Raw genomic sequence first — 529,129 nt, forward strand, 5'->3', positions numbered from 1 at the left:
TAGGAGATACCTATGTGTTTCTGCTTCAAATGCCTGATCTTGTACTGTAATTTTGAGTTGGAGAAGAAATGGGAGTTTGTACTAATGGCTGTCAACTGATTCAAGATTTTAAAAGTGCACTCACTGGACAGGTTTTGAGACCTGCAAGACTACTACCAAAATAATCTCTCCCAGAGAGACATATTAATATTTCCACCAGAACATGTCTCTGTTTTACCTAATAAACCTCACTTTGTAAAATACCATCCATCCTTCATCTCCTATTCACTTCCAAAGAAGCTGTGGGCACAAAACATCTTCCAAGTTTATCACCTCACTTTTACCTCAGGCAATACAGAGAAGCAGAGGGAATCACAAGCAGCTGCATTGTCATACCTTAAAAATTTACCACTTGTCATCTGACCTGCATTAGCTAATAAGGCGGATGTTTTTACCTCATTACAAAAGCAAAGACAAAGGTTTTTCCATTTGGGACAAGCTAGGCACCTGAACATGGTCAGTTGTGTGGTTCATTTGAGGAGAGGTAGCTTGTCAAGCTATGGTGGTTTGTCCCAAATCCATTAATGTTTCAGAAAGCATTTTGCAGCATCCTCTGCTAGGCTCAGTCTTTGTGAGGATAGCTCCCAGAGAAATCAAAAAGCAACTGAAGAAGGCAGCAGGTCCCCAGATTAAGGCTGCTTGTACTATGTTGTGAGACTGTCAAAGCACCAGATGAAAATGAACAAATTTAGATTTAAAGTACTTCAATAGGCTGTCTTGGTATTTAAATGGATGGTTTGGTCTTTTATAGTTATAGATCAGCTACAGAAACATTTCACAGAATATACAAAAGAACTTTCATTATGAAATAATTCACCGAGATGTCTACAACATTTGTCTTTTACAAGCACCTTGTTCTTGCACAATATTAAAAAGGCACACGTTCATCTCAGTCCTCTGCCAGTTCCAAGTACAAATAATAGGAGACAGATGTGGCGAATATATATGTATCTTGTGAAGCATAATAGCGATTCCTTGATGTGCTTAGGGTGAGCAATTGCCCTCCCTGGGGCATATTTGAACTGTTTGAGATTCTTTGCTGCCAGCTACACAGCTTGCTACCTGTCAGGAACGGGAATTGGCAGAAAACAGCTGGTAGAAATCAATGGATGTGCCAGTTCTGGTTCATCCAGCAGAGATACTGTGGAACAGTGCCGTGACTCTGATAGGAATTAGGCAGCACAAGCACGTTTTATTTGCACGTAGCTTCAGTGCCTTCTCAGCCAGGGAATATTAAGGTTCAAATGATGTTAAGTGATTATTACATTCTAAAACCTGACATTCACATAACAAGTACTACAAGAAGTCGGTTGTAAACAAGGAAAAAAAGCAGTTGCTCAATAAGGTATGCCACAAATCCCATTGTGGGTCTGCAACAAGACATGTCAGCTGTGCTATTGGATGTGTCAGTCCTGGGAACATGAGTGAAGAGCTCAGGGATGTTGTATGTCTTTAAGGACAACAGCTTCCAAGTGAATGAATGGTCTAACCCAATGCTCCAGAAAACAAGCACATAAATAAGGAGACCAGGCTGCCTTGGTGGGTAACTCATTGCAGAGCTCCAGTGCAAAGTGCAGCACAAAGGAGGACAAAGCAGGCACTCCCTACAGAGAAGAAATCTGGAAACATTACCTGGACATGGTGCTACCAAGTCGAAAAACCCATCATAACTGGACACTTGCAAGGAGTGTCAGAGGCAAAAGGAAGAGCTTCTGCTGGTACATCAGCAGTAAACGGTTGTACTATGAAAAAAGCGGGAGCATTGCTCAAGGGGGTGGGTGATTTCTGAGAGCAGACACAGATACAGATGAGGTAGTCACTGGTGTTCTTGCCTCAGTGATCACCAGCAATATTTCCCATGTTTAGTTTCCTCCATGTTTAGTTAGATGCAGGGTTCTAAGAGAAGAACTAAGAGCAGTGGATGAGGGTTGAGTAAGGGACCCAGTGGAGAGAGTTGGATTCCCTACAAGCTCACGGGACTGGACAGGATGCCTCCAAGAGAAAGTTGAAAGAACTGGTTGATGTCCTTGAAAAGCCACTCTTTATCATCTTTGAAGGTTGATGGAGAAGTTACAGCCATCTTCTAAAAAGACCAAAACAGGAGCTTCAGAGTCTGTCAGCCTCAATCCATCAGGAAAATCATTTAACACATTGGAACACATTTCTGGTCTTTCTACAGAGAATAAAGTGATAGGGAACAACGAGTATGGATTTACTATATCATTCCAAACCAAGCCTATTGTTTTCTATGACAAAATAATTGGTCCATGAATGAGGGAAGAATAGTAGGCATCGTTCACCTCAAATTCAGGAAGGCTTTCAACTGACTTCTCCAATATTCTTGTATTCCTGTTTAGGATGTTATAGTTTGGGTAGGTGGAAATCAGATCATCGTATGGTTGGGTTCAGATAGTATTCCTCAATGGGTTCTACCTGGATGTTAGTAACAAAAGAATTATTATCACAGTGATATCTTTTGACATCTATCCTGTTCAACACTTTTACCAATGACCTGGAGAAGACAATGGACCACACCCTCTTTAAGGCTGAAGACACTAAACCAGTGGGATCAGATTATAAGTTTGAGGATAGGGCCATCATACTGAGACAACTAAGACAGGATGGAGTTAACAGCCTATAGAAACCCTATGAAATTCAGCAAGGATAATATAGGCTGGGGACTGACTGGCTGGCCAGAAGCTTTGCTGAAAAGAATCTGGGGATCCTGGTAAACAGCAAACTGAACAAGAGTCAGCAGTGTGCCCCAACAGCAAAGCAAGCCTACTGATCCTGGGCAGTAACCACAGCAGCACAGCCAATAGGTCAAGGAAATGACCAATTCGCCTCTACTCAGCACATGTTAGACAACATCTGAATTAATACATCCAGCTTTGGGCCCACCCAGAAAAGAATAATGCTGATTAAAGTGGAATGCCATCCCTGGAGGGCCACCAAGATAGTCAGGGGCTGGATGGAGCACGTGTCTTGTCAGGACATGCTGAGGAAACCAAGCTTGTTCAGAGTGTGGGCTTAGAGGCACATAATATCAGCCTTCCAGTATCTCCACGGAAGTTATCAGAGAAATCATGGAGGTTATCACAGAATTGATAATTAGAAGTTATAGGAATAAATTGAAGCAAGAGTGGTTTCAATTGGATATAAAAAGCATAAAATGTCCTGAGTTGGAAGAGACCCACAAGGATCATCAAGTCCAACTCCTGTCCCTGCATATGACAAGACCAAAATTCACACCGTTTGTCTGAGGGTGTTGTACAATCGCTTTTTGAACATTGTTAGGCTTGGGACCATGACACCTCCTTGGGGAACCTGCAGTGCTCCACTACCATCTAGGTGAAGAGCCTTTTCCTAATGTCCCACCTAAACCTCTCCTGGCACATCTTCCTGCCATTCCCTCATGTTATTTAATTTGTCACCAGAGAGAAGAGCTCAGCCCTGCCCCTTCTACTCCCCTGCTGAGGAACCTGTGGCTCCATGAGCTCTGCCTTTAGTCTCCTCTTCCCCAGGCTAAACAAACCAAGTGACTTGAGCCACTTCTCATATGGCTTCCTCTCCAAACCCTTCACCAACTTTGTAGCCTCCTCTGGACACTCTACAGTAGTTTTATCTCCTTTTATCCTGTGACGCCCAGAGTTGCACACAGTGAATGCTCCAGGTGAGGCTGCACCAGCACAGAGCAGAGCGGGACAATCCCTTCCCTGCCCGGATGACCATGCTGTGCTCAGAATCACAGAATGGTTTGGGTTGAATCACAGAACAGTTTGGGTTGGAAGGAACCTTTAAAGGTCATCTAGTCCATCCCTGATGCACCCCAGGGTGCTGTATGCACGGGTCCCTCTCGGCTGCCAGGGACACTGTTGGCTCATGTTCAACTTGCCATTGACCAGAATCCCCAGATCCTTCTCCACTGAGCTACTCTCCAGCATCTCGTCCTCCAGTCTGTATGTACAGTCAAGGTTGCTGTGTCCCAGGTGCAAAATCCGGCACTTGCCCTTGTTGAACTTCATGTGGTTGGCGATTGGCCAGTTCTCCAATTTGTCCAGATCCCTCTGAAGAGCCCCTCTGCCCTCAAGAGTGTCAACAGCAAACTTATTCAATAATCCCTCAAGTCCTGTGTCCAAGTCATTTATAAAGACATTGAAGAGCACTGGCCCTAAGATGGATCCCTGCGGAACCCAGTAGTGACCGGTCACCAGCTCAACATAACCCCTTTTACTAGAACCCTTTGAGCCCAACCCATCAGAACAATTGCTCACCCACTGTACTGTGTGTTTATCCAGCTGTGTGCTGGACATCTTGTGCAGGAGGAGATTGTGAGAGACAGTATCAAAGACTTTACCAAAATATAAAAAAATCACATTGACAGGCTTCCCTTGGTCAACTAGGTGGGTAATCTTGGCATAGAAAGAAATTATGTTGGTCAGGCAAGACTTTCCCCTCATGAACCTTTGCTGGTTGGGACACTGACTGCATTTCCATCCAGACTCTTTCAATAACTCCTGGAATAATTTTCTCCATGATTTTGCCAGGAACAGAAGTGAGATTGACAGGCTTGTAGTTGCCAGGGTCATTCCAGTTACTCTTCTTGCAAACTGGGACAAAGTTTGCCAGCCAGGCAATATCTTTCACCACAAGGACAGTCAAGCAGCGGAAAAAGTGTCCCAGAGAGGTTGTACAGTACCCAACCTCAGAGGTTTTCAAGACCTGACTGGATTAAGCCCTTTACAACTTTGATTTTACAGTTGCTTTTTTAACAGGACATTGGACTAGGTGACTTCTTAAGATCTTTTCCTAACTGAATTTGTGCCGTAAACCTGTAAGAAATTAACCATCTCATGGTTAAAAATGTAAAAAAAAAGAACTAAAACACCTTCACAATGTATCTATCTCCATACACTGGATGGACAGATAGACATCTAATCTATCTGCCTATTTAGATACAAAATACATGTTTTTATTGCTATATTAAAGCCTTCTGCTATTGAGATTTTGTGTCTACAAATGGGTTTAACATGACAGAGTAAGGTAGTTTTAAAAGGAGGAGGATAAACACCTGAAGACAGAGATAAAATCTTTTTTACAATACTTTCAGCCACATCAAATTGTCTTCTCCATCAAATGTAAACACACTGCATAGGCCTCACACTTCCGTACTGAGCTGAAAATGTCATTATCACATGTGATACGATAAGAAAAAACAACATCTGCACATTGAAGGAGGAAAAAAAATAGCTTAGTTTAAAAGAAAAAAAGGAAGAGATTAGAATAGAATAGAAGTTGGGGGGCCAGGGGAAGTTTGAGGAAACACCACAATGGGGAATATTTAAAAGTTAAACGTTCTGTACCATTTATATCACAGAAGTTACAGGTTTAATCAAACTCAGTCAGGCAACCCAAAAGCTAGAAAGAATAATTAAGATGTAAAAAGAGGACCTAGAGACATCCCAGCTGAGTCTGGAAGCTAAGCACAAGTCCTCATTAATAATGTTAACCGTGCAACGAAGCCACTGCCTTTCACATTAAACGGGTTGGGCTAACCTGATGCTAGTTACACCATCTCTACCACAGCTTTAGTTGAACAAGTATCACTGCAAATCCTCAAGAGACAGTCCTGATAAAGAACGCTCGTTTGAAAAAGACACCAAACAGTTATTTGGACAGATCTTTCTATGGATACACAAAGAGCAATAGCACAAATACAGGCACAAGGAAAATAAAATTATGGAGGGTATAAACTTTTCTACATTCAGCATAGAAATATTTGTTTCTGTCCAGAAGGAAAATTAAAAATAACAGCAGCAATTTACACTGAAATACCATTATTACAGGACATCCAGAGCTAAAAGCTTGATTGCATTTTCAGCAAAGCACTGTGGTTCTAAGGAGTCAGCTGTGGGTGCACATGTAACGTGATGCTAAATCTACATAACCTGTGCATTTTGTCTTGTCTACAAATAACGCAAGTTACTGCAGCCTAACTCACCAGTATGTAAATATAGATTTAGTGTTAATAACACAAAGATCTCAAAGTCTTCTAGAGAAGACTATTTTTGTTTGTTTGTTTGTTTTGTAGCTGAACTTTACTGTAATGATTTTCAGTCGACATCTGGGAGCTAGAGTACCCACTCACTTAAAATGGAGCCCTACACTTGACTAACCAGGCTCTCCTATTTTGAAATAAAACGATTTGGTGCAGAGAACACATGACAATCAGGTAAGAGGAAGTTTTGGTCACTTTTCCAATTCTATTTTTTATGTTTTACAGATGGATGAACAGGTCTCTATTTTAGCATGCATGTCCTTTAAGAAAATAAAACTCTCAAAGTCACGAGAGCTATAAATAACTATTTTCAAAATACTGTTCGGAAACAATGAAAAACATAATACAAACTATGTGCAGGTAAAGGCAGGTTTTTTATGTAACTATTGCCTGGTCTTCAGAGATCACTGAAATATCATCCAAATTGGAGGATGGAGCACAGCATCTTCTAACTGGACGTGATAATATACCAATAACAATCAGGACACTATGGTGGTTTAAAAGAAAACAGATATCTACTTTTTAATAGACTGTAAGTAAAACTGGTAAGAGTAATCTGGTGAAAGGTAATGCCCTATGATATACAGGAGGTAACAGTAGTTACTCCCAGCCTCAAAAATCTTGCAATTAGAAAAAGTTATATTTTGCTGAAAATAAAATTTCTATTTAATACTGCAGTAGACCAGGTTTTCATTTATGTTTTGTTAATGTGAATCACTGAAAATCCGGCACTATTTGTGATCAGGCTGCTATTCTATGTTTTCATCCAAAGTGTACTATATTTAATACTAAAGTGCCTCCCAGTCACCATGCCAACGCTTCTCCGCTTTTGCATCCTTTGATACCTGTTATTCTATCATGACCTCCACAGTCAGTCCAGCTTAATTATGCTTCTGTCCTTCTATGCCTTCTTTTATAAAGATCCTTATCTCCTTCTGATACCATCCATTACACCTTTTTCCCTTCCTCCATTAGCAAAAGTTTTGTCTGCAAATAATAGCTCCAATTAAGGTGAAAAGCTCATACTACTCAAAAAAACGGTTTCGCAGATGTGTCTGATAGCTCCTAAAGTAACCACACAAAGTTACAGGACCTTCTTTTGTCTTGTCATCAGCACATTACCCTCAGCAGCTATTATTTTCTTTCCATATCGTAGAATTGATGTGCAACAAATACAGTTTCTGTTTGTTTCGTGGGCTATCACTTCTATCATTTGAAATCACGTGAACTCACCAGAGCTACGCTGATTTATTCTGGTTGACAATGTGGGCCTAAAATACAGCATGGATGTCTCTGTTTTTTTCAGACAAACAGGGAAGTATGAGGAATCAACTCATGTAATCCAGCATTTAGTTCTCCCAGGCGATGAGAAACATCCTTGCTGAAACTACAGCTTCTGATGTAGGGAAGAAGACATTCATTCACGGAAGAACTGGAAAGAAAAATGCACACTAGCACCCTGCATTTTACAAGTTCTGGAATGAATTAATGTCATGAACAAGAACATAAAGCTCAGTAGTCTTGTAAGTCAAAGTTACTAGCCTATAATTGAAAAAAAAAAAAAAAGGAGAAAAAAAGAACAAGATCATGTGAGGTACTTAAGTTTGCAGAAAATATCCTTTGACTGATTTATATATGGGGATTATGTGCATCATTCTCTAATAGTTTTTGTAATAGTTACTGAACATTAGCAGCAACAGCACATGGAAACTGATCCAGGCTACACTTCCCAGTCACTCCAAGAACAGCCAGCCAGTCTTCTAATATGAAACTCCTTTGACAGAGGATCAGACTAACTCCAAATACCTTCAGTAAAGTCTTCTCTGTATTGTGATTTCTTCAGAAAAAGTAAAATAGAACCATTTTTTTCAGAAAGTACTCAGAGAAAAATAAATTCAAGGTGACCATCCTGGTATATTTTTTTTCACTCTTAATCACTCTGCTAAGACACGACTACAAGAATAAGAGAGGAGAGACAGAAAGAAGGGGTTCTCTTGCATGTCTGCCTGTTCCTGGTCTTTTATTATTCTTTGTTGAAGTCCCAAAAATGGGTTTCAAGAGTGCATGTTTTTGAGTAACCATCCCACCACAAAACACACACTTCCATGACTCACTCTGTTGTATGACATGTTCAAAGCTATTAATCTGAAACATGCAGAATTTAGCCTATTTAAACCTCAAAGTGATGATCTTATGCTGCACTTGAGAAGTGGGCCTATGTAAACCTCATGAGGTTCAATAAGGCCAAGTCCAAGGTGCTGCCCCTGGTGGGACAACCCCCGGTATCAGTCCCGGCTGGGGTGCAGGATGCAGAGCAGCCCCAAGAGAAGGACTTGGGGCACTGGGCTGAGAGATCGGCCATGAGCCGCCATGTGCGCTCGCAGCCCAGGAGCCAATGGTGCCCTGGGCTGAATCCCCAGCCTCGAGGGCAGCAGGTTTGGGGGATCCTGCCCCTCTGCTCCGCTCTGGTGAGACCCCCCTGCAGTGCTGGGCCAGCTCGGGGTCCTCAGCACAGGACACACATGGAGCTGCTGGAGAGGGGCCAGAGGAGCCCCAGGAATGATCCGAGGCTGGAACAGCTCTGCTGGGAGGACAGGCTGAGAGAGCTGGGGTGTTCAGCTGGGGAAGAGAAGCTCCAGGGAGACATTAGTGAGGCCTTACCAAGCCTAAATGGGGCCTATAAGAAAGACGGGGACAGATTTTATAGAAGGGTATGTTACGACAGGACAAGGGGCAATGGTTTTAAACTAAAGGAGGGAGATTCAGGCTGGACATGAGGAACGAATTGTTGCTCCTGAGGGTGGTGAGAGCCTGGCCCAGGTTGGCCAGAGAGGTGGTGGATGAACCATCCCTGGAGACATCCCAGGCCAGGCTGGACGGGGCTCTGAGCACCCTGAGCTGGTGAAGATGTCCCTGCTCATGGCAGGAGGCTGGACTAGATGAGCTTTGAAAATTTTATGATTCTATACTGCCTTTTATTTATGACAATCTCAAGGACCAATAGCAGTGTCCTCTTCCACCCCTTTGTATCCCTTGAAGGAGAGTAAATGGTTTTAATGACATTACCAAGGGGACAGGACTTAAAGATTGTTATTTATTTTATTTAAATTTTATTTTAAAGGCATAAGAGTCTTGCTTGACTAAGGGAAGGCTGACGAAGGATTAGCTGGGTTTCTAAGTGAGAGGCAGACTGCAGCTTACAGCTTTAGGGACTCTTTGGGCAGATGCTCAGCTCGAAGGCAGACAACTCTGAAGTCACTCTGCAGGCAGCCTGGGTATCCTTGCAAGGCTGTGCTTCACATGCTGTCAATGCATTAGGAACAGCTGCTCCTGTTCCTGGTCAGAAAGTCACCTCCTCTGCAAGAATGGAAGAAAAGTTTATATATCTGGATCAAAAGACACTTTCTCCTTCAAACCTCTTCTGCTCACCAGCTGTAATCTCCCTGGTAGCTGTAAATAGCTTTAGCAGATATCATAGAGCAAATGTGCTCCAGCAGAACTACCCAACAGGTTTCTGTAGCTCAAGGCAGTTGAAAGGGAGCTGAGGTTTCTGTGGATCCCGGCTCACTGAAGTCAGCAGCGCTATCAAAGCAGCCTACACACGGGTCTTTGAGCTACCAGAGCAAACTCCTCACTGCTTTCCCTGGAAAGCACAAGGGAATGCGTGCGTGAAGTTCCAGAAATCAATTCCTGTGCTGTAAATTGTTTTGTTTTCTTGTTTTACCTTATTCTAGTTGAATAGCCAGCCCACAGGCATGATGAGAAAACGTTTGTGCAGGATTTCCTTGCTCTAGGGATACTTAAAACTAATCAATGAGGTTCCTCTGACAAAAGCAGTGGGCTTTTTTTCATTTGTTTGTTGCCTTTATTTTTTTCTGCAGAATAGCCTGCTGAATTTTTAGGTGGGGTGGCAGCGATCAAAATGACTATGTTATGTCTCCAGAAGCATTCTTACATCTCTCTCAAGTAGACACCAATGATGTGCAAATGCATGCAAAGCCAACTTGGCTTTTGGTAATGAGCCGAGTTCTCTCACCGTTCTTCGAGTAAGTGATACTAATTTCATTATGAAAATATAAAAGTCCAGTACAAATTGCTATTTTGACAAAACTGGTGAAGCAAAGGGTGGTGTCTCCCTGCCATCCCTAATTTTCCTCTCTTACTATTTTACGTACCAACCCAAACTATTCTATAACTTTATGATTCTGTTATTCTATTTCTGTCACCTCTTTCTTACTTCTTCTCCAAGATTTATTTTAAATTCTTGTTCTTCAATGAATTAATTGTTAATTGTTTACTGTAATTAAAAGAAAGCAAAGCTTTTTAGGACCTAACTTTTTGGAATTCCTTAAAATTCCTGCCCTGGTTTGATTCAGAACTTCTTCAAACATAATCTACAAAGACAGCAAAATCACAACCTGATCTGCAAAAGTGCTATAGATCTCCATTCATTTACATATCCTTAGAAGCAAAATATCTTATTATTTGGCCCATTTTGTAATCTGTAGTTAGTTGAGACTATTACTTGCCAAACCAGGGTAATCAAGCTAAACTATTGTCAGTATTTCTTCCCATCATTAACCCTAATTTTATATAGCACATGTAGTATATATTAAATAGGAAAAAGAATTGAAAACTTTCAAGTAACACAATAAAACAGAGACACTATCAGAATACATATGGATAATATACACATTTTTCTTCCACAGAAAACTAAAGGTTTGATTTCCTACCAAGCTCTTCGCTGAAGCCTACCTATATCATAATGCTTTTTACCTAAATAATTTAGAAGGCCTTTATTAGTATTAATTTCCAAAATAGTTGTGGGAGTTTGGGAATGGAAGTAAGTACTCATTTTGTTCACATAGAAATCTGGTCCTCCAGGTGGAGCTTAGCTGCTGTATGACAGTCTAAATCAGGGACGCGGGAACCAGCCTCATGGATTATCAAAGGGCTGGACCAGGACCAGTGTTTATTTCTGCGTATTTTACCTTCACTTAAATGCAACTTGGTTCTTGGAAATGTCGGGCACATCATTGCGATATGAACAAAAGGATGAAGCACCTTGGGGATCAGGCATGACCTACGCCCACGGTTCCTTACCAGGGAGGAAGGAAGGGTGAGAACACAGCCCAAAAATGTGAGTATGAAGTTCTCTGGGACTGTTTCTGGGGGCAGAACGTGCATATTCCTGTAGTCTTCTCCACTGCAATTTACAAAAAGTCAGGAAAAGGATACAAAAAAAAAGCAGGAAGTGTCTGCCTCAGAACTGAATTTACAGTGTAAGAGCATCATGGATTTAACTTCAGTGTCCTGGTGAAGACTGAACACCTAGCAGCTCTCACGTTGCTTCTGATGAGATGTTGTACATATAGGTCTGCCATAAATAGATCACATTTGCCGTTCTTATGTCCTTTTAACTTCCATCTTGTGGTTTCCAGGACGCTAAGTGAAAGTACAGATTGCTGGAAGAGCTTGATTTAATACACAACAACCTGAACGGGAAAGGGTTTAGTAGCTGTAGCCAGGGAAAGATTTATCTGATCAAAGGGTGGGACTAGATTTTCATTGACATATCTGTCTTCCATTCACATAATATATTCATCATAGCTTGCATAAAATTATTCCATTCCATTAGAAAATTATATTCCTACCCAGACAGTAGTTCTGATTCTTACTGCACAGTTTCATGAAGGCAGATGGGAAGAAACGATCTTAAACCTCTGGAATTATCCCAAATAAACTGTATGCCACAACTGGGGAAAAAAGAAATAAGACAAAAAAAGAACTAAAGGGTAAGGCAACAGTCAGGTAACGGAGGGCTCAAAAGAAGTGAATTCAGTCAAAGAATGATGAAGCCAATGTAAAGTAAACATAAAGTTTAAATTAAAAAAACCCAAAAAACAAACAAACAAAAAACCCCCATACATCTATAAAGCTCATAAATCTCTACTTGCCTTAAAAAAGTAATGCCAACATGACCAGAATATGAGAAAGAATAAGGACCTTTAGCTGGTTTATGAGATAGTTTATTCATAGATAACAAAGCACTTTACTAGCATGAGCAGTTAGGGGTTTCTTCCTAATTTACGAAAATACTAATTTATCGAAATCAAAATGTTTGGTGAGAACATGTTGGTTGTTGCTAAATCCCAATAAAACTCAGAAGAATTTGCCTGGCTTCTCACCAGCCTGTCCATCTGTCCTCATGGCAGCTCGTCAGACAGACTGCTGCAGACCCCAAGCATCCAAGCTCTTTGCCCCTCATCATCCCAGGAAAATCACGGTGCACAGGACCCCCAAATCCTTGGGTTTTCTACCTGGCAGTTGATTGGAGATGACCCAAGAAGCTGCAGAAACGCTCTCAGTATTTCACAATGAAATGTCACTCTGACCTTCTCTAAGTAAAATGTCAGAATTTTCATTACGTGGAAAATTTCAAAATGTCATTTTTGTTGCAGTTCTGAACGATACTATTTTTAATTTCCAGAGGACAGGAATTCCAGTGTCTGCTTAGCGCTAGTCAGTACACATTCTTCTTTCTAGAGAAATCTGGGCTCACTGACTTATTGTCTAATGTTTTAATGACTTTTTTAAAATAGTGAGAGAGTGAATCAGAAGCCAAGCACACAATTCCAAGTTTTATGCTCAAAATGTAGTCCAGCTTTTGCAATTTCTTTGTGTTCAGAATAATTTTCCAGAGCTGTCCTAACATTGCCCAAGACCATCTTAGCTTTGTCAACAACACTATATCAGTTTCAGGGGAAGAAAATTCTGGTAACAGTCTACATTTTTCCTGGTTAAATATTCATAACAGTAGAGCAGTTAAACAACAATCTTTCCCTCTGCTCATGGTTAGAAAATGTATCACATCATTGGCATCATTCCAGTTTGTAACCAAAATATCATGCTCAAACCTTTTTAAAAACTACCTATTTTAACTGGCCGAATTAACATAAATATGCTCATTTCCAAGATTTAAAATTATTTCATTGTCAGATTCAGGAGAGAAAGCAAGCTGATGAGAATGCACAGAAAGTGATTATTTGACCTCTCCAGCCCCATACAACCTGTCTACTTGACGAAGTCTTGAGTTGGGAGATACAACATCTTTGCCACCAGACCTGATATGCAAGACAAGGGCAGCTTAATGCCTGGAGAATATTAATTCCTGAAGAGACTGCCACGTTATCATTTGTTGGCATACTTCCAGCAGGACTCAGCTATTTCAGCATTCACAGCTCCTCCGGTTAATATTCTTTGATATCCATCCTGAACAGATGTTATTACCAAGGTTATCTATAGTTCTGTCTTCTCTGCTGATTGAATGGGAAGGTTTGAAAGGATGAGCACTTTAGGCAACAGCAATGCTTGTTTTTGTCTACCCAGGCCTTAATCAGTTTTATTCCTCATTGCCTCCTTTTCTAGCTGCTGTTGGCCTATTTTTTTTGTTTTCAGAAAATATAAAAGGGGGGCTATGAACATCATTTTACCCCTTCCATTATTTTTTCAGCCTAAATTTCTGGAGTCTCAGAAGGTGCTGTGTCACTTTGTTGTTTTGTTTGGGTTTTTTAACTCACTCCTTTTAAGCTACTCTCACTCATCCTATCCAGTACCAACACTGTTACAGAGATAATAGACAAGGGAGGGACCACATTCTGTTCTAAAAACCTCCAGATGAGGTTGTGTTCATGCAATAGAGGAAATAGTGTAAAAGGAATTGACAAGGGATGTGGAAGATTCTGGGACCAAGCAAAAGACCACCAGAATGAGACAACAGGTACGAGGAAGTATTTTGTCACTGCTCTGATGTGCACTTTCCAAAGCAGAACGAGAAAAAACCTGTATTTTTGAACTGTAACTAACAATAGTATCAAGACACAACTTCCAAAAGACAGAAGAGGGAAAGACAGAAGACAGTTTTGCAGAAACATAATTGTAGAGTTATAAACCCAGTTTGTACATATCAATCATAGAAAGGTACGAGGAAACAACCAAAGAGGCTTCTAAATGCAAATTATTTGCACATTCACCTACTTGGTCCGTGCGAGGTACTTGATCCACTGCAAATGCAATGCAAGTCTTATTCACAGTTTTGCTTCGTGCTTCAGAAATTCTTTTGAAACCAAGATGTACCAAATGTCTAAAATTACAGAAAACTAGGTTCAGTGGCAACACTACAGCTTGAATGGACTCTCAAAGAGGAATGAAGGCATCAATTTTTACTGCAACCTGTCAAATATGTACTACAGAGGCATATGTGTTTCTCTTCCTTTCTTCCTGTGTGAACAATTCGATCAACAAGAAAAACTAACAGGCTTTCTCTGCCTGATCCCCCCTCTCCTATCTCTGAATGGACTGTCATAGAGGCACTAGAATTCGCTGCAATTTCCATCTTCTTGTTGCCACAAAGATAATAATTTTCTCCCCTGTTAATTTCCAATGAGACTCCAAAATCTCATATAAACTTGTTTTGGGATGTGCACTTGCAGACATTCAGTAACCGACTGCCTTCCAGTTGAGATTGCCCAGTGCTGATGATGTTCATGACATTCCGCATTCCAGTATTTTGTTTGCTCACCCCTAGAAGCAGAATATATTTGTATTTTGTATCATTAGAGCCAACGTTTGCTGGGTTTCAGAGGACACTGCCAGGTTTTTCTCTTAGAATCTGCCTTTTCCTCACATGGTCTGGGTCATGGCTGTAGTTTTGCTGCCAAATTTAACGTACATCTTATGTGTGTTTAGGAGAAAATGAAAGATTATGTTATGTTCATATTAAAGGCAAGCATGTCTTTATTTTCTTGTCAACAGAAGATATCCAGAAATGGGACACTTACAAGATGAAATAAAGCAGCTTTGATAAACACAAAGTCAGGAAAATGAAAGGGAAATATAAATTTGTAAACTGTATGACTATACCTGAGTTATGTTCCCAGTTCCATTTCTGAAAGTGAAATATTGATTTGTATGACAATTAAGAACACATCCAGTAGAAGACTTTCAGAGACCCTGTTCCCTGATTTGGGGAACTGATTGCATCCCTACCTTTCAGGATATGCACGTATACACTGAACAAGATAAAAATGTTAAACTGGTTCTCATGTATTCCTCACTAATAAATAACTAATGAGAATTAATTTTCCTTCATTATGTATTATGAAATAAAGAGATCTTTAAAAATGTAGGCAGAGCCAGTGAATAAAGCTGGTATTACAAAACCATAAATACGCCTGGCCTATGATTAACCTCACGATCAATTGAGTGCAAAAATTGACCATTCAACCTGTGTGTTAAAACTAACCAGAGAAAAGAAAGAAAAATGCTGTGTTTTGAGTCACCTTTTTCCCCCTCTGTGCTAGAAATACTAGGAATGTAAAGTGTGGGGTTTTTGGTTTTGGGTATTTTTGGCATTTGGCCTCAAAACCATGTTTTTCTTTGCTTTCTTTCTCACAGTGTAAGTAGTATAGATTTTTTTTCTTTAACAGCTACTATTAGAAAATATAAAGTACTTTTCTAAACTGAGAAATGACATCTCAGTCTTGCCTTTTCAAACCTAGACATTGGCTTATCCCTAATATTATATTATCTGCTCGTGCTTGAAGCCCCACAGACCCAGACACCACTGACGTAATGCCAGCAGTATAACACAACAACGCTAACATTTTATATTCTTTAATCACACGCCCCTATTTTCACTTCTACTTTACAAGCTGCGGAATGATTTTTGCCACCTACCAGAATCACACACGCAACAGCAGCCCGACAGCTCTTTAAAACACGCAGCCTCACCAAGCCGAATTGAGAAATACCGGGTGATGCTGGTGATGTTATGTCTAGTCCATTAATATAAGAGCTTCTTTAAGTTGCCCTAATTACTTTTGACCAGAAACATATTATTTTTTATTGCCCACGCTGCGGGCAGGGGGTGCCTGCAGCAGCTCGGCTCCCTGTGGTGTGGGAGGGTGGAAGCTCTACCTGTCCCCGGCTTTACCCTGCACATCAAGGGTTCACAGTAAAATGGTCCTGACACTGACCTCTCAAAGACCCGGCAGCTGAAACGGCCTTAACAAGGTATTAACACAGCAACATGCCCCTAAACTATTACCAGCTGCGGGCTGGGGAGCGGAGCCGGAGCAAGAAGGCGAGAGGAAAGGAGAAGGGCAGAGAGAGAAGGAAAAACAGGAGGGAAAAAAAAAAAAAGGAAAAAATGTGAAAAAGAGGAAAAAGGGAGGAAAAATATGGGGGGAAAAAGGGATAGGAAGAGGGGAAAAGAAAAAAGAGAAAGGAAAGAAAAAATATGGAGAAAAAGGGGAAATAAAAAGGGAGGAAAAGATGACAAAGGGAGAAAAAATGGGGAAAAAAAGCGGGTTGGGGAAAGAGGGGAAAAAAGGAGAAAAAGAGAAAAAAAATAAGGAGAAAAAGAGGAAAAACAAAAAGGAGAAAAAGGGGAAAAGAGGCTGTTTTACAGCTGGATGACCCTTGGCATGTTCTTTTAACCTCTTTTCTGTATTTACCTTGTAGTTGCACGACAAAGTATCCTGAGCTACGCCTTATACCCTGATGCCTTGCAATGCCTGCTCTGTTTTCTCTGCCGGGTCCCACCGAACCACTCCATGCTGCTTTAGCAACAACAAACACGCTTAAAACAGTGCCAGAGAAAGTAGATTTTATTTGCTTTAATTACGAGCGGTTAGCAGCCTGCTGAGAAAAGAGAGAGAGCGGCAAGTGGGAATAAGCCGGCCCCTGCACAGTCCCGTCAGTGTTTTATGACTCTAGTGCATTGAAAAGTACGCAGCCAGTGTAATCCGAATTTACAGTCGGTGTACCTGCAATATATTAATTAAGGTAGATTTACTTCATTGGTGATACCACCTTTGGGACTCTTTGAGCTACACCACTAAACTAATCAGGAACACTTGAAAAACGGAATCTTAATTTCGTTTTGCATTCAGCTGAGCGCATGTACCATTGGCGATGCGGCCGTGCTCGGTGTGGGGTTGTTGCTACAGCACCCAAAAATGTATTCCAGGTCATAGACTACCTGTTGCAGATGTACCACTGAACTTTAAGGACAACCCACCCAGAAGGCAGAGCTGCTGGAAGAGTGTAGTTGCTGTTAACAGAACTCAAAACGTTAATATTTAAATGGTTTATAAAAGTATCCAGAAGGAACACAATAAAAATTAAGGGAAAGGCTGGTGGAAGGAGAAAAAGCCTAGGGTTTCAGAGCACAAGCTTGACACTATTTCGGCTTCACAGGGCAATTTATTCCATACTCTGACATTGCTGATTCTAGATTGTCTGGTCCAGTATCGCCACCCTAACAAAGGCTCCTCTGATACACTCTAGTCATACCAAAAAAAAACCCCTCATTTGAGCAAAAAACGTTTACATGGATAACAAGAAGCCGAAAAGCTGAGATGTTTTTTATTGAGGGCCATAACATAGGAAGAGAAGTCTTCAAATGGAGCGGGAATGGAGCTGTATCTCCATGTGTTACAACTCATTCACCTGCTCTATGAGCACAGCTGAATTATTTGCACGCATTATCTTTCATTGTCTGATCAGTTGTCTGGCAGATGAGCAAAAACAATGCCTTGTGTTAGAGGCTAATCAGCAATCCCAATTAATAAAGAACAAATAGCCAAAATGAAAAATTCAGTAAAGAGCTCATAGTCATGAAAGTCCAAACTCTTCTATGTGAAGTTTTAAATAAGCAAATATTAGCGGTATTGTAGCACTGGAGGCCTAAACAGAAGATAAACAAGGTTGTAGGGAGATTTGGACTAATGATTTGGTATGTTTGGAAACAATGTGCAAGATTACAAACATCAGAAATAATTTTTACTTGTTTAGATTAGCGATTACACCATTGATAAATCAGTGTCCAAGAAAACTAAGCTGTAAAGCCAAGGTTTCTCTTTACTCACACACTGTTAGCTCCTATTTGATTTTGAAACTTCGAGGCTTAGGTCTTTTGAAGATGCTTTCTGTCTTAAATGAGGCTCAGGACTGAACAATCAGTTCTAGGAGAGTGATATGAAACATTTTGGAGCAGCAGTTTTCCCACTCATAAATGGATGTCCCTGCTCTTATCACCTGCCTGTGTGTCATATGTTCACTCTGATGCCTACTGATTATTCACTTTCAAGCACTCAAACTGAATGAAGATGTTTGGTGCACGCATGATGTGGCTTCATGGTTAACAACGAGGAATAATAAAGTCTTTGAGACAAAAGCAGAAACAACTTACAAAGTGAGCCGGTAAGTAAGCAAGACTAAATTCACAGTTTGGGTTGTAAGATATTGTTTCACCAGCTGTACTGGAAACCACAAACTAACTAAATTTTCAGAACCAAAGTGTAGCCAAAGCCAGGTCTGACTGCAATGTTGGCAGTAGTCTGTCATTGTATGTCCTTTTCCCCTTGTCCCTGAACTAATGAGAAAAATAAAGAGTCCAAAAGTACACATGTACTTTTTCAAAGGGATGTGCAGTAAGGAAGGGGTGAGTTTGTCTGACCAAGACAGAAGAATAAAGGGACAAAACAGGTAAGAAAAAATAGTGAGAAAAGATGGCATTCAGAGGAAACACAAAACAGGAGCACAACAGGAGGAGAACAGAGAAGGGGGAGGAAGAGGAGCGGAGATTGCAGTTGGATGAACCATGGAAAAAGGTTGGGCAGAGTAAAATGTTTAACACGATAGAGTGAAGATGAACATGACAAAACGGAGAATCTGGCTGAAAAAAACCAAAGTCTAAGGGTCGTGTTGCATCCAGAAACAGGACATGGGGAAAAAAAGAAAAGAGTTAGAAATAAACGTAGAAAAGAGTAAAGGGTTTTTTTAAAAAAAAAATACTGAAAATGAGCATAAAGAGTAAGTGAAAGTGAGTTTTTGATGACAAGAGTGTATCTTTTTAAGTTTAGATAGGAAAAATACATGAAGGTATGGAAAATGAAAAATAGTGAATATATGGGGGGAAAAAACCCTTTGAAAAATAAAGATAAAATTTAAAACAGTAAAAAGTAAACCAAAATGAAGTAAAATAATAGAATAGAATAGAATAGAATAGAATAGAATAGAATAGAATAGAATAGAATAGAATAGAATAGAATAGAATAGAATAGAATAGAATAGAATAGAACACAAAATATAAAATACAATAAAATAAGATAAAATAAATAAAATAAAATAAAATAAAATAAAATAAAATAAAATAAAATAAAATAATAAAATAAAATAATAAAGTAAAATAAAGAAAATAAATTACAAACTGGGATCAGCTTGGTTTAGTTTTCATAAAAAAACTGCAGATGAGGTTGGAAAATCAGCAAAGCCATAAGTCTTGTAATTGACTGTATGGAACACAATAGCAAATAAACACACTAGTAGCCAATGATTTGTAATTTTTATTTTCCCTGAGCAAATTCTCTAAACGGTTCTGAGACCTAAAAATGTGATATGAAAAGGTTCTTTTTGTAGGAAAGTTGTTTCTGTTGCATCTGCCACGTCCTGGAATTCGTCGATTCCAAGACAGAAAACTACATCACAGTTTCGCGTTACCCGTCTCGGTTCCTGTTCCTCCCGATTCTTGCGGGGATGCTCCAGCCCGGTCCTGCAGTGACATCCAGCGCCCGCCGCCGGGACAGCGCTCTGAAAAAAACCTTCATAAAACTGAATAAAAATAAAATAATAAAATTAATAAAATATAAAATAAAATAAAAAAAATAAAAAAATAAAAAAAAAAAATAAAAAAAATAAAAAATAAAATAAAATAAAATAAAATAAAATAAAATAAAATAAAATAAAATAAAATAAAATAAAATAAAATAAAATAAAATAAAATAAAATAAAATAAGAAAAAAAAGAAAGGAAAGGAAAGGAAAGGAAAGGAAAGGAAAGGAAAGGAAAGGAAAGGAAAGGAAAGGAAAGGAAAGGAAAGGAAAGGAAAGGAAAGGAAAGGAAAGGAAAGGAAAGGAAAGGAAAGGAAAGGAAAGGAAAGGAAAGGAAAGGAAAGGAAAGGAAAGGAAAGGAAAGGAAAGGAAAGGAAAGGAAAGGAAAGGAAAGAAGAAAAGAAAAGAAAAGAAAAGAAAAGAAAAGAAAAGAAAAGAAAAGAAAAGAAAAGAAAAGAAAAGAAAAGAAAAGAAAAGAAAAGAAAAGAAAAGAGAAAAAAAAAACCAGAAAAAAACAAGCAAAAAACAAACAAAATATAAATAAAATAAAATAAAATAATAAAACAAAAGAGAAGAAAACAACGACAACAAAAAACACAAAAAATAAAAAATAAAATAAAATAAAACAAAACAAAACAAAACAAAACAAAACAAAACAAAATAAAACAAAATAAAATAAAACAAAATAAAATAAAATAAAATAAAATAAAATAAAATAAAATAAAATAAAATAAAATAAAATAAAATAAAATAAAATAAAGGAAAACTGCAAACTGGTACAGACGGTGTGCACGAGACCAAAAGCAATTTGTACGAGACCGTGAGCAGAACATTTCCCAAAATTACAAAAATAGCCAAAACTTACGGAGTGTAAGTTCATGACGAATCTCTTTTCCTCATTTAAACCTTTGCAAGGACATTGGTTATAGCAAAAGCAGTGGATTTGTGGTTTGGTCTGGTTATTTGTTTTGCTATGTGTGTTTTTGTGGTTGTGTTTGTTTTGTTTTGTTTTTTTTTTTATGTGATTCTGCATTAAATGGTCAGGAATAGAAAAAACAGCTTCTTGACAGCCCACTGTAGAAATTTTAACTTGAGGAATTTCTTCATTCACATTGGTGGTGGGACGACTGTGCTGTATAAATCCAGAACATACCGGTCACAACAGGCCAAGCACAGGCAGGCCACCACAATGCTCAAAACCCCTAAATTCTCGCTATAGGATCATAAAGACCACTCTTATAGCCCTCCAAAGACAGCCCTGTAACAACCTAGAGGAAAGCAGGTGACAAACAAGCTTTTAGAGCTTTAGATTGCATAGGAGGAAAAGAAAATTCCTACGAAACAAGACAGCTTTCCAGCCTCCCACTTCCTTCCACCTACAGAAAATGCTGGCCCTGTAGCAAAAAAAAATAAAAATATGTATATATAAATATACATATATGGAAGTATGGATGTCATTTTAAAATATACGACCCCTACAGGCAATTAGAATATTTCTCCATCACTCTGTACACAGCAAATCTCAGTGGTTTTGATTACGAGGCTGCCTTATTGTCTTCCTTTTTAAGGAAGTGCGAGTCTATCTGTGTCCACTGGATGTGTGATGAAAGAAAAGAAGCCCGTAAGAGAGGAACTAACTTTTGGGTAGAGTTTCCATGGATTTAGGCTGCCAAGGTGCCTTAAGAAAGCCTTCATAATCTGCCCCAATTCACAAACTCTAAGTTTTTTGGGGTTTTTTTTAGTAAGATGATGGGTACCCAGCTCTTCTGTGTTTAGCAGGCATGATTTGCAAGAGCTCTATTCATTCACAACAATCTGCAACCTTTGATGTCAAAGGAGCTGCGGAGCGGCTGACTGCAAGCTGCAGAGGGTCACAGATCTCTGCTCCGCACCCAGCCTTATCTATTCATCAGAAATCCGTCCAGGCCATGGAAACACTTTTATTTCTCCTGCGCAGGCCTCAGAAAGCCAAATGGCATGGGAAATTTAATGTAAGTCACTCTCACACTGCCTGACCATGAATGTGGAAAATATTATTATTATTACTATTATTGTTAGTAGTAGTTGTAGTAGTAGCAGCATTAGTATTAATATTATGTAATGATATTAATAATATATAATAATATTAATATAATTAATATAATAATACTATTGCTAATAGTATATTAATATAATGTATTAATGATATAATTAGTAATAATGATAATAATGATAATAACAATAATGGTAATAATTATGATGATGGTGGTGATGATGATGATGATGATGATGATAATAATAATAATAATAATAACAATAATAATCCTCTGTAGCAAAATACTTTTGGTACGAAAGCCAATGGTCTGTCACTTCTCTCCTGCGCTAAACCAGTAATGAAATCTTGAAAGGGGAGGTGGGGGTGGGTTGAGATCACAGCCACAATGAAGCCAAAATTAGGCTGTTGGTTTCCTACCCCAAACTAATTTTTGAGTTCGCATAATCGAATGCACAGCACCATCCTGAGCGGTGCAGGGTGCGAGCGGACCTTGAGAAGGCAGGTGTGATGGCAGACGCTTCCACAGACACCCGCAGAGCTCTTGCCCTTGTTTCTTTTTATGCATTTCCACCACTGGCTGGAGGTCTGCAGTGATATTTGATATCTGGGTTGTTTTCACCTTTTATCACTCCACTAACTCCATCATAAAAATATTAACAGCAAGTGAAGCCTCACGAGCCTCCATCAGACACACGCAACCAGCACTTGCCTACTACGTCTCTTCTTGCTTTGCAAGCTCCTTGGAGCAGACAGTTCATAGAGGACAAGAAGTGACAAATATACACGTTACAGTGGTCTTACAGCCACAAATACAGACAGCAAACACAACAACAATATGAGAAAAGGTTTAACCTATAGGAGCACGCAAGCAGAGAGAAGGGTGCGTGACTGCTGCTTCAAAAAGCACACATGAGTTATGACTGTCCTTAGCATTCGTGACACCGATTATGTCTACACGCAGTCATCAAAATCGAAAGGAATGTGGTCTTATAAATATCATGCACTTCATATTCTAAGAAATAAATGTGCTGAGAATGTGCTTCCTGAAAAATAATTCTTTTTTATTTTCCTTTTAATTTAAAAGAGAGCAAAAGATTGTTACTATTGTGAAATATAGGAGATCAGCCTCTGATGAAAAATCTAAATGTTAAAAAAAAATCCACAGCAAAGATCAGAAACATTTATCAGAAGAGTTCATGTTTCTGATAAATATTTAAGTGTGCGAGGCAGAACCACTGAGAACAGTAAATACTTTATAGCTGGCACTTTGTCAAAACTATAAGTGGCTCTGCCTTCGAATTTTACATCATCACTAAATTTACAGTCATTTGATAAGTGGCACAAGACAAGAATTACTTCTTTCTAAATCTAAACCAAGTAATAAATCTAACATCAGGATTCCTCTTATTGTCCGTTATCATCTGATGACAATGCCTTTTACCTTCATTGTCTTGACAGAAATATGATATGTAAAATTGTAATGTCACATCACTCACTATGATTTAACACTATCCAGCCCATACCATTTTAATCAATCAAAATTGTCGCTTTTTAGTGTAATGATTTTCTGGTGGATTCGCTGTGTTTAATATGATATATATGTCTTATCAGCACTTGATTTACTATTTTATTTCAAAGTCTAACAGCTCAGAAGGCCATTCTTGCCTCCTTCAGACACCACTGGAATTAGTAAACAAGCATCATTTTAGGTACTACTGGAGAACTAATTGTTGTGGAAAGCAACAAAAAGATATAAAACTATTTTTACCACAAACTAAAGATGCCCAGGAGGAAAAACAGACAAGTAAATATTGTGAAATAAAGGAACTGGGACGAAATTCTTTACTAAAGACAGCACAGCACAAGCAAGAGCAGTTTTTCTGGCTTCGGTGTATCAAGATGGACAAGGGCATCCCTAATTGGATAATGCAATTGCTGAGCTCCACAATTTGCTTTTAAACCAAACTGAACTGTGAAACAGGTTTCTCTAACCAAAGAAGCTCTTTCCATTATGTTTCCCTGTATATAATATAGTATTTTTATTTATTATTCACAGAAAACTACTTCATTTGTCTCTTAGACAATTGGAAGAAAAACGATCTGTGCTTGTAAAGCTCTTTCAAACACTACCCAATATACGATTGGAATAAACAACCCACATTAAAACATGTCTTTACATTAGGCTGCAGCAAAGCACAGATGCTTAGACCCATCAAAGAATACAAACACAAGTTTAACATGTAGATTTTGTTTTTACATTCTCTTGCAGAATAGCAGAAACACTATACACTCACACACGTAAAAATGCATAGGTAATTAAGGAATCAATGGAAATTGTTAGATATCAAGGTAACAGGCTCCTTATTAGTATCTTCAGGCAGTTAATGCTTGACAATGCCTAAGATGTAAAATTTTAAGTTAGCAAATCACTCCAAACTGCATAAATGTGTCGCGAACAAAAAACAGGGAAAGAAAGACAACAAAATCCTTCCTTGCTTGACTAAGATTTCAGAGGTCTCAATCCGTCAATTTTCATTCCATGTTAACCAGAATTTACATGAAAAACCCCACTGAAGTAACCAGTTCTGCAAGCACAAACACACACCACCGGGCAGGTCAAAGAGTGATGACCCAGGTTTTCAAGACTGTGAACACACCTGGTTCTGGGGCAGCAGCAGGATTATTAACACATCTCCATCATATTGGTCTCCCACATTTGCTGGTGGCAATTTTTAAACCAACGATTTTCTGTTGTGGATCCAACAAGCATGAGGTTGAGGAGTGTTGAGGGTTAAGATCGCGGGGTGACAATCAAACCCTGGCAGATGTATTGTTAACCTCCTCTCCCCCCAACTTCCCCCATTTGGCCCTCCTTCTCCCCCCTTCCCACTCAGGACAGGTGATCAGGAGGGAAAGAAGGACAGAGAGAAGAGAGCTGGAAAAATTAAAGATGTTTTACTAATGTTACCAATAAGAATAGAGAAAATAATACAAAATATACAAAACCAATCTTGAAAGTCTCAGCAACTGCAGAGCCGGCACCTGAAGTCCTGGACTGGACTCTGCAGCCAACCGGAGCTGGATTCAGTCTGTCACTGGGCCTCAGTTCGCAGGGACGACTCGCAAGGTCCTCTCCTAATGTCACCATGAGGAAAAGGGAAAAGGAAAAGGGACGAGATCCTCGTGATCTCCCACTTTTATATGAAGTATTCACGTGAATGGGATGTTATACACAGTTGGTCAGTTTCTTGGTCACCGGTTTCTCATTGCCCCTCTCACGAGATGTCCATCCGTGCTTATCAATAACCTTACATTCCATTGCTATGTTTACCAAAACATGTATCTGGTTCTCCAGGAAAATGCAGCTGATATGAAGCTTTAGCTGACAGGCAAATTCACTAAAAGAGAAACTTGTTTTTTAACAAAACCAGGACAAGGGGCCACCTGTCTTCCTATAAAAGCCGAAAGATTCTTGCTTAGACCAGCTGTGACAAATACATTTTCATTCTTTAGGAACAATTAGCAAGCTCTTAATGATAGGTAAAGAAACAAGTGTAAGACTAATGATGTGACAAATAGTGTTCACAGGGAGAAGTGACATGACACATCTAAGTTGCATCACAGATCATGTAGCTGAGAACACATCAAGGCTCTTTTATTGGCTTGGAAATGGGTATGTACACAATATCCTGCTGAGAATCAGGGAAATTAAAACTTCATTTTTCCTGTGAAAAAGCAAAAATATTTAGGAATACTTTTCTTCCCATAAAGCTGATTTTTCACAGTTAGAAAATACGTGAAATGTTTTTCCTTTTCAGTGCACTTCTCCTTGTTTCCTAAATTATTCTTTCTTCTAAACATACAATATAAGTTACTCAGGACAATGTGACTTTGTAGAACAGTAACTCAAAAAAAATTGGTGAGTAAAGAGTAGATGCAGAAACTTCATTTGCTTTTACAGTGTTTGGAAATGACAGAATTCCTTCATAATTCATAGGGATTTTTAAAAATTTTCCTTATAAGGAGTGACAAACCAAAGTGACAAAAGCTAGTTCCAAAATCATATTTTCCCTAGTGCGGGAAAAGTCTGCTGAAAACTTCTTATGTCTTAATCCACATCTTTTATGGTAAAATAATATTTGATTTCCAGCATGCAGGGACGTTGCATTAAATATCATTATGTTTTACCTTTTTTTCTTTTTCACTGTCATTAAAATACCATTTGTCAATCACATGTCTTACAGCTGTCTAACTGCTTTCTCTGGCCCTCATGAATAACTATCTTGACTTCTTCACGCAGTTTCCAAGTTCCCTGGGACCTGGTGGTGGGAAGAAAGTCATCTGTGGTTGTCACCACGGCCTTCGGATACCACACACTTGGTTCTTATGCGCTGGAATCAAGCCACATCAAACAAGAGTTGCAAGTACCTTAATTAAACCCTTATAGATACAAATTGACCTTTTTCCATGCGTATTTTACAACTTTTGTGACAAAGTTTTATATGGGGGAGGCAGTCATATTCAGGTCCAAAACTGCTTAGATGTGGGAGACTAGAGTAAATAAAGTGATAGGGCAATATGGGAGGAAAACAGCAGGAAATAATTGGAAAATAATGGGAAATTTAAAGGATAAAACTGCAAATGTTGGGAGGTCTGAACTATTATTGTAGTCAAACCTTCTGTCAATTAATAACTCACGGCAGCTGCAGGCAAATGTCAGTGGTACCTGGACCACCCAGAATGTAGGGTATCCTGAGAAGAACACCACGACCCGCAGCACCAGAACAAGTTGCATATGATGTTGATATTTGATGCTCAAATAGCTTCTGGAAAAGCAGATTTGGAAAACATAGTGAAGCAGATCTGGAAAAAAAGACTAACTAAGGCCTGGGGAGCATCTCCTTCATTAATTCTTTTTGGTTTGTTTTTTATTGTCCTTTCAGGTAAGGAGTATTTTACAGTAGGAACAACTTTACTCCTGTTTTTCCACACACAGGCTATACTTTTAGCTATCCATCATAGAGAAAGAAAGCAAAATAATGACAAGTATATGAAGAATTTTTTGTGTGTGTGATGAGGTTATTCTGTAATTTTCCACAGTGGACCGACTTTGTCTTTCTCCAAAATCTTTGGTACACCCGTGGCCTCATTCATGACAGAACTCTGGTCTGGTACAGCAACTCTTGCCATAAATCACGTTGCCAAATCTCAGACATAATTACTAGACTTGACTAGGGAATGCAGAAGCCAATCCCTTATCCCCAGGGATAAATCTACTGCCTGATTCACCATTTGCTCAAGAAAAGGGTCAACTGCAAATTTTGAGTTTAAAACATTCCAGAACTGAAGTAGCTTCTAAAAACACCCACCTCACAGCTCAATACGTTGCAATTAGTCTGTAGCACTCAGAACTAAATACACCTACGATGCAATTCGGTACAATACTATCAGTCTGTGGAGGACACACTCCCACACTTCAATTTCCAAAATACCTTCTACTGTTTAACGGGGAGAAAATACCGTATGTCATATCCAAGCTTTCATTAATTTTATGCAAGGCATGGCTTCAAGTCTGAAATGTGTTGTGAGAATTTAACACTCTTTTTCCTTCTTATTATCTGATTGTCATGCTCTTCATTTTTTTTTGTGTTGTTATTCTTTTTATACTTTCCTATAGAAATATTTGCTTTGGAAGTGGAGCTTGGCCTAATTTGTAGACACCTTGAAGAGCCCTGCTCAGCTATAACCCCTTGGAACAAAAAATATGTATCAGGAGAAAAATAGCAGATTATTTCCTCAGCAAATGGATAATATTTTTAATTATATTACCAAAAAAAAAAAAAAAGAAAGCAGTAGATTTGAACTCCATTTTAATAAACCTTTGGCTCTTTGCCATTATGAAGAGCTCAAATAAGCTTAGCCTCCCTACCTTTTCACTATAATTCTTTGATCCCAGGGTTTTTCTTACATGGTACATAATAAAAGTACTTAAAAATGGCTAATCTAATTAAAAATGTTAGGGCTAGATCTAGCTGACAAGCTCCCATACAGAATTTTGAAATAATCTGTTAGATCTATTCTTTACTGCCACAGAAAAAGAAAATAAAAACAAAAACGAAAAGAGATTGTGTTAGCTGTGGCTGGAATGGAGACCCCCTCTTGCTGCAGTGCAGATGGAGTTGAGCAATGCCATCTTACTTATTAGAAGATGAAGCCATAGTAATTAACCCAAAAGTTCTGCTCCCATTTTTAAGACAAAATTAGAGCAGGGGAAGTCTTGCATATCTTTATTTCCAGAGTGTCAGTCTGGAGGTGGAAGAGACCTGTCCCTTAGATGATTGTTGTTGTAACTCATTGCTCTTGATGAGATTTTTCCAAAATAGTGTTTTGAGTTTCTGGATTTCTCCAGATCCCCAAAGTCAAGATAAGGTGGAGATTCAAGCCAAGAAACAATCTGAATTGACTACTAGAGGCTACTGAAACCTGCAAGTATTTTCTTTCCCTGTTTGCTTTAACTCTTTAATTGAGAAAATATTTCCTGAGTCCTGGATGGAGACAGTGTGGGAGGAAAAGAAAAGCATATCTTTACATGAGAGAGCACCAGAACATCCTACAACCTACACTGGTACATCTGTAAGGCTGGAAAGCAACTCATTTTTAGAGTACTGTATAATGCAGTGTTGGGGCTAGTAGAAGGTCAGTTAATGGTCCGGTGACAGAAAATAAAGTAAGACAAATTAAGATAAAATAAAAATAAAAATAAGATAAAAATAAAAATAAGATAAAATAAGATAAAAAGATAAAATAAGAGAAAATAAGACAAAATAAAGTAAAATAAAATAAAATAAAATAAAATAAAATAAGACAAAATAAAGTAAAATAAAATAAAATAAAATAAAATAAAATAAAATAAAATAAAATAAAATAAAATAAAATAAAATAAAATAAAATAAAATAAAATAAAATAAAATAAAATAAAATAAAATAAAATAATAAAATCCCTCATTCTAATCTCATTGCTCCAGCCGTCATACAACATCTGCAGATGAGGAGACTGATAAGTAGTTTTAAGTTTAATCTGGAAAATTTAGATAAGTATGCAACACTACTGTCTTCAATAACGTTCTATAGGGCAGATGAGTCACCGAATGTCTCGGCCTCAGCAGTTCTGCAAGTCAAAGCTACCATGAGCAGAAAACAATTCCCCATGCAAAGCACTTCAGCTCACACAAATCAAGTGACACAAAGAGGATTTCATCCACTTAGCCAAGATCAGGTTGATAACCATGACAGGTTGATATTGGTTTTCAATGCATCCCTCCCTGATAAAATTGGACTGCTGGAAACTGTATAGAAAACAGTTTGCCTTATACTGGATTACAGACATCCAGGCCAGTCGCTAAGGTCACATTTCTTTCCACCAGATTCCTTTAGAGACACCAGAAAGTCACCTTTTATGTACAAATAAAGTTTAATCTCTTTCTTCCCTCCCTTGCAGAGAAAGAGTTTCAGACCTGAATGGAAAAAGCGAGTTTGGTTCTGTGCCATCAGACTTGGTTTGACAGCTGTAACCGTATTCAGAATGCAGAAAAAAATAGCAGTACATGTCCAGTGTCCTCTGGACATCAATGTTCAGAACCTGCATCCCCTCTGCACACATCACTTGCTGCATCAGTCCAGGTTTGGGACTTGTTTGCGATAAAAAAACACAGTTAAAGCAACAGCCAAAATTCTTTATTCAGATTATTCTAATTTGAAAGTAGTTTGAATGGGTTGCGTTCTGTTAGAAATAAAAATATCCCTATCCATACCCATGAAAAGCATAGAAAGTGATCATATTTGTTCACTGCATCTTAGAAGACTACCTTCAAAAAAAAAAAAAAAAAGGAAAAAAGGCCAAAAAGCTTAGATTTATAGCTCAGCTTTAAAGCATACACGATATGCAAGTTCATGACCTGCATCCCAATGCATAAAACTCTCATTTCTTTATACAACATAATAGTATTTCTTTATAAGTACACAGGTTAGAAGACATATCCAAAAAAGGGGATAAGGCTACAGACTCACATGCTACATGACTTGGCCATTTGTATCTGTAAAGACATGGATCCCACTGAATCAGGTAATAGATAATCTTATCAGTGCAGAAACAAAACATGCTCATACACCTTTCATTCCTTAAAAAGTGAAAATAAATTGTGAATTGGCAGCTCACAAAGCATAACAAACTCTGCAAATATCTAAAATAGTGGACAAGTTAGAACGGATTACACAGAAGGCTGATAGATAAAGTGCAGGCAGCCATAGTTATCGCTCGGGCTGCCCTTCTGTAAAGACAATACAGTATCTTACAACATCTTACACTTACGATGTCTTTTATTTTCTCTACTCGCATTGAACAAAATGAGTTAGTACAGAGCGACTGTTTGGTACAAACACCCCAGCACTGCTTCTACTGTGACATCCAGCGCTTCCAAGTATACTCCCTTCAGTAAATTAGGTTTTTTAATTGAATTATGCTGCAGCTGCTCTTCTTGTGTTGAGCTAAAAACAGTATAGAAGCATAAGCGAAACACTGAACTTGCTCACAGACACAGCTGCAGCAGAAAGCACCTTCTTAAGTATAAAACTGAGCTATCACTCACTTATTACTACATGACTGATTTTTTTATATATATATTAGTAACTAATTCAGAATTTTTTTACAGAAAAGTGGCAAGGTAAATATAATGTACAAGTATGCAAAGCATAAGCCTATATGAACTATTTTATTTCCTTGCTACACCCTTGCAAAAAGCCTCAGAAACCTGTTCCACAACTAGACAGCAATTAGGTTTCAGGTTTAATTTGGGTGTCAGTATAGAGTGGGGAGGAAAAAGAGAGGCTTGGGCTTGTTTTGGTGTTCACTGTGTATACGCTGAATTAATTTGCTCTACATAGATGCTGAAAAGTTGAAACAAACTCCTGCAAATTTTACCCTGTAAATAATGGAACTGTGTCCTTGTCATAAAAAGCATAACTCCATTGGCTCCGATGTCACAAATGTTTCAGAGATGTACACCCACATTGCCCATTAAAATTTTGTCTGCTATTACATCCAAGCAGTCGAACATATTTTCTCAAATTTGTTAAAAACGGGCATGGAAACGCTCATTCCAAGTGATGAAGAATTAATGCTGGTGCAAGCCATTAGAGGCAGCCGAGATTTAGCTTTAGCAGGGTTATCTTCTTCTGGTGGTAAGGTGTGACATTCAAGCAGGAATTGTGAATTAAGTATTTTTACATTACTTATGAATGCAACATACTCAACTTGTATTACCTCCTCTGAACTGTTCATGTTTGGCACCCCATACAGAAAAATGGGAAGTTATGACCTTGTTTTTGGATCAAACGCAATGCTTAAAACTCCTAAGTACTTTAAAGGGACAAGTGACCAGAAAGTCGCATTGATTTCAATATTACATAATGGATAATCCACTATGTGTAGAGTCAGATGCATCCTACACTGGGTTATTCTGATCAGGGACTGAGAAACCTGGGAGAAAAATAAGTATTTAAGGAGATGACCTCAATCTACACACCAGCACCACTCTAATACTTCTTCATACATGAAACCAGTAAAAGCAATACATTCTTTAACCTAACACTTATTCTATGTTTTAAGAGTTTAAGGAAATTACCACATTCCCTCAATTTCTCTTAAAGAAGGATAAAGTTGTTGCTACAGGAGTCAGATCCACTCTTAACAACGCTTTTTCCTTGACCACCCCTGCCTTTCCCAGATGTCCTATGCAAACGATGAGTCCTGTATCTCCAGCAAGGTCCCCAAATCATGGCAGCAAATGCGCTACACACATTGCATTCAGGGCAACCAGTGTGTCCTACAAGAACTCAGTACAGCTCCCAGAGTTACACACTGTGCTGGAGCAATAAAGAAAATAATAAAAATATTTTTAAAAAATATTTTAAAATAAAAATTTGAAAAGTAAATATTTAAAATATGTTAAATATGTTGAATATTTGATTTTTTTTTCCTTAATTCTTATCACAACATTTAGGTCCCATTCATCTCAGTTACTTTGGAGGGCTGGGAAAAGCAGGTTTCTGTTAAAAATATATTTTAACCTTTTCTTGAAGACATTGCCACTGTATTTTCCACGTCACCTGAGTTTCTGGCAAAGTCAAAAGCTGCAGCCTCCCTGTTGCCACACACTGTGGTCCCTGTCTTCTTGCCAAATGAGTTGGTCATGCGCCACTTGATAGAAGTCCACCATCAACAAATTCATTCAAGGGTTGTTTCTGAAGTGTTGGCACACGCTAGCTATAAGAAGAGATATTATTGCTTTGACAGCATGAATTGTGGACAAAATCCATGGCCAAAATTGTAATGACAATTTCCAGCCACAGTTTTCAGCTCTGTTCATCGCTGACCAGACTCTTCTCCTTCTGAAGTCCATGGGAGTTTTGCTAAAGATATTAGTGAAAGCATCTTTGGACAACTGTTGAATACTTTGGGAAACACTGACCAAAACTGATGTGGTGTTGTGAAGGTCAACAGCATTGGGAGCATGACCTGGAAAAAACTGAAGGTCCTGTAAAAAAAGCAGAAGAATGCCAAAGGATTGTGCTAATCACATACATTACAATCTTGACCTTATAGTAATTAAAATTTGTTGTTTAGAGCATAATACAGCTGTGCCACCATATTTAAACCTACCGGTTTCATAGAAAGAAGAAAGTTGTATCAAAAGGTCACAGTCTAATTTCATGACCATATATTTACTCTTTATTCCCACAGTGAAAATGTCTAATTTTCAAAAGAGCAAACCAATAATTACTTATTATTAAAGTATTTTAGTCAATACCTAATTTCTTAGTATTGATTACTATTTAGACATTTAAAATGTACCCTACGGCACTAACAATATGTTTATCATAGTATTCTTCTTATTTGTGCTTGTAAGTAGCAAAGATATTGATTAAAGGCAGTGGTCTAAAATGTCAAGCATTGCATTCATTATAATACAAGAAAATTTTATTTAGCCACCTCAAAAATAGAATTTAATTAACAAGTAATTTAAACACACAACAGCGAAAGAAATACTGGTGAAACAATGGAGATTTCTGTGACAAAATCCATTTAGTCCTTGACTGGATTAAACTATATATTCTGATTTCTGTTTCAGGGGTACATTATCTGAGGGGGAAAGGAACAGAGGGGAAAAGGGACAGAGATTATTTTTTTTGGGGGGGTGACATGACATTTGGTTCATAAATGCCAAATTTAAAAAAAAAAAAGTGAAGAGGCCTTTAATTAAGACATTCCTTGAGTATTTCTTTTTAAATTACTGGCATCCTGCTATATACAACTCACCTGTAATTCATTATGTTGCATGGTAGGTATTCAAAAATCTAAGGTCACAGTGAACAAAGCTGAAAATGAATGGATGGTAGAAACAAGTAAGAAAACTTTAGGTTGCATTTTTCTTTGAGTTTGTGTCTCTCGTGTAACCATTGGGCTGGAAACTGGATGAGCCATTAGCAAACCAACCATCTGATTAAGAAATTCAGATAGATGTGAGAATAGCTTTGTAATTACTGCTTCTGCATGTTGACCTCAAAGTGTGGACAAACACACTAATAAACATGTTTAAAATAAAAAGAGATAAACCTTGTTTTTAAATGTTAGAGGCCAAAGTGAATTAGTTTGGATATTAAGAGCTCTCACAAAATCACCTTCTTTTCTAAGTAAAACCATGGCATTATCCTTTGAACTGCACAAATCACCTAGCCTTTTCTAGATGCTTTTTGAGGCTTGTGTCTACTTCTTATTATTTTTGATACCTTAATTCCAGAAAGACTATTGTTCATTTTTTTTCTCTATCAGTTTGGAAGAGTGCAAAAAGCATTTGGCTTATACATGTGTACGCATTGCAGTAGCCACTTAAGAAGATCTGCCTCCCAAATTTTACCTTCCTTGATTCCCTGGTTGATACTATCTGTGAAAATAATGTCCTCAGAGGAGATTCCTCAGATGAGACATTTCCAGAGCAAGTATGGATGCTCCTTCTCTGTGGAATAGTGCCAAAAGTTCATATTAGGAATATGAAAAGGAATAAATGTTCAGAAATGTATGAAGTTGATATACAAATGCTAAAATTGTTTTAAGTTCTTACCAGCTTCAATTAATATGCAAAACCGTTCTGGTGTTTAAAAATATCTTTCGGTCATTATGAACAATTATGGAAATTTCTTCTGTTGCCCAACACTTGCAAACTTTGTTTGTACCTACAGATATAATTAACAGCATTAGTAATTCTGTTTTGTACACTCTGTGTAGATATGAGTTCTATCCCAAAGGAAAATTAATAAGATGTACTTTTTAGTAGGAGATATGTAAAAACATCAGTCTCCATTTTCTAAGAAGTCAGTAGAAAAAGTACAGACTGCACAGTAATAGTCTACTTTTAATAGAAGACTATGTGTTTCTTACTTAGTTCTATGTTCTTGTTCTGAGATGCTTCTAGAAACTCTTGGTGTGTAGATAATTTAAAAATTATTTACATTGAAAACACAGCTAAGTGCAAATTCCTAAGTTCCGAAAGATGCCGTAAATTTAAAAGCTGCCTTTTTAATGGGTATTCTGCCTTTATGTGAGGTTAGCAGGACAGTTGTTACCTCAACTCTTCCAAAGCCAATTTCTAAGCTATAAACAAATACTACTTTCTATAAATACATGTATATACAAAACAAAGCATGACTTATGATTGCAGGTACGATATTTTATCTTGCAGTAGAATATAAAGTGCCACCTTTGTCTTTACTTTAGTAATATTTATGTTTTATAAAACATGCCAGCCTATTTTACCCAGAGAAACAGTAAAAAGCTGGTACACAGAGCAAGGGTACAAACACAGGGGAACAAATGTAGCTATCCAAAATTCATTTAAGGCTAAATTAGAACCCCTACTGCAGTTAATCAATATATTTGAAGAGACTCCAACAAAGCCTGCCAGCTGTGCTGGTGATACAGTTTTATCTTTTAACACTGATACACAAACAACAACCTAAATCAATAAACAATTCATAAAACCACTAAAGGTAACAAGATATAGACACTACTAAGTCAGTCTTGAAATAGTAGCTTGAAATACTTACTATTAGGCTAGGAGTCAAGTACCTGTCCTATTTTTTTTTCAGCCTCTTTTAACTATTGAGTATATTTTAACTATTCAAGTTATGTCCTCTGTGTAGCCAGAAAACACACTTTTACACTATTTTTTTCTTTAAAAAAAATGGCAGTCTCTGATCCTACTAATTTACAAATCATGAATAAACCCAAAGACAAGATTTGGGGAGAATATGCCAAGTGTAGGAGAAGGAAGAGAGAAGGGAGCGGTTCATTTCAAAGCTGAAGGCAGCCTTTCCATTTACTTTGGGTCAATTCTTTTTAATGATGGCTTTTCCAATTCTTCCTGAATTAGCACACTACTAATGTGCTTTTTGTGACTGGAACAGCCTTCAGCAGGATGTAAGGGGAAAACAGCTTTCACATGTAGGATGGATCAGACAGTTAAACAAAAGGAGCAGAAAGTGGCTCCAGACCGTTGCAGACTGTACTATTTATACAAAAATGTTAAAAATCACGGTCTGATTTTCTACTGTTGGGCAGCGGGAAACCCCACAGGTCAGCTACCTTATTCATCATTTTTCACACAGTTTCTTTGGCAAAGGAAATCAAGAATTTTCACTAGGCACCAGGGGGACCTGAGGAATGTAATAAAAACATTTACATTAACTGCAAAGGTTAATTAAACATTTTTGTAACAGTAACAAGAGTTCAAACAAAGTGCTTGTGTAGTTTTCACCAGTTATACACAAATATATTTAATCTTATAAAATGCACCACACAATCACAGCCAGTCAGGGAAAATTTCATGTTAATGTAGGAGATTTTTTTATTACAAGTGAATGAGCAGGACTATTGAGTTTTGTGAGATGCCCAAACCTTACTGTGAGTTCATAAAAGGACTTCAAGTTCACAAAGAGAACCGGTCAAGTTATTACAATTAAATAGTACGCCTGTCTTGTGGCAAATCCAACCATTCTTGACTATATATTTCATTTATATATGAGATAAATTTATATATATATCTCATATATGTTATAGACAGTTGGATTGGATGATTATTGTAGATCCCTTCCAGCTGAACTATTACTTCTGTTCTATTCTATTCTATTCTATTCTATTCTATTCTATTCTATTCTATTCTATTCTATTCTATTCTATTCTATTCTATCCCATTCTGTTCTATCCCATTCTGTTCTATCCCATTCTGTTCTATCCCATTCTATTCTGTTCTGCTCTTTTCTGTTCTTTTCTGTTCTTTTCTGTTCTGCTCTTTTCTGTTCTTTTCTGTTCTTTTCTGTTCTTTTCTATCAAAAAAATAGCAATAAGGGCATAAACACATACCTATAGGATCTTCATATCCATCATTTTACTTCCTTTGCTCTTGGTTGTTTCCAAAGCACAACTGACCAGCTGAACCAGATGATGCTTCTATCTGGCATACAGAAATCAATAGAGAGGAAAGAAAGAGAAAGTTTGTCAATTAAAAAAATTATTAATAAACCCCACTTATTACAGATGGATAGCCTAGTTCAGCTATAAACACGATCATGGTTAGAAATGTCAAGAATTGGCCAAAACCAACAAAAAACAGAAAAACTGAGTGTAATGGGTAAGACTCAGACACAACTGGAAAGGACAGTCACCCTTTAACACAAACATACATGGGCTCATCTACCTCGCGCTATCTGCACTGCTTTATTCTACAGTAATACATCTCTTTATTTTCTCGCTGTTTATATAACAAAATCTGGTTGAAAAAGGAAAACTTACCTCCCATTTTTCTGATATTTTAGATCAGCATTATTAGAGCTCTAAAGGTACAACATATGTGAACCAGTCATGTGCCCTTGCAAAGTAGTCGAATGCGCTCCTGGGCTGCCTTAGGCAAAGCAGTGCCAGCAAGTCGAGGAAGATGATCCTTCCCTTCTGCTCAGCACTGGTGAGGCCACATCTGGAGTCCTGTGCCCAGTTTTGGCTTCTCCAGTGCAAGAAAGGCGTGGACATATGGGAGAGAGTCCAAGAAAGGGCCACTGAGATGTGAAGTGGTGGAGCATCTCCAGGGATGGTGACTCCACCACTGCCCTGGGCAGCCTGTTCCAACACCTGACAACCCTTTCTGGAATAATTTTTTCCTAATATCCAGTATAAACCTCCTCTGGAACAACTTGAGACCATTTTCTCTTGTCCTGTCACTTGTTACTTGGGAGAAGAGATCAACAACCATCTCACTACAACCTCCTTTCAGGCAGTTGCACCTGAACGGAGGGTATGCAGAGACAGGCAGTGCCCAATGATACAACTAGAGGTGAAGGGTACAGAGTGATGCACAAGAGGCTCCCTCTGAACATCAGGAAACACATTTTCATTGTCAGGGTGACTGAGCACAACCCAAAGACGTTGTGGAGTCTCCATCTTTGGAGATATACAAAAGCCATTTGGACATGGTCCGGGCAACTGCCTCTTGATGTCCCTGCTTGAACAGAGGGGTTAGGTAAGATGACCACCAGAGGTCCCTTCCTACCTCAGCCATTCTGTAAAACATGGTCACCCTCAGTTTTAGTGCTTATTTATAATCATCCAACAAAAAATACCTTGGACGGAATTTTTGGAAGATACATTCCCCAACAACACAGCACCAGAAACTTTTAGGTTGATGGACCACCATGGCCATGTACATACAGGGCATTTGACCATTTAGATGCCTTGGTTAAGAGAGCTTCTGGACCAGTACCATAAATGACCACAGCTCAGATTCAAATAGGGTATAAATCAAGCCTTCTGGAGACCCCCTTTGAGATGGTCTCCTTGGAGCAGCCGGTCTCCCATTGAAGACTCTTCTTCTTAGACTGGCAATCTAAGGAACAATCCCTGGGGACTGAGACACATCACTGACCTGGTAAGTGATCTGGGTACCCTTGAGTCCTCACTATGACAGAGAGGGGGAATATGTGCATTTTTGAATCATTAGAGTTTTGGGATCTGATCCTGTTGAGTTTCAGTTGGTTATATAGTAACTGAACTCTTAACTGGTATCTGAATCTATGCTGTTTAATGTTATTGGGGTGCTGAACAATTTCGGATAAACCCCATTTGTTGTTGGTTTCTGTTAAACATCTTTGGGTAGAATAAAGTCTGATCGGAGCTTTTTGCCTCCATAAATTGACTTTTGGGGTGCCTCAATAACAGAATTCAGTCACTTCTTGTCCTACAGGAGCAGGTGGAAAAGGAAGGAACTTTCATGAATAACCTAAATTATCTTTATTTGCTGATGGCAACTTAGATGTCTCTTTCAGTTAAAGATCTATCAAGTAATTGGTCAAAGCATAATCTCATCTAAAAAGATAAGGCAGTAAATTCTTCTGCTTTTATTTCAGCAAACCAGATGCCTGCTCATAGGGCACAAGAATGTTATCATGTAAGCACTGAGTCTCCAAAGGCCATAGTCATAAAAAAAGATGATTTTTGTAAGAAATATATCTTTAAAAATACACTTGATGGAAAATATATGCATCTTCTGAGAATAAATTTAATGCACCAAAAAAATCCCTGAGCTTTACCAGATACATTATAATAACAGACCAAATAATGTTTCTTACTATTTATCAACAAAATAGAAAGTCATATTACCAGACTCACTTTAATTATCTAAGTATGTATTTACTTTTTGATATGCTACCTCATTTTCTCCCTCAGATATTTATCATACGTCAGTCAGTTTGATTGTGTTGTATGCAGAACACAAGGAAAGATTCGAAAATATTCAAACAATTGTTTCACATAAAATACACTGCGCATTGGGAGAGGTATTTGTATTTTCTCAGAATGTCACAGTTCTTTCAGTTATAGCTCTTACAAACTTCTGTCTCTCATTATGAAGTCATTGGGATGGAGTTTGGGGATTAAGAACTGTAGTCATCAGCTGTTTCTTCAGAGGGGAACAACTGTGACCCAAAAAAGGCAAGTTGTAAATAATATTTTCATTTTTAATATATATTCAATGTTTTATATACAAGCAATGCTCCTATGTATCTATTAACCAGCCTCCTTGAATCTGACCATTTTCAAAAGACTGACCTAATCCTGATTGTCTAAATTTGAATAAATCATGACATGATCCTGGGAACTTGGCAAGTACATCAATGATTTTGATTCTGGCATCACACACCAGCTACATGTTGAGAGAATGAAAAATCTTTCGATTTCTTTACCTGGCCTCATTAGTCATCATGTGGTGATGCATGCATTACCAAGAGCATGCAGTCTGCCGCTCCCATGACAGTTAGAAATCCAACAGTCTCATAAAATTCATGAATTACTTGCTGCAGTGCTGATTATCTCATGCAAAAGCTAATAAGATTATTAGCTCTGCTGAAAAGCGTATTTATGAATCAATATATGCACCATCAGTGAGAATATTAACTTACAGTATGTTAGAGGAACCTGTTGAGGAAACGATTAACATGGAGTTAACCTTCAATGTTAAAAGTACTCTGTCAACCTTAAAGTCATTGCACAGAAGGCAGCAACAGTCTTTTTGCCAAGTCTGTGTCCACAGATGTTTTTCAACTAGCTGTCAGAAAACGCTGTATGCTCAGAAGTCATCTGATAAATTGAGTTGGATAGATTTGGTGACGTTTTCTTTAAACTCATAGAACAAGCCTCTTTAATTAGTGACCTAGGGTCTCAAGTGACTGAAAATTTAGAGGTTACATTTCAAGCTGCAAGTCAAAAGGGTTATAATGGGTTATTATCTGCAAACTGCATAGTCAACTGACAAATTTCCAACCTGCGCAATTAATTTTCACATCTACCACGTAATCCAGAGGGTTTGTAAGCACAAGTGAGTGTCATCACCTGCTACTGAGGACTGAATGCTGTTTTGCGACATCACTTCTCTTGTTTTATTTGAAAACCGGCTGCATACAACAGATCATTCCATTTTGTGTGTTAGTAAGAGTAATATTTAGAAAAAGGTAGTGGTTTTCCACATCCCTCAACATTTTCATTTTTCACTGCATTGCATGTAACAAATAATCTTGTCTCTTGAAAACTGATTATAGACAAAACTCCATGTTCGCTGAAATAAACATCTTTGCGTGCCTGTATGTTTTATGGACACTGCATCAGTTCCAGTGAGAAGTACGTTTTACCAATTATTCTAAAAATTAGAGGAAAGAACTTAGTTGATTCATATAATATGTCGTAACCAAAACAAAACAAAACACACAGAAACACCAAAAAATAAAAGAGTTGCAGGTTCAACAAAACGCTCTGTTATGCTCGTTTTTCATACTTTTTTTAATTACTTATCGCGTGAATTTATGACATATTAATATTAATCAAGCTTTGCTGCTGAGCTTCAGTTGGTAATGGAGCAGTTTCTACTTTTCACTGCATAAACAAGCACTTTCCAGTCGAACACACGCAAGCTGAGCTCAGGATGTAGTTTCTATAGCTATTTATGCATGTGACTAAAACTTGATTTTCTCAGTCTCTCACCTGCAACTCTCACAGCATCTATTGAAAAAAAAAAATACAAAAGAGAAGTAGAATGTGTTTTAACATGCACATAAATATTTGTTTGGGTAGGGGGGAGACTACAGGTTTTCGCCCGGTGTTATTTTGGGGTTTGTTTGTGGGCTCTTTTTTCGTTATTCACTGAGTTATAGCTACAAAGCAAGAGAGCAGACAAGAGGGCAGATCCTAAGAAGGATCCAAGTGCAACGAAGCTCCATGAGACTCAGGTAATTTGCATCTGCTAAGGAGTCACAGCCCAATACATTTCAGCTCATAATTCATGAATAAGATGTATGAAAGCATTGTCGACCAGCAATGGGTGATGGGAGGGGATGCTTTTGGGAATAGAGAGCTGAAATTCAGAAATATCAAAGCTTCAGACAATGCATTTTCTCTCTTGTTTTTTAGGACCTCTGGCTTCTCCTAATTCACCCTGGTCAGAGATAGTTTATTGCTGCAGATAATAAAATACTTCTGAAGTCTCACATTTCAAGCTTCTATAAAATAAACTGCAATGGAGAGACTGTCAAATTTTTCTTCCTTTTTACCCTTTCTTGCCTCTCCTTTCTGGGATGAACAACCAAACAATCCCCAAAACATCCTAGTTGCAGCCTTCACTTAAAATCAAACATGCCAAATACTCCGCTTTGTGTTTACATATAGTTGCTTTAGGATTCAGATTCAAAATTCATATTTTTTCTTATTAATACGATTTGTGTGCCTTATCTCAACCAAGTGAAAATTTAAAATCAGGACTTTTATTTCAATAAGTCATATTCATATTAGTATGACTTCAGAATTGTGGAGTTGGTGATTTTTCTTCTTAAAATGAAATCACATGTGCATATAAGTACATTTACAATCTTTTTTCAAGTATACTTAACATTTTTTACCCATAACACTTATTTCCTTCCTAGCCAACACTAAAAAAATAAATAAGACAAAACCTAAACTTTCTTCATGATGTCCACAACAAATTACAAAAGTATTTTCTCCATCAATATTGAGAGAGGGGGGTTTTATTCCAAAATTAAGGAACAGGTTACCTAATTCCTTTGTTCATCCATTTAAAAGGAGTTGTATGTACGGTTTACAGGTTTTTTTATAAGATAGGTGCTCTTTATTAATGTAATGCCAGATCTAAATCTATCTGTGCATTGAGCAGCAATTTCAGGTTAAAGGAAGAAATATTCAGTATGATAAGTGGCAATAACCACTATCAGTAATAAGGGAAAAGAGTGATTTATAAACCCTACTTTTAATATTCTTGTGGCACTTAATTCAGCCATCAGTATTCAAATCCCGCTGACATCTGTGGGAGCTCAGAGTGTTCAGCAACTTGCATAAGTACTCAATAAATTGCGAGATTGAGCCCTAATCCTGCAGTCAATGTTATGGGTAAGGGAAAACCTAATTATAGCGAGATTTTTATTTTTTTAGGTTCTCTTACTGCAAGAGTTCAAAGCAAGATCATATCATTGATCTCAAACTATAATACAATCGATCTCAAGAAGGAACTAAAAGCTTCCTTGTAGGTCTGATCTTTTGAAAGCCTTTTAAGAATTATGAGTCAAGAAGAGATAATGAACACTTATGGGTCTCTGAGGGATTTTTTAAAAGAAAAAAAAAAAAAAAGAAGATTATATTATCACAAAATAAACCTGAATAATTCTGATCAGTGAGCTCGGTGTTGCAGCCTCTCTCGGCCATTAATTAATTGAATGTGGGAATGGAGTTCGCTACCAGTGGCTGAGGTTGCATGATGGACAGGACTGATTGTTTGTCTATGCCCAGTCGTACTCTGCATCGTGTAAATTCAATCCAGGAGCTTTTTGGTGCTTGAGCAGCGAGTTCTCCATGTGGTCTCACACGCAGGGTCCCTCCAGACTTAGGCAGGACTTGTGCAAAGCTTGTCTCGGCTGGAAGTCGTTCTTATTTTGTGACAGTAAAAATAAGATCCACTTTATCACCGGATAACAGACATGTAATCATGCTCCCAGTTGCACGTGTCAAAATGAAGCCTGTTCCTCAGGCTTTTAGCCAGTTGACTGAAAGGAAGCTTTGGGGGAATATGAAGCGGCTTGTCATGGTGCAGACTGATTTTCAAAGAACGTGAATGTCAGCTAGCTTGTCTGAGCTAATGGAAGCTCCCATTCGCTTCAATAAATGAACCAGACACAAACATAAGGGTTAAAGTGCTGCTTTCCACAGGACTAGCAGAAGTTATATAAGAAATACTTTTGTTTGATTGTCAAACTTTGACAAATAAACTGAGGGCCTGATTCAGCTAACTTCCTAACCATGTGAATAGTCCCGCCGTAATCAAAACTAGGAAAAAACAGAGACAAATACAAAGATAGTAGTTTTTCTTTGTACTTACCCACATAGCAGTAGCACAAAATTCTCTTACTGAAACTACTGTCAATGGCTTCTTTTCAAAACTTGAAAGAATAACACTCTCTGGGGAAAAAGCAGTCCAAATGGATAACAGATTTTTAAAAACGGATTTTGCCTTTTATGTTCTGGCGACCCAATCCATCTCTTTACATAAGGCTGACAGTTGCTGAGGTTTTTTTTTTATTTTCTGCAAACAGCTACATTTTTGTTCTTCTATACTATTCTCAATTTCTAGGGCATAAACCGAAGTTGAGGCAGCTACCTAAGTGTAAATATCTCCTTAAAATATGAAATAGCTTTCCTTTCCACTCTTTGAGGAATTAAGATGAACACAAAATAAGATCTCTAAAATAAATAAAAAAAAAAAAAACCAACAAAAAACAACAATACAAAAGAACCAGCCAAATTCTACCACTGTTTAGTATCAACTCAGAGAAAACCTTCTATTATAGGTCACAGTATGGACAATGTCACACCTCTTCTAAACAAGTACTACAGGATATAACTAATTAATCTATTTGGTTTTTTATGTGTTTCTCATTTTCTGTGGAAACAAACACATGGACTGTATGGAAGCTGACCTGGAAACAGTATGTTGCATGGTGATATCTGGAATTAACCTCCCAAAGGTAAAGTCTAGGTATCAGTGTCCACTCCTGCCCACTGATACTCTGTCCACATATGGCTGTGAAATAGCTCCTGGAAAACACGAAAACGGAAGATATTCCCAGGTCACTGGAGGCAGCTTACGTTTTTTGTGGACATTTTTTGTCTATAGCATTAGCGACGGTTTCAGGAACCTAAATATGAGAATATGTATTCCCAACCAGCAGGTGCAGCCACCACCTCTACCAGCAGACACTTTGCGACCCGCTTCCCAACCCATTTCTCCTGCTTCTAAAGAGCGTAAGAATTATTGCAATGAAACAGGCAGTAATGTTTCGAAACAAATCCCTTTACAGACTTTAATCTTGGGAAAAGAGATTCGAGCCCTGTCGCCAGTGGTAGGAGATAATCTTGTAGGGCAGCAAGAAGAAAGTGCCTGAGCTGCAGATAAAAGGCGAACTCCTGCCGCGGAACATTATACAAGCGCTGAAGATGCTGGAAAGGCGCCAGAGCTCCCTGGTGATGCAGGCTGGAGACACGAGGTACGCAGCCACGGTCCCGCCGAGAAGCAAAGGCAAAACAGTTGCAGAATTTGATCAAGCGCAGCTACGGTACGCGCCGGTGGGGACCTTTCATCTTCAGAGCTGTCAGAAGCCACGGTCGTTCACCGAGAGCCTTCGCCACGGTCAACCCTCCTTTGTTTACCGGGAGTGACGACGACTTACACAGGGACAAAATACGGGGAAGAGAAACAACCTGACAATGACTTCTTTTATTTTATAAGTCATCCGCTTTAATAGTGATGCTTAGCCCATGCAAAATAATCCTGCGGCCAAAGCGGACAGACCGTGTAACCATTAACTTTGTAAAGACCCATGCTACTATAATTCATAGAAAAACGACAAGATCTAAAACGTGACACAGGGAACTATGCTGATTGAAGGAGCCATTTATCATTGTCTAACACACGTAAATTTAAATAAAAAAGAGTATGTAAAATAAGTTTTCAAATAAACAAATTCATAGGTAGTACAAATTGATCAGAAAACAGAAGCAAGTGACAAACAAATTGTGCTAGTTGTTTGCCTAGCTGTTTAGAAGATGTTCTGCATGTATAACCCTGCGTTAAGTCATATCCCAGAAAAACAAAAAGTAGTAAAAGCCTCTGGAAATCTCAGCAGATTGATAGCATTCAGAGTTTGTGTTCCAAATGAATCTGAAAGAATGGTGATTTTTAACCAGAAAAATACACTGTTGGCATAAGAAAATGCTCAGGTTTAGGGATGGGGTGTGGTTGGCAGTAGGCATTCGTGCTGGTGAAAATGGGGAGATGCTCCTTGCGCTTATCTTCTCAGAAAACAAGTACGTGTTGGGTAGGTATCTGTTTCACTTCTGGATGGAACAAACTCTTTAAAAGAATACAAACAAATAAAAAGGAATTGCAAAGCACATGATCTCATTCACCATCGTAGCGTTTATGAAGGCCATGCGCAAATATCAGGAATTGTGTGAGTCTTCATTATTCCATTTTTTTATTGCTGTGCCAGTAGTACTCAACAGAACCTAAGGCTCCAGAACATGCTTCAGCTCTGTCAGAAACAGCACATTGGATCAAAAGATGCAATACTAAAACCTACACAAAATATGCACAAGCATGATATGGGAAAGTTTTTTGTATGAATTTTAAAACCGCATTCATGTACAGCACAGTAAAACCCATTTAGACTCAAAAACCTCATTGTTTCAGGCCATTGTGGTGCTGCTGTTGAAACTTATTAACTCTGGTTGAGCACAAACAGCCATTCTCTGGGCAGTTCATTAAAATCCACCCTTTCTTAAGCTCGAAGGGACTTCTGACTGTTTAGTTCCCATGGGAAATATTGAAAGAAAAAAAATTGCAGAGAAAAATCATAGCATGTCACAACACTTAATGATAGCTACAAATGGAGTAATTTTAAATAGTTTGCATTAACTTGATGGGATAAATATTCTGAGGTACTCGAGACCCTTAGGGAGAAGTGTCACAGGGATAAGCCATAGTGTGAAATTGCTATTTGAGTGCTGAATACCAATTATTTGTGATTTACTGTAATTTACTTTTAAACCCAGGAGCTTACCCAAAAGCAGTTGGTGTATGTTTTAAATGATGCATCAAGGACTTTAGATGTGAAAGATCCAGGAACAGCAACAGAAAGGGAAACACCCTCAGAAAATGTTCCAGTTACTAGCAACTACCATATGGAAAAAAAACAAAATCTTGGGGAAAATGTGAGGAGCGAGGTACTGAGAGTGACATATATGTAGACAATTCTGCACCCAGGAAGATGCAGTACTGAAAATTAATACATGACCTGTTTTTGAGTAAGTTTACTCTTGCAAAGAGCTGAGATACAGGTGGAGGGGGAGCCCACCCATTCACATTTACAATATGGTTTTAAGACCTGGGCAAGAAGCTGAATTTTGTCCTTTTAAATAAGCTGCTATTATAAATGGAGCTGGTCAGAAAACAGTTTCTGCCCTTCTTCTGCTTGGACCTCTTGAGGTGATCATACCTTGGCCTTTTAAGACCTCTCTTGTGCTAGGAACCAACTTGTCCTCCTCCAATCAACTTCTTGACTAAGGAACTCCAACATAGCCATTTTTCTCAGTCTTTTGGAGAGTAGAGGTGGGACTCTCATATGGGACTTAGTGCACCCAGCTTCAGTCACCTAGATATTAATTATGAACTGCAAGTTAGCGGTCTGTGACGGATGCACTTGACCTGCCTTAACCAAACCAGCAGATGGAGGAGGGAAAGGCCTGAGCTGCAACCAGGCCAAGAAATCCTTGTAGGAAACACACAATGAAGCAGAACAGCAACTGAATCCCCATAAGTTGCGGGTCTCCTGCAGACCTTTCCCAAAGTGTGCAATTTGACTTCGAGCCAAACACTTTATTCCAGAAACACGAGAGCTCAGGTCAGCTTACTTTGAGCTCTCTCTGCCAGACAAGCGTGGCTGTACCGTGATGATCTTTTACTACTCACAGATCACTGGATAAGCCCAATTTAAGCTTTGCGTTAATGATTTAGCTTAAAGAAGTGCATCTTAAACAGAATGAATCACTCAGGATTATAAAGTGATGTGATTTTTAGTATACTGTTCACTCTGCATTACTTAGTAGCTAACTTTGCTGAAATCTTACACTCTATGCCGTGAAGTTGTCTCGGATGACTGACCTAGGGGTCTGCTTGCCACAGATCAGGGTTTAGACCACTGAAAGCAAGGTGCGACTTAACAGAGCTGGATGGTAAGGTTCATTCCCTTACTGCATGGAGGAATTATGTCAAGCAGAGTCACTTTAGAGTTGTTTAGAGTGATTTCTACGGGGACAGGAGATGCAAAAGGACAGAGGGAAGCCCTCCTGTTGAGTCAGGAGGTTCAGAATGGACCCCCTTGCTTTCTAAGCCCCTTCTCAGAGAGGAGCCTAGGTGTGACTGGAACCAAACTTAGCCCCACACTTGATCAATGGTCCATGTCTAAGAGATATCGAAGTTTAAGATAAAACACAAAGGGATTATATGTGTTTGTGGCCAAAGAATAGTATGGGCACACCTGATTCTTTACACAATTTGGTTAGGATTTCAAAGTTTTATTATTCTGCATCTCAACTGTCTCACATTCCATACAGGGCTCTGGTCACGCCAAAGTCTGGATCCCAGGTCTCCCAAAGCACACTCCAAGACACCAAAGTTCATAGAAATAAATCATGTAATGGAGCAGTGCAGCAGCAGGGCTGGCTGGAGCTGGGCGCATGTGCAGAGGACCCAGCCAAGCACAGGAATCCCAGGGTTTTTATATGGTTACAGACCATTCACCCCACGATTCAGTCCAAAGGCAGTATTTGAGTCTGGGGTCTTCTTGGTTCTCACTGGATCTTTTTCATCGATCTCAGATGGGTCTTTGTTCTGTTTAACTGTAGATATTGTTTATAGTCGATAGCACTGAAGGTGATGTTGGTCTGAATGAATCCTTTTCTCCCCAGCGAACCACAGAACAGGCCACATCTTGCAGATGCCCACAATCCCTTTGTGTTGGCATCAAAGATGTTATTTTCTCCCCAGTCACTTCCTTTCTTCCCAGCAAAGTGCAAAACAGGCCTTATCTCGCAGATGTTCACAGAAGTCTGTAGTCACTTTTGTTTCCTATAGGGAGCCCTTGGCCTGGCTGCAGCTCAGGCCTTTGCCTCCATTGGAGCCTGGACCAATCTGCTGCTGGTTTGGCTGGGGGAGCCGAGTGCATCTACCACAAAAGTTCTGCTCATATTTAACAAAATTGTGTTTACTTGAGCAAAACAAAGCAGCTACAAGCACCTGCAAGATAAAGCTTGTTTTGTACCTTGTTGAGCCAAACAGGATCCACCCAAGCGAAATAACGCCTTCAGCTTCAAGCCACCACCACCATCTGCCGCTAAACAAGACGAGGGCCTGTATGAAGATAGTGAAAGAATCCAATGAGAAGCAAGAAGACCCCAGACTCAGATATTACTATTGGACTAAATCATAGTGTGAGAGGCAGGTTATTAGTCTGTAAGGGTATAATCACCCAGGAACTTCTTTGCTTGGGTCAGCACCTCTGCACAGGTACCCAGCTTGATCCGACCCTTCTGCTGTACTACTGCATTGAATTATTTTATTCTATGAACTTTGATACCTGAGAGCTTTCTTCAAGAAACCTAGGATCCCATCCTCATCGCCAATGAACTTCCATGTCTGAGAACTCTCTTCAAGAGACCTGCATTCCAGACTTCAGAGCAACCTGGCACCAGACCTTTAGAGGGGAGGTGAGAAGGTTCAGATGCTTACCTGATGACCCTTTGAAATCCTAGCAATTTACAGAATTGGGCGTGCACTTATAATTTTTTGGCCATAAATACATATAATCTCTTACCCGCTTTCCCTTATCCCGTATATCTCTTAGACATGGTCTAGGACTGTTTTTAGACCCAGCTGCACCCAGATTCCATTCTGATAAGGAGCTTAGAAAGCAAGGGGTCCATTCTGAACCTCCTGACGCAACAGGAGGGCTCGTGTCCACCCTTTCCCGTCTCTTGTCTCCATAGAAATCACTCTAAACAACTCTCACCTGATTCTCCTTGGTGTATTTACTCCATGCAGTAAGTGATTGAACCTTACCATCGAACTCTGTTAAGTTGTACTTTTCTTTAAGTGATCTAAATACTGCTCTGTGCAAGCAGGACCCTAAATCAATCATCTACAACAAGGTTGTAGTCACCCAGCACCATCAGTGGTTGGAGGCAATTATAAGCAGAAAGTGATGCCCTGCAGCTCCTGATCTTAAGATCAAATTAAAATACGTCTTTCTCCATTAATTACAAAAGCAAATCGATAGCTTGGCTGTTAATCACCTGATTTGTAGTTGGTTAACTGATCTGAAGCTAGGCGAGATGGATCCAAATTAGGTGAGATGGATCCAAAGAACAATCATGCTTCCACGATGGAGGCAAGACAATCCAGCTTTCAAAAAGCAGGATATTTTTTGTTTAGAATAAACGTACCCATTACATATCAGCTTACACTTGCCAGATTTCTGCTTGGAGATGAGAGTAGTTTAAGGCTAGATCCACACTGTACTCAAAACAGAAGTGACAAGGCCATGACAAGTCATGACAAGTCCAAATATGTTCTGTCTCCATGTTGCAAGAAAAAAACCCCTTGATCAGGCACAGGACTGTGGAAATAACCAGTGTGAAATTTCCAGAGCTCTGCTGACCAAAACCCACTAAAGAAACACAATTTCTTCAGCTGCCACTACTTATCCTTTCATCAATACCATTGAACCTTCATGGAGCGTCTGTATGATGCTCTTAGTCATAAGGTTTATTTTTAGGTAGTCCTGCAAGGAGCAGGGATTTGGACTAGATGATCCTTATAGGTCACCCCCAGCTTGAGATACTTTGTGATTCTGTGAATCTTAGACTGCGTCATTTCCGGGATGGTCCAGATAATGTCCATTGCAAGTGCAGATCAAAGGCTTTAATGCTGTAAATTCCCATCTCACAAGCTCTCCTCCTGGTTGTGGCCCCAAATCAGTTCCTAAGTCCAGTAAGAGCTATGCCTTGCACAACTCTGCACACTTTTATTCTGTTAGTAACCACTGAACTAAACAGAATTTTCTCAGATGTTATTTCTCTGCATTGAGAAAGTTGATACTTGCAGAAGTTATCTAATTCAGATTTCCTGTTATGAAAGAAGCATATTTTACCTGATCCACACTGTCAGAAGTACAAACCACTAACAAAGCTAAATATGGTACCCGCAATATTCATACAGAAGGCCCTGTGTGTCTCACAAAATTTGCTTCTGTACCTCTTCACTACACATTCTTTGATTTTACATGACCTTTGTGACAAGTCATGTAAAAATAAATGTCCTCTGAGCTGTTTTCAAATACCCAATGTTGGAAAGAACAGTGACTTTAATTGAAGAACTTAATTTTGATGAGCTCAAAGAGCTTCATTCTACATTTTTTAAGCAACGGAAAATTTGAACTGTTAGACACAAAGTGATTTGAAAATAAAACTGAGGACTGGGTGAACAAGTTGAACCATTCCATCAATCTGCTGTTCTGGCAAACAAGACCGCGTGCTGGGCTGGATTACCAAGGTGGAGAGAAGGGTTGATGAGGTTGCATCTGAAGGGTTGCATCACCTTCTGCACCTCCAAGTACAAGACAGAGGACATATTGGAGGAAGTCTAGAGAAAGGAGAGCCATTAAGACAGAGTTCTGGAGCACAATGACCATGAGTAAAGGCTAAAGCAATCAGAATTGCTCAGCCTGGAGACAAAAAGGCTTGAGGGGTGTCCCACTGCAGGTTTCTGCAAACAGAAGTGGAATTACAGAGAATATGGAGGCAAATACTTCTCAGAAATGTACAAGAAAAAAAAAAAAAAAGGACAAGAGGCAACAAGCACAAGTTACAGCAGAAGGAATTCAAATTGTACATCAACTGTACATCAGGAAAAATATTCTTCCCCACATGAGCAGTTAAGCACTGGAACAGGTTGCCCAGGGTGGTTGCAACATCCTCTTCCCTGGACATACTCAAAACTGGACAACACCCTGAGCAACTTGATTTAACATTGAAGCAGAAAAGGAGGTTGGACTGAACAGCTGCCAGTGGTCCCTTCCAAGCGAAATCTTTTCTTTATTATTTATTTACGTTGTCTTTATTTCATCAAGTTAGCACTTGTTCGTATCTCTTTTCAGTTCTGTTTCACATATTTTTCCATTGCTAAGCAGGTCTGACTCAAATGCAAGACGCCTTCCTGTGTTCCACAAACTTTGCTTCCCATGTGGTTTCAACAGGCCTCCAGTTCTGGGACGAAGGACACAGAATTCAGGCTGTGGGAGGAAAAATCTGCTTCCTGAATACACCATCCTGCCAATAACCCTCAATCCACCAGAAGCCTCATCTGGAGGAGCAGATGATATTCCTTCGGTTTCACAGCTGCCCATGACTAATACTCTTCTCAATGTCATCCCCAGGCTACGTAACAATTAATAGCATCCAATACAGGATTTCTGAATCATTTTTGAGTAATCTCGAGTAATTTTAACAGAAGTAGTAAAGGAGGAGAGGGTTTGTAGAGTATTTCTAACTTTCACTGCAACCGCATGTGAGATGAGAATTTAATTCTCTTCCTCATCAGATTAATTATGAAATGGTAAGAATACATTTTAAAGTTTCGTAAACTTCCATAACTCTTTTTGGCTCTTAAGTTGGGAACATGAGCATATTTTTCAGTCTGGGTCTTTTGTTTCAACAGATAGGCCAGAAGTTCTCCCAGCCCATAAAATTTTTATTTCATTTTTTTCCCTGTACAAAAGGCAACTAATACATACGTGCATACCTATAACAAAACAAGCTGGTTTTCAATAAATGAAAAACTCAATTATCTCTTTAAAAAATTGCTATAGCATTTCTGAAAATATATTTTTCACAATTTTAACCTTTTTTTTCCAGATATTTTCCCTTCACTTAAAAATGGCATTTTAATTACAAATAATGAAATCCATCTGATGTATCACTTTCACTAAAATAAATGTTATTCTTCGTACTGCACTGGATTCTGATGCTCTGTCATCTTCATAATACCACTTTCCTGCCATGGATTTGTGCAGAAATATGTGCCCATAAAATCACTACAAACTCCACTTCTTCTGGAATAGTGTTGTTTCTCCAATGTCCCCCTGAAATACTGAACTCCTTTAAAAGAAAATCATAACTGAAAACAAATATTACTGCTGCTTAGTTTTTCTTCCGATTACAATACCACGACCACAAAGCCTCCAGTTTCATGGACCTCAAGTTCTTCTTCATTTGTTTTCAGAGCTGTTGGACTCATTCTATCTGATGGGAACAGTGTGAGATTACAAACCACCAAGAAGCGCTGCATTATCATCATTTTAATTCCTTCTTACTCCTACCATGTGAAAACTTTATGCTGCGGCTCTTATCACAGGGAAAAGACGTGTTATCTCTCTGCCCTGTAACTCACATTTTTCTTTCAAATCTTGAAAGCAATCTCAACATTTTATCTCTTGTTGATTACTAGTATTTTTCAGCGAATTTTACTTTTGCATCACAAACTATTCTTAATACTTCCTCTGAAAAAGATCATCTGTATAGTTTATACATTTTTTAATGTTTTTTTTTTCTCTTTCCATTTTCCGCTAAGACCTATTAGTTTAAACGTACATCTTTATACTCAGTTTTAGACACTTCCCTTGCCGCATAAAACATTGCCAGCAACCTTCTGAAGCAGAGGTGAAAAGCGTAAGACATATAGTAATGTCTGTATGCTTACATACCATTTTGTCTCAGTTAATTTGTATCAGCTGTAGTCACATCATATAGCTCTGAAGAAAGGTTACATCTAGGCCCACTTACGGCTTAACCCATAGGTAAGTTGCACAGATGGATAAAGTAGGTAGGTCTGTATCTCCCAGTTAATTCTATTCTTTAACTCTCTTGTCCATGGTAACAATCACTACTGAGCAGGCAGGCAGGTGAAAGGCTTTACCAAATACGCAAGGAGAAAGGAAAAGAAAGGTACCTGTAGATTTACCAGTCAGTTCCCAAACACCATTTCAAATAACTATTGCTTGGAGGAAGAATGAGCCCAAGAATGCAACATTTAAGCCAAATCCTTCTAAAGAATACGTCATTCTTCCTCAGATTGATTAAGGGAGTGGAGCATCTCCCGTGTGAGGAAAGGCTGAGGGAGCTGGGGCTCTGGAGCTGGAGAAGAGGAGACTGAGGGGTGACTCATTCCTGGGGATCAATATGGAAAGGGGCAGTGTCAGGAGGATGGAGCCAGGCTCTTCTCGGTGACAACCAGTGACAGGACAAGGGGCAATGGGTGCAACCTGGAACACAGGAGGTTCCACTGAAAGAGGAGAAGCAACTTGTTGGGGGTGAGGGTGTCAGAGCCTGGCCCAGGCTGCCCAGGGGGGTTGTGGAGTCTCCTTCTCTGCAGACATTCAAACCCGCCTGGACCCCTTCCTGTGGAACCTCAGCTGGGTGTTCCTGCTCCATGGGGGGATTGCACTGGATGAGCTTTACAGGGCCCTTCCAACCCCTCACATTCTGGGATCCTGTGATTCTGTGAGAGGAGAAGAAAAGTAAAGTATGAATATTTCAGGAACTCCCATGAAGCCCTTGGAGCTCATGTCCTTTGTTTTGTAGGACAGAATTATGGGATTTTTTTTAGGATTTCTCCCTTCTCCACCTTAGTCCTTATAATTAATGCTGTAACAATTAATGACCCTTTCTTGACCGGGTGTATCTCTAGAACTCACCAGGTCCAGTATCCAACTCTTTTCTCCTTTTTTGCTTTTTTTGGGAAAGAAGCTGTTTATACCAGCTATTTCACTTTCAGATAGTTTTTTATTTTACTATCCCTTTTGAGGAAGAAGCAGCAACTTTATGAGATAACCTAACTTTTTTCTCCTCCTTTGTATGCTGTTCCACAATTCACAGCTGCAAAGACTCTAGGTCTTGTCTACTGAGAACAAGAGCCATAAATTTTTACCAGCAAAATGCTTTAAAATAGTGTTATTTTTTAAAATTAGTCAAAATGTTATGTTCAAAGCCCTTCACTTATGCAAATTTGAGTAGTTGAAGGTCCTTTTTAAATGGTGCTGCCCCAATATTCACTAAGAAGAAAACCAAATCTGGCTGTGTCAGACCTTTGCAAGTGCCTGTATCATCATTTTCCACAGCACAAGTCGGCAATGGATTTTCTGAACTCCAAATAACATGTTTGAAGTAAATACCTTCTTACAAAATACTCGAAATCCCAATAAATCAAAAACTGTGGCTTAATATCTGTTAATACTGTAGGTGGTATACAAGACTAGCTAATATCAGTTTGATACCTATGAAAACATATTTAGCACCTTAATTCTCTAGTGACTTATTTTAAAATTTCATTAACTGCATTCCAGAACCTACATCCAATGATCTAAACATATATATAAAGCTATCAGAATTTCAGGCTTAGTGTTAAACTATCTACATACATTTAATATAAATCAAGTGCTAGTTATTTTTTTACCTCTTCTATGTCATGCAATCAAGAAAATAAGATAAAGACTCCTGGTAATATTGAAATAGATTTTCTGCTGCAGGATTAGCTTACCCTTTCCTATTCCTACACTTTCTTTCTCTTTGACACACGATCAGCTTCCCAAGCTCTGCAGTAAGAGTTTACTGACTCCCAGTAAAATCTAGTGTTCAGCTTCCTCATATTCAAGTACTCTTGTTCCATGAAACAGCGCAAAATTATCCTTTGAAGTATTTTAAAATTTTTATGTACAGTTTTGATGCATTTTGAAGGCATTTTCCTCCTCAGCTTTTTTAACTTCATTTATTTGCACTCTACATGTTTCTTCTTCAACAACCTTTTATTGAATATTCAATTAGGAAATTAAGTTCCACATCAACACCCAACCTATGAATAATAAGGGTGATATTCACATTCAGGTTAACACTCCTAGCTGATCTTTGGACAATTCCCACAAAAAAAAACGTTCCTTTATCTGTGTAGTTCCTGTCTTTTTCGCTGGGTGTGTATTTCTTCAGGTATTGATAGTTTATTTTCAGGCACCTAAAATACTCTTCTACACGCTTTTGTGAAATGCTCCTGTTTTCTGTTGATCTCGTGGCTCTGCACAAACACGCTCTTTGCTCTGGGTGCAGTTCTTCATGCTGCTTCTTGAAAGAACATTTCATCTGCTTTCTCCAGACTGCTCTAACGTCTCAGATTTTTCTTTGTCTGGCATATTCCTATGGCTTTGACATTTGCAGTCCATCGCGGCACTGTCTTATTTCCTTTCCAAATTTAGTCTGGTTTTATTCTTACGAATATATTACTCTTACGAAAGTCTGTCTATTTGTTCACACTTTCCTCTAGCCTTTCTCCACCTCCCACAAATTTAATTGGGAACTTTCAGTATTCTTAATATTCTTTCTTTTTCTTGGAGATGTGATTGTAATTACAACCTTGCTTAAAATAAGGATATATGAGCTTTACAAATTGGCTTAGCAGCTTTACATATGCTTTAAATGCCTTAAAAGTCTTACCCTCTTTAGAGAGATAGACACCAGAACTCAAAAGAAGTGTGTTGAGGGCAGTTGTACCGTTTCAAAATTGCTTTGGCTTCTTAAGCTAGGCCTGTTAACTGGCCTACTTTCCATTATAGTATTCATATGGCTGCTAAGAAAACACGGATCATATACCCAGGACTTTTCAAAAAATTATGTACCTTTTGTCCCTAATCTTCTTTTTAACACCACTTGACTTCATAAAAAAATTGTCTTCTTATCTATATTTAATTAAATGATCTGCACGATACCTACACAATTTGGGCTTTTTTGGAGTTTTTACTTCCTCTGCAATTTTTAGCTACCACCTCCTGGTTCTACTTTCATTTCTGGTGTCATATACCATAGGTTAATGAGGTTAGGATCGAACTACCATTTCACGAGGACCACGAGGACTGTTAGACACTAATGATAATGTTAGAGGAAAAAGTTGATGAGTGGCGATTTAAGTTTCTCTGCAAGGCTGACTAATTGACAACCGATAATTAAAACTGATTGACTCAGACTCTCCAGGGGTTACCACACTGCAACGCAAGCCACTTAAGGAGATGATGGATCTTATGTATATACTATCTTACCTTTAGAAATACTGGCTGTGAAATAACATTGCACTGAAATTTTTGTTGTACACTAGATGTATTTTTGATTCCTGTCAAAGAGGCTGCATTTTAACCCACAGTGTTAGGAAATAAAACCCTATGCACTCTGGCACTTCGAAGAGTTAGTGGTAGAAGTTGGATAGTCGGTAACAGTTTTGTTTCTAAACTCCAACTAGAAACACAGCAGCATAACTCTGCAGTAAACAGACATAGAATTGCTCATTTTAATAACATAAATATTTAAAAATCATTTATAGTGCAGTGTAGTAATATTTAAAATGTTTTCAATTACAATAATTCTTAGGTGGATATACTGCTGTATTGAAATCCTGCTTACGCCGTACCCAAACCTTTAAATGCCATACATTTAAAATGTTACTTTCAACTCATAAAAAAGAAAAAGAGACTGACGGTACATTTTGTCACAATGAGTACCAAATTTTTACAAAGCTAAATAGAAATTAACTGCCTTGCAGCAGAACTTTTCAAGAGCGACTGTGTTGACATGTTTGACACCTCTTACCTTCAGCATAAGCGATGGGAGTTTGCTTCGAGGGTCTGAGCAGGACCTATCTCAGAAACATAGGAGGCATCACTGTGGCGCAGTCGGCTAGTGCATCCCTGCATCCCCTCAAATCTTTAAGGCGAGAATAAAGAATTGCTGATTTTGTAAATAATTTAAAACTTTGTCTCTTTGTCTGGTTCTGCGGGGAACCATGTGTGTGTGTGCTTGGTATCCATACGACCTACCGTGCTCTACATAAAAGAAACCAAGACTCCAACTCGTAGTAATTTGGATGCCCTCTGCTGAACCTTCGCTGGCAGCACAGATGGTTCCTGAATACCAATGCCCATCACACGCTTTGTTGTTGGTGGAGAATGACATACCTGACTGTATTCGAGCGGATGAAGGGGCTCCGGACTGCTGACTGGTTCTTGCCAAGGAAAAGGAAAAAAAAGAAGAAGAAAAGAACACCAAGCAAACAAAAACCAAACAAATAAACAAACACAAACAAACAAACAAACAATGAAACAAAACAGCACAGAAAGCTTTTTTATGCAAGCTTAATGCATCACATTCAGATCCAGATTTCAGCACAGGAGTGACTGTAAACACCACAGCCCGTGCACAAGCATGACGTGTAAATTGAGGGTTTATATTTCGAAACTTCTGCTGTTCTGACACAAGGTCTGGTGGCTAGGGGAAGGGAAACAGTGACGCATGTAAATGCAGCCTGACACATGGTCATTGCTGCCTGCTCGTGTCAGAAACCATCCTCCCTCCCAATTGAATGCGATGATCATTTATCCATACGCTACCTCAGCAGTTCCTGGCGTGGGAATCAGACCTCCTTCCATACATTATTAGTTTGTACTAACTCCTCTGGCTCAACAAATCTTGAATTACTTTATCCACAGGTGGGAAAAAAAAAAAAAAAGAAGCAATAAGCACCCCCATTTCAACAGAAACTGGAAATAGGAGCCTTATTTCTGTGAAAGGGAGTTGAAAGTTTTATCATCTTATGGCAAGGAGGGGGCTGTCAAGCCAAGTGAAGTGTGCTGTAAAAAAAGCAATTAAATAGGTGGAAAAACCGCTCATGATGAGTAAAAGGAAAGAGAAAACATACATTTTAGCATGTATAGAGTGTTTGAAATCATACCCCTTCCTATGCCAGTCCTTCCTTACTAACTTGCTGCAGGTAGCTTAACATTTACCGAATCACAGAATGGACTGGGTTGGAAAAGCCCTCAGAGATCATCCAGTCCAACCCTCGGTCCAACTCCAGTCCATTGACCAGATCATGGCACTAAGTGCCATGGCCAATCTCAGTTTAAAACCCTCCATGGCCGGTGAGTCCAGCACCTCCCTGGGCAGCCATTCCAATGCTGACCACTCTCTCTGCACAGAATTGCTTTCTCATCTCCAGCCTCAATTTCCCCTGGCAGAGTTGAAGCCCCTGCCCCCTTGTCCTATTGCTGACTGCCTGGGAGAAGAGCCCAATCCCCCCTGGCTAGAACTGCCCTTCAGGTCGTTCTAGAGAGTGCTGAGCTCACCTCTAAGCCTCCTCTTCTCCAGACTGAACAAGCCCAGCTCCCTCAGCCTCTCCCCATAGGGCTTGTGTCCAAGTCCAGGGTTCTGGGTCCTTCCTGGGAAGTTATTTACTCTCCTGGGCTTAGCCAAGGGTCCATCCCCCTGTCCTATAGCAGCCATACCAAAGTTAAGCATCGTAGCTCTTGCTGCTGGGGCACAAAAGTAACGTTTTATTATTTAGTCCAGGAACAACAAGTGGGAAGATGAAGAATGGCAGCCGATGCATGACAGAGAGAGAGACAGATTATAGTGTTGAGACAGAAGGAAAGGGCAAAGATGAAGACACAAAGTAAAGGTAAATAAAATACAGAGATACAGTAATGGCACAGGAGCTGGACTCGATGATCCTCGTGGATCCCTTCTGACTCAGGACATTCTATGATTCTATGAAAAGCTGCACTAGGACAGAGGAAAAAAGTGAATGGGAAAAGCAGAAAACAATACTTTAGCAGGAAAGATACATAGAGACAGAAATGTGTCCCAGGCGACAATCTAGACAGAAAACACCACATCCAAAAGAATGAAATCAGGGAAGAAAAATAATGTCAGCATTCATTGAAGGGAAAATCCGGCTGGCAGGTGAATGAATTATTGAACTTCGTCAGCTATAAAATTAAAAAAGAAAAAACACACACCAAGACACGTCGTAACCTTCTTCCATTCCCACATCTCGAGCGAGACTTGCAGCCCTAAGCCACATACATACAGGACGATTCGCACTCTCTTCCCCTGATGAGCTTTTGGTCTCATTAACATGAAAGAAGCATAACTTGAGAAAAGGAGAGCCGTGGTTAGAAACTAAACGGGGTCTGCTTTCCTGCCTTCTTCTCCAGCAAACACGCACTTCCATCAGTGCCTATCTGCATATTTAATGATACTGCAGCTTCAGCCTCTCAGCGAGGGATTTCTTGCACCTTTCCCCCCTCTTTCCAAGTACGTACAAACTCAGCTGTAGTTTTTGTGCAAGGAACTGCTTACCGAGGTCTTGCTGATGAGGAAGAACGTTTTTGTTCTTTCCACCTAAAAACTACCATTCGAAGTCAGAATTTTCTGAGATGCAAAAAAACATCCCACCTGTGCAAGTGGCATCCAAAACCTTAAAGAGGTCAAGCAGCAACCCGATGCTGTAATTTCTCTTATGCTGCTGCTTCTATCACAGCGCCTATCTTGGCGTTGTCTCTGTGGTACCTCTTACATGCCTTTAGAAGGCTTGTTTTGTTGTTGTTCTTCCGTGCAAAATGGAGAAGATCAGTCCAAACCCAAACCAAGGGCCTTCTTGAAATATGCTCCCTGCCTTTATCTTTCATCTGGCTCACCGGTAGCAACTTCTGTTATAAACATGGTATTTTATTGAACCTAAATAGAGACAAAAAAAAATTGTCTGTGCTTAATATAACTTGATATTTAAGCTGATATCTAGTTTAAAAACTACGGAGAGATCACAATACAAGCAACTGAACCCCTAAAGGACAGTTATCATTGCAACATGTGTGCTATAAACAGTTGTAGCAAATAAAAAACAACAGGAGAACTTGTTCAGAAAGAGTTTGCTTGGGAAAGCAATCAACCCGCTCCTGTACCTTGCAGGAGTGGGGCTTCAGAGATTGCCTTCAAATCAGGCTCAATAACAGCACAGTTTGGAAACACATGCAAACCAAAGTAACTACAGCAGGTATGATCTCTGGAACTATAATATTGAGGGTTTCGATTGTGGGGTGACAATAAACCCTGGCAGATGTATTGTTAACCTCCTCTCCCCCCCACTTCCCCCTTTTGCCCCTCCTTCTTCCCCCTTCCCACTCAGGACAGGTGATCGAGAGCGAAAGAGGGACAGAGAGAAGAGAGTTGGAAAAATTAAAAATGTTTTACTAATGCTACCAATAAGAATAGAGAAAATAATGCAAAATATACAAAACCAATCTTCAAAGTCCCAGCAATTGCAGAGCCGACACCCGAAGTCCTGGACTGGACTCTGCAGCCAACCGGAGCTGGATTCAGTCTCTCACTGGGCCTCAGTTCACAGGGACGACTCGCAAGGTCCTCTCCTAATGTCACCATGAGGAAAAAGGGAAAAAAGGGACGAGATCCTCATGATCTCCCACTTTTATATGAAGTATTCACGTGAATGGGATGTTATACACAGTTGGTCAGTTTCTCGGTCACCAATTTCTCGTTGCCCCTCTCACGAGATGTCCATTCGTGCTCATCTATAAGTTTGCATTCCACTGCTAGCTTTACCATAACATGTATCTGGTTCTCCAGCAAAATGCAGCTAATATGAAAGCTTTAGCTGACAGGCAAAATTCACTAAAAGAGAAACTTGTTTTTTAACAAAACCAGTACATAGAGCCAAATAAACGCACCAAAATCACAAAACAGAAAAGGTAGCTATATATAAAATAATCCCTGGGCCATACCAGCTAATGAAACAAATGAGAACAGCATGAATAGGAAGGAATATGAAATACTTGAGTCCCAACCAAATGATCCATGCTCTGAGATTAGCATTGTTGGTACGTAAATATTAATACAAACTAAGCTGCCATTGAGGCTTAAGCCAACTTTTTTGGGGCAGAGCATTTGAAAATCAGCAGCTTATACCATCAGCTTCAGAGCAGGCTGATACTAGCTTTAAATAAGCTGGGCACACACTTTCTTAATTGTAGTAAAAATACAGTCGGAATTTTTAGTAAAGACGTATTCCAATGAATAAAGCTGTCAAAAAATTAAAACTTGTTCGAGTCCATTTACATTAGATAATAAAAAAATCGCCCTTATAATGAAGCGAGGCTGAGTGAGGCAGAATGTAGTTTGCTTTGGTATGGTATTTTTTCCTGTTGTGATACTTTGAGTCTGCATAAGGAACACTGGGCAGTTATCCCAAACCATCACAATAGGAATGAGTACACAACCAAAAGAACGCAAATAATGTACACTGAAGAGTTTGGCTGAAGGTTCAGCAGAAGGAAACAGAACTGGCCAGACAAGTCAATAAGGAAGGGCCAAGGAAAAGCCATTTGCACACCGGGAGGGAAATCAGCTCCTGAAAGGGTTACAGAAAAACCAAGCAGAAAAACAGGTCCCTGGAGAAGATAAAAATATCTTTGGCTTTTGTAGTTGCTGATTCTTAATGGTACAATGTACAGGCACAAACTCTTTGGACGGAACCCTGCCAGCATCTGGCTAGAAGGGCAACTAAAAGTCGTTGCATGTTTCGTGCTTCGATGCAATCTCAAACTGTTTGCTCAAAAAAACAAGTGTCTGATTTCACCTTTATATTGCAACTTCCATTCAAAGCAAACAATGAGTTTTACAAGCATGTTTTTCACTCGAATTACAGGTCCCACCGCAGGTATTTGCTTTCACATTTCTATTGTGGCTTCCATGCAAGGAACATGGTGTTCCTCACAAACTTGTTTCATTAGAGTCAGAGGTCCCACCACTGGCTGTCAGCATTTAGAGCTCATAAAATAAAAGGTACAAGAAGCACCGAAAATAAAGCTTGACGTTTCAGTCAAGGTTTTTGTTCTCTCTTCCTTGACAAGGGTATTGTTGACCAGCAGTGTGATGACCCGGAAAAATCTGTCAGGTTTTGTGGTGAGATAATTTCTCACCCATTTCAAATATCTAGAAGGGTAGGAAAGCTGATTCAATTTTGGTTTTTAATACTATACGTTGTAGCCTCCTGTTCTGTATTCATGTATTTTTCACTACAGTGTCTTATTGAGAAATCTACCTTAGGTGCTTTGAGGTGTCCGCAAAGGCAACCACCTATTTTCATTCACAAAAGAAATCAGAAGTTTAACTTTATTCTCTAAATCATGTCAATATCAAATGCCTCTAGAAAACCAAATCAATGTGACAAAGCTACTGGAGCACCTGATGTAACAAAGAGAATAAATCTAAGTAGCACAGAAAGGACAAGATGCCTCTTGCTCAGTATGTGTTTCTGCAGGCAAAGTGGACAAAATGTGCTTTGGGAGAAAAGTAGGGGGGAAATTCATGGAATACGAAGACTACAAAGCAATTTACTTCTAAATTGTATGTGTTCATTGGGAGATGACTTGTTGTTAAGGCTTTTATTTCATGCTTCTCTGTGAATGAGATTTCCTTAACGCCACAGCATACTGGATCCTTGTCTATTTTGGAAATTCAAGCGCTAGAAACTTCTTTGTTCTTGATAGAATTTCAGTCTATAAGTATTTTAATCATTTCTGACCTTAAAAACAGAGCTCAATTGCTACTAAATTATTATATAAGCCATTTTAATCATGCTGTGATGTCTGTTCACTGCAAAACTGTTCCTTGAACAGGAGTGCTACTGGAAAAGACTTTCATAGCACCTTCTATTACTTATGGATTTTTTCTTCCTTCAATCTTAGGCTATAAGAACCACAGTTTAAGTGTTTTACATAAAGCAATACTCAAACTCCTCCTTCCCACTTAGCCTTAGGCTACCACCTGCTCCTGCGAGGGTAGGAATGCTTCCTCGAGCAGCAGTTATAATACAATTCCTATTCAGGTTTTTGCTCCACACCCATGTTTTCTAATCCCTGGAAAAAACACAATGATGGAATCAGGAAGTTTCTCCTGGTGGCCAGGGCCAAGCAGGGCCATTGCATCTCACCACAACGCTGTTTTGCAACCTCTTTAAAGTTCAGAGCTTCTGACACCTTTGCTGAGATAACGCTCCCATAGTCACCGGGAGTGCAAACGGACACAGAACAAAACGAGCAAATCAACATATTTCTTTCCCCCAGCCGAAAGCTTAAGAGAAGCTAGATTAAAAATGGCAAGCCAGGTCTTATGTATTTTGCACAAAGTGTGTCTGCTGGCATCAATGCTCCTGCAAAAGCTCTACCACCTGGTTGGTGCTGGTTGTGCTGGTGCATGTCTACCCTCTTATTAAGGACCAACATGCAAATTATCACATTAATGCTTTACGCACAACTTGTACTGCAATAAACTAATTATCTGTGTCACTTAAGGTATCATCTCCAAATTTTATATAATGTGTTATATAAAGTTTGCTTTGTCCTATCTACTCTGATAGTTTTCCATCTCATACCACTCCCTTTTATTCCCTCCACTAATGACTCATTACAATTATTCCCTCCTCCCTTGGGGCAGGATCTGGAAACAGAAATGTAAAGCCTAATTCTCAAATCTGACATGGCAGGTACTCAATACCTCTCCGGATTTTGGTCAGGACACAGGTAAGAGCTGAAATGCAAGGGCACTTTGCAGATTTCTGTATTTTTCATTTTAAAAAGGGACCATCTTTAGTACAAATGCAAAAGGACCATCAGCACCCTGCAGTCTTCTCTAAAAGTAAAACCAATATGAGCCCAAAAGTGTTCCATTAGGCAATACAAGGAGGTTTAGCATAACGGTGACCAAGGTCCACAGCACCTTGTCCTGTGGCAAGGTGCAAAGACTGTAGCAAATGAGGCTTAAAGTACAAAACAGTGTGGAGAGCAGTAGAAATAAGAGTTTGCATGAAGGAAAATCTGGCAGAAAATAACTCCAGTGTCAGCAATGGGAAAGAACAGCTTGGTAAAAATACTATCACAAGCCGAAGAAAGAGCACAGCGAGGATGGTGGACATGGCATCAGCAATATAAATTAAGAGGAAATTACTCTTGTGGATAGTCAAGGCTTTCTCAGCTGCTTTGATGCATTTCGGGTAGCACACAACTACCTCCTGCATCCCAGATGCAGCTCAAATGGTGTCACCAGTGCTCTATCTTCTGGCCAAATCCAGCTGACGCAAGGGGAAGTCCTTGTAGCCCTTGTGTTCGCCAACTCTAGACACCAGACAAGCGTTATGTTGAATTATCTGTTCAGTTCATATGGTCCAAACACAGACACACATCATGAGGCAGGCAGAGGGAACTACAAACCACACAAATTATACTTGAAGCATACATTTATATTTGCCACTTTCAAACGGTGCTTCCCCCTTATTTATCTTCCTATTGTCAGCATGCTTACCCTGTTGTTAGACTGGGGTTAAATCTCATTAATCCTCCACGCAAAAGTTTGTGTCCATAGGAATGGACACAAATTTTGGGGGGTTCACATTGAAACAAACAACTTTTCCTCTCCCTAAAATATACTTACACAAAACCTGATTAGGATGTTGATCTAAACATTTTCCTGAACTATCTTCTCTTACCAACACATGGAGCAAAGAAGGTGGACGACAGCAAAGCTGTTAGTCGCTGCTTTTCACAAGTCACTAAAAAAAATAATCACAAACTTTACACAAGTATGGTACTTATTGCTGCTTATGCACAATGAAATTGAAATCTCAAGGTGAGGACTTTACACTGGAACTTACATTTCTGATAAAAGTAGTACCATGGATGAAAATAAATGACAAAGTAACACATACAAATACATCAATGAGATTAAGAAATTGCATCTATTATTAAAAATTCAGCAGACCAGACAGGATAGCAAACAAAGATGCCAAAGTAGAAATATAAGATGGGTTTAAGGAATACTGTGCCATATATATCCTCATAGAAAAAAGAGCTAATTCAAAGAGCAGGTCAGGATCTTAATTATCTTGTTCTGGCTTACATCTGAAATTTTAGTTTGGCCTCTGTGTTACAATTCCAGAGGGATACAAATATCTGATGCAGCATGGCACACTGTATTTTTATTACTACTGAAGTCAACAGGGCTTTTAGGCTGCATTTGGTTACATGTATCCTTATCTCATACTTTTTACATCCTATGTATTAGTATAAAGTATTATATCTAATATTATATAGATAATAATAGAACCATAGAATCATTTAGGTTGGAAAAGAACTTAAAGATCGAGTCTAACTGTAAACCTAGCACTGCCAAGTTCACCTCCAAACCGTGTCCCTAAGAATTATAGTATATCACAGAATCACAGAATCCCAGAATGCGAGGGGTTGGAAGGGCCCTGTAAAGCTCATCCAGTGCAATCCCCCCATGCAGCAGGAACACCCAGCTGAGGTTCCACAGGAAGGGGTCCAGGCGGGTTTGAATGTCTGCAGAGAAGGAGACTCCACAGCCTCCCTGGGCAGCCTGGGCCAGGCTCTGCCACCCTCACCCTGAACAAGTTTCTTCCCATCTTTAAGTGGAGCCTCCTGTGTTCCAGTTTGCACCCACTGGCCCTTCTCTCACTGGTTGTCACCGAGAAGAGCCTGGCTCCATCCTCCTGACACTCACCCTTTATATATTGATCCCCATGAATGAGTCCCCCCTCAGTCTCCTCTCCTCCAGCTCCAGAGCCCCAGCTCCCTCAGCCTTTCCTCACACGGGAGATGCTCCACTCCCTTCAGCATCTTGGTGGCTGCGCTGGACTCTCTCCAGCAGTTCCCTGTCCTTCTGGAGCTGAGGGGCCACAACTGGACACAATATTCCAGGTGTGGTCTCCCCAGGGCAGAGCAGAGGGGCAGCAGAACCTCTCTGACCTACTGACCACCCCCTTCTAACCCACCCCAGGTACCATTGGCCTTCCTGGCCACAAGGGCCCAGTGCTGGCTCATGCTCACCCTGCTGTCCCCAGGACCCCCAGGTCCCTTTCCCCTACACTGCTCTCTAATAGGTCATTCCTCAGCTTATACTGGAACGTGGGGTTGTTCCTGTCCAAATTCAAGACTCTACACTTGCCCTTGTTATATTTCATTAAATTTTTCCCTGCCCAACCCTCCAGCCTGTCCAGGTCTCTGGATGGCATACCAGAACATTTCCTAAATACTCAGTATCTTTTACATAACTGATGGTTTTATGTTTTCTTTTTGAAATTATATGAATACTGAATACTAGCACACAAAATGTGAACATATTGCTGTTTCTCCCCCTGAAATATAGACAAGCAGCCACCAGATGGCAATAAAGGTCAGCTAATGAGCAAAGTTCTGGCTTTATGCATTGTTAAAAAACACTTTCAATGCTTGTCTTCCTTTCTTACCACTAGTGGACATGCAGAAAAAAAATCCACTCCCCCAATTCAACTGCTATTCACAACTCATAAACATCTGAAATGAAAACTGGCAGTAGTTACGTATTTCACCTATATAAGTTCAGTGAAAACAGCAGTGTAACTGCCCACCGTAGATAAATATGGCCCAGAAATACAAAGCATTCAGCATAGCTCCCCTGAATTGCCATTAAAAATGTTCACAATATTCCCAGTTTCTACTGTATCCTCATTCTTTTTCTTCTTCTTCAGTTTTTCTCTCAGTATTTGCTCAAATTTAAACTAATAATACTAATCACAGTGATTGAGGTCACTACCAGTTTACACCCCTGTTTTTCCACTATACTGTAATTCTAGATGCTCTCAGTGTAAGTGCTAACACTGGAATCCACAAAACACATGATCATCTGTTTTAGCTGCTCTATTGACAAGAACTTCACTATTTTAATATGTATTGTCAATGACATATGACCATTTCTTTTTCTCCTTATAAACAATTGTGCGTTTTTTTTTTTTCCAATTACTTGCAATATCATCAAAAATATCTCATTTTAGTTATTTTGGTGCATAGGCAAGGACCTATTCTTGGGGAGTATATTGTGCACAGAAGAAATTGACTTCAGTTTAAAAAGAAATAAAAATCCATCTACATTAAAAAAACCACAAAACCTACACTTGTAGATAAGAAAAACTCCAGGACTTTTTCAGGCTCACTCAGATAAGCTAAAACTGCTATATAAGCTTTATTTTCAGACAGAACTGCACACAGTTATGCATAAAAACAAAACAGTCGGGGTGAATGTCATTGACTAGCTCTGAAACCGAGAGGTGACATGGATGAACTTTGCCAGTGATTATCAACCAAAGACTTTGTTCTGGGACTTCTTGTTCTGTAGCAGCTTCTCCAAACAGTATTCTTAAGCATTTTATCACTCAGGGTTAGTTTCATAACAATTACATCATCTGCTGCAAAGGGCGTTATGCTGAACTACAAAACTGCGTTATTACATGGATCAAGTTTGCTCACTTTTCTAATGTTGCATTAATTTGGGCCACTTGGATCTTCTGCTCAGCTAATTCCTCATCTCCTCATGTAATAGTAGAATGCTGGGCAGGGGGAGGGTTGCTCCTTCTGTAATTTAAACAAAAAAGTAAGAAAAAGGTAGAAAAAATGCTGATATATCTTGTCACCTCTAACAGTAGGAGACATTAAACTGTTGGGTGATTTGGGATTCTCTGTGTTCCCCCACTCCCTCAGCAGGAAAAGGGGACTTTCTCCCTTTGCAGCCCTTCATGAGAATCGCTGCTGAGGTTGCCGCAACAATTAATTTGTTAAACCACTTTATTGAAGCCACAGGAGGCTCACTGACAGACCCTGAGGGGCAGCTTGGGCTTGAAGGTCTGAGACTTGTTTGGCCTTAATGAATGAAAATACATTCGTCATATTTTCTATAATTTAGATGCTCAGCATTACCCTTCCCTGCTCTGCAGCACTTAATAAGGCCCTTAATGTACCCTTAATCAGCCCCTACTTAATGTAACTGCTCTGCTGCCTTCGTGTGACTCTTTTCCCAAAATAAATTAATAGCAGTTTCAAAGATAAAAACAACTGACAACTCCATATGTTATGCAGCAGCAAGCTCTTCCTTGACTGATTTATTTGAGTATAGAAGTTGCAAAATTTCCTAAGCTGTTGTTGAAGGATAAATCAACACCTCTATCCGTGAAGCATCGCATCTTCTGGGACTGCTTCTGTGCACCAGTCACAGTCAATCCAAGAAATACGTCTGTGTGTCCCTCCACCAGAGCACAGAGAATTTTTCTTGGTCAAGTTCTCAGAAAGGACCATGGGTGTTTAAAACTTAACATCTATTTTCCTTCTTCAGTGGCCATTTTTAATGCTTTCCCACATGGGGTGAAAAGGCAGAAGGCAGCAGATGTGTGATTCAGATTTAACAACACCAAACAACAGAAATTTAGCTTAACAGGATGCTACACTTGATGGTCCAGTTTCCGTCTTCAGTGTGAAGCTGATATTAAGCATCCCCAGCAGGCCAATGAAATAACAATTAAGAGTCTCAGCAAAGCACCATCTTCAAATCTGCCCAGCTAAATTACTTTATTTTCTCAATAAAACTTTGCCATCCTGCTGAAAAGGACTCTTCTTCTGCTGTCTACCAGGGTGCAGGTTAACTGCTGGAAGACACTCAAAACACGTGTTAACAATTCACCATGAGGTTGCCCATTTTTACAGAAATCTCAGGGAAAAAAACAGTCTTAAGCTGCATCACTTACCTTGATCTGAACATAAGAATGCCATTACACGTCTCGCGACCTAATATTTCACTTCTTCATAATTTCCCATGTTCTGTATCCTACTGTGCTGGCGATTTCAGTGAAATTTAGGCAACTACATCTGGAAGAGAGTTCTAACCTGTTGGAGTAAGAGGAAAGCCTGAAGCATTTCTTCCATTACTTGGTAACCATGTCATCACCACAAACAAAAATGGGAGTGAAGGAGAAAAGAGTGATGCTGCTAGCTTCAGTGTATAAGTTTATCTAGATCTGCATTGTGCAGATCATCTTCGGTCTCCATAAAAATATTGTTCATTTAATGAAGGCATTCCTCAGCTTAAAGAAAGAAAAAAATCCACAGATTATCACTCACTTTAATAATTCACTCAGCATGGCAGTGAAAAAGTATGAGTCACTACAAGTGAGCAATGAACTCGCAGCCAGAAAAACGGAAAATGCCTTTGCCAAAGTTGGTGGTTCATGGAAAACCAGAGAGAAAAACACAACTACACATTTCACTCAAATGCCTATCTCCAGAATTGAATCCAGGCACTTCTGCTAGGTTCAAACACAGTATTTATGGAGAGTTAAGCATCTGAGAACGAGACTCACAAACAATGTTATGCTGGATCCACAGCTATCTGTGGTAGCCCCCAAATATCTCCCGAGGACAGAGGTCAGTGTTATCTCGCTGCTGTGCAGCTGTTGAGGTGGGAAGGAAACGAATCTGCTTGCTTGGGATCCACAGCCTGGAGAGAGGGAATCTTCACAGGATCCCAGAATGTGAGGGGTTGGAAGGGCCCTGTAAAGCTCATCCAGTGCAATCCCCCCATGGAGCAGGAACACCCAGCTGAGGTTCCACAGGAAGGTGTCCAGGCGGGTTTGAATGTCTGCAGAGAAGGAGACTCCACAACCCCCCTGGGCAGCCTGGGCCAGGCTCTGACACCCTCACCCCCAACAAGTTTCTTCTCATCTTCAAGTGGAACCTCCTGTGTTCCAGTTTGCACCCACTGCCCCTTGTTGGGGCATTGGTTGTCATCGAGAAGAGCCTGGCTCCATCCTCCTGACACTCGCTCTTTATATATCTGTAAACATTAATGAGGTCACCCCTCAGTCTCCTCTTGTCCAGCTCCAGAGCCCCAGCTCCCTCAGCCTTTCCTCACACGGGAGATGCTCCGCTCCCTTCAGCATCTTGGTGGCTGCGCTGGACTCTCTGCAGCAGTTCCCTGTCCTTCTGGAGCTGAGGGGCCACAACTGGACACAATATTCCAGGTGTGGTCTCCCCAGGGCAGAGCAGAGGGGCAGGAGAACCTCTCTCATCCTCATCCTGGCAAAGGTGGTGGGGCTGAGGAGCTGCTGCTCTCCCTGCCTGGCCAGAGAGGAAGGTTTGGGGTGATGGACCCTCCCCAACAGCACTGGCTGCTCCATGGTGAGGACTTGGACCCACCTCTGGAGGCATATGGGTCCCTCTCAATCCAGCTGAGAATATCCCTTCAACTTCATGTCCAACAACTGCCCAGGATGACTGGCACAGTGAAATACATGAGGTAAATTACAAGCAGTTCAGGAAGCATTTCGGTGCATTTGCAGATCATTCCATGGAATTTTACTTAACTGCCTAGACTCCCTTCTGCTTTTATATGGCCTGTATATGAAAAAAAAAATAAATAGAGAACTATAAAGGCCAACGCTCTGTTTTTTAGGACCCTACCAGCATGTGTCACAGTGCCAGGGGCTGCCTCCCATGGTAAAGGGGTCTCATCTGCCAGGCAGATGCTACGAGCAGAGCAGAGAAGAGGAGGAGCCCCATCTTGCAAACTGTCTCTAACAGAATTGACAGGCGTGTGCACATGGACATACCTGTCAAACAACCAGAATGCCATCATGGCTTATCTGTGATACTTTTTCAGGCTGTGTCCCTTAAGGTTGGTAGCCAAGTTTCTAGGTCCTGATCAGCTGGAATAAGAAAAAAAACAAGGTGCTCAACTCCGGCCGAAACGAGCAAAACTTTCTAGTAAACCTTTGAGATGTGTCTGAAATGGAGTGTCTCAAAAGACAGGCAGGGATTTTCCCACTTATCACAGTTCTGACTGAGCTCCTTCTGCCTAAATCCTTCAAACTTGGCCCGCCCTGTGGAAGGAGCTGATTGTGAGACGTACCTCCTGTTCACTTCTGCCCACAGCTCCTGTAATTCCCTCTTTACTCTTCCCCACTTCACAAGCTCTTTGCTGCAACCACTTCACTCACTAACACTAAAAGTTACCAAAAATCCTCAAAATGCCCATGCTTAGTAGGCTATCCCACATCATTACGCTCTTGCATGGTTCTTTTCTGGCTGAGCATCTTCCCACCTCAAAGTTCCAGCCCAAAGCCACGTGTGGTTTCCACCCCCACAGCCATCACCCTCCTGCCATTTCGGTTTTGCTGTGGGCATGAAGGTTGATTTCTAGTGCTGAGCACTCCGAGTATTTCTGCAAACCTCAGAAACTCTCCCCACAGCGCTTCTGAGCCAACAAGGGGTTTCACAGTGCCCATATCTCCAATTTTTAACAGGAAAAACAAGAGAGGAATGGCTTCCATGTCTCTTAAGGGGCCAGAAATAGAGTAGCGTGGCTTCCACAGCAGTGATAACCATCACTCTTGTTGCGGGAATAATTATCTTGCTAATAACGGCAGGTTGGATGTGCTTATTAGTTTAGCTCAGGAAGCTGAAGTATAATAGATGGTCTAAGGCAGAACTCAGCTTGCCTCGGGGTCGCTTTCTTTCTAAAAATACTGCCTTACTTAAGGTTTGAAACTGAGGTGGTGTGCTGAAAGCTGGTCTGGTCTTTTTCCAGACTGTAAATTAGTCTAATATGAGATATTACCTCCCCTGCAATCCTTGCTTACCAAAAAATGGTAACAGCAAAAAGAACAACAACCAAAAAAAATAAATCTAGCATTCTAGCTCGGGCCCCTGTTTGATTGTCCATCATCATCTCTGGAGCAGCAATTTCAAGCACGTGGTTATATTAATACAGTACTGACTGCAACTCTAAGCTTGTACTTCCCTTGCACTTTCCAGGAGACATTAGTTTAAATATGCGTTTAACTGTTTGTTTTTCTCATTTTAACAGCACTAGCAACTATTTTCTGAAACCAAAACTTGCAAGTATTCAGTTTAATGCTATTAATACATAACTCAAGTTCTGTTTCTAATAGCAAATACGCCTCAGAACTCAAGTTACTCTAAATCATTACTTTAGCAAAGCTTTAGAAATAGACTAACAAAAAAAGAAAACAACAAAAAACCCCGAAACAAACAGACAAACCTAACTAGAAATTGCAAATAAAACTTTCCATTTATTTCAACTTGGATACTTCCCTTACTGATAATATGTACCTTCTGAAAACAGAATGACCAGAAATAAAGCTCTATGTGGTACACATTATTTTCCACTAATAAACACTATTCTGCAAGGGTATAGATGAGAACCAGGCAAAGCTGCTCCTAGCTCCTGATTCCTTTAAATTCAGGAACCAGTTTCACAAACTCCAAGTTTCCTTATGTGACTAAGGACAGCACTCCCTGTTATAAAACCAAACCCAAAATAAGCCTGCTTACTAAAATAACTGATAAGCTGTGGGTGCAGGGGGTCTCATGCAGACCTTTCCCACTGTGTGCAATGTGACTATGGGTCAAACACTTTATTCTACAAATACAACAGCTTGGGTCAGCCTACTTTGAGCTCTCTCTGCTAAATAACTGGCTGTGTGGTGATGGATTTTACTGATCACAGACCAGTGAACGAGTCCAATTTAAGTTTCACATCAGTCATTTAGCTTAAGTAAATGCACACAACATACAATGAATCACCTAGGAATATAATTGGCATGATTTTTAATACTCTCTCTGCTTCATTTTACTTAGTTATCTGAATTTGCTGTAAAGTTCTGCTTGTGTTTACAAAAAGGGGCCACAGAGTGCACTGAACATGTGCGAGATAAGGTCTGGTTTGCACTTTGCTGGGAAGAACAGAATTGACAGGGGGAAAAAGGATGAATTTAAGGCTACCGTGAAGGCATTACAGACATTTGTGAGATCAGGCCTGTTCTGTGGTTTGCTGGGAAGAAAAGGATTAATTCAGACAAAACATCACATTCAGTGCTGTGAACTGTAAACAATATCTACAGTTAAACAGAACAAAGGCCCATCTGAGAACAGTGAAAAAGATCCAGTGAGAAGCATGAAGACCCCAGACTCAAACACTGCTATTGTTAAGTCACGTTTTTCTTTTAGTGATCTAAACATCATTCTGTGACGAGCAGGACCCTAAATCACCCCCTCCTCCCCGACACTTTCTAAGTACATTTTGCATTTTCCATTCATTCACTGCATGAAATATAAAAATCATCCTTGAGTACTGTTTGGTGTTTTAACCCAGGACTCTCCCTTCAATACGAACCCCTGAACCACTAGACAACACTCTCTCTAGACCATGTTTGCTGCATACTGAAACAGCTTCAAAAAGTGGGGCAAACAATGTCTTCCACCCCAGATAATATGTGAGGATGGTCTCTAAGGACATGGGAGAAGAATCTGGATATTCCTGTCAAAGCTATTTTCTTGATCAGTGAGTCAAGAGAGCATTGAAAGCTCTCCTGGCTTTGCTTGTTTAAAATATAATGACTGTTCTCAGGATCACTGTGCATCACACCCATCCTTGTAGATTTATCAAGTGTATGATGAGACATGAGATTAGATAAAGACATTAGCGGTAATGAAGCAGAATCTCTCCTTATCTCTGGATTTTTAGTGATCTTCAGCATGAACACAAAGGTCATGTCAAGGCTGGGAAAGTTCTAGGCACACAGAAAAGTGCAAACGTAGGCATCCAACAAACTTAAAACAACAAACCCCACCCCAGGTTGAGTGAAACATCAAAAAGAAGTTTTGGAATATTTATTTGGAGCTGGGTGACCTAAAATCTGGCTATTTCTACATCCACATCCATCTGCTGGATCTCAGCCTGCACAGCAGTCTGCCACATAAAGGATTAATCTCTCCAGGTTGCCTAAACCCTCTTGGAGCCTGGAGTCTGCAGTTGGGGACTCTCCCCTTCGGTCAGAACACCATCCAAGGTAACTCCTTGAGGTTGGGAACCCTCACCTTGTTGGCTGAGTGATCGCTCATTTTGGGTTAGCCTTCAAAACGTAGCTAAGTCAGCTGTGCAGTAACATATCCCACTTGCCATCTTGAACCTGCAGTCAGTTAATATTAATGGCACTATAATTGAATATATTAATAAATCCTGCTTGAAGGCATTACCTGACTTTATTCAGTCAATTAGCATCCTGTGACAGCCTCTCAGAAACAGGGCAGCATGTACAGACACCATGCAGTCATCGGTACTGGAATAGCTAAGTTCAGATTAATCAGTATTATGTATTCAGATGAATTACCACTAATTCTCAACAGTTTCCAGCGAAGATTCTCAGGTAATACAATCTGTACTACCCAGCAGGCCAGGATTTCTTTATTTTCTTTCCCTAATTTTCCATAATCCTCTAAAAAGCTTTTCTCTCCTCTTTTTCCTCTTTCCACCAAAAAAACCCAACAAAACATATAACGGAGAGCTTGCTCGCAACACGGTTCTTTAAGTGAGGTCCAACCTTTATCTCTTTACAGAGGATGGAATATCTGGAATATTGCCATCTTCATTGGAGCTACTAAGCATCACCTTCATGGTCAGTTGTGTACAAGGCCTGACAAAGGTTATTGGAGGCTTCTGACAAATAGTGACCACTCCAAGTATGTTCAAACTAAGTCTCTGCTGCTTATCGTTAACCTAAGATGATAAGACCTGATCATCTTTGCATTCAGTTCTTAAAATCCTGTTTCAGGATCTATATAACTCTTAATAACTAAAGGGTAATTCATTTGAAAGAAATAAAAACTTGACTCCTGAAAATTAGCTAGTATTTACAGTTAACTAAAAATCCTATGATAACTGCTAAGTACCTCTTTTAGTCACACTTCATAGCATGTTCTCCATTTAAATAAAAGCAGAATTATATTTTTAAAAGATTTTATTTTGACAGAAAGTCTTCGGGAATGAAGGTTTACAGGAATTCATAGGCAAAAGGCTGGTAAAAGGCAATTCACCACGTTTGCCACAAGATGGCTCAAAAGGTATAAATTACGAGGACAAAAATAAAATGAATAGCACAGCACCAGAAATATTAAAAAGAAAAAAGCTGCAGCGGCTGGATGTGTGTGTGACTTCTGTCAGGATGTGGGAAATGCCTGAATACACGCAAATACACCACCATTCCACAAAACAATCAATCTAAAGTTTATTATTCATAACACACGCTTAAGTAAATCGTGTCGGCCTGTTCAGTGCTCCAGATTTAAATTACATGCAAGAGGCCATGATCTGGATTGTTTCAATTGTGTGATGATTTCTGGGATGTTCCAGTGAACTGACGGCTCTTTTCTGAACTCATCAGGTCTAAAAGTGTCTGCTAGAGATGAGCTTCTTACCTCGCCTGAATCTGAGACTTTAAAACATACCAAATACCGCCAAAAATCTTGAGATTTGGGAGTTTATAGTTGTGCCCACGGTAACCAGCAGGATGTGACACAGGAAATACTGTTCCAAATTCATCCTCCTTACTCAAAAGACACAGAGGGTGAAAAGCTGCAGGAAGGAGACTCATGTTTTAGGGAAGAGATAGCACAGATGAATTTAAAAAAAAAAAAATTAAAAATATATTAAAGAACACAGGAAAATTTCCTGCTTGGAGCACTGGCAGAAGAAGGGTCATTATTTCAAACAGGAACAAAGCTCAAATGCTTTGGGTCCATATATATATACATATATATATATATATACATGGCACAGAGTAAATATGAAATTGATGTATACTTTTTTCTTTCACCAAGCTTTAACAGGAATTCAGAATTGGTCTAGAAAATTGGGTCACCTTTCATGTAAATGTGCACATCTGATCGCTCAGGATATTTTTTAATTAACTCACAACAGCAGCATAGCAATATAAGGAAATTAGAGACCTTCAAAGATTGTGAGATTTTGCATCGCATGGGCATCCAAACGTCCTGCTAAATTCAATGGAATTGGTTCTACATGTTTGGAAGAACATTCAAGAAGGCTCGATCATGCCTGTAGCTGTCAAAAATTGTTCCTTATTGCAGCAAAAATTAGGTTCATTGGTGGTTTTCATCACATGCCTCAAGAGGTAGGGCGACCATCCAGTGCATTTTCCTCCAGACAACAATCCAGAAACAGGAAAGAGCTGCCTGCTGCCCAGCACGACACATGGTCAGGACTCATAACTGTCTGCAAACTGGCAAAACCTGAAGGCCTAGGAGATCACCCAAAAGCTCACCAATGGTGTGACCTTCCAAACAGGCTGCTTACATGAAATTCTTGGAGCTGGTCCCATATCCCGTGGTATTTTCGAGTTGTGTGTCAAAAATGGACCGACAACATACAGCAATCCTAGCAAGAAAGGTGGCAAGTTAGAGCAACAACGTCTGCAGATAATATATAGGGTAAGATTTACAGCAGCTTAGCAACGTATTTTATGCTTTGTCAGTGAGCCTGAAATGGGCAAATGCAATCAATATACAAAAGACATCACACGTATCAGAATATAAATGAGCACACACCGTAATCCAGTTATGAAGGAAGGTAGGCACTGGGCTAGCAGGATTTGAGCCTTCAGTTTCCCAGAAAACGTTAACTGCTGTGCTCTTCATAATCTCAATCACTTCATAATCTTAATTACTGCTGGAGAGAGTCCAGCGCAGCCACCAAGATGCTGAAGGGAGTGGAGCATCTCCCGTGTGAGGAAAGGCTGAGGGAGCTGGGGCTCTGGAGCTGGAGAAGAGGAGACTGAGGGGGTGACTCATTCATGGGGATCAATATGGAAAGGGGCAGTGTCAGGAGGATGGAGCCAGGCTCTTCTCGGTGACAACCAGTGGTAGGACAAGGGCCAATGGGTGCAAACTGGAACACAGGAGGTTCCACTTGAAGATGAGAAGAAACTTGTTCGGGGTGAGGGTGTCAGAGCCTGGCCCAGGCTGCCCAGGGAGGTTGTGGAGTCTCCTTCTCTGCAGACATTCAAACCCGCCTGGACCCCTTCCTGTGGAACCTCAGCTGGGTGTTCCTGCTCCATGGGGGGATTGGACTGGATGAGCTTTACAGGGCCCTTCAACCCCTCACATTCTGGGATTCTGTGATCTCTGCAGATTTGCTCTGGAAAAGGTGAGAATGAAACAAAACAAAAAGGCAGGAGCTGTGCCCAAGCTCTGTGGATGGAAGCTGCACCCCATCTGGCTGCCTCCTTTGACACGTCTACAGCAGCCGCAGAGCACGGAGTTGTGGTTCCTGTGACTCGTGGGGGACATGATTATCTTCTACATGTCAGAAAAGAGGGAAAACGTGCAAATCAACATATGCACGAGGCCATCTACATATGAAGACACAAGAGCAACCAGAAAAGCATTAACAGGGGAGGAATAAAACACTTTTGCTTCCTTCGCAAGTCACATTTTTACAGCTGGATTCGGTGATCTTAAAGGTTTTTTCCTACCTAAATGATTCTATGTTTCCCCGCCCTAAGGAAGTTTGAAGGTTTACCACAAGATGGTGCAAAAGCATAAAAAGTCCTAACACGCTCTCAGGACACAGAGAACATCTCCGGTCATAAAAAAGCAGGAGAACCTCCACCAGGTGTCGGGTCAAGGAAAACACGAATGACTTTTTACTTGTAAATACAGGAATATGCTTTGAAAACATTAAGTCTGAACTTTTTAGCAGCGCGCTCCAGTGCAAACCCCCAAAAGTGTGGAAGCTCACCCATCAAACATCACGCACCCCATTGAAAACCTTGTGGGGGGCTGACAAGGATTAACAAAGCCAGCGTTAAATCACAGAATCCCAGAATGTGAGGGGTTGGAAGGGCCCTGTAAAGCTCATCCAGTGCAATCCCCCCATGGAGCAGGAACACCCAGCTGAGCTTCCACAGGAAGGTGTCCAGGCGGGTTTGAATGTCTGCAAAGAAGGAGACTCCACAACCTCCCTGGGCAGCCTGGGCCAGGCTCTGACACCCTCACCATGAAGAAGTTTCTTCTCAAATTTAAGTGGAACCTTTTGTGTTCCAGTTTGAACCCACTGCCCCTTATGCTGTCATTGGTCGTCACCCAGAAGAGCCTGGCTCCATCCTGCTGACACTCACCATATTGATCCCCATTAATGAGGTCACCCCTCAGTCTCCTCTTCTCCAGCTCCAGAGCCCCAGCTCCCTCAGCCTTCCCTCACACGGGAGATGCTCCACTCCCTTCAGCATCTTGGTGGCTGCGCTGGACTCTCTCCAGCAGTTCCCTGTCCTTCTGGAGCTGAGGGGCCACAACTGGACACAATATTCCAGGTGTGGTCTCCCCAGGGCAGAGTAGAGGGGCAGGAGAACCTCTCTGACCTACTGATCACCCCCTTCTAATAAATAACCAAGTCTACCCCATAAATGACACCAGCAAACTAGGGAAAGGAAAAAAAAAATCAGCGGAAAAGAACACCCACAACAGGGTGTGCGGGTGGCAGTTTGTTTTACAGCGTCGCCCTAAGCGGGCCGCGACTCCCCAAACACGCGTCCCCGGAGCGCAGCCCGGACTGAGGGGCGGGGTTGTGGCCGCGGCTGTGGGCGGGGCGGAGGGAGGGGCGGCGCATGCGCGGTGCCTTGTTTGTCACCCCCGTTATAAGGGGCGGCGGCGGCCTGACCGGCAGCGCCTTTGTGGAGAGAGCGCAGCGGCGGAGCAGCGGCCTCCGCGCCGGGGCTGCGGCCGGGGCTTCCCCGCCGTCCCCATGAGCCGGCTGTAGGGGCAGCGCTGCCACCGTTGCCCTTTCCTTAAGGGGATCTTGTTGTTTTGTTTTGTTTTTTTTCTTACAATATATTTTTCTACGCTTTGCTATTAAAAAATGGTGCTGGGGAAGGTGAAGAGTTTGACAATAAGCTTTGACTGTCTGAATGACAGCAATGTCCCCGTCTACTCCAGCGGGGACACGGTCTCAGGAAGGGTCAGTTTAGAAGTGACCGGGGAAATCAGAGTGAAATCCCTCAAAATCCACGCGAGGGGACACGCCAAAGTGCGCTGGACTGAGTCGAGAAATGCTGGATCCAACACTGCCTACACACAGAACTACACGGAAGAAGTGGAGTATTTCAACCATAAGGACGTCCTGATCGGCCACGAGAGAGGTAAAGCCTATTTTTCATCATGCAATTTTATTTTATTTTAGGCAAATGCATCTCCCTTTATCGCTTCGCCCCCCTCCCCCCTTTATTTTTCCACGGTTTTTGCACCGGGCTGATGGACCCTGATGGTAAAGCTGCAGAAGATGCATCTGCAAAGTGCTCCGGGCAGGAGTTAAACTACCTGCCCTTCAACACAGCCATTGATTAATATCTTATTTTATAAAATGCCCTGTTTATTTCTTTTTTTGTTTGTTTGTTTGAAAAACATTAGCAGGCTTTTTGCCTTCGTGAGAAAAAAAAAATCCAAGCCAGATAGGCGGTGAATGACTTTTCTTGCAGCATCCTATCAAATCCTGTAAATAAAATGAAAGCATTAAAACCAGACTTTTTGACACATGGGTGTTCTGCTTTTTGGTCCGATAATGTGATGATTATTTTATATATATATTTGTTTAAGGGTGGCTCGCTATTGCCAGATAAAAGATCCCCCGTGGCTTAGTTTGACATATGCTATCACCACCCCACGTGTAATATATTTTAATTAATATTTTTTTAATTTAACCTCCTCCCGGTAAATCGTTTCTATTTCCCTCTCCCTTCGGGGTGGGGGGAGAGAGAGGGGGACACCCCGATGTAAAAATGCGTCTAAAAATCCACCATGGGGTGCAAGGCGGGGGAGGCGGGGGGAAGGGTAATGGGAGCATCCTCCCAAAACTGGGGAGGCAAAACCTCCTGCCCCGCACCCCACATTTTGGGAGGGGGTCCCATACTGCAGGGTGTACCCCCCCCCAGCCTGGCGACCCCCCCTGTGCGGCGGGGTGCGAGCGGCAGGGCCGGGGGGTTGTTTTTTTCCGAAGTTTGCAGCCTTTGTTCGAAGCGGTTCAATCCTGTTTGGGACCGGTCGGGGCGGGGGGGGGTGGGGGGGCGCTCCTGCCTCGCGCAGATTGGCCGCACGCGTCAGGTGGTGGCGATGACTTAATTCCCCTAGCACAGGAAAATATAAAGTGTTAAAAACCGGTTATGTAATTTATTTTTTTTTTTACTGCTTGCTTTTTTTCATATTTTTAAATACGCAGCATATTTGCTGAAGGGATATTCCTTTGTTAAAAAAAAAATAATAATTGTTTTTAACTCTGGCTGCAGAACCCATTACCAAGCATTTCTGAAATTAACGCAGGGGAGCTCTATTTTGCTTTTTTTTTTAATTTATTTGTATTTAATTAATACCTGAGGTGACCTATAGCTTAGTCCCCAACACCCCCTTTAGACCGCCGCCGTCTCAGAAATCTCTCGCCCCAGCGAAACTTCACGCAGCTCGGGTGACAACGTGCAGACACAGCCGACCCCGCCCCGTGGCGAGGAGGACATGGCCACGCGTGTCCGTGGAGCGGTGGATGTGGGGGGTCAGAGCAAGTGGCTCTGCCCCTCGAACCACGGCCGAGTTTCAATGACCGCCGCGGGGGCTCCTTCACCCCTCGAGCTGGCGGCCCAAGGCCACGCCCCCCACCTCCCTCCTGATTGGTCGGCTGGGGGTTTGTTGCCCTGTTGCTAAGGCGATGCCAGCCGCTGATTGGCGGGGGCTGAGGGAGCAGGTTCCCCGGACACTCGAGGTGGGGAAGGGGTCGCTCCCCTGAGGAGCGGCGGAAACCCCCTCACTGAAGGGCCGTCACGTCCCCATCGTCCTCCCCGGTGCCGTCCACCCCATTGCGAGAGGGTCTCGGAGAGCGGAAGGCGAGCGGCGCCCCGCCTCCCCTCGCTCCCTCCCTCCCTCAGGCGGCGGAGCTGCTGAGCGAATGCGGCGGGTGTAACGTATACCGTATGTATATGAGCCGGCTGGCTGGGGATCCGCTGGCGCCGGTTTAGGCCGGTCGGTTCCTGCTCCAGCCTGGCCCCTGATTGACAGCTCAGCACTTGTTTACCACAGCTCGGCCGCCCCGCTCGGCGGGACTTGCTGAGCTGGCAGAAAGGGGGAGGAAGGGAGGGAGGAGGGACGGGGAACTTGTCTGTGAGGAGCGGATCGCCGTGCTGGGAGCCGAAACGCAGCGCTCCCCCCACCACCCCCGCCATTAAAATAAAAATTATTTTTAAATAACCCACCCTCTGGCCGTTTTTCGGCGCATTTTCCCTGACATTTATTTCGTGGCGCTGCGCACTGAAGGAGCATTTGTGTCTACAGCTTGCTGCTAGGGGCTCTTTTTGTTTGTTTAATTTTTTTTTTTTTATTTTCGACATTTCCTTAGGACAGTGTGAACTTACATCCTTCTATGTGCCCACATTAATGCTTCAACCAATTAAATATAAGCAGTTACCTTTCACATTGTCTCCCTATATTCCCGTTTATTACTCCAGCCCTTTTTATGCGCGAGATGCTCGGTTATTTATTTCCTTTTAATTTTCTATTTTATGGAGTCAGTGCTTTTCTGGTTTTATGGTAATTATACTAGAGTAAACCGCAAATTTGTTACAGCATTTAAAGCAACGCAAGAAATCGGACCATAAACAAAGGTTAGCTTTCTCGGTGGAACCAGCAAATATCTGGATCTTGCTGTCCAAGCAAGATCAAGTTAATGTACCAAAAAATAAAAAAAGTTTAGCTCTAGACAATGCTAATTGGGCAGTTTACTATATTCCGTGCTCCTGAATTTGTCTGGTACCTTCCAGGTGGTGCTTGTACACCCTTTTTTTGTTCTTCCCGTTGTATTTTTTTGTGATTAATTTCTGGACACTGTTGCCAGGCAGGAGATAAAAGGAAGCCAAATGACTAAATTTAATCTTACGCAGCAGACTTGGTGTAGATCACTTAATGCTGTTAAAGAGCCATCTCTATGTCATTTCAACTCTTGAATCAAAGTGGAAAGCATGATTTCCATTACAGACCTTGCTGGCAGGCCTTGAAATGGCAGCAGTTGGAACTGTGGCAGTGTTAAGAGGTGGGATTATCAATTAACCTCTGCTACTCTGTCATGTGAATCTGGCGATCTTCCTCCCACTTCTGTAGGTGAGGTTTGTTGCCGCATTAGGCAGTTACTGCGAAGGGACCAGAGACCCTTGTTTCTGTGACCCCATGTTCTTAAGTGCTGTAACAAGTGTGTAAATCCCTCTTGTTCTGGAAGAGGAACCCATACAATGTATAAAAATGTGCTCAGGTGGAGTAGCGTGTTTTTTTTTTTTTGTCTTTCCTTCCTAGATGATGACAATTCAGAAGAAGGCCTTCACACCATCCATTCAGGAAGGCATGAATATGCATTCAGCTTCGAGCTTCCACAGACGTAAGTGCCCACACGCAGTCCTTGGGCCTTGCTGCCCGCCCTCCTGAGCAAAACTCCTGCTGTGGGTGGAGGGGAAACCTTTTCAATGGTAGTAGGAATTGTGCTCTGACATGCGGTGGAGAGTATAATCTCATTAAACTGAAGAGGTTGCTTTCGAACTGATATTTTTTTTGTATTTCCACAAAAACGGGCGCTTGTTGCTGCCCAGTTGCTCACTTTTTCCTTTGACCTAGTCTTTCTGACTTACTAGGTCTTGCAATATTTTACACCTTCCCAGGAGGAGGTGGGGGCAGAATTTGAGCTGTCACTGGAGTCCTGCAGAGTGGCTGAGATACCTTCTAACCCATGCAGCAGCTTACTGGAGCCAAGCAGACCAGCAGAATGAGAGATCACGGCTGAATTGTTTGGGCTCAGTCTGGAACAGATATGACAACTTTACTATATTTGAGCGAAATGGGAGGATTTTCTGTCAAGTAAAATGTACCCAGGCTGGTTTTTATGCGAAAGCCTGAATGGCAGTAAGTGGAAAGATGAGTGAATGAAGCAAGAAGAAATCCTGTACTTTATCCCATTTGTCTCAGAAAGCAAAGGTGAAACAAGAGTGAGAGTAGAAGTGTTACAGTTTTTCTCCCACCCCCCAACTCTGAAATGTGTGATGTGCACATTGTGAATGGAAGATTTATACACAGAGGAGTTACCAGTGTGTAAATTAGTTAAAAATACTGCAAGAAAGTTAAATACAGAGGAACAGAGGGAATCTCGACATAGATGGAAAAGGAGCGTTTTGCTATACAAGGCAAACAGCAGAGCTGTTAAGGTTGACAAAATGGGCTCTTATGTGAAATAGCTCAGTACCTCATACTAAAGCTAATAAACCATCTGTTTTAGAGGTGCTGGTTTTAGCAGAACCTGCAGATGATAAACAGTTTTATGGGTTGGTTTCAAAGTGAACAGCACAGGACATCACAGTAGATCTAACTAGAACAGTGGAGAAGACCTGTATACATGGAGATTTTTAAAGACAATTTAGCGTTCTGTGAAAAATCTCAACTATAAAAAGAAATAAGGCTAATAACTGATCTTCTCTTTGAGTTGGAAGGGGCATTTAAATATGAAAAAAACCTTAAACTTTACACAAACATGAAACACTTAGGTTATAGTGAAGCAGATAGCCAGCAAAATAGCACAAGCATTGGTCAAAACACAGGTTCTTCTCAAGTGACCTGAAGGAATAACTGTGAAACCAGCTATTGAAACTAGTGGGAAAAAAAAGGCTGATATTAGAAGCCTGACTTTGACTCTGCCTACTTATTTGTAGTTTTGTATCCATATAATCTATGTCCAATATTTGCTTTAACTGCAGAGCAAGAGAAGGAAGAGGGAAGACACACACTGACCTTACTGGGCTTTGCCCTAAAGAATAGGGGATGAGTTGAAACATTGAAGACTGATTAGAAAATTATTTCATTTGGATTATTAGGACAGTAAACATTTCAGATGTGCAAAGAACCAAAGTCAAACCTGTAACTGAATACATCATTCTAGTGAAGTACTAGTGTGGCTAATATTATGCCTTATGGAAGATGAGGAAACTTTGCAAATAATTTGTTTAATTTATATAGTATGGTATATTCAAAACATGGTATAATAGAAAATATTACCTGCATAAAAAATAAGGGAAAATAAGTTATGGGAAACTGCTGTTAGTTGGAGATCACTGGGATATAAAGATCTTTTGTCTTCCATGTTACGATGTTACAGGAAAAAAAGGTGATGCTGAAGGGTCTGGAGATCCTTTCCTATTGTTTTTCCTCCAGCTCCTGAAAATGATTTTGTCTGTCAAAGTTCAGAGCAGAATAGTCTTGATGATATGTACACAGGGATATATATACTTACATAGGTACATCCCTTTACAATTTAAATGGTTTAAGCTGGTCTTGTCTCAGGGTAAAGGAAAATTAGAAGGTACTCAAAATAGTCTCTCTTCAGAACTCTAAATTAAAATATTTACTCTGCTTAAGGCAAAACAAGCTATAAAAGGCCTGAGTTACGGCTAAAATTAAGCTGATACTGAGATACCAGCCAAGTGAAAAATAGACAATGATTTACAAAATACAATATCCAAAACCATTGTTGGTTGAGACTAATGCTAATTTTAAGTTGGTAGTCTTAATTTGGCCTTAAAAGGCCATGCTTTATTCTAGGCATGAAAGTGGCCTCGGAAGTTTAAAGGAACTATGTACTCTCCTGGCATTTTCTAGTACAATTCTTTATTTGATTCTTAAAATCTACGCAAAACCATTGTAGGATGAATTGGAGATGATTTTTTTCTCCCATCTTTAATCTTGATTTTTTTTTTTTTTTTCCTGAGATACGGAAACTTTGCAAATAAGTTATGCTGCATTAAATACTACAGTGCATTAAAAAATGCAATTCTGCATACTAATACTTGACCTACCAGTTGTATCACTATTAGACAGAAAGACTTTGCTCAATTTTGACCTTTGTGTCCTGCACAGACCACTTGCTACCTCATTCGAAGGCAGACATGGCAGTGTGCGCTATTGGGTGAAAGCCGAATTGCATAGGCCTTGGTTTCTACCAGTAAAATTAAAGAAGGAATTTACAGTCTTTGAACATATAGATATCAACACTCCTTCATTACTGGTAAGAATTGACAGAATTACTCATTTTTTGTTTCTGGCATAAAAATAAGTATAATAACTGAAACAATATCCACCTCTAATTTTACTTAATATTTATTTGCTAGTTTAGTTACAGCTGATCTTGTAAGCATTACCTCAGTTCAGCAACGCTGTAACTACTGGTATTTTGAAAGCTATGTTTTTCTGTGTTTAAAGTTGCTTCACTTTTAATATATGTAAAATGGCTTTGTCGACGTAAATTGATAATACTAAATTGTAAGATGTCGCTAAGAAGGAAAATTGAGAACTGTTCCTATCTGATTTTTAATAATCTTTAAAAGGAACAGTGAAACTTGAAAGAATATTGTAGGGAGAGACTGCTAACTTAAAAATGCAAAGTTAAAAATGTACTGGCGTGCATAACTGATAATGTCCATGTGGATCGTTTTCTACCAATGGGGAGAAATTATCACAATTCCGCATAACCTTTTTCTGAAATGTCATTTCATTAAAGTAATTTCAGTATTTTCTGAAATGTTATTTCATTAAAATAATTTCAGTATCACAACTGATTTCAATGAGGATTTGATTTCAATCTGGCATGAAATTCCTCTTTCTCAAATTCTAATCTATGGAGAGGGGAAAAAACCCTCAGAAGTCCATTGAAATAGGTTTCTTGTGTGTATGGATGAAAAAATCAGACTTGCAATGGGACATTAGCCTCGCACAAATTCCATTAAAATCAAAGGACTACCGTTTGACTTTAATGGGGTTTGGTTCAAGTCCTAAATCCTGATACTGTGCAAAATAACAATGTCTGTTTAATATAGATGACATGGGATCATTCTGAAACAGGAAATAGCAGGAGTCAAGGTTCAGTACTTTGGCTTGCTTATTGTTTCTGAAATATAGCGTACTGGAAAGATGTTCTAGCTTACTGCTAAATGAGAAGCTCTGCCAACAATATGTTGGGATATGTAAGCTGTAAAGCCTTTTCTTAAATTACACAGTATTTATATATAAAAACTTAAGTGTGACTGTAGTATGAAGTGTAGCAGAAAAAGCAGTGTTACTGAGTAATGTAATTAGAATAAACCTTATGTCTGCATAGTGCCATTTAAATTGCTCGAGTGTTTTTTTGCTATAAATAAAACTAGCTATGTTTATCAAAATACATAATAATGAACACATTGTGCAAGTGATTTTTGTGTTGATTAAAATAGATTAAGAGATTGATGAAACTCTAATTAAATGGACAATGTTGTTATTTTTCTTGCAGTCACCCCAAGCAGGCACAAAAGAAAAGACTCTCTGTTGTTGGTTTTGTACCTCAGGCCCAATATCCTTAAGTGCCAAAATTGAAAGGAAGGGCTACACCCCAGGTACGTAACAGAAGTAATTATAGGAAATGTTTTTCCTTCCCTTTTAAAACAACAGTTTGTACTTAACTGCTTTTATATAAATGAAATATTTAAACTATTCTCACCCCTTCAGTCTGCTTTCAGCAATATTCTTGATATTTTCTTAACTATAACTAATTTTGTTAACTAATTCTGGCTGTGTCTCCAGATTGTTGGAGCACGTTTGCTTCTGTTAGACCTGTGCATTTCTCTGTTAGATTTACTCATGGTGATCCTGTTCCTATTAGCATCAGTGGATGTTTTTGAAGGTAGAACATTGCTAGCAGCATGCAGTGCGTTATAACAATATGCAGAATGTGGCAATTTGTTTAAGCTGAGAACATAAAATTCTGTTTTGTTTCAGGTGAATCAATTCAGATCTTTGCTGAGATTGAGAACTGCTCTTCCCGTGTGGTGGTGCCAAAGGCAGCCATTTACCAAACGCAGGCATTTTATGCCAAAGGGAAAATGAAGGAAGTCAAGCAGCTTGTGGCCAGCCTGCGTGGGGAATCCTTGTCATCTGGCAAAACAGAAACCTGGAATGGCAAACAGTTGAAAATTCCACCTGTTTCCCCTTCAATCCTCGACTGTAGTATAATCCGTGTGGAGTACTCACTGATGGTATGTTGTATGGTCTGTTTCTCTTGCGCATGAGTAGTTTCTGTCATTCCTTGCAAAGTGCTAATGAAGCACTCTGTGCTAAGTAGTTACAGAAGAAATACATAGCCTAGTGTTCTTGTCCTGACAGGAGGTCTGTAAATAAGGTGCTTAAATCACACACGTTCTTAAAAGAGTTGTGGTGTGCCAGCAAAGCAAATGTGTTATGAGTAGGTGACACTTCCATGTGAGGTCTCATGTTAAGAACCCTGAGGTGCTTTTGACTGGAGGAGCTTTTTGTCTCTATAGGGACATCGGCCCTAAAATAAGATGCTTAAGTTCCTTGGGGAAAATTGCATGGATGGAGAACTTAGTCTTATAATTATGAAGTGCTCATATGGACCTACATTTTAATCATATATCTCTCTTGTTCTTCAGGTATACGTTGATATTCCAGGTGCCATGGATTTATTCCTTAACTTACCACTGGTCATTGGTACCATTCCTCTACACCCATTTGGTAGCAGAACATCAAGTGTCAGCAGCCAGTGTAGCATGAACATGAATTGGCTTGGTCTGACACTGCCTGAAAGACCAGAAGGTAACTTAACAATTAGAATCCCAGTGAATTTGCTTGTCTGTTTTGACTTTCGGCTGGTTTATTCATGACTGTTGTGCAGACAGACCCAAATTACATCCTTTGTCATAAAGCCCGCAGGAAGTCCCTTGTGGGTGTTTTTTTGCCACTTGCTTGTCCTCTGTAGAAAAACAGAATTTCCTCCCTGCCTTTTTGAAGGTGAAGCAGTGAAATTCAGCTGCTTAGAAGGTGGCAGGAGTGAAAGCACAGTGTACCATTATCACTCTGCAGAATTAATTCTGCCTTCAGTATCCCACTTTCATCCTTGGTTACAAGGTGTTGTAACCTGTCATCATAGTTCATGGTGTACTTCGCCCACCTTAGTAGCCAAAGCTTTGTGAGAAGATAATGTAATTCATTTCAATGGGAAACTTCTCTGGACAAAGGAGAAACTGTCTCCTTCCATCTGTTTTGACACATCTGATAAACATCCCTTCTTTATGTACAAATCCTAGACTGAGATTTCTGGAGTCCAGAGGTAGGCAATGTTCTATCATTCCCACCTGTACATAAGTCTCAATATTCTGAGTAGGCTTTACATTTTAAGGACATAATTAAGCTACAATAAGCAGTGGCCAGCTCTTGAATTCGAACATAATCTTAAAATAAAAAACCTACTCTACCTTTCATGTTCAACCCAAGTCATTTACCTACCTGTTAGCGCATTTTACGACAGTAGAAGTTTAACGTTTTTTGTGTTACGTATGCTGGCAACTTGTCCAAACTGTCTGTGCCATCTCCCTGCAGCACCTCCCAGCTATGCAGAAGTGGTCACAGAAGAACAGAGACAGTCCAGCCTTGCACCCATGGGTGCTTGTGATGACTTCGAGAGAGCGCTTCCAGGACCATTGTTTGCATACATCCAGGAGTTCCGTTTTCTGCCTCCACCCCTCTATTCTGAAGTAGGTACCTCAGAATATGATTATTAATTTGCTGTTTTCCTGGATTCTGTCCTGTGGAGTAAACGTAGGAGGTTGTTTCTCCTTCCTAAAATAAGTAGAAATAATTAAAATTATGACCAGGGCTTAAAGGTGACTGGTTTGGACAACTGCAGGTGAATCGCATCAAGAGTTTCCAGGTTTCTTCATGATTCTAATGCTTTGTAGAAATTTCCAAACTTGTGTGCCCTCTTAGCAACTTCACTAAAACTTTGAATTAAATATATAATTCATTTCTTTTGGTTAACACCAACATTTTGGATCTATAGGTGCACAACATGCTAATGCTTTTCAGCTCTGCTTCTTTCTGAAACTACTCTGTGTGGTTTTGGTTCTGTGTATGCAGTCCTTTCAGAAGTTCCAGGTAGAAGAGTTACAAAGGTGTGTTTTCCTGACTTAGGTTTCTGTAAATTCACAGTTCTCCAACATTTCTGGCTGCATTTTTGTTCTGTGCAAGCCACTCAATAACTAGAATGTAACTTAACCTTTTATCAGGAAAAAGCAGTGATATAGGACAGATGTAAAATAGTGTCTTCTGGCTAAATCTTGCCTGATTAAATCCACTATTTTTTCCTGTTGAAACACTAATCTGCTATTGAGTTCGTAGAGAGCGGCATAGTTTTGTGTGCTGGATGTTTTTTGAGGACCCTTCTATAGTTTAACCCTGGAATACAACTCCTTTTCATTAAAGATTTTAAAATAAGCCTTCTCTTTTCACAAAACATGATTGTATAAAATTATTTGAAAATTTTGACAGAACTATATATTGTACACTGGTTTCACTGTCCAGAGTTGGAGACTGGGGTTAGAAGGTTGTTCCCTGTCTTTCTTTTGTAGAAAGGAAGGGAGGAAATGTGTGGAACACATTTCTAATACGTTTTATGGGTTGTTTAAAGACTAATTATTTGTAAATTAACAGCAGGATGACCTTTTACTGATAATTTTGTGGCTTTTGGAGCAGAAAGTTTTCTCAAATGAATTAAATATTTTAAGTTTCATGTTTTTAGTGATGAAGTTATATTTTTAGTGTACAGTAAATTGTGGAGATTTGTTACTGAACTTTTGTTAGTTTTTTGTGCTTTAGTTACCATCAACCTGCAGTTTAAAATTTTCCGCTATACTTAGTTATAAGCCTTTCATTCAAAGCTTTGTTTAGTGGACTACAGGTTTTTCAGTTATTTGAATAGCCTTTAGACTGAGAATGCTATGTATCGTTATGATTGTGTTAAACTTGTGAATGTTGGTGAGATTTTGTTCTAATTGATTTAGTTGTGGCAATTGACCCTAAAAATGCTTTTGTGGGGGGTTTTTTGTGTTCCTATTTTTAATTTTTTTCCTCCTCCTTTGAATAGATTGATCCAAACCCAGATCAGCCCACAGATGATAGACCATCTTGCCCATCTCGTTGAAAAAGATCCGTAACAAGCTGACTAGGGTTTTGAATCGTACCTGCCGTGTTGAAGGTCAAGGCGTCATGGTGGAGACACACTTTCGGAGGAGGTGGTTTTGCTCTTGCCTGTATGGTGAATACACGAAAACAACCTGTGATCATTCTTTGAAGCCTACAGTAATGTTGTAGGACTGCTCCACATGCTTGAAGACCTGAGCTCTTTTTTTTTGTTTGTTTTTCCTCCCCTTAAATACTGGCACATACTAGGAGCAGCCTTACTAACCTACAGTTGTGTGTCAAAACACTCAAACCACATTGTAAGAGAGGGATGACTCCCTCTTATGATTTGGAAATTTGCACATGCTCATTGCTTACGTTGTGCGGTTCAGTGTCACTACAGCTTTTTCTCATTTATGCCGGACTGTTGTTACCCCCCACCCCTTATTTGTTTGTGGTCCGCACAATAAGGAGCAAAAGAAAGCTTTGACAAGGAAAAAAACAACAGCAACAGACTTTGACAAATGCACTGACTTTTTTTTTTTTAATTTAATGTAGCCTGGACTTTACCTGCATATGCACATGCTCAGAATTGTCCTAGTAGGCTGATCATGTATCACCTCTTCAGCTTGGATCCTATTGTGGATTTATTTACAAACATCAAATGCCTTCAAGCCAATCCTTCTTGCTGTATGTTTTTCAGCCTACTGTAGTAGATAAGCAACAGATACGGGGATAGGGTGGGGGGTGGTGAGTTAATAGAAAGAAACTAAATAGACTTCATCAAGATTGTATACCTTCTTGATTTCTTTTAAGAATTTGTTGCCTTTCTACTATTATCGCAAAGCAGCATTTTGTTACAGACTGCCTAAAAATCACTTAATCTCAGGTGAACTCATCACTTGCCAAACTGTTGGAATGCTATTTGTTTTATGTTGCACTGTTGAGTTACTTCTTTTTCGTTTTGTGTTTGTGTTTTGTTTTTTTTTGTTCTTGAGAGGGGGATCTGGACTAGGGACATACACAAAAGTTACAAAACCCACCTTCATTCCCATTTCTCTTTCTACATTATTAAAAAAAATGTTCAAGTTGTGAAGCTTTAAAAAAAAGATAAGGCACAAATGAAAGCAGCACCAGCAGACACCAGCTCACCCTCAAAATAATTTTTTAAAGGAAAAAGTCATATGCTGTCTAGCATTCATAGGCAGATGGATATCTCACGTACTAGGGATGGGAAGGGAAAGCACATTATTTTTATATGTAGTTACCTAATCACCAAAAATTCTATATGTAATGAGTCTCTAGTAGAAAGGAAACGCTTGGACTATGCTAAGAGCTCAGTTTGTGCACTTTGTATTATCTTCAGGGTTTATGATACTGTAATAATAGGTAAGACTAGAAGTATAACTAAACTGAGCAAGATCAGTGTTACAAGCTATGCGTTAGTACTAGCTGGAGTTGCTTCAGTGGTTGTGTCTTCTGTGGTACTCTCAAGAGCTTTGAAACAAGCAGGACAGTGAATCTCACCATATATTGAGAATGCAAGGCATTATATGTATGTTATATATGGAAAGAGCACTCGTCCTTGAGTGTACCACAAAGAAGAGCAGCGCAATGGAGTGTTTCAGATGTGCTAACACAAATGCCAGCACTTACATGTTAGAGATTTACAACAGAAGTCAACTTTTCCTTTCAGAAATTGTGTAACACAGACCACTGACAAAGGGACATGCTTCTGGTGTTGACTGCCTAAACCAAGATGCAATTAATCACATATTTATCTCTTCGTGCAATATAACAGCTCAGAAGGGAGTGGGGATAGAGGCGGCTGGTGATTCTGCCTGGTGCTTGTTCTTAAAAAGAAAACAAACCTCTGCCATGTTTTTAAGGCTTCATAAATGCAACAAAATAGGCTTTTCCGTAAGTGCCCTTTATGAGAACATGAACGATAATTCATGTTTCAAAAATGACAACAGGGTGATAAAATGAGTCGCGTTTTAAGTGATTCAGTTAAAAAGGCTTGGGCTTTGGGCAAGAATATCAGAGGAGAAGGAAATTGGGTGATGTCTTACGCTACTAGGCCAGTTTTGTGAATGTCCCTTCCCTCTACCCTCTCCAACCAGACAATTCTAAAAGCTGATGGGATCGTTGGCATAAAAGGGCATTTGGTGGTTTTACTTTTTTTTCCTTTTTTTTTGTTACTTTAACAGACTAGGGAACAATTGCTGATATACATAGCATTAAAGTACTTATCACAATATAATGGGGAGTTGCATATGAAGCAGGATTGACCAATATCATAGGAATTGACAAGGCATCACAGCCTTTGTGATTAGGCTGAGAAATTGTATAACCTTATCAAATACAGACTTTGAGTTACATTGTTAGTTATTCAGAGGCATTACTCTTCCACAAGTATTGGTCAATTCTCAGCGTTATAGGACATGAGGTTCATGGTTGTAGCCCAGTATTTGATATAGGATTCTGATCTGAATTAGGGAAAAGTAAGTAAAATCCAAACGTTAGAGAAACAAAGTGCAATATTAAATGTTTGCTTTATAGATTATATTCTATGGCTGTTTGTACTTTTTTCTTTTTTTTTCTTTTTTTTTTTTTTTTTTTAGTTTTGGTGCTGAATATGTCCTTGTAGACTCTGTTTCAAGAAAACAATATGTGGAAAACAATTTAATTTTTCCTATTGCTCTTCCTTGTGGAAAATAAACTTTTTTTTTTTTTAAAAAAACTTTTAAGTGTTTTCAGTATGACATAACTTTTAATACATGGCTTAAATATTTTATTTCCAAAATATGTCTGTATGAAAAAAATAACCACAATGCGTGTGTCACTGCAGCTGTGATGACCATCGCTCCAGGCGCTTGGTCCTTCCCATGAGGTACAGCTGGGGGAATGGGAAGGGGACAACATGCTGTTGAGCTGGCATTTTTGAGTTGGGCTTTGAGCAAACTGGAGAAGGGGAATGATTTCAGAAGTCTGGTTCACAGGTGGGACTATGGAAGTGCAATTTGTCCATGTCGGGGCTCGAGAAGGTTCCCTTGGAAGGTTCGAGGTGACAAGATGCTGGATGTGTCCCAGCTCGGCAGAGCTGTGCGAGGTGTCCCCAAGGCTCCTGGCTTCCGCATGCCAGGCGCAGCTGAGCCTCCAGCAGGCGTGATTGTCGTCATCCTGCGGTATCACCATGTCGTTTGACCTCAGAGACGGTTCAGCGGGTGAGCAGCCAGGGCCTTGGGCAACCAGTGTGACCCTGGCCCCCGCATTGGCATTTGAGGTGGTGGGACCACTGTGTTCCTGTTGTACCCTCAGTTTCATGGTGCAGCTGCTGATGGGACAGCCCAACATTTGATGTAACTCCATACATAACACCAACAGTAGGACTTCCTCCATGAAACAGTTTCAGTTTAATTTTGAGTTTGTCACTTCACAATGGAGAAACCAGGAAGGCATTTTTTGCGGGGCTTTCTATTTTTGTTTTATTTTGTTTTTTTCTACTAACTCAATCATTTTTGCCTGAGTTCTGGTTCAAACCAGTAAGAAATAAAAAAGATCTTCCATTTTGTTCATCTTGGAACTCCTTCATAGCTGGGTGACAATATATATGTATTTTTTTCTAATACTAGCACAACCCTTCTTAGTAACCAAGTATTTAATGCTAAGTGGCGGTGTTGGAATTCAAATTAGGATCAGTGTCATTTAAGGGACACGCTTTCGCAATCTTCTGCAAAACTTTCTTGAAATCTCACATTTTTAGACCAGCACCTCTAGTTAACAATTAATTTAAGCTTGGCGTTGCTGTGAATGTTATCACTAAATTGGGAATTATCAAAAGTTTTATTTTTTAATACCTGATTTTCTGTGCAAATTTTTCTTATTTCTGGATGTTAAATTACCTGTGTACACGTACAAATCTGTGCTACACCAAGATGTGGCACTTATGGCTCTTTTCCATCAGCTGTCCATAAAAATGTACAGAAGGGTGAAAACTTGAAAAGCTTGAGCTTCTGGGAGCCACCAGGCGATGCTGCAAAATTGATCAACACCTTTTCCAGCAATTATCTAGCCGAAACATTTATTAGGATTTTTTAATCCCTTTCTAGATTTAAGTCTTTTTGTGTTTTACAGAAATGAAGCAATGACTCTCCATAAGTTCCAGCCATCTCAGCTTTTCACGGCATGGTGAGAATCACAAAGCCCAGCTGCAAAACTGAAGAGTCTCCAGAAGCAGCACGTGAAGATGGGCACCCACCCAAAACCAGGCTTTTTGCAGGAAAATGTCCTTGCCCAGGTGAATGCTGCTGATTTGGACCAACCCCTGTGACTCCAAGGTACGTGACTGTGGGCGACTCTATGGAGAGACGAGTACTCAATGCAGATTTTCAGTGGGCTGGTGTTGCAGGACAACTGGTGTGTAGAGCTCAGGCTGAGGGAGCTGGGGCTCTTGAGCTTGCAGAAGAGGAGACTGAGGGGTGACCTCATTAATGTTTACAGATATATAAAGGGTGAGTGTCAGGAGGATGGAGCCAGGCTCTTCTCGGTGACAACCAATGGTAGGACAAGGGCCAATGGGTGCAAACTGGAACACAGGAGGCTCCACTTGAAGATGAGAAGAAACTTGTTGGGGGTGAGGGTGTCAGAGCCTGGCCCAGGCTGCCCAGGGAGGTTGTGGAGTCTCCTTCTCTGCAGACATTCAAACCCGCCTGGACCCCTTCCTGTGGAACCTCAGCTGGGTGTTCCTGCTCCATGGGGGGATTGCACTGGATGAGCTTTCCAGGTCCCTTCCAATATCTGTGATTCCCACATATTGTGGATTTTGAGCAGATCCCTCTCTGAGATCTGCAGAGATCTAAGAAGGTACCAGGGCTTGATCGTGGCTTTCATCTCCTAGATATTTGTGGGGTTTTTTTTAGTGAAATCCACTTGCAAAGGCACGTCGTCAGGCACGTTCCACCTGCCCTCCAGACCATATCCTGGAAATAGGAGAAAAGCAACCTATTTATTCTCCCAGCACTCATTCACTCCTGGAACTCCCCCACCTAGCTACAGCATGCTATTTTTAGAGCTGGACTTCCCTTTCCCCTGACCTAGGGGACGTTTGGACAGAGCGGTGGCTTCAGAGCAGAGCCTGTGAAATCCGAGTTGAACAGTGGTGCCTTTCAGCTCATCCAGCTCATTAACGGGGAAGATTCAGGGTTCAGAAGGATGCTGCATTTTCAGCGTGCTCCAGGCACCTTCCTATAATAAATGTTTGCCGTGATGTATTTTTAGGGAGGCAGAAGTATGCCATTAAAATAAAAACACAAAATAGCCCACAAACAAAAAAAAACCCCACATCCAGTATCTAATATTAAAGTGCAAAGCCTGGTACTGTTCGTTAATCTCAAGTCTTGCCGGGCTAAAGCTTGCCTTCAACTTGCCAGCTCTCCGCCATGTATTTGGGGAAGAGGAAACCAGGACCTGGTAGCTGTTTATTGGTTTAATAGCTGTTATTTCTAAAGTGAACTGATGATTGTGATTTCATCCTCTCATAATTTCTCCAAGTAGATATCCTTTTTCCAGCTGAAAACATGGAGGGAACATAGGAGGAGGGGAAAAACAATTGCAAAACATAATATTATTTGTTTTTATCTGGAAATTAATGCAATTGCCCAGATGTGAGCAAGGCTTTGCTGTCATTGGACTGCCTAGTATCAGAACGAAACCTCTCACTGAAGATGGTCATAGCAACATTCCAAGCAAATCTGTGATGCCCCTCAGTTGAGAAACAGAATTTAATAAATCCCTTTGTTCAGTAGCTCTGTAAAAGGTGTCGAGTACTCACAGGGTAATGACTTCTGGTTAACAAATTGTGTTTTCATTATTTACACCCTCGTTTGGGGGCACACCCTAAATCAGTTGAAGTCTGACAACACAGGTCCGTTTCTTTCTAAGCAGCCAATTTCTCCTGGTTAGGATTGCTAAGAGAATAGATCACTGTAATGTCTCCAGCTCCGATTTCAAAAATTATTTCAGTATTAAATATGTGGTAGGAACAAACAGAAACCTGCATCAGTGTTTTACGGCTATTTAATTATCTCCCATAAATTAAACTGAACAGTCCTCTTACCTATCTTTTTTACAGGGTAAAACAGGAAAGACAGTTTTACTGCTGCCCATTATTTTTTTTAGTGCATCAAACACCATTTATTGTGACAGAGTTACACACCTCCAAAGCAATAAAGCGATTCATCAATTGTACCACATAAAGCTATCCTCCCAAAGAAAACAAATGAAGAAAACAATACCTGGCCTATGCAGAAGTAAAACAATGCAGTTTAGATTAATTTTCAAACCTCAAGACTGTGCTTTTCTTTCCAATTTTCCCCTCTTTTTCCTCTTACAATTCAAAGGTAGTAACAATCTTCTCTTAATCCCTTCACTGTCTTCCCCTTCCTGTATTTAATTCAAACTTTTTAATGCTCAAAAATATCCTGCTTCTGTTATTACTTGTATTTGCTCTTACGTCCTGTGCCACCACTAAAGCCTCATATAAATCTGGATTTCCTCAAAAAAAAAAATCACTTCCATCCATCTTTTTGACCTGAAACGCCTTCCCAGAATGCATATGAAAAGAAACGATAAATTTTCTCCCCAAAAGCATCTTTTTTAATAGATAAAACACTAGGAGTAGCAATTAGATGGAAGACTTGCGAATTCCCAATATAGAAGTCACTTTTTGTTCTTGGTGTGACCTAATAAGTAAGCAGTTGCAATGCAGGAACTATTTTAAGGTATTTCAGCACCGTTACCCTGAAGTTTCTCGCAATTAACACAAATTGACTTATCCTGACGGTGATTTTGTCACAGTTTAAAACATACACAGGAATGACTGATGTTGGAGTACAATGCAGTGAACTCGTATCTTCATTACCTCTGAGTTAACGCATCCTACCACTGTCTCACAGCTACCCCTCCACCCCAAAAAAACACCCTCAAATGAAGCTTTAAATGGTTTATAAACATCATTTTCATGTAGCTGACATATGGAAAAGGCCACATCACTTTGCACTCCTGCTAATCCTTTTTGCTTACCATATGCAATTAGAAAGTAATTTTATAATGCGTTCATTGGCATGTATTTGGTACTTTTCCATGATTTTGCATGCCCTAATCCTAACTAGGCTTCTGGCACCACCAGGAGAAACAGGAACAAATATGTTTGAGATCACGCTGGGGGTTTAAACAGTGTGAGCAGCACGTTGCTTCCATTTATTTGCTGCTGCAAAAGGCAAGCTCCGCTGTGCTAAACCTTACCCTCTTGGCAACCGGTTGACAAATACAAAATGCTCCCAACACGTCATTTATTTCTCCTTGGCTCGCTGTGAGCTGATCTGGAGGGGGAGAAGAGAAGTTGCTATTATTGCAAAGGAAGCACAGCACGGGGAAAATGGAGAAAACCCAAATTTCGCGCTGGCAACTGGCCCCTCTGCCCAGAGCATCGCATCAGCCACCAAGAGCGAAGCCAGACACCTCGCCCTTGATGAACACTCTGGTATCTTCAGCTCAGCAGTGCAATCTGCAGCTTGTAAGTGCGCTGCGGCAGGAAGAGCCCTTTGCTGAACGCAGTGAGAGCCATCCAGGAACCTGATTGAGCAAATTGCCCGTGGACCTGCACCACCTGCACCACCTGCACCACCTGCATCACCTGTATCACCTCCATCACCTGCCCCACGTGCATCACCTCCATCACCTGTGTCACCTCCATCACCTGCACCACCTGCATCACCTCCATCACCTGCATCACCTCCACCTCCATCACCTGCGCGGGTCCTCAGGTAACACATGCAGGCGTCCCAAACACACGCCGAGCGGGCGAGGGGTGAGGAGCAGCTTTGATTTACGTCACGCAGAAGGCTGTTGACTGGTTACACAAAACAGAGATCTTGCGAGTTCAGACAAGGACATTTTGGACTTGGACGTGCTGTTGTGTTTTCCAACCTTATAAGAAGATGTTCTGTTTCTGCAGCCCGTAGATCTTTCTAAATATGGTGACAGTTTTAATAAGGGGTTTCAAAACGCTGTTGTAGGATTATTCCAGACTGCTCTGAATTGTACCCAGGAACCGAACCAAATGCTTTTCTCCAGCCCTTGTGCGAGGCAACTTGTTGACAGGAGGATCAAGCGCTCTGGTGACCTTTGAAAAGTTTTACATTCGTAAATTTTAACCCAGGCTCCCAAGAAGCCTTAGGGCTAGCGTTGTTACAAAAAGACAGAGAGCGAAATACAAAAATACCAAAACTTAAGAGTGATGTTGCTCGCTGAAAAATAAAAACAACTGGGATTCGTCAGTGGCAGCAGCGTGCGCCGTGGACGCAGTTGGTGTGACATAACGCGAAACCTCGTCTGCTTAATTTGCGTCAAGGTAATGGGTGCCATCTATTTGCTTTTGTCTCAGTCCCCGCGACGCTGAGCGCAACGCAGCAAACCAAGTAGACTTTGCAAACCGGGGACGATGCCGAGCGTGCCGCGCCAGCCGTGAGCAAGCACAGAACACCCTACACCGAGCAACATAAGCACGGACGCCCACGTTAACTATAGGGACACTGCGTCTCGTCAGCAGGATCCAGACACCGTCCCCTGGCAGCGGGGATAGCGAAAGTGCAGCCTCATCCATGGCAAGGGCTGGCGGGCTCTCAGCAGCAGCTGCAGGGGAAAATCGGGCTCTTGGCTCCGCGCACCGATTCTGTAAAAGGTGCTGCTGACACCAGCCTGCCCGCCCTGACTGGACTGGGGGAAAGGGACAGTGTCACCGTGTCCCCCGCGGGGGTCAGATCCGTCCACACTTGCACGGGCTTTATATTCTTGGCTTCGCCTGCAGAATTCACAGCTGACACTAGTTATTTCTAGGAGTTTGTTCTTTCCAAAAGGAAAAAGAAAGGGCGGGGGAAGGAGATGGTTGCAATTATTTGAATAAATAGCGTGTAAGCAACTGGTCTTATTAAAGAAACAAAAGTAATAGGGTCAGCTTTTTCACATCTTGTGCGCTTATATGGGTTATGACAAGCCCAGTTCTGCACAATTATGAGTGCACATTTTACTTCTACGTGTTGTAAAGGTGCATATAGCTAAGGTAGCTTTTCTTTTTTCTTCTTTGTCTTCATATTCTGTAAACACGGTATATGGATGAGGCAAAAATGATCATCAAGAGTAGGACTTGTGGCTCACTGACTTTGTTTACCGAGTTAAAAAGCTGAAGTTTCTTCCATTGTGTTGATTTCCTTGTAGTCCACTGACATAATTTAGTTTTGGCTCTTTAACTCAGTTTCTTTTAGCTTTGATTCATGAGTACTATATTACTATACCTGCAGGAAAAAATATAAATTAAAAAATGTCATCTTCCCCAGTAATGTTTATTTCTGTGGAAGAAAACTGGTGGAGAAGTGCTTCACTCAAACCACAGAAGATCAACACAAACCAAGACAATCACAAGAAGTCAGTTCTGGGGGAATGACTGGGCGCTGATCTATTAAGAGCATTGTGCGTTCCCCTGCACCATCATCTAAACAGTCACTGGCGATACGCCTAGATATTTTGGATGTTGCATATCTGTCAAATAAATCAAAGATCCAGATGCAGAATCTGGCAATGATGACATTCTGCTAGTGACTTTCAACCCGTAAGCAAGTGAGTAGGACACAGAGAAGCATAAATATTTTGTTTTTTAATCAGGGGTGTTGTTTCAGGCAGCTGTTTTATTTAAAGGAAAAATGACATGTATTTCTTTAAGTTCATCAAACCCATATTTCAGAGGTTTTTTTTTTAAGGAAATGTTCTAAGAGGGGACCACTCCCAAATGACAGAGAACGATCAATCAAAAGTGTGGTATCGGCCTTCAAAACATCAACTTCATGGAATGACAAGCAGGAGATGGTTTAAAGATGTGTATGAATGAAGGCAGTGAAATTTAAACTATTACTTTTTAACTGAAAGGAACTCAGCATCCTACAGGGTAGGTGTACTGTAAAACTGGCCGTCTAGCAAATTTACTGCGTGTGCCCTTGTGTTTCACTTCATTATTTCTTTGGCCCAAACCTGAGAGTTCTGCCACCAAAGCTGCAGAATGCTCCACCAGACCTGCTAGTGGCACGGATCCATGGCGGTGCACCCAGCACAGTGCTCTCCGCGGCACATCCAATATCCCCCAGGCTGAGGGCACATTGATTATGTCATTGGCTTGGCCACACGATTCATCCTACCAGGTTCGGACGAACTGCTATAATTCATTAGTAACTCGCTAGGTAACAGCAAGAGGTTTTGTTTTGTTTTGTTTTGTTTTTATAGCAAAACAAACTAAGCAATTACTGAAAAATACACCACATTGCAGATTTTTGCCTTAAGTCACTGCGCGTTTCAGGAAGCTGGAAGTCTTGCCAGCCAGCCTGTCCTCAGTTTTCCGATACCCATGTCATCTCCTAATAGACACTGCTCCAATTTCCAGTGCTCTCTAAAGCCACCGATGCTCTCACCGGGGAATTATGTGTCCTGTCACTCTGGAAGGGCAGCCGTGGTGTCCACTGCTCCCGGCAGAGTATTTGGATAAAGAAAAGTATGTTGTTTAATGCAGCTAAGCCATAGGCAGCACGGAGGATCAACACTTTGGAGGCTCATTATGTGAAATTACATTTACTAGCGTCGTTCTGACAGTACTGCACACAGAAATTGCCTAATAAGAGGCTGCCCAAAGATGTGCCAAAGGAAGGAAAGCAAGTGTCCTGCATGGCCCATGCTCATGAAACTCTTAAGTGCTGTGAATATCTGATGAGTTACATAACACAGCAGCCATAGATGAAATTACAACTAAATCTTACAGCTTACAATGACGCTGCTATGTTTGTAATACAATATTTTGCTGCCTTTCTCATCATGTTGATTGTGACTATGAGAGAGAGAGATGTTCCAAAGCACAAGGTGACTGTCCTAATAACTCCTAACAACACCAAAATGAAAGGTTAACCATGGTTAACTCTTATAACCTAGTATAACTCATATAAGATACTATGACCTAACACTCTAATCTAACTCTTAGAACCTAATAATATAACTCTTATAATATAACCTCACCTTTTTAACCTGGTATGAACTACAGTTGTGGTTTTCCATTTGATATAATCGTATTGGAGCCTGTCTTGTCCTTTCATTCATTCTTGGGGTCAAGGCTCTGACATCTACGCAACGTTCATGTTTTCCAGCAGCAACAAAAATATTTGATTTAGAAAGCATTTTTTCTTTGATTACTAGGAATATTTGGTATGCACTGGAGTTAATAAATATGTACAAATAGGGATGAGATATAAACCAAAATCTTTCATTTGCTCCTGATGACCTTTGGCTTTGAAGAGGGGATTTATAAGCAACCTTTATCACCACATATATGGTGATAATGGCATTGTCTAATCTAACTGCTGCAGCTATATACCAGGGCAAACACCTACCAAAAGTTTAGCCTTGATTGTTTTTACTGAGTACAGCACCTAAGCACACTTTTTTGTGTGTGTGAATCCAGAGAAATTCTTATGGCACAAAAGCCTTAATATGCAGGAAACACAGTATTTGAAATACATCTTAGTCATCTCATTTTACAGCCTTCGTATTAACATATTAAGTATTTCAAAGACCACTTTCCCACCTTCATATACTTTTTCCAGTATGGTCTCAGTAGAGTCTTCAGACTTTCAAAGCTTAGCAGGCTTAGAAACTTTAAATAACTATATATTCCACATACTTTCCATCATCCACATCTTACAGTACGATCATAAAGTGTTAAGTGAAGCCTTGGATAATTTTGGATTTGAATGAGGTTTCATGTGAATGAATCATAAAACTCACAAGCAGCAGTTTCTGTAGAGGGAAGGGAAGGGATTCTTTGCCAGGGAGAGCTACCCAAATGGTTTCCTTCATTATGGTTTTTCAAGCCCGTGTGCTCCTTTTCAAGTAAAGGAAGACCAGGCAATTGCTATAATCAGCAACGCATTCCAGTCTAAAATACTACATCAAATAACTTGACTGGAAAAAAAATAAATCTAAGGTGTATTTCATGTTAAGGTTAAAAAAAATGTTTTTCAAGGCAACAAATAAAAAATATACCAGCAATTTACTTTCCATATTCAAAACGCTTTTCCTTCTTTCTCCATTAATCAATATAATAAACAGCCCTCTGAAGGCTTTAAATTTATTTCACAGAATCACAGAATGGACTGGGTTGGAAAAGCCCTCAGAGATCATCCAGTCCAACCCTTGGTGCAACTCCAGTCCATTGACCAGATCATGGCACTCAGTGCCATGTCCAATCTCAGTTTACAAACCTCCAGGGCCGGTGAGTCCAGCACCTCCCTGGGCAGCCATTCCAATGCTGACCACTCTCTCTGCACAGAATTGCTTTCTCATCTCCAGCCTCAATTTCCCCTGGCAGAGTTGAAGCCCATGCCCCCTTGTCCTATTGCTGACTGCCTGGGAGAAGAGCCCAATCCCCCCTGGCTAGAACTGCCCTTCAGGTCGTTCTAGAGAGTGCTGAGCTCAGCTCTAAGCCTCCTCTGCTCCAGACTGAACAAGCCCAGCTCCCTCAGCCTCTCCCCATAGGGCTTGTGTTCAAGTCCCTTCCCCAGTCTTGTTGCTCTTCTCTGGACCCGCTCCAGCACTTCAATCTCTTTCCTGACCTGAGGGGCCCAGAACTGAACACAACACTCCAGGTGTGGCCTCCCCAATGCAGAGCACAGGGGAAGGATCACTGCCCTTGTCCAGCTGACCACGCTGGTTTCCTTACAAAAGTAGTTGTTTCATGCTTTATTTTATATAGGGCTACATTTTTTACATGTCCATTGAAGCAAGTCTAGTAGAACATAAGATTTAGAGCTCAGGTTACATGACTGCATATGAAATTTCCTAGTTTCCTGTCTTTATATGTGTGCATGTCTTTTGGATAGACACTGAAAACTGAATTGAGGGCCTAATCTATTGTCAAAGAGCTTCTTATAGTCATTAAACATTTCAAATTATTTTGTATGTCTAAAAGAAATGGAAGGTGATTTTGGAAGTAAACTCGACAGATTCTGACATCACTTTATTTTATTATCTACTCTCCAAAAGTACAGTGTGTATTTAGTAACTTTTGTGCCATAAATCTTTAAGAAACCCTGCACATGAAATGCGTTCATTTTTTCATTTGTGTTTTCTTCATATGCATTGAATCCATTTGACTGAAAGGCTTTTAAATGCCACAGTTATTAAATGAATATATTTTTTTCTAGGTTAAGTTTGGAAATAAGGGAATACGTTTAAAAAAAAAAAAAAAGTGTGTTAAAAGTGAAAAGCCTTGTAAATGACACATGCTTATTTAGGATTTACAAAGTGTTCAGGCTTGGGGAATAATTTGGAGGGAAGAGCAGGAGGACAGAATCTCCCGTGTGAGGAAAGGCTGGATATGGGCAGGAACAACCCCAGGTTCCTGAATGAGTTGGGGAACAACTTGCCCGAGAGCAGTGCAGGGGAAAGGGAGCTGGGGGACCTGGGGACAGCAGGGTGAGCATGAGCCAGCACTGGGCCCTTGTGGCCAGGAAGCCAATGGTACCTGGGGTGGGTTAGAAGGGGGTGGTCAGTAGGTCAGAGAGGTTCTCCTGCCCCTCTGCTCTGCCCTGGGGAGACCACACCTGGAATATTGTGTCCAGTTGTGGCCCCTCAGCTCCAGAAGGACAGGGAACTGCTGGAGAGAGTCCAGCGCAGCCACCAAGATGCTGAAGGGAGTGGAGCATCTCCCGTGTGAGGAAAGGCTGAGGGAGCTGGGGCTCTGGAGCTGGAGAAGAGGAGACTGAGGGGGGACTCATTCCTGGGGATCAATATGGAAAGGGGCAGTGTCAGGAGGATGGAGCCAGGCTCTTCTCGGTGACAACCAGTGACAGGACAAGGGGCAATGGGTACAAACTGGAACACAGGAGGTTCCACTTGAAGATGAGAAGCAACTTGTTGGGGCTGAGGGTGTCAGAGCCTGGCCCAGGCTGCCCAGGGAGGTTGTGGAGTCTCCTTCTCTGCAGACATTCAAACCCGCCTGGACCCCTTCCTGTGGAACCTCAGCTGGGTGTTCCTGCTCCATGGGGGGATTGCACTGGATAAGCTTTCCAGGTCCCTTCAACCCCTGGCACTCTGTGACTCTGTGTGACAGCCGGTGTGTGCACACCAGAACACACAACCGCTGCCTGCACGAAATCCCCGTGTTTTTTGTTCAAGATTAGGACGACACCGGGAGGGCTCTGAAGTTAAGCCCTGCAGAACGTGCCCCTGCAGCCGCGGTCCAGCCAGCGCTGTTCCGCTCCAGCCTCCCGTAAACAGGAAATCAAAGCGGACGAGCCAGGAAAGAAACGCGAAACACCCCGCTAAACGTGCTGCGCAACGAGTTTGCGAGACGTGCTCGAACACAGGGCTTACTTAACAGGAGCTGAGTCATGTTTTTGCAAGCCAATCCCTGCTTTCTCGGGCTCCCTTTTTTTTTTGTTATTTCTGAGTCATCTCCATCAGCCCTGACAAAGCCGGGGTGATGGGGAGCAGCTGTTTGAAGGCATCGCCTTGGTCGCACGCAAAGCTTCTCGCAACTTCTCAGAAGTGCTGGCAGGAAAGGAAAGGGGGGCGCAGACCCACAGCATCTGAAAACCTCGGCAGCATCGTTTTCGTCAAGCAAAATCTCGCCTTTCATAGACTGTGTTATTTTTCTTAAGGGGGAAGCAACAGGAAAATAGAAAACCCATTGCAAGAGCGCGCTTTGCTCACTTTGCTGTTGTTAAGCCTAGAACAATGCGTGCTGCAAAATAAACAACTTAAAGCTAGGAGGCAACGTTATTTTTTTGTCTCCAAGGTAATGATGTGAGCCAGATACACAAAATATTATGCATACTTTGCTTAAAAACATCCCAGAAAAACAACAAAAAGTACCCCAAACCCAAGAAAAGTAAGATGCAAAAGTTTTAATTTCTGTGTTGTTATCAGAGTGCAGAACACCATTCCGAGTTTTGCTGTTTGGTTTCGGTCTTATCTGAGCTTTAAAGACCTTGTGCCTCAAGTCAGCTGATAGCAGAAGAATTTCCGTTAAAAATAAAATAAAACAAATAAAATAAAACAAAACAAAACAAAACAAAACAAAACAAAACAAAACAAATAAAATAAAATAAAATAAAATAAAATAAAATAAAATAAAATAAAATAAAGTAAAATAAAATAAAATAAAATAAAGTAAAATAAAATAATTAGAATGGAAAGGAATGGAATGGAAAGGAATGGAAAGGAATGGAATGGAATGGAAAGGAATGGAAAGGAATGGAATGGAATGGAAAGGAATGGAAAGGAATAGAATAGAATAGAATAGAATAGAATAGAATAGAATAGAATAGAATAGAATAGAATAGAATAGAATAGAATAGAATAGAATAGAATAGAATAGAATAGAATAGAATAGAATAGAATAGAATAGTAAATCACAAATACATCATTGAGGAATGTTTGAAGACACAACCAGAGTGAGCTCTGACATCAAAAACCTGACATTCACAATGCTACACATTTACATACTTGTCACCTTCAAATTTACTGTTAAGAAAATCCTCTTCTTGTCATTACTTTTCAATGGCTGGAGTTGATAATACCGAGTATTTTGTGTCACACACAAGAACTTTTGAGTACAAAGAGAAGGAAAGTGTGAGTTTCTGCACAAGCAACAATGGCAGCATGCTGCTTGGGACAAATACTCAGCAACAGCTGCATGGAAGAACAGCAATAAAGAAGTGGAAAAGGCAAAGATGAAAGTAGCTGAACCGAACTTATTTTCTCACATTACATTTTGTCACCTTTTTGCTGCTAACTTCATTTCCTACTGAAATACAAAAGGAGTGACGGTCCTCACCCTTGTTTGTTTTCTCTGGAAATCACTGCTGGCAAGCAGGGGATATTTCACATTTACTTATTTTGCTTTCCCTAACCTTCAGGTACCTCAGGCAGCTTTGTCTTTCAGCTGCCCTCAAAGCTGGTCCTGTGCAAGAGACACATAGAACAGCAGAGGTGCTGAGCGCTGGGAAGTGAAGCATCTGGCAGCTTCAGCTGGAGCCCTCAGCAATACCAACTGAGTTTTAATTAGTGTACGAAGTTCTGTCAGTCTTCATTCTGAATCGGCTTGATGGGCCATCAAGCATCCTTCAAGCCAGATGATTCGCAAACACCTGGGGACAACAGCACCGTAGCTGCACAGAGCTGGGTCATCCACCAGCTGTCTCCTCCAGATGTGGCCCAAATTATTCCCGAGAGAAGTCTTCCTACCTATGAAAAGCTCAACTTTCAGTAACAAGGTTGTTTCCCCCATCTAGCACTCATACCGCTCATTACCTGGTGCTGTGCAGCAAGTTCACCTTTCCTTCAAATGCTTCTCAAACCCTCATGTTGCATCACTGCGTGGTGGTAAAAGCCAACACGGCACATCACTCTTTCCTCAGTCCTCTACCTGCTCATTTTTAAGCTCGTCTTAGTTTCGCAGGCAGCAGATGTTTTGCATTCAAGATCAGGATTATTTCCAAAACCTCTCTTAGATATGGAGTACATTTCCAGAGGCATCTGTTATCAAACCCTGGTTGTGAGATGGGGTCTGTGCCTCCCACCCTTGAACAAACGGTTCAGTGAAGAAAGGTGGGAAGGAGAATAAAGGGATGAAGATCACCGGGATACCCTGGTCAAGTCTTCACCTCTGTGATGGTGGAGCCAACTGTGGGGTTAACGCAGCTGCAGGGACTCCTGCTGGGAGTTTATTCCTCTTTCTCAACCAAGAGGTCCCCACTAGCGTGATTTCATCATGTGCCTTCTGCTGCTTCCACAAGAGCCCCAGTCCATGGAGTGAGGCTACATGACATCCACAGGACCCTTGGGGTTTTGTCTGTAGCAAGTTTCTAAACACCTTGTTTCAGGAGAAAAACTCGAAACATGGAAGGTTAAACAAATTCAACCCTTAAAAGAGGATAAAAAAACCCAAAAAAAATATCAATAGCTATGCCCTGAATTACTTATGGAATCATCTTACAAAAGTAATCTTAAAGTGCATTTAGCTCATTGCTCTTCAATAAACTCATACCCTACACAGAGTCAGCACTGGTCTGTTTTTTGACCTTCGTGTCCCCAACAAGTCTCTGCCCTGTCCCAGCCCAGCAAGACCGTGTTCCTGTTTTAATTCAGAGGATGCAACTGGGAGAAGAGAAACCAGAGTTCTACCCCATAATGCATTTATCATTAAGGCTGTGCACCTTGGCCAAAATATTTAATAGATGTGTCAGTTGCCACTGATTTTCACAGATGATGGACAAAAATAGAGTCTAATACATGCTGGCCATGCCTCCACATGCTAATGAACTTCTAACTATACTCCCGTGGTGGGAAATGGGAAAAATAATCAGCTTGGCACTTACTAAACTCCCTGTTGATTAATATATTCCCTTGAGTACTCACAACAAATGTTATCTTCCCTTTCATCCTTCTGTTTGTCTTTGCTTATGTCATAAATAACCTTGCAAACAATAAAATTCCTTATCTCTTAGGTAAATAAAGATTAGCCCATTCTATAACCTCCACAGGAGGATTTTTCTTTCAAAGGGAAAACTAAATGCAAAAGCAGACACTGATTTTCGTAAAAGTCTCTGTGGGATTCACAATTTCAAAAACTCCTCCTGTTGTGAAGCAAGCCAAAAGAGTCCAGGGCGTTCTCCGTCAACAGCTCCACCGTGGCTCCTGACGTTGTGCACGTTGGCTTTTGCTGCTCTGCTCATATCTCTTTATCATATTCTGAGCCATATGGAGGGGGGGAAACCTATTTGCAATGAGACATCAATGCACGACCGCTGAACAAAGGAACGGTGTGGGCAAACATGAGGATTAATTTATTTTGGATCTGCTCCCACGGTAAAGGGCGAAGAACAGGTAAGGAGATTGAGCTCTGTGGGAAACACTGAAGACTAGAAGACTCAGAGAAGGAAGGACCTGGTGGGATAGAAAGGAAGTGTCAGCCTTTTTTCCTCCTTTTTCCTGGGTATTACTGTAAGACCAGACAATCCGCTTTCAGTTTTCATCTCATCTCAATTAATGAGACGATTCTGCATAATTACAGGGCAGAATAAAATCTCAGCCACACAGCATCAGGATTTGGCCCTGCCTCTTAAACTGCCAACTTAAATGAACACGTCATTAGCGCCTAATGAATTAGTCAGTGCCATTCTCGGGATTACGAACTATACCATTAATTATCCCAATACAGCAACGAGGAAGTAAATTAACCACAATCTAGTTCACTTCTGTCCTACTCAGCAAATGGGAAAAATTTGGTCATTGAAGAAAATAGTAGAAACAATATAGGGAAAAGTGTTGGAGAAAGTTTTTTTTAACTTGGAAAAATATAGGTAATATAATAACCTGTTGCTTATTAGTTTGTAAAAAGCTTCACATATCAAGTTTATCTTAATGACCATAACTTATTGACTTCCCTGTCCCTATGCCACAGTACTGGGACTTCCCATTTGCCCCATACAGTACCAGCAATATTAGTTAAAAATTTTATGGTATACCTTACACCATGCTTAACAAAGTCAGGGTATACAAAATAAATGGAGAAAAACCCGACCAAACAAACAAAAAAACCCCACAACTATTTGGTTTATATTTAAAAACAGACACTTGATGTCTAACAAACAGCTTTCTTGAGAGCAAAGTCTCCTACAAGCGAACAAAAGCATGGCATGTAAAATCTACACAATATGCATCATTCGACCCCAAAATACATATATGAACACAACCAGAGAAACCCAGAAATAAGCCAGGAAGACCGTGATTTATTATTTACTGAACTATATGCTACAGTTAATAAAAAAACTGAAACCACATTTCATTAAATACTAGCTAGCACATATTTACTTTAGGAAAATGTGCCAACTCGCACCACTGAAAATCCTCAGTCATCAGCTGTCTCAGCTGAACAACGATTCCCACATCAGTATGAAGTAATTCGTACTTCATTACCCCTCACTTTCGTTACTATCCCAGGCCCTCACAGCATTAAGAAATGTGCAAGACATAAACGAGGGGAATTATCTGAAATTCCAAAACTTTCAAAAAAACTCTCAAATATCCTATATCTTATATATGGGATGTATAACAGGGTACGGTTATCTCTGGAACAGTATATCAGTGTTCTCCAAACAAACTCAACAACAATTCCCTTATCGTCTCTGACTCACGCTCGCAAGGACACCAAGTTTTTTCCCAAAAAACACGCTCTTGATTTTAAGGATTTATATATACATCTGTAAAACCCGAGAGGCCGCTTCATTTCAGTTGGAATGAACTCCAAAGTCAATCTGTGATTGCCTTTCGGTAGTAACTGACTCAAGTGGCAAAACACACTGACTCCACCTGCAGCCCTACTAATGTGGTTTGAGGGCATGACATACTTTAGAAAGTCTTATAAAGAGGGAATATCGACCAGGATATAAGGGTAGGACTAAAAATAGGCACAGCTCTTTATGACAAGCAGGCTTTTCCACCCTCGGCATCGGCTGTGATTCAGTCGTTACTCAGAAGGGAGAGAGCGTCTAGTGAATGAATCATCCGGACTCTACATCCTCCAGCAATTTTATTTTCTCTAGAGGTCTTCCACAGAAGAAATTATGAGTCCCAACCTCTGCAAGTCGGATGATCCAGCTGGGATCAACACCACCAGAAGCAAATGAGTAAATGGATGAAAAGGACAAGGCCATACATGACACCATTTACATTCCTCAGCCTTGACTAGGCGTAAACATACGCCTTCATACAGCGTATGTCGGTAGTTACACTGCGGTCAATTAGGTTATTCATGGAGATAAAGTAACTTTTGTTTAAGTTGTCAGAAAACAGAACGCTTGGTGAAGGGCATCCTCTAAAAAACAAAGAAATATGTTGGCAAAATGGGTGACTCATGTAGAAGATTTCTATTATCTTTCAGTTATTCAGTTAACTTTTCACTAACAATGCACAGTCTTAAAGCAGCTGACCATAATTATATGGAATAAAAAACACTGGAACTTCAGTCAAATTGTAGTCACTTCAAGTGTATTGTCTATCTAAGCAAAGCATTTTACAAGGGCTATCTTGAATGGATGCTTTCTAAATTATTATTTATAATTATTTCTGAAACTGTCAAATTGAAGCTCATCTGCTGAGTCTAAAGTGTGCAAGGTTGCCTCATTTTTCATATGAGATTTATGACTGAAAGTCATAGAAAAGAGACCAACTTTTCTGATTTTGATTTCCTCACCTCAGATAAAACTTCTATTGGTAAAAAAAACATGTGTGTGGGGAAGGACATGAAAGGCTTCATGTCTGGATAGTTGGATAGTAGGTGCTCAATTTAGTCATGTCAATATTCTATTCAATTATTTTCTCCTTGAATTCTTGTTGCAGAAAAAATTAAGCAGTATTTTTGCAGCATTTAACCTCAATTAGCCTTTTCAAAACATGTCACAGTCTCATGAAGGGAAGATCTGCTGGTTCCTGGGTTCAATAATACACAAGCTATGTGAATTTTCTAAAGACAATAAAAGAGAAAACGTTTGCAAAAATATGGCCCCCCCCCTGCCAAACATCACACAAACTAAGATAAACAAGGCTCATGTTACAGTACTGGTGATCCAGAAGTATACATTTTCAGAGCCAAATAAAGCAATATCATGTTTTTCTGTGTCATCAGCATTAATATATAATTTTCTGGGCGTATAGACTTTATTGCAGGTCTTTCAAACAGCAACTTGGTATAAAATTGTCAATTAATAAAAATCAGAATTTTTTAAGAAATAGTATACATGCACACACATATATACATGCATATATATATATATAATATATATATACAAATATATAGATAAGCACATACCTACACGTAGTAGATACATAGAAATACAAATGCATACTGCACATGCAAATATTCACTCACACCTGCATAACACTGGAAAAGTGTGTTCTACGCAACATTCAATTTCATATCAGAAACATTGGCGAATGGGGTTTACACCTAGGGAATAAATTAGTTTTACATGATAGGAGAAAGTTATCAGCAAGATCTCTGTTGTTCAACACATTCACAGGCAATTTAGATAAAGGAATAATAGTGACATGACAGCAGCCTCTGACAACACAAAACTGTTTGGGAGAGTCAGAATGAAGCCAATTCTAAAGTTCTACAGGAGGATCTCTTGGTATCACACCTCTGAGTAATGAAATGGCGGATGAAATTTAATGTGATAAATGCACCTTTGACACCCGGGAAGAACATTATCCTAATTGCACACACTAAGTCATCGATGGGTCGACCCTCTTCTGCTTGTGGGTAACACTCCAAAGGCACCAGATAAGAGTCCAGGCAGCATAAGGTCCTGAAGTCTTGAAATGGGGGAGCATATGGGGATCCCCCACACGGGGAGCATATAGAGGGTGTCGTTTTGCAGGACATAAGAATGTAGAATACATATTTCAACTTGTACGTGATCATTTACTTCCTCAATTAGCCTGTGATTACTGGTGCAATCCCTTCCCGTCCTTGACATTTAAGGGTTAATAACTTTTCCCGTTCTTAGACTCTTTTTAAATGTCAACTTTCTCACAGTCATGATGATGTCTTCAGATGTTATGAAACCTCCCGGGGCCGAGAGGAAAGACGGTGATGCAACCTCCCTCTGCCAAATGAAATTTCACAATTTGTTCTTCAATGTTTGCTTTGACTTCAAAAAAATATATACTATGTATTTCTACATCCATCTTAAATGGAACTTAACATTACTGAGAGCTGAGCTACAAAGCCTAAGAAAATATTCTCTGAAGGGATAGGGTGGAGGAGTCTGTTGAGTCTCTGCCAGCTGCTCTCCGTTTTCTTTCATCCTGTGTTTATCCTTGGTAGAGGCATTAACTCCAACATCCAAACAACCAGTACCATCGTTTCTAACCAGCAGAAAAGCCCACTGAGTCTGAAGTCATTCCTCCCCTGTCTTATTGAGGATGATGAACCCAATAAGCACTGGGGAAAGAGTGAAGAAAGGAGCATTTACAGCCAAGGAAGCAGCTCATCTTTCTGCAGCTCCCAATCCATGCAGATACACAAAGAGAAAGATGGGATGTTAGCCATGCAACAGCATGGCATTAAACACCCTGTAATGTGGCTTTCATCGTGCTTTCATCCTGTTTTCTCAGTAGGTTTCTCCTATTTGTGATTCTTCCGTAATTCATTTGGAAGCCGAAATAGCTGGAGAGCACGTTAGACTTATGACCAAGTAGTCAACTATTATGTAGCACTCACAGGTGAAGGAAAGATCCCTTCTTGTCCCCAAGACTAGGAGGGGGGTGTCATGGTTTAACCCAAGCTGCGTGTCATGGTTTAACCCAAGCTACCAATACAACCACGATAACCACTTGTTCACCCCCCTCTCCAGCCCCTGAATAGGGGAGAGAATTGAAAGGGAAGGCAGAAACTTGGACTGAGACAAACACAGTTTAATAAAATAATAAAACAACAACACACTACTAGTAAATATATATATAAACCAGAAACAGAATATAAAGATTTTGTGTTTTGTGTTTTATGTTTTTTTCTGAATAGAAACCATGAATATCTAAAGAAATACCTTTGTTTTGCAATACAGAGTTTTCAATGACAAACAAGAAATTGTGCAAAAAGAATGAACTTGCACATACTAGGTATCTAATTTGTTAGGCAGTCCAATTACTGAATTTGGGCCCCTACAGTGAATTTACATCTGGCTTCCCCAGAGTGAAGAGGTTAACATCTGTTCCAGCTCTTTTATTTGTTTACCTAATTCTTCATCATAAATGTAGAACTGTTAGAGCTGAAGTAGATTTTGCACCAGATACAGAACAAAAACAATAGATGACAGATTTTGCATAGTACAAGACTTGAGGACATGTGGGTGCTTATTAAAAGTTTCTGTGAAATAACCAAATATCACCTTATAGAAGGTCCTATACCCTAACCCATCATTCTCTAGACTTGAAGGTGATATTTTTGCTTAATTCCAGTAAAATTTGGTTCTTTAATTTCAAACTCTCCACAAGTCGAGGATCTTTGGCTTCTCTTCTCAGCTCCCACAGGCCACCAGAGGACTTGGAATGATTCATATGAGAAGTTACTTATTTCATGATAACTCATTCCATGTAGCCCACCCAAAAGCCAGATGGTAACAGCTTTCAATGACTGTTGACATAAATTGGATATGAAACATATGTGGGAAGCCTAATGTGAATGTGAATACTGGGTTGCCTGAAATAGAGTTAATATTTACTGTAGGAGGTATCCTTTAGCAGCAAAGTTTTCCTCTTACGTTCCCAACACTATTATGAATTTCTGCCCAAGGAACATATAGGAACCATCCATATATTAACTTTAGTATAAGGTAGTATATGTCACTCACTTCTGCCCAATCCCGTAAAGCTAAACTAGCACTTCAATTACAATTATTTTCAAGTATTTCCTTCAGGTCTGATCAGGGTTTCTCGTGTGGCTTCGGAGATTTATTGCCAGTTGCTTGTCAGCAGCAGTTTCCAATGTTCCTGCCTCCAAAAACACCACCAGTTATTGCTCCAGTCCTTGCATTTACTACCTGATGCCAAGGAAATCTCTTGGCCTGTAAGGTTAAATTTTTATCTCACTGTGTGTCTGTTTTCAGCAGTGGGGAACACTCTTTTATTCCCTGCTTCCACAGAGGAGTCTGAATGTTTCTCGCATTTATCCTAATGATAACATGGGGTGACACGTATCAGGTAAAATGAGGTTTTACCTAGAACTTCAGAATAACTGTGCATTGAAAGGAATATTTACTTTATTGTCTTTCTATTTCACGCTTCTGGGTTTCCAAAATAATTGCAGACAATATATTTTCTAGCTGAAATAATTGCAATATAGCAATGTACTGTATGAATATTCATAGCAGTTTGCCAGCCAATCGATTTTTATTTTTGTTAACTTTCGCTTCCACAGTGTATGTTCACTTAGACAGAAGCATGACTAAAAAAATGGCAACTGGTCAGAATTCATCTGTTTTCCAAAATTTCAGAGTTTGGGGGTTTTGTGTTTTGTCCTTTTTAGGCTTATCCAAGTTTTGTGTCCGTAGACAGCTTGTTCTCTCCAAGGACTCTCTGTCCTGTTCCACTCAGCCCCCTCAATCCCATGGATGAAGATGCTGCCAGGTCTTCAGGATCTACTCTCAACCGACAAATTATCTTATCCAGGTCAACTTTCTGGTATTGTTGACTGCGCTTGCAAGGTCTTGTACTCAACTTGAAGATATTGCTCCATTTGGATGTTACACAACGGCTTACGAATGTCATGTGTGCCCAATCAATCCTGAAGTTCCAGGGAAAATAAAAGGGCAAAACTCTACTGCTGTCGCTGGGAAAAGCAGAAACGCAGCAGGGTGGAGACGTGAGTCTACTGGAATGCGATCATCAGAACTTCAAACTCCAGCAATCTTTGACTTTTTTCCAAAGAAGTTGCTCCATTTCAGCTCTGTCAACTCTTTAATACACTTCTGAAAGCACTCACATCCTGAACGAGGGGGAGGAGAAAGAGGAAGAAGAGTGGGCATGGTAAAGAGCAGAGATATAAAGGCACAAGGGAGCAGGATAAAAGGCACAAACAACTAGAGAAATATAGAAAAATCCTGGAGTGGTGGAGAGGAGGTACACAGAGAGAGCCTTGTCATCAAACAAGTAAAAAACGTGGATTAAATGTTTGACAAGAAATGTCAGATTTGTCCCTGGAATTGAGAGTAAGTAGCAAGTGACACATGGGAAGTCTGGGAGGGGGAAAACAGAGGAACACACTTGCTATGCATGATGAGTAGATCACGTGGAAGTTGCACCACTTAGCCCTTCGGTGCATACAAGTTGGACTTTATTCTGCCAGCATACATTGAAAAACTGCTTATTTGCCATTTGCTGTACATTTTGGTAAATTACAATAAAAATCTGGCAGAAGAAATTTTTCTACTCCACACTGATAATGTTGGAGACTGCCAGTGTCTACTTACAGTGGACAAAATCAGTGTCAGCCAACCACTCTAATTTCTGAAGTCTAGTGTATGCTCCAAAGTCTTGACAGCATTAGCGCTGTCCCGACAGTGGGACAGCAGAGTAGTGTGAGAGGTGTTTATGGACACATTTCACCGTACTGTGATGATTCAAGAACTTCTCCATCAGGCCTTGCCACCAGCTCCCTGAAATGGAGGAGGAGGAAGGCCGCCATTGCTCTGCTCCAGCGGTGGAGATGCGGAGGATCCAGCAGGAGGGATGTCCTCACCTTCTCCTTTTGCCAGCACAAAGCAGAGTGGTGGAAAGGGTAGGAGACATGATGACAGAGAAAGGGGGAATGCCAGGCTGATGATTTCAAAACACAAGCAAACAAAAACCACCAAACCACCTGCATGGGGTCCCGGTCTTCCAGCAAGGCTTAATCTCTCTAAGAAACAAGAGGAAGGTAAGGTTAGGGAAATACGGAGACAAACACACCTCCCTCCTCCAGAGTTTATGGTTTATCCACCAACTCTTTAGGATTAAAATAGTACATTCTGATGTTTCAATGCCTTTTCAGTGTCAACACCATGAAAGATTGAAGATGGCATCACTGATGACAAAGAGGGATGCTGTGAAGGCTGCAGAACAATGGAGGAGCTTCTTTGCAGACGCAGCCTGAGACATGAAGGAAGGTGTGTGGAAGGTACATTGATCATCCACAATAACTGTGGACCAGAGTTTGGGCCTCAGCATGCTATTCGCACTCCCTGACCCAAACCTGAGCTTCTTGCATGACTGAAGGCATGAGACACCCATGGAAACATATTCGTGGCGTGCAGTTCTGCAGCTGCACTGAGGACCAAGGGCAGGGTATTTTTTAATAGGACTAAAGAGATTGTCAGCTTTTTCTGTACTAAAGTATTTTAAAATATATCTTCTGGAGTAAAGTTGTAACTGAATACAGAATATATTTTCTATTTGATCAGCTGAAACACAACATTTCTAAAAGGCTGGGAAGAAAAAAAAAAAGGCAAAGGAAAACAGTGTTCTGAATTTAAAATGTAGATTACTTGTGTTAGTGAGATCTTAAATCCCTTACCAACCTGATCTGTCTGAATTGCCACTGAAGTAAAGAGGATTCGAAGGTCCTTGCTGCCTCACTAGAAAGACACAGAATTTTGTGAGATTGGGGTCTTAATAGGATTTGTCTTGCCCACTGAATATTTTTTTAAACACAAGTTAATTACACAAATACATTAAGAAAGAATACAAAGCCACCACTCCATAATGCATAGAGTAAACATGCACTTCAGCACAGAGCAGATCAGAAATAAGGCAGTATTATCAAGTTGTACAAGTCCTGCTAAAATGACTCCCCCGTTAGCCAAAGCCCAATGACGTTTTCTGAAAGACGCTCTTTTTTAATGGTCTTTCCCAAAAAGCTGTGGGAAACAGCTGCCTTCCCCCCCCGCCCCCTCCGGCTCCTTGTTTCTGTGCTACGTAAACTGGCCAACACAGCTCACAGTCGCTTTGGAGAGCACAAAGTGATTGCTATGTTTATGAAATCCTATTCCTGTTAGTCAAGGAAATGAGTTTGACTCACCGGCTTGTTTATGAGTTTTGCTTTTATGCAACTACAGCCGACCTCGAAGTGCTGACCCACCAGCGCCGCTCGAAAATCAGCTCGGGGCGGGGGGGATTTGCGCAAGATAAGTTTGTATTTCTGCAGAGCGTTCCTCTTCCTTCAAGAAGCAGTGGTTTTTTACGGTTTTAAAGCATTATGGTGAAAGCGGGCAACGGGCCTCGCATGGTACAGATGTGTAACCACAGCAATGCAGCGCAGCACCTCCGTGATATTCTTAGCTCGTTTACCGTGTGAGTGAGAGGGTGATTTACTCTCTCCAAGCACTCCCTTCCCGTGCAAGTCCCTGCCAGCAAATGTGCAACAGCTGAATTGCTGCCTTTAAATTCAAGAGCGACTCCACAGACTTAAAATTTAATCAACACCTTAAAAAAATATATATTTTATATATTTTATATATATATATATATATCTCCTTTCATATCCAGTTCTGAAGAGCTGGAAGGTGAACCCTCAAGGATCCTGAAGCAGTTGAGATTGTTGGTTTGAAACAGCCTGAGGTCTCCACGTTGGAACAATAATAAAGTTAGCTTACTGGAGAAAAGAGAGAAAAATAGTTGAATCACTTGCAGAAATCTTGATTTGAATGCTTCTTTTCTGGGCTCTACTTTCCACTTGACATGCGCTGGAAAACTTGAATAGGACTTGTCCCCCTCTCCTTTCCAGGAGTACAGAGCACAACTGAAGGCTCCGTTCACGTTCAGGCTATTGTTCTGTCTCCCTTTGTTTTAGCCCAGTTTAGCTTGGAAACCAAGGCTGGAAGTTAAAACCGTTGCAGCCCGTACAAAAATATATTACAGCATGAGTCAGATTATTTTTTGTTTCTTTCTCAGCTAACCAGAGGGAAGTCAGAGGAGAAGAGAAACCACCCTCTGTCTTCTGTACATGGAGTTCACTGATGAAGATGTGATAAGAAAATTGCACGTATGAATGTACAGCTGTATAGCTTGTGTGCACATGCAAGCTTACACACTCTTTGAATTTGAGCCCATTTTAAAATGCTTACAGTTGGGGACTTCAGCTTCTTAGGTAAGCATAATGTTACCACAGACTATTGGATGGTATAAAAATAAGGGGAAAAAAATGAGCAACTGTCAGCTTTTATTTTTTCGTTTTCAGACATCTGAAAGCTTACTTTTCTTTTTAAAGAATAAAAAACATTTAACCTAATTATATGCTTTCTTTCTTCATAAAAGGGATATTCTGCGTATGCTGTCAAAAGCCATTTAAACATGTTTTCCTCTCACCTTCCATATACCGGGTTTTTCATATACTTTTCCTCCTTGTAGTTATTTCTATGGGGATGGTAAGAGAGCGATGAGTCTCATATTGTTTAGCAATAAACTTGCTGTTTGCCCTCATGCTGGCACTGGTGCGGAGCTGGCCTTACAGTAAAGGCTGCTCAGAGAGTTAAACTGGCACAAAAACAAACCAAAACAACAACCAAAAAAAAGCACAAAAAGGTAGTTTTCTGCCAGCATAGCTCACCCATTGGCAGGAGAGGCGAGAACCACAGCACCATGGCCAATATTCCGCAGGTCAGCTCAAGGGGCATCGCCTGGCTATACGCTGAGCCCCGTTACGTCGGACCCGATTTGTTGTGTAACATTCATTTTCTGGAGCTTACGAGGTTTGAGCATGCTAGAAATGCACAGCCCCGTTCCCGGCGGCTGCCAGCGGCAGTAAATATAGAACAAATCCAGCCTGCTCACGGTTCATATTGAGGTACTGTGTCAACAGCCTGTGATCCGAGGAATGCTTTTTGGACCGCCGTCAAGCTCCTGAAGGACAGTGCAAAAACCAGGTCACACTGTGCCGGGCTCTCCTGTTTCCAGCTGCTGAATCGAAGGGAAAGAAAAGAAGAAGAAGCAGGAATCGAGTCTTTCTGTTCCTCTTGAACTAACCGGGCCCGCTGGTGTTAGTGCTGCATGGGTGTTCTGCGGCTGCAAAAAAATAAAGAAGAGGTCACAAAGTCTGCGTGGTTCCAACTTGAGATGACTTTTTCTCAATGCCTGCCCTATTTGGAGCTTGGATGGGCTTTTAAGGCCTTAAGAAAGCCAAAGGATAAAATGGAATAACCCAAGAGCTCCCTCACACTGTTTGTTTCCCTGTTTCTACCTGAGCCTGTGGCAAGTTAATGTTATTCAGGCCGTAACACCTTTTTTTCCCCTCGTTTAGACCTGAATAGCTCTCTGCAATCGCTGCCTGCAGTCTTCTCTCTCCTAGTCGTCATCAGATGAGCAAGATGCTTCTATCAGCCTCCTTGCTGGTCTGTAGAATAGTGTTATCAGCCTCCTTGCTGGTCCATAGAATAGTTGTTGTCTCCTTCCTTCCCCTCCCCTTTAAGCCAATTTCAAACCTCTCTGGCGAGTTCATCCGCATTTCTGTTGAGAAACTCTTGCCCCATCTCTCACGTGTTCAGACCTTGGAAGTGGTACCCACCGTATCTGTGATCTCAGCGTGTGCAGTTGGGTGGTGGAGTCCATGGGAAGTGATTACAGATGGAAGGACAAAGGCAAGGACAGAGTGGAGTCATCTAGACTTCAGAGGATGAGCAGACCTTGAAGGGAGGCTACATTCCTGGTTGGAGATAAGAGAAAAGCTACTAAAAAAAGAAAGAAAAGCCCAATAGTTAAGAAGACAGAACTGGGAGTCACCAACCTTGAACATAAAAGAATGTTTTATTTATTGAAGAGACAGATTAACGCTCATCTGCAGACAAAACTCACTGGAGAAAGGGATGTTTTAGTGGAACACACCCACAATTGTTTTATTAAAACAAAAAATAAAATGGTCAAATAGTCATTTCCAATCTACTTTTTGAAATATTAAAACTGGCCTAATTTTTAAAAAGGTGGAGAGAAACTGAATACCCTGAATTTAGATTTATTTTTTTCACCATCAGTCTAAATCAGCTAACAGTTTTCCAGCTCAAAAAAGTCACACAATGCAAATTCAAAATGAAACATTCATTGTCCTTAACAACATCCTTCCAAAAAAACCCAAACCAAACCAAATCTAGTTTATATTTACTTACCTTAAAGGTGCCTCGTTTCAGCTATTGATATCTATTTTCGAGAAATAAGTTGCTTTAGTTTGGGCATCCAAAAATCCAGGAGTTTAAAACTACCTTTTATTTAAAAAAAATCCTCTTTTTGTTAACAAAACCCCCCAGCCCAGACTGTTTAGGTAAAAGTGATAAGAAAAGCCTGTGCAAAACTCATTTTGCATGCATCTTTTCAGGTGTCTCACAGTGTAGATTAACAACAGGCATATCTGACACAGCACAAACTCCACATGTGGAAGATTGAAATACCTTGTTTCACTGAAAATAAGACCTACCCCAAATATAGGCCCTAACATGATTTTTCAGCATTTTTGAGGATGCTTGAAATAAAAGCCCTACTCCAAAAACAAGCTTTATTTACAGTTCATTAAAAAGGTCGATTTAAATAGTGTCCAGGCAGCTATACGTGTAAAAAAGTAATAAGTTTTGGAGCGAAATTAATATAAGACGCTGTCTTATTTTTGGGGAAACAGGGTAAATCCCGCTTGGTGACACAAGCAATTAGGAAAATTAGAGATACACCAAAGAGCACAGCTCATGATCTGGCTTTACCCATGGAGAACTGGAAGCACACCACTTAAGCAGCTTTAACCTAGGATTTTCTATAATATATGGAGCTGAAGTTCAGAAAGTGCCTCGAAGCAAAGACTCAGCAGTTGCATTCCTTAAGAGTTTGCATAAACGTTTCCACCCCCCCCCCCCGCCCCGACACACAAGTGGGTTCTCCCCAAGGACATCAAACAAGTCCCAATCTCTGATAGTGCTAATTTACTCAGAGATAACCCGCTGCAGCTGGTTTTACAATGACAAAGGGAGTTCTGCGACTCAGACTCAAAAACACCATTATAGACCAAATTGATGGCAAAACCAGGAACCTCCCTGAATTAAGCAAAAAGGTTTTTGGTACTTAGCTTATACTGCAAATTAGCATATTTTGACTGTCAGGGTATGCTTCCATCAAAACCAGAAATCCTGCCTTTAATTTGGAGTCTTGCGTGAAGGGGAGGATGAAGAGCGGAGGTTTGGGCCGAAGGTTTCTGCAGTTCATAAAAACGAAAAGGCAGGAGTCCAACAGGTCTTTCCCTCTAAGTACGCACTTCTAGTTTCTATTAAATCCTCCCAAAAATCCATTTAAAACCCAGAAGGGATAAAACCAGCAGAGCAGCGCCGGTATTTTAGCTGCGTCTGTAAAGGCGGACGGGGGGGAGGAGGGGGTGTTAGGAGGTTTATTCTTATTTTGAGTGTTTTGGTTTTTTTATTATTATGATAATTGTTTTGTTTTGTTTTGTTTTCCTGTTTGTTTGCTTTCGTCGCAGCGCTGGGAGCAGAGGAAACACGTCGCTTGGCGAATGTCCTCCAGCTCCCCCGCCTGCGGGGAAACAGCGCTGCGGCCGCGGGGGGATGCGGAGGCTCCGCGCGGCTGCTTCCCCGGGGAAGGGGAGACGGGGGCGATCGGGGACGGCGGTGACTCAGCGCTGACTCAGGGGACTCCTCGGCGGGCGACATCCCAGGGGACGACATCGCCGGGAGAGCGGGGAGGCCGGCGTCTGCATCCATCCATGCTGCAGAAAAAAATCTATATATATATATATATATATGTGTCTGTCTGTCTGTCTATCTATCTATCATCTATATCTATCTATCTATCTATCTATCTATCTATCTATCTATCTATCTATCTATCTATCTATCTCAATATCTATCGATATATATCTATCTATAGATATCTAGATATCTATAGATAGATATATATCGATATATATAGAGATATACATGTATATCTATATAGATAGATATATACACACACATATATATACACAGATATATATTAATATGTATATATAATATATAAAAATATATAAAACTATATATAAGAAATACATATAAATGCACAATAAATATATATTAATATATCTTATGTATTTATAAGATATAAAAATATATTTTATATATATAATATATAAATTATATATGCATATGTAAACAATAAATAAAAATAAAATACATAAAAGAAAATTATAAAATAAATAAGAAATAAAGTGAGATGATAAAAATAAACAAAAATTAAATTAACAAACAAAAGAAGATTGTAAGATAGTAAAAAATAAAACAGGGTGATAAAAAATAAAACGCATTAAAGAGATTGAAAAATGATTAAAAATAGATAAAATAAAACATGAAAATGAATGGAAATAATAAAATTGAACGATGAAATGAAAATAATAAAAATTAAAATAAGGTAATAAAAATAAATGAAAATAAATAAGAGAAAATTATGAAATAATAAAAATAAAATACCATAAAATAATAAAATAAATAATAATAACAAAAATAATAAATCAATAAAATAGAAATAATACAAAAATAAATAAATGAGATAAAAATATGTATCTCCTGCCCCCTTCTCTTCATTCTCGCCTCACTGTTAAGCCCCAGAGTTACAAGGCTATCATCGCTATACATCACCACAAAATCAGCGTCCACGCAAAATCACCATAGCGGCGACACAAGTCGGCACTTGGCACGGGCTGCTGGCACTAAGCGGCAAAATAAGACAACAAAGGACATCGTAGGTTGAGAAGTGAACTACATTTATTCACTTCGGACTGCTGTCTAAGTAGATAATATTTCTGGTGTTCTCATTTCTGGAATACCTCTAAGCATTTCCCTGAACATGATAAGGGAACACTGATCATGCAAGTTACTTTTAGACTTAAATAACTTGCATAGAATTTAACAAGATGTTTGTTAGTAGCTCAGTTCCTTAATCTGGGAAAATACTGCCTTAAGAATGGTTGAAAATCCACAAGCGCAGGTGCTAAGTGCTTAGCTGCTATGGAAATGCTGATGCCTGAAGAATGCTGGCCTGAATTTCTGGGACAGATAAAACTGCCCGCAGCTCCTGGCTCTGCACTTTAACAGTGATAAAAGTTCCTTGATTTCTCGTCCGGCGATTTCTCCATCTGTGAAACGGAGTTAACGCTGCGGTGTTTTCCAACAAGCGCCGAGCAGTGCTGTAGCAAACACTGCCAACGTCTTCCTGGGATGACTGGAAGGACAACTCATTCAAAGGTCACGTCAGTGTGTTATTAAAATATAATCACAGCGCTAGTTTGTGTACGTGCAGCCACATTCTTTCGGGGTCATTGTTTCAGTGCTGGAAGGGGTGTCATTTGCTCTTACTCCACCTGTTTTGCCAGGAAGGTTTGAAGGACCCATGAAGGAGGAGGAGGAAAGGACAGAAGAGCTGGGCAGGCAAAGAAGGTGCATCAGGTTTCCCATGGGCTTCCAAGGATCTTCAAAGAGGACCAAAACCAGCACTTGTTTTTACACAGTTGTCCCTCTACCAGCATAGAATCACAGAATCGCTTAGGTTGGAAAAGACCCTTAGGATCATCGAGTCCAACCATAAACCCAACACTGCCAAGTCCACCAGTAAACCATGTGCCTAAGTTCTGTATCTACACATCTTTTAAACGCCTCCAGGGATGGTGACTCCACCACTGCCCTGGGCAGCCTGTCCCAATACGTGACAACCTTTTCCATGAAGAAATTTTTTGTAATATCTGAACCTCCCCGGGTGCAACGAGGCCATTTCCTCTCATCCTATCGCTCGTTACTTGGGAGAAGAGATCAACACCCCAGATGGAGCAATGATTAGAAGCTGGAATATGTCTTCAGTTCTCTCAGCTCCACAGACCTCCAGATACATAAAGTGCAGATAGCAGCTCGTCTGCTGAGGACACATTTCTGTACTCTGGGTTGTGTTTGCAGGAGGGAGGAGAAGGGAGATCACACTGACATGGCAAGGCAATGAGAGTTGCCTTCAAGAGAGCTGCAGGTGTGAAGCATCCTCTTGTTCAGCGCAGGACCACAGCTACCTGGATGAACCAGATGTCTGAGATCCTTTGGTGAGGAAGAGACCATAATATGGGTGGAAACAGCAGCACCTGTCTCCACTGCATGTGCAAGGAGAACTGCTGGATGGATGGGGGATTGTATCACAGAATCCCAGAACGTGAGGGGTTGGAAGGGCCCTGGAAAGCTCATCCAGTGCAATCCCCCCATGGAGCAGGAACACCCAGCTGAGGTTCCACAGGAAGGTGTCCAGGCGGGTTTGAATGTCTGCAGAGAAGGAGACTCCACAACCTCCCTGGGCAACCTGGGCCAGGCTCTGACACCCTCACCGCCAACAAGTTTCTTCTCATCTTCAAATGGAACCTCCTGTGTTCCAGTTTGCACTCATTGCCCCTTGTCCTATCACTGGTTGTCACCCAGAAGAGCCTGGCTCCATCCTCCTGACACTGCCCCTTTCCATATTGATCCCCAGGAATGAGTCCCCCCTCAGTCTCCTCTTCTCCAGCTCCAGAGCCCCAGCTCCCTCAGCCTTTCCTCACACGGGAGATGCTCCACTCCCTTCAGCATCTTGGTGGCTGCGCTGGACTCTCTCCAGCAGTTCCCTGTCCTAGGCTCAGAAGAAACAGGACTGCTGTGAAGGTAAGGTGCCTTGCCGCAGCAGATGACTTGCACTGACTCGGACAGTGGCTGAGCAGCACCCTAAGTTTCCCTCTTGATAAAAATCCCATTCCCCCTCTTCCCCAAACTGCTCAAAAAAAGTGCTGGCGAACGTGTTTAGGAGAAAACAAAGCACTGACATTGCCAAACATATGCCCGTTCCCTTGAGGGGACACACGTGGGGACACACGTAGGTACCTCTCAAATCCTCAGCTAAAGAACATTTGGCAACCCATTTTCCAAGTTGACAAGCTGCGTCCGTCCCTAACACATACCCCTACGCAGAAGAAATCCAGGCCCAGCAAAATGCCTCGTTCGAGCTCCTAAAAACCAGATAAGACTGGTTAGACAGTGTTTACTTTCTGAGACTCAGAGACTGACTCACTGTCTCTTCCTGTGCTGCCTTTGTTTCAGATTAGGACATATGAAACTCATTGCCAGAAGTCATCACTACTGGGAAACTACATACTGGGAAACTACATATTTTATTGTTGGCGTTTTTGTTTTTTTTTTTTGGACTCACGTGACCTTTGTTATAAAATAGCTACCCAAAAAAAAAAAAAGAAAGAAAAAAAGAAAAAAGGAAAAAAAATAAAAAGAAAAAGCTACAGACAAGTCTTGGTAGCTCATGGAAAAAATTAGAGCGAGGCAGCAGTTGCACAAGGCTGCTGGTGTTCCCCCAGGGTGTTCCGACAACAAGTTGTCCTCTTGCTCTCTCCTCCTTGTGAGATGGTTGCGACAGCCCACGTGCGATGGGTTGGCACAGGGGGAGGGAGGGAGGCAAGCAAGCCTGTGAAAATAACCCAATTTCTCTGGGAAAAAGCCATGGAAGAAGGGGTGCAGACACAGATCTGTTAGCTCTCACCAGCTCATCCTTCACAAAGCCCAGCCCAGGAGCTGAGCCAGGACTAAAGGGGTTTTCCTGCCCAAAAGCTGTGGCAGAGTTAAGAGTCGTTCCCCAGTTTGCCCCGCACAGGGCAATCTCCAAAGGTGGAACCCAGGATGGATTTGCTGCAGAGGGATGCTCATCACCGCGAGTTGCACTGAAGTCCCTAAAAAAAGAAAAATAATAATAATAATAATAAAAAAATAAAATAAGAAAAAAAATCAAATTGTGCTGATAGAGGCTTTTGCATCTCAGTACTGAGTGAAAACCCAACAACTTTCTGTTAAAGCTTGACCTTTGCTGTTATTTTTCCAGTAACAGCGAACTTGGGATTAAATTAATTTCATCTAATGATCTGCATCTTTGCTTTTAAAATGGCAAACTGAGAATCTGCAAGTTTTACAGGGTGTTTCTGTGTTTTTATTGTTTCAGCTAAGAAACACCCCAGTTTACAAGGTGTCATGAATCTACACAATTTGCAATTTCATTTATGCTTTTAAAGTGAGATCTTTCAAAAGACATTCTTTATTCAAAAGTCCTCTGGACAGTAACGATATTTTGGCACTGCTGGTGTAACAAATGATCTTGCAAGATAGTTATCTATTCCTGTATAGAAATGGAAAGCAGCAAATTACGAAATCTGTGCTCTAAATCCCGCATCTAAAAGCACATGGTCTGCTATGACATTTCTGCCCGTCCAGAGCTATTATTGCCTGGTCTGGTGGCTTCTTTTTCTGAAAATTGCAGAATTTAAATAGACATTCTGCAGGTTTTTTTCTTTTCTAAATAGCAGGATATGCTTCTCAGAAGGAGATCACTGAATGAAAACAAACAGTAAGGATCAGGAAAAACATCTTACCATACCCAGATTTATGTATTCCCTTCTGCATCCTCATTTTAAAACAGATGAGGTTTTGAACCCAGCGTTGCAACCGCACTTCTCTCTTCTGCCTAAAATTAATTTCCTAGGCAAGCTTTACAGTAACTGTGATTTTATACTTCAGGAGAACGGTTTCCTGCTGGTAATAGCATCTCATGCACCTGAATTCATGTTTGTTTTGTACACATAGATCAATCGGTGAGACATATTTGCACACTTACAGAATATAGGAGGGATCCCAAAACCCAACACTAACTATATTTATCACTAGTAACATTGTCATTTCTGGATTTACGTCCGGAAGAGCTGAACTGGCACTCCCTGACTTACCACATCAATATCGTAATTAAAGTTTTCGAAGGGACTGAAAGTTTGGTTTGGAGCAAAAGAAAGGATAAGCATCCTGTTTCCTGCTCTGGAGACTTAAAAGCATTTGAAAACCCCTCTACCTTTTACATCAAGGATGATATTTGTGATTATTTGGGCATTTTTTTTGTGGTTTCTTTTTGTTCGTTTGCTTGGTTGGGGAGTTTTAGCCGTATTTTTCCTCTTTCTAGGTGAAGGCAGATTTGTACAGCCCAGCACCGTGACAAACCTGACTTTGCTTTCCTAGGGACAATATATGTGGTTTAGTTTCTACTTATGGGTTTTACTTTGCAGCTGGAGATATATAAGTTCTAAACCGAAAACTATGAGAAAATACTGTTACCTGGAACACACTGAAAACTCCATTAAGAATGCACCTTATTAAAACTGCCTCTCAATTTATTGAAAAAAAAAATGTTATTTCATCTTGAAATGTTATATTACTGCCCATGTCTCTGTGAAATACTAAGGCCTTTGCATACTGATTTAGCCGATTTTCACCAAGTGATTTTTGGGGAAGAGGATAGGTGAATATGTTATGTAATTTTAGTTATTGGGTTTTTTTTTTAATAACCCCAAAGAAAATCTGAGAAATACAACCTTTGTTTTCCACACATTCCACAATCCCAAATACCACACCAAAAAAAAATCACTGTTTTGAATATAAGCTGCTAGAGGAAATGTTATGTCAACCAATGTACTTTATTTCAAGTGAACGATTTAATCTTCCAAGAGAAAAGCTAAACAGGCCACTTATATTACTAAACCATTTCAGCTTTCTGAAGCAAACTATATGACTCAGTGTTCTGCACTGCTCAGATATTTCACATTTGTGAAAAAGAGCAGAGTTTAGTGAGATTAGGAATTAAGATTGGTGAAGGGACTCTGTGGGAGTTAAAGGCTATACCGATGAAAGAGCAGAATGTGTGCCTAGCATATCTACATTAGTTAACGCAATTAGAAAAAATCCTTCACAAATTCATATTTTCTAGCCTTATCTTGTTCGGTGCTTGTTGTATCGTGCTCCTCGGGCCAGCTGTAGAGGGGAAAACTGAATTTAGGTGCCAAGCAGCCGAGCCCTACCTGGTGTTTCCTACACATGCCTAGCATTCAAGCTGGAAATTTGAAGGCCAGCGAGATAAAAGCCATACGAAAACATTGGATTTGGTGAGAATCCAGCTCCCGTTTCGGACCTGCCCCTTTCTCAGAGGTGGTGGCTTGAAGAAATAGTGCTGTTCAGCCTTAGAGACCTCTCTAGGTGTTCTACGTATTCCTGGGTTCAGTGCTGACTCTACACAGAAAATTAATAACTCTAACGCATTTTCAGCCTTGCAAGTAAACATGATCCAGCGTTCCTGCTCTCTCAGAGCTACGGGACGCATCCTCCACCTACACATGCGTTTACTATAATTCTTTGTTTTGACGGCTGCTAAATCGCCAAACCTGAGGGCGGCTCTTTTATCTCACCCCGCACACCGTGGGGTCTCCTGTGTCTGTCCCTTGAACCGAGCCGGTCACCAGCTGAGTTATACAACAGAGACTGCATTAGATGGAAGTGGGAAAAGCTTCAATTACCTAAATAGCTGAAGGTCTAAAAATAGCTTCACAGCGCCAGCTAATACAGCTCCCAGCTCTGAAAAGCGCTGAGTTCCCCCATGCATTCATGATTCTGCAAAAAAAAGAGTCCACTTTAAGTCGGTAAAGTACCCAGGACATCTGTTAATTAATTTCCCTACATTACATAAAGGTAATTACAAGCATTAAAGAGCTATAGCCACCAGTGGATTGGGCGTTCAACAGTAGAAGTGTCTTTGAAGTAGAACTGCAGAGTTAATTCAGACCTTCCCCCCAAGCCTGCTCCGTTTAACTTCTCAAATAAGAAAACCAACAGGTAGGTTAAAATATAACTAGCAGAAAGACAAGAACCCTTATCATGGGGGCTCGGTGCCAATGGAAAAAAAAGCAGCCTAAAGTAAATCTCATCGGCCCCTCGATGATGAAAATCTAACGCAGCAGCTGTTTGCCTGGGAACAGTCTCTCAACACGTTTTGATTTCACAGCACTGAATTAATCTCTTCTAGGTCTCCTTGCAGGCGAGGTGGACTGTTCTTCCCTTCTGATACGGCCTGGTGGCTGAGACATTGCTCAGGACCATGCGGTGGATGCAGCAGGATGGGAGAGGGAAGGGATGCGCACAACTATGCGAATCTTCAAAGTGGAAGAAAAATCCGAATAAAACAAAACAAAAAAAAAACCAAAACCCCCAAACAAACAAAAAAAACACCCCAAAGTTCTGTACTTTAGGTCTGATTATATCCACTAATGAAAAGCAAATTTTGAATTAGTAACAGAACATTTGCTTGCAAAGTGCTTAACTAACCTTTAAAACTCAAGATGCCATTGGATTTAGGAGCTCAGCTGGAGGCAAGGAGGATTGTGTATTTAAGTTTATAATGCAAAGACCTATACATACGTCAGGGAAAGAAAGAGAACTGCCCTCATGCTGCAGATTCGTGTATGTGAACAGTTTTGTGCCAATAAGACCAAGTCAGCAGAAAAAGCCGTGTCATAAAATCAGTGAAAATCCCAGCTTGCAGTGCTATGAATATGTCATTTTGGTAAACTACTCACAATTTCCTTGCATTTTAAGCAGAAAAATCTTCCACTCCTGAAATTAAGTCATATCACAAAATAATGTTTTAAAAGTGTTTTTATCAGTGGATCTAAGCATGGTGACAGACATAGATGTTGAAGCTTACATGTGAGGAAGTGTGCTAGACGGAAACAAAAGGCACCACGTTTTCTCTAAACCACAATGATTTTTCTATATACAATCCCAGATCCTAAAGTGCTTCTTAATTTAAGTGTCTGTACTAAATCAAACTGTGGTGTAGAAATGGGAAAAGTAACTTCATCAGGTTATTTCCAGAGTTTTCTGGTTAAGAAACATCAGTACAAGTCAGAAATAACACGTGCTGTTACTCTTCCAGATTTTTAGTTGCAAACCTAAAAAACTTTCTTCACAGTTATTTTCAGCATTTTCTGACAAAGAATGGCAGAGCAAAAACAGTGATCTTGATCTCACCGTGGCAAATTTGGATGGGCTTAATTTTCCCCTCAGAATATAGTATAGCGATTTCAAGAGGATGCTGCAGGTGCTACAGTTTTGTAGAAGAATTTAAGTTCTGTCCAACAATCTCCATTACATTTTATGTATTTTAATTGCATGAAAAAATATTAATATTGTAACATCAGCATATCACGACACAGTAATAGTAAGTCCATAGCAATTTGTCAACTGTCTTGGTACCACGGCATTAAAAAACTAAAAGGCAGTTCTGAAAAATCTTTAAAAAATGCTACACATCAAAAATAAATATTCCAAAATAATCCATAATCTATGAAGATAAAAGTCTCTTTTCCATTAATTTCTTGTGGAAGGAAAGTTTTTATGTAACTGCAGCCGACTGTCTGGCCAAGGCAGAAAAGCTGGAAATCAATTTCATAAGATGCAGCTTTACAAGTGGTAATGGTTTTACTGGATGCTTTAGATCTGTTCTACTTTAGATCAACTCATGTAAGTTTTAGTTTATGTTTTTCAAGCACATGTGCTCACAGAAGTTTTTCTTTATCTGGATTCTCTACTAGTAATTTCTTTTATCTGCCAAGATTTTTGCATTAAATCCATTTCAAAAGTTAATGTTTGTTCTCAGCTGTGACCCTTAATTTTTTAGGAAAACAAGTGCAGACAGTTTCTGCTAAAAAGAAGCACAAATGTCAAATTTCTGTGGCTTTTTATGGTCAGCGAGGATTACACTAAAGGGAAGCAACATCCTTACAATTTCAGCTTTTACACTGACGTTGTGTTCTATGTGGTTGGTTTTTTTCAGTAGCATTTTCATTTTCATACATGCACACTCTATAGGAGGGAAAAATCTGATAAGATGCATATTAATCTGTTATGGAAAGATTACCTTGAGAGAAATATATTCAGATACACACAACGAAATCCTGTTGCTTCCCAATGAAACTAGCGCTTATTTATCTGTTCAACTGCAGAGACAGCAAACACTCAGAATTATTAGGGAGATGAATAAAGTGCAGAAAATAGCAACGTTCATAATAACAGCTTAAGCAAGTTTTCCATTCCCATTGTTTGTGTTCTGAAAGACAAAGAGATACAATTCGAAAATTGAAAAAAGTCTTGCCACCAAGATACTGAAATAACTGGTTGAATCATCTGCATATGGGTGATTGATCTAAAACAATTCCATGATAAATTAAGGCCTATTTGTTTCTCACTGCTAAACCAAAGCATGCTATTTTTAAAAGGGGCAACTGTTACGCAAAAAGGCTGCACATTCAAATCTGTCAATGCTTAATTCAATAGTTGTGTCTCTTTGACATCCAGATCACAATATTTCGTTATTCTGTGCACATTAATTCAGCACGTCCAGTTGAGTTTTAACCACCAGCTACACACCTCTGCTTATGCACCTGGGGACAGCCCGAAAATTACAAAAAGAGATAAAATGGCTATTATGGATAAGAGCCAAGCAGAAAAGGTTAAAAAAGAACACAATCTTACCTAAAATCTAGTCTCATTTTACAGGTGTCTCCCAGCTGCTCCAGTTCTGATCTACATCCCCACACTGAGGCTTGAAAAGTCAGTTTGAGCCTTTGGTTAAGCTTTTCTTACTAGGTGTCAAAGTCACAGGCTGGAGGATGTGAAGAAACCTGATGAGGGCAACTTCCATCCTTGCAAGTGATGCAGGATCAACCATACGTGTTGCTCCTGAACAGCGTTTGCCCAACCTGTTCTTCACAACTGCAACATGCAACCAGTGCTCCACCGCTTTCCTGCACAGAACTTCCTTATCCCTATGAAAGAACCTTAACCAGTAATCAAAGCTCCCTATTAGAAAGTTAAACTCACTGCTTTCTGATGTATATATTATGTATATGAGAGGACAGATTGTCTTTGGATTTTGCAACTTTTTTAGGTGTTAGGAAGCTTACTTCCTCTTGCTTAGGTAAAAAGATTTTTATCTGTCTTCTGGAGAATTTTTATTCTGGATCTTTGATCATGTTCCTACTTATTTGATTCTCTACAAATTATTCTTCCTCCATGGATGGTATCTAAAACTCAACACTGCCATGGAAACCTTGCAGCACTGAATGATGAAGGGAAAGGTGGTTTCACCTTAGTCTCTTCTAATTTTACTCACCTGAACAGCACTGTTGACTCATCCAAACTGTGGACCATAATCATTCCTGAGTCCTTTTTTACAAAAATGTTGCTAACTCAGTCGCTCTTCATTTTGTGTTTGCAAAGATGATGGTTCCCGCTGAGAGGCAATGCCCTGCACTTGTCCTTGTTGACTCATATTTGCCAACTTGTCAAGACTGTGCCAAGCCTGTCCACACGTTCTCATTCTCTTCCAGCCTAATGTTACCTCTAAATTTAACGACAATTAATAAGTGTACTCTTATTTCATTATCCAGTCATTAATACAAAGTATTGATGAGTGCCACACACAGCTCATATTCACTGAATTTAAAGAACTGAATTCTGAGAATGGTTTTCCAAGTAGGATTGCACCGAGCCTTCAGCACATACAGCTAACCACGTTTCCTTGCCAAAAAAGTGTCAGGTGAAACAATACAACTTTGTACTAAAAGCAGAATGTGCAGCATCTGCTGTTTTTATCTGTTAAGAAAGCTTTCCTTATTTTCAAAGGCAGAAATTAAACTGGTTAGACATGATTTGTTCTTGACAAATCTGTGTTGGCTGTTTCTTAGCTCCTTGTTTTCCTCTAGATACTTGCACACGCTACTGTATTTGTCTGGCGTTTCTGCAGAACATTCTATCTGCGAGACAGTTTATTATCTATCCTTTTCTTTAAAAATTAAATGAGGTAAACAACCAATCTCACTTGCATTCTTCATGCCATGGCTAGGTAGAATTACCCATCTTTCTTTTGGACACTTATGGGCATACAGGTCATGGATAAATATTGTAAAAATGTCACATCCTTTTCCACAATCTGCTTTTATTAGAAGCTTGGGGGGAAAAAAAATAAAAGATAACAAGCAAGTTCCTCAGACTTTCCAAAGAAGCAGGTTTTATTAGGTTTTTGTATAAGTTTTCTTGCTGTTTGGATTCCATGCTGTGTTACTGATGGGAAGGAATAGGAATAAAATGAAAATAAGGTGACCGCTTCCTAGAGGAGAAAAGTCTATGGTAACCAATACTGTTTGGTAACATTTATGGCCAGAGACAACAGCTGCTTCCATTCTCTGCCCAGTATCACCCAATTCAAAATTCGTCCTTAAACAGAGTCTGCAAGGAGGTAATCGAGGATTCGCTGGGGAAACACTGGAGTTCCTTTAATGTGTGAATATTCCAACTCCCACCTTCACTCACAGACCTGGGAAGATAATTCAATCCAAAATCAATTTCACTGGAACCAGTTAGAACTGAGCGTAAAATATTTTGCGTGAGGGAGGACTTTGTTCCACCACAGATTTCTCATACAACCAAATGAAATAAATCTCCGATACTCCGAGTCATTTTTTCCTCTGTTCAGTCTGTCTCCACTATAATGACTATTTTCCAGCTGTGTTCTCACATTGTTTCTGCCTACCCAGACTTTCCACATGGATGAGGAGCCCAATTTCCTCAAGACTGAGAGAAATGGTTTGGCTGAGAAGGAAACCAGTTCTCCATATAATAACAGTGCATATAATTAATGAGGAATTCGGTGTTCTCAAATGATGCTGAATGGGCAAACCTGATCCAACTTAAGCCAGCTGCTAGCAGGAGTAAGTGTTTTAGGAGGAAGAGGAGATAAAATGAGTAAGGAGACACCCCCATCACTGCACAGCAAATAAATGGGGGTCCTCTTGAAAGAGAGGCAAGGGCCTCTCCACACTGATATGCCCGATCATGCAAAGCTTGGTGGAAGTCAAAAGGGAAAATCTGTCCAGAGAGCAGAAACCAGCCACACTCTGAACTTACTTCACTCTTTAATTGAATGGTTATCGTACAGTCTTTGGAAAAAGCAAAACCCCCCCAAAAAAATCACCACCTTTGAGGGACAGCGTATCGTTTTCTCACGTCTCTTGATCGTATTTATGTTTGAACTGCTGTTGCGCAAACACCTGTTTACAGGTTGTCAGCAAAATTACTTGGAGTCATTCAGGTATGTGAGCTGTTTGTCACACAGTTGGCACATCTTACCGCCGGAGATGGGCGATTAACTCTGTTCTGTGTTTCAGATGTTATGTGAAGGCATTGGCCAATATCTTTATATGCTGGTTGCTTTGCGTCATTGGATAATGTAGAAAAAAACAACAACAAAAAAAGAACAACAAAGGCAAACAACCAACAAAACCAAAACTAACCAACCAACCAAAAACCCACAAAAACAACCCAAACCCTGAAAACCAAAACAAGTGAAAAACTATCACTCAGACTTTTTTTTTTTTTTTGCCAAAAATAATCAACTGCATCACAATATATAAAGTGTTTCCTTTTGATACACTAATTGGATTATGTTAAAATATCTTTTCTGTGAATTTACTGGAGATAATTTAAGAATTGAGAGAAAACCAATTTCATTTGGCCTTGTTCTCTGTTCCACATTAATGAATCATCTACTTGTGAGTGGAGGAGTTTGATCGAGAAGAAATGCCATAATTAGCTATTTTTGCCCTCAGACCTTGAAGGCAGGGACAGTGCTCTGCTCAGAGATGCCTATCATGAGCCAGGACTTGTTGAGCTCCCTCACCCAGGCATGTTTCAGCTTTGTTCTCCACCTCAAAACCTCACGAGATCCTTTCCACAATTCCAGGTGTTCCTTTTCAATTCCAAATGAAGGCAGAACACACTGGCAGAAGCATTGGAGACTGATTTTATTTGTGATAGAAGGTGTCATAGCAGTCCTGTGGAGAAGGACTTGGGGGCTCTGGGTTGTGCGCTCGCAGCCCAGAAGCCGATGGTGCCCTGGGCTGCATCCCCAGCCCCGTGGGCAGCAGGTTTGGGGGATCCTGCCCCTCTGCTCCGCTCTGGTGAGACCCCCCTGCAGTGCTGGTCCAGCTCGGGGTCCTCAGCACAGGACACACATGGAGCTGCTGGAGAGGGGCCAGAGGAGCCCCAGGAATGATGCGAGGCTGGAACAGCTCTGCTGGGAGGACAGGTTGAGAGAGTTGGGGTGTTCAGCTGCAGAAGAGAAGCTCTGGGGAGTCTTTAGTGCGGCCTTTCCAGACTTAAAAGGGGCTGAGAAGAAAGATGGGGAGAGACTTTTGAGCAGGACCTGTTGTCATAGGACAAGGGGTGATGGTTTTAAACTAAAAGAGGGGAGATTCAGGCTGGACATGAGGAGGAAATTGTTGGCCCTGAGGGTGGTGAGAGCCTGGCCCAGGTTGGCCAGAGAGGTGGTGGCTGAACCATCCCTGGAGACATCCCAGGCCAGGCTGGACGGGGCTCTGAGCAACCTGAGCTGGTGAAGATGTCCCTGCTCATGGCAGGGGTGGCACTGGGGGAGATGGGAAGGTCCCTTCAACACAGAATGTTCTATGATTCTATGATTCCTCAGTTACATACGATGCTTTTGATAAAGCCCAGCTACTCGTGCACCAAAAGTGGTTAGCTTTGCACTATTTCATGGTGATGGCTACCAAGATAACACTTCAACAAAACAAATTGCTGGCTGTGAGAGGCAGGAACAGGACTGGTGTGATTTGTAAACAAGCTAGGGAAGCGGCCTGTTGGTCTAGGAGATGATGCCAGACACAACAAATGAACAGTGGGGTCGGAGCTGGCTGTTTGCAGTTGGAGCTTCACTGGTAAGAGGTCCCTTCTCCACCAGTCTGCTATCAGCTCTAGGCGGTTCACCCCGAAATCACCAGCACGTTGAGGTTTCTCCTCAGAGCCAGATCATCCACGAAGAGAGCAGCTGGTGTTAAATAGACTCCAGATGTCTAAAGGACTTCTTATTTATGGGCAATGTTCAGTAACACCCTGGTGCCTCCTTCCTGATAAAGGGCAGTGAACAGCCTTTGCCTGTGGCATGGGCTCAGACACAGCAAACTCCAACGGCGTTAGTCACCTTTCTTGAAAAAATTCCACAGGATCACACTGTTCTTTATTCTGATCCCTCACCTTCAAACCAAACAGGTCTGGCCTCTTAGGGAAACATACGTCTCCTATCTGAGCTATTCTCATCCAGCGGTAGAACCAACAAGAAAAGAGCATATAGCTGCATCTGGGAAAACACCTATTTTAATATGTTCCAGCCACTGGTGTGTCAAGGATGGTACTAACCTGATCCTAGCTGGTGCGACAATAAGGTCTCTATAAAACAACAACAAGCAACAAAATCCTAATTAAGAAAAGCCATGGCACGCTGTTGCAGGGTGTAGAACTTATCAGGGTTCTGATGAATTGGTGCTTAACAGCTTTTGGAAAACAGAGGTTGTTTAATCTTAAATCACCCTCAGGCACCATTTCATTAGCTCAGAGCACAGGGACAGAGCTATCTAAAGCTGTATTTTCTAGCCAGCCACTTGTGCTTCTGCACAAACCATTTGTGGGTATAAATCAGTGACCCCAAAACCTGACAAAATTCTGAACAAACTCACTAATTTAAAAAAAAAAAAAAAAGAAAAAAAAAAAAAGAAAATACTTTGCTGCAGTTCAAAACACACTGGCCTTTGAGCTCTGGTTGCATAAGGCACATGCTGACACCAGTTTCCCAAATGCTGGCAACATAACCACAATGCAGAGAGGCAAAAGCAGCTATTTTGGCTCACAGTTTGGGAGGCAGCAAATCATTCATCTGAGCAAGACAGAGAAAGAAAACTCATGCACTGAAGCAGCAGGGTTACGCTGTGTGTTTTCTTCTGTGTTTCTCGAATACACAGTTTAAGAAGGTATTAGCTCATCATTAACCTTCAGTGCTGTATAGGCTTGCCAAAAGTGATGAAACCTTGAAAAGGAGGGGTAGAACCTGCTTTTGGTGAAGTCCACATGTATTTAATTTTATAACTTTTCAGTATGTGAATGATGACTGATCTTATATAAACACAAGAAATATCAAAGTACCTTTGTAATGAAACATTTGTTTTAACTAAGGAGCCTAACGCTGCACTGTGGTTTCTTGGTTAAATAAGCTGAATCTCCCATCCCACTAATTGACAACCGCGTCAGTTTTTCCACTCTATGTGACTAATGGAAATTTGAATACCACACATGCTTGTTTGCCCGAAGTTTGCTCAGCATTGCATGATTGCGAAGCATTTGTAGATTTAGTCTTTAATGTATTGATTTTTCTTGTTAAGCTTTGTTACTCACAGTTGGCAAAGTCCAGTTAGAAAACAGGAGTGGTCTGATCATCTCCAAGGTAGGGAGACCTCCACCATCCTCATTAGGTTCGTGGTGAACTAAAGGTGTTTTAACCCTCCAAGGGAAGGAAAATCAGGACAGAGATGCAGATGCCAACTATCAAGGTTCTGGCAACAAAATATATAGGAAGTTTTAAAGAGAAAAATCATCTTTGTACCTGCAAATAATCTGCTATTTATTCAGAAAACTGGAAGTATTTTGGCTGTTCTTGACCATTAACAGGGATATGAAGACTGGGTTTTCATTTGAAAGTTCCAGGAATTTTGTTTTATCTTGATAATCTCCTGACAACATCTGAGCAGTTTTACAGCTTAAGAATAAAATACGGACACTTACACAGGTTTGGATAATTCAGACACTGGATAAAAAGAATTTCTGTATCTTCTGTGACGACTGTAGGGAAAGAGAATGTCTTACTTGGAAAAAGGTTCTTTTCCATGGTAAATTAAAAACAGAGAGGGAAAAACAGATTCTGTTCCCACTTGCATTTAGCGGCAGTGGTCCCCATTAAGTAGTGGAACTTGTGTGACTAATTTTTCAGACATCGGAGCAGGCTGATGCACCTTTATATCCCAGCAACTTCTGCTCTTTGTGAGTTTCGCCTTAAAGTTTGATGGGGTTGACTGTCTCTGGGCAAGTAATAAAGTCAGCAGCAGAAAATCCAGAATATCCTCTACTAATTATCTTATTAAAAAAATTACCAAACCCAAAGGGTTTTAGAAGATATATGGAAAAGCTTCGAACACAAATTTACCTTATATTAGTGGCAAACATGTAATTCACCATATATTCAGACTTCTCTATACGCTGCATAAAATCTAGGATTAACGTAACATTCAAATTGAGATTCTTGACTTTTGGTAAAGAAAGCAAAAATCTCCTTTTCTTCCTTTGACTTTCTGGAACATCCTTGGCACTTCTAAAGATCAATATGGAGATTGAATCAGGGACAGAAAAGATCATGGCCCCCCAATAGAAAATAACCAAAGGCATTTCATGCAGAGCAGCACCACGTGGTTAACTTGCTATTTCATTTCCATAAAAATAAATGGTAAATGGTTAATGATCTTCTGGCTCAGCCAGGTTGGGGACAGGAGAGACAGTGACTATCCCGTGCTCAGCAAATGCCAGAGGAGAGGGGGATAGTATAGCACTTTGAAAAATAAATACGTTTATGCTACGAGCTCCAAATAAAATGCACTGGCCTAGACTGGGGTTGGCAGGCACTTGCGAGAATGTTTTATTGTTGATAATATTTTCATTTTGTTGATTAAGAAGAGAGTTGCCATCTATTTAAAACGTTCAAATAAGGGCTAAACAGGTTTGGTCAATGCATGTTTTTATGGGCCATTGTAGAATAATCTATTCTTCCCGTACCTCCTCCCCTAGCATCAAAAAACAAACCCAAAAACAAATAACCCCCCCACACACACTGACAGTTTTAGCAGTTTGGAAAGAGTAGTCATTTTCCAAGCTCCTGGGGACAGATTTACTCCCCGAGCTGGGAAAAATGCAACACAACTTCACTGTTATTTCAGCAGAACACCATAATAACTGAGAATAAAATTTAGCTCCTGCTGTTTTGCGTTTCTGAAATAAAATTCTTGCCTTTTAGTCTTGTTTATTCTTAAAAAGTTAAAAGGGAGTTGAGGCTTGTTTCAAAAAGTTGGCTATGGAAGAGCAGCTTTGAAAGCTGGATTTTCATATGCCATTTCTGTTGAATTGTGCGATTCAATAGCAAAATGTAACTCTAAATCAGAATATAAGTGTATTTATCGGGGTCCTAGTTTGATAAAAGATCCAATATCAATTAATTAACTGTAAGTGCATGTAGCAATTTATGATTCTGTGGCAAAGTCCTATTCAGGGTGAAAAATAATACAATATATTGGTTTAAAAGTTCATTTACTAATTTTAAACCCAGATTCATACCTAAACCCTGTAAGCCTTGCTCTGTGCAGATCTCCATCGTGGTGGTATCCACACACAGCACTGAAGGCTGTTCTGGTGTAGAAATTGCAAAACAAAACCTCCCTTACTCTTTGCAGGAAAAAAAAAGCCATAGGAGTGGAAAATTCAGGAAGATGCAGAAGGGCATAAGGTTCCGTCCTTGCACAGAAAACAAGTTTTGTTTTGACAACAACACCCAATAACAGGGATATGGAGGAAGGACTGGCCACTTGTTTGGCCAAAGCATGAGGCTGATATGCAGCAAGGATGCTGGTGTGTAGACAAAACTGTGTGTGACTCAGCGTCGCTATCTGCTGAGGAATGAGACTGAAGGTTCCTCCAAATGCAAACTAAAAAGTCCCAAAAGATAGGGCTTGTGAGAAAACACTCTGACTGATCAACTCCTGCCTACAGCACAGCAGAAGCCAGCATCCCAGCAGAGATTTAAATATAGAAACCTGTTCTGAACCTGTGAAGGTTTTGTATAGGTTATCTATGTCACAATAGAAAGCAATTAGCCATAGGCAGTTGATGCAAAGAAACAAGAGAGCAATTGTGCTATTGCAGGCTTGAAAGCAACACAGTAATAACTATTTCAACAAATTTGGACTCTTCAGCAAAGCTCACAAAGCACTCAAAACCAGTCGTTTTCTCAGGCTTTCTGAACAGCGACAACAAATCAAGCCATAGGTTCCATTTTCTAAGGAATTTCCCCCTCTCTCCACCTCCTTCCTCGAGAAGAGTGTTAAATCTGCATACAAAAATCATTCCCTCAGCCTCAAAAATTTCCCTGTGCAAACCACCAGCTTCTCTGTCTCCCAGGAGGTGCAAATCAAAATGCAATCGATAGAGTACCCCCGCGAGAGCCAACCTGCTTCTGCATTTCTCAGGCGGATGACACAGCTTTGCTTCAGCGGACGCCGCTTTGCCGTTGTTTCTCCTCCGATCCCCACCCTACCAACATCCAGGCACAGCACCACAGCTTTTTTTCTGTCGCTATGAAGCTTAAACCCATGTTGTTGCAGATTCCTGCACAGACCGAACTGCTGGAACAGTGAGCGGCTGTCAGGACTCCTGTCCCATCAGGAATTATCCCGATGGCTCTCCCCTGCAACCAGCACAGCATGGGGATGCTTCAGAGAGCAGAATCTCCCACTGTCTGTCTATCCGCAGTGGGAGCAGCACACATATGTTATCCCTTCGGTGTAAGCCTGGCTGCAGGAGGCTGTCTCAGGGGATGGTTGAATTCCCAGAATACAGATTTCTGGGGAAAAAAATTCTAAAAACTGTATAAAAAATGACCATATCTTTGCACCTGGGCACATGCTTCCATCAAATGGTTTCAGCTGCCTCGCTAAGGCTGGCACGGATAAACGTGAAGGTTCAGATCTTTCGTTCAGCAGGATGGGAAATGTGGAGATTGATTGCCAAAAAAACCCAAAAATAATAGTGTTGCACTGGCAATCCAACACTGGAGTCCAAGAAGGAGGAAAGGGTCAGCAGGAGGAGCTCATGTTCAGCCCTGATGCACTCTCACCAAGCAGAGGTCAAACGTTTTGTGGTTCATCCTTCCATGCTGATAAGAGAGGAAAAGCCGAGATAAAAGCACAAGGGCCGATGCTGCAGCTGGGGGCAGAGCCGTCAGCTCTTAGCAGGACCTTGGAACAGAGCTAATGGCTTGGCAAGGGGTATTAGCACACTTAAGGCACTCTTGCATGACAGCACAACTGCCAAGAGGTATCCACGCAGCACTGAGTGCTGCTGAGAGTCTACAGATCACTGAACACCCTGGAGAATCCTTCCAGATTGTATTGAAATGCAGTAGCTTGGCTGTGATGATGTTGCTGCTGGAGGTGTTCTCTCTCACAGCATCCCTCACAGATTTATTCCAAGGTGACGTGCATTGCTGTTGCACAAGTACGTGAAGGACAAATAATATGTTTCACGTGGAATGGTTTGGAAGCTGTTAAGTCTAAGGGTGTTGCTTTAGACAGATCTTCAAAATTGCTTTAAAGCAACAGGAAACCTTAATCCTCAAAGCTAACAAGAGTTTGAAATAAGATGCTAGAGCATCATCATGGAGTGGTAGCATCCTTAACCGTTGAAAGTGAGCATGAGGTTTAGAAATAAATAAAATTACAACTGAATTACAAACTGCTTCACCTGGTAGCTCATTAGACATATGGTGTTCAGTGCCACAGCACAGTGTGTTGGTTCCTAAGCACACGCCTGACACAGTCACTCTGAACATGGTGTGGTCATTGGCACCCAGCAGGAACAACAGCAAAGGGGTCAGGATTTGGGTGGGCAGGTATGGATACACAAGGGTAAACATTTTCTGTCTAGTAAAGTCAGGGTTAGCAGAGACAAACACCAACAGGACCTCTGTAGTGGAAATCCAGCACTACTTCTAGCAAAGCAAACTTATTCCTCTCGTTTTGTTCAGCTTCTCAGGAAGCCCGTGTCCTCTGAGCTCTGAATTTCCACCTTTTTATTTTCATCCAGTGGAGAGCTAAAATATTATAATTTAGTTTTGCCACCTAAACCATTTCCTGGGAGTGCTGCTGCCTCATAGATCTTCTTTCATATTATTATTATTTCATATTATTTATTTTCATGCATTCTATAATAGCTCTTTTTCCATCCTCCTCCACAAACTCCATTACAAACTTTGCTCACGTAGCCTAAGGAGGGGAAAGTTGTCAGCTCTTGCTCTTCCATGGTAGAGTAAGCAGTTACAGCCCCTCAAATGCGCTGGGACACCGGATCCTGAAAGTCTTGCCAACTCGAGAAATATCTGCTTATGGTATAAACTGAAATTGCTACTGAGAAGTTCAGCTTGTCTCTGACAACTAACAGGTTTACAAAACCGAGCAAGAGTCTGAAGTGAAAAAAAACAAACCTTTGTCTTCCTTCACAACGTATTAAGCAAGAATATTTTAAAAGCAGAGGTTTAGTTGTTAGGTAGTAAATTTTTATTCTGGAAGAAGCAGTTTCCCTCGTGTATGACAAGGATGGTTGAAACACTCGTAGAACTAACAGCCAGTGTGAGAAAAGGTCCATTTGGAGGAAGTTGTTCATTAACTGACCTTTCTATCTACATAACCATGTGTTATTTATATGTGGTCACCAGCTGCAAATACATTTTAAACTAAGGATTGCTCTTCAACACTTTGACTTGTTACTTGTGGGAATGCAACTGTCAAATAAAATATTAATTAATTTTAATTTCATAGGTACGCTGATACTAGCATGATATTTGAGGTTTGGGGTTTTTTTTGCAAGTATTAGCATTTCAGTTTGAGAAAAAAGTAGTATTTAGCAGCCTGAATACAGATGAACAACAAATGTGCTCCATGCCTATAGCGACAAAATGAAGGTCTGTTTCAGACATTTAAAGACTAATGAAGCAAAGAAAGAGATACACTGACTCATTTAATTTGTTTATTAATGGCCTTATGCTTGGCTGAGTGATTATTTCCTATTTGGTGGTGAGATACAATAGCCAAAACAATTCTTGAAAGGTTTCTTTTGTTTGCTTTTTTTTTTCCTTTAGGAAAAAAAAATCAACAAACCTGCACACTGAGATTTCATCTAGACTGCAAATGTTATTCCTGGTGCCTGAGTTATTTTTTTAGAGGTAATAAAATATTTTTGTTTAAAATCATGTATACACAACAAGTACTGTACATGATGAATGAGTAATCAGTTATGTGCCCAACAGATCTGCCAAAGCTGAGAAGGAATCACATTTTGTATACATATATATATACGTATATATATATACATATATATATACACACACACCAGATTATGTATATACGTTGAAAACAGTTCACTATTAAAAATTTCAATTCAGTTATTCTAAAACTGAATAGAAGAATGTAAGTGCATACTATTATAACTAGAATCACAAGTGTTCCTACACAGCTACCAGAATCTAAGAACTTTGTTGTAGTAAAAGCCCACCATATGCACTGTGCCACCGTCTGCTGTCCAGGGCATAGAAGAACCATATCATTGTTCCAGAAGAACAAGATTATAGCATCAATTGATATGTTTATTTAAACACAAAGTATGGGACAGTATGGCGGTGGGGGGAAAAGCCAAGCAAAGAATCCTGAAGTGAACAATTTTAGGTATCTGAAATTTTCTTTTTTAAAGCAAGAATATCAAAGACAAGAAAAGGCAGTTCACAGGATAGTTTGGGTTGGAAGGGACCTTCAAAGCTGATCTAGAACAACCCCATGCCATGAGCAGGGACATCTTCACCCAGATCAGGTTGAATCCTTATTCTAACCTTCTTTGGGATCAAACCCACCACATGGCTAAACATAAACAAAATTCTACATGATACACATAGCACGAGGTTAAATTGTAAGAGACAATGTTTTACATTACTTGGATGTTAAACTTTCTTAGGGCTTTTAAATCTGTTTATTAAACCGAGCTGAGTTGTCCAGTTGTCTCCCTCCAGTACAGAAGTCTGGGCTGCCTCAAGGTCCCAAGCAACAGCCAGATTTCCATTTCTAGCTCTAGGAAAATTAAATTTCATTCCTCACACGACACCTTCAGCTGGGGGTTGGTGTTCTTTCCCTCCATATCCAACTGATGAAGTCAGCAAAAACATAATGCAATCAATACTTTTTCTAGATGGAAAATAAATGAGCCATATGCCTAAAAAAACCCCCAACTGGTTTGTTCACCTAAGCCGGGTCCTATATTTTTTTGTTTTGTCATCCTGGATTTTTATTATCTGATCTGATGTGGGAAAAATGAGGATAATATGTCCCTTTAGATGGAAAAAATATTCTGATTGACTGTGGGCTCTGCCCAATCAGAAGCAAATCTGGCTACGTATGCTTTTTAAGCTTCCTTATTTTTATTTTCTGTTAATATTGTACTTCAAGCTCACATTTTACTGCTTTATGGCTTGCAAAAACACTTCTTCAGGCCATACATCTCCAAAAGCAGCCTTCTTACATAAATACACTTACATGTCCTACTTCCTGCAAGTTCCCAAAGCAGAATGCCACTAAATTCCAAATACAACAAAAAACCATTGGGATGGAGCTGCGGACAGCATCTTCAACCCCTCAGAGACAGCTTTCTTTCTGTCTCCAGAGGCACCAAGAGGTCTGCTTCTTGCTCTGAAAATTTAAATTTTAGAATCATACAATCGTAGTATCATAGAATCGTAGTATCATAGAATCATTGAGTCCAACCATAACCTAACTCTGGCACTAGCCCATGTCCTTAAGAACCTCGTCTAAATGCCTTTTAAACCCATTCAGGGATGGTGACTCCACCACTGCCCTGGGCAGCCTGTTCCAATGCCCGACAGCCCTTTCTGGGAATAAATTTTTCCTCATATCCAATCTAAACCTCCCTTGGTGCAACTTGAGGTAATTTCCTCTCATCCTATCACTTGTTACTTTGGAGAAGAGACCAACCCCTTCCATGAGTGTCGAAGTATCCCCTGGCCACACTGATGGGTCATTTCACCCTTGCAGGTTTCACTGACCATCAGACATTAACCCAGGTATCTCCACAGACTTCCACACGCAAGGACACAACTAAACCTGGAGTTTTCCCAAGGTGGACTTGTCTCTTTGCTCAAACAGGTACCTGGTGTGATGTGCAGGTCAAGATGAAGACTGACACCCATTTTTCACTTGGAGGACTAGGAAAGTCCCCTGTTGAACAGTTGCACTTCAGGGATGTTTATCGAACAGTTTGCACAAGGCCCAGTTTTGAAACTCCCTAGGTTAAGTGTAATTATGCTCACTCTTGTGTGTGCATGCTTTGAACTTTATTGCATGGTGTTGAGTTTGTTCAGACTCCTGACCATAGTCTTCTGCAGTTTAAAATGCAATGATGAACCTGCAATTGCAATGGCCCCTCAAAATACGATGGTATTTCTAGTCCCAGTGTTAAAACCAGATAGAAACCGTGCTTGTAAGCACCTTCTCTGACACCAAAGTCAGGTCAGGTCTAAGCAAAGTATTTATATGTTGGTACTCTTTGCATATTTCAGGATATTTTGATAATATTACCAAGAGCTGACTGAACCATTTGGGTTGCTGATATGAAATTGAAAGCTGCCTTTCCCCAAGTGTTTTTCTCAAAGGGACTGAGTACCTTAGAGAAGTAAATTATCACCAGAGAAGTAGAACATATCCTGCTGCTGCTAATGGGAAAATGAACAGTGACTCAACAATTAACAGTGTAAGACATAAGCTTGCTTGACCCAGTGAGACATGAGATAAAAACAAAGAATATAAATATTCACTAAACTCTGTAAATATTAATAAAATAACAATCCAGGCAGTCACTGTTCCCGCAGACTGTTCCTTCCTAGAACACCAGACTTTTTTCTTCCTTTAGTGAGAATTTAATATTTTTATGTATGTATATATATATATATATATATATACATGCTGCGTATCATGTTGATAATTAGTACAGTAAGGAAGCACTCAATAAACAATGCTTTGAAATATTTTTTTTTCCCAGAAATATTGTTGTTATTCTTCCCTGTGGCTTGCATTTACTTTTTTTTTTTCTTTTCCCGTTAAATGTCTAAACAATATAAGCATTCCTGGAAAGTATTTATACTTTTCTTTTACGCACTTCCTCCTTTTAAGTGCTTCACTCCCGACTTAGAGTTTCCCGGGGCTGGCATGGCAGGCTTTGTTCTGCACCAGCCATGGTGCTCACACAAACATAGTCCGGCCACATCTCGGTCACTGCATCAGCTTTTCTGCTGCAGTTGCTAAATGCTGATGCCCATTCAAATGTGCCCAAGGCTTAGGCTGACCCGTTTATTTCTCCTATGGTCTCACTTAGTAACGTGGACTTCCTCAAGGATGAGTTCTCGAGGGTAGGAGATGTTTAAACTGGTTGTCAGCCCTGAATAATCCGATTCTTTACAATCTGAGGTTTAGGTCTCGTGCTACGTGAGGTATTTAGAATCGTTAGATGATCATCCCTTTGTACTGGGTGCTGGGGAGGCCAAATCTCACATCCTGGGGGCAGTTTTGGGCCCCTCATGCCAAGAAAGGGCTTGAGGAGCTGGAGCGAGTTGAGAGAAGGGAATGGAGCTGGTGAGGGGCTGGAGCACAAGTGTGATGGGAGCGGCTGAGGGAGCTGGGGGGTTCAGCTGGAGAACAGGAGCTGAGGGGAGACCTTCTGATCTCTGAACTGCCTGAAAGGAGCTTGGAGCCAGGGGGGTCGGGCTCTGCTCCCCAGGAACAAGCGCCAGGAGCAGAGGAAACGGCCTCAAGTTGCGCCAGGGGAGGTTGAGGTTGGATGTGGGGAACAATTTCTTCCCCAAAGGGCTGTCGGGCATTGGAACAGGCTGCCCAGGGCAGTGCTGGAGTCACCATCCCTGGAGGGTTGGGCAGACACAAAGATGAGGTTCTCAGGACATGTGGTAGTGGTGGACTTGGCAGAGTTGGGGTATTGGTTGACTCGATGATCTTAAAGGTCTTTTCCAACCAAAATAATTCTACGATTCTATGATTTGGAAGTACTCTGTATTTTTCAGTGTGGCACACACGTCAGGTTCCTGAGCTATCCCAGGGAGCACTTTAGGGCGCCTACAAAGAAATGGCACTTTAACCATTCCAGAAGAAAGGGACGAAATCCAACGTGTTCAGCCGGCATTTCGAGGATCACGTAAAAATTCCTTCTAAATCCCAGTCCTTTCTAAGTCCTTTCTAACTCAACCAGGACTGTTATTCCAGAGAATGTACCCAGCCCTGCTGTAAATACCCAAAAGAACAGATGCAGCTTTAGGAGTCCAGAGCTGGTGATTTCTCACCACTGACTTTTAATAAAATGATGGTAGAGCAGTGAAGCAGCACTGTCAAAAAGCAGATGATTTAGAGCAAAGAAGAGGGAAAAAAAGCTCTGTCCCATGTTTGCAGTGGCTCCAGAAATATGAGTTTGGGAATGTTGATGGAAATATCAGTAATTAGTGGTTAAAAATAAAGGACTTCTGGCTAGCCATAATTTATGACACATCTAGCTTTGGAGGAATGGTTGCAATTGATTAATTACTTTCTAGCATGTGTTCACCAATTTATGTTCAAACATTAACAGAAACATTTGAAAAGAACATAGTCTTTTACAGCCCTGATGGTAGCAGCCATGTTATCAGATTGCTCCATTTAGTATATTTTACTGAAATTGAGTACATTTGAATATTTTGAGATTATGAATGATTTACTAATCATATTAACCTGTCCCTTAAATTATAGCTTACCAATTTTTGTTTTAAATTACTTAACTAGACTCTGGCTTCCTGCTGTTTGTTTTCCACGCTGTGGTAGGAAAGAGGTCAAGGTACACAGTCCAATTATGATTTATTGATTTACACTGTGGAAGGGTAACAGTCTTCTTGGCAAGGCTTTACTTTTCTAGTGGCTTAAAAAAGGCTATTAGGCAATGACTAATATTATTATAGCTCCAATTTAACATGATTAAATGGTTGTATTTTATTTGGCAGTGTCTGGTACAGTTTGAGAAACAAGGAATCACTTAATTACTAGAGTGATGAGTGTCTTGGAAAGCCTAATTAAGGCAGGTAGGGAGTTTCATTACTTTTGTTTGAATGTAGACTTAGGAAACACTGGACAGTTTCTTTCAATTTGAAAACTCATTATGTGGTATAATTAATACTTAATTGGGAAAAAAAAAAAAAAAGAGATGTCCCAATCACTTTGATTCATGCATTTCAAACTAACATGGATACAAACCCTTAATCATCCATCTCCTAGCATTCATGACATGCTAATGTTCATTATATGCTCTACACAAATCTATCCCAAACATTGCTGAAATTGCAAAGAAGTGGTAAAGGTATCCATATTCCTCAAAAGAACATTTCTACAGCTGTTCATGCTTTTAGTGGCTTTCCTTGGGCACAGCAAGTTGATCACCTCCATCCTCAGTGGACACCTCTCAATAAAATCCTTAAGGAGGAGTGTTTGAGCAGGGATGAGCAGGAGAGCAGAGCAGAATGTCACTGAAATACTAGGGGAATCAGAGGATATTTTGGGTTGGCAGGGGCCTTCCAAGCTCATCCAGTCCAATCTCCTGCCATGAGCAGGGACATCTTCACCAGCTCAGGTTGCTCAGAGCCCCGTCCAGCCTGGCCTGGGATGTCTCTAGGGATGGTTCATCCACCACCTCTCTGGGCAGAGCAGAGGGGCAGAATCCCCTTCCCTGACCTGACAGCCACACTTTTTAGGATGTTGTGCAACAGATTGACATAAGAGACTGTCAAGGGCGTCTTGCTCCCCAGCATCATCATCACACCCTTGTGGCACTGAACCTTCTCTGCACACTGGATGCTGGTTCAAAGTGAAAAATCTGCACCCAGATGGAAACTGCAATTAAGCATCACTTGGTGTGCTTGTATACGTGGTTAATTCTGACTAAATCCCATTAGATACGTATGGAAGGCGCAAGTCAAGTTCATTTGGGTTGTCTGGTTTGCAAATTAATGATTGAATATTCACAGTGCTTTCTGTAGGAAAAAGTTTTAACTTCCAGTTCAAATGCATGTGCATAGATAACCTCTCCCTTCCTATTAAATCACAAAGTCCAGACAAATATTATTATATTACCTCAAGCAAAAATGCAACCTTGATCTTTAAATGGTATTCAAAACTTTGTATTTTCATAGGATGAAATGCAGCAGTGTTCAGTGCTTACTTCAAGGATGATGTTGTTATGTTTTAAGAAAAAAAAGACACAACCACAAACAGAAAAAAAGGGAACTTAGCATGTTATTAATAATATTTAATTTCCTCTTCCTTTAACATTGAGATGTTTGTTTTTAATCAAGGTCAGGCATTCCGGAACATACTAGTCATATGTAAGGACAGTGCACTGTCTTACTGAATGGTGAAAATTATAGTAATATAAACAGCAAGAGACATTTAATCAGACATTAGTAATATGTGTGCCTTTGGTGTATCTTTCCAGCTTCTTGACACATAGGAAAAATGTTGAATTTTTATCACTTACTAAAGCAACATAACAGTAAAATGCTGGTTTTTATTATTGAAAATTTTCACCTTTTTTATACAAACAGACAAAAGTGGAACTCTGGAACTCTTGCCTGAATAAAGCAAAAGCTCAAGCTTTTTGGAACTTAAGAAAGAGGGCAATGAGCAGGCTCTAAACTCACCGTCCACCACCACAGCCCCTTGCAACACACGTGCTGCCCATCTTAGACTTGCACTATGCACATACCAGTTGTCCAGCTTGTATTGTGGAGCCTGCATATCTTGATAGTCCTTCAACTCAAAAAAATATCAGGTCAGAACTGAAAAGGAAGTGCTGTCAAGCCTAGGAGGCTGTCCTGTAGAAAACCAAAGCAAATAAAAGAGTTGAAACAGGAGACTGTGGTCACAGACAGGCTTTCTGCTCCAGATTTGACAATCTGAAACACAGGTTGTGACTCTCTCTAGCTCTTGTAGCACCCCTGAAAAACAGTTAGAGATCAATACGGAACTAAAACCAAGCCTGAAACAACCACTCAGAATCAAATAGAGTTATTTTTATCACCTCAGAGGTAAAAAAAAGGCCAAGAGCCAGGGATGAGCCTTTTCTGACAAGATTTTAAACCACCTTTATTGAATATGTAATCTGGTTGAGCAAAGATACAGTAGCTTCACACCCACGTACTCTACAGAACATACTGGGTGACTTGGATGAGGGAATAGAGTGACTGTCAGCAAGTTTGCTGGTGACACCAAGCTGGGAGGAGTGGTGACACTGGAAGCTGTGCTGCCATCAGAGACCTGGACAGGCTGGAGAGCTGGGCGGGAAAAAGTTTAATGAAATGTAACAAGTGCAAGTGTAGAGTCTTGAATCTGGGCAGGAACAACCCCAGGTTCCAGTGTAAGTTGGGGAATGATCTATTAGAGAGCAGTGTAGGGGAAAGGGACCTGGGGGTCCTGGGGACAGCAGGGTGAGCATGAGCCAGCACTGGGCCCTTGTGGCCAGGAAGCCAATGGGACCTGGGGTGGGTTAGAAGGGGGTGGTCAGTAGGTCAGAGAGGTTCTCCTGCCCCTCTGCTCTGCCCTGGGGAGACCACACCTGGAATATTGTGTCCAGTTGTGGCCCCTCAGCTCCAGAAGGACAGGGAACTGCTGGAGAGAGTCCAGCGCAGCCACCAAGATGCTGAAGGGAGTGGAGCATCTCCCGTGTGAGGAAAGGCTGAGGGAGCTGGGGCTCTGGAGCTGGAGAAGAGGAGACTGAGGGGTGACCTCATTAATGTTTACAGATATATAAAGAGTGAGTGTCAGGAGGACGGAGCCAGGCTCTTCTCAGTGAGAACCAATGGTAGAACAAGGGGTAATGGGTTCAAACTGGAACACAAGAGGTTTCACTTAAATTTAAGAATAAACTTCTTCATGGTGAGGGTGTCAGAGCCTGGCCCAGGTTGCCCAGGGGGGTTGTGGAGTCTCCTTCTCTGCAGACATTCAAACCCGCCTGGACACCTTCCTGTGGAACCTCAGCTGGGTGTTCCTGCTCCATGGGGGGATTGCACTGGATGAGCTTCCCAGGGCCCTTCCAACCCCTGACACTCTGGGATTCTGTGATACTGAAGAGGAAGCCAGGTCAGATTTTGCTGATCCTGGGCTGTGGACTGGGCTGCCATGGGCTCAGGTGGTCCACATGCAGTTCAGTGAGGGCTCCTGGTGGCCTTGGTACCAGCTAAACTCAAGACCTGGAGCGATCCCAGGACACTAGCAAGCCAGCCTACTTTCTTCTCCTTCACTGTTGGTCCTCAGGAGCCCAGAGCTGGAGCAGACCATGTCCTCTCTTTCATGTTGTTCCAGATCAGTTTCTAAACCTCTTTCCTAACACACTACTCACATACATGCTCTGGATGTCCAGACGATGGATGTCTGTTCTTCCAGAACATAGCTGGAACTGGCATGATCCATGAGACTGCGCAAAATGAAGATAAAGGTGGGGTTGATCAGGTGCAACTAGTTCTTCTTTAAGATCTCCATCCTCAAGACACTTGAAGCATGGGGACTGTAATGTGTTATCTCTGTCCCACCTAGACCTGCAATCTGGATGCCAGCAACATTCCCCTGGAAGAAGATCATCCCTACAGCATGATCCTAGAGATCAGATAAACATTCTGGAAGACCAAGAGAGGCAGAAGATCCAAGTCACCATCTGCACATTGCCCAAGACTGCCACTGTGGCTGCAGGAGAAGGGGGAAACGAGACTCTGGGCAAAGGAGGTGACAGAAGCAAGATCTGTTTTGTCTCTGCTATATGCAAGTGCCTCCTGGATGGACACTCTTACTGTGGACATGTCTGGTGTACGTGAGAAGTGGATGGTGAACTTCACGTTAATAAATGGAATGAGATACACCCTGGTTTCTGTAGGGGAAAGCCCAGGGCAGTTGAGTGTTGTGTTGGTGCTGGGACAGTTCGTGTGTCAATATAAACAGTCAGCCACGATAAGGTGAGGTATTTATAAAGCTGACACCCCAGCCCTTGCGTTCTGATGTCTTTTCTGGGGTTGCATGCACCCCAGTCTCGTGCTGAATTGAATAACAGAAGCTGCATTCCAGGTTTTTATGGGAAACCCGGAGACTCAGTTTCTCCACCTGTGAAACACAAATAGCTTTTATGTTCACAACGCAAGTCAGCTAATGGCAGATTTTGCTGCCTGTAAATAAAAGATAGACATTCTAGCCAGTGAAATCCAATGTTAAGAAATCTTGTTTGGGAGACACTGGATCAGGGTCTGACCTTGAGAAGCAGTAGATCGGTCACCGCCAACTGTACCCTGCCAGTACAAATGCAAACAGTCACCCCAGGCAAAATCCCGCGTTTTCTAACAATCAAACTAGGACAATGACACACACTGTCATTGACTTGTTTTCCCTGTTCTCCGTTTTGGCCTAGAATGGGTCTTACCAGGAAGGCCCTCTTCTTCTGCACACCTAATGGGATTAAACATTCCCCACCCTTCCCCGCTCTCTGTATGCTTATTTCTATAGAAATCTAGAAAGGCAAACATCTTTCAAACCTCTCCTCCCAAATCCAAGATGTATTATTTATTTAAAGTCTCATTTATTTCTTCAAGTTTAAGACTAACTCATAAAATACTGAGCTATTCACAATACAGAAGCTTTCTTTCCACTACAAGGCATCAAGCCTGTTTTATTGTCCCTCTCCCCCAGGAAAACTAGAAATAATGGACCTAATTGTGAACAAAATATGTATTGCCACTACTAATATAAAACTCATACAAGACACATACACACAAAATAGGGCTTTAATTATTTTCAGCCCAACAATTTTCCTTCTAGAGTAGATATCAGATTAAAATAAGTAACAAGCAGTTCAATTAGTCAGAACTAATGAATTCTGAACACTTGTGGTCTACAGGCACTAACTCTGTGTTTTATGATCTAGATATTAACTTACTTCATATGGTATGTAAAACATTGCCTGTTGTTGGCTAGTGCTTCTGAAAAAAAAGAAAAAAAGAAAGAAAAAGACTAATTCAAACAATATTTCTGAGAGTATTTTAATATAACCAGAAAAGACATAACAGAAATGCACACTCTGTTTCTTTGCTAATTCACACAGTTTCAGAAAGCTATAACATTCTTAAATCATGTTAGCCTCAGTTTTATGAGGAGCAGAAAAATCTCAACTTCTGTTTCCTTTGCAATAAAATACTGTTTTCATGAACATTCAGGGCTCCTTTTCTGGGTTACGAAAGCAAGATGATATTGTTTTTCCATTTACTTTCTCCTCCAGAGCATGCTGCTTTCAAAAACAAGGTCTGTGTCCCCAGGGTTGGATGGCATGACTGTGTATGCTGGCTCTGAGGATTTAGCTGTCCATCTCCTGAGGCTACGCGGGATTCTTTTCCATGCTCGGAGGATTATCTTTAATATTAATCTCCCAGTGTTTGCAATGAGCCGTTCCATTTGCACGTCAGAAGGTCTGCTGGTAACTACCTGGCATTTGCCCTGATAGTTCTTGCTCTGCGCTTCACAGAAGAGCGTGACTTTTTAAGGTGGGCAGATTATTTGCCAGATGGTAATACAGCATTGGTCCACGCTGTAGGTCAGGCTTTACTCTAAACCTTACTCCACTGGAGAACAGGATTATAGCTCTTCTAATGTGCAACAGAGGTCTTCCGCCAGCACTGAATTCGAGGAGTTGATACACTCTTCAGTCTGAAAAGCCCCTTAGCTCTTAAAAATGAAATTATCCCAATTAAATCTGGGTCTCAGGACAGAAGAACCTACCAGCTGTAGGCACATGGTCCTTGAATCGCCACGTCAGAAGGCAGAGCATCCCGCTTATGGAAATAGTGGGAAGCGGCTGGGTGATGGGAAACAAGGAATAAAAAGAAAGTAAAGAAGGACTCAGAAGTTTCTCCTCTTTACGTGTGCTCTACAGCTGTAATTTTTCCTTCCAGAAGCACTTACTCTCACCCTTCAAATGAACCGCCCAGAGCACACCTAAGGGATGGGAGAAGCTGTAGACACATCACCTTTTATACATCAGACGGCTCATCAGAGCACTGTTTACGAACGAGGGCAGGGTTTCAGGCCCTCTGCAGCCCCACCGAATTAAAACTCACCTCCTAAACCCTGAAACTGATCTCATGACCAGAACAGAGGGTTTACACCACCAAGCGCATGGTTTCGCCTCAGCACAGGCAAGACTTCAGCATTCACTGGGGCAGAAAACTCGAGAGACGCCACAGGGGAGCATGCGTGTCCCAAAACTTTGAGAAAGTCCAGGTGAAAATGGCTGGGCCAGCTTTATTAAATGTATAACAAATAGCTCGATATGGGATTCACATGGGTGGAAACACATTTACTGGTGAATTTTGCCATTCAAATAGCCAAAGTAGGCATGTGCTCTGAAGGTGGTCTCAAGTGCTCTTTGCTGGAGTAAGATGTGATTCCTTAGGACCTTATCCAGAATAAGGTAGAAAAATGTTGTAACTGCAGAACAATGAAGAATTAAGAGGGGAACCAGTTCCTTCTTACAAGACAGGAAAACAGAAGATTCGTATTTCGTGTTATGTCTTTATGAAGGACTGGCTGAGGAGCAGGGAGCACAAGTCTGTCTGCTATTGAGACAAGTGATTTTAGAAGGAATAAGTGAAAGAAAAGTCTCTTTGAGAAGGAATGTGGGCCCACAGCAGTGACTGAGGTGCTGGACAAGCAGGAGACCACTCCATCAGAAGAAAGTCAATCAGTGGTACATTTACAGATTTCAGCAAGGAGCTCTGCAAACGATACCCATGGCATGGAAAACAGATGCAAGAGGGGATCATTTTGGGGCTGAAAGCCCATTTGAGCTGCTAATGCAGATATGACTGTGTGCTGCGGTGGGGCTGTACCTATTATCATCCTGCGGGACGGGCCCTGTGCACACACTTGGTGAAGAACAGCTCGCTATTTCCCTTTATCAGCACTCAACAAGGGTTTCAAGCAAGGTCGCTGTTTGTTTGTCTGTTCTTGTGCTCCTGCCCTGCCCCGATCTCCAGGACATGTTGTTCTCCCAACGCAAAAGGAAATACGGTCCTGCATGCACATGGAGCAGACATCTGTCCGGTCCTTGCCAGATGGGAAAATCTTTTTATTTCGGCAACAAACAGACCCAGGGCAGCAGCATCACGGTGGGTCCTGCAGAGAGGGGCTGCACATGGTGGGACAACGAGAGCAAAAGGAGATTTCAGGCATCCCCTTTTCTTGCACCCGTTGGTAACTGCATATCCCATGCCTGGATGCATGTCTTTTTCCAGTTAGGAAACTGGGAAATCACATGCTTGAGCTCGGTTCAGGAATTGCAAAGCAGGAGCCAAGAAGTTTCCAAGGAAACCCATTTCATAACCTGGACTGCAGTGTTTTAGCTTCCAGATTGAAGGGGAATTTATTTTTGTGACATTAAATTCTTATATCCCATAATTATTTTCTGTGTGTCTGTACACAGTGACACATACTTCCATTTCACACATGCTTTGAACCATCAGAAGACAGGCCAGATACTGCTATTTGATGACACCAAGCTGGGAGGAGTGGTGACACTGGAAGCTGTGCTGCCATCAGAGACCTGGACAGGCTGGAGAGTTGGGTGGGGAAAAATTTAATGAAATAGGACAAGTGCAAGTGTAGAGTCTTGAATCTGGGCAGGAACAACCCCAGGTTCCAGTGTAAGTTGGGGAATGATCTATTAGAGAGCAGTGTAGGGGAAAGGGACCTGGGGGTCCTGGGGACAGCAGGGTGACCATGAGCCAGCACTGGGCCCTTGTGGCCAGGAAGGCCAATGGTACCTGGGGTGGGTTAGAAGGGGGTGGTCAGTAGGTCAGAGAGGTTCTCCTGCCCCTCTGCTCTGCCCTGGGGAGACCACACCTGGAATATTGTGTCCAGTTGTGGTCCCTCAGCTCCAGAAGGACAGGGAACTGCTGCAGAGAGTCCAGCGCAGCCACCAAGATGCTGAAGGGAGTGGAGCATCTCCCGTGTGAGGAAAGGCTGAGGGAGCTGGGGCTCTGGAGCTGGAGAAGAGGAGACTGAGGGGGGACTCATTAATGTTTACAGATATATAAAGGGTGAGTGTCGGGAGGATGGAGCCAGGCTCTTCTGGGTGACAACCAATGGTAGGACAAGGGGTAATGGGTTCAAACTGGAAGACAAGAAGTTCCATTTAAATTTGGGAAGCAACTTGTTCCCGGTGAGGGTGTCAGAGCCTGGCCCAGGCTGCCCAGGGAGGTTGTGGAGTCTCCTTCTCTGCAGACATTCAAACCCCCTGGACCCCTTCCTGTGGAACCTCAGCTGGGTGTTCCTGCTCCGTGGGGGATTGCACTGGATGAGCTTTCCAGGGCCCTTCCAACCCTTGACATTCTGGGATTATATGATTTGTTTTTTATGAGGAGTAGAGCTACGCAGAAGACAGCAGCTTTTGGAAGTTTGAGCATCTCTGGGTAAAATCACTGTGTGCTCAGGTCACTGGTACTACAGCACAGGAGTGACCACATCATCTTCAAAGCCTATCTGATGAATCGGGGAAAATTCTGACAACTCCAGTAAAAAAACCTCCCCTGCACTTTTGACACCAGCCCTTGTTATGAGACATTCCTGAGGCCATCTCCAAGCTGCATGTTTTATCTAGGAAGTGGCATGAGGGTTATTAAATCTGTGCTCTTCAGCTCTGTGCTTGCAGTTACTAGAACACATTTCTCGTCTATGGATATCCAGGGAAGTCCTTCTGGCATTCTGCAGTACGAGCCATTGGCGAAACCATCCTGTGAGTAAAACCACCACCTCCAGGAAGAACATTCACCTGGGGATGCTGAGCAGGATGGTGGGACCAAAGAGGTACCACACCATCCTTTGGGTTTGCGCAGGAAGCAAAAGATGTTGTAAAGCAACAGCAACAATGAAAAAGGGTACTCCAAATCTTGTGTATTTGTGAGAATGCTGTCCCTACCACGAACGCAACTTTGACTCGGTTAAAACCCAACTAAACAAAACTGTCAGGGAAGTTCCTTTTCCCCAGGTTTCCTGCAGCAGAGACTCAGATGTGGATTCAAGAAATTCCTATTAAATAAATAATTTCTGCACAGGGAACAGTGTAGAGCAGCTGGAGCTGGTGCCTCCTGAAGACGGACCCTCGGCAGAAAAAGCCTGGACAATTACACCCCAACCCAAGCTCCCACCTCCCCGTGTATCGCTCTGGGCCAAGTGCAAAATTAAAACCTGGGGTCTCCCCATCCTTCGTTGAATCTCTTCATTTTCATCAGACTCTGAGGCCTCTTTACTTAATGAATCAGAAAGTTTCAAAGGCTCGCAGCTTGCAAAAGTTATGCTAAGAAAACTTGCTTTTATATAAGCAGTTTCTAAACAAGTTCCACGAGAAGCCATATGCCAAATAATTCAATAAACTAAGGCAGTCTATTCACTAACAAAACCCGTTCCTCTTAGGCTTTTTGGGCTACCACTTAGGCCAGTTTACACAACTGTCTTCCCAGTTTCAGCACAAAATTAGCCCCAGGTATTTAATTGAATAATGCTTGAGCATGATATTGCAATTATTTCCATGTATTTGTTGCATACAAGAGTATTACATTGTAATTATTTCCATGTATTTATTGCATAGAAGAATGTTTTGAACCATGAAATGGAAAATGGATTTTTATTTTCAGTGAAAATTAACAGAATAACATATTGAATTGAGCAGATGAGCCTGAACTTGCATGTGCTATTTTCATTATGTGTTATTGCCAGTAGAAGGAATACAGGAACAAATTCTGCTATCAGTGAACTGGGCACACATTCTGATTTCTTACTGGTTTATACCAGTGCTGGTGTAACAATCTGCAATAGTGGTGCAGGGTCCACATTATAGGCTGAGCTATAGTGAAATGTATCTTAAGGCTGGATATGCCTGAACTTAAGTGATTTCCTAGTCAAACCTCTGCACGATCAGTCAATTTAACATAATTTTATGTTGAGCACATATGCACTTTATTGCTGTAAAGCTCTCAATATAATTTAATCCTTCGCAGATCAAAGCTCTCACTGTGCAGTTCTCATCAGGATGACGACTTTGGATGTAGGATATTGGAGCACAAAGCATTTGCATGGTAAAGACATAACATGGACATATTTGGGCTTCCAACTGGGTTCTAAAGGAAAAAAAAAGAAACCTGAATACTTCTGCTCAAGTCCCTGACACAACTTGTGTTATTTTGGGTGTGTCCCAAGAAAAGTGAAACCAGTATCTTCCACACTGGGTTTTTCTAAAACGTCACCTAAAAGATGTCTGTTGAACTTAGTGTTTTTCATCGCTTACACACTTGAATGCGAAATATATTCAGACATCTTTTGAAAAAGTGAATTTACTTACAGTGGCGTATGAGTGGTGATAAACTGAAACACATCAATTCATCTATCTGAATTACACACATATTTAAATAGCTTTAGGTGAAGCTTTTCTGGAAAAGGGGTCTCCAACACACAGCAAATGAAATGTTATACCCATATTAACCACAACTCCTTCTACCCCTCAAAACACCAAGAATGGCATCTTGTGGGGACATGATGGCTCCTTTTATAGGGAAAAATCCAAAGGCTGCAAGTGTCCTGGTGTTCTTCACAGCTCTGCTGGGAGAACAGGCTGAGAGAGTTGGGGTGTTCAGCTGGAGAAGGGAAGCTCCAGGGAGACCTTATTGTGGCCTTTTCTTATTTAAAAGGGGCCCATGAGAAAGATGGGGACAGACTTTTGAGCAGGGCCTGTTGTGACAGGACAAGGGGTGATGGTTTAAACTAAAGGAGGGAGATTCAGGCCGGACATGAGGAAGAAATTGTTGCCCTGAGGGTGGTGAGAGCCTGGCCCAGGTTGGCCAGAGAGGTGGTGGCTGAACCATCCCTGGAGACATCCCAGGCCAGGCTGGACGGGGCTCTGAGCAACCTGAGCTGGTGAAGATGTCCCTGCTCATGGCAGGGGGGGCACTGGGGGAGCTGGGAAGGTCCCTTCAACCCAAAATATTCTAAGATTCTATACAGAAATGAAGCAAAGGGTTCAATGAACGTGTCATTTAGCATGGCAGGACCCTTGGTAACACTTGGTTTGAAAGCCATCTAGCTATGGATTCATTCATCTCATAGAAAGTAAGAAACGTTTATACTCCCTATCAAATTTTAAATAACTCCTGAGACCAGAGAACTTCAGGAGACGTTCAGTTTGGTTTGGTTAACTCAAGTCAACTCTAAAAGTTTCTCCTCCTGCCCAGCTCAGGCTGTTGGGCACATTTGAGTCAGAGCACACAGCTGCCCTGCTCCCGTCTCAACCTCCTCCTGCTTGAGGAACAGCAAAAAGCAGCTGAGAGAGACCCATGCTATTAAAACATTGAATTTCCTACAGACAGAATATTTTATTTTAAAAAAAAAAAAATGGGTTTAGAACAATAACAGAATTCATCTCATGATCTGAAACCATGTGAGCACCACCTAGAGATTTAAAATTCAAGAAATGTTGGCAGCAGACATCACCCTACTGATCTGCTCTGAAAATGCTGATGCATTTACAGTAAATCCCTAACCAGGCGAGTTGTGCAACCAGTCGAAGTGACACAAAGCATTAACATTTATGGTAGTGAGTCAAAATCAAACAAACATCCCTCTTTTATAAGCTTTCTCACAGCATGTAGTAGCATGTACTGCGAGTAATGAAACATCTGTTACAGCCCTGACTCTCTTGCATCTGGGCAAGTGTTGCAATCGTTCTGCAGAGCCAGGCTCCACGTTAGGGCTTCAGTGGGTAGATGAGAAGTACCAGCTAAGGATAATGCTCATCTACGTTGATTCAGGAAAATGACATTTAAAAAATTATTCAAGACCCAAGTATTCTATTGCAAGGTGTCCGAAACTCATTTTAACTCCAGACTGAGAGACTTATTCAGATGATTCTTGCAGTTCATTCAAGAAAGGCATTTTCAGCAGGTATGGGCAGAAAAGTGAATTGTAAAACACTCTTAGGTGGTTCCCTCTCGTTTGAAGTTTCCCACTTTGTTTCAGATGCACTGCACCCAGTTTTGAAAGCTGCACAGGGACATGGGGGACCCCTGCTTCTGTATATTGCCCATGATGAAGAAAGGCTCATTTCCACCCCACCTTCACCCCTCCAGCAAGATCTGCCATTGACCACAAAAACTTGGCCCTATTTGCTCTGTAGTGTGACCAGCACAGAGTCAACACAATTCTGGGAGTCAGAAATGTAAGACTCGATGCGGCAGAAGACGCACTGATTAAATATAGACATGCTCTCATTTTCCATCATTTCAAATGTGAACTTAAAACCCACTTATTTAAGGGCTTTGCTGAGTAGAAATAGTTTCCTGTGTGTGTGCGTGAGCGCTTTTGCATTAGGCTTTAAAGATTATGTCTGCTTTGGATATGGTTGATATGAGTAAGCCGTGCAGTCCTACCAGGTATTGCAGAACTGGGACACTCTTTGTTTCAGCTCAACAAGTAGCTAGACACTGCAAAATTTGTATATCATTATAGCAAGATTCACAGAAAGGATTTTCCATAAGAAAAGTTTTCTTTTAAAGGGAGAGGCTGTTGCTCAGAGCTTGCCCAGCTTTAAGCCTTTAGGCAAGTTCCTGAAGAAAGTGTGAAAACCTTGCATTCTCATTTACTGTATTTCTGCACTATGTTCAGAAGAAAACTCCCTTGGTCTCCTGCTTCAATGTGTTTTTCTTCCAGAGTGTCTGTGCAGAAGCAGAGTTAATGATTCCTCCAAGACCAGCCTGCCTCCCCCTCTCGGTTCTGAAATACTTCCTCTGTATTATTACTTTTTTCCTTCCAAGGGAGGAACCTTTCTTGCTCTTTTATAACCCCAGATTACTGATATAACTCTGTTTGCAATGCAACACTCGAACACTTCAATCAGAACAGTGATTTCTGTGTAGCACCCACAGAGAGAAACAGAAAATTCAGCTCTAGAATTTCCCCTTATTTCTGACTGTGAGAAAAGTGAGAGTTTAATATTATGAAACCAGCAAGGTAACGCAGTCGACAGAACGCAGCTGCCAGTGGCTTCGCTCTTGTCCTTCATCTCCCCTTCCCTCTGTTTGTTTCAGATCTTTACATATTTGATCATGTCACAACTTAAATTTCAAGCCCTCTTGCTCAAGGCTTTGTTTTTATTTGAATTTGTAAAGTTCACAGATTTGAGTACTCAAAGAACAGCTTAGGAAACTTAGAACAACTGTGTAATTAAAAAGCTTTCCTGTCCAACGGGGTGTCAGGATCGTCTTCCAGCTCCATAACCAGTGAGCAGAAATAACAGACTTGTTTGTATCAAACAGACTCTATTGTTTTTATTAATCAGTGTTACACATACAGGTTAATTAAAAAAGCTACAGTTTATGAAATATGTCATCCAGCTAAAAGATACAATTCTAGGCTGATTGCCATGGTACCTATTGATGCTCAGCCACTGTAAAAAAATTACAGTTTATTTTCTGTTATACAAAATCTCAAGCAACTCTTCCTTGTTAAACATCCAGTAAAGCTCACAGCATTCTACTACACAAGTTCACATAGTGTTTTAGTGCAAAAGGAAGTACAAATATAAAAATACCGAGGCTTGAATTAAAAAAGACAAAGAACAAAATACCAAGCAAGCCACGGAGCTAGAGGTGAGTGTCAGCTATGGGTATTCTTCTAAGCTCTACGATCTGGGAATTAGCCATGCTGCCACCGTCCTGGCTGCCGTGACAAGACTCATTGTCGCTGACGCTGAGACCTGCGCCTGAAACAGCAGAACAAACAAACAAAGAGAGGAAAGAATCAGTGGGAATGAAATCCCGACAAAGAAATGGTGATACCGTGTCCTGCTCTGCTTTATTCTGATTATTGAGATGCTTCCCTACCCAACAACATGTGGAAAGTTTCCTCTTTCTAGTCTACAATTCTGAATCCAGGGATTATAACAGTATCTGATGTAGTTTTGTACCATCCAGATATGCTTTTTCATAGTTTCACTGCCAGACACTTTGTCTCAGTAAATGGTACAATAGCTATTCAGAGGTTGCCTTGAAATCACAAAAGCATAAATCAAGGCCTGGCTTAGGCTGGGTTCATGGTCTGGCTGTTACAGTCTGGTATTTCCAAGGACTTTTTCATGAAGAACTGTTTTTTAATGATACAATTTCCATGTTAAACTATAATTCCAGCTGTTTTAATGGGATTGTAATTTCAACATGAGAAAAGATGCTGACTAAATACTCTTTAAACCCACATTTGGCACAAGCTGGTGTATTGTGTTAGTCTTCTGCTGTGAGAGAATAGTAGACTTTGGCCCATGGAAACTTCCAAAACACGTCTGGAAAAGACCTCAGGAGGCCACCTTCTCCATCCTTTTGTCACAGGAGCTCTGCTAGCTTGTTGTTTCTATGTTGTTTCTGGGGGGGTTGGGTATTATTTATAGGGGGGGGGATGTTTGAGCCGATTAATGTGAAGATACACAATCCTGCACTAGCTTTTAAGAAATGTGTATTTTTTTCAGACCACTTCACTTCTTCACAGAATATTAGTTCTAACTATAAAATACAGTGCATTTTCCGCTCCGCTCTTTGACTTGAGATATATCTATATAGGATATATCTACATCCTAAAAGATATATGTGTCTTATTAGGGTTTAGGGAGTCTATATTTGTTGACAACCACACATCAGTGTGATTAGACATGGTGATTTCAAGACAGACTAATTTAAGGCATGGTCCTATAGCGATGCCACTTACAAATATCTAGGGAAGCTGTTCATTTTGGGCAGAAGCAGGTCTGTAACTAGTCGTGGTTTAAGGGAGTTGCAAAAGAATGACATTTGGCTCAAAAAAGCCCCAAAAAGGGTATGCTGGGAGAAGCATCAATCTGCATTTTCATACTAAAAGAATATTTTCAGGAGTTACTATCAGTTGTACAGTGCCTCCCTTATTTCTGCCTCTGCTGGCATTCCAGGCTTTGGCTTGTTCAGCAAAAGACAATATAAGGGTAGCTTACTTAATTTTACCTAATTTTCTATGCCCTATGTCATTCCACTTTTATGAAACCAAGTAGAAAAGAAGTATGGAAAACAGGGCTGCGGTGAGATGCTTCTTTTCTGTGGGAATTCAGGCCGCAGTTTCGAACACGAAGCTTTGGTCAGAGAACCTGGGCAGAAGAACCTGCAGGTCTGGGTAGACTTCCCTGCGGAGGTCTGGAGGAAGTGCTGGTAGGGGCCAAACTCGGGCGCAGCGCCATGTGAACCCAGCTCTTCTGCATCCAGGTGAAAAATGGGTATTTCTGCACCGCGATCCTCCTTACAGCCGGTTTTGGTGTCTGGGTTGTGGAGCGAGCACGCGTTCTTTGGCATCTGCTGCGCGAGTCCAGTTGTGGCCCCTCAGCTCCAGAAGGACAGGGAACTGCTGGAGAGAGTCCAGCGCAGCCACCAAGATGCTGAAGGGAGTGGAGCATCTCCCGTGTGAGGAAAGGCTGAGGGAGCTGGGGCTCTGGAGCTGGACAAGAGGAGGCTGAGGGGGGACTCATTCATGGGGATCAATATGGAAAGGGGCAGTGTCAGGAGGATGGAGCCAGGCTCTTCTCGGTGACAACCAGTGACAGGACAAGGGGCAATGGGTGCAAACTGGAACACAGGAGGTTCCACTTAAATTTGAGAAGAAACTTGTTCGGAGTGAGGGTGTCAGAGCCTGGCCCAGGCTGCCCAGGGAGGTTGTGGAGTCTCCTTCTCTGCAGACATTCAAACCCGCCTGGACACCTTCCTGTGGAACCTCAGCTGGGTGTTCCTGCTCCATGGGGGATTGCACTGGATGAGCTTTACAGGGCCCTTCAGCCCCTCACATTCTGGGTTCTGTGATTCTGACCTGAGCTCTCGAGAGACCAGGAATTACTGTCAGAGTATGGCAAGAGAAAAATCCATCAATTAACAGAGACACAATAATACGGACAAGAAGATCAGGCTCAGAATCATTAAAGTCCTTGTTTATAAGGGTACTGAATATGATTAAGCTGTACTTACTGATTTAAATTTACATGCATATTTAACCTTTTCATTTAATCATGGTTCTAATAACTAAAAGCTGCTTGAAAGTCCTGGGAAAAACAGCAATCGCATAAGCAAATTACTTGGTTTTGTTCTGGTATTTTTTTTTCCTTATCTTCTCTAAAAATGTTTGTTTTAGAAAGGAAACACGAGTGTAATAGAGAAGATAAATTAAACTCCTGTGTTTACCATTTGGGGACAGAAGAACAAGGTAATAACCTTGAGGTAAATAAAACACTTTGAATGGTGAAACAAAACAACACTGCTTATGTACCATCAACACTGGAATTTATTCAAAACATTTATTTAGTCTGAAGAGGGTACGAATCTCAGAAAGGGAAAAATACAGCATTGAAAATGTTTCAAATAATATATAAATGTGATCAACCTGGGTTTGGATTTTAAGGTGAACACTTGCTGCGAGGGTTAGAAAAATACTTATCTTCCTGGTGGCCTCACTGCAATTATTCAGAATGAGGTTTCTTAAAGAATCTTGTGCTGGTCACTATAAAAAGATCGGATACTGGTCTAATATAGTATTACACTATATGTATATTTTTAAGTGTCATATATGCATATGTTTTGTGCAAAGCAAGAGAAGATTTTTGTTGTTGTTGTTATGGAGGTTCTTATCGGGAACTTGTTAAACCGGAGACTGAAGTAGGCTACTTTGGGTTTACAACAGCCTTGTTCTGCTGCTGATGCAAAGACAAACTATGTGAGAGCGGATCCTTTTTAGGAATGAGAGCTGAAATGTAACCAGGATACCAGCTTACCAAACACTTGGCAGACTGGGGAGGGTACGTCTGTTTACACGACAAAGTTTCACAGAGTTCATAGGTCCAGCTTGTTCTCAGATTAGAGCAGAGTTTAAACACAATTAGATCCAAAAAAGCATGCTCCCCCCCAACTAGAGATGCTAGAGTTGGATGGTGGGTACGTAGCCGGGAGTATGACTTTCCTTGACTTGTGAAGCAACTATTTTAAGGAAAAGACGCAGGAAAATGAGGCCTTTCTTCCTTCCTTTTTGCATCCGAGGACTAAGCTATAAACTGAGACTTCACAGCTGGCTCCGCAAGCCCAGCGAGATCCCTCCAGTGACATCTACTGGTGACGGGTTTTGTGTCGACGTTCCTACGTGCTCTTGAGCACTCACCACCTACTTGTTCAGATAGGTCTCAAACTTTCACTAGAACAACCGAGTTTGTTTTGTAATTGCTGTACTCGTATCTCTGGCAGGAATTTTTACATTGTAAGCACTTCCATCTTGCCTTCTGAATCATTCATGGTTTATGTTGTATGTGTAAGACGTATTAGATATGAATAACCTGCACAAACCAACCTCAATTCTTATTTTAGGGTTTTAACTTTACAGAAATGACACCAACAGGCAACTGGACTTTCACAAACAAAGTTCAGATTGGACTGAAAAAGCTGCCTGGATATTATGCAGTCACGTTCAACACACAACAAGTCGCATATTTGTGAGCAATCACAAATGAGAAGTTGAATGAACATGCGATCTATCTACCCTTCTCTCCTTTCTGTCTGCGAAGTGAACCCTTTAAAGCAGAAATGATGTAGGCTGATGAGGCAGGGCACGAATCTGGCACTTTGCCACCACGTGCAATTTATCTGCCCTGTGACCTCTCCAGGATGTGGCACTGAGCACCTTTCGGAATCCGAGATTTGAAGTTTTTCCTCTAGTTCAGGATGCCCAGCATGAGGTGCTTAATTCTTAAATCAGGCACCTACAGCAGCAACACCAAGGTTTAACAAGTGCTGACTTCAGAACCCTAGCTGCATTACATTGAAAATTAGGCATTGGTTTGTATAACATCGTTACTGTAATAGCTGCATTTGTGTGGGGTTTTTAACTTATAGAGTAGATTTTTTTTTTTTTTCCCCAGGTATTATCCATGTAGAATATTTATTTAGGATTTATCATATACGGCTCTATCAAGAGCCAAAAGCACACAGAGATGTGGATGTAGCAATATCCTCCATTGATACCGACCTATATATATTTGGAAAGTACCATGTACTAGCCTGGTATTCTCTGCTCTAACCCATAAATGTCTTTGCAAACAAATCCTATGGGGGTGGGTCACCAGTCATCACTGGAGGGGTTTGGGCCTCTTTCAAAGGCTTTGTTGTGTTTTAAATTCACATCTCACCCAAAGCAATGAATTGGTTTGGTTTTCTGGATCACGGAAGGGGCAGGACAAGAGCATTTGTAGGAGATCAGAATATGGATGGAAGCTCAGAGATCAGTAGCTTATGCTTTGATTCATTATGAAGGCTATGAATTAAATATAATAAAATACATAATTTAAGCCAAATTCATAAACATTAAAAATAATTTTTAAAAAAAAGGTTTTAGCACATATCAATAGGCAGGACATGCGCGTACATTATCTTTTTTCTTCTATTATTTCTTTCACATAAACTTCCTCAGAGCTGCCTGGCCTTCCAAAAGATCCCTACAGTATAAGAAATTAGGTGATATAGTGAGCATAGTAAATCCTAACTATATATTCCTGTATGTACATGAATGTATTTAATGGAAAGGAATAATGTATTGGTAAGGCATTCAGAGGCCATGGTTTTACAATGTAAGAAGTCCAGCTTTTGGATTTCTTGCATCGAACAAAAAATTCTACATGTGATGCAAAGCTTGCATAAAGCTACCATGAAAACTGGCTAAGAAACAGTGCACTGTTGTCCACCTGATTTGCTAGAAATGCAGTTGTATGCCTTCATCTGGCCCAGTCCATACTTCAGGTTAATCTGTAATTAGGCCCAGTATTAATGATTATGGAACCAAGGGCTAAGTGCATAGTTCTGAAACACATTTCTTTGGCGACAAGGCCAAGTGTGCCAACGCATCTATTTGTGGAGCTGCACTGCAAGCTGCAAATTACTAAACCACTGCAAGTTAAAGAATAAAGCTGTTCTGTGGGGATTTGTTTCATTTTTTATTATGTTTTTCTTAACCTGCATCAGTCGTTCTTCATTTCTACAGCTGCAGTGTGAGTGGGGCAGGAGGACAGGAATGAGATTGTAGCTTTGCTGTGATTATACCCTCATTCTGACTGATCCAGGCTGCCAGATTAAACCTCGAAGCTACAGACAGTGGGCATAAATTAAAGCAACCTCCAGACAGCTCCAAACTACATAAGCAGAAAGGACGGATGAAGTGCAAAGAGGCATAAAGGCTTTTTTTGCATATTCCTCTGCTAATCGGTGCTGATCCTCAGCCAGCCTCCAGAGTGGGAGGTATTTTAGCACAGCTGAGGCTGAGTTTGGTTACAGATTGACAGCTTTAGGGAACAGATAATGGGCGTTTCTGTTTCAGTTTGTCTATGCCTAAAACCACACTTCTCATTTTGGGAGTGATAAAAACAGCTGATGTGGTGCAAAGCACCTTTTCCCTGCTCTCCTAGAGGCTCTAGGTGAGGAATTCTCAGCCTACTGAGATAAAACCTGATCTAAAAAGCTTTGAGAAGCAGTGCTTACAGCAAGTGACAGACCAGAGCAAGGCAGACAAAAGGCATCTCAGCTGCCTGTGCATTTTAGCCTGTTTAGAGAAGAGGTGCTGGTCTTCCTGTTGGTGATGTCCAACTGGTTCCTCAGAGCCAGGACCAGTGCTCAAAGGGCATCAAAACGGTGTGGAGAGGAGTTTCTCACTTGAGTTGTTGTGGTTTCACGCGAGTACAAGCAATGATGCAATAGAGGAAGAAGAAATGTGCTGCCAGGAGGGAGCAGGAGACCGGCTCCTTCCAGTGCCACAAAATACTAGGAAAAAGCTCTTCATGGAGAGGGCTGTGAAGCAGTAGAACAGGCTGCCCAGGGAAGGGGTGGAGTCACCATACCTGGAGGTTTTTAAAAGGCTTTTAGACGAGGTTCTTAGGGACATGGGTTAGCACCATGTTGGACTCAATGATCTTGAGGGTCTCTTCCAACCAAAATGATTCTATGATTCAAAATTACTGTCAGACCACAGCTCAGTGAGCGCTTCAGCAGCATAAACCTGTCCTGCCAAACAGAAAGGAAATCCCGCTTTCCATTGCCTCATCTCCCTTTTTATTGCTTCACGGTCCCCTCCCTCATGCCAGCTCGACTCCTTGTCCACTGAGCTGGACTGGAGAACAAGTCTGGATGAGAATAATAAAACAGATATGCTTTGTAGTTACAGGAAATCTCATGGTTTTTGTTCGAAAGGATGTGTAGAGCTACAGCTTGTATCCAAGGCAGTAGCTGATAAACATTTACTTTGGTGGTTAAAGCTACTCTAACCTCAACACCGCCTCATCAGTTTGGTTTGTTCAAGTACACGTGGAGCTGAAACCAGAAGGGACAACTGGTTTGGCTTAGAAACAATATTTTTTTTTTGCCCCTGCAGTGTTGCTGGGGACACAGTTTTGACACGTCAATAAGCACTGGGGTGAAATGGTGAGATACTACTTAACCATGATTTTTGACTCCTGCTGTTGCCTAGATTATTCTTCATGACTTAAGGCTCAGTCTTCCACAGTATGTAGAGTTTGCTGCAGAAAATAGGCCAACTGATGTCATCCGAGCTGCTAAAGCGGTAAACGCTGTAAGCGATGGTGGGAGTGTTAGATGTGAATGGCTTCACATCTTATTAGCAATCTATGAATTATCTGTTTTCCTTCAAAATGTTCAGAACACAGAAAAAAAGTAAAAGCTACATTCTAAAGGCACTTTAAAAAAAGGTTTGCAACTATTAGCTTATGCATCTACATTTGAAAGTCTTGCCTAAAATCTTTAACTGCATAATAAAGTAGAAGCAGTCTGCAAAATGTCCAGGAAGATTAATAGCACAGATTTTGTGGTCTTCATAAAAATTAGTATTTCTTAGCACTAGGCGAGTTATTAACCATCCATTTATCTTCATAACAAGAAAAGTTTTCTGCAATAGAAATTGGCTTAGGAGATACAGTATTATGAATATACGGAATAAAACTACCCCTTCATCAGCGGCATCCCCAGTCTTACAACCAGTTTGACTGTTTTCCTTGGTGTCACCAAAGGGAACAACCTCCTGAAATAACAGGCTCCAGAGCACTTAACCTGCTAATGTCACCAGTATCTCTTGGTTGTCTCTTGCAAGGCTTCATAGTATCTCCAGAGATCATTCAGGTGACCTACTACCAAGCTGCTCCATTTATATTTCATCTGGTGCCTACAGGAGATGGGCTTGGCTTAGCATCTGCCAGGTCTTACCAGCTGGTGCTCCTTTGCCTTTGTGATCGACTTCTCAGACATTCCCATGCTGACCTATCTTTGAATCACGTTTCACATAATTTTTGCCACCCGTGGCCACCTCTGACTATCTACATCATCATTTGAACAACATGAAGTTTCGCTGGTGGAGTGGGTGAGAAGGCGAAAAAGCAACACATAACTGAGGGCAGAGCCTGGGATTTGGAAGACTTGAACTCTAAGGCTATCATGGAGAACTTGATAACAATGTTTTGTTTTGCAGGTGTAGTTCAGCCTGGAGAACAGGAGGCTGAGCTGTCTGCAATTGCCTGAAAGGACGTTGGAGCATGGAGGATGTTGGTCTCTTCTCCCAAGCAGCACATGTTAGGATAAGAGCAAATGGCCTCAAGTCGGACCAGGAAAGGTTTAAGATTGGATATTAGGAGAAATTTCTTCCTGGAAAGGGTTGTCAGGCATTGGAACAGGCTGCCCAGGGCAGTGGTGGAGTCACCATCCCTGGAGAGGTTTAAAAGATTCCACAGATGGGGTTCTTAGGGACATGGTTTAGTGATGGAGCTGGGTTATGGTTGGACTTTATCTTGATGGTCTCTTCCAACCGAAATGATTCTATGATTTAGATTGAGTGTGGACACCTAGACTGGCTTCACCTGCTTCTGTCCTTCAGCAGCACAGTGATCTCCTCACAGCTGGCTCTTGTGTTTGGGCACAAGTCTGTCTAGGTTATCTTTCCAGAATAGAACATTTTTCAGGTTCAAATGTATCTTATATAAATATTTTGTCTTACACTTAGTGGGAGAATCAATATTTATGAAGTTATGCTGTTTCTCACAAATATATGTATATAAAATAAAGATAGTCATTGTATACACTCTATATATCAATTTGAAAAGAAGACAAAACAGGCCGTGTTTAGAGGCAGCAAGCGGGCCACGTAAGCACTTGTGAAAAAATGTCAGAGCCTTCAATCTGTTGTTACTTTCTGTAGGTCTGCTTATCATCATGACTCAAAACATATTTTTTCAGACTCCTTCTGTTACTTTAGAGAGCCTGCACAGTAATTTTTATGGAACAGCAGTCAAGGGCAAAAAAATTTTACTTTGGATTTTAACTGGCAATCAGATTATATGAATGGATCTCGTTAATTGGATCTCATGGAACGGTGACATCATTAGGGTGAAGAACAACATAACCTTTGAGGAGCAAGGCGAAGAGTCACTCACCAGTCTTTAAAGCAAATATTAGATCATCAAACTCTTGTGATTCCTCATCAGCAACCAACGAGCCGGTACTAAATCCTCCGGAAGGGTGGAAAACGTTGCCGTTCTGTGGGCTCTGCTTAAAGGCAGCACTAGCTTGACCCGCAGGCTGCAGGGATGCCCGCTCCCAGTCTGCAGGCACCTGTGAAGGTTAAGGAGATGCAGAAATGCAGTAACTATCAAAACTATAGCACAGAAACTGGAAACCATGACCAGAGTCCAACTCGAGACCAAGGGATTTTGCAACCGGCTATTCTGTCACTTCAATAGTGAACTAGGTAGCCCTTTAAAAAATAAAAATAAAAAACCATATATACACACATATATATATATATATATATATAAATATATAGATCTCGGTTACAAGTAATTTAATCTTGTGGTTTTGATGCTCCTAGCCACCTCAAAAAGTTGAAAAAATATTGCTATTTCTGAACACTGCCCCCTGTTATGGATAATTTTAAATTAAGGTACTGAAAGGTTCCAGTTCACTCCTCTCTTACCACTGCCTCTTCCACTGATGGACACCACTTCTCCTTTCTATAGCCATTGATCATCATTATTTTGCATTATATGATCTACAGTTGGCAACATGTTGCTTTTCATGTTTACCAATAGAATATTTTAAAGCAATTTGCCAGTCTTTGAAGGTTCTGGTGGTGGTATACAGCCCTATAGTTTTGATATCGACTTTGCAGTGGTTTATTTTTTGTGCGGCTCCTGTTTATTTTTTGAATGGCAGCAAAAACTGGAATTTCAGTTCATAAGAAAAGAGGCGATTTTGAAAATCTGCCTCCCCCTTAAATGTGATGAAAAGCCAAAATACTGAACTCTAAAAAATATATATATTTTAGAACATTCAAAATATATTTTCTTGTTTTATTGCTCATCCGCTGTTTAGGAGCTCAGGAACATGAAAACTCCCCATGTAATGCTGAGACACTGTGCTGTCCACTAAACCGAGGAGCCAGGCACAACCTTAAGTGAGGTGCTATTAAGTTGAATAAATTTAGTGGTCTGCCAGGAGGAAGCTGAGGAGCTTTGAAATACAGACAAGGTGAGCAGCTTGGTTTCCACAAAAGTTACTGCTAGAACTGGCAGGTTCCCTTGAAATATCTCAATTCCGTTAAATCAGTGCTTTTCCTGGAAAAAAACTGTTTAACTGGAAAATTTTCAACTAGCTCTATCAACTTGTACCTAGCAGCAAAAGTCACCTTGGTTTACTACAGGCAGTGAAAAGAGATACCAGCAGCATTCCAGTTCCAGCAACAAAGAGACTTAAAACAATCTCCCTCAAAATATCTCCTCCCCTCCCCTCCTATCCTTCTTCCTTTTATCATTTTTCCATTCCAACTTTATTCTAATTTTACTCTATTCTATCAAAACTTCCAGAAATTTTGCACAGCATGACTTTGGAAAGCTGAAAACTTAACACTCATCTAACACCTATAGTAAGCTGAATTAATTTGCTGTTTTGATTTCTCATTACCTAGTTTTGGCAACACTCTAGCCAGCCTCTACAACAAACTGAAGACTCAAGTAGAAAGGAGGAAATTCTGCAGAGGCGATGTTGGCAAATTCCTAGAATGGCTAAAGGTAAAATTTTAATAGAAAAAAAATCTGCCCCCCTCCAAAGCCCGATAAGTATGATGATGATGATAATAATAATAACAATTTTTATATGTTTTTATATAAAATATATTTATATTTTATATATTTTATTATATTTAGTTATTATATATTATATTTATATATATTGTATATATTTAATATCTATTATATCATATTTATTTATATATATTTATATATTTTCATAATATATTCTATATTATATGTTAATATAATATAGAATATATGTTATTGTAGAGACTAATAATATATTAATATATACATTCCATATTTTATATATTAATAATAAAATTATAATATATTTTATTAATAAATGATATTAATAATATAATATATTAATAATTAATATTATTGATATTAATAATATAATACTATATTATTAATTAATATTATTGATATTAATAATACTAATAATATATTATAATATGTTATATATGTTCTATATAAAAATATTATAATTTATTATTAATAGAATGAAAATATAATATATAATATATAATATATAATATATAATATATAATATATAATATATAATATATAATATATAATATATAATATATAATATATAATATATAATATATATATCCTATATAATGTATACTATATTGTATATTGTATATAATATAATAATAAAACATATCATAACTTATTATTATAATTTTATTATTGATATAGAAAACATATAATGTATATTATAATATATCATTAGTATATATAATTATATATAATAGACATAACATTATATAAATATATAAATATATACATAATAATAAATGTTATATATTTTATATGTAATATATTATTGTTGTTATTATTATCATTATCATTATTACTATTCCTGTGTGTTACACTTAGTACTGACACTTAAATCTCCAGGCACACTTCCAACACACAAGATAACAAGCATGGAGTCACTGATACCTCTTCCATAGCGCTGATGAGGTTCTGAGTGGACTTGCTGATCTCTCCACCCGCAGCCGGCAGACCACTGCCGTGTGTGAAGAAAGCCGATCCTGGAGCTGCGTGCCCGTTCATGTCTACAGTATAACTTGCTTTGACAGGGCAGCAAAGTTGGTTGTGCAGGATGAAATACACCACAAAGACATAAAGACCCTGAAACAGAGGAAAAGCATAGATCAGAGTTTGAAGGCAGTCATGGTGAGGTCCTACATGATGCTTTCCCTTCACCAGCACTTCGTGCCTCAAAGGGCTGCAGCACGTTTCTATGGAAAACAAGAGATGATGCCACGTCAGAGACCTGGAAGTTATAAGAAAGTTCATATCCTGAGGCCCGCAGCTGAACACACAAACACACGAAACCCAACCCAAAAGAGTTATTGAAAATGATTATTTGGTTGAATCCACACGGTTGCAAAGCAAAGCCAAGATCTCAACAATAATAAAACCAACTTGAGTTTCACAGTTGTCATAATAGTGAAAATGTGGTTAAGCGCCGCCCTCACAACAGGATTTGGCTGCTGGCCCCTAGCCGCAATTCTTTATTTCCTTACTGACCTGCTGGATCTTTGAATTCTTGCCCCGGTTTCCATCTTGTGCAAACTGCACGGCTGCCGTCACAGCTACCGAGTTGTGATTACAAATTAGATTCTCTACGATACCCACAAATTCAGCACCGTCTTTCATTTGTGATTACTACAAAGCCCCTGCTGTATCCCTCTGCAGTTCTTCTTTAAAACTTGCTAGTTCTGACCTTTAGACTTAGCCAAGAAAAGTATTATAACCATGACTTTTATTTTTTTCCTTTTTTTTGCAAAGAAATCCAGTAATTGAACTTCTGATTATGAAATCTGACTTTCTCTAATTTTTAAGTTGCACTAATACTGAGGGAAAAGAATCCATTTCAACTGATAATCAACCAGTTCAACAATTACTAAAGAAGGGGTTAACCAAAAGAGCACAGAAAGACTTCTGAATTCTTCCCAATTGCTGCAATACAATTACATTTGAATTGTTTTGTTTTGTTTTTTTTTTGTACTTCACATTGTCTTCTAGAACCCTGAAACCAATTGCACTAAACAGAACAATTTATTGGAAAGGTACCCATTGGCATGAAAGCAATAAATGGGATTATAAACTGTAAGGAGTTTCATCTAATTGTATTTGAGAATTCCTAATGAAACTAATTTTGAAGATACACAGGGAGTCAAATACCCAAAATGTATGCTCATTTCCATCCCTATAGGACAGGCAGCAACACTTCATGATCCACAGATTTACAATTTCTGATTCCAAAACTATACGACAAAGCAGTGTGATCCAAAGTGACATATAACAGAAGTTAATGGGATTCAATGGGATTTCAGTCTCAGATGGTCAAACACTGGAATTATCCTCATATAGTTGCTATTAAGCCATAGAGCTCCATGTTCTAACAGTGAAACAACACACAAAAGTGTTAAAAACAGTTATTTTGAGAAAATATTTCCCCACTTTTCTAGGTTATTGTGTGGTTTTTTTTGTCACAAGTACCCACAGCAGTTAGCAGAAATTTATTTTTGATACATGTAAGTGAATACATTCAAAAAATCTGATGCAAACACATGTTGCACTTAAAAGACACTTAAAAGGAACAAAGATGTCCTTTCATTCTATAAACAAATCTAGTGACTCTGATGTAGGTCAAGCATAATGGGTTCAGCAAATGTATTTCTTTTAATTTCAGTTGTTTAATGGATACGAAAGGATAAAACCCCCAAGAAGAAAAGATAACAGCGATGACACTGAATTCAGAGCAGCCTCTGGCGTTTTGGTCTCTGAGGACCTAGCCACAAAAGTTGCACACACATTTCAAGCAATTTTGTACTTTTCAAGAAAAGCCATTAGCTGAAAATGCTGCACAGCCCTGTCTTTCAGAACCGCAGGGACCCGAGGCACTGGCGTGCGAGGCCCACGCTGTGTCACGCTCCGGAGCGGCCCCGTAATTAATGCTGTAATTAATAGATAGAAATGGATAGAAATAGATAGAAATAGATACAAATAATGATGTAATTAATAGAATCATAGAATCGTCTGGGTTGGAAGGGACCTTCCCAGCTCCCCCAGTGCCCCCCCTGCCATGAGCAGGGACATCTTCACCAGCTCAGGTTGCTCAGAGCCCCGTCCAGCCTGGCCTGGGATGTCTCCAGGGATGGTTCATCCACCACCTCTCTGGCCAACCTGGGCCAGGCTCTCACCACCCTCATTGTGAAAAATTTCTTCCTCCTGTCCAGCCTGAATCTCCCTCCTTCAGTTTAAAACCATCACCCCTTGTCCTATGGCAACAGGCCCTGCTCAAAAGTCTCTCCCCATCTTTCTCATGGGCCCCTTTTAAGCACTGAAAAGTGCACTAAGGTGTCCTGGAGCTTCTCTTCTCCAGCTGAACACCCCAGCTCTCTCACCTGTCCCCCAGCAGAGCTGTTCCAGCCTCGCATCATTCCTGGGGCTCCTCTGGCCCCTCTCCAGCAGCTCCATGTGTGTCCTGTGCTGAGGACCCAGAGCTGGACCAGCACTGCAGGGGGTCTCACCAGAGCAGGTATCTCCTTGAGCAGCATCTCCCTAACTAAGCCTGGACTCCTGATTTAAGTCTCTGTGTGCTTCGGGCAGTGCTATTTCTGAGGAACTACTGCCCTACCAGAACAACAGAAATGCATCTTGATACCCAAAACGTCCTTGCTCCTACTCCCCCTGCTGCCACCACTTCGGCCCCTCGCTGTCATCCAGAGACTAAGACCCTTGTCCTGGGAAGCAGTCTTTTAAAATATTATAGCAATGCCTTACAAACAGGAGCTTATACCTAACAAAACCCAGTGCTCCTAAGGAGGTTACCTGGAAAAATGATGGAACCTTCTTTGACTCATTCCCATCCAAGCCTAGAGTCTCAAGAAGACACGCTCTGTAGAGCTGACTTCCTACGTGCCACCACTGCGGTTTTGTTTGAAGTATCAAAAGGGGTTTGTGGTCTTATTCTCACCACCCTGCATCTCTATTAGAAACCAGTGCAACTGAATTTTGGGAAATCAAAACAAGGCAAACAGTCGGGCCCAAACAATACTGAGTCACCAATGATCATACACATGAAGATGCCGTGGATCAAGTCATACTGATCCATCCTTATTTTACCACCAGCAGCTACCAGGCTGTGTGTTCTCAAAGAGCACAGGCAGGATGCAGACACTTGGGTTGTGTCACTGCAACCACAGCTTTCACAGTCTCAGTGAGTTGTTTTTTTCAAAAGCACTAGTTTGAGAATTGAATTGTCCTTCATCACACTTTCGACAGTTGTGTTCTTTTTCATTTCGACCTTTAACACTGTAAAAATAGTCTTAAAGCACTATGAAAACAAGACTGTTGGTATTGTAATATTTCTCTGTGTTTATCATATAAACAACTTTGGCCAAGTTGGCACCACTTTATTGTTTCAGAGACACACAGACATCGTCCTCGCCAGTTGCAGCAAGTATGAAATGCAGAGAAACGTCAAGTTCTGTTGACAGGTCTGCCAGACCTGCGGGATGTTAAGAGAAGAAACATGCACACTCCAAAGGGGTCGAAAGAAGGCAGATCTGGGTACTGAAGTTAGTAATACAGGCAATGACACCTCCGTTAAAAATGTAAATATTAATGTTGTATTCTTAAGAAGATTTCATTAAAATACCCACAAAACCTCAGCCTAGCACTAACATCCTCTGCTGTTGCATACAAACCCAGAGCCGTTCTCTTCAGCCCACAAGCATGCACAGAAAGGTCAAAATAAACTATTGGGTCTCAGAGTGAAATGACTGACCTGGGAGCTTGACCTGGGCTCTGTGGAAGCAGACTGAACGACTAAGCTAAAGAACTAAGGATCTGGAGGATTTAATTGTAATACTGCACAAATTCTCTGCACTGAGCCTACAGGGCTACTCACAAAATATTTAACCCCATGTCATTTACAGTTATGTTATGATAGTACGTTTAATACAATGTCATCATAAAAGATAAGAGGAAAAACTGTTAGTAACGCGCTTCCCTTGGAAGAAGGTGAGAACTACTTCAAGCAGACAATTAGGCTGTCCCAAAGGTGGGAGCACAGACAGGCAACATAAAGTTCTTCCCAGATGTGGTGGCCTCTTGAAAAATGTCTGTAAGATATTGTCACTAAAGGCTGTTGGTTATTTTACTGATATGTGCTGATGGACGACAGTTTAAGCTTTTGTTACTTCACGTCAGCAAGCTGCTCCGTACATCTGCTCTTTTGCACTGTTAAGTCAAGAAAGAAAATTCCCAGAAAGCCCACAGCTACAACTGTTTGAAGGAAAGCTCACATGCAGAAGAGTGCACTGGGATCTTTTCAGCCAGTGAGGTGGGAACAGCTTTGATGCTGCTCTAGGTTATGCAAGATACTTCACCACTCTTCTTTCGGATACTTGACCAACCTGATTGCCTTCTGTGGTGGGTTGGGTGGACAAGGGGAAAGTGATGGATGACATCTGCTTTGAGTTTTACAAGGCTTTCAGCCACAGCCCTCTGGTACTCATGTTAGGACACTGTTGTCTAGATGGGTAGAGGACTGGATGGGTAAGAACTGGAGAAAGTCCAGTGAAGGGCCACCAAGATGGGCAGGAGCTCAAGGACATGCCCTGTGAGGACAGGCTGAGGGAACTGGGCTTTTCAGCGTGAAGAAAGCTTAGAAGGTAATTAATACTCATTAACTGCTATTAACTTTCCAACACACAAGAGCTGGTTACCAAGAAGACAATGGGACATGGGCAGGAGAACGAGAGATACTGGTTACAAGTTGAAACAGGAGAGGTTCCAACTGGATGTAAGGAAAATATATTAAATGTGAGCGTAATTAAGCACTGGAGCAAGTTGCCCAAAGAGACTGTGAAAAGTTCTCTATAAGAGAAGAAGGGAGGTTTTTCCTGGTACATTTTATAATTTATGGCAGCATATTGTGCATGCATGGGTGTGAGGGGCATTCTCATATATGGCAGCCTGGTTCATTTGTTCTGTGGAGTGACAGCTGCAGGAAGCTAGAAAATTAAGGACAGACTTCCACAGCTGTCAACAGAAGGGCAGAACACATTTTACACATCATAAGATCACGCAAAAACCTGGAAGGCTGATCCATAGAACACCTTCATTGCACATTTGACACTCACAGTTTGCCTCTTTATCCTTTAATTCTGCATGTTCCAGCTCCCAGTACCAGTACTGAATTGGGAAACTGAGATAACTCTACTAGTATTGAGAAAGGGTACAACAGATCATAGGCCATCAAAAAAACTCTTAATCATGTATCACAGTATCACAGTATCACAGTATGTTTGGGATTGGAAGGGACCTCAAAAGCTCATCCCGTCCAATCCCCCTGCTGGAGCAGGAACGCCTAGGTGAGGTTCCACAGGAAGGTGTCCAGGCGGGTTTGAATGTCTGCAGAGAAGGAGACTCCACAACCTCCCTGGGCAGCCTGGGCCAGGCTCTGACACCCTCACTGAGAAGAAGTTCTTTCTCAAATTTAAGTGGAACCTCTTGTGTTCCAGCTTGATCCCATCGCCCCTTGTCCTATCATTGTTTGCCACTGAGAAGAGCCTGACTCCATCCTCGTGGCACTCACCCTTTATATATTTATAAACATTAATAAGGTCACCCCTCAGTCTCCTCTTCTCCAAACTAAAGAGCCCCAGCTCCCTCAGCCTTTCTTCATAAGGGAGATGCTCCACTCCCTTAATCATCTTTGTTGCCCTACGCTGGACCCTCTCCAGCAGTTCCCTGTCCTTCTTGAACTGAGGGGCCCAGAACTGGACACAATATTCCAGATGGGGTCTCACCAGGGCGGAGTAGAGGGGAAGGAGGACCTCTCTCGATCTACTGACCACCCCCCTTGTAATACACCCAAGGATGCCATTGGCCTTCCTGGCCACAAGGGCACAAGGGCTCATGGTCATCCTGTTGTCCACCAGGACCCCCAGGTCCCTTTCCCCTACACTGCTCTCTAATAGGTCATGCCCCAACCTATACTGGAACTTGGGATTGTTCCTGCCCAGATGCAGGACTCTACACTTTCCCTTGTTAAATTCCATCAGGTTATCCCCCGCCCAACTCTCCAGCCTGTCCAGGTCTCTGGATGGCAGCACAGCCTTCTGGCGTGTCAGCCACTCCTCCCAGCTTAGTGTCATCAGCAAACTTGCCGATAGTACACTCAATTCCCTCATCTAAATCATTAATGAATATATTGAATAATATTGGCCCCAGTACTGACCCCTGAGGCACTCCACTAGATACTGGCCTCCAACTGGACTCCGCACCATTGACCACCACTCTCTGGCTTCTCTCCTTAAGCCAGTTTGCAACCCACCTCACTACTCTATTGTCTAGACCACACCTCCTCAATTTAGCTGTGAGGATGCTGTGAGGGACTGTGTCAAAGGCTTTACTGAAGTCAAGGTAGACCACATCCACTGCTCTGCCATCATCCATCCACCTTGTTACATTCTCATAAAAGGCTATGAGGTTGGTCAAGCATGACTTACCCTTGGTAAAGCCATGCTGGCTGTCCCTAATGACCCTCTTATCCCTGATGTGCCTTGAGATGGCACCAAGGATAAGCTGTTCCATTACTTTCCCAGGGATGGAGGTGAGGCTGACCGGTCTGTAATTACCCGGGTCCTCCTTCTTGCCCTTTTTGAAGACTGGAGTGACATTTGCTTTCCTCCAATCCTCGGGCACCTCTCCCGTTTCCCAAGACTTGGCAAAAATGATGGATAGCGGTCTAGCAATGACTTCAGCCAGCTCCCTCAGCACCCGTGGATGCATCCCATCTGGACCCATGGATTTATGGACATCCAGACTATTAAATTGTTCCCTAACCCAGTCCTCATCGACTAAAGCAAACTCCTCCATTAACCTGGCTTCATCCGGGGTCTCAGGGGTACAGGGCTCCCCAGGACAGCCTCCAGCGGAGTAGACAGAGACAAATAAGGCATTCAGCAATTCTGCCTTCTCTGTGTCTTCTGCCACCAGGGCACCCACCTCATTCATCAGTGGGCCTACATTGCCTCTGGTATTAGTTTTATCTGCTATGTATTTGAAAAAGTTCTTCTTGCTGTCCTTGACCCCTCTCATCAGCTGTAATTCTAAGGAGGCCTTGGCTACCCTAGCTGCCCTCCTGCATCCTCTAACAGCAGCCTTATATTCCTCCCAAGTGGCCAGCCCCTGCTTCCATGACCTGTAAACTCTCCTCTTCTGCTTGAGCATACCCAACAGATCCCTATTCAACCACGCAGGCCTTCTGGCTCCCTTCCTCGACTTCCTACGTGTGGGGATGCTCTGATCCTGAGCATGGAAGAAGCAATCTCTGAATGCAATCCAGCTCTCTTGGGCCCCTTTTCCTTCAAGCAGTTTTGCCCATGGGATTTCCCCCAGCAATTGCTTGAAAAGGCCGAAATTAGCCCTGCCAAAGTCCAGGGTTGCAATTCTACTTGCTATTCTGTTCCTGCCACACGAGATGCTGAACTCCACCATCTCGTGGTCACTGCAACCCAGGCAGCCCTCAACCTTTACTGCTTCAACCAGACCCTCTTTGTTAGTGAGGATGAGATCCAGCAGTGCACCTCTCCTGGTCGGCTCCTCCACCATCTGCATGAGGAAGTTATCACCAAGGCACTGGAGGAACCTCCTGGACTGTGGCTGGCTGTAGAGAAAACCAAGATGCCTACTGTATTCTGTAATTTAAAATTGATGTTGTAAGATAAACAACATTTATTACTCTAACAAACACATACACACCAAGGCATTATACTTCTTTTTTCTTAAACTAATATGCGTCATACTTCTCAAATAAGTATTTTCATCGATGCCTGAGATGAAATGTTTTTCCAAGGAGAAGTAGATTCACATAATGTCATCTATTTTAGAGGAATGGTATTTCTATTTATAAACTTTATTGGAGGACTTTTGGTAAAGAAAAGTCATTTGAACACTCTGTTTGAATATTTCCTCAACCTGTTTCAGGGTTTGTATTAGCACGAATAAAAAATCCTTGCACTCTTTAGAGGCACTCTATGTGTCCCTATTTTAATTTAGAAAATTTATGACTATTATCATCTGACTACGTCACTAATCATGTGACTGTATCACTAGAAGATGATCATTCAAAAGAGGATATTTTAACTGAAATCAAGGCTTCTGAAGAAAGATGGTATGTTGTGTTAGACCACAAAAACACCTCTGTGTCCAGGACTAGATCATCCTCATCCTTAGATTGCCATGGCTACAACATTACTACTGTTTTTAAAATTACACATTTATTGGTGCCAGCTGGTAAAAACAAAACCAAAATACAGCACACCAAACCAAACAAAGCTGAAAAACCCAAGAAATCACACAAACAGGTGTCTCTGCCAACAGAAGAGTTGTCTTTAATCAGCTCAGCTTTTGAGACGCACTGTAGTCTCTGTAGAGGAATTTCCACATGCTGGTTTATGCTTTGGCTACTTTCACTTTAGTTTTTTTTAATCTTATCAGTGTGAGATTTAATCTCATTCTCCGTCTGGACTATGCCAATTTACTTTTGGCAACCAGTCCTAGAAAGTCCTTTGCCTGTCAGCTTAATGGTCAGGCTGTCGATGGCCACGGGCGCTGCTGTCACTCCTGGTGGCCACATTTTGGCTGATGCTTTTGCACCTTTAAGCCTGAGCTGACTTCTTGTGAACTTCCCTGGGGATTTCACTCATTTACTGGAAGTTCTTACGCTGCAGACTCCTCTTTTCTCACGTAGTTTTCCATCACCGGCCAGTCAAAGCCTGCTTTGGATTAACGCTGATTTACATAACAAGTGCCTGCTGCTTTTGGGAAAATTACTGGTCTGATCCGTCCAGATAATTTGCGTGTTTCGCCATGTTCGAGAAGCTTGTATCTACATAGCAAAAAATGACTCACAACGTTATAAGGAATCATATTCAGGAAATTATAATCAGGGCCATTGTATAATGCATGATATGTAGTTGATATTGCTGTCTTTCCTAATCTCTTATTGTAAGAAAATTAGCCATGGAATTGAATATCCATATGCACAATTATTAATGCTAACCAAGTGACATGTAAGGCACTTTTACTTCTATATTTCCTTCTGTAAGTTTCCCTTTTTTTTCAGAGATAATTATGATAAATTGCCTGCACAGCATTTTTGTGCAGGTCTAGATATCAAAAAGCAGATTTTAATGTACATTTTAGTTTTCTGTATGTTCTTCAACCGTATTTTTATTTGAGAACAACTTGAAGATTGTTTGTTGGTGTAATAATGACAGAAGCATCTTCTTAGTCAGATGATACTACATCCTAAGCCATCATTTAGCATTTCCCACTCAGAGCTCTCCATAAACATCAACTTCCGAAATGTAAATCAGATCCTTCTGTTTAAATCTAACTCTTTTTCTTAGCGTTCAAAGTGACTGTTGTAAAAGCCATGTCCTTAGCAGTGCAACCCTGCCAAGTGGTGATTACACTTAATAAGTTGACTTTGGACCTGCTGTGTATCATCAAGGGTTTGACTCTTTATTTGCTGTTAAGCACCAGTTTTGATGGAGCTGTTATAATTGTTATCAATCACATAGTTTCTCTTATCACAGTTTCCACTGGGAATATTCACTGCTTATCTGTGCTTTGCTTCCTGAGGTATTTACTGTACGTTTTCCTCCGTAGGAAAAGTTTTGTGTCAGTTACAGCTGAAGTTCTAAAAATTCACATAAAAATTAAGAGGCAACAACACATGCGATTGGGGACTGAAAAACTCATACAATCTTTGCAGGCAACATCATAAGATGACTTGTTCAACCAACCAACTGCTCCCACCACCACATACGCATACACATGCACAAAAGCTACCATAAAAAAATCGAATTAAGAAAAGTAATAATTCATGTATAATATCTATCATTAAGTTAAGAATGTATTCACAGGTTTGCACTAAGATGCAGTTATTTCGAGTGCTTTCTTTTTTTTCACCAAAGTTGTAATTCCACAGACAAACAGGTTATGGGGATATTCTGTAATAATGATAAAAATACTGTGCTTTCACCATTATTAATACATTTTCCTAGCACTAACGTAACACCTGAAACTCAGTCTAAACTGCCAAGTTTCTCTTTATGCAGAGCCAGTTATGCCAAGGCCATGCTGAATCTTGCAGTTTCTACCCAAAGCCAAAGCCATAAATTCCTTTCTGGCAAACTGCATTCAGCTCAGATTTAGTCTAAACTTGGCACAGGCTTACCTGAAAGGTTCAGAAACTTTGGCAAACCCTTAAAAAGGAGATTTGATTGAATACTCAGGATTCACTATAAATATTTTGCATAGCTGTCAGCATACTTGCAGCTACTCCCACACAACAGCCATTTGTACCTGCAATTTCAGTCCTGCAACTGGTGGAAAAGGTTGGGTTTTTTCTGTTTATTATTTGTTTGTTTGGTTGTTGTTGTTGTTTATTTTAAGAAGACAGATTCAATTTTTAAAAGACAGGAGTTCAGCGTGGAGATGGACTGAAAATACAAATGCTTAGCCAAACTTGCCAGATGTGCAGATTGAGCTAGAATAAGATTCTCTTACTTCCTTCCAATGTAGCCATTCCAGAAATATCAAGAAAACCGAAAGACCAAAGGTACAAACAGTAGGACAGGCATGATATGTGGAGGGCAAACGTGCAGAAGAAGCTTGCAATTCACCTCTGTAGTTCTGGCTGCAGTCCCTTGCTACAGAGCTCTGTGAGCTTCAGTAAATAACACCAACCACATGTGGCCACAGGAGGCTGGCAATAGCCAAGAGCAGATAAGCAGGTTGGCATCTCATTGTTCCCCATCTCTGCCCCATATCTCAGCTGAAGACATGAGGAAGAAATTGTTGCCCCTGAGGGTGGTGAGAGCCTGACCCAGGTTGGCCAGAGAGGTGGTGGATGAACCATCCCTGGAGACATCCCAGGCCAGGCTGGACGGGGCTCTGAGCAACCTGAGCTGGTGAAGATGTCCCTGCTCATGGCAGGGGGACTGGGGGAGCTGGGAAGGTCCCTTCAACACAAACTATTTTATGATTTATCATTCTGTGATTCCTTCCTGCATAGGCTACAGAAATCATGGACAGCATTCACTGAGGTCTTCTTTGCATTAGGTTCTTCTTGGTTTTTTGTCCTATACGGAGGACCAGTCTGATGGCAGAAATCGACTGGATCACACAGACCATTTTTCTACTGATGAACTTTGATTAAGGGAGTGGAGCATCTGCCGTGTGAGGAAAGGCTGAGGGAGCTGGGGCTCTGGAGCTGGAGAAGAGGAGACTGAGGGGGGACTCATTCATGGGGATCAATATGGAAAGGGGCAGTGTCAGGAGGATGGAGCCAGGCTCTTCTCGGTGACAACCAGTGACAGGACAAGGGGTAATGGGTTCAAACTGGAACACAAGAGGTTCCACTTAAATTTGAGAAGAAACTTGTTTGGGGTGAGGGTGTCAGAGCCTGGCCCAGGCTGCCCAGGGAGGCTGTGGAGTCTCCTTCTCTGCAGACATTCAAACCCGCCTGGACCCCTTCCTGTGGAACCTCAGCTGGGTGTTCCTGCTCCATGGGGGGATTGCACTGGATGAGCTCTCCAGGGCCCTTCCAACCCCTCACATTCTGGGATTCTGGGATTCTGTGAACCTTACATTAAGAAACTAAAACCAGAAAGACCAAAAGCTATAAGGTTTTCCCTCACATATTTTTCAAATGCATTCTCTGTAAACACCTAGAAATACCAGAGGTCATAAGTTAGCACATATGCTTTACAAAATTTTGCAAACATTCACTCTCATGCTTGCTTTCCAAGGTAAACTTTACAACCCTACATTTCAGCTCACAGATTGCAATTTAAGCCTACTGCTGTTTTCACTTCTTCCTCAAACAGAACAGAAACGGATGAAAAAGCCTTTGTCACCTCTGCCCCTCTGTCAAGAGATTCCCTGACTAATAGAGTTAGAGCATTTAATTCTCTAGTTATACCTGAAAGAAAGCTGAAAGCTACCAAAGGAAAGCAATACTCAGGAGGGAAGCTGGAAATTGAAGAAACTACATTTGGGGACCATACAAAAAAACATCACTGAATACAGGTTATTCTTGCCCACATAAAAAGGTCAAAGGAAGTGCTATTCCTGCAGCACATTAAGGTATTATTTTTATTATCATTTTTGTTAAGGTAGTAATTTCTTCTTCTGTGTATTAATGACAAATACAAAGATTTAAAAGAAATAGGGAATTGAAAGTTGGTGTGGACAGACAGGAAGAGTCAAAAGAGAAACTAACTTTGTGTTTGTTGATGAACTTTTACTTGCAATTACAGAAAATCTCAAAACAAAGAGCTAAAGGCTAAGAGCTATTGCTATAAAAAAACATTTATTCCCTTTAACTGGTTCTTTCAGTGTCATCATCTCTCTTATGCCTAGTTATCTCTTTATTTCTTGTTATTCTGTGACATGTTACTGAGAAATTGGATAGAAGGTTTATTTAGCAGCATTTTGCTGCAGTACCGTGGAAGAGTAAAAGTGTAACTGACTGGTGCATCCTCAAAAGCCATAAACACAACTAAACTTCGAGAAACTCCGGCTTGGAGAGAACCCAAGGGTCGTGGATTACTGGTATAATTGTTTTCCATACCTGCTGCCTGGATGTTGTAGGGCAAGAGGGGTAGGAATAAGGTGTCTGTAAAACTCCAGTATTCTCTGACTATTGGGAAGGCCTTTTGGAGCAGAGAGCTGCAGCCACACAGCGCTGTAAGGAGACAGCTGATTTTAATGAACATTACTGTAGATATTTACCGCCTTTCTGCAGCTTCAGAGACAGCAGACAGCAAGCCTTATTTATAAAGCAGGAAGTTAACACTCTTTTGGTAGGGATGCTCCTCAAAAAAAGGGAAATGTGGGCAAAAATAAGGACAAGGACTAGTCATGCTTCCATATCTGACAAGTGGGTGAACAAGAGTAGGTGGAGGTATAATAATATATTTTGCTCTCTCATTGAAATACTTCACTTCCTGGCTATTTTTTCTCCCTCCATCCTTGCCCCCCATCTGTGCAAAGAGAGGAATAACTGGATGAATAAAAACCTCCTCAAAAGCTGATGAGATCTCATTTCACTGGGAGTCTTACTCAAAGTAAAATTAAAACCAAACTCGCATTAAATATGGATATTATGTCAGCCTTATATGAGAAACTTTTGTTTAGAGCATTTTTTTTTTAGAAATGGTAGCCCTAAAGCTTTCCAGGATTTGCATTTGTGAGTTACAACTTCTTGGGGTTTTTTAATGGAAAAATCATTGGCACAAAAATGTACACCAGGACTTTCTAAATAGACTCTGATAAAAACACCACTACGAAGCTATGAACAAAAGAAAAATGTGAAATTTACAGAAATAGAAAGGGAATGAAATGAACATTTAGGCAATTCCATTGTCTGACTCTAAACAGGGACCACTCTACGATTCTGATAAAAGAACAACACTTGGGATACTAATCAACTTATATATATACACATGTATTTCAAAACTAAGCAATTGGAACATTTCATTTCCAAGCCTTGGTGTATTTATTGAACTTTGCAGAAATGCAGCTCTACTCATTGTTGACAACAGATAGTTTAAGTCATGAAACACCCATCAAACTGTTGGTTCTTCGTGTTCTTGGAAAACAAGAAGTTGCTTTCTCTCTTGGAAATTCTTTCTAATGGATTAATGCCAGAAGTGACCTAAGATATGTTTGCAGCACTAAACAGAAGAATTTGCATATGACCCACTCCTTCTACCCATGGAGCATTTCTTAAGAGGAAAAAATGACAGGCGCTGTTGTTCTGGTTTTATTTTAGCTTCGTTTTTCCTATTACTTAGCATGGAATACGTGTCCCTTTGAGATCTCCCTCTTTGTGTCAGGGCTCTGGATCACCACCTACTCCATCCCAGCACCCTTGTATGGCAATAACTGCTGGCGCTGCAGTATCGTGTTTTCTCATTGCAAAACTGCACCCAGTGTTTGACAGAGCCATCCAACGTAAAGCAAACACAGCTGCCAACTCCAGAGCTGCATGCTGGGTCAAGAAGATGGTACAACCAGAATAAGTCCTTCATTATTATTATTATTATTATTATTATTATTATTATTATTATTATTTCTAAAACTCTATCGCTTTTTGACTTTTCTTCCTTTGTGGAACATCTCCCATTTCTGCCATTATCCCTCCTCCAGTCAGTGGTGGGATGTAGATGTCTCACCTTGTTCCTCACAACCAGCACATGGAGGTTGAGCTCCACCAACCTGGAGGCACCTACGGGTCAGACCAGGTCAGGAACATGGACATAATCAGGCTCCCACCTCCAGCCTGTGCATGTTCAGGTGTTTGTAACCAAGTTTTGGCTCCTTGCAGAAGTTAAGAGAAAAGACGGGCTGATGAGCGAGTAACAAAAAGGCTGGTGAGAGATAAAAACAATCTCTGGAGGGAAATGGAAGGAAAACCTGAAGTGAGATGGGGAAACTTTGCCAGGCAGGTGGATTTTGAAGAAAACATAAAGTCAAACATAACGCCTACAAAACCCATCTATATAGGCAAGTACTTAGAAATCTCACAGCCTGGTGTGGCAGTGCCATTTCACATACTTAATAATGACAATAATTCATATAATTTAATGAATGTAGAAGTCCATATGGGTGATGTTCATCATTCTGTTCCAGAGACAACAGTCAAAATGGTGACAACCTGAGCGTTATTCTGCTTTCTCTGTTCTTATGTCAGGCACAGTGTCTCCACCACCACCACCGGGATGGTGGTTATTGCCACAGGCTTTCTCAGAAAAATTCAGTTTAATGTGATATAATGACACTCCAAAAACTGGCCAAGCCAGTTTCTCCAAGTGCTCTCAGGAGAACCGTAGCCTCCCGTCTTCACATACCAACCCTCTGCCGCACCGCCACTCCATGCTCTTTGTTAGGAGTGTTTCATATCTGCAAACAGCCCGTGAGTTTTGTTTTGCTGCTTTTTTTGGTATTTTTTGTTGTTGTAGTTTTGTTTTCTTATTGTTATTTTGAATGGCTTTTTGTGCTTTTGTTTGCTTTTTTGCTTTTAAGGTGGTTTCTGCGTTGTCTAACACACAACAAATAGTTTTTTGCGTACCAAAAATACATATTCTGTTTATCCATAACTATCTATAACTATGTATGTATAACTAACAACCTAGATGCCATGTAAGTTATTTTAAAAAGACAAACTAGGCACAGGTACAATTGTTCTTTGAACATGGTCAGTGAGTAAGGCAAGTTTTAAGATAGAGATGAACTTCCATCGTAGGCCTTAGATAGCTCTGATCCACATGGACGTGCCTCTGAATTCAAATATAGAGCTACCCAAAGCACATATATTCAGTTATTTGCAGCTACACGACAGTGTCAGATTAAGCTTCATGTGTAATGAATTAATACATGTAAAATTAAATGTAAAATTACATTACTAGACGTAAAATATTTGGTAAGGATAATAACATTTTTTCCCTCTAATTAAATATGTAAAAAAACAATGAAGATCATATTTAACAATATGAATTAAGGCAACGAAAAGCATCTACTTTGTGTCATACTTATGTGCTGCCTTTACTGAAGATATAGAATGAATGGAGGTTAATTTGGAATGGAATCTATTAGGAAAATGAAAAAAAGTACTGGTGGTAGCAAGCTTTCCAAACTTTGCTGAAAGCAACAGAAAATAACTTAGATTATGGTTTCATGTCACATATGGGTGTCACAGATACACCACTTCAACTTCAGTACCAAAGAAATGCTATAATAAAATCCAGTATAAGCATAAAAAAGAAGACAAGTTGCCAGTCAAATAACCATGCAATGGTCAGTAAAACAAAAATGTCACTTGTGGAAGGAATTTTTATTTGTGGCAAAGGGACTTGAAGCAGGCGTAATCGTTAATTACTATTAGTTCTAAGATAATTGGCAGAATCTGTTTCAAGATTCTACCTAAGAATAGTTTTTAAATGGTAAATTAACCGTTAATATGTGATACAGACATGTCTTTATGCTTTGCAGATGTTAGCAAGTGGCACAGCTGTTGTGATAATTATAGAGCAACCTGCTGGATGTTAACACTTCGTGCAACAAAGCACTTAGCAAAGCACCCGTAAACCTTAATCATATGTGTGAAAGTGAAGTTTTAATGCAAAATAATATTTAACGCAAGCAGAAACACGAGCCAAGGTTCTTGTTAAGTCACTGGAATAAAATATCTTATCCAGTTTTCTAACTAAAGTATCCCGTAGGACATGAACTGAGTCTCATTTCAGCATTCAGGAGGAGAGGATATAGCAAACTTACACGCTGCTTTTTTTCTGTGATTATTTTTGCCCTTTTGCCTTCCTGGGTTCAGCAAGGAATAGCAATGAAGACAGCAGGGAAGGTATAGGCCTATGAGATTAATTTAATTAACTTAAGCAATTATTTACTTAATCTTCTGGCTCAGCAGTGCGGGCGATGAGATTACTCAGTGGGATGAAATATCCCGCAAAACACACCTCAACCCCAAATTGCAAGACTCTTCCATCCTTTACACAGAGTCTTTGTCTATTGGCACGATGACTGATCCTTTTTTCTTGTTAAAAAAATGACTGAACCATTTAACACCTACTTAAACGCTGTTTTGAAGAGCTGCAGTATACGGTGTAACTTGGGTTTTATGTGAACAAAGCCAATAAAAATAATCTTTGACTATGCTGGATGGCTCAATCTATACAGGTCACACACAGAAATCACATTCTTGACAGAAAGCTACAACTATAATCCTGGGATTTATTTATTTCTTGTTTTTGCACTGTTTGTATTGTTGCTGTGCAAGGAGGAATTTCCAGGGAAATTAGATGTTACTTAGTGTTAAGTACCACATTATTTTCTTCCAGTACTTGCTTGGCATTTTTAGCTATTACAAATCATTTTTACAAACTAAGCCAAGCCATGTTAGCAAAGTCATTAAACAGCTTTTGCTAATGCTCTTTTCCCATGAAAAGGAGGGCGGCAATCTGAAGCAAACCAAAAAGAGATGTTCCCAGCAAGAGAAGGGTCTTTATTTAGATTATACTGAAAATCATTCATCCCACAGCTCCTTCTACTCTCTACTGTTACAGGGATTTAATGAACTAGTAGCACTGCATTTAGCTTCCATTTAGAAAACACAATCCATTAAAAAAATACAGTACTTGTGTCAATACAGACTAAGAGATTGGTAGTAATATGGTTTAATAAAACTAAACACAAACCTGAAGTGTAGGAGCTGTTAAATCTGCTTCCTATTAGCAAGTAAGCTGGGCCTATACAAGTAATTTGTCTTCCCATGGCTTTTATTCCAGCCATCTATAAAACGGAGATGATAATATCCATCTCAGAAGGGCACTCTGAGGATTGACGGGCTGGTAATTGACACTGCTGCAGAGCAGACATGACCACTTATAGGCCAGGTGAACTATAAAATAATAATTTATTCTCAGTTTTTCATATATTATGTGCAGCAGACAATGAAGGCAATTTTTTTAGCACAAATACAAAAAGGGGGAATTGTAGGGGACTACGGTGGGTCCGTCGATTCCCTGACAGAAGGCATGGAAACCGAAATTAGCCTTGAAGATATGAAGGCCTACCCGTGAGAAAGATGGGAGTAAAGGAGTATCTGGAGATGCTAAGGATGTACCCGTGAGAGAGAAGGGAGTAGAAGAGTAACACTGATGATAGCAAAATTAGCCAATGAGATGTTACTGCTGTAACTTGTAACCAATAGTGAAGAGACACATGAATGGGTAAAACTGTATAAAAATGCACTTGTGGCAATAAATGGCATCTACTACTTTCATCCTGGAAGAACTTGTTCTATGTCATTTGCCTGTCTGAACCAAGACAATTACGTCAATGTATATCATCATGATAATTTTCACCAGCAGAAAATGACTAATCGTGAGTGCTTTGAAACACTACAATATACGAAATTAAAATTTATATTTCTTTAGTGAAAATACTGCATTTCTCACATTTGTTATTTTCCGTATTTTTCAAATATCCATGAGTTTTCCCAAACACACAGGATAAGATCTGTGTTTTTTTCTACAAATAGATATTCTGAGAGGGAAATCTATCAAAACTTTTGTTACTTCAAATATTTCTAAAATCTTGTGAGGGCTACACTAAAGACACCTTCTCAAATGTGTCCTAAGGTAAAACAGAGTAGTTACGTGTTTTTTCAAGGGATTGAGAGAATAACTTCAGGTAAAATTCAGCAGATATGGACAGATCTCAGATAAATTACTTTTTAGACTATTTCTACACTGATTCCTAAGAAAACCTCAAGTGTTCCAAAAGTCTCATCAAGACTCCATGGCCTCCCTACATCCTATGCTACTGTAGCCTATATGAAGTATACCCACACTGTACTTATTTGCAAAACAAAATCCCTGCAGAAATGTGGACACAGATGACTTGTTTCTCCTACTGAGATTACCTGTTTCTTAGGGAAAAATGGAAAAAAAATGTCCTGAGGTGGTCAAAGAATTATTGGAATGGGTGCTAGCAGACTTTCTGTTCTCAACATATGTGATGTCTAGATATAATTTTTTTAAAACCTATGCAGAATGGGTCAAAGAAACATGTGCAAAAGGACAAGGTTGTCTTTGGGATTAAATCTTGGTAGAGTTTAAAGGATGGGACTGGGTTCCAGCCATGGGGGGGGAAGCTTCTCTGCTTGTTTCAGGATGCTCCACAGCGATGGTCCTTAGTGTGCACTGCCAGTTATGACTTTTATGGACAAACAGTTAAATATTCAACCTGCTCACCTTCTTGGTGACCCACTCTTAGGTCTCTGGCTACAAAAGCTTGTTGTCTCCTATAATGCTGGCTTGTCACCTAATCATCTGCTTGTACTGCGTGTCCTGCATGTCCATTTCTTGTCCCACATCAGTTTATAGACACATCAGGGCACAGGACATCTTTTTGTTCTCTGTTTATACAATATTCAACACAATGAAAGCCTTGTCCATTCATGAACTCTACAACACTACGGTTAACACATAATCACGGTTTCCACTTCCAAATAATTGTTAGGCATTAGCATTTACTGAGAAGAAAGTATATAACCTGTTTCCCCAAAAATAAGACAGGGTCTTATATTAATTTTTGCTGCAAAACATTACTTTTTTACATGTATAGCTGCCTGGACACTATTTAAACTGACTTTTAAAATGAACTGTAACTAAGGCTTATTTTTGGAGTAGGGCTTATATTTTGAGCATCCTCAAAAATCCTGAAAAGTCATGCTAGGGCTTATTTTCTGGGTTAGGTCTTATTTTCGGGGAAATGAGGTACATGCCTGGCTAAAGCAGGTGCTCCTAACCTGACATTATTTCTCAAGAATTTAGCAGATGTTCATCAGCAAAGTAATACTGTAATAAGGAAAGGACAAAGCACTCACCATTAAGGGGCAACCTGAAAGTAACCAGTTCCTAAGATCACTATTAATTGTGTTGGGTTTTGCTGGGATTTTTTTAGAACATAGAGACATTTCTATTTAACAAAATATTAGAGTATAAAGACCCTAAATACTGATGTGTTACACTAACTAAAAGTAATGTGAAAGCAGGAGCCTCACACATCTGGTGAAGCATCCTCTGGAATCAAATTTCTATTTTGCTGACCACAAAAACAGCCTTTGGAAAGTGGTGTATTAATTTAGATGCCTAGAGGTGGGGACTGTGACTACCCCTTTTTTATTTACTGATCAAAATTAAATGGCATAATTCAGAATAGACATATAGGCACATAGTCATTTCTGTCACATATGTTGGCCTATTCAGCTAATCATAGGTGGTTGCACAAAAGCTGGTGTGAAAATGGCAAAGCTTAGCAGGAAAGCAGAAGTCTCCATGGTGAGAATCACTGCTTTTCTGCCATCTTTCAGAAGTCAGGAATGAGAAAAAGGTCCTGCAAGAGCTGCTGGTTCCACTCCACTCAGAAAGGAATCACTCTGCCCATTAAAATGCCAATTTTCTCTTTTCTGAAACAAAAAAGATTAATCCTAGAGGGTTCTGGGGCATAAGAAATACTGAACTTTCAAAATCCTCTGCTGGGTATGCAGAATATCTGAGCATGTTTTAGGCTGTGTGGTATACAATTTTCAGCCTACTGCTCTGTTGCACGTGTTTTTAAAGCACAATCACAACATTAGAAAGTCACCAGTGTTTTATTTACAGACACACTCACACACAGAGAGAAAAAAGATGATACCCCCCCACACCCCAAAACTTAGTCTTCTACTCACTCTGCTTTAAGAAGACACACAAAGAACAAATAAAAACCAGCTTGGTTCCTAGTTTTGCAATTGAGGATCTAATACATCTCTGTCACTAGAACTTTCCATGACTCTGTTGTAACAGCAAGACAACACATCTGAAGATTTAAACAAATAATCCGCTGACAGTACGAGCTGATTTGGTGCTTTTTTTTAATCCAATTGACCTTTGTCAAGGCAAAGGCAAAAGAGCAACACTTGACATTTTGCTCAAAAGAAAGAAAACATAATTTAGCAATTTTCTTCCCACTGTGGTTAGCTCCAGCTTCACAGTTGCTCAACTTTTTCCAGACAGAAATGATTTGCAGTCCTCACATGCATTAGAAATCTTCCTGAGAGAGCTGCTACTAAGGGGTTGTATTCAGATCTCACATTTAACTGTTGACATGTTCCCCCTTGGCCAAAAAAATCCATCACAAAAATTCAGTATGGAAAGAAAACACTGACAACATCACGTTTAAATAGTTTCAAACAGACTTTGGAATGAATTTATGACAGTTTGGTTAATGTGTTCCTTAAACTTATGGTCCTTTTGTTAATAAAAGGAAATACTGAAAATCTCAAAGAATTTAGGGGTATGAGATCACAGCCACTCTCAGAGTTTCTGAGCAGGTTAGATGTTTGACTCTTTGCCCATACAAATCACAGCTGGCAGAGCACTGTGCTAATAGATGTAGTCAAAGTGAATTTAACTTTGAAAGTGACAAGAGAAATACTCTCAGGCTTCTGAAATAAGATTTTGGAATCCCTGATGACCACTAATAATTTTTTTATACTCCTACCATATACAGAATTCATCTCTTGGACCTACAGGTTCAGAATGTCCACAGGATCCCAAATAATACATCACCGGTACCTTTTACAAGGCATTTCTATTGTTGTTGGGTAAAAAATTAGCATCACATTTACTTCTTTCAAGCCTGTATTATACCAGTGATTTGCATTTCTCCTGCGACAAACCAATACACCCATCTCGGTTATTTAAAATTTATCAACTTATAGGAGAAATTGCTTCACTATGAGTATCTTAGTTCATAATAACAGAATCACAGAATCAGCTGGGTTGGAAAAGCCCTCAGAGCTCATCCAGTCCAACCCTTGGTCCAACTCCAGTCCATTGACCAGATCATGGCACTAAGTGCCATGGCCAATCTCAGTTTACAAACCTCCAGGGACTCTACACTTGGTGTTTCCAGGTCTCACACAGTTGCTGTCAACTCATTCCACAGTCTACAAATCCTCCCTTTCATTGCATAGGATACATCAGTCCTCTAAATCACCAACAACTCTTAAATTTGTCTAATCAAAAAGTTATATTAGCATTTTTTCTGCCACAGTCGCAATGAAATTCAAGTGAAGATAAGTATCAAGATGCAATATTACTATATTTTTTTTTATTTTTTCCCTTTACTTTTATCGCTTCAGTTTTGATGTGGCACTGTATCAAATACCTCCCTAAGAGCCGAAGAGATTTACTGCATTTCCTTTGTCTGGATTAGCAGATAATGTCTTGGACTCGTATGCCTAACTTCATTACATCCAAGTTAGATTTTATCTTACTTTAACTATTTGATCTTTAATTACAAAACTGATGTCTAGCTAGCTGTTTCTAGCTGACAGAGTAAAAATATATCTAGCATATAAGATATAGCAGAGTGTATGTTGTGGCATAAAAAGATTTTGCTGATGTCTAGAGGTGTCTCAGCTTTATTTCAAAGATCCTTTGCTTATTCTATTCTAAAATGCTTCTGAGTCAAAAGCAAACTATATATTTATATATTATGTCACTGTTTCAAAAAGTAATTGTTTATTTTGGCACACCACCTCCCCTTTAATCCTAACACAACCTGTTAGGGCTCACAACAACACTTCTTTAGAAGAGAGCACTTCTGAAAAGAATCCTTTGAACGGTTTCTTTCAGGCTAACTCTGTCCTAATTTAGAAAATTTCTAATTAATTATTTCCTAGGTTGGCAAAACTGTTATCAGTTGTACTTAGAGAACTTCTTTGCCCCCACTGGAAATTAAGCATTTGCAGTTTATCTGCATGTAGATTAACGTAAGAAATTTATTTAAAAGTTAATGTAAGAAAAAGCTGTGAAGGCTTGGCCTCGCTGATGTTTTCACTCCCACAATCCAGAATTCCACTAAGTGTTCAAACTTATTAAACGGACAAAGAGTACATACTGATAAAACAACTTATTTTATACTGGTTTGTTTTTCACTTATTAAACAAGTGAGCCATACTCAGTTGTTTTCTTTCCTTCCAGATATAGTATGTCTGAAAGAGAATCCAAGCCCCCAGAAACAACATAGGAATCTACTTTATTCCACATATGTCAAAATGCAAAGCCTGTTTTGGATGTGTATTCTCTTTTGTTTCTGGAGTAGTGTATAAATCCTTTGGGCTGTGTTTAATTGTGTTTGATTTATGCACTGAGCTGACAGAAGAGGGTTTGGTATTGCTTGTCCTGTTTCTACTTTAACAAGCTTATGTGCTTTTCTTGATATTCTCCTTATAGTTCACCTTATCCTGGCAATTCTATGATGACCTAATTCCTTTTACTGGAATTATCTGCTGTGCAGAAACACATTTTGCAAAATCTCCAGGCAGCCTTTTGCAGCCCGTCATATTTACTTACGTCTTATGTCTGTCTAGTACTTGATTTTATTTGTTTTTGTATGTCTTATATCATTGGAATTGCTGTACAGGATCATCTGTTCCATCTCTGACTCATCAGGAGATGCTTCAGGAAGATATCACAAGAAACAGGAAGGGAACCTATTTATAGTGGTGGCTTTCTCAGTGTCCTCTGACATTTAAATAGCATGTTCTAGGAGAAAAAAACATATCTTTCACATAAAGCTGGTGCTGGCATGAGCTTCATAAACCATATAGTTTTGTTTATTTTCTTTACTACACTAATATAATGCACTTACAAAACTATATTTGTTCTCTTCGTGCTTTCTCAGTATGCTGTACTTGTTTTCTTCTAAAACTATGGCTTATTTATTTCTCTTGCTACATTTAAATTCTGTTCTTCCATAACAGGGATATTCCTCTTTATATATCTATATATATATCTATATATATATATATGTTTTGTTTTTTTTTTTCCCCCACAATATCTACTAGTTTTCTCTGACATTTTGTCTCATTTCTTACATGAGCTAGCCCTCCATTCTGGTTTACCTCTTCTATTTTAATTAAAGGAGCTGGTAAATCACATCTACTCCAGGTTTGGGTGTGCACCTGTTCGCTCACTTTCTGTTTGCACATATTTCTTGTTAAAGGTATTGCAGGCTTTTCAAACATTTGTACCTGGACTCCTGAATCTTCTCCTACTGTAATCCACTACAAATAAGTTGACTTTTAAAAATTGTCGTATTAGGCAAATCAGCCATTTTGCCCAGTTTGGAAAACTACCAGTCAACTCTTATTGCCATATTTTTTCCTGTGTTTCTTGGGAAGATGCACTTTACATGTAACAGTGTTGGCCATTATATAGGCACGAGTCATTCTGGTGTGCTCAAACACAGAGCGGGCGAAGAGCTTTTATAACACCCCTATCTGCATCAGCCAAAACGACAAATACTGTAGTTAACAATGAGATATCTCCCACTCTTGATTAACTTTTTTTCTGATTAAAAATTGCTGAAAAATGGAGGTTTGTTACCATTGATGGGTAACATTTCAGTATTTCACAAAAGCAAGGTTTTGATTCAAAAGGACTTATTGAAAAAGTTAATTTATTGCTGGGGCAAGGACGTGGTGAAGCTTCATGGGTGAAATCTGGACAGGGGTAGCTTAGGGGTATCTAATACCTTCTTTGCACTGTAGGTCCAACTTAAATTATAAGAGAGAGAACTGAGGTGAGCAGTGCAGTTTGCTGGAAATACAGCCAAAGAATAGTGAAGATTATTATACTGAGAAATTTGGCTGTGGGGAAGAGGCTGAGAACAGGTCTGAAGGCTCAACCCAACCCCTCTGCAAACAATAGGAAGAGATCCACCCACCGCCCTGAACTTTGGATCCATCGAACGGCAAATACACCGCTCATGACGCGAGCTATGCAAACCAGAAACACCCTCCAATTGCATGAAAATCGGAGATCTTTTAGGTGTCTATGGTGTATGCAAAACAGCTTGTGAAATCCTAAACTTTAGAGACAAGCATGTAAGACAACAGCTTATTCTTTCTCTCCCGACCCCAGCAAATACCTTGTGAATAAGTGCACTTGGACAATCACATGTATAGAACAGAGGTAAATGTTTCTCTCAGTTTTACAAGTGCAAAGATGAGGAGCTGAGGCGTTTCACATAAGAACACAGAGTATGTTTCTGCAACATGGGTAGGATAATCAGGAGCACAATGCCAAGGAACTCAAAACATCAGATATCCCAGACTTGCTTCTTATCCTTTTCCTTCCATGCTTTTCTAAATTTATTTTTTCCTTTGTAAACCAGCTATTGTCCCCTCATGTGGCACGTTGTGTGTTTATTCCTGAATTTATTGGGAAAGGGTTGCTTTCCCCTCCATGCACTAGAAGAGCTCGTACTATAAACTCATCTCTTATGGGAACCGTTTCCTGCGGGAAGTGCTCGGAAGCAATCTGTCCTTAGTAGATGATTTTTCTATCAAGCGTATTTCCTAGGAAATGTATGTCACAAGGCTAAAGAAATAAATTAGATAACATGCAATGTCCTTCCAGTCCCCTGAGCTGGATCCATTTAAATACCCAACGCATTTTAATGGGTCACGTTCTGCTTCGTTACATGGTCCATAGCTCCTGAGCAGCAGGGAAACAGATCTCTGTTTCTCATAAACTATTTCATAATATCTTTCCTGTTGTGGAAAAGCTTTTAATGAATGCCGAATTGCTTTCCAGCTGAAACAGGGCATGTCATGTAACAGTGATGCCCACCAATAAACGGTAAAACAGCCTTTTATCACAGAAAAATGGCCTCGTTTTAAGGATCATTATGAATCCTGAGAGCTGATAAAACATAACGCATGTGAATGAGATGCCAACAGTATGCACTAAAAGGCAGCTAGATCCTCCCAAAATCATTATGAAAATGTATTACCCAGTGTTAAGTCACGTTTTCCTCTACCATTCCCAAAGAGCCAGGCTGGGATTAAAGGTTCAAAGGACACTAGAGAGGGCTTTATACAGCTGTACCTGCTTACAGCAAAACCTTCGTTTATCCAGTATGCAGAATTTGTAATACATAATTTTCCTCTACACAGTTTGCATACTGACATTTTCTCTAAGTAAGAAAATTTGGGGTTTCTGGTTTCTTGATGAAAAGCATAGATTAAAGAAATTTACAGTCTCTTCACCTTGTTCCTTCCCTGTTTTCATGCTGCATGTCTCCTCACCTGGATCACCCATCAGTTTGTCTGTTTCCTGGTAAGATAAATGCTAAGTTTTAAACAATATATGTGGGGTGGTTATTTAAAATGTGGAGTGTTCCAGGAAATGTTTTTAAAGTTATTTTATTGTGGATATTAACAAAGCACTGAAGACAAACACCTATTGAAACAAACATAAAACCTGTAGTAACATGAAAGAGCTACTCCGTATTTTTAATGTTCTGAGGGTAACCAACCCTAACAAGGTATATTTCCTTTTAAATATTTGCTAACTTTAGGCTTTAAAAAGTAATTTCCAACATCTAGTAATAAAAGCTAGTGAATACTGTGTCATTAAGTCTGAAAATTCCAGCAAAGGGTAATAAAAGTTTTTAAAAATTGAACTTGATTTCTTCATAGCTGTTTGAGTTGGTGCTACAGACCTCCATGTTTTTAATTTAAAATATTAAGCAGGAAGAGAGCATATATTATTATGAAATTATCGCATCTCCTTTCAGTAAAGGAACACTTATTTTATATTCGAGGTTTTACAGATTCTTTAGGGCTAGGAATAGCAAAAGATAACAGCTTTCTCCTTTTGATGTGGAAGACCAATATTGATGCAATTAGGATAGAATAGGGATGATAACCATTGGTGAAGCTGTTGCTCAAGTTGGCAGAGAGTTAAAAGAAGAATTATGGGCAGGACAATGTGGCATCACCATGGGTTTGAAACTAGGGCTCTGCTCCATGCACGGGGTTGCACAGCGGCGATAATGATGGAACGCAAGGATTCCTAATGAAGTTTCTGAATATACATTTCCCAGCTGTCCAGTTGAGGGTGGAGACGCTTTTGGGGACATGCCTCTGAAAAATTAGAAATGCACCTGCCCACAGAGGTTATTTGATCTTTGTGCACGACCCCACGCTGCTGCAGCATGCAGCCCATGGACAAACAGAGCTCTTGAATGTTATTTATGTCGGGTCCTTGAGTACCAAAACAATACACAATTGATATTGAAATATGAAACAATACACAATTCATATTGAAATATGAATTCATTCAGTTGCGTGGAACTGCGGTAGAAATATTTCTGACATGACAATACCCATTGAAAAGTTCCATCAGAAGCACACAGGAGTTATGTACTACATACCTGTCTTATTGTTATATACCTTTTGTAGGGACAAGCAATGCTCATGGGAGACCAGTCAGCTATCAAAGAAGAGGAAGGAAAGGAAGGAAAGAGAGGAAGGAAGGAGAGGAAGGAGAGGAAGAAGGAGAGGAAGGAGAGGAAGGAGAGGAAGGAGAGGAAGGAGAGGAAGGAGAGGAAGGAGAGGAAGGAAGGAAGGAAGGAAGGAAGGAAGGAAGGAAGGAAGGAAGGAAGGAAGGAAGGAAGGAAGGAAGGAAGGGAAAGAGAAAGAGAGAAAGAGAGAAAGAGAGAAAGAAAACGAACTCCTAAAACTCGATGATTTTTGAGTGTATGAATAGAAATAAAACTATATAAAGAGCAGCAAATTTAAGCAACTGAAAAACCTCACATGAATTGAGAAAATATTTCATCTCACTTTTAACTGTATCTAAACAAAATCCTAACTTTGGAGTGGTGCATTGCAAGCATTAGTCACGACTTTAACACAATTCTAGGCACACATTTGTATCTGTGTTTTTCATATCACCTGCTATCATATTGAACCACTGACACAATAAATCCCCACAGACCTTGTGGGTCTCGTATGTTATGATGTTTTCAACATCCTGGTTTACTTCTTGACCTTATTGCGTGAATTTGTGTCTTGAAACTGGCAACATTAATTAAAATAATAATAATTCTTTAGCTTTGAACTTTACTTGAATAAAATGAAATTTCAGGTTATATAAAGCAGACTAATATAAAGTCTCTTTTGGCAGTTACACAGAAGCGTCAACAATCTGGCAAAAAATGATACATTTCCCAAAGTACTCATATTCCTCTTCCCTAAATATGCCCTGGCAATAAAGTAATTATATCCATGCACATTGCAGTGTTCTGGAACTGTTTTACCCCTGCCATAAAATCTCAATTATAATTAATTACCCCTTTCAAAAATTTCTTTGTGAGATAGATCAATGTAACACAAACCCAGATGAGATTCTAGCAGTAACTCTTTTGAATCAATGTAAGTCAATATATACAGAATAGTTATATTGCAATATATACTGAATAATTAAATGTATTGCAAAGAGAATAAGCTACTTTATTTTTTTTCCTCCATTTAAAAAAAATCATTCTGACATGTACATTTTTTGAAATGTTTAGATTTCTCCTTAAGGAAACTCCCACCTTTTCAATATAAATCTAAGTTAAATTTGTTATGTGAAATTATATATTTTTAAATAATTTTTATTTAATGAGGTATAAAGATTTTTAATATAGGTAAATCAAACACGGTAACACACCTATTTCTCTTGTAAGAACGGCAGAGGAATTTGCACACCATGGATTTGGACACATGTATTTTTATTTCCTCATAATTTCCCTGTTTCCAGACATAATTTTGTCATCTGTGATACGCTATCCTCTGTTCAACAAACAGTTCCATAATGTGCAGTATAGCATTGAATTCAGTGCCATGCAGCACTGAATCCAGCTGAAGCGCTTGCACATGTAAAATTCTGCAAAAGGCTATTTGCATTTTTTAAAACTCATAGTCAACATCTGGTCTGTATTTGATTTTTTTTCAACAAAAAGAGCTTTGCTTTACAAAATGTATACTGTATGAGAAAACCTAAGCTTTGAGGGTCACCTCTAATAACAACAACAATAACAACAACAAATGAATATTGTGGTTATATATATATTTTTTTTCTTTTAAGTAGAGTTAACAGATACAGAAAATTGAATTACACAGTGTTTTTGCAAAGGCTGCAGATATTTCGGTTTTACTGCTATAACTATCCCAGTAATATATCACATACAAAACCAAGTGACTTTCTTTCCCAGTGTATTAGCTATGAAATTAAGTCTATGTAATTGTCCTGCTATTGTTTGAAAACAATGCATCCCTTGGTTTAATTTGCATTTATTTCAGAAATAAACAGAATACAAATTTCTTGCTTCTGCTGAAGCTGAGATGCCCGATATATGAGTAGGGGAGACGACCCCCAGCTCTGCGAAAGCACCGAAGGAAAAGGCGCCAGCTCTTACCTGCAGGCTGTTGAAGATGATGAAGAAGACCAACATCCAGAGGTGCCGGTAAGCCAGGTGCAGTCCACCCCACAGCCAGGTGACAGAAATCAGGGCAAAGAGGTACAAGACCAAGGGGATCTCTGAAAACCACAAAAACAGCATTTCAGCTGGTTGAGCCCTGGGGAAAAAACACTATTTTTTTTAAGCATCACCGTTGCAAGACCCAGTTTTGTTGTTTCTGGCCAACCTTGGAGTTCATTCTGCAGCGACGGGCAGCCCTTCACCTGCCCCAGCAGCCGGGCTTCCCAGGGCTTTAGGGATCCCGAATTGGACCAGGAGACCACCAGAAGGGCATGGCCAGATATAGGACATGGAGATGGAGGGGCCAGGGGGGCACAGCCCAGCTCAGCACACCAGGCATGTGTGGTTTGCAGGTGGGACGAGCACATGAGAGGTCGGAAAACACGCTGACCTCGGGGCAAGCACGGGAGGGCTCCTGGCAAGCGCTGGAAATGTCGGGAGGAAGCGGATTTTCAAGAATTGAAAGGAAAGGGGAAAGAAAGAAAAATCTCCAAACCATTATCAATACAAAAACTGTCACGGCTCTGGCAATTTACAGAATTACATGGAAATGATAAGAATAGCTTATTCTCTGATTTTTTTTGTTGATTTTAGTGCAAGTTGAACATGAGAAGCCATCTGGCCCTATAAAACTTTCAAGTGACAACCTCCACTCAGCCAAGGAGCCCCACAACGACAGACTTTGCACCACTTAACTCCACTCGCCTTCAAAAATATGTGCAGCATCCATCCTTAAGCACACGTAAATACAACGGCATTTTGTATCCCCTGCTGTATTTACGGCATAAAAGGAATCCTGGCAGGAAGCCATGTCCACATGGACAAAGACTGCAGAAAGGGCAGCAGAAATTACCTTTCGCCCCCACCCTCTCCTGTTGCTGACCCCACTGTGTTGACCATATTCATGGGGATGCTCCAAAGTCCGTGTTTGAGGAGCTCGGCCTCGCGCTGCCCCTCTTTTAATTAATTACGTGGCATCAGCAAAGAGCGGGGATGCACTTTTGGCAAACAGCATTCCCGAAACAGCAGTCTGGGGGCACTTGGGGCATTTTGTTTAATATTGTACAAATGCTGAGTGCATTCTGAATGCAGGAAAAAGCCAAAGTCAGGCAGTAGATGCTTCAGGGCTATAACTATTTATTTTGCAGAAATGTGTGTGTATATTTTTATAAACAAGGAAATGACTTGAAGCAAAGCACAATGTGAGCAGATACCATGTTCCTAAAGTTTATTAAAGCCCAGTATCGCTCAGTAAAACCTGGGGTGCAAACTTCACCCTGGGCTGTTTTGCAACCACTGCTTGATAGTATGACATAAAATTTAACAAAGACATGTATTTCCTTAATGAATTACAGTGAGACACTGCATTATGCATCTAAATTAATATTATGCTAGTGTAGTGGTAGCCTAGGACTAGAGGAAATAAAACCTAAATATTAAAATAAACTTAGCTCTTTGGAGCAGTTACCAAAGTAATGAATTTTCTATGGAGAAAAAAACAAACAATTAAACAAAGGCGAACAAAAAAGCCCATCAACTTACTCGGTTTTACTGGAAAAAAGACATAGCATCATTAAGAAAATCAGTTTTCCTAAGGAAAAGTGTTTGAAAGTTCATTTTTAATCATCGCTAAGGTACTCCTGTTTTCCCACTGATGTCTGAGGACACGGTGTAAACCCTCGCTGGTTTGGTCATTTGTAAATGGTGCTATTTCTGTGCTCTCCGTGGATGGAGGATGCAGCACTGTGAGCAGCTGGGGACATATAGCAGGGTGTGAGGAGCCTCCATGGGTGGGTACTGGTGCCTTGGAATGGCATTATAGTCATGTATTTCGTGTCACGGGAGATCTAAAGGATCTGTACGTGACCATTACATACAACACAGGACCTGTGAAAGATCCACTACTCATGAAGAGACAGATGGAGGCCAGAACTGTGGTTTTCTCAAATGACAGTTGATTAAGCACCTGAATCACTTCTCCCACGGGGAGGTGCGGTCTGGCCAAAAACCATGAATGGTCTGAGACTTCCCAAGAATCCCTGATCTGGAACACAACACTAATAATACATTTGGGTTTTTCAGAGCAGCATCAGATTAAGGCTCTGCACCTCTGTTATTTGTCTGGGAGGAACTTGATTTCATTGGATGAGTAGAATGGAAATGCAACGTATTTCTCATACCTCACTCCAGGGTCACTAGTATTCCTTACATGCAAAGCATCTGTCCCAAAGTCCCTTGGGCACTATCAAAAATCTCCTTGTGGCCTCGACGGATGTTGAAACAAGCTTTTCTTTAACAGCTACTAATATACGTGACCAACATCAGAATGCTTTTGCAATAATTAAAAGTGCAAAGCCCTCTAAAGTACCAGGTAGTCCAGTAAGGTGTAGAGCAATAAGTATTTCTTTTAAAACCACAGGGCATACACTAATTAATCCAGATACTTTCTAGATATGTACTTAAAAATGTTGACAAAAATCCGCAAAGAACTTGTAATCTCAAAATACTGAGGTTATAATAATAAAAAATTACCAAAATAAAAAGGAAAACATACATCAAGAAATGTTGCTCTTTGTAAATGTAATTCTAAAGGTAAATTCAGCCATTACCTGTAGAGTAACTAATTAAAATATTTGTTCACATGTATTAATTGAATGACTCAAACTTATTGCTTAGATCTCAAATTAATGCAATAAAATTTCGCTGCTTGTGAAGCTCAGCTGAAGGAATGGATAGGCAATTAGCTATTTCCAATGCACACAATTCTCATACTGTACATAAGACCAAAGTTAACAATTAAGAGAATTATGTCAGGATACTGAATGATGATTTGGCTCTTGTATTACTTTGCAATGTGGTTCAACTCAGGTGGGTGGCAGGGGAGGGAAGAAAGCAAATTGTGTAGGAAAAATTGCAAGTAGTAGAACATGCCAAAAATTAACACCATGATTTCTGCTGATGTAAATATTACCTGAGGAAAAATAACACAACACTAATCAGAACCCAGCACCTCCAGATTGTTGAGACCAGAGCTCACTGAAATAGCTGTGTACACAAAGCTAAAGGAAATGGAGCAATATAAATAGATCATATAATTTTGATGTACAATTCTCTGGCTTTGTTATCTTCAAGTGTAGGTGAGGGGAAGATATGATAAACTCAGTGCCATTTCAGTGGAATAAAGTTAGCACGTGTAATAACAGAATCAAGCTCACTGAAGCTAACAAGATCTCCATGGACTGTACCTTCAGTAATTTAGATAAGAGTTTATGTAACTAATACTACTCAGTACAAAGAAGTCAATTTATGTGTGCATTATAACAATAAAGATGGTCTGAAGATAACCGCTTTTTGCCAGGTGCTGAATGTTTATATAATTTACAATTCAGCTTTTACTCTGTCAGTCACAATTGTTTCATTATCAATATTGTAAAGGGTTAATACAGAGTTGAAACTCTGTCAGCACTTAAAGTCTCAGATATTTGAGTTCTCTTAACCCGTTTTGATCAGACAATTTGTTGTATTTAATTTAAAAAAAAGCTCAATTAAAAAACCAGACATATCAGAAAATCAGCAACAATGTCTTTTACATTTGTAAAAGCAGGCCTGCACAAAGTAAAAGGATGCCAATAAATAGGCTTGAAATGAACCAAAATAGTCTAGTTATGGGTGGTTTCCTTCATATGGAAAGAAAACCAACAGCTCCTTTCCAAACAAACTCGAAGGGTATTTTTGAGCAGATGAACCTTCACTAACAAGAACTTTACTCTAAATCCAAGTGCAAGGAGTCACCCTAAGACTACTTGAGCAAACCTTGGCACATAAAAGACCGCTGTGGAGCAGCCAACTCAGCATCAGTGTGAGGTAGGGGAGACATCATCAAGCAGCTCTGTTGGGCATTACATATTCAAATCATGCTGATCCACACTTTTTTTTTTTAAACCATTATCACACCTTTTTTTTAGTACTAGGAATGATGAAAGGCTATATTTAAGCAAAAGTCAGTCCACCCCCTCCTTAAATATATATAATATATATATGTATGCATGCATACATCACCATCCTGACGGTTCATGCCTCTCCCTGAAATATCTCCCTTTTTGCTTAACTACAAGCTTGAGAAAAATTGTTGGAGTTGACAACTCAATACAGATAAACACAGCTTATGCAGAACTAGTTGCAGGTTTTTAGAGCTTGAAAACTTACCATAGTCCAGCTTGTTATTTGATGAGGTGAAATTACATACATTCGATTTACCAAACAACTAAATGTGCCCACTGTTTCTCGCTTCTTACCCATTGCTGAGAAAATAATATTTTCCTTATCAACTTATCTGTAAAATGTATTTTTCTGCAATGCTTAGTGTTCTGAGGGCTGCAGTAAATTGTAATTGGTTTTTATGGGTGGTAAAACTGTGGTTTTGCTACAGAAGGGGAGTCCTTAGAATAAACTCAAGATTTCGTTCAGCAATTTACATAAAAATTATGCTGGTGAGAATGTGAAAAATAGGCTGCAATATTTTCGTGATGGGTTTGGATTAGATTACAAAACTCATGAACCAGGGAAAGTATTAAAGTGCTAGAAAAACTGGTTTACCTCAATCAGAACTTAAAAGGAGTTGTACTGGGTATGAACAAAAGTTTATCTGGCCTTGCCTTCAAGAAGGGCCAAAAAAGCTGGCTAGATGTGATATTTCTCCCAGCATTTTCCCCATTTACAATTCAGGAGCTTCCTGAACCAGACACAGTTTCTATTCAGTAATCTTCAGGGGACTTCTCTTTCACAAACTCATCTTGCACTAATTATGGTGAACTCTGATAATTCAGAGTATCTAGCAGCAAGAAACTCCAAAGAAGTAGCGTAAGATTCAGGTAATAGAATACCAGAGTGCTTGGCTGCTTGCCTTGTGTTTATTGGTTGGTTTCTTCATAGCAGAAGCAAGAACAAGAAACAGAAGGAAACAAAAAGACCTAGAACAGTTCCAAACAGCTATACTTTCACCTTTAAATCTGTAACAAAATAAACACACAGAATTATGTTTTTCAAATAAACCTTACGATGAAAGACTATGGTGAAGAGTTTTAAGTTCATCTTCTCCTGAGCTACCGTGTACTGACCTATGAAGATAAATAATCTAATAATGGGGCTCCTGTCTACACCTACATCTACTAGAACCTGCAGGTTGCAGCAGCTCATTGAGGTCCACAAAGTAGTTTTCCACCACAGGACTGTGGTCCAGCCAGCCCCTGCACGACTTCTTCAGAAATTAGAACTTCGACAGTTGTCACATCTACGTGCCCAAAAGGACTGGAAAAATAGTGAGAACTAACTTTTATAACACTGGATGAGAGTGCTTAACATTTATTCATAGCTGGGTCCTGGAATAGATCCTGCCAGTTGAGTAGTGTTGGTTTAGACACTGCAGAGAAAGTAGAGTCAAGGAGAAATAATTTTCTAGTGTCAAATGTATCTTGAACATTAACTCACTTCATATGCAGGATACACCGATTTTGGTGCATGGGAAGGAGGTACCTGTCAAACTCTGCCCCTGCACCTGACAGCACTAACAACTCTGTGGCCTCTTGGTAGTCCAAGGATGGGATGGTGAGCAGGGGTGAAGAAGAAAACAGTGGAAGAAGCTGCAAAAAGGAACAAGAAGGTGACAAGGAGCGTTGCAGTGTTCTCCGTGGTGATCCACCATCACGCCTTTGATGGTTCACCTAATGGCAAGTTGAAGATCGAGGTGGAATTATATATACATCTTCATAATTTCAGCTAACGATGGGACAGTTCACATTGCTAACTTCTCTTATCCCTGTGTAGTGCCTATCAATTATGAAAGAATAACCTGATGGTGCCTGCCACAACATCTTTTACCAGGGAGGGAAGCAGCAATGGAAATCCTCCTGCATGATTTCAGCCAACAACTGCCTGTGGTTCATAGTAAAATATTTTTTAAAAATGCTTTCTTCCTATGTATTTTCTACTTTACAGTTAGGAAAAAACAATGGATGAGCATTTGGGCAGAGAGAAAACCTACTCTGTGAATGAAACAACAACTCACTTGAACAAAGGCACCAAAACAGAAATAAGTCATAAGACCTATGAAATGACGACCATCTCATTGCTCTGGAGAAAATCCATAGCACCACTAGGAAAAATAACTGAAATGAACTCAAAACAACGCACTGCTTTTATAGATTGCCAGCACTGGAGCTCTTTTTAGGACATCAGGATTAGTCCCTTCAGAACACTGCGTTCAGTCAAGCAGGTGGGTTTTGATGATGTTTTTGCTACTGCTAGCCAGAGAAAAGCGTAACTTTTCAGTTCAAATTAGATTATTTATTTTGGAGTGTAATATATTACCTTCCTCCTAGAATAGAAATGTAATTCAAAAGAAAATAAACTCCATATTCTGGAATTGAAGATTTTCCATTTATTTTGTCCGTAGAGTTAGAATTATTCCTTAACTTTATGTATTCACACTGTTTCATTACAAAACTGTCGAGCAGACTACCTGAAGGTTTTCTTCAGTCTTCCATATCTGATATCATAGATAAAATTCTCCAGGACAATGAGCAATCAAAAACACTAGATCAAGCAGAAATTAATAAAACTGGAAATTATTAAATACTATTAAAACTCTGAAGTGTAATGCTAAGTGTGCCTTCGCAGTAAACATCTAGACAATTTAACCATGGAAAATAATGCACTAGGCTTTAATAATTTATCCAAATGCTTGTATTCTCACCACTGTGTTGGCTCATATTACGTCTTTTTTTATTGCCTGAAGTGTTTATTTTTTTTTTTTCTAAAAATAGGAAAGTCAATAAGAGAAGCAATTAAATAATATGGGTTTAAAGATTTCTGAGTTTACCTATAAATATTTACTATGTGCCTTTCCCTTAGGTTGTTAAACTGATAACGCACTTTAATTGCTTATAATTATTCTTGGCTAGACACGAAGATCTACTTCAAAAACTGAAAGATCTTAAAACATATTTTTCCTAGGTGACTGGGGAGAATTTGTTCCTTGACAGAATTTCACCAATTTGTGGGATATTTAAATTAGTAAAACATTTACAGGCTATTGCTTAGGAAATGATGGGTTAAACTTAGCAACATAACTATGAAAATACCACAAAACCTTTTTTTTTTTCCCCCGATAAACTTGAATAACCGTGTTCCAAATCCTGCTGGCTCCATTTTCAATTGCATTTGACAACTGCTGTAGAAAGGGAGTTTGATAACATGACTTTGTTGCCAAAACAATGTAGCTAACAGATTTCCTCAGAGTTCAAAGGACAAAATACCACCACCACCACCAACATGTAATCAGTGACTCATGACAAATCCTCTCATTCCAGATCGGGAATGTTAAATATGTGCAGAATTCAGCAGTAGCTGATACTGAAGATCAGAAAGCTGGTAGGTACATGCCCATGAAATCCAACTGGATGAAATTATTCATAATTTTTAAAGACAAGAAGCAGCAAAGCTGTTAAAATATTGGTTTTGGTTCTTTTTTATTTCTTGATCTGCTGCTCCTTGCGACAAGGAAGAGTTTGAAACTAAAGAATACCTCCCAAAAGAGAAGCACACCTCCCATTAAGCATAAAGAATACATATATAGAAGACTGACCTCTCTAACCTTTCCACTAAATCTCAGTTTTTTGGCAAACTTTGTCATATATCTTTAAGACACGTTATGGTATAATCAAATGAAAGACCAGGCATCTTATTTTAGCTCATGCTATAACTGTTATACAGGGAATGTGGCAAATCCCAGAATTACAGAAAAAAAAATTAAAAAAAGGTTTGAATTTGCCTATCTCCATATAATAAAACTATTTAGAAGTATTGTGCAAAATATTGAATGAGTGCTAAATCACAGCTGTACAGACATAACTCATGCAAATTAACTTGCTTCTGCAGATTTCTTTAAAGGAAAAAGCTAATTTGGGCATGTGAAACAGTGCAAACAATGTAAATTACATGGGTGCAGATGATGCATTTAAGTTATTATCCTTCTCAGACCTTTGTTCTTTATTTCAGCTTGTAATTATTCTTGTGCATTTTGTCTTAACTGTGTATGTAAAAATCATGGAGCTAAAGATTTATTTTTCTCCTAATTACAAAAAAAATAAAAAAGACCCTGGAGCACTACAAAGACTAAAATATTATATCCAATACATGATTGTGATTAATACTATGAGTACTGCACATAACTCTTAGTTCAGCAGCAGCCAACATCTGGGTCTTGATTTCTAGATGCATGTTGTCATCTCAAGATAAACGCACCCCTGTAACTCACTGTTCCTTCAGTCCTCTCACACATATGATATGCATCTTATGATGCAAGATAAAGACTTTAGCATATAGATCACAGGAAAAGGAAGACATGTAACTACATGTTTAGATATACATTCTCACTCAGAGTTGAAAGCCCTGTCCTCAGCATCATTTCCTGAGCACAGAAGCATGGTTGGAATGTCCTGCACTTGCATTTTGTACAGTTTGTTTCTTGAGAAGATCAGATGGTAGAATTTATCACTGGACCATCTGACATGTTCCGTCATGATCTGGAATTGTGTGACAGTAAATACATCAAAGAAATACATACGAAGGAACATGCAAGATGATAATTAAATTTTTACGGCTAAATATCTCAGGCATTCTTTATGAAGTCCTATTTTGGCAACATAAAGTTTGAATCTTTAAATTAATTCTGGCACGTTCACAATGATGATATCTGAACCAGGTAAGTTCTACTGCATGTTTATGTGTAGGGCAGAAAAATTATGCCACCACATTTTGCTCAATAAATTGAAGTCATCCATTCACAAAGGTATTATCAGAAAAGTAATGCAGGTGATCTTTCAGTTCAAATTTTTCTGTTATATTTCCCAATTCCTTTTGTGAAACTATGGAAGGTTAGCAAACAGTTGGAAAATAAAATAATGTGTATTGGATTGCTGTCTTTTTCACCTCCAATTTCTGTATTCGCATATTAGGACTGTCAAGAAAAAACAACGATCTCTTATGTATGTCTGTTTCACCCTCCAGTTACTTCAGCCAAATCCAACCATTCTGCTTTCTGCCACCTGACTTCTTTCATAAGCAGTCTTTCCTGTTGCAAACTTAAATATTTGTTCACCCAATGCACGCTTCTGACTTGGCTTCTGTCAAGGCTAACTTTTGAGAAGTTGGCTTCTATATATAGCAGAATAATCAGTCAACAGAACGTGTTTGCTGAACGGCTGGCAAACTGAACCGGTTCAAACTGAAGTCTCTTGTCCAGCAAACTCGATGTACAGCTTTGGAAGGGTTTACTAGAGGCAGAGTTGACATACTTTGTAAAACAGTATTCACACTATTTTCCAACACTCACTTTTGAGGAGGAAGAGCTGCCTGATCTAAGAGATAATTAATTAATTGGCCTTTCTTCTAGCCTTCTACTTGAGGAAAATTCTCTGACCTAAGCAAGCTACATTAATCACCATGTAAAACAACACAACTAGTAACAGAGCAATTCTGGAGCGGTAAAAAAGAACATGAAAGGGAAACCTCATTTATTTGGTGTCCCAGACAGGGCAATGAGAAGTGTGCATATTGCTTAAAATTTGGATTTGACAAATTCTATTTATTTGTGTTTATTCTCCACTACAACTTTGTTTAAATCCTATTCTTCTACAGTGATATCCCAGGAATAAGAAAAGAGTATGACAAGCTCTCTGGGAAGATTGCAGGCTACTGCCAAGGGAATTGACAACTATTACTAAAAGCAGGATTTTGCAAGGCTAGCGGTCCTGGGACCATGATGTTTCCCTGAAAACCTGCAAACGACCAGAGCAGATGTGATTCTACTCAAGAGTACATACCCGGGATTAATCCAGAGGACTGGGAAGAACATATGCATGACAGAAAAGCATGTACAACTAATAAATGAACAGCTGCATATAAATATATGTTAAAAAAAAAAAAAAAGCCCAATTATATCCTATAGTTTTCCAAGAAACTATTTAATTGTGTATAAACAGATCCTTTTTGCAGTTACCAAGGGGCAAATTTTTTCTCTTAGGATGGTGAAACCCAGGATCGTTATGCTGTTCTTAGTGGCAAAAGTACATGGGAGTCCCCTTTAGTGTGGGTAACAAGTCTCTGCTCCCACAGACAGAACAAAATAGTAAAACACAGTACTGCTACCAAAGGTCAGGAAGATGTTCTACTACAGCAGATGAAATCTATTCCAATAGCTGTACAAGACTAATCTAGTTTCCTTTTGCAATGGACTGACTGTGCTGGTAGATAAAGAAAGAGCAACTGATGCCACCTGTCTTGGCTTCTCTAAGGCCTTTGACATAGACCCACACAACCTTGTCTCTAAATTGGAGAGATATGGTTTTCATGGATGGACTACTTGATGGATAAGGAATCTACTGGAGGGCCACATCCAAAAAATAGCAGTCAACAGCTCAATGTCCGAATGCAGATCTGGTGTCCTTCAGAGAGCCATACTGCAGCCAGTACTGTTCAATATCTTTATTAATGACATAGTGGGATCGAGTGCATCCTCATCAAGTTTGTGGATGATACCAAGCTGAGTGGTGTAGTTGATATGCTGGAGGGAAGGGATGACATCCAGGGGGACCTGGACGGGCTTGAGAAGTGGGCCCATGTGAACCTCATGAAGTTCAACAAGGCCAAGAGCAAGGTCCTGCACGTGGGTCAGGGCAATCGCCAGTATCAGTACAGACTGGGAGATGAAGAAATTGAGAGCAGCCCCAGGAGAAGGACTCGGGGGCATTGAGGTGAGAGATTGTCCATGAGCCGCCATGTGCGCTTGCAGCCCAGAAGCCAATGGTGCCCTAGGCTGCATCCCCAGCCCCGTGGACAGCAGTTCTGGGGGGATCCTGCCCCTCTGCTCCGCTCTGGTGAGACCCCCCTGCAGTGCTGGGCCAGTGCTGGGTCCTCAGCACAGGACACACATGGAGCTGCTGGAGCGAGTCTAGAGTGAGGCCATGAGAACGGTCAGAGGGATGGAAAACTTCTCCTATGAAGAAAGGCTGAGAGAGTTGAGGTTGTTCAGCCTGGAGAAGAGAAGGCTTCAGGGAGGCTTTAGTGTGGCCCTTCAATATTCAAAGAGGACTTACAAGAAAGGCAGAGAAAGATGTTTTACCAGTGCCTGACAGGACAAGGGGTAATAGTTTTAAGTTGAAGAGGGTAGATTTAGAACATGTAAAAAGAATAAATTTTTTATAATGAGGGTGACAAGACATGGGAATGGGTTGTCCAGAGAAGCTGTGGATGTTTCATATTCAGAATTGTTCAAGGCCATGTTGGATGGGGCTTTAAGGAACATGATCTACCAGAAGGTGTCCCTGCCCATGGCAAGGGGATTGGACTAGATGATCTTTACAGATCCTGTCCAATCCAAAACATTCTATGAGTCTGTGATTCTGGGTAGTTCAAAATGAACTTTGTTTGCAAGGTAAGCTCCAGATTATTCCAACAATAGGAGAAGAGAGAGTAATAGAGAAATTTTACTCAGCTTTTAGCTCAGCCACTTGCATACTCAATTTGCTTGAAAAAAAAACCCATTACATGACAAATGAGGATACATTTTACTGTTCCTATTTCTGTTAAATTTCTATTTAAGTGTAAAAGCCTTCCTCAAGTAGAGATCACAAATATGGAACTCCAGAGCTACCAGCTATAGTTTAAGATGATTTTCCTACAATCTATGAAATGACCAAAAGATTGTACACTTAGAAGCCAGACAATGACTTTATTTTCTTTCAAGTCTGCATATCCAACTCCTGTTTCTGTTTTATGGTAATATGCAAGGCAATGACCTCGTTATTTTATTTTTATTGACAACATTCAGTAATGTTTTGCATGAATTATTGCAGAATACATGTGAGGTCATCGGTATCAGGCTGCAATTTTAACTGTCTTCTAACTGGATGAGTCCCAGACAGGGAATAAACAGTACCAGTTCAAATATTCACATGCAAATAGGTGTTTGTTTTAATATCTATGTATAAATGATAATTACATGTGGCACTTTTTCCTTTCTGCAATATCTTTGCTCTCTAGAATTTTAATGAACAGCTGTCAACAATTAGCAGTAGATGTGAAAGCATATTTAAAAACATTTTTGTCTGTGTTTACAGCTCTCTGCACTTGATATGTCATAGTTTTTTAAAGTACCATTCACCTGGAATTTTATTCTCTTTCCAGAAAGGGTGACTAATGGAGAATGGTTTCTCAAAGCAGTGATTTATTATTTCTTTTCATTACTTACTGTACTGTTCAAGGTGGGGAAGTTTGGGTACTGAACTTCAGGCTTGAAACTGGGGAAGTTTGGGATTTTTTTGCTCTAGGAATTCGTTGTTGTGGGTGACTGAACAGGGAGTAAACCAATACGGGGATGACAGCCAGAGACAAGCTACATTACGACACTCAACATAGACAACTGTTGCTTGGTAGGTCCATCTTTCTTCTGCGTTTGGATGAAACAGAGAGAAACCACGGCATATGCACTGCCATAACAAAACAGCAAAATAATGGGTGCTTGTGCTGAAAGATTTCCCTATGCCATAGGATCTTGTAAGTTGCACTGAAACAAGGTGTAGGTGTGAACCAGGACCCGGTCCCGGTTGCAGAAGCAAGACAGCATCGTGCAGATGATGGTGTTTGTGAGGACATGAAAGCAGTGGAGAGAACTCATCACAGAACCATTGGATGCCCTGAGTGATCCACAAGGATCATTGAGCGCAACTCCTGTCCCTGCACAGGACAACCCCAAATTTCACACCATGAATCTGAGGCCGCTGTCCCATCTTTTCCTCTCTAAAGGGTGGGTCATATGGTAAGATTCAAAATTTAAAAGTCGTAGTAGGCCTTACTGCAAGTTGCCTTTGAGTGTGTCTTTAAAAGTACAACATGCCCATAAAACATTCAAAATAATGTAAATATACTACCGCCATCTTGCATTTCAGGAGAGGAATATTCAGCCAAAAAGTCAGAGGCCTTTAGTTAGGAGTTGGTACCATGTTATGTAGTTATAGGTTACAAACTACAGAAAATGCCAGCCCTTCTTTCTGGAATACACGACAAACACAGGCACACAGAGAGCCCTGGTACAGCCCCAGGCACCGTGAACCTCAGCAGGCAGCTCGGCAGCCCTTTTTCTTCTCTAAAACAGCCTCTGTGCACTTGCTCTCACCCACGCAGCACGAGGTACTTTCATTTGTGCTTGCGAAAGCCCCATGGTAGCAAAACACCAGTTTGCTATGCAGGTGCACAAGTATTTGAAGTTGCAACCTGCTTTAAAACAACAAAAAAAACCAGCTATTATTGACATTTTACTGAACACCTCTATTCTTGATTTTTTCTCTGTTTTCTTCTGATACCTCATCACTCTCTATACCATTTTCCGGACTCTATTTGAGACAGAAAACACCCTGAAACCTACATTAAACCAAAGTTTTGTTTCAACCCTATTATTTCATGGCTTTATATCATGTAGATACAACTTCTGTTCGTACTTTCTGATATTTTTTCTTGAGCATTATACTTACAAGCTATGTTTATCACACTTTATCCAAATTCATATATAGTCAAGCTGACATTTTGTCACTAAGAAATAAATTAATATTTGAAGAAATGTCCAGATAATAAATATTTAACATTTATTTTCATTTTTTTCTAAAAGACTATATTTTTTGTAATTCAAATGTAAAAAATACCTCTGAACTCCTTACTTAATAATACAATTATCACTGCAGATTTGAGCATTTGAACAAGACAGCTACTCTTTATAAATCTATGCAGTTACCAGCACTGGACTACTCAATGGAATTTTTTAATAATTCGCTGTTTTTAATGAATTGAGAAAAATGATTCAGGGATCTTTCACAAGTCCATAAAATCTAACTGGCTCCATGCATTCAGGGAGAAAATAGGCACACTTTTATTAAAATCTGTATATTTGCACTGGTTTATAAAACTCGGATTTTTTTTTGTTTTCCAAAAGCACCATGAGAACAAAAGGAATATTGCAAGCTTCCCACAGTGTCCTGTTATTATGGTATTGGTGTAAACTGGTACGACTTTATTTTGGGAATGTTATTGTATCTGAAATTGTTCTGACAGAGGAGACCGACCGATGCTTCCTGTTTTGCTCAGGACAGACCTTTTCTTGTGAGCACGTTTCAGCTGTGAGCAGCACTAAGAAATTTCAAAACAGAGGCATTAACTCCGAATACTCCAACATGCAGGGAGAGGGTGATTGGGCAGCAATTGAATACACCACAAAACACAAGACATCGCTCTGACCAGGGCGATGCTGTGTTTTATTGCTATTTTCTTTATTAAACCACACTAATTTATTGTTTTTTGGTTTAACACTTTTTTTGTCCTTCTAAGACAGTTAAGCCTCTGCATGACTTTCATCATTAAAGTTATTTCACCGACATCAAAGGGACCACTAACACGCTTAAACTTAAACGAGTAGGTGTCCCTGTGGTTTCTAGTGGGGTTTTCTGAACTGGAAAGAACAGTCAGTATCGTTCTGAAAGCCAGACTTGTTTGCGTAGGGGTAGCCAACAAATCGTACCTGCAGCATTTGTTCTTCCCCTGAATATATCGTCGTACGCTTTCCATTGCGGGGTCACCTGGTAGGCGTGGATGAAGACCACGAAAACCACCACCAAGCACATTAATGGCACCAGAGCAGCGGTGAAGAGGGCAGCGTAGGCATTTGGAATGAAGCATCTGAGGGGAAAAAATGGAAAAAAAAATATGTTTGTAAACATAAAAAACCCCTCAAACAATCACAAGTGAAATTTAAAAAAAATGTTTTTGAATAAGGATATGCTTTACAAACCACAAATTCTTTATTGCCAGAGTAACCTTTATAGAGTTCTTATCTCCTCATTCTATCCTAAGGAAAACAACATTTGCACCTTAAAACCACGTATGTTATATTTTAGCCTAACCAATGTTGGAGAGATTTGAACTGTTGCAATGGAACAAATTATATTTTAACAAACCCCGTGCATGCTATATTCATTTAATGGGATCACTCTTAGTCACCGAAGTCTAAAAGGGCATTATGCAATTTTCTATACTTAGCTCCTGAAACCACAAATTAAATTTTGAGAAATATATTTTTAAAATACATGAACAAGCCTTAAAGGCAAGATAACTATTCCTCCTCAAGTTGTTGGAAATTATATGTCATTTGCACACTGAAGCCAAATGATCCCTCCCTTTTTTTTTTTTTTTAATTGTCCTGTCTCTCCTTACCCTTTCCATTTATTAAAGTTATAATTATTTATAAAGATGTGACAGGAGCATGACTTACTCCTGAAAAAAGAATCAAATTAGGCATATAAAATGATGTCTTGGTGAATATGGAGATGGTAGCTAAGGAGAACTCTCTACGGCATGAGAGATCAGGGTTTTCTGTGACCTCCCTGGAGATCAGTACGTGCTTTATTGCCACTGACCTACTCTGGAGATGACGCACGATGGAGCAGCCCAAGGGACAGCTCGGCAGTCACTATGTCTAGAGAGTATGTGGTCACTGCTGTCCTTATTAAGAGGGTGTAACTCACCCAGCCCTTCTGTTTGTCAGGTCAGTGCTGCTAATTAAGCTCAGAGGCAATGCTGGTATATTATACACCTAAGAGCCAATCCTTCACCGATATGCCTGGTGTACCTTCTGGGTTTGGTTAGGTGGACATGGTGTACTCTGTCCAGCAAGTCCTGCAAATCTCTGCGACTGAATTCTCTGTCAGCTCCTCGAAATCATTAAGCAGCGTAGGGGAAAGGGACCTGGGGGTCCTGGGGACAGCAGGGTGACCATGAGCCAGCACTGGGCCCTTGTGGCCAGGAAGGCCAATGGTACCTGGGGTGGGTTAGAAGGGGGTGGTCAGTAGGTCAGAGAGGTTCTCCTGCCCCTCTGCTCTGCCCTGGGGAGACCACACCTGGAATATTGTGTCCAGTTGTGGCCCCTCAGCTCCAGAAGGACAGGGAACTGCTGGAGAGAGTCCAGCGCAGCCACCAAGATGCTGAAGGGAGTGGAGCATCTCCCGTGGGAGGAAAGGCTGAGGGAGCTGGGGCTCTGGAGCTGGAGAAGAGGAGACTGAGGGGGGACTCATTCCTGGGGATCAATATGGAAAGGGGGAGTGTCAGGAGGATGGAGCCAGGCTCTTCTCAGTGACAACCAATGGTAGAACAAGGGGTAATGGGTTCAAACTGGAACATAGGGTGTTCCTGCTCCATGGGGGATTGCACTGGGTGAGCTTTCCAGGTCCCTTCCAACCCCTGACATTCTGTGACTCTGTGATCCTGTGACCATCAGTTGGCACACTCAGTGAATCTCCAAATTATTTTCCAGCAGAATCTATACATCTTCCGCAACTATCTTAGAAGATACAGACTCAGACATCAGCCTGAGATAGAACCTGATAACTTCACCAAGCAAGCAGTTAAGCAACAGGGCAGGTAGGATCTCTCTATAGCAATTAAAGGTGTTTGTTTCACAGAATCACAGAATGGTTGAGCTTAGAAGGGACCTTTGAAGGTCATCTGGCCCAAACTTCTGCTCAAGCAAGGCCGTTTAGGATCTGTTGCTCAGGACCATGTCCAGGTGGCTTTTGAGTATGTTCAGGGATGGAGATTTTGCAACTTCCTGGGCTTCCTGGACACAACAACTGATCCATTTCATCCATCTAATTTTTAATATTCCTTAGGTATGAAATACAGTTTTGTTCCTCACTTGTATTCTTGAGTGGGCCAAATTAGCATTGAAGTCATGAAGGCTCTTATGTACATGGTTTAGTGCTAGATTTAGGTTATGGTTGGACTCAATAATCTTAAAGGTGTCTTCCAACCAATATGATTCTATCCATCACCTGTTCTGCTTTGAATGATTATAGTGAAGCCAAGAATCTTAGCACAAGTATAGTCTTCTAGAAAATCAAATTTATGTTCTGAAACCTGCAGTATTTTTTTAAATTTGATAGCTTTTCGTTTTTCAGAGATCACATACACTCCTAAAAAAAACTATTTGAATATCTTGAAAGTTTTCTGTGAGCACTCCTTTAGTTAATGAAAGCTACATAAAAATGAAAACCCACAGTGATGGATCTCTTTTACTAATACCCTCAGGCACTTGCTCTAAAGATGACACTGAAAAGTTATTTAGACAAGAAATACACAAAGCCGTATTAACCCACAAATCTTACTTTGGATTTTTTCTTGAAAGCAATGATGAGCAATTCAATGACGACCACTGCTTCCTGTAAGTTTTATTCACATATAGCAGTGTGATGATGTATGTTGAAAGCTATATTTTATGCTGGAAATCATGTGGGATATCATTACAGGGACCAACTAAAAATACTTATTATACTTGACACTAGGGGGAAAAATTTATTATTCCATTACCATGACACATGTATCACATGGAACTACTTTCCCCTATTCCTAGCATTGGATGGGAATAGAAGAAAAATGTCCCAAAACATCAATTAAGTTGGTGTTCCAGAACAAAACTCTGCTACAGGAAAAGCCCTAGAAAGATTGATGTGGAAACTGGAATGACCTACACATAATTCAAACCTTACTTGTTTAAATAAGAGCATTATCTCCTGCAAGCAAGGTTTCTTTGTTTCTTTGTCATCAAAACCACAATTGTTCAGCTTTTGTCCCATGCTGCCTCCATTCTTGCCCTTCTTGACTATTGTTCTCTCACTGGAGGGTCCATCTTTGTGTTTTTTGACCACTTTGTTGTGAATCCTAACTTTATTTTTATCCCTGATTTTTTATTTTTTTAATTGTTATAAATTTCCCTGGTGACCTCAACAACAACATATTCCCATTAACTGATTGTCTTTCACTACTCCTAGCCAAAGTCATTTTCATTATCTTCAAGATTCCCTCTGATAGCCTCCCAATCTCCTACTCCACTCACAGTGTCACTTTTCCCACAAACAAAGCTCTATTTGCATCTCAAATGTTTCTAACTTACAATTATTTTTTCCCGATTCTGAGAACAATAAACACATTATCCAAAGCCCTGTGTTGGTCTGTATCTGTTATAAGCCTATGAAAGACGCTAGAAATAATTTTAAAATAATTTTCTATAGCATATGTGTTTTTCAAGGTATAATTCCACACTATTAAGTAATGATTTGACATTTATTTAAGAACTTTAGAAAGATAAAAATAAAAAAGCCAACAAACCAACCAAACCCCAAAACAACCACGACAGAAAACCAAAGAAACTATATTAGGTTTTTTTTCCTTCAATATAAGCATTGAGACATGTAGTTTTCATATTTTTTGCCAGGAATGGAATGATAGCAAAAAGTTTTAAAATATAAGGGTATTTTCTATCTAGAGAACAATTGTAGATGTTAATTAAATCTACGTTGATACTTTTAAATACAAGAAATATGGCAAGTTTAGGACATAGACATCAACAGACTATATTATCTTCCTTTTGGAAAAGACATAATCTCAAAAAATTAAAATCATTTAAATCAATTTATTGGTTAAAATTACCTCAGTCAGACTCAAGGCTTTACCTTGGTTTTGCTAGTTCTTCCCCTTCTACTCTATAAAAAGGGACTGCTAGGCTTGCTTTTTCTCAAGGCAGTGAAGTACGTTTATCTGACCCCTTAAAGTGTCTTTGTAAAGTCTTGTAAATGTCTTCTAAATTACAACATTCCCTAAAATCTCAAGAGGTATTCCAGCTACATAAGATATGGAAGGCCGTATTTTCTTTTTGTAGTACTTTTAAAAGAAAAACAGAAATCAGTTGATGGGATGTATATACTGGAGCTATTTGTTAGCACAATTACATAATTAAAACTGGAAAAGGAAAAAGAAAAAAGAAAATAAGCAACTTTGCTAAGGAAATAATGACTATTTAAAAAATTCAGAAAGGTATTCAATGAGCAAGAAAGATTTAGAAGAGTTTAAAGTATTAAAGGCAGTTTCACTTCATCATTGCTGAGGACAATCTCCTTCAAATGCATCTTGAAACTATGGCAAGTTAAGCTTGATGGAAAATTGAAGTGTTCTTGTCTATCAGATACCTGGTGTTCTCGTTTTGGTTTGTTAGCAAACGTTTTGGTTTGTTACTTGTCAAGTGAGTTTCTCTCCAGAGCTACATTATTGTTATTACTACTGCTAATTTTAATTTATAATTTATTTTCATTATTGCTGTTATTTAATCCTGGGCACAGGATTTAGCTTCTCCCTTCCTTTAGGCGGGCACAGGGAACAGGCACCATGTGAGTTTGCTCGTATTGCATGTGTTGCCTCAGGAAAGTAAAAGGTAAAGGCCAGACAACATTAATTTTCGCTTCTGTTTGTATTTCATCAGCTCCATTTAGAGAGAGAAATCCCTGCGCCTAAAATAACCTCACAAAAGGCAAAGCCTGAGTCATTCATTCATGCTTGCTCAGCAAAATTATTCACAAAGTAGATGGGACTGCTAAAAAATGAAAATAGGCAAGTTGGGTTATGATCTACATACACTTCTAGACGTCCACACATCCTGGGTTTTCTTAAAAAGCAACTGGCTCTGTTCCAGATCTTGGCTTTGTTGTGGAAAAAGGCTACATCACCTCTGAGTTAGAGCTCTGTATTACTTCTTAGAACATGCTCAACAATTTTCTACTAAGTGCGAGCAGGCGAGACAATGGAAAAGTTTTTGACAAATAACTACTTGCCAAAAAGTTGCTAATCTCACAAATTATCTGCAGCAACTGCGTATGACCCGTATCTAAGTAAAACACAAAAAAACCCTAAAATGTCTTTCTTTTATGAACTCGTCATAGATGACGATAATTATTGTCTGCATCTGATGCTCTGGGCAGCTTACCAGTTTGATAATCAACCCTCTTTTGGAAATATTACAGGGTTTTGATAGCCAGAAGCTCTGGGCTTTTAATTTCAACATGGTTTTAAGTATAAAACTCTGAGAAGGTCTGATCTCTTGCATTGCATCTCAGAATTGCCAACAAACTCAGCTCTCTTCTGTATGTTCATTTGCAATTCAGCTGATAAATCACTCCTGGCTGCCTACATCAAGTGCAGTGATTCTTACACAAGTTTATGCTCTTCCCTCTGGTTCCTTCTACCAAATTCCTGCATGTTTTGGAATACCGCTGTTCCTTATAGCAAATACTTGCACATTTTTTGGCAGCGAGGTATAATCCCAAAGTAGTGAAGTCCAGGTAATGCTGTAGTATTTTATTTCCCTTAGTACCAAGCTCGAGGTCCCAGTCCATGGACCCTGCACACATGATTCAGGACTACTCATGTTTTACACACAGGACTAGTCATGTTTTACGCACTTGGGCATCTACCACGAGAGTAGAACCAATGCAGTGAATTGATGCAGAGCAGCTCATCACAGAATTCCAGAATGTGAGGGGTTGGAAGGGCCCTGGAAAGCTCATCCAGTGCAATCCCCCATGGAGCAGGAACACCCAGCTGAGGTTCCACAGGAAGGGGTCCAGGCGGGTTTGAATGTCTGCAGAGAAGGAGACTCCACAACATCCCTGGGCAGCCTGGGCCAGGCTCTGACACCCTCACCATGAAGAAGTTTCTTCTCAAATTTAAATGGAACCTCCTGTGTTCCAGTTTGCACCCATTGCCCCTTGTCCTGTCACTGGTTGTCACCCAGAAGAGCCTGGCTCCATCCTCCTGACACTGCCCCTTTCCATATTGATCCCCATGAATGAGTCCCCCCTCAGTCTCCTCTTGTCCAGCTCCAGAGCCCCAGCTCCCTCAGCCTTTCCTCACATGGGAGATGCTCCACTCCCTTCAGCATCCTGGTGGCTGCGCTGGACTCTCTCCAGCAGTTCCCTGTCCTTCTGGAGCTGAGGGGCCACAACTGGACACAATATTCCAGATGTGGTCTCACCAGGGCAGAGTAGAGGGGCAGGATGAGCCACCAAGCTTTAAAGCAGAGGATTTTAAAGCAAAACAAAAATAAACTCACTTACTTTAAAACTGCGTGCAGGAAAATGCTGGTTTTATGAACTGTTTGACACTGAACCAGTGGCAGGCATTCCCTCAGAGCAGACGACCCTGTCAGCTTTTGCAGTCTCAAAGCCTCCTGAACCTGTCAAATTCTCAGCCTGAACACATTATCCCGTTCCATTCTTTTTTTGTTTTACACTGCCAGCAGCAGTCATTTTCCAGAAATGCACTGAGCACCAAGATTAATTTTCATACCGTGTTTTCTTTTCTTCTCCCCTCATAGGGGAAAGAAAAAAAAAAGTGTTAACAATTTTGTTTGTATGTGCTGTTTTTAAAACCATTGCTTATGTTCTTACGAGATGTTTTGAAGAAAACCAGTAGGAAATGGTATGCTCATCTTAAAATGGATAACGTCTGAGATGATAGTCACTGGTTCCTGAGGAAATTCAAGCCATGTTCATACCAGATAAATTTCTGGTATTTCAGAGATTTCTACAAGATTGTACAAAAAATGCACAGTGCCAAAGGGACATGGGTTAGTTCCATAGCCTTCACTCCACTTCATGCAGTTTTCTAGATACATTAACAACAGATCACACAGCATAATGAAAACATGGACTCAACATGTATGAAAATTCGGTGGAAAAAGCGTTTAAAGAGAGCGGCCCAATCTGATGTGCTTTATGGCAACGGAGGGTGGTGTAGTACTTGTCTGGAGTATTTTTAAGCTTTACTGCACAGATAGGAGGTTTGCAACTCAGTCAAAAAACAACTGAGTGTGTAACAGATGCCACCTCGCTACCTGAAACTGCAGCAAGTGTTGGCCTGTTGTGGCGTCATGGATGCAGCTATGGGATGGTTTAACGTGAGTGAAAATTTGGAAGTATTTTTGAAGAACCACCAGAAACGACTCGCTGTGCATGTGAACCTTTTGCTAAAGGAAACTCTACCGCGGCAGAGAACTAAAAAGCTTTTTTCTCCATAAAAAAAGATTTTCTCTCTACCACATGCTACGTTGTTACTGCCTGATCCCTGTCTAGCCTGATAAAGAACATGCAACCATTTCCTACTGTTACACTTAAATCTTCTATGGTTCAGTTTACGCATGTTACATCTTGGCACAGCCCATATGGATGTGGGAAACAGATTTTTCCCTTGTTTGCTGCAACATTTCTTTACCTACTTGTAAATTGCTGCAACTTTCCCTTCTGGTCTTCTATTAACTAAAGAGCCCTAGATCTTTCAGTCTGTATGAGCACATTTTATATTTAAGACCACCACCATTCTCATTGATCACACCATTTTGTTGATGTATTTCTTAACTTATGGGGTCCAGCATCTCTGATAGCATTTCATCTCAGTACAGGACTTAGTCCTAAAGACTAAGTTGCTTCATATATAGGCCAGTACCACATTTGCCTTTTGTGCCTTAGGACAAAGTTGTTGTCTCAAGCTCAGTTTATCACCCACAATATGCAGAACTTTGTGTGAAGAACTGGTAAACAGCTAGTTATTCGCCATCCTATTTTTGCATAGCCGATTATTCTTGGCAAGATACAATTCTTTCCACATGTTCCCACTGAATACCATGCTACATTTTCAGAACAGATCTCAGATGTCAATAACATTGTGAATTATAACCAACATTCAATGTACTTCTTTCCCAGCATTGTGCTCTTGTAAATTTGAATGGAAACTCTTTTATCCCAGGCTTGTATTACATGAGGTAAATGTAATATTTTCCAGTCATTTAGCAACCAAGGAAGATGTTGAACCATATTTGAAGGACATTTTTAAGTCATGATTCCTTGAGAAGTTTCATTCAAGAATTACAAAAAAATTACTTGATAACATAGTTAGTCTGTTGACAGTCTTTTTCAATATGTCTTGGAATATACAGGGAAAATTTGAGATCACTAGGTTTGTAATAACATCGCTTCAAAGGTCAGAAACAGAAACAATGCGATCTGACACGTCAGCCTGTTGAACAGACCTAACTGAACCAACACGAGATATGATAAAACATTCAGCTCATGAAGTATTAAAAAGGAAAAATCAAGATGCTTTTCTGGACAACATACTACATCAGATAAACTTAATTTCATTGTTTCATGAAGTTGCAGGTTTGGTTTATAAATGCATTTGGAACCTGGGTTCAAAGTGGTGATGCTTACGACACTGCAACCAAGTGGGGAACAAGCCAGGGCAACCAGAACAGTGACAAATGTTCCTTAGCTGCCTACCAAGAGGAGAAATAGAAGACCAACCACCTTAGGTGTATGTATACCAATGCATGCAGCCTGGGGAACAAACAGGAGGAACTGGAGCTCCATGTGCAGTCAGAAAATTAGGATATCATAGGAATAACTGGAATATGGTGGCATGACTCACACAATGGATAGTTATAAGCTGTTGCATAAAGACAGGTAGGGAAAAGGAGGACTTGCTTTCTATGTTAAGAAGAACCTGGAATGTATAGAAGCCAACTATAGTTATTGTGGAAGCCCTGTTGTATGACTTTGAAGATCACAGGGGTCATCTCTAAGGGGAATCTGACAGTAGGCACTTGCTACTGACCTCCAAACTAAGATGGTAAGGCCAACGAAACAATATTTGGGCCACTTTAAACATCCTTCAGGTCAACCACACCTGGTTCTGATGGGTGAGTTCAATTACTTAGATATTTGCTGGAAGGACAATACAGCAGCTCACATGTCATCCATCAAGTTTCTGGAATGCCTAGAGGGCTGTTTTCTCATGCAAGTGTTAGATGTGCTGAGCAGGAAGGAGGCACTGTTGGACTTGCCACTCACAAACCAAGAAAACCTGCTTTTTAATATAGTTAGTTCTAGCCATGGATGCAGTGATCACAATATTGTGGAGTTTGAGATCCTGTGGAGGCCACTGAAGGCTAGTCTTAAGGCAAAGGTCTCAAATTATAGAAGAGCAAACTTCAGCTCACTCAGAGCCCAGTTGGGAGGGATTCCATAGGAAGCTTCCATGGAGGATAAGGGGTAGTGAGTGCTGGGAGTTTTTCAGGAACACTATCCTCGAAACACAAAACCAGCTCATCCCCGGTAAAGGTAAGGGAAGCAGGTGGAGCAAGAGACCCCTCTGGCTTAACTGCAAGCTCTGAATCTGCTCAAAACCAAGAGAACCAGAGGTGGAAATCAGAGGTGGAAAAGCGGATGAATAACTGTTGAGAACTACAAGAGCATGGCTAGGATGTGCAGAGATGCAGTCAGAAAAGTAAAAGCTCAGCTCAAACTGAAATTGGCCAGAGATGTCAGAAACTATAAGAAATAGTTCTTCAGGTGCATAAACAATAACCAGAAGAGAAGGAAAATATTGGCCAGCCATTAAACAGCAGAGGTGAAGTGGTCAGCAGCAATGCTGAAAAGGCAGAGGTTCTCACCATTTTCTTCACCTCTGTCTTTACCAGCACTCTGGGGCCCCAGGCCTTGGGAACAAGGCTGCTCTGCATAATCTTTGAGAAGTCATGGAGATGAGGGGGTGTCCCAGAAGACTGGAAGAAGCCTCTATGTCACCCCACCTACAAGAAAGGTTGAAAGGAGGATCTGGGAAATTACAGGCCCATCAGTCTTAGTTCAGTCCCTGGGAAAGTTATGGGATGAATCCACCTGGGGCCATCATGAGTCAAAAGAAGGATGTGATTAGGGAAAGCAAGCACGGATTCATCAGGGGCAAATTGTGCTTGACAAACTTCATCTATGACAAAGTAACTGCTCGGTTGATGTGGGGAGAGCAGTGGACGTTGTCTACCTGGATTTCTCCAAGGCTTTCGATACGGTGGCCCACAGCCTCCTCCTCGGGACACTGAAGCGCCGTGGTCTGGACAAGTGGTGTCTGCAGAGGATGGAGAACTGGCTGACAGGCCGTACCCAGAGCGTGGTGGGAAATGGCTCCGTTTCAAACTGGCAGCCTGTCACCAGTGGATCCCACACTGTTCAACATCTTCATGAGTGATCTGGATGATGGGATCAAGAGTATCCTGGGGAAGTTTGCTGATGACACCAAGCTGAGTGGGGACGTGCACACTTTGGAAGGGAAAGCCACCCTGCAGGAAGCGCTGGATGGGCTGGAAGAGTGGGCTGACAAGAACCTGATGAAGCTCAACAAGGACAAGTGTAAGGTCTTGCACCTGGGAGAACAAAATCCAGGAGCGCAGCACAGCTGGGATCTACCCGGCTGGGAGCAGCTCTGTGGAAAGAGACCTGGGGACCCTGGGGGACAACCAGCTCACCACGGGTGACCAGTGGCTGCTGCAGCAAAGGTGGCAAAGGGGACGCTGGGCTGCACCAGCAAGGGCACCAACAGCGGAGTTAAATGAATCATTATCCTGCTCTACTCAGCACTTGTGAGGCCACACCTGGAACACTGTTCGGTTTCGGCCCCCACTGTGCAAAGAAGCTGTGGCCGGACTGGAGAGGGTCCAGGGAAGGGCCACAAAGATGGTCTAAGGACTGGGAAGGTGCCATAGGAGGAAAGACTGGGAGAACTGGGTTTGTTCACCCTTGAGAAAAGAGGCTTAGGGGAGAGCTCAGCACCGTGTTCCAGTCACTTAAAGGGTGGCTATAAAGAAGATGGAGACTCCCTCTGTACAAGGAGTCACAGGGAAAATATACGGGGCAATGGGTAAAAGTTAGTCCTGGGGAGATTCTGATTGGACATAAGAGGAAAATTTTTTACAATGTGAAAAATCAGCCGCTGGAATGATGTCCCCAGGGAAGTGGTTGATTCCCCAACATTGGACACATTTAAGATTCAGCTGGACAGGTGATGGGCCAGGTTGTCTAGACTGGGCTTTTGCAAGAAAGGTTGAATCTGATGATCCTTGTGTTCTCTACCAATCTGGTATTCTATGATTCTATGTAAAAAACCCTCTAAATTACTGTGGATCACATTAAGCAGAACATGAGTCATAACTTTATGCTGTTGCAAAGAAGTCAGTGTCATACTTTGGTTTATGAAGAGCAGCATATACTGCAACACATATGAAATAACCGTTCTGCTCTAGTCAACATTACAAAAACCTCAGTGGTGAGCTCTGTCTGGTTTTGGCATATTTAAAAAACATGAATTACATGAAAAAAGTTCACAGGAGAGCAATGAAGACTATCAATGGTCTCATTAATGTGTTCCAGTCAGAAAAGCAGAAAATAAATAGTTTTGATTTTTTGTTTGTTTGGTTGGTTTGGGTTTGTGTTTGTGTTTGGTTTTATTTTTTATTTTTTTATTTCTAAAAGGATGGGACATGTGTCGGCAAACTGAAAGCAGGCAAAGGAACTGGCCATCTACGAGTATGCAAAAAGCAAAATAATAATACTATCTCCATGTTGCAACTTTTTTGTTGTTGTTTTGCTGGAAAACAGAAGCCAAGGGGTTTAAACTATACCAAGACTGGCTGATGACCCTTGGAGTAGTCACAGAAGGGATTAGCTCTGTTTAGCAGATCCCCAAGGAGCAGGGCTAGGTCCCTTAAAAAAGTATCCGGGCACAAACTACAAGCTGCTTTCAAGATCAGAAATTAATGCCTGGGGAAAAAAATAAATACATAAAGCACATGCCTTACAAGGAAAGATGTAAGGCAGTACTTCTTTCTGTGTTTTAACTGCTCTTTCCAATGAAGCCCCAGAGGTTCAGTTCAAATGTAGATAAAGCTTTCTTTTCTGGTGAACACTTGTCAAACATTTCCCAGGCAATTCACAGAGTCAAGCCCAAAACTGGAAATAGAGTTTTCTTTCCTATTCTCCTTTCCTCTCCCTCCCCTCCCCTCCCCTCCCCTCCCCTCCCCTCCCCTCCCCTCCCCTCCCCTCCCCTCCCCTCCCCTCCCCTCCCCTCCCCTCCCCTCCCCTCCCCTCCCCTCCCCTCCCTTCCCCTCCCCTCCCCTCCCCTCCCCTCCCTTCCCCTCCCCTCCCCTCCCCTCCCCTCCCCTCCCTTCCCCTCCCCTCCCCTCTCCTCCTTTCTTCTCCTCTTTTCTTCTCCTCTTTTCTTCTTCTCTTTTCTTCTCCTTTTTCCATCACTGTAAATAATTCCTCAATTCTATTCCTTCTCTTTCCTTGCCTCACCTTCCCTTTCCTTTCTTCTTTCTTTTCTCCCCTTCCTTTCTCCCTTCACCTTTCCCTTCATTATCAATATCTGCAAACCATGCACAGGCACAGGATAACTGCACACACCCAGAGAACACGCTTAGTATGTATTTTATTCACATCCTATTCGGTATTTAACTAAGATATTGCTTGCCAATGTCTCTGATGATAAGCAACCCCCTTTATATCATAATCAGCTAAAATATTGCACAATCCAAACTGCATAATAGGAAAAGTAACCCTGCAGATGTATGACAGTGAAAAACACTGAAAAGCTCCTGATTGCCAATGCAGTATTTATCCAATACTTAAAATAATGCTTACCAAAAACTTCACTTTCACTGCTAATATGTCTGGCATTCTGCTACTGGTCTCTCTCTAAAGATACGTATAAGACACAAACAAGAGAATTTTAAAACAACCCATCAGCAAAGAACATTACTATTTTCTTTTGCAAAGGGCAAGGCACATTGCAATACAATGCAACAGGTAAGCATTAGTTTTTTTTTCCCTAATCCTTCATAAAGCAACCAGGTGTGGTCTGAATAATAGCCTGACATGCAAATGATAGTATTGAGTCATGCTTTTATCATCTATACTTATAAAGTATGAACTATAAAGATTATAATTTCCATTTGCGGCATAGCAAAAAAATTTAGTCGTGTAAAATAATTTTTACAAGGCATTTGAGGATATCAGTGCCAGGTCAAAAAGCACAATGCAGGAGACCACAGCTGTCAGGACAGTGCTCAGATAAATGGGCTCCTGCCTCTATGAATTCATTTAATCCAAGTACAGCTTGAAACAATAATTTTCAGCCAGACATTGGAACAATGTTGGCACAATACGTCTATGTGGTTAAGTGACAAGGAAAAACGAAGATCAAGGAAAAATTCCCATCCTCATTCAATATCAGCTTATAGGTGGACACCCACACTGGCAGATGAAGATCCAGGGATCAGTGGTCAAGCAAGGAGCCTCTTACCATCCAAAATGCCCAGTTCTGTTTAGCATTGCTCCAACTAGATATTTTCAAAACAAGGCTGAGGCCGACTGAGTCAAAAAACATCATTTTGATGAAACTACAGCAGATTTGGGCCCTTCCATCCTCTACAGTCTATCAACGCTACTCCAACCCTATTCCAGGCCCTAGAGACAAGTAATAACCTCCTCAGTTCTAGGAGACCTAGTGAAATTGTTGATTTTGGATGATGGTGGATACCTAACAGCTGGAGAGAAACAGACCCCCTTAGAGAGTTTCAATTTGGTCCTAAAAACTGATAAATCAGTTTTGATATTTTCCTTTGATTTGGCTTGCATTGGCAAGATCAAACTTCTAGAGAAAACGGAGGGATGGTTAGGAGAATGTATCTCCTTACAGTTTATTACAGTGTTTATGTCTAAATTAAAATTTGTTAATAAAATATATTGAAATACTGATTAATTACACTAACTTCATACTGCAATAGTCATATTTCAGTAGTTAAAATAAGAAAATATGCAGAGGACTGAAAAAAACCTGGTCTTTTTGCAAATTCAGATGTCATAATTTCCCAGCCAACAAAAGTGATTGTTTATAACTGTTTCAGAAACTGAGAGCAGTGTTTGAGCATCTTTGTGTGAAGAAGAAATTTCCAGCCACTATATAAAAAAAACCCAAAACATAATAATTATTATGTAATTACGATGATGCTAATGATTACGTTTATGATAACCATTGCTTTTCTAAATGCTGTGCATCGCTCATTCAGAAGTGTAAAAACACTGATTTGATAAGAACAAAGACCTGGCTTTCAGCATTACAACACAAGGACATGGATGTGTTGATAAAAATAAGGCTCAAAAGGCTACGGCAGCTTTACCAAAGCTGAGAATGAATGGTCAGATGCACGCTGCATTTCTAACAGCTCATTATTCATAATAACCTTGGGCACATGGGAAGTTTTATGAGAAGAAGCAGGCTGGCTCAGGTAAATCGAGCACTGGAAGGCCAGCACAGTGATATGGGGCCTCAAGAAGACACAATATGTTCCCTTTCATGATTCAGTGCTTCAGAAACCTTCATACGAGTGCACTGAGCAATGACCTGGCCTCCAAGCAGGCTTGATTATTCTGCAGGACTAAGGAGGGAAGAACAATTTCACACTGGTCAGCACAAATTACAGCCGCCTCAGTGCACTCGAGTCACCCTTGGCAGGCCGGAGAGGTTGTTCAAGCAGTGGAGGCCGACTGAAATGTGGCATGGCTTTATATTTTGATGGCTTTCCAACATGCAAGGGTTTCCTTTAGCTAGAGGTTCCTCTCTAGAAATAGATTGGTTTGGTTTGGTTTCGTTGCTGTTGGTTTTTTTGTGCATCTATGCTCTGCAACAAGAGAGTAGCTCAGCATACCCAGAGCTATCTAATTTACATTTACGCTGGGTAACTCCAATAAATGGCCTTAGAGCAAGGTTTCACCTTGGTATATAACTAGCACTGGCTTATAACTTACTCAAAAGGTGTTGCTGGAGCTTTCAAAGACGGACGACACAGCCCTCATCCCACTGACATCGCCTGGGCAGGATGTGGTTGCCCACAAGCTCTCCTATATTCTTTGGAAAATCCCTGCTGCTATGTTTGGTTTTCCTTCTTTTGCCCCCGTTTCTTTTTAATGACTTGTAAACAAACTGCACACTTAACCCACATTGGCCAAATTACATGCACTGAACTCTGTTTTTTCTCAAATCAAGTTGCAGTACAACATTATAAAATACCTTGAATTCTCATTTTTTTTTTTTTTGATCTTGGAAATGTATTCATTACACCTTGTAAATTTCTACCTAGAGAGTTTAAGATTTCAAAGTGGTGTTTCCATGCACACATGCACTTGCTAGAAAAATTTTATGTATTTCTTTCCAAGAAAAAATGGGTGCAGCTTTGACAATTGGGTCCTAAATGCAAGCAATTGGGTCTCAAATACTGATTGTATTGAAATTAAAGGGTGCATGATGATTACACAAGTTTTTTAAAAACCGGCACTCTGCTTGGAGTTACATTTTACAAAGCGAAAAGTTTTCTAATATTAGTGATTCCAGCCCCAACGAATGCTCTCTGTAAAGCACCTCTGAAATTTCAGAAGACCGATGGAACAGTTGTAAATATTACACTTCTCTCTGCATGACATGTATCTGAAGCTATTGAATTGTCAGTTCCTGTTTCTTCTTGTTCTGAAAAAAAATCTTCTTGTAATTTACAAAGTAAATTTGGTAAAAATAAGTAGGATTTTACTAGTAAGATAAGACATTTAAGAAAGCTAGCAAAATGTCAGGTAGATGTAACACAATGCATCAACATTTATAGAGTGTCGTTTCTTTTTATAACTTAAAGAATGCAGTGTTTGCTGAACTTCTACCATAAGCTCATGTTGGTGCTGTTACTGGTAAGCAAAGAACAGTAATATAAATAAATGTTCTGGCTGATAAGTGAACCACAAGCAACCCTTCCTGACATTAGTGAAGCTTTTTATTTCAAACCTTGCCTCGATTCTCACCTCCAAACAACGCAGCTGGAGAATCTCCATCTCTGGATGTTAACAGAGGTTTTCGCAAAGTGCAGAATTCTGTTTGTTTTGGGTTTTCAGGGTGGTTTTTTATGTTGTTTTTGTTTCTTCCTGCTTTGCAAACAGACGCAGCTCTGGGTACATTGTGTGCAGAACACCGCGCAGAGCGGAAACGCGCGGCGTGGCTGCTCGGGAGGAAGTACCAGCTTCTTTCCTCCCGAGCCGTCTGAAAAAACTGCATCTGCCTTTCCCAGGTGGTAAATTGGCAGATATGCGCCCAGCTGCCGCTTAGCAAAGCTCGGCTTTGTGCCTCCAGGTGCTGATGCTGAGCTAATGCTGAGGGTAATGCCCAAGGAGCTCAGGACCCCTCTGGCTGTGGTTCTGCATATAAAGCCATCTCCAAGTGAGGGACATGCTTGCCACCTCTTCCACACCTGTTTCTCCCAGGATGACAAACTACCCATTCTTGAATACTGTGTGTTACTGGGCACAGCAGCTGTTTATTAACAGGGTTTTACAAGGCTGTGCTTTGTTGGGCAGCGTCGGCATGCTGCAGAAATAGACTTTGAGATAAGCTGGTTCTTGCAGCTGAGTGTCCTGAAGCCAACGCAGCTTCCTGGGGTAGATGTGGCACCTCCCAAAGACATGGAACAGCAGCCTTTGCACAAGGACTGAGCCTCTGCCCCAAAAATATTAAAACCTGAGCTTTTTGTAGCTACACATTCCTCTTACACTTTTTGTGCACCTTTGCACGAAAGAATGTTGTGCAAGTGCTTCAGAAACCCATGACCAGGATGTTCCACCAGCTGTTGCACAGGTTATCCTACATTTAGATGTGGTCTCGGTGACAACTACACAAATTTGGATGTCAAAATGTAAAAGATTCCTGGGTCAATTTGCCATGCTTACCTAAGAAATCGGATGCACGAACTGGAATCAGGGAAAAAAAAGCAATTCTCATCTGATAATTTCAACAAAAGAGTTGAAAGGTTGTATATACCTATGGAATTATGTTGGAATAAAATTTAAAAGGCAAATACTTTTCCTACAGCTGCAGCTCAAAGATTATACCACAATGTTACTTTGCTTTTGTTTAATCACTTTTCCTGAAAAGGAAATACAGGATTTTCTCTGGAAATTTCTCAAGAAATCTCTGACTGTCCATACAACTGCTGTGGATATTCTTCGGTATGAACAAAAATGGAATCTCTGTTGTCTTTGGTGAATTTAAATAAGTTTATATCTCACACAGATTACCTCAGAGATAGGCCCATATCTTTTACTTCATATATAATTCAACATGGGGAAAATAATTCTTTTACCGGATGTAATTTTGAAATGAAATGCAAAATGTTTAAAAACAGCTCTTCCAGATTTTATAGGGTGATAATGTAGCAGTCAGCCCTTTGCATTATTTAGTTTTCTTTTAGTTTCTTTCCTTTATGCAGGAAAGCGAGTGAGGGGAAAAGGAGAAGGCGGGAAAGAAGGTAATGAAAACACAGTTAGACTATCCTAGTAAAGAAATGTAAACTCAGAATGCAGTGGAATTTATAATTGTCAGAAATCAAGCCAAGGTTTGCTCATTCTTGTTTCTGTTTGTACAGATTGTCCCAACTATCTTTTGAAAGAAAACTCCACATCAGTGCAAAGTGCTGCTAGAAATTTGACCCTGTCACCTTTACTATATGTCAGTATTAATTACAAGTAGTACCATATACATTAATAGAGGTGCTCACAGAGTAACTACCAACAATAGAAACGCAGTTGACCATGAACAAAGAATGAAGAAGTGCCAAGATTCTGTTTTGAAACAGCAAAGAACAGGATCTTCACAAGATTCAGTTTGAGTCAGCGAGTGCAACAACAGTATTGTAAATAAACCAGTTCTATTGCATAATAAAGCAAAAAGCCAATTTCCTTGTTTTTCTCTACTGCTGCTATTACTGTAGAGCTAAACAGTTGGGAAAAGGGGAAAAAATAAAGTGCCTCAGCAATGCTTTCCTAAAAAGAGAACCCAAAATGTCATTTGATGTTGTTTTAGAACATGGGCCACTGTGTTTCAGCCTTCTCATTATCCTATCTTACGGAAATGTCTCCGAACAACTTTATACCTACTTATTTTTCTTTACTTATTTTTTTTTTACCCCTCCTGTGAAAGTGAAGACTAAAGACCATTAATACAGTTTAGGATTCCAAGGCATTGGAAGCTCTGGATTCCCAGGTATATTGTCCCAGAAACTTGTAGTCCTCAGCATTTGACCAGGAAAACAAGCTGTTAGAAATCAGCTTGAAATCTCTTAGAGATTAGGGTTCCTGCTAATACTGCAATTTTAAATATATATAAGAAATTATCTGCCTGATTAATTATTTTGTTCCTGTTTGTATCTAAGGTTTCTTCCTCATGTGTACCAGTCATTATCAAAGGCTTTGAAAAAATAATCAATTATTATGGTTTTTTGTTTGTTTTGTTTATTACTATTCAATATTTCTCACATTCAGGAAAATGTTTCCCTTGTACTAGTTTTTAGGACAGACACTCCTAATTAGCTTACTTTTTCTATCCATTCATTAAAACAAGGATTTTATGAATCCAGCTAAAAAAGGGGATGTTTCCATGTGCAAAGTGTCAGACATAAATAAGGTTCACAGTCCTGCCTTTTGACATGCAGAATAGCAAAAATGTCATGCAAAAGTTTTTTTTCCCCCACTTCAAAACCGTATTTAGTGTGCACATCTTTTTTAATCTGCATGTTTTGTTGTAACACGATGAATGTCCAGGACAAGCACACACTACCACCCCTTCTCTATTAGACATACTGCTTTTGCACGAGCCATACTGACAAATAAATTTAATAATGCAAGTACAAATCAAGCTGCTAAAGCTGCATTCTCTTTTCTCAGATGTACCCCAGCACTCTTTTTAGGAAGATCAAATACAAGAGGTTAGATGTATATACTTATTATAAACATCATGTTGCTGGCAATGAAGAAGTCAGAGCCAGTTGCTGGTACTGATCTCACTATTTCTTATTCTAGCATTTCCTGCTATATTCTAGCACAGTAGATGAAGGCTTTTCTAAGCTGTTGGAAAACAGACAAACCGAGAATGAGGTTTTTTTAGTAGCAGTAGGCAGTGTTCTGCTAATTAAAGACCACAAAGTAGGAGGGACTATCTTGCTAATTTCTTGCAGAAACTGAAAGGAAATGTGAAGCTTTTAAAAGCTGCCAGTGGCAGGGATGTGAGCATTCATCCCTCTGGTGTTCTTGCCATAGTCCTACTCAGGATTCGGATACATCTCTGGAGTTTTGCTTTGGCACATAAATCCCCTGATCTGAACCTGTTTGAAGCATCAGCTCCCAAGGTCATCTGTGGGTGCAGCTTTCACCTATAACAACTTATCCTTACAACCCTTAAAGATTATCTTGACATGTCAGAGCCTAACAGTTGCTGGGAATTTTACCTTAGCAACAAATATTTTTCCCTATTTCACTTTTCAAAATTCCATCACTCAAATCAGCCATTCTATTTTAATTATTTAAAAGCACAACGCAGTGATTATGTCTGTCTCTGACGTGCTAACATTTGCTTAACGTTAATCATAAACATTTGCCAAGTTACAAAAAAGCACTCAACCCCTGCCTCCAACTATTTTCCTCCACTGAAAACATATGTTGGCAATGAGGGATAAATAAAAGGTAATTAAAGCCATCACAGTTAGTAGTGAAATGTTTCCTTAGCAGTGGGTAGCACATTAGGCAGCTTCCTTGGAAATAATGCGGGAGTTTAGAAAATGAAGCACAAGTATAGAATACAAAAAGCACAAATTTTGAACTCTCTTAACTGTTGCTATAGGTCATGGAAGTAGAGTAATTTCCCAGGATAGATAGATAGATAGATAGATAGATAGATAGATAGATAGATAGATAGATAGATAGATAGATAATGGATAGAGATAGATAGGTAGACAGACAGACATAGAGAGAGAGAGAGATATCTGTGGGAATGTGCGTATAGTGGTGCAGTGCAGACATAACCCAAGTAGCTCTGGTTCACAGAATCCCAGAATCCCAGAATGTCAGGGGTTGAAGGGCCCTGTAAAGCTCATCCAGTGCAATCCCCCCATGGAGCAGGAACACCCAGCTGAGGTTCCACAGGAAGGTGTCCAGGCGGGTTTGAATGTCTGCAGAGAAGGAGACTCCACAACCTCCCTGGGCAGCCTGGGCCAGGCTCTGACACCCTCACCAGGAAGAAGTTTCTTCTCAAATTTATGTACAACCTTTTGTGTTCCAGTTTATACCCATTACCCCTTGTCCTACCATTGGTTGTCACCGAGAAGAGCCTGGCTCCATCGTCCTGACACTCACCCTTTATATATCTGTAAACATGAATGAGTCCCCCCTCAGTCTCCTCTTCTCCAGCTCCAGAGCCCCAGCTCCCTCAGCCTTTCCTCACACGGGAGATGCTCCACTCCCTTCAGCATCTTGGTGGCTGCGCTGGACTCTCTCCAGCAGTTCCCTGTCCTTCTGGAACTGAGGGGCCACAACTGGACACAATATTCCAGATGTGGTCTCCCCAGGGCAGAGCAGAGGGGCAGGAGAACCTCTCTGACCTACTGACCACCCCCTTCTAACCCACCCCAGGTACCATTGGCCTTCCTGGCCACAAGGGCCCAGTGCTGGCTCATGGTCACCCTGCTGTCCCCAGGACCCCCAGCTCCCTTTCCCCTACACTGCTCTCTAACAGGTCATTCCCCAACTTACACTGGAACCTGGGGTTGTTCCTGCCCAGATTCCAGACTCTACCCTTTCCCTTGTTCTATTTCATTAAATTTTTCCCCGCCCAGCTCTCCAGCCTGTCCAGGTCTCTGATGGCAGCACAGCTTCCAGTGTCACCACTCCTCCCAGCTTGGTGTCCCCAGCAAACTTGCTGACAGTCACTCTATTCCCTCATCCAAGTCATTGATGAATATATCGAATAGTACTGGTCCCAGCACTGCCCCCTGAGGCCCTGCACTGGATCCAAGCCTCAACTGGACTCTGCCCCATTGACCATGACTCTCTGGCTTCTTCCCTTCAGCCAGTTCACACTCCACCTCACTACCCACTCATCCAGACCGCACTCCCTCAGTTTAGCTATAAGGATGCTGTGGGAGACTGTGTCATTTCTCTTACAGTAACACAGAGCTCAGCTAATTTACCCTGCTGAGAAGGGCAAAACAGTGAAAGGTGAGAAATCAGCCAGTGAAAAATGAAGGTTTTTTATTTTCTTCCCCACTTGTTCGCCTGAGCGGTTCACACAGCATTTGGCCTCATATCCAGATGTCCAAGCACCATTCTGCGCTGAGCTCTGGCAGCTGTGGTTTGCAAAAGCTTTGAAACCCTAGGTGATCTGCCAGTGAACTGAGGAGAAAAGAGGTGGAAAAATTGGGATAATAGGAAGCAGAAGCTGGAGAGGGAGGACCAGGCTCGGAGACACTTCCAAGTCCGTGCAGAATATAAAGCTCAGGCATTAGGGGATGGGAATTCTGCATCCATTTGTCACGTAAACCTCTTCCTCTTAGCACGTCTGACAGTTCAGTTACAATCCCTGAATGCTTTTTTTCTGGCTATTCTTAGCTTTTTTCTTAGCTATTCCTGCCTGTAAAAGTCTGGTGTTTCAAGTATGTTGTTCTAAGCTTCAGGGCTAAATTCAGCACTATTGAACTAATAGAGGAAGAAGGACACAAGAGACTTAATTCAAGTACTTGTACAGAAATTATCTCGCTGAAGGTAAAAAAGTTCCTGTCACTTGTAGTGTCACAAGCCCTGGTATTTAAGAAGGAGAGCTGTGTTTTTGGGATCTGTGCCCAGAATATGCATCAGCAGTGAAAGGGTCGTGCAACTTGGGGAGGCCCAAAGCAGCACCCATTACTTTGTCTGACTGGGTTCACTGGCAGGTGTTGGGTTAGAGACAAAACATGACTCCACCTGTAACAAATAAATAAGGTTTATAGGGAATTTCTTGTAAGTTCAGCCAGTAAATAATTTGAAACTGTGAAGGCTGTAGCCCTTGAAATAAAACTTAACAAAAAGCAGTGTCTGGAAAGGTGCTTTGGAAAGATTTTATCCTTAAAACAGCATCAAAACAAACAAAGCTTGGAGAAGTACTTAGACAACACGTCACAAATTATCATGTTTTATGTTTTTGTTCAGGTTGAGCGCTGAGCCTAGACTGCTGTCATCTATCCTTAGGAGTTAAAACTTATGGGCTTTATCATTCAAACTTCCAGTCCTAGTCAGACTTTAAAGTAAACATTTATCATCTCCTGCAACTTCCATGCACTTCGTGTAACACCAAATATGCATAATAACTTACAGATTTGTGCATCTTTCAAACCTTCACTTCTTCAGTACACTCAGAAGTGATGTGAACCCGCTACCTTCCCACATTTGTGCTCCACCACATGGGAGTATCTTTGGAATTGTAGACTATATTTTTGTGCATAGTACAGCTCTCAGCACACAGATGTTAAACAAACCGACAGTTAGGACAGTATCTCAGTTGTATCCACACTTCTGTTTTATCACTAGTTTGGGTTCCAACACAGCAGGGCTCAAGGAAAACGAGCATTCCGGCGGCAAGTGCACTGCTTGTTTTGTCTGAAATCAGGTCTGACTCCCGCTCCTCTGAGCAGGCACAAAGTGCCCTTGACCCGTCGGTACGCACCTGGTACTGGAATGCATCTCTGTGAAGCTTCTTTTTCCAAATAACAGTGGTCATGGATCTTAGACATTAATTTGTGCCCCATGCCACGCTCATGTGTAAGAGCCTGATTCAGAGAAACTGCGATGTGAGCAACAAAGATGCTGAAGGGAGTGGAGCATCTCCCTTATGAGGGAAGGTTGAGGGAGTTGGGGCTCTTGAGCTTGGAGAAGAGGAGACTGAGGGGGGACTCATAAATGTTTACAGATATATAAAGGGTGAGTGTCAGGAGGATGGAGCCAGGCTCTTCTTGGTGACAACCAATGGTAGGACATGAGGCAATGGGTGCAAACTGGAACACAGGAGGTTCCACTTGAAGATGAGAAGAAACTTCTTCATGGTGAGGGTGTCAGAGCCTGGCCCAGGCTGCCCAGGGAGGTTGTGGAGTCTCCTTCTCTGCAGACATTCAAACCCGCCTGGCCCCCTTCCTGTGGAACCTCAGCTGGGTGTTCCTGCTCCATGGGGGGATTGCACTGGATGAGCTTTCCAGGTCCCTCCCAACCCCTCACATTCTGTGATTCTGTAACAGGAAGAGTCGTAACTCTCAGTCACACAAAAAAATTAATGATTCCCAGCTTTCTGCAGCCTTGTGTTCTCTTGTTCCCTGGATATGGCTGCAGTCACAGGCCCACTGACTGCTGGAAAAGCTTCTGCCCCAATCTAGACTGTACAGGAGACTGAAGCGTTTGGTTTTTTCCTGTACAATCCTTTTTTTCATTATTTCTCACAGATATCATATGGTAGAAAGAATATATATTTATGAGAAAATTAGCTTAGCCTTTTTTCTGCTGTTAGATGTTATCATATTGCCATCACTGAAACCAAACACAAGGATACTTCTATAATTTTAAAGTATTGTAATGGTACATGCGATTCTTCCGTGCTCAGATTTTTTGCCACAGGAGACATTAAAGAGGAAAATGAACAAATCAGAAGGGACATACTGATGTAGAGGGGAGATCATTCTTCCTTTGGACAGATAAATGATACCGCTAAAACAGAGACACTTCCAAAAACTGGGGGGATTGTCAGAGGGAAAAGAGCGCTTAAAAGTGCAAGGAGCAAACAGATGGGTCTCAGAAATGACTGAAAAAAGCTTTCTGGGAACTAGAAGAAACTGTACAGTTTGCTTCATTTTAAAAAGCCAGGCTAAAACTTGGCTACAGCTTGACCAAAAATGTGCTTGAAAAGCAGCTTAACCAGCCCTTGCAATGACACAATGGGCAGGGAGATATTTGTTTATAAACTTCAAAATTTGTATTCTGTCATGTCAAATAATTTTCAGGGTTTTTTCCATTTCAAAGGTTACTTGTTTTAGTTTATACTCTAATAAAACCAGTACTTTGGCCTTCCTGGGTGAGTTTAGTTTCAGGAAGGTCTAGTCAGATTTGAAGCTTAGTGCTGCAAGAAAAGTACTGCTCAAGTTTATAAAAACATACTTTAGTGTTATTGTAGGTAAGACTTTGCAACCTACCCAAGTGAGCTAGAAGTTCAAGCTCCACTGAGCTGTGATTCTGATCAATTTTATAGTACATTCTTTTTCTAACGTCTGTTGTACCTCTGGACAATGTCTTGGGTACAAGTCCAGTGAATGCAGCATAATTAACCTATAAACTCATGTTTGCAAAGAAAAACTGATAATTGTAATTAAATAATTCTGGCCTCAGATCTCAGAAGCAGACGCATTAAGGCAAAAATGTGTGAATGGGTGTCGTTCCACTAACTTAATAAAATGCTGAATTTTCAGTTGTATGCCAGTGTGGACAATTACATTTTCAGAGTTATATGTGAAATTGGAAAGCTATTTGCTTTTCAAGGATTCACATTTCTGAAGTTCTTTTGTTTGCTTTTGTGTTTTGTAAGTGTGAGAGGTGTCATGAACTCAAACTCACTCTCAAGTCATTCACCAGTCTGAGGTTTTACATCTACACCTGCATTGGTTTCCAGAATTGTTTGCAGTCTGTACACCCCCTGTGACGCAATCCCTCTAAAGATATGTGGTAGACATGTATTGCTGACATTTTTCTTCAAAGTAACCACCAGTGAGACCAGGATGAAACTGGTGGGAGCGTGATTTTATGTAATTCTTCATCTCTTCACCTCCCCATTGCACTTTACATCTCTTTGCCAATATTTATAGTTTTGGTTTGCCTCCAAATGCCTCTTCACTTGGTGAACTCTTTGTACTTTGAGAGACCTATTAGAAATACGCCACTCAGTTTAAACATACTGCTAAAATTACCCTCACTTCTGAGAACATTAGTTAAAAGATTTTCAGAAATGAGGCCATGACTGGCTAGCCATATAAACCAGGACAACAGCATATGTTGAGCTCTCTGAAGTCTGGGAACCACAGTGAGCTCTGGAATTTGATTTTAAGCTGAACTCTTGTCTTGTTGCAAACTCATCTGTTCGTAAGTTTTTCTTATTCAATGAGAAAAATTCTTCTCGAAAGCAGAAGAAGAGTGCTAAAGTGTGCAGAGGCATTAACAATTCCTGTACAGAAATACAGATGAAGGGTTAGGTTTATACTCCTGAAAGAGACAATCAGATGGGAAGATAAGAAAAAAAAATTGAAGAGAAGGGTTATCCTGAGGTCTCTTCTTATGTCACAACACAAAGTCATGGTGACATTCAATGTAATAAGAAATGACAAAAGGAAATACTTTTTTAAAACAGCGTGTACCTCAACAACAGAATTTATGTCATTAGGAGATATTTTAGACAGAGATTACAGGAAATTCCCACAGGGGTTGAAAAATTGCCTGCACAACATAAAAACTCAGAAATATAAAAGGATAATATACTTTTTAGAAAGTTATTTTAAACCACCTCGTTCAGAGCGTAATTCACATTTCAACTATTAGCCGGTTGATAGGGGCTGACATCTGCCTCTTATCATTAAGAAATTATAATGCCTCATCCATCATGGCAAGGATATAAAATTCAGAGCATGTTTAAAAGAGGCCAGGGTGTACAATGTACCTGAAACGTAGAGACACATCAGAGATTTCACTCACAAACAGGGACAAACATTCAGGAAAGACTTTCACCATAGTACAGAAAGTAAAAAACAAAGAGGATAGATGGCAAAAAAATATCCAAGCCCCTTCTACAAGTCTGCTGCATGCAGAGAATGCCCCTACTTTGAATTTTCATTACATGGTTGAGCCAAGGGTTCTGACACAAGGAAATTAAGCAGAGGTGCAGTTATATACACCTGCATCTGAAATAACTTGATATTATTTTTTAAGACAGGAGAACTAACGCACCATCTTAAGAGGAGATTAAATCATTACTTTTCTTAGTAAAGGTGTTGTATCAGATATTCACAGAACCTCCACATTTTCTTTACAGATATCCAAACAGGCCACCCTTCCTCCATTCAAACCCATCCCACACAAATGCCCATCTCACAATCTCTTTCATTCAAGTAATGCCAACGTGCCTCTCATCAGCAACTTTTCTGGTCCTATTCAAACAGAGGTGGAAACCTCTCCAGTTGAGCAATGTGGGAATTTGCAAAGAGAAGAATAAATGAGCCCATTCTTAGCAGCGAGTTCTTTCACACATCATGGAGCTACGATCCCCAAAATAATGAAAATAACTAAATCAATTAATAAAAAAAGCAATACAGACAAACTTACCAGTATTATAAAAAAGTTCACATAATGTCAAAGAGTGCACTGTTTACGCCATATGTAAACTCTGTTAATTATGAAAATGATCACCAACATGTACACTACTCTTATCACTGCAGTGGCTTGTTAGTTTTATATTGTGGCATGTTACAGGAGCTATTGTACAAAACTTATGGATTTGTGTGCAGAATTTGCCATAGCTGAGGGAAGATCCTGTCATAATACTTCTTTTGAAGTATAAAATCCGAGACAGTTCAAATCATCTTTTGTTCAGTGCAAGCACAAAATGAAGTTCTTTCAGCATAGCCATCCTTTTGGCTATTAATTGTGCTCGTGGCATTCTGTTTGGGAACAAAACTGCTGGTCAAACACGACAGTAGTGCAAAAATGTGTTGCCTGAAGGAGTGATCACTTAGGAGAGAGCTAAGATAACAAGCTTCACTGATTTCATTATTTTAACCAGTCTTCCAGCTCTCACGTGAAATCAGCTCCTTCTTGTTCTCAAGCTATTTCTGAGGCTGTTTCTGAAGTTAGTATGTAATGGTTTAGAGAAAACAAACCAAGTGATGTAGATCAATCTCTCCTCCTTCTTACCTTCTTCCTATAATTAAGAGCAACTTTTAAAGTGCTCTTCATATTAAGAATTAGCATCAACCACATTTATGAAAATCCTTGTAGATGTCTCCTTACATTGAGCTGGAATAAGCTGCACACTCGCTAAGCTTGGGATGATTTCTGGCATTTGCCCACTTTAATAAGATGCTGGAAAGGTTTTATATTTAATTCAGGCAAATGAGTTGGCCTGAGTTATTTTCCTCTACTTGATGATTTCATCACAACTTAGGGATTTTTGCTTGGTTTTGAGAGAATGGGGCATGGACATCGAAAGAAAACCACTGTGAAACCCTGGATCACTGCATAATGATATCACCCACTGTCTGATTGCAATCAGAAGACTTGATTATGCTACACACACTTCTTGTGTTTATTGTGCAGAGAGAAACACTTTGCCATGCAGGAAAATACAATACTCTTGTTTGCCATGTTCTGCGAAGAAATATCTATGTTTATGGAATGGTATAGAGCTATGTAGCACTCTCTGATGTGGCATTAAAATCAGAAATTATCTGATCATTTGGGACATCAGATACTCTTCTGAGTGCCGGTGTCTATTAATGTGGGACTAAACCTTGGATAACACAGCTAAACAGCTTCTAGCACCCAGATTAGCTCATTTAGATCTCAATCAGGTATCCCTGCTTATCGTGCGGTGGATACATATGCACATACAAGTAATATTTATAAGTGCACATATACATTTATATGCACATACTCAGACACACAGATACTGAATTCCAGTAACTACTTCTCACAATAATTCCCTTTGTATGACAAAATAACACTTTACAGAATCTTGTTCAGCTATAATGGAACCATGCACATTGAATCTTCCTCTTTTATTAAAGAGAGATGAATATTCTCCTGTTTTGGGTCTGCTTTAAGCACCCTCACAAGAACTTTTCATAAAAATGATTTGTACATTATTCCGCTATTTTAAAAAGAAGTTGTGTGCTTACTCTTCCCCCCACATGAAACATGTAATTATGACACATAGTGAATAATCATAATAGCCTCATATGCTAGAATAGCTATTATCATAGATTAGAAAAGGGACCAGAGCAAAAGAGGTAGGGAAGGAGAACAAAAATATTTACCTATGTATCTTTCCACTTAAATGTCTCATGTTCTATGAAGATGTATTATTTTAATTAGGATAGTTTTCTGAGATCGTATATAGCTTTGACAAGGCTATTGGAATTACAGCGATGCTCGAATTTGGAAGAGTTTGGAACATATCCTGTCCAGTATTCCAAGAGAAACACTTGCGGAAATATATTTGACATGTTAATGTAGTAACGTTGTTTAGCAGAGAATATATTTAATAATTTAAGATACATGGATTTAAGGCTTGGTTTGGTGCTGCATTTTTTCAAACACAGAAAGGAAATGGAAGGAAAACATGCTCTTCCGCTCACTTATGCAGCAGCATCCATTTCTGCCCTTTATCCTGGAATTGTATGGTCTCAGAAAAGAATAAATAATTTACCCACAAAGCAGACATGCTCGAGCTGTCTCTGCCAACGCTCAGCTCAGGATGGAACTGTGGAGAAGCTGGAGCAAAGCCCAGTTACATGGAAAATGCTGCATTGCCTATGGGTGACACACTTGCTTCATCTCCCCAAATGAGGAATCCCCCTGCCCCTTACTGCATGTGGCTGTATGCAGATCCCCTTCTGCACGTGCAAGTAAATTAAATATAAAACAGTATAGAGAGTACAATAGCTAGCTCATGCCTTTCTGAAGGAAAACTTACAGATCGCTGTAGACAAGGCCATAAATCTGTGCTGTGCTGTGATGGTAAATTCCTCTCAGAATAATTAAAAGCAGGATCACAACAAAAGCTGGAAGCCCCCAACTCAAAAGGAAGTAAAGCAGATAGCGCCGTTCTGTGTGTTCGTCGTTCATCACCAGGACGTACCAGAAATTAACAGCCTGAAGAATAATGCAGAACGTTAATCAGGAGACTTGGTGGATGATTAGCTATCCCAAGAAACAAATCACTCTGAACGTCATAATACAGCATATTTCTGTCCCAGCGTATGTGTATATATAAACATTTTTCAACATAAATATTTTGCTCTCATTTTCTTTTCTTAAGTGATCAAAAGAGGCTGATTACAAAAGAAGTGTGTGTATTTATATAAATGTTAGACTTGGGATTAGACTATTGGAGAGGAAGGGACACCGCGTTTAATACAAAATGCTATTTTTGCAGTGCAAAAAGAAGTTTGGGGTGCAAAAGTAGTTTTCTTCTCAGATTTCTATTGCTTCACATGAAAGAGTCACAGACAATATTGCTAAATGTGATCTGTGCTGGATCTTTCTAGGCTGTAGTGCAGCTCTATGTATCTTATTGTAGGAAATGCACAAACCTCCTTCAGTGGTTCTGATTGTGGTTCCGTTCTGGGCTCACCAGTAGAACCAAGACATGGAGTGAGTCCAGCAAATGACCATGAAGATGATTAATGCCTGAGCATCTCTCCTAAGAGACTGAGACACCTGGGACTGTTCAGCCTGGAAAAGAAAAGGCTCACGGGGATCTTACCCTTGTATATATTATAAATAACTGATGGGAGGGAATGATGAAGAGGGTGACAGACTTTCCTCACTGGCGCTCAATGGAAGGACAAGTGGCAATGGGCATAAATTAATATACATTAAATGGCATCTGAACACAACAAAAAGCTTTTTTTAATGTAGGGGAGGTCACCAAATCGCAGAATCCCAGAATGTGAGGGGTTGGAAGGGACCTGTAAAGCTCATCCAGTGCAGTCCCCCCATGGAGCAGGAACACCCAGCTGAGGTTCCACAGGAAGGGGTCCAGGCGGGTTTGAATGTCTGCAGAGAAGGAGACTCCACAACCTCCCTGGGCAGCCTGGGCCAGGCTCTGACACCCTCACCAGGAACAAGTTTCTTCTCAAATTTAAGTGGAACCTCTTGTGTTCCAGTTCACACCCATTACCCCTTGTCCTATCACTGGTTGTCACCCAGAAGAGCCTGGCTCCATCCTCCTGACACTCCCGCTTTCCATACTGATCCCCATGAATGAGTCCCCCCTCAGTCTCCTCTTCTCCAGCTCCAGAGCCCCAGCTCCCTCAGCCTTTCCTCACACGGGAGATGCTCCACTCCCTTCAGCATCTTGGTGGCTGCGCTGGACTCTCTCCAGCAGTTCCCTGTCCTTCTGGAACTGAGGGGCCACAACTGGACACAATATTCCAGGTGTGGTCTCCCCAGGGCAGAGCAGAGGGGCAGGAGAACCTCTCTGACCTACTGACCACCCCCTTCTAACCCACCCCAGGTACCATTGGCCTTCCTGGCCACAAGGGCCCAGTGCTGGCTCATGGTCACCCTGCTGTCCCCAGGACCCCCAGGTCCCTTTCCCCTGCACTGCTCTCTAATAGCTCATTCCCCAACTTACACTGGAACCTGGGGTTGTTCCTACCCAGATACAAGACTCTACACTTGTTATATTTCATTAGATTTTTCCCTGCCCAACTCTCCAGCCTGTCCAGGTCTCGCTGGATGGTGAACACCAGGTCAAGCTGTCCAGAGAGGTTGTGGAGTTTCTGTCTTTAACCAAAACTGAACATAGTCCAGGCCCAGCTGACTCTACTTGATCCAGGACTAGACAGTCTCAAGATGCCCCTGCAGTTTCAGTGGTTCCATGATTCTATGTAATATTCGTACAGGATTTTGAGAAAAAAATGCAAATAAGTGAATGTAAATTCACGCGCATCTCTACAACAATCAGTCCTCTTATGTTCAACTCATCGAGTGGCATAAGTATTTAAAACCACACACGAATCAAAATGAAGATGTGGATTAGCTGAAATCTCTGAAAATAATGGTCAGTACGAGTAAGGAAACCCTTCAAGTAAAACAAAATACTTGCAGTTTTGCTTGGATCTTTGCATTTTCTTTGAGACGTTAATAGTAGAAACACTTACCTATGTGCTCAGCATTTTTTTTTGTGCACATCCACACAGATGACTTCTTTCTAATAAACACCTAAACTATTAATAACACAAATATGATTGCAAAATATTTCTTCATGTCCTTCTTTTCAAAGCTACAGCTCTGCATGTTATATAATTATTTCTGGCCTTTTGTATGGGGTGAATAAGTGATTAATTTTGTTGTATTATGTCTAGGGGGCATCTAATTGAAGCTTGTGCCTCTAGCCTGAGGAGAGAGGACAGAGATCTTCAGGCACTAGTTCATCTCTCCCCAATAATATTCATCTCTTTCCATTGTCTACACAGGGATTTCATACATTAATTTTGCTTTATATGCTTGATTTGCAGCTGTCAGTTGTTAGGTAAAGTCCATATACAGTGACAAGACAATTGCAAAGAGATTATTTTTGTTTGTGAAATTTTGATTACCCTCAGGCAAGGGTTTGTCTACCAGTTTGTTCAGACAGACCAAGTTTTCACAATCAAGTGTTTAATTAGTGGTTTGTGGATTCTTTATGTAGGTCTCATCGGTTAATTATTATTAAAGTGTTATTTTTGTGATTTATATAGCACGAACATACAATACATTCTATCATGAATCATAAAGCACATAGCATATGCTAAAAACCCGTTTCCAAAAGCATTGTTAGTTTAGTAAGCATTTTAAATGCTCCCTTAGAGAATGATATTTTATTAATACATCCTGTGGATTTAATTATATTAATTAAACAGCAATTATTATGGCCTTCTTTATTTTCATTTGGTGATTGGTGCTATGTGAACAAAGGCAAAGTTTGTTTTCCTTAAAAGTACACAGGAAAAATCCTACCATGTAATTGTAACTGTCCTGTGTAGGTTGAAGGAATACAGAAAAACTATTAATTCCGTTGTTGGACATTCACAGGAAGAAAACGTTGAACAGATGAAAGCGGTATTTGGAAAAAAATTATCCACAGTTTGTGGAAAGATTTGGTTGTTCTGTTATGACCTCCTTTTCTTTCTTAACTTCTAGAGGGGATTGAAAACCCATTCAAGATTCTGTTTGTCACCTTATGCCAATAAACATCCCTCAAATTACACGCCCTTCTAGTCCTGACTTAGGCTGCGCTTCACCGCAAGCAGTTCCAGACAGCAAAATCCTTGGACTGATTTATGCCATTATGCTCAGGGATTGTTGGTTCCACTAATTCCGACAACCTGGTGAACATTGTTCTCAGTTGCCTGGCTAAGATTGCTTTCTAAGAAATTGTACCTCATGTCCTTGCTTTGTTTGTTTAGCCACTTTTATCTATCTCACCTCATTTATCACATTTAACACTTTAACAGCAGTGCTGCTGCAAAGATGTGAGGTGGGTTGGATAGTTCTCCATGCCCTGAGCGTCACATTTCTGTCTTTATAATTATAAGTTCTCATCTTTAACCCTTTTTGATGTCCCAAAACTTGATCAAGGAAATACAAATAGTGGAGTTATATTTAGCAAATCCTTTCCCGTTGCCATGCTGCAACAATAACCAGTCCTACAGAAGAATAAAACGTACAGTCCATTTCGCAGCTTCTCAGGTGGAAGAACAAATGCACAAGCTGTGATTGTTCTGAGGTAGCATGCAAAACAATTATGTATTCAAATAACACCCTAATGAGACAACGTGAACTTCAGTGTTTTGTTTCATAATGAGGCAATTAATTGAAATTACCTTTGCAGAATCAGGGTGGATTGTGGTTTTTTTTTATTATTTTTTTATTTATCTGTTAACTTACCTTAGTGATAATCTGTGCAAACATGGTAAACATTAGCTGCAAAATACTTTCTTTAAAGTCTTTCCCAACTTCCTGGGAAAACTTCTATTTCCCTTCTTCCTTGTTTTTAGGAGTGGTCATAGCTTTCATTTTCAGCATGGTTGCATGCTTTTACAAATTCATAAACCACTCTTAAAAATAAGCATTAAACTTACTGTAAGATAAGTATTTGTTTTACAAGTCTGCAATAAATTTACAGAAAATGTAAGGTGCCATTAAATTCACAAAGGAGGAGGATTCACGTATGGGTGAGAGCAAGCTCATGGCATCTACTCTGGTTTGCTTATTGAACTGCCACTTCTACTGTTGATTTACCCCACTGTAGCCACAGCTCAACAAAGTACAAAAACTCTACTTTTTCCCAAAAGTTTACTCTATGTCAGAATTGGCAGTTGAGAACTACACTATTCTAATTTTTTTCCTCAAAAGACTTCTTTAAACTTTTTTTGGTAACATTTTAATTTTTTTGGTAACAAGTTAGAAAATGCTAAGAGAAGAAAATTATTTTTCCTGATTAATGGTTGTCATATATTACAGATTTGCCATGGGAAGGACAACAGACTATCTAAAAGCATCCTTAGTGTGTCCTGCTAACATAAAAGTGCAGATTGGTTTGAAAATACAGGCAACATACATTTCTATGTAGGGATATTTGTCAGGATGAAGACTTCTGAATTTCAGACATTGGTATAAGGCAAATATTTCAGGCTAAGTTCACTTTGCAGGCACAATGAGTTATGTGCACCTTACTCATTCATTTTCTTCTGCAGTCAATAAAGCCTCGTCCTTAAAGAACTGGGTAATGTCATCAATATTCTGCAACTTACAAAAATCTCCCTACAAAAGCCAAGAAACAAGATGATGTGCTATAAAGGGACAGGAACACTCGGACAAACAAGCGTGATTTGATGTGGCCTTTGTTCTGACTCTGAAAATGGACCAGGTGGTCTCTGAGGTCCTTTCTGTTCCCACATTTCAGTCAACAAGAGGGTAGTAGCTATGTGTGTAGTACAAATACTAATACTGAACATAAACCTACAAATATGAGAAGCTAAAAATGGAAAAAGAAGTAGAATACGAACCTACAGATTTAGTTGTTGCAGCCACTGGTAAAATATGACACAATGCTAAGTATAATTACTATACCTGGTAATATGCAGAACATGGAAAGATTAGGACAAAAAGGTAAGGAAGATGTCCTAAAGTCTGGAAAGTAAAGATCTTTGGTGTGAACTATGGAACTGAATCTATAGCTCCAAGGGTACTGTTAAATCCATGTTTTACCTATAGATTTTGCTTCCTGGAAATGTTGCTCCCCCATCTTTTGAGCACTTAAAATTGTCTGGATGTTCTGAATGTTTCAGTTCCACGTATCTGCACATAGCTGCACACTTGATTGTCACACTCACCCACTTCTGTACGCAGCGATCAAGACTGACACTAGCAGGTTTGTATAATATGAGTTACTTCCTGAAAAAACATATGCACTACGCTATACAGTCTCACAGAGGCCAGAGTGGCTGCACAAGTGATACAGAATCTGTGTATATTTTTGCTGTTTCCCAGACAGAAGTATTTAAGTATAAATACATTATTAATTTTGCCTTCCAAATCAAGTCATGTGTATTAAGCATAGCACATTGAGAAATATCGACACTCATCTCTGAGGCACTTAAATCTGCCATTTAGACAACAGAGGCATCTAGAGTTCCCAAATCAGTTTGATTTTCCCTTGCTAATGTTGTCATGGGGACCAATTAGAGCTCAGAGATGTCGCTGAGTGTCCTGGCATTGCCTCCTCCTTTTGCAATGAGAAATATAAATTGAGAACGTTTTCTCAATCTAGAGGAGCAAATTGTTGCTGAGGGCTGGGCTGATCTATGTTTCAGGTGATTTCTTTCCTTTTGGGTCTTTCACTATTCATTTCTTTGGATTCTTTCTTAAGCATCTTGGTCCCCTCAGGCTTCCATTAAGAGTCTTCATGATGAACACAAGCCTGAGGTTCCACTAAATGCAATGGGAGATGCAAGTTCTTGGGACTTGGCCAAAGTCTACTCTCTCAAAAATTAAAAAAGATTTCAAATATAGGCATAAAAATGGCCAATTGTCAACAGCCATGCAACTTTTTGTCATTTCAAGTGATTAATTCTTGAATAAGACTAAGCTTTTGAAATGGGAATCTGTTTGCAACTTAATGTCATGTAAAATGTGTAGGATGGGAAGACAACACGCTATCAAACACTGAGCACTCAAAACATGAGATATCCTACTAAAATAGGAACTTATAAGTATTGCTTTGTCTGCCCATAACAATAAATGTTCAAGAGACCTGAAGCAACTTAGGAAAGAAGTGAATGAGCAGCTGGGAAGACGATAATTTACAGGTCAAAATAATTTGAGTTAGTTAACCTAAGAGAAAGTCATAAGCCAAGCTAGGAGAAGTACAACAGAATTTCTAGTGAGACAGCAGAAAGTAACATCCACTGGAGAGAATATTCAATCTTGCTAACTGTATAAATTAGTGAAAAACAACAAGACTAAAAAGAGTCCTAGTATCACTAGAGACGGAACAGTTTAGGTCTCTTTGCTCCATTTTCACGAGCGGCTGCGGCAGCAGCGTACGTGACACAACATCTACTCATAGCTTGTGAAGACCACAAGCAGAGCGGACCTGTTAGAGAGGCTGCAAGGGTTCTCAATGAAAGTGAACCTGGCATAATCCCAGAAAAACGCCAGGTACCACCTGGATGTCACCGGGACACAAAGCTGTGTTTAAATTCAGTTCAATTTGCAATTCTTGGTTTGGTCCAACAACCCGCATATTGGAGGATTTGTATAGTAATGTATGGAGCTGCGTGTATAAAGCTGTGTGCTACAATAAACATGCTATGGACAAATACAATTAAAATTATAGACAAATTAATGGCATAATTCATGCCTTAGTGCTAAATATACATTTCTAGATGAGGGCACGATAATGTATTTTCCAAATAACCTCACAGCTTGCTATTTTGACTAACTTACAACTGGTAATTTTCCCAAACAAATTTGATTGCTCATGGTCTCCCACATTAGTTTAACAATTTTTTACAGCATTTACTGTTATACAATGTGCCAAAAGAGCAACAGAGTTGGTGATGGGTCTGGAGCACAAATGTGATGGGAGCGGTTGAGGGACCTGGGGGGTTCAGCTGGAGAACAGGAGCTGAGGGGAGACCTTCTGATCTCTGAGCTGCCTGAAAGGAGCTTGGAGCCAGGGGGGTCGGGCTCTGCTTCCCCTGAACAAGCGCCAGGAGCAGAGGAAATGGCCTCAAGTTGCACCAGGGGAGGTTGAGGTCGGATTTAGGAACAATTTCTTCCCCAAAGGGCTGTGGGGCATTGGAACAGGCTGCCCAGGGCAGTGCTGGAGTCACCATCCCTGGAGGGGCTGAACAGACCGAGATGAGGTTCTCTGGGACACAATTAAGGGGTGGGCTTGGTAAGGTTGGGTTAATGGTTGGACTTGAGGATCTTAAAGGTCATTCCCAACCAAAATGATTCCATGATCCTACGAAAGTTCTGGTAGTATTTATGAATGTATATACTCCTCATTTTAATGCAAACTTATGAAAGTATGTTTGTCATATTATACACGTCTAATAAACAAAATGTTACTGGCTAAAAAAATTACAGTGCAGTTTACACTTACATTTCACCTGTAAGAGACTGTTTCAAAAGACCAAATAAGAGATGCTGAGGAAAGGTCTTAACTGTAATAAAACTATTTATTCAGTGTTTTCAGACAGTAACTTCTACAGGATGAAGTGAGATGTGGGAATTCTTACACACTTGTAATGGATATTAATGGAAAAGTCTTTGTAGGGTTCAAATATTTACTCCTGGAGCTGTGACACTCTAGGTTTAATAAAGACCATCTAATGTTTTACCTCTCTAGTAGCACTGATTTGCAGAGATACATATACTACGGTATAACAGAAACACATCCCAACTATCAGTTACTTTTACAGAAGGTGAAAAAGACTGAGACCAACCTGAATGAGCATCCAGCTGAACTGGCAGAGGTAAAGGTAATGGGTAACAGAGGCAAGGGCAGAGCAGCTTTCTTCCGAGAGTTGTTGGCTCATGTAAGCAGAGGCCAGAAATGAAATCTGCAGGGAAAAAGGTGAATACATGCACATTAGAATTAAACAAAATTAATCTAACTCTGTTTGGAAGTAAAACATACATTGAGCTACTGTTCCAGAGACTCAGGAGAGATATCTTGGACGTTTAATATTCGGCCAAAAGATGTGACTCTTTACCACTGTCGGCCAAAAAACTGGCTTTGAAGTTTTTGCAGGCAACCTAGAATCCATTACATCCATATGTGAAAAGACTACCGGAACATTTAATATTTATGGTTTAATATTGTTCCCCAGACTCATTGCCATGCAACACTAGACACCAGTTTTGTATCTGAGGGTGAAGGTTTTCCTCCACGAAATAAAAGGAGATGTTACCTCCTGATTTCAGTGAGGGCAGAAATTTTATCAACAAACAGACTCAAGAGGCATTTATTGTCTTCAGACTGTGAGACAAGTAGCAATATTATACCCCATATAATGTCCATATAAAGAAAGGCCCAATTTACCTACTGAACACCTGCAGTAATTGATGACTTCTTTACTTCACAAGGAATGTACTAATTTGACTAACAGCATGTTGGCTTCTCAGTAATAGCAATTCATGGACTGTGCAGACTGATTTGACATACATAAAATGAGAAGATTGGGTATGGAAGGAAGTTTTAGTATACCAAGTGATTTGGCATACACCTGGACACTGTATTTACAATGAAAACACATGTATGTAATTGGATAACTCTTATGCAGTCTCTTTACTACAAAAAAATATTCTTATAAAGGCAGGGTCTGAGTATTGACAGACAGATAATGTTATCTCACCATGGAATGGAAGAATAAGAATGAGCAACTGTGTTAACAGCTGGATAAAAGCAATTATGAGATGCATTTCATTATCTAAAGGAAAAAATGCACTTTTAGTGCTTTATGTGGGGATCATCACTCTTCTGCTGAGAAATGGAATCTAACCACGGCCACATAACCATCCAGGTTAATACACAGTTTAATACAGACATCAATTTGCCAAATTCTGATGTTGATAAAAGAAATTCCATTGTCTGGAGCGGGTCAAACATACTTGAAATATGTCCGCAAGAGCTGCCTTCCATGAGGGATAAACACAATAAATGTTTGTGTAAACAACTCGGTAGCAACAGCCACCTCTAACAGTGCCAACAGTTTCTCCCTAAAACTTAAGCAAATGCTTCGTAAAACAAGCAAAACACAACACACATCTGGTGCAGAGGCGTTGCCACCTTTTGATCTCTGAGGGCCTGTGCATATGTCGAGCACAGACAGGCTAAAGATAAAGAAAAACGAGGGATGAAAACACAAGCAGATTGATCTAGTCCTGGAAATCATGTTTTTAGCACCTTCTGGAATGCATGTTGGCTTGAAAGTGTTTTGCATCTGTAATCAAATAAACTGTCATTACCTTTTCCTGTGTTTCAAGAAAAAAAAAGTCTTTACATTAAAAAAGAGAAGGATCTCACTGTGTCTACAGTTTTCCAACCAAAACCATGCGGAAAGTCCAAATATTTGCTAAAAATGCCTACTTTTCAGGCTACTGACTTCTGTTCAAGAAGTACAGCAGCAATTCAGCTGAAGTAATTACTCATCTAAGAATTCATTGTGATTAGTGGTATTACAGTGTTTTAGACTAAAAAAACAGCAGAAAGGTATAGGAGGCAAAGAAACATTTATACTTTATTTGCGTGTAGTTATTTTGCACCTTGGGTAGAAGATACAAATGATAATTGGATTATAACACCAAAAACAGATGGCAGACCATATTTTGAAATGTTGGGACAAGAGACGATACCTCTGCTGTTCTGACAAATGCTGGCTGCTTTGGCACTTACACCTTAAAAAGTAATTTAATAGAAGCACACAGAGTGCAGGCCACTGAATAGCCATTTTCCCCATAATATCTGAGGCAGTTAGAAAAACACACAAAAAAGCACTTTCCGAATAAATTGTTCCTTAGACTTAACTGCCTCATGTCTTCTGTACTTTGCTTAGTTTTTAGCTCTAGTGTGCAATCTTCTGTAATAATGAACCTATTCTTTAATAAGTAAAATATGTACCATATATTGGGATAAGTTGTTGCTTCTTGGGCCATTAAAAATATGTATATTGGATGTGTTCCTTTTGATACCAACTGTTCAGAGCTCTGTTTACAGAGATTTTATGATTTTAAATACTGCTTTTTAAACAATCTTTGTAACCCGCCATTTGGTTGTATGTCAAGATTATAACATAATTCTTCTTCCTGTTACTTGTCAAGGCGATCAGTCTTGACCCAAAATGATTTAAGTAAGGGATAACAAGTGATTTACATCACACAAGCAGCAGGCTGCTAATTTTGTTAATTTGTGTGCGATAGTTCTGTGCTACATTCAAGATTCCTCTTTACAAAATTAAAAATAAACAAACAAAAAAGTAAAAAAAATAAAAGGCAATAAATTGGTACACTTCTCTCAAAGGACAAAAAGATCTTTGACAGGGTTCCCACCTCACAGTCATTTACTCAGTTAATTAAAGGATACTGCAAATCCTTTGTCACTCTACGACAATTATTGAAGGAAATTAGCACCTGGGTTTTCAGCCTAAGTCATCAGCACCAAACTAAGAGTGAGTAAAATCAGACAATTTACAAAACTGTACGTTCCTGTACGAAGAGGAGCATTCTCGTACCGCTGTTTCCAAGCAGCGGGCTGTCTCAGAACATCACCCCGGTCCAGAGCCGCCTCCTGCTTTCCAGCCTGCGCTCACTCATGGTCAATTTATATCTGCTCTTCTTCTGGAAGCCTCTCAGTTTGTAGACAATTTCATCCTCCTTGGGGTTTGCACAATCATGAATTCATGGAAAGTAGTAGTATTCTCCCTCAGATTTAATTTTTCAAGGTTAAATAAGCTGCACAGCATAGTGTTCTGTAGAGATACCTAAGCCGGGCTGGACAGCAAAAGCAGTTTAGCTCTGTGAATACAGCTTCTGCCTGGATCGATTTATGTTGTTTCTCTGAGTAATTGCATGTGCTTGCACTGTGAAAGGCACACCCATGAGTGTGAAAACCTGCCCTTGTGCAAGAGGCTTTGCAGCTTGTGCACTAATTTCATCATCCGTCTCTATCCTGGTGCTACTTTGACCCTGTTCTTTGTGAAAACAAGTGCTCAGGGCTGGGTGGAGAAGAACTGCAGAGGTCTCACGAGATTCTCATCCAACAGTTTCCTCATCTCTGTATATACCACGCAAATACTTCTAATATATAATAAATCCCTCTCTTCTTTCTCCACCCTCCCATAGATGTCTTTTCCCACTAGTCTGTCTCTTCCCACACCCGAGTTCTTGGGCTAATCGTCCCCCGTTATTATTTTACTAATTACGTGACATATGTATTTTACTGCATTTATCTCATCAAAGAAAACTATCAGATTAGTGTGGCATGATCTGAGTATAAACACACAGGAGTCTTATTCTCCACTTCATTTATCACTACGTCTTTCAATAATTTTTTTTTTCCTAAACTCTTACATGCTTCTGAGACTGAATTAATGGGCCTACACCCATTAATCACTCCATATTACATTTCATATATTATTTTCCAGTCATATAGTAGCACTCTGAAGCGAAGGATTTGTTAAAAGCACTTGCTATGGGACTTGCAAGGTATGATGCCAGGTTTTTCCGAGTTGGAATGGGGATCTTTTTGTTCCAACCTATAAATGTATCTCTCCATTGGGTTCTCCTTCTGCCTCAGTAGCCATAACCTTCACTCCATGCTACCAACGCTATTCAACATCTTGCCTTTGTCCCAGTAGTGAGCTTTAAAATCACTATCTTTTCTGAAAATCTGATGATTTTAATTTTGTTTGTTTGAAGTCACAATTAATATATTCACTTTTCCTTCCACACTGCAAATTTTTACTAGAAATTCTACATTATTCGCTCTTCGTTAATAGAACAAAAGAAAAAAAAAAATTGGCAAAAATTCCACACAAGAAGATTACACTATTTTCAAGCAAACAAAACCTCCATGATATACTCATTAATACCAACTATTTGTGACCAAACAAATGTACACGGTGTATTCATTGAAGCCAACTATAGGTGACGTGAGGAAATCGATCAGCTTTCTAATGATAAAAGAATATATTGAAATCTAAGTTCAGAAATAGCAGAGCTAAACTTGGCCTCATTAAAGAAATTTAGAGAGAAAAAAGTGAGTGTAAGGGAGAGTTGCCTTTGAATATTGTATAAAAGAGAAAAGAGAGAGACTAAAAGACTGGAGCAATTCCATACCAATCAGGTATACAACAGCCAACTGAGGAGTAGTTTGGCTGAACCCTGAATAAGAAGTTGTATGTATGAATGTATGTATGTCGAACACAGCATAGTAGCAATTACAACTTGCCACGATAAGTGCTGAAATATGTAGTCCATATATATATGAAATATAAAGTCCATATGATGGACTTTATAATGAGGATACAGCACGTGACACAAGGAAATGTCTTCTACTTGGAACCAAAATGTGCAAGTACTAAATGTCTTTGTCTCGGTCTTTTCTAGTAAGAGCAACCTTCAGGAAGCCATGTCCAAGAGACCAGGGTGTAAGGCTGGAGCAAGAACGATGTATTTTCAGGTCTGAAAATACTTCAGCAAACTGGCCATATCTAAGCCCAAAGTGGAGCTGGTGCTGAGCGACCTGGCAGGTATCACTGCAAGTCCACTCTCAATAATCTTGATTGATCATGGTGGTGGAGGGTAAGTGCCCAAATACTGGAGGAAAGCAAATGTCACCTGCCTCTTCAAGAAGGGCAAGAAGGAAGACACAGACAATTACAGGTTGATCAGCCCCACCTCCATCCATGGGAAGGTGATGGAGCAGATAATCCTGGAAACCATTTCCAGCCAAATTACAGAGGAGAAAATCATCAAGAGTAGTCAGCATGGCTTCATCAGAAATACTAGAAAACAGAAACTACCAGCACTGATATCGCAAATGTTCAGTTGAAGTCCACAAGTAAGAGTAAAATAAAGTGTAAAAGTAAAATAATAAAGCAATAAGGTATTATCAAAACTTGATGTATAATTTTAAGAACTGCGAAAAATGTTTTGACGTGGGCAAAACAAATCTGAGAGCAATAAACTTTATTTTGTATATTAAGAAATGCTGAAAAGGCAGCGTGTTGTGTTGGGTGGAGCAAAGAGAACACCTTGTTATGTTCTAGAGAAAAAGTTGTGGAGAACGCTGACTCGAGCAGATACAAAGGATCCAGCAGCAGAACAACAAACATTTGGCTCTGGAAGAGCAACAAAGCTTGGGCCTGACACATCTACTCTAAACGGTTTAACTGTCTCATCTAAGCAAGGAGGACCCATGTGCTGTAGCTGAGGAGAAGATCCTTCTCCACCAGGAGAAACCCTCAGACCAAGCAGCCAGCTCCTCTAGGACACTTAAGAGTGAAGAACAAGTCAATATACTTTCTGTCACATTCAGTAACATCTGTAAATTCCTGTTTCGCAGTACAAACTTATGAAGCTTCAGACATTGTCTTCTTCTAGACATTGATGTCTTCACATATATGTCTTACAGAAATGGATCCTAGCAGTGCTCATTTAATTTCTTTTTATATTATTTTTTCTCCTTTATCAATTTTATTTTTTTAATAATTCATTTTTTTTTTAACTTGACAGAAGAGGAGATAATTGTCTTCCTTATACAGCTTATTTACATGCATCTCTACCAAAAAAAATCCCCACAAAACAAAGAGCCCAACTGCATGCCATCTGTCACTTTACTAACCCAAAGTCAAAAGAGGAATAGTATCAAAGGTATAATGTTTAACGCTGTTCTTTTTGTTGGACTTAATTGCAATGAACAATAACACAGGAAAATAAACTCATCAGACTCCCATGTCCTCACTGAACTGTTCTCTCCTGCTTTGAATTTACTTTATATGGATAAAAAAAGGGGGTTCCCTCCTTGAACACAGGGACATTACTTAATAATAGCGCATATGAATCATACTTTTTGTTGCTGCTTGATAGGTCAGGACAGCACTGGTTTAAGCCAAGTGTTCTTCTTGTGTTTTGTGTTCTGATATGAAATGCCAGGACAAAAATACCAACAAAGGATGTATCAAAAACAACAACAAAAAAATTGCAGAGATTTACAGACACTACCAAAAATTCTAAGTCGGTCTTCCTGGACAAAGCAACAATACAACACTCAGCATGTTTCAGAGCACGGAGGAAAAGTTCTTATACTTTAAAAGATTCAAAACGCAGTGATTAACTGGGTTGAAATAAAAGTTTGATAACTAAATTTTCATTTCATATATATTCTGTATTAATGATGCTGAAATAAGCCGTTAAAATTGCTTTTTGAGTTTATGTGAAAGCTCAATGACTTCACTGGTCAATAAATTGTTTCAGAAATTACTATAATACAGAGAGGAGCACTTTGTAACTGACACCAGAAAAAAACAAAAACATATGCATTTAGCTTTATTTCTGGCTTCAGTTAAGTCAGTGAACATATATATTAAAAAATAAGTGCCTTGTGAACAGCAGCTCCAAACTCTTACTGTATAATTTGCACGCATTGTGTATTTTAGAGATATTATTTGCTCAAAGTCTGCTGATTATATATCACTGTAAACTCGCACTTTGAGAAAAGCCAAACAGCCAACTAAAATAAAATCACTTGAAATACCGATGGTGTATTTACAGCAGTGACCCACGGTGCTTTTGTGCAGAGATGTTTACACTTTCTTACGCAGCAGCAGAACTGGCAACCATTTTAAGCGGTGATTAGACACCAGCAACCATATGTTACTCGTTCCCTCGCCCCAGCTGGCAGGATGGTAGTTGGTTTCATGCTGGGTTCAGTCCTTGCCCTTTTTGTTTCCCATTTATAGGCTTTTTTTGTTGCTTCTCTGAGCAACCTGAGGGTGCAGGATGCAGGATGGGTGAGGTACCGTGATGTGTCGCCCTTCATTTTTTTACTTTTGGTAAATAAGGAAAATATAAAGACTACGAGGCTCTGGCAGGTCTTAACCCGTTTAGTTTTACATGCAGATTCAGAACAGTACCCTACACAGTAGAACACAAGCCAGACATCCCCCTGTGAGATCCTCAATAACACAACTCCTTTGCTATAATGATGCCGATAGAAGCTGGAAAAGCTTTTCTGGTGGATGTTGATTTTCTAGAGTAGGATCTGACTTGTATTGTTTTCTACCTCGCTCAGATTAGACCCCGAGCAGCAGATTTGCCATCACGGATTAATTGTCTCTAGAAGCTTCTCAAGAGGGATCTAGATACACTCAGGGAATATATTGGGTAAAACTATTAATAAAGAGACTTTTCACTTCTTCCATTTCTGGATATAGTTTTTCTTAAAGTTCAGGTGTAAGTTTCCTGCAATAAACGTGCACAAAATTGACAGCATGACCTTATATTACCTCTAAACTGAATTTAGGACTGTAACCAAGGTCAGAAATATGTGACTTTAAGTAAGTAAAATTTCTGCAAAGGAAACACTTCTGTTAACTCCTGACACTTTATGTAAACAGTCGGAATTGGCCAATGGCCCATGGTCAGTGCCCCAAGACTGTCAGTGTTCAAGAGGCATTTGGACAAATCCCTTAAAAACAGGGTAGGGCAGACACACCATAAATTGGGGTCAGGATGCAACAAGGGTTCCCCCTTGTTTAGTATTTTAAATATGGTAGCAGAGGTCTCCTATGCTTATCTGTATGGCTAGCCAGCTGGGAAGGATAACAATTTATCTCTCTGATTTAAAAATAATTATTAGCTAAGACGTAATTACAGGCGTATAGTGTCTTCTGGCTTCACTATGCTTCAGTAGAAAACCTCTGCCTAGAGATCAGACCCCTTATACTGGTGTGGACATCATCTTGAAGGGCTTTTCCTTTTCTTTTCAGTTAAAACATGCTAGGGTAAGCAAAGACCTCCTAGTTAAACTGTTAATGGTAATCTGAGTCATGTTTACACAATTAGCAGCTGTGTAAGCAGCTCAAAAATCAGGTACACTAAAAATGTAACCTCTAGAAGGCTGGTTATGATAAAAGGTCACGGTTTTTACCAGTATCTCTCTTGGTAGAGTGCAAGCTCTCTACAATCCCAAGAAAAGACAGATGTTTATTTGTAGAAAGCAACACTTTCACAAGACTATGGAATCTGTTTTCATTTATGGGTTGGAAGAGCTATTCTAAGATGAAGTCTGGTGTGATATGAAAAAGATATCTAAGTGGAGCTGTTCAATTTTTGCCAGTAAGTCTTAACACGTAAAGAGATATTTATTTAACAGAAACCAAGCATTCTTCAACAAGGGCTAACAGGTAAGTTCCCCTGTTCTACTATTACTTCTAACCTATGATATTAAAGAAATGTTGGTCCTATGTAAATATTTATGGCAATCTTTGATCCGGATTCCTTCTAAATGTTGAAATATGGCTTAAAGAATGATCAGTTCAGGGATCAGTATAGTCTATTATGATATTAGACATATGATATTATGATATTATCTTTAACTGCTGTCTTCTCTGTGCAACAGGCTTCATAATTAGAGAGCAGAAGAAGGTGTTTTCCCTGCCTAACAAAAATAGAAAACAAAACCTTTGGATATCGTTGTGCTAATGGAATTGACTTTTGAACCCAAAATAATCAGCGTGAATTAGTAAACAGCAGAGGCTATAACAGGCAGTAAAGATTTAAGATGATTCCACTTGAAGACAGGACTTTCCAGACATGTATAATAAAAACATCACAAGCTCGCAAGCTGACGCAGATTATTAAACAGCATTAAATAATCTCTTAGTAGTCACAGTTTATCTGCTCCGTACAGACTCACCTCATTGTAAACAAATGGGGGAAGGAACTGGGTCACTAGTGCTCCGAGCAATAACTTAGATTAAAAACAGACAAATAAAAACAAAAGCATTAAATATGCCAAAAAATATAAGGATCCTAGAACTGTGACTAAACCATAGCAATAACATAGATTAGGTATTAAGTACAACTTGTAGTTGTACACAAACAGAACTGTAAAAATAATTTCCAGAGTATGGTTCAAGTATTTATAGAACTTAGAAGTTGTATCCTACTGCCATGGACTTTGTTGAGGGGCACGGACTGAATTGCTTTTTCAAACTCAAACACAGAAACATCTTTATCTATCTAGAATTTCTCCTCTGCAGTTTTGCCAACGTGTGAAAACAAACTGAAGAGAAAGTCACTCCTAAAATAGCTGTTGTTCTAATTGTCTTCATGAAAAAATGATTTAAAATAAACTGATGTTTATTCTGGAATAGAGCATCTGCATATGAAACCAGGCTGAAAAATTACTCTGCAATGCCTGCTTCAGTGTTTTGATATTTAGTGACTAGAGGTTCTGGTGAGCACTAGAGAATAAAATGTTTTCTGTAACAGTTTCTCATAGCTTCTCATGTCTCATAAGAATGCAGAACACAAATTAATTTCTTTGTCTAAAGTAAGCGGGCTTGCAGATAGTAGTCAAAAGCCAGACTTAGCAAAATGTCCAAAAATAAAAAGTGATTCAAGTTTAACTATTTAAAATCACCTCTCAGATGTTATTAAAGGGACTTCTGTTAAAACAGCGATAGACATAGGTTTTTGTATTTAAAAGCAATACCTAACTGCTGTCTGTATTTTATCTAGTAATTAGACAGCCATTCCCAAGTGGGGGCTACGTAGGTTCATATGGTCTAATTCCCATTCATTGGTCCGGGTCTCCTGTCAAATGTTAGAATTTGAGCACACAGTTCTGTACTGTCATTAAATCAACTGCTTTTTGCATGTTTCTCTTTTAATTACTCACAATTTGAAACACTGGTTTGGTAAACTAGTACCAGGGGATCCTGGGAACAAAGCACTTAAACATATTCCGTGCTTTGGGCACCATTTTGATTGTATTTGTTTTTATTATCACACTTATTAGCTTCAAATTTCTGATGCACTTTTATGGAACATCAAAACCAGTTCATTAAGCTAAGAATGGCTGTTGCTTTATTCAGAGTGACACAAATAGAAAGGCAGTTTGCTTTCCACACTTTGAAATCACCTGCTATATTTTCCATCAATACATAAAAATATTTATGTAGTTGATGGGAAGAATGGGGAAAAAAAAATGGGATGTAAGGCATTCTTTTCATTTCACAGCACTTCAGGTATTTCAAAATCGTTCTTTTTGTAAAAATCCTCAAACATTCTGCAGAAACTAAAGAGATATTTAATCTGTCACACCCAAAGCACAGCCAACGCTCCGTGATCTGGGCTCATCTAGATGCAGGTGAATTTTAAGCAATGTAGATATTCTGAAGATACAGGAGGTAAAAAGCAAAAAGTAGGTAAAGTAGCTACAGCGGTTAAACAGTTAGAACTTTCAAATGCTGTCCTTGTATTCTCTTATTTATACATATTGCTCTAGCTGATTATTTCCAACATTTTTAATGTTGATATGCATAACAGTCACAGGATTGACTGGTGACTCATACCCCTCTTAAAAGAAACTGTGCACCACAGGCTCACCTTTCTGTACCTGATTTTGTGTGGATCCCCTCAACCTAAAAGGCTTTAAACTGCACCCCTGGGATTTTAGTGAAAATAGACAAAAATGTCCAAAATACCCCTGCTTTATCATTCTTAAACAGGAGGAAAAATGCACCCATTAGCAATTAATTTTCCAGGGAGCCTGTTGACTAGGTTGGAGCTGCAGATATGGTAGGACAGAAGGACAAGTATTTAAGTCAGCTTTGCAGATCTAGAACAGGCCACACAAAAAGAAGGGTCGGATAGTAAAATAGTAGATGACTTTCCGGAGAGAAGTGACCAGTTAAAACAAAGAGGACTTAGAGCAGCAGCAAGAAATGAGCAGGAGAACATGGAGAACTGTAAGAGCTCAGCCTAGGGTTTAGCCTAAATCTAGCAAGGAACATGCAAATAGATCCTAAGCTAAGGGAAATCTTCAGCATTCAAACAGAAAAGTTGAGTTTAAAGTACACTTGACTAAAGCAAAATGCCAGGACTATAAGCAGATGTAGGACAAACTCATAAGTCTGGATGAATTCTGCAAATCCCTCAGGTAAAAAGCCATTGAGAAAAAGAGTGAGAACCTAAGGCTTCAGCCTTAATGTCTTAAAACCTCATAATGTTATGAATGAGAAGTTACCAGGGAAATTCCAAGCTCTCACCTGAATGAGGAAAAGGGTCTACTGCACCAGGGTAACGTTGAGATTGTGATTCAGTTGGGTATACATTTTAAAATGAAAATTCAGACTCCAGAGTAGAGTTCTGTCATAAGCCATTTCCAAATTGTATGGCACCTATACAGCAATGAGTCACCCTCAGGGGTGCACAGGTAAAAACGGGTCTGCTCAGCTCTCCCAGCACTGCCAATTCAACTGTCTGGGCAAATAAGAACACCTGGAGATAAATCATTATTTATATCAGCTGTAAGCAGCTTCAGGACTGTTTTATGATTACTGGTCATCAGTAGGGAGGCTCCAGTTGTGGTTGACACCCAGTTGTAGAGATCAAACACTGGTAGAGCTGACGCCACAGAAAGCATATTTGTGTTGATGTCCAGCAGGATTTGAGCCCAAACATAAAGAAAAAAAAAGAACCCAAAAAAGAAAAACCCCACAAAACAGCCACAACAAACAAAACCAACTAGCCTATCAAAACAACAACAAAAACAAACCAACAAACAAAACCAAACAAACAAAACAACAACAACAACAAAAAACGCAAAACCAAAAAAAACCAACCCAAACATAACCAAACCACCCGCCTGAAGCCAAGTTTCTATGTGATAAATTGAAATTTTTTCCCATTTTGGTAAGTATTGCTTGTTATTCAGAAAGATGAACTTCTGGCCTTGGCACAGATTCCATTGGTGTAACAAGAAGGAATAATGCCACTGAAGGGACGAGGGATAAGATGGATCGTAATTACAAGTTGGAGACCGAATGAGAACCCTGGTCTCCAATTCTTGTTGTATTTTTTTCCCTCTAAAGGCTTAGCACTGAGTGACTTCTGTGATTGTGGTCACACGAGATGGTCTCTGGTGGTTTCAGCGGTGGGTTCCAGTGGGGACGTTCTGTGAGACATGGACGGGATGTCTCTCCCACCAATGTGTCCCCATCCCCAGCACCTCCTCTCACAGAATTTTGCTTCCAGCCCCAAAAGCAACACTTGGCCCTCAGCAGCTCCTCGGATTAACCCGATACCTGCCAAATATTGCAGGACACCTTTCTATAAAAAGATCACGAGCAAGCACGAGAACCCAGCCTTTTTTAGCGAAAATACTTCAGATTGGTTTATTTTAGTTGTAACATTAGTTATTTAGTAGTGAAGAAGCACTGCCCCCAGCCATTTACATTTAATCCATTGAAACTGCCTTCAATAATTTCAATTACCTCTCTGCTGACCCTACATTGTAAGAAAAACAAGGCCCATTCTTAATGAGGCAGTAATTTTAGAGACATCTTCTGTTTCATTGTGCCAGACTGAAACCAGAAAAAGTAACTGGAAACATTTCAAATTTATTTCCAAATGAACCTCCTTGCACAAAAATTGCTTTCAGACAGGAAAGTACTTCAGAAGTGATTAAGATGCTATGGAATTTTTAGGCTGAAATATCATGTATTTTCTGCTCTACCTTCTAGAACAGGATGGAAAGGTTGTAATACATAATGACCTCTTTTTTTTAATATTTTTTTTAATGATAGTAAAACTAATATAGAGACCATTCTATGTGCCAGTAGTTGACTGACAAAATAAGATGCAAGAATAGTAAATCTTCAATGACTTCTCAGGATATATAGAGTACATTGCAGTGCAATGGAAAATTGTGTTCAAATAATTCAGATACAGTGTTCGGAGTGAGAGGAATAAATATTTGCGGCTTAATATATATTTTTTTTTCTGGGATCATTTTAAATACTGAATATGCTCCTGCCACTCAGCACGGGAGACCAATTATCTCCTGGTAGGACAGAGTCAACTCCAGATCTAAGTCCTTTAAAAAGAGTTGATAGCCGTCCCAGTTTACATCTCTTTCCTGAGATGACTGCAGCTCACCCATTGTAAAATCCAGAGCTGTTTATGCTTAGCAAGCCCAAAAGGATGACTGTCTATCATGGACGTGTGGTAATTCTGCAGGGGCCAAACAAACAAACAAACAAAGACACACTAAAAAAAACCCACAAAAACCCAAAAAATCAAAACAAAAAACAATCTGAGAGAGAAAACAGAGTTCTGAAACCAGCTTTGAAGAGCACACACTTAAATCACGCAAGTAAAACAGGCCGAGTAGAATGGCTTTGTATATGGGTGGGTATACAAGAAAGCAAACACCCTTTCTGCTTAACTGATAGTTCTAAAGCAATTAATCACCACATTTACTTTCAAGAAGTGAACAAAAGCACTATAGCCTCTTTTATTTTTCTTTTTTTTTTTTTTTCCTAGGAACATGGCATTATCCTCCTTATCTTTTATTGCAACACAAGATAAACACAAAGAATGTTTGTCTTAAAAGAGTCACACATCTCAAACCTGCCTCATTTTAGAGATCGTTTCTGTATTTAGACTCAACATTTTGCTTGTTCCTACAGAAACAGGGATGTTTTTGCTGTGACCAAGTGCTTCAAACGCTTCCTATGCTCGGCTATACTAATAATAGCAAATGCTCTCCTCAGACCCCTCCCATGCGTTAAATTAATCAACACTAGAAGGTCAAATGTGCATCAAGTAGCTTATGCACACTAATTTATTAACTGAAATGACCTCACCACCACATGTTATGCTTTTCTGTTTCTTCTTAATATGTTCATGCGGTCAATCACTATCACTGAAATAACTTCTGAGTTCCAAACTTGCATTGATTCTGTGCCACTTCCATACTGGATTTGTGGGTGAGCTTGCTTGCCTTGGCTTCTTGGCAGCAAAGCAAGATGGAATTTCACCACTTCCAAGAAAAGAGCTTAATTCCCTCAGTTCTTTGGGTAACCTTGTCTGTGGAGGGGCCTTCCTGCGGTCTCCTCTCTGTCCCTTCCCATTCTCTCACCCACCTCCAAACGTTGTGTCTGCAAATACCCCAAAGAGGTGTCCCCAGGCCCCTTGGCACAGTGAGGACAGACTGTCTGCCACATGAGCCATCTCTCAATACCAGTTTTAATTCCTATTCTATCTTGTGCACAGATGTGATTTCATCTGCTTCGCACTCTCAGTCAGCTGAACATGAGCTAGGCCCAGATCAAAAGCTGTATAGCTTTAGTACTTGAGAAAATAAGTCTTGTTGGGAGGCTAAGCCCCATGTTAGTCTGAACACAAAGCAACTCTTAACTGCTAAACAGTTTTTGTTCGGAGCTGGCCCAAGTCCAGCTTGAAGCACAAGAATTCTATATATAAGGAAAGAAATATACAGGCCTATCCTTGCTCTGCAGGGCCCGATGAATAAAATGTCACTGGGCAAGATTAAGTTCACGTGCTTCATTTATTTGCATTGCACAGCCACTCAGATGGGATTTCAGGGAAAAGTATTAGGTGAAAAAAGTAGGGTTCTCCTAAATTTTCCAGCAATTGCAGGCTGGTTTTGGACACCTTTGGGGCACCGGCAACTGAGAAAATTTGCAGTGAAGCAAAGGCGTGTGGAGAGGTAGTAAATTCGTGCAAACCAGTTAAATAGTAAAAAAACCACAGAAGCTGAGGGACACCAGCCCATTCTTCAGTTCTTCATCACTAAAAATGTTTGCATATTAGAAGACTTACCTAAATCATCCAACTATGCTGGAAGAGATATTATCTTGTCCTACAAAGTCTGCTGCTACAGCGGTATTACTTCACAAATCACACTATAATTTAGCATATCCTTATGAAAACGCAGATCTCTCTACTTTTTATTTGATTGGATGTAAACGTACAGCATGAAAATATAGAATCAGGCAAATGAGTTGAAACCCCATGTGTACAGCCTATGTCAGGCTGAACCTTTCCTACACAGACCCGTATCCCTCAATGCAGATTCTTCCCTGTTTCCCTGATTTATCTACAGCCAACAACCAAGCTCAGAATCTTATTTGGAAGCAATCTGAACATAATTGAAAAACACAAGTTCTACTTTCCACTCCGCATGATCAGTCATTTCAACCATTTCTTATTAGAGAGTGTAATATTACTTATTACAAAGTATGAATTAATATATGAATAAATGGGATTATTTTCCCATGCCTTACCACATTTTTCTGTCTTGTGTACAAATGTAAAACCCTAAGCTTAGAAAAATTAGTATTTACCCAGCACAAATGAGCCCAAAATTCTCCTAATACTTTTTTTTTCCTCCATAGCCTCAAACTTGTTTACTTAATACTGCATTTGCTGGTATCTGTAGCATATTGCAGATATTGAAGTGACTGCTCAAGATAGAGCATTACCTTAAAACATTAATCAGATACTGCAGTATAGGTTTCCCTTTAATTCCTTCCTTAGGTAAATTAATTGTAAAGAAAGTCCACATAGAATAGGTGCAAAACCCCACATGAATGAATTTGAAGAATCGCCAGTTTTCTGAGTGTGGGTAAAGGCTGCCGCTCAGTGGGCACATCTGTTCAGTGGGAAAGCGAAAGTCATCTAATTAAGTGAAAATCCCCCATCATCACAGGCTTTCTAGTGGGGTTTTTTGGTCGCTGTTTAAATTAAACAGATCTGAAGGGAGATCGTCATCAAGCATTTCCCAAGAAACGCAGTAATCCATATGATTGACTACACTTTTGTGCACTGTTACGCTTGTCATCGCTAGAATTCTTTTACTGAAAATACAGGAGTGACCTGTTCTTCATATTAAAGTCTACTTTGGCTAATTTTATAACTTATGTTCTCTCTCTCTCTTCTTTTTTTTTTTCCCTCCAGAAAATGTGAATGTCAACAAAGGTCTTGACAAAGGTCCCAAAATTATTGTTTTACCAGGAGTATCAACTCACCCCCCTCTAACCCAGGCCGTGGGTAAATAGCACTGCTCTGCTCTCAAAAACCCTGACTTGCACCCAATCTCTTTAAAACAAAATTAACGAACAGTTGCTTTGAACAAAGACCCTAAAATTAAAAAAATACAACCCTCAGGAATTACCACTTAAATGAAAAACAAGAGACAATCACTTCTGCAATATTCTGATATTGATACTGAGTATGTAAAAACACAACAAAAAAAAATCTGAGGAGATTATTATCAGCAAAGACTAAGCAACTGCTTATTGCCTTTGATAGCATACTCTACTATTTGACAGAGCAATATATTTTATTTCTCTAGAAGTAAGCCACTCAACAGCAATGCCATAAAACTGAGATGGAAACTACTATATTTTAATGAATCTTTGGGAATTTTTTCTGTGTTAATTTTTGCCTCTTCATTTCGGTTTTTGTCATAATTTTACTACACTAATGTCTATCCCTGCTCCAGAAATTTGGAGATTTGCGAACTTTCATTACATTATCTTCAATCTCATAAAACTTCTTACTCTTCGGAAGCAATTCTGCAAATATCTACCTTCATTCTTTATTCATTCATTCTTTATTCATTATTTTTCATTACACTTGAACAATACTGCAGAACACATGGGGTAAAAGCAATACGGCTGTTTGCCCTGACTAAATTACCCAGGGATGGTTGGCACAGAGATGCATCAAGGAAAAGGTTGAGGGTGACATAAAGTTGCAGAGGACCAGAGGAATATTATATTGAGAGTTTGTGATGCAGCATTTTTAGGAAGTCTAGATTGGAGCATATGCAGAGAAGATAAATCAGGGTTTATACCCATTAGGAAGAGAAAATCTTGGTAGCCAACCTGTTTTATTGAAGGCCAGCTTATGTTTTTTGCACAGGGCTGACATAACCAGTTTATGAACTGTCATCTCCGAAGAGGTTGGCAGGCCACGAAGCTTGGAGAAGAACGCATTTTTAGCGTGCATGCACATAGGACGTTTCTGCCCACTGAAATCTCAAGCTTTATGCTCCAAGAGCAATCAAACTGGTTTCCTTTTCTATTATTCTTCTAAAACTTCTTTCCTCCAGGCGTGAGCTGACCCTGAACAAAGGAATTCAGCCAGACTGGTAAGACATGAGTCACAGGGGAAGCTGACTTGAAAATTAGTATTCTTCAGCTTCCCCTTTTCCCACTGTCTTGTCTGATTTCTTCCTGATATTCAGTGTAACGAATATTTTATTAAAATATAATATTAAAAAAATTATCCTTAGGAATGGAAGCAAGATACACAGAAGAATAAAACCACCACCTGGAAACTCAGGAAGGGGCTACAAAGCAAGAAGCCAAAAGCAACTTTAAGTGACACAGAGAATTTATATTATTGATGCTTTGAGGAACAAAAAAAAGAGTTTACCCGGCCATTAGAAACTATGACAGTAGTCAGAAGCAGTACTATTACATATAAAGAGTTAATATTTTAGAGTAATGACAGTTACTTCATATGTAGAGGGTGCTTTTATTTGAGAAATATCAGTGCTTTCTGTGGGAATTAACTGCCAGGTATCAGCCAAATCAAAATATTCTCCATTTGCCTTAACTTTTTTCTGCCAGATGATCAGATGGATGTGTAATTAAATGTATTTTAAACTTTAAATATAGAACCAATATTATTAGTTTTATCCAGCCAGTACGTTTGAATGTTTTTCACATTATTCTCATCGCTACGAAGAATTAACCAAGAGCTGCAGGCTGGTTTGTCAGTTCTGAGACACTGTAATAAATCTGTCACAAAGACCACCACGCAAATGCTCTACATGCTCTTAAGGAAAAAGGTCTTTTCCTTTCATTTTGAATTTTAGTATCCTTTTATTTGTTATTTAAGGCAATTCAGAAAGACCAACTGCAAAGGACTTTGGGACCATTTGCAAGTAGAAGGTGGGAGTGACGAGGTCTCTGACTGTTAGGAGACAGCACATTTATTTAAAAGAGAAGGCGCTGGGTCTCAGTAGGTGGTGCTGTGGTAGAAAAGACAACCCCAGCTGTCAGAAATGTATTCATACACAAAGAGGTTCAAGAACACGGTTTATAGGTGGTTGGTATAAACTTAAATATCTGAAGTATATAAGCACGAGGAGAAGTAAAACTGTGTGTTGTGCTGCGCTCATACATCTTCCATTTATCCCAGTGATGAAACTGAAATGAATGCTGCATTTGAAAAAAAATAGACTTGCAATAGGTTATGTAAGAAATCAGTATGAGATCATGGACATAGTAGTACTGACAATTTTAGTATTAGGCAGCTGACATATGTCCTAAAGTAAGTGTGCATTTCAAAGCAATCACTCCTACAACTACAAGGCTTAAAGGGAGACAAAACTTATGCTTTTTGTGTTTGAACATGCAGGCATTACGGTCCAAGAAAACCTCGCTCCCCTGGTGCACAGGTGCGTTTTCCTAATCTGCACCGAATACCAGTATCAAATATTAAATGAAATTATAAGAGCAAAGGGTGTCATCAGCACCACACACCTGTGCATCCCACCTAGAAAATAAGCTATGCACAAAATCCTTGAAATTCCAGAAAAGATCTGCTTGAAAGTCTGATTAGTTTATAAACACATTATGACTTTGGATATAGACTTTTGTGATAGATTTACAAGACATAACCCATAGGTTCGCTGCCTTTTGCACAGGCCAATATACTGAAGAGCAGTTGTTTGGTGTGACACTGAGCACAACCTGCCCTCATATGACCTGAAAATAAGTCTTAAAATAGTAAATGTTCAACAAAACTCCATGTCATCCCTACCTTCATCCTAGTAAATTAATATTTTAGTATTTTTTTTTAGAAGGGAAAAGTGGAGGAACTCCTCCTGGTTCCAGCATAAACTAAACATTTACAGTTTCTAAGGATTATACGTGGAGTTTGCATGGTTAAATGTTTTTCAGGGTAATCTGAAAACTGGATTTCCATCATTTCATACATTCCCATAAAGGCATCTAGTTGGAGACTGGAGACTTTGGCTGTTCCACTCACAAACTATCTCAACTCTTCACAACTGAAGTTGAAATTGTTGTTAGTTATTAAGCTAAATAAATTTATTGAAGTAATTCGTGTTTTAGGGGAATGTTTTCCCATTTCAGGGCACCTAACAGAAAAACACAAGAGACTATCCACAAAATCCTGTTTGTGAAGACAAAATAATGCTCCCTAAAATACATAATTTCCTCCTCCCTCTTTTGCCCCCTTTTCTTTCCCTGGATAATGGGAAAGCTACCAATGGAACCACTGTAACCGATCTTGCCTGTTTCTATTCCAGCTGCTAACAAAAAAGAAAAGTCTTCTTTCCTGCGGAAAAAAGGCTGAAGTTTCTGGCTCCAGTATAATTGTTTATAGCTCCCTAAGGTGTTCAGCTACCCATTGCACTCCTTTGTAAATTTATATGTTGAAAGAAAAGGAGATTATTTATATGTAACCACGGTGTGTTTTTAGCACTGCAAGGGCTGCTATAGGAAGAACCTTTCTGATTTTATGGTTTCAACCCCTTTCTCGAGGGAGAGATTTTTCAGAAAAATAATTCAAGGTTTGAATGCAGGTTAATGGCATTGTTAATTTATATAAAGGCACAATCAGTAGTTTAAGAACTTTATACTTACCCTCGTGAATCAGTAATGGATAAACCACGTTATGAAGGCGAACTATATAAGTGATTAATTCCAAATCTCACATAAACATCTAAGTAGCACATGGAAAATTACAAAGTGTCTGACCTGTGGTAAGAACTTAGCATCCTACCTACCATGGAAAAATCTAGGAAAATACACAAGAAAATGAGAAAGGGCTCTGCAGACAGACAGAATTTTAAACACTTTCAAGCAAACTATTTTGAGAAACATAAGGAATAATTGCTATATTTGCATTTACCTATATTAAATTTAAAAGTGCCTATTATTGTTTAAAGAACTTTGTTTAAACATTAACATCTGAACCTAACAATGAATATATAGCATCTGTTTAAAAACAGAAAAGAAGAATTCCACCTACCCGAATGTTAACCCCAAATAACCCTTCACGGACTTGAATTTGAGCAAGTTGGACTCAGGCAGTGAAACTGCTCTTTATCAGAAAATTTAGCAGAGAATTTGAGCTGTTGTCAATGAGAAGCTCATGCAGTTTAAGGTATGAATGCCTTCTCAGAGTGAAATCTTTCAAAGAAAATCCCAATAGCTAGAGAACTAAATTTCCAGAAAAGCGACTCAGAATGTAGACAAAACGGGATTATAGAATTGCTAGGAAAAACTTAGATTTTTGGGGTTTTTTTACTATGAATATGGTTATATTGTTATTCTTTTTATGTTGGAGTAAACAGGGCACTGGACTGGGACCAAAGGGACTTAGGTTTAAATCCTGTCTCTGCCCTGTCCTGACATAAGGACTCATAGAAAAGTAAAGATGCTTCTTTGGCTTTCACTTCCTCCGTCTACAACACAGAGATTTCAGATCTATTTTTTAAGCACTTCGAGCTGTGAAAAAAAATGACACATAATTATTACCCGCTATTGCTGTGCTTATTTTTAAAAGTGTCTGTCACTTGAAAGAATAGGAGAAAAAATGACACGCTTGAGCCATGCAGCTGCATTTCAGATCTCTACTGACCTAAGGCTACAAAGATTAATAAGTAATACCATAATTATGAATGGTGGTTAAACAGCAATCTAGATTCCAAAGCCAAAATATACAGTCCTCTTTCATGTATATAAACTTACCCCAAACTAAACAAACTAGCTTCAAAGGTCCACAAGACCAGAACTGAACTCTGCCACCTTTTGTAGGCCACTTTATTTGAGAACACTGTCCTTGATGTGTTTAAGTTCACGGGGCCACATTCACACTGTTTGTTATTAAACATTAAATCTGATTCTGTGGAAAAAAAAAGAATATTCTTTTTCTGGAATGTTACACCCTGTGCCAGAAGCTTAAATTTACAGCTCTACTGACACGATTTGAAGCATCAGCCTATAAAAAGACTTTGCGTAGTATTTTCTGGTGGTGTTTTCACTTTTGTTTTTCCTGCCATAGCAATCAGAAGACATCAAGGCCCTTCCATGCTGGGAGGTTTTAATCTGCCAAGCTTATCTTCGTCATGTTATTTGACTCAGGAGACACCCAGCTGGCTCAAACTTCTGATGCCAACACATATGATCATCTTTTACTGAGTTTCGACTACCTCTGTTATAGGCTCCCAGACATCACTGAAAAAAATCTGTGCTGGCACAGAAATATCAGCAAAAAGGTTATTAATGTCATGAATCCTGGCCACTATGTAATTCAACAGTACTGAATTACAGCAGAGCCTACTTGTGGAAGCTTTCCTAGTGGAAGAGGTGTTGATTGAACATCATCCCAAGACTTCCTAGTAGGCCTCTGGAACTGCTCATTACAGCATTCTCAGTTCACTATTTTGAAGTTGCAAGGTGTTCAGCAGACTCGGGATCGACAGGGGCAGCAGAAGGAATGGTCACACCTTTCAAGGACAGGATCTCCAGGAGAAGGTAGAGAAGAGACACATTTTGGTGTCCCTGTCTTGTGGGTTCCCTCTGCTGAGCAATCTCCACAGTCCAGAAGGCTCAAGCATGGCTGACTTGTGTCATTGCTGTTTGGCTCCCTACAACTCTTCAGGATAACGATGTTGAATACTTTAAAAACTTCTATTTAGCTGTCATGGGAAAGGCACCTCAACAAACCACAGTGTACATGATCTTTTAGTACATGATCTAAGTGCAATACGCAAAAATGGAGCTTTCCGTAAAGATATTTCCTATAGAGTGTGCCAACTCTAGATTGCCAATGGCTGACCTAGATCAATAAAACAAAACGCTTCTGTTCTACCCACTGGAAACTTTGACAAATTAAAATTTTGAGCACAATATTTCTGTGCAACATCACCTGCCAATGAGAAAATGATTAACTAAAATTCTTCCAGAGAGCCCTGCTGTTAACCTAGGAATGCCTTCTGGAGAAAATTAAGTTAAGCTGATGTTATTCTGCAGAATTATTACTCAAGAACAACACAGTGGTGGAGTCACATGTCTGCAACAGAAGATGTCGTCCCCTAATGTCCTTTAACCAGGCTGAATCCCATTGAGCTGCCAGATTCTAATTATTCCACAAAACAAGAAAAGGCACTGTGAGCAAAGAGCTTCTCCATCTAAAAAGCTACGGAACTGTATTTGGATTGAGGAGCTAGAAGGTATCTAAACAAAACCTGATTTACTATCCAGTTATGCTCTTTGGTTTTAAGCCAAATATGCTGTCTCCTGATTCTGCCCACGTTTCGAAAATTCCTCTCCTTCTCTACCAGGTTGACTCACAGAAGGACGTTGTCTTCCAATAAAACACTGACATACTGTATCCTCATCTGACTTTTAATCTCTGCCATTCCATTGCAGTAAATCTCTATTTCGCTACTTTAAAATCTCCAGTTTTTACTGTGATTTTGTATGGTTTTACCAATCTTGAAAAAATGTGTAACACAAGCAGAGTTTTTTCTCTAGTATCGGTAAGAGTTTATACATAACATAAATTTCAGCTTATGGAGGAGACACATGCTTCTTTCTACTGTTGTTTCATAGTTTTAGCATTGTGAACAACCATCAAGTTTGCAATCTCTTCTAAAATGATACAGGTTTTTGAGCACGACCACAAATCCATTGAAAAATGAAGGCTGTTGAGATTCAAAATACTTCATCCTCTTCCATCAACCTGGTGAATTAAAATAAAATGTTCAAAATCCCTCTAGTTCTGCTTGCTGGTGTGAGTAAAGCAGGAAAGTACAATTTACTTCTTACTTATTGTTGACCTTTATATTACTTTCTTTGCATTCTTTTTGGGAACATAAGCAGAATCACGCAGGAGATACATGTAAGGCAGCATCTCCCAACTACATGGGAAGGACTGACGGAATATTCTTGCAAGAGAAGCCAAACTGAGAATCTGTATGTATGTGGTGAATAAGATTTCTGACTTCTGACAGAAACTGTTATTATTTGGTGTTTGAAATCTGTAAAAGAAAAAGACAAAACCAAAAATCCCAAACTTTCGAACCTTGAATGATGTTTATACAGAATCAAGGAAAAATAGCATGATGGGCATACAATGTACTTTGCCGTCAAACACGATAATCCCACGCATTAGTAAACCACTATTATTTTACACAGTTTCTGTTTCCCAGGAAACACAGTAAGAATGAACACAAAGTGGACCTCAGCATGAACTCTGGAAAGATTCATGGGTGACTTGCCCGTGCACTCAACACGTGATTGCTGGACGAGAGCGTTTGGGTCTGGAGATGCTGGCACATGTCTGTGTTTACTGAGAACAAAAAAAGTTAATGAAGCCAATGCACAACTTCCAGCCTCTCTGCCTGTGAACAATTACCCGAGATGCTCCTTTTAATAATTTTTGTTTGTTCTATTGAAAACTGAACTATTCCTAGCTCCAAAACTTACTCTGTGCCCCGTTTTTATCTCTCTCTGGAGTGTTTGCGATGACGGTACGACAAAAAGGTTGCCCTGTTTGTTTGACCCACTCTAAGATTAGGTAACTTCTTTCCTAATGAGCAAAAGCATTACTGTTGTGCAAAAGGACAGTGTCCTGACGGTACTTTGCTTTGTTTGTGAAAAAGCCCAGTAACTGGCATATAACACATTCTCAAGAGTATTAAATTATAGAACCAGAGAACATATTTAGCAGTAATTGCCGACTCACCACACTTGTGTTCCGTTTGCAGATCCTTGCTCCAATTTGCTCAAACATGGGCAAATTTTCACTATCTCTTTCTATTTAATCCATTAATCTAAGACGCTGGACTCAGGTCTATTAAGGTTCATCAAAAGCACCGGGGACAGTTTTGCAAGAACAACGTAATCAGAAATATTTGACAACAAAATAATGTTGTAAAAGGGGTTGGATATACAATGTTTAGTTTACTACATAAACTGCATTGGTCTACTGTCAGCACACCCCAAAGGGTAACAGTTCAAGTCAAATAACTCAGAAAACAAAGACAGTAAACGATTTTCCATGCTGGATACTGCAAAACATCAATATCGCAACAACATATCGTCTCCTTTGTAGTAAAGACATATACCTCCCCAGAAAGACTGGCCATTTCTCATTAGTGAAAAACAAGCTGGAACACACTGCTGTTAACAGTTTGGTACTTCTGTCGTCTACAGTCACCAACATTATCACACCTAATCCCCAAAAATCGATTTACTTTACTATTTCTGATTGGAGAAACGGAACGCTAACGATAATCATCTCCTCTGCTGTAAAATTCCACGTGCAGGGATTTTCCATCAGTAAGATGTTTAAGCAGAAACTTTTATTGGCTGAAATGAAAACTTAAGCCGAATCTGGGAAGACAGAAAGAGAAAAAATCTATTCAAAGATAAATGAATCCCTCCTGTGGAATATTTAAGGACCTAGTAGTCAGGATGCCCAGCTAAGACACAGCAGACAAAGGTACAAACGTGTTGCTCTTTGTCAGTAAATGGCACTAATTAATCTGAGGTGAATATATCAATAATGACCTGGAAAACACTATGCAGAGTGGAACAGTTTAACCTCCGAGAAGGAGAGAGTCCATGTGCTTTTACGATGGTCACTGAAAATCTCTTCTCCCAAAAAAATTCTTAAGCCAAATACAACGTAGGTTATAATTCAGGAGAAAGGCAGTACAAGGGAAGCAACACTTAAAAGACATTGATAATTATTTGTTGGGTTTTAATGAGCAATAATTTGCCATAAAATAACTCTTCCCTTTAAACTTCAGCTGGTCACATCATGATTCAGCTCTTCTGCAGTGTTTTACATAACATTTTTAAAGGTAAACTGCCGCTGTGAAATTATAATTGTTTCAGCACATGAATATAATGTGTTTCTGAAGTCACCTAGGGACAGATTTTCACCATCTTATTCCCCTGTGTGAGTCATCTCATTGGCTTCAGTAGCAAAATCCGCATGACTAATATCTTACCAGCATGAATATGAAGAACTTAAACTGGCCTTCACTGCTTGATTTATTTGACACGCATATGTATTCATGAGTATTTTACTATCCCTACAGTTACCGATGTAATACCGTGGTAATATTTTAAGCAAAACGCACGTGATGGTACCTATATGCTAGAGAAAAGAGAAAAGTTGCCTGTAATTTCTTGTGTAGAGTCCAGTGTCGAGCCATCTGCTGCACGACAATATCTCCATTGTGGAAATTCCCCATTTCAAACAGATTCCAACCATTCTGCTGGGAATACAGTAATACAGGATTCCATCATGAAGCTCCTTAGATATATATGTCTGGAACATAGCTATTTGGGAACCAAGACTCTGTGGTGTGCCAACAGCTATGGATTAGCAGGACTACGTGCTACCTTTTTGGTACTCCTTCTACTAAAAAAGTGCACTCATTTGCACAAAAGTACAAAATCTGCTTTGAGAAACTGTAAACTTTGCAGGAAGAGCGTGGGCGCCACTCAGTTTCAGCATTTTCATTCATACATGATGAGAAATGTTCTTTAGTATTTCAGTTATCTGAGTGGTTTGTATTGATGGGTCTGTACCGGCTCCTCTGGACAAGCTTGAGAGATGCATGCAAAGAAAAGAGTTCATTTTTTCAATTAAATATAGACTTCAGGAAGCAAATTTAGCTATCATTTCTGACAAGGTCCCGCTTTCTTAGGATCGCCAAAAAGACGCCATATTTTTGTTGGATTTTTACAGTTTTCAGTTCACATTTGCACCAGGGGAGGCTGAGGTTGGATTTAGGAACAATTTCTTCCCCAAAGGGCTGTGGAGCATTGGAACAGGCTGCCCAGGGCAGTGCTGGAGTCACCATCCCTGGAGGGGTTTAAAAGGCATTCAGATGAGGTTCTCATGGGCGTGGGTTAGAGGTGGACTTGGCTGTGTCAGGTTAATGGTTGGACTTGGCCTTAAAGTTCTCTTCCAACCGAAACAATTCCATGATTCTACAATTCTGTGAAGGCCAATGAAATTACTTCTTGTTCTTATTCATTTGAATGAGAAGAAAACACTTTATTTTTTTGCATATTTTCTCCACAGGATTTAACTTTTCAATAGCCTGATTAGAAAATCAATGGAAGTACATCTTTAGCAGAGAAAATTAAATAACTGTATTCTGTTTTATGAACTGCTTGTTTTTATAGCACAAGGTAACAATGTTATCCTATTCCTGATTTTTTTTAATTAATATCTGTTCACCATTATTTTTTTATTATAATGCAAGTCAAGGAAAAAAAAAACAAGTAAAGAAAAAAGCGTGAGCATTAACAGCACTTGCAAAGCCATTCGATGGCCTAAAAAGATTAAACAGCCACACTTAGTACACAGAATTGAATGATCTGCATATCTAGGTTTGTTTGTTCTACCAAATTGCTGCTGTTTTAGGTTACAGTCTGGAGCAGAGTAAGAGATGATCCACAACCTCTTCAGCTGAGGGAATGAAATCTCAACATTGGCTTCTCAGAATGTTTTTTTTATATTGCTTAATGTTCGCTAGAGCTGGTTATTTAATCATTGATGTTTTAGAGATGAAGTTGGTTCTGATTGTTTATACGAACTATAGCTGCTGAAATGCATGAATGTAGGTATTTCTGCGTAGAAAACATTTTTTTTAACAGTTTGCTTTCATTTGGGGGAGGGAGTTGAGGAGGCTTGATAATATCTGATTGTGCCTAAGGACAGACTTCATTAATTTGCACAGGAAACTAAAGCCCCATTGCAAATTAAGTGAGATCATCAATTTAAATAGTAAAGGAAAAGCAAGTATATGTGAAAAACAGAAAGCTCCAGAATATCAAGGTACCTCAACACACTCTGTATTTAAGAAACTTACAGAATGTGTTAAATCATTAATAGTATTTCATAAACTATGAAAGCGATTATAGCACACTATTCGATATGCTTGATTACTCTCTTCAACTACTCGTAAGAGTGGGAAAAGGTAGCCTTTTGAATGGAAATAATGCTTTGTGCTGTGGAAAAAGCACAGATACAGCATCAGTCTGAGGTCCATGAGTTCTGTGAACTCCCAATATCACCAGAAATGCCCCGTGTAGCCTTAAGCAGGTGATGTAATATTAAAAACTTAAATAAATTAATATTACAGCCCTAAAATACAGCTGCCTGGATCTTGTGTTGGGTCCCTGCTTTGCACAAGGAGCCTGACCTCTCCGCAGCTCCGAACAGACGTGCTACAAACAGTTCTCCAAGGTGGACCACCAAGAGGCAAGACAAAAAGAAGACGCTTCATTGCACACAAGGCCACACTGGGGTGGGTCTCGGGCCCATCACTGTCACAGTGACCCCCGACGTACTTCACAGCCCCCAGTATCTTAAGCAGAGCCTGCACAGAGCATGAGTTCCCATCAACAGGGAATGCAAAAGGAAGAAAATTCATAAAAACTTGTCTCTTCTCAGAAGTTAGGGAGATGTTGACATCTGTTGAGGGTTCACAGCCAGAATGTTTCTTCTAGACTTTAGCAGGAGACATTTTTGTTCTTTTAAACCCCACCGACATTTCAGGTGGTAACTGCCTTTCTTTTATACAACAGGTCAGTGGTTGTAAGATAAGCTAAGAAGTGGAAAGACTTGGCTACCATGCCCTCCTTTACCCGCAGGTTGGCGCTGGGGGCAGACCCATGTCTCTGAACTCTAATAGCTATTTAGCATGAGGCTCTTGTACAGAAATCAGAACAGGGATCTCCCCTCTTCTAAATAGGTGCCCCAACTGATGAGCCGCAAAGTCTTGCTCCCTCTTGCTCCCTCTCTTTGACCTAAGGAATCCTGATATACTCTTTTTTTGAGCTGGCACAGCATCAAAAGGTGAAGTGAGGAAGCCTCCCACCCGGACTAGCCTATAGCCTCGTAGACAGGCCCCAAGGTGAAATGAACCATCTTTATTCAGGCTGAGAACAGGGCATGCCGAAACATTTCACGTTAGGGTGTGTAGTTCATCTGGGGCTGCATCTCCGAATTGAAGTTTCATTCTTAGGAGACTGACTGTCAACAGCGCTCACAAATCCTTACTGGGACAAATGTGCTAATGCTCCTGCTTTAAAAAACAAAACCAAAAACTAATAAAAGTCACACTGAAAATGTGTTAGCACTCAACTTCTATTTTGTTTTGACAAGTTAAAACCAGATTAATACATCTGGGAGAAAAACATTGGGCTTTATATGCAGGGCTTAACACGTACTGTTTCAGCACGGGTACTACCTATTACATGTTTATCGCTAAGAGAGCGCATTGAAAAACCTTCCCAGCCTGTCTGATACTACCCTGACAAGGTCAGTATGTATATATTGATGTATATTTTCCTGTCTCACAAGGCTCTGACTGAATCCAAACAGATAAATACGAAGCTGTTCATTGACATGGGGAAGAGGAGAGAGAAATCAAACAGGCATCAGCAGCACGGGGACATCTTGGGATGTGCCTTCCTTGTGGTCCAAATTTGTTTGGTAAAAGCCAAGGAACGCAGCACTGTTGACAAATTCCTTCTACAACAGCAGTGCTAGGAATGGAAAGGCAGATAAGGCGAGAACTGGCACCTTCTGTCTATGGCAAACATGGCTGGAATATTAGCTTGTGTGGAAACAGTTTGAATAAACAGGAGCTGGTATGCTAAATCCTGGCGATGTTGGCTGGTAAATACTGCTTGAGGTTTAAGGTGTGGCAGCTTTTCTTTACAGACTCATTGGCACACACACACCGAGCCTTATTACCTCTCATTTACTGAAGCTGGCACACCTTGGGGCTTGGCTTTTTTTTTTTTTAATGTTATTTTTTTGTTTTGTTGTTGTTTTTTTTCTTCTCCATAAGAAGACGAGATGGGAGGCATCAAATCGAAGGCACAAGTTTGAAGTTTATGAAAAAAAGAAACCAAAGAGTCAAAAATCAGATCACTGTATCTCAGTGGAAAGTGAGATACTGTGGAGTGGAAAACTCAATGAGAAAAGTTTGAAGCTGAGAAAGATCAAACATAGGTTCCTCTTTAAACTGGATCCCCAGCACAACCTGCTAAGGATAACAAGATATTTTTACACCCCTCATCCATTTTGGTATGTTAACACGGCACAGTACACTGCAGCGTGAACTTTCCTTCCAGGTTTACCTGCTTCTAGTTTTCTTCTGGGATGTGTGCTATCTTATCCAACCTGGACGTCTCTGCCAAAGAACCCCTCCCAGCCTCCGCACGCACTCGTAACAATGCACATGCAAAGAATGAGTCAGAAAAAATGCACTTAAAATTCTCTGGCAGAGTTAGCAGCTGATAACACACTGTCAAGCAAGCATCTGCATAATTTCCTGGCCTCTTTGACATTTGTGGGTCACAAAATGTCATTAAAAAGACACAGTCTTATGTAGAACTTGTAAAAAAAAAAAGCCAAACAAACCAAAACACAAGCAAAAAAAAAAACAACCTTTTTTTTTTTTTTTTCTGAAAAGGAAAAAAGTAAGATGAAAAAATCATATTGCAAATAAGAACTAACCTAAATACCATTTGAATTGCTTTCAGAGGGTAAAAGAGGAAAAGCATGAGAAACCTTCAACAGAAGCAACAGCTCAGGCAATTCTCCTGCATCCCAGAGGGGACACGTCGACCAGCAAGCCTCTGCTTATACTGCACAGGGTTCATTTTAGTCTTTCCAGCTTCAGCTTTCTGGTTTAGAATAGCATTCAATAGACCCAAGCTTAGTCTCTCTCTTTTTCTCTATGACTTTGGTCAGAAATAAATCCAAGCTTTTTATTCTAGAAATAAAACAATAAGTCCTCAGAAAATGTCTCACCACTCTAATTTTTAGTTGTGTACCAAGAAATTAAGAAAAAAATTCTGAGCTGTTTTCCCTCCGTCAAATATTCTAGAAGTTTTACGGTTAATGTAATTCCTAAATCAACATTATATTCATTTTAAGTCCATGTTTTTCAAGCAATTATGGAATTATTTGCAGGTTACAAAATAATGAGAAAAATCTGCACATGATGTATCGTGCTTGGCATTCTTCTGTTCCATGTTTTGACTGATAAGTTTGCAAAACAGGATGCAGATTTATTTCTACCGTCTACTACTAAATAATCAAAGCAAAAAAATATAATTTTGTGACCTTTACTATCCAATAACAATTGCCTGAAAAAAACATGAGAAGGAAAAATATCACTGTAACATCCACCACGAAGAAACCCCTTCATTGCTGTTCCTCCTTAAAGCAGAGTTAAGTGGGACTCAGGGAAGAGATTTCATAATCTTTGGGCAAAGAAAGACTGAGGAAAATCAAGGCAACAGTGACAGGGCCAAACAAACTCCAGAAATACAAAGAGTAAAAGGAGTGGGTGGTCTTTACTGACATATTACAGAATTCTTTACTGAAGCAGAAATTATACTTCTGGATATTGCGATGTGCATGTCCAAAAGGGGGTAGCCAAAAATCAGCTAAGAAAATTCTGTTGAACTCATTTCAAGAAACTGGTATTCGAGCATTTTTTTTTTTTCTCTGACACATATGACACTTAATAATACATATGGTATTAATAATGGGTGATTTTTTGGTCCTTTTTTCTAGACGTTTGAAACATTAGTCAGAATGTTTATCATATACACAAAACCCACTCACAGTCTGAATTTTAATTTTACTGGGAAGACTGTTTATTTCTACAAAAGAATTATAATATACTTGACACCAAGAAGATAATTCTTATTCTGCCAGGAAAAGTTGCTCAGGACAGACGCCTGTTCCTGCAGCATTTCAGTGCTGTTTGAGTTGCATGTTTAGAAAGGAAACCTTACAATGATGCTTCTCTCCTTCATAAAACTAGTTTTTCTTCAAACAAAATATCAACTGTAAGACGGTCAAAATGAAAATTTAGAAAAATTATACAAATTTTGAGAATACTTTCTCCCATAGCTTTCACCTAGATCCTATGAAAATTATGGGAAAATATTTATACAAATGAACAATCAGTTAAACTTGCAGCTGCAGTTCATGAAGTTTGTTAAGGTATTTGTTAAAGGTAGCACAAAGTTATAATTTTATTTCAAAAAAACCTGCTCAGCAACAACCAAAACACTGGTCTGTTATCAAGGCTGCATTACAAAGGCTGTTATCAAGAAAATTAACTTCATTTGGACCACACCTAGTACAGTACACTGAAAAGAAAGCCAACAGAAAGAAAAAAGCACATTGGAAGTTTGACTCTTATTTGAGCTACACAAACAAACACACAAAAATACATAGTCTTTTATATGATCACAGTCAAAAGTCTCCGCTTTGTAAAAACACCTGAAGAACATCAAATACACATCTAGATGTACTTTCTTCCTATCTCATTGCCTACTAAATTGAGAAGTAGCCCAATATGCCAGAAATCAGGCCCAAAAGTTTAGGAATTATGAAGTCCTAACATGTGCAATTTCATAAGTTCTTTCCAAACTGCCTATATTTGTTAATATTACCATATATCTTACAGAAAGGCATCATTTACCCAGGAGAGGCCATTAGAGCCTCCTGAAGTATTAAATTGTTCAATGTGATTTTTTAAATTAATGATGTAACTTGCTTCATCCTGGTTTTGTTACCAATAGAAAGACAAGTTGGGGTGCTTCTGTGGACAATGAGAATCAAAGGTGGAGGCTTTACCTGGTGTAGAACAGGTAGAAAATATAAGCAGATGAGACCGAGGAGAAGTGTATGTACTGTACCACTCTGCTAATCCAAATGTTAAAAATTGATTAAAAATGTATTAATGGCACACACACATTTGCAAAGGTGTCCAGTGTGTGGGCCCTTGACAATATCAACAGATGAAGCCTTTGTGTCCCAATAGTGCAGTAAAAACGTGAGGGCAAATACTACCTGGTGTTTGGAAGAGGAACAGTTACATCAGGTCTAGATGGAAACAAATATGCTTTGCCTCAGGGCAGAGCTAATTGGGTTGAGTTGCATGCTAGACTAACACAGCTGTCCAGTCTGCAAGTCTCGACCAGGCTCAATTAGTGGTAACTTGGAGCTCTCTGCTTTTTACTGTGTTATAACGCACAGCACAATGGGCGTCCTGTGCAGATTTAGGAACACAGCTCATTAACCAGGCTTCCCCAGCATCCTGGGGTGAGTTAGAAGGGGGTGGTCAGTAGGTCAGAGAGGTTCTCCTGCCCCTCTGCTCTGCCCTGGGGAGACCACACCTGGAATATTGTGTCCAGTTGTGGCCCCTCAGCTCCAGAAGGACAGGGAACTGCTGGAGAGAGTCCAGCGCAGCCACCAAGATGCTGAAGGGAGTGGAGCATCTCCCATGTGAGGAAAGGCTGAGGGAGCTGGGGCTCTGGAGCTGGAGGAGACTGAGGGGGGACTCATTCATGGGGATCAATATGGAAAGGGGGAGTGTCAGGAGGATGGAGCCAGGCTCTTCTGGGTGACAACCAGTGACAGGACAAGGGGCAATGGGTGCAAACTGGAACACAGGAGGTTTCACTGAAAGAGGAGACGAAACTTCTCAGTGAGGGTGGCAGAGCCTGGCCCAGGCTGCCCAGGGAGGTTGTGGAGTCTCCTTCTCTGCAGACATTCAAACCCGCCTGGACCCCTTCCTGTGGAACCTCAGCTGGGTGTTCCTGCTCCATGGGGGGATTGCACTGGATGAGCTTTCCAGGTCCCTTCCAACCCCTCACATTCTGGGATTCTGTGATCCCAAAGGGGTGGCTAAGGTAAGATCTGCTCATGTGCTGCAGAACTCTACATGGGAAGAACACCAATGTATAGTGATTGATCTGTCAAATAAACCAACAAAACTCCACTCTTTAAGACTGAAAAACAGGACAAAAGTAAACACAGCTCAGAAATTAGGTGTGAGGACTTTACAGGGAGTACCTTGATAGGCTGGACATGAGGAAAAGGTTCTACAAAGGTGAGTGGTGGAGCACTGGAACAGGCTCCCCAGGGAGGTGTCACAGCCCCAACCTGACAGTGTTCAAGAAGAGACTGGACAACGTCCTCAGACACACGGGGTGACCTGTGGGCTTGTTCTGTGCAGGGACTGGAGTTGGACTCCATGATCCTTGTGGGTCCAACTCAAGACGTTCTATGAATCTATGAATCTATAATGTACCTCAGGCAGTGTTATAGGCTTAGATTATGTATTCTATTTGTCCCTATTTTGGAAGCAAGGCTTAAGTACCTCTACAGTTTCTAAAAGATTCTCTTAAATCATAGTCATCTGGAATAAAATAAAATGGTAACCAACATAGTACCTGATCAATCAAAGAACTAAACAAAATCAGCATCTTCAGTTTTCAAAAAATTCTATATGGATCATAATCAAAAGCAAGCAGATTAATAAGAGAAAAAGCAATATTCTTTTATGCTTAATTCCGAGTATTAAGTATAAAATACCCTCAACATCACACAGCTCGTCTTGTGTTTAACTTTACAACTTCTGAAAGAGAACAGAAAGTCTGTTAAAAACTCTTTCATTCCTTCATGGTTTCCCACCAACAAATGCAATAGTCAAGAGGGAAAATTCTCCAAAATCACTTAAATATAGACAATTTATGGCAAGGATGACTGATCCTCTCTCTCCAAGCTGTTACTGCTTATTAATTTCAAATTTACGACTCTTCACTCTTCAGGTCTCCTCAAAATACCAATCTCCTACCCTACTGCTACTGGCTGCAGTATGTCAATTTAAACTACATGTAGTCCTAATGTTCTCTCATCAGAGCTTATTAGGTATTCAAAACACAAATTGTGCATGCTACATTCATCTGCACAATTACCGCAGATCAATGGGACAATTCAGAGGAGAAGGCTTGTTTACCGTGAAAGAAAGTTATTTTGGACCTGAATGGCATCCTGCTGTGACGTTTCATGGGAAAGGAGAGGATGAGTTTCTCATGTTCACCACCACAGAGATGGCATTTGTAACTGAGCACATTAAGAGGAGTCCCACAGCATGAAAGAATAAGGAGAGTAAAGTGCCCAGTAACAACTGGTGACCATGATTTGGAGAATTAACAAGGGCTACTGGTTAAATGAAAAGGAGATAACAGAGTTAATTAGCTTAGCTGAATGCAAGAAGTTTATGTTGTGATTAATTTGAGGAGTGACAGGAGTTGCGGAGAGGTATCAGAAGGAGAAAGGCTCTCATGAGAAAGCAGCAGAAACTCAAATTACAGCATCCAGCATTCAGCCAGAGCCAAGGAGTAGATTTGAAGAGGTCAGGGTTGGCAAAGATCAGTGAAGGAGTAAAGTGGGTTTAGGCAGAGACACTGTTGGAGAAAGAAGGAAGAAACAAAAATAAATGCAGAATTTTGGTGTAGCAAGGGTGGGAAGTAGGAGAGGATGGAGAGATGGCTACAGTGAGCAAGATATGAGCCATTGTTAAGCAGCAGCTGATGAAGATTTAAGGAAGAAAGAAAACAAAGGAAAATTCCAGTAATTACTGTAGGAAACAGACTGGTCTCTCTGCTTATGAAACAAATTTTCTTTAACCTGGCAAAGAGTAGCAATGGGAGTATTCTGGCCTCTGCACTTTGAATCACTGTGGGACAATTCAGAGGAAAATGGTCTATGCCTCATGAATCTGGAAAGCCTACAAGAGATGAAGTAACCAGATTAACTACAGCATATGTAACCAGAATATTAAGAGGAGTGGGAAATGACATTTCTTCAATATAATTCCATCTTGGAACACACCTGAAATGTTTTTAAAACAGTTGACATCACAAAAATAAGAAGCAGAGTCTCCTGTACAAGTGGGATTTCAGGAATAAATTGGAGAAAAAACAGAAAGAAACTAGAAGAGCACGAGCCAGTTCCCACATTTACTAATACTGTTATTGAAAAGATATAATTAAAAAAAATATTTAAATAAACACACGTTCTGTAGTCTGTCATTTTCTGCAGCTTTTTTTGTTGTAAATAGCATCAATGTTTAGGTTTTCAGCTTAGTCTCCTAGTCTGCCTCAGCTACTTTAGTCTAACTTGCCTGGTCTAGCTAGTCTTTGTCTTTTGCTTTCTCTTTTCTCTATGACCGTATCTGTGTATATATATCCATCTCATATATATCTCTCTATATATCTCCCCATTTATTTTTATGTGTATATCTATGTGTGTATATAAAGCAAGGTCAGGTTTTTAATCTGGTAGAGCTTAGACACACTTTCAAAATAGGAAAAGTTTTATACGCTTTGTATTTTTATACTTTATTTTTTCACTGACACAGTGATCCCTGAGGAATGTTATTAATTCACTGAAGATCCTCAAAACATCCTTAATACAAGATCCAATGTCCGTGTAGTGAAATCAGATTTTCTCAGTTCTGAAACAGATTCCAGAATCCTCCCATCTCGAGATACTTATTCCTAAGCAGTCTGAATTAAATAAATGAACCCACTCAAAGGGTAACTTGCAGTAAGTGGAAGAGTGACAGAAATTCATTATTGATTATTGACATAACCTCCCTCTTTGGAAACATAAAACACTTCAGTCAGATTAAAACTACTTTTTAATGGTCGTAATTCAGAATATTTATCAAAGTTTCAGTAAAAATATTTCAGTAATACCATCCTTACCAATCTAGTTGTAGGAACAATTAGGATGACTCCAACTACAAAAAGTTACAAGACGTAACAATGTTAGATATTAAAGACTTTTTCTATTACATTAAAATAGCACTTACACAACATTAGGGGGAAAAAAAAGCTACGTCAACTGTATGTTAATTCTTCCTTTTCTATTAACTACACAGCGTAGAAGATGTGCTCTCAATTAAATACAGAAGGACCTGGTTGCCCTGTTTCCCATATTACGATTGTATCTACTTTTGCTGTTGGTTAATTGTGAAACACTTATCAAGTGCCACCTGATATTAAGGCCCACAGAACGAATAAACATCACTGTAACCTCATACAATAATTTCACACAATAGAAGGCGATGAAGCTTAACTGTTTCCCGCTTCAGATATCACCTGGAAACTACATAATCTTCACCTTCATCAAGGGCCTGAGATCTCACATTCACTGTCCAAATAAAGAAGTTTCTGAATTCATAAGGACAGTAGGAAATATAGCACTGGATGGATGGATGGATGGATGGATGGATGGATGGATGGATGGATGGATGGAAAAATACCAGATTACAAAACCCCCCACAGTAATCCTTTAATGAAGGTTTTAAACTAACACGAACCCATTAAATAATGTCACATTTAATGAGTACTTAAATAATATCATTAATAATGGAGTAATTGGACCTCTTTACAACAAGAAAATCTATTTAACGCTGTCATCATTTCCGGCAATACAAGTCACTGAATAGTGTCTTGTTCTTAGTTGTTATTATTTTTTAAACATAAATAAGCCAGAAATAATGAGTGAGAGCAACTTTTCCGGGAACTGCAGCCCAACCATTTAATTTCTGTTCTGTAAAAAAAAACCAACACACTGTCCATCTGTATTATATCAAGTGGGGATATAAAATTACTATTGTGCTTGTGTTGTCTTGGAAATGCCTGCAACTTGGCCAACTGACTTAAGCAAGATGACATTGTATCATCCAAAGACAAAATCTACAATGACTTTTTGCTATGTATGTATTCACATTCACATATGAATTAAAAAGTTTATCATATTAAGTTTCATATATGGTCATCAATTAAGAAAATTAATCTAGCATTCATCATGTCAGTCTTTAAACAAAGTCATAGATAGACACTATAATGCCATTTAGATAAATAGACCAATGTCAGACCAGTCAAAATTAATTTTTCTTTCATTTTGTTCAGTCAAGGGAAAGAAATTACTTTTATAATTATATATACATGCTTTTTAGAGCAATGAGTTTGAATAAATTCTAAATTTGAAGTATTTCTATATTGACACTTCTCAAGATTTAAAGATTAAAAACTGTACAGCTAAGAGAAATAAATGTGTCAAGTCCAGTACCCACACTCAAAATTTTCAGCTAATCTAGTAACTTATCTTTATACTAAAGAAGTTTTTAGCATATGCAGTTGTCAGTTTTTATATTCTACTCCATTATTTGTTATATAAAATTTAAATTATTGATCCTAGATAGCTAGACCATCGTTAGATGTCTGATTAAAAATATATAGTCAGACTACTCATGTAACCACCTAAACTTTTGTGACATGCTCATGCAGCTCCAGCTCACAAAACCGGAGTCTGATACTTCCCGTTCAGCTCAGGAGTGGCCAGTCATACACACCTGTTGTTATTCTTGATCCTATCAATAACTTCTCAATGTATAACACACCTGATAATTTCTTTTCACTTGTTTGCTTTTAAAGGTTTTGTTTTGGTTTTGTTGTTGTTGTTTGTTTGTTTGCTTTTTTTAGAAAAAGAAGTATTTTTCCTGTACCATGTTGTGCTGCTTTTCTTCACTTTTCTATGTATAATAATAATAATAATAATAATAATAATAATAATAATAATAATAATAATAATAATAATAATAATAATAATAGGCTTAAAAAATTGATACAGATGAGTTACCTGTCAAATTTATCTTCATTTCACATGAAGCAGGACACCATTGACAGGAAATAAACTTACACTACACTGCTTGATCTTGATCCACATTCTAAACCAAAGATTAGAAAATGAAACAAAAGTGGAGATTACTCAGTGAGAGGTACATGGTAGTCTTGCTTTTGGTCAAGCCTACCCTGCAAGAAGAACCTCTAAGCAGACCAGTCTGCAGTGTCCATCTCAGATACACCTACACAGTTATTCCAGATATCTTTTTAGAGTGTGAAAGAAAGCCCAGTTTGGTTGTTTTGCTTGAATTTCTTAGAAACAGCTTAGAAAACTATATTAAAAAACACATACCTTTGAAACCACAGTGATGAAGACTGAATCTTTTCTCCACATCACCCAGAATTACATATCGTACAATAAAATACCTGCATTGGAACAACTGAAATTAAGCAAACAAACGTGTTTTCTAAAATTCTGCAGGGAACAATATGATCTGCAGAGCTAAATCATCAGAAGTACCTTAATTCATGCATCCCAGTGTAATCGCTAAATGCAGCATTTTGAAAAACAAATGGTGGTTGGAATTAGCCTATTTAGAGCATTTAGACTATTGATGAATTATGATCCATTCCAACGAGAAGCGTTGGATCTAAAATTTGGGACAACCTGAGTTACATCAAGAAAAACTCTCCAAATCCCATTTTGAATTGCAAATCCAGATGTAAATACTAGAATTGCAAGAAAAAAGCCACTTCTAAGTATAAACTTGCTTGATCAGAATGAAAAATAAATTACACAGTTCTCTGTATAATCTCTCACTTGCACAGGGAGCTATAAGAAAAGAGTGGGACTACATCATCTATAGAACTTCTCCAGTCGTAATTATTTTGTGATTCTGTTGTATGATTTGCCTATTAATGACTGGTTAATTTATACCATGATACACACCCTCCAAGCAGGTGTATCTGGGTCAAACTCGCTCTCCATTCATAGCTCTGCTTGGGTCACCTCAAATGCTACCAAGCACTGAGCCAAAGAAATACATGATAGAAGTAACTTTCATGGACAGGTTTGTTGTTGGAACAAAAACCAGCTAAACCACAGAAACAGAAAAGTGGGACACTGACAAGGACCATGTCGAGACACAACTTTCATCATTTTATACAGAATTGTGAAAACAAGAATACGAAAAAAAGACAAGGCCAAAATTGATGCAACTCTTATAGCACAGGAGAAAAAAACTCATTCTCAAAATGGCTTGGAAATCCCTAAGTGCTATCTTGATGACCTATACAAACACAAGAAAGTCTGTCAAAGCGAAACAAAACCCATGTCCAAACCCCTTAAATATAATAAATAAATAGCAGGCTCTTTCCTTGGACTTAGAAACTCAGTATCTTGAGGAAAGGGCAGTCAACCATGAACAGAGAGGAAATATTTTTTTTTTTTTCGAATTAAAAAGTAGATTTATAGAACTTCTTATTTCTAATAGAATGCAGACTTGCTAAAACTCCAGTGGAAGCAGAAGGATATTTAAAAAGCACACCTACTCTTTCACCTGCTCCATGCCTTCAACACCACACCTATTAAATTAGGAGGGGTATTTTAGCAGCTAAAGTAAAAATAGGGACAACTGCACATTATTTATTCTCCCAGCATTTCCTTGACCACACAGGAAAGAATGAAAGAAAATTCTCATCTAGAAAAGAACATGAAAAATTCCACACAGACCAGCAAAGCTCCGTAATCTGATCTAGGACATGGCTATACCATCAACACTAATAGATAAGTTTTTTAGTGAAACACAGAAAGCTTTGCAATATCCGTAGTTCAAATGGTTTGAGGAAGAGGCGGTAATACGTTAATACGACACAGAACAAAAAACAATTACGTGGGCCCAGTCCAAGTTCACCAACACCTGTAGGATGAAACAGGCTTTGGACAAAATCCATCTGCTTTTTATATACCGGTGACCTGTTCAGTGGGATGGAAAGTTTATCATTGCCCTTGTTAAATATATTTTCCATTTTATCATTCTTAAAATATTTGAAAGAGCAAACATCGCAGGGCAGGGCCTACCCCTTAGGCTACTGCTGTAATTATAGAGTGAGCTCAGGGTTAAGTATTCAACTCTGTCTGACTGAAAGTTAGAAAACCAGAGCTCAGCAGCAGGATTAAGCTTGGAACTCAATTTCATGAGCACGACATTAGTAAATACATCCTGGAATTGCACTAGGTGAAGCATATTTTCATTGAATCAGAGAATCCTAGAATGGCTTGGGTTGGAAGGGACCTTGAAGACCACCTAGTTCCAATCCCTGCCATGACAGGGACACCTTCACCAGCTCAGGTTGCTCAGAGCCCCGTCCAGCCTGGCCTGGGATGTCTCCAGGGATGGTTCATCCACCACCTCTCTGGCCAACCTGGGCCAGGCTCTCACCACCCTCAGGGGCAACAATTTCTTCCTTATATCTAATCTAAAACTACCCTCTTTCAGCTTAAAGCCACCACCCCTTGTCCTATAACTCCATGCTCTTGTATAAAGTCCCTCACCAGCTTTCTTACAGGTCCACTTTAGGTACTACAACCTCAACTCTCTCAGCTGGTGCTCACAGGAGAAGTGCTCCAGCCCCCTGATCATCTTCGTGGCCCTGTTATTATAGGATCTAAAATGTACATGTTTTTCAGCAGCACAATAACTCTAAAGGAAATGTAAAAGTAAAGAAGCAAAAATAAATCCAAACACAGAATTTAAAAATTAAATTAGTTTTAGTAATCCTGTACCCTCTGAGAGTAAAGAAACTGGGTCATGATAAACAACGAGAGGGCAATTATGCTATTGAACCGACCACACAGTTGGACTGAGGGTAAAAGCAAACTATAAGGAAAATATTTGTCTCCAGATTTCCACCTGATGTGTGGGGAAGTCTTGGAAGCATAGGGAAAGGAAAGGGAAATTACAGTCTGAGATGACTAATGCATGTTCCTGATTTATCAGTGACACTTGACTTTTCCGAACAGCACCCTCTGTCATAGGAAGCTACTACACAAAGCTTTGCGAATCTTATTTAGAAAGCTCTGGCAATATTAAAATTATGTTCAACAATGTGAACTAGCAAATAATTTATTTTTAGGCACATACTACAATCAATCCATGTATATCATTCTATCTTAAGAAAATCCACTTTATTAGTAAGTAAATGACAGCTCATAATTTGCTAGATTGCTTGAAGCACGTTAGTTTGTAATTATCAAACAAGAGCCTGCTCTTAACTTCATGAATTTGTTTCTTGCATTTGATGAAAATAACCTACAATGCTTCATTGAAAGTCTTGACAAGTGGGCATGAAACAATATTAGAAAGCAGAACGTTGAGCTTGAGTTGATAATACATCTCAGTTCCCTGTTTCAGACTAGAAATGCTGAAAATTAAATTACAGGGACTCTACCCTTTTATTTTATTCCACAGAACTACAATCCTATTTAAAAAATACATTAAATAAATGTAGTAAATTCATCTGAGGTTCTGAAAGCATGATGTTGGACCTGGGTTGAAATCTAGCTACTATAGATACTATAGATACAACTCCTTCAACTCTTCACCTGTATAGTAGCTCAAAAATTAGGATGGTGCCAAATAAAGTTCTACTAAGCATTTGTTTTCTCCAGTTTGGTGTTCCTTCAGTGTTTGACTGCAGTTGTGTGATACACCAGATTGTATAACAGAACTATCTAGGATTATTTAGTATCCAAGATCATTCAGTGCATGTCAGTATAGCATCACTACAATTACTTGTGGCCTGTTTTAGACTAAATTGTGGATAAATATGAAATAAGTGATGTGGAGCTGCAACACTTACATTTTCGTCACTGATGGCAAGTGATAACCTCCTAAATTGGATTAATCTTCTGTAGTTTCCTTCCTTCCTTCCTTCCTTCCTTCCTTCCTTCCTTCCTTCCTTCCTTCCTTCCTTCCTTCCTTCCTTCCTTCCTTCCTTCCTTCCTTCCTTCCTTCCTTCCTTCCTTCCTTCCTTCCTTCCTTCCTTCCTTCCTTCCTTCCTTCCTTCCTTCCTCTCCTTCCTTCCTCTCCTTCCTTCCTCTCCTTCCTTCCTCTCCTTCCTTCCTCTCTTTCTCTCTTTCTCTCTTTCTCTCTTTCTCTCTTTCTCTCTTTCTCTCTCTCTTTCTCTCTCTCTTTCTCTCTCTCTCTCTTTCTTTCTCTCTTTCTTTCTCTCTTTCGTTCTTTCCTATCATCTATCTATCTATCTATCTATCTATCTATCTATCTATCTATCTATCATCTCAATCAACAACCCTCAGCAACTTAAAATTTTCTGAAAGGATAATACAATGCAATTTTCAGGAGAAACTTCAGGCAGAAAATGTGTCCAAAGCTAAAGCCAAAGATTAGTTCTTCTCTTCAAATATCTGTTTATAATGTTTAGCACATTGTAAGTATCACAAACAGTGCAGAACTTCATAAACTAATGAAGCTACAAGTGAGCAACTTGTATACAACTATGAAATAATTAAGCAGGCAATGACCTACTGAAAAATAAAGGCTCGCATTAATTTGATTTTGCTTTACAAAAAAAAGTGTTTCCAGTGTTTTAAAACTATATTAATGAATTAGTGAATTTTGAAGAGGGGATAGCTTGTGTTATACATAGCTAAATGTTATCAGAACCCTCTAGAACATTTTAATGGTTTGAAGATAACATTGTCAGTAATTTCAGAGGTTGGAAAAATAAACTGCTTCTTTTTTTCTTTGATAAATCTACTGGAATCTGACATTTGTCAGGATCACTAATAACACCTGTGATCTCAGCATTTCTAGACAAAGGCAGTTTCTGAAGGTGGTGAAGCTTAGTAAGGACACTCAGAATTGTGAAAGCTGGAGGAAAGAGTGACATGCGCCTTTCAGCAGACTGCTTAGATCGGCACTGGTATGTTGTGTTTCTAACTCCAAAAGTGAACTGTTTCAATATAAAGATTAAAAAAATTAAACCTGAAAGACCTAAAGCATTAGCAAATGCTGTGAAATTTACCACAGCTCTGTGCATGCGGATGAGTGCCTTTGGTGTCTAAACAGAAAATCAACATAGCCTTACATTTGCCTCCTATATCAGGGAAGATCTATTAGCACAATTAAGATCAAGCTCACCTTTGACTTTACCCTTTTAGTAATACCCAGCATACAGGCATAGAACAAAGCAAGCTTAAAATGTAAGTGATAGAAGCCTCCAAGCTAAATTATTTTAAAACTCTTAAATAAACACACCAAGAATATGTTATGGAGTAAAAATTTCACAAAGGTAGAGGAAGATAAATGTGACCTTTCCATTACTAATTCGTAGGATTTTATACACAGAAGGCTGCTGAAAAGCTAATGCTTTAGACTTAGCAATCACACAGTGAACATCACCTCATCCACCTTCTTTATTTGCTTCTATTCCACTCCTTTTCCAGTGAAACCACATTTATGCAATCCTTTAAGAAACCAGCTTGACGTCAACAAAACATATTTTAACAATAGATAGCATTTACTATCAAATATACCCTGGAACTTTTTGCTCTTCGAAGTTGGGAAGCTGAGACACCCAAAATAATAATTATCCTGAAGTAATTCATTGCTAGATGTCTGACCTCAGCTAAAAGTTAGTAATGAGCGAAGAATTAATGCCATATATTTGTCTGCATAAAGTAGAAGGTAAGGTACTTGTTTTTATAAAATATAAAGGTTAATATATGAACATCACTTTAAGCTGACCCAGGTCAACGGTGCATCACAATGGATTAATGACTTGGAAATCATTAAGATGAGTATTTAGGCACACATTAGCCACCAATGTACCCAAAACTCTGCTCTAAATTAAGAGACTGCATGATCTACACCAACTAAAGAACACGGTTTAATGTGAGGATAGATTTTGTTAACAGAGCTCAGTCTTTTATCTGTCATGCAGACCTTTTTGACAATGTTCATGTCATTGTCTCCAGCTGAAGTTCACTACTGTATCTAGGTCACACATTACACTCAAGCACAACTCACAGTACTTTAAAAATACTTCAGAAATAACAAATAGCACTAACTATGAGCCACTTTTAAGTGTGAATTTAGAAAGAACGGACAGTTCTGTATATACACTTTTCACCTATGTGTTTCTCTATCTGCCTCTCATTTTGTGCTGAACCATGCACATCTATGAAAGAGGTGGCAGGAAGATAAAATAGGTGGGTATGTTAGATTGAGAGGACTGATGTGTCCTCACGGGACACGCTTATGTTGTGTGACTTCTTGATCTGTCTTACAAACTTTGTTCTCATTGTGGCAACACATTAAAGAAAAAATCACCTATCATGAACCACGGCTTCAATTATTGCTTTAGTTTTCTGTCTGTTTGTGGAGTTTTTTTGTTTGTTTGTGGTTGTTTTTGTTTGTTTCTTTGGTTGGTTTGGTTTGGTTTTGTCTCAAAAAGAGAAATTATTTCGTAACTTACTTTCAAGGTTGAATTTTCCTGATTTTGAACCTAGACACTGTAGAACTCAACCACCCTAAAAGGACATCCAAGGGGGATCTGCTTGGTCTTGTATAACATAGTGAAAACATTTGTATGCCCCCCCTTTGCCACCTGCTTCTGTAGAGTGATGCAAGATCATGCAGCTCTCTATCAGACCACAGACGAGAGCAATATCTGTCTAAAACTGTTGCAGGACACAATAAAATACTCTAAGTCTTTGGACCGTATCTGTGCAAGGACCAAGGATAAATACTGGTTGGGGGGCTAACACTTTTCATCAGAAAAGCTGTCTTTTGGGAGGAGCAGACATTTCATGGGTAAATGGCGAGGTGACTGGGTGTTCATTTGATGCAACCCTATTTGTTTACTTACAGACAGTCTTAAGGCCCTGAATTCCTGTTCTTTCCAAGTTACTTCTTGCCAGCTGACCCATAATTATCCACTAAGGGAAGATTCCTATCCCATTCTAGCTGTGAAGTAAAACAAAGTTGTTGATTATCTCGTGTTTGCTTATTTCCCTCTCCCTTCTTTCCTAGAAACATATAAAATTCTGTCACTCCCAGAAGATTTTCCAGCCACACAATTTCTACTGATGTACATGCCTTGTGTTTAAGAAGTTGGTTTCTATTATTTCATCTAGCTTATTCCAAAATGATCTCTTCTGGTTCCTTCATTTTCTTTGGTTGTCCATTACCTACCTAGGTAGTGGACAACCTAACTAATATTAGAAATAACTGAGCAGCATTTCATATATGATGTCTCTTCATTGACTGGATTCCGATCAAAATAGTACCTCAGTGGTTTTGAACAGTTTTCTGCAATGTTTTGAAGTAGGTGACAAGATCCAGGCATATACTTTGCAATTTTGTTACATAAAGCCCTCTAATGCAAGCGATCTTTTAGATCGCTTGAGTTTCCAAATCCTTTAATATAAAAAAAGAAGATTCCCACTTAAATGTAATATGGAAATATAGCATAGCCTATGAACAATGATCATGGTTTTGTAAGTTCATGACTGAACGCAATCAGTTTATTTGTTTTCAGCACATGACCATATACTTCATATGCTTCTCGTTTCTCCCTCTGGCTATTATATAGCCCAAACTCTTCATTAATTATTTCACTCATCATTCACTGTCATTCCCAGCATTTATAGATTCATGGTCATTTTTCTGAGTCTATTCAGATCAGCATCTGTATTAGTACTTTGCTGCAAATCATATTTTATTTAGCACAAGATACTGACATGACCTACATGGAACACTAAAGAATAACCAAAATGGACGTTCTGTCTTGTCTTTGTGTTATGACCTGTTTGTTTGATTATTGTAAATACACACAATGTCATTTTCAAAAGACACTTTCTATACAACAACAGTAAAAAATCATGATGTGAACAAAATCCTATATACAAGTGTATAAAATTCTACTATAGCCTGCTTATTAAACTATAAAAAATTATAGAAGTGTATTTAATCACACTTAATTGTAATCATTAGTAAGCTGATATTTAGTAAAATCGTATTCATTTATTTCAAATGTTATTAGGACTTTGGTACGCCTAAAACTACACTTGCCATATGAATCTTGCAAGGTCAGGCTCTGGTTTCATGTATACCGATAATTAATCCAATTAAGTCTTGAAAAGGACTTGTTAATCTACTACGTATGGAACATTAGCTGCCTGGAAGATATGAAGAAGTAGGTCATGAGAAAACTGGCAAAAAAAGGAAACAAAAAGACCATTTCAAAACATTCTTGCACATACTCTTGCACTTGGAAGTAAGCAAACAAAGTGACAGTGGTGGAGTGAAAACAGGAGCCGAACATTCAATGGTTGGTATTATTTTAATTGTCTGTAAAGGAAAAACATCGAGGTGCTATTGTTCACGAAAGCCTATGGATTTCTTTCTCCACAAGGCAAGATAAATTAAGAATGTTTTGGAAGGTTCAGATTCACACTGCACAGCTGTTGCTCGGGCCAGAATTTATGGGTAAAGCAGCTACTGTGGTTCATCTCCCCATCCAGACAGGGCTGAGGAAAAACCTGTAGTGGGGAAGCAAGCAATGGGAGATCGGCTAATTAGGAGGAGTAATAGATATCTACCTTTTTATTAAAGCAGATGGCCATGCATGAGTGGACAGAACAAAGGGAGAGGAAGAAAGGAGGCAGAAACTGGGAATGGGAGCTGAAAAATGGCAATGAAAAGCACAAGCAGAAAGAGGCAGCAGCATAACCTGCTTCTCCATAAGACAGAGGGAAAAGTAATTAATAGGCAACTTGGGAGTGTTTCTGTCTATTCCTCTCTGTGTGTGGTCCCCAACTGTTTGTGATGTTGGGGGAAAAAAGAAAATAGGGCATAATGAAAAAAGAGCTGGAAGGCATTAGCTGATAGAAATCTCATATCTTCTACTTTAAAGTGATAAACAGAACATTTGACTGTTTGCAATGAGGACAGGAGGTGCGAGATAACGTAGCAGCATTCTAACATATGGTATAGTATTGCTCATATATCTGAGTTCTGGCAAACACTAGAAGATAATCTATAAGAAGATACTAACAGCCTGTGCATTGACACTACATGGTGACTCAACACAGAAAAGTGAATAAGGGTGGTAAAGTAACATTATCCATATGAATAGTGAGAGCAGAAATACTGCCGTTGCAACAAGTTATCAGTGAGACACCAAAATCCTGTGTTGGCTGATGAAAAAGCTTAATATAAAATGTGAACTATCTGTGTATTTCAGATTTATATCTTACATGTCCCATCACCCACCATGACTCGTAAAGCACCACTTCTTGCCCTCCCTCCGTCGTATATCAGCTGCTTCTACATCTCCACACTCCCGAGACTGAGATCTTAAAAATCCACTTTTATAGGGACTGCATTGCTTTTTATTTTTGCCTGAGCTTTAAGTATCTACACATGGGATCATGTGTATTTCAAGCCTCTCAGAGCCACAGCAGCCCGACATCTGACGGAACTCCATAGGCAAGACGACTCCCTCTACTGGAAAAAGGGAAAGATGCTGCAATGAGGTCTTGGTGGCTAAACCGCTCTTCCCACCTCCTGACATCTTGAGAAAAAATATCATTTCTTTCACTACAAATCCCTGATTAGCTCCATCTTTGACTATCTGATTCTTTTTTGATATTGCGGACTCACAAATAGTAACATAATTTAATAGAGATGGGCCCTCGGAGCCTGATCGTAAAACCACATTCCTCTGCTACAAAAGCATTCAATTTAGATTACTCTGCTATGAAATTGTCTTTTAGGATGTAAACTAATCCCCAAATAGTTCTACTAATTACTAGGTTGAAACTGCTTCTGAAAAAGAAGTTGCATGAACACTGTGCTCTGACTTGGTGAGAATGACTGAAATCAGCTAATAATTAGATTAGTAGGAAGCCTACTAACACAGCTGCTGGCAGGAAAGGTTTAGGTGTTAATTCTTCTTGCAAAGGTAACAAAGAACACAGGTGAGACTCCATGAAATGCCTACATGTTGTATTATACCAGAACATGTTATCAGCAGGACTAGGGAATAGACATCACATACCCTGAAACAGAGTGACCTTCGTTGTAAAACAACTATCATTTATTTACTGAAATCATAAAAATGTAATTTAAGGAACTGGTGAAAGCAGCTTATCCACATAAACATTCTTATTGATGTATTTTTCCCTTTTGACATCACCAACAAGTGTCTTAGCTAGCCATGCTGGACAGAACTCTAATTTTAACAGAAATGTGTAATTTAAACTAATATTGCTACTCTTCTACTATATAATAAAAAATTAATTTTAAATACAAATTTGCATAATTATCATCATTCTTATATTCGATCATCAATGTAAATTATGTGGTATCAACTGAAGCCTAACCCTGACCCTTCAGAGTGATCCAGCCTCCATGGAAGTAAAGCAAGCCACACTTCCAAGAATATATAATTTTTTATTCTTGTGATAACAAATGGTTATCAGAAGGACTGTTTTCCTTTATCAGGAAATATGACAGTAAAGGCCTACCAGGAAAATCCGCTCATCCTATGGAAACTTCACTTATCCCAGGACAAACGGGATATTCCACAATTGTCTTAGCACAAGTTGTGTAGGGACAAAGAGATTGCACAGCATCCTGAAGAATTCTACCCATTATGAAATCCCACCTAGTGAGTTAATGGCTGAATGCTCATTTGAGAAACATTCTCATCACTTCAACGACATCAGGTATTCCAAAATGCAAAGAATGTCCAGTTTTCTCGAATAAGTAAAAATATTCCTCTAAGAGAAATGTAAATCTTTTCCACCTTCCACTGTAAGTAACACCTGTAGAATCTCCCCTTCTCTAAATGAGAATGTTTTAGATGTTATTATCCAAAAGATAAGAACACTGACACTAAGTGTGGAAGAAGACCACCTGCTCCTCATCATTCTTCTTACTGACAAGTTTTGCGTTGAAGAGTAACAGGAAAAAACACATTAACATGATGCTAAATTTGTAGAGTAGGCACCAATTCTGGATCCCCAGGTTTCATTCTCACTGGCTTATTCTAGATGTTCCCAAAATTTATGGCTTTCTCAGCTTCACCAAGGGCGGATGGTACCATGTTCAGCGTTATTTACTGATGTCATGTTACAGCAAGAAAATCAGAGCAAGGAAACTGCAGGCCTAGTTGCCCTCAAAGACAATTAGGTTTTATAAAGAGAATTCCGTCACCCCGGGCAACTGGGTTCTAACTGTAAAGTAATGCATAAAAATATTTGTTTCCTATCCCATAAGAGGTTCACATTCCATATGGACACAGAGTTTAGTGAAGCTCTGCAACAGGGTTCTCAGAAATAGCTCTGTAATTAGTATTCCCCATCAGTGACTAAAAAGCAGCGGTTTACCATAAAGAAGGACTGAATTGGGTTGAAGGCTTCTCTCTACTGCCAGGACAGGGTCCTGTTGGAGAGGGGCCAGAGGAGCCCCAGGAACGATCCGAGGCTGGAACAGCTCTGCTGGGGACAGGTGGGAGAGCTGGGGTGTTCAGCTGGAGAAGAGAAGCTCCAGGGAGACCTTAGTGTGGCCTTTCCAGACTTAAAAGGGGCCTATGAGAAAGATGGGACAGACTTTTGAGTGGGTCTGTTGCGATAGGACAAGGGGTGATGGTTTTAAACTAAAGGAGGGAGATTCAGGTGGGACATGAGGAAGAAATTGTTGGCCCCGTGGGTGGTGAGAGCCTGTCCCAGGTTGGCCAGAGAGGTGGTGGATGAACCATCCCTGGAGACATCCCAGGCCAGGCTGGACGGGGCTCTGAGCAACCTGAGCTGGTGAAGATGTCCCTGCTCATGGCAGGGGTGGCACTGGGGGAGCTGGGAAGGTCCCTTCCAACACAAACCATTCTGTGATTCTATACACTTTAGAAACTCCCCATACCCAGGTACATATGACCTTTTCTTTTGGGTTTTGATTATATACGGGGGAAAGTGAGATTTCCCCTAGTTTGGCAGAGAAGAGTTATGATTAGCAATGCAGCAGATGTAACGTTTCACAGTCAATGCAGAAGATTTACATTTATACAATGACAGAAACTGCAGGTTCTATGATCATTCATTCATACCCTGCTCCTTCATCACCTCGTGGGCATTTCATCACATCTTTAAAATTTATCTTAGTTCTGTCAGAATTGTGTTTTCTATCTTCCTCCTGATCTAAATCCAAATAACAAAACAACAGTTTTACCGAGGCTGCAGCTTATAATTTCCAAATAAATGTTTAAGAATTTTTTGAACTAGGATTGTTTGTACCATTTCTTCTTAAAAAAAACCCAAAACATAAATGACATGTATGTTTGTATTTCTCCTCAGGTTGGATAATGCACAGCTGAACACAGTAGATATAATCCTTCATGATGCATTTCTGTGAAAGTCAATGGTAGGATGAATTTGGCTTGCCAGCTTCGTAATTATTACAGATATTAAAGTGATGGATAATGATGCTATGTGCTACTGTAGCTCAAGGACTGGTTAAATTAGAAAACATAAACTTATAGTTTGACAAAAATAGGATGACAGTTCCCCATATGGCCTTTTTGCTATTTGACCATTAGATTTTATTTTTGAATTACTGGCCAGAAGAATAGCAGGCCATTTGTACAGGGTTATTGCTGTAAACAGACTGGGAATGTTCAAATATTCCAGAGAAATAGTGTGTGCACATACACAGAGCGGCTCAGCAGTGCGCACAGGAAAACTCTAAGTGGAGAACCCAGCACACGTTAACGTCATTTGCAACACTCGGCACGTGCTGTAGAAATGGCCAACGCATCCACGCTGAAACTTAATGAGGACAAGAGGCATCAAGCTGAGTATACACGTACAAAGTGCTTATTCATGTATTTCTGCCTGGGAATCCACAGGCAAAGCACAGGAGCTATAAGCAAAGGTTCCTACTAAGCCTGTAATTTAGGTTTAAAACTGTTTTGAAAATTAAAAAGTTATTGATTAGTATGACTGCACTGAGACACTGTGAAGTATGTTCTCATTGTACTTTAATTTTTCAAATACACAAATCTTCACCTAAATTTACTCCCAAACCAAAAATCTCAGTAATTTTATCCTCATGTATTTGAGGTATTGTTGCATGAACTTATAACACGCTGGTTAAATGAAAAAACAAACTACTATGACTAAGGATCCAAGAAGCAGTGTTTGCTGGAGACATCACGATTTTTTGAGTTATTATCAGAATGGAAAGTAAAAATATATGTTTAGAAATATCTAGCCTTTTATGTCTTTCCAATGAGTTTCACCAAACGTCTATTCTTGAATGCTTTACAAATGCTGCATTAACACTAGAAGCTCTAGACACACCGAGAATCAAATGAAGGTCGAATATTGTGAATCACCGTTCTCCGTCAGTGACAGAGAAACAGAAACCACAAAACAGACAAATTTCTGAGCAATGTGCTGAAAAGGTTTGACTGCCATCTACAGACAATAATCATTAGCGCACTGGTAGCAACTGCAGGAAAACAAAACAAACCCCAAACCAACCAACCAAACCAACAAACAAAAACCCAACATGCACTACAAGACTAATAAATATCTAACCTGGAAAGCTTCTTAGTTTGTTTTTTTCTTTTCTTTTTTTCTTTTTTTTTTTCTGGTAAAAATACAACTGCTCACAGAAACACCAGCTCCTTCATTCTCTAGAGTGGTTTGAAATCTAACAAGTACAATCCTGGTGTCTCCTACTGCCTAAATATTACTAGACAAAAATGCAAAATGTTAACATTTTCCTTTTATTTAAACTGGGAAATATTAAGTGCTGATTTACACATCATAAGTTCTCAGTTAAAACTGTCTTAAATAACTCCTCTCATAGAGAGTCATTAGTTAGCAAAATCACAAAACTTAATTGTATCGTTAATATATAATCATATGTATAGACTCCAAATACTTGTAGGTGCATATACAATGTTTCCCTGAAAATAAGACCTATACCAAAAATAAGCCTCAGCGTGATCTTTCAGGAATTTTGAGGACGCTTAAAATATAAGCCCTACTCCAAAAATAAGCCCTAGTTATGGCTCATTAAAAAAATCAATTTAAATAGTGTCCAGGCAGCTATGTATGCAAAAAAAAAGTAATAAGTTATGGAGCAAAAATTAATAGAAGACCCTGTCTTATTTTCGGGGAAACAGGGCAGCTGCACAAGTATCTTCTATTTAGAGTTTTCTGTTAAACTTAGGCTTCCTAATCATACTAGTTCTCTCTAGGCAGAACATATGCCAACATATCACAGCACAAGTAACTGTATAAAGATTTTCCTTCAGCTGTTCAGAACAGCCAACACAGTAGTTCAGTTCACTCTTGTCAAACAAATCCTTTCTCTTTTCACTCTGCCTTAAAGCCACTTTCTTTTCTTCAACAGCTGCTGCCAAACTGTCTTTATTTCCTCTCCAAGCCAGCTAACTGGCTCAGCAGTTGCCCTGCTAAAATCCTCTTTCAAAAGTTTTGTTCTAAACTCGCAGAATAATTGCCTGGCAAAAAGAAAAGAGATGGGAGGATGAATAACAAAAGGACTTAGAACTGTTCTAAATAGTCCCTCTGTAATTAATCTAAATTACTATATACACACCACACGACACTGGTCTCAAGAATTATCCTGCACAGATGAGTATTTCATATAAGAGTTTAAAAGCAGTGAATTTGAACAAAAAGATAGCAAGAATATAGAAAAACCTGTGGGCATAAGCTGAAGTTAACTTTTTCAGTTTCAAAGTCCTTCAGCAGCTGGAACTGAGTAAAGTGTTCCAGAAGCCAGAGATATCTGACTTCTCAATATTACCTTTATACATGAAGAAGAAAAGGCAATAATGGCATTTTTATGCTCTTTAAGCCTTAGAAGAAAATCCTTTCTTTCTTAATCTGTTACTTCTGTAATATTTTCCTGCATTAACAATTACCGTTTTTCTCCACCCATGAAGTACATGCCTTTCAGACAGTTTTTCTTTACATATATATATATAGATATATCTATATATATATATCTATATAGATATATAGATATGTATGTATGTATTCCTTCAGAGAAACCTGCAAGATGACAATAGAATTACTATTTGAAAATCTGGATTTGTCAGCGGATAAAAACTGCTAGGTCATACAACTGACAATCCTCTTGTATGTGTATATATATATATATAGATATAAATTAAAGTGGTACGTTTATAAAGTTTAGAGCTGCATTTAGCAGAAAGAAATGCAGTAACTTTACATTTTAGTTCCCATTTAGGTCAAGCCTTAAAAACATCTGTTTACTTTCTTTTATACATAGTCTTGAGATAAGTTGACTTAGACTACTTTCATGAAAAATAAATTTAGATTGAACATGTAGTTGAAGTGAAAAATTTCCCATAGCTGTAGCTGTTTTCACTGTATATTCTTTGGAAAGCGTGTGTGTGACAGCATGACATTAATTTTATAGCAAAGCAGATCTATCACTGGCCTGAGAATGAAGGAACAGAAGTTTAACAGCTTTATACAACCTGGAATGAAAATTCTACCAGTAAATCAGGGAAATCGTGTTCAGTGTATCTTCAGAAATAAACAAGCAATTCTTGGACTGAGTGGCAGCTGTAGTTCAAAGATACTATAAAGTCCGGTGCAAGTACAAATCAGGGTAGCTAGTGAACTACTAAGTAACTCTAAGGATGATAAAGGTATTTTATGAAATAACTAAACCTAAACTGAGAAGCAAGGCAGGAGGAAGGACTGGAGGAGGTTGCTCAGGGAAGTTGTGGAGTTTCCATCTTACGAATGATTCAAAAGTCACATGGATATGGTTCTGGGCAACCGGTTCTAGGTGACTCTGCTTGAGCAGATGGGTTGGACAAGAGAAGCTCCCGAGGTCCCTTCCTAACTAAACCATTCTGTCTTATTCCACATGTAGATTAAGATGTCTCAAGGGGTCCAAAAGACCAGTAAGGAGTTCTTACAGAGGAATAAAAACATAAGACTTCTGTGAAAAAGAAACTCACTGTAAAAAGAAACAACTTTCTCTGTACTGGAAATGCAATATATTGCCAAAGAAATGGAAAAGTATTGGAGATAGAAAGAATGCAATATGGCTAAGTGTAGTTCCATTATACGCAAAATCCTAAATAATTCTGGGAACATAAACACCTGAACATTCACTACTAAGGAAAAGTAGAAGAAGCTTTTGCAAAATCTATTGTTAGACTGTTAAAATGTGCTGTAAGGCTTTCAGTAATCCTGTTTTGTATAATCTTGACATATGCAGGTGCTTACCTGAGTTACAAGCTATGTGTCCCAAATGAAGCCTGCTCATTTGTACACCAGTAACGATGCACATTACAGCTCCCTGGAATAAACTAGCTTTCCACGCAACTAAACAGAACGGTTTAAAAAACCAACACATTTAAAAAATCAGGAACTAAGATGTCAAAAAGCTTTTACTCCCTAGAATGCAAGAAACCTGCAGGCATCCAGCGATCTTTAGATGGAGCTGAGGAACCTTTCCCGCTCCTTCTAAGTCCAGTCGCATGATGAACATTATCAATGCAATCCGCTGTACAACAAAGAACTATATCATGAGGTAAAATGAATAAAATGATGTGGTAACTATGGCAGTATACAAAATATTGTCTGAGAGATATTCCAGTTGGTAAACTGCAGGTAACACAGAGCTGTTTCAATTATATACAGAGTATTTCCCTGATTTCAGACATTCTTCTAAGAACCTGCCTGCTAATATGTTTAGTATCTCCACATTTAAATTTGTATTTACATCCTCTTTATAACATTAAAGAGATACATAAAATCTCCCTTTTAAGAAATCTTTCCATAAAGTAATTTTTAAGATACTTGAGGTTATTCACAGCTTTCCATTTCACCAGGTGTATGAAAGCTGAGGAAGTTGTATTTTATAGGACAGAGAGACGTATTCTCCTTTCACATGCTCCTTCAGTTTTCTGACATTCCATTAACTACTATTTGAAAAGGTGTGAGAAAACTAGGAAGACAATTTATTCTCTTATATCATATAAAGTCATTATAATTATACCTTCCAACAAATACTAGAGTTCAAAAGGGCTTTCAGCATCTGTTACTCAAAATAAACCTTTCACACATAATTTAAGAGCACTGGCATTAACCTATTTAATTAATAATTATGTTGATGATGGAACTCTTTCATCTCAATTATATAGCCCACTATCAAAACATTAATCGTTGCATATACAGGCCTATCTTCTCATGTGGCTATACATTCATAAATTTTCTCTAATTATTTTCAGAAATTGTGTAATTCCAATTGAATTCTCTGCATAGGATATGAATATTGGATTAATTATAAGTACTCTGTTGCAATTTTACATTTTCCAAACATGTTTACACCGTGGAAAAGCAAAGGAGATCTGTTCAGACGAGGCCATGAAAGGTAGGAAAAACAAAGAGGTAATTAATTTACACTTAGAGACCTCAGCCTTTTTTCTTACCTGAGTACCCAAACAAGCAACCATCATGTGAGTGAGAAGTTTAGCTGCAAACATTGCACACCTGGTGCAGAACAGGTGGGAGATAATAGCCAAAGTGTAACCTACAGAGAAACAATTAAAAAAAGAAGAAGAAGAAGAAGAAGAAGAGAATAAATTTAAAGCTTAGTCTATCAAGCTATGCTAGATAAGAACAATGTTGTATCTCTTGAAGGTGTAGATCACCAAAGGTAAACCCCAAATCCTATAGACAGAATAAACTCACTTTTGTTCACACTGGGATCACACATGAATGTATCACCTAAGTAATAACATCTATTTAACTTTTTATAGGCTTGGGATCTAAAATAATTGCATGACATAAACAAATCATTTTTGCAAAGTGTTGGGTTTTGGTTTTTTTAATTTCTCCTTGATATGGATTATTTTCATAAAAGTTTATTATAAAGCAAAAGTAACTCTTCAGTGTTCAAACTACTGCATCCAAAAACGCTTTTAGAAATGAATAAATAAAAAATTGCCTCCAGCTGGGTAGAATTGCCTTAGGACATAGCTATAACCTGCTAAATGCCAGTCTCCCATTTCATCTTAGCTCCATGTAGAAACATATTGTAACAGTACTGAGAAAGAATAATACTGCTTTTCATTTCATTAATTCATTGTGAAATATGAACATGAACAGAAATGGGAAGGGCTCCTTACCTACCAGTAAGCGGTTCTTGCAAGAAGGGCCCTGGGAACACTGAGTCACTATGGAAAGCACGAGCTAAAGCTCATGTAAAGTTAATTGTTTGTACACTTGCACACTTCAGGAAGGGCAGGGATTTGGATACTTAAGGCAGATCTTTTATTCTCTCTTGAGACAGACTGGTTGCTCAGTTACAAGTATTTGTAAGACGCAAATTAAACAAATCATTGCAAAAAGATTAATTTCTAAACCTTTCAAAAATTAGCTAGCGATATTTATAAAATTATTTGTGTACGTTAACTTCAGAAATAATAATGTTCTGTTTCATTCTACTTTTTAAATTTTTATTCTTCACACCTAGGTGGAGATGTTACAGAAACAATATCCTCATAGCTCTTGAATCTAAAGGAATTTGTTAATCACTAAATTTAAATATTTATAATCATGCAAGGAAACACCTTCAGCCAGCCAAAGAAGCCAAAAGGCACTGCAGTTACATTCAAGGCAAATCCTTAAGCGGGCTAAACTATTCTAATTTTTAAAATACATTCTTACGACACATGACTACAGTAAAAAAGATATGCAGGTCTTTATTTCTTCAAGTTCAGCAAAATATTTCTCTTAGCTGCAGTTTCTACAGCACATTGGTTTACTTTGTATTTTTTTTTCATCATTTTCTATAAAATTTGGCATTCTGTGGCATATTTGTCTCATCAATTAAATTCTTCTGTAGACCAGTAATTAGATTTGTTTATTGTATATTGTATATTGCTTATTATAGTTTGCATTTTCATTTTTTATAAGCTATTTATTTTTCATTTTATATTGTTTATTACAGTTTGTCTTTTTATTTTTACTTTCAGTGACACAATATGAGTTAGAAGCTTGACTGTATTTTAAAATCTGCTTTTTTTTAATCTGCTAAAAAGTTATTTCATTATTGCTGAATAAAACAATCAGTTTTTGTGAAGTAAGTGGAAACCAGAGGGCTTTCTTCTCTCTCCTTATCTTTTTTTTTTGATGGTTGAGGTTCTAAAACAATTAAGGAACTTACCTTCAGCCTTTTAGGGCAGTTTGCTGAGAGCGGATCAATAGGAGATTTAGCTGCTTACCCTGTTTTTGTTACTCATACACTGATGATCTAGCACAGAAGCTACAAACCTCACAAGGAGCAGACCCAGAACCTCATTTAAGTGCCCTATGGTCAAACTAAGAAGCCATTTAACTTGTTTTCTCAGTGACCCAACTGCTCTTAGGTTCCTCCTTGCACAGTGACTATCAACACCAGAAGGAAAATTTACTTTAATCCCGCACACAGGTGAATTTTGGATTTTTAAGTTCCTTTCCTCAAATGAATGATATATTTCTCCCTTGCACGGTTAAGTAAAGGTTCACAAAAAAACATATTTCTTTGCTGGACTTTTGTTTTTTTCAGTGACAAAATTTGTCACTGTACAAATATTGGATCAGATGGCAACTTAAATAACATGAAGTTAGTTAACATTCCTCCAATACCCATCTAAATAAACAGATTGTCATCAGTTATTAAAATGGTTAAAAATCAATCAGTCTTACTGCTCATCAGCTGTTATTAATGAGAAAACTGTTTTATATCAACTGACCTGAAATGCAGATGAATCCAGAAGAAAAAAAAGCCTCATTGTATGAAGACAAGTTATCTGTTTGGGCATAAACTGCATAAATGGACATATGAGAACAAGAGCATTCCACGTAGTCTGATGTGTCGTCAACCACTTTGCAGAAGCCGCTATCGGACAGCCAGCTGCAAAACAAAATGTTCACAAAGTTGGAAATGGACTTGTCTTAATTCACATGGTAAGCAGGCTTGAAAATTGTTGTATCTCTGAAATCACCGGGTTTTCTAAACTATTGCATAAATGCTTTTATGTAATCTTTCATGTGCAATTTTTAGAACAGCATATTTACATGAAATTAATACAGCTTTTAAAAAATCATATTATTAAAAAAATAGAAATATACAGTAATGAACCTTGCTTTTCCACTAGAAAATTTTTGTGGCCATATTTTAAAACTTACACAAGATTCACAAGCCCATCTGAATTTTCGAATAGTTTGTTGCTTAAACTTGCACAATGCTTTAGTCCATTCTGAAGAACACTTTATTTTATACTGCTATTTGCTGTTTTGAAACTAAAATACATGTTTTCCTTCAATATTGCTGAACTGATTTTGAAAAAGTGACATCCTAAGCCATTTCTAGTGGAAACCACATTGTTCTGTGATACAGTGTCTAGATAAAAGGAGAGTATGCAGGTAAATTCTGCTGCATCTCCTTTCTGAATAGTTTATATCAGTGACAGACTGATATAATCCAGACCATGTAATGAAATCATATCTAAACTAACTAGTTCTCAGCAGGATATAGACGGTAACTCTCTCTAATTTCATTTATACTGTGTGAACAGGAAAGAAATAGGCAAATAAAATAATAGGGCATTGAAGGGAATACACAGAAAACTTTAGCACATGGTTTGCAATGGTGTGAGTAGCAGCAAGAATGGAGAATGATCAGCAGTTCACCACTTCTGAAAACCAGGATACATCAAATTAAGCTAGCAGCAGCATTATTAAAAACTACCAGGAGATGGCTTTTCTGTCAAAAAAGTAAGAGCCCTACAGAGATCATTGTCAAAAATTATGCCAAAATTCTGAATATTAGCAAATAAGGAACATTCTGTTCCAGTGACTTGAAGCAATACCAGAGATGCAGGTTTAGTTCTTTGTAAAGAACGGGCTCAAAATGTTGTCTGATAACAACTGTAAAGAGTACAAAAGACACTAATATTAATGAAGTGATACAATTCTGGAATTTATGGCCTCTCAGCATTGCCCAACACATCATTACATAATCTAAACAGTATCGTAATGAAAAAAATCAGTAGTAGAAGTCTGAGAAATCTCTAAGTTAGAATAACTACACATTTTATTATACAGAATGTTTTATGTGCTGATACAAAGGCCAGAAAAGTTAAGGGAAAAAGATGGATAAGAAATAGATCAATTTTATACTTGCAGGCGATCTAAGGGGACTTAATGGGATTTTATACAAATACACAGGTTCATGGTAGAAACTGGAAAACTAAACAGATCAATAAAATAACCTTTCAGCAGCTTGATTCCAGAGGAGACACAGAGACTTTTGTGGAACAATCCGACTTCCTGTAGCATAAATCCGATAAACAACTTCATTGTTATCTTTCAAAGGGTATGAACTCCGACCCTTCAAACTCATAGAAAAAACCTGAAACAATACACAAAACATAAATACAAATTCAGTGTTAAAATTCAACAGTCAGTGCTCATTTTAATCACATACACACAAAAACGCTCACGCTATTTTAAAGACATTTAAGATGGTTTGAGTAATATATAAATTAATTTAAAGAAAAAATAAATTGCATTGTCTTCAAACCTTGTTCTTCAAGGCCAGCTCTTTGTCTCCGGTAAGGAACCACTGCTGACTGCTGTATTCTGTGAACTGTACAGATTCACAGCTCTCTTCTTGAAGAGGGGATAACACAACAGAGACCTTTAACAAATGTTCAGGTACTTGAATAGAATCCCCATCTTTTCCATCAAATCTGTGTCCATTGATTTGCTGAGGAAACCAGTTGTGAGCCATTATTGCAATGTACGGGCAGCTGTCAAGGATATTTTTACCTCTGTTGAAAAGGAAAAGCAACAGGGCTGGTAAGTGGAACTGAACTTTCACTATTCTTCACATAATTACTCTAAAATGTATGTGTAATTAGTATTTTTTTCCTTCATAATTTTAGGCTTTATTACATTTAATAGAAAGACAGCTTCAGTTTCTGTGGAAAAAAAGGAGGGGCAGAATTATTATGTGTTTTGGTTTCTCCATTTCTCCTCTGGATTTTGCTCACTGTGATCTGCAACAAAAACCATCCCATGTAAACCAGGTTATCATAATATTTATCTTTATAACTTGATGTACAGATGAGTCTATAAGAAGGAGAAGCATTAAAATGGATGATCTAGCTCTTATTCCCAACAGATGATGCAAAAAACTTGCAATAACGAATTTGAACTTTCAAGTTCTGGACACTGTTCCAGATAGCGCTGTCGTTTATGCCATTTACTGTCTTTTGGCTGAGATGGGCATCTTGACCCCTATAACTTATGAAATGTCACAGAAAGCTACATCTCCAAAAGAAACTGAGAAAGAAATCTAAAGCATGCTGATTTTCACCTGATGGGAAAAAAAAAAAAATATATACATATATATATTTTTTATTCTGGATTCAACTACCAGTTTTTTAATAGGTTCACAGTGGAAGAAACCCACTGTTGAAAGGCATCTGTGTCAGAAAACTGTCATCTGTTTCTGCAGTCATCTATTTTTCCTGTCCATTAGCCTGACCATAGGTTATTATACACTTGCAGAAAAGAATAGGAATTTGAAACTACATGTAAAAACTATGAGTAGCTTTCAAACAATTCTAAATAATGTTCAAGTGAGCAAAACCATTTACACAGAAATTAGAGAATGCCAGTAGAAATTTTGGGTTACTTACTGTCATCTAAACCTTAAAGCATAGCTTTATTTTCTTAGCAAGATTAATTAGTCCTTCTCTAAGCAATATTTAAGCTAGTGGTGAGTTACTACATCCCAGATCTCCTGACTTCTACTCCCAGAGCTACCCCGCATTTGTGACACCAGCTCTTAGTGCTTTGTAAGATACTGACAGAGTGCAACACGTTTTCATACAGGTAACAAGTCCCTTTTCTAAAAAATATCATTTACATTTTTACTGTATTCATTTTCCGGTATTTTCAAAACATATTTTGAATTCTAGGTGATTTACCTTTCTCCCGGTGACCCACACATTACCCCTGTCAACAGGGAAAAGGCAAATTTCTCGGTCACCGCAGCAAGCAGGCTATATCCGCGTGTGTCCTCGCGTTTCGGGCTAGCCAGAGTGCAGAGTATCTCATAGAAAAGGCTTCTACTTTTATCAGTGAGTAACCGTTTCTCACCGACATCTGTCACCTAAAGGGAGGAGAAATCGAACATTTTATGCAGAGAAGTCTGCTTGTAACATTTCCTCATAAAATGAACATTTATCCCACTGTTCATTCTGAAAGTCCAGCGTATTTTTCCATTCTCTGATCACTGCAGCCAAGGCATCAGGTGCAGTCTATGTCAAAACTACACAAAGATATCCTCACTAACACGTATTTATTAAAGAAACCATGTGGGACTTTTCATTCCTTCACAAGTCAAAGATTGTTGCGTCCTGAAGATTCTTGGTATTATTTCTGTGTCAAAATGGCAACAGTCACAAACAAATTATTCTTCATTAATGTTTTTATGCTGTTTTGTGTCTATGTATTTAAATATTTTCCAGCTCCATTTTGCATTGCTCCACAAGCCCAGAAGAGCCAGGAAGCCGTAAAACTAGTCCCAGGGTTTTCACAGAACTCAGTGCAATGCTGAAGTGCTCAGGTACTTGCCAGCACAATTGCCAGAGATAATGCAGAGGAAAAAAAAAGGAAAGAAAAAAAAGATGCAGGCCTGGTTAAGAGCACAGCAGAAGATTCCAGCTGGTCCTGGTAGGACTTGCTGGTGTGTTGACTGTATTCAAATGTGAAGATATGAACAACCTATTAGAGAGCAGTGTAGGGGAAAGGGACCTGGGGGTCCTGGGGACAGCAGGGTGACCATGAGCCAGCACTGGGCCCTTGTGGCCAGGAAGGCCAATGGTACCTGGGGTGGGTTAGAAGGGGGTGGTCAGTAGGTCAGAGAGGTTCTCCTGCCCCTCTGCTCTGCCCTGGGGAGACCACACCTGGAATATTGTGTCCAGTTGTGGCCCCTCAGCTCCAGAAGGACAGGGAACTGCTGGAGAGTCCAGCGCAGCCACCAAGATGCTGAAGGGAGTGGAGCATCTCCCGTGTGAGGAAAGGCTGAGGGAGCTGGGGCTCTGGAGCTGCAGAAGAGGAGACTGAGGGGGGACTCATTCATGGAGATCAATATGGAAAGGGGGAGTGTCAGGAGGATGGAGCCAGGCACTTCTGGGTGACAACCAGTGACAGGACAAGGGGCAATGGGTGCAAACTGGAACACAGGAGGTTCCACTTATATTTGAGAATAAACTTCCTCATGGTGAGGGTGTCAGAGCCTGGCCCAGGCTGCCCAGGGAGGCTGTGGAGTCTCCTTCTCTGCAGACATTCAAACCCGCCTGGACCCCTTCCTGTGGAACCTCAGCTGGGTGTTCCTGCTCCATGGGCGGATTGCACTGGATGAGCTTTCCAGGGCCCTTCCAACCCCTCACATTCTGGGATTCTGCAACTCTGTGATTCTGTGAACCCTGAGCCTCACTGTCTTGTGCCAGGGCTAAAACCAACAAAGATATGGCCTGAGAATCAAGAAATCATAATAAGCTCTGTGAAAGCATGGCACCAAAGGGTAAATGAGGCACACCACAAACATCATGCTATAGGTACATACGCAAAATTAATACCAGTTGCTCTTTTCAACCTATTTGATTTTTGATTGCCTGACACCATCCTAACTTGTAGCAGGCAAACTTCTTCCATGATTGTGGGACTTCACAACTTCTATTTTTACGTTTGTCTGTGTCCCTGTGTCCCTCCTGTGGATGCTAGCCTTGATCTTATCACAGGCCTGCGTGTTATTTCACTCTTATTAAAGTCATTGGTCATTCAAGAAAGAGCAGGAAAGGTTTACCTTATCTATTATATGCATCACAGCAGTAAGCTGCTCTTCCGTGGTTTCTGTAGCCACTTTGACATTCAGATTCTGGAGGACTCTGTGTAAAATGGTGTCATCGAGAGGCTGATGGAGTTGATCAATGAGCCCCCAAACTGGCAAGGAGTCCAAATCTGAGACAATGGTGACGTTAGCAATGCCATACACGTCATCTACCCTGGCACCGCCTGTGGGATTAGAAAGTACAACCTGGAAACGCTTTGGAAATGGGTTTAAAGATCCTGTCTTTGGAGTCAGGGTCACATCCAGGAACATATTTCTCTGTCCAGGTTCAAAAGTCAATAAACCCTCAGATCTGGCAAAATCTTGTCCTGCCACAGCTGGAGATATGAAGGTCCGGCCAATAGGTTCAGGTTTCTGTAGCTCCTTAAAACAAATCAGAAGAGTTTTAAGTAACATTATGACAGATACAATCGTTCAAACACAGTTGCTGTAGAACTCCTATTATAAATGGGTAAAATTTAAGTGTGTAAAAAAAGAAATCCTCTTTCAAAATGCAGTTAAGAATTATATAACAATTACCTTAAATGAAATACCTTCCTGAAATAGCAATCTGTCACCTGTAATCACTGACAACCCAGGGCAAGAATTATATATATTGTCAATAGTATACAGGATCCCTCTCATTCTTTTACAGAACAAAAATCACAAAGCTTTTTCTGGGTGAATAGATCTTACAGAAATGTTAGCACATCTGTAAGGTGAATTCCAGAGGGCACAATGTAAGTTTAGGTCTGTAGCATGAAATTCCCTCAGTTCATGGTACAGACAGGCATTACGGATACATAAAAACTAAACAAAAGGAAAAAAATCAACCATTCTGGAAACCTGTGCCCAAATTAATATCAGATCGTGATATTTTTAGTCCCAGTAAAAATATCTAGGAATGCTATAGGGCCTCATTTTCCTGTGAATTAGTGCTGTTTTTACCTTCCATGAGGTTTGCAGATTCTTCACATCCTTGCTGGTTTTGTCAGTTGCCATAACCCTGGTATTATATGTCGTAATATATCAAACTTCCTCAAGTGGAAACTAACATTCTGGGCTATTATTCAAATCCAATAGTATTTATTAATTTAGTAAGAACTGACCATATGCTGACTCTTGAGCAAGGATTTTTATTTGTGAAATACTAGACCTCTTTTGAAACCATTTAGCTTTAATTAGTAAAGTTTACATATGGAATAAATCAGAATTTTTTTGAGTTCAGAGAACTTAGTAAATCGATGCAATGTGTATCTCTTTCAAAATTGCTCTAGAACAAAATCACATAATCTGTGCAAATTTCAGTAAGAAGTTTCCTTTGGTTTATCCCTTCCAATCGAGAACTAGGAAATGGAGCAATAAGTGGTAATAAAAGCACTAATGGCAAGAACAATGTTTAAGAAACCTTTGTAAAAATGAGATAAACATCTGTTTCCAGTTAGTGCCTCACGCTTCCTGTCTGCCATGACTTCTTATTTTACGGGTACCAATAGCACCAATAATTTGGTGTGTGTTCATGCACCCTCACAATCTAAAAATATCTGAGGAAGGGTTGCTATATAAACATTATAAACAGGTAAAGAAGTGCTCCCTATATTTCAGCCTAAATATACACTGGACCGTAGCAATTTCTTCTCCATTTAACATATCAATTACAATGAACTCTTGGCTGGAAAGAATGTGAAAATTTATTATCACACAATTGAACAAAAGCACTGGTCAGCTATAATAAATGCATGGAAATACCATGTAATCCCATGCAGTTGAAATAAATATGCATCCAATACAGCAATAGGATGCAAAACATTTTATTGTAAAGGTTGATAGAATTACACCCCTCTTGCAGCCTGTTCCTTGACGTTGAAATCAAGGAAGGAATCATGTTTTTGCAGTTGTGTTACTAAAGGAGAATCTTCATAATCTCTCAGTAATAATGCGGTAGTCATTTAGAGATAAAAGGGTCCAAAGCTAGAAGTGTCTGGTGTTACAGCTGTAAACATAACAAAAACAACCAAATGGGGATGGTAAAATAGACTTAAGTACGTGAGATTTTTTAATCAGATAAACAATTTTAGTTTAGAACTTCAAAAAAATGGAATAAAATCCAATGAAAGCGCTCCTTCTCTTTTCCTAAGTGTGCTCTGTGCTAATACGTTTTTCACCTAAAACAGCAAGTGTGTTGGCATCTGAATCTTGACAGACATACACGTAAAAAAAACTTAATTTGAGAGAAAGAAGCCTCAAAAATTGGAATCTTCCAAGAACTTTAGGACAAAGAAAGAAATTTATTTAATGCCTGCCTGCCTGTTGTCTTTGAGGCAACTGAAAGGTACTATGAACCAAATCACTCTTGATAATGCAACGAAAACAAGGCCTTTTTACTAGTGGAAAACAAACAAAATTAGAATTTATGGACCAGCAAATGCTTGACTGCTTCCTGAAAAAAATGCTAATTACAGTCACGTTTACTTTAGGGAATGAACAATGATTTACTAACAAAAAATAAGTTAAATTATAAAAACAGCAATAGAAGTCTTACCTGCATGCTGTAGCTGACCACTGTGGTTACCGATGTACTAGAATCTCTATGCACTTGCAGACTGATTAAAGTTGTCTTCTTGTGAGCCACAGCAAAACGAGATCCCACAGCAAAATACACTAAACCACGAGGAGCGTCGCTTTCAATGACGGTTATAAAAGCAAATCTGGCACTGCTGTTCAATGCAGCTCCTGTGCTTACAGCATAAAGCTCAACAAAAAAATATGTCTCAAATTCAGGTACCTGTAAAGGAGGCATGATTTTAATATCATTATAAAACTTATTATTTGTTGTTTAAAAAAGTTTGCATTATTTTGTATGCATACTGGATACTAACACCATAAGCATGCCTCTTAAAATGTGCAGTAAGTGCAATGAAGTATTAATATATCCTAAAAATAATAATGTTGCAGCAATGCCAAGTGCAATAAAGACATTGCAAATTTTTGCATGGTACTCTACCGCAATAAAACAGCTATTTGTACACTACATGTATTGTTACTGTAAATTTTCCATAAGACAAGATGGTAAATGCTTTAAGAGTGCAATTTTCCAGATTATGGAGTTACGCAACTGTACATTTTGTAAGGAATTTGCTTTTTCACTTTATTTTTGCCTTATGAAAAGGCATGTACCTTCCTTCTTACCTGCATAAAAAGTTCCATAGAAGAGTGAGTATGCAGTTTTGAATCTTCAATTAATATTGACTGTATTTTAATATTGAACTCTGGTAACCACAGTTTTGAAAAGCATTTTACATACAGCCTTAGTGTTTGGGCACTAACATGTTTGCACATATTTTTACAAGCAAATCTCACTAGGTTTGGATGCTGAACTGAATTTATCCAAAACCCCAAAGCCTGCAGATACTACCTGGTAGGCCTTTGTGAGGTTTAGAATATACAGAAATCTTGTGTTGGTCTGGAAATATAGGCTATTGAATTTCACATGTCAAAGAATCAGTCTAGTAATTTCTACAAACTGAATGCCTGTTTATTGAAAATAGGATAGCAATATTAAATTACACTATGTTGTGTTGCCTTACCTTTGATTTTCTATCTACACTACAGATATAACATGTTTAGAAATAGACATCCAGTTCCTGAGATTCCATAAATAATTGGAAATATAGCATCTGAACGCATTAGATGCACTGAGGAAGCAGCAAACCAGCAAATAAACACATAGTTCTTTACAAGACAACAGTATTATAACAAAAAAGATGGTAATTGAAGACAATTCCAAGTATAGATTTTTGTTCCGGGTCTGGATTTTTGGAAATTCTACTCTAACTCTAGGAAAGCAGGATCCAGCTCTTAGCAAATGAAGTCAGTGCAACTGACTGAGCAAAAACTTTCTAAAAGCTAGATGTCATACCGTATGCCATAAAACCGTAAAATATTTACTGAATGCATTTATTACTTCATCATTTCATAATGTATTTGTTGCTAATTTATAAGCTATTTTACGGAAGAAGAACTGGAAGAAGAAGTAAGGAATATTTTGGGTGGCTAAACAGCATATATTTTTAATTGAGTAGTCATTAAGTAATTATTTACATGGAATGATCTTGACTAATGGATGACAGGCATAAATTCACTGGAACGCCACAGGGAACTCTAACCTTCCATTAGCACCTGTTTGAGCGGCACACGCTTGTGCTTCATGTGGTATAAATGCATGTTTCTAATGCTGCCACGCTGCTGTCATTAAATAATGATGACACTCCTCTGGAATAAACAGGTTCAAAACCGCAGTTTACTCAGCGAGGCCACCTGTGATCCACTCATGCATATATTTTATTCATTGACTCTGTAATTTAAAAATTACATCCGAAGATGCAGAAGGAAAATAGCCATGTGAGCTAAGAGAATGCACACAGTTCCCTAGTGGGAAATCATTGTTTCCCACATCCTACGTCTTGGATTGTTTTCTAGAGTGTAGTCAGAAAACCATAGAAACCTTCTCATATTGTCTTTTTCCATTCCCCAGACCTCAGCTACGCCACTAGCCTGACTGTTCGGGTAGTTTATTGGAAACTTTCAAACTCTTCACCCTGAAAGAATAACAAACATGAATTTTTCCTTTCTTAAGGGACTGTTCAAAGCACTAGGTGTTCAAACAAATCTATTTTTTCCTTTTGTTTCCAGTAAAAATTGTTGCAATAAAAGGTGGGCTTTTTTTGTAGAATGAAGTGTTATTAGTTATAGGATATACTTTCTATAAAACACCCTAAGAAGTGCTTTGATCAATTAAAAATTTACTGCGTGGAGGATAAGAATGCAGCAAATGAATACACATCTCACTGAGATAACTCCATTCTTTTTTCTTATGGTTCTATAAAAATCTGATATCTGCATTTTACTCTTCAAATTAAATACTCATCTCCTTCCCAATTTTTTAGCAGTCACCATGGAGGCAGCACAAGCCTGTAAGTAAATATGCGTTTGCAGAGGAGCTAAGCAGATGTCAAGTTACCATCTCCAGACTGTGTCCCATACATCATTTCCTCCAGATCAGAGGGTTTTTTCAGTCTTGATAAACGGCAATTCAACACCACAGGGCTGCACACAAATAAACAATAATTACTCACATTATCAGGCTTTAGTTCAATGGAGATGTTGCACATTGTTTGACCTGCCATGCAGGTAGTGGATCCCACCGCGGATACAAGTTCATTCTCCAAGTCCACGCCATCTTTCAGAAGGACAACAGCTGTTTTATTGAAGGTCACACGCCAAAAGATCTTCACGTCTTCAAAAGCCCTATAAGCAAATCAAGAGTATATATGTACTGAAGGAGATCACTATTGTTTTAGGAAACATAAACCACCAAGGTAACATGTTTTCTGTTATTATTCAAAGCTTATCACCAGGGAACAAACTGCTGTAAGATGAAAACTTCTCTTTTTTAATTTAAATTCCTTCAACTGACATGTGTCTAGATCACAAAAACATAACAGAGGAAGAAAGTAAAGCAATTACACGGAGCTAGATTATTTTCAATTTTTATTTCAGAAAACATGACATTAGCTGCATAAGAGACACTGGTGCTCGGAAGGGATTTGCCTATGTACCTTCCTTAATACTATAGTAACCATTTGCTTGGAAAGCCAGGTAGGATTTGTCTTTCCTCTAAGTTTAAGGAACGTGGAGTACTTGAGCGTATTTGTTTAAAGTACACATAAATGCACAACAAATATATGTGCTAATTAGAAAAAAATATAGTTGTCTGTGGCAACATTATCATAGTGCTGACACTCAGGTGCCTTTTTAATTGCTCATTTTAGTATTCTTATCTACATTGTACTACACAGGGAGATAAGAATTTGAATTACGCCTCAAGCAGTGCAAATATTTTAAATCAAGCAAATCTTTCACACTTGTAGCCTTATAGAGTAAGTTGGTAAATACTTGTTTTTCCTGTCTCTGCTTTATCACAGTAGAGTGACAGACCTAATCACATTCACAACCTAAAAGCCAGCTCATTAACTTCTGAGAAGTTACTAACGCAGCTGAAAGGCAGATTTATTTTAAAACTCTTTGATAAACTCTTCCACTAGCAGCAGCTCCTGCGGTTAACAACACAGCATATTACAACATGTGGGAAGCGCACTCGAATCAGCTGTTGCCTGCACCTGTTTGGTTGCCTTGCGACAATCAGCAGCACCTCTCTGTTCTCCGAGTCTTCATCAAGCACGAGACCGCTTTGTACTTCTGGAACAAATCCTAAAATGCCATTCTGGAGATCACTTCCTATACAGGAAACAGTCCATGAAAGTAGTTAGCAAGAAAGTTAAGCTGAGACTAAATTATAGACTTAATGTGAATAACCACTACAAAAAATTAAAAATAGGTATCAAAACAATGCTACAAAGTATCATCTGGGGACACCTCGAGAAAATTTATTTTAATATTTCTGGTTTTAATTTACACTCCATAGTTATCTAGAGCTTTAAATGTTGGCATTTCTAAATTTTATTTTAGCCAGTAGAATAAGTATTTTTGAAAGCAGATATAGTAGGTTATGGGATGAAGATGGGCTTCCAAGGACAGCTTTCTTATACATCCCACTCATACTGTTGTTGAACACATTAATTTTTCCAAATTGTCACATCAGCTTTTCTTCTGCATCTTTAATTCAGTGTGTGGAAGTTTGGAGCTGCACGATACTTCACTGTTCTCATGGGAATGTAAACAACTTCAGCAAAACAGCAGTGTATGGAAAAAAAATCCAGGGTTAATGAGGGGAAGCTAATGTCTTCACAGTGTCCCATTAAATCTTGTTACTAAAGGATTTCTCCTTTACAGGTAGCAATGGCTTTACTTACCAGTGCATGCTGAATGTCGATATAGAGACTGACACTTTGCACAAACCCCATTGTATGTAAAAGTGACAAAATGGCAAAAATAAAAATCTAAAATGCCTGAAATGCTACTATATCTACATGAAAACTACTCAAGCTTAGTCCTTTCCTTAATGAGTAAAACAAGGCAAGAACAGAGATAAGCATCATCTCTAAATGTATTTTGAGCTACGTTGCTAAGGGATGCGTAGTAGGTCGGTACATTAGATGCTTCCTCTGATCTGGAAAACTCAAGATTTCACAACAGAATACCCTGTTTATCATCAAATGGATTTCCAATTTTAACATGAAAATTGCTATAAAAACATACAGTTATTTACTGTTACTAATTTTCTGGGGGAAATAATATTACCTGCAATAATTACTGTTGCAAAAGCAGCAAATCCATATTCATCCTTTCCTTCTACAATCTGAGCTCCATATTCAGGATTTGAGAGGAAAACGTAAAACAATTCCTGTCCTTCAGGCTCATCATCATCAAAAATCTTTATAGACACCCTGCTTTCTCTTTCTCCATCCAGCAAAGTCAAAGAGACAGGCTGTTCCTCAAAATCTTCTCCTTCCACTGCCCAAGTGAAGTTGGATGTTCCATAAATATTTCCAAAAGGATATGAATCTGCTCCACTTTGTGCACTCACTCCCCCAAAGGTTTTAATGGTTACTTCAACATCACCAGTAAAACCCTTGGTCCTTCTGATATGAAGTATCGCTGTGTTGGGGGTACTGTTGTTTGCATCTTCTTCAACATAAATAAACTCTGGCCCCAAACTTAGTATTCCATGAAGAATATCATTAGCGAGGATATTAACTGTTGCAACACTGAAAGCTGGATTCAGTCGTGGACTCCAGGCAAGATTCACAGGTTGAACATCCAAAATTTCCACAGAAGTCAAGTTTACAAAAAAAAATTCCTCCATTTCAGAGACAGAGTCATCAATTATTGATATTTCTATCACAGCGTTTGTCTGAAAACGTAAAAACATAAGCTCTCCATTGTAGATGGGTACAAAGTCCTCTAGCGGTTTGGCACTTCCTGGAATGGTCTGATATGTCAATTTAGTGAGATTACTTTGAAAACCAAATAATCTTTGGACATGTAGTGTGACTGTCCGAACATCTTCTTCAACTGAAACAGACCTTGAGTTAAGAGCAAACTGGAAGATCCCCATTGGCTCAATTTCAGCTGTTGTAAAACCCGATCTGAAACAGAAAAGACACCGAAGTTGAGAAGCATGAAGAAAAGTAAAACATTCAAGCAGAATAATTTCCAGTGAACAGTCAATGATGGCTGTAAGAAAGCAGATCAAACAAATGTCTAACAGTAGAGGGAAGAAACAGCAACCATACCAAAGCAAGATGTAATAAGATTGCCTGAAAAATGATGTTGTAATAATTGGATCAAACAGCCCTCCTCAGACTTAATGCACCCAAATCATCACAGGATACAGAGCAAAGTTTAAATAAAATAAAGTCTTCCTGATTAAATGGAGAAGCAAAAGAAAGTATGATGTTTTTCTGTTGTGGACACAATGAAGGAAGATATATTACAATACAGCCACCCCGAGTAATGCCAGTTTTATCTATAGAACAAACTTCCCATCTCAAAGGAAAACTGAGAGATAGACAGATCCTAACAGATCTACAGTTACAGCCAGGAAGCTAGAGAATGAAAGGAAGTTATTTTACAACTTACAGTGGGGCTTTGAAATACTAACTGCCCCTCACACTATTTTTTTTTCCAGATCTGAGCCCTATTATCAATATTAACTTAAGCTCTACCTCATTCATATTAAACATATCCCTTTCTTATTAGAAAATAAGCATAGAGGCAAAACTCTTCGCTAAACCTTGTGTCTTGTACCTGTCTGCAGAACTGACCTATTATTCAGTGCTAGAGTCTATCAAATGGCACTAAAATTACAGTGATTTTGGTCAAAAAAATAGACCCTTTCCACCACTAAGGGAGCCAAAAGCTTTTCAAAGTCACCCTTACCCTCCATGGGGTGTAATCTTAAGTTTTCTAGGAAAGGTCATTCTTGTATACTTAGTGTATTTGATTCACAGGGTAAATAGGGGCTCTGAGGACACCAGTCCACAGGACACACAAGCCCAGGAGAAGGGGTCAATCTCAGAATTTATCCATCCAGTTAATTCCTGACTTCCTTCAGATTTGCCACTGTAATTGTAACACGGTGAAGCCAAAACCTTACTCCATACACAGTGTTACTCCATGTCCATTCTTTTTATACCACTTTTTGCTATCAATGGCTAAGGATAAATGAAAATAAAATAGTTTGAAGAATAGATAGCTTATCTGAGATGGAAAACTACATTAAATGTAATGGTTTTGGTTTTTTAAAAAATAAAAAGGAAGTTTTATATAAATTAGGTATTTTCAGAAAATTTCTTGGTTTATTTTTCTTATTGTAAATAATTTGTTATCTAAGACATTCTAAATATGGATTTTTAGGGACACTAATGAAAACTGTTAAGACTTGCTTTCATTCTTCAGCTTCCTGGCTAAAACTGTTGATCTTCATTTTCTTAGCTGTCCTCATTATTCAGATGCCTATGAAATAGACTGGAGTTGGATAAAAGCCTCAGTTCTGAACAGGTCAGATCTAGATCACTTTGTTCTCACCTTAGACAAGATATACAAATTTATCAAAGAATGGACTACAAGTTACTAGCTTCCTATAAAAATAACAACAGGGATTTGTATAAGTTGTATATCTGTACACAGGTCATAATTCTTATGGCATTGGCGAGGCTCAAAAATATAAGTAACATCCTTACCTCAAGCGAGCTCCACCAGACACATTGCTGTGTGCTGCTGTTAAAGTTATGGCAAATGACTCACATTTATTTAGGCTTGGAGTGGCCTGAAATGAAATCACTTTACTTTGCTCACCAGAGGAAAATGCAACAGTACCTGAAGGAAAGAGAAAGTGAGAGAGAGCAAAAGTCAAAATAATCCAATAGGAATCCTCTTTTTGTCTGGGAATGCGCTGAAGTATGGACTGTAATCACAATTCCACTCCATTTAGGAAGAAGAAAACTGGATAAGGGTCTTTCTATATGAAGCTGTCCTTCACGGCCACTGCATCCTGCCTGCCTCCCAGGCATGTATCTAAGAAGTTTAAGGGTTTTTTTTGCTTATAAAATGAACACATCCCTTATAGATAAAAATTAGACCATACAATTTCAATCTAATGATATTAATAGAGAAGGCATACAGAGGTGTATATGACTAAAAGGTGGTATCTTCACTTCTACAACTTTCACAGCTGTTTCCTCAGACTGTTACTCACCAAACAGAGGAGTAATATTGCCTGACTGAGCAAAGTCAGTGATCAGGTCTGGTGGGTATCCTGAGATCCAGCTCACGATGACAGAGCCATAAACTCCTTTTCTGGTGATGACAGCCTGGCCTGTCCCTGATATAATGTCTGTAAGTCGTAAAATCACAGATTCAAAGCCAACCTGTGGAAGCATAGTGGATTTTGTTACAGAAAATGTAAAAAAAGTAGGCAATAACATATATGAAAAAGTCCTGTATTTTGTAAGGTAGGTATCTTAACAATAGTTATACATGCATATAAATATATCTGTGTATATCTATCTATCTATCTATCTATATATATATATATATACATATTTTTACATGCTTCCTTCACAACTCTTCAACATTTCTAAATCTTAGACTTCTGAGAATTAGACCTCAGAGAAAAAAGAAACCAGCCCTTAATGCTCGCATGCAATGGCTGTGGTACCATACAGATACACATAGGTCTAAAATAAAGTATTATTTGTCTATCCAGTGAAAAGCAAGTTGTTGTCACATTACATTGTTCACAAAAACATTCTTGGTAGTATGGTCTACCTTTCTTTCTTTGACCAAAAAATGGGATAATTCGCACATTCTAAAATGATAAGTGGATGTATGGTAGTAAACAATGTTTACAGGAAGACCATTTGAGTTAAGTTAAATTACAAACTGAAAGACAAAACAGTGCTTCAAGAGAATTAAAATCATTACATTAAAAACTTCAATAAAATTTAAGAGATAAAAACTCAGCATGTTGTTGTCTTTGCTTGCCACACAAAAAGGGAACTGTAGCACATATACCATATTGGAACGGGTATATTATATTTTTTGTGTCTCATACAAAGCAGACAAATGGAAAATTCCCCACTCAGTGACTAGCCAAAGATACTGTCAACTGCATTAAAACCTAGCATGACCTCCACCTCTTTTTGCACATGATACTGCATACACGCTCTTATCTACCTCGGGGCTGCTGTACTTAAAGGAATAACATTGTCCAGAATTAGCTGTTTTCCTCTAAGTCTCAGGATTTCCACTTCATGTAAACAAAAGTATAAATAAATCATAATATTTATGCTATTTACATTTTATAGATGAACAGACCTTTTCAAACTGTATTTTAACATCTCTATAAGAATTTGTATCAGAGAAAAGACAATATACAGTACAAGTAATAACTGGAACAGTCTTGTCAGTCATTAAATTGATTGTAATGATGAAAACTTTGAGGAGCAAATTGAATTCTTATAGCAGCTGCCTTTTGTAATGAAGCGAACCTTCCTTCTGTGGTAGAAAATTACACTGCAGCCAGTCTACTGACCTGTGAATTGGCAGCTTCCTCAGGAACAAGCAGAACGACTGACTTCGCTTTCCCTAATATTTTAGGCACATCCTTGGCACTTGTCCCAACCAGGCTTACGTTAGTCAGTTCCAGGGTAAAATTCAAGCCCAGTGAAACAAATACCTTTGAGACAAAGAATGCAATTAAAATGGTGGAAATGTAATTCCACTAAAAACATGATAACCACCAGTTCAAAGAGTTGAGTGGTAGAAAAATCAGCAGATTTTGTTGTCTGCATGAAAAAAGCAGTGTTTTCAAGACAAGTGTTCTGTTGATGAAGTTTCTATAAAGAAACACAGTTAAAACAGCAATATTGTGATTGTAATTTGCCAGCAGTCAGTTAAAACATGAGTTTATAGAGCAAGTATTGTCATTTTAATGAATTGTATCTAACATAGTGGGTCTCATCTTGATTTTAACTCTTAGGATTAATAAGATCAAAGACAAATGTAAAAGGATGTAAGTGTGGATGTAAGACTGTAATAATAATAACAAACTACCAGGGAACACAGGGAAATGCAGGTAAATTTATCTGCTGCTTCACGAGTCAGCACTGACAGATCACTATTTGCATTCTAAAAGAGAAACTTGAAAGAATATTTGAATGCATAAAATAACAAAATATTGAACTGATAGTAACACAAAGCAATGATGGAAGGAAACACTGGATATTTGAACACATGCATAGAGTGATTTTGTAGTTATTACCTGAAAATGTGATATTTGAACCCAGTTCTAGTCCATAAATAGGAAATTCATTATATCAAAACTCTCTTTTCTGCTTCTTGACAGTGGACAATATTGAGAGTTTAGTATCTTATTCTAGCACATTTGTATTGTGATGAACATGAATGGAAACAATAGATACCACAGGACTTAAAAGGATAATACAGACCTGGTTGCTTATTGGCACTCTTTTCACCCCAAAGCTGGCACCGTCTTTTATTGTGAGGTATCCCACCTCATTCTCAGGTTCAACTAGCTCTTCTTCATAATGAGATGTGATATGGTACTCAACGATTGCTTCTCCAAATGCCCCAGCATGCCGAGTTACATTGATCTGAACATACCGGTCCAGGTTCCTCTCTACAAGTACTGACTGATGGTCCGAGTACAGGGCGAACACTCCATAGGGATCATCATTTGCAAACACATTGATTTTCGAAATTCTGTTCTCTTGGTCTAAATCTGCTCCACCTTCTACTGAAATCAGCTGCACCACATAGTTCTCATCCAGTTCTGGAACATCGTCAGGTAACAGGTAGATGATTATCTCAGCTGTGCTCTGCTGGTCAGCAATGATAACAGATCCCTCTGTCCTAAGAAAGTCACCTGTGATGTCAGATTCACTATGTATTTCCCAGTAAACCTGAAATTTATTTAGAAAATGCACAAAGTGAAGGCAATATTACCCACAGAGTCGGAAATTTTCACAATCAGGATTCAGTATAGATTGTATATGGAATAGGTTGGGTTTAAATGGGTAAAGTAAAAACTGGTTCAAGTATGCACAGAAAGAAGCACATAGACTATCTTACAAAATGGTGTGCTGTTCTTCCAGCAGTACTATGAATGAAAAGATTTCCTTCGTATATCTTCTGGACACTTACGTAAAACTATATAGAATCTCCGAGCAATTTCTTGAAATTATTTCTATTTTTACACTAAGATAGCCTTGCTGTTTTTCCAGTTTCCAGAATTCCTCACAAGAGAAAGGTGTGAAGTGTTCTCATTAAACACATTAGATGCTTTTATTAATTGGTTTTTATTTTTTCTTTTTAATAAGTGAGTACTTATGAAAATGTTGACTTCTGAACAACTTCAGGTAAAGACAATGTAAGTCATAATTCAAAAAGTCCGATTCTTACCTTTACATATGGCTGAAAAAAAGTAAATTGTGAGGATCTCAAAGAAAGCTCACTATGAAAGTCTGGTCTCTCCTGTTCTCCCATCAAAAGCACAGGGGCAGAGGGAGAGAGAAAGCAAGAGAAGCACTTCAGTGCTGTTTTTCTGTTTTTTTTGCTCACCAGGGGAGACTGAATCTGACTCTACAAACCACAAGTACTAGAGCTGAGCCGTTGCTAAACTCATTCTAAAAGGCGACATTTCAAAAATGAATTTGAGAAATAAGCAATTGAAAGGCACAGAATAACATCTCACTCCATGCATTGATATAGGGGATTATTCCAGATTATAATGTCGATTAGGAAGAGAGTGAGAATACCATTATGTTTCCCACGGTGCCCTGGATTCGTCTGACAAACAGTGAAATACTTTGTGGCCCTTCTGCTGCGGAGGGTTCTGTGAAGTTTTTCTCAGTTAATGATTCAGGAGCAAACTGTACAATTCCGTTGGGATCACCAAACTTCTGTATCTGTAAGGAAGTAATGGAACAAAAAAAAAAAAAAAAATCAGAAATGTAAAATGAGTAGTATTCTTGTTCGAAACATTGAGATTTTCATTGCTAGATGCTATAGGGAATGTATCAATTGGTTCCTCCTGTTGAGTTTTCTCCTCTTAAGAAGATTCAAGAGTACGCCAGCAGTTAGTCTGAGAGAGTAAAAAAAAAATACCCAGCAGACAGGACCATCAAGTTGTGCAAAGTGAGTTATATCACAGAATCACAGAGTGTCAGGGGTTGGAAGGGCCCTGTAAAGCTCATCCAGTGCAATCCCCCCATGGAGCAGGAACACCCAGCTGAGGTTCCACAGGAAGGGGTCCAGGCGGGTTTGAATGTCTGCAGAGAAGGAGACTCCACAACCTCCCTGGGCAGCCTGGGCCAGGCTCTGACACCCTCACCAGGAAGAAGTTGCTTCTCATCTCTAAGTGGAACCTCCTGTGTTCCAGTTTGCACCCATTGCCCCTTGTCCTGTCACTGGTTGTCACCCAGAAGAGCCTGGCTCCATCCTCCTGACACTCACCCTTTCCATATTGATCCCCATGAATGAGTCCCCCCTCAGTCTCCTCTTCTCCAGCTCCAGAGCCCCAGCTCCCTCAGCCTTTCCTCACACGGGAGATGCTCCACTCCCTTCAGCATCTTGGTGGCTGCGCTGGACTCTCTCCAGCAGTTCCCTGTCCTTCTGGAGCTGAGGGGCCACAACTGGACACAATATTCCAGGTGTGGTCTCCCCAGGGCAGAGCAGAGGGGCAGGAGAACCTCTCTGACCTACTGACCACCCCCTTCTAACCCACCCCAGGTACCATTGGCCTTCCTGGCCACAAGGGCCCAGTGCTGGCTCATGCTCACCCTGCTGTCCCCAGGACCCCCAGGTCCCTTTCCCCTACACTGCTCTCTAATAGGTCATTCCCCAACTTATACTGGACCCTGGGGTTGTTCCTGCCCAGGTTCCAGACTTCACACTTGCCCTTGTTCTATTTCATTAAATTTTCCCCGCCCAACTCTCCAGCCTGTCCAGGTCTCTGATGGCAGCACAGCTTCCAGTGTCAGCCACTCCTCCCAGCCTGGTGTCACCAGCAAACTTGCTGACAGTCACTCTATTCCCTCATCCAAGTCACTAATGAATATATTGAATAACATCGGCCCCAGTACTGACCCTTGAGGCCCTGCACTAGATACAGGCCTCAACTGGACTCTGCCCCATTGACCACGACCATCAAACTCATGTGCACAAACATGCACATACACGCAAAGCAAGATGTCATATGAAAAGTATGTGTGACCTGCTCTTTCATGAGAAAATCCTACAGTGATACGTAAAGAAGCTTAAGCAGGATCTAAATTGAACAGGAATTAAAATGATAGTGAGGCAGCAGAGACACTGTGAAGTCCCCTTTTGAGGTTTCTGTGCCCCCATTCAAGGAAGAAAGGGACAGAGTTTTATTTCAAATGCTGTATCTGAATATCTCGGTATCAAAGCAGGAAATGCTCAGGCACTTTGGGCTGTTTTTACAGAAACAAGTTTACAGTTTGCAAATGCATTCCTCTGGGATGGAGCTCATCCACATCTCCCTGCGTGCATCACCAGCTGCAACAAGAATTCATCGTGAAGTGACTTTAAATGCAGTTGCATCATCAGTGTGGTCTGAGAAACCAATTCACTGGTGTGCAAGGTGAAAGATTCCAGTCTAGGGAATGAACCCGGGCTCCCGAGGGAGAAACTGAGGAGTCTGCGGAAATAGAAGCTAGTTCCATCAACACCCCTCAGACCAGAAAAACAAAAGAAAAATCCAATTTTTTTGAAAGATTTATGGGTTTTGTGGGCTTCTTATAGCAGTCTTAGAAATATTTCCTCAGTTGCAATATCTCCAGAGCAATAATTTTTTTTTTTTTGACAACTCCTGCCATCTCCAGAAAAAATTCTGCATTTATCTTGCTATGCGATGGATTCCTTCTTTCATATATGATAGTTGGAGGAGAACAAAAGGTCAAGAAGGGATGAATAACAAAATGACATTTAGAAATGAGGACCCAATCCATGCTCTCTCCAAAGAGAACCACAGAAATCTGCAAATAAGTGGGCCAAGTCAGGACTTACACACCAATATTTACTAACAGATTTTTGCCTTAATTTAAAGAAGTGAAGCTGTAATAAGAGACCTAAGTAGTAGGGGAGGCAAAAATAGAGAAGAGGCAAATGACAAGCTATTCACTATGATTACCTTTCAAAGCTTTGCAGGATAAATGCCAATAACAACAGAGATCTCAGGAGAAAGAAAAGCAATAATGACTTACTATTAGTGTAATGCTGTTTGCCTTAGGATCCAGTTCTGCTTCACCTTTCATAAGGCTCAGCCTAATAATGAAGATCTCCTGAACTTCAACTTCTTCATGAGGATGGATTTGTAGCTTAATAGTTCTCAGCCCTCCTTCTCCTTCTCCAAAATAGAATGATCCGTTCACAGGGTCTCCAATGTCACTATTCAGGGGAGATAAAACCTCTTCTGAATTGGGTCCCAAGATGTCCCAATTAATCTGCGGAAGATACCAGTTTCAGCTTTACAGTGGTGACATATTATAACAGCCTCCCAGGTCGGGGGAAATGACAGAGTAACACAAGTGATATAAAAATTCTTGCATCTGGTAACAAGCTATATTTAAATATATGCTCTTATTACAAAACACAAAATATAAATAATTAATTATATGTGGGAAAATATATAGTCCTTTGGGAAAAAATAAACATTAAAAATAGAAATTCTGAAGCGCTAGTTAGCCAGTTTATTAAATTCTATATATTAGTTACAGAAAAGAAACTGAGGTTTCTGTAGCACATAACAGGAAATACAGAAGCCAGTTTCTTTTTCTCTTCCTTTCACAATTTGTTTTGCAAAGCTCACCAAATGAGTATCCTGACCAGAAACATTCCCTGGGAAGTGCGATATCAAGGCTGAAAATGACAAATATTTTCTGCAATAGAAGTTTTTAATGCCTCAAATCATGATTCACACTTCCTCAGGCCAATTAAAAGCTAAAATATTTTCAAAATTTCCCGCAAATTAGATTGTTTTTGAAGCATCTTCAGCATCTTAAAATTATTATTTTGACATTTCATTGTTTTTCAGTTTTCTTCAATGACTTCTAGGAAAAGTCAAAGATGACCAAGGCAATTTTTATATGAGGAGAGCAGTAGCTCATGGCCTTTAATGCCAATTTTCCGATCATTTGCCCAGACTGTGGAAGCCTTCTCTTGGTTCATATTTATACTTTCACTTTGGAAGTGATATGGATTGAGTGAAAAAATCTAGAGGACTCATAGTAAACAATTTGCCTAAAAAAAAAAAAATTAAATAAATTGACCAGCTTCAGGAAGTAATTCAACTGAGTTAAATTAAATTAGTGGTGGTGCATGAAATTAACTATATTTTCAATGGGATTGGGAGCTAGTTCAAAATAAAGTACTCCAGACAACAATAAAAGGAAAAAAGCAGGAGGAGAAAGAGAATTTCAAAGGAGTAACAATATTTTCTGTTATTCTGCAACTATACGGAATTCACGCTTGATGAAAAGCTGCAACTATCCCATTGGAAATCGGTCACAAGGAAGCCCCTGACGGCAAAAAAAAGAGAAGTATTTTGACCTTGTCGCTGGAAAACATTCAGTTTTTGACAACCAGGGCCCACCTGTGTCTCCCCGAACAATTTTCCCGTCCTTTCCAGCACCAGTGACACTGTTGTCGGTGTATCGGGGTTGGGAAGAGTAATTCGACTTTGGTTGACAAATCGGATGATGCCCTGGGGGGAGTCGCTTTTGGCAATGGTGACCTGGCTCAGTAGATGGAGCCCAAGGGCTGCTCCACCAGTGGCTCCAGTCAGCTGGATTTCAAATTGCTCTGCAAATTCGCTGCGTGGAAAAAAAAAAGAAAAAACAGAAAAAAAAGATGTTCTGAGACACGCAAGAACAAAAAATTAAAACTATGCTTAATCATTCAAACACACGTGCAGCTGGGTCTGTTTAAAGGTATACAGAGGTCATCTCTGTAACCATACAGCAGAAGATTCCTCCCATTTGCAGAGAATGGTGATATCTGAAATAAAAATATTGTTTTATTTTCCACACGTGCTAAATAAAAAAAAAAGGGCAAAATATTTTATTATTCACAGTAGTACTATTAACACCCAAAATTTCTGATAATCTAGGTAAAAAGAATGTAGTTGTTTGCATAAAATTTAACAGGCACTATGAAACTCCAATAATAGCTTTTTTTCCCTCCCTTTAAATTTAGGTGATGTTTCAGGGCTGCAGAAATTTGATTTTCAATTCCAACTCTACAGACAGGCCTACTGCACATGCTAAAAAAGGGTTTCTCAGAAGTACATTAGTGAATAAATATCTGATAAAATAATTACCTTTCTTCATCATCTATGATGGAGATATAGATAAAAGTCTGGTTCTGGCCATGATAAAAAATGACAGAATCATTATGGATTACATAGTCAACATTTGGAAGTGCAGAAATACTTTGAGAAAGGAAATCAGCTGTTACATCGCCATATGTTCCACGCTTTCTCACAACAGGAATCATGATTAATCCAGCGTCCTCTTCCACTGCAAGAATAATTGGGAAAAAAGTTATTTTATTTCAAAATTTGTGAGAGAGCCACAGGCTTATGCTCTAAACCATAGTGAAAACTTACGGTAAACTTACCCTGTAGAAGGATATACTGTGGATCAAACTCTATGATGCCTTCTGCATTATCACTTTTTGCTATAGTGACTCGTACTGTGGAAATATTTCCTATTATTGGGGGTTGATCTATCTGTAGACCATTTTCTTTTATGGTAAAATCAAATCCACTTGCAAGAACATAAAAAGGAATATGATATTAAAAAAATCTTGCAAAAGTATTGCAATGCAAGTATGACAATTTTCAATTATCACAAATACTTTTATTTTCTGATAGTTATCACTGAAGATTTTTGGTCACACTTTTTCAAACTAGATATAGTTTAACTGGTAGTTTTTTTCACAGAAAAATGGATCTTTCACTTTTTCTTTCATGTTTTATCTTCTTATTTGAGTTTTGTGTGATTTGACAACTTCTATGTAATGTATGGACTTTCAGTTTTAATAAATCTTAATCAGCAAAATCTTCAAATTAATGTTAAAAGAATTTGGTTTCCCATACATCCAATTTGTATTATTATGATTATTATAGCTGCCTTACAAAATTTTACAGTAAAACACCTGAAATCCAGCCATGACTTTATGCAGGTAGATCAGATTCCAAATATAATTTGATCTCCTGCTTATAATTAATTTTATCCTATAATTAATTTTATCTTTACCTTCCTTGGAGTTCCACTTTGGTAATCATCACTGAAAAGTCTTCAGGACCTTCAGGGAAGTCGTCATCATGAATTTCAACCGAAATCATTCTACTCTCCTCATGTGGTTCAAATAACAGCTCCCTTACTGTGGGGGTGAAATCAACTCCCTCCTCTGCAGTCCCATTTATTATCTGAAAGCAAAGACGCACTTTGCCATAGGATCCCCTTGAACGCAAAACACTGATGTTAACCTGTGGGAAAGAGGACATTTGCTTTAAAAAATGGCTTTGCTTTTCTGTTACCATTCTGAGACTGTTCTAAATGTACCTTTTCAATGGTTCTGTCAGGTAACAATTTGCTCTAGTAAGTGCAGAATACACATAATTTAACAGACATGCATCTTTCTCAGAGTATTAAAAAACACCAAAAGCCTCAGATGGACTGTGCTATGATAAACGCAGAATAAATCTCTTTTTTTTTTTTCTAAAGTTAAGTATAAATCTACCAACAATACTGATATCTATCAGTATTTTATGTAAGAAGGAATTTTAACCATATACCCATTTTTCCTCTTCTGTTGTCAGCAATATTTCTCGTGAAAATGTAAACTCTCCATACGGAAAATCGCTGGCGGCCATGGTAATATTTGCTGTGCTGCTAGATTCATTTATGAGTCCTCCATCACTGATTCCAGTTAGTTCAAACGTGTAGTAATGCTTCTCCTCAGGACGGTTGTCATCCACAGCCTAGGGGGAAGAGCCAATTAACCAGTTCTAATTAGAGAGGTATAACCAATTTCTAATCAAGATGCTAGCTAAATAAAAGGAAGAACTTGAAATAGCTACTGATGTAAAATCTCTTGTACCTGTATTAGAACCACTGCTGCAGACTGCCGGTCTCGCATTGTCAAGGTCCCCGACGTCTCAATAAATTCTGTGTGATGAGGGGGTGTTATATTCCAATATATTATGATTTCACCAAAAATCCCTGGGCCACGTGTCAGGCTGCAGAACACAAACACAGATTTAATCTTCTACCTTTAATATTTGATATCAAATCCACAAATATAAAGCATAGATATTGTTATGCATGGAAGAAAAGTTACCAGCACTGTGAAGCTTGAGTTTTAATGTATGAAATCACTATTAAGATCTTTACAATAACCTCTTCAGAGCAATAACATGTCTGCGGTTCTGATTTACTTCCCTGTGTTGGGAGGCATCTTGAGCTGTATTTTTACCCAGAGCACTTTACAGTTTCTTTGTACGTACAGCCCAAAGGTGGTGGCTGAAAACTGAGCTGTCTTTCTGCTTTTCAGGAAATGGACATGCAAAACAGAAGGGAAATGGGATTTACGGATAGCACCCAGAGGTAATTTGTTTTTTAAGGCAGAAAGATATGAGAATAGTACTATGAGATCACTTGAGAAATGTTCTGTGTGCTGCTTGTCTAAAAACCCAGAGGCTAATCCTACTCATGACAGTCTTGGTGAACTGAAGCATGGCAAGAAATTGTCTATACCATGATCTACTACATATTCTACAACTGCTGCTGCACAAAGCATCCCTTTGTCTGTTGGGATTCTCAGGGCAGCATGAGAAGCTGTTTTCTTGCTTATATTTGCTGTTTCACTAAGGGAAAGTGTTGTAATCCTTTTTTTCCAATACTCTTATAAGGTACGGTAACATTGTGATTTCTTCATTGTGTTTTCAGATGACTGAATGCAGTGAAATTTCATCTTGTTTCAACTAAAACCCAGTTCCTGCTTTGGTTATGCTGATCATTTTAATAATATACCAAATTTCAGTTCAAGCACCAATCCTGAACTGAATTCTGAAAAGCACAAAGCGTCTTCAAACATAATTGACTGCCTTCCCTTATTCCTTTGATTAGAATCCTCTTTCCTTTAATGAATCAATGTTGTAAATAATTTGAAGACATATTTAAAGCTACCTGGCAATACTGAAAAGATACCTGAGTAGCACGTTCTGCCTTTCTTTAAAAACAAGTATCTAATTTTAAAAATATTTTTGATTTTAGAAGTGATAACGAAACACAGCACTCAAGAAATTCTTGTCAAATGTGGAGCCTCATAGCTTTTGAAACAGAGCTGTTTTGGATAAAGGAGTGATGTACTCACCTAATAAGAGCGGTTCCATTATAATTTCCTGAAGGTTCTCCAATCAGAATATGCTGGGATGAATGGGCTATCCCAACCACCCCAGAAGCTCCTTCATCACCCACAATAATGATGGTTGCAACACCTATGAAGAGAACAAAGCTTCTCATGGTAAAAGAAAACTAGTGAGATAATTTTTTGTGTGTTTTGTGACACAAATGGTTAAGCACCAGCTTCCCAGAGAGCCCACGGAATCCCCAACTTTGGAGATATTCAGAATTTCAGTAGACAAGGAATTCATGACCTGATCTAATTGTGAAGGCAATTCAACCAGATGACCCCCCCCTAGATGGTCTCTCACAAATGAAATTATTCTATGATTCTTACAGGTCTGAACCTGGTTTTGGTTTCTGCTTCTTTTTATTAAACAATTCTTTACAGACGATGTTGACCATCTGAACACAAAAGTCTACACCAATACTTGAGTTAGATGGAAAAAATATGATCTAAAATTCTCTTTGATTTCTTCAGATAAGGAAAAAACTTAGGGAAAAATACTGACAGTCAAAACTGCTACCAACTAGCTGCACACAAAGCATATAAGAATTGCAGACTAAAATAATACGAACAGACATACTGGAATTCTCATATGAAATGTCTCAAAATAGAATGTAATGGATTAATTCTTTACCATGTACGGGGGATATCTCCGCATCACCAGTAGAAACCAGCTGAATGGTAAATGTTTCATTCCCCTCCAGCAGACCGTCTTGTACCGCGTTCAAGACAATCAACTTCTGGGATTCAGTCTGCGTCACGTAAAGACCGGAAGATAATACATATACACATTAAGCAACACTAAACAAAATATGACATTATAAAAAAACGGTTTTTCTTTAACAAATCAAGTGTTGAGCATGCATATGGTAGATACATTCCATAATATTTTTTAAATATGACATTTGGCTGAAATGTAGTAAAAACTGCCTCTAAAATATTCTGTGCCAACTCAAAAATACCCTAGCTATTCTCAACTGAATAGCAATTGAAATTACTTTTAAACTATATCCACATAGAAGTTTTCAACTGAGAGGAAACTTTATACACAGAATCTTTTATGTCAGAATGTGCATATCCAATAGAATACACACACATCCTAAGGATTAAAATTATTTAGATCAGATCTATTAGGTGATAGCAAATTGCCATCTAACCCACATTTTTGTCAGTGAGCAGTAGTAAACACTTAAAATAAGAATATAGGGAAAAAGCAGGTACATATTGTATAACTTCAGTACACCGTACTTACATACTTGTATTCTTACATGTATGCATATATAAGGAATTCAGGAAGAAAAAACAATGTCCAGAACTATCAGTAGAGAAAGGATAGCAAAATGACAGCAAAATTTTGCCAAACACTGGTGGTCTTTTAATGAGCTTTTCCAGCTGATTAAAAGCAAAAGAAACAATTGGTATGCCTATTTGTTTGATGGAAAATAGGCTTGTACAGACAGAATAGATTCTGCTTTATCTTAAAACACTGTTCTTTGGTAAGTATTTTGAGTAGACTATAAAAGACTGATATTAGGATAACAACAGTAGCTTGACAATATCCAATATTTTAAAAGGCTCTTACTGCAGATCACTAACCTAACATGAAAGACAAAGCAAATAACAGTGTCCAGTCTGAAAGTTACTTGGATTTTGTATTTATTTTATAAAATCTGCACATTTTGAGCATTCATTTATCCTTCTTACCCTTTCAATATCAATTTTCTCTTTCAACCAACTAATACTGCAATGGTATGAATGTTTCTGTAATTATTCTTCATGTTCAGTACATTTATATTCCTCTTTCTGAATTGTAAAAGCAATTCAGATCTGAAGAGCCTATCTTCCTGATGATTACATTATGTTGCTTTAAAAAAGCATGTCAGCTTTCCTCTTCTGTTTGGAAAAAAAATGAATACTGCTATCCCCACCAGTCCAAACTGGCCTTTTTCTGCTGTTCTAATACTCAGTAAGCCCCTACTTTTCTGAACACATAGCAACAACACATAAGAAGAAGACGGAATTTATAAATCTAATAGGGAAAGGATTTATTGCAACATCAGAAATACCTCACTGAAGTGGAGGGTACCGTTCAGAGGGGTCAGATCATATCTGGCAGCTTCCTCGAGAATCCACAACACTTTAACTGCTCCTCGTCCTCCCTGACTCCGACTCACCGTGAGCAACGCAACTGCAGCGGAGTCATCGGGTGCCTGAGGCTCCTTCACTGTTACCTGATGAAGAAGGAGGATGTAGGAAAGGCTGTAGCAAAAGGCATTGATACTGACTTAAACAACAAAAACTCATTATCAATGCCCAAGTAAAATAAGGGAAAGAGCGAAAATCAACAGGAAGATAACAGACGTAACAAATGTGTTGAATTCTGCTAGCAAAGATTAGTCACTCGAGTTATTTTTGTATGCCCTGTGATTCAAAACAATTACAGACAATGAGTCACACGCAGGCACAGCACCAGCAACGTGGAGAGCAGAAGAATCATTCACTGACAAGAACTAAGATGAGATATGTTTCATGATTTCTTTCCAAACTTTACTTCCAGTAATACAGATTATTACAAAAGCATTTTAATATTCAACAGACTGGTAAAAATCCTACTCAGGATGCCCTGAATTGTTAGCATACTGAACCAAAATGATTCAGTCATGCAGAAATCTACATTTATGCTGCAGCACTGTCATCATTGTTACCATCCTACCCAGCTACATGAAGACAGGCAATAACACGCCTTTCAATGGAAGAATCACATCTTCCACTGCAATGAAGGCACAACAAAATTGTCTGTGTGTTAATGGCATAAACCTAATACCCAGATTTTGCAGGAAATCCAAATCACACTCACATTCCTTTCTTCAAACCCAAATACTCCAACAGGGGAATCATTTGGTGGAATGACGACAGTTACCAGGGTGTCATCCCCAAGTCTTGCACCACCTGTTACCCTCACCAAGGCAATCTTAAATATCTCAAGGAATTCAACTTCACTGTCGTCTATGACTGTAATTTCTATTCCTCCTGTAGCCTGCAGAAATTGTTCAAAACAAAACAAAACAAAACAAAACAAAACAAAACAAAACAAAACAAAACAAAACAAAACAAAACAAAACAAAACAAAACAATCAAACAAAAGCAGAGCAACACAATTTTATTTATAATATTCCATGAACTGTTTGAAATAAATTGAAATGTAAAATAGGTAAAGTTCATCTAATAATAGATAAACACACATTATTTGTTGTGCTTATTTCTTACAATGCTTGCATATTGACAATAATATAACAAAATTTCAAGGATGGTTTTTAAGTTCATCAACATAAATCTTCTACATAAAAACCAGCAGACTTCTTGTACTCAGCAGCATGTGCAGGTAGACAATATTGTACTTCAGCCAAAATTCTGCTGACAAAGTATAACTTTATATTTTCCAAAAACCACTTGAAATTAATCCCCCTGGTGTTCACCAGGTATTGTCAGGGGATCATGAAATTTATATGTCTGTATGTAGAATGTAATGTTTATATGTAGATTGTAACTAAGGGAACATACAGGCTTAGTCTGAGTATTTGTAGAGAAGACGTTACATCAAAATTTTTAGAGTAACAGGTTTTATTATTAGAAATTATGTCCCACTTATGGAGGTACAAAAAGCATGCAACCCTGTTCAGTCAATGCTTATGAATATTCTGCTTCTCCATGCTAAAAAACTGCCGTCAGGAGCATTGTTCACATACGTAAGGCCATAAATATTTTTTTTCAATGAAAAGATGCAAATTCTGCTGGAAGAAAACATGAGAAACTCTTAAACTAGTAACCCAGAAACAGGAAAATGTCAGCAAGTGCATACCTGCCCATCTGCAAACGTCAGGTTTCCAAACGATGGTGTGAAGTCCTCAAAGGTGGCAGTTGAAGGAATGGCTTCCCAGAACAGAGTTGCTGACCCAAATCTCCCAGCCTGTCGAACAACTGGAAGTTTCAGTATATTCTGTGGTGGTGGTACCTCATAACCAGCAACAGCTCCCGTTATATCCTGTAAATTCAAGAAGAAATGGTTGAGTGTCACAGGAACCTTTTCTCTTCTTTCCTTTTGACTTACATATAAAATAAATGAAAAACTACATAATCAGTCCTAAACTGGTCTGAATTTTGCATTGACCTTGCTATGAGTAAAAGTCTGGATTAGATGACATTCTGATGTCCTTTTCAGAATATTCGGACACCAGTTTCAGTATTTTCAGATTCCTAATAAATTCTACATCTTAATTGTGAAGAACCTTTCAAGAAGGAATTGTTTGTCTAGTTTCTAGCCTTTTTATCCAGAACAATTTAGTGTCATAAAGCTTATTACAATACTATCAAAATTGATCTGAAAACACGGACTCTTTTGCTGTAATGCTATTTTAAATACTTTTCATTCAGATTTACCTTCGTAACATTGAAACTAAATACTCCTCTGGCATCATCATTTTCTTCAATTGTTATTTCAGCTATTTCCAACCCAAGCCTCTTCACACTTGGCTGCCCTCCAGTGCGGGAACCGATCAGCTGAACATCAGTAATATTGATTATAAATCCTTCTTGCAATTCTGGAACATTGTCCTGCAAAGGAATTTTTAAACGTCACATATTTAATAAAACACTCTGAGTTATAATACATCCAGAAAGCTACCTGTGGGTTGCTTACTGCCTAAAAATTCCCAGTATTTGGGACCATACGACCAATCCCTTGCTTCACACCATGAAAAAGGTGAAAGTGAGGACTTTTGCTGCGTTTTAGAAACTGAAGTTGGCAGCCAGATTCCAGATCTGTAAGAGGGGTGGAAAATATTGCTGGCTGCCACTTTTTTCTCCTACCTATAAGAAAGGTAGGTAGATTTCAGAAACTATTCCAGAACTTGTAAAGCAGTATCTTCATTTTGAACATATTGAAATAACATACATATTTCTGGAAAAAAAAAAAAAGATTTCCTGAACTACAAAACAAATCTTTTAAGAGGTATAGAAAGTAAGTCTCTTTAAAGTAACTGCTTTTCTCTTTGTCATTATTATAAGTTAATTTGGGGACTACAGCAAAAGAGAGAATTTTGTTCATTCTCAATGATAAATACTTCAATTCTTTTGAAACAGATGGCTACAATTCTTACTAATATACAACCATCTGAAAAGGCAAGAATCCCACCTTAGCCGTTTCTAGAATGCTAATTCTTATTTCTGGTATAGAAATGGTACCACTTTCCTTTTCCTTAAAAGACATTATTTGGTAGAGTTGTTGTTAGACTACTCACAGGCAAAATAGTGACTACAACAGAGGTTGTTGTTGCGTTCTCTGCCATAATGATTGTCTTCTTTTCCAGAACATAATCCTCATTCTCTGTTGCTTGGTTGGAGGGGGGGAGTTCGAAGTTAGGCATGGTGCTCAGCTGAACTGCAATCTCTCCAACAAACCCTTGCTCTCGAACAATTTGTAAACTAAGAGCAGTTGAGTTCACTTGCCCTATTACAAGGAGCAGAAAAAAAAGCAAGTCATGGTTGTTTTTAACTCTTGCCCTGCTTTATTTTCAGCTCACCTAATTGCGCTGGAGCTGCTCGCTAGAGCCCACTTCAGTCCTGCTTAACAAGACAACAATACTTGGATAATTCAATGACTCAGGTAAATGAGCACATCTGAGTGGTCAGAACACATACAACATGCAGTGAATACATCTGGAAAGCATTTTAAAACTGGATCTAGAAAGAGGGCAAAATGCAGAATATTTACAGTTTTAAATGTTTACTACACAAACTGTTACTTGGACATTGCTATCTTTATTTAGTTTTCCTTCAGAACTCCCAGCTCATTATTTTGCCTTTACATGCCTACGGGATCACTATTGACGCTAATACATAAAGCACCATTGGAGATAGTCACTCTTGCTGTAAATTTTACATTTCCTTAACTCAAATGTTGAAGAGAACGAGATACACTTGCATCAGTCAGGCTCAGATCCATTCTGGAAAAGCGGATTTGCAATTTTTTTCCAATAAACCACCAAGTAGCGTTTGGCTAATAGACTGGAGAAATATAAACACATAAAAAGCAACAGGCTTTGTACTTCAGACTAGTTTCTGTCACTTTTATTAACTAGATACTACTTCACACTTAGCACCTGTATATAATTGATTAAAAATACAATCTTTAAAGATTGGAAAAATGCGCAATGAGTGAAACCTAAGAACATTCCCTGAATCCAGACTTCAAAATATAAATGTTTATAATGTGCATGTGTGTGTATGTAAGGAATCAACAGCATCCTTTCACAACACTTTCAGTCAGTAAAGAAATGGGCAACACTAATTCACATTCAAATAGAACTGGGGAGAAGGTTTTATCTGCAATAATGTTCTGGTGAAAAAAAAAAACAACGTATTTTTCATAAATTTCATCTGTTAATTTGCATAGAATTTTAAATTGCCAGGGAATTTCAGTTGGGGTTTTGAAGTACGAATAGCCCATTAGGCAGCTGCTGGAAAACCACCCGGCTGCAGAAAACACCAGAGCAAACAGCTGGGAGGTCCCTGGTCCACCATTTACAATCTCATGTGGTGCCCAGAGGGAAAACTGACATGACCCAATGAACCAGAGAGCTGGCAAAAAGAACAAACTCCAATTTGGTTTCCTTGAAATGGAATTTGCACGTGCACTGCTTCCTACCTTCCCCTATCCCACAGGGGAAGATACTTCTCTCTTTGAGCCAGTTCATGAGGAAAGTCTTTCTGTGTAAATTACTTTAAACAGTATGTTAATCCCATTAAATGGGCAAGTTCAGCTTTTTGCTTAATTAGAAGTATTTTACATATTAGTGATCTGCAACGCAAGATGACAAGAAAGTAATAAAGGACTGGATAATGTTGATGTATGCAGTGTGAAATACAACATAAAATGTAGTGAAACAACACAGTTATGTATTTTAATGTTATGTTATAGATTGTATATGTACAAAAATTGTTATAGCTTAAACAATGCTGATTTTGAAATGCTTTTTTTTTTTTTTTTAACTAAAAATCAAGAAACAGATTTACCTTCTGGCTCTGTGACTTTAACAAAGAGCGACTCCATATGCCACCCAATCACGCCGTGTGGAGAGTCGCTGGGTAAAATGGTAAGGACAGCCCTCGCCCTTTTGGGATCGATGACAGCTCCTTTTGTGGTGTCCTGAACACCCATGGTGGTAACGTGGGTCAGTGTGATTTCCACTGTCTCCGAAAGCTCTGCAACGCTGTCCGCCAGAATGGTCAGGGTGATTGTGGACAGGGCCTGACCTTCCGAAAATGTAATCTGAAGTTTTAGGGGAAGGGAAAACAAAAATAGTCAAACTTCTTCTCAATGCTGTTGTACCATCTGCTTTATTCTGTAAAACTCTATCAATTAAATAAAATTTACACACACGGACACATATACAACATATACGCATACATATATCTATAAAATATAATCACAGAAACATGGAATACCAGGTTGGAAGGGAGCATAAGGATCATCTGGTCCAACTTTTCCTGCAAAAGCCCAGTCTAGACAGGCTGGCCCATCACCTGTCCAGCTGAGTCTTAAACGTGTCCAATGTTGAACAATGGGGACATTATTACAGTGGCTGATTGTTCTCCTTGTGAAAAATTTCCCTCTTGCATCTGACCAGAGTCTTCCCAGGAGTAAATTGTACCCTTTGCCCCTCATCTTTTCCATGGGACTCCTTGTAAATACTCCATTTAAATACTGGAACACGGTGCTGAGCTCTCCCCTAAGCTTCTTTTCCAAAGGCTGAACAAGCCCAGTTCTCCCAGCCTTTCCTCCTGTGGCACCTTCCCAGTCCTTAGACCATCTTTGTGGCCCTTCCCTGGACCCTCTCCAGTCTGGCCACCGCTTTTTTGTACAGTGGAGACCAAAACCGAACAGTGTTCCAGGTGTGGCCTCACAAGTGCTGAGTAGAGCAGGATAATGATTTAACTCCGCTGTTGGTGCCCTTGCTGGTGCAGCCCAGCGTCCCCTTTGCCACCTTTGCTGCAGCAGCCACTGGTCACCCGTGGTGAGCTGGTTGTCCCCCAGGGTCCCCAGGTCTCTTTCCACAGAGCTGCTCCCAGCCGGGTAGATCCCAGCTGTGCTGCGCTCCTGGATTTTGTTCTCCCAGGTGCAAGACCTTACACTTGTCCTTGTTGAGCTTCATCAGGTTCTTGTCAGCCCACTCTTCCAGCCCATCCAGCGCTTCCTGCAGGGTGGCTTTCCCTTCCAAAGTGTGCACGTCCCCACTCAGCTTGGTGTCATCAGCAAACTTCCCCAGGGCACGCTTGATCCCGTTATCCAGATCACTCATGAAGACGTTGAACAGTGTGGGATCCACTGGTGACAGGCTGCCAGTTTGAAACGGAGCCATTTCCCACCACGCTCTGGGTACGGCCTGTCAGCCAGTTCTCCATCCTCTGCAGGCACCACTTGTCCAGACCACGGCGCTTCAGTGTCCCGAGGAGGAGGCTGTGGGCCACCGTATCGAAAGCCTTGGAGAAATCCAGGTAGACAACGTCCACTGCTCTCCCCACATCAACCGAGCAGTTACTTTGTCATAGATGAAGTTTGTCAAGCACAATTTGCCCCTGATGAATCCGTGCTTGCTTTCACTAATCACATCCTTCTTTTGACTCATGATGGCCCCAGGTGGATTCATCCCATAACTTTCCCAGGGACTGAACTAAGACTGATGGGCCTGTAATTTCCCAGATCCTCCTTTCAGCCCTTCTTGTAGGTGGGGTGACATAGAGGCCTCCTCCAGTCTTCTAGGACACACCCTCATCTCCATGACTTCTCAAAGATTATGAAGAGCTGATCTTTTCTGTTTTGCTTGGTTGTTTGTTTTTTGGGTTATTTTCTTTGTTTTTTTTTTTTTTTTTTCCACATAAAATGATTGAGAAATGCTCTATTTATACTATTTTTATTTTTAAATTCAAAAGGCCTGACACTTTATTACGCATCTCTCAACAAGGAAGATCTGTCTATAAAGACTTAGGCTACACCTATGTTGAACGATAAATGGAAATTTTCAGTGAACAACATCATGCCTTTACCTTTCTGTCTCTTCCTACCTGCAAAAGTATGCAAGAAAATCTCGTAGCATCCATCTGGAATGCTCAAGGAACACTCTAATAATTTCAGTGTGTTTGTTTTAGCAACCTTGTTTTCCCCTCTGTCAATCTTTCTTTAAATTTTTAATCTTATTTCTGATCCATTATTTCCAGGTGTAAAGTTAATTTCTACAGTCTTTCGGCCCTTTCTTCCCTCATCTGTGGCTTGTGCTACAGTTCTGCAGCCTCAAAGACCACAGGGCTTTGTGTCTTCTGCAGATGGCCACCAGGTGGGGGCCCTTGAAGAACCTGGCATTTGTCCACCCTGAAGCATAACAAGAATTTAATGGAAACAGGAAGCATTGGATTTCAACACAGCTGGAAATCTAAGCAGCCTCAGAAACAGGGAAAACCAGGGTTTGCGACATTTTCCTGGACCACCAAAGCTCTCAGTTGTATTGACAAGATCAGGAGGAAGAGCAAACGCTCCCGGATTCCCACCAATGCAGATGGTTTGACACAGCAGAAGGAAGAAAGACAGATGGGAACAGGACATTGCAGATACACATTTGTAGTGCCTGGACGGCATTGCAATATCTGGTTCTAGATGAGTGAGAATGATGCTGCAGCCAGAAGTGCAAACTGCCAAAATCTCAGCAAACGACCAGGAAGCCATAATTAACAGAATGGGGCAATCTGACACGTACTGTCCTCCCTCAGCACATCTGCACCTGCTGTCTGAGACAACACAGTCAGTGCTTCCCTAATACCACAGAAAACATCACATACCATTCCTGAAGCTGGAAATATGTCACTTATGCTCCCATTAGCGATCCACTCGACTGTAACTCGTCCATATGTTCCTATTAAACGTTCTATATTCAAGGTGATCAAGCTGTCCTGTTCCATTTCCTCAACTTGTTTAAATAAAGAACTCTGGAAAACATAAAGTAGCATAACCATAACATTATTTTCTTATAAAGATTAGTTTATTTTGGGATCCAGGTATTCAATGGGGGCCAGTGACACTGAGCATCAAAAAGTTAATATATTTTAAGTGGCTAAATATGTGTGCATTCTTAAATTTATATGCCCTATTTTTCAGAGGTAGTCAATACTCCAAGGTTTCAAGAAGATAATTTAAAACATCAGACGTCTTCACCTTAAAGCAAAAAACCCAATGACTTTTGTTTGCTTGTTTGTGCTTGTTTGGGTTTGGTTTTTTTTTTGATTTTTAGTACAGTATTTTATGTCCAAATTGTATGAAGCAGATAACAAACAAGCGGACCTTCAAGAAAGACACATTTTTACTGATGTTACGTTGCTGTTATTCACCCTTCTCACACAAATCCAGATGCAATGTTTCAGTTCAGTAACAGCTCTTCTGTGTTTTATATCTTCAGTATGCATTTACTACATACCTGTCTCATCTACAGTGTTCGGCAATTTTAAGTATTAGCCACTTCCAAATAATACCTTCAGTCTGACATTTTTTCCAAATAAATGATTTTGTTCTGGCAGGCTGGCTCATCTTGTGACATAACCCAATCAATATATTGTCCAGGGGAAAAGGATCTTCAGGTTAGTTTTATTCCCTTGATTAAGCAAACAGTAGTGACTCTATGATGATTCATATATGCCATCTGAAAATTGAATTTTTATGTTGTTGCAAAACAGAAATTATAAACTCATGTGTTGATCTAAATGGAGGTTATAAAAATCTCACATAAGAGGCAGAGTGTGGAACTGATTTTCTATTCCCTTGTGTTCTATATAATCACAGGACAAGGAAAAACGGATGTTAAAAAGCTTCTAACTTGGATTGCTACAAGAGTTTAGCAAAACAATCCCTTCACATGCTCCAGCCTACAGTTTTAGTACATTTCTGTTTCATTATTCATAAATAATATATACATATTTTAATTATTTCCCTTAGATTTACCTGAGCAAATCCGATGACTCCATAAGCATTGTCATTGGAAGGAATAATTATGTTAACAAAACCATGAGCGCCAATCTCTGCACCTCCTTTAGGGTTTTTCAACCACACTTTGAAGGATTCTTCCTCCTCTGGGATGATATCATCCAGGATATTGACTGCTATCACAGCTTCCATGTCACCAGGCTCAAATATCAGTTCACCTGAACTAGCATAAAAACACACACATCAAATAATTATAAAATGAGGGTAGCTGATTAATGAACTTTGAAAGCACTGTTGTAAATTTAATGAGCTTTTTTGGAGCTGGAATTATTGTTTACATTCCTGTGGAAGTAACTGAGGTATAAAAGTTGCAAATCTCTTTGTTTGCTTTTAAATGACAATAGATCATAAAGTGAAATTAATTATGAAAGTAATTTTATTTATACTTTTTAAAAAAAATCAAGTTGTAACCGCAAGTCCTCTCTCATCAGGTTTTAAAGCCACTTGTGAGGCTGTTTGACTTCAGGTTATCTTAAACCTCCCCCTAAACATTTCTCTTTAGTGTTAATAAGCACAACAGGAGTACATAATCCTCTCCACTGCAACAAAAACAGTATCACAGAAAAAAGAAATACCAGAGCTTGGAGAAAGCTATGTAAAACAGAAAAACCTACCTCGGTATAAAATCTGATTGGTTGGAGATAGTGGTCAGCTCATAAATCTGGGAGTTGGACTCTATGGACAGAGCAATCAAGGTCTTGCTGGAGTTCAGAGACCTTGCGGTAGCTGAAGTGACATGACCTGCACATGGGGCTTCCAGCATTACAGAGAACTGGTTTTCTTCAGAGCTCCAAGAATACAACGCTGTTGTGTTCTTACCGGATAGGAGGATGTGAACTGCATTGAGGAAGGAGGAGAGAAAAAACAAATATTTGATGATATATTCAAAATTTCTCCTTATAATGCCAGAATTTCCCTCGGTATCACAATGATTACAGTAACTTTTAAAGTCTGATAAATAATATGGAAAAAAAGAGCACATATATTTCTGCAATTCCAGTATTATACGCCAAGATTTGAACAAATATTGTAATTTAAGTCTTACCTAAACCAGAAGGAGGCATGAAAACGTGGATGTTTCTTACAGTGCAGACTGGAAGAGACTGAAAGTGTCTAAAGGTAGATTGCCCTGTCTCCCAGATGAAAATTTCAGAAGAATTTCCAAATTCTGCAAATGATCAAAATGACAAAATTCATTTGCTGCCTGTTAGTTAAATTGCACACTGGTGGCCATTCAAAAGGTAGAGTCTGGGAGCTTTAATTACAAAGTGAGACTAATTATCGTATTTTCCTTTTTACTTGGTGCATAACTCCATAGTATGACTGGTCTCTGTGGGGTGATTTATCCACTAACATCGTTTAAGGGCTTTTCTGCACACATTCACATTAAAGAACACTAAGATTGCCAGTAGACAGCACACAATTACAAATAAACCTGCAGACTGCAGCATAAAGTTTTTAATGGGCATAGGGAAGCAGTCAAAAAACAATGCTTAAATGTCATACTTGTATTGAAAATATGTACTTTGCTGACTAATGATCTTTGTGTATTACAAAGCTCAGAAAAGCTTAGAAAAGGTGCGATGAGCAGTTAGGAGAAGAGAGTTATTTTTTCCTGTTTTTCTTGGGAAAATATTTCATCAGTTTAATAAGTATTTGAGAACAAATGCAATGCTTTTATTTTCTGAGGGACAAAAGAGAGATTGTATTGATCAAATGCTCATCAGAGAATTGTCATCCCCCATCCAAACTCTTTTATACCAAAAACCTTTGCTACCAAACCAGCACACACTTAGGAAACCCAGTGTTTGTCTCCTCCTGAATACCTTTTGCAATAATTAAATAGACATCAGATCCAGAAATCCAGGCCTCCATGTGTTTTATTTCTTTTGCAGGTAACTGATGAAGATTCCTAAACTCATTATTCAACCACCGGTACAAGAGAATGTTCTGGCTGGTATTTGACAAAGAAACTAGTAGGTACATGACACCTCCTCTAGCAAACAATGCAATATTCAGAGCTCCGGAAAGTGGAAGCCGATGATGCAGAACAAATATCTCTTTATTCCACTGGAAAACCTGCAGAAATATGAAGGTTTTTTTCCTTATATACTCATAATACAGATCAAGAGAAGAAAAAATAAGTGCCATGCTGAAAAACTGTGAAGACTCATAAAAAATTGAATTCCTCATTTCTATGGTGGACCATACATTAAGGTAAAAGCACATTGGTAAGTAACCTTACTGCAAGCAGCTGTGCCTGCTCTTCAGATTAATAGATTTATGGTCATAAACTATTTCTGTTCTTATAGGTTTTTAACATGCTAGATTTCAAAACAGAAATAACATTAGCAATGAAATCAAACTAAATATAAATTATATGTTAACACAGAGAGTATTGGCACAGTTAAACAAGTCTAGAATTTTAAGAATTATACATCCACAATAGAAACATAAGTACTTTTTCAGAAACAGATACTTAGACTTGTTTGTTTGTTTGTTTTTTATTACCCCTTCACATTTCAAACTCAAAACTGAACAAACTACCCACATCCAAGCCAGGGAATACAAATGTGTTCTAACCTGGATGGAACTGGAACTGTTTGTATGACTCACAAAAATCAAATACTCTTCTCCATCCACAGAAAAGTGTTTCACTTGTCTGGTATCCAGAATAGGGAGAGTCTGTATCTGTGAGGGAAATATGATGAAAATGGCGTTTGATGTTTGTCATTTAAAGTGACAAGTTTATGCATTTATTTTTAAAATTTGGAAAATTGCTTGTAAATCTACAGATAAAATGCATAACATTACATATGCATGCTTTTATAATTCGTGCAAAATGTCTATAAATGTGTGCACATGGGTATATATATTACAAAATTAATATATCTTATCATAAATTTTTCAGACAACATTCTATATCTCGATGGCTCCACAGTTTCTCTCCCCACTTCCAAGGTCATTTTCCCCCAACTCCCAAAATGTAAATTAAAAGAACCGCAGTAAACAACCAGCTGTGACAAATTTAGATCACTGAAGTCACGCACTGTGTTAGGGCCCCGAATTAACTGAGCAGAAAGTGCTTTTTCCAAAACATGGCCAGACTGGACAGCCTCCCAAGGTCTTTTTTTAAGCAAAACACATTTACCTTCAAGAGCCTGCGTCCAGGCATGAATGCATACATGGTGGTGTTGGAAGCTCCCTGCCTGTCTCCTCCATGAGTTATCACAAGGTAGGGAGAGGTGTGGATTTGGAAAGACACACAGCTCTTAGGATTCCACATACTGAAATTCTGAGAGAGGAATAAAAAGGCGAAAAGTGAGGCTTAGATTCTTTATTAAGTATCACAGTTGGTGCCGGCAAGGAAACATTTACCTCAACAGGAACAAATACTCCTTTCCACTGGTAGACAGTAGAAAACGTAGCAGGAGGTGTACGCAACAGAATACCATATAGGATTTCTCCTGATGTAAAGAAACACCAGCTAGATGCTGACTCTTCTACAAAACTTTGCAAGACAGACAGGACACTGATACCACCCCCTGCAATACAGTAAAAGAAAATACTGTTTATTAATACCTCATTCTTGAGGTATTTTTCAATGACATTTTCATGATTTACCTGCCGAAACTAGACCTAGTATCAGAAACATCGAAGTTGTCTATAAATTGTCTGTGTAAGTGTATATAAATGCATGGGAAAAATACCGTACTGAGGATGCAATGATAGTTAAGCAATAAATGTATTCATTTATTACAGCTGCATATGGAAGAGGCATAGGCAATTTGAGTCTGATTCAGAATGACTCAGTTTGGAATTTAGCTGGTGAGAAAATTAGCTGGATACCAATACTGAAAAAAAGAAAAGAAACTAGAAAATGTAGGTGTTTGTCCTCCTTCTCCCCCTGATCACAACAGGCAGTCATGGCACTAATATCCTTAAACTCCTTAAGCCATTCAGCTGGCTTATAGAAAAAAGAGCTGTTGTTAGAATTAAGTCCAAGAACTGAAGTCCCAATCCTACACGTAGGTTAGACAAGTTGCTGAGCCAGAGATTTTCATCTACATTCAAAATTAGGCATTTCCTTTTTTTCCCTTGTTGATTTTAGTCTGGACTGGTGAGCAGCTATACATGTATCAGTATTGGAACAAAAATAATACTTAGCATGGAAATGGGAACAAGCAGGTAGAGACAGAAGGATGTTTTCCTTCAAAGGAAGTGCTAATTTGGACCAGATTAAAGTGTTCATGAAATTAGAGCCTGAGAATCCCATCAATGCACACTGGGAAATAGGATAGAAAATGTGCGGTGGTGGCATTTCTCAGACCAAAGCTATGTCAGGTTTATGTGAGGTATGTCTCTTATACTGTATTAGAAAAATACAAAGTTACAAAAAGAGCATAACAGATTTAATTTAAAAAAAAAAAAAAGTCTAGTGACAATAGTGTTTGTATAAGAAGCAAGGAGAGCAATACAGATGACTGAAAACAAGTGGCAGAGTGGCTGATAACAAGGTGATTCTTAAGCAGCTAAGCTCTTTTATCTAATGAATTTTGACACGCTCAGAAAAGCATTAATTAATGTAATTGAGGCTGAATATGTAAATTTAGATTCCAAAGTCACATCTCCTGTATGTTTGGCTAGTTTCTTGCTATCTCCACTCTGTCAAAAGCAGTGGAATTCTCTATGAAATGAACGTACTGATGCCAAATGCAGTATCCGACAACGTCTCCCACTCAACACTCACAGACATGTTGAGCCCATTACTCCGTGAAACTCTCAAATAAGCTGTGGTGTTGGCTTCTTCAATTATGAGGAAATTTGTCCTAAATTTGAAAGTTGTGAAAATAAAGAAAAAAATGTGTTATTTTTCTAGTATAAGAGTCTTAGAGTACAGTTCCAGCTATGGAATATACAAGACAAATAAAAATAAAATAACCGGTTCTGCTACCTGATGGACTGGTAGCTACATTAAGGTCATCCAGTGTTTCTTACCACAAGACCTCAGTAAAATCGTAGGCAATTCAACAACATTTTAAACAGACCTGAAATTTAACACACCACCTGTACAGTTTCAGCTGAATAATTTTTGAAAACGTCATTCCATACAATCTGTTTGCTTCTGAAAAAACATCCTTGAGTGAAAGTTTGTTTTACACAAGCTTAAAACCAAAAATAAATTATCAAATGTATTACTCCGTCAGCACTGATCCGAGGTTTGCATTACTACTAGTGGAATATTTATGCACTAACAAAATACTGTTTTAGGGAAAAAAACATAGATAAATTGACAGTTCTAAAGATGGACAGTCCATTTTAAGTGTTTTTCTGTTCTTTTTATAGCAGTAACAGTATTTGACAGACAGTGTACTTTTCAAAATTACAAATGTTTTACAATTGGCTTGCTGAATTTCCTCAAAAAGGGATTCATCAAAGACAAAGTTGTAGAGTGATTATGATTGATTTTATTGATTATGAAAAATCTTCTTTTAACCGAACCAGTGTTTATTACCTATTTTTAAGTGGATAGATGCTGAAAAGCCCTAGCGGAGCCTGGTTCTGCAGTATCGTAATCATGGTTTGCACTCTTGTGCCCAGCCTGGCTCCTCCCGTTGGATTGAAGAGGGTGACAACAAAATGCTCATCCATTTCTGGTTCCTCATCCAGTATCGCAGAAATATGCAGCGTCTGGTAAGAAAACAAGCACAGAAGTCATTCACACTTGACAGCTCATGATGACTCAAGCCCATCAGACCAAGCTACTGCTTCTGCTGCTTCTCTACAGCTTTGGACAGCACAGCAGGAGAACCACAACTCTTGGAAATGGAGAAGATGGAGTTGAGACAAGGACACTTTGGGCTGAGGTTCTAAAGACATCCATGACCTTCACTGGCACAAGACTAAGAAAAGTACATTTTTTTTTTTTCTTTCTCCTTTTTTTCTCCTCTCATCCTAAAACCCCCTGAAATGTGATAGTTTTTGATCCTTTTTTCATACTTATTCTACACATTGTTGGTAATCCATAGTCCCCATACAGCTAACTGATCCCCTAATGCAGCTCAGTCACAGTGGTTTTAATTTACTTCACTTGGCTCTAGGGCAACAGGGTAATTTTACCACTGATGCTGGGAAGAAAGAAGAGAAAAAGGCAAGAATGGAAGGATATTTTTAATATTTTCTCTCTCTCTTCCTGATGCTTCTTTTCCCTCTATTGTACCACTGGGGATGAGAATAGGATCTTCTCAAGACAGACATGAATTAGCAGAGAAATATCTAGGGAGAGGTAGGTGTTTTCACTATCATTTGGGGCTCATTGCCATCCTTCCCACTACCCAAACAGACAAAAATTTACAGAGCAACATATAGCTTTGCTATAGGAAAAAAAAGTTATTAATGATGGATCCAGAACTAAACCAGTTTTCAAAACCCTCTAGATCCCTGTTTATATCTGCAATAAACCATATTTAGAGGTCTTTTTAAGAAGACTTTGACTTCCCACAGATGTGCCATGCTGCCCAGCACTGCAGTTCCAAATGTATTTAAGGTTCAGAAATTGAAAACCAGCATTTCCAGAAAGGTTTATTTCAATTCTATCCCACTAGCCGTAATATACTAACCTGTTACTGGTCATAGCTTCACTGATAAATAACATAAAATAAATAATAAAATAAACTGCCATTAAACTTCAGAAGGTTGAGGATTTTACAAATTTAAGCTAGCTCATTTTCTAGCTGACATTTTTGTGGGGACAATACAGATGCAGTGAGTTCAATAAAACATTTTCTGTTACTAAGACTCTGCGAGCTGTTTATGTTTCACATTTTTTGCAGCACACTCTGTGCAGTTTAGACCAGCTGAAGTATCACATTAAATAATGGGATTTTTACTTCAACCTTAAGTATTTATGCTTGTAAATTATCACTTCATTTCAAAGTCTGTGTTTCAGCTACATGCTGAACACGTGAAAATAAATGTTACTATGCATTCAGAAACATTATATACCTATCATATTGTTTTCAATTTACATTATCCATTACAAAGAAAGAAATACCTAGAAAAGAGCATTTTTAATTTTAATGTACTTGCAATCCCATGACCCAATTTACTCTGAGAATGAAAGAAAACATAAGGAAAAAAATAAATACAGAAAAACAAAAACAAAACAAAACAAAGACATTGCTGAAATCTTTCCAACAATTCCTAAAAAACTTTCTTTGCTTCTCTGGTATAAATCATCAAATTACCTTGAATCTGACTCCCTCTTCCAGCACAATATATCCTTGAGAAGGGGTCAAATCCACTGATGCCTCTGAAGAATTAATTTCGCTTACAAGATATTGAACAGTCACGGTACCAAATATCCCCTGAGGAGGTTCTCTAATAATATTTAATACTGCAACACTTTCCATCAAATGGAGAGCTGTTTGTTCTCTTAGGAAGAAGTGGTCACTGTTATTGAATGACAAAACTCCATGGCCATCATCATTGGCAAGTATGGTAATTGTGGCTTTTGAGAAATAAATAATGGAAATATTATTTAATTAACACAGTTAAACATAATTGCATATATATACAAATCAAACACATACAAACACAATCTTTTTTTCCTTTAGTGTATATATAACGCTTTAATGTCCATAATATTATTTGAAGAGATTATGCAAGTATTTTAGTTTACCTAGGAATATTTATAGACAGGTATAATTTAGACTTTCTTATCAAGAAGCTCACTTTCAAATTTTTGTTTCTTTATTTTATGTATTACCTTGTTAATTGCAAAGAATTCACGGGGATGTTTAAGAACTTTCCAAAGGACTATAAAGATCTACTATGCCACGGCAATGGTCTTTTCTGAAATAAGATTATTCTGAAGAATGAAATTATAATGATTGCCATGCAATCTTAAGAGAATTATAACATCAAAACTAAGTTTTACCTGTTGTGTTCTCCCCTAATTCCAGCCCCAGAGAGGGATTTGTTAAAATTAACTGGAACTTCTCATCACCTTCAGGAATATCATCATCAAAAATCGTAACAACAACAGATTTATTCCTTTCTCCATCAGCAAAAAAAAGAGTCTAGCATTGAAACACAGAAAGCATTGAGTACACAGCAGTTGATAATATGCAAAGAATTTTTCAGCTAAGATAAACAGAATTGTATTAAATACAATGGAAAAGTAGGCAAGCACAACTATAATCTCTGTGTCCTAATAAATTGATTAAAAACGTAAATAAAAATGTTCAGCACATTGCAGAATGAGGGCAAACAAGAGCAATTTACTTTGAAAGTTCTGCTGTAAAAAATATGAAACTTTATATAAAATCTTTGAGTAAAATTGTATTTGAGACAGACGTTTGAAAGTTTACAATGTGTCTTATAAAAATACTTCCATATTTAAAAAGAAAGAAACAGTAAAATAAGATGACTGATTTTATTCTCATTCAGATGAACAAAGTAATTGAAACAAGATGAAAAATCTAGCTGTATTACTGATTATTCTGCAGAATAAACATGATGACATTCTTTTGAGGAAGCTGAAGGAATTAAAAGTGCTCAATTTAGAATTTGCTTCTTACCCTTGAGATCACATTAAAGTCCAAACCCAGCTGCGCCTCCAAATTTTGGGCGTAAAAAAATACAGACACATTGCCATATGATCCTCTGTTTCGGTGTGCCACTATTGTCAGATTCCCGTGAGATTCATTAACTTCCAAACTAAAACAAAAAGCAAATTAAAAAAAAAAAATCTCAGCGCCTTCTGAGTATGTTATTTTTAATAAGATGGTAGATGGTCATATTTTCACTTCAAATCATTTCCTCTGCTTTATAAGAAAAAGGCATCATCACAATATCAGCACCATTACAATTGTGTAATACAATGTTTTTTACCTACGTTTCTTGCCTAAATAGAGTTGAGCTATAGGAGGTTGTGTTTTTTTCCTGTTTATTAATGACGGGTTAAGCCTGTCTATGTTAATGGGTGCCTTCTTCCTAGGAGTTTAGTAGGAGTTTTATTGTTAACTGAAAATGAAAATAACTGGCCAACCCCAATTACCAATGGACACATCAAGTTCTTCAAGGAGACAAGACTTACTTGGTACTTCCCCATTCAATTACTCCGCTCACTCCATCATTAGCATCAATAATAACTTGAGAAGCTAAACCTTCCACATCTAAAATGGAAAACAGAAGTACAAAAATGGAAGAAAAATGAAGCCCAATTTCATTGTGTTCAAGCATCATAGAAGCAATTTTTAAATCTCTGTTAGTTTTGTAAAATAAATACATAATTTTGTGTTACCAAAATGCAGGAGAAAATTGTAGTGAGCAAGACAACTGGAAAGGCTTACTATCAGAATTGCAACAGTTCCTTGAATTATCACTGTTACGTTTAATAATGCATACAAAAAAAAGACTAAAGAAAATTTAGAAAGTAAAACACAGCACAGAAAACTTAGGAAATACCAAAAAAAAGATTTGTCGTGGAATCTTAATTTATCTTCATTGTGTGCATTTATTATGATGACATTCAACTTTTTGCAGACTGTGATATTCTGAATATGGGAGGGAAAATGAGAAAGAAAGAATAATAAATGATCCAATATTTCATCCTCTATTCATGTTTCTGTGCCTGATCATAAACCTTACTGGCACACAGCTCAGATTCTACTACAAATACAGAATTACTAATTTCTTTGCAGGCTGTTTATGTACTGTAACATCATATTGCTTCATGGAGACATATGTACCTTAACAATAACTCTGAAAGGTTATTGTATGTATTACACCATAAAAATACTGAATAACAAAGTAAAGCCAGAAATCTCTACTGATTTCAAGGACCAGAATTTGATGGTCAGAACTTGATTCTTCTTAGAAAATAGTGCCTTGATTTGTCCAGACAACAGCACTGCATGACTACCTTAAGTTACTTCAACTTACTTTTAATAAGACTCAAAAAGAAATGAAGGAAATGATGACCATTTCTACAACTAGACTGACTCCACTGAATCCACAGTATGTATACTATAGTTAGACCTATAGGAAAGACTTGTGTGAATAAGTGAATAAAAGTAAAAGCTCATTGCCATGAATCCAAACCTATATGGGAGTGATGAAGATCAGCAGTAGCCACAAATCCTCTACACAAACAGTGGAAATGTGACCAAGTTTTAGAAACCCAGAGGAGTTGTAGCAACTACAGACCTTTCATCTTCACTCCTAACTTGCATTTTGTCTCATCGTGTCATTGTGTGATCAGTTCACCCGGCATCTGTAATACTTTGCTTTCAACATCTGACCTCTTATTTCATATCTGGCATCCTCCTCCCCTGATGGCCACCTCCTCCATCTTAGCTCGTTCTTGTACCCATTAATTGTATTACTTTTTCTTTCATCATTCCTAGCTGTTGACCATTTTCCATTTTTCTAATTCCTCATACTTATGTATGAGTCAAGCTCTTCCACCTTTTCTAGAAGACAGGAGCAAGAGCAGCACGAAGAAAACAACAGAAGCCTCTTTATGTTTGCTATTCCTGCTCTTTATCAGTGAAGCCTCAGACCAGAAATGAGCGTCACTTAAGTTCAGTGTGTTCAGTTCTACTCCACATATTGCATGCACGTGGCCATACAGCACATACAATATGCTCCAGATGTGTAGGACTGACTGCACATGCCTATATTATCTGCAGAACCCCCATCTCTTTTGACATTAGACACATCCAAGAAATACTTCAAATATCTTGTATAGCGTATGTGATTGCTAGAAATCCTAAACAAATGCGTTGCACAAACTAGGAGTTAAATTGTCAGAATCAAAATACACCATCAGGGAAAACAAGATTAGAAAACAATCTGACAACAGACTTTCTAGTGACATCTTACAGTGAGCACAAGTTTCTGTCTCATGGGTTAAACTATTATCTGTTCATCCTGAGTACATTTAACCCCAGATATCACAGCAGGGTTGAATGGTCATGATTCAAAAAGATCACCAATCTCTTACAATGGAATGTGAGACTACACCGCATTCAGTACTGTTTAGTTCCGAAAAACCCTTTGCACTCATATGCTACCATTTTTATGCTTAGATTTTAATCACAGCTCAGTCTCTACAAGTGAGGAATGAGTCTTGAATGTTACCTTTCAATCTGTAACGAATTAACTCTGTCACTTCTATAGGCATGCAAAGAAGAGGAGAAAGAATCAAAGAGGATGTTAGAAATAATCAGTATAAATAGTCTTCAGTACCACAGGATAATCTAATTGTCCTTCAAACCAATGGCATCTGTGCTACTGAATTCAGAAGCAGAACAAGGAGCTAAGTAAGCAAATTATAGTGAAGTTTACCGGAAGATTAGGAAAACCATACGATGCGACTCCTAGAAGTAAATCTGAGAAAGAATTTTAAAAAGATACTTTAAAAAGAGTGAACAAAGTAATTACATAAAGTTAGGGATTTTTTTACATTTTTGTTTCCATTATGCACTTGGAAATGAAAATCAGATCAACATTCTAGTACTAAAACTTTTCAACTAATTGTGTTCTCCAACTGTTAATTACTAACTCCTCTATCAAAATCACTTTTTAATTCTTAGAGCTTAAAAAAAATAAGAAGAAGCAAGTGTAATAATGAATATGTTTGATATTCTACAAAGTTTCTTTCAGAATATCCTGTCTCATATTGGCATACATAGCAAGTAAGTGGAATCATGCTAAAATGCCAGAGTAATATAATCTTCACGCAATTCACGTAAAAGGAAAACCAAAGATAATTCTGTAGAAGTTGTTTTACCCAGTCGAGGTGGGGATGAAGTTGAATGGTTCATGATGAGTTCCACTGAAGTTAAATTAACCAAGAAGAACTCTTGCACCTCTGGTACATCATCCTGCAACACACAAATTCAGTAAATCTTTTCATTTTCCTTTGAGAAACTGTCACAGAAGTCACCAAAAAGAAACACACTAGGAGTCTCTCATATTATAACAACACTAGAATTAATTTAGTTTTTCTATTTTCATGAAATACTCTTATTGGGTGTAAAATTTATTATCCTGATGAAGTGAGACATTATATTACATAAAAAAAGACTCTGGTGACACCAAACTAATCTTGTGAATAAATTTTTACCCAATTTTAAAGGTATAAACCCAACCACTGAGAAAGTAAGGGCTTGTAGTAAGCAATGAATTACACAGTTCCGAATATCAGATAGCCAAGTGTTAATGAGACAGCTGAATTCCATTTATGCATAGGTAGAGCTGCTTTCTGTCATTATTTGTCCTTCCATGATTTTAACATTAACATAAAAAGCCATCTTTCTAAATGACAGTGAAATATATATAGCTTCAAGTGTTACATAGGTTGTGAGCTTTAGGTTCTAAAATATTCCTCTTCTGATGTCATATAGATCAGTATGGAACAAAAGGGTTTAGAATTTACCTCTAGAATAGTAATATTTATGGCAGCTGATGTTTCTCCTTCTTCCAAAACCAGTGAGTCAGAAACTGCTATATAATCAGCTCCTGGTTCAGCCAAGGTCCCTTCTGTCTCATTACTCAAGGTGAGCAATCCTGGAACTGTGGCATACGTAATGTTGATAGCACCTGTTTAATTTGTAGGAATAGAAAAAAATAATCAATTTTTAGGTAATGCTTACTGGAACAGACAAAGAAAAGAGATCAATTTCTCACCTACAAAATGAAAAGCCTAACTGCAAAGCAGAAGGATTAAAAGATTAATCTGGAGCCAATGGAATATTGTTATTGTTCTTAACGTGCTTTTAGTCCAGCCTTTGGTGATTTCTCCAACCTCACAGGACTCAAAAAGCATTAGGACCAAGTGTATTCAGATATTTGAGGTGCTTTGGACATTGCTGAAGTATTACCTGGGACATCTAATGTATTATTAATATCAGGTTTGGTGCCAAGGGAAGTAGCGTTTCAGGAGCAACTGATACCTGGAAAGGCTCTAAAGACAGTGCTGTGAACTACAGCTTAACAAATCCAGTCTCCTTCTCAGGTAGATCGACATAGACCCCAACACAGAATAAAAATTAGGGAACATACTGATAAATGTTACCAAGAATAAAAGTTAGACATGTTTTTTTTATAATAAACCTATGATGTCTCACTAATCTGTCAGAGTAAGTCAAGTTGCAAATAAAAAGAGAGTGATCCTGGAGATAAAATGACAGATGACATTCAAAGCTAGTCTGTATGAAATAAAATATAAGGTATAAAAGAATCTTAGTTTAAATAAATAATGATGGACTTTAATTAAAGTAAGAGATGTTACATATACTATGTATACTTATCTTAAAGCATTAGTTTCCTAAGCAGTATTCTGAAAGTAAATTAGATACTGATTGATACTAAGAAAGAATTTGGAAAACAGAAATGCCATTCAAATGCCTCCACAAATTGGTGGTGTGTCCAGATCCTGAACATTCTTTGTAACTGGTCACTTCACTTCAAAACAGACATAGCAAAAGAAACTAAGAGTCATTATCACTGACTGGTCTAAAAAGGTAAATGGGAAATTATTACATGTCATCTCACAATAGAAGTTTAAATTCTTAGGCAACAAACACAAGAAAATATTTTTGCACACAGCCAATTGTTAAATTCTGGAATTAAGTGCGACTTAAATTTATGGATGTTAAAGACAAATTGATTCAATATCATGTTATTTGGAATAAGAAATTATCAGAGGAGACATAAACAGAAATTAGTGATCTGAATGCAACATTTTCCATGGGACTTTCCCAATCTGCAGGCTTCTGGAAGCTTAGAGTGGAAATATGTGGGAATGATCATTGCATACAAGCTCCTTTTCTCCTATGTTTTTTATTTCTTTTGGAGAGTCTAACATTTGGAGGCAGATTCATTGCACTAAAGGTTGTCACCCTAATAGCCAACTAGTTTTGCCACAGCTCACAGACTCCTTGCTGTGGAAATGAGGACAATGGTTCCAGATTTAGATAAAACTAGGTTTCTAAGCCTGCAGAAGCTTAGAAGCTATGAGAGTACCTAGTGTATCCAAGATTGTTTAAAATCTCCAGCCTCCCTGTCATGGCTTTCATTTACCTGATGATTACCAAAACAGAATTTCCTTTCTCTTAGAGTCATTATACAAACCTAGAGATCCGAATTCTCTGTTAACAAAAAGCTGAACTGTTTTGTTTTCCTCTGGAATTAAAACTACCCTGGATGGGGAAGCAAAATTCAAGACTCCATGTGGTTCATCACTTGCTTCTACTGTCAGAACAGCTTCATATCCTTGACTGTCCAAAACAGCAGCACCTGAAGGAGAAACTCCTGCAAAAGGATCAAAAGACTATAGTGAATAAAGTGTTATGCAACTTTCGTTTTGGTCTTACATTACTGCTATTATTACATTGAAATGACGGTCTGTAAGAATATAAATGAAACCAAACCAATTGCACAATGCACTCACTGAAGTTTATGGATGGTGTGGAATGTGGAACATGGTGTGGAACACAACAAAAATTGTATGCGTAGTAAATAAAGAGTCACAAAAACATATTAAAAAACGAGAAAACTTAATAGGCTAGTGCCAAATATCGACTTCACTAAACTTTCTCTATTGTCAAAGGAAAGAGAAAGTTTTCCCAGGAATTAACTCCGAAAGCTAAAATTATATTCAACTTCTCAACATTTCCATTACGAAATCACTCCCTTTCCCAGTAACTGTTGTTGTATCTATTTACGCTTATCCTGACAAATTCCACAAGTCAACAAATAATTTTGGCAAGTTGGTAAGGCACCTAGAAGCAACACAATCCATGTCACATTAGTTTTGTGTTTAGACATTAATTTCAGTTTAACACACGGTATTTTCAGGAGGGATGCAGTTTCATGCTTCTTTTCTCATTATAAATTTGAATGGCAAGAATAAAATATTCTGACCTTAAATTCAGAGACAGATCAGAAAGCTGGCATGACAAGATTGCTTTAAAAGAAAAATATCCACTTATTTCATGGCAATGTTATCCGGAATACATTACTAAGCTCAAGTTTGTGTTCAGTTAAAGAGAAGCAAATAACCACTGAATTAAACAGGCAGAGTTAAATCAGGATTAAAACCAATTAATGAAAACTGCAAAGATGCTGTGGGTTTTTCATATATATGTTTCAATAAAATGCAAATGAACTTCATGTAGTTTACACTAGTTGTCCTACACCTCCAAGCTGGATACATACAAAAATATGACACTGCTCCATGGTAGTTTTAATACATAGGAGTCTACAGTTCTGCATTACCTTCTGTTTTGATGTTGTATAGGATGATCTGGTATTCTTCTTTCTCTTCAGGAATATGGTCATCCAGCAAGTGAACATACAATGTTGCATTCAATGTCTCCTATTTATTTTATAGGTAAAGTGATTAGTCATTATTGTATAAAATACAAGTTATATCACTGTATCATATGTATTTTGAACAATACCTTCAAGAAACAAAAAGTATAAAAACCTATAAACTCCCTCCAGTTTAGAACTCAAAGAGTAAGGGATAAAAGTAAATAATCAGACCAAGAAACAAAGACTAGTTTCCCCAGCTCAGTCCTAATGACAATATTCTCCTGTAGCCATTAGCTTTGTTTATAGACTTACCTCAGGAAAAAAGAGGATTCCAGAATAGTTTTCAAAATTCTGTTTGACATTATGCCCAACTATTTTCCATTCAACAGTAACATTTCCCAGTCCTGGGGCAGTTCTTACAACGTGGAATTGCAGCTGTTCTCCTAGGAATAAAAGGTAAAACACAACATTTTGGGGTTTCCTCTCCTACGTATCAATTATAAAAATGAGAAGCCAAAAAATGCATGAGTTAAAATATTTTTTTGCTGAAAAACATTCATATTTTTAATAGCGAGCTCAAAAGTAGTTATATTACATGTATTTTTTTTAAGACTGAAACAAACAAACAAAAAAAACCTAAATTCTTTTGTGCTGGGCTTTTCTGCTTTTAGTTCACTCTTGGAAAGAACTATCAAAATATGAGGGAACCTGGTACAGATTAATAACTTTGAAAGTAAATGCTCATCAAAACATGCACAAATAGAAAAGTAATACCTGTCTGTGAACTATAACATAGAAAATGTTGTATGCACCACAAATACTTTTCTACAGCAGCTAACTGGCAAGGAATATATACTCTCCTAATATTTGCAGGGTCTAGTGACTTACATGGTGCATGCAGAAAAACCTGTGTAATTACTTCTAAGTTCCACCTATGTGAGTTTGAGCTTACCAATATTATCAGTGTTAGAAAATAAAATATCCAGAAAATGCTAATATTAAATAATTTATAATTTTAAAAATAAAATATTCCAAACTAAAATATTTCTAATTAAAATAAATTTAAAATATAATGTCTTATAATTCCTGGTTTAATCAATATCATTTGACAATGTGCACGTACAAGAAGCAGTTATGGTATTTTTATTGTTTTACTTGCGTTACATGGGAGTGTATTGCTTCTCTATGTCAACAGCATTTTTCAAGCACACAGAATTCAAGTTTGCCAGTGTTGCATTGGCTTTCAAAGACATGAAATACGAACTAATCTGCACTACTGAGGTTTCATTTTCTTACTAAAGATGAACAAAACTAAACATAAATTTGATTTTTTTTCACTGTTGCAAAATCTGGAATAATTCCATCTTCTGGTATGTGTTATGTACATGCTTAGAAGAAAACATATTGAGAAACATTGAGATAGATTAATTATATGAAAGCAAAAGAGAAGATGTGGTGTTAAGTGGCTTCTTACTCCATGGTATAAAGAACTGAGCAGCCCAGCCAGTCTCTATTTAATTTATGGTACTATCTGGCTATTCTGGTGTATTATAGCACAGCTAAAACTGGCAAGAACAATTTGAACATTTTCTAGATATGTTCGGGTTTTTTTGGTAAGGAAATATTAGCGAGATGCATGTATATTGGCTACTAAAAGAGATATGATGAACTGACTCCACGAGACCTTAATGTAATTAATTAAAATATAAAACTGTGAAGAAATAACGGAACAATTGCATACATTAATTTTCAAATAGATAGAATTATATGTGTTATTTAGCCTCAACATTTCAGATGTCATTTAAGCCTTGAAGATGTATCGACACTTTGTCTTAAGTTGTTGCATGTTGCTTCAAAGATAGTAAAATAATTCAAAATTTATTGATATCACAAGGATTCTGCTTCCACAGTCAGATATCTGAGGATAGCCTGCCAGTTTTTAGGTTCCCCTGAAGTTAATTTATTATGTCATTTAACACTGCACTGTTCATTTTATCCTGTTTGAGAATTTTGCATAATCATTGTCAACAAATAAATACTTAATGAAAAATGGTTCCTTTAATACCACCGCAGAATGCACAATTTAGACAAAGCTTATTTCAATACAATATTATGTAATATAATGAATTTTCACTGAACACTGGGCCAAAACTCCTAATGATGCAGAAGCCTCCTCCACTGTAATCCAAACACTAAGAAGAAACCTGAAGTACAATTTTTCACTATTACTGGCCGCAAGTAGTTAATTACTGACCCATATTTCTTGGTCAGTTTTACCAATATCTTTGGTATCCCTATCCAGAAATAAATACTAATACAAGTAATAATCAATTTCTGAAGATTCAAAGTGTTATTATGCTGGTTCCAGTATTTTGAGTATTGTAACTTTTAGCTATGTTTTCTACCCCTTTAGATTTTTACATTTATCATGGAGAAGAAGGGGGCTCAGCCTTCCTCCTCTTCTTCCTTATTTCAAGCTACTGCAGTGCATTTTCCTCTAACACAGTCATAGCCGGACAAATGTTCCATTGCCTCTACTAAAGGTGATAAATAATATGCACAGCTTGAAAATAATACAGATTTACTTGACAGAAATTGCTAAATAGTACAATAGATAAAAAAGATAACCATATTTGGTTCTGTGTCTGACAATTTTTTTTTTCAGAACAGAAAAGTTTGATACCAAAAATGAAATAAAACACTGAAATAATCTAACCCTTTTTTATTTTCATTTTGTTTTGTTTTATGAAAGGGAATTAGTTTGATTGTTTTTTCTTGCTGAAAGACAACGTTCTTTCACAAGCTGGAAGAAATTGGAACCAAATAATTTCCAAACTAGAGCAAAGTAATTAGCTCCAAATGGACAGCATTTTTAGCATACTGTGAATGATTAACCAGTGAAAAATATTCAGGGTCACCATAATCTTTGGGTATGAGACAGTTTGTATTAATTCCTTGAGCTCATTAACAGCTTTTCTTAGCCTGACAGATTGCAGCTGGCTTGGCAGGTGGATCAGAACTGCAAATGTAGAGGAATAAAGGACAAAAACCAGGCACAGAATTAACACAAACCATATCTAGATCGGAAAAAATAAAAAGTAAGAAAACTTATTATGCTCTTTCATTTCTGGAAAATACACAAACAAATCGAACACAACACATTTGGTTGAGAAAGACCCAACAAAAAATGCAATGTACACATTCCTGGACAGCAAGTTTTCTGTTTTGACAACTTTTCCTGCCCATCAGTTTACATGTCAGAGAAATATGATACTGCAATACACTGAAATTCCAGCAAAGGCTGCCAAAAGCAATCACCATTAGTACTGTTACTATCCTATGGAAAACTGCATCAAACCTTAGATGAAACACACAACGTGCTCTTCTAAAGCACTAGTAGCAACCTTTCCTCCATATAAAATAATAATAATAATAACAATAATAACAATAATAACAATAATAACAATAACAACATCAATAATAATAATAATAATAATAATTAATAATAGTAATAATACAATTTATTATTATTATTACTTCTCAAACATCATGACCGAGTGATGACAGAAAGATTGCTACATTCCTAAATCAACCACATAAACAGAAAACTTTAAAACATCAAGTTATTGAATCAGGAAAAGGGAAGATGTGATCTTAATCTTTCTATGGGAATGCTTCCTAGAAGATTTATGGATATATGAGATTTGCTTATTGTTACCAATAGATGTGCATGATGGGAGACACAAACAGTTCTGGAATAGGGTATAAATGAATAGGACACGACACGCTAAAAGGAGCTTTAAAATGCAATACCAAGAGAAGCAAGGCATGATCTTCAGAGAAAAAAGAGAAAGCACAGATGATGATATATGAGACGGTTTTGGAAATGGTGTACTCATCCTCTCCAGTCCTACTCTTCCAAGAGCCAAAAATTCAAATAAATAGATGCCAAGTCTGAGGCTACTCTCTGCTTGCTGGCATTCTCTGAATGGTGATACAAACAACTGCTGTAAGTTGTAATGAACAGAAAGCATGGAGATGGAAGTGAGAGTTACACACACTGAGTGTGGTCAACACAAAGAACCCACCTTCACGACCAATAACCGACCGTGAGGCTGTCTGGAAGCTGATAACTCCTGCCACGTTGTCACTCGCCAGAATAATCACCGTGACAGTGTCAAAACTGGGCAGAATCCGACTCCCTCCTTCAGTATGGATGAGGCTGATTAGGATACTTTCATTATCCTCTGGCTCCAGATCATCTAAAATGGTCAGCGTGACCATCTTTTTTGTTTCCCCTACAAGGAGAAGAACATACATGTACTTATGTGTGCTCATTGAAATCACCTTTTAAGAAGACTTAAAAATTTTCTTTTGTAGGAAATATTTTAAAAATATAAAAAAGCACATGAAATACATGTATTTATTTATTTACCTGTCTAGAAGTCGTTGAATGTCATTATGAAGTTTTATTCAATTACTATTGAAAAGTTACATTAGGCAAACACGATTATCAAATTATTAAATATACTATGTAGAAATTAACAATGTAGGCATAATTTCTGAATGTCTAGAATCTTTATATGCATTGTAAGTTCTCTGACTTTCGAATTTAACTTAGAAAAGGGGAATATCATTTTGCAAAAAAATTACCAAGTGCATAAGTTCTCTGATGAACCATATACATAAGTAAGTACACCCAATTTCAATATATTTACTGGGTCAGGGCATGCATTAAAATAAGCTGTCAGTGTACTACTTTTCCTCTGGGCTATTAAAGAATGATAGTGCAAATAGCAAAGACGATCAATTGCAGCTCTCTAGAATCCATTCTAATTTACAACACAATCCTGTTGCTCGGTGTATGGGTGTAACCTGTGTTTTATGATTATGAGAATATCAGTTTACAGGATACATATATTTCTTGCTAAACTGTGTTCCAGAATACTTTGAAAACAGTTTTTACTAAACGTATAATCAGAAATGTAATTACTTGTCAGCCTCAGAATCACTGCTTGCAACCACTCCTTTGGGTTCAGAGGCATTAGCAACCTAGCACACCAGCATCTTTACTACACTCCCATAAATTGATTTCAAAATAGCTGCTCAGACCACTCTGACTTAGAAAATATAATGTATATCTGTCACGCCATTAAGTTGTTTTTCCTATTCATGATTTTTTTTTAATATGCTGTTATGTTATGAAATCTATACGATCTCAGAATCTAAAAAGAAACATCATGAAAAATTAGTACTGCAATAACTAAAAGTTAACAAAAGACCACTTAGGCCTGATTCTCATTTTCATTATCTTTCATATAACAACCTTCAGCATTATTATTCCTTATTTATTTGATAATAAGGTAAACTTCATAATGCACGTTCCAGTATTTCTTATAAAAATACTGAGGTGTTTCTGCTTTTCATCGTTTTGTTTTGTTTTACAACCAATGTGTGTTCTGCAACATAATGCTATGTGCTAATTAACTACATTCTTTTGCATATGTATCTTGAGCATTCAGGGTGGTTTAACCTAAGAATAAGACATCACTTATCAAAACATCCAGAGGACTGAGCTCCTGTCAGGTTCTTTTTACTTTTATTTAATTTTATAAACCAGAAGCTAACGCAAAACCTTGCCTCACCTTCAGCGAACACCAGAATCTCACCAACACCTACAAAATCCAAGTTTGGGGTGGCAGTTCCACCAACCACACGCCATTCCACTGTCACCTGTCCCAGGCTGCCTTCTGTCCTGTGGACCATCAGCTGCACGGTGGCCTGAGGACGTTCTTCTACTTCAACATACAGACCTTTCTCGGTCGCATTGGGACTTACGCTGTAGATCTTGAACACGCCAAACGCATCTCCGTTCATCATTATGATAACTGTGGAAGTATTTGGCTGTCCTATAGCGGGCTGATTTTTTGAGCTGGCTGAGATGTTCATTAGCTCAACTTTCAAAAGGGATACAGTGAATTTCTCATCCAGCTCTGGCAGATTGTCAGGCAGGATGGTGACCGTGAGATTTGCAAACTCTTCACCTTCCTGCATCGTGGCCCACTGTCTGGTAGCAGATTCATAATCGCTACCAGCGATGGCTTGTGTGCTAAAGAGAGCGGATGCACTGGTGATGTTTTTCTTGTAGGTCCAGAACCCTGAAGCGTTATTTAAGGGGCTGATGTCTGATGTCAGCCAAAAGCAGAGGGGAATCTCAGAGGCACCAGAAAATATAAAGGCTGAACACACTTGTTCTTTTAGGCACTGAGAGGCACAGGCAGACAGTGGGTCACTTGCTGCCGACACGTTCACTCTGGTCTTGGATGGTTGGTCAGGAATTCCTTGTAGAGGAGACTCAAAACAAGCCAGGATATCCTGACCTTGCTCAATGGCAAGAGCTACGACGTCAGTCTCGGAAGTGCTGTAAAATATCTGCAGCTGACCAAACCTTCCCCCACTAAAAGACATTAAAATAAAAAAATATATAAATTAATATTAGTTGATGAAGTGTATCTAATATCCTGTACATTTCTCGGTGAAATATAAAAGTGACCAAAATCAACTGGCCCTTCCTGAATTGCTGAAAAGTTCCAAATAACTGAAATGGATTCTCTTGAAGGTAATACAAGAATAATTACATTGTCATGTCTTGTGGATAGCAAATTTGATTATTTATAGCTTGGGTAGTAGTCTCTTAAGAATGCAAACATGTGTTTCTAGAAATTAACTAGAAATTAGTCTTCTTAGGGCTGGCAAGGAAGAAAAAGCCTCTGCTGCCCACCCTTGTCATCTTTCCTCCTAGGTGTCCTCAGGATATCGTATCACAGGCATAAAACCTGCTTTCCTTTTCTTGTTCATTTCCATCCCACAAGGGTTTACCCATTTTGTCCTCCAGTTCAAACCACAGGATCAGGCTGTTCTGCAGCTTTAAAAGCCTTGATGATTCAGTAGGCAAAGTGAAACTTCAAGTACACCGTGTACATTATTTTTACATTTTACATTAAAATGAGTATCATATTTAAGTACTTTATGTGTATTTCTAATAAGCAGACATCTAGTGCAAAAACAAAGTATATTAAATAAAAATGTGTTGAGTGCGCAGATCAAGACATTTATGCAAACACTTATTCAAGAGTAGCATTACTTTTGAAATTGTAGCCAAGAAAAAGAAAAAAAAGAAAAATAATAGATAGAAATAAAGCAAACATTATACAAACCTTCGCCTGACTGTTATATTTGCAAGCAAATTTCTTTCTAGTGGCTCCTGAATTCGATATAAGGATTGATGAAAGAAAACTGTGCCATAAGGATTATCATTGGCAGGTATTATAATATTTGCCACGCCATCTAACCCAATAGCACCACCATTGGAGGCCTGAGTTAATTCTACATGGACAATCTCAAAAAGAAAAAAAAGAAAAGAAAAAAAAAAAGAAAAAGAAATAATGCAGCTAAACAATTTTTGGTATTTCTATCAATAAACACAAGCAAAGTAAAATCTGAACTTCTTGCACTTTCCTGCCAGAACATTCCTTGTTTTCCTTTGCAGACATTTCTTTAACAAGTTAAAACTCTCATACTATTCAAGAAAGACGTAACTGATTTACTTACTTCTTCAATTTCCGGAACATCATCAGCCAGGATTTCCAACAGCAACATCTGAACGGCTTCCCCAGGAGCAAAACTAATATTACCCGAGGCAACCTGCAAGTCAGCATCGGCAGGATGTCCATCAATGGTAGCAACCCACTGAACAGTAACGTTACCGAGTGTCCCCGCGTTGCGGATTATTGGCAGACTTATGGTTACTGATCCAAATTCAGGCTCCTCCACAGTGAATTCAGTAATCTGAAAAACTGAGGTACGGCACAGAGCGGTGTATTTCATTAACAATGATATTGGAAGTAAATATATCAGCTCAGTGACTGAAGTACGTAGTTTTATTTTGCTCGATGGCATTTACTTGCAAAGATTAATCACTTTTAAATAAGTTTAAACTTAAAAGCAAACTTTCAGTATTAATATTTTCATGTACACAGGAAATTACATCTATTTCTCTTGGGAGGTTCCAAAATCTGTTTTCATCTCAGACTGGACAAAATCTTACTGTGCCAACCGACCGTATATTTTTTTGTTATATTAAAGCATGATTATTCCTTAATTACTTTTTTTTTTAATTTGGTTTATCTTATGTTTTCCTTTACTCTCTTTATCCAAGTTTCCAATTTGTCTTCTGAAAGTTTTTAGTCAGTTGCCCAGTGGCTCACCCACAAATCTGCAGTAAAAACGTTAACAGAAGAGAGAAAATATGCGAATAAGAATCATTTACCAAAGGATCCAAATGGGTCATCAGAAGCCTCAATAGTTATGATTGCCTTTGTCAAAGACCCAAGCAAGGCTCCTCCTGTTGTTTGATTCAGCAGCTGAACATAAAACGACTCCTCAACTTCAGGACTGATGTCGTTAATTATATATATTGGCACAGCTTTACTTGTTTCTCCTTCTAGTAAGACAACATCTGATGAGGCTACACTATAGTCCTCGCCTAGGTTTGTAGAAGTAAAAAAACAAAAACAATAAAGAGCACAAAATATTAATGAATTACGGTTCAGTGTATTGAACATCATCAGTAATACCCCTCTTTTTGCTTACACATGCATTCCTCCATGCTTTTATGTGGTTTTGTGTTGTTTTTTTTTCTTTTCCTCTCTATCTTCAGACCCAGACAACACAGTCTTTTTTATTTTCCACTGCCTTTTAGATATCTGCATAGTGTAAAGTAAAACTTGACTTGAAGAGTTTGCACTGTTAGACCAAGAGATAGTTACAAAAGGTCCATTATTGTCTTCCATTGACAAGGTCACACTACCAAGATGTTTCTGTCTTTGCACTCTAATTGGTCTCTGGCTTTCCAAGAAATAAAAGTGAACAGAAGCACCTTTGTAAAGTAGATTTTAGTAAAAGGCACATTTTGTGTGTGGACCTCACTTTAGACGAACTTGTCTCTAAGGATGTCTAGAAGAACAACTGCGATACACTCTGCTTCAGAAACTAATTGAAAACACACTCTGGCATCAATCTAGCTACACATTTATTTAGAAAAGTCTGTCACATTAAAACTTAACCTCTCAGTTTTAGAAATGCAAGCTTTCTTGGGTTTTGATTGATTTTGCCTGGTTGTTTTACAGTTGAAACCCCAGCTCTCACTTTCCCTTCAATAAGCTCACCTCAATAATGCACTGTGGTTTTAAACATGTACACAGGACTGAATGGCAGCTATATATACTACTATAGCTTTGTTTGGCTGTCTGTTTGTTTGCTTGTTTGTTTTGTTGTTGATGTTGTTGTTGTTGTTGTTCTAAGAGGTGGTGGGCTACTAGGGAAACAAACACTCCAATTCCTTCCCTCATTTCTCTTGCAAGATTCTTCAGTGATGACGTCTCAGAGCTTTCTAAAAGCTGATGAAGTGTCTCCCCCATAAGGCTTGGATTCCTACTTGCAAAGCACAGTCAGTAAATGTCTCACTACTTTTTTTTTTTTCACTTCTTTTACAGAAGCCTATTCAATACACATATATTTGCTTTGACTGCTCAAAGCTTGCAGTACATTCTTTCCACTTATCATAGACATCACACTTCGTCCATTCTGGTTTCTTACCAGCTGTTGCTGTTATTGGCATAGCTTTAAATTTCACAGAAACATCTGCAAATAATCCCCCAGTTCTGGTCACATTAATGATTGGTCCAACATAATTTTCAGCAACTCGCACAGTCGCAGCTGAAAGCTGAAGTGTTCCAAAAGCATCATCATTGGCATTGATAATTACATGAGCTATCGTCTCACCCTCTGATCCAAGCCGAGGAGAATTTACAACTGCAACATAAAGACAACTTAGTGAGGAGGTACCCGAGATGCTTGTTGTCTGTGGCTAAAGAGCTCACAGACATACATGTGAATTTAGTGGTCAGTCACCAATAGCTTTCAACAAAATTATCTTATTTAGAATTGGACAAATTATAACTACAAATTACACCAACATACTTTCGGTGTTTGAATTAGAGTAGAAAAATTCAAAATTTAAAAAATGTATTAAAATGTATTACTCTAACCTGCTGTGGAGCATACAAGCCATATTTCTTTTATTTTTTTTTTTTTTAAAGGTGCGGTATTCTGAAATGATTTGTTTATTTATTTGCCCATAGGTTCTACAGGTACAAGGCAACTTTGGTTTTGTACTTGCTATGACAAAATCTAAACAAGATTTCAAACTCTCAGCAGAATTACATTTGAAGTTTCCCTTAACATGAAAATTAACCTGGGGCAGGTGAGCAATTAAACACACCAAGAAGCTTTGAAGTACAAATCAGGCTGTAATGACCTGAATTTATCTGAATGAGGGACGAAGCAAACATTCTCTACACTAAGAAAGCAACATGTGGCTGTAATTCAACATCACTTTATTCTTAAAATACTTTTTGGCTTTCAATAAGGGAAACTAGCTTAGTTATTTCTTAATCCTGTACTTAACAGAAACAACACTAGATGAACAGGTATTAGTAGATGAACAGGTATTAGTGCACAAAAGTAATACTGCGACATATTTGGCCTGAAAGACCTTGGATAAGGCAATACAAAAAGGATAAAGAAATGCTCATTCAGCTCTGACAAAAATACTGCGTTAAAGGAAATATCTATGCCAACAGCACATGGGGCAGGTTACTCAGAGATTTCTGAACTACACACAGTTTGGCAGAGGCAAAAAATGTAACATTTAACTTGTTGCATTTTATCCTGTTAGATATAAATACTATCCTTCAGATTCACATTTTAGGCTTTACATACGTAAGACACTTACTTGGCCGATCCTGTACTTTCTCAATCAAAACAATACTGCTTAGCTCCACAAAAACAGATTCTGACCTCTCTGGATCATCATCATCCAAAATAGGCAAAGATATCGTGGCCTCACTTTCGTTGGCTGCGAAGATCAGGTAACCTGTAACGGGTATATAATCTTTTCCCTGTATTGCTCTAACAACATCAGGTGGAAGAAAAGGTGACTTTTCATCATCACCAATAGTTCTGTATGTTACCATTACTGTACCGAGGAGACCACCACGCCTTACGACTGTCAGGGAGATATTTTTTGTTTCCTCCTGAACTTTTATTGGTCTGTTTTGCTCAGAAAAGATGAAGACTCCATATGGATCATCATTAGCTAAAATAGTTAAAGTTGCATTAGTGTGGTTTCCAAGGCGACCACTGGAGACGTTGATGATTAAAACTGAAAACACCTTATCCAATTCAGGAACTTCATCAGGAGCAACCTGTACAGTAATATTTGCTCTTGCTTGGCCAACATCAAATGATACATTCCCATATGTAGAGATCAGGTCTTCGGTAAGATCACAGGCTATGACCCAATGCAGTGTCACCTGGGACAAAGCCCCATGCGTTCTCACGACCTAAGTGAAAAAATAAAATGATTTGCTTATTTTTCTTTTATGAGAAAGAAAAGCATAAAAGTATGAGATGGAATAAAGTGAAGACATTGACATGATGGGTTAAAAATAAATTTGTGGGTTTTTTTAAAAAATGGAAACTTTATCATGTCAGCTTTGCTGCATTTGTATCATCAACACCGCTGTTTTAAAATAGTAGTACCTCACATGCAAATAAGTATAATTAATTTTAATAATAATTAATGGATATTATTATTACATCATTTTAGCTTCAAGCTGAACTACCTCAGTATAAAGTGGCAAAACAGAAGTTATAAACACTACAGACTTAAGGTGAAAACATCAGCGGAAACCCAGTCAAAGCAGAAACAGAAGAGGACTGGACAGCGTTATGAGATTCAGAGCTTTCTAACCTGCAGCACAATCTCGCTGCCTCCATCTTCGGGCTCAGTTCCATTTACCAAGAGCGACTCAGTGCTGAACTCAAACACACCATGAGCGTCATCAGAGGCCTCAATAGTCACAAGGATGTGAGATGCGATTCCCAAGCTGGCTGTTAAGTGCGAGTTCCAAAAAAAAGGTTATTTTTTCTAGCATGTTTTGAAATAAAACAGCTAAAGAAATATGTTACAAAAAATATGCAGGAGAGCATGATCAAAGTATTGATGCTGTTTGCATGGTAACTATCCACACGGTTAAGGAACTGGCTTTCAATACTGCAGTCCTGTCAGCCCTTCTGTGGAACTACACAACAAAGAAATATATTGAATATATGAGTATTTAAGGGAGGAAGAGAAATAAAATTACAGGTTTAATGAACAAAAACACAGCAGAATTTAGGATAACGGGAAGTTATACAGTAAACCACAGCGTAAGGAAGCAGACAGATGAGATGAATGCAGGTCGCATCCTGGCATAAGCTGGTGCGAAAAACAAAGGAAAAAAATTAGTCTAGTAAATCCTACTACTAAAAAGATTGAATCAGGTGAGATAACTTGTTGTTCAGACAGAGAAAGAGCCTGGCACTTAAGAAAACCATTTCTGGAAACCAGCACTTAAAAACAAACTCAAAACATGACACTCAGAACTGTGGTTAAACCACAGAATTACTCTCAGATTCAAACTGAAATCCTGTGCGTTTACAAATAAAATTGAAAATCAAGCAGTCATATTGAAAAAAAAATCTCAGTTTGGATACTCATATAACATTTTCAGTTCTGTAGGGTTTAACTAGTAGAAGTCCTAAATGATGATTAGGGTTTTCCCTTAGATTTTATGTTATTTCTTCATCTAGTATTTTTTAAATCTTCTCAGTATTAAATTATCTTTACTTTCTGTATGTCATGGCATAAATGCAAAGTTAAAGAGAAGAAATTAAAACCAATCAAAACATTCCCTTAAAAAATCTAACATAGTTGATTTTCTTTAAGAGTGTTTTTGACATGTAGAGAATCGAAGTAACATATAAAGCACCCATCAAAGCATACTTAAAAAGTATCGTTGCTTTTTGCTTTCCAGAAATTGTCAATTTTTCAACAAAACTAATTTTGCCAACTGTACTCCTACAATTATTATATTGTGTTTTGCAACAATATACTTTTGATGCTATAGGAGCTATTGCTTTCTGTGTTACACTAAACACCGACTGCTATTGAAATTATGACTAAATTGAAATGAAAAAGAATGGTTTGACAGAACTTCATGATAAATCAAAATTAATCATGTGTAACTGCAAGTAATGTGACACCATGACAAAGTTGTGTCAGTATGGTAATTTATAAGGGACATTATGGTTAGTAATAAAAAATAGAATTAATCAAAAATGCTTACCATGTTGATGTACAGTTGGAAGGAAGAAATCCATGTTCCCATCACCACTACCACTGTCATCATTTCTAAAGAGCTCAGCAACTTTAAGATGACAGACATACAGATATATACACATATATACATTTATAAATAAAGAGAAAGCAGAAAGTAATTTAAACATTTCCAGACAACACAAAAGAGCAGGAAGCATTCTAGGAAGGCATCAACTTTGGAAAGTATTCAGGGTTTCTGATAAAAGCCAGAAAAAATATTCTATGTGTCATCTCTTATTTAATTTATGACATTGGAAATTGCAATGGGAGGTCAGAAGGAAAGAAAACACATACACCTGTTTTCTCTCTTCTTTCTTTGCCTTTGTGTCCCTTCTTTCTAATTCCCTTTTATCACTCCTAAATGAGATTTATCATGGAGAAATTGGAAATAGGAATTAAAACAAACAAATCCCCAATCTCTGCTATTATAATATTTTCTTACAAAGTTAAAACATGTCACAAAGTTGGAAAAATGTGCAGAAAACTTAACTAACGGAAACTTTACACTAAATTTTGCTCCTGAGATTGTATTGGAAAGGCCAAAACCAGGATTTGTGTTAAGAGGGTATCTGTCCAGTGAATTACTAAAGTTAGCTGTAATTTCTCTGACAAAAATATGGAAAGTTAGGTTACTTTTAACATAAGAACTATTTCGTCAAGAAGTCCACATGCACAAAAGGTCTGAAGCTTTTATCAAAAGCACCACTGGGACCACACTGCACCATAAAACAGATAAAATCACAGCAGAAAGCTGAATTCATTCAAGGTAGAATAATACAACTTCCCAGAATTTACCACACTTGCTTTTCTAGATCACTTTAAAAACATCACATTACGGCCGCCAATCTTTCTAATTACTTTTTTTCCTCCAACCAGCTTTACAATATCCCCTAAATATTTTTTTCCAGTAGAAAAACAAATTCTGTAATTAGCTTTATGTGGCAGGGGAACTGAAGCTTGTCACCTCTTGTGATTCTAACATCTCACAGCAAGATTGCCTTTCAGTGTTGCTCTTGTCCCAATCTCCACAGTCTCCTACTGCTGTGATTTCATTCAATATGTTATGAGCCACTGTATTGCAATTCCTCTGATTTCACTCAAATGGCAGAGAAAAAAAACCAGCAACACCTTGGCTATTTATCCTTAAATATTTTTAAAATATTGAAATTTCTTTCTAAATTGAAATTAATCTATTTTTTATTTTATTTTAATTCTTATTACCAACCATGAAGTTACATAAAATGAAAATCCGCAATTGCCTTTAAATGACCTAATGCATGCTAATAATACACTTTATTTCGGATCTGAAGTTTTCCAGCAATGATTAACAAAATATCTGAAGATCAGCTCTTTCTTAAGAAAAATTACAGCTGTTTGGGGGATGTGCAGGCATTTGTCTTTAGAAATAACATGGAAATAGTACACCTGAGAAAGGTAAGATTTTAACGGATGAGTAGAGATCATGAAAACCCAAGAGCACAATGATGTGTGGGCCTTACCTCCTCCCTCTGGGTTCAATAGCTCCACTTTAAACGTTTTTTCTAATTCAGGAATAGAATTATCGGTGATGTTAACAGTAATGTACTTGTATCTTTCTCCTGGTTGAAATTCCAGTGTGCCCACAACAGCCTGCAATATGAAAGCTCTTCACAGTCTAATGTTTTCATTCATATGAAAAAAGAAACAGAACCTTGGTTTTGTTTGTCTTTGTCAAAACATCTACTTTTCTTTGCTTAAAAAAAGAAAATCTGCTGAATCTTTCTTGTGAGAAAAAGGCACCTAATTCACATAATTCTGGGCACCTGCATTCACCTGCATTTTTCTGCACAAATATCTGCCAGACAAGCAAATACAGATACGTACAGGTTATTTTGTTGAACATTTACAAATTCTAGTATGTACAAACATAATCTTAACCCGCACATGCACGTGAATGCTCATCTAGAGTTTGATTTACTCAGCAAATATCCCTTCTTGCTGCATTGACAATTTTCTTAAGAAAAAAAACCATGAAAACCAGAGGAAATACAACATACTGCACAGAAAGGAGGTAAAAGTCACATAATGATATATATACTTTAAGGTGAGTATTACACGTTCATTTGTCACATCACCATATAAAACGAAGTGTTTCTGTGAAGAGAATCATACTTGGGCTAAAATAATCAAATTAAAGGCTATCCGAAAGACAAATAACTCTGATTAAATTATAAAATAATTACACACCTCAGCAATGGCCATACCTGATAATCTTTAGGGCTGAAGGCTGTAAGCGGCACTGTTCTGTATTCCACCAGAACTGTTCCAAGAAGGCCTTGTGCACGAACTACCAGTAAAGTGATGTGTCCAGCTTCTTCTTTAACTGTAATATGGGGCACAGCAGAGGCTGGCAGAATCATTTTGTCACCTGGCTGAGGAGGTGGCCCCACAGAGAACTGTAGCAGACCTGGCAGACAAGAAGTTCTATTTACATGGCTTCTCTCGCTGAATTTGCATAACGAAAATAAATTGAAACCAAGTAATATATTGTATTTATATTTTATGACATTTCTGAACTTGAAAATTGATTATTGATATGCCCCTAGGCCTCAATTTTATTATTTCCTGGGGTGTGTTTGGTACCTTGCCTTCTCTCACTGATATCAGTCTTGATAAAGCCACAGCACAGTAATGAATTCAGCTCTTCCCGAAAGAGGCTCAATATGTCATAGCATTTGCTACTTATTGGTATAATAAGCATACAGAACTGTCTTGCTTTGTCAGGAATTCTCATCTGAGAAAACTTGCACAGGATGAACTATAATACATGCAACCTTTATTTGCTCTCAGGAGGGAATCATTGCCTGTTTGGTCACAGAAGTTTTGATGCCTTTTTGTTAAATTCTCAAGAATAAGTAACTCAGCTTTCACTCTTCTATAGAAATTATGAACTAATCTCAAGTTAGATCAAGTGAAACACTTGGCATTGCTTCCTCAACTGCCAAGGCTAACCAAAATTTTATCTGTTAGAACTGGAAATTCTCTACAAGAAGACTGTATCATCTCCATCATCCTTACCATATGGGTGGTCACTGGCTTTGATGCTGATATCAGTAGTTTCCTTTTCTGGATCTATACTCGCTCCACTGGTAGGAGTTGAGCCTAGTTTTCCATCTCCAGACACTGCAGAGACTAACGTCACACGGAAATACTCATTTAGCTCCGGAATGTCATCATCAATAACATGCAAATTTAAGACCTAGAGAAGGACCAAATTGTGGAGAAATCAAACTGTGCAGCAGACATTACTTACGAGTTTCACAACCCTGCCTAACTCGACAAATTCTTTGGTTAGTCAGTCAGCTTTATCTGCTATGTAGTTCTCAAAGTAATGTGGACAACACTTTTGCTTTGCATATAATTTAACCTAACTTCTAGGATAATATTTTATGTTTAGAATATGTATTCCAAAAAGAATGTTACCAAACTGCCAGAAATTAAGGCATATTTTCCTAAGTGCTTCACCAAGCAATACATTATTATTATTATATCTTAAGATAATCATAAACTGTGTCTATCGAAAGTGCAATATCTGATAGATTTCAAAATCTTGAAGAAATTGTGCTCCCGAAAAGACATTACAGGGAGTAACCCAATTTAGACAGCAAAGAAAGTAAGCTTTTTATGTCACCTACACTTGAGATTACAGATCACACTTTTAATTAATACAACCTGCTCTGCACAGGCTAACATATTCACCTCAGACAATTCCAGCTTCCTGTATATTGTAATATGATCAGACAAACATATAGAAGAAAATTCAACGGAGAAGTACAGCTGAACGAACAGTGACAAGAACAATCTATTTTCAGATATCTCAAGCTTTTGCCAAGCTCTAACCACTTACACTGTTTAACTGGGACCAGATCCCCAGTTCTAGTGGAGCCACTGGGTTCCTTCAAACGGTGTCAGTGAGTTTCAATCAGCCCATACTGACTTTGGCAGAGTGACAATAGTGAAACCCAGTGTGGCACTTTCTACCAACAATTCACCCTTTCTATTTTATGAACGCTAATAGAAAACAACAGTGATTTTTCTACTGTATTTTGGTCTTGCACCTCTTCTCAAAATACATGTGAAATTCTTGTACTATGGGTCAGGATTGATTTCATAGAAACAGATTTAGAAAAGGGACAGAGCATGGCCAAAAGCAGTTGCAAGACACTTGGTTACAGCAGTGAACTTTACTTCTGTGTATTTAATTGATGTGGAAATAAGTCTGAGTTACAAACCTCAGATCGAAACCTGACCATTTTTCAATTTCACAAGTAGCTGGATACATTATTTCAGTCCAGGACTTCCTATGCTCTCAGATTTAAATCTAGTTAATATTTTCTATATTTATATAGATGCAAACACATCTTATATATTATGTGCATTCAAATGTACACGCATAGATGGTGACCCCTGAACACAGATCTATAAGCATCTACCATATCAGTTGCTACCTGTCAGAGACAGAAAAAACCCTGTAAAATATAACAAAAGGCATGTGAAGGAAACGCTTTCTAGTATAAAAACCAGTCGAGCACCTTCAGAAGGTATTTTCCAGCAGGTTTGCAAAGGACAGTATGAATAGTTAATAGGAAGGTAGGGTTTACCTCTGATCTCTGCCAGGGAAGGAATGTGATAGTGCCGGTGCCGTTAGAAAAATCGGTAATAGAGTAATTAATGCCAGTGGAATCAACCTGTGAGATAATGTAATTTATATACACATAGTCCAGGGCTCCCCTTGTACGCTCCACGACACAGGATATAGTGGAACCCTCCTCGGCAGTCTGGAAGAAAGCAAGAAATTGAAATGTTTGTTAATGATGTCAGAGTAAACCACGGCAATAAATGCAAAACATGCAATTTTCTAACAAATGTTCATGTAAAACATTGCTGTCAGGTTGCTTTCAGCACTTTGGAGTGGTAGGAAGCTGAAACTGACTTGGTGGTGGTCAGAATAATCTTAGTGGAATTTGCAACAGGACTACAAAGGTAAGAGAATAATTACACCCTGTTGTTTGTTTTGGACACAATCTCTTGCCCCAATCTACATGCCAAAGACAGACTTAATATGCTTGAAATGCATATGTCAAAAAGAAATGAGAATATTCTTTCAATTTCTTGTCAATTACTTTAATTCTAATTAGCAATAATTTTTAAAATTATTCGGATTTCTCATTTCCTCAACTAGAAACATTATGGAGGGAAAAACAAATTAAAATTAAACTATACTGTCTTCATCTAGGGAAAGCTTTTGTATGCTACAGTCCTCTTAACAATTCTGTTCTCACAAGGAACGTAACTTCAGTAGCAACAATTTCACATATTTGGAACAAAGTAGGTGTTGATACCATACATTTTAGAAAATTATCATCATAAAACTAAAATAGAAAGTAATTTTGTTTGAAAATTGCCTGAAAGGCCAAAGCTACCTTATGTTTTAGGGAAATTTTAGCTGTATAACAGAGTACAACTCCTGCATGTGCCTTCATCTGCCTAGTAGACGATATGCATGTAAAGCAATTAAACTATTGATAAAACAATTCTGTGTATCTACATCATCATTGAGAGCTCCAGCTTCCCTGGTGAAATGGACACAGATAAGTGCAAAACAATTAACATGCCATATAAATTTTTAATTTTGCTTCACAGTTGGCTGATGATCTGTGGCATCACAGTATTATCAGTGGCATTTGAAACTGAAGGAATCCATTATCATAGCATATGGTAGGCACATAGAAAGAAAACTGAACCAAATTGAAAACCAGTATCACTCAGGCAAGGTGGTTACTTTCAAATACATCATAAGCACTTTGGTTAGAAAGAATGTAATTAAAAGGTCATGGGAGTTACCAAACTGGAAAGTATTCTGAAATTTGTCCTCCAAAATAATCCAACACCAAGATAAAGAGGTATTATATATTTCTCCTTAATAATTGAATAAAGAAGTAAAAATGAATTATGCTTATTTCAATCCTCCCAAAACAAGTATCAAGTTTATATATTTCGTATGTGGTGGCTATGAACAAATAATATAATGTTTAAAAAACCCAACGCATAGATGATATCAAGAGAATTCACATCAAATGTACAATGTATATCTCATAAAATATGACAGCAAGTGATTTGGAAAAATACCTCACACTGTGTCATTGAATGAACTTTAGTCAAATTATTTCAAGAACAGAAAAACAAAATTAAAATTTTTGTAACAATCCACTCTCCAAACACACACACAAAAAAAAAATCTCATATTTTAATTGTTAACCCAGTTTCAAATATCACAGAAGTAAACAAAAATGTTCTTCTAGAAAAAAAAATGAGCCTTATTATTCAGTTTATGTACTAAAATCAATTTTCTTAACAACTTACACATTTCCAATTTTAGAAAAAACTTTGCTTAACTACAAAAGCTAACAGTGTGAAATCAAGGCCCTGCACAGGTCAGTTGGTCTCGCCATTCATTTTTCTGTGTCCAAAACTTCACTTATTATTTTCCTTATGAACCTCTTACCTCGGGAATACATGCTCCAGTGAAGCCAAACAAACCATTAGCATTATCACTTTTCTGTATTCTTAATCTCGCTGTGGTGTTTTCTTGTGAAATTCGAGCTCCGCCACGCACAGAAATGAGCTTTAGGATGAACAACTCCTCTCCTTCTTCCTCTTTGTCATCCTTTGCGGACACAATGAATGATTTATTGGTCTCTCCTTGCCGATATTCCAAATACCCAGAGATAGGGTGGACATCACTTTTCGCAGGAGTTGCATGGAGTTCATAGATCTCTGCTCGGGTCAATTTACGCTCGTAAAGCCTTACATCCTGCATTAGCCCTGTGTACCTACTGCTGCCATTGATTCCTGCTCCGATCCTCACTGTTCCTGGACCTGAGAAGGAAATTATTGTTTTCTTCAGGTTATCGTATTTCTTCAAAGTAATAAATCTGCAACTGAATAGCTGTACTTGTTACAAATCAATGGTAAACTGTTTGTCATCCCTGGATTAGGAATCATATTGATCTTTCCCTCTGCTCTGCCCTGGGGAGACCACATCTGGAATATCGTGTCCAGTTGTGGTCCCTCGGTTCCAGAAGGACAGGGAACTGCTGCAGAGAGTCCAGCGCAGCCACCAAGATGCTGAAGGGAGTGGAGCATCTCCCGTGTGAGGAAAGGCTGAGGGAGCTGGGGCTCTGGAGCTGGAGAAGAGGAGACTGAGGGGGGACTCATTCCTGGGGATCAATATGGAAAGGGGCAGTGTCAGGAGGATGGAGCCAGGCTCTTCTTGGTGACAACCAGTGACAGGACAAGGGGCAATGGGTGCAAACTGGAACACAAGAGGTTCCACTTAAATTTGAGAAGAAACTTGTTCGGGATGAGGGTGTCAGAGCCTGGCCCAGGCTGCCCAGGGAGGTTGTGGAGTCTCCTTCTCTGCAGACATTCAAACCCGCCTGGACCCCTTCCTGTGGAACCTCAGCTGGGTGTTCCTGCTCCATGGGGGGATTGCACTGGATGAGCTTTCCAGGGCCCTTCCAACCCCTGACATTTTGGGATTCTGTGAAATGCAAAATCAGGAGGTTCCCTGAGCCTCAGTGTTAGAGGTAGATCATCACAAGCCAAGCAATTCCATCCTAGACTGTTCACGTTTTTCACCCTACCAGCACATTACCACCATCCCTTATTTTTATGAGACTTTGAAACCTCTCTTTTTCATTCAGAGAGAGCTGTGCAGAGCACAAATGCAACCTATCCCAGCTTTTGTTTTGCTAAGCAGACCCCCATTTTGTCTCTCTCTGTTAGGACAGTTGATCCATTCCGATGATACTCACCATCTCTGCATTATCCCTTCTGTACACGCCTTATCTCTAATGCAATGGGAATACGGACTTAGAAATATTCACCAAATTCCAAATGCTTTTTAAAACAACATTAACAGATCTCTGTCTCCAAACAATTATCCCACTCAGCAAATCATAGGATAACAGCTGCTGTTTTCACAAGGATTCTAAGCTGGCAGCTCATACTCATTCCTATTGTGCTAAAACACATAGATCTCTCTTCTTTCCAGCTGTTTTCTGGATTTGGAAGAAACTCTGACCTTGAATGTACTGGCATAGATAAGACACTGAGTGTGAGTTCTAGAGTCGAGCAGCCACAGCAACTGATAATGGTCCCAGAGCACAAGGAGGAGGACGGTGAGGAACACTCTGCTACTGTGCTCACCACTGTGTAGCGTCCAACATTAAATGGAGAGAGATTAAATCCTTACATTATGCTTATAGTATCTCCAGACAGAGCATATGTCGTCTCCACTAATACGGAAAATTTACAATGACTCAGACATATCCTTCTAGCAACAAAAGCATTATTGCATCTCACACATTTTTGTTTTAGAAATTAAGGGGGGAAAGAGATCTTTTCTCAGCCACAGTACTGCTAGTCTGATAGAAATTATTAGTTGCAGAGGCACTATCTTGTTACAGAGGGCAAATTTATTTCTCATAATTAAACCACTGGAAGTTTAGAGGTAGAAATAAAATATTACATTATACAATTAATGAAATCTCTCTATGATCACTCTGTTTGTGGACATATGTCCACGTAGATGTATATGTGTTTAAAGGTCACTGTATCTTTTTTAATTCTCCTTCTTTCATTATAAACAGGAGACTGCATTTAAGAATTCAATAATCATTCGCTGTCTATCCCCATCAAAGAAAGTATGTGAAATCGAAGGTGAGAAGAAAGGAAAAAGGATGGCAATGATCTCCAATTAAAAAAATGTATGTGGAAAAGTGGTAAACAGAAGAAAGAATAAATGTAAGTGTATTCCAACCACATAATATCTGACTTTATAAAGGAATTGTTCTGATATTTCTCTGGTCACTACTATACTAGTTCAGATTGAATGTCCATAATTGTTAACTATGATGAAAAACACATCTGGGACTATCTGGTTCCATAAACTGAAGAACACATGATAATGTTCCTTGGAACACTACTAAACTTACATACATAATTTTAATATACCATATAAATACATACTTAAGTAAATCTATGCCCTGAAAAAATCTACTGCTTACAAGGTATTGGGTTAGTTTAAAATAATACACAACAAGAAACAAAATTGTTACTGTATTTTGTTTCGGAAACTGAGAAGAAAGTGTCGTTTCTCAGCTACAGTGCTGTATATCTTAACAGAAATTATTAAATGCAAAGATATATAACTGTATGTATACGTGATATTCATGCATACGTAAATATAATTATAAATTATTAATTTATTTTAAAACTATCGCAAGCCAAGTTTTCTTACATTTCTGAATTTTTTTGAACTTTCACACCTCTAATTTGCATATGCGTTTTGAAAAACATTAGAATTTTCTATCCATTCTTTTCAGTGAACTAAACTAATATAATAATTTCAGTACCTTGAGTACCCCTGTCAAGGAGCTAGACTCTTCTATACGTTGCAGAACTTTACAAAGAAAAATAATGCAGGTTATTGGCTCACCATCAGCAATTGCTTCTCCTTTAAGGCTCTTCATTCCTCCCAGAACGGGAATTCCATCCATGTAAAATTCAATTATACTTTCATCCAGAGTAATCAGAAGGTGAAGCCAAGTATTTTCATCCAGATATTTCAGTACTGTTGCTTTAGCCATATATGTCATATTGGATCCTAATGTTGTATAATGAAGCACTACAGAAACATGAGAATCATTTGTTTGGACTTTCACGCCGTAATATAATGTCCCATTATCATCATCCTTTTCTATGATGTAACCATCAGTACTGATGTTAGGAATTAACCACGCTGAAAATGTAAAATTAGTTACTGCAGTATTTTCATTGTACGGGTATTCCGGACCAATAATCCCAAATGCATCCTCTTTCCCACTGAAATACAAAGCGTCTGTTCCACTGTGGTGTCGCCTCATGTGAGGCTGGGATTGTACTGAACTTGGAAATGATCCCAGCAACAAGAAGTCGACCATTGATGGTAGCCCAGCTTGGAACGTACTGGACAGTATTTCCCACCCTAACCGGACAACACCGAAGCTGCCTTGTTGTCTCCAGATGGTAAAGTCTGTAATATAGGAAAGATCATCTTCAGAAAGAACATCTTCCACTATTTCTCTGTCCTGGCTCTCCGGATCGATAACAAAGACTCCAAAAGGGTCGTCATTGAACGGGATCATCACAGTCACAGCAAGGTTTGTTTCAGATAACTGACCACCAGGACCAGGAGCACCACCTATACAATGGAAGATAGAGCAAACCTTAATGGTCGGTTTCCAACAAAAGAGTTTGAAATAAGTTACTACGTACTTAAAGTTTTCTTAACTAAATATGTTTCTGAAAAGGCTTAAACCTTCTTTAAGAGCCTCTGACCTCTTAGAAAGTGTTCTGATTTAATAATAGCATAATTTACCCGTAATGTTTTCAAAACACTATAGTGATAATTTTCACGGAAAACAAAGCAGTATGTTATTTTTCAACTGCAAAACACACATTCTTCTTTCAGCTAAAACAAGATTATCTCCAGTTTTTCTGAATTAGTGAGACAGGTTACCTTTGATTCATTTGACAAATATGGGGCCAAATTCAGTTCTTATATTGCCCCAAGATTTGCACAACATGGAATGGAAAAATTTGGCCCATCGCCCCTGAAACAGAAGCAGAGATATCTTGCAAAATCAGTAACCAGTCGTGTATTAAAACTGCTGTCAGCTCCTGCCATCTGAATGGTGAACCTCCATGTTCAAAGTGCACAGTGATCTGCCTATTATAAGCAGAAAATGTTCCATACACACATATAGATTTCACTTACAGGAAAGGTCAACACATATTTTCAGTTGTATCTGGGCACAGAAGGCCATAAATAATAATGAGGTGGAAGGAGTCTGGGAGATTTGGAACTCTGCTCAATATGAGACCTGTAGTAGTTGTAATTTAAGTCATATGAAGCGGTAACTATAAGTATTTTACCTACTCTAGAAAAAAGCAAGCAAACCAACCAACCTCCATTACAGTAGACATGGATAGCCTTTAATAGCTTTATTTTTTCTTCAACTACATGAAGACACATCCTTTTTAAAGGTCAAATCACCAAAATGTGTGTAACAATAGTTCAGGAACTGAATAACTGCCTTCATATATCTGAATTAAGTAAAAAACAAAACCTAAAAGCTTATCAGAAAATTATAGGATAACAAGACATGATTCAAGGCAAAGCTCTTTCCAGAGCTGGTCTCTTTTTGATTCATTAAACATAATTATTTTCAAGCAGAGAAGAAGGGAATGGTGATATGGAAAACAATACCTGAAGCATTCACCAGTTTTAGTACATAAAATTCATTGAATTCAGGAATTTTATCTGAAACAGCACGGAGTGTGATTGGCTTTGATCCTTCACCATCCATGAAGCACACAGTCCCGTAAGTTTCATAGAACTCTTCTCCTGGCCTCAGCACAGAGTCATTGTCAAACAGCTGCCAGGTCAAAGAGACATTGCCAAAGTGTCCTCTGTGTCTCAAAACCCTGTTCGGTGACACAGAAAGAGTAAACATCCTGCCAGGTATACATCAGCCTTCATTAGCAAGGGAAAAACACGATTACACTGATCTTGCTTACTGTGAAAAATAACATATGACATTCCATATAACCACTATCAATAAATACAACCACGAAGAATAATACAATCTTCTTCGAAAGCCCACAATTTCACAATGCAATTCTACTCCCGTGTATACCACAGGCAGTTTAGAAAAAATGCAACCAATGCACATCCATGTTATGGTAAACATTAGTTTGTCTTCCACTTCTATTATATAAATAATAAATATGAATGTATAATAGTTCTGCAATGTAACATTAAAAATTTATATACCTGGCCAACTTAGACAAGAAAGAGAATCATCTACATTTAACCACAAACATTTCTCCCTTTAGCCATCAAGTCTCCTTAAAGTCTTTCTTATATTGGTATTAAATTTGGGTTATGGTCTAAGACCTTCAGAAATTTGTGGATATGCCAGATTAAGGATGTAGTAAATGAAAGCAAGATTTTAATTTTTCTATCGCTAACTGGTGACAGCTCCCTAGTAAATCTATTTCATCAGTGAGGACTGAGCAAGGTTGTCAGATGTTGGTAATGTTGGTATCATGTGTTTCCATAAAGAATCTGTATATAAACATGTTTAGTTCAAATCATCATTCTTCACAACGTCAAATCAAAAAGATTTATCTTGCCAATAAGATTATAAAGGACAATTAAAAAAAAAAGAGCAGCATAACAAAACCAAAGACACAATATAGTTAACATCCTCTTTTCTCCAGGTTTTTCATTCTTCAGGTGTTTAACACAAGCGTAAAGGCCTAATTCACAGTCATAAGCATCTGCTTCAAGTACTTAAACAAACAAAAATCTAAAAAATTATTAAACAAATATGAAAAGGGCCATTTCCCTAACTATTCACGTTATCACCTTTATTGTGATCTAACTTCTCTTTATATCCTATCTAGAGGTTTCTTAATAAAAAAAACCCAGTATCTTTGTCAAATTACAACCCCATCCTGACTTTATGAAACATAACAAGTAAAGATGACAGGTAAATTCATTTATTAACCCTTCCTATTCTTGAATACCTCCCAGTGGCTGGAAGGAAAATACTTTCAGAGGTCAGACTAGGGAAGAGTATTTTCAGTCTAGAAGACTTTGAGTATAGACTTCCACCTGTTATTAACAGATAGGAAAAAAACAAACTATCAGAAAAAATACAGTGATATAAGTTGTTTGTAGAGGAAGACTTCAACTCATGGTGTAAAAAGAACAACCACATAGCCATTTTTAGCTGCATTTTGAGAAGACTGTTTCTTCTCAGTTTGTCCAGGTCATAATCTGCTCAGTCATCAAGACTCTTCTGTCTCTAAAGTCTACTGAGAATATAAGAAAACAGCAATGTAGTAGTCTTCTTTTTACATTTTCTCATTCATTTATGTATACATTTTAATATGCACAGTCTACTCAAAAATAAAACAGTTGATGTCTTCAATATGTTCACAAATAATTTAGTCCAAAATTCAGTAAAGCTATTTTTCTTTAACACATTTTTATCAATGCAAATTCATACAGGATCACATGAAAGTTCTATTCATGAAGTACCATTTACATCAGTTCAAAAAATGTGTCAAGTATTGTTTTAAAGTTACTTACAAAAAATTGTTACTTTTCCCTTCTTCCACTTGCTTCTCTAAAGTCTCCAGGGAGAAAATTCCATTAGGATCATCATTTGCTTCAATAATAACTGTAGCCACACCAGCCTTAAAGATAACAGTATCCCCTAAAAAGAGGGTGATGAATTTTATCAAAATTCAGAAATTCACATAACTCTGAAACTGAAGGTGGTTCCTTCTCACACCAACGGCTTTTATGCACACAAAGAAACGAACAACAATAAAACAATCAGTGAAAACCAATATTTGATAGAGTCACTAAGGGCCAAATCAGAGTAAAAATACTCAAGTAGTATCTCATGCAGAGAGCAAAACGGAAGATACATGTGAGTTGACCTGAGAAGACATCATTTTGAGCAGAAAGGATTGTGTGAGAGGTAGTATATCATGTTTGATCAATTGGTTGTCAAAAGAAAAAAAAATATGTATTCAGGGACTCCAGCTCTCCCTTAGGCCTAGAATTGAAATATTGCAATTAAACGGAATACAAGAACAGCCTAAGAGTTTATTCATACCCATAACACAGCCTATCTGGAAGGAAAAAACACAAGATACCTGTGAAGTAGAGGGAAAGATAGTAGGATTTCTGTGTGTATTTTAGCGCTGTAGGGATATTCCAGCACTCTTCATATGTCCATAGACATACATTATGATTACACCCCCATCCTATTTTTCACCCTATTTAAGAGCATTAGACAAGCTTTTGTTCCAAACTCAAAAATTAGTTTACTGCTTTAACTTCATATACCTCTACCTGCATGTTCTCTGAGGTGCAACAGTCCAACACAGTTTTCAAGAGAGATGTAATAATCAAAGCCAATATATGCAACATATCATTTTTTTTTTTCTTTCAGGAATACATATAGAAATATTTTATATTCTTTGTGATTCTAGAGAGGCTGTGTGATGCAGTGATCCTTCTTTGAGAAACAAAGGGAGCCTGGAGCCACGCATTCTTGTAGGACCAGTGTGCCAGAAGGAAAGCCATTATATGTTCCCAACAGAGCGGTAAGAGGAAATAACAGTAGATAGAAGTAGAAAGAAATCACCAAAGAGAATATTTAAGAAGAGAGAAGAAGGGTTTTCTTTGATCTTTTCCATAAGGAAATGTTCTGATGCTCTGTAGGAGACCTGAGTATCAGAGTGAATGCAAGCTGACCTCCAGAAACTCACAAACTACCTTATGCTCAATTAATTGCTATAATTTCTCCAAAAATTCTCTGTCTGCCTGCTACCAATGTCTAGGGCAGGGGTCAGCTCGAGATTAATGAAGCCTTGTGAGCAATTCACGGGCCAGCCACAGGATGCCCACTTTTGTATAATCTGACACACTTTCTTAGTCTCATTGATGGCGAATCAGATAATTAAAGACTAATGAGGGCTAAGACACTTAGTATGTACATCTAAATGAAGAAATACAATTTTATATTTCCTTATCTTTGATGGGATCCCTAGTAGGTATTTTATTTTGTGAACCTACAACACAATATAATGTAAAGGTAAAGTCTGATGGCTAATTGTGATACTTTTCCTCTGCTTTATTAAATTACAGCCCTAAGTCCTAGTCCTTGTTTTGATGGATTATTCAATTCAGTTTTGATTTGCATTGTAAAGATATGCAGCCTGTTCACAGCCTGTTATGACCTCTCATCTAAAGAAAAATAACACCTGAAGGACATAAATCATTGCAATTTGCTAACACAGTTGTAAATTATTTTCTCACTACCCCTTTGAGTTTTGGCAGGGTTAGGCAGGCGGACAGTCTTTATTAAGCAGGCAGAACCCAGGCAAATTTACCTGTTTCTTATATTTAATTTAAGTTTTCTCATCAACATTACAATGCACTGATGACTTATTCCAGAAGACATCTATCTCAAAAATAGAAATATGCTGAATAAATTTGTATCATTTCCTGCTAAGAGAAAACTTATTTAAAAAAATAAAAAAATACATATACACACACATATGCATAAATCTGTATATAAATATGTATATATATGTATATATATACATATGTCTACATACATATGTATATGCTCAGTGTTATTTCTAAGATAGTAAAGCTATTCTCTAGTGGTGGTACACTGACTAGTTTCTAATGTGCATTTTTGTGCAGATTAAGCCTTGTAAAACTATCATGTCAATCTGAAAAAAAAAAGCATGCATACATTATCCTACTTCAAAAATAAAACAGAGACCAATTTACATGTTTTTCTCTAAAATAAGGCAGTTCTGTTTGTTTTTAGAAAAAACAGTCAGTTGTGTAGTATACACTGGAGCGTGACAAAAAGTCTAAAAGAATCCCTTCTTCCTTAATACTGTTGCAGTACTAACATTCTTTGGCCTCGTGTTTCTGTAGTCAAGTCAAAAACCTCATCTAATTTGGAGCATTTACATTTGAAAAGAGACTTTCACTCCAGTTGTTTTTTGCTGGAAAGGTTCTAGCTGTATCACTTGATGTTTGTTTCCAATTAAACAATTGTGTACAGTAATCATATAGAAATGCTGGAGCACACCTTATTGATATAACACTTGGCATTTGTATATTGACTTAGGATAAAATCAAAATTAAAAAATAGCAGCAAGGGAAGGGTTACTAAACATGCATCGAATCATTACTTTTACCTGTAGAATTCATAAGGAAGATATAAAATGTTTCATCAGTTTCAGGGGTGTCATCATCATTAATATACACAGATAAGTTCTGCTCTCTTTCTCCAACATCAAACAAAATGACACTGCTCTTTCCACTAGGAACAAAGTCTCCCTCTTCAGCCGTTGCATCTCCATTAACAGTAATATACTGGACAGCAACAGCAACATCAGCAGATCCGTTCCTTAAGACTGTGAAGTTTGCAACGCTTCCTTCTTTAACGCTCACTGTCAGAGGCTCTGAAAATACACAAGGAACAAATCCACATGAGTTCAAGCTTGAGCTCCTTGCACGTGGCCTATTTTCTTAATCCTCCCCAAGAAAATCCTCCTCCTCAGTGAAAGACAAGGCATATGTGGTAAAAGCATGGAAATGCTTGCAGGTGTAAGAGAATATTGTACTTAGTCATCTACCCAATCCCCAGATCAACAAAGAGAATAATGAAAGATAATGAGTGGAGGTTATGAATGAAACAAATACAAATTCAACACACGCAAAAAAAAAAGAGTATTTCATACTAGCTCTATTGGATTTAGGATTTCTCAATAATCTGTTTTGTCAATTAAATATGTTTGTGATAGTATTCCGTAGAATCATAGAATGGTTTGGGCTGGAAAGGACCCTCCCAGCTCCCCCAGTGCCATCCCTGCCATGAGCAGGGACATCTTCACCAGCTCAGGTTGCTCAGAGCCCTGTCCAGCCTGGCCTGGGATGTCTCCAGGGATGGTTCATCCACCACCTCTCTGGTCAACCTGGGACAGGGTCTTCTTCCCTCATGGGATCTCCCCTCCTTTAGTTTAAAGCCATCACTCCTTGTCCTACACGCCCTTGTAAAACATCTCTCTCTAGCTTTCTTGTAGGTCTCCTTTAGGTGCTGGAAGGCTGCACTAAGGTCTCCCTGGAGCTTCTCTTCTCCAGCTGAACACCCCAACTCTCTCAGCCTGTCCTCCCAGCAGAGCTGTTCCAGCCTCAGATCATTTCTGTGGTTCCTCTGTCCCCTCTCCAGCAGCTCCATGTGTGTCCTGTGCTGAGGACCCAGAGCTGGACCAGTACTGCAGGTGGGTCTCACCAGAGCGGAGCAGAGGGGCAGGATCCCCCAGACCTGCTGGTCACACTCCTTTTGTTGCAGCCCAGGTTACTGTTGGCTTTATGGGCTGCAAACACACATTCGTGGCTCTTGTTGAGCTTCTCATCAACCAACGCCCCCAAGCTGCTCTCCCCAGGCTGCTTTCAACCCATTCTCTGCCCAGCCTGTATTTGCATTTGGAATTGCCCTGACCCACGTGCAAGACCTTGCACTTGGCTTTGCTGAACTTCATGAGGTTCACAAGGGCCCACTTCTCCAGCCCATCCAGGTCTATGTGGTTGGCATCCCTGTCTCCAGCATGTTGGCCACACCACAGAGCTTGGTGTCATCAACAAACTTGCTGAGAGTGCACTCAGTCCCACTGCCTGTGTTGCTGACAAAAAGAAGTTAGTCTACGCTTAAAACCAAAAATACCTAACCTGCGAAATAAATGGGATCGTCATTCCTCATAATTTGTAAAATTGCACTCGTTATATTGCCCAGCCTGGCTCCACCAGTAGCATTGGCTAAGGTGATGACAAATACTTCCATCTCTTCAGGTATCTGAAAGAGAAAGTATTACAAAATTAATTTATTGCATACAAAACAATGAAGAAATTAAAATGATCAGCTGAAGGGACTGACAACCAGAGATTTCTGAGTGTTTTGGTTTTTTTTTAATTATTGATCTTCAAGTGTGTCAAGAGGGATGACAAATGACTGTTCATATAGTTACACAGAAATCAACATCCACCTACAATCCCTGTAAATAAGTCCCCTCATATTAACTATTATACAGATGACCCAAAAGTTATCTTCCAGTTTCTTGTTTCTGATCAAAATAATTTATTTTTGCAACTTTATTTATTATTATTTATTCCAATAATTTCTCATATTACTTCTAATATATCAACATGAAAAATAAAAATTAGGATTCCTGATATCAAAACAAGAGTTTTATTCAAATGAACTTTAATTTAAGCACATTCAATTACTCTCAGCTTGTAACTTTTTTTTTAGAGGTATGCACAGCTTCTCAAATTCTTCTACAATTTGCTGAAGCAATCACAGTTTTACCCAAGTATTTTGATTTTTCCTGCAAATATATATCAGGCTCTCATAAGAGATATATTTCTTCTTTCTCCTTAAATTGTAATGTCTTAGCAGTTACTCTTTGTCCCAAATACTCACACAAAAATCCTGTAAAAATGTTTACCTCATCTGGCAGTGAGTAAACGGTGATATTTTTTGAAAACTCCAGATTATCAAAGAAAATGGTCCCTTGTTCTGGATAGATGTCATTGGTACATGCTGGGTCAACAACCCAAGACACACTAACATTGCCATAGTTCCCCTGGTTCCGTACAACGCTGTAAACAGCTAAAAATGCAAATATATACAGTCAGTGTGCATCTTCAGAACAATATAAATCAAAAAGAAGAAGGTCACCAAAACTGAAACAAAGAAAAATGAAATTATAAGTAAAATCACTTATTGCAAAACTAATAATACGTGAGAGTAATACTGAAAGGACATACAAAGATTCACCATGAAAACTGTTCAAATTTGCTAATTTTTGCCTGTAAAAGCACTTGATAATTGAATAGAAACAGCTCAGTTGAAGTCACCCATATGAGGATTTACTGCTATTCTTCTCTCACACAGCACCCTACTCTCCATGCTCCACAAACAGAGCTACTACCTCCGGGTTGCACTTTGCACATACACCAACACTGCATCCCTCCTGTCTGGAATATTTTCGAGCCATTTCTTTACTGGATGGGTCCCTTTGGCTGTCCAGACCCATCCTGCTCCACTGCTGGTCTTGCTGGCACTGAACCACTCTAGAAACCCCTGAGCGGAGACTTGAGTCTGATATTGTCCTAGAAATGTGAACGGGGAGAAGCAGCCTTGCAGGGGCAGTGAGCAGATGAACTCTAATAACGAAAGAATTACCAGTGTAGATGATTTCTCCTTTACTTTCCTCTATTGTTATCGACAGTTCACCAGGTAGAAACTGAATGACACCATGTGGATCATCATTCTTCAGAATGGTTATATTGACCGTTGTGGCATTCCCCATCTTGCCCGGCATTTCGCTGTAGCTACTGAGTACCACAGAATAGAGCTCATCCAGCTAGAAGAGGGAAATTCAGTTCAGAATAAAAATATGTGTTCAGTATTCACATCCAAAACAGACCAACAAACACACACAGTCCCTGGTCAGGCAGAAAGAGAGATAAGTTTAAACAAAAGAAAATCACACACGCTTTCTATACGCACAGTGTGTTTGTACTTTGCCATCAGAACACAAAAACAATAAGATATTTCTGTCTCTGGTACAACCATTTTCTCCAAAATTCATTACAGATATGGACTTACTTTGTTTACTTAACTTAGAATCACATCAATTCACTATCGCAATATATATTTGTAATTCTCCCTGAAAGCTAAGTTTTCTTTTCTATAGGGTGTATTATAATTTCTGGCTTTGTAACAGGGAAAGCAAAGTTTTTAAAACCATTAACAGCACACTTATTTAGAAAGAACATAACAACTTGCTTTATTAATCTAAAGGGACTTTGTCGCTATATGTTTCTTGAAAAATGTTGACAGTTAATGATTCAAGGAACACTAAAACAAGAATTGTGTCTACATATCTATAAGGCAAATATTAGTTTAGATTGGAGAGCCCTGAGTGAAGCTAGCAGTTGATTACTAGGAAAAAAAGAAAGGGAAGTGATTCTTCAATTAAACTATGATAGTCCATACTACAAAATGTCACGGACGCTAAAAACTTACATGGATTCAAAGCATAACTCTTTAAATTCACAGAAAAAAGAAATCACTGAGGACTACTGAACCCAAACACACCTGCTATTTATCCAGGCATCTGTGGTTTGGAGACTGGAAAGACATTCTGGAGAAAAGCCATTACATACTTGTTTTGCTGTTATATATATTTGCCTATATTTTAATAAATGACATATTCATACGCATAAACAAATATAACCTGAAGACAGAAGAATAGTAATTTTTACCTCTGGAATCCCATCCATCCTTGTCAGAAGAGTAATTATGATCTCTCTCTCACCAGGTTTAAACTCCAGAATTCCCGTGCTTCCATAAAACTCATTATTGTCTCTTGGTTCTACAGTGTAGCGTAGAAATTGCCTGACAAGGCTTCCTCTACTGCGGACAATCTGCAGTTCGACTGACTCCCCTTCCTGTAAAAAAGAAAATCCAGCTTTATTTTTTCCACCATTCCCCTTAAACTAAGTTGTCCGTAACGATTAAAAGAAATAACTCAGCTACCTTGATACTGTAAGGACCTCTGGAAGAAGGAGAAAATTCGAACACTCCTCCAGGATCATCATTTTCTAAAATAATTATTTCACAAGTAGTAAACCCGTATTTGAGTATTTGATTTTCCACACTGACCCTGGGAAAGGAAGGCAAGAGGGTTTTTTAAGTGATAATTCTGCTTGGCAAGTAAATCCGCACCTATGTGAAGGACATCAGAATACTGATGGATTTTATGAATAAATTATGAAAAGAAACAATTACCTGCAAAGAATCAAATTAATTAAGAAAGACTTATCAGTATGTTTTATCCATTTGTAAAAAAAAATAAATAAATAAAACAAAACCAGCTTTGTTTCTGAAGTTGCTTTGTTTTCTGATTAGTTTTTGTAGTTGGATATCTGGGGTTTTTTAGGCACATGCACACACCACACAGGAAAAGAAACAGAATTGTGCAGTAAAAAATAAGGCTTACATTCACTATTACTTTGCATTTGGATCAAAACCTAAAGGATAATCCAAAATCATTTAAACGAATAGAAATTACATTGATGACTACACATTCTTACCCTCTTCCGCAAAATTTACTATTGATATAAGCAGGAAGAGACTTGCCCTTGAGATGTTTAAAAGACACGCAGATGAGGTTCTTAGGGACATGGTGGACTTGCCAGTGTTGTGTTAGTGATTGGACTCGGTGATCTCAAAGGTCTTTTCCAACCAAAGCGATTCTATGAATAGTGTGGGTTTCATCCTCATCTGTGCATTAACCTGCCTTCTGCAGGATGTGGACCCTACCTGTAGGATCCAGTTTTGCTCTGGTGAGTGTTGGACCTACTCTCAGTAACCCAGACTTAGTTGTCTTTCTCTTCTCTTACTTACAAACCCGCTGCCTAAAGACATTTGGTGAACGATGCTGCACATTTCTTGCATTAATTTCCTCAGATTTAATTTTCAAAGCCACTGTTTTAAGTTCAGCTCATTCCATTAAAAATGCCAGAAAACATACTGCTGAAGGACTCATCAAGAATGCAGTTTGCTTGTGGTTTATGGCTCATAAACATGGAGTTTTGTGTATTTAGATTCCTGTGCATCTTCCATGTTTCCTGGAAGGAAATTTCAACAAAATCTTTGTCCAACATATTGTAAATATTTTTATGGTTTCACTGCACTACAATCCAGACTTCATCAAACATTTTTTTTTTTATGTAGAAAGAAAATGTGATCTGTTATATTCAATATTTGAAATCAGTTCCAGAGCTGTTTACACAAATACTCCATAAATACTTGGGATGCCCCAACTTATAAAACAAAACAGATAGCAATGTATCTTTTAGTAAAGTCTACAGGCAGGATACTAAATGCAAACCAGGAAATATCTGTTTAATGGGATAATGTGACATGTTTATTGCACATTAGAAAAATATGTCAGCAGACACAATAACTCGTGTCAACAGATCTAAACATAGGTTATTCAAAAACAAGATAACCGCTCATTTTGACCATAGATAACTTCTTCTCTACAATTTAAGCCAGTTCAGTCATTTAGCTGCAGCAAATCATAATTGTGGCAGTTTAAAACAGCTACTCCATTATTGCATCCAGTGTTAAATGTCAAACACTGAGCCATGCATTTGTAACTTTCACCACTCAAGAGGTCCTGATTAAAGAAATGCCTTCAAGCCACAACCTCATACCATCAAATTAAACACCGAAGGGCAAGCGTGCATGCAGAAAATGTGATTCCTAAGAAGAAATGACAGATTCTGTCCAAACCAACCACTTGCAAAACAGAGCAGCGATTCACTGAAGACAAAGCAGAGCTTGCTGCACTTACCCAAAGTACACGACAAACCTTTCTGTCTCTACCCTGTTAGCACGAAGAGAAAGAAAAAACGGGATGGGGGAAGGAACAAAGGTTCAACTTGCTAGAATTCAATAGTATGAACTTAGAAAATAAAAATGTAATTTAAAAAAATATATATTAAAAATAAAAATGCTTTCTTTCTCCTTTCCGAAAGCTTATAATATTCTTTTTTTATGGGACCTCTACCTGCTTGGCATTTTCCTGTTGACAAACGCTAGCTAGTGGGCAGTTCCCAGTTAGCAGAAATGACCTGAGGACCAATTCAGTGTGTCGAGACCAGTTTGTGACACACTCTGCCCAGCCCTTCCCCAAGAACTCAGTTACTGCCAACCTTTGTATCTACTCACAACTGTATCAGCAGCCCTAATTTATAAACAGCCCTTCAATTAAAACAAACAACAACAACAACAACAAAAAAAACCAACCTGCATGCTTCCATAATGTGTTATTTCATCAATTTGCCAAAGTAATGATAAAAAGAAATAAGCATGGTGAGAATTATAACGGGTACGTATCAACAACTATTTTGTCAGAAAATCATATCAAATTTTATTTTTGTCAATTTTTTGGTTAACCAGATTAGCAAAGTAAAATACCAATATAAAAATATAACAAACAAAAATACCAAAATAAGAGTATTTGCTAATCTCCTAATGGTTACGTTTTGGTCAAGCACTTATAACAAAACTATTGCATCAAGTCAGAAGAAGGGCAGTGATCTGCAATGATAATCATGCATTTTGGCTTTCTTAATCTAAAATAAGTATACATGAAATATAAACCTGTATCTCCTATCAAAATACCATAAACAGGTTACCGCCGCATTTATAAAGCGAAATTTTGACTTCACTAATCTCAAAAACAACTCAGATCCAGAATTTATTAAGAGAAAAGTTTGCTCAAAAGTTTGAGAAAATAGAGGAAAATACATTCTTTCAAATAGGCAATCTGAGCTAATAGAAATTTCTCACTGATTTCCAATGAGGCTACCTTTCAAAGGCTACATATTGAGACATTCTGCCTTCCTTCAGAAACATATGCAGAAGTGTTCCATTGTGTTAACACAATTTAAAGATCAAGAAGAAAATTCCAGGGTTGGTAATACTAAAATATAATTATATCGCTAAGCTGTTGGTAATACAATTTACAACAGATAATGCTCCCTCAGCCTTTCTTCATAAGGGAGATGTTCCACTCCCTTAATCATCTTTGCTGCCTGACACTCCCCCTTTCCATATTGATCCCCATGAATGAGTCCCCCCTCAGTCTCCTCTTCTCCAGCTCCAGAGCCCCAGCTCCCTCAGCCTTTCCTCACACGGGAGATGCTCCACTCCCTTCAGCATCTTGGTGGCTGCGCTGGACTCTCTGCAGCAGTTCCCTGTCCTTCTGGAACTGAGGGGCCCAGAACTGGACACAATATTCCAGGTGGGGTCTCATCAGGGCGGAGTAGAGGGGAAGGAGGACCTCTCTTGATCTACTAATCACCCCCTTTGTAATACATCCGAGGATGCCATTGGCCTTCGGGGCCACAAGGGCCCAGTGCTGGCTCATGGTCATCCTGTTGTCCACCAGGACCCCCAGGTCCCTTTCCCCTACACTGCTTTCTAATATGCAATTTCCCAACCTATACTGGAACCTGGGGTTGTTTCTGCCCAGATGCAGGACTCTACACTTTCCCTTGTTAAATTTCATCAGGTTATTCCCCGCCCAACTCTCCAGCCTGTCCAGGTCCCGCTGGACGGCAGCACAGTTTCCATTGTCAGCCGCTCCTCCCAGCTTGGTGTCATCAGCAAACTTGCTGATAGTACACTCAATTCCCTTGTCTAAATCATTAATGAATATATTGAATAATATTGGCCCCAGTACTGACCCCTGAGGCACTCCACTAGATACTGGCCTCCAACTGGACTCCACACCATTGACCACCACTCTCTGGCTTCTCTCTTTAAGCCAGTTTGCAACCCACCTCACTACTCTATTGTCGAGACCACACCTCCTCAACTTAGCTGTGAGGATGCTGTGAGGGACTGTGTCAAAGGCTTTACTGAAGTCAAGGTAGACCACGTCCACCGCTCTGCCACCATCCATCCACCTTGTTACATTCTCATAAAAGGCTATGAGGTTGGTCAAGCATGACTTACCCTTGGTAAAGCCATGCTGGCTGCCCCTAATGACCCTCTTATCCCTGATATGCCTTGAGATGACACCAAGGATAAGCTGTTCCATTACCTTCCCAGGGACAGAGGTGAGGCTGACCGGTCTGTTATTACCCGGGTCCTCCTTCTTGCCCTTTTTAAAGACTGGAGTGACATTTGCTTTCCTCCAATCCTTGGGCACCTCTCCCGTTTCCCAAGACTTGGCAAAAATGATGGAGCGTGGTCCAGCAATGACTTCAGCCAGCTCCCTCAGCACCCGCAGATGCATCCCATCTGGACCCATGGATTTATGGATGTCCAGACCATTTAATTGCTCCCTAACCCGGTCCTCATCGACTAAAGCAAACTCCTCCATTAACCTGGCTTCATCCGGGGTCTCAGGGGTACAGGGCTCCCCAGGACAGCCTCCAGCAGAGTAGACAGAGACAAAGAAGGCATTCAGCAATTCTGCCTTCTCTGTATCTTCTGCCACCAGGGCACCCACCCCATTCATCAGTGGGCCTACGTTGCCTCTGGTTTTAGTGTTATCTGCTATGTATTTGAAAAAGTTCTTCTTGCTGTCCTTGACCCCTCTCGCGAGCTGTAATTCTAAGGAGGCCTTGGCTACCCTAGCTGCCTTCCTGCATCCTCTAACAGCAGCCTTATATTCCTCCCAAGTGGCCAGCCCCTGCTTCCATGACCTGTAAACTCTCTACTTCTGCTTGAGCATACCCAACAGATCCCTATTCAACCACGCAGGCCTTCTGGCTCCCTTCCTCGACTTCCTACGTGTGGGGATGCTCTGATCCTGAGCATGGAAGAAGCAATCTCTGAATGTGATCCAGCTCTCTTGGGCCCCTTTTCCTTCAAGCAGTCTTGCTCATGGGATTTTCCCCCAGCAATTGCTTGAAAAGGCCAAAGTTAGCCCTGCTAAAGTCCTATCATTGTCCTATCACTGGTTGTCACAGAGAAGAGCCTGGCTCCATCCTCCTGACACTCCCCCTTTCCATATTGATCCCCATGAACAAGTCCCCCCTCAGTCTCCTCTTCTCCAGCTCCAGAGCCCCAGCTCCCTCAGCCTTTCCTCACACGGGAGATGCTCCACTCCCTTCAGCATCTTGGTGGCTGCGCTGGACTCTCTCCAGCAGTTCCCTGTCCTTCTGGAACCGAGGGGCCACAACTGGACACAATATTCCAGGTGTGGTCTCCCCAGGGCAGAGCAGAGGGGCAGGAGAACCTCTCTGACCTACTGACCACCCCCTTCTAACCCACCCCAGGTACCATTGGCCTTCCTGGCCACAAGGGCCCAGTGCTGGCTCATGGTCACCCTGCTGTCCTCAGGACCCCCAGGTCCCTTTCCCCTACACTGCTCTCCAAAAGCTCGCTCCCCAACTTATACTGGAACCATCCCTTCAGGCACTCCTACAACAGGAGTGTGGAAATAGAATAAAAAGGGTGTATTCAGAACTTCCAAAACTCGTGGTTTGCCCTGGTGAAGGCGTTTAGAAGTAATGATATAAGTTAAAACAGCTCCTTAGCCAAGCCAAGGAGCTCAGCTACTAGAGAGAGCACTAGACCAAGAGTAAGGAGATCCCTCTCACTGGGAAACCACTTGACTTTTGTTCTCCTTAGCTTAACTTTTTCCATAAAACAGCTACCTGAGGACATAAAGTTTCTTTTTATCACAGAGAATAATCACGGTCAATGTTTATGATGCTAATGTAAGAAACGCAGTCTCAAACTGTGTAACTGTGTTTTCTGTGTTGAAATAGCTTTAAAAAACCAGTTTCCAGATGAGAAATCTCATGTCTAATGACTCATCATTAGGGATATTATTCATTAAAACCCCCTGAATTATTCTTTAGCAAGAACTACATATTAACTAGGACAACTAAAGCTTAAAAATGTTTCTTACACTTTTTAAAACAGATAGTACTGCAAAATACCAGAAAGGAGATTTTTTTGACAGAGTTTAAAGTAACATGGCACTTTCAATGTTATTATGAACTAAACAGACTGCAGATAAAATAATAATTATTGAGAGATGCAATGTAGTTGTTTTTGATAGCTTTGAGCGAGGAATTGGAATTCTGCAGAGAGTGAATGTTTTGAAAGGTAGCTGAGAAACTGAACTGCAGCTGTGAATTTGTGTTGCTGTTACTACTAAAAACACGCTTCTCTAAAAAACTTTCTTTTCTATCAGGGTATCTCAGAAAGTGTGCATTCAGATTACCTGTGGAATGTTTCTCAATTTGCTTCTTAGATTTGCAGCCAGTGTTCTCCCCTCCTTCAATTTTTTTCAGGATTATCTACTGATTTAATTAGTGGCAAGACCTAGCTTTAAAGAACCGTATTAAAGTAGGATTTGCCACACTATAAATTCCATAGCACTTCTCTTCAGAGGAACACCTTCTCTACAGGTTTAATCCACAAATTATTTGATTTTGTAGGCTATTTTATGTTACTCATAGCAGGAGACACACGGTGTTATTATTTTGAAAAGTAATAAAAGCTAGCAGCAGGTGTACAGTAGCATTCTTTTCAACGTTCTGCTACTATTTTCAAATAACTTTTTCCCCTCCTCCAAACAAAGTCTGATCAAGCCCTTAAACAGAAAGTCAACAGTTTACACTGGAAGAGATTATTTCTATAGCATTAAACATATTAATAGAAAAATTACTTAGATAGATGTGGTTTTGAAACAGACACTAGCCACAGGAAATCATCAAGTTAGGAGAAAATTCCAGCTCCATTAAATCTCTGTTTCTGTGCATTTCAGTGCAGAGAGCAACCCACAATGTGCAATCACCACCTGAGCCCCAAATTGAGGACCATAGACAATGTGCAGGGCTTTAAATAGGCCTTCTATGATCTGCTAACTTTTTGACATTAAGCAATCTCTTCAACACAAAAACGTTAAACTTCTAGCAGACCTTTCACAATGAAATAGTCAAAACTATGTTCTGCATTGGCACTTTTAAAAAAAAATCTATTTTCTAAATTTACTCAAGAGAGAATCTTAGCCCGTGGAAATTTGTATCGCATCACAGAAATCACTAGTACTATGAAAGTCCCCTCACTGTGTTGCTTCATTTATTGTATACAGCAAACAAGATCTAGTTCATAACATGCGTACATGAATTTGCTCTGGCATCCTAAATTCTGTGAGTCATGCTTCAAAAAAATGTGAGCATCGCAGAATCAAACAATCACAGAATCACAGAATCCCAGAATGTGAGGGGTTGGAAGGGACCTGTAAAGCTCATCCAGTGCAATCCCCCCATGGAGCAGGAACACCCAGCTGAGGTTCCACAGGAAGGTGTCCAGGCGGGTTTGAATGTCTGCAGAGAAGGAGACTCCACAACCTCCCTGGGCAGCCTGGGCCAGGCTCTGACACCCTCACCATGAAGAAGTTTCTTCTCAAATTTAAGTGGAACCTCCTGTGTTCCAGTTCGCACCCATTGCCCCTTGTCCTGTCACTGGTTGTTACCCAGAAGAGCCTGGCTCCATCCTCCTGACACTCACCCTTTATATATCTGTAAACATTAACGAGGTCACCCCTCAGTCTCCTCTTCTCCAGCTCCAGAGCCCCAGCTCCCTCAGCCTTTCCTCACACGGGAGATGCTCCACTCCCTTCAGCATCTTGGTGGCTGCGCTGGACTCTCTCCAGCAGTTCCCTGTCCTTTTGGAACTGAGGGGCCACAACTGGACACAATATTCCAGATGTGGTCTCCCCAGGGCAGAGCAGAGGGTCAGGAGAACCTCTCTGACCTACTGACCACCCCCTTCTAATCTACCCCAGGATGCCAAAACAGTCATCTGTTTATAGATTATTACTTCAACAAATCAAAATGAATTTATCAGCATATGGGTGTTCGCAGATCCCAAAGTCTGCAGGTCCTCAGACTCACCCCCACATATTTAAGAGTTGCAAACACAACCCACATGCCCTGGAGGTCCTGAACCTCAACTTGAGCCAACTGCCGAATGGCGATAGTTGTGTATCTGCACATTACTGAGAGTATAACAACTGCCAGCAGGATAACTCATTGTGCAGAAGGAAAAAACAACAATCAGATTTAAAAAAAAACCTTATTTCTGTTTGTGCTTACCAGGGAAAATGAACAGTCCTAGTATGTATACAGCTTTCACAAAGCATACACACAATTTCCATGACCTGTTCCACCTACATTCATCAAGAAGACCAAGGCCTTTTCTTTTTCATACAGATTGCACTACAGACATCTGGCTTTATTTATGCTTGGTCTCAATTCAGGCCTATTCAGATATGGTCAGGCACTCAACCTGAAGCTGCTCCTAAAAAAAGAAAATATGAAGAAGCTTCAGCAGGTACAAGATTGCCTTCCTTCTTTATTACTCATCTGTCTTCTCTGGAAGCATATTCGCTGTCATATACATTCGCCTTCATTTTGTGGTCATAATTCAGAGATGTTTTTAACATCTACAGCCCATAGACAGAAGCCATAGAACAAGGAAAGAAAATACTATTTTAAATGGCTTGGAAAGTTTCTCTTATAGTTATGGATGCAATTAAAGCTTGTTTAAAATGTAAGCTACCTTAACTACACCACTGAGTTGTAAATAATACATCCTTGTTAGAACTAATTATTTTTATTATTTTATGCATGTTATTACTAATTACAATAAATAGAATGCTTATGAATGTGTTTCTATGTCTATAGTTTCAGTAAGTTCTTACAAGCTCTATTTTCCTGCCGACTTACGCTACAATTTATAGAACAGAACAAGCATATCCACAGCACAGTGCATCTTTGTTTTTATGCCAATTCGCTACTGCTGTGGGGTGCTGGCTGCCAGCCTTGGAAACTGGAATCTCCTCTTCATCCAGAAAATACAAACTATGCAGAAAGCAGCACTACAAGCTTACACACATCACCCTGCCAGAATCCTTCAACCCTGATTTGGAGAGTCATCTCCAGTACTGAAAGGATGATCTTCGCAGTCATTTCGTTCTTGGCTTCTGCTAATGTCATGGTTGCCAAATGTCACTCATAGCCTTTGGGGACAGCATCCAGGTCTAGAGAAAAGTGAAGGTTTTATATCCTTCTTGTTTACTTCTTTTTCCATGCCACAGCACCTGTTCCTTACTTCACTCTCTGACCTCGCCAAGTCTGGGAAAGCTGCTTACGGTCACACGCTTTTTTACCGGCCACTTGGTGACCGGCAGAACCTGCTGCTCCCACCACACCCCGTAACAGCAGAACAGTGGTCACGTTTGTTCAGCTGCCAGTTCAATCCTCATTGCAGCCATCAGCTCCGAGGCACAGCACGGGGTTACTACTCAGAGTAAGTGGCAGACAGCTGTAGTTCCGCACACCGGTCGAACCATCAACTCAAGAAAGTCAACCTTTCACACCATCCACTTCCTCTATCTACTTATTTATTTCTAATCCTTCCACCCCTATTTTTTGGCCACCTTACACAACCCATTCACAACTTTCACCGTAATTTCTAATTTTATTATAGTTTCACCCTTTGTGACAGAGACGCTAATGAACTCCTTGAGATGAACCAGGAAAGCAGAGAAATACATGCAATAGTCTCCCTTTATTTCTGTCTTGAACAGGATTGTCTTTCAACGTAGTGAGTAGCAAAGGTAGAATTAAGGATCTCATTCCGCACTAGATGCCTCCACCAGCCAGCTTTCACAGAAGCAGGTAATTCTGCAATAGAATAACAGCTTTCCTGTGTGACAGAATATTATTCAAAAAACAGGCTTTTGTAAACAACAGCTTCAGGAGCTGGTTGCTGGTTTCTAGTAAGAAATCACTTTGGGTATCTGGTGTTGAAGCTCCCAAGAGATATTTTGCACCTCCTGTATAGGATAAAAATACTTCTGCATGAGGTAAGGACTGCGTAAGTAGCAAATGTTCAATGAGGACATCACTGCTGGCAGACTCCTATTAGTATATTTTCAGAAAAAGTTGAAAATTGTACCTTAGACTAGTAGGAGATAGTAGAAGTGGTGGTATTTCTAAACCATATATACAATTAAGTTGCTGGAAGCAGGGCAGGGAATACACTCCTCGATATGAACTATTTCAAATATTGTGAGTACTGTTCACATGCAGACAATAGCATCTCCTGAGGTCCCTTAAGGTTTTAATTATCCTGTAACCCTGATCTTGTGCAGAAGGGAGACTACAACACCGTGCTTCAGAAACACCATTTCTGTCTTTGTAGCCAAAGAGTGCTGTAATGGTAACACTGGGCGATTTTTGAAGCCAGGAAGTATCTAATTATCAAGAGCAAGCAGCACAGAATGCACAGATCAAACAAAGAAAAAGCTGATGTAATTCTGCAATGACACCCTAGCTATAAACCTGTTTCTGACAGAAACACAGTTATGTATTATTGTCTACTCTTCATTACAGTTTTCCTAATTACCTCAGTAAATATTACTTTTCTGAAAAGATATAAGTTATGACCAAGAGCTATATCTAAAGATCAAAGCTGAAAGAACTTTATAAATAGTATACGTTATTTTCATGAAAACATAAACAAAATTAAGTCATTTGATCATAAGCACAACACACTTTCTTACATTGATCTCCAAAGAAGAATCCATACATAGTCTGAATCAAGGGCCTAAGACTCCGTCAGGCACTTATCAACACAATACAGGTAACACCTCCTAATTAATGCTGTGCTAATCTGTTATACATCAATTGAGTATTACAAACTACACATACGAATAGAGATTAGGGTACAATACCTGTCCAAGTTTAATAACACAGTTTCATTCATCTCAGGTATATCATCGGCTTTAATAGTAATGTTGATTGCAGTATCACTTTGTCCAGATAAGAAAACAACGGAGCCATTAAAAGGACTTATATCATCGTGTGTTACTGCCTTTTGATTGACACCAGAAGGTTTCAAACTCCAAAACACAGTTGCTTGACCATCAGTCCCATCCCGATGCAATGCAATGGAAACCTATGAAACACGTGAATCTGTTGTGACTCGTAAAACCAGATGCAGCAACAACTACCCCTTGCAAATTACCATTTGAATATGAGCCTCAAAAGGTTCAGCTTGTTTTTTTACTCCTAACTGTGTATATGATATGAAATCAAAGACAGTGCATCAATGCAAATATATACCAAATCTTAACCTCTTAACCATTTATCAGTTGCATACTTTGGTAGTGGAGATGACAGATTAATTCTATCACAAATCACTACAGAATGGAGATGATGGATTCTTTATATTACAAACCATTAAACAATAACAAACACAAAAAGCCTTGTACAATTGATTTAACCAATTTAGTCAAGACACAACCCAGAATTTAAGTATAACTTCCATAATTTTACTCTGGTTATTATAGTACAGTGCAACGTGTAGTTTCCTTAAGCTAACTAGCTGTTCTAGTCTAAGAATGAGAAACAAGTCATCTGATCCAGGATTTGTGGGGAGACTTCAGTGAACTCTGGAAAAAAGTAAAAAAGCATGAAAAAAACCATTTTTCCACGTAGGACTACAGCACTTGGATGGATGGCAATACTTTTGAAAATAACTCTTTGTGTTCTCAGAAACCTAAAAAGCACAACTGTTGGAAATTACGCCCAGCAAGCCAAAAAGTACATTCACGTGTACGTCGGTCAACTGTAAGATATACAGATATTTACATGAAATGTAGGAGTGATATCAGCCCTACTTTACACTCGTAACTTTGCAGTTGGCAAGAGATTAAAACTGCCTGCAGCATCTTCTGTTCTGAGTGAACATCAAGACATAAATGGCTTTAGATGCTTACAGAGAAAACAAAGACCAAGCTCACTTTTCTGATAGTGACTAGCACATCATTCCAGACCTTAGTTTTACAAGTACATTTTTTAAAGCAAGGCAATATTTGGAATTAGATAGAACTTAGAGGAAGGATTTTCCTAAAATTAACTTTCAAATGTTACACCGAATATAGCAAACTTCACTTTCTCCAAATATTTTTTCCATATTAAAAGACAATACAAAAAGGTGTACTTACCACGGTAGCAGGAGAATCTTCTGGCTCAGAAACAATAACCGGAAGATTGCTGATAAAGCCTATTTCTCCGTTTGCAATATCTGGAGTAATCCTTAGAGAAATATTTCGAATCTCACCTAATCTAGGGCTCACAGGTGGGATCAGTGGAATTCTATTCACCAGCTCAACTTTTTCAAGCTATAGGAAAATGTAAGAAAAAGTTGAGAAATAAGAAACCTTAGTATGAAATCAGAACAATTCTGACATTTCAGAGTAAGTTTCACATGGAGGGACCAAAACATCTGAACAACAAATTTCTCTTACTGGCAATACTATTGTTACAAAGACATGCGAACAGATATGTGAAAGAAATGAAGTGGTTATCATTGAGCTTTGAATGGTCTACCTCTCAGACAAATCATGTTTGTATACAAAACTAAATGTATATAGATGGAGAATGAACCTTCTAGGTCAGTTAATTCATTACTACACCTATGAATAACAGTATTGATTTGATACGTGGCCCAAGCTATTGTCCTAAGTTCGTTTTTTGTCATACATTGACAAAAATCTGCTGAAGTCACAGGAACCATAATAATTTACAGTCTCTGATGAAGCCAAAGAATGATCCAACCTTCTTTCCCTTCTTATACAACTTTGAGGACTTCTTTGTTTATAATAACTAATAGATTAGTATTGCACTTGGAATTGAAAATCAGTATAGTATTTCAAAACAGTCCTATTTTGATGGTTTATTCATACTAAGAAGACATATAAAAATGTTCACCCTTTCTTTGAATGGGACATATCATTCACTAACCCCAGCAGCAGTACTGATGTAGTAAAGACAGTAGGACTTGCTTGTTTAACTCTTTCAAATATAATTTATACGATGCAATTCTATCTACATTCATCATAAATGTTTCCATGGCCGATTTGCAAATAGTTCTGCAAACATTTCACTGGGACATGAACCTCCAATGACAATCACCTTTAACTCCCACAAGTGTGTTTTTTGCTTTGAGTTATCAGATGTTATCATACAGTAAAGTTTTACTGCAGGAGGAGAAAGCTGCCTTATTGAAATCTATATAGTGATCATGAATCACCATTTCAACTGGTGATTTTAAAATCCCTTCAATTCTTAAAACCAATCTGTATAAAATACTTGTGTGGCATCACACTTTTATCCACTATAGCTTGAGTAATAAAAATATTCATGCACATTTTATTTGATGATAGATGGGACTGTTCTGCAAATGCTGTGTTCAGCAACTGATTCTCAACCATACTAGTTATTTATGGAGAACGTGAGGAACAGACGGTGGACTGTTTGCTTTGCTTGTTTTCTAAGCTTTCTTTTAGAGCCAGATCTGATCCTGCAATTAACAGTACACAGGCAGACCATTGTGTGGTTGTTAGCTCAATAAAGCTTCTGAAATACTACACAGTTGAAACAATTCACTTTGTTAAGTGCTTCTGGTCCCAGATAGTAACTTTGAGATTAAAGTAATAATTAACAAAGAGTTTTTCTGTTTTTCTTTCAGTGTTTCCTCTTAAAACAAATCAGTTCATAAGGAGAGAAGGATGCATTGTGAATGGAATGATAATGACTAGTTTATTAAATTAGTTAATCTTCCCATCCATACCAAAAACTGCACCTCAGACTACAGCAGGTTATTTAATTGAGGATGTCACAGACAATGTTAATCTCCCTTTTCCAGTTCCTCTACCCAGTCTCCAGTTGTGTTTAAGCCTCCATTCTTCCTCCTCTCCTCCTCCCCTGATTCCTGAGCTGATCCTTTATTGTGCCCAGTACAAACTCTGCAATCTTCTCATTCTAAACATGTTCACTGTGATTATCGTTTATTCACAAAGTAGAAGGATTGTCATAGTGATAAATAGGGGTATTTTTCTTCCTTCTCTATAAGTTTCTAAATGAATTTTCTATGCTGGAAAGCCCCTCTCATTTTGTTTATTCAAACAAAACGATTTTTATGGTTCATGGAGAAAGTACAGAACGTTGACCCCCCGCTGCCTCCCTGGAATCTGCAGTTTCAAAAGCCAGGCAAAGCGCCTGCATTTTTAAATACTCATCATATGTGTGTCCTGTCCACAGAACACACTGCAATGTTATTTATAATGCATCTTTTAACAGGGGCTTGGAATTAGATATTTCAATTCTGTAGATCTGTCAAATATTGTGCAGATGTAAAACTCACTAGCCTATTCTAGCATTTCAGAAGGCAATTCCCTGTGTAATTGCATACACAAAAGATTGCATATTAGTAAAACAATAGTACGATTCTGGCAATGATTCAATTTTCTTTTTTCTCTCTTTTACTTTTTCTTTTTTTAAGAGAATTTTTGGAGAATCAAATAAATCTTTTCAGGATCACAGAAGTCATAGAAACACCCCTGGTAGAACATAAGTTAAAGACAAAACCTGGCAAGTTTAAACCTATGGTTTTAACATTAACATCTCCACTTGAAAACTCTGAAGATCTCCAATTCAAAGTTTAAAGATCAATTAATTTAAAGGAACTGAAACATGTGTCTCTGATTCATGCTTTGGATGCACCAAGTAATCCCTCTCTCCATATACCAAGATCACTACCTGGGCTCTTCATCCCAGAGGATGAGAGTGCAGTAGTTAATCACAAGAAACAGAGATTATGGAGTAGTCTGAACTGCAGATGAGAAAATAACCAGAATGAATACTGATAACAATGCCCAGGATCTTTCACAGCAGTATGTCTGAAGAATATCTTGCTAAACATAAGCAAACTTGGTTTTCTCCAGTGAAAAATGAAAGCATTCATTGGAAAGTGGAAGTTCTTTCTTTAAAGATTTTCCTAAAAATCCAGTTTTCTGCCAAAAATCTAGTTTTATTGATTTTTTTCAGCCAATTTTAATTAGCAATGATAGATGTTTCCATCTTACAAATTCACATATGGAAAAAAAGAAAAATTAAATAGAAGGGTCTATGTAAGGAAAAGTAGAAAAAAAATACTCTTAAAGTTCTTTGGCCAAATTTATACAAATTTATACAAAATTATACAAATTTATATTTACTTGCTTGTAGTTTCTAAAATTCTTCATGCTTCTGTGATTCAGTTTGAAGAACCCTAAATTGGTTAAACTGAAAGCCAAGGGATAGGCAAATAAACATACCTCAAAAAGTAACTAACTTCTGCAACACTGATTTAATTTTGCTGAATTACATGATTAATATCTGAATCCTGTTATAACAGTCAATTTTATTTTTTTTTATAGTCTAAGTAGTAAATAAGGATTAGGAATAAAGCTCTTAATGTCATATTTTGGAAGCTGTCTCCAAGGAAGTTTTCATAGCTGCAGAGCTAATAACTTTGTGTTTTTTTTCTTTTTAAGAGGTAGGATCATTTTAATTACATTAAAAGGGAAAGAGCCACCACTAAACTATATCTTTTATATTACACAGGCTAAAAACACAGCACAAAACACAACTGAGATACCTGTACGAGGAAGTGAGCACCATTTTGAAGAAATGCATCATTTCTTATTGGTATATTTAAAGTATCTTGTGTTTTTCCTTCTGGAAACATGAGGATACTTCTTCTAGACATATTTAGAATGCCATCTTTTGCTCTGTCAGGATCCAGAGCTCCAGCTGGAATATACAGCGCTGTATAAACCAACTGCACATCTCCAACTGTTCCTCTCTCCCTTGCAAAACTCAAGGATAAAAAGCGTCCCATTGGATTGCTTTCAATCTTCTGATTCTCCAAAGGGTAAAACTTTATCAGGCCATAAACATCATCGCTGTCCTGAATGTAAAACAGAAGCTGCAAAACAGAAAGCAGCATCACTTTATGCCACGGTTACCATATACCACATTTTTCATGCTTTCATAGAAGCACGTCCTGACTGTCACCATACATTTTTGTCCCTAGTGAATTGGCACTCAAGAAAATCAGATTGACAGCCCCAAAATATTCTTTGTACACAAGCAAAGCAACACTGACAGTGGCAATGTTCCCACTATGCATCTTCTATGTGCCAGAATGAGCCCTGAATAACTGATTTTTTGGTTCAGCAGCCAAAGTGAATAACTTTGAAATGTTTCAGATTGTGAAAAATTTCATTTTATTCACCAAGTTGATTCCAGTCGTTTTTTGAGAAGGACAAAGTAGGGACTTGACTCACAAAACTGTCAGCAAGTCTAGCCACCCTTTGTTTAATGGTTCAGAGGTTACAATCTTAATCACCAACCCCTCCTCTTGAAGCTGTTACTCGGTGCGAAACATTCCAATAATCATTAAGACAGCAAATGAGCAAGTGGAAATAACTTTGCCGCCTTCTCCTAGCAGGCGGTCATCTATGCGATACTATGTATGTTGGGAATAATCTACTGTATTAAAATGTATTTGGCTTTGTATACTATATTAAACCAAATACATTGTATATGGTTCTATAGACTAAGATTATATGAAGTATTAATTTTATTTATGTTCAAGCCCAAATCCTTAAGCCAGTTTAGCCAATCAATGTTCTCAATAACAGTGAAGTCCCTAATTATTACATTTTAGTGCCTTCTTCGAAAGAATTCTAAAAGCGAACTTACCTCAGATGGTTCACCGACTTCTGCACCTCCCTGTATGGTGTGGGCTAAGAGTTTCAGCAGATAGGGCTCTGCCTCTTCTGGCACATTGTCATCAATGATGTCCAGAGGAAGCATCACCAGCATCTGCCCCTGATCGAAACATATCTCCCCTGTATCCGGAGTGAGGTCTGTGGTCACAGGCGAGGGGTCGCTGCTGTTTCGGATTATAACCCAGGTAACGGAAACATTCCCATGTGTTCCACCATTTCTTACAATCGTAATGCTTTCAAACCTGCGGTTTTCAATGAAAAAAAAACCCCACAATATGAAATTACAACTGATATTGGCTTGCTTAGTTATCACTTAGTTCACAGTGACATAAGTGGAATAGATGTTCACTGCTACGATTGACATTTGAGTCAGGGCTTGATGTTTGTGAAATCGTAACACACATGTAATATTTTCCTTAGAGTGCTTACTCACGAGCTTTCTGTAATGTCTTTGCAGATATTTGTTAGGACTTATTTTGTTTACAGAGAGAAAGATACTGACAAGTGGAGACTCAGCATTTTTCACATCTGTCTTCAGAAATGCAAGTCAAATTTCAGGGAACTTTTTCTCTATTAATTTCTACAGCATTTTACAAACTATGTCAAAATACAGTTGTCAGGCACGAACACTTAAATAATGATTCTGAATGAACTATTTGCCTCTGTGATGAAATATTAAGTTATCAATATTCCTGATACTGGACATGTCATGTTTTCTGCATCTGACAAGCACTATACTACAACAAAATATCTGGGAATCATTACTTTCAAACTTTTAGAAAGCAAGATTTATTTCTTTACTGTATATAAGGCAGATTAAGACTGAACTGTTGGGCTCTACATACTATAAAATATTATTTTTAAATTGCTCATAATATGACAGCTGGATGCATTGTTTCTCGGTATGAAATACCACCAATAGCGAGCAGTGGACATTTTTATTGAGACCGTCAATATTGTTTATCAGTCCTGCCTGTAAAATTTGTACAGAGCTTTGATTTTAACCTCTCTGTAAAATTACAAATATTTAAATTACTGTTAAGTTTAAGGCGAGTATTTCAGGGGAGACACACAAGACCTTTTTTTTCTTTCACAAGAGACTGATTTTATATATAGTAAATACAAAGATGTATCAGAGAAAGAAACCAGAAATCTATTTCCCACTTGTATGAACCGGTGTGTGGCAGCAGCACAACTTCATTGATCCTGCCTTTAGATTAATAGTTTTGCAGTGTTCCAATGATGTGATTAAATATTTACAGTTTTTATATAGAGTTCATAAATAATAAAATATTTCCTGTATAATCAGACATTCTCACTCCCTTGAAATAATTGTAGATATAGTTGGTAATAACGACAGCACACTAGGTGATTTTTACATAAAAATTTCACTGGTGTTTTTATGATTATTTTCAATGAAATGCTGCGGATGCTTAACAACACAAAACAAATCTCTTAAACTGACTAGATACTAGATCTGTAGTACCTTGAAATTTGGTCTTCATCAATGATAACAGTCTGAGCAAACAGGATACTGTTGATTGATAGCACTCCATAGGGTTTATCATTCGGCTGGATGGTGACGTGAACAACGCATGGATTAACCAAAACAGCATCTCCCTGCAAAGTGTCCTTAAGAAGCACAACCTGAAAAGTCTCAGCAATTTCTGGTATGGCATCATCAAGGATCTTAAATTTCATATACGTTTCATAAACTCGAGGTGGGAAAACAATAGTCGTATTTGGCTGTAGATCTAGGAAGTCTACGTTAAGCTGTGCGTGTGCTGTTGTATCCCCAGTTACAATGGCATAAGTGACAGAGACTTCACATTCATCAGGTCCAATTAATTTTCCACTGTCGTCCTTACCACGAACCACTTGAATTGTCAGCACATCAGCTTCCTCAGGCACCATATAGGCACTCTGAACAAATCGCACAGGGCTGTCATTTTTCTTAATAATTATCTGAACGGAATTTTTTGTGTGGTTGATTTCAGCCCCTCCTTCCACGCTCCTCAGATGAACAACAAACAATTCATCATTTTCAGGTATCTGGAAAATAAATTTAAAAAAAAAAAAACATTAACAAGTGGATGTAAATCACATTTCAAATTCATGCAGAACACTCTGAGAAGTACGTTTTACATATTTTGCAGAAAAGGGAAATAATACAAACTTGACAGCCTGTTTGATATTAAAACAAACAGGCGAGAAGTCTTCTAACTTTGGCTGAAATCCCTTCTCAAAAATGAGTATTTCCATTTCCTGCAACTTACTTCTGTGCTCTGGCAGTAAGACAAACAAAATGAAACCAAGAACCAGGCAACAGTCATAAAAAAATTGATCTTTCCAGCTATGAGACTATGAGGAAATCCAAACTCTACTCTTGGAGGCCACCTCTATTCGGAAACAAGTGTTCCCCATGTTATTTAGATTTATCTCTTGATTTCCCAATGTTGACACTGATTAACCTCTGTGCATGCCTGAGGGAATACAGGAGCAACTTACAAACACAACCTACCTTGGCCCGTCTATTCCTACACAACTGGAAAAGGAACACAACCTACATTCAGACACAGCCACGTCCCTAGAGAATATTTCAGTCACAGATCAAAGTGTTTTCTGGTGCTTAGCGACTGATTAATCTCTGCAATTTCTACAAGATGACTGTTTAAAACTACATTTCACTTTTGGCTGTTTCTTCTTCAATAACTGATGTGGCAGACAACAAAGAATGAATGGTTTGTAAACCACGAAGTGCAGAACTTAAGGATGAGATTTTTGATTTATATTGCTACGTTTTATTTTCCAATTCTTGATCTGTTAAACCTATTTAACTGAAAAATAGGGCTGATTTATTAATACCTATAGGTGAAAGGTAAATCTTTAAAAATTAGTTATGATGTCTGCATCTCATCCTTCTTGTTGACTCCTGGAAACTAGTCTTATTTGCTTCTGAGAGGAATTCCAGGACAAAACTACTTATTTTTTGCTAATAGTTAATACTCTGCTATAAAGTTGACAAATCCTTTTCATGCGCTTTTGTTTACCGAATTAAAAAAGCTCTGAAAACCCTGCTGTCCAATACTTCTTCTCTTTCACACTCATTTATTAATTGGCCACCCTCAGATCCTTTTCTAGGGCTCAGACATCGGGCATGCAACTGCTTTTATAGCTGGTGCCAAATCCGTCCCTTTTTCGGCTCTTGGCACTTAAACTTGTGTAGTGTTGTTGACTGATGCAGGATTGTTTTGTCAATGTGTGATTTGGAAGCTTTCAGTCACCTCTTTCCTATACTGAGATACAATGGTTATTTTACCATATCAGAAGAGATGCTAACTTACATTTCGTTTCGTTCACTAATTAATACGCCATAAAGTATACATTTAAGAGACAGACAAAGTGTATGTACAATCATAGCTGTAGTTTACATCTTAATATCTCGCATCAGTGGTGCATTCTGGAGTTCTTAATGGCACCATGATTGACCAACACAAAAAACAGTCAAACCTCAAAGACAATATTATAAAGGATTTCCAGTGCTGCCTCATCTCTTTCATTTGCTCTTAACAAAGCCTCCATTACTCCTTGCTAAAAAATGAAATGTATACAATGAAATTACTATGAACACAGAGTTGTGGAGATCAGAGCTGCAGTCCCCTAATTTCCCTAGGAAAAGGGCTAGTCAATTCAGACAAATACTGGTTCCGTTGTTCTTCCTAGCTTCAGATCTTAAAAGCTCAGACTAAGTTTTGAGGGTAACATTGGATTTATGTGAATTGCACCATCATCATCATCATCAACAACGAAGGCATTTTACATGAAATTCAACTTCCATGAATGCCTGTGAAAGCCTTTCACTGAGTGGACCAGCCACACCTGTACAAATCAAACTCTGAGAAATGGAACTTCGAGAGCGTTTCTCAGAGGAAAACAAAAAACACATGCTCTTAAAAAGCCGAACTATTTCATTCTGTGCTTAAGTCACAGAAATATTGCATCTAATCCGAAAGAGATGTTTCTACACATCAGTTTGGCACAATCTCTTAACATTAAAAATATATGTAAAAAATTTGCTTTAAAGTTGCTCACTTCTGAGACGTGCACTTTATCCCTATGATTTTTTTGTGTGTGAATTTCCTTAAGTTGCTCTGCATTATATTTAATTGTGTAGGTGCCTCTATTTTCCATCTTATCCTCATAATAGAGAAAAATAAAATAAATAAAATAAAATAAAATAAAACAAAATAAAACAAAATAAAACCATGTGCAAGAAAAATGAATATCTCAAATTGAAAAGCAGAAGAAAATCTTTTGTTTACTCTGAAATAAGGAGTATACTTTTTTTGAAGACCAATCCAAAACATCAAGATTTTTAATTATCACCCAGTGCATGTTTCTTTTAGGAATCTTATATATTTTTAGAATTATTTTTTAAAATATGTTTCTGCCCAGAAACATTTCTCCATAAAAACACATACATTTTTTCAATCTATCATTTGTCTGTGAATATTCGATGTGTTCTATTCTTTCTTTAGTGGCAAACAAAACATGTCTGCTCTTCACATGAGTGAGAGGCTTTTAACAAAGAATGAACTGGATTCTTGTGCACTGAAGGCAAAGGAGCTGCACTGGCATCACTGAGGAGGCAATCACAAATTCATCATGTAAGCAATGTTATCATCAGGTTCCTTTTGCCTAAACCATTAATAAAGACAAAAAGGAGAACCTGAGTTCATTATGCAAACATAGCTTGATTTGCAAGGTGGACAATTAGGGAAAAGCAGAGCACATTTAAAAAGAAATAGAGAAAAGTTAAATATGGGAGGGATAGTCTAAGAGATAAACCTCTATCTAGTTCACGAGCATCATCCTTGGGCATACAACAAGGACCTCATTAGTAAGTATAATTCTTTCCTGATTATTCATACACTTACTGCAGGGCTAGTCAGAGCGGCCAGGATATATTCAGAAACTAAACATATTCACTGATAAGAATTACAGAGGTTGCATTAGAAGGAGTAAAAATGAGACCCCCACAGATTTAACATCACTTTATTAAGCAGAAGCACTTTTAACCCTCTTTAAGCCAACCGTTTTTGTAACTTAGTACTCTACATCTCTCCAGAAAAGCAGTTAACCCTCTACACATCCAAACCGAAAATGAAGTCAGCTTTTTCTTACCTGATCATCAAGCACGGTTAAATTATAAATCAGCATTGATCGCCCAGGGGAAAATGTAATATTTCCCCTAGCTGGACTGAAATCTTCTTCAGCTGGGTTTGGTCCATCTTCTATCTGCAAAGAATTGATTTGTACAATAAGAAATACATAAAACAGGAACACAAACCTAGTGCAAGAGCAATAATCAATATTCAGTGTGTGACATGCATAACAAATGACAGTCTATTCAGTCTCCTGCTCACAGGCACACAGATTCTGTTGTGAAAATCTGCCTTTTTTTGGCAGATGGAGTAAATCAGAGTAACCACTCTGAAGAAATTATGTATCGCCAGAAAAAGAGGAAGAAAATTATTCCATATAGGTGTATGAGGACTCTTTGGAGGACTCTACTGAAGCGTAATTGACTCTTGTACATGACAGAAAGGAAATTCATTATAATTTAATTTAAATCACTAGTATTTCATAATAACTTCCAAGACAAAATAATAGTGGTTTCTGATGTTGTGTATTTTTCATCTTGACATGTGTTATGAAGGATATTACATTTAATAGTAAAAGCTAAAAGACTAGGAAACCACTTAGAGGCAATATAGTGATTTTCTTTTTAGAAAATCTTGTTAATATTTTTCAACCTATAAACTACACTGTGAGATCTATCTGATTGATTAAGCAGATAGCAAAATTTAAGAGATCTTAAAATAAATAGATCTGAAATAAATTACACAGATAATCATCTCATTCTGTAGTTTAACTATACATGCTGTATCTAGTGTGCAATAAAATCCAGCATAAATCTTTTCAGATTTTGACAGGCCTAGATTAAACCCTTGGTGATGTATAAAACTAGACAAATGATAAAGAAATAACTATATGAAATAATTTGTATATAAGTTTAAATTATGTAGTAGAATCAGAGCTAGATAAGGATAGATGATGATAGATAGATAAATACATGATAGATAGATAGATAGATAGATAGATAGATAGATAGATAGATAGATAGATAGACGGATAGATGAAGGCAATAACTGTATCACATTTAAATCAGCTCCATAAATAATGGCCTAAATATTCAACATGAGTGGTTTCATTTCTGAGGATTCAAACTGCACTCTTACAGATACAGAATTTCACTAAATATGGAGCTGTTATACTTAAACGTTCAAAAGGTGGCACAAGCATTAAAGACTCTCTCAGATGTTTAGTTGTAAAATGTAGATAAAGTTTGAAGAAATATTAAATAAGACATTTCTTACAAACTTAACGCACATTGTTTTTTGGTAACAACAACTAATGCTGCCTCAAATATCTTCCTATATGATGGAGAATAGTCAGTTTTCTCTAGTACATCCTAATTTTCTCTCAATTAAACAGTCAGATAATTACAGTATTTTCCATTTCACAGATAGCATCTTTCCATTTTATGAAACAGATTTCACAAAAGTAGACAAAGGTATTTTGCCTCTCTTTTATAAACAGTTTGATAAGTTAATATTTTGGCTTTACAGTTTAATCTAACAGATGAAGGTACGAAGCTTTTTTAATAAACTCACCTCAAAAGTTACGATGACCGTCCCATACGTTCCCCTCTCCCTAATTAGAGTGAGAGGCACAAATTCATTTCTGCCCCTGGGCTCATTCACTGTGATTAAGTCAGACTAATGAGGAAGAAAAGAGACAGGCAATCAGGCACAGATCAAATATCACAGCACAGGGGAGAAACTGTTGCCATAGAAATACCAAACTCCCACAGACAAATTAATCCAATCTGCAAACCAGTCCACTGATGGCACAGATTTCCTAGCAACCAATTAGTTCAGCTAATAAAAAGCTTCAAATGTTTTAGTTTAAAAAAATTATCATAAATTATGCAAGTAGAGTGTTGTGTTTTGGGTGGGGTTTTTTGGTAAATTAACACAGTCAATATACACGAAGCACTGGCATATTGGCACTGGTATTTATAGGAGTTCCTAACCCCATTAAAAATAGGTTTTCTCCATTAAAAAGCCATTTATTGGATAACTAGCTATAAATGGAATCTGTCTATCAAAGTGTTGTAGCTGAGAGGTTTCAAAGAATTACACCAGTTCAGGGAGTAGCATGGCTTAGTGCTGGAGTGCAAAATTTCTCATGTTTTTGTGCTTTTTCAGGAAATTCCTCGACAAATATTAAATTGTCATAATGCTGGCAATAGGCACAGTTTCTCCTTCTATGAACACAAGCTCTGTATTATTGCAAATATCCTCCACACCACGAGAGTCACACCAGGGTCTTATTGTGGAAGGTGCTTTACAATGTTCATATCATGATACTGCTCTCTCAAGCTTGAGAAGTACATATGAAATTGCTCACTGAAGATGGGAAATGTATATATTCTCAAGATTTCCAAAGCACATCTTTAAGTTTCCTACGGTATTACTCCTTACTTCTTCCCTACTGTGTTTAGATCTTATAGATGAGAGACAGTGGGACCAAATAACTTTTAAAAGTTTTATATTTAAGATAAGCCATATCAATATTCACCCAAGTGTGAAGGTGGCAGACTACATCTCAAAACCTAAAAATATATAGAAGTATTAAAGCTGCATATATGTATTAATTACATGCATATGCATGAATTACCTCAGAAACAATTCTCAAGGGATTCAGTTGAATAACTAACCAGTATATTTGAAAATTTCACCTTTATGTTTTCTAATATTTTCATCAGTATCATATAAAAAGCCATACCATGTTAAAAGAAATTATTCCAAAGGCATTGTCATTTGATAAGATTGTTACAGTGACAGACTTGGGTGAGCCAAGCTTTATCCTTGCAGATGGTTTCTAAAATTAAAACAAACAGACAAGATATTAAATATGGTAATGGGCAAAAACCACACATTTTGATTATAATGCCTTTTAAGGGTGTAGCCTAAAATTGTAGGTCTTTTTATTATATATTACAATGAAAATTATTTAAGCCAATAGAATATACCAAAATAATTCTTAATTATTGAGGAAAGATGCTGTATACAGTCAACAACAAGGTGCTTGAAGTAAACTTTGTAAATGATCACTCCTAGTTTGGCAATCTATTAATGACACAACAGCAATGGGGAACACATTGAAAGCTATGGAATACCACTCATTTACGCCAGATTACCCACCATTTTCTGAGAAACAGATATATTGAAAGATTGAGACTTACTGGTAGTGTCAAGTAAAATGTGAATGTCTCATCAGCCTCTGGAAGATCATCATCACAGACAGATATATACACTGTTCGGTTTGTTTCTGTGTCGGGTATAAATGCAGCTGCATATGTGTCGAAAAAGTCTCCTGTGTTTTCCCCATCAATCTGCAATAAATACACAACTAAATGCCATCTCTTTCTTCCCCACTGTCTTCTATAATATTTTTCTGGACTCATTTAACACACTTCAAACACTCTTCTTTGGGCAGAATTCTTCCTGCAATTACCCCTGTTGTCATACAGTTATTTTCTGGACAGAAGGTATAGATAATAGCCCCATGTATCCATGCTGAGTTACCAGGATGAAAAAGGAAAAACAAAACAAAGTAAAACAAAACAACAACCACAATACTTTATTCTGAATAATTTATGACTTCCTGCCTCACAATTGGTTATCTTTTGCATACTGCATCATATGATCAGGGTTTTAATGGAAAAACTAGTCCTAGCACAGATCTGTACACTTCATAGTACCCTACCTGAATTAAAATTACCTTAAAATGTAATGCCCTATGCCTTGCTGTCTAAGTCTAGGGACTAGAAGCAGTTTAGGCTTTTAACCCAGATTAACATTTTGATTGCCAAATCTGGCAAGATGAATTCTTCTATAATGAGCATCCCCGCTTTTATTTCAGTCAACAAAAGGAAATCCCACTGATTCCACTGTAAGAAGGCAGTTTGAGGCGAGATTACAAAGGCAGCAGTGTCAGGACAGCAAAGCGTCTGGGTTAAGTTCACAGCTGGGATCTGAGACTAAACGGGGAGAAACAACTCAACCAGCACAGCTGGCACACCTGAAACTGCTGTCACACAAAATCACAGAATCACAGAATTTTAGGGATTCCTCAATCACTAAAGGCCTCAATGAACCATTGTGAAAAAGGCTATTGGACATACTGGCAACTACATTTATGTGCCATCTGATACAACACCAGACTTACCAAAAAGCCCTTAAAAAAAACAGGCTATAAGCATCTTCCTAAAAAGTTGCTCAAAATACATTAGAAACAAATCTTGGAATTTCATCTCTTTAATAAGGAAACTAAATTACTCTGCTTGTAAAGAGCTTTGGTTTCAAAGTATGGTCACATTCTCTCAAAGTTTTCTCCTCAGATGTCAACGAAGTGTGAAATCCTTACAGATCAACCTCTATTCCTTGTAATTTCTAAGGCATATATTTTTTAATATTTAGTTATAGCTGAATAAAATATTGTGTGGGAACACAGATAATTTCTTATGTCTACAGACTGTAGAAATTCATAAGCAGTGCATCTCCTCTGTTACACTGGTGTGTTCCCATGCACTACTTGTACCACACAGCATCTTACTCTATACACATATAGGACAGCGCGCTCTAAGGAGTTTAAATTTTAAAAGGAATCACGGTTAATAGCAGCTAAGAAATAGAGGAAATCATGAAAAAACAGCAACTCCAGTGCCCAAATGAACTGCACAATGGAATTTTTTGAATTCAAAATGAAAGCTGACTCAGTGGAGCAGTTATCAAACTGCAGGTTCTATAGCAATCTGGAAAAGGAAAAAATGTTGTATATCCACATTTTCAGCATGAGCTCACAGCCACAATAAAAATCAAGCAAGTATATCAGTTTAGACATGTACCTGAGCTGTAGGATATATTTACACCATTATTTTGAAGCTGTTGATGCCGCCAGCTAGAACTTACTCAGTTACAGAAACTGGGTGATGCTTCTTCAAAGCGAAGCATTGTCCCAATGAAATACCACTCTCCTGCTCACTGGCTTGACAGAAACCACCAATATTAAAAACTTCAGAAAGATATTAATATTCACCGCGAAAAAAAGGCATAGTTTCTTACCGACACAATTGCTGTGATGTTAGCGGGCTTCCCTGTCCGTTCAATTACAAGACGTATGACAGTTGTACTTGTTTCATTAACTACAAATTCTGTTTGTCCGCTGAACCTCACTTCTGTTTCCCCAGATGTGAAATGGATGAGTAATGCTAAAAGCAAGTAAACTAATAGAGAAGTAGAGGGCATCCCTATAGAAAAATAAAAGAATAATTAATAAATCGTGAATCTGAAATACATTGAACATTCCCAGTTGACATTACCAATACAGTCAACCCTTCTCAACCTTTCAAATACGTGATTATCTTGTGAGCTTCAGAAATTAGATGAAAACATGCACAAGTCTCAGCTATAACCAACTCAGATAACATAGTTATCATCTATATTTAATTCTATTTTAATCTAATGATTTTCTAAACTTTTTTTAAAGTGGAGGAATAAGTAAGTTCTTTAAGAAAAAATAATCACGTTGTCACAACTGTTTTGATTTTCAGCCAACAAATAATTAGCTTCAAGTTCGGCAGTTCTATTCGCACTCTTGATTTTCTTTAGAAACAAACATGAACCGGCAGGACGGGTAAAGGGATGTTTGCAGCCATCCCATAGACCACCTTCTGACACCTGATGGACCACGAAATGTTCTTAAATGTTTGCATATTTGCTTGAGATTCTTTTCACTGCCCCTCTTACCCCATGATTCTTTCACGTTTTCTTGTCATAGAGAATCACTGTGGTACATTTTAATGCCATTGTAATCTTTGTATGGCCAGATCTTGATTTTCATTTGTTTCTGCACTGTGTCTTGTTTTTCTTTCTTGTTAAGACAAGACAATGTAACACTAAGGTGGTTTATTTCTCTTTACATCGCAGTCCAGTTTTTTTAATGCAAAATACAAGTTTAAGGTCCAGTGAAGTCATCAGGTGTCAATACTGTGAAAGACACATTTTTAAGAGGCTCTGGTGCAACAAATTGGAAACAGCTGCTATGTTATACGTATTGTACAGTGCTGACCAAAGCCGAGAACTTGGGTGCTTGACGGAGCAAATTTCTGTCATTTCTGAGCAATTTTTCAACAAACCAAGAGAAAAAAAGTTGTGCTCTGAACACCAAAAAGCTTTACAGCAGGAGTCTTTAATGGAATTGTGTTTTTTCAGCAGGTTTCTTTCACTATTTTACAATGTTACTTTAAAAAAATTCTCTACGAAAGACACAAACAATATTATGTGATTACACATATAAATAAAATTTCACTTTGCTTAAAATTATGCTTCAAGAAGTTATGCTTATCAGATAAACCTGGTCAATGATGGTTGGATAAACTATGCAGAATATATTACTTTAGTATTTGCATATAAATAATATTTAAGATCTGCCATGTTTGCAAAGCACTTGTTTCCATTATTTATGACTGGCACTAAATGAATATTCAGTCACAAGTGGTCACTGAAACATAAAATGTTATGCATTCATTGAAATGTATTTTTGTGAAGTGCGGATCAAATTTGTAATCAGAATATATCTGAGGTTCAGTGCAGATTCTGAGTGTTTTCTGTACACCGTCAGGCAGCTTTAATCTTGCAATAAACAGAGAATAAAACAGGCTTCACTCCACTAAAATTAACACAACCTAGAAAGACTTCAAGACTTTGATTCATCTTACAGTAAATTCTATCTGGGCAAGGGCCAAATTTGTGACTTGGAATAAACTGTTTTGAAGCAAGGTAAAGAACAAAAATTATCCACAGACATGACGTATTAAATAGGATGAAAGTACAATCAAGAAAACTACCAGTGTCTCTCAGAATTCCTATAAGCAAAGACTGCTGAGATGACAAAACTAGCCAATTTTAATTACTTATAATAAAATATTCACCTAGCCCTACTCAACACCACAGAAGAAACAGGGGAGCAATGTAAGCAAGTGCAAAAAATCAGGACTAAACATTTTCGCTATCAAAACAACTAACCATTATACAACCTATTTGGACAGCGCTTCATTATTTCCAACAAAAATGGCACACAGTAAAATAATTTTGCTGCAGAACTTCTCATTGCTATAAACTTTTACAACCATGATCACAGCCCTGCAAGGTATCCATGGCCCTCGTTGAGAACTCAATGCATAGCAGATTTTCAGGAGCAGTGCTTGATTCCTATATATCTATCTATTTAGTCATTCTAGTGCAGAAAAAACTTAAAGTAAGAAGCAGAGATTATATATATATATATATGTATATATATATATATATATATATATATATGCAAAAGCCCTGGGATCTAAAATTGTCAGTATTTCCAAAGTCAACTGCATTAATGTGCAAGATGCCTTTGTTGTTTTTATATAGAACTGTTCTGAAAAATACAAAACGTCCATCTGGAAAGGGAGCAGTTGTCTAACTTTGCAAGCTCTGGGACAATTACGCTGCCTGCAGATCCAGGAATTGTCCATACTAAACTGAGGAATTTGTTGACCTTTTAGCTTTAGCTGTTACCTTGTCATAGACTTCACAAATATCTTCCCACGGTACATGCTTCTAGTAAATAATACTGAAAACATGATCCTTGAGGGCAAATTACAAAGTTTAGAATTACTTGAATTCTATTACTTCTACGAGAGAGCCTTCTAAAACTATAGGATTACCCCTGTGGAACAAGAGAGGTTTCACAATCATATCATCAATTATTCAGCTGGTGTGTATTCTTCCTTGTTACATTATTTGTACTAAGATTTACTTTGTGCAGCCTGCCAAAAGTAGTTTTTACTCTGTTTGTACAAACCTAACTTTGAAAAGCATTATTGTTTTCAAAAATTGATGTAAGATGGTAAACATAGCATAAATTAATAGTTAGAGAATGCAGAACAAATTTATTCAAATAGCTGAAAAGACATCATAGGTCACGGTATTTTACCTTATTAAACATGAACTCGCTTTGTTTGAGTTCAGTTCTCTCAATCCAGGATATTCAGTCAGGCTTTAAAATAGATTAATAAGTCAAAGTCACATAACTGTTTTTGAAACAAGAAGCAATGGTATATTATACAACTTCAGAGCACACACAAATCAATGGACCAACTATTCTGTCACTATGTTCTGACTAAAGCCATTTCAAGCAATGATTTGTAGTATCAGTGCTAGTTTAAAGAAATCCTACATACTGAGGCTTAAAGGATGTTTTCAAGGGGTTTATAATCAAGGTTTCTGGCATCAAAACCAAAGGAAACTACCTCTCAAAAATTATCTAGACATTGTAATGGTATTTAAGAATCTTAAAAGCCTAAAAACTACATTCTTCAACCATTTTCTTTTTAAATAAATGTAATGCTGAATTCTGAGTTATGTTATGTAACTAATATTTTCTTTTAGTCTGCATTTTATGGCACTTTTTGAAGCATACTTGTGTTTCCCCCGAAAATACACAATCCTAGTGTAGAACTCAGCAAAGCACACGCTGATTCCACACAGTTATTTCCACAGTAATATCACAAATTATGTGAGGAGTACCATTTCAACCTATTGCCCAACCGGAGCCAAGGAGAGGTAGGTTTGTGAAACTGGCTTTTCTTGTAAATGATAAATCACCAGGATTTGTTTGTTTGTTTGTTTGTTTGTTTTCCCCTCAGTTTCTGGAACAAATTTCGGATTAAGATTTTAAAGTTTATAAAGCATGTGTGGTCTTTCATGCAGACTTCTATAAAGAATTAGAAGTCTTTCTCTGCAGATTTTTACACTGGCTTCTGCACTTAGTCAAAGCCCTTTAGAATTAAAAGATCTCCCGGTTTGTTTTTCATTGAAGGGTGGGGGAACTTGTGGAGAAATCAAAAGGGAAATGGAAGATTCCAAATCTGAAATGGAATGAGTGTAAAATGCCAGATATGGAATGGAGAATAGCAAAATATAGGGGAGCTCACTAACAAATAAACAGATGCAACGAGGATTGAGTACATTGTACCCCAGTTGCTGGTCAACAGAGGAATCGAGTGGTTATGCTGAAGCAGCTACAACTTGATTACTACTGCTCATCACCTACAACTCATTGTAAATTACTAAAGTCCATGGATGTGGCACAGTAAAGGAAATGCACTTCTCACTGCCCGTCCTTGTCTCTGCTCCCTGTGATTACAAACACCCAGACAAGTAGAACACTCGGAAGCGGGCAAGTCCCGCACTTTGCATGGAACACAGCGCTACAGCCATCAATGGTTGCCAGAGGGAAGTCTGTTCACAGCGGAGATGTCAGCGCCCAGCAGCATCTTTGGCTGGATACAATGGCAGGGAGATGCGTGTGCTCTTTCATATGTAAAGAGGGGATTCTCTGCAGCGCTCAGGAACAGCACACAGCCAGAAGTTCCACAGGGTCATTGCCCTTGCTGCACCTGTTGCAGAAGCATACTAAAAACGTGTATATTTTCAGCGTTTTTTATTTTAGGCTTTCTCAGAAACACTGGCATTTACAACAGTATTGGAGAAGGACCTAGGAAAGCAATAGGATTTACAACAACTTTGATTTACTAAACTTCTTTGTTGCCATGATCCCGAATTAACAGAGAAATATTTTATTTCAGGTTGGGGTTTTCTTTGCCTCGAAGTTTCCGCAGTTCACACATACACAAGGGAGGACACGACAGCTGTGTCCGCAAAACCTGTCATTTGTATAGTGGGTATTGCCCAAGTCTATGTGTTGGTTGTTGTTTCATTTTTATTTCCAATTTTGTTGTTTTAGATGTGGGATAAGTGTCTCACTCTATTAAAGACTGGAGTGTTCCAGAGGCACAATTTCAAAATAATATCTTCCTATATCCCTTTTTTGCCTTCAACCCATTTCAAGGTGGATAAAGCCTGAGAATCCCAAGTCACAAGAACAACAGCTTTGTCTGCATGCCAGGACTGCACTGATATTGCAGCATTTGGGGCAAGAGTCTCATCCATTTCCACACACATTATTTAGTGTCACCGATGCCTTTCCTTCCCATTCTTCTCCAGGGTCTCCTGTCTTTCTCATTTGCAGAGACATTTCAGGTGCCTGCCCATCATCCCCCTTATTACTAGCGTTGGAATGTGGTAGCCAAAGCATGAATGCAGACTACCAGGTGCTGGAAATGCCTTGATCAGCTTTCACTGATCAAGTTTTTGGGCTCAGCTGCTTGCTTACATGTTCACGACTGCTGCTGTGACAAAACAGCATCACAGCACCGGCCTCAGCTGCTCAGACATTTATCTGCAGTCGAGGTTAATGACACTGACACGGATCAACAACTCTCCTGATTGTTTGCTTGATAACAGTTGCAATATTTAAAAAAAAAAAATCAAAAATTGTATTATCTGTGGCCACGTGTGTCACTGGGAACGGTCAATTTAATGCAACCTGAGCAACACCTCCATGAGAAAATTCCTGCCCATTCAATTGTGTTGCACTGAAAGAGGCAGATGCCCTGTAACACAGACAGCTTATCCTAAGGAGGAAAAGATGCTTATGCTGCCTGCCCTTGTGTTTTCACTTACTAGTCAGGAAGGTAAATCTACCATCACAGCCAGGAACCAACACTGGAGGTGGTAAATCTGCAAGCTGAGGCCTGAGGAGAAATCCAAATCATCACATCCCATTTTCAGAGGTCACCGAGTGGTAAAGAAAGTGTAATAACCCCAGAGCACTCGCTGTAAGTTTTCTGGCAGCTTTTCACTTCCTCAGAAAGAGTGTGAGTAGATCTAAATCATACCCTTAAATTTTAAGTTCTAAAGCACGTAATCATCATTGGAGAACCAAGTTTTATCTCTTAAGCCAGGTATTGCCAGAGGATGTCGGAGGTAACCGCCTGCTCTGCTGTTCTCACTGTGAGCAGGGAATGAAGGGCAGAACTCTCAAGCAGTGCTGAATCCACTATTTCTGTTTGCTAGCGGCAAGCAGAGAGAGCGCAAACCTCTTCTACAAACATTTGCAGTTACCTTATAATTTGCTGGCCAAACAGAGAACCAGACAATAATTTTGACCAGCTGTAAGATCCAGATTATTCTTATCCAGAGCTCCTCCAGTGAAATGACTTGGAGTTATTAGGATTACTTTATATTTAGAAAAGAGTCTAATGTAAAAACTTTGGCTGAAATTTGCTAATTAGCAATGTTAAGAAATACATCAGTAGGAATCAGGAATTGTCCTCATTTGTACAAACAAAACAACACTTATTTCAGCGGCAGAAATTCTAATTTATCTCATGCAATTGGCAAGACTCTATTGTTATATAGTTCTAACTAGATACTCTAAAAAAAACCCAAGATATTATTTTGGATATAGTATAGCTTTACGCAAAAGGTAAATATGGTTTTCAGCACCACACTGAAAATGTTTCTTCACCTATATAGTTCCAATGAAAGCAGCAGACATCTTTCACTAATAGAAACTATCTTACAGGGTTTTCCAGAACCAGGGTCTAGCTTTTTACCTTTTTGCCCCAGGTGGAGACACTGTAAGTATTCATACTCTATTTCAAACAGTTACTTGAACAAAAAAAAGCAAGTAGATTAAAAAAAAAGATAAATTAGAATGATATTGAGTCTGCCACAGGACCAGGCTCTTGCACATGAAGAAATCCAGATGAGGAAGATCTGCAGTCTTTAGTGAAGAACACCCACTCATTCTACTTCAGTAGTTTCACAATAATTTCCATTTGTAGCTCTACTTTGGAGGTTTCTCTCAGGTCCTCAACACTTAATTATTTAACCTATTTTCAGAACCTACGAGCTGAGGACAAAACTAACACGGCTTCAAATATCTGGTACTATGGCCTGAACGAATAGCATATATCAGGAAAAATAATTACGGGCTTTTGTAGTATAGTAGATATTTTTCTCAAAAGCAAAAATTTAACAACCTGTTTTGCAATAGTGCTTCACACATAGTAATTTAACATCACAGAAAAAAACAATCTGTAAGGTATAGAACAGTGAATTATGGCCTCATGGTGGGGATTCGGTGGCATTATTTCAGGTATACTGACAGAATTACAGTGGATTCCTGCAAGTTAATATGCATGTATGAGCCAAACAGAATGCTAATGTATTGCCTAATTATTAGAATAATTGTGTCAGTGAGTTATTCTTGAGTTCATAAAAGTTAATCATTTAACACGAAAATCTGTATCAACCATATATATCAAATTGAAGGCATATATCAAAACAAGTTTCAATTCTACAGTTAAATGTATGCATTTTCAACTAGATTGCAGCAAAGAATGTTGGTTTTATTACAGACCTGTATTTTACAAAGCCCTCCCAAAAACTTCTTTCTGCAGAAGTAAAAATATATTCGCCTCCTTTTGAGAAGATAAGGGTGGTGGCCTCACTCTAATCTATACTGTGAATTAATTTATTAAATCTGGGAAGTCCATTTTTAAAGAAGACATATGATTTTTGGGGTGAAGAGAAATCCTCAAGCAAAATTTGTTTGGATTCAAAGACTTCTCCCACCACTTTTATCATGTATTGTGCTTTCCCTGTCTTTCTAAACCTTTTAACCTATGTCACAATTTAATAATCACTATTTAATAATTATAATCATTCCCTTATTAACTGGGCATTTCTTTTCGTTCTCCTAAGGCACCCCGTAGTTCAAGACAAGGAAATCTCTTTGTTGATTAGTTATTTAAGACCAGCTACAATAACTAGGCTGGAAAGAAAGTTGCTTTGAGAGGATTACACAGAGCTAGTTCTCAACAGCACCAAGCCGGGAGCAGCAAATTACAAACCCAAGGACTTCATTGCATGTAACCAAATTGGCTGGTTGAAATGCTAATTGCCTTTCAGCGGAGCCAAAGGCAGACGGGGGACCCTGTGCTTCAGAGAATGACATGCATTTTTTACCCCACTTCTGCACCATTGTCTTGCTGAGAATTATTCAAAATCTATTCATAAAGGTAGCTCTTTTCCTAACCTTTAAAAAATGTGGGAAATTTCTAAAGCTCTGACCGATATCTTGGATCTGTTGCTCTGCCAAACCCATAACAGATGGCTGAATTAAGGCCATGTTAAATCCTTAATGAAGCAAAGCTTGAAACAGTTCAGAGCGGTAACATATTGGACCAGTTCAGGACAAGTGACTGAGAAGAAGGATGTTTCTTCTGCCATCTGAAAATTAGAATAATAACTGTAGCCTAATTAATAAATCTGTAATATATACAAAATGAGATACCCAAACAAAAAAATCTATTGGTATAAGATATTGTTATAACCTTCTAGAGGGAATTCTGTCTTTAATTAATTAGAAAACACACACACGCAAAAGTTGCAATGAACATGAAAAGCATCTTCTCCATTGTTTAATTTCGACAGTGAAATTTAGCCCATCAAACAAGCCTGTATAAATAAGTACAACTTTATCCTAACAGCAACCTTGGTTTGGACTTACAAATTATTTCTGTAGAAGGAATTTAAACAACTTTAATTAGTTTTATAGGAAATAGAAAAAAAAAATAGAAAAAATAGAAAAAAAAAAGAAGTCATAAGCCAACCCATGAAACAATGTTTTTCATATTTTAAGCGTACTTCAGAACTCCCGTTTTCCAAATTCTTTCTGCAAACAAGCACAAGCTCTCATGTATGGAGTAAACTCAATCTTAAAAATGTTTATTTACAGCAAGTATTTTCCAGCGAGGTTATTCACTCAAAGAGTGACTTAGGCAAGAGAGGCTCTACAGAAATAGTGTAATTTATGATTCAGTAACTTTTTTTAGACTAAAAATAGTTACAGTGGGTTCACCTGGAATAGTCTTTAACACTGACTCCTCCTGTCTCTCTCTCTCTCTCTCTCTCTATATATATATGTATTTTTTTTTTTTTTTTCCCTAGGAAACAGTAATATAGCTCCTATTAGACATAATTCTTAAATTTCTGGAACTACAGCAAATACCTGCTATCATCAGCAATAGTTCTGTAAGCTTCAATTTGATGATAGAGATGTTAAATAGCATCTGTGCCTTAATACGCATTGAAAAATGTATTCGGATACTATGCATGATAATTTATAGTGAAGATAAGTGTAATATTTACTGTTATACACAACAGTCACTATGACTAAATTGGCCAGTCTTGCAGTGCTGAAATGCAAGCACAATTTCTTCAAATTAGTAAAATGAACCAATAGGATTACACATGTAAAAACAGTTATGTATGAGACTATACCTTTAGGAGGTCAAGTTGTAATAGTCCCTGAGCAAAGAATTTCAGCATATCCTTTGTGTTTTCTCTAGCCTACCTACAATTTTGTATTTCTCAGTGAACAACACACCAAGTACCAAGAACACACTGGAAGGGGCTGACCAAGAAAGACAAAAAAAGACAGAGAGCAGGGTTGTCCAGCAGGAAAATGTGGCTAAATTGCATCAGATACCCCATCTCAAATAATAGGAAGAGTCAGACGAGCATTTTACCATTTTTGTGCTTCCAAAAACACCTTAGCCTAGAAAACTTCACATGTAGTTGAGACAAATTTTAATTCTCCCTTTCTTTGAAGAGTGATGCAAAGCCATATATTTCCACCAGGTTTTCAATGAAACAATCTAAAATTAAAGTTTTGTTAAGCTTATAGACTATCAGTATGTACTTTCAAAAATATAATTAATAATCACCTCATTGTTACCATGCTGTATTTCTGAACAATTATGGAAGTAGCATAACAATGATGATGATGATCTGTGGGTCATCAAAATTTTTCTCCCAAATTGCCATAAATTGTTTGTGCCCCATGACTGAGATTCTCACACACCTCTGTAGTGGTGTTCTTCTTTAGCGCTATACGTTAAAGGTATATGCTTCCATAGCTTACCCAATAGTTCAGTTTCAGTTATCAGATTCACAGGTTAAGACATGCACATAAGCATTTCCAGACTTAAGCACTGTTATTTGTTTAATGGAATTCCAAAATCAGATAAAAAACCCTGCAAGACAATAAGCTTAAATAACAAAATTCCCTGCATATTAGAGGTTTCAGTAACAGGTTATGATTGAGACCGATTCTGAAACTTCCATTCAAATAAAGATCAGAATTATTGCACTGTAGGTTTGAATGCAAAAGCACCAATCTCATTCACTAGTATCAACTCTTTAAAACTCACCCAGTATTATTTTTCAGCCTTAAAAGTGCTAACACCACAAATAAACTGCCCAGCACTAGTTCTCAAAAATGCAAATATCATTTTTCCCATTGATTTCCGTGTGAGCAAGACACAGACCACAACTACAAGCTAATAAGTACGTGTTTCCATTATCAATGTTAATTAGTTCACTCAGGTGTAAATTTAGTAAATACCATTGATTTCCTCACGTAAAACTACAAAAACAAAAGGATTTTAGAAAGCTAATAAAGCACAAAACTGTCTGTTAGAAATCAATAACAACGTAAATATTAGTAATAACAAATAAGAAATTAAAAACTGTACAACATTGAAATACATTAGCTTTTACATCATCAAATGTTTGGTGATTTCAATTCTAAGCCTAGTAAGCCATAAATTATTTTATTTCCATGGGGATCTGGTTCTTCTTTCCACATGGAAACACTGAATACATGTAGTAGGAAAAAGCTTAAGGGATAGATAGACTAAATATATAACACTCTATCTTCAGTTATTAAACTGCTCTCATGGCAGATTCTTAAAATGCTTTGTATTTATCTAAAAGATTCATTTTAGAAGGTGTGCGTGAAGCATTATTAAAACAAAGCAAAACACTTTTGGCTTCTACATAATAAGAATTTTTAAAAATCACATCTTATTTCACATCTGCACTATAAAGCATTTATAGGCTCATTAAAAGAGAATGATTGAAGTTTGGCAAGCAGTTCCATATGCAGTTGATCTTAACTTTATCTGGGCTAGCCAGAGTGCATTATGCAACGTCTTATACAGAATCAGCATATCGAAAGCAAGAAGGATGAGCAATACTGCCAATTGTAACCACTCACACGTCAGATCTTAATATTTAACATGTTTAAAACTCATTCCTTATCAGATGATGATTTGAAAAACTCATTCTTGTATCTCACTCTCCCTTAGAACACACAACGCACACGCAGCTCCTCCAGTTTGATTTTCACCTAATTTAAACGGGCAAATAGATGGTTTGTGCATTTTTAAGTTAGAAACTGCCAGCTAGGACACTTTAGACTGAGTTCTATCCTGACATGATCCCCTGCGAGCAGGTTTTTCCATTGGAAAGACTATTGTCTGCACCTGTCCTGCTCCGCGGAGCAGAAAGAGGAGCTGCTGGAACAAGGGAAACCTTATCAGACTCTCACCACCCAGCAGCCGCTCCGGGCTGAGTCCAAACCCTCTCCCCGCCGCAACAGGTGCTGCTGGCAGAACCCTCCATCCCGACGGCCAGCACCTCTGCAGCTGATACAGGATGCTCCCCACGCAACCACCGCAACAACAACCACGACAATCCTACCTAGAGCCGGGGACATGGACATCGGCGTCTCCTGGACCCAGCCAGCCGCCTGCACGCTCTCTGTCACTCGCACATTATGCATTCCCCTCTCCTACTCCTCCCTCTGCACTGCGCAGCGTCCGGCTCTCTCCTCCCTCTCCCGGCCCCCGCCGCCTTCCCGCTGCTCCCGAGATAAAAGGGGGTGGAATTGAAGAGGGGAAAGTGTTTTCAGACCCCTGCAATTGCTCCGGCGCTGCTGTAGCTGAGACAGAGCGAGCCCCTCCGGGCTCTGCCTCAGCAGCTCTTCCACTTCGACAGGGATGGACTCTTATTTCTTGGAGTCAGCAAAACTGGTAGGATTTATCACCAAATTATGAGAGATTTTGGATTCATGTCCTCGGGTGCACCAGGACACTCGGTCCTCAGCAAGCAGAAACAATTTCCAGTCCTAGACCAAGCGTTCTGACTCAGTAATTTCTCTGACATCACATTCACATTTTCTGGTCACCACCGTTCCAAGCAAATCCTGAGATACAAAGACACAAAGGTGGCACTTGGATGTTGGCTCCAAAATCACAGCCATTCTCCCATTTAATGTTAAACGGGAATCAAAATTCACACTTATCAAATAAATGCTGATGCATGTAACCCCCAAAATGTAGAAAACAGTGAATTTCTATGGAATTTTACTTAGTCCCATTTACACACTCTTCACTACGCTCCCGGAAACTGAGAGATAACTACTAAATCTTAAAAAGTGGAACTACTATGGCAAACGAATGCAGAAGCAGCAGCACAATTTCATGTAGCTGGATCCCATCGGATCCATTAACAACCTCACAGTCTCTGCATCTCTCCTACAAACTGAAAACATTCGATCAAATTTTCAAAACAGCATCAATTCCAACTCCAAGGAAAATCAACTCCCAATAAACTCCTAATCTACAAGAGTCCAAAACCACATAGTAGGTACGCAGAGCTTGCTGAATCCTGTCTTTTTCCTTTGTCCCAAGTCTTCGGATTGTTCTCTTAAAACAGTATTTCTAAGTAGCTCTAAAAATCACGCATCTGACACAACTCGGTGCAAAATGAATGTTACAACCAACATGCACCTAATGTGACATTTGACAGACGCACTTTTTAAAATCCTGTATTGCTTATTAGTGTTAGATACACAGAATCTATTGTAAATGCCTATTTTAATACATATTAGCATGTAAGTATTTAGAAACAAATCCAGATATAACTCTAGCCTAATTTTAGATATAATACTCACAGCTTTAGTTCATAGGAAGGCCAGAGGGAAATGCTAAGCACAAAATAGGATTCTGCCCTGAATGAAAGCAGAATTACTTTTACTCTTGCTATAGTTTACTGAAAAGTCATGCATTTCAAATGAGCTTCTTTTGCTTTGTTTTTAATTTATTCGGAGCGTATGGAAAAAGCAATCACTGATAGAAACTACAGAGAGAGGAAGCACTGATTCTGCTAAGACTAATACAATATTTGCACGTGGAAGGAAAGAACACAGTGCACAAGTATTAGGGCCAAATAAATGACAGGATTAGGACACTGCCTTCTGATGGCATTAGCTGTGTCTCATGGTGATCACAATTCGGGAATGATGTCAACAAACAGGAAAAGGCAAAGAAGGTGCTTTAGAACAATTAAAGGCTTTAAAAGTTTCTTAGTAAAAGACAAAGAGACTTCAAGACGTATTTTGCTTATAAAAGCGATGCTTCAAAGTAGAAAGATTTCCACCTAACGTCACCCATTCAGTCTAACCTAGTCCTGCAGTAGCACAGGATGAGCTGCCTCTAAGAGGGGTTTATTTCTGTCCTCTGAGTATCTTAGACTATCGCCTAACTTTTGGATAACAACACTAGGTTAATGTTAGGGATTAAGCTCTGCATTTAGTCTGTAAACAGCAACAGGGAAAGTGAACGTCGATAAATAATAATCTGTAGTGCAACTGATAGAGGTATAGATGATCTAATATGCGGACACAAGAGTAGACATAATAATTAGAAAAAAACTCCCATTCAGAAGAGAGAATGGAAAAAAACACTAGAATGATTCAGCAAACATTATAATAAAATTTATCTTTCAAAAAACCCCACAGTCTACTTTTTTCTATTTTTTTTTTTTCTAAAAATCTATGCTGTGCACCCAAAAGGTTTTCAGCAGGATGTGTATGATAGTATGTGCCATATATCCAGTCACTCCTTGCAGTAGTCCACATGGCTTTATTTATGACTATATTTTTGATCAGTACTTCATTATACATTATTCCCACGCAGCAGTTCCAGTTCTGCTGTAGTAAAAAGAGAGCAAGCAGTTCTTCAAAGGCCCATACTATCAGCTTTGCATTGGACAGAAAATCCATGAGGATTTTCAGTACCATATCATTATTAATTTCCTATCTCAGCCTCACAATGTAGATCCCATATTGTTTTCCCTCTCTGGATCAACAGGTGGAAAGGATACTTGAGGTATAAAATTATTTTTATCTTTTATTCTATAATGTTTTCCAGCTTATATAAATTACTTCCTGTTGTCCTTTTGTTATCTGGTTTCTGTGGGAGGTTCGGCTCCCACCAACAGCTACCAAGCTGCCCAGTATCGGAGTGGCTGCCTTAATAGCCATCAGTTCTTGATTACAGCATACCCAAGCACATTAAATGTTGTTAATTGCTGAGCTAGAAAACACAAGAAGAGCGAGAACTCAACACTAATTCACATGGCTACTTCCATGGAGTCTTTAAAAATAAACTGCATTCAAATCCAAAGCAACTGTAGCTTTTGCTCCTCTCTCCCAATCAACGCATGGCTCCGGGTTTTCTCCCCGTACCTGAGGGTTTCCTGATTACTGTTTTATTTCATTGTACCGCTCCAAAGACCTGTGCTTCCCTTTGTTGCACATGAGGCAGAGCTCCCACAGTGCTGGGAGCATTGGTGCACATTTTGTCAGCGTTGGTGCACAACCAGCTGGAAGGTTGTTGGTGATGGACAAGCGATGCTCTACATGCGCTTTTAACAACTCTGCACGTTGCCCACTCCAAACAATCCGGCCTGGTACTGGACCTACATTCTGGCATTGCGCAGAACTGTGCTTCCATGTCAGCCTTAACTTCTCTCTTTCAATAAAAGCAGTAAATAAGGTGCAGTAAGTACACCCCTCAATTCTTCGTTTGTTTGGATTTCCTTTGTTTTGAATCCATTAAAACTCTGCAAGTTAGAAATGGTTCTGCTGAGACTAAACCAATATTGAAAGCAGTAACAAGAGAATCAATGGACTCTCGTTTGTTTGTTTGTTTTGAAATCTTGCCTTTTCCCTTTATTGGCATCATCTGAAAGGAAAGACGAGAGAAGAGGGAGTTAGAAGATGAAACAAATCCTTAAGAAGGAAAGCAGGACTTAAAGGAACAAGAAGACAAAAAAATTCAAGCGAGGGATTTCAGAAGAGAGTATTTTCTCTTCTTGTTTGCATTTTTGTTTCTATTAAAGAAGATTTTTGTGTTGTGTGAAGGCCATTTGGTTTTCAGTCACAGGTATTGCAATCTTAATCTACTAATATCAGAAATCAAAAATCAATGCTGACAATAAATTTTTCTGAATATCCATAAATGCCACTAAAATCAAGATTTGTTTTCGCCTGTGGCATCGAAGCTTCGAAGTTCTAGGCTGAGCACTTATTTGGATGCAAGTAGCAAACAAGGAGATCCTGAGAATTTTGACATTTTGGATAACAACACTAGGTTGATGTTAGGCAAGATTAAGCTCTGCATGTAGTCTGTAAACAGCTACAGGGAAAGTGAACGTTGATAAATAATAATCTGTAGTGCAACTGATAGAAGTATAGATGATCTAATATGCAGAGATTATCACGTTGCTCTGTCATTCACCTTTTCTGCTGCTTCAGCTGAAGCAGAACGAATTACTCAGAATGAGGAGTAATGTGCATAGCTGCTTCATAGATTGATCTTTAATTAAAATATACCAGACACAAGTTTCTTGCTTCTTAACAAATTATATCCGATATGACAAAACATTTCAAAAATACATAACATCAACCACTGTCCTGACTAGTTCTAGTGTATAGGCAGAATACGAAGGCTGATCTTGCTCCTCTCTTCGCAGATTAATCGGCAAGATACAGATTATTTTCTTGAAAGAAATTAACTTTGTTTTGGTCGTCCAACTCTTTTTGAAAAGTGGATTTCCCTTGAGCAATGGTCCACGGTGGTGAAGATTTCTGCAAGACAGAAGAAGTGTGCTCAGCTCAGAGCCTGACTACTCTGTCTTACCAGGCTTACGATTAAGCTTGTGTTGTCTGTTCTTCAAAATGTGGAATGAGGTTTCTAATCACTTTCCTGTGCTCCCTGGAGAGTCCAATCCAGGTACCCCATACCAAAGAAACGCACCACGGCCGTCAGGTATCACCCGATGCCTCTCGAGCAGTACCAGGCCCTTGCGCTGTTCTCTTTCCTGAACTGCTCCGCATCCTTCTTGATGGGCTGAGAATGCTTTAATATTAACATCTTGATTTTGCTGCATACTTTCCCGATGAATAAACACACACAAGAAAAAGCACAGAGCAAATACAAACGGTACTAATAATCTAAGAAGACCGAATGACAACATTTGAGTATTATGCTTCTGACCCATGCTGGACTGGAAGATCTGCAGATGGATGTAGATAAATTCAGGTTCTGATCTTCTGTTTTTCAGAGATGTCCAGGATTTAGGAAACTGGAAAACGACAACTTCCAAGCAGGCTATGCTCTTTTTCAAACGGACAAACATTAATTTGTTTATGTCTCCTGTGATCAGCTTGGCAAAGATTAACCTTTTTTTATGGTACAGTTCCATACTGATAAAGCACACTCATGCTAACATTCAAAAGGAGCTTTTAACTGAAAAAAGAATTGAAGTATTCCTATTATCAGGAAAAAAAGTAATTCCCCAGCAACTGTTCGTGGGAGGTTGCTATGTTTTAACACACATTACAGCAGAAATGGTATTTCTATAATCACAAGATTTTTATTACTGAACATAATTACAAATATGACAAGACTTTCAGGAAAAAATATATGACTTTTAGAAAATGTTAATTTTAGTGTGTTCAAGTGCAAAAAAAAAAAAAAAAGAACCAATTAATGAGAAAACAACTTTGTTTCAATTTACTGCGTTTCAGATTTGGATGATCAAGGCATGTAATTTTGACACAATTTCTCTTATTTTGTGTCATAGTGACACAAAAAGAATGTCATGTCTGAAGAGAGGGTTTGGTCTTACAATATTCAGTCACTTCTTTCAAACTACAGTGGATGTTTTACTGGTTTGTAGGTCACATGGAGAAACAGCAAGATGAGAACTTGGCAAGAATTATCCGCCTGCTCCTCTCGTGCGATTATTGTTGCTAAATAAAGTTGCAGCCTTGTTTCTCCCAATGTGTCCCGCTCTTCATTTCCATGGTGTCACTGACAATGTAGATAGTACGCGGCAGATCAGAAGCTTTCTCAAAAACATCCATCAAACTACGCAACTTCAAAGCACATCAAGCACTAGACTGTAAACTCAAACAGAATTATTACCACAAGTGCATTTTTCTGAGGGTAAAACATAATAAAAATATTAAAAACTCTCCATAATATCTTGCTCTTAATTTCAAAGTCCTCAAAAAGTATTTCAGACTAACAAAGATAGAACAAAAAGGGTTCCGGCTGCTCCATACAACTTCACTTGCCTTCCTAGTTGACAGAGAAGTATTTTGTTTGCTTCCATTTGAACGAGGAAAAAAACAACTTGGAAACACAAATGGCTTACGTTTTTCAACTTAAGAGCTGACTCTTTTCTGAAATTCTTTATCTGTTGCTTACTTTACCCCCTCGAGATCAAAGCGACACTGCTCAAGTAAATGTGAAATTAAGTACCTACCACAAATGTAAGCTTCCAGAGGAAAACCGTAAGGCTGGGATTTCTGTCTCAGAAGTCACTATCCTCCATGCTTATGAATTTATTTTCCTGGCTGTGGGGAACCCTGGCATCCATCCTCGCTGTAAAATTGTGTCTACAAAGGGGCACTGGAACACCTTAGCATTCTGATGCTGAGATAATGATTCTGGGGACTGTCAAGCATGTAGAGGAAACAACAACCCAGCAGCTTCTAATGCAGAGGATAACGTGTTTTTTCAGAATTGGCCTGCAAGGGAAAAAAGATGCAACTAGTGTTGAAACATCTGCTTTCAGTTTAATTTACACTTCGTCCCGAACAACACCTAAGGCCTTCAGGATTTCCTTCTCTGAATGTAATACTTGATCCACAATATGTTTAAGTTAATGAAATAACTGTATGCCATTACTTTTTTTTTTATTTATTTTTTTTTCAAATGAGACATCTATGAAGTTACACGTGATCTCCCTCTTCCTCGTGAAACCTGAGTACATTAGATGCAAGGAGATGGAAAACCAAACCACTCAATTATGTTAAATTACTGCAAAGCACACTAAAACAAATGCATATAAAAGTTCTATGCTATATCTGTTTCATTATCGATTACCTATGTGGTGCAGAAGCCCACACTGATGCAGTAGCATCGCTTGATATAAAAATACTCCTAGAAAAACATAACCCATATAACACTACTATAAAACACACTTTCACAAAACCTTTTAATTGGTGACTTTGCAAATCGAAAGTGAGAGGTGTTTCAGACAGGAAATAAAAATGCTCCGTGAGAAAGTGATATATGAAGGAGAAAGTACTGAAATGTATGTTTAAGGTATATGGCATGAATGAATAAAACCCATATTGTTTAAAATCTGTGTAAGATCAGCTAACTTGATCTTCTAAAGTTGTTCCCAGCCTACGCCCACCATGTGTGGTACTTCCCTGTGGTTTGTTATTTCACTTCAGAGGCAGAGGGAGGAAACCAACAAAGCTCGGTGACCATACTGCATAGCACAATGTAACCATGGAAGCATTTGTCCACTTGTCAGAGCCTCTCCAGAACGATTCAGCCATTCATTTCATTGAATCAATATTGAAGCTTTTAAGATTTATTACTTGAGGGTGGAGGAAAAACTAATAAAACAAATTCCTTGTTGCTTCCCATTAAATGCATCTTGTCACAGTGGGCATATTAATACCTTGTAAACACTTTACTGATGTTGGGTGGGCTGTGTTACTGTCTCGCCTTACGGAGGGATTACTCATAACGTATTTGCATTAACATGCCTGATACTCAGTGAAAGAACTTAAAGCTTTCTGATGCATTCTGCTGTCCTGCATAGAAGCTGAATCGAATAGAAAGACAAATGTTGTAAGAAAACAGGGGCGGAGGGAATCTGTTTTAAAATTCATGAAAATCCTCCCGTCAAACAGTTTCTGTGTCTACTAGATCACACTCTTACTTATGTCATTAACTGCACATTTGTAATCATACTTTAAATGCTCAAAAAAGTTGAAGGGGATGATTTACTTTACTTCCATACTTGTTAAAATATGCTGTAGTTATCTAAAAGTGACACACAAAGATAAAGGCAAATCTGAAACCAGCATGCTTTGTATGAAAAACAACCATTTCTTCAGCTCTCTGCTCATAAGTATTCTAGATTACAATAGCTATACTACATGATAATTTTTTTGGTTTATAAAATCAACTTTATAAGGAGAATTTGAAAGAAAGCTTAGCAATTTTTACTATTTCAGTACCATTATTATTAGTAACACCAGGACCAGAGAGCATTAATTCAACAGTTTAATTTACACTGGGCTGCTATTATAGCTGAAAACCAAAGGCACCTCAACTATTTATCAATGTAGCTGGTTTTGAGTGCCACACCTGCTCGAATAGTAAAGCTTTTCAAGGCTCTGAGTCAGATCCTTTACCACGAGATCGTCTCCGTGCTCTTGCTCGCACTCCCTTCCACTGTTCCCTCTCCCCATTGTAAAAGCTGTTCAGCGTTCCCCACGATTCCAGCCACGAGGAGCTTAAAACAAAGGATGAAAGTGATGCGTAAGGGCACTTTCCCACTCAGTGCAGTGACATCAAAGGACTGTTTGCCAGTGAAAGCTTTTCTCGGTTGTAGGTAGCGATGTGGCAAAGAGAATCTATCCGCAGTAAAAAAACTTGTGTGCTAGAGGGCTTGTAACCAGAGAAAAGTCCATACCAATAAAGATGCAACCATTTCATTACAGCAGTGGCACCAGTAAGAGTGAATTATCAGTACCACGGAGGCCAAAGAAAGCTCCAGACACAGCTAAAATCCCATATAACATTCAACTCCTTCCTGTGTGGGAAAAAAAAATCAAAATCATTAAGCTTTTTATTTTCCAAACGAAGAATAAGATTTTACTTGAGTGACAAAAAGCCAGTATTCTACAATCAAGAAAAAGCATTTGGATAAGTATGCATCTTGGTGCAATAGTATAGCAAAAATTCATTCAGGAATGAAAAATAATCAGTAATACAGGCTATGGAAAAAGGGACTAGAGATTAGACATTTTAAATTACACTGTATAAATTATAGAAGATTAAAGATATAAGGGAAAAACACTGGGTTGGCAAGACAACAAGATTAATAACCATATTTGAACTGTACGTAACAACCAATTCCAAAGATATAAAAGGAAGTTTAGAGTATAAGTGCAGCCTGACAGCAAACCTAGCCAAAATAACATAAAGGCTGATATAGGATTTCACTTATAAGGAGGAAAAATAAAGGAATGGAATAAATATGTGATATTACACAAACTGTGATTTGGGTTACAAATGTGAATGACAGTAATTGTGGTGATGGAAGCGAACAGTTGGAAGACTTTTTAATCACATTACCATATGATAAAGACACGGTACAATGAAAGTAATGAGTGCAATGCTGTGAAATGGATTAAAAACTAGCTGGTAGACCTCAAAAAGCATTCTTCAGAAAGAGATTATCACCAAAATACAGATTTAATTATAAAAAAAAAATAATTCTGTTATGTAATTCAACAAGGTTTACAAACAGATTCCTTCTCCTCCACCCTCTCTCCCTGTAAATAGAAAAATCGATGTTTGCAATGTCAGTATTAGCAGAAAGGAAATGAGAGTATTATAGTGATATGGCTCACCTGGTAAGCTGGTTCCATTAAAACAAGTCATGTTAACTTTACTGAGTACTTTCAAAATCAAAATAAAGGTTAAACCTTACAAATGGTCTTCCAAATCATTTTAATCTGAAGAAACTAGCAGAGAAGCTCACCACAAGTGTAAAATGTGACGCTGTGAGAAGGAAGAAAAAACAGTTAGTTTGATTTTCACATACATTGATAGTATATTAGTGACAACAGTTGTGGCTGGGGTATCATTTACCTTTGTATGTAGCACTGGCGAGGTGGATGCTTGAAAGTCCATAAAGTCCTGGCGTCCACATTTTAAAAACACTGAAACTCACAGAGCTAGAGAAAGCAGAGAGCAAAAGTTAACGATCTCTGAATGTTAAATTAATTGAAAGAAAGAAGAAAAAGAAAAAAAGACTTGACTACAGTGCAAAAAATTCCCTTAGGGAAAAAAACAAGCTGAGTACTGAAAGGGTTCCTTAGCTTATTCAAGGAAATCATGTGATAAAGTAACAGCTATTCCTGGACTTAACCACATATTCATCCAGTTAAAACTGGAAGTAATCTACAACAATCCAAAAAAAACAAACAAGCAAGCCAAACCAACCAAATAAACACTTTACTTATCATGCTGCATGTCTTATTCATCAATATGAGTGGGAATTCAGAATCTTGTAGCAAAATGTCTGTGAATAATTTGAAATAAATTTTCAAATGTACGTTCTCCATTCTTGCATGCTGTCTTTACCATAACTGAATGGCTTCACTGGTAGATTTTCTTATTCAGAGGAGACCTGAGCTAAGCAAAGTAAAATGTAAATCAGAAGCAAATATGCAGCTCTTTAAAGATTCTTGAAAACTAAATATCAAACAACCAATGCACTCTACTGGCTGTGTTATGGAAGGTACACAGCATATTTCTACTATGAATACACATTAAATTTAAATGAAAGTAACTAAAAGGTTGTGGCAGTTACACCCATGCCGATAAGCTCCAAAGCTTTCAACATCACAGAATCCCAGAATGTGAGGGGTTGGAAGGGACCTGGAAAGCTCATCCAGTGCAATCCCCCCATGGAGCAGGAACACCCAGCTGAGGTTCCACAGGAAGGTGTCCAGGCGGGTTTGAATGTCTGCACAGAAGGAGACTCCACAACCCCCCTGGGCAGCCTGGGCCAGGCTCTGACACCCTCACTGAGAAGTTTCTTCTCCTCTTTCAGTGAAACCTCCTGTGTTCCAGTTTGCACCCATTGCCCCTTGTCCTGTCACTGGTTGTCACCCAGAAGAGCCTGGCTCCATCCTCCTGACACTGCCCCTTTCCATATTGATCCCCATGAATGAGTCCCCCCTCAGCCTCCTCCTCCAGCTCCAGAGCCCCAGCTCCCTCAGCCTTTCCTCACACGGGAGATGCTCCACTCCCTTATGGTAGCTCTTTTGCCCCTCTCACACCCCACCATGGACAGGTTCCTCAATCAAGGAGGTGCCCCAGGCCCAGAGAAGCTTCTGGGCCACGTCCATAAATCCCCACAGCCAGATCTAACAAGGCTACAAATGGGGCCCCCACCAAAGATCCTCAAATCAGGAGGAATGTGATCTGAGCCCTCCCCTTAAGCAGGAATGCCGTTCAAGGAGACTTCCCAGAATTAAGAGCCCTCACCTGCTCCTTGGTGAGAGATTATTTCTTCTCGATATATCTTTGACTGAATGCTTGTCCCCTGCCCCAGCAAGCAATTACTTCTTCTGGGCATTCTTGAGTGAGAGCAGCTTCTATGTGAGTGAGTGTGTACAGGCTGTGGATTATCATTCTTGTGTGGTAATAATATCCACAACTGGAATAACGAACCTGAAGTTTATTAATCATCATTGAAGTGATTTTAGATTACCCCCCTGCTTGCATTGGTTTCTGTAATTTCATTTCGGTCTATCATTTGGCTTCGGTTCCAAATTAAAGTTTGTTTAGGCTTATTATTTGCTTGGAGTAATTTTGGGGTGTTTCTGTGACAAAAGCAAGCAGCAAATACAAGAAATACGAAATCAGGAAATCAGAGTCTCAATCCAAAGATAAATTTGCATTTATTCTTATTAAAACCACAACAACACTTAATTAAAAAATTAAATTTTGTGGTCATTTTTAACACATTTTAAAGTGAAATTGTTAGAACCTTGCTAACAAAAAGGGTTTCTGCTACTTTTGAGGATCAAGGTCTAGATTATGATACTTGGAGAGCTAAATGTATATGTGCAAATTTTCCCCTAGAGAGCAGACTATTCTGTAAGTGTCTGCAGATACAGCGTTATTTGCCTGCATACTTTATAGTTCTTAAATAGCTTCTCTTATTGCATCTGATACATCTTGCAGTCACACACTGTCACATTTTGTTTAGATTCCTGTGGAGCTTCAGATCCACCTTGACATTACTGTTTCCTACAATTTTAGTACGATTTTCCAGTAGTAAGCAGGGAAGCAGAGAAAAACAAAGGCTGCCCATTTATTTCTGTGTGAATCTTTCAACGAGTCACAGCTTATCATGCCATTAAAAGATCCACTTAGATACTTGGCACCAACTATCTAAATGTAAACCCAGCCCTGTGGTCCCGAATCGTAGAATGACTTAAAAACTTAGAAAAACAGTGGTAGCACATGACACACAAGTAATTTCCAGACAGAAGGAAAATGTGGGGCTTTTGTGTGTGTTGTTGTGGGTTTGTTTTGTTTTGTTTGGTTTTGGTTTTCTAATTAAAAATTACTAACAAGTTATATGAGCCCTCCAACGTCTCATTGACAGCTCCTTTCTATTAATTCCTTAAGATCTTTTTAATATTCCTACTCATATACTTCCTAGCTCTGACCAAGCCACAGCAGCTATAACATGATCAAGGGGGATACGGTAGAGATCTCTGCAGTTGCTCTTGTAACGCTACGGAGTGATTAACGCTGACCCTGTCGCTCACGGAGAATGCACTATTAGGATATGCAAAGTAACTTACACGGGGATGGAGAAAGGCTGTATTCCTATTAGCATTCATGGGAGCTATGCAGCTACAGTCTTGTTCATCAAGTTTGGAATATACCCTTTTGTTATTGATGGGAAAATGTCACTAGTTACAAATGGTTACACACAGGGGTGTAGCAGGGTCACAGCAGACTCCAATACTTTCTTTCCCTCTCTCAGGCAGAGTGCTGCTTCAGCAGTTCTTTTTTGACCTGATAGTACACCTCTTTGGATGAAAGAAATGGTGAAATTCCCCGCCCTGACCTTTTTGTGCAGCCTCGCCACCCGAAGTTTAAAGAAAACCTCCAAAAGGATGTGCCATCAGCGGCGTATGATGGGACAATCGTCAGACACCGCTGCGGGCATCGCTGCCTATGAAGTCTGCCTTCAGACGGCTCTCCAGGTCCACCCACAGCTCTGACGGGCCTCATAAAACAGTCTTTCAACAGCATGAATAGGGTCTGAGTCATCAGTTTCCCAGCTACAGACAACTACAGTTGCTTCACTTCTATTCCTGAAAGCTTCCTTTAAAAAACAAAACAAAACTGGTTGGAGCTGCAGATATTCTTTGCCAGATGTGGCATGACACCTCTGAATGGGTGGAATTCTCATTCACTAAGTTATAATTACTTTTTGTCAACTTGAGATCCCACGAGAAAACTTAGGGTTTTACGGGAAATTAATTCAACTTTGTCACCTTCAAAATCATTCTTGCTAGAAAGAGTTGGTGGACGAGTCAATCTACTTGTGTTTTGCCATCCACAGAAGCACAAAATCATTCTGGGACCCCTACAAGATGTTTGCACATTTGCCATGTAATTTGACAATCCAAACTTGTCTTTGTTGCATTGTGGATTCTATGTAAGGCAGTATCTAAAGCTTCCAGAGTAGCGATGATAATTAGCACAAACTGTGCATCTGACCCATAATAACAATAGAAGGCTTATTTCTGAGCAGGCTTTGACTGGGAAGATGCTATGAAATGCTTCAGAAATAGTCTCCAGACTCAGAAGAAACTTTGGCTGGAGGGAATTCTAATTACACTTGGCATCTATAGCAAGATCTTAACAATTTCAAAATAAGAAAGCCTGAAAATTAGCTTTTACTAAATGTGCCCAACTTTGTGTTTATACGTTAGTACTGTTCCATGCTCCTCCACCAAGGGCAGCAATCAGATCTGCCTAATCAGAGCAGCTCGTATTTTACACCTACTGCTGACTTCCACACCCAAAATTATTTATATTCTTTCATGCAAAGTTTCTCTTACTTACCACATGGAACTTCTATGCTCTTGACAGAACACCTATGCTGAAATATGTTGCTTTTCTTGTTGATGTTATTTACCAGGAAGTACTCAGACAGGCTTAGGAATACTTCAGTTTTACCTGATCCACAACAGAGCACTACTCTAAGGTAAATATTGAAAAATATATACATCTAGTCTTTAAAACGAGACACAAGAACAAACTGCACCTCAATAGCTTATTTTACAATGCCTGGAAATGTGTGTTCATAGCTCTTTAGTTTCCGTGGGTGTCAAGGGTGACTGTCAACAGAGCTACATGATTGTTTGCTCTTATGTTTATGTCTTCAAACTAATTTAGTTTTCAAAACTATGGTCATAGAAGAATTCTGCCTTTCTAAATATCAAACACATTTCTAACCTCTTTAGCTGTTCAGAGAAGTCTGAAAACACCGTATAACAAGGCTCTAAAAATAAAAACGAAAAAAAAATTCCTTATGTACAATTAGTTTCAAGGTTAGATTTAATCTGTTGAAGAACCAGACTCGAAACTGCATTTGTCTTCAGCAACAAGGCAATCATTTGTTACAACACGTTCAACCTAAGCTTAGAGCTGTCAGCTTCTGTAAGAAATACTGTACTTGCTCCTGCTGTAATAAAAAACTTCCTTCTAAGGCCATGTCAGAAGGAACCCACATTAGATTAATTTCACTAGTTACACTCGTAGGTCTTCCTACTACTGCCCATTGCCTCAGCAACTGCAACAGCTGCCAAGAGTTAATGGCGAAAATGGCTCTATTAGGGAAGGAAAAGTTCAAATATCTACAGGGCTTAATTTATGGTTTCTCTCTTGTGGAAAAAAAAATACATAAGGATGGGTTGAACACCTGTATCTCTGCAATACTGGTCCTGAGGAGGAGGGAGAGGTGTGGAGGGATACAAATAAATTGCCGGGGAACTTCTCAAGTTTTAGATCCTTATGCCTGACAAGAGAGAAACAGAACATTAATGTACCCATTGCCCCTTGTCCTATCATTAGTTGTCACCGAGAAGAACTTGGTCACACATTGTTTAGAAGCAGAGTGCTTAGTTTATATTCAACTAATAATTAATATATGTATTGTAAGTGAGAAATTAAACAATTATAACTAACATCATCAATTATTTCTTAGTATAGATATATGTCAATTTTTTCAAATATTATAATGCATACGTAATAATTATGTGAATATAAGCACTGCAAGAGCATCTAGTCTTGTGTGCACTTATGGAGGATGATCCCCAGTGTTCTCCAGTGATGATAAAATAAAGAATGGCACTTAACAGTATAACTGACTCCGCTGTTTGTTTCATAAACACCTTTTAAACCCCTCCAGGGCTGGTGACTCCAGCACTGCCCTGGGCAGCCTGTTCAATGGCCCACAGCATTGTTCCCAGATCCAACCTCAACCTCCCCTGGCGCAACTTGAGGCCGTTTCCTCTGCTCCTGGCGCTTGTTCCTGGGGAGCAGAGCCCGACCCCCCTGGCTCCAAGCTCCTTTCAGGCAGTTCAGAGATCAGAAGGTCTCCCCTCAGCTCCTGTTCTCCAGCTGAACCCCCCAGGTCCTTCAGCTGCTCCCATCACACTTGTGCTCCAGCCCCTCACCAGTTTTGTCACCTCCTCTGCACTCTCTCTGGTGGACAGCAGGGTGACCATGAGCCAGCACTGGGTCCTTGTGGCCAGGAAGGCCAATGGTACCTGGGGTGGGTTAGAAGGGGGTGGTCAGTAGGTCAGAGAGGTTCTCCTGCCCCTCTGCTCTGCCCTGGGGAGACCACACCTGGAATATTGTGTCCAGTTGTGGCCCCTCAGCTCCAGAAGGACAGGGAACTGCTGGAGAGAGTCCAGCGCAGCCACCAAGATGCTGAAGGGAGTGGAGCATCTCCCGTGTGAGGAAAGGCTGAGGGAGCTGGGGCTCTGGAGCTGGAGAAGAGGAGACTGAGGGGGGACTCATTCATGGGGATCAATATGGAAAGGGGCAGTGTCAGGAGGATGGAGCCAGGCTCTTCTGGGTGACACCCAGTGACAGGACAAGGGGCAATGGGTGCAAACTGGAACACAGGAGGTTCCACTTGAAGATGAGAAGAAACTTGTTCGGAGTGAGGGTGTCAGAGCCTGGCCCAGGCTGCCCAGGGAGGCTGTGGAGTCACCTTCTCTGCAGCCATTCAAACCCGCCTGGACCCCTTCCTGTGGAACCTCAGCTGGGTGTTCCTGCTCCATGGGGGGATTGCACTGGATGAGCTTCCCAGGGCCCTTCCAACCCCTCACATTCTGGGATTCTGTGTGTGACCCTGTGTGTGACCCTGTGTGTGCGACACTGCGATCCTCAGGAGCCGCCCCGGGGTGAAGCGCCGCGCGGCCCCTTTAAGCGCGGGCGGTGGGGGCGGGTCCGCCCTGCGGACGTGGCGGCGCGGCCGCCATTGCGGCGGCCATGAGGAGCTGCGGCAGGTAGGGCCGCGGCCCGGGCGCTCCCCTCGGCGGCGGGTTGGAAGCCGGGTCGGGGTTTGGCTGGTTCGGGGGAACGTCCCGCGGAGGGTGTCACGCCTGCGGTCTCTTCCCACAGAGCACCCCGCGGAGAATGGCCGGCAGGGGCGCCGGCCGCGGCCTGCAGCCGCCTGCGGTGTCGCCGCCGCCCGTCAGCGGGCACCTGTTCCCCTTCGTGAGCGCGGCGGAGGGCGAAGGCCCGGAGGAGGAGGGCGAGGTGTCGGAGCTGCGGCCGCGGGGCAAGGAGAAGGTGCGGAGGAGCGCGTCGAGGGACCGGCTGGACGACATCGTGTTGCTGAGCAGGGATATCCAGGAGGGGGACACGCTGAACGCCATCGCGCTGCAGTTCTGCTGCTCGGTGAGTCCCGGCCGCTGCCCCGCTCCCTCCCGCCGGGCGGGGATGAGGCTCCTCGGGGCTCTGCCTGCGAGCGGGGCCGGTGCCTTGTTGGGCTGGGTGGCTGCAGGTGTTTACTGTGGGCACAGCACGTCAGAAACACCATTCATAGAATCGCGGAGTCATTTTGGTTGGGAGAGACAATCAAGCTCATAGAGTCCAACCATAATCCACTGCTGTCACTGCCCCATGTCCTGAGAACATCATCTCCATCTCCAACCCCTCCAGGGCTGGTGACTCCAGCACTGCCCTGGGCAGCCTGTTCCAATGCCCCACAGCCCTTTGGGGAGAAATTGTTCCCCAGATCCAACCTCCGCCTGCCCTGGGGCAACTTGAGGCCGTTTCCTCTGCTCCTGGCGCTTGTTCCTGGGGAGCAGAGCTCAACCCCCCCCTGGCTCCAAGCTCCTTTCAGGCAGTTCAGAGATCAGAAGGTCTCCCCTCAGCTCCTGTTCTCCAGCTGAACCCCCCAGGTCCCTCAGCCGCTCCCATCACACTTGTGCTCCAGCCCCTCACCAGCTCTGTTCCCTTCTCTCCACTCGCTCCAGCACCTCAAGGTGTATCTTGGCGTGAGGAGCCCAAAACTGCCCCCAGGATTCATGGTTTGGCCTCCCCAGTGCCCAGCGTAGGAATGATCACTGCCCTGGGCCTGCTGGCCACACCAGTACTGGTACAGGCCACAGTGCTGGTGGCCTCCTGGCCACCTGGGCAAATGCTGGATCATGTTCAGCTGCTGTTGATCAACACCTTCAGATCCTTTTCCACCAGGCAGCTTTCCAGCCACTCTTCGCTGAGTGTGTAGCGCTGCCTGGGCTTCAGAAGTTCAGAGTATGCTGGCATTCCAGTTCCACAGACTTTTTCACTTAAAGCATAAGAAACAGATATATGGTTTTGTTTGTGGCAGTGTCTTTGAAAGTGTACATACTATGGTAAAAGTGACATTCCTGCGTTGTCAAATGTGGGTACTTCTCCTAGCACTGTTTCTGTCATGAGGAGGGTATTGCTGGACTACTCTCATGGTTTTTACAGAGCCTTAATTCCCTCAAGGGAGAGTGAAAAAAAAAGTAAGTTGTAGTTGCCTTTTAATTGCCTTTTAATTCTGCCAAGTTTCCTTTGTATTTATCAGCACGAGCACATTGTACTGCTGGGAGGTCTCTGTCCACATGCCCCACGCTTTCCTTTCTGGTACTCAGACCTCATGACTTCTAGTTAAGAGCTCTTAAATTAGTCTGGTGGGTGTCCTTCCTGCCCAGTACTTCTGTCTGGCCAGTGCTAATTAAGGCAGAGACTTCTGTCTCAGTTGATGTTGGCCTTTGCCTCTGTGCACTTCTAAGAGGAAATCAGCTGTGTGTGCTGGTGGACTGACTCTTAAATGTGTAGTTTTCAAGAGGTCAAATTTAGCCAAATTCAAAATCCTTATTTACAGAAGTCTTGCTGTTAGCCAGTTCTTCAGGCAGAAACAAAATGAGGGGCCTCCTGTCAGGAGCTTAGGTCTTGACATAGCTATTTCATAATCATGACAGACCTTGGCCTCATTAACCAAGTCTTGGCTTCAGAACCCACCACAATTAGGTATTTTGAGCAGCCTTACTAGATCAAGCCTCAAATAAGAAATAGACAGTAGCTGGGTTGCTGTCTTTCTTGGAATTCATGGAAATTCACTAATCACTGGGGCAAATGCTGCATTTGGCAGTCTTTTATGCTTATCTGATTTACTGAGCACAGTACACATAACAAGTACAGTGTCACAGGAACTGAAACACTTTTCCACGTTATGAGGTTAGTGCAAGCAGTAGGCACTGGTGGCCCTGAGTTAATTTTTGTGGCCACATCTGTTTTGTAAGTGGAACAGTCTGAGCAAAGAGGGTCCTTGACTACCTTGTTTTCTGTCTGTAACTCCTCCTGATGTAATTTCCTCCCAGTGAGGACAGGAAGGATCTGAACTCAGGTACTGTGCATCTTGAAAAGGACACGATTCCTGTGTGCTTACCAGGCGTTGCAAAAAAGTACTGATTTTTAAGTACTTTGTTATGGCAGAGTGTCTGGCTGGGCCTTCCATGCTGAGGGAGTTACTGTCTCAGAGTGAAGCCTCCAATTCTCCAAGGGCACTTAAATGCTTGCAGAGTATTTCATATTAAATTTAGGTTCTGAATTTACTGAGAGCAAAATGAGATTCATTTTGAGCAAGCATAAGGAAAGGGGAGAGCTGACTTGAGGTAGGATGATAGTTCGAAGTTAGAGTTGGTTTTTGCCTTATCCCCTAGAAGCAGAAAGAGTATCCAAACCACTGCTGTAGCTAGATGAATTGGAAGTTCCTAATTTTTAATATTCCTTACTCAGAAGTCTTCAATTTAATTAGGAACTCACAGTAATGTACTTCATTTGAAAACACTGAGGTGAAGTCGCATTCATTTCAGAGATGCCACTGGTAGATGAATGTACCTGAAGTGCGTATGTGTGAAGTGACTTTCAGTCTTATATGAAGTGAGGAGGTTTGCTACCTTGTAATTACCTTCTTGCTTTAATATTGTTCAGACTTGGTCTTTGACCTCACTTCATACTGTTTGAATAGGTATTGGTTTTAGAAAAAGGTGAAACAGGCTCTGCCTTTGTTTCATTAGGGAAGAATCGTATTTCTCAAGGATGTAGTGATCTCAAAGAGTTTCACTTCAATGGAGCTCTGATATTTAAATTTTTTTTTATTTTTGTTATTTTTAGGTTGCAGATATCAAGAGAGTTAACAATCTTATCAATGATCAAGATTTTTTTGCCCTGAGATCTATCAAAATTCCAGTGAAAAAATTCAGTGTGTTGACTGAAACACATGTCACTCCAAAGGGAAGACCAGTCCTCCGGCCTGCTCACTGTTCCCCTGAAGTGCAGGAAGTGTCACCTTCTGATAAATTTTCTGCTAATGAGACTGCTGGCAACTTCTTAAAAGAACTGGATCGAGATATAGAAGAAATAGTGAAGTGTAATGATACAAAGAGAGAGAATCTTAATGAAGTTGTTTCTGCCTTAGCAGCCCAACAGATCTGCTTTGAAACTGATGGTAAAACTAAAAAATGCAAGGATCCTTACTATGGAGCAGATTGGGGTATAGGATGGTGGACAGCTGTTGTGATTATGTTGATTATTGGCATAGTAACTCCAGTTTTTTATCTCCTGTATTACGAAGTTCTCGTGAAAGCAGATGTCAGTCACCATTCAACAATGGAATCTTCCAACGTGTTTGTCACAGCAGCATCGCATCCAAAACAAATAGAAAATGGAATTAATCCAGCGAGTATTATAAATGTTGATAATCAAGGAGACCTTCAGCCTTAACGGGAAACCCCAGGCAGCCATTATCCATAGACACATAACCTAGCATTACATAAAGGGGAAACCACAGAATGCAAAATACATATGGAAAGCGGAGCAGATGCGTACTGATGTGTGACTTGCCATTATGGGCAGTGTTCCACTTCAAGGATATTTCTATGGATCATGTAATCTCTGAATATGCCTGACACAGGAGATTTTAATGCAAGATTGGGATATCAAGATATAAAATTGTCTCTGAAGCTTTGCACTTTTTTCTATTTTGATAGGCATATGTTTTTTTAATTAATGATAATGATGAGATGAAAAAATGTAGTTTGAACTAACAGAGGAGGAGTCTCACTGTACCTTTTACAGCCCTAAAATGGGCATTTGGGGATATCTAACTTTTAAACATATTGAAGTATTTATAGATTGAATAGCACACTTGACATTTTAATATTGGGTTTACAGTTGTCAGTTAAAACTGTGTTCTCATAATGCTACCTTTTGTATAGAGTAAGATTTTTTTAAACCAAATCATTCCATAATTAATTGCCATTGCGAAGTTCTTTTGTAAAAGTGACTTTTATAGAGGCAGTAGCTAATACTTAAGCTGGAATCTTCAAATCTTGTGCCTGTGGTTTATTCATTTTTCAGTACTTTTCAGTATAGGCAGTAGGATAATTTGTGACACTGTGCCTCAACACAGTCCAGTTTAGAGTCTTGCTGATGCTTCCATGCCATCCTACTGAAAACTGACTGGCCTGCACTTCTCATCTGGTCAGCTGTGTATAGAACGAAAGAAGTGCAGATGTGTGGCACTTTGCTGTAATGGCTTCAGTAGTCTTTATTTTATGCTAGAGGATTTTTTTTTCCCCCTCCAGTTAATCTCAGTTCAGGACCAACTGATTTTTCAGACAGCAGTTCCATGGGTACTAACTGTGCTAATGGTTTTGTGCCCATTAACCTCAAACACTAACTTTTTCCTGGAATCTCCTAGAAAATTTCAAATGAGATTTAATGACTGCTAGCAACAAACTTAAATTGCAGCAGAACAGACCAGGTGGAGCTTTAGACTTGGTTCTTTATGCAGTAGTGTATTCATTAACCACTCTGTTCTTGGATGTTTCACTTGGGCTTTCCCGAACAACTTTGTTTTTCCTTTCTTTTCCTGACCTGAGAAAACTACAGGATAAACAAACAAAAAAAAAACCTTGGACTTCTCCTACAGAAAAAATGAGGTACTTGTGTACTCAGAATATTTTTAAATAAAACCTGAGATGCTGCCTGTGTTTTTGTTTTGTTTTGTTTGCGTTGTGTAGTAAGATTTACAATGCCCTGTTCAAAATACCATTTGTTATCAAAGTGTAAGATAACTGAATAGAATACAACTTATAAAGAGAGAAATGGAAAAATAATCAGTGTCCTTTAAACTATTACAAGCTTTCCTTTCAGTGTCTTGACTAAGTATATTCCTTATAAAGAAATCTGATAAAGTGAATGTTTTGTAACTATTTGAGCTATTCCAAAGTGCTTTATTAACTTAGATTTTAAAAGACTTGTGCCCCATCTATTGCCCCAAGAAGTGGGGTAAATATTCTTCACTGCCATGCCAGTGTATGAACATGAATTAGATAACTTTTAATGTATTCTGTTGAAATTGAAGCAGGCCGAAGCTTGAAGGGAAATGCTGTACTTGTATCTGTGATCTATGATCTGTGGCTCTTGAACCCTTTGATCAAAGTGGCATCTGTGGAGACAGTGAGACTACTCATAGTTCCCACATAGAAGAGGGATTGCAAACAGGCACGAATGTCATGTTTCACTTAACGCTTGCTTTCAAAGGTCTTTTAAAATAATAGTTCTTACCGTTAAAAGAATATGCCAGTAACAGAGGCATGAATACTGAAGTACCAGTTCTGCCTAAGGCTGTATGACAAACTTCATTGCAAAATACTTTATGGTGGCTAATGTGAAACCACTTCTATGGCTTAAACTTTAAAAGGTGACTTGCTCTAGTCCAGATAATGGTTTTGGCACATAGACAATTATTTTTATGTATGATTGAAACTTGGTACATAAGGCATCAGTTTTTGCTGCAAGCTTGTTTCCCGATTTGCTTCTTTCCCCTTCATTGTGTTTCTGAAGCCTCAACATTTTAAATATTTATCCTTCAATTTCTTATGAAGTTCTGAAAGAACATGAAATTAGCTATTGTGATGATGCAACATAAGCCTGATTTACTGTACATACCTGAACTCATGGGTATTAAATTGCCATCGGTACAGATTTGAACTCAACGTCAGCTGTGGTTTGACTTGGTCAGGAAGGTCTCTGCTGTTGATGTACGAGTAAAGAGATCAATGGTTAACAGCTCTTTCTTGTCCTGTGGTGGTACAGCCAAATAGTTCTTCAGCGTATCTCAGGCTTTGGGCTTTCACAGCGTTGGAAGGCCTGTGGCGTACTGTCATGGAGTTAAGCCTGATGGGCCTTTATTTAGTCATGAGAAAAACACAAAGGGATAGCTGTTTTATTGTTCCATATTATACTCTAACCAAGAGCCCTGCATGTTTCTACCATTTTATGATGTAGCATATATCATGCAGCTTATTTTTAAACTAAAGAGCTGACTCCATATGAAGATATAGTAGGTCTCTTTCCAAGACTGTAGGACTGCCAGTACTGGTAATCTACAGGCATCAGCTGCCTGGCTTTCTGCAGGATGCAGTGATCTTTATTGTTTCCTTCCAAAGTACAACACAACTGGCAATGCATCATCACATGACAACCCTGAGTAAACACGGTAACTGCTCTGTATGGAACTTAAATCTGATCTAAGTTAAAATCTGTAAAGTTAATATTTTAGAAACTGACTTTTTTATAACAAAACAAAAAAGCAGAACTGAGTGGTAAATCATGTTTTAAATGAATTACAACACATTGTTGATCAGGAAGTTGCTTTTCAATTGAAGTGCATATGGAACTGTTGGATCATATAAAATGTAAATGTGTTAAATCTGCTATATTTTGGGCTATGTTGTCACAAATAGTCTTTGTATGACTACTTTATAAAGGCTGAACTTTGTAAAATAATCCTGAATGAGGACGCAAGTCTTATTTTAAATACTTCTGCTCCTCTGCTTTTAGAAGAACTTAAGTAATATAAGTAAAATAAAGATTTTATTTTAGACTGCAGTGGAAGTGGTGCATATAATGTACTCTTAGCTCTATATACTTTGCATGTTTTCTTACAGGAGGCCCCTACTTGTATTTATTTTGGCTAGTTTTTATGTGTTATCTAAAATAAAAATCCTTGGCCAGCAAGTATTTTGTTGGCAGTATCTGCATATAACATTCACATCTAGCATACCATAACTGGAGCATTAATGGTTTATCCTGTGCACACCCTGTAGAACTTGGAACTTTTCTGTGTGAAGTTAGTTCTGTGAAACAAAGATTAAGAAATGGGCATAAAAAATTAAGGTAGTGATCAGTGAAGTTCTTAAGTGGTGATGTCTCTATGCACTGAAAGCCATGCCGCCTTGTATGAAGCAGTGATGTTTTTCTGCTATGCTGTTAAGATAGGATTTGAACATACACCTGTCGAAACGTGAATTTTGCTGAGACCCAAAGAGCAGTCTAAGTTTTATCAGCGTTATGGTCTTGGAATAAATTCTAAGCAATTGGAAAATCAGCTTAGAAACAGCTGCAGCTGTTGTGCCTCTGGGACAGCACAATCTCATATTGTTCCAGAAGTTCCTTGCTACAGAGCTGCATCATTGCAGAACTCAGTGCGTTCATAGGCATTTGCCTTAATTGCCGTTGTTAAACTAGAGGGCCTTAGATGGTCCATCCTAGACTCTGCAGTTCCCTCTGGAGGACGGAGGTGACCACAGTTCAGCTTTTAAAGGTCTGAAAAAAACCTTTTTTCTTCCAGAGTAGTCTTTTTCAACAGTACAGTCTCTCCCATTAGCAGTATGATGACTGAAGAGTCATTGGTCCCCAAGAATTAGTGTCTGCTACAAAATCAGGTATTGTACCTGTTCAGGCAAGGCACAGCTTGTCCCCAAATGGTAACTCTGGTAGTAACAGTTTTCCGGTGTTGGTTCCCTAGTTCTATCTTTGGCAAAATCCATCTATTTGCATTCCTTGCGTGAGAGGCAAAGAGCCTTGTTTACCTTGCACAAGGGGAAACAGCTGGTAGGAAATAATACTAGTTATACTTAAGGCAAGCACATTTAATTTTTAACATGTTTACCTTGTTCACAACGTCTTCTGTTTTTTCTCTTGTATATCACATGCCAGAAACAGGCACACCTGTTCAAGAAACAGCTGCTGGCATGTGTGATGTTAGAAGAAAATGATCAGACGAAATCCATTTCCTATGCAATGCAGCAGAATGTTTATTAAACTTTATTTGTACAGCTATGAACACTTCAAAATAAAATTGGTATACCTCTGAGGTGTGACCTGCACAGCATTTTAGTTTCATTTCCTTTACATCTGATAGGAATTTTATCAGAACACTTGGAAGCTACACCTTAAGGAACAAATTCTTATTGCACACTGAAGTTTATAGAGTAATGCAGTATTATTTTCCAGTCAGCGGTGAGGTAAAGCATTGCTTGACAAAATGCCAAACTTGCAAGGAAAATTTATGTACTTCCCTTTGCTGATAAAAGAATTTGTTTTATAACTCATCTTTCATTAGATCTGATAACAGCACCAGTTATCAGCAACAAAGTGCTTTAAAAAAGTAAATAAAAAACCACCCCGTTCAATAGCAACACTAATCAATAACATTTTGTATCATCCAGGGACAATGGGACACAGAATGCTCTGTCATTTCCTCAAGTTCCTCATCTCAGGAGTAAGTTTTCTACACTTCAGCTGTTGGTTCTTAAATAAAATTAACGTTTCCAAACATTCTGGTTTTGCTATTCTCAGTATTCTTGCCTTGTTTTCCTAATTAAAACCTCAAGCATCAAAATACTTCACCACATTATTTTCCTACATTTTTGGGGGTTTTTGTATTGACTGTTAGGTTTCGGTCTTGTTTGTTATGTAGGAAAGTAAATAAATGCATTAACAATTGCATGGATAACTATCATCTGATAACTATCAACAGCTCTGTGAGGAAAGTTAGTATCACCTTCAGAGGCAGAAAAACTGAGACAACTAAAATTCTCATCACTAATCTGTGTGCCACTGGTGAAAACAAGGATTCCACAATTTTTCAAGTCTTAAATTCTACCATATGTTCTTTCTAAATGAAATTAACCTTTAATTATTACTTATACTGGTTCATAATGGTAAACACATGGTTAAATATTACAGTTCCTTCTTACAAAGATATTAAAAAAAAATGAGTTCAAGTAGAATAATAGCTCTTCAAAATGCTCTCATTATGCTGTTTGTCCATTTTACTAAGGTCCTTTCAAGTCAGTTTATATTAAAGTGCTTAGTGGTCAATTATTTTCAGTCACCTGAATTCAGAAGTTACGTAAATTTCTTCAGAGGCATCAGATGCCAAATACGAGCAGCTTATGTCCATAAGGCTGTATCTCTTTTTGCTGCAGTCATCCAGGAGTTTCACTATTCTTTTCAAGATTTGACTGCTAGAGCATAGAACTGACTAGTGCAAATGCTTAGGCACAATTTTGATTAAAATGCATACATTCTTGTTCTGTGCAATACAATGGCATATATAAGCTTATTCCATCCGTAGGCATTCCAGAGAGCCTTAGAAAGGTGCGTATCCACAAAACATTTGGCAAAAGAACAAAACAAAGGATCTCACATCTGTTTTACAGCATAGTACAATCAACAAGAATTGCCTAACCTTTTCTTTGGAGAGTATACTTAAAACCAACAGAGCTAAAGCATTAGTTCTATTGATACTCAGCCTACCTCCAGAATTCTACTTCAAGTAGTGTAAGGGTTGAGCAGTGTAGACCTAGCAGCAATAGCTAATATGTTGCTTCATCCATATTGTCATCACTGCCAGCACCAAAGTCATCTCCATCTTCAAAATATGAAGAAATGTAGTCATTTTCCTAAACAACATAAAAATAAATAAATAAATCTATCACTCTTATCTGTGGAGAAGACAATTTATGAAGGAAACATGCTTTAAACTGCACGCGAGCACCCACATTTTGAAACAGTAATAGGAGTTTCCCCTTCCTTATTTCTTGGGAAAGAAGGAAAATATTGTCATGAAGTTCTATTATCTATGAAAAGAAGAGGCATCACTTTTTCAGTGATGAGAAATAATAATTGCATGTATTGGTTCTGTCAGGACACATTCCAGCTTGAGAGATCTTTTTTCAAAGCTCTTTGGGAGTAACAAGTCTAAAACACCCACTTAAATGAACTACAACACATAGTGCAACAAGAAAAACTAATGTAGTACAACAGTCACTCAGTGTCAGAAAAGCTAGGGACACTTCTTCGGTTGACAGCCAACACACTACTCAATGAGTACAATCTGACTTGGAAAACTAACATCATACCTCCTCATGCTCCTCTTCATCATATTCCTCTGGTTCTTCTGCTTCTTCATCATCTTCACCTTCTTTGTCTTTCGTTTTGTCTTTCTCATCTTCAGATTTTTCTTCTTCATCATCCTTCTTTTCCAGCTCCTGTCACAAGGCAATCTCCTTTACAAGGTAATCCCGTGTTAAAGCAACAGCATATCCTCCATGCTACCAAAGCATTATGCTACATTTAACAGCAAGACAACTCACATAACGATATTGTGCAAATGTTTTTTGTCAATACTTAAAACATGATGTGAAGCACGAGAACTTCATAAGGGCTTTACTTGATCAAGCATTAGCCATTGAACTTGAAGTCTAAAAGTATGTCTTGTGTAATAGAGATGGTGATTTCTCTTTACCATCCACTGCTGGAATCCCTGACAGGTAGATATGTCATACTTTGATACAGCAATACCACATACTGTATATAATAATGTACCTGCAGCAAACTGATGGATCACCAACAGAAAAACAGAACACTGTTTCACTTTTATATTCCCATTCCCACATGGTGGGTAGTTGCCTCCAAGCCTGAGGTCACTTCCCTCCTAAGTTTCTCTTTCTGTATGTTTCTTCCCTCTCAACTGATTAAACTGTTTAATTTCCAACACCAGCAGATTGGTGAAACAGCAATAGATTTAAAAGCTCTGGCCCCAATTTCTCCTCCAATAAGCTCTACTAGTAGCTCTGCTGTTCACAGAGTACATCATCACTTAGTTAAGAACAACTGGTCCTTGTGTTTAAACAGGAGCCAAGAAAACAGTTTTCCCACAGCCAGGCTCGATCATTATCCTCTTCCTTGTGCTACCACATTGCAGAACAGTTGTCTGTCAGAGTAACAAGACAAGGCCAGAAAAAGGCCATTTGTGGCAAAAAAACATACAAAAGGTTTCATTTTCCTTCAGCAATTTCTAATGCACAATTTAGGAAGAGTAGGCACATCTTACCTCAATTTTTTTCAACACATCCAGATTACTTTTTGGCTCAGAGCTTTTTGCCTTTTTTGGTTTTGCACCTGCTGAGATAAAATACATCACTGTTTTTATTTTTAATATGGAAGAACATATGTTTTACTTGCTCTTAAGAGCTTACATCTTGAGTATGCCATGGAAACACGATACTTTCTGTATTAAAATTACCTTAGACTTTGAGCTACATCATTCATGGAGGCATAAATGCCCGACTTATATAAGTGATGCCTACCGAGCCAGTCTGAAATTCACTTTGAACAGACAGTTAACCAAAGGTTTGGTAAAAATATGACATGCAGCTTCACAAAATACTTTTCATTTACATGCTCACAATATGTCAAGAAACTAGAACAAAATCTCAGTTTTTGGTTTTTATCATCTTGAAAGATAAAACTTAATTAGTGTTACTAATTTAAGCAGCACATTAATGACAGCTGGGTGTGTCAGATAGCTAAAAAAAGGCAGACTGCAGTTTATTATCTCCAACACACCAGGCGTGGTTACTGCAGCTACATGGCTTTTGGACAACTGGCCCTTGTCTAATGAGTCCACAGGGCATATTTCCACCTGCTCTCTTGACTCATGAACATCATCTATATCAAGTTACTCCCTACAATCAAACCTCATTATGCTACTTAACTATACGGTGGAGTGAAGATCAAAACTAGCATTCATACAGCCCAGGAAGAGCTACCTGAATTGCAGCACCCTAAACTAAGGTGAGTGGGAGCGCAATTTCACCAGTAGATGAGGAGAAACAAAAATGTTCCGGAGAGACAGAGATGTTGCAGCATTTAGAGAGCTCTGTGAGCCATCCTGTTTCCACAACATAACTGTCTTTTGTCCATCCTGCTATATTCGGCACGACCACATAAAACTTACAACACAGGGCTGTACCTAACACGGATTAGCTCTTCTCAGCAGGGTAAAACTGCCTGTGTAAAGTGCAATATTGGTGTAGCTACATGGCTGCAGATGGACAAGGCAAGCTAGCTTAAGTAACTTTTATCTCTTTTATGCTAGACCGCATTAAGTGGTATCAGAAAGAAAAAAAATATTCATTGATGGAGGGGATATCCTTTCTGGAGCAGAGAATATCCCAATATGGTTATACATTTCATCTGGCCTAATACTTAAGGAAGCAGAACACTCAGAGCTGTTAAGAAGACAACCATATTTTGTCAAAAGCATTTGTCATAAATGACATTTTCATTTCAGTGTTTAGCCTAGGTTTGTGATATAGCCTAGGTTATGTGACTAAAGCACTGCACAGAGCTGCAGGAAGTCAAGTGGCTCTGTAATAACATATGAACAGCGTCAAAGCAAACACATCTAGAATGAAGCTGGTTTTCAATGAAAATAAGTGGAAAGTGAGATTCAAAATTACCATGTTTGCAGAAACCCCTGCAGACTTTGAGAGATAATGCCTATAGAACAGCCTGAAAATGAAAACAAACATGCAAGATCTTTCCTTAAATGCTGGGCCTCTCTGGAGCTTATAAAATTAGAGACACTGACCCATCATCAGTAGAACTTGAAGCAAAATAGCCCTTTAGATCCACATAGATTAGAGGTGCAATGGAATACAATCTAATCTTTCCAAATACTTGTTCTCACAGTGTTTGGGCTTAAATGCATACATCTGATTGCTATATACATATGCATATAGTTGACCTACAAGAGCTGGACCTAGTCAATGTTGGGGCTTTTTTTGACAGGCAGTGCTGGTATTTAGGACACTGTGGTCCACAGCCCAGGTTAAGTGTGGAGGAGATGTGGAATTCTACCCCAAGTTTTGTCACTAAGAGGGCAGGTGGTCAGGTCTCCAGTTCAAACATTCAGGGAAACCAGGAAGGAGGAGGGAGAGGTATGTAAAAATGCAGCCATCCCTGTAGATTTAACTGTGTAGGGATTCCCAAAACACACCTGCAATCTGCAAAGGGAGAGTGGTAGGAAGCGTGTTTCAGTTTTGGTGCAGATTCTCTTGACTTGCCTTTGCTCTGCTCAATTAAAAAGCATCACTAAGACGGCTGTCCTCAAAATACAACGATACGTACCAGAAGGGCTGATGTTTCACTGATCACCTATTTACAAACCTGAGTCATAAGACTTTTGTGGAGCCTCTCTGCCATCAGGATTGCCACAAAACCTCCTAAACCCACAATTTTTGCTTTTAGAAAACTGTATTTATTTTTTTTTTAATCAAATCAAATTCTGAGGTCAGCTGATCTTTGTCATTACAACTAAGTAAGAAAATACACTTTTAAGAGCAAATAGAGAAACTGGGACAAAAGCAAGGAAAAATTCTGCACAGTGAGCAGTGATTCTTTCTTGTTTATAATAATCACATTATTGTAACAAGAAATAATAAATTGGTGTTTATGATTTAATTGGATCTTGGGGAGGTAATAATTGCATCTAGGCTCATAAAAGCCAATGCAGTTTATTTATTTATTTATTTATTTATTTTTAAGGAAAAAAGTAGGTATGTATTTGTTTATTCTTTAGAGATTTTGCAAATAAGTCTTTAATTTTCAGCTGAATCTTGCAGTCTCCCTTTAGTACTATGCTTCTCTATTACACTCTTAAAAGGAACAAAGGTTTCAGCTGAGCCAGTATCCATGACTACTGCATATTGCCTTTTCTTTTTCTATTTTATCCTTGAACTGAAAAATGATACATGAAGGACTTTGACAAAGAGAACAATAAAGTAAACAATTATACATAGACAGATACAGGAGGCCAAGTGTCATTTCACATCAACAGAGCAACAGACTTCTACAGAGAACTGAAAATAACAGTCATGCATACTAGAAGACACTTTTAAAAACAAATACACATATGATACTGTGTAATAAAGTTTTTTTCCTGTAAGAACAACCAATACCAGCTCTAACTGCTGTTGAAGAATCTGGTTCACAATTCTGCAGAAGAAAGCTGAAAACAAAGAAAAAAATAAACCCATGGAAAATAGAAAAAAACCCTACATTAAATCACAGATAAAAGGCTTGAAAAATGCAAAATTCAACCAAATCATGAACAAGATAATTGAGAAACCCAAGGCAAAAGGAAATTTGAAGAGGTAGCTATTCATTGAATAGAAGGGTGAGCGTTGATTAAACTTTCAAACCAAAAAGTTTTGCATTTTTTTAATCTTTCACTGTTACAATCTCATATGCTAATATGATACATCAGGGAAGGAAGGAGGAAAGGAAGATAAATATGTTCCAGTAAGTTAAAACATCCTACCGAAGCAAGGCAAAAGCCACAAAAGACAGACAGACTAGTAAATTATTTACAAAAAGTCTGCCTAAAGCCCTAATTATTCAGACTAATTAACATTTCCACCATTTATTTTCCCTAACTAGCTGCAGTATTTCTTCTATCACTGAACTAGTATGTACTGAATACTCCTTAAAAATATATAACCTACCTTTCTTGGTCTTCTTCCTTGGCTTCATCTCTCTTGGGAGTCTTCTCCAATCTGTACAGAAAATAGCTTTAATATATAGGAACGATGATTTAGAGCAGTAATCTTCCTCCTGCCACCCACCAAGGAAAGGCAGGAGCCTCTGTTGTGCTTGACCCTACTTCCTCGGAGTTTTAGCACTCAACAGTTTTATTGAATTCTAGATGCACTTTAAATTGAGGAACTAGAGTGAGAAATGGCATTGTACCCACTTAACAATTGGCTTTTTTTTTTTTTTGAGAAAACAATACTTGGCCTTGATCTGAAAACATGAAAACATGATCTGAAACACTCAACAAGGACTACATGACTTGGTAAGGATTTGCATACTTTTTTATTGCTTGAAAAATAATGAATCAAACGTTTAAAAGAGCAGAACACTTCACAGGTTAATAAAGAGTTAGCCTTTGATAATCTCAGATATTACCTGGGGTCCACATTGCATGCTTCTTTTCACTGTACTTTTTACTGTACCTCTCAATTGCTATAGAGAAGGATACAAAGAGTTATTAAATTCAGTTAATTAAAAAGGCAATCCAGAAATTGTCCTTATATTTTCCTGTAACTAAACATACTGTGTATATTTTTATCCCACATTGAATGCTTTCTTGGGCTGTTGTCGAACAGTTTAATGCCACTGCTTTGAGCGGTTCTTATGATAATTCACAGGACTAATAATTTGCTAAGTACTTACAAGACCTGGATTTTATATCCGCCTCCAAAAAAGGCAAACCCACCAAATATTGCTTTGCATTTACGGGGTATCTCACTTCAATCAATACACTTCTATCAACATATTCCTCCCTATTCCCCTCCTCCAAAAAAACAAACAAACAAGTAAGCAAACCAAACACAAAACTCAAAAATTGTTATAATTTATACTTCTATCCTTGGAAAGCATGAAAACAGAAAATGCAGATATAGCCAGGGAAACAATGCTTAAACATCAAATGCATGCCAACTTTTCTACTCTTCAACAGTTTCACAAACCTTTGCTACAAAACAAGCCAGTGACATTTATCACCACAGCGCTAATCAAAAAGAGTATCTAAAATTCCAAGGTCTCAGAAAGCCATGTCTCAGACTGATCAGCTCCCAAGACTTTAAGGACTTCTGCAATGGCAAAATTTCACAGTGTAACTGAGATGTGTCCTAAGCAGCAGCAACATGTTTTAGTCCACTTAACCTCTTTCCAGGCACAGGAACTAAACTGAGAAGCGCATTGTAAATAATAAAAGAGCTATATAGTGAAAGTACATAAAAAAAAAAAACTTCCTTGTACAATCTCCAGTGACAAAAGCAATATCAAAACTTAAGAGTTTTTAAATCGGTTCTGTTTTTTCTTACCAAAGTACCATGCCCAACAGCAAAAGTCACTTGATGCAAAGTTACTGATTCTGATTGCACTAATAACTCATTAAACAAACATGGATAATTTTTGTGAGTATTGCACAAAAAAAATGGTAACAAAGAGAGACCGTGACCTTTATAGTCACTTCTAACATACCCACCAGAGAAAAGGAAGGGGAAGAAAGACATCAGAAATGAAGCTCAGTTTCAAACTTCGTTATGAAGAGGAAAAGCAGAAGACCTACTTAAAACTGTGCAACACAGAGCTTGCATTTATATTGAGAGTGTTTCAAGGGGCATTTAATGCAGGTGGCCTTCACAGGTGCTGTAGGAAACTGTCACCACAGAGAGGGAAAGAAACTAGTAGTTTTGAGTTCAGGTCAAGGCAATTCAGGGAAGAGCTATTTGCTGATGTCACCAGTAAAAATATATGTCTAACTGGCTCTCGCCACTCACAGCTAATGAATTAATTACAAACCACTGCCAAGGTGACAAGCACCCAGTCATAGCAGATATACCTAAAGGAAAAATATGAATGATTCATAGCTTATGAAGTGAGGAAAATAAAGAACTTACCATAGAATTTGCCTGTTACTCACTCAAAGTGAGTGTTGAAATTGATGATGAAAATCTGCTCTGTATGGCACATTGATGCATCAGAATTGCCAGGTAGTATTAGATGTGGCTTTCACTTACTACCTCATTAATGAAAGAAAGATAGCTAGCTATGTCCTAAGTAATTAAAATGTTTCCCTTCTCACACTTCTAAGGACCATTTGGCTCACAGATGCTGTGCTGAGGATTTAGAACAATCCATTTGTTCTTGTAGCAAAGCCAATTTGATAAGTTCTTGCACACAGTCCCACGTTTGACAGATGTTTTGATGAAATAAAGGGGAGAAAAGGGTTGTAAACCAGAAAACAGAAAAGATCAGTTAAAAGTAATCTACCTGGGGGTGAAGAAAGGGATTTTCTTAAAGCTAGGCCACTTCTGCCACATAAGGCAGGCCCAGAGACAACTGCATACTGTGACTGAGATGAAAGCAAGCTTTTTAAACTCCAGAGCACCACTGATGTAATTATACCCCACCCCTCAGATTAGGCACTTTTGTACAACTAAAGGTCCAGAAAAAGTTACCTCAACTTACCAATTTACCCTTAAGAAGATGATGAGAACATCTGAAGCATTATTGGAGTCTATCAAATGGCTGTCTGCCCGCTTTCCCTGCAACTGCCAGTTTTTGTAGAAAAACAGTCTTCAAAGCTGGAAGGTCTATTAAGAAGCACACTCAGCAACAGAGAGAGATCACTCCAACTCAGAAAGAAGGCTGCAGAAACAAACGCGATTTTGAGGTGAACACTAAGAACAATCACGTGAGGGGAAGTTAGAAAAGAGAGGGAATATGTTCTCATAAAGTGACTGGTTCCTTGGAAATAACCCTGACCCGCTCTCAGGCAGAGCCATTTCCTTTTTTGTGTCTCGAACGGAAACAGCAGACTTCAAGCCTGACAAAGATCAAGAGCACGGCAAGCCTCTGCTGAGACAAGAATCCAAAGAGACTGAAATTTGTTTACTCAGAAGATGAAAGAGGAGACGTGATAAAAGAGCAATTTGAAACTCTTCTACCACCACAAAGGGATGTAGAAATGAAGATCAGATCTGTTCTCCTTGCCTCATAACCAAGGTTTTACCTGGCCGCACCAGCAGGGTCCAACCTGGGCTGTAAGTCTGTCCTGCTCGACAGCTGCCAGCTGCTCCTGCTGCAGGCTGGAGGAAATCTGCTTTTTGTGAGCCACAATCAGCGTGTTCGCTGCTCACACTGCAGAGTGCTGCTCCATTTTAAACAGTGCGTTACAACAAGTGGACAATCAATAAGGTGTGTTAATCAGTGTTACATTCAAAACCTAATAAAAAAAACCAAAATGCACACAGTCTCAAAAACCTCTAGAATTCACCACTACACCATGAACAAAAATTACTAAAAATTCAAAGGGGATTGGACTATGTACCTGTATTGTATCAACATCATGAATATTCAGTAAGAAAATATTCAGATGGATTTATGCTGGAAATACAACCTCACATTTTTGAGTTCAAGTCAGCTCCCATTATCGAAAATCAGCACAAGATAGCAAGGAAAAGATTATGCAGTGTTTTGCCGCTTTGGATTTCTGAAACATTTTTATAAAGCTTTTCAGTGACTGCCTGTTGCACTGACTGGGACTGACACACGTAGCATTTCCTAAAATGTCGTATTTCTTATTTATACTATTCAGAACAAGCACTCAGGAGGATGATAGCAATTAGCAAAAATCACAAACAAAAAGAAGCACTCCTTACAGTAATAACCTCCTGTGACTGCTAGATTTACAGCAACCCCACAGCAAGGTAAACAGACATTAAAACCTTCCTACACTGCTCCCCTTCTTTCCCAGTAGCTCAGTTTTCTGCATGTCAAGTACGGCAGAGCATTTATGGTTATCAAACAATAACAAAGCTCTTATTTTTTAATTACATGTAAGCAAAAGACATTCTTAGGTCAAGGAGAATATGATCAAGCTTTGGCTTTTAACCTAGCTCTGCCTCAGATGTAAACCTTAGTAAATCACTCAGCTCTATCTTCATATTTCAGGTGATTTGCCATTAATACTTACTGATCCTTCCTTAATTGACTTAAGTGGAGGGAGGAGGGGAGTGGAAACTAGTACCTTTTAGAATGTCAAGCTATTACATATAACATTGATTATTTTAAGTATGTCTTTACACAATTAAAATGCAAGCTAAATTTCAACAATGGTATTTACTATGCATTTATTTGCTCCAATGCAAAAATTTCATGATATTCTAACATGCAGAAATATCTATTTTGCTTGTATTTTTTAGCATATAATTGAAAGGACTGCATATAGTTGGTGTGTTTCTTACTGTATATCAAATGGAATAGATGTTAGATACCTCTTTTTTCACACAGTAGTTGCTTTCAAGTTACAGCACTTGTAAGTGTGACCTACAACTACAGTAAAAGCAGAAAAATTCCCTGTTATCTTCAGCTGCTAATTTTTATTCCTCATTATCAGTACAAAACACATCTTCCACACATGCATTTCACTACATCATCCTTCACGGAATAATATCTACTGAAGACACAAATAAAAATAAAAAGCACACAAACAAACCTTCACAATCTTCTTCTACTGCCAAAAAATAAGGCATTCTTTTCATAGTTCCTCTAAGATCTTGTTTTAAGGCCAACATGTAATCTTCATCTTCTCCTGTTTTCAGAGGCACTGGCTTATTGTCTGTACTCTGTACAAATTATGTTTATTATTTATGAGGTCTTAATATCCATCGAATATACAGGAACACTAATAAAAGCTCCAATAAACACAGCTAATCATGGAAGAGTGCTACTATGCATTATGCTACTTTGCAAGTATATTGCATTCTGACATGCATGACTATGTTTACAACTGAATTTATACCTTTTATGACTTTGCTGTGTCTTTCTGCAAAAATGTATAAAGAAATCAAGAAAAGACAATTATTAAAACGGTGAATTAGTCATTCAGAGTCACATTAAGCTCTTAATTGCCAAAAGCAGTCTTTCACACCAGTCTAACTCACTCAGAAGCCATTGTTTCTCTATTCAGGGTAGCACTGGTCCTAACCTTTTCTAAAACAGTGTTTTAACTACATTAGGTATGATTACTCTGAATATCGTGGACACCCTTTCCATTGCTATTGTCACAGACACAAGCTGTGTTGTCCTATAACCAGGTAGCACAAGGCCCTCACACAATTCAGTTCCTGTCAATTGAATTCAAATGAATTGTTAAAGTTGGATTTATTTTTTTTTTAACTATGAATCTTGAAAATGGGAAGGATAAATAAGTGAAAGCAGTTTTTAAAACATACAGAAAACCAGAGACAGAGACAGAATTACAGAATGGATGTAGGTGCCCAATCAATATCTGAGCCGTAGGCTGCAGAGCACAAAGTGCTCTCACGAGTCCCAGAGCTGGATCATGAAAGAAGTTTACTGCTTCCAGCTGTATTTGCTAGCTGTCCAACAGTGCATATCACTAATGTTGCTGATGGTAAGCTGATGCTCCTTAATTGGGTTTCTAATTGCATTTACAAGAAATTTGTAAGAACTCACAATGTGCCTATTAGAAATATGCAACGGCAACAATTCACTGCTTAAAATAATTTCACTCTAAGTCAGTCAACATCTATAATACATTTTTGGTTACTGCCCAATCACTAAATGTAACTGTGGAAATTTTTATCTATCCTAGTTATGGGTTAACTACGATTTTTTTTTTTAATGGCACTAGATTTCCCCTGACAAGTTTAACTTAGTTCTAAAACTTTTTTCATAGGAGGAAGAAAGCATCTTTAACTTTTTCACTGTATACATTAGATATATCAGGGCTAGTAATTCTCCTACAAGGCTGCTCCACTGGTGACTGTAGCTGCAGAAGCTGTAGTTCACACAGAATTCAGTGTCCTCCTGCTATCAAGCAGACTGCAATATTCACATTAGGAATAGTTACAAATGGCTTTATACCAATGAAATCATGCAACCTAATTGTAAAGGTGGACTAAGAGGATATATGACATCTGGTTCGGTAAATTAAAACCATGGATGAAGTAATTATCCAGATAAATCTCAGCATAGCACCAATTACATGCCAAACTTTCAAGTTCTGTATGCATCGTAACACATGAGATTGAGAAAAAAAATCATGCACCTGGATCAAATCCTGACATAACTGGGAAGTTCTCTTATATAACGCTTCAACGTTGTAAGACTATTTTTCCACCTCAAAATTGCTGAAGCTTCCCTGCACAGCAAAACACGGTCAGAAAGTGCTCTTCCTTCCTCTTAAATTTACAAATACATCCCAAAAGTCAAATCTCAGTTCAGTTTCCTTAATTACATATCTTTCAGTTATATGCAAATTATTTTCAAATGTTGGCTTCTGAGGTACAAGATGATCATATCTTATGTTTGCATCAACAGTAAATTTCTAAAATCAGCAAATCCATTCAAACTTCAAAGACTAGCGTAACTTCGTTTCAAACAAATTGAGATATCCGGTGTTTCCGTTATCCACGATGAGGACTTAATGAACAAACACCTTGCAAGCAATCTACTTAAATATAGGATACAAGAGTTGGCAAAGGGACAGGAAGTGATAATAAAAACCCACACAATTATTTACATTAAATACTTCAGAACTGTCCTGAAGTGTTTAGGGTTGTTCATATATGTAATTACATTACTCAAACATGAGAGTGAATACACTGTACCTGAATACAGAGAGTGCTCTCTCAGAGAGCTGCTGTACTTACAGGGAATGGTGGTGGAGGCTGACACACGACATCGGGTAAAGCTGCACCTTTAGAAAAGCCAATAGCCCCAATGTCAAAGGTGAAGGCAGCACGTCCTCTTCCTCGACCTGACCCGGCCATCCGCAACTACTGAAAACATTACTGATTTTTAAAGATTTATTTTTACTATATAGAACAAATGCATGCATATATTACCTGTAACATTAATGTCCAACAAACATTGCAATGATGTTAAAACCACTCTCAAAGATAATTTTAAATTGCAAGCCATTTTTAATGCCCACCTTAGGTTCTTCCACATACTGTAAATTTGGTCCATGCCTAAAATCAAATGCATTCCCTCATTTCTGCCAGCCTGAAATGACCTCCTAACCTAGGAATTTGAAACTTCCTTCTTCTAAACCTGAGATACTCTGAGTTGAATTCAATCGAAGTAGAAGAACCAGAAACAAGATAAGGAGAAAACAAACCAACCAACCAAACAACCAACCAAAACTGTTCAAGGATCCTGAACTTTTGGTGAATACATTTTGCAATTTCTTAGTTTTTCTCCAAAAAGTAGCTTGTGTTTGTCACTTGTGGCTTCTTTGTCCCTCAATTTTTTGTTTTTTTTTTTTTTTCTTTATAATTGTAAATAGTTTTGAGTACCGATAAAGAGCCAAAAGCGAAGAGGCTCAAAGTAAAAGCATCAAAGGACTCCAGGATGTCCGCAAGCTAACTGTGGATAAAAGGAGGCTGTTTCTCACTAAAATATTTCACTAAGGATAAAGAAAAACAGCCTACAAAACTACATTTACAGTCACATCTCACCGCCTTCACTGTTAGGCCACTATTCATCTCAGGACTGTGTGACTCATGGGTCAGCAAATAAAGCAAGGTATGTGAAACACATTTTTTGCAGGGGAAGATGTCAAAAAATGGGACCCAAGAGAAGCCCGGCCGATGCAATGTGCTTCTGTACACTCCCCAAATCACATAAAAATACATTCAAGGTCCCAGCCCAGAAATCCCATGTTCTGTTTTACAATAATTGCAAGGTTATGGTATTGCACCCCGCTTGGAAAGAATGTGTGCGCTGCAGACTTACTGCTATACCTGAGTCATCGCATCTATTCCCACCATCAGTGTGCAGGTGGGATAATTAGTTCAAACAGGAAATAAACACCAGCACAATACCTACACTTGTCTAAAATAACACAGAATCCAGAGGAGAATGATTATAAAGGAGCAAAGAAATGCATTCTTGAGATTACAATCTTTTACGATTCCTCTAAATTGAAGCAATGGCCTTTTTATTAAATGCCAGAGAGAAAGAGGTTGATGCAAGTATTTTCCTACTTATTGTCTTCAACACGAATAAGCTCTGCTTGGATAAAACAAAATCACATTACATAATGCCACATCACTCATCAGCACAGAAAACTGTCTAAAAATAAGCAGGGAGACCTAAATAAATCATTTTAAGAAAGACAACAAAGCAAAAGCTAAGCCTGACTATTTAATTAACCTGAAATAAACAAACAAACAAACTAAACTAAACTAAAAAAAAAAAGAAAAATCAAACTTATTTGAAAACAAGATTAAAAAAAACAAGATGAAAAGCAAGGTGTGAGCCTGGCAGAATGAAGAAAGATAAAAGACACTGTAAAGCCCCAAACATGAGCAATTATTTTATCTAGATGTGAAAAAAGGCAACTAAAACCAGGCAGAATAAAGTTAGGGAGATGTCCAGCTAGGAAGGAAAGGCATATGATTTGCATTAAATATAGTTAATATAAATCTCCATTTAAAAAATGCTGCTTTAAAATTTACTCTCGTTAAGATTTTCTTGAAATAGCACATTAGTCTGATGAGCAGTAACAAGATTTCAAATTAGTGGTGTTTCAACTCCACAGTTTTACTGAAACTCATGATTTTTTCAAGCATACTGGCTTAGAAGGTTTATGTCTACTGGCATCAGAAAGTGAGAGATGATCAGACAAATCGTAAAGGAGAAGTTGAGTTGTACAACTAAGTCACCAGACATGACAAAGTTGCCAGGACAACTAGTGTTTTAGCTGCCACAAGGGATGCCCAGTAGGGCAGCTGGATGCATTTTTGTGTTTATGGATAGTTTCTGTGCCATTTACTCTACAAATGTGATGGTGAATTACAGAATTAAGCTTTTACAATTATTTTGAAACTACGTACACTGTTGCTCAGGCAGTCAGTCAGGCAAAGGCTGCAGCAGTCTTGGTGATGGAACGGCTTGTGGAAATGCGGTCCCTGCTGGCTGCAATGGAGGTGAGACAGTGATGCGTGTGAGGAGGTTCTTGTGTGTCTCTTCCTCAGAAAACTCTTGTGTTCAGATCCTTGATTTTCAGACGCAGGTGCAATCAGTGGAAGGGAAGAGCGGATAAAGGACTGAAATTTAAATCACACAATCAGAGAATCATTTTGGTTGGAAAAGACCCTCAAAATCAAGTCCAACCATTAGTTTAACATTGGCACTGAACCATGTCCCTAAGAACCTCATCTCGGTCTGTTCAACCCCTCTTGGGATGGTGACTCCACCACTGCCCTGGGCAGCCTGTTCCAATGTCCCACAGCCCTTTCTGGGCAGAAATTCACAGAATCACACAGAATCACAGAATGTCAGGGATTGGAAGGGACCTCAAAAGATCACCTAGTCCAATACCCCTGCTGGAGCAGGAACACCCAGATGAGGTTCCACAGGAAGGTGTCCAGGCAGGTCTTGAATGCCTCTAGAGTAGGAGACTCCACAACCTCCCTGGGCAGCCTGGGCCAGTGTCTGTTACCCTCACTGAGAAGAAGTTTCTTCTCAAATATAAGTGGAACCTCTTGTGTTCCAGTTTGAACGCACTACCCCTTTTCCTACCACTGGCTGTCACTGAGAAGAGCCTGGCTCCATCTTCATGACACCCTTTACATATTGATAACCATTAATAAGGTCACCCCTCAGCCTTCTCTTCTTCAAACTAAAGAGCCCCAGCTCCCCTAGCCTTTCCTCACACGGGAGATGCTCCACTCCCTTCAGCATCTTTGTTGCCCTGCGCTGGACTCTCTCCAGCAGTTCCCTGTCCTTCTGGAACTGAGGGGCCCAGAACTGGACACAATATTCCAGGTGTGGTCTCAGCAGGGCAGAGTAGAAGCGAAGGAGAACCCAAGATCCAACCTCAGCCTCTGCTGGTGCAACTTGAGACCGTTTCCTCTGGTCCTATCATTTGTTACCTGGGAAATGAGACCAATAGCCCTCCATGCTCCAAGCTCCTTTCAGGCAGTTCAGAGATCAGAGGTCTCCCCTCAGCTCCTGTTCTCCAGGCTGAACCCCCCAGGTCCCTCCACCGCTCCCATCACACTTGTGCTCCAGCCTCTTCCCCAGCACTCAGATTTTGTGTTTGACCCCCGCTGTAGTCAAACAGGCCCCTGGGCTCCTCCCGCTCCCTCTCCCTGCCAGCTGCACAGCCACCCCCATCCTGAGCTGCTGACACCCCGGAGGGTCCCCCCGCTCTGCTCCTTGCTCTTTACTGCCTGCTCAGTAGACAGATCCCGGCGGGCTGCCTGGCACTGCCCGGCCCTGTCGCGACAGAGAAGGGGGCCCCCCCCGCCCACCCTCTCTCGCAGCGGCTGAGACCCCTCGCTCCCCTCAAGACTTCCTTGCCTGCCCCTCAGGGGTCCCTCCCCTCAGGGCTCCTTTCAGGGATCACTCTCCTGCACCTCAGGGTGCCCCTCAGGGGTCCACACACCGACCCCTCAGGGCTCCTTCACCTGCCCTTCAGGATGCCCCTCAGGTATCCTTCCCTGCAGGGGTCCTCTATTCCCCCCAGGGCTCCCTCACCCGCCTCTCAGGGCTCCTCTCAGGGCTCCCTTACCCACCCTTCAGGACGCCCCTCAGTCACCCTGAGGCTATAGGTCCTGACCTATAGGTCCCCTGTTCCCCTCAGGGCTCCCTCACGCAGCCCTCACGGCTCGCCTCAGAGCTCCTTCACCCGCCCCTCAGAGATCCCCCCGCTTCGGGGCTCCCTCACCCGCCTCTCAGGGCTCCCTCACCCGCCTCTCAGGGCTCCCTCGCCCAGCCCTCAGGGCTCCCCTCAAAGCTCCCTCACCCGCCCCTCAGTAATCCCCTCTTCCGAGCTCCCTCACCCGCGCCTCAGGGCTCCTTTCAGGGTTCCCTCACCCAGCCTTCAGGGCGCCCATCAGAGATCCCACCCCTCAAAGCTCCCTCACCAGCCCCTCAGAGATCCCCCCTTTCACGGCTCCCTCACCCGCCCCTCAGGGCTTCCCTCAAAGTTCCCTCACCTGCCCCTCAGTGACACCCCCTCCAGAGCTCCCTCACCCGCCCTCAGGGCTCCCCCGCTCGCCGTCCCTCCCGCGGCTGCCGCAGTGGGCCGTGCCCGTGTCCGCCCCGCCCGCCGCGGCGCCGTGCAGCGGGTGGGCGGTTCGTCGTCTCCGGAGCGGCGGCCCGGGCCATGTCTGCGCTGGAGTGGTTCGCTCACAAGCCCCTGGGCGACGGCATTTTCTGGATCCAAGAGCGTTTCTACGAATCGAGCAACCGGGCCAACATCTGGCTGGTGCGGGGCTCGCAGCGGGACGTGGTGATCGACGCGGGGCTGGGGCTGCGCAGCCTCCCCGACTACCTGCGGGCCGCCGGGCTGCTGGCGCCGGCCGACGGGGCCGGACCGCGGCCTCTCATGGCCGTGGCCACCCACGTCCACTTCGACCACTCGGGCGGGCTGCAGCACTTCGAGGACGTGGCGGTGCACAGCGCCGAGGCGGCGGCCCTGCTGCGGGGCGATAACTACGAGGCCGTCACTTGGCTGTCGGACCGGGAGGTGTCGCGACAGCCGCGACCCGGCTGGCGGGCGCGACAGTTCCGCGTCCCACCCGTGCGGCCCACCCGGCTGCTGCAGGAGGGTAAGGGCGGCCCGGGCTGTGCTGCACACCGAAATTACTGTTCGTGTGAACGCCTGGACTGAAGTGGTTTAAAAAAAAAAAAAGTATTTAATTGTTTTGAGTTCTGTGTCGCGAAGTAACGCCTTGCTTCTGTTTTCGTGTGGCTTTACGGGTCTCCTTTTAAACGGTGTTTTTTTCACTTTGTAGCAGAAGTTACAGGGTGGATGTCTGACAGGCAGGTGACACCTTTTGCAGAGGACTTGGTGTCTCCTTGGCTGTGTTAAATGTAAGAGGACAGGCTGAGAGAGTTGGGGTGTTCAGCCTGCAGAAGAGAGGGCTCCGGGGAGACCTTCTTGCAGCTTTTCCATACTTAAAAGGGGCTGATAATAAAGTTGGGGACAGACTTTTTAGCAGAGCCTGTTGTGATAGTGTTGCCCCAAAAATCGGTGTTCTTTTACCCGGTGTGCAAAAAGCAGAATAGCACACAGAGTGGAGATACTTATTTCATGTCTGTGCTAGGTGGTAACTCCCCAAAGCTAGCACACTGGCTATCACACAGTTAACATGTATACATCCTGGGCAAGAGTTATCAGCACGTTTCACGGACCTCCTTTTAACGGTGTATTTTCATTTGTATTCACTTCTGCAACCCACTTTTCAGAATCTACAAGCCATCCCCAACGTGGTGGCTCGATTCTTAGAAAGTGTGACATTATGTTTAGCCTTTAAGGATTTATATTGTGTAGAAAAACTTGCTATACATTTGTAAGTAAAGTGTGACTTTCTTTAAGAACACAACAGGAAGACAAATTAGAATCTTGGGGTTTTAGTGACCAATAAATCCTGCAAGAGAAACCGTAAAGATGGATAGGAGAGGAACATCCTGCCACAAAAAAGAATTAACAAGCAGGATGATTGCCAAGAAGTATTAAATCAGCAGTAACTAGGGGAAGGATAAAGATGGTAGGGGGCCACAAGATGGGACAAGAAAGATATATAGTGAGTTAAATTCTGGTTTCTGCCAATTTTGGAAGTATTGACAGGGACTGGGAAACGTGTAAAAGTGCCCTGGGCTTGCCTGATCTGTTCCCCTCTTGATGCAGGATTTTTTTGTTTTTCCTTAGACTCGCTCAGCGGTAATTTGAGTGACTGACTACTATAGCACCCTGGGTTTAGCCTAGGGCTTCTAACAGTGTGTCACCGTGTCAATCAGTTCTGGCATCTGGTGACCCGTATTACTTACAAACTATCAAAGCATAGTAATGTAAAGAACAAAGCAATTTATTGAAATACGTACTGCAAATGATATTGTTTTACAGAATGTACATAAATGTGACTTTTACAGAAGTGGCTTGTCACAGGTAAAAAAAATCCACTTAGTCTCTCAAGGCAACAATGGCTGGGTTATTTTGGCAACAAATACCCTAACTGTACAACAGGGTGTAGAAGTTGAAGGGTGGATGTCTGACAGGCAGGTGACACCTTTTGCAGGGGACTCAGTCTCTTCTTGGCTGTGTTAGATGTAAGAGGACAGGCTGAAAGAGCTGGGGTGTTCAGCCTGCAGAAGAGAAGGCTCCGGGGAGACCTTCTTGCAGCCTTTCCATACGTAAAAGGGGCTGATAATAAAGTTGGGGACAGACTTTTTAGCAGAGCCTGTTGTGATAGTGTTGCATGCTCAGTGCATGGAGGTCTTTGCTTGGGGCTTTATTGCTGAAGGTGTGGGTTGGGACATTACAATAAGTTTATAACGAGTGAAGTTCTCCTGAGGTACACAAGTTGAACAAATCTGCTGGTATAGAAATACCACCAGCTCATGACAGAGGGAGGTTTCCTAGAGCCTCCACCTCAAGGCCTGTCTGTTTCCTTCTCTCTTTGTTCCAGATGGCTGTGCTGTCTCTTGTCTGATTGAACTTGCTCAAAGGCCTGTGTTGTGAAATACTTGTCTTTTTAACTTGATGAAAAGTTAACAGGACAAGGGGTGATGGTTTTAAACTAAAAGAGGGAGATTCAGGCTGGACATGAGGACGAAATTGTTGCCCTGAGGGTGGTGAGAGCCTGGCCCAGGTTGGCCAGAGAGGTGGTGGATGAACCATCCCTGGAGACATCCCAGGCCAGGCTGGACGGGGCTCTGAGCAACCTGAGCTGGGGGTAGCACTGGGGGAGCTGTGAAGGGCCCTTCAACACAAACTATTCTATGGTCCCACATAGGTGGTTGGAAAAGCAGAACTGAACTGACTGAAGTCTTCAGAGGAGATCTAATGTGGCATTTAACTATAGTCAATCTAAGCTGTTTTTATTTAAAAAGGAGGAATTATTTAAAAACAGTCTTGTACAAGAACAAGCACACTTGTAGTCAAATTAATCATATTTTCTAAGATACCGTTCATTGAGATGTGCTACGTGGAAGTGGCGTCTCGTTTCTGTGTGTGGGCCATTGCTGTGAGGTGAGGATACCCAGTAATGCTGAAAATACAGAATGGGGCAGGGACGGTATTCTGTTACAGTCCAAAGCTGCAGCTTTTACTTATACATTGTCTGCTTAATTTGTTTAGGTTTTGCATTACCTTATTCCTACCAGGTCTTTCACGTTTCTTTCATTCTGGCCCTTCTAGCTAAAATAGCATTTACTTGTATTGTGCCTTATCATTTAGTGTTTTCCTAGTCACTTGTGTCTTGTAAGACTCACAGTTCCCTTCAGCTGTCTCTTCAGGTTCATAATTTTAAGAATTTTTCTTAAATTCTGTACATTTCTTCTTTATTTTTTTTCTATGCCGTACTCTGTATATGTTCTTTTCAGTGCCAGAGCAGTTTGACACCCACTGAAACACAAACTCCATTAAGTTCACTATCTCCACCATAGTTTCATTCACGATTCATTGCACAGTCTCCTCAATAGTCAGGTCTATTTCTTCCTCCTGCCAAAGCTTCCCAGCACTTCCTTGAAAGAGAATTTGGCTCAAAATTCTCTTTGGTAATTTTGAAACTACCTGCTTCTCCAAATGTAGGGATCCATACCTCTGTTAGGTACAACATGGTCAGATGTTAGGTTTTTTGTGACTTCCAGATGCTCTTTTGGCATTTCCAGTAATCATTTTCAGGTGGATAGCAAAGCTCCTGTCACAAAAGGTCTGCCCTCCAAGAGTTAAGTAGCTTTAGGCTTGCTGACTCTTGACTAAACTCGTGGCGTGCCTGTCTCTGGCCTGAGATCTCTGTAACTTTCAGATTTATAATACAGGAGAGGTTTGGTTAACCTTTTTCTTGTTCTCCTAGGAACTTGAAGCGCAAGTACCATTTCACAATGGTGCTGGGTGCTACTTCTTTTAGAACTGTTTAATATAGTTGATAAGCAGCTACTGCTGAGAAGGTTGCTTATATGTTGGTCATCTTTTCCTACAAAGCCCTGAAGTTTACATATATACCACCTGTAAATAAATGGTTTATAATTGAGCTGGCATTACAGTTTAAAATCAACAGCAGACTTACTTGGCCTGTTCTCCATGCCTAGACTGACTTTCCGCAGGAAGTACCAGGTCAGTGGCCAGTATAGTGAAAAGGCAATCACATTTAAGCTGACAAAATGACCTCAAGTTAAGAAAGTTCTGGTTTTATATTTCTGATTGAATGAGATGAAGAAAGTGTGTGGAGGCCAGTCTTGGTTCTCCTCCACGTTCTGTCATTTTGCCTTTCAAAACTAATGGCAGCGGAATTCTACATGAATTGAGGGTAAAATTATAATAAATTGTGAAACACTCACTTGGTAAACTTTCAAAGGAGACCCGACTTAGATGTGTTCTGTTTGTTTCCTGTTTTATTTTCTCTGTCATGTTTCTTTTCACATTGGTTTGTTTATTAGGGTGGGAACAGATCCAATTACTACAGCCCAAGCTTGTGTTAACTATCATTGGAAAACACCCTGATGTCAAGTCTATCTTTCAGACGCATTCACCAAGAAAATAAACATCCCACTCCCATTGTCATGCATATATAGCATGTATAAACTCTCAGCATATGGGTAGGTCATACTGTTTGTGGCGTTTAACATACGTGATAAACGCATATGTTTTCCTGTAACACATTTGTTTGCAGGGGATGTGATCAGCCTTGGAGACCGACATCTTACCGTCATGCACATGCCTGGTCACTCCAGAGGCAGCATTTGCTTGCACGACAAAGACCGGAAGATTTTGTTCAGCGGAGACGTGGTATACGATGGATCCATGATTGACTGGCTTCCCTACAGCAGAATAAGCGACTACGTTGCAAGCTGCCGGCGCCTCATGGAGTTGGTAGACAGAGGCCTCGTGGAGAAGGTACTTCCAGGGCACTTCAACATATTTGGGGCAGAAAGGCTGTATTGGTTAGCTTCTAACTACATTTCACAAGCTGGAGTTTGTCACAAGGTTTCTACTTGTGCCATGAAATCCATTGCAAGCATAGTGCTTCACGTTACAAATTCCAGAGGCACTTCTTAGTCACAGCATTTTGGGTGATCTGTTCCCTGCTGAAAACCCAAATGGCTTGTGAAAATGTTGATGCAAGCAAAAGCAGTACTTGTTTGTTGAGAGCTGGCAAATTGATGCAGATGAGCTGCAGAAATTTTCACCTATTTTTGCCTACTTTATTCCTATTTTTGTAAAAAATATGTAAGCTAGTAGCTTTAGCTGAAGCTACCATTTTTCTTTCTTATTTTTCAGGGCATGTTTGCACATGTGTTGTGATGCAAATATATTGCTTTATTTTTGTTATGATTTTGAGAGATGCGTATATGCCCAAACGAGAGTTTTTACATTCGTGCCTGAAACCTTGTTAATGTAGCACTAGGTTTGTGACCCTTCACTTGACTCCTGCTCAGATTTTGGCCTAAGACAGCTCGTGCTAAGCCCGGGTGTGTGCTGGGAGCATCACTATTAGGTGAAAGCAGGAACAGCACCTGTGCAGGACTCTGTGGGCAGAAAGAGGTGAGGGACATTCTGCAGCCATCATCACCTGCTGCACCCATCATCACCTGCATCTTTGCAAGGTAGCTGTGTGGCACTTTCTTTATAATCTGCTAACATATGGAAATGCTATAGAACAAACTTCCAGGCTGGAAGATAACATGTACATCAGCTTACCAAAAAAGATTTTGATTGGCATCAAACAGCAGACTGAATGTTGAGGATTTTGTGCCTGGGGACATCAGCACCCTGATGGGAACAAAAATGAGCCCTCTCACTGTCAGCTGGGGAAGTGTTCTTATGGGCATGAGAGTTAGGAATTAAGAGAATGTGTGAACTAATTAATTAAAGTGTTGGAGTAGTCTGTACAAGGCGGATTGAGCCCTTGCTTGATGTGTTTGGTGTTTTTTCTGAGCTCGTAAAATTTTATTTACAGAGCATGTTCTCTAAATTTGAGAAAACTTAAAGGTTTTACTTGTGTTTAAGACTATTTTTATGTGACTGGATGATAAGTTGGTTGTTAATGGTCTGTGGTAGTGGGAGGTTGGAGGTTTTAACATTACTTTGTCCTGCTGCAGCTGCTGGATTAAACAGCCGGTGCATGTGTTCCTGCAAAGTGAATGTAACTCAAACTGCCTACAGTTTGTCTATGAAGTGTTTGGTGTGTATGATTTTTATGAAAAGTGCATTGCATTTGGCTCTGTTCCAAAAAAAAAAGTTGAATTCATTGAGAAATGCTAAATGATGTTGTAGCTTGCTTATGAGAGTTGAATGTGTGATATTTAAAAGCTATAGAAATGGTGAAAGTTTGTGTAATTATTCTAACAGTATATATAGATAACTTTTTAAAAGGACACTGTCTGATGTTATTTTTGTATATAGACATACATACTTTCCTAAAAAGAGTGCCAATCTTTTCACAAGTTTTAGTAGAGTTTGACTGTATCTGTTTGGCTTTCACTTTATGGGGAAGCTTTTTTCCTCCTTCTTATCATACACAACAGAAAGGGAGCCCAAAATATGGGCTCTTTCTAAGGAGCAGGGTAGTGGAATTGGTAGCCTTCTTCACAGGTGTAAATTCTGGAGGAAAAATAGAGCATCTCTGTCTACAGATAACAGAAGAGAATATCTTATGTAATGCTTTTCTCCTTTCACAGCTCACTGCACTCCTGCCTTTACTACCTTGAGTATATTCCTCACCAGGATTTGTACTGATAGGTTGTGATGTGCCTAGTTCTTGTTTGCGCTAGCTGGAGCGGTGTAGCAGTGCAGCACTTGAAAGCCCTGTTATCACTCAGGTCGTAGTCTCTTTTGGAGGAATCCAGGTATACCTGTATTACACCGGGAGTGTTTGATCAGTGCGTCGACTTCTGTCGTAAACAAACCTAGGAGCTTTTTGTCTTGGCCTCAGTTGGCCAAGAGGAAGAAACACAGAAGTTTAGCCTGGAAATCCAAAAAAGCCCTCCAGTGAACAAACTCCACGGTGTGAGTTTCCTTTTCAGCCTGCTGACGCATGCTGCTATTTCTTTTTTTTATTTACGTAGCAGTCCAGACACTGTTCTCAATAGCCAGAGGTTCACAATGGGCAATCACAGATGTGAGGTGGCAAGCAGGTAAAGTCAGAATGACTCAAGAAATACGTAGCATTGAATCTTACACCAGTTGTCCAAGTGGTGGCTACCTAACAGTAATTGATTGGATTCCTTCAAATTAGCCACCTGTGGTGTCATACCAGTAGTAATCTTGCTCTACACTTCTGCGAAGGCTTTGGGAGCGCTGGTGATAACCACGTGCAGCAGTGCGGACAGAGAGACCTCTTCTGTCACAAAGCCTGCAGATAGGTAGGCCAGTTGCTAAAATTTTGCAGTTGTTTGTTAGGAGAGTGAGATCACGTTGAATTAGCATTTTGTCTTATACCACTATTGGTTTATTTGATCCAATACTATAAGCCCTTTAGCCAGATTGTACTGGATTGTGAAAACAGAACTCCTAAGGAGAAGACTCACAGGCCAATTCATAAGGAAAGATATCCTCCATCACTTGTATTTAAATCTATGCTCAGTATCAGCTACAAAATCCTTAAATACCCAAATCTCTGTCAAAATGCCCTATTAAGCCATGCTTAAGCCTTTTAAGTGAATGTAGATAACAGCAATTGCCTGGGTTTTTTTTGTTTTGGTTTGTTTTTTTGTCTTCACCAAAACCTAAGGAATAATTTCGAAGTTCAGAAGTAAGCTTTACATGAACATGGCCCAAAACAGGGCTTGTTAGTAAACTGCTGCTACAGTCCAGTTGAAAGTAGTTTTTGAGGGTCTCTAAATTATTTTTATATTATAAGAAATTCACTACTCAGTAAGTATAAAGAGCTGTCTCTACTTTTGTTAAGAATTACCAAGTTTTAGTCATAAGAGTTTGGCAGTGTCCCTTTAACACTACTTGGGTTAAATATTTAATTGTAAGTTTAAATATTGCAACATCTTGAGCATTTAGTACTGTGCTGATTGATCTGTAAAATCTAAATGTGTGTTAATGCAATTTTCAGTAGACTGGGGATATGACAAAAAAGTCAGATGGGAAGTTTTGCTCTGTAACCTGTCAAGACTTTTGTGATGTTAAACAACATTTACACATAAAAAAATAATTTTATCATAGATAATAATAAAAAAGTTATAATGCTATGCAGTCCAGTCATAATTTTTTAAGAGACTTTTTCATTCATTCAGCACTTTTTCATTCTAAACGGAGAGTAGAATCTCTAGAGGTGGCTAGCAGTGCTTTTTATGCTTCTGAGCAAGAGACTGTATTAGAAACCTTTACATATCATAGACTGATGTTGCAAAGCCTGTGCAAAACCATGAGTGAGTACTTATTGAAAAAAAATGACAACACAAAACTGTTTTAGGTTTTCAATGGAAATTCACACACAGAAAACATGGATGTAAAGAAAGCTATGTATTTGGCGGTCAGTTTCAGTTCATAGTGAGGTATATTATTATTTCCACACAAGAAAGGAGCTAACGACAGCTGAAAGAAAATGGTCACAGAGCTTGAAATAGTTGCTGTCTTGATTCTGATAAAAGATAAGACTCCTTATTAATCGGTAATCTGTGGAGTTTTCATGGAAATTAGTCCATGAGCAACAAAAGCAGCTGCTGTCATGAAAACCAGCAGAAATGTGCTTGTATAAAGCCAAGAATTAATGAAGAAGGTGTAATGCACCTGTTTATTTAAAGATGAAGATACCCTTCTTTCCAGACAACTGGACTTCGGGGCTGTGTGGCTGTTCAGTTAATACAATGCATTTGTCTTTCTCCCAGGGTTTCCAGTGTCAAGGTGCAGTTTTCAAGTCAATCTCTTTGCATACTGGCACAAATCTTATTTGCAAAACTCATTTAACTTGTTTAATTTTGAATTTTATGGGAAGATGAGGACAGGGCTCGAAGGCAAATATAGATAGAAGACAATTTTATGTGAGGAATGAATGAATCGTGAAGTAATTGTGAGGGAAATGCGGCAATTAAAATAATTTTAAAATATTACAACATTGGTTTTATCTAAAGAATAAAAAGCCTGGGAGCAGCCAGCTGGGAGGCTCCACTTCTTAGATTAAGTTTTTGGGGTGTCCCACCCAGCCTTGTTCTCCTGTTCATTTCGGTGATGCAGAGGAGTCTTTTATCATATAACCCAACAATCGGAAATTGTTGGTGTGTCATCACTTCAAAGTGATGTACAACTGTTAATCAGTGATTCCCCATTACACTTCTAGGAACAAGGCGACTTCTGGTAAAGTCAGACACCTCAGATCTGAGTTTATAAAATGTGGCACCACACAACTTCCACTCTGGGTCAAATAAAAGACGTACAAACCCCTTCTCTGTCATCTGAGGTCAGGAATGAGTTCCAACGCACATCGTGAGTCACCACAGCACAGGACAAAAAGATTTTGGTGCCCCAGTTACAAGAACTCCACCTCCTGTCCTGCTTCGGTGTTTGAAGCAGAAGCACTTGGAACTGAAGGTGTCAGCAGAATCCATCACGGTCATTAGTTCTTTCTCAATAAATTGGTTTGTCGACAGGTGTTAAAGGAAGTTCGTTACATGTGCTGTGAAAATTATCATATTTGACAACATACTTGATATGGTAAATTATCCCAGTAACAAGAAAGAATTATTTTGCAGTGGTGTTTAGCAGATAAGGGCACAGGTTTTGTTTGCAGATGAGAAATTGAATGCTTGATTGCACTTATCTGCAGACAAGTAATAAAGAGGGCTGAGAAAGATTATCTTGAGGTCACCTAGCACCATCGTTATGCAGAGAAGCAGAATGTTTGCTTAAAACTAGAGGTTCCCATGTCTGCCTGCCCCCACTTCTTCCTGTTTCCTGCCACTTTTTCACTTTCTGGTCCCACAGCTGCCTCACATTTCTGGCCTATTACAAACCTCTTCCTTTTGTCCCACGTCCTCTGCTACTGCTTCCTCCCACATATCCAGATTTATGTCTGCACCTCCCCATGAGTTCCCCCACCTTTTCCACCTCTTCCTTGCCTCCAGAAATCTTTTCCTTCACAATATCTGAAATCTGCCATCTCTGTAACACAGGAAAGGAAACGGAACAGAGAAGTGGCAGCCCTGTGGCTCACCATTGGCCATAAAGGTAATTCCACACTTCATATTCAAGTCACCTTTTTCAGCAAATGAAGCTGTTGTTTTAGGATGCAGTGTCTATACATGTTCTTACATTGCAGAAAACACTTATCAGTCAGCTACCCTAACCCTAAGAACATTACTTTCAAGGAAAGATTTAGTTCCTATGTTTTTTCTCCCCAAACCTTTCCAGTTTCTTTATTTCTCTTAAATTATGCCCCGAAAAACTGTACACCACTCAAGCTTTGCCAGCACCAAGCAGAAAGAAACAGGTTCTTCCCTGCCTTACATGTTTGCACCCCTCCTAATACATCATATTGTTGATTCATATACCTGGTTTCTTGTAACCTCCAAGTTCTCTAGTAATAGTATTTTTTATCCAGTTACTTCCCATCTTGCATTTCCGCTTTCTCATATGAAATAAGGCACTGCCAGCTTGTCGTCATTACATTTTGTTTCACTGATTCCTGACCACCTTGTCAAATTTGTCAAAATAGTTCTGAATTTTGATCCTGTCTTCCATCATGCTTGTAACTCCTCCAGCCTCTGCATGGAGGGTGTACATCGTTGTCCTCACAGCTTACCAAGTGGAGAAGGAGCCAGAGGGTCTGAGGAGGCTGCTTCAGTATCTTTGCGTAAATATGAATAGCCTTTAGACTGTCTTATACCTTCTGCTGTGCCTTCATCTCATATTCAGCCTATACTCTCCTCATATAGAAGGGATTTATTGACAGCAATCAGTGTTTTGGTTCATTATTTGGCACTTTGAACTTAAGTTTTAAAATGTAAAATTCTAATTTTCATCCTCCATGCAATCTGATTCCAGTTTCTTACTGGTTACATACCATTTTTATTTACAGCAACTATGAATGCTGGATTATTCTGTCATATTGAAATACACCTTGTATTTTACAACAGATGCTATGTTGTGAGGTAGCTATCTCAGATGAGTAAGGCATCTTTGTAATCATCTAATACACCTGGAAATTAAACAGTCATTTTAATTACTTCAGTACTACAGACTCATTTTATTTTTACATCAGTGAGCATCTCTATTTGCTGTCATGTCATTATGAAAGAAACACAGGATGTTTCTGCTAAAAATAACATTTTCAGGGACAGAAGACCAAACAAAACCAAACAAAACCACAAACATCTTTACTGCTAAATCCTAGACTGTAAGATGCTATATAGCAGAGCTCAGAATGAGCTTTAGAACAACTGCTGTTAAAGCCTATTGTAACACTTTGCTTTTCAAGAGCCAACATCTGTAGCCAGAGACGACAAAAAATGGAGAGCTGTTAGGAAAGAGAAAGGGAGGTAAGGGTGTAAAACTATATGAGGAAGGAGAAGTTATGAATATTTAACTTTCAGGATCTAGGTCTAAGAATTCAAGCAACACTGTTTCAAGTTATTATTTATAATTAATGCATTTATTACTGATATCATTAAGCAATACCTCTTGTGTCTAACCAAGTTTCATCCAAAACTAATTCTTCTTCAGTCCCCTCACTCCCAAATCAAATTAGGAAGCACAGAAACAGATACAATTGAAGAGTAATCGAAAAACACTCATCAGGTTTTTATTTTAAATTTAAAATTATTTGAAGCTAAATATTACATCAGGGTTTTGCTGATAAAAACATGTAAAGTTATATTTACAATGCATGAACTGGTGCAGCACAGGGATATCCAGACTAGTCAGAAAGCAATCTCGTCCTCTGAGGTGCATTATTAGCCCAGACAACTCTCCGGTGCGATGTTAAAATCACTTTACTACTAGCTCATACATTAACACAGCGTTGCTTTGTCAATGCTTCTACAGAGTGTGTTCAGCTTGTTGCTTTACTTTAGCAGGTTCTGATGTTTGATATGATTTTGAACAGCCAGGATAAGGTTTGTAATCTCCTGGACCCTCAAATTCAGCTTTGGACAAAGAAACAGTAGAGTGCTGTCAAATATTACTAAAATAAGAATACAAAAGGAAACTTATGAATTCAAATACTAATAAAATTAGGAATAGAAAAGCAAACATTAATTCAAAAGGAAGATATGCTGGCAGACAGCCCCACAAATTGCTTTCATATAGCAACAGAGGAGTTTGGAAACTAATTAAAAGCTGAAAATACAGCTAGTGATAAAGCCTTCAAGTATACCTCACATATAAACAATTATTTTCCTTATTAAGCTGGCAATACATATGTGTGAGGAACGTGTTGTTGATATTCTAATTTATCCACTCTACTCCTAAGTGGTAATTTTAAAAGGTCTTTAGTCAGCTTTGAAAGTGTACAGGTTTGCACTTCACAGCTACCATATCCCAAATCAAGTATTTATTTTCAGCTATTATAACTTGAGCCTGCCTTTTCATTTGTGAAGTCCATTTCACGCACAACATGAGCGCTGCTGCCAGGTTTACTGAATTTACAGTGGCATTTTGGTTTCTGGAGCAGAACTTTTGCCATAGCATCCCGTTAAGAACAGCACCAGTTGCACTAGGAATCTGCTTGGAGATCTTCTGCCCTGAAGTTCTTACAGTGCAGTGCAAAGAATAACATCACTACAAACACCAAGGATTTTAAATGGTAAAATATTCTCCCTTCCTATACTTCCAAATAAGACTGGCTGGGAATAATCAAATTTAGAGGCAGAGGACATAGGGGTGTATTTATTCCTGTGGATTTCATAGCCCCCTAATTGCCCTTATCTTTTCAAGCTCACTTTCACTGGTCACCTAACCAGGTTAGGATGAGAAGTGGTTACCATAGGCCTGGCTGTGTGCTCCCTTCTGGAAACACAGTGGTAGACCAGCAGAAAAGCGAGGAGTAGGAGTCCTACTTCTACTATCTGAAAGGAAAATTTGTTCTCACTTGTTCAGCGAAGCACATAAGCATCTAGAGCCAGGATTTACAAAGCCAGCAAACTTCCTACTGTCCTGTAGGAAATGTGTGAGAAGACAGATGTATGTAACTAAAGGCTAGAGCAGATTTGTTAGTCAGGCGTGCATCTCTTCTCATTGGTCTTGGCAAGCTCCTTGGCCTTGGAGGTAAGAAAGCAATTTTATAGCTCATCTGAATTTAGAAACAGAGATCTGAACGTGTTATCTCCCATTCCCAAAGGGTCATTCAGTATAATGGATTTGAGTCCACCTGCCAGGGAGGAGCAAGGATGGGTTTGCTCCAAGAGGGAGGACAACCTGGAAGCCAAGGGCAACTGCAGCACAGGCAAGGATAGTGACGTCCCCGTGAGTGACGATGGTGGTGGTAACCATACCTGTCTGCAGTGACTGCCAAGCAACTGCGGGGTGATGGCTCATGTTCGATGCCAGATCACAAAGTCCGGTCAATAAACCAAGCAAGAGCAGCATAGAGCAGGAGGGCAGGTTTATCTCCAGCGCACGGATCAAGGGCCTCTGGGCTGAGCTTCAGGACCAGCATGCAGAGGGGTACAGGTCCCAGGTGAGACAGGGCAATTTGGGCTTGCTGGTATACACAAGACCCTGACCCCACCTCCTCCATGCTCCCAGTGAGCATTCTTGCCATTCACTTAATGCTCTCCTTTTCTCTGGCCATGTAAATATGTTGCATGAAACACACACAAACAAACAAAACTTGTGGTTATATGTGCTTGTTTGTTTACTACACCGTACCTATGGCCTCAATGTGACCAGTGCGGACTGACTGCACAGCTACTGGCACTAAGATAGATATTCAGGACCCGCACTCAACTCCTCACCTCAAACTGGTGAAAAAAAAAGATTTGAAAGCATTCACACCATTGCTCAGATGAATGCATCTATTTGCAAACATATCCAAACACCAAGGAGTTAAATGAAAGACCTCTAACCAAAAATCTCACTACAGCACACAATGAGGATCAAACCTGCCAGTGGTTTATGATTTTATTTACAAAGCTAGCATCTGTTAAAAGAGGTCAACTACAAACTTTATACAGTGCCTCTGCCTACTTGATATGCAGACCAGAGACAATATGGAGAGCCAAACAAGACTCATCTCTGCTTAACTTTATTCAGGAAAAATGTGTCTTGACCACACCTACTAAATCCAGCTCTTCAGATACAACAGTGTGTACTGGGGGTCAAGCTGCTACTGGTTAATTACTGGAAAACTAGGTGTCTGCAGATGCCAGACACTTTCAAGACATGCTGTGAGTCCCCAGGGAAGCTGGTCTGAAAGGCCTGAAAGTATTTTTCACTGCCCAAGTCTTTTCAGTGAATTTACCCAGACTGCTCAGTAAAGTATCAGGAAAAAACTGAACATCCATATCGTCCAGCTAGTAAGGCTGGACTGTACTGTTTAAGCACTGGGTGTAAACCAGCCCTGCCTGCTCAGGGCATCCCGAATTGCCAGGCAAAGGGGCATCTGTCATGTCACAGATCACAGCACCAAGGCAGCACTTTTTCCGTGTTTTCTTATCAGCAAAATGAGGTGTTTTTTTCCCCACCTACACAATACACAATGTTCGCTAATTCGCTGGCTTGCAAAGCACATAAATATCCATGGCAATCAGAACCAGGACTATATAGGAAGGTCTTCCATTTTCAGGTGATATACTCTGCTTCCCCCTAAAATTTTTAGGAGGGTAAAGTCAATACAGTCAATACAATTAGAAAGGCTTGATAAAAATGTTCCCATATACTCTGAATATTTTGCTGTATGTATCTGCATATTACCAAGAACATACTTATGTATTGTAGGAAACTATCATCTTGCCAATATAACAGGCCCAAGCAAGATCTCTCAGCGAAGCGTATTTTATTAATGATTTGCAGGACCAGGTGTTATCTCTAAAAGCAGGAATACGGGATAGGGCAAAAAGCCCCTGATGATATTCCCCCCAAATCCTGGCCACAAATTCCCTCCCCTGCTCCCCACTGGTTGGTACTGCAGGGTTTACAGACTACCCAATGTCTGCCTCAGTTTACCTATCTCATTCATCTAATTCTAACAACCCTCTCCCCTTATTGATTTATTTAAAATAAGGATTCCTCTTTGGTTACCCTCCCCCCAGCTTAATTTTTAAATACAGTAATCAGTATGCATTATGGGATGAGTTCGAATAGATTTTGGTTTTCATTAAGGATACATAGTCTGATGGTTCTCAGTCCTTGCCCCTCTACTGGGGTCAGGTGCCAGGTCCCCAGTTTTGTAAAAACAACATTCTTTCTTCAGTGGCTCCTTACAGTATAACGGCTCCCCTCACGTTTCTGAGTGCCTCAAGGGTCAGTACTGGGGCCGGTATTATTCAATATATTCATCAACGACTGGGATGAGGGAATAGAGTGACTGTCAGCAAGTTTGCTGGTGACACCAAGCTGGGAGGAGTGGCTGACACTGGAAGCTGTGCTGCCATCAGAGACCTGGACAGGCTGGAGAGTTGGGTGGGGAAAAATTTAATGAAATGTAACAAGGGAAAGTGTAGAGTCTTGAATCTGGGCAGGAACAACCCCAGGTTCCAGTGTAAGTTGGGGAATGATCTATTAGAGAGCAGTGTAGGGGAAAGGGACGTGGGGGTCCTGGGGACAGCAGGGTGACCATGAACCAGCACTGGGCCCTTGTGGCCAGGAAGGCCAATGGTACCTGGGGTGGGTTAGAAGGGGGTGGTCAGTAGGTCAGAGAGGTTCTCCTGCCCCTCTGCTCTGCCCTGGGGAGACCACAGCTGGAATATTGTGTCCAGTTGTGGCCCCTCAGCTCCAGAAGGACAGGGAACTACTGGAGAGAGTCCAGCGCAGCCACCAAGATGCTGAAGGGAGTGGAGCATCTCCCGTGTGAGGAAAGGCTGAGGGAGCTGGGGCTCTGGAGCTGGAGGAGACTGAGGGGTGACCTCATTAATGTTTACAGATATATAAAGGGTGAGTGTCATGAGGACGGAGCCAGGCTCTTCTCTGTGACAATCAACGGTAGGACAAGAGGCAACGGGTACAAACTGGAACACAAAAGGTTCCACTTAAATTTGAGAAGAAACTTCATGGTGAGGATGTCAGAGCCTGGCCCAGGCTGCCCAGGGAGGTTGTGGAGTCTCCTTCTCTGCAGACATTCAAACCCGCCTGGACACCTTCCTGTGTAACCTCAGCTGGGTGTTCCTGCTCCGTGGGGGGATTGGACGGGATGAGCTTTCCAGGTCCCTTCCAACCCCTGACATTCTGAGATTCTGTGAGCTTTTGTGCCACAGCCCAGCGCACGCAGGCCAGAGAGGGGCGAGCGCAGGCGACACACCCGCTCCGAAGTGCCCCCAGGAGCCCGCCAGCCGCGCTCGAAGGCGAACGGAGTCGCAGCACCCCCTGCCTCCCGGCCGCCATCACGACCTCAGACGACAGGCACCGCGCAGCATTGTGGGTAACGGCACCTCACACCGAAACCCCGCCCCCGCGGGAGGACACGCCCTCTCTCTTGAGTGGCAGCTCTTAAGCCAATAAATGAGCGCGCTATGCTCGGGGAGGCGGGAATATCTCTCCCACAGCCCAATCAGAAGGCGGAGGCGTGGCGAGGGGAGGTGGGCGCCGGTTGGCGGGTGCCGGCGTCGCGTTTCCAAGGGGAAGGGAGTGCGGCGGGGCCGAGCGGCGGGGTGTGCGGTTCGGTGCGGTGCTGCCCGGCCCGCTGCGGCCCGGCTCGGGGGCGGCGGCAACAGCATCATGAGCGTGGCGTTGAGGTCGGTATGAGGCGGGCGGTTCTTCCCTCGTCCTCTGGAGCGCGGGCGGGCCCTGAGGGCCTCACTGTCCCTTCAGGGGGCCGACGGGGGAAATGGCGGAACGCGGGGTGAGGGGAAGGTCATCGGCAGCCTCCAGCCGCTTCTGTCTGATCCCTTGAGGGATTGGGGGGCTGATCGCCTGTGCGTCGTGACAGGAATGCACGTCCAAAAAGCCTTTTAATAGGTGTTAAATGAAGGTTTTGTGTTTTGTTTATTTTTGCTTATTTTTGTTTTCTGGTTCGGTAGCTGTTGTGCGAAACATCCCAGCGTATGAATTCTATACCTGGCAAATCCTTCATGTATAATTAATACACTTATACTGCATATGCGGTCCTTAATTTTCAAATCTGAGAACTTCACTCTTCATATGCTAAAGGTGGTTGTAGAGGTGGCACAAAGCTACTTCAATTTTGGTACTGCTGTGTCTTTTGAAGGCAAATATTTTATGCTAAGCACTAAACAAACACTTGAGTAGCTGGATCCTTCTCCCAGGAGAGTTCAGCCTTAATCTGCTTTCAGACTTACAAAAGGATTTTGTCATCACAGCTCGCAAAATGTGGGCTCTCTGGATCTGAGCCGCTCTCCCAGTCCTAATTAAGTCGCCAGCTCAGAGTTATTTTAGTCATTCCAAAAGCTGTAGTAACCTGAAGCCTGGGCGAAATCACGCTGTCTCAGTTGTTCTGCTAAGGACTTCTCACTTGGAGGATATTGCGGTCTGAGGCAGTTCCAGCTTGTGCAGCTTGTGCTTTTCTTGCCTATATTTGGAATTCTTACTGGTGTAGCTTCAGTGGTTGTTGAAAGCTAAATCTCAGCTGTGTGTTCAGTCTTTGTTTTGATTAAAATTATCAAATCCTTAACAAAGGAGAATAAAAACAAGCTCATTCCAGGAGGTATGGAAAATAAATATATTTGAAATGCAGTTTTCTTTTCACTCATCAGTAATTTTTATGCATTTTACTGTAGGTGGCACAGCATGTGTTTTGTGCCTGGTGCAAGTAAACAAATGAGTGTAAAAAAACCCTTTCCTGAGAGCATAACTTAATATATACAATGATTTAGATTAGAAATGGCTTCTGGAAGTCATCTAGTCCAGCTTTCTGCTGAGAGCAGGTCCCACTCTAAACTGAATGAAGTTGCTGGGAACCTTTTTGAATTGAGTTAAAAAAATTTCTGATTGTGGAGACCCCATAGTCTCCCAGTGCAACTGGTCCAGTACATAAACACTTGGCACTGGGAAATTGTTTCCCCTGAGGTCCAGCTGCAGTTTCTCTTCTTGCATTTTGTAGATGCTGTTGCTTGTTCTTTCCCTGTGTTCCTCCAAGGGGAACCTGTCGCTGTCTTCTGTGTAATAACCCTGTAGACAGGGTTCTGTGCTTTTCTCTTGTTCTGGGTCCAGTTGTGGACACCCCGATATGTCTGATGTGGCCTCATGATCACAGAATGGAGGGGATTTACCATGGGAATTAGCCACGCTTGTCACAGTGACAATATGCTGCTTCTTCCAAGAATGTAGCTTGAATACTGTAACAGTCTTAAATGGTATCACCTGTTAATCTGAAATGTCTTTTTTTTTAAGAGTTCTTGCTCTGAAATGGACCAGGCAATTACTCTGGATGCAGCAGTCAGTCTCTTTGATGTGAATAAAGCACTGTTACAGCAAAACCCTTTACTAGCTTGGTCCAAATATCTTTTATTAGTGCCATCCTTTCCAGTTTTTTTCAGCTGTTGTTTCCAATGCATGAATCATGTATTTTCTGTCATCTGAAACTTTTATCTTAGTTCTAGACTAGACAAGGAAGAGAGGGCTATCATTTAGCAACAATTGCTGATTTGGCAGGGCTTGTCTCTTTTGTGCGGAAAAAAGGTTTTAGAATAGTGTGTGTGATTTAAAGGATTTAAAAAAATCCTTTTTTTAAATCCATAAATGTCATTTATCTAAGAGCTGTTGTGGACAACAAAGCTGAGTGGTGGCACCTAACACCCTCTTTAGTAGCTGGACAACCCAATTGTCTGGTCTTGTTAAGCCTCCAGCAGGCTGTCTGTCTGAAACTGCTTTCTTCTAAGCTTCGGTTTAGAAATAAAGTGTTTTCAAGAGACACATCATTTCAACTGCTAATCTCATATAGTACATAACCTCAAATATTCTTTTTAACCAGTAGTTTTTTCATCCTCTCTTCTTGTTGTTACTTGTTAATCAAAACTCCTGTACTGGTTTTGTTTTGAGTGGGGGGAGTGGCTGTGTTGTTCAGCTTTCACGAAGGAATTGTCTGTTTTAAGTGTTACTTTAAATTGGGAGGGCAAGCTGGGAAAAGACTGAATAGAGAAGGTGGTGATCTATGCAATTATGGTGAGTTTCTTCTTGGTGGAAAATGTTATCTGCAGTGGTATCTTCCTGGTAGAAATGGATTACAATTAATTTTTTTTTCTTGCATAGGAATGAACTTTCAGTAGACAAAACTAAAAAGAAGAAAAGAAGAGAACTGACTGAAGAACAGAAGCAAGAAATTAAAGATGCCTTCGAGTTGTTTGATACAGACAAAGATAGAGCAATAAATTATCATGAATTAAAGGTAAAAGTTTTTCAATTTAAACAAATTTGTGGCAGATAAAATATATGTGTTTCTCAGTGAGTTTTTAAGATATTGGCTGTGTCTTTAAAAATGCTCCATGTTCAAAATCTCTTGCTGAACTGAAGGAAGGAGGATATATAGGGGAAGAAAAAATGTCAAGAAATACTTTGTTGGTGTAAGAACGAGCTCTTCTTCCCACACCATATACTTGACATGGTAACAGAATTATTGTAGCAATAACACTGGTCTGAACACTCCCCAGGGTTTAGCCTGGACAGATGACAAAGCGGGAAAAGCTCTTGGAAAGCTGTTTGGTTCTTTTTAAAGGCTCTATCTACATAACCCATGAAAATCCACAGGTTTCACATACTTAGGTAAGAGATATAAATCAAACTTGTAAAACTGTTGACGACAAACCAGAGCTTACCCACTTGTATTCTTCAGTAGGGAGCCTATGGATTGTAGGAGTGAGGTATGATATTTGCTCTGTGTGTGTAAGGCTCAGCAGTTGTCCTTCCCAATGAAGGCTTCTCTTCTCAATAGCTATTGGCAAATGGAGATTAGTGTGGCAGTCTTTCCTAGTGAGTCCTCCTGTCTGGAAGTCTCTAGAAGTAGCACATTGAGTTTACTAAAGCTTCTTTAAATCTTTTTTATTTTTTTTTATTCTGATTGTACTGTATCAAGAATAAAAAATGGCTTTGGAGAGGCAAGTGTTTCTGTCACTTATTGGCTGAGGTTCTTTTGGGAAGGAATATCTTGTCCAACTTGCTGGCTCCGCATTCTCACTCTACCAACTAACTCCAGGAGGGAAAAAAAAAAGTCTTATTTTTTTCTTTAATTCTTGTTACAGGAATGTTCTAGGTATAGCAATTCCCTTCTCTTTATTTCAGAGTTGAGATATTTTGTTTTTGCTGGAATCCATAGTGAGAAGGGTAGTGGCCGCAAATGTTTTATGACCGTTAATGTGCTTTTTCCAGTTACCATACACTTTGAGTTCCCAGCTGTCATGATTACTTGCGAAGCTGTTTCTTAGCTGTCTAACTAGATATCGTGGCCCTGAAGATAATACAATGGAAGAACAGAGATATATAAACAAAAGAACTATCTCCTTCTCCACAAAGTCATAGATTTTTGGTTGGCTACATCCAGTAGCATTTTGGTTTTCTACTTGTGGGTTAGCGTATTTTCATCAGTTTGAAGCAAGTCAAGGTAGTGTGTGCTGAGAAATTTCCAGTTGAAACAGGAAACTAAATGAGTACTAGTAACCTAATGGAAAAATAAAAAGAATGGGTTGGCTTTTATTGTTTACTGGAAAAGCAGTGAAGTCACTTGTAAGAGGACTTGTAAACACATGAACATATACACACTTAGTGTGAATATTGAGGAAGAATAATTTGTAGAATGATTTTCAGTTTTATCTTTGAAAAAGGGTCAGTACTTGAAACATTTTTAAAAGTGAGGAAAATAAATCTACTTGTCCTAGGAAGCATTTTCTCCAGTCTGTAAAGTGCTTGAAAATGGAAAGGCTAGGGGTCTTTTTCACTGTAATGTGATGTTCCATTTTAGGAGTAATTTTAGGAGATTTTTGTCTCCAGAGCTTTTTTCCTCTTTTAATTTGTGTTTATTATTGTTGCTGAACCACTGATATGCACCTTCTCACTTGGTCAAGAAGGTAATTACTGAAAATAAAAAGAAATTGTGAAATCCATATTTTAATGTTCATATGTGATTGCACTTCCATTTTATTCCAAAAGGTGGCAATGAGAGCCTTGGGTTTTGATGTGAAAAAAGCTGATGTACTGAAAATACTTAAAGATTATGATCGAGAAGCAACAGGCAAGATCACCTTTGAAGATTTTAATGAAGTTGGTATGTGTTTGATTGTGTACCTTTAGAGAAATGAAGCCTATACAATTTGGAAGCAATACTTGTGTATTTTTTTCAGTTGTCCGGTACTATTATGATATAGAACTGGGAGATTATTTCTTAATAAGAGCCAATAGTAGAGGAATGTAAATGTTTGTATTCTGAATATGCAGTATGAAATGTAGAGATGAATGACAGCCAACATATAAAAGGAAATAGAGTATAGACAGTCCTAATATTTTTCAAACTTACACAAAGGAGTAAGTGCTAACCTAAAATGTCAATAAGTGCTGTGGGAAGCTAGGAAAATTCTTCCAGAAAGTGCAGTATATATTCTGAAAGGTATATAACCTGTCTCAAAACTTGAGTTGGATTTGAGAGCTGCTATGATGCAATATGACCTTGACACAGAATTAAACATGATACCACTTCTACTAGAAAGATAAGGGAGTTAGACAAAATAGGTTATAGGAGCTTTAATTGTGAAGTGCTGCTGAATATAGCTAAGCAATTATTGAGCAGTGTCATGTTTTGAAGTTATTTGTGGTTTTAAGTGTAGGAATGGCCTATCTGACACTTACACTATTACATTTTGTCTTGTTTTTTACAATCATGTAACCTGCAGTATTTAGAGCCTTGGTGTTTCATTGTTCTTCAGCTGACATTGTAGTTGTCTTTTTGCCACAAAAGGTAGAAGTTTTCAAATGATGGAATACTGTCATGCAGTCTGGTTGTTTTAGATGAAAATGTTCAAATTCAGTATAAATCTGAGGGATTTATGTAGACATGTAAACTTCATTTCTGTAGTGAGCTTGTGTGAGCTTGAATCTAATTTTTACCTTTCTAGTTCCCTAAGCCAGAGCAGATGTTCCAGCTGCAGACAGTAGCAGATGCTAAGTGGTTCTTTATGCAGAAACAAGGTTGATGTGTTTTTAAGGGCTTGATGAGAGTCATAAATACCAAGCCCTGTAATACGAGACTGGCAGGTACAAAGATGTGTGAAGATACTTATGACTTGTTCCAGAAGTGTCTGAAATAATTACTAGAAAAATATTTTATGTGGCAAGTTTGTCTTTTCTGTTACAGAAACTGACAAATGATTGTGATAAAAAGAATAATAAAGACTAATGAATCCTTTTAGAATTAACATTTTGCAGTTCATAGCAGTGTCCTTTTCATAACCCCAGGGCTTAGTTTTTGTTGTTGTTGTTGGTTTTGTTTATGTGGCTTTGTATGTAAAAGACAGGTTCCATGCGAATAGTTTATATTAGTTTCTATGTTCTCTCAAAGTCAAAATTCCATCCTGATAAAAATATATGAAATTAAAAAAAAAAAAAAAAATCACATGTCTGCATCTGTGAGAGCTGATGGTTTTTCTGAATGTTAAGTTTGAAGCAGAGTAGGCATGTGTATATTTTTAATTACAATTGAAAAGTGTGTTGAAAACCTGACTGTGTCTAAATTGCCATGTAGTTTTCCACTGCAACAGGTTTGTCCCAAAGAGAAACTCAGCTTGGGAAAAGAAAGATAGGAAAGAGAGGTCAGATAACAGCCAAATATGCATGCTGAATTGAAATAAATAGAAATGAAAGAACAGGTGAAATCAGGAGTCTGTGCTCTTCACCTCAGTTTGCTAAGGCCATTCTGAGTTTACCTGTTTTAGAATTTTTTAATCTAACTTATATATCCTTCTTACAGTGACAGACTGGATATTGGACAGAGACCCACAAGAAGAAATACTCAAGGCATTCAAATTGTTTGATGATGATGACTCTGGTAAAATAAGTTTGAGAAACCTGCGCCGGGTTGCTAGAGAATTGGGTGAAAATATGTCTGATGAAGAACTACGAGCTATGATTGAAGAATTTGATAAGGATGGAGATGGAGAAAGTACGTATTAGCACAAAAATCCCTACAGTCTCTTCTTAATTTTCTCCTCTTTTTAATTTTTTTTTTTTTTTTTTTTTTAAGATATCCTCTCTGGTTTCCTTCTAAATAACTTTAAACTCAAACTTAATTTATATTGCAAATAATGGAAATAGTTGTTTTTGACAGCTCTGAGTCCTGGAAACACATCTTGGAGTCTAAAAATCAGGTTTCTCAAGTTGATTCACCACTAACTCTTATTCAACCAATGTCTGTTAAAAGATTAGTGAAAATATAGTTGGTGGAAGTAATTGAGCATGGGAGATATCATGTATCCACATTATGTTATTTTTTTCATTCTAGATCAGTAAAAGGATTAAAGTGCTAAGAACAACTCTTTGATTGCCCGGTTAATATTTCTTAAGTGGTGATGTTGCTGTTGTGATTTCAGTGTGTTAGGTATGGAGTGTTAATACATCGTGTTGATGGTCTGTGTGGGATCAACTTGGATGGACCTTTAACAGACTTACGAACTCAAGAGTGCTGAGGAACAAAGTGGGAAAAATTGCTCGGGGCAACTGACAAGGTCCATAAAGAGTGGGCTGCAAAGGGATTTCTTAGCTAGATAAAGAATGAATTAACAGATCAAGTTTGATACTGTGCTTATTATATCTTTGTAAACACTGAAACTTAGATTTTTTTCATTAATTTGAAAACACCTGTATGTTTGCACCAAAAACCTTAGTATCTGAATTTCAGGGACCGCTTACTTGAGACCATGTATATAAACACATGTATACATTGTCATCAAAACCTACTTTTGAGTTTTTCTTTCAGACTCATGTCTGAGATTTCACTAGCAGTTCATCAACTTTTCTAGTTACAGTCGTATTTCTGCTCATGAGCTGCCACCTGTTGGACTCAGAACTCTCACTACAAGTGAAAATTTTAAAAAGTGGTGTTGTCAGCCTTGTGACAGACACTCTTTCCCTCTGTGTTGCTTGAGATAGGTGTTATTCCACACTTGGGAGTACAGTTACGTGCTGAAAGAACCCCTTTTCTTTCAAGAGGAAGAGCAAGACATTCTAAACATGGTCAATGGCGTGGAAATGCAAGACTTTTGTTCCACTGTAGTGCTGTAAATAGGATACCTGGAGACAAAGATAGTGAAAAATCAGTGATTCAACTTCCAGGAGAGAGTTAATGTTGACACTATTACTGCTAAAGTGTTGAGAGAAGTGTGTGATTTCTTTCCTTTTGGAGCCGTTGTTTTCTGATACCTTCCTATGATCTGAGGCCATGGTTCCTTAATAAATCCATACTGCATAATTCCGATGTTCTGCCACACTCCCAGCTGTGTCTTCCCACCTGTTTCTTGTACTGGCAGTATCAGATCCCACAGGTGAGGTGTTTAAGGGGGCTGAGCCAGGGGAAAACTATTCACTTAGGTTTGTAACTTTTATTTTTCTTGCTGCTTAGATCCCTGAACTGTCTTACTGTGTGATCAGATTTTCTTGGAGCTGCACCCTGAGAAAATACATTTCATTTTTTTTCCTGTGTTTCCTGTAGGGTAACTGAAGCAGGTTAGTCCAGTGAAAGCTGAAAATCCTGTTTTCAGGCACATAACCGTGCAGTGACACAACAGGATTGCAGCGGTGAATTCCGGTAGACTACAGGATACCCATTTACTTCCTTTTTATTAGCTGTATAGCAGGCAAAGAATCATGCCTGTTTTTTCAGTCGATGAGATTCTTTATTTTTGAATTTGTTTTGGTATTACTAGCTTTACTTTTATTTTCAGATTCATCTTACTTTTTTTGAAGGTGTGGCTTTAGAGGTGAGTGAGAGTAGAAGTCACCTGCAATCACATTTTGTTGTCTGTTGCTCTCCTGGAGCTGCCAACTGAGATGTCAGAATCACAGAAGGTTTTCTGTCATGTGTCTATTTGGTCACTACAAATTGAATAGCTCCTTTCAGGAAGATTCCCAAGTCACGATTAATTTCGGTCAGTGCTACATTTTTTAATTCAAGTTGATAATCCAAGAGTGAGTGGCTCAATTTTGTCTTATTTATGTATCCATTCATTCTTTAGAGCAGTCAAGTAGGAGATCAGATATGGAAGACTGACAGCATAATGTTTGTGTATGGTGCTGTTTATCCTTAAGGTTCTGTATGTTTTCTTCAAAGAAAACTGGTGCTGCTTCTACTTTTTAAGATGCATTCTGAAAAAGTAAATAATCCTATGAATCACTGTTCCACTGAGCTTCAAACATCTGGGTCATGTAGCAAAATCTTGCTGTAATCTAATTCTCCTTTTCCTGCCAAAAAGAAAAGTGAAACTCTTAGTTTGTGGCATTTTTAATTGATACATCAAACACAGGAATAATACCACTTGTGGTGTAATACTAATCTTACATTTGAGATATTGTTTTGCTCATAGTAAAATAAGGTCTGTTGTATGATACTGAGACTGCTTGAACCATTGTGTTTCCAGTGAAACCTCTGAGCTGTGTATGTGTTTCTATAGAAAAAAAAGTATTTTATATATATTTCTGTCTTCTGTAAAACAGTAAATAGTCTTATTTTCATATTCCTGGTCTTAGGAATGGATTGTTTTGGAGTGTGACTATTTTTAGAAACTTGGTGCCCTCGGTTCATGCAGTTTTTGTTGTCTTGTGTGGATGCATCTGTAGGAAACACAGTCCAGTGTTAGGTCTCAGATTTTGGCACAGAATTAGGAAAAAAACCCTCCACTGAAATAGTATGGTCCTTTAAGTCTCCAGAGTCCAAGTCAATATTTCTTCGTATTAGCTTGTGATACTACTTCATTCTTTTTTGGTCATTTACGTTGTGGAATTAAGGGAAATCTGACCCTAAAAAAGACTGCGATTGCTTCTGATTTCATTGTGCTTAACTTGTGAACAGATCCTAAGTCTGAGGATGGATGGTTACCTAGGATGGACTGGGTTACTGGCAATTGTAACTATGCATCTCTTTGCAGTTTGTTTGAATGTTACAGAATTTGCTTGTAGTTATAATACTGTATTTCCACTTTGCAGCATTGTTTATCACAGGTGTTTTAAAACAGAGAATATTTTGGGGAGGATGTTCGTATTTTTGCTGTTACTGTGTTGTTACCTTGATAAAACTGTGGAAATGCTTTTTGAATTCATACAGACAACACAGTGCTTATGTATAGTACATGATGTAGCTATAGGATGGACCAATATTTCAGAGTATAATGTCCTAAACTAGACTAAATCTACTTTTTTTTTTTTTTTAATGTGTTGCAGAAGGGCTGATGTAGGTTTATTTTTTTTTATTCTTTAAAATAGTATAATTTGTTTTATCTTCTTCTAGCTGTGAATGCAGCTCTTACTTTGCAGTGCTTTGTTTAGGAATAGTGTGGGCACATTGACTGGGACAGGTAATTGTCAGGGAGAATTCTTCAGGTGTGTCTGGTCTTTTCCAAATCATAGACTTATTCTAATCATTCCCCACTACAGTAATTAGTGGCAGAGTGAACATTTTCATTGGTTAACTCTTTTATGGTAGCTCTGTATTAACATATGAGTAAGGTCAATAGCTCAGGTATAAGTGCAGCAAAATAATTAATGACTGCTAATTAATTTATTATTATAACTTAATTTCTTCAAGTCTGGTTGTGTAAAATATCTGTTAATTATCACTAAAGAATGTAGAAAGTGCAAATGGGGAAAAGTCCGTTTTAATTCTAGCTAATTTATGGAATCATTAGTAAAATTCATTTTGTATTTGGCAAGTGTTACAGGTTTGAGAGAGAGAGGACTACCATGGTGGGGGTGTGGGGATGATTGGACATAAATGTCTGAATCATGATTTAAAGAATAAAACCAAATTTGATCGTAACTGGAGCTGCAGCTTTGTTGTTTGAGATGCACTTACTTAACAAAATCTATCTATAGTTTTTAACATTTTCATAAATCTTTAAAAATCATAATAATAAAGTGATTTTGCATAGCTGTGTTTTTGCATACTTTTCTCAGTGCTTGTTTTTATGTTGTATTAGAATTTATTTACTGATTAGAAATAATAATAGCTTGTTATAGTAAGCTATATTCTGGCTTAAGTATTCTACATAATTAAGCTTTCATTATGACTTTTCCTTTCATATGAAAAAAAAAGTGCAAAATCTCTGTTGTTCTAGAAGCAAAAAATCCAAACTTGTAAAGCCTGATTAGTAATGGATCAGACACAACAGAAACTAACTGGGAGACCTTTAAGTAAAAAAGTATAATACAGATATGTGTTATTTTCTTTTATATTTTATGGAAGTTTACTGTTTGTCCAATGATTTTTCTCTTTTTCTACAGTCAATCAAGAAGAGTTCATTGCTATTATGACTGGAGATATTTAACATCAGAAGAAATGAACCCAACACAAAAGGGAGGAATCATTGACAGCTTCCATTACCATGTTTTGTATTTCCATTCATTTCTGTAGCTGGAGTGATGCAGAAAATTACTTTCCTCGCAGGACCAAAGTAGAGACAGGTTATATGCACTGATAGTTCAGTATTTTGTATCATTAAATATTATGACTAGAATAATTGATACAATTTTAGAACAAGTAAGTAATGCTGCATTTCCGAATGTTTGAGTACTCATTTGTAAAATAGCTTTGTATAGGGTTTCTAAATTGCATCATATTATAAGAACCTTTTGAGGTTGACTTTGTGTTAGCATTAGCTGTGGCCTTAGTTTTGATACATAAGTTTTGACAAACTTCCATTTTAATAAAATGTTATTTACTATTGCTGCTTGAAAGTCTTATTTTTTAGTTCAATCTGAACTGGACTATAACATAAAATCCTTTGGGGAAAATGATTTTCTTCATTTATAGGTTTGTACTTCCACTATTCTAGATGAATGTTAACTTTAAATGAGCAAGCATTTACATCCCCAGAGATGCAGTTTATTAACTCTGTGTTAGCCCTGTCTGATAGCAAAGGGCCAGCAACTATGCATGATGATAAAATGTATCAAAAATGTGCATCCATTTCTCAGCCAGCAACTCTCTTTAGTATCTACAGCTCTCATACCTGTAGAGACAATGACAACTGTTTATGATAAGTATATCCTCTCTCTGCATTATCTAGCTAGAAGAAAAGCGTCATAGGGAATTAACTTTTAAAGTAGTTGAAGAGACTGGATGTATTTCTAGTTTGCCAGTTGTCTTCGAGTCCTCATTGGTTCATCTTCCAAATTTCCTGTCTACTAGTAATTGTTTCTTCTTTTTAAATTTCGCTCTCCTTATATATCAAAAGATGTAACTTTAAATCTTGGCTAATCCTGTGTTCATCTTTACTGTCAGAAAAGCAACTGCTTTTTAACTGTAATCCTGGTGTTATGAACAGGTTTGGTCTGCACAAAAAAAATCAGAGCTTGGAATTTATAGGACTTTATAGTTAAGGTCATCAAAGTTAATAGGTTTTTTCCGATTATTTTTTGAGTGTGTATTGCAGCATTCTTATCTGTGAAATACTGCATTGCTCTCTATTAAGCCATCAATACCAGTCTATTAATACAGAAAGAGCAATTCAGAACAACCAGCAGTGGCTCCATATTACTGACCAAGCCATCAGCGGGGATTGCCATGCTGGATCAGTCACGTTTAGAGAGACGCCTTCTGAAAAGCATTTGCTAGGAAAGGACACGCTTCCTGTTCAGATATTTTCATTTTGATTATTTTCAAAATTAATGATGAAGATATAATGGGGAAAAATGGGAGGGTTAAAATTAGCATGAAATTTATGGGAGTGAAGGAGTAATTGGTGTTATCCAGGAAATTGCAGTGTTCTTAATGTTTGGTTAATGTCTCAGTGTTCAAGTTTGAGTAAAACTTCCTCTGTGCTATATCAGAGGCAGATTTTATATGCAGGTTCTTGCTCAAAAAATAAACATAATGAAGTATTTGCAGGATGAAGATTGGTGTTTATGGGGCAAAAATTCTGTTCCATATAGTATGGGCATTATTTCTTTTATATTCATTTCAGTATAGTATTTGGAAAAGGGGAAAATAAGAGTTAAAGCATTCTACCATGCAAGAGAAAATCTTGCTTGGAAATAAATACAGCAAACTTCTTTTAGGTCAAGTAAAATGCTTTAGATTCCAATAGCAAAAAAACACCCACCTGAAATTTAAAACTTACTTTAAAGAAACCTACCGTTAAAAAATGTGCCACAAAACCCTGAGTTTTTAACCAGTATTTTGCAGTCTTAGCAGATTTGTTTGGGAGGTAAATATTTAAGGGAAAAGATTCAGTGTTTGGGACCGAGCCTGTGAACTGCTCTTAACAAGTGTTTTCTAGTAACACTATGGTTATTATTCGCTTCAGTAGTCTCTGGCTTTGAATTTCTTATGTCAACTATTTCAGAGACACTTTTATTTTCTGCAGACAGTGGAAGTGTTAGAGAACCTAAAACGTCCCTTAGTAGTCATCAAAAATTCTTTCCCCGAGAATAATAACTTTATTCTGAATGTGCCAGTTTTCTAATACTCGGCTGCAGCTGTTGAACAACTGCCTTTTACAGGGATATTCATGTTCTGTTCTTCTGTAGGTGGCTGGTAATTATTTATTGATAGAGGTCACTGTTTGCAACTCTTCCAGCAAGATGCAATTTCTCTCTTCTGGATTGAGGCCTTATTTTCAGCATTTGCACTGTACTTGAAAAATTTTAGTTTATCCTTGCAGATGTGGCAGCACTTGCTATGGACCAAATACCGGTAGAGCAATGCTCCCTAAGCACAGCCTAGTCAACTGGAGAGGTCTTGGAGGTTGCTCAGACTGTGGGAGTCGCACAGAAGATGAAAGAAACCGTCAGCACAGTATTTAGTCACGTTGTCTCCATGTTTTGCCTTTTTCTCTGAATTTCATTGTTCAGGAGACTTTTTGCATTCCAAAACCAGGCATGTTTTGTGCTGTTGACTGGTGAGCTTCTTGCTGTTTTGTGTACTGGGCGTGTTGCGATTTTCGTTGGCTTTTCTTGATGTTCACCAACCAACAAAAGTTGCAATTTTAATGTATCTTATCGTAGCAACAAGGAACCTTGGCACATCACTGAAAAATAATGTTAACGCCTCTTGAATGTTGACATTTACACTATGTAAGTTATTGATTCTTGTTCCCCCTGAGTGGCAAGGTACAACCAGCGGGAAAGTGGCAGTGAGTGGCATTGACAACATGCAGGGAAGCAGAAGAGCTGAGTTGGAAGACTGCAGGAGCAGAGACAAACATGCGTCAAGTGATGTAAGATTGCTGTTTTTGAAAAAAAAACCAAACATTTATGATGGCAAACTTGGCATCAGAAGAAAACGTCCACAGAGATGTCCTAGAGCCGGTTGCAAAACCAGAAAAACATTGAAATGAGTTCCAAAACATTAGTGCTTTTATTGGACATTGGTCACCTATGTCAGATACCGACCTTTTACATTTTGTTTTATCGTATTTCATCCCCTTGTACTCACAATAGGAACTGCTGGAGCATTACGTTACTATACTGCGAGTATCCAGAGTCAGACAAAGTGTTTCCGCTGTTCTTTGTTGGTGAAGGGTAAACTACTCGGGGCTTTTCTATAGGGGCTGTTTGGTCTGGATCGGGTGTGGGGTGCCGGGGGGACACCAGCAGTTCCGTGTGCATGACACCAGCAGTTCCATGTGTGTGACACCAGCAGTTCCACGGCTTGCAGCACTCAGCAGTTCTGGGACTGGAGCTGTTGTGTGTGCCGGAGCGCTCCTGCAGCTCGGGAACTGCGTGAAGCTGGGACTGAAACACTTGGATATCGATGGGAACTGTGTCCCAGTGAGGGTGAGTGACATTGTAAAACTCCTGTCACCTCAATAGGACATTTGATGTGGTACTTGTAGTACGAGGCTTTTCCAAATGTGACGATGTTAACGAGGTTTTCCTCGTCAGTACCTGAATGTGGCCTTTTACATGAAATTGAGGAATACAAAGACAAGACAGTGACTGTATTAATGATGTTTCTTTATAATAGTCAAGAAATATTGCATTAAATGATCTTTCAAGCTCAACTAGCAGACTTTGGAATAGTTATTCAGCTCTTTTCACCTGAAAAGCATTTCAGTGATGTGCATTCTTTGTCTTAGGGTATTATGAACACATGAATTTATAGCTAGAATAAGTGAAAATCTTTTGCATGCTTCACATGAATATGAAGAGGTGCCTTTATCTGCTAGCCTTTTATCTGATCTCTCACTTTGGAAATAGAACACCTGTATCATTCCCCACTTGCAGTAGTCCTGTTTATTTGTAAACCCCTGAGATTCTTCTTCAACACCCAATTTGTGTTTATCTTTGTGTTTTTAGACAATGGGACAAACAGAACATTTCAGTGTATGTTTGAGGGAATACACAAAGTATGGAGGCAAGTCCATGTGCCTCAAGCACCAAGGAGGGTGTAGGTGCGTAGAAGGATGACGACAAGGATGCTTCTACAATTAAACAGTAGCCAGCTTGGGAAAAAGACACATTAAAACTTGTCAAAAGGTCTGAGCCACAGTCTTATGAGCTGGGTTTTCAAAAGTTTTTTGAATGTGTTGAATTCAGATTCAGAGGGAAGAAGGAAAAGAGGGGAAAATCAAAACCAGTTCAACTGGCTTTTACTGTAAAAAAAGAAAGACGAGTCCATGCAAGAGCAGGTGATCAAAAAGAAATTAAGTCAGAAGAAATAGGGAAGCCTGAGGAAGCACCCTGTGCACAAGGAAACACCAAAGACGCGCAGAAAAGTGGAAAAACAGCACATGGATCTCATAAAGAACCAGAAGCCAATGAGTTTTGTTCTCATTCAGCTGCATCCACCACTGCTTCGACATCCCGGTTCAGAAGATTTTTCACTTGAGGCTGGACTGCATGTCAAAAAAAGAAGAGTTTCTGGAAACCTGGAAAAGGTGAACTCCATTCTCATCCCATTGAAGAGCAGCAAGAAAAAGCATGGTCAATATTAATAAGTGCACCCAGTGCAAAGAAGGAGAAATGTGAGTTTGATAAAGAAGCTGAGAAGAAAATTGTACCAGCAGTAAGTGTGGAAGTGCACGAGAAGGAGCAAAGTGCCGGTGGAGAGCAGGAGGCAGAGCAGCCTGTGGCAGCAGATGAGCTGGAGCCGGTGAGCAGGAACAGCTCATCAGGTGTGAGGAGCACGGACCAAGAGAGGATGTGGCAGCAGCAGGTGTTCAGGAGAGGGTGAAGGAGAAAACAGCTGCAGAAGCGGATCAGGAAGGAAAAGTGGTGCAAGTGTCAGAAGATCTTGGTAAAAGGAAACAAAAGCTGTAGAAGGAGGGAAAGAGAAGGAGATGCCAGAGAAACTCCTAAACCCAGATGAAATAAGTACAGAAATATGTCCTGAAGAGGCCATTGCAAAGAGGCCTCCAGAAGGGTTCACTAATGAAGCTGAACTGCTGTGTTCTTCAGAAACAGCTAAATGATGAGGCAGCCCTTTCAAGAAGCTCTTGATGGGCACTGACTTCAAAAAACTGCCTTGGAAGAAGCCAAAGGCCGAAAGAAAAGAAGTTTATTTAGAGGAACAGGGTGAACCACATCAGCACTTATCAACACGAGCATCATTTAAAAGATTAGTGACTTCAAGGAAGAAATCCAAAGGTGTTCCTGGCAAGGCACCTGCCCAGAGAGAAGGAGACATACCGAGTAACGAACAAGAGCTCCAGCCATCAAGAACAGTGAAACCTGCTAGGAGAATAGAGTCTACTGAAATTCGTGCAACTGCTGGAAACACCAAAGATGTGCTGTTGACTTTGGAGATGCTGAAAGATGGACAAAGTCAGAATCCTTTACCAATTGTGACCAGCCCTGAAGACGTTTCAAGGGAAAGTGTGAGACTTGAGAAATGAACACTAGAACTAACTGTAACAGAAGATCAAACCAAAGATCCCCTAGACATAGACCCACCTAAATTAGGGGAAAACGAGGTTGAACGGATTATGGAAATCCCAGACCAACAGACAGGTCAGCAAGCTTGCAGAGAAAGTGAGGAAGAACAATCTTACCCTGCAGTGGAAGACAGGAAAACAGACGTGGGAGGATGAGACATGCCAAGAAGCAACATCTTGTGATAGCCCACGAAGTCAGAACTCAGCAGCTCCCGAGGCCTTGAATGTAAGTAGTGTTTTTAGCTGACAATGTCTTTTTTCAAAAGAGTTTTGGGAGGCTCTAAAACTGTTGTGTCTCTTTTTTTTTTTTTTTTTTTTTTTAATTATTACTCTGCTGAAAGTGAGCTGCTCCCCAGTTTAAGTAACAGTCTACAGATACATGTATATATATGTATGTATATATATATATACTTTATTTTTTTTCCCCCTCACTGTACTTCCTCTATTCTGTCTACTCAATGCCTTGTTTGTTTTCTATAGAACTACCCTCACTTTAATGGACTTGGACTTGAACTTGGCCTGTTTAGGGTGATCTTTCTGGGAGGTAGAAAATGTGCTTTCCAGCTTTGCTAGGTACACACGCATATGGCACACGTCTAACGTATGGGATTTAATGCACGAACGGCTTCCTCTTTAACAAAGCTCTTTTAAAAATCCTGAAGGATGTGAGTGTTGCTGTCCACTATAAACCTCGAGAGCCCCATGGGGTGAAGCTCTTTGCAGTGAAATCGGAATCTGAAATGATGAGTATGTTCTGTTCCTTGCATATTTACTGTTCTTGCTTAACTAAGTCATGAAACCTTTATCTCTGTCTTTGAGAGCTGCTTGGGAAAACAATATATTCTTAAGACAGTAAGTTTTCATTCATAAAGCTTTTTTTTTTTACTGTCATCTTTCTTTCAGATGTGCTAAGCACCCATGTGGCATTTGGAGAGATGCCAGTTGTAGACATCAACTAACAGTCCTGCAGCCAAACCAGGAGCTTTCTCCACTACCCTTTCTTCTCACGTGTTCACTTTTGCTCTTTTGAAGACTTTGAACTTTTTGTCATTTTAATTAATAAAGCAGCATCTTTAATGTTGGCTATGTCTACACGTGTGTTCCATTCAAAGAGCATTTTCCCTTGCCCGAAGTACACCATTTGGACTGGAGATTCACAGTGGAGGGAATGGACAGACCACTAAAATTTGTGCCACAGTTGTTACCCCACTTTGCACGTGTCCCGGCGGTCCCATCTCCTTGGATCCCTTCCCTCATCCCTCATCCCTCAATGCCCCTACCTTCTTTCTGCAGTTTCCTTCACTCCCAACATCTTCTATAGCTGCCTTGATTTGACCTACAAGTGGCCGGAGATACTACTTGACTCGTGTATGATGGGGAGAGGAAGGCTGACTGGTGAGAGCACCTGGGACTAATGGCTGAGTAGCAGACGTGTCTTTAACCAACAGCAGGAGCTGGGTCACGCACAGTCTTGAGCAAGATTCTCAAGATTGCTGCCTTTCAGTCCTTTTTGGGTATCTGTGTCCATCCTGCAGCTCTATCTGTGCAGGCTCAACTTAGTCAGAAGTGCCTTCTGCATTGTAGCTTGAGAGGAGACTGAAAATGCCCTCCTTCTGTTGTTCCAGACTTTGGGCCTTAGGACTGGACTTTAATGTACTGAATACTTGTGTGTATGTCTTGAACCCACTTCTGTAGAGCTGTGATACTTCTGTGCTATTTAGGTGTACCCTTTCGAGAACTTTTTTAGAGTATCTTGGAGTCAAAATTGATATTCAAGCAGAAATTGATAACACGAAGTTTCATATTTGTTGTTCCATGTTTTTTGCATTGTAAAATCTCTCAAGAACAAGTCTCTCTTGCTTTGAATATTTATATCCTAAAACCAGTTCTCATTTTAATGTAGAACTATGATACTTCTGGAGCCAAAAGAGCCCTGACCTGTGTCAGATCCAATCACTTTTACTTGCAGTCTTCCCTCGTTTGTGAGAATCCTCCACACTTAACATTTCCCTTCTGTCTTGCTCATGTAACAACTCTCAAATCACACCCCTCTCATTCCAGAATCTTCTAATTTCTGGACACTACCCCATCCAACCCCAAGTTTCTACCCACACCTACACCATCTAACATCCTTCCTGCAGACAGCCTTCTTCCTTTCCTAACTGCTGCCTGAACCTCTTTCCTACCACATCAGGTAGAAGAGTGGGAAGGACTTGGTGATGAATTCTGCCTTGGGTTGCAAAAAAGCAGATGAGAGTTTTGAGGTGCTGATATCTTAAAAACCTTGATGTATGGTGGATTGGACTGACAACAGCTGTAGACCAGAATGAGCAGGGTTATTTAATGATGAAGCACCAAAACTAAGAGTCCTGGGATGTCTATCCCCAACAGGAGTTGGTCCTCTCTTTTGTTGTTGGAAACCAAGCATGGGGTACAAGTCCATACTTTCTGCTCTGATTCGTAAAGTGAAGGTTACAGATCACAGTTTGTGAAGCTGATGCCCATCAAGTTGAACAACAGCTCACTATCCTACCTGTATATTAATTTATTTTAAAAACAACTTCAAGTGTATAAAGGCTCATGTTATGGCAGGTGTTTTCTTCTCCTTGAGGTTGCATGTACAGCAAGCAATGCGACTGGTGGCACTGGTGTGATTGCACCATCTTGTGCTGCCCTGCATGGAAACATCGAGATTTTGTTTTTTCCTTATCTCAGAGCAAATTACAGAAATATTTAAAGACCAACAACGTGGTTTTAGACAATCCAGTGTATCTCTGTCCATTCTTAGAGGTAGCTTCCCCTCATAGCTTTGGGCAATTCCAACAACCTTGGTTGGTTTCCACAAGTTTAAGTTGGCTTGCAAGTTAATAGTGCTCTTAATACCTCACACATGTTGCACAGGTTGTACAAGTTGCCTAAGTGCAAATGTCTGAATTTATACAAACTGTTTATACATATGTATATTAAGTCCTATTGCAATAACTGCAGCAGGTAAAATCAAATAACAGTAGCATGACCTGTGTAATACTGATCCTTATGTTTGTAGCTCCAAAGCTGTTGATAATATGTAGTTAATTCTTCTCTGAAGCTCATTTAAATAAAGTTAGCTTTACCACAATGTAAGTTGTCTGTTGGCAGTAGTTGGACAGGTGAGTGCTTAAACTTACCTGTTTTCTCTGTTAATCTAGGGCCTAAGTAAGCAATGCAACAACCTTAACTATAAAACAAAGACAAAACTTTATGTTACAACTGACAGCTAAAGAAATAGTGCACCCAATACCATGCTAATGGTGCAAAGGGCATGCCTGTGAATAAAGGCACTGTATGCAGTATTTTGCTTTGGCCTCTGAAACTCCCATTTGAGACTGTGACTTCTGGCTTGTGCTTAAAAGCTTGAAGCATTCTCTAATCCAATATACTGGGTTACTCAATTTAATTTTATATTTTTAAGGCATATTTGCATTGATTAAATAAAAAAAAGCTACAAATTTGTTCTAAAGGGTGTATGTAGTAGGTTTTTTTTGGCTTGCTTAGTGCGAATAATTTTCTAATGGTTGTTTCATCTTCAGAGTTACGTTTGCTCCTGACAGTTCATTTGTTGTTGACTGATGTTTGGCCTTTGATGTGAATTAAAGGAACTAATAACAGAATTAAACTGTGTTTTGGTTGTAAGGTTCTTTAAAATATACCTACTTCAGAACAAGTAATAAGAATGAGGTACTTCAGAACACTGTGAAGAAAAAAAGCTTCTATTAGAATTCCAGATAGGTAACAATTTTCAGTGAGCGAAAATGAAAAATTAGTAAATCATATGCCTTTCCAGTGTAAATGAAGTGCATATATATATATATATATATATATATATATATATATGTATACATATAAAAGCCATAAAGCAACAACAAGAACAAGAAAGTTCACAAAAAAATTGTCGTAGAGTAGTAGATTAAGGACCTAAGGCCAATAACTGCTGCCTTGTAGGCTCCCCCACTCCTCATGGTACCGAGCATCCAGAGTTGCTTCTGATTTATGTCCACGGACCTTGGACTTCAGATGTGAAGTTTCTCCAGCCATATATGTTCTATGGCTAACAGTCAGAAGACTTGTGTTAGGTTTCACTCCTAAACTCGTTTTGTAAAGCTACACACCTTCCTATCTCAGCTAAGATGCTAAATCCAGCATCTGCAAATACCGGCACTGGTCACAGCAAAACACTGGGGGATGCCTGTCCTTCCTCTTGCCTTTGTGTTGTGCGATGGGGTTGTGCTGCAGGTGACTGGATGATCAGGTAGTGAGGTGGAGTGTGAAATGGCTGAAGGGAAGAAGACAGAGAGTCGTGGTCAATGGGGCAGAGTCCAGTTGAGGCTTGGATCCAGTGCAGTGCCTCAGGGGGCAGTGCTGGGACCGGTATTATTCAATATGTTATCAATTATTTGGATGAGGGAATAGAGTGACTGTCAGCAAGTTTGCTGGTGACACACCTGGAATATTGTGTCCAGTTGTGGCCCCTCAGCTCCAGAAGGACAGGGAACTGCTGGAGAGAGTCCAGCGCAGCCACCAAGATGCTGAAGGGAGTGGAGCATCTCCCGTGTGAGGAAAGGCTGAGGGAGCTGGGGCTCTGGAGCTGGAGAAGAGGAGACTGAGGGGGGACTCATTCATGGGGATCAATATGGAAAGGGGCAGTGTCAGGAGGATGGAGCCAGGCTCTTCTGGGTGACAACCAGTGACAGGACAAGAGGCAAGGGGTGCAAACTGGAACACAGGAGGTTCCACTTAAATTTGAGAAGAAACTTCTTCCTGGTGAGGGTGTCAGAGCCTGGCCCAGGCTGCCCAGGGAGGTTGTGGAGTCTCCTTCTCTGCAGACATTCAAACCCGCCTGGACCCCTTCCTGTGGAACCTCAGCTGGGTGTTCCTGCTCCATGGGGGATTGCACTGGATGAGCTTTACAGGGCCCTTCCAACCCCTCACATTCTGGGATCCTGTGACTGATCCCACTGCCCAGCTCTGGCATCAGGAGGTGTAGATCCAACCAGCATCTCCGACCAGACTTTGTGCTCAAGGGACACCACCTCTGCCGGTCCTTTTGCAAGATTTGATCATTTATAGTGTCCTGTTACTGATCAACATGACGTCCCTAAACAGGCATCAAAACAGCCTCTTGAATGAGAGATTCGTGTGCTGATTTCTCTTTTTTAATGCTGTTTTATCAGCAATAGCTCAGGTATCCTGTGCATTAGCTCAAGCTATGGAAGCAGATCTGTCTTTCCAATTCAGATCCAGAGCATATGGGAGACAGCTGTGCTCGTTGAGGAACCTGCACAGCCTGGATGCAGCAAGCGTCTTGGGGATGGGCAGGCAGCTTGCCAGAAGCACAGAGGATTCCTGAGATGGTCCTGTCTGGATGCCAAACGCTGGATCTTTGTCACTCACACTGCCACGTGCGAGGGGAGCAGGCCTGAGGAGGCTGATGGCCCTGCAAGGAAGGATGTGGTTTGGAATGAGGAGCAATGTGGAGCAGAAGGCCGGTGGAACTGGCAGCACAGGCTTTAGAGTCCTGATTTCAGGGAGATGGACGAGATGTGGTAAAAGACTTCAAGCTCTGTGAACATTTTAAAGATGCTACTAACAAGATGGAAGCTTAGCCACCACAACATTAATATTCAGTGGTGCCCAACGACAGGATGAGGGGCAATGGGCACAGACTGAAACACAGGAGGTCCCATCTAAACAGAAGGAGAAACTTTACTCTGAGGGTTTCAGAGCCCTGGACCAGGCTGCCCAGAGAGGCTGTGGAGTCTCCTTCTCTGAGACATTCAAACCCGCCTGGACGTGATCCTGTGTGATCTGCTCTGATGAACCTTCTTTAGCAGATGGGTTGGACTGGATGATCTCCAGAGGTCCCTTCAACCCAAACCAGTCTGTGATTCTGTGATCTAATTGAGGTCTGATGTAATTTCTAGTTGGACACTAAATTTATTCTTTACAAAAGTGAGAATGAAAGACTGGGGTGTAGCAAAGGCCCATAGCTATTGTGCTCCAACATCCTTTTGGAAAAAAAAATAATGAAAACTCTTTAAAACTGGAGGAACAGTTTTAAGTGTCTCCTTTTCCTCCTTGAAGATGATGTCCATTTCCAGAGCCTGAAAACCCCACGTCTCAGTCCTTGCAGATGGGACTGACAATATGATGAAACCAGGGAAGCAGAAGTCTAATATGGCATGGGAGCTGCTTGCTGGGGATGGTCTCTGCAGCAGCTTGACCCTCTCCTCATGATCTAGCCTACAGATCTGTCCCACAAAGGCACTTGGCTAGAAAGAATAGCCAGCAAGATGCCTTTTCCTCTAAGCAGCTAGACAAGAAGGGAATTGTAAAAATTCACGAGGAGTTTACAAGCCAGCTGCTGTCCTGAAAGGCAGATGTCCCACAAAGCCTTTGGGAAGCAGCTCAACAGCAATCCCAGTGCTGCTGTCCCCATCTCACCGTCTTCCATGGACCCTCAGCCATGCAGTGCCATGGCGTACTGTCGAGGGCTTAGATTGTGGGGTGACAATCAAACCCTGGCAGATGTATTGTTAACCTCCTCTCCCACCCACTTTCCCTTTTTGTCCCTCCCTCTCCGCCCTTCCCACTAGGGACAGGCGATCGAGAAGGAAAGAAGGACAGAGAGAAGAGCTGGAAAAATTAAAAATATTTTACTAATGCTACTAATAAAAATAGAGAAAATAATACAAAATATACAAAACCAATCTTGAAAGTCTCAGCAACTGCAGAGCCGACACCCGAAGTCCTGGACTGGACTCTGCAGCCAACCGGAGCTGGATTCAGTCTGTCACTGGGCCTCAGTTCGCAGGGACGACTCGCAAGGTCCTCTCCTAATGTCACCATGAGCAGAAGGGACGAAAAAGAAGGAAAAGGGATGAGATCCTCCTGATCTCCCACTTTTATATGAAGTATTCACGTGAATGGGATGTTATACGCAGTTGGTCAGTTTCTTGGTCACCTGTTTCTCATTGCCCCTCTCACGAGATGTCCATCCATGCTTATCAATAACTTCACATTCCATTGCTATGTTTACCAGAACATGTATCTGGTTCTCCAGGAAAATGCAGCTGATATGAAGCTTTAGTTGACAGGCAAATTCACTAAAAGAGAAACTTGTGTTTTTAAGAAACCAGGACACCTGCTCTGCCCTACCTGAGCTGTCTGTCTCTCTGCTTGGTCAGCAGGTTCCTTGAGAATTTTTAAGCTCATTTCTGGGAGGTTTTCAGCAAACAGTCCTGGGGTTGATATGACGTAGTCAGCAGTGCCTGTTGCTTCCCATGGAAACAGCTGTATGAAGCAGAAAACTGGACACACAACCTCCCGTATTAACCGTTCTCCTTTCCACCTTCCTGGGGGCAGCCATGAGGCTCATGGAGTAAAAGACAGAGAGAGAGGTGATGCTCAGACGATATTTGTGAGTAGTTTCATTGGCAGGCCCAGATCCAAGGCCACCCAGACGGAGAGACAGAGAAAACTGAAATAGATTAAGATATCAGAAGTAGGATTTCACCACTCCAAAGGTCACTCGATCCAGCAACGACCTCTGTAGCTCTCTTGGTGCTGAGCGCAATGGAACTACATTTACTAGTGTCCCAAGTGAGATGTGTTTTTATACTTCAGTTCATTTGCGTGTGAGGTAGGAAAGGGAGGCTTCATCTCCTCCCTCTGCTCATGCTAGTTAAGGAGGTTGCTCCAGAAATGCGTCTGTGGTCCCACACATAAGTCAGTGGTCCCAGAATTGCCCAGAAGTGAGTCAGTTGGTCCTCTGTGGGTAGCTGGTGATTTGTTATTTCCCCCAGCTGGTCAGTGGTCACTGAAAGAACCTGGCTTTGTTCAAGTCCAATTAATGAGGTCTCAAGGAAGAGATACCACTAATGAGACAAAGAACAGAGAAGCCTCAAGGAAGAGACATCATTAATGCCTTTATCTCAAAGACTGATACCTTAGTTTTACAAATAAAAGTTAGGCCTGAAGGGAAACATAAGTCAGTCCTGTCTCCACAGCACTTACATATTTTTTGCTGCCAGAAGTTGCAAAAAACAACTATTTAAAGCATAATGAGATGCATATCAAGCCCATCACAGCCCAGGACCTTGTGCAAGGCGGTGAGAGAGGAGGGCAGAGATGGGGGAGGTTGGCCTCGTGGTCTGAATTCCACTTGCTTTTGTAGTTGAAGAGAGAGGTGGCAAAAAGAAGTTTGCAAAGCTGGCTTGCTAAAGCAAAGGAGGCTGGAGAGTTACAGCTCTGAGGGAAAGCTGTGCATGGGGAAAGGTAGGGCAAGAAAGGAAATGTTGGCCAAACTGTTTGAGATGCTTAATGAAAGGGTAGACTTCCCACAATCCCTGGCTGCCGTATGGGTGTTTATTCAGAGGAAACTTTTCCTAGCCCAAATCTATCTAGCTATCATCTATCTATCTATCTGTCTGTCTGTCTATCTATCTATCTATCTATCTATCTATCTATCTATCTATCATCTATCTATCTATGTATCTATCTATCTATCTATATATCTTATCTATCTATCATCTATCTATGTATCTATTTATCTATCTATCTTATCTATCTATCTATCTATCTATCTATCTATCTATCTATCTATCTATCTACTTCCCAGATGGTGTTTCCACCATCGTTTCATTATAACAATTAAGAATTACGAAGATAGATACGACCCGCCCATTATTCTGGCGATGGCACAAACTTTTATAAACTAGCCTATTTGCTGAATAGTTGTGAAAATAGCACTATGATCTTTGGCATAAGTCTGCCTGCTGGGGCAATGTTTTTATTGGGTATTTGTGTAATCTGTCTTGATCTTGCAAGTGGGTTCAGGTTCATACATCCCTTGAACTCTGCACAGTAGAGCCAGTTAATGCTTCGCAGATGCAGGGGGGGACCTGCATCAGTATGAATGGTGTGCCAAAGGCTGGATGTATTGCTTACAGTTATTCATACAAAAGTATATTTAACTTAAAACAAACAAACAAACAAATCAAACCAAACAAAAAAACTAATATACACAAACCCCACAAAAAACCAAAATGAACAAAACCAAACAACAAAACAAAGCAAACAACAACAAAAAACCACAAATAGCCTCAACAAAGCCAGACAAACCCTTTAAGCCAACATTGTTATTGACTGGTAGAAGTAGGTTCATATTTACTATGGCAGCATATTGACTATGTTGGAATTACTATTTTGTTTTCTTTCACTCATAACCAGTTGTTGCCCAGGGAAAGAACAGATGCAATACTTCTCTCTGAAATAATTTCTTGATGTGTCTCAAGGCTGTGGACATTCATGCTATTTATTAGTTATTTGTTTGTCCAATAAAAGGCATGTCACATTTTCTTTTCCCTTTCCTGTGAAGAGCCTGGGTTACTGGGGGAGCATAAAACTTTACAATATAAGCAGTAGAGGTGTTGTTGCTTAAAACTTCAGAAACTCCTCGTTGTGGTTGTGGCTAATGTAGAGGAGCACAGTGATGGTGTGCTATGGCAAACCAACCTTTAAACTTCTTTTATTATAAGTCAAACGTACTTTCTGTGTCACGTTATTGATCTGCCAGGATGGTTTGTGACTTGATTGCTTAATAAAACAGCTCATTAGGAGCACATATCACTATGGCTATGATTTAGATTTTTTAAAAAATTCACAAAAGTTAACCATACCTTGTCGTGCTCACTTTTCTACAAGCAGGCAGCTTCCACTTGGTAGTAAGATGTGATACGTTGCAGTGTTAAGAGAAAATCTGGAGATAAAACTCGTCAGTTGTGCGTTTACCCACTAGAGGGACCCATTGTAACGGTTAAAAAGTGGATCTGACGTTTTGGGGAAAAAAAAAAAGGCATAATCAAATGTCAGGTGGAATTTTTATAGCAGTCTTTTCACTCTCTTGGTGTGTACAGACACCTTAAAAACCTGTGGGCATTTTCCACCCGTGTAACAGTGATTTACCAACTAAGATGCAGCTTCTACTGGAGGGAGTCCAGCAGTGGGCTACGAAGATGATGAGGGGTCTGAATCATCTTTCTTGTGAGGAGAGGCCAAGGGACCTGGGGCTGTTCAGCCTGGAGAAGAGAAGTTGAGAGGGGATCTTATTTATGACTCTTTTGAGCGATGACCAAGGACACGATGAGGGGCAACAGGCACAGACTGGAGCACAGGATGTCCCATCTAAACAGGAGGAGAAACTTCTTCACTTTGGGGGTGCCAAAGCCCTGAAACAGGCTGCCCAGAGAGGTTGTGGAGTCTCCTTCTCTGGAGACATTCAAACCTGTCTAGACATGATCCTGTGCGATCTGCTCTGGTGAACCTGCTTTAGCAGGTGGGTTAGATTGGATAAACTCCAGAGGTTCCTTCCAACCCCAACTATTCTGTGATTCCGTGATTCTATGCAGGAGAAATAAGAACTGAGCATTTTATATGCATGGAAATCCCATGTTTCCATGTTGAGCAACCTTCAGCTCTATTCTGAAATAAAAATGGACAGAAAAAAATGTTTGATTACTTGTGATGTGCAGAATTCACTGTTAAAATATATACTTGTTCAAAGGTGTGCTAGTCATTGTGTGTTCTTTTAATCCTGGGTAGGGGGACACAACTGTTTCTGTCCTGACAACCAAATCACAGGATCCCAGAATGTGAGGGGTTGGAAGGGCCCTGTAAAGCTCACCCAGTGCAATCCCCCATGGAGCAGGAACACCCAGCTGAGGTTCCACAGGAAGGGGTCCAGGCGGGTTTGAATGTCTGCAGAGAAGGAGACTCCACAGCCTCCCTGGGCAGCCTGGGCCAGGCTCTGCTACACTCACCCCGAACAAGTTTCTTCTCAAATTTAGGTGGAACCTCTTCTGTTCCAGTTTGCACCCATTGCCCCTTGTCCTGTCACTGATTGTCACTGCGAAAAGCCTGGCTCCATCCTCCTGACACTCACCCTTTATATATTTGTAAACATTAATAAGGTCACCCCTCAGTCTTCTCCAGACTAAAGAACCCCAGCTCCCTCTCCTCCCTGTCCACATTTTTTCTTTCCTCAAGCAATCACCTTCCTTTACTCTGGGATTTGTGACCGTGTGCCCTGCTCTTCAGAAGCCTCCTTCCAAAACCACCTCGCACCCACATCTCACCCGTGTTGGACTCAACTTCATCCCAGCTGTGCTGCCTATTGAGGTGCTCTGCCTCTGAGATGCTCCACCAAACAGGGTCTGTGCCGGCCCCTCTTATTCTTTCTATTGTCCTGTTGCGTTGTGTCAGACTGAATTTGGCACCCGAACCCTAAAAAGTTGAGGACAGCGTGTTTCTTGGGTGTGCTAAAATAAAAAGCAGTGAAAATTATTGCATGTTGCCTAGGGTGAAGTTGGTTTAGTGCTGTTTCTAATGCTACAAGTAACCACGCTTTTTCTCAGAAAGAATGCAGAGCTTTATTCGTTCTTGTTGTTTCACACATTTAATATTTTAAATTCTTCTCCTAGGTGTGACAGAATACTATGCAGTAACATTTTATTTTCAGACAAAGAACAGTTTTTATTTAAATGTGCTCGACTGAAAATTTATCCTGAATTAGTGTTTACTTCTGTAAAATTTCCACCCCTTCCCATAAAAGACTGATGAGCAATTGTGCTGTATGACCATTCAAAAAGGTATTTCAGCAAAGTACCTATTTGATTGTTTTCAATGGCCCTTTTTGAGACATGGTGCGGAGCTTTGGTATTAAATATTCAGATCACATCTGAGTAAGTAATGGATCCGCATCTTGAATTCCATGGTGAAACACAGGAGGTGGACATCTCAGTCACTGGGGTCTTGGCCCTTGAACATCAGGGCCTTGTAAATCCCTCTGCTACCATTGAAAAATAAGCATCAGCACACCCCTTGGAAACTACTTTAACTTCCTATTGTATTTGCAATTATTATCCTCATCCTGTGCAGGAATCTTGATAGTCTACGTGTGGCATAACTCCAGGTATTTTTATTTTACTCTGTATTTGTTACTCATGTGGGTTTAAAAAACAGTTAAACTGCAGAGAATTTGGTGAGGCTGTGATACTGTTGAAGGAATAATTTGCATCCAGTATTCCCCTATTGATATTAAGGTACTGCTCAGTGATGAACCTGATGCTGTCTGTTGTGTGTTAGCTTGTGCATCCAGCACAAATAACGTCAAATATGGGTGTATGAGTGTGTTGCACCTCATTGGCAGCCCTAGAGACTCACAGAGAGGTTCTGGGGGCTCTCATTTTTTGTATTGTGGTAATTTTAGGGGCTTTCCTGGGATCCTTTTGCAGAAAAACCCCTGACAGTGGGTTCACAGCTCTGCATTGAGCTCAGCAGGATACTTCGTGTTAGGACACACGCTTAGATGCAAAGGAATGTATTAATTCAGATTCTGTTCTAGAAAAAAAAGGACAATAAATGCAGGCTAATAGGAAATAGCTAACTCTGGAAATTTTTAAGCTTCTGTGAAGATCTGTGGTCAATAAGAACTTGAGTTATAAATTAATAAACAAGCCGTAATACCCCAATAATAATAATATGACCTTGTTTTAATTCAGTGTAGTCCAGTAACATTTAATTTCTTATTGCTTCTGATTGCTAAATGACCAGCCAAAGTGTGCAAAGGGTAGGTATTTATACCAGATTTCATTTGTGATGAATTGAAAGGTTGTTATTTATTTGCATTGGCTGATCTAAAAATCAAAATCACCTAAATGTGCCGTTAACCTGCTTTGATTACAGTCTGTAAAATATGTGCTTTAAAGAAAACCATTAGCTGCTTCTGAGGCTGTTTCTTCTTTTCAGCTTTAGAAAGAAGTATTTATGCAGAAGGGTAATGATGCTAAAATTAATAAACTAAGAAATCTTTGCTCCAGAGAGACCAAAATAAACTTGTGTGTTCTGAAATTGATTAAAATGCATTCTCTTTGGCTAGAACTGAGTTGGTGCCAAAAGAGTGGCCTCAAACTTGTGTGGAAGATTTATTTTGTTATTTGTTTGTTTATTTGTTTTTGTAGCTTACAAAAATCTATGTGTAAATAAACAATATGCCCTAAATCCAAATCGGCCAGGTCAACAACACCGTTTCCTCAGCCCAGTGTGCACAATTGAAAAAAACTAATACAAACAAGAACATATTTGTTGCAAGTGCTTAATATTTTTTCGTAAGCTGTTCCTGGTATCTGATGGTTTCATATTCTGAGACAAATATTAATATGGCCCAAGAATCCCTCATTTTAATTGCTGTAATGTTAACTGCATTTTGAAATAAATACAAAGTTTCATAAACTGTAGAATTACTTAAAATTCGCTGCTTTCCATGAACACCTGCTTTTCCTGCTCATTAGAAGGAAGCTTTGTGAATACTAATTGGCATCCTTGTTCAGTCAGGAACATATGATGGATTTTAGTTCTTCATTATACTTGGATTTTAAAATCCTACCTTATGGAAGAAAAACAAACGTAAAGGTTGGTAACTCAGTGAAAGGAATCCAAAAAATCCATCAGGATCTACTAACTTGCCATTTCATCTAAACATAAAATACACACAGCAGTTATACAACTGTATGTTTGTAAGCAGCTCTGCATTTTTGACTGAAAAAGAGAGCTTTCTTAATATAGCCTAAAGTGTGATTTGGCTTGGAGAAGTGAATCTGTAAACTTAACTCCATGTTTATTGTCTTAATGACTTTTCAAATTCAAGACTTGTTTTGTACACTGGCACAGCAACTTGTTTATCCTGACTATACTCGCAGTCTGAGGTCAGCAAGTCTAGTTAACTTCAACGGTATGAAATTTATGTGATATAGCACATCTGTGGGAACAGTTGCATAATTCAACATCTTATCAAGTCACCACATCAATCACGGGTTGCGGTATACAGGACTATAAAAATGCTCCAAGTTTCTCCACCCTGCATTGTGTTTTCCTGTCCTCCTCCCTTCTGTTTTCCACACAAAAGGGAGTTCACAGAAATTCCTGGTTTGCCCCCAAACTGCTAAACTTTGAAAGAAAGACTGGGAAAGCAGTGAGGCTTGCAAAGGAAGGAGGTATTTGAGTTATCTTGTTTCTACCCTAAGATTGGGCTGTGTTAAAGGTGTCATGGAATCATAGAATCATTTAGATTTGAAGAGACCCTCAAGATCATTGAGTCCAATCATTAGTTTAACATTGGCGCTGACCCATGTCCCTGCGAACCTCATCTCGGTCTGTTCAGCCCCTCCAGGGATGGTGACCCCAGCACTGCCCTGGGCAGCCTGTTCCAATGCCCCACAGCCCTTTGGGGAAGAAATTGTTCCCCAGATCCAACCTCAACCTCCCCTGGTGCAACCTGAGGCCATTTCCTCTTGTCCTATCACTTGCTACTTGGGAGCAAAGCCCGACCCCCCTGGCTCCAAGCTCCTTCCAGGCAGTTCAGAGATCAGAAGGTCTCCCCTCAGCTCCTGTTCTCCAGCTGAACCCCCCAGGTCCCTCAGCTGCTCCCATCACACTTGTGCTCCAGCTCCTCACCAGCTCCGTTCCCTTCTCTCAACTCGCTCCAGCACCTCAAGGGCTTTCTTGGCGTGAGGGGCCCAAAACTGACCCCAGGATTTGAGGTTTGGCCACCCCAGTGACCAGCACAGGGACAGTCACTGTACTGGTCCTGCTGGCCACACCAGTGTTGGCACCAACCAGGATGCTTTTGGCCTTTTTGACCATCTGGGCACATGGTGGATCGTGTTCATTCAACTGGCTGTCAATCAAAGGATCATGCAACAGGAGCAGCATCTTTCTCCATGCAACCTTCTACTGCCACTGGCTCCTCTCAACTTGTGAGACACCCCCAGACATCCCAGTCCCATCCCTGGGAACGTGCAGGTTTGGGTCAAACGGAGGGATGTGTGTTCTTCGTACCTGAGGAAACCTTGAAGTCTTTGCTGGCAAGTGCCTCCACAAGGCATGGAGACCCCATCTGTGATTCCTTCTGATGCCACTCTGAAGACGAGTGCAAGTTACCATGTTTTTTAATGCTGTGGACAAGTAATGCTTTCATACACAGAACTTTTGTCATCCAGAAACTTGATGAAAAACAGTTAATTCAGGCCTTGTGAAGGGGACGGTGCCCTGCAGTCCTGGCACCGTGTGTCCCCAGGCAGCTCGTGAGCGGAGCAGATGCTTGAGCGCTGGCTCGCTACTGTTGCAGTCTTAGTTAGGATATAAATGCCATTTTTTTAAAATCAATAAATGCATTTTGAATGACATGACAGCATGCTGCCTCAGCATTGTGTAATGTGATCAATTTGGTTCCAGATAGCAAGAGTTAAGTATCCATTATACTGCAGGAGAGCTCGTTGGATGTCCTGCCTAACATCTACACCAAAACACTTTTCTATTCTGTGAGGTTTTCTTGTATTTATGGAAGTGTGGATTTTTTTTGTTTGTTTGTTTGTCTGCTTGGGATTTTTTTATTATTATTTTTAGGTCTTTTTACTTCGTTTTGTTTTTTTTTTCATACCTTTCTTTCAGAGCGCTGAAAAATCTGAAGAGAAATTAAGTTGTTGCTGAAAAACCAAACAGGCTGCCATCCCTTTTTCTTTTCTGGGCTAAAGTCCAATTTTGCACAGCAGTTGCAAAGAAAAAGCAAACGCATCGCTAGTTTCAGCGAGAAATATTGTAACAGTATGTAATCTCTGTCAAGATAAAATTGCTTTGTGATTTACATTACAATAAATCCTGACCTTTAAGTGCTGCAGACTAAGCTAATCTGTGAAGTACTTGATTCTATCACTGAATCAGCGTGTGAAGCTGAGGCGAAGTGATGGTATTTGTCCCACTGTGGTGTTGCTGAAGAGTCTGTAGGAAAGCAGATTATGGTGCATCATTCCTTGTGCACCGCAACGGTGGTGTAATCGAAATATTTAATTTGTGTTAGTAGAGTTACTACTGCTACAGGACGTGTAAATTAATATTTTTTATATATACAGAACATATAATATTTAAATTGTCATGAATCAGGACATTTAGAATTATGCTTAAAAACATAGACTGACTTTTGAATATTAACTCGCTGATAGCTCGCTCGCTCTCTCTCTTGCTCCCCTTATTTATTTATTTAGCTTTTTAAGAACAACTGATGTGTCAGCATAGATATTTCAGCCTTAATTTAATTTTTTTGGCCTTTGCCTCCTGAAGTCTCATTCAGAGGGCTGCTTAGGTGTAGATTCTCATAGTTCCGTTGCCTCTGGCACTGAAGTTAGTCCTCCTCTCCTCTCCTCTCCTCTCCTCTCCTCTCCTCTCCTCTCCTCTCCTCTCCTCTCCTCTCCTCTCCTCTCCTCTCCTCTCCTCTCCTCTCCTCTCCTCTCCTCTCCTCTCCTCTCCTCTCCTCTCCTCTCCTCTCCTCTCCTCTCCTCTCCTCTCCTCTCCTCTCCTCTCCTCTCCTCTCCTCTCCTCTCCTCTCCTCTCCTCTCCTCTCCTCTCCTCTCCTCTCCTCTCCTCTCCTCTCCTCTCCTCTCCTCTCCTCTCCTTTCCTCTCCTCTCCTCTCCTCTCCTCTCCTCTCCTCTCCTCTCCTCTCCTCTCCTCTCCTCTCCATTTCTCACTTTCTCCTTCTTCCTTTCTCCTTCTTCCTTTTTTTTTTTTAAAAAAAAAAAAAAAATCCCTAGAATGAATATTTCAGGGATTCTTTAATTATGTATTTACCGAATGGTCCTTACCAGAAAATACATAATATTCACCAGGTTGAGTAAGTAGGTAATGAAGTAGTTATTAAAACAGGAATTCTTGTCACATTATCCCTTAACACAGCAGTTAAGTTTATTGCATCATGGTCTACTTCGGAGCATTTTTAGCCCATGTATTTATATGTGCACTTAGAGGTAATCTTATTATAAAGCACTTAAGCCTACTGAGCCAATCAGATTTGCAGACTGGGAAGGTATTATAAACTCTGTAATTTTGCATACAGAGCATCTCATGCTGTGAAACTAACTGCTCTTTAAAGCTTTTCACGTTATGGGTAGACCACCTCGCTTAAACGTCTGCTGAAACATTGGGAAGAACCTAATACTGATGGAAAAATGTCTGTCTGGGTCTTTCTCTGGTCTTTGGTTCATACCAAACTTTCTTTTTTAATTTCATTGCGTGTGGTATTCTTAGACCACTTATATTTTCTACTGTATGTCAATATATATCCGTTATCTTGGAGCTTTCATTTGTCTGCATATCATTCTTTTCACCTCTTGGGTGGGATGTATGTATATATATTTTATACTTGTTTATAGTTACATGTGTATACAAATATAATTATACATGTGCACATAAATATTTTTTGTTGGTAGTATATATGTGGGTGTGTATTCATAAATAAATTTAAAAAATCTTCTAGGATTACTCAAGCCTGTGTCTGGATCTGATAATCTGGGACAAGTCAGGAAGGAAGAGCAGAGGTCAATAGGAAACAGATGCTGAAGACAAAGATGGGCACTAATGTGCAATATTTCAGAGAAGGATAAAAAGTTAAATGACGGAAGGACAAGGGAAAAACACCACCATGAGAGAAAGTGCTGCAAAAGCTATATAGTTTAAACTATAATAAATGGGAAGTTGATTGGCAACTTAAGGTTTCTGGTTTTACCCAGATGTATGTGAAATAACTTCTAAATATTTTACTCTTATTTTACAGCTAAATGTTTTTTCAAGTTATGGCAGAATTTCCTAGTGTCTCCAGGGAACTAGAAGGAAAGAAAGGGGGCATTTTACAGAGGAATCTTTTTATCTAAAGTTTTTAACGTTCTGATTTGAAGTCCTTAAGCACAGAAGTTACAGACATTTAAAACACGACGATCTTTCTGGAAAAAAGTGTCAGTGCATTTGGTTTCCTCACTGTTGAGTGTGTGGCGTTGTCTTTTTATATTTAGATATGGAAGATTGTGTAAATCTGAAAAAATGTCCTATTCATGATGTCCTGGACAGCCCAGGGCAGCAGCACAGACATAATCGCCATGTGGACCTTTAGTTGGGATCCAAAATGCAAGTCTGAAAGGAGCATCGTACAGATAAAAGGAATCATTATATATACAATATATGATAAACCTGCCGTAGTTGACAGAGTTCTGAACAGAGATCGTTGAGGAATTTCTTTTTTTTTTTCTTAATACAGGCTTCAAAGAGTTTTACATCAGTGCTTTTACAAGAAAACCCTGGGGGTCCTGATGGACCATGAGCCAGCACTGGGCCCTTGTGGCCAGGAAGGCCAATGGTACCTGGGGTGGGTTAGAAGGGGGTGGTCAGTAGGTCAGAGAGGTTCTCCTGCCCCTCTGCTCTGCCCTGGGGAGACCACACCTGGAATATTGTGTCCAGTTGTGGCCCCTCAGCTCCAGAAGGACAGGGAACTGCTGGAGAGAGTCCAGCGCAGCCACCAAGATGCTGAAGGGAGTGGAGCATCTCCCGTGTGAGGAAAGGCTGAGGGAGCTGGGGCTCTGGAGCTGGAGAAGAGGAGACTGAGGGGTGACCTCATTCCTGGGGATCAATATGGAAAGGGGGAGTGTCAGGAGGATGGAGCCAGGCTCTTCTCGGTGACAACCAGTGACAGGACAAGGGGCAATGGGTGCAAACTGGAACACAGGAGGTTCCACTTAAATTTGAGAAGAAACTTCTTCCTGGTGAGGGTGTCAGAGCCTGGCCCAGGCTGCCCAGGGAGGTTGTGGAGTCTCCTTCTCTGCAGACATTCAAACCCGCCTGGACCCCTTCCTGTGGAACCTCAGCTGGGTGTTCCTGCTCCATGGGGGGATTGCACTGGATGAGCTTTACAGGGCCCTTCCAACCCCTCACATTTTGGGATTCTGTGAAAACCATTTTTCAAAAACGTTTTCTTTCAGTTACATTTTCATTAAGAAGTGCTTTTTACAGAAAGTTTTGAAATCACTCAACTGAATCAACTTGACTTTTTTTTTTTTTTTGTAGTAAATTAAAAAATCCCTGTTCAGCAATCTGAACAATTTCTTCGGAAACTGAGGTAAACTACAGCTTAAAAGCAGCTATTTTAAAATGGAAGTTTTAGAAAGTTTTGAAAAGGGGAATATTGGCAAAATTTCTCTTATTTCAACTGTGGCTTGTAAAAATTTTGTTCCTTTGCTCTTGCTTTTGAGGGTTTCTACTGAGATTTCACTGATTTGGGTGGCAGGTCATTAGGGACACATATACCTGCAGCGACTGTCCCTGATGATATTCACCTCCAGATGGCAGCGACGGTGCCAAGGGGATTACATTTATATTGATGGACACGTCAAAGATTGATACTGGACCACTAATAGGTGCTGTAGGAACATTGCTCGTGTAGAACAGTTCAGATACACTGTTCCGGATGCTTCTCAAAAAGGAAAAATAAAATATTAGATTTTTTTATGTCATTTCAGTAGGATCAGGTTGAACAGCTGCTGGCGGTGAAGAAATAAGGGCAAGTGTTCGACCCACCAGCTTTTTAAACTGCTTTTTAGAGCCATAGAACCATAGAATTATGGAGTTGCTCTGGTTGGAAAAAACCTTTTGAGATCATTGAGTCCAACTGTTACCCCAGCAATGCCAAGTCCACCTCTGAACCACGTCCCTAAGAACCTCGTAAGTCCTCCCTTGTCATCCTGGGATCCTTCACTTCTGCAAGTGGTGGGTCAGGAGGCATGCCAGCAATCAGCGAGGCCAACCAAG

The 529,129-nt window shown here is 39.4% G+C and overlaps 6 protein-coding genes and 3 long non-coding RNA genes across 18 annotated transcripts; 5 read left to right on the forward strand and 4 right to left on the reverse strand.

The window, feature by feature from the left end:
* Window positions 1-77,859: 77,859 nt before the first annotated feature.
* ARRDC3 (arrestin domain containing 3) lies at window positions 77,860-90,257 on the forward strand. Its single transcript, XM_065861027.2, has 8 exons — window positions 77,860-78,345; window positions 81,530-81,611; window positions 84,131-84,278; window positions 85,536-85,638; window positions 86,021-86,277; window positions 86,692-86,854; window positions 87,638-87,792; window positions 89,181-90,257. The coding sequence occupies exons 1-8, from the start codon at window positions 78,066-78,068 to the stop codon at window positions 89,235-89,237; spliced, it is 1,245 nt and encodes a 414-aa protein (XP_065717099.1). The 5' UTR covers window positions 77,860-78,065; the 3' UTR covers window positions 89,238-90,257.
* Window positions 90,258-110,221: 19,964 nt separating this feature from the next.
* Window positions 110,222-118,573, reverse strand: LOC136114997 (uncharacterized). Of its 6 annotated transcripts, none has more exons than XR_010653161.2 (4): window positions 117,215-118,320; window positions 115,929-116,501; window positions 115,429-115,485; window positions 110,222-114,770 (listed from the first exon to the last, which is right to left on the reverse strand). It is a non-coding gene; the product is annotated as an uncharacterized lncRNA (long non-coding RNA). The 6 variants fall into 6 exon arrangements; XR_011736515.1 differs by adding an exon at window positions 118,410-118,573 and having other exon boundaries at window positions 110,223-114,770; window positions 115,929-117,910; XR_011736516.1 differs by adding an exon at window positions 118,327-118,404 and having other exon boundaries at window positions 110,223-114,770; window positions 115,929-117,910.
* Window positions 114,907-117,137, forward strand: LOC139826445 (uncharacterized). The gene is made up of 2 exons (XR_011736517.1): window positions 114,907-115,028; window positions 116,801-117,137. It is a non-coding gene; the product is annotated as an uncharacterized lncRNA (long non-coding RNA).
* Window positions 118,574-159,731: 41,158 nt separating the features above from the next.
* On the reverse strand, window positions 159,732-434,851 carry ADGRV1 (adhesion G protein-coupled receptor V1). 3 transcript variants are annotated; one of them, XM_071801944.1, is made up of 91 exons: window positions 434,756-434,851; window positions 423,326-423,510; window positions 421,444-421,593; window positions 420,984-421,079; window positions 419,807-419,911; window positions 418,254-418,367; window positions 414,556-415,121; window positions 413,041-413,311; window positions 411,932-412,261; window positions 408,456-408,632; window positions 407,181-407,404; window positions 396,434-396,560; window positions 396,160-396,345; window positions 395,075-395,255; window positions 394,335-394,498; window positions 393,559-393,682; window positions 392,025-392,291; window positions 389,380-389,506; window positions 387,487-387,704; window positions 385,675-386,418; window positions 382,678-383,051; window positions 380,774-380,950; window positions 379,191-379,371; window positions 378,377-378,579; window positions 377,633-377,762; window positions 376,102-376,182; window positions 374,685-374,824; window positions 373,665-374,274; window positions 372,467-372,682; window positions 371,139-371,354; window positions 370,421-370,665; window positions 370,027-370,208; window positions 368,455-369,266; window positions 366,898-367,107; window positions 363,122-363,252; window positions 362,771-362,870; window positions 361,625-361,804; window positions 359,928-360,091; window positions 359,280-359,373; window positions 358,628-358,660; window positions 356,580-356,658; window positions 356,062-356,200; window positions 355,419-355,560; window positions 354,727-354,989; window positions 352,995-353,170; window positions 352,184-352,308; window positions 350,858-351,024; window positions 350,631-350,774; window positions 350,063-350,170; window positions 349,306-349,558; window positions 348,525-348,647; window positions 348,094-348,316; window positions 347,438-347,642; window positions 346,285-346,431; window positions 343,468-343,723; window positions 341,694-341,902; window positions 340,834-341,007; window positions 340,256-340,438; window positions 339,254-339,433; window positions 338,463-338,627; window positions 337,031-337,148; window positions 336,361-336,484; window positions 335,086-335,224; window positions 334,781-334,966; window positions 334,239-334,471; window positions 333,598-333,746; window positions 333,299-333,497; window positions 332,573-332,792; window positions 331,185-331,424; window positions 328,716-328,865; window positions 327,387-327,860; window positions 326,471-326,614; window positions 325,133-325,304; window positions 324,618-324,753; window positions 322,174-323,021; window positions 321,093-321,210; window positions 320,049-320,220; window positions 317,456-317,698; window positions 314,890-315,297; window positions 313,007-313,191; window positions 311,593-311,842; window positions 311,282-311,421; window positions 309,761-309,921; window positions 307,454-307,554; window positions 252,227-252,343; window positions 244,195-244,373; window positions 215,399-215,556; window positions 200,713-200,834; window positions 171,724-171,915; window positions 169,138-169,315; window positions 159,732-160,377 (listed from the first exon to the last, which is right to left on the reverse strand). In XM_071801944.1, the coding sequence occupies exons 1-91, from the start codon at window positions 434,835-434,837 to the stop codon at window positions 160,259-160,261; spliced, it is 18,753 nt and encodes a 6,250-aa protein (XP_071658045.1). In that variant the 5' UTR covers window positions 434,838-434,851; the 3' UTR covers window positions 159,732-160,258. The 3 variants fall into 3 exon arrangements, with proteins under 3 accessions (XP_071658045.1, XP_071658047.1, XP_071658046.1); XM_071801946.1 differs by lacking the exon at window positions 434,756-434,851 and adding an exon at window positions 426,231-426,283; XM_071801945.1 differs by lacking the exon at window positions 358,628-358,660.
* Window positions 434,852-439,860: 5,009 nt separating this feature from the next.
* On the reverse strand, window positions 439,861-443,996 carry LOC139826490 (uncharacterized). The gene is made up of 4 exons (XR_011736581.1): window positions 443,853-443,996; window positions 442,629-443,029; window positions 440,675-440,939; window positions 439,861-440,217 (listed from the first exon to the last, which is right to left on the reverse strand). It is a non-coding gene; the product is annotated as an uncharacterized lncRNA (long non-coding RNA).
* A 6,504-nt stretch (window positions 443,997-450,500) lies between these two features.
* LYSMD3 (LysM domain containing 3) lies at window positions 450,501-457,488 on the forward strand. Its single transcript, XM_065860212.2, has 3 exons — window positions 450,501-450,560; window positions 450,676-450,954; window positions 453,706-457,488. The coding sequence occupies exons 2-3, from the start codon at window positions 450,691-450,693 to the stop codon at window positions 454,312-454,314; spliced, it is 873 nt and encodes a 290-aa protein (XP_065716284.1). The 5' UTR covers window positions 450,501-450,560; window positions 450,676-450,690; the 3' UTR covers window positions 454,315-457,488.
* Window positions 457,489-458,677: 1,189 nt separating this feature from the next.
* On the reverse strand, window positions 458,678-476,369 carry POLR3G (RNA polymerase III subunit G). 3 transcript variants are annotated; one of them, XM_071802585.1, is made up of 9 exons: window positions 476,320-476,369; window positions 474,174-474,386; window positions 471,984-472,109; window positions 469,802-469,931; window positions 465,703-465,759; window positions 465,240-465,290; window positions 461,783-461,853; window positions 460,809-460,937; window positions 458,678-460,349 (listed from the first exon to the last, which is right to left on the reverse strand). In XM_071802585.1, the coding sequence occupies exons 3-9, from the start codon at window positions 472,101-472,103 to the stop codon at window positions 460,263-460,265; spliced, it is 645 nt and encodes a 214-aa protein (XP_071658686.1). In that variant the 5' UTR covers window positions 472,104-472,109; window positions 474,174-474,386; window positions 476,320-476,369; the 3' UTR covers window positions 458,678-460,262. The 3 variants fall into 3 exon arrangements, with proteins under 3 accessions (XP_071658686.1, XP_065716286.1, XP_071658685.1); XM_065860214.2 differs by having other exon boundaries at window positions 461,783-461,850; window positions 471,984-472,112; XM_071802584.1 differs by having other exon boundaries at window positions 471,984-472,112.
* Window positions 476,370-476,375: 6 nt separating this feature from the next.
* On the forward strand, window positions 476,376-481,860 carry MBLAC2 (metallo-beta-lactamase domain containing 2). Its single transcript, XM_065860213.2, has 2 exons — window positions 476,376-476,897; window positions 480,963-481,860. The coding sequence occupies exons 1-2, from the start codon at window positions 476,453-476,455 to the stop codon at window positions 481,346-481,348; spliced, it is 831 nt and encodes a 276-aa protein (XP_065716285.1). The 5' UTR covers window positions 476,376-476,452; the 3' UTR covers window positions 481,349-481,860.
* An 11,111-nt stretch (window positions 481,861-492,971) lies between these two features.
* On the forward strand, window positions 492,972-504,258 carry CETN3 (centrin 3). Its single transcript, XM_065861486.2, has 5 exons — window positions 492,972-493,125; window positions 495,599-495,734; window positions 497,489-497,603; window positions 499,299-499,490; window positions 503,819-504,258. The coding sequence occupies exons 1-5, from the start codon at window positions 493,109-493,111 to the stop codon at window positions 503,860-503,862; spliced, it is 504 nt and encodes a 167-aa protein (XP_065717558.1). The 5' UTR covers window positions 492,972-493,108; the 3' UTR covers window positions 503,863-504,258.
* The last annotated feature ends 24,871 nt before the right edge of the window (window positions 504,259-529,129 follow it).

This window comes from Patagioenas fasciata, chromosome Z, assembly GCF_037038585.1.
Source record: "Patagioenas fasciata isolate bPatFas1 chromosome Z, bPatFas1.hap1, whole genome shotgun sequence".
NCBI lineage: Eukaryota > Metazoa > Chordata > Aves > Columbiformes > Columbidae > Patagioenas > Patagioenas fasciata.

Coding starts and splice junctions, on each gene's coding strand:
- ARRDC3 (XM_065861027.2), top strand. CDS start 78,066: ATGGTGCTGGGGAAGGTGAAGAGTTTGACAATAAGCTTTGACTGTCTG. Junction 85,639..86,020: donor AAGGAAGGGCTACACCCCAG/GTACGTAACAGA, acceptor GTTTTGTTTCAG/GTGAATCAATTCAGATCTTT. Junction 86,278..86,691: donor GTGTGGAGTACTCACTGATG/GTATGTTGTATG, acceptor CTTGTTCTTCAG/GTATACGTTGATATTCCAGG.
- ADGRV1 (XM_071801944.1), bottom strand. CDS start 434,837: ATGCATAATGTGCGAGTGACAGAGAGCGTGCAGGCGGCTGGCTGGGTC. Junction 383,052..385,674: donor AGGAGAAGCAATTGCTGATG/GTGAGCCAATAA, acceptor TTTCCTTCTCAG/GTCCAGGAACAGTGAGGATC. Junction 377,763..378,376: donor TCAGCCCTAAAGATTATCAG/GTATGGCCATTG, acceptor TTCATATTGCAG/GCTGTTGTGGGCACACTGGA.
- LYSMD3 (XM_065860212.2), top strand. CDS start 450,691: ATGGCCGGCAGGGGCGCCGGCCGCGGCCTGCAGCCGCCTGCGGTGTCG. Junction 450,955..453,705: donor CGCTGCAGTTCTGCTGCTCG/GTGAGTCCCGGC, acceptor TGTTATTTTTAG/GTTGCAGATATCAAGAGAGT.
- POLR3G (XM_071802585.1), bottom strand. CDS start 472,103: ATGGCCGGGTCAGGTCGAGGAAGAGGACGTGCTGCCTTCACCTTTGAC. Junction 461,854..465,239: donor AAGGAAGAAGACCAAGAAAG/GTAGGTTATATA, acceptor ATTTTATCTCAG/CAGGTGCAAAACCAAAAAAG. Junction 460,938..461,782: donor ATGTGTTGAAAAAAATTGAG/GTAAGATGTGCC, acceptor GCCTTGTGACAG/GAGCTGGAAAAGAAGGATGA.
- MBLAC2 (XM_065860213.2), top strand. CDS start 476,453: ATGTCTGCGCTGGAGTGGTTCGCTCACAAGCCCCTGGGCGACGGCATT. Junction 476,898..480,962: donor CACCCGGCTGCTGCAGGAGG/GTAAGGGCGGCC, acceptor ATTTGTTTGCAG/GGGATGTGATCAGCCTTGGA.
- CETN3 (XM_065861486.2), top strand. Junction 495,735..497,488: donor TAAATTATCATGAATTAAAG/GTAAAAGTTTTT, acceptor TTATTCCAAAAG/GTGGCAATGAGAGCCTTGGG. Junction 499,491..503,818: donor TAAGGATGGAGATGGAGAAA/GTACGTATTAGC, acceptor CTTTTTCTACAG/TCAATCAAGAAGAGTTCATT.